The sequence below is a fragment of the Ceratotherium simum genome, chromosome 26, assembly GCF_057802395.1.
Source record: "Ceratotherium simum simum isolate JZ-2026a chromosome 26, ASM5780239v1, whole genome shotgun sequence".
Lineage (NCBI taxonomy): Eukaryota > Metazoa > Chordata > Mammalia > Perissodactyla > Rhinocerotidae > Ceratotherium > Ceratotherium simum.
In genome coordinates this window covers 17,683,064-18,125,753 of record NC_141925.1, presented here as the reverse complement: position 1 = coordinate 18,125,753, position 442,690 = coordinate 17,683,064, and the positions used below count along the sequence as shown (strand labels likewise).

The following is a 442,690-nucleotide window of genomic DNA, read 5'->3' as shown; positions in this document are numbered from 1 at the left end:
AAAAAGTGGCACCTTTTCTACAAATGTGAAGGTAATTTGTTACCACGATGGTTAAGACTGTGGTAAGAAGACATTAGAGGATGGAGTGTGGAAGCAAGATTCAGAGAGACCTATTAAGAAGGCGGCCAGAGAGATAATAGGTTAATATGTTGCTCTGCCTCCCCAGGCTCCACCCCCAGGCTCACTTCCCACACCACTGTGCCTTTTCTCCAGAGTGTGAGGTCTTGCCTTGGAAAGGGCAACTCTGGTCAGAGCCGCAAACTGAGGGCTCTGGGAGACCAAGGGACAGCACAAAGTCCCTGAGCAACAGGGATGGAGAGAAGAAGGACCATTGTGGGAGCTCTTCAAGGTGGTGAGTGCACCGGAGATTAATTTCATTTGCCTTGCCTGACCCAGCCTACGCTGTGCTTGGGACAGTCACTGAAAAGTAGCTCCAGGCCCATAAGAACCAATCCTGCATAAGTGCACAAGGGTACAAATGTGTTCAGGTCAGGCAGCTTTGAAAATGAAGAATAGTTGTTCTATAATAAGATGATGTCTCATAACACTAGTTAGGAAAAACTAAAATCTTTACAGAAATGATAGATCCTTAACATTTTACTAAATAAACAGTAGGATCTCTTTCAAATTTATGTTTTCCACATTCTTTTCAATAAGTCTTTTTAAGTTTGTTAATTTATGTCTACAGGGTGTTCCCTCTCATCTTCTCTGAATGTCCTGGTCTCTACTTGAGTGTCATGAGGACACTTCTCACCTGCTAACCACCAGGCATTTCTTGAAGGGAGTTTTAGGTTGTTATATATAACAACAGTGCAATGTTGTTGCCTCATTTGGGCAGGTGCTCTCTTTACTTTCTGAAATGCAGTTCTTATAAACAACTGTTCATAATTCTTAAATTCCAAGCCTGTTGTCTTATTTTCCACAACAATTATAAAAATATTAATTGAAGACAACCTAAATGTCATCATCAGGAGACGGTTAGATAAACTATGGAATACTCTTCAGCTACAAAAATGCATCTATGGATTCAACTGGATCTATGAATACTGGTATTAAAAACATCCACAATAAAATTGGAGTTTTGGAACTGTATAATTAGTATGTCTCCATGTTTTTGCTTTAAAAAAAGAAGAGCAAGAAAAAACCCTATATGTGTGTCTATACATTTATGTGTATGTGTGGGTATATAGATGTGTATTTGCATTCAAGTCCGGAAGGATATGCCAGAGAGCTAACAGTGTTATGGGGGCGCGGTGTGGGGAGAGAGACAGTACAGGTATGCAGGTGGTCCACCCCAGTCTGGCTATGCTGGGCATTTACAACTGTTGTCCGTTCTGATTTGCTTGGGCTTCTGCTCTCCTGGTTATCAATATATGTAATAGGGCCGGCCCCGTGGCTTAGCGGTTAAGTGCGCGCGCTCTGCTACCGGCGGCCCGGTTCGGATCCCGGGCGCGCACCAACGCACCGCTTCTCCGGCCATGCTGAGGCCGCGTCCCACATACAGCAACTAGAAGGATGTGCAACTATGACATATAGCTATCTACTGGGGCTTTGGGGGAAAAAAAAAAAGGAGGAGGACTGGCAATAGATGTTAGCTCAGAGCCAGTCTCCCTCAGCAAAAAGAGGAGGATTAGCACGGATGTTAGCTCAGGGCTGACCTTCCTCACACACACACACAAAATATATATATATATATATATATATATATATATATATATATATTTGTAATATATCATTCCTAGGAATAGGAATAGGGAAATGGGAGAGTCCTGCCTTTTTGACTTTATTCACTTCTGTATTGATTAAATTGTCTTGGTGATAAAATAACCAATTAAAATAATTTTAAAGTGATAGCAGTGACAGTAAATCTGATTTGTATAGAAGTGATCTATAGAAGCTATAGAACCAAAGGCCTGTGAGTTCAAACTTCATGGTATAAAGGTAGAATGCCCAAGTGCATGGATTTGGTGCATGAGGCTTCCAAAGTCCAGCTCCCTATTATAAAATGAAGAAATGAAACCTAAGAGGTTGAGTAACTTGCCCAAGGTCATACAGCAAGTTAGTGGCAGAGCTCCAGCGAGAAACCAGGTCCTGTGCCCACTCCCAGGCTCTTTCCAATTCATGATGATTTTCTCTGTGCATGTGCCTGCTTGTGTAGGAGGAGGTGTTTAAAACTCTGTGCTTCTCCTGCAGTTCACTTAGCTTTAAAAGTACAAGACGGCATTAATTAGAATTTAGCAACATAAGATAAATAAGAAATATAGAAACTTCTACCAGTTAAGCTTAAAATAGCATTCAAATATCAAATATGAATTTATTTTGGAAAAATAAGAGACTATATCAATGGGAATGTTCTTGAACATTATATGGTAGTTCCTTTAACCATGTAACTATACAATGTTAATCTCATTTTCCCCTTTGGATCTTTAGACAGGTCCAAGTTGAATGAGCCTCCTAATAGTAATGGATTCAGAAAGAACCAGGACAAAGGCATAAAAGGCTTCATCGACTTGTAAATATAAAGATAGGGCAGCTTAGATAAATGTATGACAGAGAAGGCTCAGAAGTTCTAAATAAAAAGTCAGATACATACAAATGTTAACACAGATTGATTACTCCGTAGCTAGTAGCTAGGGCAATGGTTACCACAGAAATAGAGAAAAGGTTCCCTTGGCAATGCAGTATAATCCTTTTAGTTGATAGAAAATAAAATATGTTACATGTTAAAGTTCTGCAGGATGTGGTAGATTGATTGTAAAGGCCCCAGTCTTCTACCCCACCCTGTACTCCCATCCTTTGCAACGTGCTTTGCAGTCAGCCTGTTCTCCTGCGCCTCCTCCCTTGCTTGAATCTGGCTTGGCCTTGTGACTTTCTTTGGCCAATAGAATGGGTTGGAAGTGACGGTGTGCCAGTTCTGAGACTAGGTCTCTTGACCTAGTGCTCCCTCTCTTAGCATTCTGCATCCACCATGAGAACAAGCCCAGGCTAGCCTGCAAGATGATGACTGATCACAAGGAGCAGAGACAGGTCATCTAAGCTGAGGCCATCCTAGAGCAACTGGTCCCTACCTGACCTGCCAGTTGACTGCTGATGAGTGAGTGAGCCCAGCTAATGTCAGCGGAGCACAGAGGGATTAACCAGTTGACTGTAGACTTGTGAGCTAAATCAATGCTCATTGTTAAAAGCTTCTTAGTTCGGGGGTTTGTTAGGCAGCACGATGTGGCAATAGGTGTCTGTGACTATTATTTAGAATTCTGATTTCAAAATGAGCCCAGTTTTTTGTTATGAAACTGCAGATATCCTCCTATGGGAGTTTACTGAGCAACCATGAGACTTTGAAGTCTCAAAAGAAGCAACATGCATATTTGTGCAAGTGCAAACAAAGACTTTGCCTTTAATGGGTTTGCTTTCAATGGGGGAGACCAAAAGACTACTTATGTAACACACAAGACCTAAGCATAAATAAGTAAACTTAAATACACGCAGGTATATTCTTTTCTGTCCAGTATCTTTTTCTCTTCTTTTGTTAATAGCCTCATGATGTGCCTTTAGGGAACTCTCTTTCCCATTAGATATAACCTTGGTGAGACTTTTTCATTTTTTGAATCTTTTTTTTTTAATTGAAGTCACATTGATTTATAACATTATATAAATTTCAGGTGTACATCATTGTATTTTGACTTCTGTATAGACTACATCATAGTCACCATCAAAAGTCTAGTTTCCACCTGTCACGGTACACATGTGCCCGTTTACACCCTTTCGCCCTCCCCCTATCACCTTCCTCTCTGGTAACCACCAATCTGTTCTCTCTATCTATGTGTTTTAATGGTGGTGGTGGTGGTGAGATTTTAGTCAAGCTGCCTCCATTACCCTTTGGGCAAGGGGTAGGCACATGATTGAAGCTAATCAAACACTCTCTATGGAATTTGAATCTTGATCAGGGTAACACAGGTTGGAGCTCAGCCCATTCCCTGAAGGGTTATTACTTATTCAAGGAACAGCTGAGTTCTGTTAAACTTCCTTTTGATGCCGGCCCTGATATCAGTTCCCCTACATCAAACCCAGCATATATGGGGTTAAAACCAAAAGCACTCATCCTCTTTCCCTGATTCTCTAAATTACATTCATATGTAAATACAGGGTTTTTAAACCTTCCTATCCCTGAACTTCACAAGGCAAATAGAAGTTACAAATTGTTAGAGCCCAGGTGGCCTCATGCTAACATTTTGGCTAGTTACAGGTCCTTTGAAGTTTTGTTAACAGGGAAACTGATACCCATGAAATATCAAGAAGCTGAAGCTCCCAGACCCCAACTCCTCGGCTTCCTGGTGCCAGAATCCACCATCCACCACGGAGACAGACAACCAAGGACACCTGCAGATTCCCTTATCTCGCCCTCCCCCTCCCTGCCAGCAGCCTCACAAGGGCAAAGGCAGGCTGGTGGGGAAGAGCTGACCAGCAAGGCCACAGCTCCCCCTCCCTACAAGCAACTACATTCTTCACAACCTTTAAAACCCCTTTGCCTCCCATCTTTCGGGGAGACGAGACAAATTTGAGAGCTCTCCTCTCCCGGCTGACGTCACCTGAAATAAAACCTCTTTCCCTGACATAAGCCTGCCGTTCCTCTTTTATTTGGCCCCTCTTGTGTGGCTGGTAAAGAACCTGTGTTTGTATCCGATAACACTTTCCCTATATCTCTGTAATCCACCCCTTCCTCTCCTGATCCCCCTGTAGGTTTTGTAATCCACACCTTTGTCATTCACTTTTCACACAGAGTACTGGGAAGGAGTAGGTGGTTCTCAAAAACTGTGTGATTTTGTCACCGACTAATTGCCCAAAGAACTCAAGGACGGGTTCCGAAGAATGTAACTGTTTCCAAATTGTTTTTTTTCCTTTTGTTTTGTTTCCTTTTGTTATGTTAAGGAATGCAATCACCAACCACCCAGAACCAAACCAAGCCTCATCACAAGAGCTACCCCTATGACCTTTGCCTTATTTTTAATGCTAATTTTATTAATCTTATTTTAATCTCTCCAGGAAGAGCTTAGACCTTATTACCATAACCTGCAGTGTATGTGGAAGCATGTTTTCCAATTGAGCTTGTGCAAGTGAATACCCACCTCTCCCTTTTGAATATTCATTCCCCGTCCAAAATAAAAGGTCCCTGCTTCCCTTTGCTCGGGGAGAGCTATGAATTTGGAAATGATTCCACATGGTCTCCTATTTGCTGCAAATATACCTTACTTTGTGTGACAACTACTTCTGGTGGAGAGTCTGATTTAACTCGCCAGGAGGTGAACCCACTTTGGTTTTGGTAACAATTTGATGAGTCTCTGTAGGAAGGAGGGAAGTAAAGTTTTATTAAGGCTCACTGGGTACAGGTCCCGTACACTGGTGCATAAACCTTCAAGGTAGGAATAAGAAAAGGAAATGAAGGTTCCTTGAGGTGAATTTCCCCCCAGTTGATAGCTATGAAGTAGAAAGCTCTATGGGCTGAATGTGCCCCCTCCCCCCAACTCATGTTGAAATCCTAATCCTCAGTACCTCAGAATGTAACCCTAATTGGAGTTAGGGTCTTTACAGAGGTGACTAACTTAAAATGAGGTTATTAGGGTGGGCCCTAATAGAGTATTACTAGTGTCCTTATAAGAAGAGGAAATTTGGACATAGACATATACAGAGGGAAGACAATGTAAAGACCAGGAGGAGGATGGCCTTTTACAGCCAAGGAGAGAGGCCTGGAACAGATCGTTCCCTCACGGCCCTCAGAAGAAACCAACCCTGCCAACACCTTGAACTCGGACTTCGAGCTTCCAGAACTGTGAGGAAGTTGTAAATTTCTGTTGTTTAAGCCACGTAGTTTGAGGTACTTGGTTATGGCAGCCCTAGAAAATGTAAACAAATTCCCAGGTTGAAATACAACTCTGTGTGACTATAAACTATATATTCTCTTTTCTGTACCATGATAAGGGCTAAGACCATAAAAACCCAGATCCCAGCTGTTGTTGTTATTGAGAAAAAAAATTGAAGAGAAGAAGGCTTAAGAAAGGGCAGTAATTACACATCTACGCTTGCACTAAAGAAGGGAGAGACTTTCTACCTTTCTGCTACTAGTACTACAATTTCTACTTTACCTGTACTTTTAGAACTACTACTGATTTATATTCATTGAGTACTGACTACGTACCACACATTGTGCTAAGCATTTTACAAATATTAACTCAGTAATTACTTGCAATGTCCCTGTGAATAATAACTGGAAAAGTATTCTTTTCATTTTACTGATGAGGAAACCGAGGCTCAGAAAGAAGTAATTTGCCCACATAAACGGCAGGGTCTGATTTCTGGTTTAATATCTGTCAGTCTCTGACTTAAGAACCTGTGTTCTGAACCATTACTGTACTATGGCTTGATTTCAACAAAATTGGCATTCACATTCACATTTGCCTGTCTTTCCAGTCCAACTATCAGCTTTGAGAGAGTTGAATAGTTTTGATGGTATTTGGTGATCTGCTAAAGGGTGCTCTAACACACCTCCCTTGTGGCAAATTCTGCCATCTTGAAACAAAATGGCAGCTAGTATAGGTTTTCCAGTCATCATTATTCCTGCAGTTTTTATAGAACTTAAGCTTTGGGTGAGGACTCAGGTCATGTGATTATATTGGTTGAAGCCTTCAGTTCACAGAACCAGTAACTAATTAGCAAGGGGAAAAGGCCTAAGAAAAAAGGAAATTTGTCCAGCTAACAAAGCCAGCTGATTCAAGTGTAGAATTTAAGTTCACAGCCCCTATTCAGACTATCCAGTGTTCACATTTTAAAGAATTTCTTTTTGGAAACCTTTATAAAACTTTCCACTATTACAACACCATCTGGGATTTAGCATTTATAAAATGTGCAGTTAAGAGATGCCAAGAGATTTCTCATGAAAACCAGATGGTACAATAACAGCTCTGTCTATTTTTCTGGCAGAAAAAATAGGGCTTTGAATGGCTTGAAACTTATATGAATAAATTAAGCCCAATCAATACATCAGGGACACTACAATTTCAATAGTCAACTCACCCACCTAAATATTTTCATAAATGTTTTCATTTGGAGAAGAGAAAACAAAAGGGCAGACAATGGTTCCTTTGATTGCTTCATGTTTGTATTTAACAGTGTCTAAGGAAAACAACACCAATGACCTTCAGTGTGGGAAAGAAAGTTTCTTTGTATTTTAAGAGTGATATATATGTTTAAATGAGAAACAGGGGGTCGAAATCTCTTTTGAATAGGAAAAATCCCCATCAAATAGTTTGAGGAGTTTTATTACTGTGCTAAAGAGAAAAAAATTCATGTCTAAGTGACATTTTCTAGATAATACATTTGAAAATGTCTTTACCTCAACAGACATGTTTCTCATAAAGCCAAGCTCAGCAAACATAGCAGTAGTGTGTTAACAATGCCTTGTTCTGCCCTCGCCTGATTCCTGTAAGTTTTCTGTGTAACGACAGGACTTTTGTAATCGCTTTAACTTTCTTTGCTTTCTGTTATTGCCTTTATTTTCATTAAAATTCATAATAAGATACTCATTAGATGAAGTAATCTTGTTAAAAGCAAATGTTCTTCTTGGATCTTTTCTTTTTTCTTATTATTTGAAAATGCGCTTCCCTACCATACAAGTGAATTTCCTCTGTAATTAGACATGAATAGCTTTGGAGAACAAATACTGTCTGCTTTTGAAAGCCAGAGCTCTTGGAGTGCAGGGGGCAATCTCATTAATAAAAATATGTGTTTCTGGGCTGCAAAAGCTGTTGAATTTCTTTCCCAATTAGCAGTGAAGGGTTTTTCAGAACAAAAAGGGAGCAGTTTGGTTTCTACTTTGCTGGCATTGGTTTTTCTTGGGGTAGACTGGAAGTATCAACTACCGCTAATCTTTGTCCCTTCTTTTCCTCTCTCTGAGAAAGGAACACATAGGACTTTGTTTATTATAGATAGGTCAGAGTCCTAGGTAAATTCTCCATCCAAGTGCTACTTTCTCCTAGCCAGGATAGACTCCATGGTAGATGGGACACCTGTTTAGACCACCCAGCTGTCAGGTAGCTGCTATTGAGGCAGAAGAGGCCGAAAAATTATAAACACAACAATGAAGAGTTGAAAATGCCATTGCTCTATGGGGAGGAGGAGACTAATTGGTGGGAGGATCTTTCCAAGTGCTGCCTCTGGGGGCTGACTAACCCTGTTTTCTCTGGGTCATTGGCAAAAAGAAATGGTGTCTGGGCAGAAGGGCCTCTCAAAGTGAAGTAGTTAAATATTACCTGATGTGCCAGGTAATAAGTTGAGTTTCTAGAGTTTTAGGAAAACAAAGAAGGGAAAGAAGCTTACCCCTCTGAACCTAAGTGGCAGCCAGAGGGACAAAGAAATCACTGGCAGGATGTTTCCCTAAAGTTATACTAATATTACAGGAATGTAGGGAGGTGTGGGGGGCAGGGTTGGTTCCAAAAGAAGGTTGATGAGGGCCTTGACTTTCTAAGTAATAGAACAATCCAGGGGAGGGTCTTTGCTCCTTAAGCCTGATCTTCAAAGTCTCTCCACTATCGTGCATGGCAGATATTCTTCTCTGACCTTCCAAGAGTCCAGCAGCATGCTGTTGGAACAGACTCAAATACTTATTTCCGTAAGACCAATACAGTCAGAACATACAGTCAAAATCCACAATTGCCCCACAATTTTCCAGACTCCTCACAAGGAACTAGTGTGTATATTATATGCAAATCTGTGTTAGTTATTTTCATTAATCTCTGCCCTCAATATCTCCCGCCAATTTTGCTTCCTTTGGGCTTTGGGGAATGAGAAAATACACCAATTATCGCGCTATAGCGCTCACTCTCTCTCTTTCTCCTCCCTAAGCCACAATCGCACTACTTCCAGTTTGTAAAACCATACTTTATCGTTTGTAAGGAATTTTATCTCATTCATCTTTACTACTGTAAGCTTAGGTGATGATGACATGATCATAAGCAATATCCCCCAATTTTATTCACAAAGAAACGGAGACTCAAATAGATGGAGTAACTTGCCCCAGATCATATGGACTCTAGGTCTTCTAGCTCCAAGTTCAATTCTCTTTCTCAACCTCTTCTTGAAGGGATGGGGTAGGGAGGATCTTCAAATTCAGAAGGATTTGTTTCTGCTTCTCCTCTCCTTCCCCATCCATTCTTATTTCAAGGAAGAAGTTTTCTCAAGGAAATGGCCAGAGGATGCCAGGATCCTTACCATTAAGAAAAAAAAAAAAAAGTTCAGATGTTTTACCATTTCACAGGAGAGTTTAAATCTAAGTCGTAAGTACCACTGGAGTTGAGAAACTCCTCGTTCTCCTCCTTGTCCTCCATTTCCAACCCTTCTTCCTCTTCTCTATAATTGCTCTGTCCTCCTTCTCCTTTGCTTCCATCCTCATCCCTATCATTCTCTTTCCCCTCATCATAGCTATCGTTATCATTATCATCACCACCATCATCTTCATCCAGTAGAAGACTCCTTGTCTGACACTTGGCATTCTACTACAATTAATCCATCTTTGAGAAGCCCTCTCTCAAGTTATATATGATTTTCTGTTTAAGAGTGCATTAATGAATGCAACTGTGTCTAAATTAAAGTGGCTTTTTAAAAAATTAATTGAGGAAGAATGTTACCTTGTTCTCAAAGTACCCACAATGATGTTTGGATATTTTACTCTCTTTGGGCTAAAAAAAATTTTTTTTTTGCCACTAAATAATGCTTCCCTCCGAGTTGTTTCTATAGCTTCTACTGGTGTTTTCATAGAAACCAGAAAAAGGAACAAACATTGATCCTTGGAGCTAATTTTTTGAGGAAACTGCAAATGAAAGCCTTGTACTTTTTCAGAATGGGCAAATAATTTATCTTGGAATAAAGACTTGGAAAAAAAGAGATAATAGGAATAAACAGTTAAAGACTTTGAAAATAGACCTGCCTCACATCAGTTCTGTGGAATATTATCCAAACATATTAAGGATTTTGTAACAATATGGGAAATGTTTGTGGTAGACTAAAGAGAGGAAAAGACACAATATAAAATGGTATGTATTTGTGATGAAAACTATGTAAAAAATATACCACAAGAGAATATATAAATAGTGCATCAGTTGTGTAAGGGTGATGGGTTCTAATTTTATTGCAATGCCTTCGGAGAACATGGTCTGCATGAAACCTATTATTTGACATTTGTTGAGGCCTGCACTGGTTCTATTAGGTGGATAATTTTTATAAATCTTCTCTGTGTGTTTGCAAAGAGCATGCATTTTCTATTGAGTGCAGGGTTCTGTATAGGATTGTTAGATCAAACTTTTTAATTGTGTTCAAATCTTTTATATCTTGACTAATCTTTAGTCTCATTGACATATAACATTTAGGGGGTATATTAAAATCTCCCACTATGATTGTGGATTTGTTCTTTCTCTTTAAATTCTATTAATTTTTGTTTTCTCTATTTTGGGGCTATGTATTAGGTATATAAAAGTTTAGGACTATCATATTTTCTTGATGAATTGTTCCTTTCATCATTATGTATGATCTCTATTCCCAGTAATTTTTTTTGGCTTAAACTATATTTTGTCTGGTATAAATATAGCTATACCAATTTTTTGTTAATATTTGCTCAATATAACCTTTCCTTTTTTTTTTTTTTTTTTTGTTGAGGAAGATTGGCTCTGAGCTAACACCTGTTGCCAATCTTCCTCTTTTTGCTTGAAGAGGAGTGGCCCTGAGCTAACGTCTATGCCTGTATTTCTCTATTTTGTTTGTGGGTTGCTGCCACAGCATGGCTTGATGAGTGGTGAAGGTCTGCACCTGGGATCCGAACCTGCGAACCTGGGCTGCCAAAGCGGAGCATGCTGAACTTAACCATTACGCCACCGGGCTGGCCCCCAACCTTTCCATTTTTTGCTTTCAGTCTTTCTGCAATTTTATATTTTAGATGTGTCCATTGTAAATAAGACATGGCTGAGTCTTCTAACTGGTAAGTTTGGTCCATTTACGTTTATTTTGATTACAGATAGATTTGGACCATGTTTTTGGTCTTATATTGTGATCTTTATTTACACTAATTTTTCCATGCTGTTCCTTCTTTACTTAAGGTGGAAGTTTAAATTATTGATTTGAGATCTTTCTTCTTTTCTAATACAGGCATTAAAAACTGCAAATTTCCCTCCTCAGTTCTGTTTTAACTGTATCCTATAAATTTTGATATGTTGTATTTTCATTCAGTTCAAAAGGATTTGTATCCAGAATATATAAAGAACTTTTATAACTCAATAATATGAAGACAACCCAGTGAAAAGGTGGGCAAAGAATTTAAATACAAGATAGAATGGCTAATAAGCACATGAAAATGTGCTTGACAGCATTAGTCATTAGGGAAATGCAAATTAAAACCACAATGATATCACTTCACACCCACTAGGATGGCCATAAGCAAAAAAATAGACAACAAAGGCTGCAAGGATTTGGAGAAATTTGAACCATCATACATTGCTGATGGGAATATAAAATGGTACAGCCACTTTGGAAAACAGTTTGGCAGTTTCTTAAAAAGTTAAATATAGGGGCCGGCCCAGTGGCACAATGGGTTAAGTGCGTGTGCTCTGCTGCGGCAGCCCAGGGTTCGCTGGTTTGGATCCTGGCACATACCGACGCACCGCTTGTCAAGCCATGCTGTGGTGGTGTCCCATATAAAGTGGAGGAAGATGGGCATGGATGTTAGCCCAGGGCCAGTCTTCCTCAGCAAAATAAGAGAGGAGGATTGGCAGATGTTAACTCAGGGCCGATCTTCCTCAAAAAAAAAAAAAAGTTAAATATAAATTGCCATACAACCCAGCACTTCCACTCCTTGGTATATTCCCAAAAGACATGAAAATATATGTCCACACAAAGACTTGTATGTGAATGTTCATAGCAGCATTATTCATAAAACTAAACTCTGGAAACAATTCAAATGTCCATCAACTGTTGAGTGAATAAAGAAAATTTGGTATATTAGCATAGTAGAATATTATTCAGCAATAAAAAGGAAGTACTGTTACTTGCTATAGCATGGATGAACCTCAAAAAATTATGTGAGACTAAAAAAAAGCTAGACACAAAAGACTATATATTATATGATTCCATTTATATGAAATGCCCATAGAAAGCAAATCTGTAGAGATAGACAGCAGATTAGTGGTTTCCTGGAGTTGGGAGTGGGAATGGGGTTTGACTATAAATGACCATGAGGGATATTTTTGGCGTGATAGATATGTCTAAAATGGAATTATGGTGATGGTTACACAACTCTGTAAATTTACTAATGATCATTGAATTGTACACTTAAAATGGGTGAATTTTATAGTATGTAAATTATACCTTAAAAAAAGTAGTTAAAAAAATAAACCTCCCCAGTGAACTAGACTAGTTTTGAATTGTTTGGAAATTATTTTCTACATTCTGTGCCTAAATGACCAATATTATACTCAAGACTTGTTAATGGACATTAAAAAATTAAATGTGCCTCAAAACACTCAAGATGAACACAGCAGTCACGGCCATTCCAGAAAGAAAAGGTCCAAGTTCAGTGCTGTGAACCTTTCTGGCTGCCATCCATGGAGGGAGGCTGGAATGAGCTTTGCCCTGGGGTGACACTCTTCCTTGTCACTGATTAACCAGCTTCGTAGGAAGCCTGCTCCACTAACATCCTGCTCTGCTCAGAGAGTGATATCTGGCCAAGCTTTTGTGAGCAGGAAAAAATGTCCACTCACTACCACCAAGCTGCTAGTGATAGCTACCTGGAACTTCTAAAAGAGGCTACCAAGAGAGATCTGAATCTTTCTGATGAAGATGGCATGACTCCCACACTACTAGCAGCCTACCATGGGAACTTGGAAGCCCTAGAAATAATCTGCAGCAGAGGGTAAGTTCAACCTGATGGTTTCAGTTGGAAACAGTGTTTATAGTAGGATTCGGCAGACAGCAGCAAGAGGCAGGGAAGTCAATGAACATACTTGGCCTTCTTTCTAGACTGTCTAAATAGTTGTCTTTTTAGAAAGAGGGAGAAAATTACCTAGAGATTCTGTCTTTTCCTAGTGAAAACTGGCACCATGGGGGTGGCTCATCCGGTATGAGCCACACGCAGAGAGATCCTGAACTCTAAGGCACTGTTACATGTCTTGAGGGGAAGATATTTTAATCCTGTGCCTTTAAAGATCTTTTCTATGAAATGTAAATGGTTGACTCCTTAAAAAGAGATCTCTGTTCTACTTGGTTTTAAGATGTCAACCTTGATTGGAACAAATGATGTGTTTTTATTTTATTTTTTTCATCTATGCCATTAAAATCCCACAGCCTTTTATTAATACTCAATCTTAGAACAAGCCCATGATTCTTAGATGAAGTTGCTGGCTTTACAAGCTGTGAAAGGAACCTTCAGCCTGTCTTAACTTTATTACCTCTCTGGCTGTTAGATACATACATGCACACATATTCCTCCTAAATTCTAATGCAGGAATTAGCTAGCTGTTTTCTTCTGCTTGTTACTGAGGGGGCTAGGCAGCATTGGCAACTAGAACCTAAGAGAGGTAAAGAAAGAAAAAAAGAAAATGTAAATAAAGGTGCCAAGTGAATTTATTTCAATTCAATACACCTTTATTTATACATATATATAAATATACATATTTATATATATATCTGCTATGTGCCAGCCATTTTGCTAGCCACTGGGGATGCTATGATCAACAAAAGAGACACAATTCCGTCCTCATGGTGATCAGATTTAAGAGAGGAAGGCAGAAATTATATGTCATGTATGATGTGTGTTACAAAGGGAGAAAGAGAGGACACTAAATAAACAACCCAAGCATCTAGGCAGCTATCCCGATCTAAGGGGTGAGGGAAGGCTTTCCAGAGAGTTTAAGCTGGGATGTGAAAAGTGAGAAGGAGTTGGCCAGATGAAGATGGAGGGAAGGGTGTTTCCCCTAAGTGAGAGCACTGTGCATTCTGGGCACTGAAGAAGTTGTGTGTGGCTGGATGTGGCTTGAGTGGCAAGAGGTCAAGTTGTAAGAGACAAGACCAGATCACAAGAGCCTTGTAAACTCTATTAAGGAGTTGAACTTTATCCTAAGGGCATGGGAAGCCATTGTCATGGGTTTACACAGGGGAGCCGCCTGGTAAATTTGCGTTTACAAAATTTGCTCAGGCAGCTATATAGCAGTCAGAGAAAATGGGGGCTATTTTAATGGTTGAGATGAGAGATGAACTGGACTTGGGTAGTGGCAGTGGGAATGGAGAGATGTGGATGGATTTGAGTGGCAGTTCAGATGTAGGAGTGATTATGATTGACTGGATGTTGGGGTGGGCAGATAAAGAAAGAGGAGGATCCAGGCCTCAGCTTCTGGCTTCGACAGCTTGTCACTGTTGGCACCCTTTACTGAAGTGGGGGGCACTTTAGGAAGAACCAAAGGTGGAGAGATTTCCTGAGTTGAGAACTGAATGAGGAAGTGAGTGGCGGTTGATGTTCTCCATTCCTTTTGCCTGATTTGACTTCCTTTTCACAGATACCTCCTTCTATCCCCACCCCCATCAGTCAGCCTTCTCCTGATTGTAATATTGTGCATGTCTCCCCTTTTCCCAAACTTTCTTCATCCACTCAAAGTATACCACCTCTGACCAAGTGCAAGATATCAGGTACTTCACAACCAATGCAAGCCCTTGCTCCCTTTGAGGTCCAATTTAAATGGCAACGCCTAGATATTTTTTCTCTCTCTGTCTCCTTTGTATGCCGGAAACATTTTCTTACACTTAGTGTTCTGCTGGTCTTTATGACAAAAGTAACATAAGCTGAGCCCAGAAAATTAAATCATATGTAGGCACACAAATTATAAAGAAAAAATGTCCTATAATGCCATGCTGTTAACATTTGTATGTTTTGTATATATAATATATATAGTGTGTATAAATATATAAATATTACATATATATTTATACACACACAAAAAGATGGTATCCTAAGTAGGCAATTTGGTAGCATGCTGTTTTTTTTTTTTAACCACTCAATACGTCATGAACATTGTTGCATGTCAACACATATTCTTTTATAATTTAATTTTCAGGAACTTCTTACTATTCTAGTCAATATATATATAGTTCTTAGTCAATCTCTCTTTTGCACAAATAATTTCTTTCCTGTAATTTAAACTGTGCTGTGATGAATATTTTTATACATAAATCTTTGCTCACATTTTCTTGAGGATAAATTCTCCAAAGTGAAATTTCTGGATCAATTGGCATGAGCACTTTTGCGTATGTATTGACAACTTGCCCTTCAGATAGTGAGTACCCATTTTTGTCAGTATTAAATAAAGGTCCAATATCAGTGTGGTTTTAATGTTCTTTTCTTTGGTTACTAGTGAGGTTGAAAATTCTTTTCATGCTTAGTGACCATTGTATTTTCACGTTTGTGAACTGTGTATTTATAGCCTTGTCCCACTTTTACATTGGGATCTTCAACATTTCTCGTTGATTTATAAAAATATGTTTTTTAAAGTTAGAATATAAGCTTTTTCTCATTATATTTCAAATATTTTCACAATTTGTGGTTAATATTTTTGACAATATATATCTTAAAAATGAGAATATAAATATATTTAAGTATATATTTTTAAGTGTATATATTTTTATACTTAAGCCTGTCAATTTTACTATATAATTCTAACTTTGAGGTCATGCCTAAATACTGACTGATATTTTCTTTAGTACTTTTTTAGTTTCATTTTTTATTTTAAATACTTAATTCATATATCATTTATTTTGATTTAAGTTCTGAGGTTATGATCTACTATACATTCTCCAAGTGGTTAGTCATTTGTCCCAACACAATTTGTTACATAGTCCGCTCTTTTCCCATTTATCTGACATAGTAAAGTAATTTTTCTCAATGTAATATCAAAATCCAGTCCACTAAGTTATATTTATTATACATTGGCTATGGGCACAAAATCCTTCTAACCCTGCGTTTTCTAGTCCTTCCTTCTCAACTTTTGTCTTCTGATTCTAGTACATCCCGGATTTTGTTTCCTTCTCTCCAGAAGCATTTAAGATGTGTTACATTAAGTTGGCCTCGTGTAGGCTGAAAAAAAATGTCTTGTGAGGGTTTTCCTAGGTCATCTCTCATTTTGACCACAGCCAATCTTTAGGAATTGTGTGAGATCAAATTGCCAATTAGAGTGAAGGGAATTAAAAAGGGAAACAAAGTAAAAATTGAATCTAGAAACTAATCAATTGTTGAGGTCCATTCCAGTCTGATGATTGCAGTGTTTATCAGTCACTACCTGATTGCGACAATGAATCATGTGGTAATGATTAATATCCAAACTCTGGCTTTGTTAAAAACTGTTTTTCTATTTTAAACTTAAATATGAAAGCATTTACTTTGTGTTATCCTACACTGGGAGGATGCCCCCAATTACACAAAATTTCATTTTGCCTTTAATGTGTGCATGATATTTAAAATTTTCTTTCATTTTCTAAAATGGAAATAAATTTTCTTCCTCTCTGATTCTTAAAGGAAAAGTAATACTTATTGTTACATTTCATATCATATTGGAAAGATATATTTAATAAAGTAAAAATCACACCAATTCTTCCAGTCCTTAACATTTGGGTATATATCCTTCCAGCCTTTTTCCTTTGAGAACATGCACACACATGTACATTTTTACTCCTTAAAAAGACAATCATATTATATAAACTGTTCTGAAACCTGCTTCTAATTATTTAACAATATATCATGGACCATTTGTGCTTAAAGGTAGAGATCCATGCCACTATTTTTAATGGCTACACGGTATTCTGTTTTATGGTTTCATCATAATTTATTTAATCAGTTGCCTGTTCATGATGTTTAATTTGAATCTAGTCTTTTAACTATTATAAGTAAGTTAGGATGAATATCCTTGATCATTCATCTTTGCACAAGGGTCTGATATTTCCTTAGGATAAATTCTTTTTTTTTTTTTTTTTTTTTGTGAGGAGATCAGGCCTGTGCTAACATCCGCCAGTCCTCCTCTCTTTTTGTTGAGGAAGACTGGCCCTGGGCTAACATCCGTGCCCATCTTCCTCCACTTTATGTGGGAGGCCGCCACAGCATGGCTTGCCAAGCCAGTGCTTTGGTGCGTACTTGGGATCCGATTGGTGCGTGCCCGGGATCCGAACCAGCGAACCCCGGGCTGCCACAGCAGAGTGCATACACTAACTGCTTGTGCCACCGGGCCGGTCCCGCCTTAGGATAAATTCTTAAAGGCAGAATTGTTGATTCAAGAGGGTGCTATGTTTTAAAGACTTTTGGTATGTATCGTACCAGGAAATTTGAACCACTTTATGCTTCCTTCAGCATTGTTCATTTCTCCACACTCCTGCCAAAACCGAGCATTACTATTCTTTTTAATCGTTGCCTATCTGATAGGCAAAAAAATAGTAGGGCATCGTTTTCATTTCTTTGATTATTAGTGAGTCCAAATATCCCTTCTGTAGAAAAACATTTTTGAAGGAATAATATTTTTCTGAGAACAACTGCACAAAAAATCAAATCAACTTCAAAAAGAGAAATTGAAATGGAACCGATGCTCAGAGTAATTTAATATAAGACAATTGCCTATTTAGTGACAATAATACCAATCCAGCTTTAAAAATTATTGCCCAAATGCACTGATCTACCAAAAAGCAAGGGCAAAATATAGATTTAGAATTTCTTCATTTGGAAAAAAAAATGAATAAGAAAAAAAAAACACTAGACTGAATTTAGCCCAAGGAAATGATATGTACATCATTGATGCTATATGTAACATCAATATTGGACTCAGGTCATCAAATGAGGGGGACCAGTTTGTAAATCCCAGAGCATGTATGTCTAATGGTTTTATCAAGAAATGTGAAAGACACCAAGGATTGAAAGACAAAGATTGAGTTTAGAAAGATCCCATGAAACTTGTCAATAGAAAATATTTTGATTTAAATTGTACATCAATTTGAAAAGTTGTCTGTAAATAGAATTTTTGCAAGTGGAAATAGCTTAAATGCACTACGGAAACTCATAAATCACCTTACTGACAGTTTCATCTGTAAATTTGAAATTTTGCATTTGAAATTTTCTTAAAAGAAGACCCATCTTTGGGGGCATCTCAGGTTTTCTTCATGTTCTCCTCTCATCTTGAAAGGATCATTTAAGATCCCTTGAGATGGGAAAATTCCATTACTCTATGGCCTGAAGGATGAAGATTTAACCCAAACTTCTTAATAGCCTTTAATGTCCCACCACAGCTCATTTCTCTCAATAATTTCTTTTGTAACTTATCCAATTCAAGGGTAATTTCAGGCAAATTTAATCAGTATGTTTTTGTTTATGTTTATAGTAACGTCTTGGATGTTTTACAATCTCTCTTTGTTGTGTAGGGTACTTAAGGAGTCTTTTGAATATGGTGTTTGGTTAAAATAAATAGAAAGTAAAACTACATCTTTGGAAGAGAAGTACTGTGCTCCCCTAGGATACACAACTGTGCCAAAGTTGAAAGGGGTTTCCTTTGATCCAAGACAATTAAATCAGGCTAACTGACCAGAGCCCTCTTGAAAGTGGCTGCCCAACAGAACTGTGTTATTTAATATTTGCTTTCCTTAGATTCAATTTCATTTTCTTTTTTTTCTCTTTGCACTTGTTTCCCTTGCCCCCATCTCCATGCACTCTGGTCACACTGAAGTATACTCCTGGTTCCCCAGATATGCCATGTAATATCACCCATATGTGCATCTGCTCATACTGTTCCCTCTATTCAGAAGGAGGTTGCCAACTGCCAGCTTATGGGCTGCATCTAGCCCACAAATATGTTTTATTTGGACTTCACTGTATTTTTCTTTTAAGTTTCAGCCAACATTTAGAAGTCAAAAAATTTCACATGAAATTCTGCATTTCTGGCCTTGTTTGAAAAAAGGAAACTCTGGCAATATTGTGTCTGCTTTTATTCAAGGTAGCCATCAGCTGTGGCTGAATGACGGCTCTTCTTTCTAGATGGAGCTGGTAGTTGACTCTGACTTTGTTGAAAGAACGAACTTGGCCTCATTTAGTTACTTAAATTATCTGCTTGGCTACTTTAGGTTGAGTTTGAGACTTCTGCTAGGAGATATGATACAAAGGACAAAAAGACACAGGCTTTGCCCTCTGGGATATTATCTAATTAGGGAGATAGGGCATAAATATTTGACTAAGTAAGACTATAAATGTTAAAAAGTCACAGGATCTATTGTAGTGCTGTGAGAATTTACTAGACGAATGTGAGAAAAAAACAAATATATGAAATTAGGGATTATGAGTTTAGAGACAAGGGAAATAAAAATAGGTAATGTTTGTTGAATATTCACTATGTACCAATCACTTTTCTAATGCTTTATGTATATTAATTTATTCACATAACAATTCTATGAGGAGGAAATATTATCCTCAATTTACAAATGAGGACACTGAGTCCTAGAAAAGTTAAGCTTGAGGCCTTGTAGCTGGTAAAGTGGAAAAGCTGAGGTGTGTTAACATAAGACCATATTGTGTTGGAGACCATTAGACTTGGAGACAGGCCTGATCCAAAGTGTGTTGCCTGTGTACCATTGGGCAAATCAATTAAGTGCTCTGAGTCTGATTTTACTCCTCTAATAATCATTTTCATCTTCCTTCTCTAAGAGGGAGATTGTGATGGTTGGAGGGGGTGGGGGCAGTGAATATGTGCTTTGTAACTGAAAAGCATGAGGAGGCCAGGGGTTCCCATGGAGGAGACACAAATCTGATTCATCAAATTATAGGACACTAGTTGGGTCACATTAACTAGTGCAGCTCTTCTCAATCTGCAGAGAGCCCAGAAATCACCTGGGGATCTTGTTAAACTTTGAATTCTGATTCAGGAAGTCTGGGCTGGGGTCCAAGATTCTGCATTTCTAACAAACTCACAGGTGATGCTGCTGCTGCTCCTGGTCCAGGGACCAAGCTGAGTAGCAAGGAATAGTAGAAGGGTTACAGTGCATTAACATGTCAGTTGCAAGGGCATGGATCTTCTCTTCTGTTTCCACCTTCTGCTCACCAGAGGTTAAGAGGCCTTCTCAGAAGCTCTCTCCTCTCCTTCCATGGAACCAGCCTGGTAGTGAGATCCTGATTTTGAAGTCTAGACTAGGGCAAGGGAAGGTGCCCTTTAGTACCTGTATTATCAGAGTTCTAAGCAGTGGCTTGGGGGCCAGAGCCATAGTTAACAATAAGTTATCACTTTACTTTCCGTTTGTGCCTGTTTGTAACTCAAGACCTCACAGGAGGTGGGGGTGCTTGTAGCCTGGGCAAGATTCGTGTAGGCATTCATTCATTCGGCAAATCTTTATTGAGCACCTACCATGTCCCTGTTTCTGTGCCTGGCATGGGGTCTCTGGCTTTACTACCATCTAATAGTGCCCCCAATTCCACCTTAAACCTTTGCAGAACTATTCACATATATGACACTGTAATTACATGGAAGTAGGTTGGGGAATCAATGGAGAGGTTCTACCCTTTGTATAAATAATGGTTGTAGCAGACACCGTTTGCTACCTACCCAACATCCATTCCTCTTTTCTTTCTTGCTGATGGGAACCCAGTTTTGTTCAATTATTTATTTCCCTACATGTGACTCAGGGCAGGGTAGCAGTGGTAGAGTGGGAACCACCTCTTACCAGCTCATAAGAGATGATTGCTAAATTTTCAGGAAGTTTGAGAGTCGGTTAAACACAGCCATTATTAAAAATAAAATTATATAAACTTATTATTTGATAAATTATATTAAAAAGTACTCAGAACTCATTACTTCCTAATTATTTTACTATTATCTATGCTTTTAAGATTTTGCATGTCTGTTATATCTATATGGTGGAGACAATTTAAATGATGTGCTACTGCACATCTCTTCCAAACTCCATGTCCAGTAATAGCACCTTAGTAGCCTGAAATTTGCCATGGTAGGTATATTTACACCACAGAAATTGGCACACGCTATAAATCAAAGCTTTGATTTTTTCCCTGGGTGAGCCAGTTGTTGACATTTACCAGCACATCATCGGGTAATCTTATCCCTACCTTCAGGAGAAAATTCTAATTGATCTAAGTTAAACAAGGTAGCTCTATTTCCCTTCTCTTAGGAATGTGACCCAATTCTGGCCAATGAGACATGAAAGTTGCTCTGTTGGGGAGTTTTTTGGAAAGCTTTTCTTGCTTCAAAAAAGGAGACAGGGTAGAGATGGGCTCTTTCTGTTTCTGCCCATATGATGTCTGGATGTGACATATCTGGACTTTCACAAGTTATTACAATGCCAAGGCAGGATTAACATGCATTTTGTTCTTTTTTTTGTTTTTATTTTTTTGGACCTCGTGTTCAGAGAAAAAAATTTAGTATGTATTTTTGATATTTTCTCTTCTAGAGGGGACCCCGATAGATGTGACATCTGGGGAAATACTCCTTTACATTATGCAGCCTCCAATGGTCATGCCCACTGCGTCTCATTCCTGGTCAACTTTGGTGCCAACATCTTTGCCCTGGACAATGACTTACGGTCTCCTCTGGATGCTGCTGCCAGCAGAGAGCAGAATGACTGCGTTGCTCTCCTGGATAAGGCTGCCACTGCCCATAACATCATGAACCCCAAGAAAGTCGCCAGGCTGAAGGAGCAGGCTCAGAAAAATGCCAGGAGGCAGATTAAAGAGTGTGAGAGGCTCCAGGAGAAGCACCAAAATAGGATGGCCCGCACCTACAGCAAGGAGGAATCTAGGACTCTTTCTTCTTCCAAGGGCACTTTCCCCAGGTCATCCCTTTCAAATGCTTCTGCTGCCAGCACATTTGGGTCACTGTCTAAGGGCATTAAAGATACCTTCAAGCTAAGGTTCAAGAAGAACAAAGATACAGCAGAGCAAGTAGAGAAGGAGAGCAGAAGTGGGCAAAGAAACATGATGGAAGTGTTCAGAGAGGAGGAGGAAGACGCATTCTCAGGGGACTTCAAAGAGAAGCTCCAGTTCTCAGAAGAGGAGGACAGCTGTGTGCAACATGAATCCATTCTCAACCGTCCAGGTCTAGGAAATATTGTTTTTAAGAGGAACAGAATATCAAGCCCCGAAGAGATCTCAGACAGCAAGAGGGAGTTGGGATTTAAGATGCCCAGTGAAGTGCTTCAAAGACAAGGAGGAGCAGAGGCTGATGAAGCTGAGGCTGATGAAGAGGGAGAGGAAAACAGCCATGAAGATGATCTGCCTTGGGATGAGGATGAAGTGGAGTGGGAGGAAGATGGGGTTGATGCCACTCCTCTGGAAGTGTTCTTACAGTCCCACCACCTGGAAGAATTCCTTCCCATTTTCATGAGAGAGCAGATTGATTTAGAAGCTCTGTTGCTTTGCTCTGATGAGGACCTTCAGAACATACAAATGCAGCTGGGTCCAAGGAAGAAAGTTCTTAATGCCATAAACAGAAGGAAGCAGGTGCTCCAACAGCCTGGGCAGCTGGTCGACACCAGCCTCTGATGGAGTGTGAGGTCAACAGGGTAAGCCTGTGGCAGTGGGGTGACCTGTGGCCCACTGCAGCACTCCAGACAACAACCCCTCTCTACCCAATGCCAGACCACTCAGAATGGTTTCTGGGGCATCTAGGAGATGCCCATCTAAGAAAGAGGCTCAAAATCTACTCTGAGAAATACTCTATACATGTCCAAATAAACCACCAGTGAGAAACTCAAGGAGAGCTGGGAATAAGAAAATGATGTTTCTCTTCAATTGTCTTTTTGATATTTTTGAATATAGAAAGGGGTAAATGGATGACAGAGAAGAGAAAAAGCTTTCTTTGCTTTTCCGATTCTGGACTTAAAATTATAATCTGTCATCACACTAGCCTGCCATTTACTTTCTGATCCTTACAGCCTGGGGATTCTAACTCCAGTTCTGGCCTTAGCTCTATGACCTTGTCTGTTGGTGGAGATTAAAGTTCCTCCTCTGGCCTGAGATTTGATGCCCAACTTAAATGTATCTAACCCTTCAACAGATGTTTACATGTTTACAAGTAATAGAAATGGGTCTATAATACTTCTGCCTGAGAACAGAGACAGAGTGGCAGGTAGGAAGAATGAAGAAAGAAATAGAATATAGGGTACCTGTTGTGGACTGAATTGTGTCCCTCCAAAATTCATATGTTAAAGCCCTAACCTCTAATGTGGCTGTATTTGGAGACAGGACCTTTAAAGAGGTGATTAAGGTTAAATAAGGTCATAAGGGTGGGGCCATAATCCCATATGACTGGTGTCCTCCTAAGGGGAAGAGACACCAGGGATGCACATACACAGAGAAAAGGCCATGTGAAGACACAGCAAGAAGGTGGCCATCTGCAAGCCAAAGAGAGAAGCCTCAGGAGAAACCAGACCTTCCATCACCTTGATCTTGGGCTTCCAGCCTCCGGAGCTGTAGGAAAATAAATTTCTGCTATTTAAGCCACCCAGTCTGCGGTATTTTGTTATGGCAGACCTAGCAGACGAATATAGTGCCTAAGCAAGAGAGTGGGGGAGGAGAGAAAGAAGAATATAGAAAAAATATCTGGCCTATTTGATGATTTTTCTAAGGGTAAATGCCTCCTGAAACTTAAAGGAAAAAAAAAATCTAGGTTCTTTGTAGGGAGAATTTGATTGTAAATTTTACATTTTCATGCTCATTATGCACATATCTTTTATTTATTGTTGTCTGTCACCATTGCTGCATGTCTGAATACATGTGGGTTCTACAGTATAAACTGGCAACATTGCTGCTGACATTTTTTGAACTGCAATCCCAAATTCAAATTGAAACTCTACTGAATAGCTAAGCTTCATTGGATTTTTATAGCCAGACTTACATCAAGTGGGATTTACCATCAATTATGTGTATAATATAGAAACAGCTGTTTATCTTCAGCATGCTTCCTGATTCACATCTGTTTTGGTTACTTCAAGAGGCACCATGGAGCAGATAAGCTTAAGGAGGATACAGATGCTCAAATCTGATGAACAATTGGCTCATTCTTCCTCAATGGTTGGATTCAGAAAGGTTGTCAGTCACAGAATAAATATGTTTAATCATGTTTACAAATATTGCATTTTGTTGGTTGGAATAAACTGAAGTTGTATTTGCTTTAAAAAATGTGCATTAAAGCAGTTGGCACATAGAAAGCACTCAAAAAAAGTTTGTAGCATCTGAGCCTGCCTGTATTAGTACTTCATTATTTTAGATGCCAGGATCCTCTCTCCACGTATTCCCCAGAACCCGCCTGATGAGCCACTCGTTGCTAGGATATAGGAGAATAAGCCACCAGGGGAGTGCTGTTGTTAACAAAAAGGATGCTCTCCAGTAGTGCTTTGTACATCATTGTCAGATGTAAAAGTAATATAGAAAGCCTGGTGATGTATTCTAGCAAACGAGAGGCAGCATGAGGTGGTACGAAGAATTCTGAGCTGGAAACCAGCATTGCTACTTGGAGGATAGAATATAGTGTTATGGAAATGGAAAGGTGCTCTTTGGGAGAATGAGAAAAGGCAGGCCAGTGGAAATGTCACCTGAACTCAGCATAATAGGATTTAGTTCTGCTTACTCTTACCCTTGCCGCCTCCCTCTAGTCTAGGTTGAGTACTTTTCCTAGCTGTGCAGGCCATCTTCTGTTTAACCCTCCAGAACCTTTCTCTGTAATTTTCTACCCTCCTCTGTGTCCCAGTGGCTGAACTCCGTGGACTGCATCAAAGGGCTCCCTCGCCCCTGGGCTTCTGGTTGCGTTTGGCCAATGGGAGATACCATCAGGAGACTAGAGGAGGAAAGAGAGATTGAGACATTTATTCCACCTGTTTCTTCCTTGTTTGGCAGCCCTCTGCTATAGCTCCAGGGCTTGCTGGGTTCCTCACTGCTCTTGCAAACTCAGCAGTGGTAGCAATGTCTTCCTGTTGCTAGCCTCGGGCTGCTTCACCATTCCCTTCTGGTTCCTTTAACTCTGCCCTCTCCTTTCTAAACGGTCTCTTTGTTAAATTCTCTTCAAACACCACTTTTGAGTACAGCATCTATTTTCTGCTGGGCCCCTGTACCATATGTCCCTATAACACCAAAGCATGGTCCTGTGATTGCCTTTTTACGTATCTGTCTTCCTAGACTGTGTACTCTTTGTGGGGGAGGACTACTTCTTTTCTGTTGTATCTCAGCGGCCTAGCACAGAGTATTTGTAAGGGCTCTTATGGAAAGAACAAAAGAAGAAATCTATAAACGAATTAAGGCATTTTAATAATCTCATCATCACACACCCTTCTGTATACATCCCTTAGGGTTGTGACCATTAAGTTCCCCAGAAAGACTCCACAGTCAGTTGAGGTGTGCAGAAGCAGATCACATGGGTATTTTATTCCAGTGCAAAGGCCGCTGTCCAGACAGCCTGACAAACATGATAAACTTTTGGCTAAGCTACCTGGAGCGTGAAGAGGACCTGCCAGGAGGGGTTTGGGTAGGAACAAAGTAATAGAACATGATTTTCTTTGCTGCTGACTTATCTGATAACCAGCCTAGGGGTGGGGGTGGATTTGGATGGGGCCTTTGGCAGGACAAGGGCAATACAACTCTGTTAGTGATTCAGGGGAGCTGGAGGAAGCATCTCTACACCTCAGTTTCCCCATCTGTAAGTTGAGGAGGTTGGACTATGTGATTCCTAATCGTCCTTTCAACACTGATACTATAGTGGACAGCTATAGATTTGTCTACCCAATACCCTTCCTCCCTCTTTTTGGGAAGAGACCCCTTCCCTTCTGTCATCTCATGTGGTCAGATGGGCTGACTGAACTCCTGACTTCAATGTGGGCATCAGATTGCCTTGGATGCTGCGATGATTCAGGGATAGGCCCATGGCCCTGGCCTGTGCCGGAGTAGTCCATCTCTTTTAGCCACAGTGTTAGGCACAGAAATGGTCACATGACCTAGATGGTCCACTGAGTCCCAATTCTGGAACTTTCAACTCTTAAGGATGAGAATCTCTATTTCTTTTAGGGTTGCTGAAGAGGACAGCCTATGATTCAGGAGCTCCTGGCAAACACCCTGCCACTACCAGAGGATAGCTTGCTTGATCATGGAGCCAACACTGAAGAAAACAGAGCTGAGGGATGGAGAGAGCAAGACTGGGTCCTGATGACACCTGGAGCCCCTGGATACAGTTGCAGCTGAAACTAGTTACCTGTGTACTTCTTAATTATAAGAGCCAATAAATTCCATTCCTTATTCATTCATTCATTCAGCTTAAGGTAGTTGGAGGTATTGTCTGTATCACTTGTGACCAAAGGAGTTCTGACCAATATAGAAACTCCATCGTTCCTTGAATTATAAGCCAGAAACCAAAAGCTATTGTATGACCCCATTTATATGAAAAGTCCAGAAGAGGTAAATCCATAAAGACAGAAAGTAGATTACTGGTTGGCAGGGGCTGGGAAGAAGGGAATGGGGAGTGACTACTAATGGGTACCGTGTTTCTTTTTGGGGTGATGAAAATGTCCTGGAATTAGACAGTGGTGATGGTTGCACAACTCTGTGAATATACTAAAAACCACTGAATTGTACACTTCTGTGAATTTTATGGTACGTAAATTGTATGCCAATTTAAAAAATAGAAAAATATTTAATTATAGTCATTGGATCTGCCCCAGGGAGTGCGTGGAAGCACTTGATCCCTTTAGTTTCCTTGCCATGAGGGATAGAAGTTACCAAAGAAGAACTGCAGAATTGGAAAATGCTTTATTTCAGGGAATTACAGAAGTAGTGAAATACAAGGGGAAAAAGTGCTAGTATAGTCTGGTGTTACAGAAGAAATGGCCACCTAGTTTTGCTTTCCAACTACAAACATAAGTGGGGATCTCATTATTCAGGGTAAGACATGATAAGCACAAAACATAGCTCACTGGGCACTGGGCTCCCTCATTTGATCTAGAAATTATGAGACAATTGGTGGCAACATCCCTTGAGCTGTAGTATCCACCTCAATGCACAGTTCCTTCATTTTATTTACCAGACGACCAGGAATCATACACCAGCTTGGCTGCAACCAGGTCTTCTACCGCCATTCCTGGAATGGACAGAAATTTGGTTCACTCTTTGTCAGAACTTCTCCTGAAACAGCCCAGGCCCCTTGGCTGGCAGTTTCCTGATACATTGTCTGTGCTGCTAATACTCCTCATGGACTGATAGCAGAGGAGAGCTCAGGCTTGGAGGATCTGCGAAGGGCAGGGCAAGGCAGGGAATATGATACTAAGCAAGACATGCCCACCAAACAAATTTTAAGTATCCTTCAAAGTTTAGTTCAGGGGTCAGAAAGCTTTCTGTAAAGGGCCAGATGGTAAACATTTTAGGCTTTGCAGGCCATATGGTCTCTGTTGCAATTACTCAGCTCTGCAATTGCAGTGCAAAAGCAGCCATAGGCAATAGGTAAACAAATGAGCCTGGCTGTGTCCAATAAAATTTTCTTTATGGACAATGAAGTTTGAATTTCATAAAATTTCCATGTGTCACAAAATATTTTTTTGTTTTTCTTTTTTCCAATCATGTGAAAATGTAAAAACCATTCCTAGCTTGTGGGCTGTACAAAAACATTTGGTGGGCGGGGTTTGGCCCACAGGCTGTAGTTTGCTGACCCCCGGTCTAGTCCAGACCCTGCATCCTTTAGCAGCTCCCCTTTGTCTTGTAGTTTTGGTTACATAACTTAACCTCTAATGGGTACATGTTCTTAAAGCGTGGGGGCTGGTTTTTATTAATTTTGTAGCTATCACTGCACCCAGTTACAGAGCATGATAACATAATAGCTGTTTAATATGTATGTGCTAGATGAAAGGATATGACAATAAACCAATCCCCAAAAGTGAGAAAACAAAAACAGCTCCAAAGGGTAGAGCAGGTTTCTGCAGTGGTCTGTCTCCTGCAGGGGGTCGGCTGACCTCTGACCTGCTAGAAACTCTTAAACTTCCAGATATAACTGAATCAGTGTGATGTCCTTGAACCAGGCTCTAGGTAAAGTTTATACTGCCTTTGCCTGTCTTCCCGTGCATGAGAGATTTTAAAAATATTTAACAGCCAGCAAGTCATGGATACTGAGTGATTGGTATGGGTGCCGGGTGGCTGGAGCATTCCTAATGCTCTGCCAAGCATTAAAGCTTTGGTGCTTGATCATAAGAAATATGGAAGATCTTTAGAGAAGAACAGAGGACATTCTTGAGGGGCTCAGTTTACCCACCAGTTTCGGAGTATTTCAGTATTTTAGGAGTATTAGCTGAATATCAGCTCTGTTACCAATATCAGCTCGTTGTGTCCATGTTCTTACATCTGGTGAGGTGGGATAGCTGGGCTGAGGGGCAGACCAGCCACTAGGAGCCCACACTTTGTTAGGCTTCTGCCTGTACCAACTCAGGTAGTAGTGGGGCTCCCCACGGAAGCCCTCCTCAAATCAGCAAACGGGGGTAGGGAAGGATGGAAAAAAGAGGTGTCAGGCTGTACTTCCTGTCTGGGTGTCTCTCACCTTCGGTTTCCCTGCCATTTCCCTTAAGCTCCCTGCCTTTTAACATCTTTATCCCCCCCCACCCCTGAAGGATATCTTCTTCTCAGTTTCATTTAGATTTAAGTCTAAATGATTTACTGCTGACACTTGCTATGCGCAAATCGTTTTACACACACACCTCACTTAATTCTTATAAAAACTCAAGGTAACAGGTAGAGAAGAAACCGTGGCTCAGAGAGGTGAGGTCATTTGCCCAAAAACGCATGCCCAGGGAGTGGCAGAGAAAGGAACCCACCCCAGGACTGCCTAGTTCCAGAGTTCATGGGCTTACCCACTATGCTAAGACAAGTAAATAATTGACCCAAATGATGGATTTCACAATGATTCAGCTACGGAGCCTGGTGACTCATTCCTCTTCCTACCAATGGGTAAACCTGCCTTGTGCTCTGGTTAGATTTGTGCCCTGGGAGCAATGGCCCTTACCCAGAGACTTGAACACCGTGGTCTTCTCACAGTGGGCTGGCTTCACTCCCTTCACCACTTCTCCCAGTTCAGCGAAGATCTCAGCCTGTGAAATGAACACACACTGACCCAGGCCACAGAGCTAATGTCTGCTCTGGCCAGGTCCTGAAGCCAGGTCAGGGAGGGCATCCCTTAACTGGATAAGGGATAAACTGGATAAAAAGACCATTGGTGAACTGGGTGATGTCAGGGAGGATGCTTCCTCCTTGAATCCTGTTTGGGCAGCATCTGCCTTTATGATACCACAAATGCAGAGATACAAGTTTCTGGACAGGGGAATATCCTGCCAGGACACTGTCTTGGTGAGGAAATGGGCATGTTCTTATCTGAACATTCCTTTTGGCAGCCCCCTTCTTGTTTCTTTGCCCTGATTACAAAAGAAAAAGAAGGCCAGAAAGTGGCCAACCATAGTCCTACTTTGTTGGCCACATTGGGAAGGTTTCCAGGCTGCAACAGGCTCCCATCTCCCAACCCCATTGCTTTATAGGACAGCCCAGTCCAATGGAATCCATCAAGCTTCTCCCTCCAGACAAAGGAAAACACATGTCATCACCATAATAGCCACAATATTCTGAAAGGGGATTAGAAAAGACTGAGAGATGTTTAGGAGCTGTCACCCCACAAAGAGGTGGGAGTGACCGAAGTCTGGAGTAGGCCAAATAGATGGGGAAGTTAATGAAACCCTGAGATCCCCAGGAGGCCAGCTGGGCAGCAGCCCACCAGGAGAAGAGGCTCACCCCTGACAAGAGGACATCTCCAGACTCTTTCAGGGCAGCCTCCTGGGAATCCACGTACAGCACCGCTTGTTTCATGAGCTCATCATCCAGCTCTCTCCAGTCGGGTCTGCTCGCTCCGATGGCTAAAAGACAGCAAAACAGACCCTGAGCCCAGAAACAGTCGCAAGGGATGCTAAATGCGCCAAAGAATGGAAGAAGGGTGAGGAAAAGAAGGGGACAGAGGACACATGGGAACATTCAGATTTGGAATGCCTCATTTCCCCAGGCCAACCCCTTCCCAATCAGCAAGACTGAATATTCACTAATAAGAATAATACCTACCACTTTTTCCTTTCCATTTCATATCCCATCTCATTCCTAAAAGATTTTGAGGCGACTTAGCATTCATTTACCGGGTGCCTACTCTCTGTGGTATGTTTCACATATACTATTTATAGTCTTCACAAGTACACTTCATATCTGATTCCCATTGATGAGATGCACAAACTGAGGCTCAAAGAAATGAAAGTGAAGGTGCTTGCCAAAGTTATGTACCTAATAAGTGCATCTAGGTCTGGGAGAGCGCCATGCCTTTTGTGCCTCTTCCACTTATCGGGAGCAGTGACTTCCCTACAAAAACCTCAAACAGAGATATCACTTGCAGTTTATTCATACCCCACACTCCTCTGTCTTCTGTCTGTCTGCTTGCTCTTCAATCATTCCCATTCCTCACCCCCAACCACTTCTCTCTTAACTCATGACAAAAAAGCCAAGTGTCAGGGTCATGGAGAAAACACAATAAAAAGAAAATTGGCTCCATCCTAACACTGAGGTTTCACATCCTCTACAGAGTCCAGAACTGTAACAGTGAATCCAAGGAATCATGTCTCCTGGCACCAGCATGTAGGATAACGCAGAGGCTGCAACCAAATGCCTGCAGGGCCAGGCAGGTCATGAAAATGAGCAAAGCTGGTCAGAGGGACTGGATTGGAAATGATGGAGACTGAGGTACACAGAAGAAACCAGGCCCTTCTAAAAAGGACATTGTTCAGCTCCAGCTAATTATTGCCATGTGAGAATGCAGGTCCACTGTTAGATATTCCCATTTTAAAAAAAAAAAAAAAGAAGCAGGAAATCTATTTGCATGTGTTATTTCTTGTTTTAAGAACACTCTATGGTCCAAACAAAACATATCTGCTGGCTGGATCCAGCCCACGGCCAGCGGTCTTTGGAAGCTGCTATAAAGCCTGATACCAACATAAGGCAGCATTTATATGCCTTCTCATGCTGCTGTCCAGTTTTCTCTACTTGTTCCCTCTCCTGCTGTTCTCCCTCACTCTAATTTTCAAAGAAAGTGGTGTAAAAATGCCCATCTTGAAGGTTGTTTGTGTGGGGAGTTCTACAGAACAAAAGCACTAATGAAGCTCGTAAGTAAATCATAAGCTGGTGGAAAAAACTCTAGCTTCTCAAGCCACCTCTTCTCATTGCACTTGTTCCTCCAGTTCTTCTGAGCAGGGTGAGTTCTCAAAGGGCTGTGTGACGCCACGTGGGCAGATGGAGGTGGGCCAGGCAGCAAATGGCGGGGCCTGACTCAGACTGGGCTCTGGCCTTGCTTCAGTGGGGCTGGAATGGGTGAGGGTCAGACAGTGGCTGGTGGCGGATGGACGCAGGAGAAGGAGAGTGCAGGGGAGATTGGAATTGAGCCTATCTCTTAGCCAAGCTGTAAAGAAGGAAAAATCTGTTGGTGTTTCCCCGTCAACTGCACTTGTAACATACTTTTCTTAAGTATATTTGTGCCTCTGTGAACACATAAACCAGTTTTGTCTTTAGGCTAGGGAAATATAAGAGATGCCTTGACTTAAAATCAAGCCAGCCCTTCTGGGAGAGAGATTCAAAGTGTGAGAGGGATCCAATGTGAGGGAGATTCTCTGTTACTGGCTTTCAAGATGGAGTGTCCACGTGACAAGGAATGTGGGCAGCCTCTAGGAGCTGAGAGTGGCCCCAAGGAAATGGGCACCTTTGTCCTACAATGTAAAGAACCTGCCACAACCACGTGAGCCTGGAAGAGGACTCTAGATGAGACTGTAGCCTGGATAACACCTTGATTTCGTCCTTGTGTGAGCAGAGGACCCAGCTAACCCAGGCTCAGACTCCTGAGCCACAGAAACTGAGATAATAAATACATGCTGTTTTAAGCTGGGAAAAAAAAAAAATCAGTCTTATTGAATATTCAGCTCTTGTCTATTTCACCAAGAACTGGTTTCTCTTAATTTCCCAAGTCCTTCCTGAAATGGTCCATAAAGCCAGCTCTGACCCATCTCTTACCTACCAGCTAAGCCATACCTCTTACCTACCCCCTAAACTCACATCATAACACCAGTCCCACAAAGGCTGAGACCTTCAATTTGCTTTGGCCCATTCCTCAAACATGCCACGTTTTGTGTCCTTCACAGAACTTATCCTTAGCTAGAACTATCTAGTTCATCTATTTGTTTACTTGTTCCTCATCTATCTCCTCTCAGTAGAATGTAAGCACCAGGAGAGCAGTGACCTTGAGTGCTGGTTTATTGTGGAATCCCCAGTATCTAGAACAGTGGCTGGCACATAGTAGGGATTCAACATAAATTTGTGAATGAATGCATCATCATGGTACTTGGCTCTTGCCTGCTCATCTGCCAATGTGTGCAGACATCTTAGCTTTTGAGTTCACACCATGTGCTTGTCATTAAAACATGGGGTACTGATAACATGTTTAAATCCTCTAGTTTTCGCCTGCTCGCTCACCAGAATCTAGTCTTCTTATTGAAAGATAATATGGAGTATTATTTAAGAGCTTAGGCTCTGAGGATAGATTGCCTCAGTTCAAGTCCCAGCTCTGCCACTAAGAACCTCTGACTTTGGGCAAGTTACTCAATCTCTCCTTGCCTTGGTTTACTCACCCATAAAATGAGGGTCATGATAATAATAGCCCCGACCTCAAAAGGAATGTAAGGATTAGATAACATAATACATATAAAAAATTTAGAACAACACCTGCAATAGTAAGTATTCAGTATAGACCCGCTCTTGCTATAAACCCCAGGGCCATTTGAGGATCTTCAGAGGCCCCAGGAACTCTTATGTTTAGAGTCCCATCCCATCACTATTGCTATTAAAAAGCATCCACATGTCACATTAAATGTCTTTTGTGCTGCAATTAAAAAAAAAGATTTTTTCATAATTCTAAATGTTAAGAATAAATAAGTCATTTGGCTTTTGTAATTTAAACTTCACTACATTTAAGAACTGAGCTGTGACTGACCATTTGCCGTAATGTTACATTACACAGCACCTTAATTAAATTTATTAGTTTCAAGTTTGCTATTTTTGTTTCATATTTTGGAGTGAATATTGTTTTTCAGGACTCACATGTTTCCGAGGCCCTTAAAAAGCTCAGGCATTTTGCACGAGTGAAACAGCTCTGCAGATGCGGCCCTTTGGTCCAGCCTAGAGACGAGTCTGGCCTCCACCTACCCATGGCTCATGGAGCCACTGTGCTTACCATTGATGTGAGCCCCTGGCTTCACCCATTCACCACATAAAATGGGCTCTGTCGCCATGGTGACTGTGATGATCACATCTGCACCTGTCACAGCCTCCTGGACCGATGAACAGACCTGTACCTCTCCTTGCACTGTGTCCGCAAACTTCTCCGCTTTTTGCTTGGTGCGATTCCATATCCTCACCTTCATTGAGGGTAACAAGAGGACATTGGTGCCATGACTGTTTGGCTGTTTATGTTATATCAAGCCCTGGGGTGCCGAGGGAAAGTTGAACCACTTTGGGGTAAGGGCTGTGGTTATTTAAATCATTCCCTAGGGAGAATGAGCACTTGATCAAGGGTACAGCGTTAATCTGGGCAGACACCTGGCCAGATATTTGAAAATGACCTTTCTCTACCCCTTTCCCCTTATAAAGAAGGGGGGAAGGTTTTCAGTTCTAGCTTGGGACATATAGCCCCAGTAGCATAATATATATATAGTGCTTAATATATATATAATATAGCTTGATGATTACCAGAGCAAGTTCTGGAGCTAGGCAGGCTTGGAATCAATCCCCGCTTTACCTCTTACTGCTCCTGGAGTTACTTAACCTCATTCAGCCTAAGTTTTCATGTCTGTAAAATGTGAATGACAACTGGGCAAAGTCAGCAACAAATTCACACTTTATGTTTGAGACTCTGTAAAGGAGTCATAGCAGGTGTGGGATTCCCAAACGGGATTATCTACGGCAGTGCTGTGCACAGGATAACTACGTCTCTAATGGGTGTGTAGGGAATGAAAGATGGGAAGGGTCTGAGGAGTGAATGGTGCAGCAGATGAAAAGGCCAAGAGTAGTAGCTACAATTAGAATTCTGGAAGGTGCTGGAGGGTAGAGGGGGAGGTTATTGGCATCACCAGGAGGTGGACACTTGCCAGCTTGCTGAACAGATTTCGATGTCTGGGGTGGGGGTTGTCAGCCTTCAACTGAAAATAAGGCCTAAATGATCTCTCTTAAGGAAATATAACAAAATAGAAATAAATGTTATGTCTAAGTAAATTCTACAACCAAGGTGAAAAACAATACAGCATGCTGAGTCATAAGAGAATGGTTAACCATACCACCCTTCTTGATAGAAAATTATGCAAATACTATGCAAAAAGTAGGTAATCTGGAAAAGTGATGGTGTTAGAACATTCAATGAAAAGACAGGATACACAACTGCGTATATCTAACATGATTAAAAACTATGTTATACAAAGCTGATGAGAGAAGACTGGAAAATGTTAACTGCTTGTCTTTGAAAACAGATAAAGGGGAATTTTTCTCTTCTTTTCTTCCTTATAATCCACATTTCCTAAAGCAGAGGTATTATTTTTATAATAAAAAATGATACTTTAAATCTGCCCCACTCCTTTCATACAAGTACAAAAAAATAAAATAAAAAGTAGCATCAAATATTCCCAGTAGGAAGTGTGAGCCATGATGGGGTAAAGGTGGACCAACATATAGGCTGCAGAAGGGGATGCTGTGGCCTCCTGCCCTCTAGGTCTCATTCCCAGTTCCTGGATCCATAACCCTGAATACTTAAAGACTCCCGAATTCTCCTAAGAGAAGCACAGAGAAAGGCCCAAAGGACAACTGAATGTATATACAGTCGTGACCCGCATAACAACGTTTTAGTCAAGGATGGACCACATATAAGATGGTGGTCCCATAAGATTAGTACCATATAGCCTAGGTGTATAGTAGGCTATACCATCTAGGTTTGTGTAAGTACACTCTATGATGTTCGCATAACAACGAAATCGGCTAACGACGCATTTCTCAGAACATATCCCCGTTGTTAAGTGATGCACGATGCTAATGAATATAATATAATCCTTTAACTAACGTAGCTGCCTCGCTGCAACCTCAGGCGAACCCTGTGAATTGAGAAACTGGAAAGAGGTGATTCAGGCCTTCCCCCAACTCTTTACCTTCAACGGGGCTTCTGGGCAAGTCATTATAAGAATGGTCTAGACAGGACTCTCCACCTAACTCTTTCAGCATAACCCACATTGCAGTGAAGGCGTATAGACAAAGGTCATGGCCATTTGCTCCCCCCATCTCCCCCAACCCTCCCTCGACTTACCTCCTTAAAGCAGAACTGCTCTGTGAAGACCTCATAATGGCTGTAGGCCTGGACCCCAGCCCCAAGGATGCATAACACTTCACTGCTGGGCGCTTTCAAAAACTATTTGAGAGAAATGAGATGGAAAAGGTCAAAGGAGACACTAGCAGCAAGGTAAAGAACAAATATAGTTTGAGTATGAGGTGACTTCTGTCCTATCTTCAGCTCCCTTAAGAACTCTGGGGTAACATATGTCCTATCCTCTCACCCCCACCCCCTGGTAACCACCATTTTACTCTCTGTTTTTAAGAGTTTGGCTTTTTCAGATTAAGCCCTAGAGATCTAATGCACAGTATAGCAAATACAGACAACAATATTGTATTATAATCATCAAACTAGCTAAGAGACTAGAACTTAATCATCCCAACCACTAAAAAGGAAGTGCTAGTTATCGCTACAATGTCGAACATATTACAATATATAAATGTACTAAATAAACATGTTATACCCCTTAAATTTACACAATGTTATATGACAAATATATTTTAAAAAAACCTCTCAGGCAATCAAGAAGTTGTCATTTTGTGTTTGTTTCCCCTCCATAGAATGGGGAGGGAAGGAATGAGCCTTCACTGAGCACTTAATGTATGCCAATGCTTAACCCACATGATTTCATTTAATCCAGACAATGACCCTATGAGCCAGATACTCTTATTGTTATCCTCCTCCTACAGATTAAGAAATTGAGGTCCAGACAGGTTAAGTAGCTTGCACAGGGTCCCACAATTATTAAATGGCACAGCGGGGTTCTAAAACCACATCTTTTATTCTCCAAAGCCCACATTCTTTCTCCCATGCTACCCCATCTCAGGGACATGATAAGCAACACCCACTTCTCAGAGCCCTGAGTTGCTACTAAGAGCCACCTGGAATCCATGAGCCTTGTGATGCAGGGTTCTCAGCTATGTTTGCTGAGCCCACACTCTGTTGATTGTTTCTCAGCCTCTGTCTTCTTTTAAAGAGGAACGTTGAGCTGGAACTCGTGGCACCTGCTAAGGGTGTATGTGTGTCTGTGTTTGGAAGTGGGGTTCTACGATCAACTCATGTCATGTGACACCCTTCCAGTGAAGTCTTTTTGACCTCCCTGATAGAATTCACCACTTCATAGCACTTACTTATTTACAGATTTATTTTCTTGTACTGGTCTGTAGGCCCCATGAGGACAGAGACAGTTTTATTTGCACAGAATTGGCACACATCTACTATTACCTATAAGAAATAGAGCAGCGTTTCTCAACTTGGAACTACTGACATTTGGGCTGGATAATTCTTTGTTGGCAGTGGCTGGGGAGTGGAAGGGTGGTGGTGGGAGGGGTGGGCTGTCCTGTGCATTAGAGGATGTTTAGCAGCATCCCTGGCCTCTATCCATTAACACCCCCCACACTTGCAGTTGTGACAACCAAAAATGTCTCCAGACATTGCTAAATGGCCCTGGGGCAGGTGGTAAAATTGTCCGTGGTTGAGAACTGGGATGGAGGAAGGACATCTCTTGCCCCTCAAACTATGTGTATTAAATAAGACCCTCTTCTGCCTTTTCTCTATTTCATTTAGTAAAATTTGAGTTCCTTGGGTCTGTTTTTTCTTACAGTGCTAATTATTGAAATTCTGGAGTATAATCTTAAAAGTGAAAGTCTTCTTAATTGTTAATTCCTAGCAAAAAGGAGTCTCAGAAATATTAGCAGATGTTCATTTCTCCTATAGCTGCAGAGGGAGAGAGACCATTTTGCGCCATAAAATATAGTTCAAAGAAGCTGATTTAAAAAGTTTTCAAAATGACAGTATCCACAAAACTAGCAATCTTATGCTCTTGTCCAATAAGGAGAATTAGGTGATTTTTCCTTAACTAAAACAATTTTTTTTCCTGTTCGCAGTTAATATGACTCTATTCTTGGAAGTACACTTGGGCTTCAGAAACTGTTGCAGTGTCCTGTAAAAGTAACCTTCAACCTCTGGAACTAAATCTCAACCTTCAACCAATTCTCATTGGTTGTCTTACTTGATAATTTGTTGCCCTGGTAATAATGTTATACCTGACATCTCTTTTCCTAAATGGTATAACGTTTATAAGACTCATAACAGGATTAATGGCACTTCGTTCTTTTCCCAAAAGCATGCAGATAATTGAAAACGTGCATATGAATCTGATAGGTTTCTCACTGAAACAAAGAGTTTGAAAGTCTGTGTTTCATTGACATTTGCTAAGGCCTTGTGTGGTCTGGCACTCCCATCTCTTCAGCGCCCTCTCACGCTCCCCTGTGCTTCCTGTCCTCCAGCCACACCGGCCTCCTTACAGTTCCTCAAGCACATGTGCCTCTGTCAACTACAGGGCCTTTGCACAGGTTCTTTCCTCTGCCTGGAATACTTTCCCCTCTGCGCCTCACAAGTAACTCTGATTATTCTTCAAATCTCAGCTCAGATAGCCATTACACAGGAAAAATCTTCCCAAATCTCCCCACTAGATCAAGACCCCCCATTTTAACTCTCATAGCACTTCACCCCTTTCATTCAATGTATTTGTCAGAGTTGTAGTTTCACATTTATTGGTATGATCTTTGGATTAATATCTGTCTCCTCAAGTGGACTCTGTGCTCCATGGTGGCAGGCACTGTATCTATTTTGCTCACCATTCTATGACTCATGCTGAGCATGGGGCCTGGCGCCTGGTGGGCACTCAAATATTTGTTGAAAAAATGCATGTCAGAGATAAACCCTGATACATATTGCCATCTTGAGAAAGCATGTCAGAGTCCCCAACTAAGGTTATATGTAACCCAAATGCAAAGAAGTTATAGTGTCCATCAGACCCGAGAACTTTCTGTATTTCTCATCCTCCTCCCAAAAGCCCTAACTGAAAAAGAAGTGGTGGAAAAGGAAAGCATTCTACTCTTATGGGGAAAAAAGTAAAATAGATCCGTTGTTCCTTATAGAAATAACCCATCTGAGCCTCTGGGAACAAAGCTGTGAGGTTTCAGCCTAAACTCAGAAGCATCAACCCAATGATTCTCCACTCTCTTGACAGTGCAGACTTTTATCAGTGCGACAAAGCACGGTGTAACTGAGAGCTGGGTCTACAACAGTTTGGTCCCCAAACCTAGCTGATCATCAGACTGAACCAGAGACTATTAAAAAAACTAGTTTCTGGGTCCCCACCCTCAGCCATTTTGATTCAGCGGTTTTGGGAAGCTGAATTTTTAAAATACCCCCCAGGTGATGCTGCTGCATAACTTGGAGTGGAAACTACCGATCTGGGACAAGACCCACAGCTACCTGGGTTAGGTGACTTCAGGAAACCCTAGTCTCCATTTCCTTCTGAGCAAAGTGAGGCCAATGATACTTGTTCCGCCTTCTTCACAGAAACCCAAAGGAAGTCGAGACAATAGGTTGGGAATTATTTTGAAAACCACCAAAGTCCTTTACAAATGGAAGGCAGTATTGTCAGAGTCATTCTGTTCCTAAGTTACCAGCAAACATATCTCAAGGAGCCCCTCAATTAATCCAGTCTGAGTTGGGCCTGCATGTAATTTAAAAAACCAGTTCAACGAGGTGTGTACTGTATTCTACTCCCTTCCTATATAATTACCAGACTAATCCTCTCATTCTTCCCTCCCCATCATATGCTTAGAAGACCTTAACACACTTACGGTCTGAACACCTGGTCTTTGCTGCTCCAACCCTCTCCCAGGTCCCACATTTTCTTTGTATTCAGGCCTCATAAACCAGCAGTCCCAGACCTTGTGCTTCTCCATTTAATGGGAAAGATTCCAGTGTCCAATCATTCCCACAGACACCCAGTTTTCAAAGCCTCCTCTTCTTAACTCTAACCTCTAAAAATACTGTTTTTCTTGTACCCCGACACAGCTTAGGGACATCTTCACCCCCATCACTTGCTTTACCTTCTGCCCAGAGAGGTCCTCCCCTCCTCCCATTTCTGCATGGTTCGCTCATTCACTTCCTTCAGTTTTTACTCAAATGTCACCTTCTCAGTGAGATCTTTCCTGGATAATTTAAAATGTCACCCTTCCCCAATACTCTCGAGTTAGCTTTATTTCCAGCCTTCTAACATACTATGTGTTTTATGTTGTTGTTGTTTTAGCAAACCCTAGTGTATTATTAAACTCAAAAGAGACTTGTTGTTGATGGTTAATTATTTTTTAGCAAATCTTACTATGTGTTTTAGTTTTTATTTTGTTTATTGTCTAACCTCCCCTGTGTGTGCCACTCTCTGTCTTGTTCACTGCCATATGCCCAGCATTTAGAACCGTGCCCGACATGTGGTAGGATCTCATTCAATACTGGCTGAATGAATACATGAGTCTGGCTCGGATCTGTTCAGCTCCCCCTCTGCTTCTTATGCAGTACTGGCTCTGCCCTATGGGGCAACCACACTGATCTACCAGGAGCAGTGTCATACAAGGGCAGGAAAGCAGTCCTGGGAGGGGGAGAGGTCACGTCTTAAATTCTTGCTCTGCCACTTAGTGATCCTGAGCAACTCACATAACCTCTCTGAGCCAGATTCCCTATATGTGGCAAATGGAGATAATCATATCTATTTTGCAAGGTTGATGTGAAGATCAGGAATAATGCATGGAAGGGACCTGGAATCTGGTTGTGCTCATTAAATGGTAGCTAATAATTTCGTGAATCACTGTGCTCACCTGACATCCCATATCTGGTACGTGGCTCCAGCTATGTCCAATGGAAAACCAAAATAAGTTCCTCATTTCCTTAGGCTTTCAAGCTTGAGACATCCAACCCCACCCACCGACTCACCTTGATAGCACAGCCAGGCACTGGTCTTACCTTGGTGGCGATGGCAGATACTGCAGCTGTTCTCTTTGCAGTTATGACATTTCCATCCATGACCTGGAGGAAAGGACAGACAGTAAACAGGGGCACCCTTACCCACTACGTAGGCAGAGAGAAGCAGCTCTAAAAGAGGAGCCCTATGAAGCATTATAGTATCCTACAAAGAGTGTGTCAGACCTGGATCCAATTCTTCCATCTACCAGAAATGCACCTTTGAACAAATATCTTAATCTCTAAGCACTGGCTTCCTCACTTGTGAAAACAAAGATAATGCCAACCATTTAGAGGGGTTTCGTGAGGATTAACTGCATTGGCATACATGAAAACATCTAGCACATAGTGAGCCCTCAAGGACTGCCTATTTTCTTTTCTTGCCCTGGGATTCTCAAAACACCAACTTCAAGAGGAACTTGAGGAATAAGAGTAAGCCATCTGACATCTGTGCAAGGGCCCTAAAACTATTCTTCAGTGGCTTCCAACTCCTGCCTTACATGTGGGGAGCTTTGTAAAGATACAGATGTCCAGACATGACCTTTAGATTAACTGAATCTGAACCTCTAGGGGTGGGACCCAGCCATCCTTGTTTTTAAAAGCCCCCTGGTGATTCTGAATTACTTTTGGCTAATAATAACCACCATCCTTTGCACTCTTCTTCTCTATTTGTAAGTTATTCATCTCAGTTGATCCTCACCAGGTAGAATCAGTATTCTCATTTTATAGATGAGGAAGTGAATCACTTAGCTACTGAGCAGATTCAGGAAGAATCTAAGGGCTTGTCATTTAGTTTCAAAGCCTGAGCTGGTCCCACTTTCCTGGGGAATCACTGCTGGTAGGTATCATGGATGGCATCTCCATTGGATGAATGTAGGTTGGGAAGAGCTAGATACTCTTCCCAGAGGTGTAACAAACAGCCAGCTTCCCTGGAGAGCCAGAAATTCAGGGGAGAAGGAGGATCTAAGGATCCAGGGAGGTTTGGGTAGAATTAGAGATTGTCCCTGATGACATCTCCATGGCCTGGTCTCAGAGGCAGCTTGGAGGGCACAGAGCACAGCAGTTAACAGTACAAGCTCAGACAGGCCTAGAAATTGGGAGGAGAGAGGTGTAATAAAAACTCCCACAGAGGAATGTTGTCAGGATTGAATGAGATCAATTTCTCCTGCCTGGCACACGATAAGCACTCAGTAAGTGGCAGGTAGAAAGGCAGCAGAGCTTGTTTTAAGAGAGTATAGGCCCTGGACTTACACTGAGTAGGTCTGAAGCGCAGCCATGCCATTTATCAGCTATGTAAATCTGGGTAAGCTGGGTATAGTTGCTCTACGACTCAGTTTCCTCATCTGCAAAATGGGGGTAATAGCATTACTTACCTCATAGAGTAGTTCTAAGATTAAGAGAGTTAATACATGTGAAGTGTTTAGAACAGGGCCTGACACATAAAGAGGGCTGAATAAATGTGGGCTACTGCTAATTTTTGTCACTATTATTAGATGTTAAAACAGATCACTGTGTACCCCTCAGAAAAGACTCCCAGGGATTACGGAACACTCTTCTCTTCCACGTTGCAGAGATTCACTAAATAAACGTTTCCTTGGCTACTGGGTTTGCTCAAGCTGTATATTTGGAGTAACTGGTATAGGACAAGAATATATACAAGAATGATGAGATTATTACTTCCACAATGTCACACACTTGAAGCAGCAGTGGGCTCTGGTGCTGGGTTATGCATCCTTAGGCAGTCCTAGAAACAGATACACCATCACAGACAATCTTCACCATTGCTGGTATCCAGCTGCTTATAGAGGAGTATGTGTGGTCACAACCAAAACTCCCCCAGGGGCTCATGGAGAACTAACTTCCGAGTCTAGCTCTGGGCCCAGGGACCCCGCTCCACCCCAGGGCAGGGAGTTGCTCACCGCCAGAAGGGAGCCATTGCTGGGCTCAAAGAGTAGCACAGTGGCCTGGTGTGAGGGGACAGTGGAGGTGCTGCTGTGGCCCTCATAGAAGGTGACCAACTTGGTGGTCAGGGCGTCCTCTGCTGCACTGTAGGCCGGCATGACCCCCAGGAAGCTACAAGGAGAGAGGGAGCAGCTTCAACTCCTTCCCAACAACGCTGGGGTGTTTATCAAGCCCCCAAGTTCTTTCCTCTGTCACTGCCCTACTGGCCCTCTCCCTTCCCCCCATTCCTCTGCCCTTCCCTTAGGCAGTACGCAGAGTACGTTCAGGAGTCCGGCTCTGGATGAGAAAAGCCACCCCAGTTCTCTGTGTAACATTGGGTAAGTGACGTCACCCCTCTGAGTCTCAGTTTTCCCGTCGGTAAAAGAGTGGCATCAATACCTACCTATTAAACAAGGTAAGTCCCGTAAAGCGCCCACTTGGCCCAGTGGGCAGCGCACACATAAGTGGCAGCTGTCATTAGCAGTGATTAGCAAAGCCTCCCCTTGCTTTCACCCCGCCCCCCGCTGCTTCCCTTCGCGCCCCTCCTCTTCCTCCTTTCCGGTTTCTCCAGCCCCTGGCCCTGGCCTTCCTCACTCACCCCCTGTGCTTGGCCACTGGCACCACGGTGCGCACCGGCTGCATGACCCCTCCATCGGGGCCGCTGGAAAAGTTGGCCAGAGCTGCCTCCAGAGGCGGGATGAGGAGGCTGGAGCTGCGGAGGTGGTCCTGCACCTCGGCCGCGCTGAGGAACGCAGGCGCCCGGCTCATCTCTCCACCTGCCTTCTAACCTCAGCGGGGACACAACGATCCGCGTTCCCCGGGCTGCGCCCTATATCAGAGCGCGCGGCGCTGCGGGGCCGCCTCCGGGTCACCGCCCAGCTCGGGGGCGGAGCAACGCCAGTCTCGGTCCACCCCCATCTCCGGAGGTGGGCGAGCTGGGTCCCCTCCAGCCACGGGTTCCCCAGGGCTGGAGTTGAGGTGGTGGATCGGGAGTTAGTATTCTTGGGTCCACTTTTGCAATTCCTGTTGTTAGCTGGAGTCACGTTCCTTGCAAAGGGCTTTGGCCTCGCCCTTCCACCTCCCCCACCAACCCCGCTATTTGCTGTTTCCGTCGTCCTGCCTGAGAAAGAGGAGACAGGGAAGATGGGGGCAAACGATGGCGGGGCTCTCTTTTTTCTTATATTATTGCCTGCGGCTAGGAGATCTCAGATGAAAGGAGATAGTTATTAAAAAAAATGTTCCTTTCAATTCTGTCCCCATCTGGAGTCTCTTATCCCGACCTCCCTCCCACTTCCACCCCGACCCCCACCCCAGATCCCCCGCCGTTGATTGCTTTAAGTGCACCATTTTCTCTTAGGCTAACTAACTCAGCTAACCTTCACTTTTAGAAAAGGGGAGGTTCCCAGCACAAGATGTAATAGCCGCAGTCCCACAGAGCCAAAATGCATAAAACGACTTAGGTCTTTTCTTCAAGGGCCTTATACCTGAGAGGAGGAAATAAGACAATATGTCCACGGGAAGGTTACGATGCAGGGCAGTAAACTCTAGCCACCATATCAGTGATAGGAAAGGTAAATGCTTTTGATAATTCAGAGAAAAGAGAGAGATTATTTTGGCCTGGGGTCATTAGATAAGGGTTTTATGAAGGAGGGGGAATAAACCAAGGCCAAAAATAACATTAATAATGACAACAGCAACAGTGATAACAGCAACAGGCTGTTGATCTTTACTGTGTACCAGGTACTGTACCACGCATTTTATGTGTATTATCTCATTGAACTATACAGCAACCTCGGTGGTAGGTAGGTGGTATTACCCTGACTGTCTATTTGGGGCTTTGAGAGGTGAAGGGCTTTGTCCAAAGTCACCCAGCACCTTAGCAGAGGAGTTGGGATCTGCCCTTGAAGTCGACTTCAGACCTCCATTCCTAACCATTAAGCTACATTGGCAGAGAAGGAGCAAGAGGGCATTTCAGGACAGGAGAAGCCCAGGGGTGGAAGGAATGTTGTGTAGTCCTCCAACAGTGTCTTGTCAGACAGAGTTGGGCTGGAACCTGGGGCTGAAGGCTAGGAGCACCAGGAGATAAAACAGAATGCTTCTTGGAGTCGGGGGGCTAAGAAGGGTGATTCTTTGGAAAGGAATTACATGCTCAAAGAGATTAAACATTTAGAAAGATGGGTCTTGCACCCATGTATAGGATGAAACAGATGAGCAAGAGTGTAGCTTGGGAGACAGGAAGCTCCACTAGTTAAATTGTGCTCCCCTGATATTTTGGCTGGGAGCTACATAGGGTATTTCTTAGGAAATGGTCACATCACAATACAAGACAGTGTATTGGTTGTGTCAAAATATGTACATAGCACAGTGCTCAGCACAGAGTAGCCACATAATAAATGAACCTCTTATATCATCAAAAAAGAGAAGATGCTGTGGTGGTTGGGAAAAGCTGATTTCAATTACATAATTTTGTTTCTTCAGTTCACCACGCCTAGAAATGCATGCCCAGGGCTGCTGGGATTACAGAAATGTTTATGGCCCATTATTTGTGTTGTTATAATTATTATTATGCAACATTTATTGGGTTTAAAAAATACAGAGGTATAAAGAAAATAAGCAATTTGGTTCATTATTCTTGAGAAAAAAAGCAAAACCAAATACCAACTAAAAGAGATATGAAGTAGGAATAGGAACATGAGTAGGAAAGCCAGGTGTTTATTTGCTTCTATTTGCCTTTGCTTTAAAGGCAAAGAGAGGTTGTATTACAAAGAATTTTAATTGGAGTTGGAGGCAGAAGCTAGTCTTGGGTAAGCATTCATTGACTATTGATTCTATTCCTCAGTCCTTGTGATCAGAATGTCCATTCTCCTGCTGACTTCTCCAACAACTGCCATTTTGACCCAGTCCAAAGGTTAGGCCCAGTCCAAGGTTTAAAACAGCAAGGCAGTTTCTCTGGAAGAGCAGCTCCGACTTCATTTAAAAATGGTTCCACTATAGTCAATTTTGACCAAAGTATTTATCTTGATTACTGGGTTGGTTTCCCCATAAATGTTGCAGCCAAGGCGAGTGTCTCACTCCCCTCACTCCTAGTCTCTGTCTTTGGGGGTGGGGGACTGGGAGGTGGGGCAGGAGGAGCAAGCGGTGAAACATTTGGGAGGCGTGAGAAACGCGGGCTGGGCGTCCCAGGCGCTGGGAAGACGACGGGAAGGTTCCGGCTGGAGATTGGGGCGCGTGGGCTCCTGCGCCGGGAAAGCGCCCGAGACGGCGCGCGGGCGCGTCCTCCCGCCCACCGGGTAGGGGCCGGGGCCGCGCGTTTGTAGGGTCCGCGCCAAGCGTTGGGTCCGGGCGAGGCCGTTGCGGGGAGCGTTGAGAGGAGGCGCCGCGCCGGGGCCACGCGCGCCCCTCAGCGGCAGAGGCGGTTGCAAGTCCTCAGCGGTGAGTATTCAGACCTCCTCGCCCTTCGTCCTCCCCCACAAGTCCGCCTGCTCCCCTGGAGGCCCACCCTCTCCGCCCTCCAGCCCGAAAGCACGCCCCCCTCCCCTCAAGTAATAGAAACATGCAAAACCCCACTAGGAACTTAGGGTTGAATTTTAGCTGTTTTTATTTTGGTTATAGCTTAGGGGTTAGAAGGAAGGTTTTGGAAGGTGCAGTCAACTTTGGTTTTAATTTGACTTTAGGCAAGTGAGTTGACCTCTTAATCTCAGCTGTAATGCAGGAATATCATTTTACCCATCTCAAAGGGTTTTTCTTTTTTTAAAATTGAGGTAAAATTCACCATTTTTACCATTTTAAAGTATTAGAATTCAGTGGATTTTATTACATTCAAAATGATATGCAACCATCACCACTAATTCCAGAAAGTTTTTATCATTCCTAAAATAAACCTTTTGCTCACTGAGCGGCCACTCCTCATCACCCCTTGCCCGCCTCCAGCTCCTGACAACTGCCAACCTGCTTTCTGTCTATATGGATTTTTCAATTCTGGGTATTTTAGATAAATAGAATCATATAATATGTGGCTTTTTCTGTTTGGCTTCTTTTACTTAGCGTAACGTTTTCACGGTTCATGAGTGTTGTGTCATGTATCAGTATCTCATTCCATTTTTGGATATACCACATTTCGTTTATCCATTCATCAGTTGATGGACTGGGTTGTTTCCACTTTTTAGCTATTATGAATAATCCTACTATGAACGTTTGCCTACATGTTTTTGTGTGGACGTGTTTTCTATGCCCTTTGGTATGTACGTAGGAGTGGAATTGCAGGGTCCTATGGTAATTATATGTTAGCTTTTCAAGGAATTGCTAAACTGTTTTCCATAGCTGTACCATTTTACATTCTCACTAGCGGTGTGTGAGGGTTCCAGTTTTCTCCATTCTCACCAACACTTGTTATTTTCTGATTAACAAATTTTTTTTATTTTATTCCATTTTATAAGTTGACTTTTCACTTTCTTGATAGTGTCCTTTGATGCTCAAAAGTTTTTGATTTTGATGAAGCCCAATCTGTCTATATTTTCTTTTGATGTCATATTGAAGAATGCATTGCTAAATCCAGGTATAAAGATTTACTCCTATGTTTTCTTCTAAGAGTTTATTGTTTTAGCTCTTACATTTGGGTGTTTGATCCATTTTGAATTAATTTTTTATATGGTGTGAGATAGGAGTCCAACTTTATTCTTTTGCATGTGGCTATTTGGTTGTTTAAGCAGTATTCAAAAGACTATTATTTCCTCGTTGAATGAGCTTGGCACATTTGTTGAACATCAATTGAACATAGATGTATGGGTTTGTTTCTGGACTCTCAGTTCTATTCCACTGATTTATATCTCTTTGCTTATGTCAGTACCATACTCTCTTGATTACTATCACTTAGTAGGAAGTATTGAAATCAGGAAGTGTGAGATCTCAAACTTTGTTCTTTTTTTCAGGATTGTTTTGGCTATCCAGGGCTTCTTGCAGGTCCATATGAATTTTAGGATAAGTGTGTTCATTTCTGCAAAAACAGTCAGTTGGGGATTGATTGACTCTAGATCAGTTTGGGGAGTACTGCCATCTTAATAATATTAAATCTTACAGTCCACAAACATGGGATGTCTTTTCATTTCTATATGTCTTTAATATTTTCCCTCCAGCTTCATTGAGGTATAATTGACAAAACTGTAGTATATTTAAAGTGTACAAAATAATGATTGATATATGTATACATTGTGAAAGGATTCCCGCATTCAAGTTAACACATCAATCACCTCACATGGTTGCCCCACCCTCACTCCCCCCTTTTGGGTGAGAACACTTACAATTTACTCTCTTAGCAAATTTCAGTTATACAATACAGTGTTATAAGCTACAATCACCATGTTATACATCAGATCCTCAGAACTTATTCTTCTTATAACTGAAAGTTTGTACTTTTTTTTACCAACCTCTCTCCATTTTCCCCACTCCTCAGCCCCTGGTAACCTGGAGATTACATTGAATCTATGAATGGTTTGGGGCAGTATGGACATTTTAACAACTCTTCTGATGCATGAACGTGAAATATCTTTCCATTTATTTGTGTATTCAATTTCTTTCATCAATGTCTTATAGTTTTCAGTGAATAGATCTTTCACTTCCTTAGTTAAGTTTATTCCTAAGTATTTTATTGCTTTTGATACTATTGTGAGTGGGATTTTTTTCTATCTCTTTGTTGAACTTTTCATTTTGTTCTTGTATTGCTTTCATGATTTCATTAAATTGTTTTATCTGTGTTCTCTTGAGCTCTCTGATCATCTTTAGAACAATTATTTTGAATTTTTTGTAGGGCAATTCACTTATCTCTGTTTGTTCGGGATCAGTTACTGGAAATTCACTGTGTTCCTTTGATGGTGTCATGTTTCTCCAATTCTTTGTGATCCTGGTAGTCTTGTGTAGGTGTCTGCACCTTTGAAGAAGCAGTCACCTCTTCCAGATTTTATGGACTGACTTTGGCAATGAAAGACCTTCACCTGTGAATGGAAACATGCTGGAGTGTGTTGTGACCCTGGATCTAGTGGTGCAGGTTGCCAAGTACAGTGGCATGTGGCACCTCTGGATCCGGGGGCGCATGATGTCTCTTTGGGTTGGGTTGCTGGGGTCCGTAGCATTGACAACTGTGTGGTCCTTAGTGAGCTCTGCGGGGGGTCCACAATGGCTGCAAGGGCTGTTGGAGTCCTCAGCAGTGCCTCCAGGTCCAGAGGCTATGGAGCAGGGCAGGCAGCAGAGGTGGCTGGAGCTGGTGATGTGTACCACACTCAGCTGCAGGGGCCAGCAGCTAGTGCGTGTGTAGTGGCAGGGGCTGGTTAAAAATACACACATAGTGGTGGGGGCCAGGGCCAGCAGCAAGTGCCAGGGCCAACTGAGGGTGCACTGGCAGCTACAGGAGCCCTGGCTGTTGGCATACACTCTGTGGCTGCAGAATCTCACATTGGGCATGCACAGCAGTGGAAGCTGGTGACAGGAGTCTGGCTGGCTGGGTGCAGGTCCACAACTGGTGGGGTTAGCTGCAGGTGAGCCCAGTCGTGCAGGTCAGTGACAGGAAACAGGGCCAGAGCTGGACGCACAAGCAGCTGTGGGGGCCCTGGCTGTCGGGGTGCACTACTGTGGCTGTAACGCCTCACCGCAGGTGGACAGCAGTGGAGGCTGGTGTCAGGACTCAGGCTAGGGACATGCAACTGCACAGCTGGAGGGGCTAGGTGCATGTGAGCCCAGTGGTGCTGGCCATTGCCTGGAGATAGGGCCAAATCTGGATCCACAAGCAGCTGTAGGGGCCTTGGCTGTCAGTGTGCACTTCCGTGGCTGCAGGATATTGCCACAGGTATGCACTCTACAGTAGAGGCCGGTGATGGGAGTCTACTATTATTGTATTGCTGTCTGCTTCTCTCTTCAGTTCTTCTAATATTTGCTTTATATATTTAGGTGCTCTGACATTGGGTGCATAAATATTTACAATTGTTATATTCTCTTAATTAATTGATCCCTTTATCATTACATAATGACCTTGTTTCTTAAAGTTTTTGGCTTAAAGTCTGTTTTATCTGTGTAGCTACCCCTGCGCTCTTTTGGTTTCCATTTGCGTGGAGTATGTTTTTCCATCCCTTCACTTTGAGCCTATGTGTGTCTTTAAAGCTGAAGTGAGTTGTTTTATCCATTCAGCCACTCTCTGTCTTTTGACTGGAGAATTTAGTCCATTTAGATTTAAAGTAATTATTAATAGGTATGGCTTTAATCTTGTCATTTTGTTAATTGTTTTTTTCTGGCTGTTTTGTAGTTCCTTTGTTCCTTTCTTCCTCTCTTGTTCTCTTCCTTTGTGATTTGATAATTTTCTGTATCTACTGTATGTTTTGTAGTTACCATGAGGCTTACACAAAACATCTTATAACGGTCTATTTTAAACTGATAAGTTAACTTTGAAATATACAAAAGCTTTACATTTTTACACTTTCCCCTCCACATTTTATGTTTTTGACATCACATTTTACATATTTTTATATTGTATATTCATTAACAAATTATTGTAGCTGTAGTTATTTTTAATACTTTTATCTTTTAGCCCTTATGCTAGAGTTATAAATGATTTATTAGACACCACCATTACAATATTAGAGTATTCATTTGATGCCCTTTATCGTGTTGAGGAAGTTCCCTTCTATTCCTACTTCACTGAGTTTGTTTTTTTATCGTGAAAGTATGTTGGATTTTGTCAAATGCTTTTTCTGCATCAATTGAGATCATGTGGGTTTTTTCCTTCATCCTATTAATATGTTGTATTTCATTGATTTTCACATAAAAATCAGCCTTGCATTCATGGGATAAATTCCAGTTGGTATAATCCTTTCGATATTTTGCTGGATTCAGTTAGCTAGTATTTTTTTGAGGTTTTTGCATTTTTATCCGTAAGGGATATTGGTCTATAGTTTTTTTTTCTTGTGATTTTTTTTCTGGCTTTGGTACAAGGGTAATGCTGGCCTCATAGAATGAATTAGGAAGTATTTCCTCCTCTTCTATTTTTTGGTAGAATTTGAGGAGGTATGGTAAAATAAAAAAAAAACTTTTGGTCTTTGTCCCTGATTCCTGGGATAGAGCACCCCAAATCCTTGTAATTTCTTGAGTGGTAGGAGTGTCTTTTGTTTTTTGTAACTAGCCCCTTTTGACCATATCTGAGTTTATGCTAATGAGGTGACTCTTAGTAGCCCCCTAGGTGGCTTCAGGATAGGGCTGGTTGCAGAAGAACCAACCATGTGATTAGAGGGTTAGAACTTTCGGACCCCACCCTATGCCCTGGCTTCCAGGAGGGGAGGAGGCTGGCAATTGAGTTAAATAACCAATGGCTATCGACTTAATCAATGCTAACCACTTAATGAATCCTCAATAAAAACTCTTGAACAACGAAGTTTGGAGAACTTCTGGGATGGTGAAAACATCCATGTACTGGCAATGTGGCATACCGGAGAAGGCATGGAAGCACTGTGCCCCCCACCCCTTGCCCTATGTACCTCTTCATCTGGCTGTTCATTTGTGACAAACTGTACTTGTAAGTATAGCACTTTGTTGAGTTCTGTGAGTTATTTTAGTGAATTATTTAACTTGAGCAGGGATTGTGGGAACCCCCAAATTTATAGTTAATCAGGCAGAAGTGTGGGTAACCTGAGGATCCTATTTGCAGCTGGCATCTGGAGTGGCATCTTGTCAGACTGAGGCTTTAACCTGTGGGCTCTCTGCTAACTCTGGGTAATTAGTGTCAGAGTTGAATTGAATTGTAGGACACCCAGTTGGGGTGTCAAAGAATTGGGGAATTGGTTGTTGTTCGGAAAATCAAATAGAAGGATTGGTGTAAATTATTTTTAGATGTTGGGTAGAATTCACTGTTGAAGCCATCTGATCCTGGCCTTTTCTTTGCTGGCAAGTTTTTGATTACTGATTCAATCTCTTATTATAAGTCTATTCATATTTTCTACTTGTTCTTGAGTTGGTTTGGTAGTTTGTGTGTTTCTAGGAATTTGTCATTTCATCTAGGTTACCAAATTGTTCATAATATTCTCTTATAATCCTTTTTATTTCTATAAGATTGGTAGTAATGTCCTTTCTTTCTTTTCTGATTTTAGTAATTTGAGTCTTCTCTCTTCTTTTGGTCAGTCAAGATGAAGGTTTGTCACTTTTGTTGATCTTTTTAAGGAACCAACATTTGGTTTCCTTGATTCTATTGTCTTTTTAGTCTCTATTTCACTTATCTCTGCTTTAATATTTATTATTTCCTGCCTTCTTCTCTCTGTGGTTTTATTTTTGCTCTTCTTTTTCTAGTTCCTTTAGGTGGAAGGCTAGGTTATTGATTTAAAATTGTTATTGATTTGAAATGTGGGAGTTTACAGCTAAACTGCTTTCACTGCATCTCATAAGTTTTAGTGTGTTGTATTTTTTTCATTCATCTCAAGGTATTTTCTAATTTCCTTTGTGATTTCTTCTCTCACCTGTTGGTTGTTTATTAGTGTGTTGCTTAATTTCCACATATTTGTGAATTTTCCAGATTTCCTTCAATTACTGATTTCTAATTTAACTTCATTGTGGTCATAGAAGATAATTCTATGATTTCAATCTTTTTAAACTTGAGACTTGTTTTGTGGCCTAATGGTCTATCCTGGAGAATGCTCCTTATGCACTTGAGAAAAAATGTGTATTCTGTTTGTTGTTGGGTAGATTGTTCTATATATGTTAAGTCCTGGTGATTTATAGTGTTGTTCAGAACTTCTCTTTCCTTGTTGATCTTCCACCTAGTTGTCCTATTCATTATTGGAAGTCAGGTATTGAAGTCTCCAACTATTATTTTTTGAACTTTGTATTTCTCATTTAACTCTGTTGGTTTTTGCTTATATATTTTGGGGCTCTTTGCTTTATATATTTTGGGGGCTCTGTTGTTAGGTTCATATATGTTTGTAATTGTTACATCTTCTTAATGAGTTGACCTTTTTATCACTATATAATGTCTTTCTTTGTCTCTTTTAACACTTTTTATTTTAAAGTCTATTTTGTCTGATAGTAGCACAGTCATTCAATCAGCCCTTCTTTTGGTTACTGTTTGCATGGAATATCTTTTTGTGTCTTTTAACTTTCAACTTATTTGTGTCTTTGGATCTAAAGTGAGTCTCTTGTAGACAGCATATAGTTGAACCAAGTTTTTATACTCTTTCTGCAAGTCTCTGCCTTTTAAATAGAGTTTAATCTCCTTACATTTAATGTAATTAATGATAAGGAAAGGCTTACTTCTGCCATTTTGCTTTTTGTTTTCTCTATGTCTTAAATCATTTTTGTTACTCGATGACTCCATTACTGTCTTCTTTTTGGTAAGATATTTTCTAGTGTACCACTTTGATTCCTTTCTTGTTTCTTGTAGAATATATTTTTTTAAAGTAATTTTCCTAGAGATTGACCTGTGGATTATAATTAACATCTTAATTTATTTTGAATTAATACCAACTTAATTTTGATAGTATACAAAAATGTTGCTTCTATTTACCTCTGCTCCATCCTTTATTTTCTTATTGTCACCATTTCATCTTTATACATTGTTTGCAAAATCAACATGGATTTATAATTTTTTTATGCAGTTGTCTTTTAAATCATATAGGAAAAATGAGTTATGGACCAATAATACTCATGTTATATTTACATTGTAATCTTCATTGGTGTTCTTTATTTCTTCATGTGGGTTTAATTTATTGTCAAGTTTTCTTTCTATTACAATTTATGTATTGTAATTTTATATAATTTTTTAGTTGTTGCACTAGGGATTATAAAATACAGTCTTAACTTGTAGTCTATTTAGAATCAATATTTTATTACTTCGATTGGAATGTAGAAATTTTATGACCATATAGGTCTTCTTACTCTTCCCCCTTTATACTGTGTTTGTCTCATATATAACATCTTCATTTATTGAAAACTTCATCAGTCCATATTATATTCTTTCTTTTTAACCACTGAAATATTCTAAAGAACTCAGGCAGAGAAGAACAATCTGTTTTATTTGTTCAAATTTTTACCACTTCTGTTGCTCTTTCTTCATTTCTTATGTTCCAAATTACCTTCTGTTATCATTTTCCTTCTCTCTGAAGAGCTCTCTCTAATAATTCATTTAGATTAGACCAACTGTCAATAGAGTGTCTTAGTTTTCCTTCAGCTGTGAATGTCTTTCAGACTTGCATTTCTGAAGAATTTCTTTGCTGAGTATCCAATTCCAGGTTAACATTTCTTCTTTCAGCACTTTAAAAATGTTAGTCACTTCCTTCTGGCCACCCCAGTTTTTGATGGCAGTCTGCTGTTTTTCAAAACTTTGTCTCCTTGTAGGTAATGTGTTGTTTCCCTCTGGCTTTTTTTTTTTTTTTTAAGAATTTTTATTTGTCTTAGTTTTTATCAGTTTGATTATGATGTGTCTAGACATAAATTTCTTTGGTTTATGTTGTTTGGGGTTTGCTCAACTTCTTGTATCTGTATATTTGTGTCTTTTGCCGCATTTGGAAGTTTTCAACTATTATTTTTTTAAATATTTTTTCAGCATCACATTTTCTCTTGTCTTCTGGGATTTTGATGAGTTGTATGTTAGACTTTATTTTTGTTATTCTACATATTCCTGAGGCTATGTTCATTTTTTTTCAATCTCCCTCACTCCCGTTTTGTTCATATTGGATAATTTCTATTGATCTATCTTCAAGTTCACTGACTCTTTCTTCTGTCATCTTCATTCTGCTATTGAGTCCATCCAGTGAATGTTTTAAATTTGCCTTTGTTTTTTCTTTATATCTTCTATTTCTTTGCTGATACTTTGTATTTTAAATTTGTTTCAAGACTGCAATTGCTCTTTGAGCATTTTAATACTAGCTGCTTTGAAGTCTTTTTCAAATAATTCCAATATCTGTACCATATCATCGTTAGTATCTGTTTATTATCTTTTCCTATATAAGCTGAGATTTTTGTGGTTTCTTGTATGCTGAATAGTTTTGGATTGTATTCTGGACATTTTGTGTGTTAAGCTATGGGAATCTAGGTTCTGTTTAAAATCCTATGGAGAATGGCGATACTTTTGTTTAGCAGGCAACTGACCTGGTTATAAGGTTGCCAGATTTAGCAAGCAGAGCACCCAATTAAATTTGAATTTCAGATAAAGTATGAATAATACTTTAGTGTAAGTATGTACCAAACAAAAAAAATATTTGTTATTTATCTGAAATTCAAGTTTAACTGGGCATCTTGTATTTTATCTGGTAACCCTACTTGGTTAGGTTTAAGCCACAAGTTCCAACCCACCTCTGTGGGCTGTAGTTGCAGTGTCAATTCAGTTTTTAAAGACTTTGCTGTTCTATCTGGATCCTTCTGGGACCTGGGCAGAGTCTGTCAGCTCAGTAATCAAAGTGATTGGGGGCTGGCCCCATGGCTTAGCGGTTAAGTGCGCACTCTCCGCTACTGGCTGCCTGGGTTCGGATCCCGGGCGCACACCGACGCACTGCTTCTCTGGCCATGCTGAGGCTGCATCCCACATACAGCAACTAGAAGGATGTGCAACTAAGACATACAACTACCTACTGGGGCTTTGGGGAAAAAAAGGAGGAGGATTGGCAATAGATGTTAGCTCAGAGCCAGTCTTCCTCAGCAAAAAAAAGAGGAGGATTAGCATGGATGTTAGCTCAGGGTTGATCTTCCTCACACACACACACAAAAAGTGATTGGCATGCTAACTAGGATGAGATCCACTTATGCTCAGATCAAGGCTGGGCTCCTGCTGCTCCTCTGTCTTCTCAGTACCTACAGTTTCTCTGAGGTCCTCTTCTTTTTTGTCTTCTGGCCAGAAATCACTCACTTCCTTGGTTGCCTGCCAGTGAAAGTTCAGAATTAGTTCAATTCTAGTGTTCTTCTTTGCTGTATTTTCTGGTTACTCTTTCTGGTTCACACCCTTGAAGGATGCAACACCTTTTAGTACTAATGCAATACACAGCAACTCCTTCTCCCCCATGATGTGTCCTGAAGTCCGATTCTGACTTTGACATGTCTATGAGGCTGTTAAAAGTGGTGCATAGGAAGAAAATTCTGGCACACTGCAATATAGATGAACCTTGAAGACATTTTATGCTAAGTGTAATAAGCCAGTCACAAAAGGAGAAATACCATCACCAATAAGTGATTCCACTTATGTGAGGTACCTAGCATAGTCAGTCACAGATAAAGAAGGTAGAATGGTGGTTGCCAGTAACTGAGAGGACAAGGGAATAGGGAGTTATTGTCTAATGGGTACAGAGTTTTAGTCTGGGAAGATGAAAACATTCTAGAGATGGATGGAGGTGATAGTTGCACAACAGTGTGAATGTGATTGGTGCCACTGAACTGTACACTTAAAAATGGTTAAAATGGCAAATTTTATGTTAGGTATATTTTATCACAATTAAAAAAAAGTGCATAGCCACCCTCTCCATAGTAGCAAATACCCCAAGGTAAAAACCTTATAAGGTAAGTACTATAATTTTTCTGATTTTATGGATGATGAGCAGCCATAGGTTAATTGTCTTTCTCAAAATTATACAGCTCGTGAGAGAGTTAGAATTTGAACTCAGGTAGCTTAACTTCAGATCTTGAGTTCTCAATTACTATGCCCTACTATCCATACCATGAGGAAAGGATCATGACTGTTTTGAATCCACCTAATGCTTAGCATAGAACATGGCACAGAGTAGGTTTTAAATAAATAATAAGTATTCAGCATTATATTTTGTGAGAATTTCTCTCACAGCCTATCAAAATAATAATTGATATTCTGCATTTACACTTTACATCTTTGTGAACCTGGGGCTTCAACTTATTGATCTTTGCATCTCTATGGCCTAATGTTTTTATACGTACTAGAAGATCATTAGATATGAATTTATATAAAAATGGGAGCAGACTAGTACTTATTTCAAGTTATTTTTTGTAGTTATCTTTCAAAATTGAACAAAGAAGAGGAGAACAATGAACTTTTACTTAACTAAATTTCACATTTTGGCAGGTAACCTAAAATTTTAAAATCTTTACTTCCTTCTGAGAGTTGAACTTCCATTCTTTGTGGTAAAATGGATTTGTTGTGGCTCAACCAGTTTGCAGTCCTCCTCTGGAAAAATTTCATATTAAAGGTAAGTGGAGGTATCTGTGGGAAATAGTTGTAAAGGCTAATGAACCTGAAAGGGAAAAATTTTAATAGCTCCTTCACTTCATTTTAGTTTATGGGTTTCCGCCCCGTCCCCTTGGCTGAGGGTAGCACTTCTAAATCTGAAGAATACCCATGGGGTAAATCAATAGAATGAATAATAAAATGTGGAAAAGGGTGAAAAAGGCAATCCAGAGAACCATTCACATTGTAGAATGAAGCTGAATAATATAATTTTATATTATATACATGTATACATGTATAAATACGTACAGGTACACATACATATACTCTTAGGTTAATTAACACAATCTTTTTGTTTCTCTTGCAGAAGCGTAAGATATTTTCTTTAGTTGTGGAAATCTTCATGACACTGCTGTTCTCTGCATTGATTTTGTTTCATCGCAGAGATTCGGAAAAGAATCTTCGAGAAGCTTTTATTTACAAGGCTCTTCCCTTGAGTAAACTGCCTGCTTTCTTCACTGATACGAAACATACATATGAATTGGTTTACATACCTTCTGAAAGTGATGTGGCAAAAAGTATTACTGAGATGGTGAAAGCGGATTTAAAAGTCAAATTTACAGGTTAGAGATTGTGATGTCTAAAGTGTTTTTTGTAGAATAATTATTAATTTGTTTTAGAAGAGGCATGCTTCAGTGACCTTCATAACTTGTGCATTAATCTCCTGAATGTAATGTTATGAACTTTTTCAAATAAATCAAACATATTCTTGATATAATCATAAAATATAATATTTAAAATTAGATGATGAGTTATGTAATTCTAAATCTTTTTTGTTTCTGATTGTCCTTCTTAAACTAGGTTATGTACATGATAGCATGCTGAAGGGACATGAAGCCTCAGGATGAATTTAGTAGTTTTTTCTGGATGCATAAACTTTACTTGAGGTCACTAATTTTAAACATTTTATAAAAGTATTATTTAAGTGTGATATATGAATGCATTTGAAAAGAAGATTAAAACAATGTAGAATTACACCAAAAAAAATTCTCATTTCCTTATACTCTCCTTACTCTGCTCCAGATTTCCCTTCTTTGTCTCCTACAGTTAGAAACACTATCAGGGGGCCAGCCCGGTGGCGTAGTGGTTAAGTTCGCATGCTCTGCTTCTGCGGCCTGGCCCAGGGTTCACAGGTTTGGATCCCGGGCGTGGACCTATGCACCGCTCATCAAGCCATGCTGTGGCAGGCGTCCCACATATAAAAGAGGAAGATGGGTACAGATGTTAGCTCAGGGCTAATCTTCCTCACATACACACACAAAACCTTTAAAAAAAACACTAGCAGAAATCTGGTAAGCTTGTCAGAAATCTGGTCAGTCTTGTCTCATGATTTTACATATGTGTGTGTGGATTTGTTCTGTTACATATTTTTTAAATTATATATTTATTTTTATCATTTTAAGGGCTTTGAGATGGGCGGGAAGGGTAGATGTTATATATTTACTTTGCCATCTTAAAAACCATCTTTAGGGGCCGGCCCTGTGGCTTAGCGGTTAAGTGCATGCACTCCGCTACTGGTGGCCTGGGTTTGGATCCTGGGTGTGCACCAACGCACCGCTTCTCCAGCCACGCTGAGGCCGTGTCCCACATACAGCAACTAGAAGGATGTGCAACTATGACATACAACTATCTACTGGGGCTTTGGGGGGAAAAAAAGAGGAGGATTGGCAATAGATGTTAGCGCAGAGCTGGTCTTCCTCAGCAAAAAAAAAGAGGAGGATTAGCATGGATGTTAGCTCAGGGCTGATCTTCCTCACACACACACAAAAACAACCATCTTTAAAAATGAAAATGTTATATCATGTAACTTAATGCAAAATTCCTATGAATTTTAAAAACATAAACCATGAATCTCCAAAGAACTTGAGTGCTGGTGATGGGCTGATTTAGGTTAACTTTCAAGTATCCCTGTATATGGAGGTGGGGAATAGAGGACAGGCTGCTGTTTCTTACCTTCTGCTATTATTGTTCCATCAGTGGAAAAGTCTAAGAAGCATTGTTATTCTGTCATCTTGAGGGCATCTTGAGAGAGTGTGCCTGAAGACTAGAGTAGAGATCTGATGAGTTGAAGGTCCACAGTGGTATATATTAATAAATGTCTATTTCCTCCTCTTGATTAGGCCTGATTACCTTCTTTTAGTTTCTGTTGAACCAACTCCTTAGCAAAATTGCTCAATGGATATGAGAAGATATGTGGAAGAGTCTTCATTTGGAAAACTCCCTCGTTCAGTTTTTAGTGCTACTCTGAAGAATTATAACTTTTTTAAACAGCTGTACACTGGAAGCTTTTAATCTACCAATTCAAGTTCAGATAGTGTAATATCTGAATGGTAGAATATAGTATAGTACAGTACGCTATAGTATAGTATATCTATTAGTATAATAGCTTGTGGTTAGAAAGCTGGTGTTGGGTAAGACTTTGATGTTGGTATTTGATAATTTGGTTTAATCAATACGGAGTAATGATTTCTTTTATAAGCTTTGGCAAAGAATTCTTGAGGATTATATAGTACTTTTCTTTTAGCACAATGATCCAGAAGGGCCCCCCTCCACATATACACATTTGATTTTGAAAAATTTCAGACCTCTAGAGAAAACGCAAAAATGTTGCAATTCACCAAGTAACATTTGCCACATTAGCTTTATCATTCTCCCTCTCTTTATATATATATTAAATATAAAAATATATAACACTTGTAAGAATATATAAATATAATTACTGGATTTTTTTTCTGAACCATTGAGAGTAAGTTGCATTCATTCTGACACTTCACCTTCAAATACTTCCTGTATCTCCTAAGAATAAGAACATTCTCCAACATAATCTCTACAGTTATCACAACCAAGAATTTTAAAATTGATATAATATGTTATCTAATATACAGTCAATATTTATATTTCTCTACTTGTCCTATTAAGTTTCTTTAGAGATTTTTTTTTTCCCCACTAATCCAGGATCCAGTTAGAGATTTTTAAATCTTCCCTGGGGTCAGCAAACTTTTCTGTAAAGGACCAGATAGTAAATATTTTAGGTTTTCTAAAGGGCCAGATAGTAAATATTTTAGGTTTTGTGGGCTATGTAGGTCTCCATCGAATATTCTTTTTTTAGAACCCTTTAGAAATGTAAAAACCATTCATAGCTCACAGGCTCATACCAAAGCAGACTGTTGGGTAGATTTGACCTGCACAGGCCATAATTTGCTGACCCCTTAGAACACTTCCTTAGACTGTTGTTGTTGTTGTTTTGTCTTTAATGACATTGACGTTTTTAAAGAGACAAGGCCAATTATCTTGCAGAATGTTTCTTAATTTGTGTTTGTCTGATTGTTTCCTCAAGTTTAATTTCAGTTTGAACATTTTGTGTCAAAAATATTATATCTTTCTTATAGGATCATTCTTAGTGAATTCACATTAGGAAGCACATTGCCAGTTTGTTCCGTAATTGGTGATACCATGTTTGCTCATTTCGTTAAGATGGATTTCCACCAGACTTTCCATTGTCAACACACTGTTTTTCTCTTTGTAGTTAATAAAGAATCTGTAATTCTAGTCAGAACATTTCCAGCACCCTAGAAGCTCCCCTTGTGCCAACTTGAAGTTAAGACCCCCCCCCAAGTTTAACTATTATTTCTGACATCTAAGACCATAGATTAGTTTTGCTTGCTTTTCAATTTTTATAAATGGAGCCATTCACTAGTCCTGTTATAGCATACTGTATAACATATAGTATATATTATATAGTTTGTATGTGTCTGCCTTCATTTAGCATTATATTTGCAAGATTCATCCAAATTGTTGTATGAGATCATAAATCATTCATTTTCATTAGAGTATTCTGTTATGTTAATATTCTACAATTTATTTATCCATTTGTTATTGATGGACATTTGGGTAGATTCCAGATTTTGGCTGTTATGGACAGTGCTGTTATAAACATTTTTATATGCACCTTTGATGAACATATATACACCTTTCTGTTTGGTGTATAACTAGGAATGAAACTGTTGGGTCGTGGAGGATATATCTATTTAGGTTTACTAGATACTGTGAAACAGTTTTGCAAAGATATTTGCTTTTCTACCAGAAATGTATGAGAGTTTCAGCTGTTCCACATCTTCACCGACACTTGGTATGGTCCATCTTTTGACAGGAAGTAACTGATAAAGGCATCCTTGTCTTGTTCCCTGTCTCTAGAGAAAATTTTTCAATATTTCACCATTGAGCATCGTGTTTGTTGTATGTTATTTGTAGATGTTCTTTATCAGATTTGGATAACTTCTTTCTACTCCTAGTTTGCTAAGAGATTTTTAAAAATCACGAATTAGTGTTAAATTTTGTGAAATGCCTTTTCTGTATCTATTAAGATGGTCATATACTTTTTCTCATTTTTGTTAACAGTGATTTTTCAACTGTTGAAACATTACTGCATACTAGAATAAACTCCATTTAGTTGGATTTATTCTATGAATTTTATTTGCTAATATTTTGTTAGGAAATTTTACATGTGTGTTTAAGAGATTAGTCTGTTTTGAGTTCTTTGTTCCATGAGTTATTGAGTATATTGCCTAATTTCCATGCAATTGGAGTTTTTCTAGTTATATTTTTGTTGTTGGATTTAGCTTTATCCCATTATGGTTACAGAACAAAATCTGAATGATTGCAATCCTTTGATGATGGTGATGATGATGATGATTATGATTATTTTTGATGCTAAAATTGTCCCAGATTTAGCCAATGGATTTTTTTCCCCAAACAATGTCCTTTTGATGTTTCTCTGTCAGTTTTTGAGCACTTTCTTACTGTCCAACAGAACTAGATGTTCAGGCTGACATTGTACTTTCTTTGCCCCAGAACTCAATTCAGTCAGTCAAGGAGTCTTAGTTCTTCCTTGTTGGTGAAGGTGTTAAGAAACTAAGATTAGGGGCTGGCCAGGCGGTGTAGTGGTTAAGTTTGTGTGTTCCGCTTCGGGGGCCCGGGGTTCACCGGTTCGGATCCTGGGCACAGACCTACTCACTGCTCATCAAGCCATACTGAGACGGTGTCCCACATAAAAGAAGAAGGACCTACAACTGGGATGTACAACTATGTACAGGGGTTTTGGGGAGAGAAAAGAAAAAGAGGAACATTGGCAACAGGTGTTAGCTCAGGGCCAATCTTCCTCAAAAACAAAAAAAGAAACTAAGATTTGAGTACTACGTGTACTCATTACTGCTGGAGTGCGTGTTTTTGCTTCTAGACTCTCTTAGTGGACAGATCTAGGATTTTTTTTTTAAATCATGACTTTATATTGATATTGTCTATTCCAGTCCAACACTGTAAGCCTCTTGCTTTCCTTCTCCCATTATGTATTTGTACCTCCCTTTTCTCACAGTTCCTAGTTCCTAGCAGCATCAGTATACTCATTTGCCCAATCTTACAGAAGAATATTTATGAATTACTTATATATGTAGTACTACCCTACCAAACTTATAAGTAAAATTTAAGATTTCTTTGTAGTTCTTTTTCTCCTTAGACTGTATTCAGTTAGGGGTATATGTCAACATACCATGTTTAAAATTTATTTAGGTTAATTATTTTTCTTTCTTCTTGTGGTTATGTTATTAATTTAATATCTATTTAGGATTCATTTATATTCTTATTAAGTTATATTTATTATACTCCTCTGTGTTGATTTAAGTTTATTTTTTGAGCATGTAAAAGATTAACATTGTGCAAAAGATGAACTTATATTAAAATTATAATTAGAGGGCTAACATTGCTTTCACTGTTCCTTCTAGCCTGTTCCCATCCATCCAATATTATCAGTGTCTGATTTATCCTTTGTGTTTCCTTTGGCGTAAATATTGCTTCTGCATGTAATTATGTATATGTGCATCTGTGCCTGTATGTTTTCTATATGTAGTTTTCATTCTCCTTTCTTACACAAGAGCATACTAAATACGCTCTTTTGTAGTTTGGTTTTTCTTCCCAATAATATATTATAGTTGGATGAAGCTCATCTTGTAATACTTTTTTTGTAAGGACTTATACTGGGTTCGTGCATGTTTTAAACTGTTTTCCTGTAGGAAAGCTTGGCTGGATAGAAAATCCTAGGCTCATATTTTCTTTCTCAAAAATGCTGTCCTGCTATTGTCTTCCTTTGCATGTTGCTGTTGAGAAGTCTGATGCCAACCTGATTTGTTTTGCTTTGTAAGTGGCTTAGTGTTTTATTTCTGGAAGTTTCCTTGGATTATACTTTAAATATTATTTCTGCTCCATTCTTTTGTTTGTCTGTTGTCTTTTTTAGGGACATGTTTTTCATATGTTGGATCTTTTTGCCTTTTTTCTATATCAATCACTTTCTCTGATTCTTTTGTCTCTTTATTTTGTTTTTATTCTCTTTGCTATTTTCATTTATCTTCTCAATTACTCTTATTATATTTTCCAGTCAACTCTATTCGTTTAGGGCACCATATAATTTGATCTTCATTTCTAGGATGATTCTTGTCTTTTTCTTAAGTCTCTGAAATTCAGCCAACTTTTGTGGGGTTTTTTTTTGGTTCTTTTTTGTAATTAAAATTTTTTTCCAGTTTGATTGAAATATAATTGACATATACCATTGCATAAGTTTAAGGTGTACAGCATAATGATTTGATATATATATATATTGCAAAATGATTACCACAATAAGTTTAGTTAACATCTATCACCTCACAGTTACAAATTTTTTTTCTTTTTTTGTGATGAGAACTTGTAAGATATACACTCTTAGCAGCTTTAAATATACAATACAGTATTGTTAACTATAGTCACCTTGCTGTACATTGCATCCCTAGAACTTATTTATCTTGTAACTGGAAGTTTGTACCTTTTGACTACCTTCACCCATTTCCCTTACCCTCTGCCCCACATCTCTAGCAACAACCAACCTGTTTTCTGTTTCTGTGAGTTTGCTTTTTTCTTAGACTCCACATATAAGTGAGACCATACAGTGTTTATCTTTCTCTGTCTGGCTTATATCACTTAGTGTAATGCCCTCAAGGTCCATCCGTGTTGTTGCAAATGGCAGGATTTCCTTCTCTTTTACGGCTCAATAACATTCCATTGTGTATGTATGTACCACATTTTCTTTATCCATTCATCTGTTGACAAACATTTAGGTTGTTTCCATGTCTTGGCTATTGTAAGTTATGCTACAGTGAACAAGGGGGTGCAGATATATCTTTGAGATAGTGATTTAGTTTCCTTCAGATATATTCTCAGAGGTGGGATTGCTGGATCTTATGGTAGTTCTAGTTTTAATTTTTTGAGGAACCTCCATACTGTTTTCCATAGTGGCTTTACAGGTTTATATTCCTGCCAACAGTGCGCAAGGGTTCTCTTTCCTCCACATCCTCACCAGCACTTATCTCTTGTCTTTTCAATAATAGTCCTTCTAACAGGTGTGAGGTGATGTCATATTGTGGTTTTGATTTGCATTTCCCTGATAATTAGTGATGTTGAACATCTTTTCATGTACCTCTTGGCCATTTGAATATCTTCTTTGGAAAAATGTCTGTTCAGGTCCTTTTGCCCATTTTTTAATTGGATTATTATTATTATTATTTTTGGTGTTGGGCTGTATGAGTTCCTCATATATTTTGGATATTAACCCCCTATTAGATGCACATGTTTTCTTCCATTCCATAGGTTACCTTTTCATTTTGTTGATCATTTCTTTTGCTATGCAGAAGCTTTTCAGTTTAATGTAGTCCTACTTGTTTGTTTTTGATTTTGTTGCTTGTGCTTTAGGTGTCATGTCCAAAAAAATCATTGCCAAGACCAATAAGTAGCTTTTTCCCCTATTTTTTTTCTAGGAGTTTTATGGTTTTAGGTCTTAGATTTAAGTCTTTAACCATTTTGAGTTAATTTTTGTGAATGGTGTAAGATAGGAGTCCCATTTCATTCTTTTGCATGTGAATGTCCAGTTTTCCTTACACCATTTATTGAAAAGGCTGTCTTTTCCTTATTGAGTTTTCTTGGCTCCCTTGTCAAATATTAGTTGACTGTGTATGCATGGGTTTACTTCTGGGCTCTTGATTCTGTTCCATTGATCTATGTATCTTTTTTATGCCAGTACCATACTGTTTTGATTATTATAGCTTTGTAATAAAATTTGAAATCAGCAAGTGTGGCGCCTCCAGCTTTGTTCTTTTTTCTCAGGATTGCTTTGGCTACTGGGGATTCTGTTCATTTTTTATTGTTTTATTTTTTCTGAATCAGCAATAAAAGTTGTATATAGTCGAGGTTGAGGGTGTTGCTTAGCCTACTAGATTTCTTAGTTCTGGAACACCCTCTCTTGTTTGTATAGGTACGCTTAGTTTTTAAAATTGATGCAGCTCTTTATTTTGGTGGAGCAGAGGTTGATGTATTTTCTGATTTTGTGTTTTTCTTTTCTTCCTAGAGAGCCTTTAATTTCCATCTCTTTCTTCTCTTTTGCCTGTTTTTGCCATCAAATCTCTAAGTGTGGCCTTTCTACATTTCCCCCCTCCCCCCACCGCCATCAGAAATTGTGTTTTCCAAACACTAGCATCTCAGGTTCCACATGCTTTCAAGTCTCTTTCTCTTAATTTCCCCGGTATCCAGAGTTTTGATATGCCAAGTCCACAGCTATACCTTGGCATTTTCTCCTTTTTCTGTCACTTTCTCTGTTTGGGGGTAGTTTTATCTGTGTTCTCTCATCCCTAGACCCTTCTCTGATAAGCTTATGCCTGCCTCTTTCACTGGTGTAGCTCAGTAGTTGGCTCTGCTGAAGTTGGCTCTATAGTTTCCTATTTACACTTTGAAGTTTGTGGTATTCTGTTTCCTAGTTATGTTGTAGGTCTGTTATGAATGTTTTTTTCCCCTCTCCTTTTTGATCTGTATTTTTTTTGGAGGATGTGTAGTAAATTTCAGAATAAAGTAGCTGTCAGTATTCTACTGTAATCCACAACCTTATATGACATTTTAAAGCTCTCAAACGCTTAGAGATCAGATGAATTTTATTTGCAATGGAATAAGTTTTCAGTTATCACTCACCTGGCTAAATAATTTTTGTTGCAGTTGCTGTTGCTTTCTCCATCATTCAGGACCTGTTCAATTGTTTAAGAAAATCGTGTGGCTCAGAAAGGGAAAGTCTCTCTGTCCAAATTTTGGTGTGGTCTTTGCCCTAGGCTAAGCCATATTATTCTTCCCCCTTCTGAGCCACCTCTGTGAACCTGGGACACCTCACCTGCTGAACTCAGAATTGCTTCTTGACCAGTATCTCTACATCTTCCTAAGGCCACTTACTTTTTAATAAATATATAACATGGACATAAGAGCACAAATCATAAACTTAGTGAATTACCACTAAGTGAAAACACTCATGGAGCCACCGACCTGCTCTAGAAATGAAACATAACCAACATCCCATTTTCATGCCCCCTACAAATTACTACCTCCTCTCTCTTCCCTCAAAGTAACACCTATACTGACTTCTAAACCCCATATATTAATTTTACTTTTTTTTTTCTTGTGAGGAATATTGGCCCTAAGCTAACATCTGTTCCCAATCTTCCTCTTTTTGCTTGAGGAAGTTTGTCCCTGAGCTAACATCCATGCCAGTCTTCCTCTATTTTTTTGTATATGGGATACCGCCACAGCATGGCTTGATGAGTGTTATGTAGGTTTGTGCCCGGGCTGCAGACCCGTGAACTCTGGGCTGCCGAAGCTGAGTGCGTGAACTTAACCAGTACACCACTGTGCACGCCCCAATTTTACTTTTTTAAAAAAAGTTGGTATTCATGAATTATATGAATTGGGGCGGGGGACTGACTTCTTATTACAATTGTGAGATTCCTTCATATTATTGCTATAGCAGTAGTACATTTTTGCTCATATCATCTTACGTTATAAGAATGTACCTCAATTTATTTCTCCATTATTATGTTGGTGAATATTTGTGTTATTTCTGTTTTTATCTATTGTGTATAATACTAGTGTGGATATGCCTGTATATGTCATTTGGTGCACAGGAACGTACATTTCTATTGAGAGTGGAATTGATGGGATACCTTGGAGTAAAACTGATGAGTTGTAACATACGCATATGTTCAACATTAGTGAATAATGCCAGTTCTTGGAAGTGGTTGTACCAACTTATATTCCCCTTAGAAGATGACTAGAGTCTCGTTGTTCCACATCTATGCCAGTTGTTGATAACATCAATTTTTAAAATTTTAGTCATTTTACTTCACAAACTATGAATAGAAGGGAACTTCTTCGACCTGATAAAGATCATCTTTGCAAAACCAGAGCTAACATCATACTTGATGATGAAAAACTGCATACTTTTCCCCTAAGATCAGGAATAAGACAAGAATGTTCACTCTCACCACTTCTATTCATCATTGTACTGGAGATTGTAGCCAGGACAATTAGGCAAGAAAAAGAATAAAAGGCATTCAGATTGGAAAGGAAGAAATAAAACTATCTCTATTTGCGGATGACATGATATTTTACATAGAAGATCCTAAGGAATTCACTAGAAAAATATTGCAACTAGCAAGTGAGTTTAGCAAGGATGGAAGAGGATTCAAGAACAATATACAACAACTAATTGTATTTCAATTAGTTGTAATACACTTGCAATGAACAATTCAAAAATGAAATTAAGAAAACAATTCCATTTGCCATAGCTTCAAAAAAGAGTAAAATATTTAGGAATAAATTTCCCAAAAGAAGTGCAAAACTTATCTTCTGAAAACTGCAAAAAGTTGTTGAAACAAATTACAGATCTAAATAAATGGAAAAAAAATTCTGTGTTCATGGATCAGAGAGCTTAATATTGTGAAGATGGAAATGCTGTCCAAATTCAGAGTCAGTGCAATCCCTATTCGAATTCCAGTTGACTTCTTTGTAGAAATTAAGTTAATTCCAAAATTCATATGAAATTTAAGTGACTCAGAATAAGCCAAAACAATGTTGAAAAAGTAGAACAAAGTAGAAGTATTCACATTTCCCAATTTCAAAACCTACTGCAAAGCAGTCATAATCAAGATAGTGTGGTACTGGCACAAGGCTAGACATATAGATCAATGGAATAGAATTGAGAGTCCAGAAATAAACCCATATAGCTCCAGTCAGTTGATTTTCAACAAGAGTTCCGAGACCAAGCAATGGAGAAAGAACAGTCTCTTCAACCAATGGTGCTGAGGAAACTGGATATCCATATGCAACAGAATAGAGTTGAATCCTTACCTTATACAAAAATAATTCAAAATGGACCAAAACCTTAATATAAGAGCTAAAGCTATAAAACTCTTAGAAGAAAACGTAGGGTAAATTGTCATAACCTTAGATTTGGCAAAGGATTCTTAGATATGATGCAAAAGCATGAGCAACAAAGGAAAAAGTAGATAATTTGAGTTTATTAAAAATTAAAAACATTTGTGCTTCAAAGAACAGCATTGAGAAAATGAAAAGACAGCCCATGGAATGGGAGAAAATATTTGCAAATTATGTGTCTGATAAGGGCACTTGTATCCAGAATATATAAAGAACTCTTACAACTCAATCATAAAAAGACAAACACCCAAGTAAAAAATGAGCAAAGGATCTGAGTCAATATTTCTCCAAAGAAGATATACAAATGGCCAATAAGCACATAAAAAGATGTGCAACATCATTAGTCACCTGGGAAATGCCAATCAAAACCATAATGAGATACCACTTCACACCCACTAGGATGTCTTGAATCAAAAGATAATAGCAAGTGTTGGTGAGGATATGGAGAAAGTGGAACCCTCATACCTTGCTGGTGGAGTGTAAAATGGTGCCATCTGTTTTGGAAAACAGTGGCAGTTCCTTGAAAAATTAAACATAACATTATCATGTGACCCAGCAATTCAACTCTTAGGTATATATCCAAGAGATTTCTCTAGAAATCTTTTTTACTGTAAAAAAATAATATGGTAATATATAATATATACTATGTATTATTTTTTCACAGAAATTATAGTAGTGGTTGCTTAGGGCCAGGGGGAATTGTGGGGAGTGATAGCTAAAGGGACAGGATTTCTTTTTGAGGTAATGAAAATGTTCTAAAATTGACTGTGATAATGGTTGCACATATCTGTGAATATGCTAAATACCGTTAAATTGTATATTTTAAAAAGTGAGTTGTACAGTATGTGAATTATATCTCAGTTAAATTGTTTTAAAAAAGCAAATTTCACATTAGTGAAAACTGACATTTGCTTATTTCTAAAGTGTAGAATTTGAGAATATGGAGAGTGGAAACAAGATCTTGAACTCTCCTTTTCTTTTCTGGAACCTAGTTATCTCCCTCCTTGCCTTCCTCTCTCCTTCCCTTCATGTTTTTAAATTAACTATGTATTGTGTTATATTGTATCCAGCATTTCTTTTTTTTAAATTTATTGGATAAATTTGACATGTACCATTGTGTAAATTTATGATGTACATGTTACTTTGTTACATTTATATATTATTATATGATTGCCATTGTAGCAATATTTGTCACAATACATACTTATAGTACAATATTATTGTCTATATTCATTATACTGTACATTAGATCTCTACAGCTTATTTACTGCTTGTTACAAATTTCTACCCTTAAACACCATCAATCTTATTCCCCCAGTCCCCATCCCCTGGTAACCACCCTTTTACTTTTTTTTTAATAAGTTTGAATTTTTAGATTCCATATGTAAGTGATATCGTACAGTACTTGTCTTTCTCTGTCTGACTTATTTCTCTTAGCATAATGTGCTCGAGGTCCATCCATGTTGTCGCAAGTGACAGGAGATCCTTCTTTCTCATGGCTGAATAACATTCCACTGTGTATATATACCACATCTTTTCTATCCATTCACCCGTTGATGGACATTTGGGTTGTTTTCATATCTTTGTTGTTGTGAATAATGCTTCAATAAATGTGCAAGTGCATGTATCTTGTTGAAATCCTGTTTTCATTTCCTTTGGGTATATACCCAGAAGTGAAATTGCTGGATTGTATGGTAGATCTATTTTTAATTTTTTGTTTTCCATAGTGCTTGGACTAATTTACATTACCACCAACAATGTATAAGGGCTCCCTTTGCACCCATCCTCGCCAGCACCTGTTGTCTCTTGTCTTCCTTATAATAGCCATTCTAACAGGTGTGAGGTAATATCTCATTGTGGCTTTTATTTGCATTTCCCTGATGATTAGTGATGTTGGGCACCTTCTCATATGCCTGTTGGCCATTTGGATGTCATCTTTGGAAAAATGTTTATTTAGTTCTGCCCATTTTTAAATCATATATTTTTTTGTTATTAAGTTGTGTGAATTATTTATATATTTTGGATATTAGCCCTTTTTTTTTTTTTTTGGCTATTAGCCCTTTATCTGTTATATGGTTTGCAAAAGTTTTCTCCCATTCTGTAGGCTGTCTTTTCGTTTTGTTAATTGTACAATTTTAATAATTGTTAATTGTTAACAATTAATGTCTGGCTGTGCAGAAGCTTTTGTGTTTGATGTAGCTGATTGTTGATTTTTGCTTTTGTTGTTTGTGCTTTTGGCATCACGTTCAAAAAAATTGCGAAGACCATTATCAGTGAGCTTTTTCCCTATATTTCCTTCTAGGAGTTTTATGGTATCAGGTCTTATGTTTAAGTCTTTCATCCATTTCGAGTTAATTTTTGTTAGTGGTGTGAGATAGGAGTCCAATTGCATTGTTCTGCATGTGTTTCTCCAGTTTTCTCAGCACTGTTTGTTGAAGAGACTCTCCTTTCCCCGTTCGGTGTTGTTGACTTCCTTGTCGAATATTAGTCGACTGTATATTCCAGGATTTAATTCTGGGCTTTCTATTCTGTTCCATCAGTCTATGTGTCTATTTTTGTGCCAGTACCATACTGTTTTTATTACTATGGCTTTGTAGTATTGTTTGAAATCAGGAAGTGTGATACCTCTGGCTTTGGTCTTTTTTCTCAAGATTGCTTTGGCTATTCAGAGTCTTTTTGGTTCCACATACATTCTAGGATTGTTTCTCTTCTATTTCTGTGAAGAATGCCTTTGGTATTTTGATGGAGATTGCATTGAATCTGTAGATGGCTTTGGGTAGTACGGCCATTTTAATAATAGTAATTCTTCCAGTCCATGATCTGAGATGTCTTTCTATTTGTTTGTATCTTCTTCAATTTCTTTCAGCAAAGTCTTATAGTTTTTATTGTACAGATCTTTCATTTCCTTGGTTAAATTTATTCCTAAGTATTTTATTGTTTTTGATGCTATTGTGAATGGGATAGTTTTATTTCTCTTTCCGATGCTTCGTCATCAGTGTAAAGGAATGCAACTGATTTCTGTTTGTTAATTTTGTGTCCTGCCACTTTACTGAAATCATTGATTAATTTCAACAGTTTTTTGATTGATTCTTTACCATTTTCTATCTGTAAGACCATATCAGCGAATAGCAACAATTTTACTTCTTCCTTTCTGAATTGGATACTTTTTTTTTCTTTGTCTTGTCTAGTTGCTATAGCTAGGACTTCAAGTACTATATTGAATATGAGGGGTGGGCATCCTTGTCTTCTTCCTGATCTTAGCGGAAACATTTTCAATTTTTCTCCATTAAATATAGTGTCTTCTGTGTATTTGTCATATATGGCCTTTATTATGTTGAGGTATGTTCCTTTTATTCTCAATCTGTTAAGGGTTTTTATCATGAAAGTATGTTGTATTTTGTCAAATGCTTTTTCTGCATCTATTGAGATGATCATGTGATTTTTATCTTTTGTTTTATTGATGTGATGAATTACGTTTATTGATTTGCATATGTTGAACCATCATTGCATCTCAGGGATAAATCCCACTTGGTCATGGTGTATAATCCTTTTAATGTGTTCTTGAATTTGGTTTGCTAATATTTTGTTGAGAATTTTTGCTTCTATTTTCATCAGGGATATTGGTCTATAGTTTTCTTTTCTTGTGGTATCCTTATCTGGTTTTTGGTATCAAGGTAATGCTGGCTTCATAGATGAGTTTGGAAGTGTTACCTCCTTGATATTTTGGAAGAGGAGGATTGGTGTTAATTCTTCTTTAAATGTTTGATAGGAGTCACCAGTGAAGTCATCTGGTCCTGTAGTTTTCTGGGTTGGGGTTTTTTTGATTACTGATTCATTTTCTTGACTCATTCAAGAGATTGGTCTTTTCAGATTTTTTATTTTTTCCTGATTCAGTCTTGTAGGTTGTATATTTATAGAAATGTACCCATTTCTTCTAGGTTATTATTTGCTAACTTGTTGGCATATAATTGCTCATAGTAGTCTCTTATGATTCTTTGTGTTTCTGTAGTATCTGTTGTAATGTCTCCTCTTTCATTTCTAATTTTATTTAGGTCTTCTTTCTTTTTTCTTAGTCTAGCAAAAGATTTGTCAATTTTGCTTATCTTTTCAAGGAACTAGATCTTAGTGTCATTAATCCTTTCTATTGTTTTTCTGTTTTCTGTTTTATTTCTGCTCTGATCTTTATTACTTCCTTCCTTCTGATAACGTTGGGCTTAGTTTGTTCCTCTTTTTCTGGTTCCTTAAGGTGAAAAGTTAGGTTGTTTATTTTAGATTTTTCTAATTTCTTAATGTATGCATTTATTGCTAGAAAATTCCTCTCAGAACTGCTTTTGTTGCATTGCACAAAATTTGATATGTTGTATTTTCATTTTCATTTGTTTCAAGATAATTTTTTATTTCCCTTTTGATTTCTTCTTTGACCCATTGGTTGTTTAGAAGTGTGTTGTTTAGTTTCTACATATTTGTAGATCTACTCACTTTCCTTGTGTTGTTGATTTCTAATTTCATACCATTGTAGTCAGAGAAGTTAGTTGGTATGATTCAATCTTCTTAAATTTGGTAAGATTTGTTTTGCGGCCTGTCATATGATCTATCCTGGAGAATGTTCTGTGTGCACTTGAGAAGAATGTGTATTCTGCTGCGGTTGGACGGAATGTTCTCTGTAAGTCCTAGAATGTTCTGCCTAAGTCCATTTATTCCAAAGTGTGTTTCAATTCCAATGTTTCCTTGTTGATTTTCTGTCTAAATGATGTATCCATTGCTGATAGTGGGGTATTGAATTCCCCTACTATTATTGTATTATTGTCTATTTCTCCCTTAAGATCTGTTAGTGTTTGCTTAATATATTTTGCTGCTTGGTGTTGAGAACATATATATTTATTATTGTTATATCTTCTTGATGTACTGACTGCTTTATCGTTATATAATGACCTTTTTTGTCTCTTGTTACCCTTTTTGGCTTGAAGTCCATTTTGTCTGATACAAATATGGCTACACCTGCTTTCTTTTGGTCTCTATTGGCTTGGAATATCACCTTCCATTCTTTCACTTTGAGCCTATGTGTGTCTTTAGAACTGAAATGAGTCTTCTGTAAGCAGCATATAGTTGAGTCTTGTTTTTTCATCCATCCAGCCACTCTGTGCCTTTTCACTGATGAGTTCAATCCATTCACATTTAGGGGGATTATTGATATATAAGGATTTACTACTGCCATTTTATCTTTTGTCTTCTGGTTATTTTCTCTTTCCATTGTTTCTTTTTCCTTCTGTTTTTGTCTACGTTGTAAGTTGGTGGTTTTCCATGGTTATGTGCTCAGTCTCCCCTGTTTTATGTTTCATGTCTCTGCTCTAGATTTTTGCTTTATGGTTACCATGAGGTTCACATAAAGTCCTTTTTCTGCTGATAGCAAATTATCTTCTTTTGCCTGTAAGGGTTCCATCCTTTTACTCTTTCCATTTTATATTTTTGATATCTCAAATTATCTTTTTTTATGCTCTGATTTGATTAGTAAGTTGTAGTAGTTATAGTTATTTTTAATGCTCTTTTCCTTTAGCCTTTATACTATAATTAATTGTTTAATATACTATTCTACAAAAGAGTTGCAGTTTTCTAATTCTAGTTGTCTATTCATCACTTTAATCAGAATTTTGTGTACTTTCATCTTTTTGTTTCAGCTTGAAGAGCTCCTTTTAACATTTCTTGTAAGGCAAGTCTTGCGACAGTGAACTCCCTCAGCTTTTGTTTGTCTGGGAAAGCCTGTATTTCTCCTTCACATCTGAAGGATAACTTTGCCTGATAGAGTATTCTTGGTGGGCAATTTTTATCTTTCAATACTTTGATTATGTCATTCTACTCTTTCCTGGCCTGTAGAGTTTCTGCTGAGAAATCTGCTGATAGCATAAAGGGGGTTCCTTTGTAAGTTACTTTGTTTTTTGCCCTGGCTGCCTTTCAAATTCTTTTTTTATCACTGACTTTAGACAGTTTTAATATAATGTGTCTCAGAGAAGGTCTTTTCACGTTGAGATAATAAGGTGTTCTGTTGGTTTCCATTGTGTATCCAGTTCCTTCCCCAGGCTTGGGAGGTTCTCAGCTATTATTTCTTTAAATAAGTCCTCTGCTTGCTTCTCCCTCTCTTCTCCTTCTGGTATACCTATTAATCTTATGTTGGCTTGTTTAATGGAGTCTGACAGTTTTTGTAGGGTTTATTCACTTTTAGAAAATCTTAGTTCTCTCTCCTCTTTCACCTGAATGATTTTTAAATTTCTATCTTCAAGCTCATTTATTCTCTGTTCCATCTAATTTGCTCTATTTCCAATGCTTTCTGGTGCATCCTTCATTTTGTTTATTGAGTTCTTCGGCTCCATAGTTTCTTTTTGGTTCTTTTTTCAGAATTTCCATCTCTTTGGTAATGTACTCCTTCTGTTCATTAATTTTATTCTTGAGATCATTGTATTGTCTTTCTGAGTTTTCTTGTAGCTTGATAAATTTCTTCATAACAGCTATTTTGAATTCTTTATCAATTAGATAGCAATTCTGTGTCTTTGGGTTCAGTTGCTGGAGAATTGTCATTTTCTTTTTGTGATACTGTGATTTCTCATAGTGTTTGATGAAAAATGCCTCTGCTGCTGCATTTGAAATAGCAAACGCCTTTATTATTTAGGTAAGCCTTTGTTTACTTTGATTCTAACAGTTCAACACATTGGTAATTAGGAGCTTTCTTTTGTTTTCCAAAATATGGTGCTATAGCACAAGTTTTTGGTTTGTCTTACCAGAGATTACTCGCCACTCAGGTTGGGAGCATGCACACACACAAAAAACCTGTTGGAGAGAAAAAGGTTCCTATGGTTTTCTTTGTCTACCTTCTTCCCTTTCTTTTCCCTCCCCCCAGTCACTGTGGTCTCTCTTTAAAGAGAGCACTGGGTCTCTCCAACTGCAGCACATGTGGCCAGGCAGACTCCCACTCACCTCCTTCACCCTCCATTTTCTCTGCCATATGGTCTTGCTGGCCCACTGCTGGCTCCTGCCATTGCCAGCTCCTGCTGCCACTAGCCTCTACCACCACTTCCCTGGCTCCGCTGCCTCCTCCATAGTCCAATCCACCCACTTTTGGGGGCACAGATGGCTAGGTCTCTCAGTTGTCCTGGTGTGCTGTGTAGTGGCACTTTTGTTTGGTTATGGATGTCTGACTAGTTGTAAATCGAAGGGGAGAAAAAAAAAGGAATGACTCACACTGCTGTGATGCTCACATCACTCCCAGCATTTCTATGAGTTTGAAGCAAAGGGAGTTTATCTTAGCTCAGTCTAGCATGTGTTTGAAACTGGAAGAAAACTCCTGCCTTTGTATCATCAGGTTATAAATATGAAGGAACCAGTTCACTGGACTTTATTAAAAGGCAGATATAGAGAAGACAGCATTAATCACTTAAAATTTTAGCTAAAGGTCATATGTTTTTGCCAATATAGAAAAGGAGAATTTTAATGAATATTTGCATTTAGTGAATAAAAATATTGATATAACTTTACAAAATTTTAACCATTTTCATGAGTGTGCAGTGGAATCATTGTGGTGTTAATTTGCATTTCTCTGATTACTAATCTCATTGAACACATTTTCATATCTTTCTTGGCCTTTTGGAAATCCTTTTTTGTGGTAAGCCTGTTCAGATATTTTGTGCATTTTATAGTGGATTGACTACTTTTTCTTATTGACTTGTAGGAGTTATTTCTATATTTATTTGTTGATTATAGACATTACATATCAGTTCTCCTAGTCTGTGTCTTGCCTTTTCACTCTTAGTGGTATCTTTTTTTTTTTTTTTTGCTGAGGAAGATTAGCCTTGAGCTAACATCTGTGCCTATCTTTCTCCACTTTATATGTGGGTCACTGCCACAGCATGGCTGACAAGTGGTGTAGGTCTTCACCCAGGATCTGAACCTGTGAATCTGGGCCGCTGAAGTGGAGCATGCCAAACTTAACCACTATGCTGTGGGGCCAGCCCCACTGGTATCTTTTGAAGAATAGCAGTTCTTAATTTTAGTAAAGCCCTAATTTATCACTCTTTTCCTTTGTGTTTACAGTTCTTTGTGTTCTGTTTGGAAAACTTTCCCTACCCCAGAATCATGAAGATGTTCTCCTCCATTATCTTTTGGGGGGCTTTTTTGTTTTGTGTTTTACATGCATATCTACAGTCCATCAGGAATCGGTTTTCTTTAATGGTGTGAGGTTTCATTTATTCCCATATATATATTCATTTGACTTTTTACTATTTATGGAAAAGTTCACTCTTTCCCTACTATTCTGTATTATTTTTATCATAAATCAATTGTCCATATATTCATGAAGGTATTTATGAATACATATATATTCATGAATAATACATATTTCTTTATTATTTTCCATTGTTCTCTTTGTATATCCTTGTGTCAGTCTGATGCTATCTTAATTACTATAGTTTTATCATGTTCTGATACCTGTAAAGGAAGCCTTCCCACCTTGTTGCTTACCCATTGTATTTCTATATAAATTTTAGAATCAGCTTGTAAATTTTCATAAAAATTCTGTTTGGATTTTTATTAGAATTGCATTGACTCTATATGTCAATTTTTACAGAAAAGACATCTTTACAGTATGAATTTAACTCCTTGAACATGGTGGATAACTCCATTTAAAAAGTCTTATTTACTTCTCTCAGTGATTATGTTTCCTTATATAGAAGCTATTGAAGACTTTAATATCCTGCTTACATTAGAAATATTTTAATACCTAAGAAAAAACTTTATTCATTTGTTACCTGTATGTGTGTGGTTGTGTGTGTGTGTTTTTGTGAGTGTGTAGTTCCAAATTTGATACAGATTAATTTGTGAATGAGAAAAGTAATTGTAAATGTAAAGTAGCTTTATTCTTACAACTTAAGGTTATTTTGTGAAATATCATACTTTCCACAGAAGTAATTTTGTCACTTTTCATTTCCCTTCAAATTAAAAAAAAAATCATTAGATTTCAAAACACAATTGAAAGTTGTCCTGGTTTGAAATTGAAACCCCCGTCCTGGTTTACCTTAATATATAGTTATAGTAATGTTTAAATATTATTCATAATGTGATACAATTTTATAATACACAAGAATTTTTATGCACCCCAAATATCCATTAGGTCACCTGTAATGTCACTGTTTAAGTAATAGTGTTCTAAAATTTGCAATATTATGATAGGATTATTGTATTCATGGTACAGATAAGAATAATAACGAGACATTTTGCATTTATGTGATGACTTAGATTTTTCTTTCTACAGTTCGAGGCTTTTCCTCAGAAGCAGAATTTGAGAATTACGTTAAGTTTGGAGAGAAGTCTGTTCGTGTGCTGGCTGCTATTGTATTTGATCATGACTTCAAAAACAGCAATGACCCTTTGCCACTTAAGGTGAGAAGATTTTACTAAAGACTTCATAATTATACTTTTAGGTTTTTGGGATTTAATGAGTATAGGTAACATCCCCATTTTATGAATGGGAAAAATTATGACTTGCCCAAGATCATAACTGCTAGTATATAACAGAGCAAGGATTTGAGTGCAGCTCCAACTTATTTTAACACCTGTGCTTTTAACCATTACGTTATAGTAATGAAGAGAAAACTGTATCTGCTACCCTATGGTCTTACAGTCAGAAAATGGAGTAATAAGAACTTTAGTAAGGATATTCACTTTGCCAATTTACCTGGGCAGTCAGATACTTCCAGTCTTGCAAATGGTGGTATAGCTAGGTAAAAAAGATGGGTAGCAATATCTGTTACCTGTTTAAATACCGTCTGGAATTTCAGATAGTGCATATCTATAATATGATATTTAAACTTTTTAATGAGTTAATTTTAAGTGTAAGTGCCATTCTAACTTTGTATGTGTAGTCAAGTTCATAATAAAGCTGTTCTTTTTTTTAACTTGTGAAAGTTAAAAAAACACACACACACACAGACACAAAACCCAACCCATGTCTGGACCTCTTTTTGGCTGAGGCAGCATATTTCCTGGGGCTATAAACTCCAGGAGTTTCTGTACCCTCTTGTTAGGACAGTAAACTTGCTGCTTGTTTGTGCTCTGCTGAATGCCTCCTTTTTTGCACTTTGTGTCATGGTTTAATGTATTGTTTTTATGTATCCAAAGAGGTAATTGCTTTAACTTTTAGAATTCTCTATTCTCACTGTGGTGGCATGAATGGAACCTTCTGTATCCCCACCTATAACTCATTTGGATATCCTTGAAATATTGAAGTTTGATCTTTTAAAAAAAAAGCATATCCATATACATTAGCAGAGATTCCAACATGAAAGACTTCTTTCTTTTGAGTGAATTATGTCATTTCTCTTCTAAATCTCTAGTAACAGCTCTTAGGCTCAGCCAGGTTGCATCAGAATTAGGACATCTGTAGACACTGAGGAAGACTGATAACATACCCCATGGAGGGGAGAAACGGACAGTGTTTTGAACTTGGTAACTTGATGTGTCTCTTTACCAGACGTTATAGACATCTGCTGCCTGGGGTTGAGGAAATGATCAAACTGTAGTATCTATACGTAGAGCCAAATCCTGCATTTAGGATACAAGTGTTTGCCAATGGAAGGAAGGGAAGAGAAAGGAAAATCACTGGCAGACAGTGGATATTCTTTTTTTCTGTCCAGTCTCCTCCTCATTCTTTCCGTATGTGCCTACTTTACGCTAATTACTACCTCAAAAGTATATGCTGTTGCTGATATAGGTTCATTGGTATACATAGAGCCTCTGGCTCAGATATCAAATAACTTTGGTGCAGTTACAAGCTTCATTTCTGTTGTCAATTCACTGTGTCCAGCATTTGGAATGGATTCCTGACAAATTTTTTCCCAAGTTATTTGCCCAGGTACCTGTTCTCTTTTTCCACCATTAACCAAACAAAATTCCTTATCTGTTTTCTGACTTAATGGACAGTCTAAACCTACTCAACCCACCGCTCCTCTTCTGTAGCTTAGCTGATTTTCCTTGGCAAGACTTATCTATCCACATAGGCACAGTCGTCCCTTGGTATCCATGGGAGATTGATTCCAGGATCCCCGTGGATACCAACATCCATGGATGCTCAAGTTCCTTAAAAAAAATGGTGTAGTATTTGCATATAACTTATGCACAACCTCCCGTATACTTTAAATCATATCTGGATTACTTATAATACCTAATACAATGTAAATGCTATGTAAATATTTGTTATACTGCATTGTTTAGGGAATAATGACAAGAAAAAGAGTCTGTACATGTTCAGTCGGCGCAACCATCATGGGCCTTTTGATCCCAGTTAGTTGCAATCTACAGATGCAGAACCCACGGACACAGAGGGCCGGCTGTGCCACAGTGATCTATTAAGAACACAGAAAAGATCAAGTCACTGTGCTGCATAAAAGACTTCAGGGGTTCTCCATTGACTACAGAAGGTTCTTTGCATGGGATACAAGGCTATCAGCAAGCTGTCTTCTGCACCTCTCCAGCCTCACTTTGAATTCTTTCTTTGAAATTTATGCTGTAGCAATACAGACATACCTCATTTTATTGTGATATTGTGTGTTTTACAAGACCCTCCACCAGCGAAAAGATCATGACTTGCTGAGGGCTCAGATTATGGTTAGCATTTTTTAGCAATAAAGTATTTTTTAATTATGAACATTGTTTTTTTAGATGTAATGCTATTGCACACTTGGTAGACTACAGTATAGTGTAAACATAACTTTTATATGCACTGGAAAACCAAAAAACTCTTGTGACTCTATTTGTGATATTTGATTTATTGCAGTCGTCTAGAACTGAACCCGAAATATCTCTGAGGTATGCCTGTATTGAACCAGTCATAGTTCTTTGCATGTACGGTCATATGTCACTTAACTATGGGGCTGTGTTCTGAGAAATGCGTCATTAGGTGATTTTGTTGCTGTGCAAATGTCATAGAATGTACTTACACAAACCTGGATGGTATAGCCTACTACACACCTAGGCTATATGGTACTAATCTTGTGGGACCATTGTCATATATGTGGTCCGTCGTTAACTGAAATGCCATTATACAGTACATGACTGTACTGTGTTATCTCTTGCTTCTCTGCCTTTGATCATGTTATCCTTTCTCCTTTTGATGCTCTCCCTGTCCCTCTTTTTCTTGAGTAACTCTTATTAATTCTGTAAAACTCTTGCTGTGACTACCTATACAAAGTCTCTCCTCTCTTCTTTGCTCCCTTAACACCTTGTGAGTTCCTTGAGGTCAAGGATTGTGTATTAGTAACATTTAAGCATGCTGTAGCTACTCAAAACTTTGTTTTTAAATTACTGAATCATGTGAATGTTTACCTAGACTTAGTGCACTTGCCTGCTCCTTCTCATCTTACTGATTTCTCTGCTCTGCTTCTATTGACCTGTGGCAACTGTCATCTCTTGTCTTGTTAAGCTACTCAGGCCTACCATAACTTACTCTAGAGTTTACTCAGCTCTCTGGATATATCATTATCTTTTCATTTAATACTTAAAATATTCAACATTCCACATTTAAATTTTATCACCCCTATTCTTGCTGTATCTGGGTTTTTTCCTTATGTGTCCTTCACTTTTTTTTTATTGAGGTCACATTGGTTTATAACATTATATAAATTTCAGGTGTACATCATTATATTTCAACTACTCTGTAGACTGCATTGTGTTCACCACCAAAAGTCTAGTTGCCATCTGTCACCATACACATGTGCCCCTTTACCTCCCTCCCTCCCCTCAGCTTCTTCCCCTCTGGTAACCACCAATCTGTTCTTTGTATCTATGTGTTTGTTTATTTATCTTCCACATAGGAGTGAAGTCATATGGTAATTGTCTTTCTCTGTCTGACTTATTTCACTTAGCGTAAGACCTTCAAGTTCCATCCCTGTTGTCAAAAATGGCAAGATTTCATCTTTTTTTAAGGCTGAGTAGTATTCTGTTGTATATATATACCATATCTTTATCCATTCATCTGTTGCTGGGCACTTAGGTTGCTTCCAAGTCTTGGCTATTGTGAATAATGCTGCAGTGAACATAAGGGTGCATATAGCTTTTTGAATTAGTGCTTTCATGTTCTTCAGATAAATGCCCAGAGTGGCATAACTGGATCATACGTCATTTACTTTTTGAAGAGGGAGATAATTTTACTCTACCATAATTGGCTAACATAATGGGAAAGAAAATTAATAGAACTTTTTGATGTTTCTCTCAGTAGGCAGGATAGTTGTGGGAGTAGAAAAATACATTCATAATGATCAAGGTACCACTGTTGTGCCTTTGAAGCTCAGAGGCAAAATGCCATGACAGTGAAAGAGGACGGATATAAGTTTAGTCGATTTCAAACTGTGATTGTTTGACTGTGATTCCAACACATGAGGCTCACTACTTGTGTCTTGTGCCAGTGATACTGTCATTTCTCATCATTTAAGATCCTGACTTGCTCACTCTGCCCTCAAAACACAATTTTTAACTTTGTATTTTATTTTCCTTTCACTGCTAACATTTGCTTTTTAGTGTTCATTGGTTTAAAATGTTGTTTGTTTTCTATTGTTCATTCTAGGTAAAATATCATCTGCGTTTTAGTGGTTTCAGTAGTCAGAGTTCTTCAGATAAGTCAGATAACGAAGAAAGACATAGATGGGATACAGCTCTTCTCTTTCCAACAACACCTCATGAAAGACCCAGGAACGAGGGTAAAAGAGATGGTGGAGATCCCGGTGAGAAATCCTTAAGCATACTTATATTATTAATTTGGTTACAAGCTGGCAGTCATATCAACATGTGTGACTTATTTTTGTTTCAACATGTGAGAAAGTTGTTTATTCATTAATCATGGCAGTAAATTTTTTAAATTTAGTTTTTATTGTAGAAATAAGCGTATAGAAAACTTTATACCTTTGAAAAATGTCTTTATATTACCTTAGATCATTTCCTGAACTTTACCAGTGTATATCCATGCATTTGTATAGGCTTAGTTGGTAAATGTTGGCTCTACTGACTTAATAGTCACATCTCTATATGTTAACATTGTCTGTATACTTATGGTTCTAAATTATTCTTTTGAATTGATAAATGATTTTAAATTATGCAATGGTGATTTTTAAATTCTTTTTTTAACTGTATAGATTACCTTGAAGGAAAAAAAACAATAAGGGCTTTGAATTAACTAGTAATCCTGAGAATTTATCTTTAGGAAATCATTCAACAGAAGACAAATGCTATATGCAATTTACCATTACCAATAAAAATTGGAAATAATAAAAATAGTCTATAAGAACTGCATGGTTAAGAATATGATGATATATCAGTTTGACAGACTATTGTGTAGTGATTAAAGATAATCATTATCAGGCCTGATAAATGTAAAACTATGTATGTAGAATTATGGCTATAGAAAATATATATGGATCTGTACAAAGATTGGGTTGCCGTCTGAAAATGAAAATAGTTAAATTAGAGTGGTGGAATTGTGTGGTGTTTTGTCATTTTATCAAAAACGTTTTGAACATTTTACCATCTGGCCTCTTTTAAAATTAGTGTGCTGCATCCTAAATGTAGTTTATGAGAATAAGTTAATTGAAAATAGTATTATCTTTATGGAAAAAGAGTGGTTTAAAACCAAAAAGAAGAGTTGGTCACATAAAAATACTTGAATGGAATTTATTCCTGGAGGGAGATTTTTCTTTGAAAAGACCATGTCCTATAAAACAAGAAAGAAGATAATTATGCAAATTCCAACTATCGAATGACACTGTGTAGCAAATTAATATTAAAAAATTTGGTATGAAGAGACACTCTCTTTGGTAAGTGGCTTTATAGTGTAGTGACTGGGAGTCAGGTGACTTGATATTTTTTCCTCAGACTATGTTAATTATTAACTTTATGATCTTAAACCCTCTTAGTCAAGTTTCTTCACCTGAAAAATGAATGTTTGGACTAGGTCACCCGTTAGGTCCCTTTCAACACTAAAATTCTATGATATTAATTATTAGGACTTTGGCCAATTAAATCAGCTGAGATAGGTGGTGGGAGAGAAGATCAGAATTAGTTCAGTGAAGTTTAAAAGTGAGATTCTTTTTTATTGTAGTAAGAACACTTAACATGAGATCTTAATTTTTTAAGTGCACGATACAGTATTGTTAACGATAGGCACATTGTTTTGCAACAGAGCTCTAGAACTTTTTAATCTTGCAAAACTGAAACTCTATATCCATTAAACCACTGATTTTTCCCTCCCTTCATCCCCTGGAAACCACCATTCTACTTTCTGTTTCTATGAATATGACTACTTTAGATACCTAATTTAAGTGGAATCATGCATTTTTTGTCTTTTTGTGCATAATGTCTTCAAGATTGATCCATATTGTAGCGTATAACAGGATTTCCTACTTTTTTTTAAGGCTGAATAATATTCCACTGTATCTATATACCACATTTTGTTTATCCATTCATCCATCGAAGGACATTTAGGTTGCTTTCACCTCTTGGCTATTGTGAATTATGCTGCAATGAACATAGGAGTGCAAATATATCTCTTTTAGATTCTATTTTCAGTTCTTTTGGATATATACCAAGAAGTGGGATTGCTGGATCATATGGTAATTATTTTTAATATTTTGAGAAACCTCCACACTGTTCTCCATTGCATGTGTACCATTTTATAGTCCCACCAACAGTGCACAAGGATTCCAGTTTCTTTACATCCTCACAAACACTTGTTATTTTCTGTTTTTTTGGTGGTGGCCATTCTAACAGGTGTGAGGTGATATCTCATTGTGGGTTTGATATCCATTTCCCTGATGATTAGTGAAGTTGAGCATTCTTTCATGTGCTTTTTGGCCATTGGTATATTTTCTTTGGAGAAATGTATGTTCAAGACTTATGCTTTTTTTTTTTTTTTGTGAGGAAGATCAGCCCTGAGCCAGCATCCATGCCAATCCTTCTCTTTTTGCTGAGGAAGACTGGCCCTGGGCTAACATCTGTGCCCATCTTCCTCTGCTTTATATGGGGCGCAAACACAGCATGGCCTGACAAGTGGTGCGTCGCTGCGCGCCCTGGATCCGAACCCGGGCCGCCAGCAGCGGAGCGTGTGCTCTTAACGGCTATGTCACGGGGCCGGCCCCCAACCTTTGCCTATTTTTAAATAGGGTTATTTTTGTTCTTGTTGTTGAATTATAGGAGTTCTTTATATATTCTGGATATTAATCTCTGGATATTAACCTTTATCAGAGTTATAAGGTTTGTGACTATTTTCATTCCACAGGTTGCCTTTTCACTATGTTGATTATTTCTTTTGCTATGCAGAAGTTTTTAAGTTTGATGCAGTCACATTTGTCCATTTTTGCTTTTGTCACCTGTACCTTTGGTGTCATATACAAGAAATGGTTGCTGAATCCAATGTCATGAGGCTTTTGCCCTGTGTTTACTTCTAAGAGTTTTATAGTTTCAAGACTAATGTTTAGGTCTTTAATCTCTTTTGCTTTAATTTTTGTATATAGTGTAAGGTAAGGATCCAACTTCATTTTTTTTTTTTTGGTGAGGAAGATCGGCCCTGAGCTAACATCTGTTGCCAATCCTCCTCTTTTTGCTGAGGAAGATTAGCCCTGAGCTAACATCTGTGCCTATCTTCCTCTATTTTGTATATGGGATGCCACCACAGCATGGCTTGATGAGTGGTGCATTGGTAGGCACCCGGGATCCGAACCTATGAATCCTGGGCTGCCGAAGTGGAGCGTGTGAACTTAAACCACTATGCCACTGGGCCAGCCCAACCAACTTCATTCTTTTGCATGTGGATCTCCAGTTTATCCAGCACCATTTGTTTTGAAGAGATTATCCTTTCCTCCAGCACCTTTGTCAAAGATCATTTGACCATATACGTAAGAATTTATTTCTGGGCTCTGTATTCTGTTCCATTGGTCTCTATGTCTGTCTTTATGCTGGTACCATATTCTTTTGATTACTGTAACTTTGTAATATATTTTGAAATCAGGAAGTGTGAGGCCTCCAGCTCACAAGACCAAGTGTCCTTCTTACTCAAGATTATTTTGGCTATTCAGGGCCCTTTGCAATTCCATTGCAAAGGATTGCAATGGATTGCAAAGGATAAAATGGATTTTAGAATGGTTCTTTTCTTTTCTTTCTTTTTTTTTTTTGTGAGAAAGATCGGCCCTGAGCTAACATCTGCCAATCCTCCTCTTTTTGCTGAGGAAGACTGGCCCTGGGCTAACATCCATGCCCATCTTCCTCCACTTTATATGGGACACTGCCACAGCATGGCTTGAGAAGCGGTGCGTCGGTGTGCGCCCGGGATCCAAACTGGCGAACCCTGGGCCACCGCAGCGGAGCGCGCGCACTTAACAGCTTGCGCCACCGGGCCGGCCCCAGGATGTTTTTTTCTATTTCTGCAAAACATGCCATTGGAATTTTGATAGAGATTGCATTGAATCTGTAGATCATTTTGGATAGTATGGATATTTGAACAATATTAAGTCTTTCAATCCAGGAACACAGAGTGTCTTTCCATTTATTTGTGACATCTTTAATTTCTTTCAGCAATGTTTTGTAGTTTTCAGTATGCAAGTCTTTTACCCCCTTGGTTAAGTTTATTTTGTATTTTATTCTTTTTGATGCTTTTGTAAATGGGATTGCATTACTTCTTATTTTGAGCTTCATTTCTCTTCCTATGTCCATTGTATAGAAGTATGTCTGATATTTTCTTGAATTCTCATTTATTTTGGCTGATAAAATTACATAGAGCAACTGTACCATTTTTATGCAGTATCTTAGTTTTGGGAAGATAGTAATACAATTCTGTGTTGTTCATTATCTGTTTGTATCCCAAATCACAATAGGTTTTGTGAAATTGTTTTGTTCTCTGAGTTATAAGCTTTGAATTACCTGAATTGCCTTCCTTGTTTGCCTGGCTGTTTCTGAGTATACTAAATGTGACAATCTTTGTTTTCTCATTTAGGGTACATCAAAGAAGGATTCCTGGCTGTGCAGCATGCCTTAGATAAGGCCATCATGGTGCACCACAACGGCAGAGCTGTAGAAGAGCTGTTTGAGAATGTCATCATTTTTGTTAGGAGATTTCCAAACCCTGCTTATTATCATGATACATTTATGTGGACTTTTATAGCTATCTTCCCTTTGGTAGTTTTACTTATATTTTCTCCAACTGAACTAACCCTCCTCAGGACCATTGTTATGGAAAAAGAAAACAAATTAAAGGTAACTTGACTTTCTTTGTAGCATTTTGGACCTGTGGAACAGATTTGTGCGCAGGATTGGACTATTTCTATATATTTTTCACTGGTGAATGGTTATATTTCAGTAGCAATGTACACATATAGACTGGGTCGAGTGTGCACTATGTCATTTGTCAATTTTCTGATGTTTTGCTTTTATCTAAATTCTTTATTTGGCTTGTAATTTTGTCCACTAAATGGCTATTTGACAAGAATGTTATGGGAAGAGGCCATATATTAAATGCTCTGAAACTAATTTGGCATAAAATGGGCAACAAAGAAATAATCATATGAGCTCTTGGATTAGATGAATTTAAGATACACTTCAATTCTAAGATTTGGGATGATTTTCAGTAGTAAGTCAAATCAAGACCATATTATGAAGAACATTGACTCTAAAGTCAGAGAGAAAGCCGTTGATTCATTAGTCTATCCATTATGTCATTCAATATTTACTTATTAATTACCTACTTTGTTTTAAGGACTTTGATAGATCTGAAGTTTAAATCCTGGCTCCACCAATTATTCACTCTGTGATCATAGCCTGTTTCCTCAGATGTAAGTTGGAGATAATAATACCTAATTTCTAGGATTATCAAGTGGATTAAATGAGATGTTATTCAGAAAAGTATCTAGGTCAGTCTCTGACCTGTAGTAAGCACTCAACAAATGGTAGTTAGAGAAGACAGAATTTCTACTCACAAATTGTTAAAGGTTTAGTTGAGGAGATATTAGTAAACTGGGTTTACTTCTATATTATGGTAAGTACCTAGGTAGGGGCGTGGAAAAAGTTATTCTTTTTTTTTTTGCTTCAGAAAGATTAGCCCTGAGCTAACATCTATGCCAATCTTCCTCTATTTTGCACGTGGGTCGCTGCCACAGCATGGCTGATGAGTGGCGAAGGTCTGCGCCTGAGATCTGAATCTGTGAATCCAGGCTGCCGAAGCAGAGCATGTGGAACTTTAACCACTCGACCATGGGGCTGGCCCCAGAAAAAGTTATTCCTGCAGTACTGAGGGCTTGCTGCTTGGTCTGAGCAATGAAGGACAGTAGGAGTTCACTGGGTGGATAGCACTGGGAGATGGGCTTTGAAACTATGTAGTATTCCTATCAGTGTTGCCTTCACAAAAATGACTTGGGAAGGGAATATGGAGGATGTGTTAGATTAGGTGTTGGCAGTGGTGTTGGCTCTCTACTTTCTCTGTCCCCTGTGGCAGGCTTTGTGTGGGAAGCACAAGATTGTAAATATTTTAGGCTTGTGGGCCACATGTGTCTCTATCACATATCCTTTTCTGTTTTGTTTTTTTGTTAAATCGTTTAGAAATGTAAATCCATTCTTAGCTCACAGGATATGCAAAGGTAGTCTGTGGGCTGGATTTGGCCCACAGGCCATACTTTGCTGACAAACTTTGACTGAAAGAGAGGAACCAATTATGAGATAATTATAATAGACCAGGAGAAAAGCAGGGAGGGCCTCAGCTAAGGTGGTTCAGTATATAAGAATAGAGAGGGAAGAGTTTAAGAAATATTTGGAAAGTAAAAATCAGAAATGGATATGTACATAATTAACTTCAAATTCTGGAATTTTGCACTTCTCTCAACGACTTTCTTTTCCACATATCAGGTAACAGGTTCTTAAGGTATTTTGAGGGCTACTTATCAAATTATATTGGGGTAAGGAAATATGCTTTGTTTCTTGAAGGGACAGTGATGCTTGGGTTTAGTGAATATGGGATAGAGAGAAAAATCAGTCTTCTTCTGAGCAAGGGATTGCCTCTCCTCCCAGGTTTCTTGGTTGTGCTAATGAAATTATCATCTCCCAAATCACCCAAGCTTGAAACCTCAGTCTTATTGGTATAGTATAATATATATACTATTTAAGAGTGCTGCCATTTCCTGCCTCTGTAACTTTTGGGTAAGTTTCTTAACTTCTCTGTGTCTTATCTGTAAAATGGAGATAAAAATACTCCTATCACATAGGGTTGTTGTGATGATTGAAGAGATACTATTTGTTAGTGCATAGGAAATATTACGTAGCTATCAATGTCAGTTCTCTCTCTACTTTCTCTGTCCCCTGTGTGCAGCATATGTGAACTAGTGTAAATTCTGCTTCTTACTCTCCATTTGTAGACATGTTTTCTAGTTCCAGCTCTTATTAACTTTTCACCATCTAGCTATTTCAGATATCTAGAAGATATATCTAGCTATATCTTCTCATTGGTTTCCCTAACCACTGTCTCTTCTTAGTCTTCACATTAAACCCTTTTCCCTCTAACCCAAAATGGTTCATTTTGTACCATTCTTTCTTTGTTTTCTCTGACTAGCATGTCTTTTCTCTCTTTTCTAACTGATGAGTGATGGCTTTGAAATCTCTTTTCAACTTCCAACTGCAATTTACTAGTTTTTTCTTTGTGTCTCCAGGTCGTGTCACACAAACTTCAATCAGGTAGTTGAAATTATTTATTATTTCCTTTTTCATTTTTAAATTTCTAATTGAAATATAAAATACGTACATATAAAATACATATACCTATGTGTCCACATCCTTGAATTATCAAACTTAAACACACCCATATAACTACTATGCCATTCAAGAAATAGAATGTTGCCAAAAATCCAGAAATCCCTCTCATCTGTTCCAAATCACTATACCTTCCCTCTTCCCCAAAGATAATCACTTTTTAACTTCTAAAACCCTAGATAAGTGTTACCTGGTTTTAAACTTTATTTAAATAGAATCATACAATTCTTATCCTTTTGTGTCTGTGAGAATCAGTCGTGTTCTTCTGTGTAGCTATAATTGGGCCATTTTCATTGCTGTGTAGTATTTCATTTTATGAATATATCACAATTTGTCACTCTACTGTTGATGGACATTTGGTTGTTCAAGTATTGGGCTATTACAATATGCTACTGTGAATATTTTGTGCACGTTTTTCTGTTGGGTATTTACCTAGGATTGAGATTGATGGAGTATACAATATACATATTTTCTACCTTGTTAAATGAGGCCAAACGTTTTTCCAGTGTTTGTGCCAATTTATTCTCCTATCAGTAATGTATAAGAGTTGCTCTTGCTTTGTAAGTATGCCAACACTTAGGGGTAATAGTCTTTTTTAATTTTAACCATTCTGGAAGGCATATAGTGGTATCTCATTGTGGTTTTAATTTGATTTTCCTTGTTAATTAATGATGATGAGTACCTTTTCATATGCTTATTGGCCACACGGATATCCTTTTTTGTGAAATGTCTGTTCAAAAGTCTTTTCCCAGTTTTTTTATTGGGTTGTGCATCTTTTTTCATTAATGTGCAAGCATTCTTTACATATTTTGGATACGAGCCCTTTTTGTGATGTATTTATTGCAAATATTTTCTCTCAATCTGTAGCTTGCCTCAGTGGTGTCTTTGGATTTATATAAGTTCTTAATTTTAATGTAATGAAGTCTTTTCCCTTATGATTAGTGCTTTCTGTGTCCAGCCTATGCTGGCTGAGTTTCCGTCCACCTCCTTCCCTATTGTTCTTTAGACTTTCTTCTTTTCTAACCTTTGCATTTCAGCCTCTAAATTTATCTCTAATCATAACTTTAGTTGCAAACGACAAGTTCAAATATAGTATTTTGTTTATCATACAGTTCAAAATAATTTCTAATTTTCATTGTGAATTTTTTCTTCGATCCATAGGATAATTAGAAAAGCATTTAAACATTTTCAAACGTATCAGGAGCTGGTATTTGATTTCAGTCTTTTGAAATTTTGATGAGACTTGCTTTATGGGCTAGAATATAGCCAATTTTAACAAATGTTCTCCATACACATGTGCAATGAAAAACAATATATACTGTGTATTCAGTGGGTGCAATTTTCTGTATGTGTTACATCAACTTTGTTAGTCATATCTTTAACATGTTTTATCTGTCAGTTGTATCAGTTATTGTGAGAAGTGTGTTAAAAATCTCCCATGAGGCCCGCCGTGTGGCATAATGGTTAGGTTTGGCATGCTCCACTTCAGTGGCCTGGGTTCGCAGGCTCGGATCCCAGGTATGGACCTACACCACATGTCAAGCCATGCTGTGGCAGTGACCCACATACAAAGTAGAGGAAGATTGGCATGGATGTTAGCTCAGGGCCAATCTTCCTCAAGCGAAAAAAGAGGAAGATTGGCAATAGATGTTAGCTCAGAGCGAATCTTTCTCATCAAAAAAAAAAAAAGGAAAAACTCCCTCTATGATTATTGATTATTGAGTTGTCTAGTTTTTCCTTTTAGTGGTCAATTTTAGCTTTATGTATGTTGGTGCTATGTTTAGTAGACCCAGTTTATGGTATTTGCTTATTCTCACCTGTTCTGCAGGAGTTGGCTGATTTGTCAGTGGAGAGCTTGCCTATCATTGCCATCACCTTGTCTTGTAACATTGCAGGTTGTTTTAAACTCCTTTCTGGGTAAGGACCAGGGTTTGGAATGGCATCCATTAAACCTGCTTTGAGAGCTAGTTTTCTTTCCTCTTCTGGACTCAAAGAAAAAGCTGTGGCATTGGGGTGAGGGATCTTTCATCCACGGTGGCTTCACAGAACCATCAGGTCACCCAGCTCAGAAGAGCAGGGAAGTTGTCACCCAGCCTAGTGAACTTTGACTATGGAGTATAGTAAAAAGTTGGCAGATAAATCCCTTTCTCTGTCTCCCTCCAATGGACTGTCTTAAGGCCTGATGCTTCCATTTGGCCTACATGAATGAAAACATCTGAATGCATTTCTTTTTATGAACCTGTGGCCAGCTTGGTAATATCTTACCTTGAATTTGTTTTTCTTCCTTCACATCCTATTTTCTCTCATTCTTGCTATCCTGTGAATACACTTCCAAATAAAGTCTTAGCATGTAAGCTTTGCTTAGACTGTATTTTTTGGGCATCACAGGCTAAGCTACTTTTTATTAGGTGCATATAAATGTAGAATGGTTATCTCTTCCTAATGGATTAAAGTTTTTATCGTTATGAAATTAACTCATATCATTATGAAATGTCCACTTTTATCTGCAGCAGTACTTCTGCCTTAACGTCTACTTTGATATTAATATAGCTTTACTGGCTTTCTTTTGGTTAGTGTCTCATTCTTTTATTTATAATATTTATCTTCATATTTGAATATGTCTCTTGTAAGTAATTAAAATACATGCTCTAATGATCGTAAGCCTACTCAGTCATTTACAGGTAATGTAATTAAACATATTTGTGTTTAAATTTATCGTCTTTTTGTTTTCTATTTGTGCCATTTTAGTTTGTTACTTTTTCTTGCCTTCTTTTGGATTTTCTCATTTGGATTTTATTATTTAATTAGCTTGGTGGTTATGCATTCTTTCATTAGTTTTTTCATGTAAACTTAGAGATTCTAATATGCTTTCCTGAATCATCAAAATTTAGCAATCCAGCATCAAAGTGCACCAAAAAGCAAATTAAAAACTACATAAAGAGAAGGACTTTTATGAGGGCTTCTCAGACCTTGCTGTCGTGTGTTTTAATTCCCTCTCTGTATTTTAAATCCTACAAAATATTACTATTTGATAACTAATATTTGTGTATATACCTATGTATTCATCCAGTTGTTCTTATTTCTGGTATCCCCCCATGAATAATGATTTTTCCTTTTGTCTAAATCTTTAGGATCAGTATACTTTTGGGGATGAATTTTCTCACTCTGTTTGTTTGAAAAACTCTCTAGTTTACCTTTCTTCTTCTTTTTTTTTTACTGAAGGATTAACTATATGTAGTAAATTGCACAGATTTTGCATGGATAGGTCAAAGAGGTTTAACGTTTGTATACACTTATATAGTCATCACACTAATCAAGATATAGACCATAGTCCCGAAAGTTCTCATTCTCCATTCCATTCTTTGGCCCCACCTCAGAGGCAATCACTTTTTTGATTTTATATCATTATAGATTAGGTTTTCCTCTTCAAGAACTTACTCTTTTGCTAATTTTTTATTTTTACTATAATGGGAAATATATTTTATTAGAAATCTTCATATATTTTAAATTTAGGTTTTATTTGTTTTTGTTTTTAATTGTGATGAAATATATGTAACATAAAATTTACCATCTTAACTCTTTTTAAGTGTACACTTCATTAGTATTAAGTATACTCACATTGTTGTGCACCAATCTCTGGAACCTTTTCATCTTGCAAAATTGCAACTCTATACCCATTAAACAACACCTTACTCCCCACCCCCCACCCCCCGCCCCTGGCAATAGCCATTCTACTTTCTGGTTCTGTCAGTTTGGCTACTTTAGATACCTCATATAAGTGGAATCATGCAGTATTTGGCTTTTTGTGACTGGTTTATTTCACTTAGCATAATGTCCTCAAGGTTCATCCACGTTGTAGCATGTGTCAGAATTTCCTTCGTTTTTAAGGCTGAATAATATTCTGGTGTATGTCTATACCACATTTTGTTTATCCATTCATCCATTGATGGACATTTGGGTTGCTTCCACCTTTTGGCTATTATGAATAATGCTGCTATGAACATGGGAGTACAGATGTTTCTTTGAGGCTATGTACTCACATCCTTACCACAACTTATTTTCTGTTTTATTTTGTTTTTTAATAATAGCCATCCTAATGGGCGTGAGGTGATATCTCATTGTGGTTTTATATTTGCATTTCCCTGATTATTAGTAATGTTGAGCTCCTTTTCATATATCTGTTGGCCATTTGTATGTTTTCTTTGAGAAATGTGTATTCAGGTCCTTTGCCCATTTTTAAACAGGATTATTTGGTTTTTTTGCTATTGAGTTGTGTGAGTCTCTTATATATTTTGGATATTAGCCCATTGTCAGATGTATGATTTGAAAATATTTTCTCCTGTTCCATAAGTTGCCTTTTTACTCTGTTGGTTGTTTCCTTTGCTTTGCAGAAGCTTTTTAGTTTGATGCAATCTTACTTGTCTGTTTTTGCTTTTGTTTCCTGTGTTCTTGGTGTCATGTAAAAAAAAAGGCTTATGTCTAGACCAATGTCAAGGAACTTTTTTCCTATGTTTTCTTCTAGTAGTTTTATGGATTCAGACTTAAGTTTAAGTCTTTAATCGATTTGAGTTGATTTTTATATATGATGTGAGATAAGGGTCCAGTTTCATGCTTTAGCATGTAGATATACAGTTTTCTTAAAAAATGAATTTTCAAAAAATATTTATGGAATGAGTGGCGTTATTTGACACTTTTGCAAATTCTTTTAATATCTTGCTTCATAGAGGACAGGTGGATTCTCATATCTGCTTCTGCATTCATTCTGTTTTGATAGCCTATGTCATGGAAACATCTCACTCTGGTAAAAGCCACTGTACAATCGTGAGAGAATAAGAGCAAAAAAGGCAAATAACATCTTAATATTATTGTAAAAAGAGTTTTGGCCTTGCAGACCTCTCTCCCAAGCAGTAGGGTCTCAGGGACTCCCGGGGTCCTCAGGCCCGTTTCCTTTAGCTGTTGTAAAGAAAAGGGCAGGAGGTGGTGATCTCCAGCTCCTTGCTCCTCTAGTTCATTCACTCCAATTTTTTTTGTTTTGCGAGGAAGATCAGCCCTGAGCTAACATCCGATGCCAATCGTTCTGTTTTTTGCTGAGGAACACTGGCCCTGGGCTAACATCCGTTCCCATCTTCCTCTACTTTATATGGGACACCGCCACAGCATGGCTTGACAAGCGGTGTGATGGTGTGTGCCGGGGTCCGAATCTGTGAACCCCGGGCCACCGAAGTGGAGCGCATGCACTTAACACCTGCGCCACTGGGCCGGCCCCCTCCACTCCAAATTTTGAGACTCCCTTTCAACCTTGATTTGCCTCTACAGAAATAGTACGTATTGCCCAAATGTTAGTTTAAAATATCCCACTTCATTCCCATAAGATAGAGCCTACCCACAGAAATACACGTTATCAAGTAGCCTGAAAAATTAAAAATAAAGACTTGGGAAAATATAAGTTAAAATCTGAGGTCAAGGCAAGAGAGAGAAATACAGATTGTGGATTCTTGGATTATAAGGGTCTCCAACAGGGACAGTAGTAGGCTCTGAGCTTCCTGGTAACCAGAAGTAAAAGCAACACATAGTTCTTATACCAAAATAAGAAAACATAAGGTTCCCTCAGAGAGGGTGAACTTTTTCCAAGCACTTGGCTCTAACTGAAATTTCTCAAGGAAATTTCTTCAGGGACACTCAATGAATAATGTTCTCCACAACTGGATGTTGAATTTTATCAAATCTATTTTCTCTGTTATTTGATATGATCATGTGGCTTTTCTCCTTCAGATTATTAATGTAATGGATTGTATTGATTACTTTTTGAATAACAAGTCAACCTGACATTCCTGGAATAAACCCCGGTTGGTCCTTACTTATTTTTCTTTTTATACATTGATAGATTCACCTTGCAAGTGTTTTGTTGAGGAGTTTTATGTCTTTGTTCATGAGGAATATTGATTTAAGTTTTATATTTTTGTATTTTTGTCAGGTTTTGGTATTAGGGTAGTAATAACCTCATAAAATGAGGTGGTAAATATTCTCTCTTTTGTTTTCTGGAAGAGTTCGTGTAGCATTACTCTGTTTGTTCTTTAAATGTTTGGTGTAATTCTCCAGTAAAAGCATCTGGGCTTAAAGCTTTTGATGCTCTTGTTTTCTAGTTTCTTGAGATGGAAGCACAGATATTATTGGCTTGAGACTTTCATTCTTTTCTAATATAAGCATTTTAATGGTATAAATTTCCCTTTGAATACTACTTTATCTGCATCCCACAGATTTTGATATATTTTAATTTTTATTTAGTTGAAAATATTTTAAAATCTCCATTGAGGAGAGAAGTCAAGATGGCGGCGTAAGCAGGCTCTGAGGTCACCTCCTCCTGCGGACACAGCCAATTTACAACTACTCGTGGAAAAATTACCCCTGAGACAGAACTGAAAACTGGATAGGAGGAACTCCTACAACAAGGGACAGTCCTGGGTTGGGGTGGAAGAGGCAGAGCCTCCCTTCTGGAGAGGAAAAATGCCACCTACACAAGCTGCAGCACCTCAGGGCCGCCCGGGAGCAGCCCACGGGTACGCAGCCCTCCCTGGAAAAACGGGGCCCTGAGCCGGGGAGCGCCCCCACTGTGGGCATTTTGTGGACCCAGCATGGTTGAGATGAGTGGCATAATGTCTGACTTTGCCTGTTGCTAAAGCTTGGGGAGTGCCCTGGAAAAGCTGGTTTACTAGGAGATTAAAACCGGCTCTTAAATGGCCCACGCGCGAACTCACCCATTTCAGAAAGCAACCTTAAATCACCAGAAAGAAAGGTGCACGGTGCTTTGGTGCGAGGAGACTCACCTGATAGGCCCGGAGTGCATCTCGGTGAGAGGTGAGACCTCTCCAGGGACTGGGACATTGGCTGCGGCCATTGTTGTGGCCTGTTGTGGGCGTGCTGACACAGACGCCATTGGAGTTCTCCCTGGGGCCTGCTAGCCCAGGGTCTGCCCCATCCGCTAGACCACCAATTTAATCCAGCTCAGCCAGGGCAGGCAGCCCACCCTAGAGACTGGCCCCACCCAACAACAAGCCCTCAGGCAACTTGTGGGCCTGCATAGATTGGTGACGGGATTCTCTGCAGCCTGGTGACTGAGCCGACTTCAGCGGGGCAGGACGTGCACAAGGAGTGGGTGGAGAGTGTGGGGCGGTGGTGGAATGTGTGGGGCTCCCACAGTGGAGAGACTGGGTCCGCTTCAGGAGATCGGGCACGCACACGGGGCAGGACTGTGTTGACTGTGTGTGTGGACCTGTGTGCCACAGGGCTTGTCAGCTGCAGAAGACTTGTGCTTCTCAAAGACCCACATGGGGGTTTGCCCCACCTTCGAAAGCCTGAAACAATTGGGTGCTCCCATGCCTGAGGCAAGCTCCACCCAGCTGCAATCCACAGAGCTGAAAAGAGACCTAAAGGCTGGAAGCTTATAGCAATTGTAAGCCCCTGAGCCTAACAACCTGCCACGCTGGGGACCTACTCACTTAAAAGAAATACTGCAACACAAATGTGGTATTAGAACTTGCAGCCAACTGTGCTGGGGCTCCCCATACCTGATAAAGAGACTGAAGGGCCCACAACAACTACAAGCAGCTGAGAATTACAACAGCTGGCCAGGAGCATAACTCGGCTTCCCTGGGCACCTACAGGGAGAGCAAACAGACCACAACAGAAGGATACACGTAGCCCACATAGGGGTCACCCCTGGAACATTGAGAACTGAGGGAAGCACACTGCAGGCGTCCTAAGGCATCACTTATATAAGGTCACCTATCCAAGAGCAGGAGACATAGCTGACCTACCTAATACGTAGACACAAGCACAGGGAAAGAGGCAAAATGAGGAGGCAAAGGAATAGATTCCAAGTAAGGGAACAGGACAAACCCCAGAAAAGGAACTAAGTGAAACAGAAATGAGCAACCTACCCGACAGAGAGTTCAAACAGAGTGTTAAGGATGCTCACTGATCTGGGGAGAAGAATAGATGAACTCAGTGAGAATGTCAACAAAGAAATGGAAGATATAAAAAAGAACCAATCAGAAACGAAGACTACAATACTGGCAATGATAAATTCACTAGAGGGACTCAAAAGCAGAGTAGAGGATACAGAAAAAATGGATCTGCGAGCTGGATGAAGACTAGCAGAAATTACTCAAGGTGAACAGGTAAAAGAGAAAAGAATTAAAAAGAGTGAGGACAGTCTAAGGGACCTCTGGGACAACATCAAGCACACTAACATCTGTGTTATAGGTATCCCGGAAGGAGAAGAGCGAGACAAAGGGGCAGAGAATCTATTTCAAGAAATAATACATGAAAACTTCCTTAACCTAAGGAAGGAAGCAGACATCCAGGTACAGGAAGCACAGAGAGCCCCAAACATGATAAATCCAAAGAGGCCCACACCAAGACACATCATAATCCAAATGTCCAGAATTAAAGATAAAGAGAGAATCCTAAAAGCTGCAAGAGAAAGACAAGTTACACACAAAGGAAGCCCCATAAGGCTATCAGCTGACTTCTCAGCAGAAACCTTACAGGCTAGAAGAGAGTGGCACGATATATTTAAAGTGCTAAAAGGAAAAAACTTACAGCCAACAATACTCTACCCAGCAAGGTTATCATTCAAAATGGAAGGAGAGATCAAAAATTTCCCAGGCAAGCAAAAATTAAAGGAGTTTGTCGCCAAGAAACCAGTGCTGCAAGAAATAATAAAGGGAGTGATTTAAGGGGAAAACAGAAGGCCACAAATAGGAAAAATTATCTATTTCCATGATAAGAGGGTAATGGATACAAATGTACAAAAAAGAGGTTAGATATGATATCAAAAACAGAAAAGGAGGGAGGATGGGAGTTACAGAGTACAGCTTTCAGACAGAGGTCAAACTAAAGAGACCATCAATTTGGTATAGAAGGAGAAAGAAACAGAGAAGGACTACTAAAACACTGAGAAAAAAAGTTAAAAAATGGCAGTAAGTACATACTTAGCAATAGCTACTTTAAACGTCAATGGACTAAATGCTCCAATTAAAAGGCATAGGGTGGCTGATTGGATACAACAACAAGACCCATATATATGCTGCATACAAGAGACACACTTCAGACCTGAAGACACTCACAAACTGAAAGTGAAAGGATGGAAAAAGATACTCCACACAAATGGCAATGAAAAGAAAGCTGGAGTAGCAATACTCATATCAGACAAAATAGACTTTAAAACAAAAACTGTAAAAAGAGACAAAGAAGGGCATTACATAATGATCAAGGGAACAATCCAACAAGAGGATATAACACTTGTAAATATCTACGCACCCAATGTAGGTGCACCTAAATATATAAAGCAATTATTAACAGACATAAAAAGAGAAATAGACAGTAACACAATAATAGTAGGGGACTTTAACACTCCACTTACACCTATGGATAGATCATCCAAACAGAATATCTGTAAGGAAACATTGGCCTTAAATGATGCACTAGAACAGATGGACCTAGTAGATATATACAGAGCATTCCATCCAAAAAGCGAAGAATACACGTTCTTTTCAAATGCACATGGAACATTCTCCAGAATTGATCACATATGAGGCCACAAAACAAGTCTCCATAAATTTAAGAAGATTGAAATAATACGAAGCATCTTTTCTGACCACAATCGTATGAAACTAGAAATCAACTATAGGGAGAAAATCAGAAAAGCCACAAATATTTGGAGATTAAACAAAATGCTGCTGAAAAACAACTGGGTCAATGAAGAAATCAAAAAATACCTGGAGACAAATGAAAATGAAAATACGACATGCCAGAATTTATGGGATACAGCAAAAGTGGTTCTAAGAGGGAAGTTTATAGCAATACAGGCCTATCTCAACAAACAAGAAAAATCTCAAATAAACAATCTAACAATGCACCTAAAGGAACTGGAAAAAGAAGAACAAACAAAGCCCAAAATCAGTAGAAGAAGAGAAATAATAAGAATCAGAGCAGAAATAAATGAAATGAAAAAAATAGAAAAAATTAATAACACCAAGAGCTGGTTTTTTGAAAAGATAAACAAAATTGACAAACCTTTAGCTAGACTCACCAAGAAAAAAGAGAGAAGGCACAAATAAGTAAAATCATAAATGAAAGAGGAGAAATTACAACAGACATCTCAGAAATACAAAAGATTATAAGAGAATACTATGAAAAGCTATATGCCAACCAATTCGACAATCTGGAAGAAATGGATAAATTCTTAGAATCATACAACCTTCCAAAACTGGATCAAGAAGAAATAGAGTTTTTGAATAGACCAATCACCAATAAGGAGATCGAAACAGTAATCACAAACCTCCCCAAAAATAAAAGTCCAGGACCAGACGGCTTCCCTGGTGAATTCTACCAAACTTTCAAAGAAGACTTAATACCTATCCTTCTCAAACTCTTCCAAAAAATTGAGGAGGTGGGGAAGCTCCCTAACTCATTCTACGAAGCCGACGTTACCCTGATACCAAAACCAGGCAAGGACAACACAAAAAAAGAAAATTACAGGCCAATATAACTGATGAACATCGATGCAGAAATCCTCAACAAAAAACTAGCAAATCGCATACAACAATACGTTAAAAAGATTATACACCATGATCAAGTGGGATTTATTCCAGGGATGCAGGGATGGTTCAACATTCGCAAATAAATCAATGTAATACACCACATTAATAAAATGAAGAATAAAAATCACATGATCATCTCAATAGATGCAGAGAAAGCATTTGACAAGATACAGCATCCATTTATGATAAAAACTCTGAATAAAATGGGTATAGAAGGAAAGTACCTCAACATAATAAAGGCCATATATGAGAAACCCACAGCTAATATCATCCTCAATGGTGAAAAACTGAAAGCTACCCCTCTAAGAACAGGAACCAGACAAGGATGCCCACTGTCACCACTCCTATTTAACATAGTACTGGAAGTCCTAGCCAGAGCAATCAGGCAAGAGAAAGAAATAAAAGGGATGCAAATTGGAAAGGAAGAAGTGAAACTGTCACTATTTGCAGATGACATGATTTTATATATAGAAAACCCTAAAGAATCCACCAGAAAACTTTTAGAAGTAATAAACGAATACGGTAAAGTTGTAGGATACAAAAATCAACATACAAAAATCAGTTGCATTTCTATACACTAAAACGAAGTAGCAGAAAGAGAAATTAAGAATGCCATCCCATTTACAATTGCAACAAAAAGAATAAAATACCTAGGAATAAAGTTAACCAAAGAGGTGAAAGATCTGTACACCAAAAACTATAAAACATTGCTGAAAGAAATTGAAGAAGACACAAAGAAATGGAAAGATATTCCATGCTCTTGGACTGGAAGAATTAACATAGTTAAGATGTCCACACTTCCTAAAGCAATCTATAGATTCAATGCAATCCCTATCAAAGTTCCAACAACACTTTTCACAGAAATAGAACAAAGAATCCTAAAATTTATATGGAACAACAAAAGAACCCGAATAGTTAAAGGAATCCTGAGAAAAAAGAACAAAGCTGGAGGTATCACACTCCCTGATTTCAAAATATACTACAAAGCTATAGTAACCCAAACAGCATGGTACTGGCACAAAAACAGACACACAGATCAATGGAATAGAATCGAAAGCCCAGAAATAAACCCACACATCTATGGACAGCTAATCTTCGACAAAGGAGCCAAGAACATACAATGGAGAAAAGAAAGTCTCTTCAACAAATGGTGTTGGGAAAACTGGATAGCCACATGCAAAAAAATGAGAGTAGACCCTTACCTTAAACCGTACACAAAAATTAACTCAAAATGGTTAAAGACTTGAATGTAAGACCTGAAACTATGAAACTTCTAGAAGAAAACATAGGCAGTACGCTCTTCGACATCGGTCTTAGCAACATATTTTCAAGCACCATGTCTGATGGGGCATAGAAAGAATAGAAAAAATAAACAAATGGGACTACATCAAACTAAAAAGCTTCTGCACAGCAAAGGAAACCATCAACAAAATGAAAAGACAACCTAACAGTTGGGAGAAGATATTTGCAAACCATACATCTGATAAGGGGTTAATCTCCAAAATATATAAAGAACTCATGCATCTCAACAACAAAAAAACTAACAACCCAATTAAAAAATGGGCAAAAGACCTGAACAGACATTTCTCCAAAGAAGATGTACAGATGGCCAACAGACACATGAAAAGATGTTCAAAATCACTAACTATCAGGGAAATGCAAATCAAAACTACAATGAGATATCACCTCACGCCCGTCAGAATGGCCATAATTAACAAGACAGGAAGCAACATGTGTTGGAGAGGATGTGGAGAGAAGGGAACTCTCATACACTGCTGGTGGGAGTGCAAACTGGTGCAGCCACTATGGAAAACAGTATGGAGATTCCTCAAAATTCAAGGGTAAAACTACCATATGATCCAGCTATTCCACTGCTGGGTATTTATCCAAAGAACTTGAAATCACCAATGCATAAAGATACATGCACCCCTGTGTTCATTGCAGCATTATTCACAATAGCCAAGACTTGGAAGCAACCTAAGTGCCCATCAAGGGACGAATGGATAAAGAAGCTGTGGTATATATACACCATGGAATACTACTCAGCCATAAGAAACGATGAAATCCAGCCATTTGTGACAACATGGATGGACATTGAGGGTATTATTCAAAGTGAAATAAGTCAGAGGGAGAAGGTCAAATACTGTATGATTTCCCTCATTAAGTAGTAGATAACAACAACAACAAACAAACAAACACATAGAGACAGAGATTGGATTGGTGGTTACCAGAGGGGAAGGGGGGAGGGAGGAGGGCGAAAGGGATAATTTGGCACGTGTGTGTGATGTTGGGTTGTAATTAGTATTTGGGTGGTGAACATGATGTAATCTATGCAGAAATAGAAGTATAATGATGTACACGTGAAATTTATACAATGTTATAAATCAATGTTACTGCAATAAACAAAAAATAAATAAATAAATGAAACTGCTTAAAAAAAACTATAAAAATAAATAAATAAATAAAATGTGCCAATTCTGGCCTTCATAGTTTCTAATCAGAAATCATATATCTGACTATTTTCAAGATTATTTTTGTCTTTACTTTTTAGAAATTTGATTATGATATGTCGGTGTGGATGTATTTTAATTTTTCTTTTTTTTCTTTTTTGAGAAAGATTGGCCCTGAGCTAACATCTGTTGCCAGTCTTCCTCCTTTTTCCCCTTTTTCTCCCCAAAGCCCCAGTAGGTAGGTGTATGTCATAGTTGTACATACTTCTAGTTGCTCTATGTGGGACGCCACCTCAGTGTGGCTTGATGAGTGGTGAGTAGATCCATGCCCAGGATCCGAACTGGCGAAACCCGGGCCACCGAAGCAGAGCACACAAACTTAACTGCTATGCCACTGGGCTGACCCCCTTTAATTTATTTTTATTGAGGTAACATTGGTTTGCCACGTTATATAGATTTCAGGTATACATCATTATAATTTGACTTCTGCATACACTACATCATGTTCATCTGTTTTAGATTCACTAAGGTACTTGAATCTGTACTTGAATCTGTTGTCTTTTGCCATATTTGGACAGTTTTCAGCCACTGTTTCTTCAAATATATTTTTAAGCCCTGAACTCTCTCTCCTTTCCTGCTGGTACTCCTATGACATAGCTATGAGATCTTTTGTTTTTGTCTCACATGTCCTTGAGGCTTTGTTCATTTTTTTCAATTTGTTTTTTCTCTGTTCTTCAGATAGGAAAATTTTTATTGCTCTATCTTCAAGTTCACTTAGCCTTTCCATTGTCATCTCCATTCTGCTGTTGACCCCAGCCAGTGAGGTTTAAAATTTTGCTTATTATATTTTTCATTCTGAAATATCATTTGGTTCTTCTTTATATTTTCAATTTCTTTGATAAGACTTCTGTTTATTTCAGGAGTGTTCATGATTGATTGATAGAGCATTTTTTGATAGCTGCTTTAAAGTCCTTATTAGACAATTACAGCATGTATGTCATCTTGATTTTGGCATCTGAGGATTATCTTTTTTTCTTTGGAGTTTAGATTTTCCTGGTCTTGGTTTGCTGAGTAATTTTGGGTTGTATCCTGGATATATATATTTTTTAAGTTAGTTCAATTCATCTTTTTATTTTATTGAGGCCATAATGGTTTATAACATTGTGAAATTTCAGGTGTACATTATTATTTATCAGTTTCTGTATGGACTGCATTGTGCTCACTACCAATAGTCTAATTTTTATTGCTTCCACGTCTTGGCTATTGTGACTAATGCTGCAATGAACATAGGGTGCATAAGTCTCTTTGAATTGTTGATTTCAAGTTCTTTGGGTAAATATTGGGTTGTATCCTGGATATTTTTAATATTATGTTATGAATCTCTTGTCCCTTTTGAAAATTTTCCATTTTAGTAGGTAGTCAATCTGTTTATATTTAGAACTGGTCCTCTTTTGTGGGCTGTGATTTGAATACCAATTTAGTTTATAAAGCCTTTGCACTGCTATTCTAGTCTGCCTGATTTATACCTAGGCCCTACCCAGAGCACAATCTGAAACCTGAGCAATATTCCACACTATAGTTCAGTGTTGATTCTGGTCAGTTTCACACATGGACCAAATGGAAGTGAGTCCAGGACTTCATATAAAGATTTAAAGGATTCCTTCCCCAGGTCTATCCGCTCTCAAACTCCCTGCACTGTCTGGGTGGGAAGTGGTACTACCTCTTTGCTGAAGCTGGCTTAGTGTAGGACAGAATTAGTTCACAGGGCTTCACCTCCCTGTCTTAAATTAGTTGATAGGGTTATTCAATCTCTCATATTTTACTGATTTTCCTTGATTTGTTCTATCAGTTATGAGAAGGGAGTGTTGAAGTAGCTGAATATATTTGTGTGTCTGTCTATTCCTCAGTTCTGACAGTTTTTGCTTCATGTATTTTAAAGGTCTGTTATTAGAGGTTCTACTCTTTAGGATTTTATGCCTTCTTGATAAATTTATGTCATATCACTATAAAGTTACTATCTTCATCCCTTCTAAGCCTTTACCGTAAAATTGATGTCGTCTGATATTAATATGACTACTTCAGCTATCCTTTAATTAGCGTTAGGATGGTTGTATCTTTGTCTATCCTTTTACTTTTAACCTATGTATGTCTTTATTGTTAAAGTGAGTTTCTTATGGGCAGTACGTAGTTAGGTATTGCTTTTTTATCCAATCTAAAAAGCTCTGCCTTTTAATTGGGTGTTTAGACCATTTATATTTATTGTGATTACTGATATGGTTGGGTTTAAATTGATCATCTTTCTATTTGTTTTCCATTTCTCCCATCTGTTCTCTTTTTTCCTTGAATTTTTTGATTGCATATTTCTTATCATTAATTTTAACTTCTTTTGTCTTATTAGCTACAACTCTTAGTTGTGTTATTTTCATAGTTGCTTTAGGGCTTATAGTATACATGTTTGCCATTTGTCATACGTTTTACTTCTTCACAATATATTGGTATCATTTTTGCTTTAAAAAGTCAATTATATTTCTAAAGAGGTTTAAATAATAAGAAAAAATGTTTTATATTTTCCTAGTGTACTTCATATTTCCTGTTCTCTTTATTCTTTGTGTAGATCTAGATCCATTTTATATCATTTTTTTTTCTGCCTGAATGTCTTTTTGAAACGTTTTTTGTAGTGCTGTTCTTCTGTTGATTTTATTCTTTCAGCTTTTGTCTATCTGGCAAGGTTTTTATTTTGCTTTCATTTTTGAAAGATACTTTTGTTAAGAATTCTAAGGTAATAATGTTTTTCTTTTAGTACTTGAATATCTGATCCATTGTCTTGTGGCTTCCATGTTTCCAATGAGATTTGGCTTTCCTCCCCTCTGTACATAATGTGTCATTTTTTTGAGGCTGCTTTTAAGATTTCCTTTTTTACTAGTTTTCAGCAATTTGACTATAATATTCCTTGGTGCATTTTTCTTCATTTTTTTTGTGCTTGGATTTCATGGAGTTTCTTGTATTTTGTGGGTTTATAGTTGGTCAAAATTTTGAAAAATTTCAGCTTTTATATCTCTACGTATTTCTTATGCTCTCTGTCTTCCTCTGCTCCCTCAGGGACTCTAATTATACCTGCAGTAGGCTACCTGAAATTGTCCTACAGTTCACTCATGCTTCATTCATTTTTTTCAGGCTTTTGTGTTTCATTTTGGATCATCTATATTACTATGTTTTCAAGTTCACTAATCTTTTCTGCAGTGTCTAATCTGATGTTAATCCAATCCAGTGTATTTTTTGTCTCAAATACTTTTATATCTTCCATGTCTCTACTTAACATATTCCATTTTTCTCTAGCTTACTGAACAGATGGAATACAGTTGTTTTACTTTATGGAATACATAAGTTTTAATGTCCTTGTCTACTAGTTCTATAAATTGCACATTTGTGTGTCAGTTTTGGTTGATTGGTTTTCCTCCTTATTATGGCTCGTATTTCTCCTTTGCATACATCGTAAATTATTTATTTACTGCTGTATAACAATATTACCACAACTTAATAGCTTATAACAACGTACATTTATTGTCTCACATTTTCTATGTGTTGGATTCAGGCATGGCTTAGCTGGGTTTTCTGCAAGGCTGCAATCAAGGTGTCAGCTGGGGCTGTAGTCTCATCTGAGTCTCAACTAGGGGAAGAATCACTTCTAAGTTCATGTAGTTGTTGGCAGAATTCAGTTCCTCATGGTTGTAAGACTGAGTATTTTAGTTTCTTTCTGGCAGTTGGCCAGAGGCTGCCCTCAGCATCTTGCCATATGGGCCTCCTAAAATGGTCAAAGCATCATCAAATCTAGCAAGGGAGAGAGTCTCAGAGTGATACAAGTGCCATGATCCTATATAACATAATCACAACAGTGACATTTCATCACCCTTGCCACATTCTATTGGTTAAAACAAGTTGCATGACCCACCCACACTCAAGGTAAAGGGAACCACATAGGAGTGGGCATAGAAGAGGGCAGAGATGATAGGGCCAACTTAGAGACTGTCTATCACACCTGATAATTTTTAATCAAATGCCAGACATTGTGGATTTTACTTTGTTGGGTCTTGGATATTTCTGTATTCCTATATTCTTCAGTTTTATTTTGAGACCAAGTTAAGTTAACCTGGAAACAGTATTATCCTCTGGGGTCTTGCTTTTTAATTTCTGTTAGGTGAGACCAGACTTGTGTTTATTCTAGGGTTCTCAACTGGGTGCAGTTTTGCTCCCAGGGGACATTTGGTAATGTCTGGCAACATTCGTACACCTAGGATGATTGCTACTGGCACCTAGTAGGTAGAGGCCAGGGATGCTGTTAAATATCCTATGATGCACAAGACAGCCTCCACAATGAAGAATTTACTCCAAAATGTGAATAGTGCTGAGAGTGAGAAATACTGATGTATATGAAGCGCTTAGGACAATACTTTGCACTGAGTGTGTTCTCAATAGTGCTGAAGTTGAGAAACCCAGGTCAGGGCTAAATTTGGCCCACTATTAACACAAAATCCTTATAAGTATTCTACCTATGACCTGTAAATTATGTGGTTTTTACACTCTGGCTAGTGGGAACAGGAACTATTTCTAGCTATATGTGAGATCTAGGTATTTTTTCCTCCAATCTTTATAAGTAGTTTTTTTCATGGCCCTGGGGCATTCTTTACACAAATGTGCTGATGGGTACTAAGATGAAAACTCTAAGAGCACCTTCCAAAGATCTCGGGAGCGAGCTCTCTGGGCTTATCTCTCTTCTCTGTTATTTGGCACTGCACACTCCAGCCACCTTATCCTCCCTGGACTCCCAGCACTGTCTTCTCCCCTCAGGAACATTGCTGGGCTCTCACTCCAGTTATCTAGGCAACTAGCTAGCAACTAGCTAGGTAATCATAGGGCTTGTCTCGTTTGTTCCTCTCTTCTCTAAGGGATTACTGTCTTTTATTGCCTGGGCTTCCATGTCTTGAAAATGAATTTTTCACTTTTGTTTGTTTCTTCTCTTTAAAAAAAATTTTTTTAAATTTCTATTTATTTATTTATTTTGCTGAGAAAGATTCTCCCTGAGCTAACATCTGTGCCAGTCTTCCTCTATTTTGTATGTGGGTTGCCACCACAGCACAGCTGATGAGTGGTATAGGTCAGGGCCCGGGATCTGAACCCGCGAACCCGGGCCGCTGAAGCAGAGCACACCGAATGTAACCATTAGGCTATGGGGCCAGCCCCCTATTTTTATTTTTTAATTGAGATATAATTGATATACAATACTGTATTAGTTTTAGGTGCACAACATAATTTGATATGTGTATATATTGAGAAATGATTACTACAATAAGTTTAGTTAACATCCATCACCACACATAGTTACAAATTTCTGTGATGAGAACTTTTAAGATCTATTCTCTTAGCAGCTTTCAAATATACAATACTGTATTGTTAACTAATAATTAACACTCACCATGCTGTACATTACATCCTCAGGACTTACTTATCTTATAACTGGAAATTTGTACCTTTTAACTACCTTCACCCATTTTGCCCATCCTCCACCCTCTGCCTCTAGCAACCACCAGTCTGTTCTCTGTATCTGTAAGTTTGGCTTTTTTCAGATTTCACTCAGATCTAATTTATATTTTTCCTTAGATTTTTTTTAGATATGCAGGTAACATCCAGTGTTTGTCTTTCTCTGACTTATTTTACTAAGCATGATGCCCTCAAGGTTCATTCATGTTGTCACAAGTGGCAGATTTCCTTCTTTTTTATGACTGAATAATATTTCATTGTGTATATATCCAGTCCCATTTGCCCCATCTAGGCCATTTCTCTTAATTCTTGTTTTGTATTAGAAATTTTGTATGAAAGAGCAGTAGAGACTATGTCCTCCTGTCTAAGGCAGAGTTGCCTTGGGTCTTGGCTAGGTTGCTGCCTTAGCTGCTGCTTTAGTTAGTTTCAATTCACCACTGGTTAAAAATGCAGGCACACAATTCCAAATGATTTTATTTTAAAATATCAATGTCTATGATATAAATAACATGTGTTAAAAAAACCAAACAAACAAGGGAAACGTGCTTCTCCCTCATAAATCCCTGGGCCACTCACCCAGAGATAAGATCTTTTAACATTTTAGTGTATCTTTCTCTTTTTCTTTTTCTTTCTCTCTCTGGGTGTATGCATGTGGACACTTCACACTTACACACACAAGTTTAGCTACCTGGGAGTTTTTGGTGTCATTTGTAATGTACTTAATTTCACTGTGAAATTTCTCTTTTTGATTTTTCATTGAACCTTGCTTAAAAGGACAATTTTGTCACTGATCCTTAGTAAATCTGTTATTTCATGGTTCTCCAGTCTTTCATTTAACACTTTATTTCCCTATTTGGTTCCTTTGAATAATAAAATATATCTGTGGGGCCGGCCCCATGGCTTAGTAGTTAAGTGCGCGCGCTCTGCTACGGGTGGCCCGAGTTCGGATCCCGGGTGTGCACCGACGCACGGCTTGTCCGGCCATGCTGAGGCGGCATGCCACGTACAGCAACTAGAAGGATGTACAACTATGAATTACAACTATCTACTGGGGCTTTGGGGAGAAAAAGGGAAAAAGGGGAAAAAAAAAAACGGGAGGAAGGTTGGCAATAGATGTTACCTTAGGGCTGGTCTTCCTCAGCAAAAAGAGGAGGGTTGGCATGGATGTTAGCTCAGGGCTGATCTTCCTCAAAAAAAAAAAAATATATATATCTGAATCCATTTGTAAGGATACTGGAAAGCAATCAATAACCAGATACCCTCACATTTATTTGATATTCAACAAACATTTTTAAGCTCTTCCTTTGTGCTAAACAAAGGAGACTAAAGTCACAGAATTTAATATTGAAATACAATAATTAAAAATATATTACTTTAGGGGCTGGCCCGGTGGTCTCCTCACAAAAAAAAAAAAGAAAAAAAAATATATATATTACTTTAATAATGTAATATAAAACATCTATTTTGAAGAGCCTCTGAAAACTGTCACTAATTTGACTCTTTTTATTGGCCTTTTAAATTAAAGTGATCATCTTATAGCTTTAAACTTTGATTTGCTTTTGCTAAAACTTGAAATACCAAGGGTCTATAACCAATGACTTTTGATGAATTGTAGTTCAGAAAGCTCACTACTAAAACTCTGTGAACTTTTTCTTGCCCATTATTTTTATTTGGATTTTAGTGTTCACAGATGAGGACACTAAGGCACAGAGAGGTCAAGGAGCTTGCTCAAGGTCACAAGTCTGGTAAGTGGCAGAGCCAGGATTCAAATGCAGGGAGTCTGTCTCGGCTGTGCTTGTACCAGGGAAAAGTGGCCTCAGCAATGTGCAGAGGCAGCATGATAGAGCAGGAAGAGCACAAAACAGGGAGTTCTGCTGCTGTGTAACTTTGTAGAAGTAATTTACCCTCTCTAGGTCTGGCCTTCTGATCTATAAAATCAGAGGGGTTTGGTTTAGACTAGGGATTAGCAAACTTTTCCTGTAAAGGAACCGAGAGTATATATTTTAGGCTTTGCAGGCCATAGCACAACTATCAACTCTTCTGTTGTAAGACGAAAGCAACCACAGACAATACAGAAATGACTGAGCAGGGCTGTGTACCAATAAAGCTTTATTTACAAAAATATGTGGCAGGCTGGATTTGGCCCATGGACTGTAGTTTGCTTGTCCCTGCCCTAATCTATAACTGAATTAAAGCTTATTTACCTTCCTCTAATACTTCCTGGAAGTAGTACATAATAAAAAGAGAGGCAATCTTATTTATTGTTTTAAATTTTTATTTATGTGTTTCTTGTGTTAGAACCGTAACTGGTAAGTTATTGGGGAAAAGATCTCTGGCCTCAGAATTCTGAGTTGGAATCATAGCACTGCCACTTACTAGGTGGATGGTTTTGATCAGGTCACTTGATCATTCTGAGACTTGAGTTTTTTGTAAAATGAGGATGATAATATAAATGATGATATAATAAAACCTATATAGGTTTTAATGGGAATTAAATAAGATAATATTTGTGAATGCATTTTGAAAACTACGAATTGTTTTTCATGAGATTTGGTTTGTGTTAACTCTCCCACAGGAGTACCAGCTCATGATAGGACTCAGTAGTGCTATGCTCTGGGCTTCCTATTTTGTCACATACTTATTGATGTTTTTAATCATCGTCTGTTTACTGTTCGTGATTCTATTTGTCAAAGTAAGTATTTATTTGAATGCAGCATGCTGCAGCTAAACTTTGAGAGGGATAAAGTAATTATGGGTGTGGGCTGAGGGGGCTTTAGGCTGCAGAAGAGTAAATGTGTTTTTCCTTGATTGCCCTTGGAAATTCAGAAGCTGCTCAGTCTGTTAGGAAACAAAACCATAGACCTAGATTGATAACCCTTCTGTGAGAAATGAGTTATTTAGTTAACTTTCTATCACACTGAGCAGTGACCTGTTTCGCTAGGGCTACTTGAGTAGCCTCCCTTTTTCTTTACCTCCCTTGTTTTTCTATGACACCACTTCTACTATGACTAAACTGGCTTCCCAATTGTTTTGTTAGATTGTATCTGAAGTTGTCCTCCAATACAGTGACCCATCTCTCATCTTCATATTTTTCCTGTGTTTTGTCATCGCCTCGATATTCTTTGGCTTTCTGATTACCACATTCTTCATTAAAAGTGAGTCAATTGACTAAAAGAGGATTTTATTTGGGAGCTCCTTCTAAACTTTGGTTGCCACCTCATATACTGCCTTTGCTTACATTCTGACTAAATGCATGTGAAATGATTTGAGAGGAAGGGCGAAGATCAGTGAAAATTAATATAGCATAGGATGCATGAGAAAAGAAGATAAAAACCAACATAAGATTGTATGTGAGAAGAGGGTAGAAACTAAAATAGAGTCATATGGAAATATCCATTCATTCATTCACTCACTCATTGAAGTCTTTGGATTATTTATCATATGTCTGGAACAATGTCAAATATACAAAAAGCAAATGAGAATTGTTTTCCTGCCCTTGGTTCTGACGTATGAGAGGGGTGTGTGATTGGATAAATTGAGACGGGCCTAGTTAGGGACTTTGTAGAATTACTTCTCCAGTGGTCATTTTCTGTTATCATTTGTTAAAAAAATGTAAAAAAAAAGTAAATTTTCTTTTTCAGATGACAAACCTTCACCATTTTTTCATTTTTATATCTTTCTTATATGCTGAACAATTAGAATATTACCTTCTCTCAGTCATTTAGGGCACAAGTACCATAAAACAAATTGTTTTATGGTCAAGAAGTTTACATTTCATAGGTAATATTTTATTGTTTTCAGCAATAACACTGCTCTCAATTGGTTGGTTCTTACAAGGTAGAGAGTCATACCTCCCACCTACCATAAAGCAGGGTAAAACTGTGGGTGGCCAGAAATATTATGTCAAAGTGAGGCTGAAGGTGACATGCCCAAGACCAGTGTAAAGTAGGCAAATACCAATGAATGACTCACTTGGCTAAAATGACTATGATACTGATTAAATACTTTTAAAATTCCTTCTGTTTATAAACATTGCTGAGGGGCACAAAGTCCAGAAACTAAGTGGGAGGTGATTGAAAGCCAAACCTAGCTTTTGTCTTGGGGTTTTCTGTTGAACATGAGACATTTTGGGGTTTTCTTCTGACAGCAATTCAGGGAGCTAAGATAAGCCTAGAGCCTGCTGAAGGTGGAATATTTAAGAGGACACCTCACATAAAGGTGGGACCTCAAAGAGCCACCCTCATTGAAAAGGTGAATGAGAAGTAAAGGTGCCACACAGAAGGAACAGCAAGTTCTTGCCTTGCTTGAGTTCACCTTAATATTAAAGATGGTGGTTTATGTGAGAAAGATGTCAGTGACTACAATCAGCAGGTAGAAATTCCACGTTTCATAGCAGAAGACTGATGAATTATGTAAAATTTTATATTTTGTAAGTTATATAAGTGCTTCTTTATCTCTCTAGCCATCTACCTACATATCTGAAGTTTTTTGTGATTCCTGTTTTGGTCACCTTTTTGGCTAAATAATAAAACTATATGTATTCTCTAGGATAATCTATAAATGAGTTGGTATCATTCTATTATTTTTCCATAGATGCCTTTCCATGTCTATTTCCTTGATTATAAGTCCTTTAAGTTTTTTTTTTATGGTGTGAAATAGTATATCATAAATGCAAAGCGTATATACAATATAAATATCAATAATAAAACAAACATCCAGATTCTCACGCAGGGGCTCACATACCACATTAGAAAATAGAAATTTACTAATACTTAAGGAATGCTTTATGTGCCCTTTTCTGATAACAATAACCACTATTCTGATTGGCTTCTCTTTATAGCTTTACCACTTATGTACCTATCACTAAATAATGTATTGCTTAGTTTTATTAGTGAAATTACACTGTATGATTTTTATACAACTTGGCATTATGATTTAAGCTTTATCTATATAGTTGTGGATAACTGTGATTTCATTTTTACTGCTGTATAGTATTCTATTGTACAATATTCAGTTTTACACTTGATGGATATTTGAGTTGTCTAGTTAGTTACTATTATGAATAATATCATGTGAACATTCTTGTATATGTCAGCTTGTGCAGATGTGCAAGATTTTTTCTGGAGTGCATAATTAGGAGTAGAATTTCTTAGTCATAGGGTATGTGAATGTGTTACCTTACTAGGTTACGTCAAACTGTTTCCAAAGTGGTTGTACAATTTTATAGTCCTCCTAGCAGTAGATGTGTTCCTATTGTTTCATACTTAAAAAATTTGTACCATATTTTGGAGTATGAAAGATATCTCATAATACTTTGAATTTGTAATTCCCTGGTAATGATTGATGCTGATCGTAGTTTTAGGTTAATATGAACCACATGTATGTTTTTCTCTATAAAATGCCTGTTAACATCTTTTGACCACATTTTTCTACAGCTTTACAGGAGTATAATATACATACCATAAAATCACCCATTATTAAATTTATCAAGTTATGCAACCATAACCAAATCTCATTTTAGAAATTTTCCATCACTCCCAAAGTTTTCTTTGAGCCCATTTTCAGTCAATACCCACTCTTACCTCTTTAGTACAAGGTAACAACTTATCTGCTTTCTCTCTATATGAGTTTGGTTTTTCTAGACATTTGATGTAAATGGAACCATAAAATATATAGTCTTTCCTTCTTCTAAAATATCTATTCTGGCTTCTTTCACTTAACATAATGATTTTGAAATCCGTTCATGTTCTAGCATGTATCACTATTTCCATCCTATTAACTGCTGAATAATCTTTCCTGGTATGGATAGACCACATTTTATTTATCCATCTGATGGTTGATGGACATTTACATTGTTTCCAGGTTTTTTTTGGCCAGCATGAATACTGTGGCTATGACTATTTACATACAAGTCTTTGTGTGAACATATGTTTTTCCTTCTCTTGGAAATGGAATTGCTGGGTTGTGGGGTAAATTTATATTTAACTTTTAAAGAACTTCCCAAAATGTTTTCCAAAGTGGCTGCACAATTTTATATTTATTCTTACCAGCAATGAATGAGGATTCCAATTTCTCTACATCCTGGCCAATATTTTTTTATTGTCTGTTATTTTGATTGTAGCTGTTGTAGTAAGTGTGTAGTGATATCTCATTGTGTTTTTTTGTTTATGGGATTTGTATATATATAATACTTGTATGAATATCAGTTGCATCCCAGGTGTCCGAGATTGTTTAACTGTTCTGTATTCTGTGCGTTTTCGTATACATTTGGACCAGCTTTTCAGTTGCTACAGAAGATCCTGCTGGGATTTTGACAAGGATTGGATTAAATCTATAGACCAATTTAGGGAGAATTGCCATCTTGAACAATATTGGGTCTTCCACGAACATGGAATGTCTTTTTATTTAGATATTTAATTTCTTACAGCAATATTTTGTAGCTTTCAGTGTGCAGTGTTAAAGTTATTCCTAAGTATGTTATTCTTTTGAATGCTATTTGTAATTGTCACTATGGATTTAAATATTCCTAACGGATGGTAATGTTGAGCACCTTTTCATGTGCTTATTTGCCATTCCTGTCTCTTCTTTAGTGAAATATTTGTTCAGATCTTTTGTATACTTTATAATTGGATTGTTTGTCTTTTTGGACTTTTTTTTTTAAGTGAAATTCACACAATGTAAAATTAAGCATTTTAAAATGTACATTTCAGTGGCATTTAGTACATTCACAATGTTGTGACACCATCACCACAATCTAGGTCCAAAACATTTTAATCATTCTCAAAAGAGACCCTGTACCCATTAAGCAGTCATTCCTCCTTGCCCCCTTCCACCAGCCCCTGGCAACCATTAATCTATTTCTGTCTCTATGGATTTACTTAGATATTTTACATAAATGGAATCATAATATGTGACTTTTTGTGTATGCCTTTTTTCATTCAGCATAATGTTTTCAAGGTTCATTTGTCTTTAGGATGTATCAGTACTTCATTTCTTTTTATGTCTAAATAATAATCAATTGTATGAGTATACTACATGTTTAAAATCTATTCATATATTGGTAGGCATTTGGATTGTTTCCACATTTTTGGCTATTGTAGTCTTTCTGTGAACATTTGTATACCAGTATTTCTGTGAATATCTGTTTTCAATTCTTCTGAGTATATATATAGGAGTGGAATTGAAGAATCGTATGGTAATTCTATGATTAACTTTTTGAGGAACCACCAAACTGTTTTTCACAGTGGCCACACCATTTTACATTCTAATGAGCAATCTGCGAAGGTTCTGATTTCTCCATATCCTTGCCAACACTTGTTATTTTCTGATTTTTCTTTAAATTATAGTCATCGTGGTGGGTATGAAGTGGCATCTCATGGTTTTGAATTGCATTTTTTTTTTTTTCTTTTGGTGAGGAATATTGGCCCTGAGCTAACATCTGTTGCCAATCTTCCTCTTTTTGCTTGAGGAAGGTTGTTACTGAGCTAACATCTGTGCCAATCTTTCTCTATTTTGTATGTGGGACGCCACCACAGCATGGCTTGATGAGCGGTGCGTGGGTCATGCCCGGGATCTGAACCTGCAAACCCTGGGCCGCTGAAGCAGAGCACACGAACTTAACAACTACTCCATCGGGCCGGCCCCTGAATTGCATTCTTTAATGACTAATGATGTTGAGCATATTTTCATATGCTTGGTCACCATTTGCATATCTTCTTTGGAAACATGTCTATACAAGTCCTTTGCCCATTTTTAAATTGAGTATTTTTTTAATTCATTTATCTTTTTATTATTAGGTTGTAAGAGTTCTTTATATATTCTAGATACAAGTCTCTTATCAGGTATATGATTTGCAAGTATTTTCTCCATTCTGTAGATTGTCTTTTCACTTTCTTGTTATTGTCCTTTGATGCCCAAAAGTTTTTAATAGTGATGAAGTCAGATTTATCTATTTTTCTTTTGTTTCTTCTGCTTTTGGTGTCATATATAAGAAAGCGTTGTCAAATCCAAGGTGATGAAGATTTACCCCTATATTTTCTTCTAGGAGTTTTATAGTTTTGAATTTAAATTCTTTGGTTTATAACATTGTAAAAATTTCAGGTGTACATCATTGTACTTCTATTTCTGCATAGATTACATCATCATTTACAATGTTATAAACCAATGTTACTGCAATAAACAAAAAATTAAAAAAAAATTTAAATTCTTAAATTTTTGTCTTTGATCCATTTTGAATTAATTTTTATATATGGTGTGAGGTAGGTGTCCAACTTCATTCTTGAATATGGGTATCCAGTTGTCCCGGCACCATTTGTTGAAAAGACTATTCTTTCCCTCATCGAATTGTCTTGGTACCCATGTCAAAATCTATTGACCATAGATGTACGAATTTATTTCTGGACTCTTAATTCTATTCCATTGACCTATATGTTCGTTCATACATCAGTACCATATTATTTTGAGTACTGGAATGGAGGGATCTTACATACATCTTGCTAAGTGAAAGAAGCCAGTCCAAAAAGGGTATATATTGTATGATACCAACTATATGACTTTCTGGAAAAAGCAAAACTATAGAGACAGTAGAAACTTCAGTGGTTTCCAAGGGTTTGGAGTGGGGGATATGAATAGATGGAGCACAGGGCATTTTTAGGGTGGTGAAACTATTCTGTGTGATACTGTAATAGTGAATACATGACATTCTACATTTGCCAAAATCCATCGAACTGTGCAACACAAAAGATGAACCCTAATGTAAACTATGGACTTTAGTTAATAATAATGTATCACTATTGGTTATTTGATTCTAAAAAATGTACCACACTACTGCAAGATGTTAATAATAGGAGAATCTGTGTGTGGAGGTGGGCGGGGGGAGCAAAGGTAAATAGGAAGGCTCTGCACTTTCCACTCAATTTTTCTATAAACCTAAATTACTCTAAAAAATAAAGTCTATTAATTAAAAAATATCTTATGATTGTTTATGATATATATTTGTTTATTTTTAAGTATTTATTTTATATAATTCACTTTGTTACACTTGTTAATTCTAATATCTTTTGAATTTTTTGGGTTTTCCTACATTCGTAATAATATCATATTCAAATAATACATATTAAAATAATCCATTTCAATCCTCATACCGTTAATTTTTGCTCTGCACTACTATTCTAACTAGGACTTTTAATACCTAATTGAGTAGAAGTTATGATAGTGGGCTTTGTCTTATTCATGATATTATATTTCCATCCTTTTACCATTGAAAACAAACAACAGCAACAGGGAACTTACCACCTAGTTGTTTCTTGAGTCCCAAGTTTCCTAGCCAGCCTGACTTCTTTTCTCCATCTTTTAGTGTCTTCTGATAACTTAATTGATGTATTTTTCCAGGGTTATTAATTTTAATTAGTGGTAAGAATAGGTTGGAATGTATCTGTTACCTTGTCCAGAACAGGAAGTCCTGTGTCTTTTTTTTTAACTGCTCATTCTATCTATTACTAAGAGGCATCTTATGTTCTCCCACTGTGGGGACTTCTGGATTTGGCCTTGACAGAGTAGCTTGTACAGTGTTGTAGCCTGGTTCATCCAGAAGCGTACCCTGGGACGGTATTCTTAGTACAAGTGGTTTATTTGAGAATTGATCATTAGAAGTTGAGAAGTGAACTAAAAAATCTGGATACAATTTATGCTCATATTTTTGGCTGATTCCTAAGCTGAATATAAGCAGGGTAAGGGTCTAAGATACCAACAGAACACAACAGATGGGAGACTAAAGTGCTAAGCAGAGATATAAGTGTTCTTATAGTGCTTGGGAAACAGAGGTTGGACTTCAAGCCCTATCCCAGGGCAGAGAGTCCTTGGTAAATACTCCAGATTTTCATTTGGAATTCCAGAAGTAGGAGTAAAAGGACCCTAGGAGTAAAAGCCCTGTACCCTAGGAATAAGGAATATGCTCTAAGAAAAGGAGTGACCCCTTAGAAGTAAGAGCAAAACTGAAATAGATCATCATTGACAAAGCCTAAACTCTTGTACTAGAACTTCCTCTGGTTGCCAAAAGAAAAGTTTTAGGTAATGGTAAAATTAACCAGAATATTTTCAGTTTTTCCTTTACAATGTCCATCAAATGAAAAAAGTACAAGGAATGAAAAAATGAAAAGGACTTAATGACTGAATAGCAAGGAAAAATACAGGCCATAGATACAGACCCAGAGATGACTCAGATATTAGATTTGTCAGAGAGGAACTTTGCAATAAACATAACTTATAAATTTGAGAAAAAGTCAAAGATAGAGAATTTCACCAGATGCCTGGAATATATGGATAAAAGTTTCAAATGGACATTCTAGACCTTAAAAAAGAATAATTGAAATTGAGATATGAATGTATGGGAATAATAGCAGATAAGACACAGTAGAATGGAGTACTAGTTAACTGGAGGACTTGCTGGTAGAAATAAACATTTAAACACAGAGAGTAGAAAAGTTTGAAAAATACAGGGCACATTGAAAGAGACATTTAGGACATAGTGAGAGTGTCTAAAATAAGTTTAATTTTAGTTCTGAAAGGAGAACAGAGAATGGAACAGAAGCAGTATTTAAAAACATGCTAGCTGAGAATTTTCTGAAACTGATTATAGACACACAAGCATGGATTCAAGAGCTTTACAAACTCTTAAGTAGGATAAGTGCAAAGAAAATCATTTCTAGCCTCATCGTAATCAAGTTGCCAAAAACCAAAGACAGAGGAAAAAAAGATATATTACCTTCAAATGAGCAAAGGTAAGAGTGATAATTTTTCAGTCACAAAACCATGAAATCCAGAAGACAATGGAATGACATTTTTTACGTGCTGAAAGATTAAACAAAATCTGCCAAGTTGAAATGAAGATGAAATAAAGACAAAAAAAAGTCAGAGAATTTGTCTTTAGCCAATTTTCCCTAATACAAGTAGTACAGGGAGCTTTTTGGTAGAAGATATATCCCACAGTGAAACACAGAAATGTAGTAGGAAGGAATGAAAGGCACAGGAAATGGTGGATATGTGGATAAATATAAAAGAGTAGGAATGGAAGGAGACTTCCTTAATCTTATAAAGGATTTCTATGAAAATCCCGAAGGAGAGGTCACAATTAATGCTGAAATATTGAACAATATCTTCTTCAGTTCAGAAACCACAAAAGGACGTCAGCTATTATCCTTCCTATTCAACATTTTACTGAGGGTCCTAGCCAGCAATAATGTAAGGAAAACTCATATAATGTATAAAGACTGGGAAGGATAATTAAATAAAAATATCATCATTTGTAATTAACACTTTTTGTAGAAGATCCAAAAGAATCTACAGATAAACTAGTAGGATTAATAAGTTAGTTTAACAAGGTCTTAAAATATGTGGTTAATAGATAAAAATAAATTTGATGCTACATATTAGCTACTATTACAAGTAAAGTTAAAAAATACCATTAACCATGGCATAAAAAAATCAAACATCTAGGAATAAATCTAAAAAATGTGCAAGACCTTTACCTTGAAAACAACTAAATATTTTTGATTGTTTGGGTTGGAATATTCAATATTATCAGTTCTCCCCATACAATACCAATCAAATTCCCAGAAGATTTGTGTGTGTGTGAAAATTCACAAACTGATTCCAAATTTTATGGAAATGTGAAGGGCCAAGAATATTTGTAAAAGAAAAATTTAGAGGATTTATGCTACCAGATAGCAAACTTATTATGAAGCTACAGAAATGGACGTGATATGGTTTTTGTATAGGGACAGATAAATCAATAGAATAGAGCAGACAATCCACAAACAGACTTACATATATATGGCCGCCAGTTTTAACAAATATGCCATTTTGATGCAGTGGAGAAAGGATATTCATGCTAATAAATAGTGCTGGGTCAGTTGGCAGTCCATGGGGAAAAGTTGAAACTTGAGCTATAAATGGCAACATACTCAAAAATTCATTCAAGGTGGATCATAGGCCTAAATGTGAAAAGTAAAGTGAAAAAGACTGAGGACTGGTAGGAGGATGGGGTTAATTTTGTTCTTGAGGCTCTTCCAGATTTCAGTCCTTCACATCAGCCCATTTATTGTTATAAATTTGGCTGATTTCTCCTTGTCCGAACAAAATCTCCCCTCTTATGGCAGGCCAGCTAATCTGCCTGTCAGTACTCAGATTATGAAATTGCCCCCAGGGAATGAAAGGGTCTGATATTTGCTCACCTAGGAAGGATTTATCCCTATCAGGAATTTAGATTTCTCTGTCTCGACAGATCTTCAATGGCTTTAAAACTATAATTTTTTAGTTTTCTGGCTGCTTTTAAGATTTTCTTTCTGTCTTGAATTTTCACCACTTGTACTACAGTAGATTTAGGTGTACTTTTCTGTGTATCCTGTTTGCAGTTTTTAGTGCTTCTTGATTCTGTGGTTTGATGTTTTTCATCAGTTTTGAAAAATTCTCACTTATTAGTCTTCAAGTATTTCTTCTTTCTCGTTTTCTCTTTCCTTTTATTCTGCAATTTCAATTACATGGATGTTGGACTTTTTCACCATGTCCCATATACCTCTTTAACTGTTTTCTGTATTTTCAACATTTTTTCTCTTCATACTTTTCTTTGCATATTTTTCTGACTCTTCCTATTCTCTAAAACTGTATTCAACTGTGTCTAATATGCTGTTAAAGCCATCTTTTAATTCTTAATTCCAGTTGCTCTATTTTCAGTTTGGAAATATATGTTTGATTCTTTCTTACATTTTCCCAGAAATCTCCATATTGTCATTTAATTTCATGCTCACCTCAATCATGGTCATTTTTTAAAAAAAAATATTTGTTTATTTATTTAGTGTGTGTGTGTGTGTGTGTGCACGCGCACGGAAGGTCAGCCCTGAGCTAACAACCATGCCAATCCTCCTCTTTTTGCTGAAAGAAGACTGGCCCTGACTAACATCCATGCTGATCTTCCTCCACTTTATATGGGATGCCGCCACAGCATGGCCTGACAAGCGGTGTGCCGGTGCGTGCCTGGGATCTGAACCCGGGCCCCCAGCAGTGGAGCGCATGCACTTAACTGCTACGCCACAGGGCCAGCCCCTCATAGTCATTTTAACATCAGTGTCTGGTAACATTAAGAACTGTTAGTGTCTTTCTATTGCTGGTCTTTTGCTCTTGGTGTTTGACTATGTGGTTTGTCACCTGGTGTATTAGTTTGCTAGGGTTGCCATAACAAAATACCACAGACTGGGTGTCTTAAACAACAATTCTTGAGGCTAGAAGTCCAAGATCAAGGTGTTGGCAGATTTGGTTTCTTCTGAGGTCTCTCTCCTTGGCTTGCAGATGGTCACCTTTTTGTTGTGTCCTCATACAGTCTTTCCTCTGTGCGTATGCATCCCCGGTGTCTCTTTGGGTGTGCACATTTCCTCTTCTTATACGAACATTAGTCAAATTGGATTCGGACCCACCCTAAAGGCCTCATTTTAACTTTTTTTTTTTAACGCCCGTTTTCCTTGTCCTTCTTGCCAGCCCTTTTGGCCTTCTCCTTTTTATGCTTATAATTTTTCCCATAAAAGAGGGGACAATCACAAAAGAACCCGGCACAGGAACCCCTGTTAGGTTTTAACTTCTCTTATGGAATGTGAGAGGAAAAGGGAGCAATTAAGTGTACACACTTGATTCTCCCCCAGTATGCTGACAGATCGCACAGAACAAGTCTGCGTTTTCATGATCCTTCTGGGGAGTGTTTTATTTGGCTGCTTTTAACCATCACACAGCACTGTCCCAGAGGGCGACCTGGCCTCATTTTAACATAATAACCCTTTTAAAGGCCCTGTGTCCAAATACAGTCACATTCTGAGGTACTAGCGGTTAGGGCTTCAACATATGAATTTTGTGGGGTACCAGTTCAGGCCATAACACCTGGTATTCCTAGTAATTTTTAATTTAATGCAAACATTGCATATAAAAAATTGTCAAGGGGCTGGCCTGGTGGCGTAGCAGTTGGGTTCGTATGCTCTGCTTCAGCGGCCCGGGGTTTGCAGGTTCGGATCCCAGGCACGGACCTACGCACCACTTATCAAGCCATGCTGTGGTGGCGTCCCATATAAAGTAGAGGAAGATGGGCACATATTAGCCCGGGGCCAATCTTCCTCAGCAAAAAGGAGGAGGATTGGTAACAAATGTTAGCTCAGGGCTAATCTTCCTCAAAAAAAAAAAGAAAAATTGTCAAAATAATTTGAGTTTCTGGGTGACTGGGTTTTTTTTCCCCGCAGAGAGGATTTTCTTTTACTTCTTTCAGTCGTTTAGGTTAGGAGCACTAGCATCCCTAGATTAGGCATTGGATAATCCTAATCCAATAACGATTTGAGATGACTGAAAGACGATCTGTTTCTGGTATATCTGGCCTTTAGATGTAGCCTTTCAGGGCCCTTAGTAAAAGTGTGAGGCACTAATTAATGGCTTCTTTCCTTTCGCACGTCTCAAACTTGTTTTATTTCTCCAAGCCCTTGACATTGTCAAAAGTTCTGTTCAGTTTCTCAGCCTCTAAACCATGGTTTAGATTTTGCAAATGCTTCAAGATGAAAATTAATACCATGGGGCCGGCTTGGTGGCTCAAGCAGTTAAGTGCGCACGCTCGCTGCGGCGGCGCGGGGTTCACGGGTTCGGATCCCGTGTGCACACTGACGCACCGCTTGGCAAGCCATGCTGTGAAGGCGTCCCATATAAAGTAGAGGAAGATGGGCATGGATATTAGCCCAGGGCCAGTCTTCCTCAAGCGAAAAAAAAGCGGAGGATTGGCAGATGTTAGCTCAGGGCCGATCTTCCTCACAAAAAAAGAAAAGAAAAGAAAAGAAAATTAACACCAAATTCTAGACTCATCTCTCTGGACCTCTCTTCTTATCTTGATTTTGGCCCTATAAATTGTCCTTGCCTGGTAGTTCTCTGATGCTTTAAAACTTACTTAAAAAAATAATTCGTCTAGGTTTTCTGTTTTCATTGAAGGAGTTGGTCTGAAATAAGGCAGATATATCACATCCTAATTCAGATGCTTCTCTATAACATTGACTTTGTTGTATGTTTTTTAAATGTATTCTTGTATAAAATATCATAAATAAGTGTTTGAAGCATCATGAATAAGACTGGAAGGATATGTAAAACCACTAGTAAATTTTTCAGTTTTCATCTACCCAAATTCTAAAATAGATAGAAACAGTGTAAGTATATTCATATGATGTAATTAGTGATGTTGTACATCTAGAGGTTGTTAGGTTGAGTGGTCATAAGTAAAAGTGAAAAAGAAAGTTTTTATAAACTTAAGGATAAGTCCTTCTTTAAATATCTGTAATCATTGCATAAGAAGGAGGATAAATTCTAGAAAAGTTTCTTCCTCATACTATTCATTCATTTACTCATTCAAGAAAAAACATTTATTGAGCACCTACTCTGTGTTAAGCACTGTGCTATATGCTGGTGATACAGTGGCAAACAAGACAGATAATTTTCCTTCTTTTATAGAGCTTACATTTTAAAGCTCTTTTAGTAGTAAAATGAGGATATTTCTATTTCAAGCTTTTATACCTTATGTAAACTGACTCTGTATTTTCCTTCTTACGTTTCAGCTACTTTGGCTGTTGCTGTTGGAGGTTTCCTCTATTTTCTCTCCTTCTTTCCATATGTAGTCGTCAACACCGTGTATGAACAGCTGACCCTCATGCAGAAGCTGGCTTCCTGCCTCAGTTCAAATATTGCAGTAGCTTTGGGGATTGATATAATAAGCAAGATGGAAATGAAGAGTGAGTCTCTCCTTTATAAAACTGATTTGATTCCCTGGAAGAAAAAGCAGGTGATCTGAGGTTGGCAATGGAGTGGGTGGGACAGTGGGTGAGGGGTGATTTTAGTGTTGCTTAAATATTTTTCCTGGATTGTAGTGTTTTTTAATCATAAAAATGACATCTGTGTATTATATATGTATATACTGTATATATACACACACATATATACATTGCAAATATATATGCAAATGTTTGTTTATTTCTTTCCATGTCTTTATCTATATAAATGGTCTCATCTGAGGGCCAATTTTGCCACTTGGGGGATCTTGGCCATGCTTTGTTTTTGATTGTCATGACTGGTGGAGGAGTGCTACTGATATCTAGTGGTAGCAGCCAGAGATGCTACTAAATAACCTACAGAGTATAGGACAGTCCCTCCACATTCCCCAGCCCCTGGAAAACCACTATTCTGATTTCTGTCTCTGTGGATTTGCCTCTTCTGGACAATTCACATAAATGGAATCATACAATATATGGCTTTTTATGTGTTGCTTCTTTCACTTATATAATGTTTTTGAAGTTCATCCCTGTCTTAGCATGTATCAGTACTTTATTCATTTTTATGAATGAATAATATTCCATTTTGCTTATCCATTCATCAGTTGATGGACACTTGGGTTGTTTCCACTTTTTAGGTATTCTGAATAATTTTGCTATGAACATTCATGTAAAAATATTTGTTTTCAATTCTCTTGGCTGTATATCTTGGAGTGAAATTACTGAGTCATATGGAAACTATGCTTAACCATTTGAGGAACTACCAGACTGTTTCCACAATACCTGCTCTATTTGACATTTCCATCAGGATTCTAGTTTCTCCAGATCCTCACCAATACTTGTTATTTTCCTTTTATTTTTAAAAAATTATTCTCTTCCTGGTGGGTATGAAGTGGTATCTCATTGGTGGTTTTGGTTTGTATTTCGCTAATGACAATGATATTGAGCATCTTTTCATGTTCTTTTTGGACATTTATACAACTTCTTTAGAGAAATAGCTATTCAAGTTCTTTGCCTATTTTTAAATTGAGTTGTTTCTCATTTGTTGTTAAGTTATAAGAGTTCTTTATATATTCTAGATACAAGCCCTTTGTTAGATATGTGATATTTTCTCCCATTGTGTAGGTTGTGTTTTCACTTTCTTGATAGTGCCCTTTCATGCACAAAGCTTTTTAATTTTGATCACATCCAATTTATCTATTCTTTTGTTACTTGTGTTTTGGTGTCGTATATTTGCCAAATCCAAAGTCATGAAGATTTACCCCCATGTGTTTTCTAAGAGTGTTTAAAAAATAGTTTTAGCTATTATGTTTAGGTTTTCGATCTATTTTAAGTTAATTTTTGTACATGTTGTAAAGTACAATACAATACTCCCTCCCTATAAGGCAGTTCCTGGGAGCCAGACAATTTGGTAATGAGGGAGTTAAGTTAGTGAGTAATTGCTTGCAGTTTAAATAGACAGTAACTTTTTGCTTCCTATTTAGTGTGCTAATAGTTATGTCTAAAAAAACATGCAATTCTTAAAAAGATACCACTTCTGATTTCTTTATTATCTGTTTCCTTTGGAAACTAATCACATGAAACTACAAAATTAGCAAATATCTTGAAATCTGTATATAAAATATAAATTACCTCTAATTTCAAGTTCTTATTATTAGTGTAATACTCAACCTTTTAAAAAAATATATGGCCCTAAAGATAGTCATATACCATTTTCTAAAAAAAGACACTGCTCCTTTTAACTTGACGCCCACCTCCCACCTTGATTTCATAACAGCTCATTTAATTGTCTTGGTCATGGACATTTCCAAGTTGAGGTTTTATATTTCACTCCCATAGCTTTTGGTTATCAGAAAACTCATGCTTTCCTTTATGGAAGGAGTTTGGCCTAATGATGTTGGTATATCCCTTCTAATATTTTTAATCCTCACCTTTGCTTCAGGAGGCATTTCCTCTGGTTCACTGTCTAAAAGCTGCTGCCACTGAAAGAGTTTTTGGAGCAAGAGTTGGAACAGTTTCTTTAGTTTGGGCAAACTTGATCCAAGTTTGCCGAATATGGCTGATGCTTGCTTTCTTTGTTGTCTGACTACCAAATCCAAACATGGAGATCTTTATAGGCTCCAGTGGGAGGTCTGCAGCTTCTTCTTGAGCTGATCACTTCTCAGCACTGCAACTGGCACTTCCCACATTACTCACTCCAGAGGCTCTAGCTAGCTGCTGCTTCTCAGGCTTCTCCTCTCTCACCTTCCCATCCATAATTTTCCCCACCGTGGTCTCCCCTGTAGCCACACCAAGGACTCTAGCCTTTCTTTTTGATCCTTTCTTAGAATTTCCATCTCTCTGCTTACACTTTCCATCTATTCTTGCATGTTGTGTACTTTTTCCATTAAAGCCATTAGCATGTTAATCATAGTTTTTTAAAATTCCTGGTGTGATAATTCTGACATCTTTGCCATGTCAGAGTCTGATTCTGATGCTTGTTCCATCTCTTCAAACTGTGTTCTTTGCTTTTAGTATGCATTGTAATTTTTGTTAAATGTGGACATGGGGTACTGCATAAAAGGAACTGCAGTAAATAGGCTTTTAGTAATGTAGAGGTAAGGTGTAGTGGGGAGGGGAAGCATCTCTAGTCCTACGATTAGGCCTCAGTCTTTTGGTGAGCTTGTGCCCCTGGACTATGACCTTCATCAGTGCTACTCAGTTTTTTCCCCCACTTAGATGGGACAAGATGGCTAGAGGGGGCTGTAATTGGGTATTTCCCTCCCCCAGGTAGGTTAGGCTCTGGTAAAATAGTTTTTCATGAGGGCAGACCTGGTTAAGAACAGAATGCTCTGTCACGTTTCAAAACGGTTCCTTTTTCCTTCCCCTTCCTGGAAGCATGAGGTGATTTTTCTTTGATATTCATTGTGAAGAACTGGCAGGGCTCCTAGAGGTAAAACTCATAAAAGTGTGAGGACTCCCCCACGACTTGATACCCTGGAGTTTTTGACTCTTAGACTTGTCCATAGTGGTCCCCAGCAATTTGCAGGTTACTGTTCATGTTTTCCTACCCTAGTACTGGTTCCCTTGGAGGTTTTTGCTCAGGGTTTCTGTTCCACGAAATTGTGATTCTCTATATCTGCCTATCTATCTCTCCAATTTTGGGGGCAGTGGTTTGCCCTGACCTCACTTCTCTGACGGATCTAAGAAAAGTTGTTGATTTTTCAGTTCACCTTTTTACTTCTTGTTAGGATGGAGTGGTGACTTCTAAGCTCCTTACATGCCAGACCAGAAACTGGGAGCCAAACCTTATTTTTTATACTGATGAATGTATTTCCAAAATTATATATCTTGCTGGTTATTTCAATGGAGATTAGCATAAAAGAGAATGGAGGGATAGGGCCACCATCTCAACCAATGCGTCTGCTTATTGCTTTAAGGCTTATTTTATGGACTTTTGGTAATTGTTCATTTTTGTTTCAGTCACTACTAACTTTTGGTTGGGTTTGGCTGTAGGAAGAGGCACCTTACATCATTGCTTACTTCATTCTTCTCTTGGACAACCTATATTTTAAAGTATCAGCAAATAGCCAATAGACAGTAACTGTCTCCAGAGAATACAAATGCATTTTTTTCTTCATTGTTCAATTATAAAGCAGCTGGGTAACTTTTTTCTAATCACAGTTGTGCACCCAAAGTAACTATCCCCTATTATGTTTCAGGATATGGTGCTAGGTGGAATAACTTCAGGTCACCAGTGAGCCCAGGAGATAACCTCACTTTGGCCCATATTATGGGAATGCTTTTATTTGATGCTTTCTTGTGTGGCCTTTTGGCCTGGTATGTAGATGCTGTCTTTCCAGGGAAGTATGGTGTGCCCAAGCCATGGTATTTCTTTTTGAAGGTAAGTTCTAGTGCTTCTGTTACTGAGACAAACCTCAGTTTTTATGTACTTAGTTTGTCAAAGAGTGAACATCATTACCTTTAACACCTTCCCTATGGTGCTCTGACCTTATGGTACTAATACAGTTTTTATTCCTTCTTAACTAAAGCCTTTATGAGTAACTTTGTAACGTGTATAATAGAATCAAATGGCTTTCTACAAAAAAAACAAATTTCCATCTGAATGAATATGTGATGGAGTCCTTAGATCCTAGTGAGGAGGGGATAAATTGTGTCCCATGTCTGGGCTATCACCATCTGTTTTTTTTCCACTGTTAGCCCAAGTTACTTAGAATCAAAGCCATAGCAAAGTGGGGAGCATCTGTATCTTGGTCACTATTTTCCATCTTCTTCCTTATCATTCTATGGTTTAAAGCACAATTGGTTCCCAAACTCTTTGGTCTCAGAACTCCTTTACACTCTTAAACATTATTGAGCACTCCAAAGAGCTTTCATTAATGTCGGTTATATCTATCAATATTTACCATATATGGAAATTAAAACTGAGAAATTTAAAAAATGTTTATCAACTTATTTAAATATATCACCAATAAACCCATTGCATGTTGAAGTAAATAACATTCTGGTGGAATTAAAAAAATAGAAGAGTGGCATGTTTTACATTTTTTCAAATATCTTTCATATTTGCCTGATAGGAAATAGCTGGATTCTCATTGGAGAGTGTGTATCTGGCTCTGCATTCCATCTTTTGCATTATGTTGTTTTGCTTAAAATGTGTAAAGAAAATACAGCCTCACATAGACAAGTAGTTGATAAAAGGAGGAGTATTTTGGTAGGCTTTTAAACAAATTTGGATGGTCTTCTGTAGTACTTCACCAAAACTCACCTAATGATAATTTGCTAACAATTAGTTGAAGTTTGGAATCTGAAAACATATTAATGACATTTCTTATTCTGTTACGATAATACCCATTGGTGTATCTTGCAAGTGGAATAGATCTTTAACCACACAAATATTTGTAACATCATATTTTGGTTATTTGGAAAATATTGGTTTGCTGATACATACCTTCCAAATGATGACATATTTCCTCATACATTATCAAAGCATCATCTTTATTAATGTTAACATGATGTCATTAGAATAGTTTTTTTGTGTGTGTGTGTGTGTGAGGAAGATCAACCCTGAGCTAACATCTGCCAATCCTCCTCTTTTTTTTTGCTTGAGGAAGACTGGCCCTGGGCTAATATCCATGCCCATCTTCCTCCACTTTATATGGGACGCCGCCACAGCATGGTTTGACAAGCGGTGTGTCAGTGCGCGCCTGGGATCCGAACCGGCGAACCCCAGGCTGCCGCAGCGGAGCATGCACACTTAACCGCTTGCACCACCGGCCGGTCCCTAGAATAGTTTTGAAGAATTGGAAATCTGTCACACAACAGTGGATACAAGTTTTTCAAAATTCTAATTTTCACTCGAAAGCTCAAATTTTATCCTTGGAAACAAATTCTGTCAGTTCTTTTCCTTGAAATGACAACATCACTTTATTAATTTTCAAGAAAATGTCTAGTAGATATCCAAGTCTGTGTAACCATAGTTTTTATGTCTGTCATTCTTTCAGGTAAAAATGCTATTCCATGAAAAAAGTGGCTAGTTCACCTCACAACTCAAAGAATGACACAATTTTTCTCAGGGCTCCCATTATATTTTCATCTGCTATAGAAATGCTTTCTGTGTATTTCCCACTTCATCACATGGAATATTTTAAAAACTATATTCAAGGAATGAGACTTAATAAATTATTTTTACTCCCTCATCAAAGATACAGTTGACATACTGTGTCTACTGGTGAAGAAGATAATGACTGCTTAGTCCAGTTTTATGCTACTGCTTTGATTTGTGTTAAGGCACCAGCAGTTTTACCCAACTCTCAATGAAAATATCAACACAATAAAAAGACAACTCATGTATTTTAAAAAGTATTTTTATAAAAATAATTTTGAACTCACAGACTTAGTGAAAGGGTCTTAGGAATCTCCAGGGATCTGTAGACAACACGTGCAAATAAAGAGTCCTCTCAGAGTGATAGAATGCTTTTCTGAGTCATTTTAAAGTGGTTTTGTTTTGTCTTTCTTCTTGCACAGTGACATTTTAAATAGCATGGAGTTATTCTCTAGGAATTCAAATTATAGCCATTTTGCTTCCAAATTTCATTTCAAGTTATCTGCTGCAACCCATCTCAAAACCAAAGTGAAATGAGCCAAAGTGTTTTCAAGTCTTAAGAGCATTTAATTTTTCAGTGACATCACGATGATTATTTTTTTGTTTTTTTCTTAGAAATCCTACTGGCTTGGGAAAGCTGTAAGCATTAAGAGGAAAGAAGAGAGTGAAGTTACTGATATAGTTCAAAGTCGCTATTTTGAAGATGAACCTGTTCATTTGGTGGCTGGTATCAGGATCCAACATTTGTACAAGGTGTTGTTTTAGAGGTCTCTTTTTCTTGATGCAACTGAAAGTTAATTTACTAGGCATAGTAAATGTTTCTCACTGGCCATAACCCTACCCCTGTAAGATGTTAATGAAAGGTTGTAATCAGCATGTTTATTATTTGACAAGATAAAAATGAAATGTATGAAAATAAAATGAAAATCCATGTGTTTCATCCCTCCTTTCTTCAGAATAGAATCCAGCGTTGTATAGATGATAATGATGTCTTCTACAATACTCCCATTGTAAGAGCTAACATCTAGTTGAAACTGATGATTTTATATGTGAATATTAATTTCTGTTCACAATTGTAGTTTTACTTGTTCTATCAGTTATGCATTAAGCTGTTTGACTGAATGCTCCTCTAAGTGTTTGGCAAGAAGGTGTTCTTGGATATATCAGTTTATTTGGATCAACTGTAGGCATTTGTCATTCACGTAACCCATATGTCTGCTGGCATTCTCTTGCCCCTCAAGGAGATACTTCAGCTTAACTTGAACCTCTAATCTCACAACTTGTGGAAACTCAAATCTCTCTTCACAATTTCTGCTAATTATTTGTGTGTGTTGGGAAGTGGGGAAGTTGGGAAGTTTACGTTCTTGTGGTTTTCTCTGCCTCCAGCATATTACATTCTGATTCTGTTTTGATCACATCAATCCAGATGCAGAACTCAGCCTTTTCACTAGTTTTCTCAGAAAATCTATTCACATCAACAATTATCTGAGCATTTTAACCCTTAATGTAGTTTGGCGCTGATGGGGTTATAGGAAGGAACACATGAGCTATGGCCATTTCCCCGGCTTTACTCACCCATGTCTTTTCTAATCTCTCTGTTTTTGCTTTTTCTCCAAGATTGTCCCTGAGATCTTCCTCTAATGTGTAGAGCAGTTCACCGCTTCCCGGATCTTTTCCCCATACTTACATATGCAGATGCATGAGTGCTTATCACCAAGGACCTTCCATGTATCATTTATTTATTTATTCATTCAAGAAGTCTAACAGCTAGTTTCTTAGCATCTATTATGTTCCAGAAACTGATTGGTATTGGGGATATAGTTGTGTACTAGGCATATAAAATCTCTGTTTTAAAGAAGATGTAAGCCAATGTTAGGGGTACTTCTGCTTCCAAGTAAGATGGAGAAGGTCTTGGCAGCCCAACACTCAAACAGCAAAACGTAGAAGAAGTCGGATAAATTATAGTTATCGGACAGCTGGAGAAGCAATGAAGACTGGATTATTTTCAATTCCCAAGGATAAACAACCCTTCTAAACTGAACTTAGAAATACTGGCCATTTTCTTAATTGTAGACATTTGCTGATTCTAACCATGGACTAAGGATCAGGCCTCCATACAAGAACTCTACTGGGGAAAGAGAGACACTTGAGTCTCTTGGTGGTCATAGTTGGCTGGCAAGACATTTTGGAAGCTTGAGGGGATCCAAATGTGTGGCCAGTTTTCCCTATGGGATATTTACTGATTTATAAAGCTACATCTTGGATGCTGGGAAACTAGGCCAAGGATTCTAAAAGGCAACATGAAATCTATGAATCTGTGAAGCACAGAAGACAAAGTCACACTAGAGAGAGAGCACACAATTACCTCTGCCTCCAACATCTGCTATATTTGGAGTTGTAATGAGCAGGAGGCTAAAGAGCTATGTCCCAAACTCCAAAGGACAGAACAGAATCTCCCTTAATCTTTCTGAACTGAAGATATATAGACCTACAGAATATTCCATGAGAAGCTTAAGAGGACCATGCTTAAGGAACAAGAATGAACTGTGAAGGACTGAGTCTTTCTCAGCTTGCAATCTATCTTTCACCCTGCTGAATCCCAGATTAGATGGCAGTGATGACCTCTTTCCCTTATCTAGTTAGTCAAGGAAAGGGGTTACTCTTTGGTGGAATTCTTTAGTCCATTTTAAGTAGACTTTTATATATGGTATGAGATAAGAGTCCAATTTCATTCTTTGCATGTCAATATCCAGTTACCACTATACCATTTATTGAAGAGACAATTCTTCCCCCATTGTGTATTCTTGGCATCCTTGTTAAAAACTAGTTGAATGTATATACATGGGTTTATTTCTCAGGTCTGTATTCTGTTCCATTGGTATGTGTGTCTGTTTTTATGCCAATACCACATGGTTTTGATTACTGTATCTTTGTAATATAATTTGAAATCAGGAAGTGTTATGCCTCCAACTCTGTTCTTCTGTCTTAAGATTGCTTTGGCTACTCAGATTCTTTTGTGGTTCCATATGAATTTTAGAATTCATCTGTAAGCCATCTGGATCTGGGCTTTTCTTTCTTGGGAAGTTTTTGATTACTGATTCAATCTCCTTATTCATTATTGATGTGTTCAGGCTTTCTGTTCTTGATTCAGTCTTGGTGGGTTGTCTGTTTCTAGATATTTATCCATTTCTTCTAGGTTATACAGTTTATTCTCGTATAATTGTTCATAATAGTCCCTTATGATCTTTTTTAGTTCTGAGGCATCTGTTGTAATGTCTCCTCTTTCATTACTGATTTTATTTATCTGGCTATTCTCTTTTTTTCTTACTTAGTCTAGCTAAGTATTTACCAATTTATTTTTTACAAAAAAAACATCTTTTAGTTTTGTTGATTTTTTCCTATTTTTTATTTGATTTATTTCTGCTCTGATCTTCCTTTCTTCTGCTAACTTTGGGTTTAGTTTGTTCTTCTTTTTCTAGTTCCTTGAAATATAAAGTTAGACTGTTTGAGATCTTCTTTTTTAATGTAGCCATTTATTGCTATAAACTTTCCTCTTAGAACTGCTTTTGCTGTGTACCATAAATTTTGGTAAATTGTGTTTTCATTTTCGTTTGTCTTGAGATATTTTTTTAATTCCCTTTTGATTTCCACTTTGACCTAGTGGTTGTTCAAGAGTATGTTGTCTAGTTTCCAGATATTTGTTAATTTTCCCATTTTCTTGCTGTTATTGATTTCTAGTTTCATTTTATTGTGGTGGGAAAAAGTATTTGGAATGATTTCAAACTTCTTAAATTTGTTAAGACTTGTTTTACAACCTAGCATGTGATCTCTCCTGGAGAATGTTTCATGTGCACTTGAGAAGAATGTGTATTCTTCTGCTGTTGGGTAAAAATTTCAGTATATATCTGTTTGGTCCATTTGGTCTATAGTGTTGTACAAGACTGCTGTTTCCTTATTGATTTTCTGTCTGATCTATCCATTATTGAAAGTAGGCTATTGACATCTTTTACTATTATTAATGTATTGCTATTTCTCTCTTAAAATATGTCAATATTTGTTTTATGTATTTAGGTTGTTTGATGTTGGGTACATATATATTTATAATTGTAATGTCTTCTGGTTGAATTGACCCCTCAGCATTATATAATCACCATTGTTTCTTGTGACTGTTTTTGACTTAAAGTCTATTTTGTCTGATATAAGTATAGCCACCTCTTCTTTCTTTTGGTTACCATTTGCATGCTATACATTTTTTCATCCTTTCACTTTCAGCTTATGTGTGTCCCTAAATATCTGTGAGTCTCTTGTAGACAGCATCTAGTTGGGTCTTGTGTTTTTTTTTTTTAATCCATTTAGCTATTCTAAGTCTTCTGGTTGGTGAATTTACATTTAAAGTAATTATTAACAAGTAAGGTCTTATATATTGCCATTTTGTTAATTGTTTTCTGTCTGTTTTGTAGTTCTCTTGTCCTCCCTTCTTCTCTTACTGTCTGTCTTTGTGGTTTGATGATTTTTTGTTGTGATATGCTTGATTCTTTTCTCTTTTCTTTTGTGTATCTACTATAAGTTTTTCTTTGTGGTTACCATGTGACTGCGTTGAACCTTATAGTTATAGCAGTCTATTTTAAGCTAATAATAACTTAACCTCAGTTGCATCCAACAATTCTATACTTTTACTCCCTCCCCACACTTTATGTTATTAATGTGTTTACTTCTTTCTGTATTGTGTATCCATTAATAATTTTTTCCAGTACTCCTAAAATTTTTGTGTTTTATCTTTTATATTATGGTTAAAAGTGATTATGTACCACCACAACAGTATTATCATATTGTATTTGTCACCTTTACCAGTGAGATTTGTACTTTCATATTCTTTTGTGTTGCTGTTTAGCAGTGATTCATTTCAACTTGAAGAATTCCATTTATCACCTAGTATAAGGCAGGTCTAGTGGTGACGAACTCCCTTAGCTTTTGTTTAACAGGGGAAGTCTTTACCTCTCCTTTATTTTTGAAGGACAGTTTTACTAGGTATAGTATTCTTGGTTTGCAGTTTTTTTCTTGAGTACTTTGAATATATCATCCCACTGTCTCCTGGCCTGCAGGATTTCTGATAAGAAATCCACTGATAGTTTTATGGGGGTTCCTTTTTATATGATGGGTCAGTTTTCTCTTGGTGCTTTGAAAATTCTCTCTTTGTCTTTGACTTTTGACAATGTAATTATAATGTGTTTCTGTGTAGACATTTTGGGTCGACCTATTTGGAAATTTTTAAGCTTTGTGAATCTGGATGTTCATTTCCATCTCCAGATTTGGGAAGTTTTCAGCCATTAATTCTTTAAATAAGCTTTCTGACGCTTTCTCTGTCTCTTCTACTTCTATAACTCTCTTAATGCATATATTGTTTCTTTTCATGGTGTCTTATAAATCCCATAGTCTTTCTTCATTCTTTTTTATGCATTTTTCTTTTTGCTATTCTGAGTGGATAATTTCAAATGACCTGTCTTTGAGTTCACTAATTCCTTCTTTTGCTTGAGTCTGCTCTTGAAGTTCTCTATTGAGTTTTTTCAGTTTAGTCATTGTATTCTTCAGCTATAGAATTTCTGTTTGTGTTTTCACGGTTTTTCTTTCTTTGTTAAACTTCTCATTTGTTCATGTATTATTTTCCTAATTTTGTTTAGTTGTCTATCTGTGTTCTCTTGTAGTTCACTGAGATTCTTTAATATGATTATTTTGAATTCTTTGTCAGGCAATTCATAGGTCTCCTGTTCTTTAGGGTTGGTTATTGGAGCTTTGTTAGTTTCCTTTGGTGATGTCATGTTTCCCTGATTCTTCATGATCCTTGTAACCTTGCATTGGTATCTGCACACTTAAGAAGCAGTTACCCCTTCTGTTCTTTATAGGCTGCCGTTGGCAGAGAAAGACCTTTACCAATCAGCTAGGCCTGGGATTCTGAGTGGGCCAGCTCATATGGGGTGTACTGTTGGGGCTCATGGAGTGTACCATTGGATAACTGCAGGGTCTATGGTCAGGCAGGGCCCATTACTGGTGCTCTGCATTCAGATGGGGCTGGCTCACAGGGCTCTGCAGTCTAGTGGGGCTGGCTGGTGGGGCTTTCTGGTCATGGAGGGCTGGCTGGCTGACCTCTGCATTCCGACAAGGTCTCTGGTGGGCTTTGTTGTTGGACAAGGTTAGCTGGTGGGGCTCTGTTTTGGGGAGGAGCCTGGAGGGGTGGCTCTGTGGCTAGGCAGGGCTGTTTGGCGGGAGGTACAGGGCTACTGCTGAGGTCCATTAATGCTGCCGCCTGAGAGCCCTCACCCCTTTTCTTTGTTCCTAGCTCTTTCCTGGTGGTCTAGCTGTGTCAGTTCCTCTGGCATTCCATGTGAGCCAAGACAGAAGTGGGCCCCTCAGTCAGTACCACAGAAATCTGGGGAAGCTAGATGTCTACCTCTTTCTCTCTTTCTGCCACTGGAGTAATTACGGGCTGAAGGGATCCTTCTTGATGCTATGCTTTGTTGCCTTAGGAGAGAGGCACTGTGAACAAAGTGATATTGCTCCTCTTACCCTTTTTAATGAAATTTCTTTCAGTTCTTGTGCTCCACCATGGTGGTGTAACCTCACCCCTGGGCCCCAGGAATCTCACAGTATCATTCTTGTCCATGGGTAGTTGCTGAATCCATGTTTCTGTGAGGGGACTAGAGCTGAGGACCTCCTGTTTTACCATCTTGCTAATGTCACTGTGATGTAATGCCCCTCCTTATCCCTGATAATTTTGCTTGTCTGAAGTCTGATTTTTCTGAAATTAATATAGCTACTCCAGCTTTCTTTTGATTAGTGCAGCATGATATATCTTTGTCCATCCCTTTACTTTTAATCTATCTGTATCTTTGTATTTAAAAGTGGATTTCTTGTAGGCAATATAGTTTCATCATTTTTAAAATCCACTTGGTCAATCTCTTTTAATTGGTGTATTTAGACCATTATCGTGTAAAGTGATTATTAATATAGTTGAATAAACATCTACAATATTTGTAACTGTTTTATATTTGTTGCACTTGTTCTTTGTTGCTTGTTTTACTCTTCCCTCCTTTTCTGCATGTCTATGGCTTCTAAAGAGAAGTCTAGTGTAATTTTATTCTTATTCCTCTATAGGTAAAGTTTTCCCCTGCCCCCTGGCTTCTGTCAAGATCTTTTTATTTTTTAAGATTTTTGTTATTTGGTTTTCAGCAGTTTAAATATGATATGCCTAGGTCTAGATTTTTTGGTATTTATCCTGCTTAGTGTTCTTTGAACTTGCTAGATCTATGGTTTGGTGTTTATCATTAATTTGGAAAATTCTCAGTCATTATTGCTTCAAATATATTTTATGCTATTTTCTCTCTCTCTTTTCCTTCTGGCATGCCCATTACATGTGTGCTACACCTTTTGTAATTGTCCCACAGTTCTTGGATAGTCTGTTCTAGTTATTTTCATTCATTTTTCTTTTTATTTCAGTTTGAGATGTTTCTATTGGTATATTTTCAAGCTCACTGATTCTTTCCTCAGCCATGTCTAATCCACTGATGAACTCATCAAAGGCATCCTTCATTTCTGTCACAATGTTTTTGCTTTCTAATCTTTCCTTTGAATTCTTTGTTAGAGTTTCCATCTCTCTGCTTACATTACACATTTGTTTTTCATGTTGTCTAATAGAGACTTTAGCATATTAATCATAGTTACTTTATATCTTCAGTCTGATAATTTCAAAATCTCTGCCGTATCTGTATCTGACTCTGTTCTTTGCTTTGTCCTTTCAGACTGTGTTTTTCCTTGCCTTTTAGCATGCTTTGTAATATTTTGCTAAAATCCAGACATCACGTATTGGTTAATGGGAACTGATGAAATTAATACTTAAGTGTGAGGTTTTATTTTTGCCTGGGTAGGAATTAGGCTCTGTTTACTGTTTGCTGTAGCTATAGGTCAGAGGCTTTGATTTCCTCTAGCATCCTTGTTTTTTCTTGCCCGCTGTTATTTTTGGGTTTCCCTAGAGACTTTTTTTTTTTTTTTTTGTGAGGAAGACCAGCCCTGAGCTAACATCTGATGCCAATCCTCCTCTTTTTTGCTGAGGAAGCCTGGCCCTGGGCTACCATCTGTGCCCATCTTCTTCCACTTTATATGGGACACCGCTACAGCATGGCTTAACAAGCGGTGTGTCGGTGCGCCCCTGGGATCCGAACCAGTGAACCCTGGGCCGCCGCAGCAGAGCGCGCGCACTTAACCGCTTGCACCACTGGGCTGGCCCCTGAGACTTATTCTTAAATATGGTCTGAGCCTTGTGGTCCTTTCTGTTGTAATCCCATTATTATACATGAGCCTTATTGACGTGATGGAAAGGTATAATGGGAGAACAAGTATTCTATAATCCTATGACTAGGTCTCAGTCTTTTAGTAGGCCTGTGCCCCTGGGCTGTGACCTTCACAAGTGCTTCCCAGCTCTCCCTCACCTCCTTATTGAGACAAAAATGCTAGGGGGATGGAGTTGGGTATTTCCCTTCGCCCATGTCTGTTAGGCTCTGATAAAGGAGTTTCCCTTGAGGACAGGCCTTTGTTACTGAGAACAGAACACTTGGATATTTTGAAAAATTGTTTATTTTACCCTGAGGTATTTCAGAATGGTTACTCCCTCACCCTTCCTTTCTGGAAGCACAGGGTATTTTTCTCTAATCTTCACCATTAGAACCTGGTGGGGCTCCTGGAGGTTAAGTTCATGAAAGCATACACACTTCCTAAAACTTGGACCCTAGGCGTTTTTAACTCTCAAGCTAGCTCATACTCAGCCTATAGAAACTTGTCAATTACCATTTAAATGCTCTTACCAATTACTGGCTCCAGTGGTTTCTGCTCCCAGTAAGCTGTAATTCTCTGTATTTGCTTGCATCTCCAGTTTTTGAGGTGTACCCAGTGACCTCAACTCTCTAATGGATCTAAGAGCTATTGCTTTCCAGTTTGTTCAGCTTTTTTGTCATAGTGAGAATGAGAGTGATAACTTCCAAGATCTTTACATGTTGGAGGAGACTATATTTTTATTAGTTCCTTGAGCATGCTAAATTTCAGTTTGTAGCTTAAAAAATATATGACTTCAAATAGCCTTACTTGACCATCTTATATAAAGTAGCACTATCTACTAATGTTTATTGCAATAGGTAATCATTTAAAAGTTTTTGCTTTTTGTGCGTTTCTTCTACTAGAATTTTTCTCTCATGAGAGCAGGAGCCATGTCAGTCTTTTTCATAAATGTATTCACAGTACCTTACATACCATATGCCACATAGTAGGCACTCAATAAACATTTTTTGAATAAATGAATTGATTAGCAGTGATTGGTGACTAATGAGTTTTAGTAGATGAGGCAGAGGGAGATGTCTAAGGTAAGTCTCAAGTTTCTGGCTTGTACATCTAGGTGGATAATGGTGCAACTCACTCAGATGAGGAATATAGCAGGAGGAGTACATTTTCAGATGTGGCAATGAGTAGAGTTTGAAGTGCCTATAGGACAACCAAGTGTAATGGGTTTCCACCATAAAGTTCTGGAACTTAGGAGAAAGACATTGACTAGAGCAGATTGTGGCATTATCAGCTTTAAACAGTAACTGGAACAAAGCGGGACTGGATGAGATTGTTCAGAAGGAGTTTTGTAGACCTACTTTGAAGGTCTATCCATATATTGCTTTCAAATATTGTTTCTTTTTCACAATTCTATCTCTTTTATGCTTTGATTTTTCCTCCTTTTTGAGATTAATGGTCTGTTTTTTCTTCCTCTTTGGATAATTAATATCAATGCCCGTCCTTTATAAGTAATCGTAATAGATATGAAGTTAGTACTTGTTTTTTTCTTTTCACAGAAATTCACATTACAGAATACTACCGTAATGGCAGTACGAGACTTGTCTTTGAATATGTATGAGGGGCAAATCACTGTTCTTCTAGGACATAATGGGGCGGGAAAGACTACCACCTTATCTATTCTCACAGGTATGTATTCAGGGTCGCCCCGAACAAAGATGCTGTGGATCAAGCTCTGAAGCTTTTGTGTACCCTCTTGACATTGGCACCATTGTCATTTAAGTGATACGTACAGTTGTTGATTAATCCACTCTCTTTTAAAGTGCAAATCATTTATTATAAAGCTTAAAAATCAGTATTTATTTTTGTATCTCAGGTGCATCAAACTTCTCACTTTATAGTGCACCGTCCTCATTGGTTAATGCAAAAACCCTCTTTTTAAAAAATTTTCATTTCTTTATTTCCTTTTATCTTAGTTTTCCTTCTATTCCTCTGTCCTTTCATAAGAAACCCTCTTCTAATTTGTTTGATGTACATTGTTTTCACTTTAAAAAGTGTATTACATATTCTTATGAATTTATTTTTATATTTATTAAGAAATTTTCAAACATACATGCAGGTTGAAAGATTTTTAGTGACCACCCTTACAACCACTGCCTAGATTTTACCATTTTATCATTTTACTATACTTGTCACATATCTATTGATCTCATTTTTAGGCATCTCTAAGTTATAATATTCGACATTAATATGCTTCCTACTAAATAATTTAGTATGCATATCATTAACTAGAATTTTTTCTTTTGCTGTAAAATTTTATTATGATGAAATGCTTAAATTTTAAGTGCTCATTTGCTGAATTTTGACATATGCATACATCTGTGTGATTCAATTGCCTGTTAAGATAGAGAACTTCAATATCATCCCAGAAAATTCTCTCATTACTCAAGTGATCCACTTGTAATTCATAGCAACCAATATATTTAAGATAAAGCAATAACTTCATTCATATCATCAATGTATATTAATATGCCAGGTATTTAGATGGAAACTGAGAATGCAGTGGTAAGCACAAAGTCCTTTCCTTCAGGGATCTTACAGGTGGGTGAAGATAACTTATGAGTAAATAGGAACTTTACTCCAAAGATATATCCATGTTTTGATCCTTGGAACTTGTGAATGTTACCTTATATGGCAAAGACTTTGCAGACTTTTAACTTAACTGATTAAATTAAAAATTATGAGATGATCTTGGGTTTTCTGGGTGGGCCCTAAGTGCAATCACTAGTGTCCTTATAAGTGAAAGGCAGAGGGAGATTATAGACAAGCAGACGAGGAGAGGACACACAGAAGAGAGAAGGCAATGTGGCAATGGACACAGATAACTGGAGTGATGCTGCTACAAGGTAAGGAGTATCAGCAGCCACCACAACCTGGAAGAGGCAGGGAATGGATTTTCCCCTGCGAGCCTCTATTGGGAGTGTGGCCCTGCTGACACCTTGATTTCAGCTCAGTGATACTGATTCAGACTTCTGGTCTGTGGAACTGTGATAAAATAAATTTCTGTTGTTTTAAGCCACTAAGTTTGTGGTAATTTGCTACAGCAGCTGTTGGAAACCAATATGCTTATTATCTCAGAACATACATTATGCACTTCCTTATGTGAATGTGCTCATGCCTTTTCCTTCACTGGGAATGCCTGAACCACCACTTGACTTTTTGAAATATCCTATTCATCTATGGAGACCCAACTCAAAGCAACTTCCTGATCCCCTCAACTAGAATTAATCATTCTTACCTCTGTTTGGTAACCGCTATGTCCCGAGTGATTAGAAGAGTTCCTCACATAGTAAGTGCTCAATAAACACTTGTGGAATACTTAATTCTATTGTGTATTATAGTTGTTGAGTCACCTGTATCCTCCATTAGATTTAAGTTGTTTGAGACAAGGGTCATGTCTTGTTAATTTTTTAAATGGTAATTTTTTTATTGAGGTAAAATTCATACAACATAGAATTCACCATTTTGAAGTGTCCAGTTAAATGGTATTTGGTACATTCACAATATTGTGCAAGTATTACCTCTATCTAGTTCCAGAATAGTTTCGTTCCCCCAAAAAAGGAAACCTTGCACCTCTTAGCCATCACTCCCTCAATTTCCCCTCCTTCCAGTCCCTGGCAACTACTAATCTGATTTCACTCTGTATAGATTTGACTAATCTGGATATTTCATATAAATGGAATCATACAATATATGACCTTTTATGTCTGGCTTCTTTCACTTAGCATAAAGTTTTCTGGTTTCACCAATGATGTAGCATGTATCATTCCTTTTTATGGATGATTAATATTCTACTGTATGCATTTACCACATTCTGTTTATTCATTCATCAATTGATGGACATTTTGGTTGCTTTGCCTTTTGGCTATTGTGCTGCTGTGATTACTCATGTACAAGCTTTTGTCTGAACACCTGTTTTTAATTCTTTTGGGTATATACCGAGGAGTGTAATGGCTGGGTCATATGGTGATTCTATGTTCAGTGTTTTAAGAACTGCCAAACTGTTTTCCATGGTGAATACGCCATTTTACATTCCTATCAGCCATGTACGAGGATTCCAATTTCTCCACATCCTCACCAACATTTCTTATTATCCTTTATTTTTTTAATTCTAGCCGTCGTATAAGAGTTAGAAGTGGTTTCTCATTGTGGCTTTGATATGAATATTCTTAGTAACTAATTATTTGAGTATCTTTGCATGTGCTCGTTGGCCATTTATAGATCTTATTAGGGGAAATGTCTATTCAAGTCCTTTGTCCGTTTTTTAATTGCGATGTTTGTCTTTTTGTTGTTCAGTTACAAGACTTAGTTATATATTCTGGATTCTAGACTCTTATCACATATGATTTACAATTTTTTTCTCCCATTCTGTGGACTGCCTTTTCACTCTCTTGAAAGTGCTCTTTGATGCACAAAGTTTTTATAAATTCCAATTTATCTATTTTTTGTTGTTGTTTGTGCTTTTGGTATCATATCTAAGAATCTGTTGCAAAATCCTTTGTTACAAAGGTTTATCACTATATATTCTTCTAAGAGTTTTATAGTGTTAGATCTTACCGTTTTGGTCTGTGATCCATTTTGAGTTAATTTTTATATGTAGTGTGAGGTAGAGGTCTAGCTCTATTCTTCTGCATGTGAATATCCAGTTTTCCAAGCACCATTTGTTGAAGAGACTATCCTTTCCCCATTGAAGTCTTGGCACCCTTGTTAAAAATCAATTGACCGTAGATGTATGGGTTTATTTCTGGACTCTCAGTTCCATTCCATTTATATATATTTAGCCAATATCACACTGTTTTCATTACTGTAATTTTGTAGTAAGTTTTGAAACTGGAAAATGTGAGTCCTCCAACTTTGTATTTCTTTTTCGAGGTTGCTTTGGCTATTTCAGGTCCCTTGCAATTTCATATGAATTTGAGGATCAGCTTTCTGCAAGATTTCTGCAAGAAGGTCTTTGGGTTATTTCTAGAGATTATATTGTTTGTAGACTGTTTTGGGGAGTAGTGCCATCTTAACAATATTAAGTTTTCTAATCCATGAACATGAGATATATGTCCATTTATTTAGATCTTCTTTAATTTCTTTCAGCAATGGTTTTTAATTTTCAGTTTTTCAAGTCTTGAACCTCCTTGGTTAAATATATTTCTACTTTATTTTTTCTTTCTGATACTCTTGTCAATGGAATTATTTTATTAATTTGTTTTTCAAATTGCTAATTGCTAGTGTGTAGAAATGCAACTGATTTTTGTGTGTCTAATTTGTATTCTGCAACTTTGCTGAATTTCTTTATTACTTCTATTAGGTTTTTTTTTGCAGATTCTCTAGAATTTTTTTGTATATAAGATCATATCATCTGTGAAGAGAGATACTTTTACCTCTTGCTTTTCAGTTTGGATGTGTTTTCTTTTTGTCGCCTCATTGCTCTGGCTAGAACTTTCAGTACAAAGTTGGAATAGCAATGGTGAAAGCAGGCAACCTTGTCTTGTTTCTGATCTTGGGGAAAGCTTTGACTTTCACCACTGAGTTAATGTCAACTTTAGTTTTTTCATAAGTGCTGTTTTTCATGTTGTTCCAGGTATGCTGAATGTTTTTACAATGAAAGAATGTTGAATTTCGTCAAATGTTTTTTCTGCATCAATTGAGATGACCATGTGGGGTTTTTTCCTTTCTCCTATAAATGAGATGTATTATATTGATTTATTTTCATATGTTCAATCACTTTGCTTTGCATCCTGGGATAAATTCCACTTGATCATGATGTATAATCTTGTTAATATTCTGTTGAATTCGGTTTGCTATTATTTTGTTGAGGATTTTTGCATATATATTCATAAGGAATACTGGTCTATAGCTTTCTTTCCTTTTAATGTCTTTATATGACTTTTCTATCAAAGTAATGCTGGTTTCATATAATCAGTAAAGGAATTGTTCTCTTCTTTTAAATTTTTTGGAGAGAAGTATTGACTCCTCTTTAAATGTTTGGGGGAATTAATCAGTGAAGCCATCTAGTTCTGGGCTTTTCTATTTTGGGACGTTTTTGATTACTGATTCAATCTCTTTACTTGTTATAGGTCTCTTCAGATTTTCTATTTTTTCTTGAGTCAGTTTTGCTATTTTGTGTGTTTCTGGGAATTTCCCAATTTCATCTATGTTGTTTAATTTGTTGGCATACCGCCGTTTATAATATTTTTCTATAATCTTTTCTACTTCTGTAATGTCTGTAGCAATGTGCCCACTTTCATCTGATTTTAGTAATTTGAACATTCTCTTACTTTTTCTTCATCAGTATAGCAAAAGTTTGTCAATTTTGTTGATGTTTTCATAAACTCATCTTTTGGTTACATTGATTCTCTCTAATGTTTTTATATTCTTTATTTATCTCTGCTCTAATCTTTATTATTTCCTTTCTTCTGCTAGCTTTGGGTTATCTTGCTCTTCATTTTCTAGTTCCTTCTGATAAAATTGGGTTATTTTATTTTAATACAAGTGTCTACAAATATAAATTTCTCTCTGAACATTGCTTTCTCTGCATCCAATAAGTTATGTAATATTGTGTTTACATTTTCATTAGTCTCAAAATATTTTCTAATTCCACTTATAATTTCTTCATTAATAGTGTTGTTTTATTTCCATATATTTGTGAATTTTTCAGTTTTTCTTCTGTTACTGACTTCTACCTTCATTCCATTGTGATCGGAGAAGGTACTTTGTTATCATTTCATTCATTTTAAATTTGAGACTTGTTTTGTGGCCTGACATATTGTCTGTCCTGGAGAATGCTCGATGTGTATTTGAGAAGAATATACATTCTGCTGTGGTTTGGTGGTGGGTTCTATGTGTCTTTTAGGTTTAGTTGGTTTAAGGTGTTCTTCAAGTCCTCTATTTTCTAACTGATCTCTATCTAGTTTTCTGTTCATTGTTGCAAATGGGGTGTTAAAGTCTACAACTATTATTGTAGATCTGTCTATTTCTCCCTTCAATTCCACTATTTTTTGCTTCATATATTTGGTGCTCTGTTGTTAGGTACATATATGTTTATCATTGTTGTAACTTTTTGAAGGATTGAACTTTTTATCGATGTTAATGTTCTTCTTTGTCTCTTGTAACAATTTTTGTATTAAAATATCTTTTGCCTGACATTAGTATAGCCACCAGCTCCACTTTGTATCCTATTTGCATGGAATATCATGTTCTCTCCTTCCACTATCAACGTATTTGTGTCTTGGGTCTAAAGTGAATCTCTTTTAGTCGTAATATAGATGGATCATTTTTTTCATTCTGCCAAATATGCTTTTTCTTTGAGAGTTAATCCATTTCCGTTTAAAGTAATTACTGATAAGGAAGGATTTTCTTTTGCCATTTTTCTATTTTATTAATCTTTTTATGTTTCTCTATTCCTGCATTGCTTCTTTATTTTGTGATTAATTGCTTTTTTTCTCCTAGTGTATTGTTTTGACTCCTTTCCTGTTTCTTTTTCTGTATAAGTTTTGGTTTTTTTCTTTTCGTTTTTTTTTTATCATGAAACTAAAGATTTATTTTCAATTATGACTGCAACAGCCGTGGCAAATCCTGTAGCTTCTACTACCTATTAAGCTCATTGAGGTTGGATATTACACATGGCTCCAATTTGCATGGGGAATGTACAAAAAGCAAAAGAGTAAAAGGCAGTGAGAAAAGAAAATAGCCAACCAGTGTCTTTGGCTATTGGATACTTACATTAACTCTATTCTTGTCAGAGATGATCTGTATTTCCCAGCTAAGAAACGGACAAGATTTTCAAACTTCTAGATGTTTGACCCTCTCATTTCACCATGATGTATTCTCTGTCTCCCCCCCCCCCATACTCATTGATGTGTCTCCTGCCTCCTGTGTCTTTCACCCACAGGTCTTTCTAATCTGTGTGTGTGGTTTCATTGCCTTAGGTTTGATATTTTCTTGATTCGTGTATGGAGAGTTTCACAGTCCCAACTGCATTTCCTAGACAAAGTAAGACTGTTACTATCATAGCGTTAGCAGAACAATTAAACCAAAATTTACTTATACCAACAAATATTTCTAGGGCCCTATCTCCTTTGTAGTTGATACAGAAACCTGAAAGAAAGACCACAACTTTGATAAATATATAATTTACACCCAGGTAAGTAAGGCCCTTGGCATATGTTACTCAAAAACTAGATGGCCTCGAAGGTCGTTTCCAACTTTGGGAATCAATAATGCTCTTTAAGTACCATAATCTGCTCCCTCCCTTCCCAGTTTTTTCTCTTTAAAAATATAACTACCTAAACTCCAGGAAAAGAAGTGTACCCAGAGAGGGGAATATATCAAAATCAAGCTCTGGTAAATGCAGAATTGAACAGTCTATGATAGTGACGCAAGATACTACCTCACCGTCTATTAAAAAATGCCAGGCTTTGTCTTAGAAACAGTTTGGCTTCAAGCACTGGCTTCCACGCATAAAATAGTGTAGAGAACAAAAGCTAACTATGCCAAGAGCATTTCAACAGTGTGAGATACTCAATACATTCTTCATCCAAAAGTTGTAGGAAGCTATCAATTTTTTTCTCAGTAGATTTTAAGACGAGAAAACCAAGACTTCTCAAATGAGTCATACCCCAATAACTAAGTATTTTCCCATGTGATTTTTTAAACTGGAGATTGAACTTCAAGCTTATGTAAGTGAATTCCTAGTAAACTCGTATCAGAGGATTGGGGATGATGAGGTCAAGGTAAAAAGGTGAAGTTTAGGAATAACATATGTTACAAGTTGGATTTTGAAAATGTTCCTTTTGTTTTGAATAAAATAAGTCATATCACATCAAACTCATTTCACTGAATGATATTCATTCAGATTAGCATTATAGCAAGTACAGCATTAACCTGAATGACTCTTGATGTTCATTGGGGACATTTATGAAAATTCAACGTTTTTTTTGTTTGTTTGTTTTTTTGTTTCTATGTGTTTGTTTATTGTTGTTATTTCTACTACTTAATGAAGGAAATCGTATGGCATTTGACCTTCTCCCTCTGACTTATTTCACTTTGCATAATACCCTCAATGTCCATCCATGTTGTCAAAAATGGCTGGATTTCATCATTTCTTATGGCTGAGTAGTATTCCATTGTGTATATATACCACATCTTCCTTATCCATTCATCCCTTGATGGGCACTTAGGTTGCTTCCAAGTCTTGGCTATTGTGAATAACGCTGCAATGAACACAGGGGTGCATGTATCTTTACGCATTGGTGTTTTCAAGTTCTTTGGATAAATACCCAGCAGTGGAATAGCTGGATCATATGGTAGTTCTATCCTTGCTTTTTTGAGGAATCTCCATACTGTTTTCCACAGTGGCTGCACCAGTTTGCACTCCCACCAGCAGGGTATGAGAGTTCCTTTCTCACCACATCCTCTCCAACATATGCTGTTTCCTGTCTTGTTAATTATAGCCATTCTGACGGGCGTGAGGTGATATCTCATTGTAGTTTTTTTATTTTTTTTTAAAGATTTTACTTATTTATTTTTTCCCCCCAAAGCCCCAGTAGATAGTTGTGTGTCATAGCTGCACATCCTTCTAGTTGCTGTATGTGGGACGCGGCCTCAGCATGGCCAGAGAAGCAGTGCGTCGGTGCGAGCCCGGGATCCGAACCCGGGTCGCCAGCAGTGGAGCGCGCTCACTTAACCACCAAGCCACGGGGCCGGCCCTCTCATTGTAGTTTTGATTTGCATTTCCCTGATAGTTAATGATTTTGAACATCTTTTCATGTGCCTGTTGGCATCTATATATCTTCTTTGGAGAAATGTCTGTTCAGGTCTTTTGCCCATTTTTTGATTGGGTTGGTAGTTTTTTTGCTGTTGAGATGCATGAGTTCTTTATATATTTTAGAGATTAAGCCCTTATCAGATGTATGGTTTGCAAATATCTTCTCCCAATTGTTAGGTTGTCTTTTCGTTTTGTTGATGGCTTCCTTTGCTGTACAGAAGCTTTTTAGTTTGATGTAGTCCCATTTGTTTATTTTTTCTATTGTTTCTCTTGCCCAGTCAGACATGGTGCTTGAAAATATGTTGCTAAGACTGATGTTAAAGAGCGTACTGCCTATGTTTTCTTCTAGAAGTTTCATTGTTTCAGGTCTCACATTCAAGTCTTTGATCCATTTTGAGTTAATTTTTGTGTATGGTGTAAGGTAATGGTCTATTTTCATTTTTTTTGCATGTGGTTGTCCAGTTTTCCTAGCATCATTTGTTGAAGAGACTTTCCTTTCTCCATTGTATGTTCTTGGCTCCTTTGTCGAAGATTAGCTGTCCATAGATGTGTGGGTTTATTTCTGGGCTTTCGATTCTATTCCATTGATCTGTGTGTCTGTTTTTGTGCCAGTACCATGCTGTTTTGGTTACTATAGCTTTGTAATATATTTTGAAATCAGGGAGTGTGATACCTCCAGCTTTGTTCTTTTTTCTCAGGATTCCTTTAGCTATTCAGGGTCTTTTGTTGTTCCATATAAATTTTAGGATTCTTTGTTCTATTTCTGTGAAAAATGTTGTTGTAACTTTGGTAGGGATTGCACTGAATCTATAGATCGCTTTAGGAAGTATGGACATCTTAACTATGTTCATTCTTCCAATCCAAGAGCATGGAATATCTTTTCATTTCTTTGTGTCTTCTTCAATTTCTTTCAGCAATGTTCTATAGTTTTCCATGTACAGATCTTTCACCTCTTTGGTTAAGTTTATTCCTAGGTATTTTATTCTTTTTGTTGCAATTGTAAATGGGATTGTATTCTTAGTTTCTCTTTCTGCTACTTCGTTGTTACTGTATAGAAATGCAACTGATTTTTGTATGTTGATCTTGTATCCTGCAACTTTACCATATTCGTTTATTACTTCTAAAAGTTTTTTGGTGGATTCTTTAGGTTTCTCTGTATATAAAATCATGTCATCTGCAAATAGTGAGAGTTTCACTTCTTCCTTTCGAGTTTCGATCCCTTTTATTTCTTTTTCTTGCCTGATTGCTCTGGCTAGGACTTCCAGTACTATGTTAAATAGGAGTGGTGACAGTGGGCATCCTTGTCTGGTTCCTGTTCTTAGAGGGATAGCTTTCTGTTTTTCACCATTGAGGATGATATTAGCTGTGGGCTTGTCATATATGGCCTTTATTATGTTGAGGTACTTTCCTTCTATACCCATTTTATTCAGAGTTTTTATCATAAATGCATGCTGTATCTTGTCAAATGCTTTCTCTGCATCTATTGAGATGATCATGTGATTTTTATTCTTCATTTTATTAATGTGGTGTATTACGTTGATTGATTTGTGAATGTTGAACCATCCCTGCATACCTGGAATAAACCCCACTTGATCATGTTGTATAATCTTTTTAACGTATTGTTTTATGCGATTTGCTAGTATTTTGTTGAGGATTTTTGCATCGATGTTTATCAGTGATATTGGCCTGTAATTTTCTTTTTTTGTGTTGTCCTTGTCTGATTTTGGTATCAGGGTAATGTCGGCTTCATAGAATGAGTTAGGGAGCTTCCACCATTCCTCAATTTTTTGGAAGAGTTTGAGAAGGATAGGTATTAAGTCTTCTTTGAATGTTTGGTAGAATTCACCAGGGAAGCCGTCTGGTCCTGGACTTTTATTTTTGGGGAGATTTTTGATTACTGTTTCAATCTCCTTACTGGTGATTGGTCTATTCAAATTCTCTACTTCTTCTTGCTCCAGTTTTGGAAGGTTGTATGATTCCAAGAATTTATCCATTTCTTCCAGATTGTCGAATTGGTTGGCATATAGCTTTTCATAGTATTGTCTTATAATCTTTTGTATTTCTGAGGTGTCTGTTGTAATTTCTCCTCTTTCATTTTTGATTTTACTTATTTGTGCCTTCTCTCTTTTTTTCTTTGTGAGTCTAGCTAAAGGTTTGTCAATTTTGTTTATCTTTTCAAAGAACCATCTCTTGGTTTTATTAATTTTTTATATTTTTTTGGTCTCTATTTTATTTATTTCTGCTCTGATTTTTATTATTTCCCTTCTTCTACTGATTTTGGGCTTTGTTTGTTCTTTTTCCGGTTCCTTTAGGTGCATTGTTAGATTGTTTATTTGAGGTTTTTCTTGTTTGTTGAGATAGGCCTGTATTGTTATAAACTTCCCTCTTAGAACCGCTTTTGCTGTATCCCATAAATTCTGGCATGTCATATTTTCATTTTCATTTGTCTCCACGTATTTTTGTATTTCTTCTTTGATTTCTTCGTTGACCCAGTCATTGTTCAGTAGCATTTTTTTTAATCTCCACGTATTTTTGGCTTTGCTGATTTTCTTTCTATAGTTGATTTCTAGTTTCATACTGTTGTGGTCAGAAAAGATGCTTGGTATTATTTCAGTCCTCTTAAATTTATGGAGACTTGTTTTGTGGCCTAATATGGGATCAATCCTGGAGAATGTTCCATGTGCATTTGAAAAGAACGTGTATTCTTCGGTTTTTGGATGGAATGCTCTGTATATATCTACTAGGTCCATCTGTTCTAGTGTATCATTTAAGGCCAATGTTTCCTTATTGATGTTCTGTTTGGATGATCTATCCGTTGGTGTAAGTGGAGTGTTCAAGTCCCCTACTATTATTGTGTTACTGTCTATTTCTGTTTCTATGTCTGTTAATAATTGCTTTATATATTTAGGTGCACCTATATTGGGTGCGTAGATATTTACAAGTGTTATATCCTCTTGTTGGATTGTTCCCTTGATCATTATGTAATGCCTTTCTTTGTCTCTTTTTACAGTTTTCGTTTTAAAGTCTATTTTGTCTGATATGAGTACTGCTACCCCAGCTTTCTTTTCATTGCCATTTGCATGGAGTATCTTTTTCCATCCCTTCACTTTCAGTTTGTGAGTGTCTTTAGGTCTGAAGTGTGTCTCTTGTATCCAGCATATAGATGGGTCTTGTTTTTTTATCCAGTCAGCCACCCTATGCCTTTTAATTGGAGCATTTTAGTCCATTGACATTTAAAGTAGCTATTGATAAGTATGTACTTACTGCCATTTTTTAACTTTTTTTTTTCTCAATGTTTTTGTAGTCCTTTTCTGTTCCTTTCTTCTTCTATACAGAATTGATGGTCTCTTTAGTTTGACCTCTGTCTGAAAGCTCTACTCTTTAACTCCCCTCCTCCCTCCTTTTATGTTTTTGATATCATATCTAACCTCTTTTTTGTGCAGTTGTTTCCATTACCCTCTTATCATGGAAATAGATAATTTTTCCTATTTGTGGTCTTCTCTTTTCCCCTTAAATCAGTCCCTTTAACATTTCTTGTAGCATGGTTTCTTGGTGACAAACTCCTTTAATTTTTGCTTGTCTGGGAAATTTTTGATCTCTACTTCCATTTTGAATGATAACCTTGCTGGGTAGAGTATTCTTGAATATAAGTTTTTTCCTCTTGGCACTTTAAATATATTGTGCCACTCTCTTCTAGCCTGTAAGGTTTCTTCTGAGAAGTCAGCTGCTAGCCTTATGGGGTTTCCTTTGTATGTAACTTGACTTTCTCTTGTGGCTTTTAGGATTCTCTCTTTATCTTTAATTCTGGACATTTTGATTGTGATGTCTTGGTGTGGGCCTCTTTGGATTTAGCATGTTTGGGGCTCTCTGTGCTTCCTGTACCTGGATGTCTGTTTCCTTCCTTAGGTTAAGGAAGTTTTCATGTATTATTTCTTGAAATAGATTCTCTGCCCCTTTGTCTCGCTCTTCTCCTTCCGGGACACCTATAACACGGATGTTAGTGTGCTTGATGTTGTCCCAAAGGTCCCTTAGACTGTCCTCACTCTTTTTAATTCTTTTCTCTTTTACCTGTTCAGCTTGGGTAATTTCTTCTAGTCTTTCATCCAGCTCGCAGATCAATTCTTCTGTATCCCCTACTCTGCTTTTGAGTCCCTCTAGTGAATTTTTCATTTCCAGTATTGTATTCTTCATTTCTGATTGGTTCTTTTTTATATCTTCCATTTCTTTGTTGACATTCTCACTGAGTTCATCTGTTCTTCTCGCCAGATCAGTGAGCATCCTTAACACTCTTTGTTTGAAATCTCTGTCAGGTATGTTGCTCATTTCTGCTTCACTTAGTTCCTTTTCTGGGGTTTTGTCCTGTTCCCTTGCTTGGAATGTATTCCTTGCCTCCTCATTTTGCATCTTTCCCTGTGCTTGTGTCTGTATATTAGGTAGGTCAGCTACGTCTCCTGCTCTTGGATAGGTGACCTTATGTAAGCGATGGCTTAGGCGGCCTGCAGTGTTCTTCCCTCAGTTCTCAATGTTCCAGGGGTGACCCCTATGTGGGCTACGTGTATCCTTCTGTTGTGGCCTGTTTGCTCTCCCTGTAGGCGCCCAGGGAAGCCGAGTTATGCTCCTGGCCAGCTGTTGTAATGCTCAGCTGCTTGTAGTTGTTGTGGCCCCTTCAGTCTCTTTATCAGGTATGGGGAGCCCCAGCACAGTTGGCTGCAAGTTCTAATACCACATTTGTGTTGCAGTATTTCTTTTAAGTGAGTAGGCCCCCAGCATGGCAGGTTGTTAGGCTCAGGGCCTTACAATTGCTATAAGCCTCCAGCCTTTAGGTCTCTTGTCAGCTCTCTGAGGATTGCAGCTGGGTGGCGCTGGCCTCAGGCACAGTAGCACCCAATTGTTCAGGCTTTGGAAGGTAGGGCAAACCCTACCTATGTGGTTCTTTGAGAAGCACAAATCTTCTGCAGCTGATAAACCCCACCACCCACAGGTCCACACACACACAGTTAACACAGTCCTGGCCCAGGTGTGCTCCCCAACCTCCCAAAGCGGACCCAGTCTCTCCATGGTGGGAGCCCCACACACTCCACCACTGCCCCACACTCTCCTCCCGCTCCTTGTGCACGCCCTGCCCCACTGAAGTGGGCTCAGTCACCAGGCTGCAGAGAATCCAGTCACCAATCTATGTAGGCCCACAAGTTGCCTGAGGGCTTGTTGTTGGGTGGGGCCAGTCTCTAGGGTGGGCTGCCTGCCCTGGCTGAGCTGGATTAAATCGGTGCTCTAGGGGGTGGGGCAGATTCTGGGCTAGCAGGCCTCAGGGAGAACTCCAATGGCGTTTTGTGTCAGCACACCCACATCAGGCCACAACAATGTCCACTGCCAATGTCCCAGTCCCTGGAGAGGTCTCACCTCTCACCGAGATGCATTCAGGGCCTATTAGGTGAGTCTCATTTCACCAAAGCACTGTGCACCTTTCTTTCTGGTGGTTTTAGGTTGCTTTCTGAATCGGGTAAGTTAGCGCATGGGCCCTTTAAGAGCCAGTTTTAATTTCTTTGTGAACCAGCTTTTCTGGGAGTACTCCCCAATGTTTTAGTGGCAGTCAAAGTCAGATATTATGCCACTCGTCTGGATTGTGCTGGGTCCACAAAATACCCACAGCGGGGGCGCTTCCTGGCTCAGGGCCCCGCTCCTCCAGGGATGGCTGCATACCATTGGGCTGCTCCCGGGCGGCCGTGAGGCGCTGCAGCTTGTGAAGGTGGCGTTTTTTCTCTCCAGAAGGGAGTTTGTGCCTCTTCTACCTCAATTGGGATTGTCCTTTGTTGCAGGAGTTCCTCTTATCCAGTTTTCAGTTCTGTCTCAGGGGTAATTTTTCCACGAGTAGTTGTAAATTGGCTGTGTCCGCGGGAGGAGGTGAGTTCAGAGTCTGCCTATGCCGCCATCTTGACTCTATCCCCTGGTTTTTTTCCTTAATGGTTACCCTGAGATTTACAATTAACATCTTAACTTTATAACAATCAAGTTTGAATTAATAGCATCTTAGTTTCAATATATAAAAAGACTGTTTCTTTACAGCTCTATCCTCTATTTTATGTTGCTGTTTTCATAAACTACATCGTTACACATTGTGTGCCCATTAGTGTAAATTTATATTTATTGTGTTATGCATTTGTCTTTTACATCATATCATAAAAAAGGGGTCACAAACCAAAAATGCAATAATACTGGCTTTTATATTTACCTCTTTACCTACCTTTGCCAGTGTTATTTCTGTGTATGGCTTTGAATTACTAATTACTGTCCTTTTATTTCAGCCTGAAGGACTCCTTTTAGTATTTCTTGTTAGACATGTCTACTAGTAACAGGCTTCCTAAGTTTTTGATTATATGGGGATATCTTAATGTCTCTTTCTGTTTTGAAGGATAGTTTTGCTGAATATCGAATTCTTGTGGACAGGTAATTTTTTCTTCCGGCACTTTGTGTATGTCATTCCACTGCTTTCTGTCTTTTGTGGTTTTGATGAGAAATCAGCTGTCAGTCTTACTGAGGTTCCCTTGTACATGATTAGTCACCTCTCTCTTGCTGCTTTCAAGATTCTATTTTTGACTTTAGCTTTCAACAATTTGACTATAATGTGTCTTGATGTGGATCTCTTTGCTTATATCCTGCTTGGAGTTTTTTGAGCTTCTTTGATGTGTAGAGTCATGCAGTTTACCAAATTTGGGATGTAATGGCCATTGGTTCTTCATGTGTTTCTTCTGCTCCTTTCTCTCTCTTCTCTCTGTATGGGACTCCCATTATGTGTATGTTGATATGCTTGAAGGTTTCCCACAGGTCTCTCAGGTTCTGTTCATTTTTCTTCAGTTTTTTTCCTCTTCCTATTCCTCAAACTATATATTTGACTTCTTTTCAAGTTCACTGATTCTTTCTTATTAAAATAAATACTATTTTTTAAAGCAGATTAATTTTTTTTCTAGCTTTCCTGTGGTCAGTGGTATCAATTGGAGCCTTACTGTGGATAATATATGTTGACAAACTTGTATGCAAGTTAGACTTTTCCCTTAACTTTCTAGAGAAATGGGCATTAAACATTTAATTTTTCCTTACTTATATACTCTTTTCTTTTTTTCTTAGCTTATTTCCAGAAAGGTTTATTGCAATATAAAAAGAATGACCAAATGTGCAAGAAAGAGCTGATGTAATAGCCCTGAGGCTTCTCTCCTTAGAAAGGCCTGCTTACAAGGTTGGCCCTTGGCTGGCATCTTGGGAACTTGGATTTTTGGAGTGTTCTCACCATTCCCTGATAGGAGTAGCTCCTTGTACCTAAAATGTTTATGCAAACAATGTAGTTTATGCTGAACACCTGCTTTCCTTTTTGGAGTCTGGAATTTGGTGTGTGCTAGGTAGAGGGTACTTGCCTATGTGACCAGCTCCTAATAAAAACTCTGGGTGCTGGGCCTCTAATGAGCTTCACTGGTAGACCACATTTCACATGAGTTGTTAAAACTCATTGCTGGAAGAATTAAGTGTGTCCTGTGTGATTCCACTGGAAGAGGACTCTTGTAAGCATGCCCCTGGTTTCCTCCAGACTTTGTACCATATGCCTTTCCTCTTTGCTGATTTTGCTTTGTATCCTTTTACTAGAATAAATCTTAGCCATGAGTATGACTATATGCTGAATTCTGTGAGTCTTTCTAGCATATCATCAAAATTGAGGGTGATCTTGGAAATCCCTGACACACCAAATGATAAGATAAATTAATTGTATAATTATATAATATGATAAATTGCAGAACTATCAAAGCAAGATATTTAGACTACTCTCTATATGATCAATGTTAGGACTGCTTTGCATCTCTTTCTTGCAAAAATTTAAGTAGACCTTACCCAAGTTTTCCACTGATTTAACCCAGGGTTCCTGGTGACTTTATGCATCTCGCAGATACAACCAGCCTGTACACCAAATGTCGGGGAAGGGTACTATTGAGTACTTCTCCCACCACCACCTATACTGAAAAGAGTTAACTGTTCATATCCTCAGCTGTCTTACCCCACTTTATTGTATCAGGGAGTGCCTGCATACTTTTCTTGAAAGGGATGTGTTAGTGACGTTGTATCAGAAAACATTGTTACTGTTCCTCTTTCAGATGCCATACATTAAAGTGTAACAAATTTATTTATTGCCATGCTGCTCACATACTACTAGAAAAACAATTCCAGAGGTTGGATGTATAAAGTAAAGGTATTCCAACCCGCCGCCATCCCACTTTATTTTAGTATCACCATTAATAATGACACTTTGTTACAAATAAAAAATCCAGGGCGAATGTCCAAATGGGTAGAAGTCTTAGACAACAGGAGTAAATAGGGGCATTTAATCACCCTAAATGTAATGGACAATCTTGAATACATTTTTCCCCTTCAGAGTGTATTTTGTAAAGTAGAATTAATGAGTCGTGGAATTTAAGAAGTTTTGTAGCTATATTTAGTATATTATCAGATATTTCACCATAAAACTGGCCTGGTTGCCATCTATGCATAAATGCTTTGTAAATATTTTTAGACTATTTTATGTGATTATGCATTATCTTCCAACTAAATTTTGACTTCTTGAGGATAAGGGTCCTGTGTTATGAATTTTTCATTTTTAAAAAATCTAACACAGTGTTTATAATGCAGTGTTCAGATCATAATATGGTTCACATATGTTGTCAAATGGCAGAGAGCAGTACTAGGATATTAGAACAGCAAATTCCTCACAACATTTTTTATTACTCAAATAATTAATATTATTTTATACTTGAAAAGTGGAATATGTGGATAAACAACAAAAAAAGGAAAAACTTGTTTCTTTCCCCATCATCAGAGGGTAACCATTGATATTTACCAGACTATTTCTTCTGTAAGAGATACTGATAATTCTTTTGAGTGATCCATAAGTAGACTATGAAGCTGGGGTGCTAGTGAACAGTGTGTTGTCAGGTTCTCTCACTGAAGCTAAGCTTCTGTCATATCTTCTGCTTAATTCTAGGTTTCTATCTTCCTACCCGTGGAAAGGTCTATATTAATGGATATGATATCTCAAAAGACATGGTTCAAGTCAGGAAAAGCATGGGCATGTGCCCCCAGGATGACATATTGTTTCCAGACTTGACAGTATCAGAACATCTCTATTTCTACTCTGTGGTGAGCCAGAGATATATTCTTTCCCCCTACTCTTTTCATATGCTTCAGGCAGTGTGACGAAGGATCAACATCCTTACCCTTATTTAGGGGAAGTTCATTTTTTTTGAGGCACTGTTCTTTTACTATAAAAGGAGGAAAAGGGAAGAAGAAATGTCTTATATCAAGATAGCTGTGTAAGAAAAGTTTTGATGTAAGAATTTTCTAAGGATAAAGCTGGAAGCACCATGTAAACTCAGGCTTCTCTTTCTAGATAAAAGGAATACCTCCCAAGGAGCGTCCCACAGAAATTAACAAAATGCTGCTTGCTTTTGGCCTGCTAGAAAAGCGTGATGCACTTTCACAGTCGCTGAGTGGAGGAATGAAGCGCAAACTCTCCATCATTATAGCACTTATAGGAGGATCCAAGGTAAAGAATGACTAACATGGATCCCTGCTCCAGCTGAAATATAAAACTCAGCTGACACAAACCTGAGAGCTGATATGAATCTAACTCCTCTAAAAGGAACTTCACAAATTATAATCAGAGGGGATTCCCATTATTGACCCAGATGCTATAATGTGGTTATGAATTTGAAAGTATTGTTAATTTTGCCGAGTTCTTAATATAGTATAATCTAGATTATGTATCTTGGCCAAAATATGTTCCCCATGAATAGTAAGTTACACCGTAAGGGGCATAGCATGAATTAAAAATGACCATGGAATTGTTCTTCTGGTCTTCAGGTGGTGATACTTGATGAGCCGACATCTGGCATGGACCCAGTCTCAAGGAGATTCACCTGGGATGTCCTTCAGCGGTGTAAACAGGATCGTACTGTCTTACTGACCACCCACCACATGGATGAAGCTGACATTCTGGGTGACCGCATAGCCATCATGGTCAAGGGATCCCTGCAGTGCTGTGGCTCTTCAGTTTTCCTGAAAAAAATATATGGTCTCTTTCCCTTTGATCATTGTTTGGATGCTAATGCCTTAATAATATTCTTCTAACATGATTTTTATTATTATTTTTGTCTTTCTACACAGATCAAAAGCTTCCTGTGTCCTATTGAATTAGGTCTAAACTATTTAAATTGGCTCTTTGTAATTTAGACATACCTGATCTATTCAATTATTTCCCATTATGACCCAATAAGTATATTCTAACTTGGAAAATACCCTTTATTGACCCCACAAAAGTCATGTTGATTTCTCTTGTGTGGCTTCTACTGATGTGGCAATTTGTTGCAGGGATGAAGTAATGCTTCCAAGGGATTTGGTACATAGATTGATGGCTTGTAGGGGAAAAAATCAGTGACTAGATATTTCTGACTCTTTTTTTTTCTCTATTTCCAAATCAGTGTCAAACCCCCAGTGTAATGAGTTAAATGCTTTCTATTTTATTTTCGTGAAATATTCCTGAAATATGGCAGTTGTTCTACAAGAATTTATTGAACAGAAAATGAATGAATAGTGGAATAAAATAGTCTTAATTTTGAGTATATAGTCTGGTTAGTCAATAAGACTAGTACATCAAAAACGAGCAATATAAAATCATATATAATCGAATTCTGAAATTACATGACTCAAACCAGTAAGTATGTCAGGCTTTGAAATTGTAGACTATGAATCAATGAGAGCAGTTAAGGACATCATTCCATTAATCTTTAAATCATTATTTGAATTCATTCATTCAACTCACATTTATTATGGGTAAGTTAGTATGTTTCGTGTTTACACACATTATCTCATCTAATCTTCATAACCTCACCATTTTTATGGAGCATAAAACTGAGGCTCATATTTAAGTAACTTATTCAAACCATGCAGTAAGTGGCAGAAATTTGGACCCGGGTCCCTCTGACACCAAAGCCCGTGCTTTGCACTCTAATATTCTACCACTTCCCTTTTACCCTTTACTCTAGCTCAAAGACAATGTTGGGCTAATTCGGTAAATAGGAAATTTAGCGAATGTCGGAAGTAGAGGAAATCATACTGTTGAATGCCTTTTCATTTACAAATGAGGATATAGAAGTTAACATTCCTATAGTAGGTTAGTTGTAGACACAAAATTATTACCAAGGTAGATTGATTATCCATAGAGTGCTTTCAGTTACAGACCTTAAAAAAGCAATGGAGGAAAAAAAACACATTTTTTTAGGAATGTGGGTAACAAGTAAGTAAGTAAAAGTATTAGGATAAAAATGGGCTTTTTTTCCCCCGGGACGATGAGTAAGTCAGCCTGGATCAGAAGGTTTTTTGGGAGGATCAATGAGATATTAAATCTGATGGATAGGGTAGAAAATGGAAGGGCACTGAAAACAGCAAGAGTGGTTTTCATTTGATGTACGAATGCACATATAAGATGAACTTAGAAGGAAGCGGGGAGGGAGGAGGGCGAAAGAGGTGATAAGGCATGTGTACGATGACGGATGGTAATTAAACTCTGGGTGGTGAATATGATGTAGTCTACACAGAAATCAAAATATAATGATGTACGCCTGAACTTTATGTAATGTTATAAACCAATGTTACTTCAATAAAAATAAATATGGAATTCAGAAGCCCCATTCCAGGATATAGCCGTAAGCCAGTTTAAAGTGATGAATGCTGAAATAAGAATAACGGCAACAATACAGGAAAAATAAGTATGTGTGTGTATATATATACACACGTGTGCACAAATACACACATACACATGCGTGTGTGTGTATAAAATCCTGACAGGATCAGTCAGAAATACTTGGTGACAGAAGTCCATGTGGTCCATTGTCATATGACGAAAGGAAGAGTTCTTAGTACAGTGAGGTGAAATTTTGCACTTTTCATTCATTAATACAGTGAAGTAGAAGTTTCCATTTTAATGACATGTCCTGAAATGTGGCAAGTGAACATTAAGTATTTAAAGGATGATAGAAGGAAAGAAGTCCAAAAAGATATAAAATAATAAAACTTTAACAAGTTTAAATTTTGGTAAGAATATGAAACTAGTATATCCCAAAGATTAGAGCCAGGAACTGACTAAGAGAAATGAGTTAAAGGTAATTTGAAGACCATTTGCTCTTAAGCACAGTCATGATGCCGCTTAAAAATGAAATTTTTAACAGACAAGAGCCTAGGGTTTTTTTGGGGGAGGGGGGCGGGTAGAGTATGTTTAACTTGGGCAGATTGCATTTTAAAAATTTTGGTCTTCTAAATGGATCTTTGCAGGTGTGGGATACCACATAATTATGGTGAAGGAACCTCATTGTAATGTTAAAGAAATTACCCGACTGATTAATCATCATATACCAAGTGCCAGACTGGAGAACAATGTTGCAGCTGAATTATCATTTATTCTACCCAAAGAGTACACACACAGGTATAGATCAGAGAATGTTATATAAGTAGTTTTGGGTTACCAGAAATAACTATTACTTTTCCAGGTTTCCTCATATTCAGCAAATAGATTGTTTCTAGTTGCCAGTTGACAAGTAATAGTAAAAAAACTTACTTTCTGAAGATTTCACTCTTAGTACAGAGGGTTGCCACATAAGTTAGATTTCATTTGGCTTGTCTTGATGTTTTTATTTCTATTTCTTATAGCTTGATGCTAATTAGTGATAAGATATGTAAATGATTGGCACAAATTTTCTTCTTGGTGAGTTAAATCAAGTGAGTTATTAAGATAATAAGAGAAAAAGTGGCCTGTAAGGCAGCTCTTGGGGCCAGGAGCCCTAGAAACCAGAGGAAATGGGCAGTTTGACCACAACAGTTAACCATGTTAGTTATCAAAGGGAGAAACAAGGAATAATAATTGTACCTAGAATCTTTATCTTAACTAAGGGAACAGGAAAATAAGAGTCCTCATCATAAATTTTCAAGGTTTGTGCCAATTTCATTTGCAAGGTATAATTACTATCCTGATAGTCCCTTGAAGGAAGCTGGTTGGCATTCTCAAAAGAAGATGAATAGTGGGGAACTTCAACTTTATAAAGAGTGTCTATAAAAAACCTACATTTAACATCATACTTAATGGTAAGAAACTCGAAGCTTTGCCATTAAGATCAGGAACAAGGCAAGGAAGTCCTTTCTCACCACTCCTTTCAGCTGGAAGTCCTAGCTAATGCAATAAGACAAGACGAGGAAATGTACATAGATTGGGAAGGAAGAAATAAAACTGTCTTTGTTCACATATAACATGAATATCTTATGTAGAACATGTAAAAGAATTGACAAAAAAACTTCTGGAACTAATAAGTGATTATAGCAAGGTTGCAGGGTACAAGGTTAACATACAGAAGTCAATCACTTTCCTATGTATCAGCAATGAACAAATGTAATTTGAAATTATAAACACAATACTATTCCATTAGCACCTCCAAAAATGAAATACTTAGGTATAAATCTAACAAAATATATATAAGTTCTATATGAGGAAAAGTATGTAACTGTGATGAATGAAGTCAAAGAACTAAATAAATGAGGAAATATTCCATGTTTATGTACAAGAAGACTCAATATTGTCAAGATATCAGTTCTTCCCAACTTGATCTATAGATTCAATGCAATCCTGGTCAAAATGCCAGTAAGTTATTTTGTGGATATTGACAAACTGATTGTAAAGTTTATATAAAGAGGCAAAAGACCCAAAATAGCCAACACAATGTTGAAAGAGAAGAACAAAGTTGGAGGACTGACACTAAACAACTTCAAGACTTACTATGAAGCTACCATAATCAAGACAGTGTGGTATTACTGAAAGAATAGAAAAATAGATCAATGGAACAGGACAGAGTCCAGAAATAGACCAACATAAATATAGTCAACTGATCTTTGACAAAGGAGCAAAGGCAATATAGTGGAGAAAAGTAGTCTCTTTAACAAATGATGCTGGAACAACTGGACATTCACATGCAAAAAAATTAATCTAGACACAGACCTTACACCCTCCACAAAAATTAACTCAAAATGGATCATAGGCCTAAACGTAAAATGAAAAACTATAAAACTCCTAGAAGATAACATATGAGAAAAACTAGATGTTCTTAGGTATGGCAATGACTTTTTAGATGCAATACCAACAGTATGATCTGTGAAAGAAATAATTGAAAAGCTAGACTGTTAAAATTAAAAACTCTGCTCTGTGAAAGATAATATCAAGAGAAATAGAAGACAAGCTACAGACTGAGAGAAAATATTTGCAAAATACACGTCTGATAAAGGATTGTTATCTAAAATATACAAAGAACTGTTAAAATGCAACAATAAGGAAACATACAAGCAGATTTAAAAACAGGCCAAAGACTTTAACAGACATCTCACCAAAGAAGATATGTGGATGGCAGATAAGCATATAAAAAGATATGCTCCACCTCATATGTCATCAGGTAAATGCAAATTAAAACAACAATGAGATGCCACTACACACTGATTAGAATGGCTAAAATCTGGAACACTGACAGCACCAAATGCTGGCAAGGATGTGGAGCAAAAAGAACTCTCATTTATTGCTTGTGGGAGTGCAAAATGGTATGGCCACTTTGGAAGACAGTTTTGTGGTTTCCTACAAAACTAAACATACCCTTGGCATATGATTCAGCAATCATGCTCCTTGGCATTTATCCAAAGGAGTTGAAAACTTGCACATGGATGTTATAGCAGCTTTATTCATAATTGTGAAAACTTGGAACAAGCAAGATGTCCTCAGTAGGTGAATGGATAAATAAACTGTAGTACATCCAGACAATGGAATATTACTCAGCATTAAACAGAAATGAGCTATCAAACCACGAAGAGACATGGAGGAACCTTAAATATATATTACTATGAAGCCAGTCTGGGAAGGCTACATACTATATTATTCCAACTATATGACATTCTGGAAAACGCAAAAATATGGAGACAATAAAAAGATCAGTGGTTGCCAAGGGTGTAGGAGGGATGAGATGAATAGGCTCAGAAGATTTTTAGTGCAGTGAAAATACTCTGGTATAATGATAGATGTGTCATTATACATTTGTCCAAACCCATTGAATGTACAACACCAAGAGTGAACCCTTAGGTAAACTACGGACTTTAGGTGATTATGATGTGTCAATGTAGGTTCAGCCTTGGTAAAAAATGTACCATTCTGGTGAGTGATGATAATAGGGTGTCTAGGTAAGTGTGGGAGTAGGAGATATGTGAGAAAGCTCTGTACCTTCCTTTCAACTTTAATATATACCTAAAACTGCTTTAAAAAAATAAAGCATTAAAAAAATGACTCAAGAAAAAATTAAAAATCTGATTAGACCTCTCACAAATAAAGAGATTGAATTAGGAATCAGAAAGAAAAGACTAGGTTCAGATGGCTTCAGTGGTGAGTTCTACCAAATGTTTAAAATAAAAATTAATACCAATTTTCTACAAACTGTTCCAAAATAGGAGAGGGAACACAACCTATTCTGTGAGGCGAGTGTAACCCTATAATAAAACCAGACAAAGACAAAGAAAAGAAAACTACAGACCAACATCATTTTTGAATAGAGGGCAAAAAACAACAACAACAACAAAAAACCAATGTGTTATCAAAACTAATCCATAAGCGTGTAAAAAGGATTATGCACTATGACCTAGTCCCATTTACTCCAGGAGTGCAAGGTTGGTTCAATGTGCAAAAATTATCAATGTAAAACACCATATTAATAGAATAAAGGACAAAACTACATGATCATCTCAATAGGTGCAGAAAATCCATTTGACAAAATCCATACCCTTTTATGATAAAAACAGTCAACAAACTAGAAATAGAAAGGAACTTTCTCAACCTGATAAAAGGCATCTATGAAAAACCCACAGCCAACATCATATTTAATGGTCACTCCTTAGAATATAGTAGAGATAGGGTCAAGAACTGAATGGGTTTCTGGGGTACATGAACTTCTAAACCAGAGGAACTGAGAAATCTGAGCAGAACTATTCTTCAGCATCCTTAATGGCACCACATCACATCTGCCTGAAATGGCACAGAACTTCCCTGGTTATGAGAGTGAACAATTCTCTTTCAGTCCCTAGTTTCCATTATTCTTCATTTTCTTATTTGAGTGTCTTCTGCTTCTTATTAATTTGAAAACATTTTTTCTCTTTGATTTAGTGTTTCATAGAAACTATAGCATCTATTAAATAAATCTTAACTAGTGATGACTGTCATTTGATGCTTTTATCAGAAAACCAAGAAGCAGTTTGTGATAGTAATTTGCTAGCTTTTCTCTTTATATCGTCCACATTTCTGATTTCTCAGGGGTATGGAAACTATAACGTGCACTGCAGTGAAGAATGAGCTACGTTTTCCCCTCTGCTGAAGGAAATTCATTGGGAACAAAAAATATTAATATGAAAACCATCTGTTTTGGTGCTAGCTCTTTCTCTCCTTCTTCTTCTAGGTTTAAAGACCTGTTTACTGAGCTGGAAGATAGACAGGAAGAGTTGGGCATTGCTAGCTTTGGTGTCTCTATCACTACCATGGAAGAAGTTTTCTTTATGTAAGTAATGATGCAAGGGGGGCAGGAGAGAAAAAAATCTCTTCCTCTAAAATCAGATTTGACGGGCCGGCCCCATGGCGTAGCGGTTAAATGCGCGTGCTCCACTGCTGGAGGCCTGGGTTCGGATCCCAGGCGTGCACCAACGCACTGCTTGTCAGGCCATGCTGTGGCGGCATCCCATATAAAGTGGAGGAAGATAGGCATGGATGTTAGCTCAGGGCTGATCTATAAATATAAATAAAATAAAGTTGTTGATAGCTTTAAAAAAAAATCTCTCGCACACAAAAAAACTAGAAGTACAGTTGGCTTTACTGGTGAATTCTGCCAAACATTTAAGAGGGAAAAAATATCAATTCTATAAAAACTCTTCCAAGGCATTGAAGACAAGGGAATACCTGGCAACTCATTCTATCAGGTCAGTATTATCCAGATACCAAAACTAGACAAAGATATTACAAGAAAAGAAAATCACAGACCAATGTCTCTCATGAATATAAATGCAAAAATTCTTAACAAAGTTTTAGTAAATCAAATTCAACAATGTGATAATAAAATAAAATTGATAATACATCATAAATAAATGGGGTTTACGCCAGAAATGCAAGATTGATTCAACATTTTAACATTCAAAAATCAATTGTAGTTTCAGTCGATCAATGTAGTTTACCATTTTAAGAAACTAAAAAGGAAAAGCCACTTAATCTTCTCATTAGATGCCGAAAAAGCATTTGGCAAAATCCCACATCCATTCAGAATAAAAACTCTCATTAATACAGTCCTGTGCAGCATAATGACATTTCAATGATGGAGCATATACGACTAGTGGTCCCTATCATAAGATTAGTACCATATAGCCTAGGTGTGTAGTAGGCTATACTTTCTAAGTTTGTATAGGTACACCCTTATGATGTTCATACAATGATGGAATTGCCTAATGACACGTTTCTCAGAAGCATCCCGTCATTAAGCGACGCATGACTATATGGTAACGGAAGGGATCTTTCTCAAACTGATAAAGGGCATCTACAAAAAACCTACAGTTAGCATCATACTTACTGATGAAAAACTGAATCCTTTTTCCCTAAGTTCAGAAACAAGAAAGGGATGTTCCTCACCTCTTATATTCAAGATTTTACTGGAAGTCTACCCATTGCAGCAGGATAAGAAAATGAAATATCCACAAGTCAATTGTTTTCCTATATATTATCAAGGAACAATCTGAAATTGAATAGAAAAACAATGCAATTTTCAATAGCATCAAAAATATGGAATACTTAGGGATGAATCTGACAAAAGATATATAAGATCTATACACTAAAATGTTACTGAGAGAAATTAAAGACGACTGAAATAAATGCAGAGATATACTGTGTTCTTCAGTCAGAAGACTCAATATTTTAAAGACGTAAATTCTCTCCAAATTGATCTATAGTTCCATGCAATCACAATCACACCAGAAGGTGTTTTTGTAAAAATTGATCAGCTGATTCTAAAATTTCTATCCCAGTACAAAGGACTTAGCATGGGCAAAATAACTTGGGCAATGCTTATCCAGTGTTGTGCTAAATGAAATGGAAAGAGAAATTCTCAAATCCTGCTGATTATACAGTGAGTTAGTTCTACTGCATTGGTGAATAACATGGCAACATGTAGTAAGTTGCAAATACCCACTTTCCACAACCTAGAAATTCCACTGTTAGGTATATAATCTAGAGAAACACTCACATATTTGCTCAGAAGACAGATATTCATTGAAATATGTAATAGCAAAAGATTAGAATAAATAATATATTGTATTAATAAAATATGATACCTATGTAATGAAATACTATATATATCAATTGAAAGGAATGAATTAAATTTCTCTTTATACAAATGTCAACATGGAGATATGTAAAACATCTAATCTTTTAGAGGAAAAAAAGGATTTTGCAGGACTGTCTGTTAAATATACCACTTATATAAAACATTAAACCCATAAACATAAACCATGTTTATGGATACATAAATGTGTATACAAAAGTATTAAAATTGGGCCGGCCCCGTGGCTTAGCGGTTAAGTGCGCGCGCTCCGCTGCTGGCGGCCCGGGTTCGGATCCCTGGTGTGCACTGGCGCACTGCTTCTCCGGCCGTGCTGAGGCCGCGTCCCACATACGGCAACTAGAAGGATGTGCACCTATGACATACAACTATCTACTGGGGCTTTGGGGGGAAAATAAATAAATAAATAAAATCTTCAAAAGTATTAAAATGTATCTTATTTCTCCACTGTAAATTAATTTTTCTCCGCATTCTGAACTGTATTCTTTGGAAGCATGTCACTAGACATAGCCCACACTCAAGGGGAGGAGGGATTGAGCACCCTGGAGGGAGTAGTATCTACAAATATTATTTGGAATTTTGTAATGAAGATTTGTCTCTCTCCTCCATTTATTCATTCAATCCCCTAGTTATATCAATATGGACTCATGGAATACTACCTTGGCCAGGTGATCAAGGTGGTAGTTCATCCCAGTGATATTTCATGTTAATATCATGTACTCCCTGATACGGCATGGGGAAGAAAGCACTTCACCTGTGTGATATTCTTCTCCAAAAGCTATAACCCCAATCTAACCATGAGGAAAACATAAGACAAACCCAAATTGAGGAACATTTTACAAAATACCTGATCAGTACTGCTCCAAACTTCTAAGGTCATGAAAAACATGGAAAGTCTAAGAAACTGTCATAGACCAGAGGAGACTAAGGAGACATAATGACTAGATATAATGTTAGGTATGCTGGATGGGGTCCTGGAACAGAAAATGGACTTTAGTGGAAAAACTGGTGAAATCTGAATAAAATGTGGAGTTTAATTAATAGTAATTTGCCAATGTTGGTTTCTTAGTTGTGACAAATGTACCATGGTAATGAAAGATGTTAACAATAGGGGAAACTGAGTGAGGGGTATACAGGATCTCTGTACTATCTTTGCTACTTTTCTGTAAATCTATTCTATAATTAAGTTTATTTAAAAAATATATCTGGAAGGTTACATACCAAATATCATAGCTGGCTTGATGGAAGGATTGGGGAGAAATGGGATTAAGAATCTTGTTTAAGGTGATTTAAATTTATTTGTAATATATTTTTTAAATTGGCTCAAGGTAACAAAATGTTGAAAGTGGTTGATTCTCTGAGTTGCAGAAATGGGTGTTTTCTTAAATTTATTCTTTTTCCGTACAGAAACTGTAAAGGAAAATATTTTGCTAAATAAAATTTAAACATTTTGTATATCAGAGAATACTTTAACAGATTTAAAAGACAAATGACACAGAGGTTAATTATAGTAAGTAAGAATGTCTTCTAAATCAAAAAGAAAAATATGAAAACGGTGTAAAATTAGACAAGTGATAAAAACTGATTCACAAAAGAATAACTAGAAATGGTCAACTTAATTCAAAGGAATTAAAAATAAAACAGCAAATATTAAAGAAAAATACTCAGTCTTGGTGAATACGTAGTGAAATAGGAAGATCTTGTAAACTGACATGGATATGTAAATTAGTATACTCTTTCAGAAGGGCAATTTGGCAAGATATATAAGGAGCTTTAAAATGTGTAGATTCTACATCTGAAATTTTGTCCTTTGTGGATAGCAATATATGTGGAATAGTGTTCGTCACAGCATTGTTTATAATAATAAAAAGTTAAAGCAATCTAAATAAGTAATAGGCCAATAAACTGTGGCGCATCTGTACAATGAAATGAAATTCAGTCATTAGAAGTGAGGATGTGGGCCGGCCCCATGGCTCAGCGGTTGGGTGCGCGCGCTCCGCTGCTGGCGGCCCGGGTTCGGATCCCGGGCGCGCACCGACGCACCGCTTCTCCGGCCATGCTGAGGCCGCGTCCCACATACAGCGACTGGAAAGATGTGCAGCTATGACATACAACTGTCTACTGGGGCTTTGGGGGAATAAATAAATAAATAAAATAAAATAAAAAAAAGAAGTGAGGATGTAAGTATATAGATATTGAAATGAATATATATTAATAATTTAAAAAGCAAGTTGCATAACAATGTAGTATTATTGTATGATCCTAATTTTGCAATTTGTGTGTGTATGTATATATTTATGCCTGTGTATATGTAGGTATAGAAGAATGTCATTTGAGTACATCTGAGTATTGAGATCTTGAGTATTTTTTTCTTTTGGTTTATTATATTTTTAAATCTTATCCCACTGAGTATTGCTTACAAGTGTATAAAAATCTAATAAAGAAGTTAGAAAAAAAGTAGCAGAAAAAACCATATTTGTCTTCAGTGTATCAATTACTGTAGTATTGCAGTGACCAGACATGGTACAAATACTGCCTTGAATATAAAAGAATTTGATAACAATAATTCCAGAGTTATCAAATCAAACCAGTACTTTATGCTTGTTTTGTTGTCCTGCTAAAAGAAAGATTTTAAAAAGGCTTGCTAGTTCATTGGTTTAGAAAGAAAAATCTATCTTTACAAATTATAAATTTTTCATCAAGGGTTACAGAACTCCCAGGGGTGGACTTAAGGTCTCAAATTACCCATTATAGTACTATGATTTCTATTATTCTGTTTATCGTTGTCTCCCTTATATTAAAATTAAATATATATGTCTACGAATGAACACATAGTTACAGAGAACAGATTGGTGGTTACCAGAAGGAAAGGGGGTGGGGGGAGGGTGAAGTGGGTAAAAGGGGTCATTGGTATGGTGACGGATGGAAACTAGACTTTTGGTGGTGAACATGATGTAGTGTATACAGAATTCGAATTATAATGATGTATACCTGAAATCTATATGTTATAAACCAATATAAAAAAATTTAAAAGAAAAAAATATTATGTATATATGTCTGTTTGTCCCGTGTAGTTGTGAGCCCTTGGAGGACAAATTAACTATGTCTTCATTTTCTTTGTAAACTATTCCAAATATTTAGATGGCCTGGTGCAGAAAATTGAGAAAACAAATCTATTGGACTGACATAGGCTTAGACACATTATAAAAATAAAACCCTGCTATCTATTATCACTGTCATTTCTTAAAATAAAAGAGATTTAACAGCCCCTCTCTCCTAAAAAAAGATATTGTCTTAGAATTTTAACTTAAGTTCAGTTCATTTTATTCAGTGTTAATGTTAACATTGTATAACCATGCTTGTTTTTTTAAATTCTTGCCTCAATTTGTGAAACTCTTGCCATGGACTGAGTACCTAGGCACCACTGTTCTGGTTAAAATGAATTTTTGTCTGTCTGTGTAGGGCCACTAAAGAGGATAATCAAGCTCTCCAGACCCCTTCCCAAAAGGACAAAAACAGAAAAGAAGACATGAACCAGAATATGAATGTGCCCAGAAATTTTGAGAGATCAAATTCTTCCAGCTCGAGTGAACACTCAAATATTAGGTTTAATACTGGGGTGAGCATCTTCGCTATGAATATACTGCTGGCTTATGTTTGGATGGGATAAAAGAGATACATTTCATTTTAATACTTGAATTCAAAGGAGAGTTTGGGGTTCTTAGCCAGAGAAGGCCAAGTAGGGAATAGTCGTTAAAGCAATCCAATTAATTTTCTAATTTAAAAGTGAAATATGATAGGTAAAAGTCACATTTTTCACTCACCATTGTTATTCCTCAGAGTTGCTTATCTCAGTTTTCAAAATTGTTAGTTCATTCAGAGTTGAGAAAGTGTCCCAGTAAAAGTTATCACTACTCACACACATAAAAGACATTTAAATTTATGCATTGGAATGCATTGGTACTTACTAATGGATTATTCCCAAGTCAGTATGTGCCTTCATTAGCATGGGGAATCTCATTGGATTGCCAAGCATTTCCTTCATTGTTCTCTTGTCGTCTCTTCCCTACAATTTTCCGTAATAAAAACTAGGGCTTCTGAGGTGGAAGATATATTTCTCAGAGTTGCCCATAAGCATGCCTTCACTGAGGGACTTATGAGCCAGTTGTGAAGCAGAGTGGGTGTTATACAACCAGTGTAGAATTTTGAGCCAGATAGAACTAAAATTCTTGCTCTATCATTTATTACTACTTGACCTTGACCAAGTCATTTAACATCATCTGTGCTTCAATTTCATTCTCTATTTTAATGAGTTAACACTAGTAAAATGTGAAATGTATAATGTTTGGCATGAATCAGATACTTAAGAAATGTAGTTTTCCTCCTCTTCTTGCTCACGCATTTCTCCTACTATATTACTTTTCCCTATTTCCCCCTCTTATAAAGATGCAGATGAAGGAAGATTTGCAGGCCAGTCTAGAAAAGTAGATTTTCACATTAACTTATTCTTTTATTCTAGAAATAGATCTAATAACCCATCTTTTAAAAGCCAGAAAGCACTTTTTCCTACCTTGAAGACAATGTGAGAAAAAAAAAACTTGACCTTATTTCTAGTCAGAGACAATATCCAAATCCTGATAGTTTTATTCCAGAAATATTGGTTTATTGATTAGGGATATTTTCTCACAATGAATTCTGGGGTGTCCAAAATGTTGGGAAATATAGGATGAACATGTTTTTAAACTATCAGTTACATAGTCAAGTAATATGCTCTATATGCTTTTCTTCAACATTCAGACACCTTTCCAGGTGAAGTTTCTACATTTAAAGCAACAGGTTCCATTGTTAATCTGAAAAAATATACAATAAATCAACTACAAATGGGCCAAAAAGTCTGAAAAAGTAAAGAAAATAGTATATTTGTGTACATTTTTCAAATTAACATTGGACATAGTGCTTTAAATTTAGAAGTTGAAGAAAAACACACTGAGCATGTTATTGCAGTTTAAAAATAAATTCATCTTCTGTTTCTTGACTATCCACAAACCTATAGATCACGTGGATTAAAAGCTAGCTATGGAAATTTGTTACATATGCACATTTTATGGGAAAGTTTCATTTATAAAATAGAGATAGTATGGAAAGATCAAGGTTTAATATTAACAAAGAAAGATGGATGTGATGTTGTTCTGCTCAGAGATGCTATGAATATATTAGTAATAAAAATGATCCTTTTGAGGTTTTCAGTATAATTAGATTAGAAGCCACGCTTTAATCCTGTCAGTCAACACATTATACAAATGTGAAGTTTTGCTTGTTACCTAGTCTGCTAACTATGGCTATGTTCTGTTTAAGGATATATTTGTAGGGCCGGCCCCGTGGCTTAGCGGTTAAGTGCATGCGCTCCGCTACTGGCGGCCCGGGTTCCGATCCTGGGCGCACACCGACCACCGCTTCTCCCGTCATACTGAGGCCGCGTCCCACATACAGCAACGAGGAGGATGTGCACTATGACATACAACTATCTACTGAGGCTTTGGGGGAAAAAAAGGAGGAGGATTGGCAATAGATGTTAGCGCAGAGCTGGTCTTCCTCAGCAAAAAGAGGAGGATTAGCATGGATGTTAGCTCAGGGCTGATCTTCCTCACAAAAAAAAAAAGGTTATATTTATAAAAGTGTGTACATCTTCCACCATAAGATTCAAAACATTAATGTTAATGAATTTTATTAAGGTTTATGACCATTGTAATGACATCTGTCTCTCCTCTTGTCAGTGTACTCTTTACTGCCAGCAGTTCTTTGCTATGTTCTTAAAGAGGGCAATGTTCACTTGGCGCAACTGGAATTTGGTGTTGCTGCAGATACTGGGACTTCTGGGTATCGTTTATTTTCTGATGAGAGGTGTGAGGATTTTAAGACGTACTGATGAACCTGCCAGGGAAATGGATTTGGAACAATATGGTCAAACCATTGTGCCTTTCTCAATTACTGGAAATTCTGACTTTACTCGGAATTTCAAAAACAATCTTGAGATCATGCTAAAGGCTAAGAAACAAAAACCTCAGGAAGTGAAAGGTAAGGCTCTTAGAAAAATAAAATGACTGCTAGTAGATGAAGACCTGCTTGTGTCACTTCCAAAGACAGGGCTTAACTGGAATAGTTAGCTACTTGCTCTCTCTCTTTCTTTTTTTTTTTTTTTTTGATAGTCGCCAATCTCATAAAGGAAGCCAAATCAGAGGCAAGAATCATCCTTCAAGGCTGCTGGCCATAAAGTTAATTATTAATGGAGGCACTTTGAACGTGGGTCATTTACCAGCCATTTGCTACACCTTCTAGGGAATGGATTAAAGTACCAAAATATTTTGTTTTGTAAAATTTAGCACAGAATTTCACATAAAACCAGGCTCACAGTGTGGTATCATGGTCCAAATCCTGAAAGGCTTCCCACAAGTCTCCTGGATTGGCCATATCTAAAAACAGATAAACAGGTTAGGCTGAAGTCTTTATAGGGAGGCTACTCAGAACTTATTTATTTGAGAGAGAGTAGTAGTAATTGATTATATGTATTGAGCATATATTTTTGGCAGGAAATTTTCTAAGTACTTGAATTACTTCACTTAATTTCTATAACAATCATATTTTCTAAAGTTTGGGACATTCAGGTTTGGAGATGTTAAGTATGCCCCAAATCATGCATCTGGTATGTATTAGAGCAGGGACTGGATTTTAACACTGCCTGGTGGGAGTCTGCAATATTAACCCACTCACTACACTAAATTACCTCTGTAAGAGGCAAGTCTTTCCTCTTTCAAGACTGATCATTTCCTTCCAGGTGCTTCATTTGTATTTTCTTCAGCTGCTGTCTGTTTGACAGGGTTACTTTAGGTTAGCATACAGCCCGTGCAGTTTGGCAGGTTGTTTTTCTTTTATCCTTTAGATTCCATTGTGAGAGATGAAAATGCAGTTGGAAATGTTGGTTATTACTTCTACCATTGTCCTGATTTTACAGCATATACATCATAGGCTGGGTGGCCTAAAAACTGTCAGTGAACTACATGTTCCTTTTCCTCCTCCATTACAGGAGCACTAGATGAACAATTATTCGTCAAAGATCATGTAGTTGTTTAGAAGAGAAGAGAGAGAAAATGAAATTCCCTGATTTATAATGTGGTTCCTTTTCTACTATGTTATATTGTTTATACAAAAATAAAAAGACTAGGGGCTGGCCCGGTGGCACAAGCAGTTAAGTGCACATGCTCAGTTGCAGCGGCCCGGGGCTTGACGGTTGGGATCCCAGGCACGCACTGACGCACCGCTTGGCAAGCCATGCCGCGGCGGCGTCCCATATAAAGTGGAGGAAGATGGGCATAGATGTTAGCCCATGGCCAGTCTTCCTCAGCAAAAAGAGGAGGATTGGCAGATGTTAGCTCAGGGCCGATCTTTCTCACACACACACACACAAAAAGACTATACTTCACAGATATATAAATAGAAAGACTATCAAATTAAATCTTCCTTTTTGTTTGTTCTTTGAGCATCTTGGAATTGTCTTAATTAAAAATTATTTAAGCAGCTCTTTGAGAAAGATGGTGGAATAGGAAGACTCAAGCCCTTGTTCTCCCATAGAAATATCTAGTAAACAACAACAGACTAGCTTAAATAGCTTTGAATAGAAAGCAGTCAAAGGTCTACACCAAAAAAGTGAATGTCCAGTCCAGAAAAAGCTACACTCAAAATGGAAGGTAATTTTCTGGTGTTTTTTTCTCACCCTTGCCCCACCCCCCTTTCTAGGGCAGCACAGTGAGTTGAGAGGAAGCAACCCAATTCCTGGTTCCTCCCTTGGCATGGAAGGAAAAGAGTAGAATTTATTTTTGCAATATTCAGGCCTATTAGGGGGCTGTGCAAAGGACTGATTTTGGTTTTACTTGACTCAGAACTCAGGTGGGAATAGTGGCATAGTTTGGATATGATGTTAGAGGTTTCTGAAAGCAGTGACAATTGCCAAGGTGTGTGAAAACTCCAAGGGGGACTGCGGACATGTGGGCATCAGGGAAAAGAGATTATGAGCAGCAGAATATAGTAGAACATCTAAGGCCCCAAGAGGAAGCAGAGGTGAAACTCACAGGGAAATTAAGACATTTAAAATCAGCCATATATACTGGAGAACTGGGGGAAAAAGCATATACACAGGCCCAAGGAAGACAGATGCCCAGAAAAAGTTTGAGAAGACCTTAAGCCTTCATGCTGGGCTAATTAGTAAAGGTCTCTCTCTCTCTGGATGGATGCAGTCTGTTTTTTCAAATGCCCAATTTTCAACAAAATATCACAAGGCATATAAAAAAACAGGGAAACACACTCCATTCAAAGGAAGAAAATAAATCTCCAGAAACCAACCCTAAAAAAACACAGTGCTTGGATTTACAGGACAAAGATTTTAAAGCAACTATCTTAAACATGCTCAAAAAGGTAAAGGAAGCATGGACAAACAACTAAAGAAAATAAAGAAAACGATATATGAACAAAGTGAGAATATTAATAAAGATGGAAATTATAAGAAAGAACCAAACAGAAATTCTGGAGCTAAAAAATGCAAAAACTGAATTGAAAAAATCACTGTTGGGGTTCAGCAGCAGACTCGAGAAATTTGAAGACAGATCATTTGAAATTATTGAGTCTGAGGAGCAAAAAGAGGATGACAATGTAAAAAATTAACAGAACCTAAGGGACTTAGGTACATCGTAAAACAGACCCAGATACACATTATGGGAGTCCTAGAAGTAGAAAAAAATAGAGAAAGGAGAAGAGAACTTATTTGAAGAAATAATGCTGAAAACTTACCAAATTTGAGGAAAGACTTGGATGTACTAATACAAGAAGCTCAACAACCTTGATGTAGGGTAACCCCAGAGAGACCTACACCAAGACACACCACAATCAAACTGTCAAAAGACAAAGAATCTTGAAAGCAGAAAGAGAAAAGCAACTCACAAGCAATCTTTGATGAGATTATCAGAAAATTTCTCTGCTAAAACCTTACAGGCCAGAAGGCAGTGGGATGATGTATTTAAAGTGCTGAAAGCGAAAAAGTGTCAACCAAGAATTCTATATTCAGTAAAACTGCCTTTCAAAACTGAAGGAGAAAGTAAGACATTCCCAGATAAAAGCTGAGGGAGTTAGTTACCACAAGACCTGCCCTACAACAAATTCTAAAGGTAGTCCTTCAATGTGAAATGAGGAGTTATTATCACTAGATAATAACTTAAAGGCATATGAAAATATAAAGTTCTCCAGTAAAACCAAATGTAAAAGCCAGTATTATTGCAATTTTTATTTATAACTCTGCTTTTTTCCTGAAGAACTTAAAAGACAAAAGATTAAAATTAAGTATAAACCTATGTTAATGGATACATAATATGTAAAGATGTAATTTGTGACATCAATAACATAAAGTGGGGGGCAGATCTGTGAAGGATTAGAATTTTTGTATGATTGAATTAAGTTGATATCAGTTTAATATAGATGGTTATAATTTTAGAATGTACTGCTCAAGGTAAATGGAAGGAAAATATCTGTAGAGTATATACAAAAGGATATGAGAAGGGAATCAAAAGTGCCACTATAAAAAAATCAACTAAACACAAAAGAAATCAGTGATGGAGGAAATGAGGAAAAAGCTACAAGATATGTAGAAAACAAATAACAAAATAGAAGTAATAAGTCCTTCTCTATCAGTAATTACTGTAAATGTAAATGGATTAAATTTCCCAAATAAAAGACATAAATTGGGAGACTGGATTAAAAAAAACCAGGATCTAACTATGTGTTACCTACAAGACACTCACTTTAGGTCTAAGGACACACATAGGTTGAAAGTGAGAGAATGGAAAAAGATACTCCATGCAAATAGTAACCAAAAGAGAGCATGTATACTAATATCAGACAAAATAGACTCTAAGTCAAAAAGTGTTACAAGACACAAAGAAGGACATTATCTAGTAGTAAAAGGGGCAAATCACCAGGAAGATATAAGAATTATAAACATATATTCCACAGATATCCTAATCATATGAGGCAAACATTGACAGAATTGAAGAAAGAAATAAACAAACAGCTCTATAATAATAGTAGGAGACTTCAATACCCTACATTCAATGGTAAATAGAACAACCAGACAGAAGATCAATAAGGAATGAGAGGACATGAACAACGCTATAGACCAATTGGACCTAGCAGACATAACAGAACACTTCTTCCAACAAACAGCAGAATACGTATTTTTTCTTGAGGGCACAAGAAAGATTCTCTAGGATAGACCATATATTAGGCCACAAAATAAGTCTTAATAAACTTTAAAAGATTGAAATCATGCAAAATATACTTTTGATTACAAGTGAATGAAACTAGATAGGAATAACAGAAATAAAACTGAGAAATCTATCCATATATGGAAATTAGGGGGGGGGGGAAACCACTGTTAAGCAACCAGTAGGTCAAATAAGAAATAACAAGGGAAATTAGAAAAGATCTTGAGACAAGTGAAAATGAAAATATAATGTTAAAACTTAAGGAATACAGTGAAAGCTGTGCTTAAATGCTTACATTAAAAAAGAAGCAAGCTGGGAGAGCGATGTTAGCATCATGGCAGAGTGAGCGCTTCCCTTAGACTCTGCCCCAAGATACAATGAAAAGGACAGTTATAAACCAAGAGAGGATATTCACACAACACAGTAGTCATCTGAGAGATCCACACAGCCATACATCTGAAGGTGGAGGTGCTGGACCCCCCAGGAGGCAGTGGAAGGAGATAAGGGGATCTCCTCTTCCTTCCTGAACAGCAGCAATCTAGATCATGGGATGGTGCATGCCTCTGAGAGGAGAGGGGGAGGGCACAGCCCTCCACAGGAATGCCTTTGCTCTTGGAGTTGCCTCCCAACCCGTGGGAAAGCTCCATACTGAGGAGGCTAAGTAATCACAGGGGCCTCTTCATCAAGTGGAGCAGTCCAGGAGGGCAGACAGCAAGTGCAGAGTGGGAGCACCCCCAGGATCACTCACGTGAAAGAAAGTGCCCCTCCCTCCGCCTGGCACACCAGCTCGGCCAGTCAGCCAGAGCAAGGGATCCCCCCACCAAAGTGCCTGCTCATTCATGTGTAAAGCAGTAGCGGTCAGTGGCCAAACGCAGACAGGCTCTGTCAGCATAGCTTCTGAAGGACAGGCACAGGCTGCCAGGGATTGTGGCAGGCTCAGAATACACAGCTCCTCCTCCCTCTCACTGGTGGCAGGTGGAATCTGTGACTAGATACTACCATTATGCGATGGCACAAATCCACCCCATCAAAGAGTATGAAGAGGTATACTAACACTCTAAAAGGAAAATGACAAGCATCCAGAAATCAATCCTGAAGGCACAGAAATTTCCAATCTAAATGACAGAGAATTCAAAATAGCTATCATAAAAAAACTAAATGAGTTACAAGAAAACTCAGAAAGATACTTCAATGAAATCAGGAATAAAATTAATGAATAGAGGGAATTCTTCACAAAAGAGATCGAAACTATTTAAAAAAAAATCAGAAATGTTGGAGGTGAAAAACACAATGAATGAGATGAAAAATCTAGAGACCTGAAATAACAGAGCTGATATTATAGAGGACAGAATTAGCAATTTAGAGGACAGAAACATAGAAGTGCTTCAGGTGGAGGAGGAGAGAGAGCTAAGACTAAAAAGAAATAAAGAAATTCTCTGAGAAATATCTGACTCAATTAGGAAATCCAACATAAGGATTTTAGGTATTCCAGAGGGAGAAAGGAGCAGAGAGCTTGTTCAAAGCAATAATAGCTGAGAACTTCCCAAACATGAGGAAGGAGCTGGAGTTGCAAGTAAAAGAAGCTAATAGAACTCCTAATTACACCAATGTAAAAAGACCTCCTCCCAGGAATATATTAGTAAAACTGGCAAAAGTCAATGACAAAGAAAAAATATCAATGGCAGGAAGGCAGAAGAAAATAACCTATAAAGGAACCCCTCTCAGGCTTTCAGCAGATTTCTCAGCAGAAACCTTACAGGCTGGGAGAGAGTGGAATGATATATTCAGAATTCTGAAAGACAAAAACTTTCAGCCAGGAATACTCTATCCAGTGAAACTATCCTTTAGATATGATGGAGAAATAAAAATTTTCTTAGATAAATAAAAGCCGAGGGAGTTCATCATCACAAGACCCCTGTCCCCCAAGAAATGATCAAGAAGGCCCTCATACCTGAAAAATAAAAAAAGATTTTACAAAGCCTTGAGCAAGGAGATAAATAGACAAAATCAGAAAATTGAGGCTCTCTATCAGATCAGGTTAGCAAACACTTAATTATAACATTAAAGATAAAGGGAAGGAAAACATCAAAAATAACTATAATCACTTATTTTCATCACAGACTGACAACAGAAAGTGGACTAAGTTGTGACAATAACTTAAACGGGAAAAGGAAAGGAATGGAAACTGCTTCGACTAAGGAAATAAGAGACTGTCAGAAAATGGACTATCTCATCTATGAGATCTTTTATACAAACCTCATGGTTACCACTAATTGAAAAATCAGAACAGAAAACAAATGATAAATAAAGAGAAAACTGAGAAAACCATCATAGAGAACCACCAAACTGAATTGGCAGTCCAAAATACATGGGACAAGAAACAAGGAAAATACAGAACGACTGGAAAACAAATGATAAAATGGCAGCATTAAGCCCTCATATATCAATAATCACTCTAAATGAAAATGGATTAAATTCTCCAATCAAAAGAGAGTGGTTGGATAGATTAACAAACAAGACCCAACAATATGCTGCCTCCAGGAAACATATTGCAGCTCTAAAGACAAGCACAGGCTTAGAGTGAACAGATGGAAGATGATACTCCAAGCTAATGTCAAACAAAAGAAAGCGGTGTTTCCATATTTATATCAGACAAAGTAGAATTCAAGATAAAAAAGTCAATGAGACATAAAGAGGGGCAGTATATAATGATAAAAGGGACACTCTACCAAGACGACATAACACTTATGAATATATATGCACCTAACACAGGAGCACCAAAGTACGTAAAGCAACTATTAACAGACCTTGAGGGAGATATTAACAGCAACACAATAATAGTAGGGCATCTTAACACCCACTTAGGTCAATAGATATATCATCCAGACAGAAAGTCAACAAGGAAATAGTGGAATTAAATGAAAAACTAGACCAGATGGACTTAAGAGATATGTATAGAATACTTCATCCAAAAACAGCAGAATACATGTTCTTCTCACTTGCACATGGAACATTCTCAAAGATAAACCACATGTTGGGAAACAAGGCAAGCCTCAATAAATTTAAGAAGACTGAAATCATATCAATCATCTTTTCTGACAATAATGCTATAAAACTAAGAAATCAACTACAAGAAAAAAGCTAGGAGAGTGACAAATATGTGGAGAGTAAATGACATGCTACTGAACAACCAATGGATCATTGAAGAAACTAAAGGAGAAATCCAAAAGTATCTGGAGACAAATGAAAATGAAAATATATGATACCAACACATATCAGATGCAGGAAAAGCAGTCCTAAGAGGGCAATTCATAGCAATACAAGCCCACCTTAACAAACAAGAAAAATCTCAAATAAGCAATCTTAAACTACACCCAACAGAACTAGAAAAAGAAGAATAAACAAAGCCCAAATTCTGCAGAAGGAGGAAAAAAATAAAAATAAGAGCAGAAATAAATGAAATTGAAACAACAACAAAAACAGTAGAAAGGATCAATGAAACTAAGAGCTGGTTCTTTGAAAAGACAAACAAAATAGACAAATCCTTCACCAGACTCAATAAGAAAAAAAGGGAAAAGGCTTAAATAAATAAAATTAGAAATTAAAGAGGAGAAATTACAACAGATACCACAGAAATATAAAAGATTATAAGAGAATACTATGAAATACTATATGCCAACAAATTGGACACTCTAGAAGAAGTGGATAAATTCTCAGACTCATACAACCTCCCAAAACTTAATCAAGAAGATATAGAGAATCTGAATAGACCAGTCACAAGTAAAGAGATCAAAACAGTAATCAAAAACTTCCCAAAAAATAAAAGTCCAGATGGCTTCTCTGGAGAATTCTACCAAAAATTCAAAGAAGATTTAATACCTATCCTTCTCAAACTATTCCAAAAAATTGAAGAAGATGGAACACTTCCGAACATGAGGCCAATATCACCCTGATCCCAAAGCCAGACAAGGAAAACACAAAGAAGGAAAATTATGGGCCAATATCACTGGTGAACATAGATCAAAAATCCTCAGCAAATGTTGGCAAACTGAATACGGGAATACTTTAAAAGGATCATACACCATGATCAAGTAGGATGTATACCAGGGATGCAGGGATGGTTCAATATCCACAAATCAATCAATGTGATACACCACATTAACAAAATGAGGAATAAAAACCACATGGTCATCTCAATAGATGCAGAGAAAGCATTTGATGAGGTCCAACGTCCATTTATGATAAAAACTCTCAGTAAAATGGGTATAGAAGGAAAGTACCTCAAAATAATAAAGGCCATATATTACAAAACCCACAGCCAACATCATACTCAATGGGGAAAAACTGAAAGCCATCCCTCTGAGAACAGGAACAAGAAAAGCGTGCCCACTCTTGCCACTCATTCAGCATAGTACTGGAGGTTTGGGCCAGAGCAATTAGGCAAGAGAAAGAAATAAAAGGTATGCAAATTGGCAATGAAGAAGTGAAACTCTTGCTGTTTGCAGACGACATGATTTTGTATATAGAAAATCCTAGAGAATGCATCAGAAAATTCTTAGATATAATCAACAACTACAGCAAAGTTGCAGGGTACAAAATCAACTTACAAAAATCAGTTGCATGTCTATACTCTAATAATGAACTAATAGAAAGAGAACTCAAGGGGCCGGCCCAGTGGCTTAGCGGTTGAATGCACGGGGCTCCGCTGCTGGCGGCCCGGGTTCGATCCCGGGCGCGCACCGACGTGCGGCTTCTCCAGTGGTGCTGAGGCTGCGTCCCACGTGCAGCAACTAGAAGGATGTGCAGCTATGACCTACAGCTATCTGCTGGGGCTTTGGGGGAAAAAATAAATAAATAAAATTTTTAAAAACTTTATACAAAAAAAAAAAGAAAGAGAACTCAAGAATACAATCCCATTTACAATCACAATGAAAAGAATAAACTATCTAGGAATAAATTTAACCCAGGAGGTGAAAGACCTATACAATGAAAACTATAAGACATCATTGAAAGAAATCGATGACATAAAGAAATGGAAAGATATTCCATTCACGTGGATTGGAAGAATCAACATAGTTAAAATATACATGCTACCTAAAGCAATCTACAGATTCAATGCAATCTCAATCAGAATCCCAATGACAGTCTTCACAGAAATAGGACAAAGAATCCTAAAATTCAGATGAGGAAACAAAAGACCCTGAATAGCTAAAGCAAATGCTCTGGTTAGGACTTCAGTTTTATGTTGAATAGAAGTGTGCAAGCAGGCATCCTTGTATTGTTCTGATCTCAGAGGAAAAGCTTTCAGTATTTCAATATTAAGTATGATTTTAGCTGTGGACTTTTTATATATGTCCTTTATTATGTTTATGGAGTTTCCTTCTGATTTGTTGAGTGTTTTTTTAACATAAAAGTAATTAGCATTTTGTGAAATGCTTTTTCCACATCAATTGGGATGATCATGTGGTTTTTTTCCCTTCATTCTCTTATGTGTTGTATTACGTGAACTGATTTTCATATGTTCAACCATGCTCCCATTCTAGGAATAAATCCCACTTGATCATGGTATATAGTCCTTTTAAGGTGCTGTTGCATTCTGTTTGATAGTATTTTGTTGATGATTTTTGCATCAATATTCATCAGGGATATTGGACTGTAGCTTTATTCGTTGTAGTGTCTTTGTCTGGCTTTCGTGTCAGGGTAAAGCTGGCCCTATTGAATGAGTTTGGAAGTTTTCTCTCCTTTACAATATTTTAGCAGACAATGAGAAGAATTGGTATTAATTCTTCTTTAAATAGTAGAATTCACCAGTGACGCCATCTGGTCCTGGGCTGTGCTTTGTTGGGAGGTTTTTGATTACTGATTTGATCACCTTATCAGTTATGGGGCTTTTTAAAAGATTTTATATTTCTGCATGATTCAGTTTTGGTAAGTTGTGCAGTTCTCAGAATTTGTCCATTTCATATAGGTTATCCTATTTTTTGACATAAAATTGTTCATAGTAGTCTTTATGATACTTTTTATTTCTGTAAAATCAATAATAATGTCCCTTCTTTCATTTCTGGTGTAATTATTTGAGTCTTCTCTCTTTTTTTCCTTGTCACTGCACCTAAAGTTTTCTCAAATATACTGATCTTTTCAAAGGAACAGCTCTCGACTTTGTTGATTTTCTCTATTGCTTTCCTATTCTCTATTCTGTTTATATCTGTTCTAATCTTTATTATTTCTCTCTTTCTGCTAGCATTGGGTTTAGTTTATTCTTCTTTTTCTAGTTCCTTAAGGTACAAAGTTAGGTTGTTGCTTTGACAGCTTTCTTCTTCTTCTTTATTTTATTGAGGTCATAATAGTTTATAACATTGTGAAATTTCAGTTGTTATGAAATTTCAGAGGTTGTGAAATGTCTGTTGTACATTATTATTTGTCACCATATATATGTTCCCCTTTACCCTTTTATGCTCACCCCTAAACCCCCTACCCCTCTAGTAACCACTAATCTGTTCTCTTTGTCCATGTATTTATCTTCCACATATAAGTGAAATCATATGGTGTTTGTCTTTCTCTGACTGGCTTATCTCACTTAACATAATACCCTCAAGTTCCATCAATGTCGTTGCAAATGGGATGATTTTGTCTTTTTTTATGGCTGAGTAGTATCCCATTTTATATGTATACCACATCTTTGTCCATTCATCAGTCAATGGGCACTTGGGTTGCTTCCACATCTTGGCTATTGTGAATAGTGCTGTAAGGAACATAGGGGTGCATAAGCCTCTTTGATTTGTTGATTTCAAGTTATTTGGATAAATAGCCAGTAGTGGTATATGATATTTCGATTTTTAGTTTTTTGAGAAATCTCAAAACTGTTTCCCATAGCGGCTGCACCAGTTTGCATTCCCACCAACAGTGTATCCTTTTTCTCCACATCCTCTCCAACATTTGTTGTTTTTTGTTCTGGTAATTATAGGCATTCTAGTAGGTGTAAGGTGATATCTCATTGTAGTTTTGATTTGCATTTCCCTGATGATTAGTAATGTTGAACATGTTTTTATGTGCCTGTTGGCCATCAGTATATCTTCTTTGGAAAAATGTCTGTTCATATCCTTTGCCCATTTTTTGATCGGATTTTTTGTTGTTAGTTGTATGAGTTCTTTATATATTTTGGAGATTAACCCCTTGTCCGATATATGATGTGCAAATATTTTCAACCAGTTGGAGGGTTATCTTTTCATTTTGTTTGTAGTCTTTTTTTGCCTTGCAGAAGCTCTTTAGTCTGATGAAGTCCCATTTGTTTATTTTTAATTTTTTTCCCTTGCCCGAGTAGATATGGCATTCAGAAAGATCCTTCTAAGACTGTTGTCAAAGAGTGTACTGCCTATATTTTCTTCTAGGAGTTTTATGGTTTCACTTCTTACTTTCAAGTATTTAATCCATTTTGAGTTAATTTTTATGTCAATTTGCCTATTTTTAAATTAGATTATTTGTGTTTTTACTGTGGAGTTGTATGAGTTCTTTATATATTTTGGATATTAACCCTTTATCAGATATATAGTTTGCAAATATTTTCTCCAATTTTGTAGATTGACTTTTCATTTTGTTGGTGGTTTCCTTTGCTGTGCAGAAGCTTTTTAGTTTGACATAGTTCCCCTTGTTTATTGTTATTTTTGTTGCTTGTGCTTTTGATGTCATAACCAAAATACCAACATCAAGACCAATATCAAGGAGATTTTTCCCTATGTTTCCTTCTAGGGGTTTTATGGTTTCAGGTCTTATGTTTAAGTCTTTAATCCATTTCTATTTAATTTTTGTGAATGGTGTGAAATAGGGGTCCAGAATCATTCTTTTGCATGTGGATATCCAGTTTTCCCAACACAATTTATTGAAGAGACTGTCATTTCCCTATTGAGTATTCTTGGCTCCCTTGTCAAATATTACTTGAATGTATATACATGAGTTTATATCTTAGAGGAAAAGCTTTCAACCTTTCATCATTAAGTATGATGTTGCCTTGGGTTTGTAATATATGGCCTTTACTATGTTGTGGTATGTTTCTTCTATACCCAATTTGTTGAGCATTTTATCATGAAAGGATATATTTTGTCAAATACTTTTTCTGCTTCTATTGAGATAATCATATGATTTTATCATTCATTCTATTAATGTGGTGTATCACATTTATTAATTTGCATATGTTCAACTATCCTTGCTTCCTAAGGATAAATTCCCTTGATTGTGGTGAATGATCCTTTTAATGTGATGTTGAATTCAGTTTGCTACTATTTTGTTGAGAGTTTTTGTATCTATATTCATCAGGGATATGGGTCTATAATTTTCTTTTCTTGTAGTATCCTTATCTGACTTTGGTATCAGGGTATTGCTGGCCTCATAAAATGAGTTTGGGAGTGTTCCTTCCTCTTAAATTTTTTGGAAGAGTTTGAGAAGGATGGACATTAATTATTCTTTAAATGTTTTGTAGAATTCACCAGTGAAACCATCTGGTTCTGGGCCATTCTGTTTTGGGAGGTTTTTGATTACTGATTCAATCTCCTTACTCATTCTTGGTTTGTTCAGTTTTTCTATTTCTTCATGATTCAGTCTTGTTAGTTTATATGCTTCTGGGAATTTAACCATTTCTTCTAGGTTTCCCAATTTGTTGGATATAATTGTTCATAGTAGTCTCGTGATCCTTTGTATTTCTGTGGTATCAGTTGTAATGTCTCCTCTTTCATTTGTAATTTTATTTATTTGAGTCCTCTCTTTTTTTCTGAGTTACTCTAGCTAAAGTTTTGTCAATTTTGTTTATCTTTTCAAAAAACCATCTCTTAGTTTCGTTGATCTTTCTTATGTTATTTTCTGGTCTCTATTTCATTTATTTCTGCTCTGATCTTTATTATTTCCTTCCTTCCGCTAACTTTGGACTTTGTTCTTATTTTTATAGTTCCTTGAGGTGTGAAGTTAGGTTGTTTGAGATCTCTCCTGTTTCTTAATCTAGGCATTTATTGCTATAAATTTCCCTCTTAGAACTGCTCTTGTAGTTTTGATATATTGTGCTTCCATTTTAATTTGTTTCGAGATATTTCTTGATTTCCTCTTTGTGCCTTTGGTTGTTCAGGAGCGTGTTGTTTAATCTCCACATATCTGTGAATTTTCCAGCTTTCCTCCTGTTAGTGATTTCTAATTTCATACCACTGTGGTCAGAAAAGATACTTGGTATGATTTCAGTCTTTTTAAATTTGCTAAGATTTGTTTTGTGACCTATCATTTGATCTATTGTGGAGAATGTTCCATGTGCACTTGAGTAGAATGTATATTCTGCTGTGGTTGTATGGAATGTTCTGTATATGTCTCTTAGTTCCATTTGGTCTAAAGTATGGTTCAAGGCCAATGTTTCCGTATTGATTTTCTGTCTGGATTATCTATCCATTGCTGAAAGTGGGGTATTGAAGTCCCCTACTAATATTTTATTGTTGTCTGTTTCTCTCTTTAGATCAGTTAGTACTTGCTTAACATATTTAGGTGCTCCAAAGTTGGATGCATATATATATTTATGATTGTTATATCTTACTGGTGATTTGACCACTTTCTCATTTCATAATGACCATCTTTGTTTCTTACACCATTTGTGGCTAGAAGTCTATTTTGTCTGATATAAGTATAGCTACCTCTGCTCTCTTTCGGTTTCATCTTGCATGGAGTATCATTTTCCATCCCTTCACATTGAATCTATGTATGTCCTTAAAGCTGAAGCGAGTCTCTTGTAGGCAGCATATGGTTGGGTCTTGTTTTTTTATCTGTCCAGCCACTCTATGCCTTTTGATTGGAGAAGTCAGTTCATTAACATTAAGAGTAATTATTGATAGGTAAGGATTACTAATGCCATCTTATTGATTGTTTTCTAGTTGTTTTGTAGTTCCATTTTTCTTTTCTTCTTTTCTTGCTGACTTCCTTCGTAAACTGATGACTTTATGTAGTGGTATGCTTTAATTCCCTTGTCTTTCTTTGTGTATCTATTGTAGATTTTTGCTTTGTGGTTCCCATGAGGCTTACATAAAACATCATATATATATATATGTTACTTACATATGTTATGTATTATATGTTATATACATGTTATATATGTGTGTGTATATATTTATATAGCAGTCTATTTTATGCTGATAGCAGTTTAACTCTGTTGGATACAAAAATTTTGTCCTTTTACTCCCCCCTTTTATGTTTTTGATGTCACACATTTTACATCTTTTTATATTGTGTGCCCATTAACAAATTGTTGAAGCTAAAGCTATTTTAAATGTTTGTCCTTTAACCTTTATTCTAGAGTTAAGTAGTTAACACATCACCATATTAAAGTATTCTGAATCTGACTACATGTTTACCTTTATCCATGTGTTGTATATTTTCACGTTACTAATTAGCATCCTTTTGTTTCAGCTTGAAGAACTTTTGGCATTTCTTGTAAGGCTGGTTTAGTGGTGATGAATTCCCTCAGCTTTTGTTTATTAGGAAAAGTCTTTTTTTCACCTTCATTTCTGAAGGTCAGCTTTGCCGAGTACAGTATTTCTGGTTGGCAGTTTCTTTCCTTTAGCACTTCGGATATATCATTCCATTCTGTCATGGCCTCCAAGGTCTCTGCTGAGAAATCCACTATTAGCCTTGTGGAGTTTCCTTTGTATGAGAGAATCTTTTTTTCTGTTGTTGCTTTTAAAATTGTCTCTTCGTCTTTGGTTTTAGACAGTTTTATTATTATGTGTTTGGAAAAGAACATTTTGGATTAAAATTTTGAAGCAGTCTATTAGCTTCATGAACTTGGATGTCCAAATCTCTCCCTAGGTTTGGCAAGTTCTCAGCCATTATTTCTTTAAATAAGCTTTCCAACCCTTTCTCCCTCTCTTCTCCTTCTGGGACTCCAATGGTGTGTACATTATTTCCTTTGATAGTGCCCTGTAATTCCCTTGTGCTTTCTTCATTTCTTTCATTTTTTTTTTCTTTTTGCTTCTCTGACTGGATAATTTCAATTAATCTGTCATCTTGGTCACTGATTCTCTCTCCTGCTTGTTAAGTCTGCTGTTGAAGCTCTTTATTGAATTCTTCCATTTAGTCATTGTATTCTTTAGCTCCAAAATTTCTATTTAGTTCTTTTTTGTTTTCTAGCTCTTTGTTAAACTTCTCACTTTGTTTTTGTATTGTTTTCCTGATATCATTGAATTGTTTATGTGTTCTCTTATAGCTCCCTGGGCATCTGTAGAACAATTACTTTGAATTCTTTTTTGGGCATTTCCTGGATTTCCATTTCTTTGGGGCCAGCTACTGGATGTTTACGGTATTCGTTTGGTGGAGACATGTTTCCCTGATTCTTCATGATCCTGGTAGCCTTGCATAGGTTTTTTTGAAGAAGTCTCTCCCAGATTATATGGACTGACTTTGGTAAGGGAAGCCTTTAACCTGCAGATGGGGCCATGCTCGATTGTGCTGTGGCCCTGGGTCAAGTGTGGGGGTGCACGGCAGCACTGGCTTTGTGGGTGTGTGATATCTCTTCAGCTCATGTCACTGGGGTCCACAGCATCAATAACTGTGTGGTACTTGGCAAGCACTGTGGGGGGTCTGCACTGGCTACAAGGGCTGTTGGGGTCGTTAAGTGGTACCTGGTACCTTCAGGTCTGGTAGCTAGGGACCAGAGCAGACAGCAGTCGTGGCCAGAGCCAGTGGTGTGCAGACACTCAGCTGCAGGGTTACCTGCAGATACCTATGTAGTGGCAGAGGCCAGTTGCAGACATATGCAGAGTGATGGGGGCCAGGGCAGGTAGCAAGAGTTGGGAACAACTGGCAGCTGCAGAGTTCCTAGCTATCAGCATGCTCTCCTATGGCTGCATACTGTACCCCTGGAGGTGCACACTGCTGTGGAAGCTGGCGACAGGGGTCAGGCTAGAGGGCATGCAGGCACACTGCTGAAGGGACTAGCTACAGGTGGGCTCCATGGTACTGGCTAGTGACAGAAGGCAGGGCCTGATCTGAGTCAACAAGCAGCTGCAGGGAGCTTTGGCTGTCCATGCCTTCATCCTTGGCTGCACACTCTCTCCCCCTTGCGTGGGTGCTGCAGTGGAGGCTAATGATGGGAGTTAGGCTGGTATCATTTAGGTGCACAGCTGGAGGGGCTAGCCCTGAGTGTGAGCATGAATATGGGGGTCAGCCAGAGGGGTCTCAGCTGGTGTCTTGCGCTCTTGCAACTGTAGAAGCCGAACTGGCTGCCAGCGTGGCTTCCGGGCTCTGCTAGGAGTCAGGAAGGATTCACATGGCTGGTATCTTACACTTGCTCAGCCACAGAGAGACCTTGGATGGCTACTGGTGTGGGAAGGGGCTCCAGCAGGGCAGGAAGTGGGGGGCAAGCAGGAAGGACTGAGGTGGCTGGCATTAGCGAACGCAAATACCTGTGGCAAGATCTGCAGGGGTCTGAGGGGGCCCTCTTGGCTGTTATATTCGTCAGTGGTGAAAGCTGCTGTGTTTTCTGCAGAGCAGGTCTCTGAACCCACAATCGCTCCTACTGCCTGTCTGCAAATAATAGCCCCTGTTTTTCTTCCTTGTTCCTAGCCCGCTCAATAAGTTTCACTTATTTCACTTTATCCCACTCTGGGTGGGGTGAAACTGAGGCAGTACCTTCACACAGCGCCCTGCAAAGCTGGAGAAGCTCTTCGCTCACGCTGCTCTTCCTTTTCTGCCAAGAGGAACGTTTCTAGCTGAGAAGTTCCTTTCTGGTGCTGAACAATGGCAGCTTGGGGGATGGAATGATGCAGGCAAAAGGAAATTGTCTTCCTTTTCTACTTGTGTGATTATTCTCAGATTTTTGTTCCACAGTGTTGCTAAAACTTCCTAAGTGGAGTCTAAGAGGTCTCTGGAGCTGTTTTCGTTAGTGGATAGCTATTGAGTTGTTAATCTTTGTTGGGGGACAGGTTCTTCCGTGTTGCCATTTTTTCTGCCACTCTGCCTTCATTCTTGAACAAAATTTTCACTGTATATAGAGTTCTTGGTTAATAGTTCTTTTTTTCCTCCTCAGCACTTTAAAGATATTATCCCATTTATTTCTGGGCTCCATAGAAATTTGGTCATTCACATTCTTGTTCTACTGAAAGTATTGTCATTTTTCTTTGATTTTTTTCAGAATTTGCCCTTTATCTTTGTTGTTCAGTACTTAGATTATAATATTCTTAGAGGTGGTCTTTTTATATTTATCCTGCATGGGAATTGCTGAGGTTGTTTTTTAATTTATGAATTTGTTTTTCATCAAGTTCAAGAAATTTTCACACATTACTTTTTGAAATATATTTACTGTTCCATTTTACCTCTCCTTTTTTTTTTTTTTTTAAGAAGCTCAGTTACATGCGTATTAGGTTTTTTATATTATCCGCCGGGTCCCCAAGGCCCTATTTATTTTTTAATCTTTTTTTCTTTTTATTCTTTGATTGATTAATTCTACTGACTTGTTTTCAAGGTCATTGTATCTCTCCTTTGTCATCTCCATTCTTCTAAGACCATGCGGTGAAATTTTTTAATTTCACATACTGTTTTATTTTTTACTTCTGGAATTTCCACTTTTTTCTCATCTATATCCTATATTTTTATGTATTACAAACATTTATTTCATCATTGAGGATAGTTATAGCTGTTTTAAAATCCTAGTGTGCTAACTCCAACATCTGGATAATCTTGGGGTTGGTTTCTGTTGATTGTCTTTTCTTTTGGCAGTAGTTCGTTTTCCCCTGGATCTTTGCATTTTGAGTAAATGTGGCCTATAGACTGGGCATTATAAATGATAATTTGTGGCTACTCTGGAGTATCTTATATTTCTCTGTTTTAGCAAGCAATCAAGTTTGTTCCACTCAAAAGGCAAATTGTGTGTGTGAGGGGCGGTGCTAGTCTTAGTTCAGAACATTTTTTCCTTAGCTCATCTGCTATGAGCCTTTTTCATACAGGCACGTTTCAGTGGCAGCCAAAGATTTGGGCAGACTTTAGGGTGCCTCTTTCTGAGTTTTTGCGTTGTAGGATTCTGGCCCCTTCCTCCAGCGGCCACAGATGCCTCAAAATTTTTCTCTGATTCCCAGTCCAAAAAGACCACGTTTTTCACAGGCGCGTGAGCCAACCCCACATGTATGCTGACTAAGCCCTGCCCCAGGATAAAAGCAGCAAAATGCGAATTTTATCCCGTGTTCCTTCCTTTCAGCATCAACTATTTTCTCACATCTGCATGTGCTCTGCAGTGCTATCAGGTAATTGGTTTTGTATTTTGACCAGAGCTTATAGCTGTAATCTGCAGATGGGTCAGTCTGATAGAATCTTACTCGACCCCTTGTTCGACTAGGTTAGAGAATATGCACTGAACGTTTTCAACAAGTATTAAATTGCATTTATTGTAACTATTGGTATGTTTGAGTTTATGTCTACCATACTGCTGTTTTCTTTCTGCCCCACATGATATTTGTGCTTTACCCTCTTCCTTCTTATTCCATTTTTCTCTCTGTTTCCTTTTTGTTATTTCTCTTTTACTACTCTTTTAGTGCTTGCCCCGAGATTACAATATGCATCCTTTTGACTTACCTGAGTCTAATAGAAACTAGTACTTTTATCATTTCCTAGACAAAGCAAATATCTTAGAGCACTTTAGTTCCATTTATCCCTCCAGCCTTTTGTGTTATTCTCATCATGTGTTTGAATTATGCATAAAATTTTAATTCCACAAGAAAATCCTTATTGTTGTTCTGTATAGTCAATATTCATTTAGGTATATCCACACATTCACATTTGTGGTAGCCCCTTATTTCTTACTGCATTTTCAAGCTCCTGTCTGATATCATTCTCCTCTTATCTGAAGAGCTACCATTAGTATTTCTTTTAGTCTAAGACTTCTGGCAATAAAGACTCTCTCAGTTTTTGGTGTTTCTATACATATATTTTTCTAAAGTATATTTTTAGCTAGGATAGCATTCTAGGTTTATAGTTATTTTCTTTCAGCACTTTAAAGATGTCATTTAATGTTCTTCTGTCTTCTGTAATTTCTTTTAAGAAGGCAGCTGTCGTACTTATTGTTGCTTCTTTCAAATAAAAGTGTCCTTTTTTTGTATTTGTATTTGGTTTCCGTGAGGTTTGTTATGATATACCTGGGCGTGATTTTCTTTCTATGTATCCTGCTTGAGGTGTGTGGTGTTTCTCAGTCTGGGCTTTACATTTCTTATCTCTTTAGGGAATTTATCAGACCTTATATCCTCATGTTTTGCTTCTCCCCAATTCTTTCTTTCCTCTCTTTCTAGGATTCCAGTAACAGATATTTAGGCTTTTTATACTATTTCCCAAATATCTCTTATATTGTTTACTGTGTTTTGTATCTCTTTTTCTCTTTGCTTCAGTCTAGACATTATCTACTGAGATAACTTCTAGTTCAGTCACTCCCCTCTAATTATGTGCAATCTTCTATTAAACCATCAATTGAGTTTTTAAACTCAGTTGAGTTTTTGTCATTTCTAGAACTTCCATTTGTTACTTTTTGTTGATTCAGGGTTTTTGGTGTATCTCTTTACCTTGATTTTTGCTAACATACTAATTATAGTTATTTTAATTCCTTGTGCCCAGATCACCTGTTGGTGTGTTTTTATTATTTATTTTTTCTCTTGATACCATTTACTAGTATGTCCAATAAGTTTTAGTGAATGCTGAACATTGTGTTAAAAAGACTATGAATGCTTTAGATAATATTATCCTCCTCCTGAAAGGGTTTATTTGTTTGATCAGCCACTTAGATTAGGGACCTGCTGCTTATGTTTCTACAACTGTATGCAGGAGAAAAGCAGTATAGAATGCTGGACTTGGTGCATGTTTCCTTTTTTCTCTCAGATCTTTATACTTTTGAAACATACTTGCCTTAGTAATCTTCTGATTCCTTCAAGCAGATTTATTTTGTGTTTCTTATTCAGCCTTTCTAGTTTTTCTTAACAGGGTTTGGTTTTCTGTAAGCTAATCTGTCAAAGTGAGAAGTGGAAGTCCTGAGACTGACAGTTTTGAGAGTGGAAAAATAATTTGAGGGAATTAATACCTGATGGCCTATATTTTCTTAGTGAAATTGAGCTAAAAGCTGTGACGTTTGTGGATTATTAATAGAATAAGGTTCTTGAGTTGAATGGCCAAGATGTATCAGAGTTGTGAGATGATGAAAATGGGAAAAAATGTCAGGCAAGTAAAGTCTCCCTCTCCAAAATACATAGTAAGTGATCTGTATTGCATGCTGAGTCTGTAACCAGTCTTGTTTTCTCGTTCCAGGTGACCTGCAGGACTACTTGGCAGAAAGCAAAGAATGCATTTACTCATGCATTATTGCACTTTCCGTTGAGGTCGTCGGAGACAAAAAGACAGTTACCTTTTGGTTTAACAATGAGGCATACCATTCACCGTCATTATCCCTGGCAGTGTTAGACAATATTATTTATAAGTCACTTTCTGGCCCTGATGCTTCCATTACAGTCTCCAACAAACCCCAGCCTCGAAAGATTAGTACTGGTAAATCTGATCAAAGGTACGGATGCTTTTCTATTGGAATTGAACTTTGTGCTTTAAATGCATTTCTTCTTCCTCGTCTGACCATATTCTTAATAAAAAGTTAATTTTAGAAGTTAATAATAATAAAATAATAATACTAATACATATAATTTATAATAAATAAATAATAATTAAAAGTTACTGTTAGAAATTGGTATTTGCCACTTTGTTGTTTTACTAATGTGTCTTCTTTATTCATTCTTTTGTAGAAGAATGTTGGGAATCCATGTAGCCTTGAATTTGTTTTTCGGTATGAGTATTTTGGTCAGTGGCTTTTGTCTCCTGACGGTGACCGAGAGAATCACTAAAGCAAAGCACATCCAGTTTGTGAGTGGGGTCTATGCCCTTAATTTCTGGCTCTCTGCTCTGTTGTGGGACTTCATCGTCTTCTTCATTTCCTGCTGCTCACTACTGGTGAGTGTTAGACAAAGTCTTTTGAGGGCTCATTCTCTGGTACACCCCTGAAAATTTCTACTTGGCTGATATTAACCTAAATCTCTCTCTCAAGAAAGATGAAAATACTTTGCCTCATTATGTCAGAGAATACATTGTGGAGTATGCCTCATAAGGGAAATTTTCTCTGTTACATTCTTTTTTAAAAATAAAATGTTCTTGTCTGCTGAAAGAGAAATGTGTCTCTTGAGCTGGCTTCTGACATGCTTGCTCTCCAACGTGCACTGGCCCCAAAGCTTCTACAAATATGGAAGGCTGCAACCTGTCATACTAGAAGACCATTCTAACACTAAACATAGGCAGATATTTTACAAATATTTTTCTCCTGCTCCTAGTTTTTCCCCATCTTGTCATCTGTTGTGATTCCTTGTTATACAAGAGATAGCCATGCTCAGCTTTTCCAGTTTCCCTCAAGAGATTTTAAAATGTTGTTCCATGGACCATTCCAATTTTGTGTGTGTGTGTGAGTTTTTCAACATTTGAATATTGAATAGATAATGAAGAATTATAGAAGCACTTTTTTTTTAAATTTTTTGTTTATTGCAGTAACATTGGTTTATAACATTGTATAAATTTCAGGTGTACATCATTATACTTCTATTTCTGCATAGATTACATCATGTTCACCACCCAAATACTAATTACAGCCCATCACCACACACATGTGCCGAATTATCCCTTTCGCCCTCCTCCCTCCCCCTTTTCCGTCTGGTAACCACTAATCCAATCTCTGTCTCTATGTGTTTGTTTATTGTTGTTATTATCTACTACGAAACTCTTATTATTGAAAGCAAAGTCAGGAGAATTTTTTTTTTTTGGTCTGTTTATGCCTGTTACTTTCCTCTCCTTTTCTACATGTTTTCTTCTCCACAGCCACACTTCTATCCTATGGGAAAGGCTAATGAGACACTGCTGTAAAAGTAAAGCAAACTCGTTTATTTCTTTTAAATGAGATGTAGGACTTGGAGGCCAGTTTAATTGGCTTCCATGGCTATTAGAAGACTTACGATCATTGTCCATGGGGCTTTAGGGTTGGAAGATTGTACCTTTTTTTGGTTCTGAGAAAGAGCTAGGATCCTACATAAGTTAGAGCAGATAAAAGGAGTTAGAGGCTGGAAGTGGTGGGGAGAGCAACGCATGTATATAGAGAGCTCCAAGGTAGAGAGGGCGGCATGATATTCTTTCTTTGTTGCCACATGCAGTACTGTAGACAAGAAGCTCAATGCTATTCTCTTCTCACAGCTTACCAGACAGCCACTTAGCAGAGTAAGGGCAAACCGCTAACTGTGTGAGGATCATTAATCATTTCTGTCATCACAGGAACTAACTGGGGGAGCTAATGCAGGCATTGCCTCTGGCTCCGTGATCTCCCTCCTCCATTCTCTACCAACACTTCCTCCCCACCCCATGCATACCTTGTGCAGCATTGGAATCAATTGATTAAAAAATCCAAGCAAACAAACAAAAAACCCTAAAACTTCTAATTATCTAATTGCTTTAGCTGCATCCCACAAGTTTAGTACATCGCTTATTCATTATCACTAATTTCCAAATATTTCCTAATTTCTAAAATATCTTTGAACCTTGAGGTTTTCTAGAAATGTATTATTTGACTTCTAAGAAGTTTGAAAACATATTCATAGCTTAATACCACTTCATTCAAAGATCACACTGTGAGTCATTCTACTCGTTTGAAATATGTTGTCATATTTTATGATCCAGCACGTGGTCAATTTTGGTAAACATTTTATGTGTACTTCATAAGAATGTGTCTCCTTTTGTTATTGGTGGCGTTATTCTACATGTCATTAAGTGAGTTTTGTTCATTGAGCTGCTCATCTCTCTGTTATTACTGATATTTTGCCCACTTTTTTTCCTGTAAAATTTTGATATAGTTTGAAATTTTATCTCACATAGTTTGCTTTATACAGTTTATATATCCATGAGTGCATACATATTTGGAATTGCATTTTCCTGAGGGATTGACCCCTTTATCAACTATGTCATTTCCCCCTTTTATCTCTACTAATGCTTCTAGCCTTAAAATGTACTTTTTCTGGTAATAGTACAGCTACTTATTAATTATTGTTTTCCTGGCAAGTGTTTTTCCATCTTTTTACATTCAGGTTTTTCTGAGTATTCATATTTAAAGTGTTTCCTGTAAATAGTATATAGTTTCTATTAGTTTTTTCCAGGCTGACAATCTAGCCTTATAATTGGAGTATTCAAAGAAGTACTGATATATTTGGGTTTGTAGCATCATCTTTTTCTATTTGAATAATCTCTTTTAGTTCCCCTTTCTTCCTTTTCTATTCTCTATTAAGTTGAGTGTTCTTTTAGTAACTATCCTAAAAATTAACACACATATTTGATTAATTACTGTCAGTGCAAGTTATTGCTTTTACCACTTTCCTGATAGTGCTAAGACCCTAGAGCCTTATCATTCCAATGACTCCCTCTGACATGTTGTGTTTTCATGATAAGGCATTTTAATTTTACATATTTGTTATTCAAAAGCTACTATTATTGCTGTTTTTTACAGTAAAGATTCACTTATATTTATTCACATATAGTTTTTTCCATTGCTTTTCATTCTTTTCTGTAATTTTATCTGGGATCATTTTTCTCTTCCTATAGAAATTCCCTTGTTATTTCTTTTAGGGAAGGTTTGATGGCAAAAAAATTTTGTAGATTTTGTTTGTGTGAATTATTTCATTTTCTTTTCCCTTTGGAGAATATTTTGCAGGTTTTTTTCCCCCTGCACTTTAGTGATGTCATTCCATTGTCTTACGGCTTGCTTCCATCATTTTTTAACAAGAAGTCAGTTGTCTTTTTACTGCTCCTTGGAAAGGAATATGTCTTTTTTTCCCACTGTTTTCTTTTAATTTTCTCCCTTTGACTTAGGTTTTCAGCATTCTTACTATCTCATGCCTAGGTTTCTTTGCATTTTCCCTGCTTGGTGTATTCAGAGCTTCCTGAATCTGAAGGTTGGTGTCTGTTACCAGTTTTGTAAATTTCTTGGCTATTCTCTCTTAAATTTCATCTGCCACATCTTCCTTCTCTTCTTGTTCTCTGACTCTGTTTACATGTATATTGTTTCTTTTCATTGTCTCACACGTCTTGAACACTATTTTCTTTATTTTCCTTTTATTTGCTCTGCATTTCTTTGTATATTTTCTATTGATCTCTTTTCCAATTTACCAATCCTGTCTTCTGCTGTGTCTACTCTACTGTTAAAACCATCTAGTGCATTCTTAATTTCAGATTTGTGTTCCTCAGATGTAAAATTTCTAGTTAATTATTTTCCAAAATTTAAATTATCTTATGAAATCCTTCATCTGTAAAGGTGTACTCTCCACCTTTCTATTTTCTTAAACATATTCAACATAGTTATTTTAATGTTCTTGTGAGTAACTTCATATTTGGATCATATTCTATATGTACTTCTCTATCAGTAAGAATAAGACAGATTGGGCCGGCCCTGTGGCTTAGCAGTTAAGTGTGCGCGCTCCACCGCTGGCGGCCTGGGTTCGGATCCCGGGCGCTCACCGACGCACCGCTTCTCGGGCGATGCTGAGGCCGTGTCCCACATATAGCAACTGGAAGGATGTGCAGCTATGACATACAACTATCTACTGGGGCTTTGGGGGGAAAATAAATAAATAAATAAAATTATATATTAGTAAAAAAGAATAAGACAGATAAAGAAATAGAAAAAAAGGAAAGAGGTTACAACTGGCATATCATAAAAGAAGATATCCAAATGGCCTATAAACATATGAAAAAAGAATTCAATTGCATTAATTATCAGGAAAATACAGATTAAAAACATAATGATAAGTGATGTCAGAAAAAAGCAGAAACTGGTTGAAATAACCTTATAGGACCTCTGGAAAACAGTTATAGGTATACAGAAACCAAGAGACTGCCCAATCAAGAAAAAGTCACATTCAAAATGGTAGGAAATTTCATGACATTTTTACTGGCCCTTGACCCAGCCCCTTCCTGGTGCAGCATAGTCTTGGTCTGGAGGAGATGGCAGTCCAGTTGCCAGTTTCTTCCCTTTAAGTGGATGGAGTAGAGAAGACCTTATTTGCAACATTCTGACCTGTTTGGAGGCTGCAAGAAGGACTGGTCTCTATCTTGCCTAACTTGGATCTCAGGTGGGAAAAAGCAGTGTAACCACTGGTTGTGAAACCTGCCAGGGTACCATAGACCTGCAGATTCCCAGAGGAGGAAATCATGAGTTGAAACATAAAAACATAGACCATCTAAGGCCCCAAGAAGAAGCTAGTGTAAGACCTTGGGAAATTAAGACATTCAAAAGAAGCTTTATATGTAGAGGTATTGAGAAAGCAACATGCAGACCAAGGCAATGCACATGCTCATAAAGACATGAGAAGACTTTAATCTTAGTAGGATAAGGATAATCCCTAGTCTCACAGCAAACCCAGCTAATTAGTGACAAACTGCCCTGACACAGCCAGTCTGCAAAGATAGGGAGAGGTGGCTGATTTATTAAATATCCAATTTGCAACAATAACAACAAAGTCACAAGTGATACAAATAAACAGGAAAACAGTCTATTCAAAGGGAGAAAATAAAATGGCAGCAACCATCCCTGAGGAAGCACAGACATTGGAGCTACTAAACAAAGACTTTAAAACACCATCTTAAATATGCTCAAAGTGCTAAAGGAAAGCAGAGACAAAGAACTGAAAGAAATTAGGAAAATGATATATGAACAAAATGAGAACATCAACAAAGAGATAGAAATTACAAAAATAAACCAAACAAAAGTTCTAGAGCTAAAAAATACAATAACTGATTGACAAACTCCTTAGAAGAGTTTAACAGGAGATTGAGCAGGCATAAAAAAAAATCAGCATGCTTGATGATAGGACAATTGAAATTATCAAGTCTGAGGAGCAGAAGAAAACAAGAATGAAGAAAAGTGAACAGGGCCTAAGAGAATTGTGGGGTACCATCAAGTGGATCAGTTATGCATTATGAGAGTCCCAGAGAGAAAAAAGAGAAAGAAAGGAGAAGAGAGATTATTTGAAGGATTAATGGCTGAAAACTGACCAAATTTGATGAAGTACATGAATCTACAAATCCAAGAATCTCAACAAACTCCATATAAGAAATTACCAGAGACCCATACCAAGAAATATGACAAGGAGAGAATCTTTCAAGCAGCAAGACAGAAGTAACTCCTTGTGTACAAGGGATCTTCAATAATATTAATAGTCAATTTCTCAGTAGGAACCTTGAAGGACAGAAAGCAGTGGGATGATATATTTAAAATGCTGAAAGATGAAAAATGTTACTGGAGAATTCTATATCCAGAAAAACTGTCCTTTGAAAATGAGAGTGAAATTAAGATATTCCCAGATAAACAAAAGCTGAGGGAGTTAATTACCACTAAACTTACCCTACAAGATATGTTCATGGAATTCCTTCATGTTGAAATGAAAGGATGCTGGACAGTAACTCAAAGCCAGATGATGATGTAAAGATCTCCAGTAGAGGTAAATACATAAGAAAATATAAAAGCCAACTGTCTTAGTTGACTAAGGCTGCTATAACAAAGTACTATAGATTTGGTGGGCTTAAACAACAGAAATTTATTTTCTCACAGTTCTGAAGGCTGGGAAGTCCAAGATTGAGGTGCTGGTTGATTTGGTTTCCTGGTGAGGGTTCTCTTCATGGTTTGCAGATGGCCACCTTCTCACTGTGTCCACACATGGCAGAGAGAGAGAGAGAGCTCATCTTTCTTCTTTTTATAAGGACCTATCCCGTCATAGGATCCCCACTCTCGTGACCTCATCCAAACCTAATTATGTCCCAAAGGCCACATCTCTAAATACCATCACATTGGGAGTTAGGGCTTCAAGATCTGAATTTGAGGGGATGCAAACATTCAGTTCTTAACACCAGTATTACTGAAATCTTTGTTTGTAACTCCACTTATCTTTTCTATAGGTTTTAAAAGACAAATGTATAAAACTGATTATAAATATATGTTAGTGGGTACACAATGTGTACATAAATAACATAAAGAGGGGGAAGTAGCTGAATAGGAGTAGAGTTTTTCTGTGTGATTGAAGTTAAGTTGGTATCAATTCAAATTAGATTATTGTAACTTTAGGATGTTATATGTAACCCATGATACCACAAAGAAAAAATATATTGAATATACACTAAAGGAAAAGACAAGGGATTCAGAAGATGTCACTACAAAAAAATCTAAAAACAAAAGAAGGCAGTAATAGAGGAAATAATGGACAAAAAGGCAGTAGGAATTACAGAAAAAAAATAGCAAAATGGCAAAAGTCCTTTCTTATCAGTAATTACTTCAAATGTAAATGGATTAAACTGCCCAATCAAGAGGCATAGATTGAAAAAAATGGATCTAAAAATGATCAAATTATATGCTGTCTACAGGAGACTCACTTTAGATCTAAAGACATGAATAGGTTGAAGTGAAAGGGTGGAAAAAAGACATTCCATGCAAATAGTAACCGAAAGGGAGCTGAGGTGGCTATACTAATATCCGACAAAATAGACCTGAAGTCTGAAATTGTTACAGGAGACAAAGAAGGATAATATCTGGTGATAAATGGGGCAAATCTCTGCAAATAGCCAAAACAATCTTGAAAAAGAAGAACAAAGCTGGAAGACTCACACTTCCTGACTTCAAAACTTACTACAGAGTTACAGTAGTCAAAAGAATGTGGTATTGGCATATAGACCAATAGAATAGAGTAGAGACCCCAGAAATAAACTCTCACATAAATGGTCAAATGATTTTTGACAAGGGTACCAAGACTATTCAATGGGTATAGGAGAGTCTTTTAACAAATGGTGGTAGGAAAACTGGATATCCACATGTAAAAGAATGAAGTTGGACATTTATCTTAAACCATATAAAAAAATTAAGTCAAAATGGATCTAAGTCCTAAATGTAAGAGCTGATACTGTAAGAGTCTTACAAGAAAACAAAAGGGAAAAGCTTCTTGACATTGAATTTGGCAATGGTTTCTTAGATGTGACAGCAAAGCACAAGCAAAAGAAAGAAAAAAGATAGATATTGGACTTCATGAAAATTAAGAAAACATATAAATTAAAGGGCACTATCAACAGAGTGAAAAGGCAACCCACAGAATGGGGGAAAATATTTGCAAATTATACATCTGATAAGGAATTAATATCCAGAATATATAAGGAACTCCTAAAACTTAACAAAAACAAACAACCCAATTCAAAAATGGGCCAAGAGCTCAAATAGACATTTCTCCAGAGAAGGTATACAGATGGCCAATAAGAACATGAAAATGATGTTTCTAATCATTGGGGAAATGCAAATCAAAATCACAATGAGATACCACTTCACACCCATTAAGATGGCTATTATCAAGAATAGAGAAAATAACAAGTGTTGGGAAGGATGTGGAGAAATTGGTCCTCAAAAAATTAAACACAGAATTACTATATGATCCAGCATATAGTGGAATTCCAAAAGAATTGAAAGCAGAGATTTGAACAAATATTTGTACATCAGTGTTCATAGCAACATTATTCACAATTGCCAAAAGGTGGAAGTAACCCAAATGTTCATTGATGGATAAATGAATAAATAAATGTTGTATATACATAAAATGGAGTGTTATTCAATCTTAAAAAGTAACAAAATACATGCTACAACATGGATAAACCTTCAAAAAATTATGCTAAGTGAAGTAAGCCAGACGTAAAAGGACAAATACTGTATGATTTCACTTATATGGAGCACTTAGAGTAGTCAATTTCACAGAGACAGAAAGTAGAATAGTAGAATAAGGTAGAATAGCAGGAGCTTGGGACAGGGAGCATGCGGAGTTACTGTTTAATGGATACGGAGTTGTTTGTCATGATAAAAAAGTTCTGGGGATGGATAGTGGTGTTGGTTGCACAACAATGGGAATGTGCTTAATGCCACTGAATTGTACACTTAAAAATAGTTAAAATGGTACAATTTTTTGTTATGTATTTTTACCACCATAAAAAATATCAGAATAATATACTCTGGTAAGAAACATAATGGACCTCCAAAGATGTCTAAGTCGTAATCTTCAGAACTTGTGAATGTGTGGCAAAAGGGATTTAGCAGATGGAATTAAGTATCTTGAGATGCAGAGATTATCCTGAAATATCCAGTGGATCCAATTTAATCACAAGTGTCCTTATGCAAATAAAAGAGGGAAGCAGGAATGTCAGAGTTAGATAGAGATTTGAAAGTGCTAAGATTCTGGCTCTGAAGATAAAGGAAGTGGCCATGAGCCAACTAATGCAGATAGCCTCTAGAAGCTTGAAAAGGCAAGAAAATGGATTCCGCCTAGAGCCTCCAGAAGGAATGAAGTCCAGGTGCCTCCTTGATTTTAGCATAGTTCCAAAACCATAAGATAAATTTGTGTTGATTTAGCCGCTAAGTTTGTGGTAATTTGTTAAGCAGCAATAGGAAAGTAATACATAGACTAATACATACCCACAAGAAAAGCTAAAATTAAAAAGACTAAAATACCAAATGTTGGTAAGAATGTAATGAATTGGGAGTTATGATTACTGTTGGTGGGAACTTAAATTGGTTCAATCACTTTGGTAAATAATTTGCCATTTTCTTCTAAAACTTTGAAGATTTGTGAATATATGTCTATCTCCAGTAGAAGTGCATACATATATGCAGCAAGAGACATGTACAAGAATATTCTTAAAAATGTTATTCCTAATAATAAACAATAAACACTGCAAACAACTCAAATGTTTATACTACTATAACAGATAAGTAAATGTGATATAATAATATACTGGAATACTAAACAGCAATGAAAATGAATTACCATACAAGGCAACCGTGGGGATGAGTTTCACAAATACAATGTTGGCGCAAGAAGCCAGGTATGAAGAAGTACATACTCTATAATTCCATTTATGTACAGTTGAAAATACAGGTAATATTTAGGGACGTTATGTTAAAACCATAAAGAAAAGAAGGAAAACGATTATTGTGGAAGTCAGGATAGTTACCTTCACAGAGGAGGAAGATGTTTGTGCCTTGAGTGGCATTGGAGTCTTTGTGTGGTAATTTCACAGCAGTGTTTGTTTTGTGATAATTCATGGATCTATATTTTGTGCATTTCTGAATGTTACATTTCAGAATAAAGTTTAAAATATTGATCTAAATATTGATATTTTTGTTTATAGACTAATTTGGGGAAAATCTGCTTTTTTACAATGTTATGTCTTCCTATCCAAAAATGTACATTTTATAATTAGTGAAATCCCTAAACGTTATAACTCTTTCAACAAAAAAAAAACCTAGATCATCCCAACTTCTATATAAGTAAGTGGTTGTATTCATTCCGTTTCTCTTTAGACTGAAAGTCTGCTGTGATAGAAGCAAAGTAACCAGGCCCATAATACTCAAATATTTTCACCTACATTATGTTCATTTGTTTGTTGCTTTTTCTACTACCATTGAGAATGTGCTGTCAGTCACATAGTAGCTATTCTCAGCTTAAACCTACTGTCCACTCCTCAAGGATCCTGCTACATAATTGTTTAATAGTTCAAAATAGGTAACTCTGGAATACTTGGAGAAACTACAGTTAACAACTTATAAGATATAGATTTCTGGAAATTTATTTCCCTTAACAGGTCTATAGGTTATCTCTGAGATGAGGAGACAAGGGTTGGGAAACAGAGTAGAGCCAACAGGCAGAATCTAAAGATGGAGAGCCCTGAGAGGTAGGTCCCTTAGTATCACAGCTTACAGCTGCCAGAATGAAAATCTTAAAAAAAAAAAAAAAAAGGTTTCCCTGCTAGGTGATCTAATTTCTGGAAATACTGAGTGTGGGCTTATTTGGGGATGGGATAATGGGAAGAAAGAACACAATTTGATTTTATCTTGTTCAAGGAGAACAAAATGAAACTGTTCCAAGTAGATAAAAAACAAGTAGAAAGGTAGGCAGAAGGGTTCTGCTCAGTGATGAGTAAAAAGTGGAAGTACCTCACAGACAAAATTATTTGATTAATAAATACTTCTGTGTTCTAATAAAGGAAGATTTTTCCTTCTCTAAGTTTTTAGACTTGAGTTCTTAGGCATTGCATAGTTTTCTTCACTTTGACGTTACTTCTGTACTCTTTGTGTCTCAGGTGGTGTTCATGTCCTCTGGATTGGATGTATTGATCAAGGATTACCACTTTCTGGACACATTGTTCATCTTCATGCTGTTTGGCTGGTCTGTCATTCCCTTCTTGTACCTGATAAGTTTCCTGTTTTCTAGTCATACCAGTGCCTACATCAAGCTCGTCATGTTTAACTACTGCGCAGGGTTTTTCGGTATATTAGCGGATTTGATAGTGAGCACAGGAGTGGGTAAGGACTTCACATAATTTTCCTTTCCAGGGTAATAAAGAGGAATGGGCTTGAAGATAAGAACGTTACAAAGTTGTTTGGTTCTGGATTCAGGGCAAAACTTAGGCTGGTTGTAAATTAATAATCTTTTATTAAATGTCACTAATATTATAGGCGTTATGTTGGATACAATGCAAAACAAATTATGACTCTAATATCTTAACTAACCCAGTCCCCTTCCTTCAGGCCTTGTTTGCCCAGGATTTGTAGAATATTTATGTTTTCATTTTCCTCCTTTGATTTTGAGGTTAAAGAGAGAATGACGGGACTGGCAATGATCACAAACAGGAGTTTCTTGGAAGACAGACTGCTGCCACTCTTTTATTAAATCCCCCTATAAACTTTAATTTGATCTGTTTTAAGTAATTCAGCCATGCTTGGTCTTGCAGAGACTGAGAGGAATAGGCTTCCAACCCATTTACTGACCTTAGATCTTGCCTTCCTAAAAAGAATTCCCTGAGTTAGTCGAAGATCTATTTTAATACTCCTCTTCAGGAGGGAATGTTAAGCCATATGAGAAAGAATTGATCTCTGAATAGTAGACTAAGAAACATGTAGGTGGATTTATGCTTTGATGTTCATTCCTGAATTAATCACATTGCTGTTGATTCCTCTCTAATTGTATCTAAACTAATAGTATTAGTTTGCTGCTATAACAAATTACCACAAACTTAGTAAATTACACAAATCTGTAGCTCTGTAGGTCAGAAGTCTGACAGGGGTCTCATTGGGTTAAAATCAAGGTATCCACAAGGCTGCCTCCCTTTCTGGAGGTCTTAGGGGAGAATTTGTTTCTTTGCTTATTTGGGTTTCTGGCAGAAATTCAGTTCCTTGAAATTATAGGGCTGATATCAGAATTTTTTGTAAAATCGATATTTTTCCTGTCTTAAGTATTTGATAGAGCTCACCAGTGAAAACCTCAGGGCCTGGGGTTTTCTCTGTGGGAATTTTTGTTATTAATTGTAAATTTAATTTCTTCATGATATAGGGCTATTAAGATTTCTTATACCTTCTTATGAAACTTTTGATAAGTTGTATTTTTCAAAGAACTTTTACATTTCCTCTAAATTTCTAAAACTATTGGCATAAAGTTGTTCATAACATTCCCTTATGAAATCCTTTAAGATCTACAGATAAATATTGATATCTGCTCATTCATTCCTGGTATTGCTGTATTTGCTCATTCTCTCTCAACCTTTCCTTGTCGTTAATCTTCTTAGGATTTTTACATTTTAATTTAAATCTTTTCAAAGTGCTATCTTTTGGTTTTGTTAATATTGTCTATTTTTTGTATTCTGTTTTATGGATTTCTGTTCTTATCTTTCTTTTCCTTTCCTTCTATTTACTTTGAATTTAATTTGCTATATTTATTCTATTTTTGTAAGATCAAATATTAAATGATTTTAAACCTTTATTCTTTGGAATACATAAGCATTTAAAGCTACAAAATTTCTTCTAAGTACTGTTTTAGTTGCATCCCACAAATTTTGACATGTTGTATTTTCATTAAAATTGAGTTAGAAATATTTTCTAAATTCTACTTGACTCATGCATTGTTTACCAAATATTTGATGACTTTCTAGATTTTTTATTGATTTCTTTTATTTCTATTATAGTACAAAATCGATCTCAATCAATATTTCAGTAATTATGCTCCAGGACACCTTCACTGCTCAGTCACCACTGGTCTGATGTACGGAAAATGTCCATGTTCTACTCAAGGCAGTCCTAGGTTCTAAAAGCCCCTAAAAGATTAGATATTGTTTGGAACATCCTCACGGGATATCTAAGAGCTCTTACTCAGCATGTCTACATATCACATGTCACATAAAACAGTTATGAAATAGATACTAAGTCTGACTTCCTCTAAAGAGTAGGTGTTCTCCAAGAAGTAACTTTAGGATGATTGGTTTGGGATGATCTCTGTTCATTTTCACTGGAAGAATAGCATTGTAACTTAACAGTGTTATTTGTTTTTACAGAAACAAAGGCTTGCTAAGTAATATTCTCTGAAGAGAGTTATGCACACAATTTAAAGATATTTTATTTAAAGATATTTTGCATAAATGCAAAATAATCTTCAATCATTATAAATTCAGTATCCTGATGCTCAGAGCCTTCTTATATATTTGCTTAAAATGAGACAATGTGAAGAGGTGGTCTTTGAGCAAAATATGAACATTTCCTATGTATTCCATAAAATTTAACGGAGCTTTTCATAAATGTCACATTGGAATAGAACAGCCACCTGGAAATCTAGATGCCCTTATGAAAGGATTTGCTATAGGCTGTATTTATTTTTTTCTGCTTTATAATCTCCACAGAAACAATGTTATATGTATAGAGAAGCACTGGGAATATTTTGCCAGGATCTCTGTTGGGTTCAGAGTTGCTTTTCAAAATTCTTGTTTGTATTAGGAGTGTATGAAGAGACCAGAGACCTGCAGACAGAAGGGTTACCTTTGCTAAGCCACTCCTGGTTCTTATATCCTGGACATGACTCCTCATCTCCCAATTAGAGTTCCTCATCTATAACATAGGAGTAATACTACCCACTTCACAAACTTGTGAAAATTAAATGATTAAGATACATGATCTCACTTATGTGTGGAATCTAAAAAAGTTGAATATATAGAATCAAAGAGTAGAACAGTGGTTACCAGTGGTGGAGAGGTGGAGGAAATGGGGAAATGTTGGTAAAGTGTACAAAGTTGCAGTTGTGTAGGATGAGCAAATCTAGAGATCTACTGTACAGCATAATGACTATAGTTAATGATTCTGTATTGAGTACTGGAAATTTGCTAAGAGAGTAGATTTCAGGTGCTCTTATCATTAAAAAAATGGTAACTATGTGAGAAGAAGATATCTTAATTAGCTTGTCTTTAGTAATCATTTCACTATGTATATGTATATAAAATTATCATGTTGTATGCCTGAAATATACACTCTTATTAAATGTTTAAAAAAAATGGAAGAGCTTTAAAAGTAAAAAAAGAAGAAAACATAAAAAAGAAATCAGAAACTGTGAGAACCAACTCTGTCAGATCTCTGGAAAGTGGTCAGAGGTTTACAACAACCAAGCAAATGCTGAATCAAGAAAAAAACCCTTAAAACAATAGGAAATATGTGTGGCATTTTTACGTGCACTTGCCTGACTCCCTCTCCAGCTTGGCAGCAGTCTTGAAGATACAATCCATGCTCCCAGTGTGGGACATACATCCCTAGTTCCAGAGGGAGCAGAGCAGACCTTCCTCACAAATTTTGGTGTAAGTCTGTTCTAATCTGTCTGGGCATTAACTGAAGAACTGATGTGAGGTACTCATCTCTGTTCCACCTAACTCAGAGCTCCCCAGGCATAAAAAGCAATGGGCATTTCTAAAAAATGTTGTAAGGGAGATAACTCTCAGATGCCCGAAGAAAAAGATTACAGTTAAGGCATAAAATATGCTGCCTAAGGCCAGGGACAAAAAGCCAGAGAGACGTTCATTGGAAAATTAGGGCATTAAAAAGCAACCATGTATATGGGAGAATTTTAGACAGCCACACACAGGCCAAGGGCAAGATATTTGCTCAGAAAGAACCTGTGAAGACCATAAGGTTTCACTTTGGGCTGATCCCGAGGCTCAGTGAAAGTCTGGTAAGTGTTGGAGGAGGGCTCCTGCACAGAGAAAGTCTTAAAAGAATGGTGAAATTTTGTTTTGTTTTGGATCCAGACGTTCAAGGAAATTTCTGTCAAACAGGCTAAGGAACAGAGACTTCCAGGATCATTCATGAAAAGGAGTAAAGTCTCTGCAAAAGTGTTTGGAAAAGTCATTACACACAGAGACTATTAGAGCCTTTAACAATAAAAAAAACCAACAACAAAGAACAGCAAACCCTAGGGAAGGAGGAGAGCCTGCTTTCCACAGTTAGAATATTATAATATTCAAATATCCAGTTTTCAAAAAAGTCACAAAGCATACAAAGAAACAGGAAAGTATGGCACAGTCAAAGGAACAAAATCAACAGAAACAGTCCCTGAGCAAGTCCAGACAAAGAATTTAAAACATCTGCCTTAAACATACTTGAAGACCTAAAGGAAAAGATGTACCAAAAAACACCAAACAAACAAAAACTAAAGGTAACCATGAGAATGATGTCTTACCAAATAGAGATTTAACAATAAAGAGATAAAAGTTATGAGGCCAGCCCAGTGGTATACTGGTTAAGTTTGCACGTTCCGCTTCAGCGGCCTGGGGTCCACCAGTTCGGATCCTGGATGTGGACCTACTCACTGCTCATCAAGCCATGTTGAGGTGGTGTCCCATATAGAAGAACTAGAAGGACCTACAACTAGGATATACTAGTTTGGGGAGAAAAAAGAAAAAGAGGAAGATTGGCAACAGATGTTAGCTCAGGCCAATCTTCCTCAAAAAGAAAAAAAGAGCTAAAAATTATAAAAAAGAACCAAATAGAAATTATGGAGAAGCAAACAGAGTTAAAAATACAATAACTGAAATGAAAAAATTCACTGGAAGGGTTGAACAACTGATTTTATCAGGCAGAAGATAGATTCAGTGAACTGGGAGACAGGACAATTGAGAACATTGAGTCTGAGGAGTAGACAGAAAAAATAATGAAGAAAAGTGAACAAAGCCTAAGGGACCTCTAGGACACCATCAAGACCAGTATATATATTATAGGAGTCCCAGAAGGAGAAGAGAGAGAAGAGGAGGAAAAAGAATATTTCAAGAAATAATAGCCAAAAACTTCCCAAATTTGATGAAAGATATGAATCTACAAATCCAAGAAGCTCAGTGAACTCCAAGTAGGATAAATTCAGAGAGCCTTATGAAGATACATTATAATCAAATTGTGACAGACAAAGAGAGGATCTTACAAACAGCGAGAGAATCAACTCATTAAGTACAAAGAATTCTCAATAAAATTAATAGTGTATTTCCCATTAAAAACCATGGGGACCAGGTGACAGTGGGATAACATACTTGAAGTGCTAAAAAAAAACACCTGTCAATAAAAACCTATATATCCAGCAAAACTGTCCTTCAAAAATATAGAAGAAAATAAGACTTTCCCAGAGTAAAAAAAAAAAAAAAAGCTGAGGAGGTCCATTACTCAACCTGCCTTACAAGAAAGAAATGCCTGAGGGAGTCTTTCTGGATGAAATGAAATGACACTAGACAGTAACTTGAAGCCATATGAAAAAATAAAGATCTCCCATAAAAATAACTAACTCCATGAGCAAATCAAAAATTAAATGTTATTGTATTTTTGGTTTATAACTTTACACCTTGAGAAACAAGTAAAAGAAGAGAAAACTAAAGCCAAAGATAGCAGGATGAAGGAAATACTAAAGATTAAAGATAAACAAAATAAAAAATGGGAAAACAAAATCAGCAAAACCAAAAGCAGATTCATTGAAAAGATCAACAAAAAAGTTGAAACCTTTAGCTAAGAAAAAAGAGAGAAGATGGAAATAACTAAAATCAGAAGTGAAAGGGGGGCAAAGATGGTGGTGTAAGCAGACTCTGAACTCACCTTCTCCGGCGGACACACCCAATTTACAACTACTCGTGGAAAATTTACCCTTGAGACAGAACTGAAAACTGGATAAGAGGAACTCCGGCAACAAAGGACAATCCTAATCGAGGTGGAAGAGGCAGAAACTCCCTTCTAGAGAGAAAAAACCCTGCTTTCACAAGCCGCCAGCTTCACGGCCGCCCGGGAGCAGCCCACAGGTATGCAGCCCTCCCTGGAGGAGAGGGACCCTGAGCTGGGGAGCACTCCCGCTGTGGGCATTCTGTGGACCCAGCACAATTGAGACAAGTGGCATAATATCTGACTTTGCCTGCTATTAAAACATTGGGGAGTACGTCCCAGAAAAGCTGGTTCACAAAAAAATTAAAACCGGCTCTTAAAGGGCCCACGCACAAACTCACCCAGTTCAGAAAGCAACCTAAAATCACCAGAAAGAAAGGTGCACAGTGCTTTGGTGAAAAGAGACTCACCTGATAGGCTCTGAGTGCATCGCAGTGAGGGGTGAGACCTCTCCAGGGACTGGGACATTGGCGACGGCCATTGTTGTGGCCTGGTGTGGGCATGCTGACACAAACGCCATTGGAGTACTCCCTGGGGCCTGCTAGCCCAGGACTGCCCCACCCACTACAGCACCAATTTAATTCAGCTCAGCCAGGGCAGGCAGCCCACCCTAGAGATTGGCCCCACCCAACAACAAGCCCTCAGGCAACTTGTGGGCCTGCATAGATTGGTGACTGGATTCTCTGCAGCCTAGCAACTGAACCCACTTCAGTGGGGCAGGGCATGCAAAAGGAGTGGGTGGAGAGTGTGGGGCGGTGGTGGAGTGTGTGGGGCTCCCGCCATGGAGAGACTGGGTCCACTTCAGGAGGTTAGGGCACGCACACGGGGCAGGACTGGGTTGACTGTGTCTGTGGACCTGTGGGTAGCAGGGCTTGTCTGCTGCAGAAGACTTGTGCTTCTCAAAGACCCACATAGGGGGTTTGCCCCACCTTCCAAAGCCTGAAACAATTGGGTTCTCCCATGCCTGAGGCAGCCCCACCAAGCTGCAGTCCTCAGAGAGCTGACAAGAGACCTAAAGGCTGGGGGCTTATAGCAATTGTAAGCTCCTGAGCCTAACAACCTGCCACACTGGGGCCCTACTCACTTAAAAGAAATACTGCAACACAAATGTAGTATTAGAACTTGCAACCAATTGTGCTGGGGCTCACCACATCTGATAAAGAGACTGAAGGGCCCACAACAACTACAAGCAGCTGAGCATTACAACAGCTGGCCAGGAGCATAACTCGGCCTCCCTGGGTGCCTACAGGGAGAGAAAACAGGCCACAACAGAAGGACACACGTAGCCCACATAGGGGTCATCCTTGGAACATTGAGAACTGAGCAAAGCACACTGCAGGCCTCCTAAGGCATCACTTATATAAGGTCACCTCTCCAAGAGCAGGAGACATAGCTGACCTACCTAATACGTAGACACAAGCACAGGGAAAGAGGCAAAATGAGGAGGCAAAGGAATACATTCCAAGCAAGGGAACAGGACAAAACCCCAGAAAAGGAACTAAGTGAAACAGAAATGAGCAACCTACCTGACAGACTGTTCAAACTAAGAGTGTAAAGGATGCTCACTTATCTGGGGAGAAGAATAGATGAACTCAGTGAGAATGTCAACAAAGAAATGGAAGATATAAAAAAGAACCAATCAGAGATGAAGAATACAATTCTGGTAATGAAAAATTCACTAGAGGGACTCAAAAGCAGAGTAGAGGATACAGAAGAACGGATCTGCGATCTGGACGAAAGACTAGAAGAAATTACCCAAGCTGAATAGGTAAAAGAGAAAAGAATTAAAAAGAGTGAGGACAGTCTAAGGGACCTCTGGGACAGCATCAAGCACACTAACATCCGTGTTATAGGTGTCCCGGAAGGAGAAGAGCGAGACAAAGGGGCAGAGAATCTGTTTCAAGAAATAATAGATGAAAACTTCCTTAACCTAAGGAAGGAAACAGACATCCAGGTAAAGGAAGCACAGAGAGCCCTAAACATCATAAATCCAAAGAGGCCCACACCAAGACACATCATAATCAAAATGTCCAAAATTAGAGAGAAAGAGAGAATCCTAAAAGCTGCAAGAGAAAGACAAGTTACACACAAAGGAAGCCCTATAAGGCTATCAGCTGACTCTTCAGCAGAAAGCCTACAGTCTAGAAGAGAGGGGCACGATATATTCAAAGTGCTAAAAGGAAAAAACTTACACCCAAGAATACTCAACCCAGCAAGGTTATCATTCAAAATGGAAGGAGGCATCAAAAATTTCACAGACAAGCAAAAATTAAAGCAGTTTGTCACCAAGAAACCATGCTACAAGAACTGTTAAAGGGACTGATTTAAGGGGAAAAGAGAAGACCACAAATAGGAAAAATTATCTATTTCCATCATAAGAGGGTAATGGATACAAATGCACAAAAGAGAGGTTAGATATGATATCAAAAACATAAAAGGAGGGAGGAGGGAGGTTAAAGAGTAGAGCTTTCAGAAAGAGGTCAAACTAAAGAGACCATCAATTCTGTATAGAAGAAGGAAGGAACAGAGAAAGACTACTAAAACACTGAGAAAAAAAAAGTTAGAAAATGGCAGTAAGTACATACTTATTGATAGCTACTTTAAACTTCAGTGGACTAAATGCTCCAATTAAAAGGCATAGGGTGGCTGACTGGATAAAAAAACAAGACCCATATATATGCCGCACACAAGAGACACACTTCAGACCTAAAGACACTCACAAACTGAAAGTGAAGGGATGGAAAAAGATACTCCATGCAAATGGCAATGAAAAGAAAGCTGGGGTAGCAGTACTCATATCAGACAAAATAGACTCTAAGACAAAAACTGTAAAAAGAGACAAAGAAGGGCATTACATAGTGATCAAGGGAACTATCCAACAAGAGGATATAACACTTGTAAATATCTATGCACCAGATGTAGGTGCACCTAAATATATAAAGCAATTATTAGCAGACATAAAAACAGAAATAGACAGTAACACAAGAATAGTAGGGGACTTTAACACTCCACTTACACCAACGGATAGATCATCCAAATAGAAGATCAATAAGGAAACATTGGCCTTCAACGACACACTAGAACAGATGGACCTAGTAGATATATACAGAGCATTCCATCCACAAACCAAAGAATACATGTTCTTTTCAAATGCACATGGAACTTTCTCCAGGATTGATCACATATTAGGCCACAAAACAAGTCTCCATAAATTTAAGAAGATTGAAACAATACCAAGCATCTTTTCTGACCACAACAGTATGAAACTAGAAATCAACCATAGGAAGAAAATCAGCAAAGCCACAAATACGTGGAGATTAAAAAAAATGCTACTGAACAACGACTGGGTCAACGAAGAAATCAAACAATACCTGGAGACAAATGAAAATGAAAATATGACATGCCAGAATTTATGGGATACAGCAAAAGCAGTTCTAAGAGGGAAGTTTATAGCAATACAGGCCTATCTCAACAAACAAGAAAAATCTCCAATAAACAATCTAACAGTGCACCTAAAGGAACTGGAAAAAGAAGAACAAACAAAGCCCAAAATCAGTAGAATAAGGGAAATCATAAAAATCAGAGCAGAAATAAATGAAATAGAGACTAAAACAATAGAAAAAATTAATAAAACCAAGAGCTGGCTCTTTGAAAAGATTAAAAATATTGACAAACCTTTAGCTAGACTCACCAAGAAAAAAAGAGAGAAGGCACAAATAAGTATAATCAGAAATGAAAGAGGAGAAATTACAACAGACACCTCAGAAATACAAAAGATTATAAGAGAATACTATGAAAAGCTATATGCCAACCAGTTCGACAATCTGGAAGAAGTGGATAAATTCTTAGAATCACACAACCTTCCAAAACTGGATCAAGAAGAGGTAGAGAATTTGAATAGACCAATCACCAGTAAGGAGATCGAAACAGTAATCAAAAACCTCCCCAAAAATAAAGTCGAGGACCAGACGGCTTCCCTGGTGAATTCTACCAAACATTCAAAGAAGACTTAATACCTATCCTTCTCAAACTCTTCCAAAAAATTGAGGAGGGGGGGAAGCTCCCTAACTGATTCTACGAAGCCGACATTACCCTGATACCAAAACCAGTCAAGGACAACACAAAAAAAGAAAATTACAGGCCAATATCACTGATGAACATCGATGCAAAAATCCTCAACAAAATACTAGCAAATTGCATACAACAATACGTTAAAAAGATTATACACCATGATCAAGTGGGATTTATTCCAGGTGTGCAGGGATGGTTCAACATTCGCAAATCAATCAACATAATACACCACATTAATAAAATGAAGAATAAAAATCACATGATTATCTCAAAAGATGCAGAGAAAGCATTTGACAAGATACAGCATCCATTTATGATAAAAACTCTGAATAAAATGCGGATAGAAGGAAAGTATCTCAACATAATAAAGGCCATATATGACAAACCCACAGCTAATATCATCCTCAATGGTGAAAAACTGAAAGCTATTCCTCTAAGAACAGGAACCAGACAAGGATGCCCACTCTCACCACTCCTATTTAACATAGTACTGGAAGTCCTAGCCAGAGCAATCAGGCAAGAGAAAGAAATAAAAGGAATTCAAATTGGAAAGGAAGAAGTGAAACTGTCACTATTTGCAGATGACATGATTTTATATATAGAAAACCCTAAAGAATCCACCAAAAAACTTTTAGAAGTAATAAACGAATATGGTAAAGTTGCAGGATACAAAATCAATATACAAAAATCAGTTGCATTTCTGTACACTAACAAGGAAGTAGCAGAAAGAGAAATTAAGCATGCAATCCCATTTACAATTGTAACAAAAAGAATAAAACACCTAGGAATAAACTTAACCAAAGAGGTGAAAGATCTGTACTCCGAAAACTATAAAATATTGCTGAAAGAAATTGAAGAAGACACAAAGAAATGGAAAGATATTCCGTGCTCTTGGATTGGAAGAATTAACATAGTTAAGATGTCCATATTTCCTAGAGCAATCTATAGATTCCATGCAATCCCTATCAAAGTTCCAACAACATTTTTCACAGAAATAGAACAAAGAATCCTAAAATTTATATGGAACAACAAAAGACCCCGAATAGCTAAAGGAATCCTGAGAAAAAAGAACAAAGCTGGAGGTATCACACTCCCTGATTTCAAAATATAGTACAAAGCTATAGTAACCAAAACAGCATGGTACTGGCACAAAAACAGACACACAGATCAATGGAATAGAATCGAAAGCCCAGAAATAAACCCACACATCTATGGACAGCTAATCTTTGACAAAGGAGCCAAGAACATACAATGGAGAAAAGAAAGTCTCTTCAACAAATGGTGTTGGGAAAACTGGATAGCCATATGCAAAAAAATGAAAGTAGACCCTTACCTTACACCATACACAAAAATTAACTCAAAATGGATTAAAGACTTGAATGTAAGACCTGAAACTATGAAACTTCTAGAAGAAAACATAGGCAGTACACTCTTCGACATCGGTCTTAGCAACATATTTCAAGCACCATGTCTGACCAGGCAAGAGAAATAATAGAAAAAATAAACAAATGGGACTACATCAAACTAAAAAGCTTCTGCACAGCAAAGGAAACCATCAACAAAACGAAAAGACAACCTAACAATTGGGAGAAGATATTTGCAAACCATACATCTCATAAGGGCTTAATCTCTAAAATATATAAAGAACTCCTGCATCCCAACAACAAAAAAACTACCAACCCAATTAAAAAATGGGCAAAAGACCTGAACAGACATTTCTCCAAAGAAGATATACAGATGGCCAACAGACACATGAAAAGATGTTCAAAATCATTAACTATCAGGGAAATGCAAATCAAAACTACAATGAGATATCACCTCACACCTGTCAGAATGGCTATAATTAACAAGACAGGAAACAACATGTGTTGGAGAGGATGTGGACAGAAGGGAACTCTCATACACTGCTGGTGGGAGTGCAAACTGGTGCAGCCACTATGGAAAACAGTATGCAGATTCCTCAAAAAATCAAGGATAGAACTACCATATGATCCAGCTATTCCACTGCTGGGTATTTATCCAAAGAACTTGAGAACACCAATGCGTAAAGATATATGCACCCCTGTGTTCATTGCAGCGTTATTCACAGTAGCCAAGACTTGGAAGCAACCTAAGTGCCCATCAAGGGACAAATGGATAAGGAAGCTGTGGTATATATACACCATGGAATACTACTCAGCCATAAGAAACGATGAAATCCAGCCATTTGTGACAACATGGATGGACATTGAGGGTATTATGCAAAGTGAAATAAGTCAGAGGGAGAAGGTCAAATACCATATGATTTCCTTCATTAAGTAGTAGATAACAACAACAATAAACAAACACATAGAGACAGAGATTGGATTGGTGGTTTCCAGAGGGGAAGGGGGGGAGGAGGGCGAAAGGGATAATTCGGCACATGTGTTTGGTGATGGGTTGTAATTAGTATTTTGGTGGTGAACATGATGTAATCTATGCAGAAATAGAATTATAGTGATGTAGACCTGAAATTTATACAATGTTATAAACCAATGTTACTGCAAGAAACAAAAAATTAAAAAAAAAAAGAAAGAAAGCAATTCCATTTATAATACATCTAAAAGAATTAGGAAATCCACATCAAAAAAGTGAAAGTTGGATCCTACCTCATACCGTATACAAAAATTAACGTAACATGTATCAGTGACCCAAATATAAGAGCTGAAATCATAAAGCTCTTGGAAGAAAAAGGGGCACTTCTTCATGACCTTGGATTTGGCAGTGAATTCTCAGGCATGACACTGAAAGCACAAGCAACAAAAGAAAAAGTATATAAACTGGATATAGTCAAATAAAAAACTTTTATATATCAAAGAACATTATCAAGAAAGTGAAAATAATCTTACAGAATGGAGAAAGTATTTGAACACTTACCATATATCTAGTAAAGGCCTAGTATGTAGAAAATACAATGGACTCATAACTCAACAACAGAAAGACAAATTTCCTAAATAAAAAAATGTGTAAATAACTTGAGTAGACATTTCTCCAAAGAAAATATACAAATGGCCAACAAGCACATCAAAAGATGCACAATATCATTAGTCATCAGGGAAATGCAAATCAAAACAACAATGAGATACCACTTCACACCCATTATGATGGTGATTATTTAAAAAAAAACCCCAGAAAATAACATGTTTTGGCAAGGATGTGGAGAAATTAGAAACTGTGCATTGCTGGTGGGAATGTAAAATGGAGACCCCACTGTGGGAAAAAGTCTGGCAGTTTTTCAAAAGGTTAAACACAAAACTACCATATGACCTAGCAATTCCACTCCTGGGTATCTAGCCAAAAAATTTTAAATCAAGAACTCGAAAAGGTTTGTATACCAATGTTCATAGCAGCATTATTCATGACGGCCAAAAGGTGGAAACAATCCAAGTGTCCATCAACAGATGAATGGATAAAACAAAATGTGTTATGTATATACAGTGGAACATTATTCAGCCACAAAAAGGAATAAAATTTTTATATATGCCACACCATAGATGGAACTTGAAAACATTATGCTAAGTGAAATAGGCCAGACAGTTAAGGACAAATATTGTATATTTCCACTTATTTGAGGAACATAGAGTAGTCAAATTCATATAGAAAGAAGTAGAATAAAGGTTACCAGAGTAGAGGGCAGGAAAGTAGGGACGGTTATTATTTAGTAGGTACAGAGTTTTTGTTGAGAATGAAAAAGCTTTGGGTGTAGATAATGGTGATAATTATACAATAACGTGAATATATTTATTGCCTGAATTGAATTTATTTATTGTACTGAATTGTGCACTAAGTAGTTATAATGATAAATATATATATTTTACCACAATTTTAAAATTTTTATATGCCATTGATTTTTTTTGTAGTTACATATATTTGAGGATATTCCCTTCATTTCCAAGATTGTTTAGAGTTTTTATAATGCACAAGTTTTGAATTTTAACAAGTATTTTTTTTCTTTTGCGTTGGTGAGATGATCGTATAGTTTTTCTGCTTTATTCTAGTGTGGTGATGTTCACTAATTAATTTTTAATGTTAAACCAACTCTGCATTCCTATAATAACCAAACTCAGTTGTATTATCCCTTATTATACATTTCTAGATCCAATTTGTTAATAGTTTACAAGGAAGTTTTATATTAATGTCCATGAGACAGATTTACCTGTAATTTTCCTTTCTTATAATGTTCTTAGATTTTGGTAGCAATATTATGCTGACTTCACACAAAACGTTAAGAAATAGTCCTTTGTATTCACGAAAAGATTTTTTTATGTAAGATTGGTGTTATCTAAAGATTTCCATTTGCATTTGGGAATGAGTCAAGGATGCTATCTATCATTTCTATGTTCAACATCATACTGAAGGTTTTAGTCACTGCAATAGGCAAGAAAATAATAAAGGTGTAAGTATTGGCAAAAGAAGAAATAGCACTGTCATTACTTACAGATGACATTTTTGTGTACATAGAAAATCTAAAATAATTACAGATAAACTGGGGAAATTAATGAGTGAATTTTGCAAGGTTAGTGGATATAATTGACATACAAAAGTAGGTTTTATTTAGAAAATGAAACTTAAGAAGATAACCACTAAAATGCTTAAGATAACCACTAAAACTCACATACTCAGAAATGAATCTGATGATGATGTGCAACATTTATGCCATCCCAGACTACAAAACTTTACTGATGTTCTACTACTTACAAAGGTGGAGGAACTTATATCAGACTAATACTCCCACACCTAACAATTATAAACTATGGACAAATTTTTAAAAATTTGAATGTACTTCACAATGACTAAAAGTAGACAGAAACTGGAAGGGAGTTCACACTTTCAATGAAAAAGCACTGTGTGAGTTTCTCATTTTTATTGCTTTTATCCTAAGGATAGACTATAGTTTGGAGGTGTGGGATGGCTAAAACCCAGATCATTTCACTGGCACATTCTTACAAACTTTTAAGGGGAAAAATATCAATACTATACAAAGTCTTTTCGAAAACAAGAGAGAATATTTCCCAACTCATTTCATGAGGTTAGTAAAAACTAACAGAACCATACGTTTGGAATTCGAGAAATAAAGTTAAAAGTAACTAGACAGTCAAAGAAGTAATCAAATATATGTATATATTATACAACAGAATAAATTCAAGATAAAGAGAACAGATTAGTGGTTACCAGAAGGGAAGGGGGTTGGGGAGTGGGTAAAGGGGCACATAGGTATGGTGATGGATAAAAATTAGATTATTGGTGGGACTGGCCTGGTGGCGTAGTGGTTAAGTTCGCATGCTTCACTTCGGTGGCCTGGGGTTCACAGGTTCAGATCCCTGATGCAGACCTATGCACCACTTATCAAGCCATGCTGTGGCAGGCATCCCACATATCAAGTAGAGGAAGATGGGCGTAGATATTAGCCCAGGGCCAATCTTCCTCAGCAAAAAGAAGAGGATCAGCAAGAGATGTTAGCTCAGGGCTAATCTTCCTCTCACACACACACACACAAAATGAGATTATTGGTGGTGAGTATGATGCAGTCTATACAGAGACTGATAAACAATAATGTACACCTGAAATTACACAATGTTCTAAACCATTATGACCTCAATAAAATAATTGAAAAAAAACACAACAGAAGAAATCCAAGAAAAGTAGAAAGAATTATATAATAAGGATAAGAGTAGAAACTGAAGAAATAGCAAACAAAAATAAAAGAGAGCACCAAAAGAGCCAAAGATTGGAAAAGAGCCAAAATCTTTGGAAAGATGGTAACATTGCCACAACCCTGATAAGTTAATAAAGAAAAAAAAAAACGTCCAAATAAGCTGTATTAGGAATAAAATGGAGACATAAATACAGACGCTGCAGACATTAAGAAGACAGGATGATGTGATAAATAATTTTAAGATAAAACATTTGAATATTTAGAATAATTAGATACAATTGTACAAAAAATAACTTCCCAACACCTTGTTAATAAGAATTATAAAATGTAAATGGTCCTATAAACCATTCAAGAAATTAAATCATTAGTTAAAATCTTTCTACAACAAAAACATCAGGTCTATATTGCTGTAATAGTAAGTTTTATGAAACATGCAAAAACATAGAATTCTAATCTTATACAAACCCTTCTAGAGAACAGGGGAGAAAAACAGCCTCTTTACTCATTCTATGAAGTTAGCATATCTTTGACCTCATGAATAGAAAAGAATAGAAGAAAGCAAAATTACAATTAATAAAAGAAAGGAAAAGTTAATTCATTATGACCAAACTGAATTTTTCCTAATAATGCAGACTAGCAATAGACTCAGAAAGTCTGTTAATATAATTTGCCATATTAATAAATTAAGGGGAAATCTTGATATATGCAAAAATGTCATCCAAATACATCCAATGATTGTTCATTATAACATTTCTTAGTAACTAGGAAAAAGCTTCCATAACTTCATAAAGGGAATTTGCAAAAAATATACAACAAATATCATACTCAATGCTGAATAATTTAAAACATTCTCTTTAAAATCCACATTATACCTAAGGTCCTGGTCAGTGCAGTAATAGATCAAAATAAGAGATGTGAGATTAGAAAGGAAGAAACTAAACTCATTATTCAGAGATGACGTGAAAATCAGGATACTTTTATCAGAAATATGGAGAATGTATAGGGAGGCAATCCAAAACAGCAGATAGCAATTCTGCTTTTCTCTAGATCCGAATGCTAGGGTCAGTATTCAGTCTTTATGCACAAGATGGCCACACTGATTGTTTATGATTTGTATTCAATCTGGTTGGTTGTTAGTCTACTCTTATTGGTCCATACACATGCTGAACCAGAAGATAAATATTTTTAAATATTATTCATGCATTTACAACGCATTTTCCTCAGTTTTTATCTTCCTCCCCACTCCACTCATATGTTGTCCTTCAACAGTTTGTCAGCTAAGGAATCATATTACTCTTATGTAGGAAGATTGTCCTCTGCTCCTTCAAGTTGAGGGGATATTTATGCACTCTACAGAGAGAGGCTAAAATACTTTATAACATTAGCCACTTGTTATTTTTGGCATCTATTCAAGTGACCAATCAATGTCCAGAATTATTCTTTCCAGCTATCAGAAACACCAGATTGGTGTTTATACACCAATTGTTACTCTGTTTGGGGCAGGCTTGGTATGAATTTACCACTTAGAAAATTTACGTCTTAGGAATTTACTCATCCCCTATCATCCTTGCTTGGCCACCTCTCTTTTGTCAAAGTCATAAAAATATGTTTTTTGATCCGACATATAATTTTATCTCTATTCCCAATAATCTGAACTCAGTCTTGAAGTCCTACAATGACAATTCATAACCTTAACCCTTACCCATGTTTTGTATTTCCTTGTGTATATTCATCAACTATTATACACGTTAATATTTAGAGAAACCTCAGTTAGTTTTATGCTTAGTTCTCTGAAGATGTATCTCCTTTTAACTGATAAAGTATTCCTTATCTCTTTTCCATCTTTGAGTCCTAGGCTAAATTTCCTATTCCAACTTTGCTTCTTTATTGATCGTGTAGGATAAGAAATAATCAGTATGGGTTTCCTGTTCATATCAGGTGACAAGAAGACAGATTATTTGGATATCAACTTTCCCCAAATGATTTTCCAATGCTGTAATTATCAATACAAACTATGCTATAAGACATCATGGATAGCATACTTATTGGCAAGATTTTAGAGTTTTTTGAGTGTAGTATTATGGCTTTGTAATTTTCTCAGTTTAATTTGATCAACTTGGGGGGACTTTGTTTTCTTGGGGCAGTTCATTTCATATAAAGCATGCTAATATTATCATGCTTTTAATCACAGACAAGGAAGCTGCTTCTAAAAGCCCCCTGCTTAATTCATTGATGCTGTTACCCATACATAACTTTGGGATGAGCATCAGCAGATACTATGATTTCCAGGAGAGGAAGAGTCTATGTTCCTCATTGAAAAATGTTCCTGACTACATAAATTGTAGTAAAGAAGGTAAGTACCTGGGGCTCTCCAAGGCTCATCAGAATTACTACTAGTCAATTACTTATTGCATTTGAATAGCTCTACCTACATTATTTTGAATCTTCACAATAAGTCGTCAAGTTATATATTGTTATCCTCACTGAGAAAACTAAAGCTTATACAAAATTGAATGACTTACTCTATGTCACACAACAGTACAAGTTAGAGCTAAAATTCAAAGCTTATATGCATAATGCATTTTCTTATGGGAAAGAATCTCCATGGATGAATGGATAAAGAAAATGTAGTATATATACACAATGGAATATTATTAAGCCATAAAAAAGGAAATCTTGCTATTTGAGACATACGGATAGACCTTGAGGGCATTATGCTAAGTGAAATAAGTCAGACAGATAAAGACAAATACCATATGATCTCACATATATGTGGAATTTTTAAAAAAAAAACAAACCTGAACTCATAGAGATCAGATTGGTGGTTGCCAGAGATGGGGGTGGGGGGTGTGCAAAAATGGGTGAAGGGGGTCAAAAGGTATAGTTATAAAATAAATAAGTCATTGAGATGTAATGTACAGCATGGTGACTATAGTTAATATGGTATTGTATATTTGAAGTCGCTAAGAGAGTATGTCTTAAAAGTTCTCATCACAAGAAAAAAAGTTTGTAACTATGTATGGTGATGGGTGTTAACTAGACTTATTGTGGTGACCATTTTGCAATATATACGAGTATTAAATCATTAGGTTATGTACCTGAAACTAATATAATGTTATATGTCAATTAAATATCAATTTAAAAAGACAATAAAAAATAAGCATAAAAAAAGATATAAACCTACAGATTCAAGAAACTAGATAAACTTCAAATAGGTTAAAACCAAAAATATCCATGCCAAGAGACATTATAATCAAGTTTCTACAAGCTAAAAACAAGAAAAACATCTTGAAAGCAGCTACAGAAAAATGATGCCTTATCTGTATGGGAAAAACAGTTCCCTAATTTATAGATTTCTCATCGGAAACCATGAAGACCAGACGAATTGGCACATGATTTTCAAGTACTGAAATAAAAAAACTATCAACTCAAAATTCTATATACAGAATAGATCCTTCAGGAATGAAGGGGAAATCAAGACATTTTCAGATGAAGGAAGTCTACAGGAATTTGTCAGCAGTAGGAACTCTGAAAGAATGGCTAACAAAAGTTCTATAAACATAAATGAAATGATAAAAGAAGGAAATTTGGAACATCAAGGAAGAAAAACAACGGAAAGAGTAAAAATATGGGTGAATACAATATACTTTCTTTCTCCTCTTGAGTTTTCTTGAGTTTGGCAGTCAAAGCAAAAATAACATTGATAATGTTCTCAATGTACACAGAGGAAATATTTAAGACAATTATAAATGGGAAAATTAATGGGATGTAAATCAAGTAAAGTTTTCTACACTTCACTCGAACTGGTAAAAGGAAAACACCATGATTGTGATAAGTTATGTATGCATAATGTGATGCCTAGACCCATCACTATAAAAGGTACACAAGGTGATACATTAAAAAAAAAGATAAAATATAATGTAGTTGAATTTTAAAACTAAACAAAAAATATTGCTAGGTATTTTCAATTTGTAAAAATTCATTGTGGGCTGGCCCCATGGCATAGCGGTTAAGTGCGCATGCTCTGCTGCTGGCGGCCCGGTTCGGATCCCAGGCACGCACCAATGCACCCCTTGTTAGGCCATGCTGTGGCGGCATCCCATATAAAGTGGAGGAAGATGGGCGCAGATGTTAGCTCAGGGCTGGTCTTCCTCAGCAAAAAAGAGGAGGATCGGCATGGATGTTAGCTCAGGGCTGATCTTCCTCACCAAAAAAAAAAAAAAATTCATTGGGTCCTACACTTAGATGAATTTCTATATATGTACATAATATTTTAATTAAAAGTTTTTTTTTTATTTTTGGTGAGGAAGATTGGCCCTGAGCTAACGTCTGTTACCAATCTTCCTCTTTTTGCTTGAGGAAGATTGCTGCTGAGCTAATATCTGTGCCAATTTTCCTCTATTTTGTATGTGGGACACCACCACAGCATGACTTGACGAGCAGTGTGTAGGTCCGTGCCCAGGATCTGAACCTGCGAACCATGGGCTGCTGAAGCAGAGCACGCGAACTTAACCACTATGCCACTGGGCTAGCCCCTAATTAAAAGTTTTTTAAAAGTAAAAATGGGAGAGTTGATCATCTTTACCTCCCTGATGAGCCTGCTGTTTTCCCTAGCATGAATTCAGAACTTTTTCTCATAAGTGATTGGAAAAGTGTCAGCTCTTGGGAAACTACAACTTAGTTTAAATGTTAGTGTTCCATTATAGGTAAGAGTGTTTGCTTATGTAACACATTCCCAGGTGATTCTTCTGCAGCTGCTCCATACTTTCAGAACTATCATCTGACGTATTTTCAGGGGAAAAATATTTTTGGGCAAGGAGAGCCTCTGCAGCTACCTAATACTCTGGTTCTGGCTATCTGGTATATATTGGCAATGGATGCCTAGAACTATAGCAAGACAAAACTCATAGAATTAAAGGCTTTGGGGCGGCCCTGTGGCGGCATAACAGCTAAGTGCACGTGCTCTGCTGCTGGCAGCCCGGTTTGGATCCTGGGCGTGTACTGATGCACTGCTTGTCAGGCCATGCTGTGGCGGCGTCCCATATAAAGTAGAGGAAGATGGGCACGGATGTTAGCCCAGGGCCAGTCTTCCTCAGCAAAAAGAGGAGGATTGGCATGGATGTTAGCTCAGGGCTGATGTTCCTCACAAAAAAAAAAAAAAAAAAAAAAGAATTAAAGGTTTTGCCTCTCTTAAAGGATTTTGAAGATATTTTGCATGACATACAAAGTTATTAAACATACCATTAAATATATTAATTTTGTGCTTATTTGCAAACCATTCAATTTGATTCTATAGTACTTCCTGTTTGCTGACTTCTTAGAGTTTTCTCATTGTGTTAATTTTTTTAAGTAAGCCTATACCTTTTTCTTTGTTGTTGTCATCAGCAATGGAGTTTAACGTGTATAGTTTGGAAGGAGATGGAATTGGAAAATTTTTAATTGCGATGGCTGCCACAGGATTTATTTTCTTCCTCTTGATTTTCCTTCTGGAGACCACTTTATGGAGAGTTAGAGCGTTTGTGTTTCGCTATATTTTCTTTGGTATCTACAAGAAACTTAATAAGGTGAGTACCTTATCTCTTAGGTATCTCTAAGAACAAAAGCACATCTCTACACATGCCTGACTCCATTACTGGATATAGGAACATAAATCAATCCATGTTGATTGGGATCCATGGGAATCAGAGATCTTCATCATAATTTGAACTTTGTGGTTTCTAAACATTATGGCCTCTACTAGTTAGAACATGATATTTTTTACAGTTTGATTATGATAGAAAGCTTTCCCTTGAACATCTCCTGTGTCAGAAAACCATTCCCTCCCAAAACTGCCCATTCACCCTAATTTGGCCCCTGGATAGTTCTAACAAACTCCCAAGTGATATTGATTTTGCCAGCCTGTAGAATGCATATTTAACAGTAAGGTTGTACAGCAGTTGTTCTCAAACTTTGGCATTTATCAGAATCTCCTGGAGGGATTCTTAAAATACAAATTGCTGGTCTCTGTTCCATGAGTTTCTGATTTAGTGGATCCGAGGTAAGGCATGAAAATTAGCACATGTACTACATTCCCAGGTGATTCTTCTGCTGCTTCTCCACACTTTGAGAACGACTGTCTGAAGTATTTTCAGATGAAAGAATATTTTGAGGCAAAACAATCCTCTCTGTTACCAAAATAGATGAAATTTCATGACTCTCCCATAAGCTAAGACCTCAGTCCAAATTCTTGCCGTTCCAGTGTGGTTTTTCTTCACATTGTACAGCACAGGTCTGTCTCCATGGTATTCGAGACTCAATGTGTATGATGAAGGAATGAATGATGGCACTAAGTGAGGCATGAAAGACAGAGAGTATCCAGGATGTGCCTTTAGAGGTGGGACAGATGCTGAGCAAAGGCCCAGCCCTGGTGTCATCAGTGGAGTCAGCACCTGGTGTCCAAATCTTATGAGAGTCTCCCATTCAACTGAGCCATTAATCTACAAGATTGAGTACAGTTTCCCAATGGATGGGAAGAGCCCAGGGACTGGAGAGTCAGGCCAAGTGAGCAAGCCAACAGCTGGTTAGCACTAGCAACATTGCTCATAGGAAGCAAAGTTCAATGCTCAGGGCTGAGGTGGTCATACATTCCAAAGATGTACCTCAGGCAGCTACTATGTGCCTGGTACCACACTAGATGCTGGATAGGACTCGGATTTCTGAGAGGGGTCCAGGAGGAGCAAACAGATCCCCAAACTTGGAGGAGAGATGAAAGGAGACCTCCATAGAGATGAAAGAGAAAGGGCTTAGGACAGGGGCCAAATCAGAGCTCAGACAAATACCAGCCAAAGAAACATGTGCTCTGATAAAAGGAAATACAAAATGCTGGAAATACATCTAGGTGTCACCAAAACAAGCTTTAGGCATTGGGTGACACTTGAGGAAGTGAGTTCATGGCAGAGAGGTCAACTTACGCACAGACAAGGATGTGAGAAACATTCAAGGAGCGATTCAGCACGTCTGGAGCCAAGTCCAGGTGTTGGCAGGCAGAGCAAGATGACTGTAAAGATGCCGGGCGCCAAAGCAGGGAAGGCCTCACAAGTACCAGGCTAAGGATCTTGAACTTCATTCTGAGGGCGATAGAGAGTCATGGGAATGAGGAATTCATTGGCAAAATTATCTGGACTTGGAATTTGCTTTGAGGTAAAGCTTGTAACAACAGTTTCAAATTATATGACATTGGAGTATGCAGGGTTTCTATTCTTTTCTCATTTTGTACTTTTCAAGGAATGTGTCAATTTCATCAAAACCATCAAACATATTGACACAAATTTGTTTACAATATCTTTTTATTTTTGCACTTAATATCTATTTCTATTTGTAGGTTTTCTCCCCCCCACCACCTTTTTTTCTTAATTACCCTTGCTAGGGTTTTAACCAATTTTATTAATCTCTTCAAGGAACCCACTTTTGAATTTTTGACTTCTCTGTTACATGTTTTATTTTCTTTTTTTCATTGATTTCTTTTCTTACCTTTATTTTTCTGTCCTACTCTATTATGAGCCCATAATAACATTGAGACTAATACCTAAAAAGAATATTATAAAACAGAAAAATTACAGATGAATCATGCTTATGGACATAGATGCAAAAATCCTTCACAAAAATATTAGCAATGACCTGGTAAGATTTATTACAGGAATGCAAGGATAGTGAAACATTTTAAGATCAATCACCACACTAATAAAATGTAAATCACTATATTAATAAGAAAAATGAGAAAAACATTACTATCACCATTTCTATATAATAGTTTACTGCAGGTATTAGTGAAATAGGGCAAGAAAAAGAAATGATAGGCATAAAATTCAAAAGGCATGTAAAATTCATTATTTACAAATGGCAGGAGTGTACATAGATAATTTAAAGGAATAAAATATTAGAATTAATATCGTTAAATAAAGTCAGCATAGAAAAATCAGTTATAGATCTATTTAAAAGCCACAAACAAAAAGTGAAATGTAAAATGATGCCATTTGAATAGCAAAAAATCAAAAAATACCTAGGAATAAATCTAACAGAAGTTATGCAAGGCTTTTACATGGAAAATTACAAAACACTATTGAGAGATTAAAGAAGACCTATATAAATGAAAGTATATACCATGTTCTTGCTGGGGAAACTCAGTAATGGGAAGATGACAGTTTTTTCCCAAATTGATCTAAAGAATCAACGCAATCCCCATCAAAACTCTAGTGGGTATTTTTGTGCATGCATGTGTGTGTGTGGAAAATGATCAGCTGATTCTAAAGTTTGCATGGAAATGCAAAGTGCCAAGAATAGCCAAGGAAATCTTGAGAAAGAAAAAAAGTGGTAGACTTATACCACCAAATATAAGTATTTTTTTATAAACTATAGTAATTAAGACAAATAAAACAATGTGTCAGAGAGAATAGCTTTTCTTCAAGTGTAGTTATCTACATCAGCTCAGAAGTTTTTAGAAATGCAAGTTCTTGGGTCCTACCCCAGACCTACTGAATCAGAAATTGTGGGATTGGGACCCAGCATTCTGTGTTTTAACAAGCCGTCCAGGTAATTCTGGTGCATGCTAAAGTTTGAGAACAAGTGGAGTAGAATGTCCAGAAATAGATGCACAAAATATGTGGTCACCTGATATATGACAAAGTTGACACACAATGCAGTGGAGAAAGGATTTTCTTCTCAATTAATGGTGCTGATTCAGTTGGATATCCACATGGAAAATAATGAACTTTGAGTCCTTTCTTACTCCATACAGATGGTTTGTCGATTTATAACTTTTCCTGTAGATCTAAATGTAAAAGGTAAAACAGTAAAGCGTTTAGAACAAAAACATAGGAAATATTTTCATGATAGTGAAGGCATCATTATCAAAAGATATCATTAAGTGAGTGAAAAGGCAAGTCACAGAGTGGAAAAAAGATTTTTGAATTGCAAATCTATAAGAAAAACGCAGACAACCCGATTTAAAAATGGGTGAAAGACTTTGACACTGACTTTACAAAAAAAAGAATATCCAAATATCCAATAAACATATGTAAAAGTGCACAACATTATTAGTTATCAGTAAATGCAAATTAAAGCCAATGAGGGACACCACAATGAACACATAAAAATACTGAGTGTTGAGGATGCAGAACAACTGGAACTCTCAAACACTGGTGTTGGGAATATAAGTTGATACCCCTTTAGAAAGCTGTCTGGCATTATCTTCTAAAGCATTATCTTCACATGCGTATGAAAATGTGCATACACTAAGACCCAGAAGCTCCCCTTTCTAGTTTAAATCCAACAGAAACAGACATTCATGTTCACCAAAAGACATTTACAAGAATGTTCACACAGAATTATTCATAATAGACCAGAAAAAAAAAAAAAAAGAAGGAAGCAAACCATACGTCTGTCAATAGTATAATGGATTTAAAAATGTCTATTCTTGGGGCTGGCCCGGTGGCGTAGTGATTAAGTTTGCATGCTCCACTTTGGCGGCCCGGGGTTCACGAGTTCAGATCCTGGGCAGGGACCTACACACTGCTCATCAAGTCATGCTGTGGTGGCATCCCGCATACAAAATAGAGGAAGATTGGCACAGATGTAAGCTCTGGGCCAATCTTCCTCACCAAAAAAAAAAATAAAATAAAATGTCTGTTCTCACAATAGAATACAGCAATGAGAAGGAACAGCCTGTAACTCATATGCAACAGCATGCAATAATCTCACAAACATAACAATGCCCCAAAGAACCCAGACACAAAAGAGTATATAAAGTAGAATTCCATTTATATAAAGTCCAAAAACAGGCAAAACTAATATATAATAATATATATGGAGTTACAAGTCAGGATTCTAGTTACTGTTGGGGTAATGTTCTGTTTTCATTATCAGGGCTTGTTATGCAGGATATATGTTATGCTTAAATAAATAGTTCACACTAAAAATTGCATTAAAAGTATTCACCATATTTTGCTCTAAACTTGAGTAAGATCTGTAGTTAACAGAATTGAACCAATGTTAATTTCTCTGTTTTGATCAATGTACCACGATTATGTAAGATGTTAACATTAGGAGAAGGCTAAAATGTATACTGGAACTGTCCTATCTTTATAACTCTTTGGTAACTAAAAATTCTTTCAAAATAAAAAGTTTAAAATTAAAAATGAATGACATACAAGTCTTAGAGTAGTCTTTAATGCTCTTTCCACTATGTGGCATGCCCTACCTCTCTTCTTCTTTCCCCAGGGTAAGTCTCCTGATGAACTCCTATTTTTTTTTTTAAATTCAGCTTAGACCCTTCTTTCCTATGTGAAATTTTCTATGGATTCCACTCTTCCTCTCAGAAAAGAGAGTTAATCTTTCGCTACTCTCAGCTCTATTGATATCTTGTAAAATATACATTATTAACAAATAACATTTGTTTATAATTAATAGTTCTTGTTATGGTTGCAGTTTTTGATGAAGTATCCATTTTGATAAGAACAAGCTACTTGCTCATGACTAGGAGTATAGATTTTAAACTTTGGAAATAGGAATAAGTTTATGCATGAGAGCTGAGGTGATATGCAGGAAGTCTTTTGGGAATGAATCAAACCTTCTGTTTTGACATCTTTGAGATTATCCCCCAGTTTAGCCTTCTGGAAGCCAACCAATATAAACCAATTATCTAAAGGGCATCCATCTCTATGATTCTTATTTTGAAAATATAGGATATAGTGTCCAGGGAATTATCTGGGGAATCTGAAGATGAAGATGTACAACATGAAAGAGAGAGAATCCTGGAGCACCCTCAGGAGTTGCTGAATTCCACAGTGCTTGTAAGGGAACTCACAAAGGTATAATGTTATTCAGTGACCACCTTATGATGGTTTCATTCCTACTAAAGAGCGTGTCATTAGTGTCAAGGGCTCACTGTGGTTCTTGGGGACCTATGTGTATTCTCCCAATAGAATAGCAGAATTCTTGTGAAACTGTCTGAGGTAATCGTCCATAGGATGTCTGATGTATTGTTTGCATTTGACCTACAACTGTTCTTTACTATATTGTGTTTTCTGTATTTTTTTAAGATATATTTTACATGTCCAGCCATTTGGGCTGTGAGAAATATCTCTGTTGCAATCCAAAAGGGGGAGTGCTTTGGATTGCTTGGATTAAATGGAGCTGGAAAAACTACTACTTTCCAAATTTTGACTGGAGAGGAGACTGCTACCTCTGGGGATGTGTTCATAGAGCACTTTAGTATCACCAACAATATCCTAAAGGTAAGACACTATTACTATCTGAGATGTGAGAAGCATGATGACTTGAGAGTGAAGGGAAGAGGCAAGTAGTGGGAGATGATAGATAGGAATCATGGTAGCATTGATATTGATACTGTTGACTCAGCCAGTGGATTCTAGAGACAGAAATTTTTGAGGGGAGGTGGTGAGGCAATAAGAGCGGCCTTACCCTGAGAATCTAAGACAAGATTGTCTTTAGTGTTCTTTGAAACTATTGGAGAGCAAGATGGTAGAATAGGAGGCTTCTGACTTTCCCTCCTTCCATGGATTCACCGAATAAACCACCACACAGGGATCGATTCCCTCTGAGAGAAATCCAGGAACTAGTTGAGCAACTCCCACACACCACACAACTGAGAAAATACCCACATCAAAATGGGTAGGATAGCTGAGACACACTTGCACCATAAACCCCACTCACAACACAGTGCCTTACTGTTAGGAGAGAACCCACAACTCCCAGCTTCTCCCTGAGGAGTGAAGGGTTTGGACCACACATCTAGCTCCTCAACTTTTATAGCTGCCATCCAAGGGACTGGCTCCCAAATCACCTAGCTCTGGGGCCTGACAGGTCATGGCATTCATGAGTCCCCCCGGACTTCAGAGAACAAAAAGGCAGTTTCAACAGGCGCATAAGCACACCCAGTGGCTATTCCCCGTGGTTTAGCACAGAGCAAGTAGGCAAATATACTCAGCTCCCAGTTTCTTGCCAGAAGAGGCTAGACTGTATATCTAATGTCCCAACATTCCTACCTGCTGCCCAAAGGTTGGACTTCAAATTAGCCTTCATCTGGGAGCTGATGGCACAAGCAATTAGTAGTCCTCTGGGAGCCTGAATGGGTGTTTGAGCACTTCCTCAGCCTTCAGGGCACTGACAGGACTTGGCACACCCTAATCTCCTAGGACCACTAAGACAGACGATGGTTTGGACAAGCACAAGGGTTTAAGATGCCCTGAGAATCTCTGGTCAGGCTGATTGGTGATTTCATCTGCTACACAAGGCCAATCTGTCTAGACTTAGAGAGTTGGCTGTTTTATCTAATGCACAGAAACCAAGACGGAGAGTCAGGGGAAATGAAGAGACAAGGAAATACGTTCCAAATAAAAGAGCAAGATAAATCTCCAGAAAAAGACTCTAACAAATGGAGATAAGTGATTTATCTGACAGAGAATTCAAAACAATGATCATAAATATGCTAACCAAGTTCAGGAAAAAGTGAGAATTTCAACAAAGAGATAGAAAATACATTAAAATACCAAACAGAAATCATAGATCTGAAGTCTTTCATCTCCTTGGTTAATTGCTAATATTTTATTCTGTTTCATGCTATTGTAAATGGAACTATTTTTGTTATTTCCTTTCAGATTTTTCATTGGTATTGTACAGAAATGCAACTGACTTTTCACATGGACTTTCTATCCTGCTACTTTGCTGAATTCATTTGAACCTATTTGTTTGAACCTATTAGTTCTAACAGGGTTTTTTTGTGGAATCTTTAAGGTTTTTTAAGTGTAAGATCGTTTCATGTACGAACAGAGATAATTTTACTTCTTCCGTTTTTATTTGGTTGCCTTTTCTTTCTTTTTCTTGCCTAATTGATCTGGATAGGACTTCCACCTCTGTGTTGACTAGGAGTGATGAGAGTGGGCACCCTTGTCTTATTCCTGATCTTAGAGGAAAAGCTTTGATCTTTCACCATTGAGTATGATGTGTGCTATGATTTTTTCATATATGGCTTGTATTATGTTTAGGCAGATTCCTTCTATTCCTATTTCGTTGAGTGTTTTTATCATGAAAGGCTGTTGAATTTTGTCAAATGCTTTTTCTGCATCAATTGAGATGATCATCTGCTTTTTTCCTTCATTCTGTTAATGTGGTGTATTACATTGATAGATTTTCTTATGTTGAGCCATCCTTGCATTCCAGGAATTAATCCTACTTGGTCATGGTATATAATCGTTTTAATAAGCTGCTGAATTTGGTTTACTACTATTTTGTTGAGGATTTTTGCATCAATGTTCATAAGGATATTGGTCTGTGATTTTCTTTTCTTGTAACATCTTTGTCTAGCTTTGTCTAGTATCAGGGTAATGCTGGCCTCAGAGAATGAGTTAGGAAGTGCTCTCTCCTCTTCAATTATATAGAAAAGTTTGAGATGGATTGGTAGTAGTTCTTCTTTAAGTGTTTAGTATAATTCACTAGTGAAGCCATCAGCTCTATGGCTTTTTGGTTTTTTTTTTTGGTCAGATTTTTGATTACGTATTGAATCTCCTTACTAGTTATAGGTCCACTCAGATTTTCTATTTCTTCATGATTTAGTCCTGGTAGGTTTTATGTTTCTAGGAATTTGTTCATTTCCTCTAGATTATCCAATTTCTTGGCATTCAGTTGTTCTTAGTATTCTCTTTAGTCCTTTATTTGTAGTAATGTTCACACTTTCATTTCTTTTATTTTTATTTTTTTTATTGTTTGTTTATTGCCGTAACATTGGTTTATAACATTGTAAAAATTTCAGGTGTACATCATTGTACTTCTATTTCTGCATGGATTACATCATGTTCACCACCAAAATACTAATTACAACCCATCACCACACACATCTACCGAATTATCCCTTTCACCCTCCTCCCTCCTCCCTTCCCCTCTGGTAACCACCAATCCAATCTCTGTCCCTATGTGTTTGTTTATTGTTGTTATTATCTACTACTTAATGAAGGAAATCATACGGTATTTGACCTTCTCCCTCTGACTTATTTCACTTTGCATAATACCCTCAATGTCCGTCCATGTTGTCACAAATGGCTGGATTTCATCGTTTCTTATGGCTGAGTAGTATTCCATTGTGTATATATACCACATCTTCTTTATCCATTCGTCCCTTGATGGGCACTTAGGTTGCTTCCAAGTCTTGGCTATTGTGAATAACGCTGCAATGAACACAGGGGTGCATGTACCTTTGCAAATTGGTGTTTTCAAGTTCTTTGGAAATACCCAACAGTGGAATAGCTGGATCATATGGTAGTTCTATCCTTGATTTTTTGAGGAATCTGCATACTGTTTTCCATAGTGGCTGCACCAGTTTGCACTCCCACCAGCAGTGTATGAGAGTTCCCTTCTGTCCACATCCTCTCCAACACATGTTGTTTCCTGTCTTGTTAATTATAGCCATTCTGACGGGCGTGAGGTGATATCTCATTGTAGTTTTGATTTGCATTTCCCTGATAGTTAGTGATTTTGAACATCTTTTCATGTGTCTGTTGGCCATCTGTATATCTTCTTTGGAGAAATGTCTGTTCAGGTCTTTTGCCCATTTTTTAATTGGGTTGGTAGTTTTTTTGTTGTTGAGATGCATGAGTTCTTTATATATTTTGGAGTTTAAGCCCTTATCAGAAGTATGGTTTGCAAATATCTTCTCCCAATTGTTAGGTTGTCTTTTCGTTTTGTTGATGGTTTCCTTTGCTGTGCAGAAGCTTTTTAGTTTGATGTAGTCCCATTTGTTTATTTTTTCTATTGTTTCTCTTGCCCGGTCAGATGTGGTGCTTGAAAAGATGTTGCTAAGACCGATGTGGAAGAGCGTACTGCCTATGTTTTCTTCTAGAAGTTTCACAGTTTCAGGTCTTACATTCAAGTCTTTAATCCATTTTGAGTTAATTTTTGTGTATGGTGTAAGGTAAGGGTCTACTTTCATTTTTTTGCATATGGCTATCCAGTTTTCCCAACACCATTTGTTGAAGAGACTTTCTTTTCTCCATTGTATGTTCTTGGCTCCTTTGTCAAAGATTAGCTGTCCATAGATGTGTGGGTTTATTTCTGGGCTTTCGATTCTATTCCATTGATCCGTGTGTCTGTTTTTGTGCCAGTACCATGCTGTTTTGGTTACTATAGCTTTGTAGTATATTTTGAAATCAGGGAGTGTGATACCTCCAGCTTTGTTCTTTTTTCTCAGGATTCCTTTAGCTATTCGGGGTCTTTTGTTGTTCCATATAAATTTTAGGATTCTTTGTTCTATTTCTGTGAAAAATGTTGTTGGAACTTTGATAGGGATTGCATGGAATCTATAGATGGCTTTAGGAAGTATGGACATCTTAACTATGTTAATTCTTCCAATCCAAGAGCACGGAATATCTTTCCATGTCTTTGTGTCTTCTTCAATTTCTTTCAGAAATGTTTTGTAGTTTTCGGAGTACAGATCTTTCACCTCTTTGGTTAAGTTTATTCCTAGGTATTTTATTCTTTTTGTTGCAATTGTAAATGGGATGGTATTCTTAATTTCTCTTTCTGCTACTTCGTTGTTAGTGTACAGAAATGCAACTGATTTTTGTATGTTGATTTTGTATCCTGCAACTTTCCCATATTCGTTTATTACTTCTAAAAGTTTTCTGGTGGATTCTTTAGGGTTTTCTATATATAAAATCATGTCATCTGCAAATAGTGACAGTTTCACTTCTTCCTTTCCAATTTGGATCCCTTTTATTTCTTTCTCTTGCCTGATTGCTCTGGCTAGGACTTTCAGTACTAGGTTAAATAGGAGTGGTGAGAGTGGGCATCCTTGTCTGGTTCCTGTTCTTAGAGGGATAGCTTTCAGTTTTTCACCATTGAGGATGATATTAGCTGTGGGTTTCTCATATATGGTCTTTATTATGTTGAGGTACTTTCCTTCTATACCCATTTTATTCAGAGTTTTTATCATAAATGGATGCTGTATCTTGTCAAATGCTTTCTCTGCATCTTTTGAGATGATCATGTGATTTTTGTTCTTCATTTTATTAATGGGGTGTATTACGTTGATTGATTTGCGAATGTTGAACCATCCCTGCATCCCTGGAATAAATCCCACTTGATCATGATGTATAATCTTTTTAACGTATTGTTGTATGCGATTTGCTAGTATTTTGTTGAGGATTTTTGCATCGATGTTCATCAGTGATATTGGCCTGTAATTTTCTTTTTTTGTGTTGTCCTTGTCTGGTTTTGGTATCAGGGTAATGTCAGCTTCATAGAATGAGTTAGGGAGCTTACCCCCCTCCTCAATTTTTTGGAAGAGTTTGAGAAGGATAGGTATTAAGTCTTCTTTGAATGTTTGGTAGAATTCACCAGGGAAGCCGTCTGGTCCTGGGCTTTTATTTTTGGGGAGGTTTGTGATTACTGTTTCGATTTCCTTACTGGTGATTGGTCTATTCAAATTCTCTACTTCTTCTTGATCCAGTTTTGGAAGGTTGTGTGATTCTAAGAATTTATCCATTTCTTCCAGATTGTCGAACTGGTTGGCATATAGCTTTTCATAGTATTCTCTTATAATCTTTTGTATTTCTGAGGTGTCTGTTGTAACCTCTCCTCTTTCATTTCTGATTTTACTTATTTGTGCCTTCTCTCTTTTTTTCTTGGTGAGTCTAGCTAAAGGTTTGTCAATTTTGTTGATCTTTTCAAAGAACCAGCTCTTGGTTTTATTAATTTTTTCTATTGTTTTTTTGGTCTCTATTTCATTTATTTCTGCTCTGATTTTTATTATTTCCCTTCTTCTACTGATTTTGGGCTTTGTTTGTTCTTCTTTTTCCAGTTCCTTTAGGTGCACTGTTAGATTGTTTATTGGAGATTTTTCTTGTTTGTTGAGATAGGCCTGTATTGCTATAAACTTCCCTCTTAGAACCACTTTTGCTGTATCCCATAAATTCTGGCATGTCGTATTTTCATTTTCATTTGTCTCCAGGTATTTTTTGATTTCTTCTTTGATTTCTTCGTTAACCCAGTCATTGTTCAGTAGCATTTTGTTTAATCGCCATGTATTTGTGGCTTTTCTGATTTTCTTCCTATAGTTGATTTCTAGTTTCATACCGTTGTGGTCAGAAAAGATGTTTGGTATTATTTCAATCTTCTTAAATTTATGGAGACTTGTTTTGTGGCCTAATATGTGATCAATCCTGGAGAATGTTCCATGTGCATTTGAAAAGAACATGTATTCTTCGGTTTTTGGATGGAATGCTCTGTATATATCTACTAGGTCCATCTGTTCTAGTGTGTCGTTGAAGGCCAATGTTTCCTTATTGATCTTCTGTTTGGAGGATCTATCCGTTGGTGTAAGTGGAGTGTTCAAGTCCCCTACTATTATTGTGTTACTGTCTATTTCTGTTTTTGTCTGTTAATTGCTGTATATATTTAGGTGCACCTACATCTGGTGCGTAGATATTTACAAGTGTTATATCCTCTTGTTGGATTGTTCCCTTGATCATTATGTAATGCCCTTCTTTGTCTCTTTTTACAGTTTTTGTTTTAAAGTCTATTTTGTCTGATATGAGTACTGCTACCCCAGCTTTCTTTTCATTGCCATTTGCGTGGAGTATCTTTTTCTATCCCTCCACTTTCAGTTTGTGAGTGTCTTTAGGTCTGAAGTGTGTCTCTTGTATGCAGCATATATGTGGGTCTTGTTTTTTTATCCAGTCAGCCACCCTATGCCTTTTAATTGGAGCATTTAGTCCACTGAAGTTTAAAGTAGCTATTGATAAGTATGTACTTACTGCCATTTTTTAACTTTTTTTTTTCTCAGTGTTTTAGTAGTCCTTCTCTGTTCCTTTCTTCTTCTATACATTATTGATGGTCACTTTAGTTTGACCTCTGTCTGAAAGCTGTACTCTTTAACTCCCCTCCTCCCTCCTTTTATGTTTTTGATATCATATCTAACCTCTTTTTTGTGCATTTGTATCCATTACGTTCTAATCATGGAAATAGATAATTTTTCCTATTTGTGGTCTTCTCTTTTCCCCTTAAATCAGTCCCTTTAACATTTCTTTTAGCACTGGTTTTTTGGTGACAAACTCCTTTAATTTTTGCTTATCTTGGAAAATTTTGATCTCTCCTTCCATTTTGAATTATAACCTTGCTGGGTAGAGTATTCTTGGCTGTAAGTTTTTTCCTTTTAGCACTTTAAATATATCATGCCATTCTCTTCTAGCCTGTAAGGTTTCTGCTGAGAAGTGAGGTGATAGCCTTATGGGGTTTCCTTTGTATGTAACTTGACATTCTCTTGCGGCTTTTGGGATTCTCTCTTTATCTTTAATTCCAGACATTTTGATTATGATGTGTCTTGGTGTGGGCTCACCTTGGGTAATTTCTTCTTGTCTTTCTTCCAGCTCACAGATCCATTCTTCTGTATCCTCTCCTCTGCTTTTGAGTCCCTCTAATGAATTTTTCATTTCCAGTATTGTATTCTTCATTTCTGATTGGTTCTTTTTTATATCTTCCATTTCTTTATTGACATTCTCACTGAGTTCATCTATTCTTCTCCCCAGATCAGTGAGCATCCTTAACACTCTTAGTTTGAACTCTCTGTCAGGTAGGTTGCTCATTTCTGTTTCACTTAGTTCCTTTTCTGGGGTTTTGTCCTGTTCCCTTACTTGGAATGTATTCTTTTGCCTCCTCATTTTGCCTCTTTGCCTGTGCTTGTGTCTACGTATTAGGTAGGTCAGCTACGTCTCCTGCTCTTGGATAGGTGACCTTATGTAAGTGATGCCTTAGGAGGCTTCCAGTGTGCTTCCCTCAGTTCTCAATGTTCCAGGTGTGGCCCCTATGTGGGCTACGTGTGTCCTTCTATTTTGGCCTGTTAGCTCTCCCTATAGGCACCCAGGGAGGCTGAGTTATACTCCTGGCCAGCTGTTGTAATGCTCAGCTGCTTGTAGTTGTTGTGGGCCCTTCAGTCTCTTTATCAGGTGTGGGGAGCCCCAGCACAGTTGGCTGTAAGTTCTAATACCACATTTGTGTTGCAGTATTTCTTTTAAGTGAGTAGGCCCCCAGCGTGGCAGGTTGTTAGGCTCAGGGCCGTACAATTGCTGTAAACCTCTAGCCTATTAGGTGTCTTGTCAGCTCTCTGAGTATTGCAGCTGGGTGGGGCTGGCCTCAGGCACAGTAGCACCCAATTGTTTTAGGCTTTGGAAGGTGGGGCTAACCTCCTATGTAGGTCTTTGAGAAGCACAAGTCTTCTGCAGCTGACAAGCCCTGCCACCCACAGGTCCACACACAGTCAACACAGTCCTGCCCCGTGTGAGCGCCCCAACCTCCCCAAGCGGACCCAGTCTCTCCACGGCGGGAGCCCCACACACTCCGCCACCGCCCACACTCTCCACCCACTCCTTGTGCACACCCTGCCCTGCTAAAGTCTGCTCAGTTGCCAGGCTGCAGAGAATCCAGTCACCAATCTATGCAGGCCCACACGTTGCCTGAGGGCTTGTTGTTGGGTGGGGCCAGTCTCTAGGGTGGGCTGCCTGCCCTGGCTGAGCTGGATTAAATCGGTGCTCTAGTGGGTGGAGCAGACCCTGGGCTAGCAGGCCTCAGGGAGAACTCCAATGGCATCTGTGTCAGCACGCTCACACCAGGCCACAACAATGGCCGCCGCCAATGTCCCAGTCCCTGGAGAGGTCTCACCCCTCACTGAGATGCACTCAGGGCCTATTAGGTGAGTCTCTTTTCACCACAGCACTCTGCACCTTTCTTTCTGGTGATTTTAGGATGCTTTCTGAAACGGGTGAGTTTGTGTGCGGGCCCTTTAAGAGCCAGTTTTAGTTTCTTTGTGAACCGGGTTTTCTGGGGGTACTCCCCAATGCTTTAGTAGCAGGCACAGTCAGATATTATGTCACTCATCTCGATTGTGCTGGGTCCACAAAATGCCCACAGCGGGGGCGCTCCCCGGCTCAGGGCCCCGCCCCTCCAGGGAGGCTGCCTACCTGTGAGCTGCTCCTGGCGGCCGTGAAGCTGGCGGCTTGTGAAGGCAGCGTTTTTCCTCTCTGGAAGGGAGTCTCTGCCTCTTCTACCTCAGTTAGGATTGTCCGTTTTTGCAGGAGTTCTTCTTACCCAGTTTTCAGTTCTGTCTCTGGGGTAATTTTTCCACGAGTAGTTGTAAATTGGCTGTGTCCACGGGAGGAGGTGAGTTCAGAGGCTGCCTACGCCGCCATCTTGACTCTGCCTCTTCATTTCTGATTTTAGTAATTTGAGTCTTGTTTTTTCAGTCTTTTTAGCTAGAGATTTGTTAATTTTGTTGACTTGTGCAAAGAACCAACTTTAGTTTCATTGATTTTTCTCTATTGTTTTTCTGTTCTCTATTTCATTTATCTCTGCTCTAATCTTTATTATTTCCTTCCTTCTTCTAGCTTTGTGTTTAGTTTCTTCTTCTTTTTCTATTTCCTTGAGTTGTCAAGTTAGATTGTGGATTTGAGATCTTCCTTGTTTTTTAAAGTAAGTGTTTAAAGCTATAATTTGCCCTTTAGCACTGCTTTCACTGGGCCCTATAAGTTTTGTTATGTTTTGTTTTCATTTTCATTTACCTCTAAGTATTTTTCTAATGTCCTTTGTGGTTTCTTCTTTGAGCCATTGTTTGTTTAAGAGTGTGTTTTTTAATTTACCCAAATTTGTGAATTTTCCAGTTCTACTTTTGTAATTGACTTCTAACTTCATCCTATTGCAGTTGAGAAGGTATTTGGTATGATATCTATCTTTTTAAACCTATAGAGACAATTTATGGCCTAACATATGTTCTATCCTGGAAAAAGTCCCATGTGAGTTTGAAAAGAATGTGTATGCTGTTGTTGTTCTGTATGTGTCTGTTAAATCTAGTTGGTTAATTGTTTTTTAAATCCTTGATTTTCTTACTTATCTTCTGTCTGGTGGTTCTATCCATTACTGAGAGTGCGAAAATGAAGTATCCAACTAATATCATAGAACTATTTCTCCCTTCAATTCTGTCAGTTTTTGCTTCATATATCTTATGGTCTGTTGTTAGGTGCGTAGATATTTATCATTGTATTATCTCCTTGCTGCATTGCAACTTTTGTCAATATATCACGTCCTTCTTTGTCTCTAGTAATCTTTTTTTTTTTGTTTAAAATCTATTTTGTCTGATATTAGTATAGCTACCCTGCTTTTTTGGTTACTATCTACATGTAATATCTTTTTCCATCCTTTACTTTCAATGTATGTTTTTGGATCTAAAGTGAGTCTTTTGTAGACATCATACAGTTGGTCATGTGTTTTTAACCATTCTGCCAGTCTATGTCTTTTGACTGGAGAGTTTAATCATACATATTTAAAGTAATTACTAATAAGAAGGGACTTTCTAATGTCATTTTGCTATTTTTTCTATATGCCTTATAGCTTTTTTGTCCCCCGTTTCCTGCATTATGATCTCTTTTTCTGTTTAGTTGATTTTTGTAATGAAATGTTTAAATTCCTTTCTCGTATCCTTTTGTGCATAGTCTATAGCTATTTTCTTTGTAGTTACCATGGTGATTATATCTTTTAGATCTAATTTAGATATAATTTTATATTTAAAATTACATCTTTATACATTGTGTGACCAAAAACATAAACTAATAATTCTTTTAAATGAATTAGTCTCTTAAATTATATAGAAAATAAAATCTGGATTTACAAACCAAAGTTACAATAATAGTAATTATTAGGCTAGTAATTTAAAAAAAGCATTAGTCTCTTAAATCATGTAGAAAAAGTCAAGTACAAACCTGTGTTACAATAATACTAGCTCTTATTAACAATAATTGCCTATTTATTTACTGCAATTGAGGTCTTTATTTCTTCATGCTGCTCTGAGTTACACTCTAGTGTCCTTTGATTTCACCCTGCAGGACTCCCTCTAACATTTCTTGCAGGGCAGGCCTAGCATTAACAAACTCCCTCAGCTCTGGTTCACCTGGGGATGTCTTAACTTTGCATTCACTTTTGCAGGGCAGTTTTGCCAGATATAGGAATTTTTGTTGACAGTTTTTTTCTTTTAGCACTTTGAATATATTGGCCCATTGCCTTCTGACCTTCAAAGTTTCTGATGAGAAATCTGCTCATGATGTTTTGAGAATCCCTTATATGTGATGAATCTCTTCTTCTTTACTGCTTTCAAGATTTTCTCTTTGTCTTGGGTTTTGGAAAGTTTGATTTTAATGTGTCTTGGTGTGGGTCTCTTTGAGTTCATCTTTTTTGGAGTCCATTAAGCTTCATGGATGTTTATATTCATGTCTTTCATCAAATTTGGGAATTTTTTAGCCATCATTTCTTCAAATGTTCTCTCTGTCCCTTTCTCACTCTCTTCTTCTTCTTGGACTTTAATTATGCATATGTTTGTCTACTTGATGGTGTTCCACTGGTCCCATAGGCTCTGTCCACTTTTCTTTAACCTTTCTTCTTTTTGTTTCATGGACTCCATAATTTCCATTGTCCTATCTTTTCATCTGCTGATTCTTTCTTCTGCTTACTCAAATCTGCCTTTGAATCCTTCTAGTGAATTTTTCATTTCAGTTATTGTACTAAACAGCTACACAATTTCTTTTAGTTTCTCTTTAGGTTTTCTATCTCTTTATTTATATTTCCATTTTGCTCATACATTGTTTTCTTGACTTTATCCACCTATTTATTTAATTCTTTGATCATCTTAAGACAGTGATTTTAAAGTCTTTGTCTAGTAGATCTACCATCAGGTCTTTTTGGGGGACAGTGTCTCTTGATTTATTTTTTTCCTTTAAATGGGCCATACTTTCCTGTATGTCTGCACCTCTGTGATCAGAATCAGCAATAAGTGACCAAAGCACAGATGCCCAATATTTGGAGGACAAGATCCTTTTTGCCCACCCTGAATCCCCCTAGCTATATGCAAGCTGCTCCAGAAACATGTGCACAGATGCTGCCATGGTGCTGGGGGTGGAGGATGGTAGATGTTAGTGTGCTAAGAGCTGAAATTGAAATTGACCACAATTTACAGTCCAAATATTCCCCTGGAATTGGCAAGCTTTCAATAGACTCCAGAGTTCCAAAATAGTTCATTAGACAGATTCTGCCGGTGCAATTGTTGTCTAGGTGGGGAGATAAATTCCTGGTGCTTCCTACTCTGCCATCTTTCCAGAATCCCCTGAATCTGTGTTCTTTTTATATGTTAAGAATTAACATTTTAATCATTTATTTAACTCATTTATTACCCTTCGTTGTTTAAAGTGGCCTTTGCACTACATCCCACGTTGTTCAAAATATTTTGCAAGATGTATTGAGTCCTCTTAACCCATGACTTAAAGGTATAGTCTTAGAAATTCATTTTTAAATTTGCAAAATATAGAGGTTTTAAAAATATGTATTGTTTTATTGTTGATTTTTAATTTAATTAAATTCTGGTTAGATATTTTGTCTGAATATTATACAATTTTTATAATACATTAAGACTTCCCTTATGACCAATATATGACTGAAATAAGAGCTATGATCCCAATTCTGCTCACCTACATCTTCGATGATGTTCATAAAGACATGTTGCATATAATAGAGAGATGGAGGGCTCCACTTATAGTCCATTCATTTACCACCACTACCGAACAGTAGGATGTCACTGAGCCTAACCTGGGTACTGCTGTCCAGCCTCTCCTTCTATGACCATGTTTGATTATGATATCTTGGCCTCCCTTGTGACTAAACTAATGAAGACTTAGCAGAGAAAAATAAGATCCCAAATTTCAATATCCATCCATTATTAACACTGGAATTCACACTACTGATTTAGATCTCTTTTACTTTTGAGCGTCATCAGAACTTCCACTTGCTCATTGCTTACAATGAGCAAAGGTTGAGCCAATGGTAGACAAAACTCTTTCTATCTCATTCTCCTTCTTCAGATGAATATGTTTCTGTAAATAGGTGCACTGCTTTTATTTTAAAATTATTTTCCATTTATTTCATAGATTGATTATGGGCTTATGTAGGGAGATAACTTGATGTTACAGAAATCTATCTTGGTCACATACCTTTGCACACTTGTGGTTCTAATACACGATAATAGCTTACAGCTACAATGATTCTGTGATCACTGGGGAAAGTTCTTTGCAAAAACTCTGTGGGTTCTAACCTTAGAATCATGGGCTGGAGAACTTAAGGTCTTCTATGTTATCCATATTTACTATATGCTCCGTGAAATAGTTGACTTGTGTGTATTGTTAATCTCTTATTTTAGGTGAGGTCAAAAATTGGCTATTGTCCACAGTTTGATGCCTTGCTAGACTATATGACTGCTCGGGAAATAATGATCATGTATGCCAGGTTGTGGGGGATACCTGAGACTCAGATTAACCGTTATGTGAATAACTGGTTGCAATCACTGAATCTGGAACCCCATGCTGACAAGTTTATCTACACTTACAGGTGAGATATTATCCTAGTGCTCTCATTGCAGCTAATATTGAGGACCCTCCCTGTGTTTCTGCTCTTTGGAATGGGTGCCCCACTGACAAAGAGAGGCATTGACTGTAAAATAACCTAATGCCCTGCCAGTGTTTAGACATCAGCAATAAAGCAGACCTAGATAGTATCACATCTTCCTTTGCAGAGATGAACTCACAATCCTGATTCTTTTGGAATTGTAGCCGTTGAATTACAAAAGAGAACATCTTTCTCCTTATCTCTCTTTCGTTCTTTGCCTCCCAAGTAAGGACAATGTGAGATTCTTTGTATAGGCCTGGCCGTTATGTAGTTTATGTATCTGGGAATCCCGAGGAACCTCAAGAATAAGAATTAAATTTCACTGCTAATGTGACTGAAATTGATTTTCTAAACAAAAGTCACCTTTCTACATTTCAAATGAAAATGACTTGATTTATACATCTGGATTTGGATCTGGTACCTGGATCCACTACATCCAGGATCTAGTGCCTGGATCTGGCATCCAGATCTGCCAGCTTGGATCTGGTGCCAAGCTCAACTCCTTGAGTCACGTGTAATCAGTATTTTTAATACCTCCGTTTCCTATGACTCAGCATTTTGGAAATAGGCAAATTATTTCCTGTAAATAATGGATATGTATTAAACAGATGTTTTATGTATTAAATTACTGTGATGTATAGTCATCTCTGCTTCTGCTTTCTCTCTCCTTCCTTGACTATGAAGTGGAGGAAACAAACGTAAACTGAGTACTGCTATTGCTCTAATGGGAAAGCCCTCAGTCATCTTCCTGGATGAGCCATCAACTGGCATGGACCCAGTAGCCCGTCGCCTGCTCTGGAACACAGTGTCACAGACACGTGAAAGTGGCAAAGTCATCATCATAACCTCTCACAGGTGTGGCTCATTGGGAAGCTAGATTAAGTGTTAGAAGAGTTGCAATGGCTATGCGGGGCATTATTTGGGGCTAGGAATATTGGACAGTAAACTTGCCTCAGCATGTGTGCTCCTCTTTAATCCTAATAAATGGAATGGCCAAGAATCCTCATTGAGAGGAGAGGATAGGAAGTTCAGGAGCTGTTCCATTTGAGAATTTCGTTCTCTTCTACTTTGAATTTGAAAATATCTCCATTTCCCATGATGTTGATGATTGGCAAATGAAACCTTCCATTTCAAAGAGAGTCACAAAATACTGGATATTTGAACTATAGAATGTCTTCCAATGGAGACGTTTTTAGCCTTACATCATTCTGGTATCTTGTTTTGCTAGTATGGAGGAATGTGATGCCCTCTGTACCAGGCTGGCCATCATGGTAAAGGGAAAGTTCGTGTGCCTTGGCAGCCCTCAGCACCTCAAGAACAAGTTTGGCAATGTTTACATCCTGAAGGCCAAGATCAAGACTGATACGGATGACAATAAATTAGAGGAATTTAAAGAATTTATTGAAACAGTTTTCCCAGGTAAATTAGGTTGGTTGTGCTAACTTTGTGAGAGTGTGTTAAATTGTATTTGTTGTTCCCACCATCCATGTGCTGTGTATCTCCAAGAACTTTTTCTTGTGAGTTGTTGATATTTATTGACCTTCCATGTTGAGTTTCTTTTGGAATGCTTGTTCCTATAAACTTCTTGTGCCTAGTTGTGCTAAGAAGTTTTCACAAAAAACAGAGATACCAATCTCTTGTATATTAACTAGTAAGACAGTTGTAGATTATGGCTGTCCATGTGACTTATATATCTAAAGTCATATGTTTGAGCATAACTCTCAATTATTTGCACATAAAATCTGTATTAATCTGCCAGGGCTGCTATTATTAAATACCACAGACTGCGTAGCTTCAACAACAGACATTTCTCACAGTTCTGAGGCTAGAAGTCCAAGATCAAAGTTTCAGCAGGTCTGGTTTCTCCTGAGGCCTTTCTCCTTGGCTCACAGATGGCCGCCTCCTCACTGTGTCCTCACATAGCCTTTCCTCTGAGCATGCACATCCCTGGTGTCTCTTCCTCTTCTTATAAGGACACCAGTCATAGTGGATTAAGGCCCCACTTTTATTATCTCATTTAACATTAATTACCCCCTTACAGGCCCAATGCCCAAACACAATCACATTTGGGGTTAGGACTTCAGCATGTGAATTTTGGAGGGACACAATTCAGTCCAAAACATCATCCATGAAAAGTTTTAAGGTTTTCTTCCTTGCACTAAAAATGTATCTCTGGTCTTTTGCTATCTCAGGCAGGATAGAGAATTGAAATTCAAACAAGAACCACTAAGCTTTTCTCTCCTTTCTAGAGTAGCGTGCTTCTGTGTGCTAAAGTCAATAAGCATTTCTCTGCCTATATGATACAATACCAGAGACAGCACCTATTTATTTCTGTCCTTTACCTCTCTTTCCTAAACATAAAGCAGGGACATGGCAAGGCTTTTAATAACTCCAGTTTCTCCTCTTAGTTTCCACTCTGCTATGCTGAACAAAATATCAGAGAACTTCCCATTATGTGTCAGGCCGAGGAGTTGGAAGTTTATCTTCTAAGCAATGGAAAATAACATGATCAATTACACAGTAAGAATGGAGATCAGAAAAGAAAAAGAAACGGATGGTAGAGCAGATGCGGGGAGCAGCTGTGTGGGAAATAGAATTACCTCAGTGTTGTTCCTAGTCCATTAGGAAGTTCAATAGTCACTTATGCATTTCTTTGGCAAATATTTTTGAATGCTTATTGTATCAGAGTTCTATTTCATGTGGTCCCTAAATCACCACAAAGAAAAGTTGTGACCAGAAAACCTCAGTTACTGTAAGCTGTCCTAATAACTTGCTGTACTTGAAGGAAGGACACTAAACACTGACCAGAGACCTATCCTCAAGGGTGTGGACACAAGAGCTTTAAAGGGAATGTGGATTTGAGGCACATTCTCAACTGTAAGGTGGTTGTTGCCCAGTTCTTCCTCACACTATTTTGAGCAAATAGCTATTGAAATATGACAGAATCAAAAAGAAACTGACATGGAATCTATACATAAATATTGATTTTTAAAAAGAAGAAATAAATATTACAAGCAAAGGGCAGCTGGAATATCCACTTCTAAGAAGGGCTTACCACAGGAATGAGAAATACTTAGGGTAAATGATTCTACACAATCTCCAGGAAATATAAGTGACCATGTATTCTTTTTATAAAATTCAAAGATAAGATGATTCCATTTCTGCAGTGTAGAAGATTATATCTCTGAAAAGGACCCCTGGTAAAATAAAATGAGAACTTGGTAAAATTAAAACAAAAATATCTTTCATGCAATAATTAAAAATAATTGTTTCTCATTCAGAAACAAAAGTGAGAAAATTATTTAATAAACAGAAAACAAAAAATTAAGTAAAGGAAAGGAAAAAGTAAAGTGAGCTGAAACTCTGAGCAGTACAAAAATACAAATCCTGGAATCAAATGCCGTTGTCACTGCTGGGATCAGAGATGAAGCTCTAGACCCTCTCCAGAGTTGGAGAGCTCATGCTGAGACTGCCACATAAAGGCAGGACCCTCAAAATGGACAAAAGTAGGCGGTTGGTAGCATCCTCTGACTCCAAGTAGAAGCAAGCACAGATGCTCTCTGGAAGAGAGAGCATCCTTAATTAGGCTTGGAGTGGAGCAAGAACTATAGGAAGCAGATATCAGAAAGTACCAATTAGTCTTTGGGTGCTGAAAATGATGTAATCTATACAGAAATCAAAATATAATGATGTACACCTGAAATTTATATAATGTCATAAACCAATGTTACCGCAATTAAAAAAAAAAAAAAGAAAGTACAAATGGAAGGTGTACACTGAGAGACCATATTATTTAAAACATCACAGAAGACTCTGGGGAAAGAACGCTATAGCTGCAAAGCTAAGAAAGATATTCTGTCCCACCCCACCTCCTACATGGGAAACTCTTGCCAAAACTTTAAGAAAATTCATCTCACTTAAAGATAAACTGAAAAGATTGTGATTGAATGCCACAGAAATATGTTGTAAGTAAAAGAGGACAAGAGGAAAAACCTAATAGACAATAAAAGCACAGCAGATATATAAGGCCACAAAGCAGATGAAAACTATTATCTTTTAATATGAGCTTAAAAATTAAGAAAGGGACAGAAGGTATGAAGAAAATACTAAGTCAGAATTGGAAGGGCTAAGAAATTAGATGACTAGACAACACAGAGATATGAAAAGACAACTGACAGCATTGGAGAGGATTTTTTTTTTAGGTAAACATTTCAGAAATATTTTGTCGAGAGCAAATAGACAATATATATAGAAAGTACAAGGGAAATGGAGATTGGAAAGGAGAAAAATAGGAAAACACCAAACGGAAATGTAGATAAGCATTCGAAAGAAAGTAAGAGAGAAGCAAGGAATGTTAATCCAATGCAACTACAAAAGTAGTCCACAAAGAAGAAAAAAATAGCCACAGAATAGAATAAATACTAAGAACTATCAAGAAAATTTCTTGAAATAAAATAAGAGAAACCTACTTGTTGAAAAGGCAACTAGACACCTCAAATTGACCTCAAATCATTAACACCAAGGAATATTTTAATATAATGATTGCACTTTAATAATAAAGTAAGAGGGGGGGATCTTTGGAAATGCCGACAAAAAGGCAAGTCATATATAAGGGAAATAAAATCAGATTGAGCATAGGATTTTTAACAAGAAAGTTTATACCAGGAGAGGATGTAATATATTTGAGATACTCAATGAAAGTAAAATACAAGCAAGGTTTTTACCTCCTGCCAAAAATGACTTGCAAGATTAAAAGTCACAAAGAGTCATGAACACATAAGAACTTAGGGAATATTGTTCCCATTAGCCCTTCCTAAAGAATATACAAATAAAAAATTTCAGATCAACTAAGAAATGATTGGAGAAGCTTCTGCATAAAACTAATGGTGAGCATTCAATATATGTAACTCTAGATCTAGGGCTAAATGAAGGATATCTGTGTGATAATATATCACATAATTGATATATATTTTAGAAATATATGTATAATACAATACAAAAAATGAAAGGAAGAAGGCAAAGAATATATAAAAAGTTAAATATGATTACTTAGTGTATTTTAGATATTAGCTGGGAACAATAGAATATTACTTTAAATTACATGTTGGTGGAGGCAACCTAAGAGGTTACTGGCATAGTGAACGTGTTTGTAATAGGGAACCAAAAAACAGTATCTCAAAAAGATGGGATTATGGCTATTAGTATAAGGATATTAGTAGGAAGTTATCCATTAGAAAAAAAACACAAACCTTCCTATATCACAAATATAACAAGAAATAGAACCAACCACATACTGAGAATATGTGTATGTGTTTATATTTATGCATGTTTGTAGATCTATACATTTCCTTTTATATGTAATTACAGAACAATGTGGGGGAACTGCTATAGAACATATTGGTACTATTAATAAATATAAAAAGGCTTGACTTTCTGACTAAATGAAAAAAAATTATTTTTTCAGATTGCCTAACAAGCAAAATCCAAATCTCTGCTGTATATAAAAACCAATACTAAAGCAAACTGAATGAGAGAGGTTAAAAATAAAACAAATAGTCTAGATCTCATGCTAGCCCAATACTCAACTTTTAGTAATTCATTAAAAATTTTTTAGCTAAATCTTCTTACTAGCTTACATGGCACCCATGAGTGTCTGCCTTGTATAAGCAAATGCTCTCATCCTGTTTCTCCCTGCAGGCACCTGTCTCTCCCCACATATTCATTAGTTGTTTGTCCGATGTTTGCCCAATCACAAAACTGATGAGCTAAAGTAAAGCCATTAATTTGCAATTTGTCCGACATTTTGTTGTTTAGAAGTGTGGGAGTGACACTCTTTCCAGTTTTCTGAACCTCTGAGGTGAAAACAAAGTTGGTAAAACCAATATTAAAAAGAGCAATGGCCCCCAAATTCCACCTCTAGGTATATACCTTAGATACTTGCATCCATCTGTGCCATGAGATAAGTAAAATAATATTTAAATCAGTGATAGTCACAATATTCAGACTCTAGGAGCAATCCATATGTCTATCAGCAGCTGAATGGAGAATAAATTATGGAATAATCATACACCAGGGTATTGTACAGAAGGAAAAATTGAATGAATTATAACTATATACAATAACATGAATGAAACTTATAACACTGAGAGTGATGTCATCAAGATGGCTACATAGGTCATTCCTGACTTCAGTCCTGCTTACAAGACCAACTAGCAACTATGCATAGACGGGACACCATTGTGAAAATCCCAGAACCCAGGCGTGAGACTGAAGCAGCCTCCTGGACAACAGAGACCGAGAAGGACTAAATAGAAGGGTAAGAGGAGCAGCTACACACTGACCACATTACCCCTTCCCCAGGCTGGCACGCCAAGAAGGTCCCCCCAGGCCTACAGTTTCTCCAGGGGAAAGAGAGAGCCAAAGGTCCCCCAGTGTTGTGGGACACTTCCTGGGAGACACACTTGGATCTCACCTCACGGGGATCACTGGGGGAATCTGTGGGGCTTTACCACTGGGGATCAAATAAAGACAGAGAAGAGGGGTGGTGCTTAAAACAACCAGCACTCATATCTTGGCAGACTATGTTCTTTCTTGCAGCAGCATGGCAGTAGAGCAGAGATCCCAGCCAGTGGCTCTGTCTACCTGCCGAGCTGGGCTAGTGGCTGCATCTAGCCAGGGAACTCTGAGCGCACTTCTGCCTGATTTGGGTCCCCAGCCAACAAGCCGTACCAGGTGTGGAGCCCATTCCACAGCCCCACTGGCCAGAGAAGCAAATTCAAAGCCCCGACCAACTGCTGAAGGTAGCCTCCAATCCCACCCAACCAGGAAGCCTGGCCAAAGAACCCAGGAAGCCTAGAGTCCATCCTACAGCTGCTCTTTTATCAGTGCCTGGTCAGAGATACCAGCCAGCAGCTCTGCCCATTTGCAGAAATGAGCTGTTGGCCCTATCTGATGAGGGAGTTTGATGGGCAGTTCTGCTCTGATTTAGGTCCTCAGCCAACAAGCCATACTAGCTTGATAGAATGGTGAGACCATTCTATCACCCCACCTGGGAAGGGAAGCAAATTCACAGCCCCACCCAACTGCTGAGCATAGCCTGTGATCCACCTGCCCAGTGAATCCGGGCAACTATGGAGCCTATCCTACAGTCACACTTGGGCAGGGAGCCAAACCAACAGTCCTGCCCAACTGTTAAGTATAGCCTCTGGCCCCACATAACCCGGGAGCATGAACAGTGATCTTGGACAGCCTTGGAACCTAGCCTATGGTGCTAACCACCGGCAGAGCCCAGACTACAACCTTTCCCAATTGCTGAACACAGCCTACAGACTCACCCAGGCAGGGAACCCAGCCAGTGAACCCACCCAGTCAAGGAGCATAGCCTCCTGCCAAATCTGAAGACAGAGCCCAGAGAGTGACTCTGCCCAACTGCGGAGCAGAGTCTCTAGCCCCACACAACCCGGGATATAACTGGAGGCCCTCCTGAAAAGTGGCCCAACCTTTGACGTTGTGCAACAATGAAGCACAGCCAGCAGCCTACTAGATTGTGAAGGCCAGCCTGCAGTCCTGCCCAACTTGGGGACACAGTCTGCATCCCCACATAATCACAGAGCACAGCTTGAGGCCTTATCTGACAGTGAAGCCCTTCCTGCAGCCCCACCTGAACACAGAGAACAGACAGTGGCACCATCCGATTGGGGAGCACAGCCTGAGGCTCCACTGACCAAGAGCGATTGTGCTCAGCCCATAGCCCTTTCCAGTCGTGGAGTCTAAACAGTGGTACCACCCTGCCAGGGAATGCAGCCTATACCTCAACTGTCCAGAGATGATTACAGAACCCAGCTAGTGACACCACTAGACTGTGGAGCACAGCTAGTAGCCATGCTCAATCAGGGAGCCTACCCAGCAGCCCTGCTTGAACTCAGAGCTCAGCTGGCAGGCCAGTCCAACCACAGAACCCAGACAGCACCCCAACCCTGACCTCATAGCACAAGCAGTGGACTTGCCCAAAGCAAGATCCTTATAACAGGCACTGCTGGCCCATGGATGCTACCACACAAATAGTCCAGAACCTCAAGCTGAGCTGATAGCTGAAGGTCTGTCCTTGCTGAAGAAAACCTGTAAACTCTAGAAAAGGAATGTACAGATACAAATGCAAGGAATCAAGGACCACAGAGAATCAGGTAAACATAACACCACCAAAAGAAACTAATAAAACTCCAATAACTGACCCTAAAGAAATGGAGATCTATGAACTGTCTGACAGAGTTTAGAGTAATCCTTTTAAAGAGGTTTAGTGAACTACAAGAACACACAGAAAGACAACTAAGTGAAATTAGTTGTACAATGCATGAACAAAATGAAAAATACAATGAAGAAATGGACACGATCAAAAAAAAAACAAAACAAACCCAAACCCTAATCCTAGAGTTGAAGAATACAATGACTGAACTGAAGAATTCGATAGAAAACTTCAACAGCACTCAACCAAGCAGAAGAAAGAATCAATGAACTATGAGATAGGTCATTTGAAATTATCCAGTCAGAGATGCAAAAAGAAAAAAAATGAAATAAAGTGAAGACAGCCTACAGGACTTATGGGACTTTTAACAGAAACAATACATACATTATGGGAATGTCAGCAGGAGAAGAGAAAGAGAAAGCGACAGAAAGCCTATTTAAAGTAATAATGGCTGAAAACTTCCCAAACTTGGGGAGAGACATGGATATCCAGATTCATGAGGCCAAAGGACCCAAAATAATTGAACTTGAAAAGGGCTAACTGAGACACATTGTAATAAATGTCAAAAGTCAAAGACAAAAGAGAATTTTGAAAGCAGCAAGAGAAAAGTGACTCATCACACAAGCAAACCCCCTTAAGACTACCAACAGATTTCTCAACAGAAACTTTGCAGGCCAAGAGAGAGTGGGATTATATATTCAAAATGTTGAGAGAAAATAATCAGTCAACCAAGAATAATATACCTGGCAGAGCTGTCCTTCAGAAATGAAGGATAGGGCCGGCCCCGTGGCTTAGCGGTTAAGTGCGTGCTCTCCGCTGCTGGCGGCCCGGGGTTCGGATCCCGGGTGCGCACCAAGGCACCACTCCTCCAGCCATGCTGAGGCCGCATCCCACATACAGCAACTAGAAGGATGTGCAGCTATGACAGACAACTATGTACTGGGGCTTTGGGGGAAAAATAAATAAATAAAATCTTTAAAAAAAAAGAAAAGAAATGAAGGATAGAAAAAGATTTAAACTTTACTAAACTCTCCAATTAAAACATAGAGATTGGCAGAATGGATAAAAATACATGGGCCCATAATTTTTATACATATAGTTAGGAGGAGTCCCAGATGGAGGAGTCCCAGACTCTTTGGACTTGGAGGAACCCATTTTATCCTCTACTTTCCTTAAAAAAAATTTTACCTACCTGATGCCTCCTACTGAACTCAGTCCAGTTTAAGTTGGATTCAGTCTGACCCCAGACCCAGTTTGGTTGAAGTCAGAGAGCCAATAATGTTTAAGTCAGACCCAGTCCAACTCCTGACCCAGTTTGGTAAAAGAAAAGCTCAAATCAAGTCAGACAGCTCATGACACAAAAGCTAGGAACTCAGATATCCGAGAGGGATTTACCCAAGACATTCAGGTGCAGTGAGAAAGCAGTGAGCACAAAGGGGCCAGCAAGTATCTATACCTGGTTGCTCTTTGCTTCTAGGGCCATTGGGGTTCTTTTGAATCCTGCTTCTTCTACCAGAACCGTTAAAAGATAAAGTGATGCATATTAAAATTTTCAAGAGTTTATTAGTGCATACATCAATTTGAATTGGGAAGCACCAAACCAAAGGTGGTTAAGAGAGCTCCAAGACAGGAGCTAGGGGAGAGGTTTTTATAGAAAAGACGTGGGATTTAAGCGAGGAAATATTTGGCTATAGCTTAAGCAGTTGCCTTATTTGAGAAAACCTAGTTGGCTCTTTGTAGTTGGTTGTTCTTAAATTTCATTTTTTCAGATTCAAATGCATTTACTCTGGCTTGGGTTTCGATATACTTATGTAGGCTACCTAGGAATCAGTCTAATGGCTTTCTTGTTTGATTACTTTAACATATATTTCTAAAGCATTTTTAATCCCAATTAATTTAGTTTGCAATAATTTGCAAATATGCAATGATAAGTATAAACACATCTGTTCGTTCTAAATTTGGAATGGATACCACCCTCTTCCTTCTTATTCCACCACTGGATAAGAATCCAGTGGTGGAAAAGAAACGAGAACACCCAGCCTGACTTTATATGTATGATTTCATCTTTCACATGGCGTGTGAACATGAGAATAGCAAGCAGGCCTTTTCCTGCTCTCCTTCCCAGCAAACACACTGTACATGCATACATACACAACCAGAGTGAAAATCCTCCCAGCTCATATTCTCAGCACTGTGTTTAGGATAAAGTATTATAGTAAACATTAGAATTTTAGAAGGCCCAGGTTTCATCCATTGGGCATTTTTTTGGTGTGTCTGAAAGCGTGTCTTCAATAATTGCTATGAACTCCAGAAAACAAAGCCTACTTCAGCAGGAATAAATCTGCTGAAAAAATTAACCATGGCATGTATACTAAACTGGTGGGCTTCTGGATTATGTCCCTTTTTTATCAGCCACATCTATTCACTACTCTATTATGTATAATTAAGTTGATATAGCAATATTTTGGCAATTTAAAATGAATTCTGTAAGATTATTCATTTATCCTCTCTTTCCTTTTTCAGGTAGTGAATTAAAACATGAGAATCAAGGGATCCTTAACTTCTACATTCCCAGCAAGGACAATAGCTGGGGAAAGGTGATTGTAGAAATCATGCCTTTCTAACATTACATGTTAAGAGAGCACTAATGATAGGAAGTATTTGGGATTTAGTCATATGGAATGAGAGCCTGGTGTTATAGTAGGAACAGATACTTTAGGTCACTTTTCAACGGTCCCTAGAGTTTAATTGCTTCAAATTTCCACCTCTAAACCCCATTTTTTGTCCACGTCCTTCAAGAGAATGGGGGTTCTACTGCTTCCTCTCAGAAGCTCAATTATCTATTCTGTCTATTTTCTCCTCTCCTCCTTCTCCGCCTTTTGTCCTCCAACATTAACGTGTCAGGAGTTGGAGGAAGTGGAGGAGAGGTTTATCTGGGTTGGGGGCTGGAGGGAAGACTGTAATTGTAATTGCACTTTGTTGTTGTTGTTAAAGGTGTTTGGTATTTTGGAGGAAGCTAAAGAGCAATTCAATTTAGAAGACTATTCCATCAGTCAGATAACACTGGAACAAGTCTTCCTGACCTTTGCTAACCCAGAGAACATAGAAGCTGATGATTGAAAAAAGGTACCATGAGATTCAGTTCGAACCAGTGACCCATATGTCTTCCTTAGACTACTCTCTACTACACCTGGATACATAGATGGGCATTCCTGTGTGTGTATATCTTGGTGTAAATATATTTATGTAATAAAGAGTCCTCCACAGGAGACCATATGTCCCTTCTTTGTAGAGTTACATGAGTGGCCTGTGTATCCAAGCATGTGCAAATCTAAAGACATTTGGTGAAATTCCTGCTTTCTCTCCTAGAAATATTAAAGAGCAGCATTTAATCAGGGTGGGGACAAGGACCTATTCCTGAGTATTCTAAATGTTTGAACAGAAACAGCCAGAAATGATCGAGCTGTCAGAAGGGACAGCTTGAAGAGTGAGAGTTTGTTTTAGGAGCTGAGTTATGGATAAGAGGAGCATAAATCCTGGAACAAAAATCTTTCCCATGGATACACACACACACAACAGACACACACACACACACAATACGCATACACACACCAATTTTATACCAAAAAGAGTCTAATTAAAATCAATATCAAAGTTTATGGCGATAAGTTGGGTTATTTCCAAAACTCAAACCAAGATTCTACATTTGTAAGATAGTCTTTGCACGAAGAACATTTAAAGTCCAAGAAAGGAAGCAAAAACATTCTTTAAAAATAGTGTATTTTCTTTCCTATTCTTGCCCTACCTCTAAGAAGGAAAGAAGGAAAAATGAGGTAGAGAGAGAGAGGGAGACAGAGTTCTGATCCTTGTTTGGGCAGATGGAGTCCCCCATAAGCAACATGAGAAATCTGATCACTTCCCCAGTATCATGGGCAGATGAGCAGGCAAGTCAGATTATCCTTGTTGAACTGCGAGATGGAAAGAGTCCATGAAGCTGCTCTATTTTGGGATGGTCTGTTCAAGGTTTTTATATCCTTAATGGGATATTGTGAGTAATAAAGTGACAGCCAGATGCTGTTCTCTGTTCTATTGTTTTAAGCTATAATATAACTTTCTGTGGGCTCCATTCCAATACCTGCCATAGATCTCTGACAAGCGATTTCAGTGATGGCAAAATCTGTTTCCCAAGCTGGCCATCTTTAAAAAGGGAGGGAGAACTCATTTTATTCAGCCCTTACTCGCATCTAGTCTCCCAGGTGGCTTCATTAATAATGCTTTTTAAAATTCCTTTAATCTGGTAGTCTCTTTCATTGCCCCTTCCTATCCCCCAACCCACCTCTTCATCTTCCAGCAAGAAACAAAAAATATTATGTCAGTTCCTCTACTAAGCACTTTACATGCATTGCGTCATTTAATCCTACTACAACTCTCTGAGGCAGGTGGTACTGCTATTATCCTCACTGCACATGGGAGGCTCAGAGGGGTTAAGGGATTTACCCGTGGTCACCCAGCAAGCAAGCAGGAATATCAGTCATGTCCCCATCAGGAGCCTGGAAACCACAAAGCAATTTGAACAGAGAAAGTTAAAAGAATTATTAACTGTAACAGGAGGTTAGCTATAAGGAGGTAGAGAGAATTCTGAAGAATACCCTGTGGCTGAGGGAAAATACCCAAGGAAGAAGCAAACTCTGAAGAGGGCCCCTCCCCAAGGCTGGGATTCAGACCTTCTTGGAGAAGGTGTAGTTGTGGCTCCCCTGATGGTGGGGAAGTTCACTGGCCCTGGGCTGGGGCTGTTCCACACCAGCTGAGCCAGCAGGAAATACCCCTCAGGGTACAAGCTGCCTAGGCTGGCCAACAGGGAACTGTGGCTGGGTCTGGCAAGCAGGAAATTCTTGTCTGGGGTTGTTGGCAGGCTGATGCGTGAATCACTGGGAATCCACACTTAACGGGGGTGGGGGGCGAGTGCCACGAAATGTCCTCCACACCTGCCGCTGGCAACAGCAAGGTAAGAGCAAGAAGAATCTAAGAGAAGACACCCTACCCAGGAATAGAAGCCCCTTGTGCTGCAGTGTTCAGCTTACCCTGTCAGTTCAAGAGCCCCACTCTATTTGGTGTTGAGAGGCGATAAACTGATAGCTGGCACAGCAGGGCAGAGACGATTTGCCCTCTGATAGAATTCAGAAGCTGCGGTTCTAACCCTTAAGCTACAGTGGAGGTGGGGTCGGCCAAGAGGAGCAAGCATCAACGAATTTGGGGAGCATGAGAAAGGTGTGGAGGTGGGGTCCACTGAGTGGCTGGCGGGTCAGGGCAGAGCGCACAGATGAAGCAGGTGGGGGATCCACGCGCTGAGCGGTCTCGGGCAGAGGCGGCCTGCGCGGAGGGCGGAGGGTTGGGGAGGGGTGGAGGGTAAGGGGGGGGAGGGCGGCGCACGCGTGGGGGGAAAGGGACGCTGGACGGCGCGCGTCACGCTGGGTTCGGCCCAGGAGGGGGGCTTTTGGGTGGCCCCCGGGAGGGGTTTGCAGGACCCTGTGCCTGCGCCTCTCAAGCTGCCTGCTAACCCTCTACAGACGCTAGATGGCGGCGGCCCCCTGAGGGTGACCATGACACCTGAGGGACAAGGGAGCCCGCGACAGGTGGAGGACTCTGGGGTCGCCCAGTAGGGTCCAGAGGCGAAGACTCTGAGGAGCAAGCGAAAAGGCACCGAGGTGGGGCCTTGGGGGTCTGGGGGCGTCCGACAGTGTGCGAGGGACGAGCTGGGTGGGCCCCACGCTCAGAGGGGTCATGGGCGGTAGGTCCAGTGCGGTGGGGAAAGGAGGGGAGGGGTGGCGCGTGCTGGGGAGGTGGGCGGAGCAGGAGGGCGCACTGGGGCTTCGGAGTATGGGTGGGACAAGGGACTGGGGGCGTGGGCGCATGCGCGGGGAAGGAGCCGCGGCGGCACACTCGGGGTCCTCCTGCCCGCCGGGTACCGGGCCGGGGCCGCATCTTTGCGGCGTCTGCGCGAGGCGGAGGCGGCAAACCTGCGCGCAGGGCTGGCGGCGCGACGGTTGGGGAGAGCGTTGAGAGCAGGCGCTGCGGCGGGTGGACGCGGGTCCCTCAGCCGTGGAGGCGGAGGCGGTGGTGAGGCCTGAGCGGTGAGTGTCCGGGACCTCTGCCCCTTCCTTTTCCTCTCCAAGCCCCCCTACCTTGGGCACTGCTCCCAGGGCGCCCCCGGAAGGAGGAAGTGCGGCCCCAAAACAGAAACACAGCGAACAAGCACACAGAGTAAGAGAGACTCTCTGTACCCCAAACCACACAGAGAAGCAAACCAGAACAAATTAAACAAAAAGAGACTCTTAGGAATTTTATTTTGGCTGTGCAAAGTATTTGGATGCAAGAGCTTTGGAAGCAAATGTTTTGGTTCTAGTCCTAACTAGTCCAGAATTTATTTGCTGGGTGACTGTCTTAGTCGGTGGGGCTGCTGTAACAGAGTACTGCAGACTGGGCAGCTTATAAACAGTAGAAATTTATTTCTCACAGGTCTGGTGGCTGGGCAGTCTAAGGTCAAGGCCCTGAGCTAACATCTGTGACCATCTTCCTCTATTTTGTATGTGGGTCGCTGCCACAGCATGGCTTTATGAGTGGTGTAGGTCCACACCTGGGATCTGAACCAGTGAACCTGGGCTGCCAAAGAGGAGTGAGCTGAACATAACCACTATGGCACTGGGTGGGCCCCTCCTTGCTCTTTTTTATGTTTATCTTTCTACATAAACTTTACAACCAAAAGGAAACTTATTGCTTATTATTTTTATTAGGCTAACACTAAACATATGCTAACTTGGGAGAAGAATGACATCTTTATGCTCTCAGGTCATCCTCTTCAAGAACAAGGAATGTTCTTCCAATTGTTCAAATCTATTTGCCTTTTATAAGAGAGCTTTAAAGTTTACCTCGTATAAATTTTGTACATTTTTTGTTACATTTATTCCTAAGCATTTTGTCTCTTTGTTGCTGTTATAAATGGAGTATTCTCTTCTTTTATATCTTCTTAAGAGTTATTGTTTATATGAACTGTATATATGAAAGTTTTTGGTTTTTATGTTAATTTTATATCCTGCTACTTTCTTGAATTTTTTTATTGTTTGTGTTGAGTTTTGCATTGATTCTCTTGGGTTAAGCAGTTATATCTGCAAATAGAAATCCTTTTACTCTTGTTTTCTTGTCTGATTCAATTGGCCAATACCTCCAAGACAATGTTCAAGTTAGTGGATATAGTGGTCATTGTTATTTTTTCTAAAATGAGGTGTATACATTTTATTATGTTAGGATGTATTCATGAATTCTTATTTGTTTATTTAGTTGTTTTTTAGTTGTTTTAATCAGGAACAGAAGTTAAATTTTGTCAGAATCCTTTTCAGCATATGTGGAGATGATTGTTAGATTTTTTCCCCCTCTGAGATATATTAATGTGGTGAGCTACATGATAGATTTTCTAATATTGAACAATTCTTCTGTTCTTAGAATAAATGCCACCTGATTTTAGTGTATTTTTTTAGAATATGCAGTTGGATTATGTTTGTTAGTATTCTGTTCAGAATTTTTGTGTTGATATGATAAGTGGAATCAGTGTTGTTTCTTTTGGGGGGTAGTCTTTGTTAGATAGATTTGTTTCCAAAAAATAATTTGATTAATTTCCTTCTGTGCTCTGGAAAATTTTAGTATTGGAATTATATGACATTTGAAGGACAGAATTTCCCTATGATTTGATGGAGCATTTCTTTGATACCCTCTCTATTTCTTCAAGGAAAATTGGTCTATTTTATATCTCTAAGAGGATAAATTTTGGTGTATTGTATTCTTCTAGGGAATTTTCCATTCAATCTGGATTTTAAAATGTATTTGTGTAGAGTTATACAAGTAATTACTTCTGATTTAAAAAAAAAAACCCTCTGTTTAAATGCTTTTTCCTTCTTGTCTTTTTTACGTCTTTACTTCCCCCCCCCCCTTTTCTTGATTAGGTTAGCAAGTTGTTTGTCTATGTTTTTTCCAAAGAACCAGTTTTGATTTTTTTATTCTGCAGTTTTTTTTAACCTCATGATTTTCTTTTTTTTAATCTTTATTTTCTTCATTGTGCTCTTTTTCAGTTTAACTTTATTTTTTTCTAGTGTATGTAAAGTATTTCATTTTTTGTTAATATGAATATTTGTGTCTATATTTCCTTCAATCACTGTTTAAATGTGTCTCATAGTTTCTCATTGATTTATTTATTATGTATACCCACTATATTATTTATATATCCCTACTTATTTTTTGTCTACTTGGCTTTTTGTGGACTGTTTTATTAAATTACCCTGTCATTAACGTGCTTGTATTTATTATTTCTTGGCATCTCTTATAGTTGGGTTTTATGTATTACTGGGAGCATAGATATAATTATTATATCTTCATCATAAATTGTAGACTTTAGCAGTAAAAAGTCTTTTTTGCCTCTGGGCCTGAATTCTACTGTTTGCTCTTTATTGCTTGTAGTACTTGCCTGTTATGACTTGGCATTTAAAAATTTTTTTAGCCTTCTTAATTTTGATTTTATTGGACTATAATTTACATATAGTGAAATGCTCAGATATTGTGTACTATTCAATATTTTTTGACAAATGTATATCAAAACAGATTACATTACATTACCTCATAGAGTTCTCTCATGCCTTAGTTGGGAGTTCCTCAAGACTACCGTCATATTTAAAGATTTGCTAAAAGGAGTCACAGGACTCAGCATATAGTTGTATTCATGGCTAAGATTTATTACAGTGATGTAGTAAGGATATACAGCTGGATCATAAGGAAAAAGACACAGGTGGAGTCTGGAATATCCATATGCGGGTTTCTATAAGCTCACTCCGTCCCATGAGGTGTCACATGGAACACACTTTTCCTTTAGCAACAAAAATGCAGTGATATATGTGATGTTTCTGTTCCAGGCAAGTCCGTTAGAGATTCAGCCCCCAAGTTTTGGATTGTGGGGTGATTATGTAGGCATCCTTTGCCTAGCATGTACCAAAATTCCAGGCTCCTAGAAGGAAAGTGGGTGTTCAGTATGTGGGGGAGGAAAAACTTGTTTCTATACTCTTAGGTTCTGTGGCTATGCCTGAGAATTAAACTCACATAAGACAGATTAACAGGAGAAAAGTGTAGAAATTTTATTTAATATTTTTACATGCACATGGGAGTCTTCATAAGGAAGATGAAGACCTAAAGAAGCAGTCAGTACTGAGAGCTTATATACTTTTTTAAACAAAGAAATGGTAAATTTGTGGAAAAGTGACAAGACAAAGGGATTTGGGCTAGATTAATTGTAATCTAGTAAATTGTGGGAAGGGGACGAAGAAATATATGGGAGGAGCTAATGGAAGATGAAGGTTACTTTAGTAGGGTTTTTTTTTTTTTAATTTTTTGTTTATTTCAGTAACATTGGTTTATAACATTGTATAACATCATTATACTTCTATTTCTGCATAGATTACATCATGTTCACCACCCAAATACTAATTACAACCCATCACCACACTCTTGTGCCGAATTATCCCTTTCGCCCTCCTCCCTCCCCCCTTCCCCTCTGGTAACCACCAATCCAATCTCTGTCTCTATGTGTTTGTTTGTTTGTTGTTGTTATTATCTACTACTTAATGAGGGAAATCATACGGTATTTGACCTTCTCCCTCTGACTTATTTCACTTTGCATAATACCCTCAATGTCCATCCATGTTGTCACAAATGGCTGGATTTCATCATTTCTTATGGCTGAGTAGTATTCCATTGTGTATATATACCACATCTTCAGCCACTATGGAAAACAGTATGGAGATTCCTCAAAAAATTAAGGATAGAACTACCATATGATCCAGTTATTCCACTGCTGGGTATTTATCCAAAGAACTTGAAAACACCAATGCGTAAAGATACATACACCCCTGTGTTCATTGCAGCGTTATTCACAATAGCCAAGACTTGGAAGCAACCTAAATGCCCATCAAGTAGGGTTGTTTGTGCAGGTCCATTTCAGAGTCGGCTCCAAGTCTCTGGTCATAAGAATGTTCTTTTTTTCCTGGTACAGAAAGGGCACCTTTCTCATGGGAAATTTTATGACCTGCTTTTAGGTATAAAAGGGGGACGTCAGAAAGCCCTTCCCACCTCTGCTGTTTCTCAGATGCCTTCAGTCCAAAATAATCAGTATGTCAAAGTGACATATTTTGGAGTGCCATGTTCTGAACCCCTTCAAGCATAAACAACATTGTTTGCACTAACAGTCTAGGTACAGTGAGTGCCACCTTATCGTTAGGGAAGAGTAGGAACCCTCCCCAAATCCAAGTTTTCAGACACTAACCAAGGGTCAACCTTGCAAGAAAGCCTTTCTAAGGATCAGATTTTCAGGTCTAGGTTAACTTTTCTGCACAGTGCCCATTCTCAGTCAGTCACCCTCCTCCCCAACAACCAACTACTGACCTGATTTCTATCATCATAAGTTAGTTTTGCCTATTCTAGAATTTTGTGTAATATGTGCTTTTTGTGTCTGGTTTCTTTTACTCAGCATGATGTTTTTGAGGTTCATTCATGTTGTTGCATCTATCAATAGTTCATTCCATTTTATTGCTGAGTAGTATTCCATTTTAAGAGTATACCACATTTTGTTGATTTATTTTCCTGTTGATTGACATCTGAGTTGGTTCAGATGTTTGACTATTATGAATAAAGTGGCTAGGAACATTCTTGTACAAGGCTTTTTTTTTTTTGGCAGAAATATGTTTTTATTTCTCTTTGATAAATACCTAGGAATATAATTACTTTAACATAGGATAATCAGGGTTCCTCAACCTCAGCACTATCGACATTTTGGGACAGATGATTCTTTGTCGTGGGGAACTGTCCTGTACGTTATAAGATGTTTAGCAACCTCTCTGGCCTTTACTTCCTAGATGCGAGACATTGTTAAATGTCCTTGGGCAGCAAAATCTCTCCCAGTTGAAAACCACTGGGGTAGATATAGGTTTAACTTTTTAAGAAACTGCTAAGGCTTTTCAAAGTGCTTGTACCGTTCTGCACTCCCACCAATAACTGATGAGCCTTTTTGTTCCTCATCTTCTCAAACATTTGGTGTTGTCAGTCTTTTAGCCATTCGAGCATGTATGTTTAGGTATCTCATTTTGGCTTTAATTTGTATTTCACTGATGGCTTATGATGTTGAGGATTTACTCCTGTGCTTTTTTGTTCAGATTTATTTTTTAGAGCAGTTTTAGCACAGAAAAATTGAGGGAAAGATATAGAGATTTCCCATATACACCCTACCTCTACACACACATAGCCTCCCTCATACCACTCCCCCACCACGGTAGTATGTTTGTTACAATTGATGGCCCTACACTGACACATGAACATCATTCCAAGTCCATGGTTTACATTATGATTCACTCTTGGTGTTATACATTCTACAGGTTTAAACAAATGTATAATGACATGTATCCGTCATTATAGTATCACACAGAGTAGTTTCACTGCCCTAAAAGTCTTCTGAGCTCCACCTATTCATTCTTCCACCCCACCCCCCAACACCTGGCAACCACTGATCTGTTTACTGTCTCCATAGTTTTGCCTTTTCCAGAATGTCATATAGTTGGAATCATATAGTATATGGGCTTTTAAGATTGGCTTCTTTCAGCCCATTACTAAGATGGGCTTAGTAATATGCATTTAAGTTTCCTCCATATCTTTTCATGGCTTGATAGCTCATTTCTTTTTAGCACTGAATAATATTCTGTTGTCTGGATGTACCACAGTTTATTTATCCATTCACCTATTAAAGGACATCTTGGTTGCTTACAGGTTTTGGCAATTATAAATTAAACTTCTGTAAACATCCCAGTGCAGGTTTTTGTATGGACAGAAGTTTTCAGCTCCTTTGGGTAAGTATCAAGGAGTGTAATTGCTGGGCCATATGGTAATAGTATGTTTAGTTTTGTAGGAGACTGCCAACCTGTCTTCCAAAGTGGCTGTATATTTTGCATTCCCACTAGCAGTGAATGAGAGTTTCTTTTGCCCTGTGTACTCGTCAGCTTTTGGTGTTGTCAGTGTTTTGGGTATTGACCATTCTGATAGGTGTGTATTGGTATCTCACTGTTGTTTTAATTTGCATTTCCTTGATGGCTTATGATGTAGAGCATTTTTCCATATGTTTATTTGTTGTCTGTATAGCTTCTTTGATGAGGTATCTGCTAAGGACTTTGGTCCATTTTTTAATTAGTTTCTAGTGCTTTTTGACAGTTTATGTATCTTTTTTTGCCCAGACTTATTTGATATAATTGACATATAACATTGTATAAGTTTAAGGTGTACAGTGTAATGATTTGATATGTGTATATATTGCAAAATGATTACCAAAATAAGTTTAGTTAACACATAAATGACCTCAGTTACAATTTTTTTTGTTTGTCTTAAGAACTTTTAGATCTACTCTCTTAGCAACTTTCAAATGCACGATGCAGTATTATTAACTATAGTCACCATGCTGTACATTACATCCCAGAATTCATTCATCTTATAAGTGGAAGTTTGTACTTTTTGACCAATTTCACCCATTTCCTCCACCCTTCTCCCCTGCCCCTGGCAACCATCAGTCTATATTCTGTTTATGTGAATTTGTTTTTTTAATATTCCACATATAAGTGAGATCATACAGTATTTGTCTTTCTCTCTCTGACGTATTTCACTTATAATGCCGTCAAGTCCATTAATGTTGTTGCAAATGGCAGAATTTCCTTCTTTCTCATGGCTGAATAATATTCCATTGTATATATTTATCTATATCTATATCTATCTAGACACCTTGTTTTCTTTATTCATTCATCTGTCGATGTACTTAGGTTGTTTCCATGTCTTGATTATTGTAAATAATGCTGCAGTAAACATGGCAGTGCAGATATCTCTCTAAGATAGTGGTTTCATTTCCTGTGGATACATACCCAGAAGTGGAATTGAGTGGAATTGCTGTATCATATGATAGATCTATTTTTTATTTTTTGAGGAATCTCCATACTGTTTTCCATAGTGGCTGAACTAATTTGCTTCCTTGCCCAAGTAGGGTCATAGAATGGGCTCCGTGGCTGGTAGGTCTCATTGGCTGTGGACCCAAATCAGGCAGAACTGGCCACTGAGCTCCCTTGGCCAGATGGGGCCGCCAGCTCAGCCCAGCCTGGTTCTGGGATTTTTATAGTGGTGTCTTGTCTATGGATAGTTGCTAGTTGGTCTTCTTGAGGAGGCCAAGAGGAGGAATGATACTGGGAATGACCTATATCACCATCTTGATGATGTCACACCTCTATATATCTTTTGTTGTTACGTGTCTGTTCAAGTTTATTTCCCAGTGGAAATAACTTCCCATTGGAAATAAGCAAAATTTGATTTATCTTTTAATTATTGGCTTATAGCAGTGCTTTATATATTCCGGATCTGAGTCTTTTGTTAGATATGTATGTTGCAAATATTTTCTCCCTTTCTGTGATTTTCCTTCTTATTATCTTGATAGTAGTTTTCAGTGAGCAGAAATTTTAGATTTTGATGAAGCCCTTTTATGGTTTGTGCTTTTTCTGTCCCCTTTAAGAAATCTCTTCCATCCCCAAGGGCTGCAATCCCTGTGAAGGCCAGTCTCCTTCATGTTCATCCTTATTTATAAAACAATGCCTCCTTCCTGGCCCTAAATTTCAGCTCTCTTCCTGGTAGTCCCAAGAATTTAAGTCAGGTGTCAAGATCACTGTTAGTGGTAGAGCTGGGAAATTTACCTGACAATCTAAGACAGTCTGTCTTCAGGTCCTGGGTTATTAATAACCTGCCATGCAACCCACATCATGAAGGGAATGGTTTTATTTGTTTTGTTTCCCATTGTACACCTACACTTAACATGGCACGTAGTAGATGTTCAGCAGATATTCATTAAGTATAAGAATGAATCTGCTCCCATTAGCAGTGTTATTAATGGAGGTACTTCCAATCTCACAAATTATTGAGTGGCATTTTGGGCTTAGGGCTATGACACGATTTTACATACTGTTTTGCTTTTTGCTAATGGTGATGATTTATTTGTTTTGTGTTGTTTCTTAATTAGTATTTTGATAAGAATTGGGAAAGTTACTGGCCAAATTTACCTGGAAGCTTGCATCAATAACTTATTGATCTTTGTTTTGTGCTTGGTGTTTTGTACATATTAGAAAGGTAACAGATGCTGAATAAATTAAAAATTTAGGGAAAAACAATTTCTCAAATGTTTCGAATGCTTATTGTTTCTTGTTGTCATCCTGTAAGCTTGATTAGAAAATTAAGTAATTCAAACTTAATTTACTTATCTAAAATTTGCATTTTGTTAGATAATCTTAATTTCTTTTTAAAAAAATCTTTATTCCTTCCATAGAGTTGAACTTCCACCTTTTTTGGAGGAATGGATTTGTTGTGGTTCAACCAATTTATGGTTCTTCTGTGGAAGAATTTAATTTTAAAGGTAAGTTAAGCTATGTAGAATTTTTGCAACAGCTGAGAGACCACAATGGGAAAATTCTGACGGCCCAGTCACTGCATTTCGATTTATGCTCTTTTATTTTTCTCAGTTCTACACGGGCTGGGGGTATCTCTTCCATAGGTGAAGAGTCCTCATTGAGTGAAATAATAGCAGAATGACACATAGAAAGGAGAAAAAGACAGTCCAGAAACTGCTGCTATTATGGAGTCAAGTTGTTCTTTTTGACTATCTATATATCTTCTTTTATGAAATGTCTGTTAATATAAAATAATTAGCCATTTGCAAAGTTAGTGGACTCTTAGGACAATTAACATATTCTTTTCTTTTTCATCTCCTAGAGACGGCAATTCATTGCTTTAATTGTGGAAATCATCCTAACATTACTGTTTGCTGGTACGCTTTTGTTAACCCGCAAGTTTATGGTTATAAAGAAGTATGGACCTTTCAATTACTCTCTTCAGCCCCTTGATGAGTTGCCTGCATTCCTTGGAACTCCCGTCCCTTTTCCTGGGCTATGGGAATTGGCTTTCGTGCCGTCCAAAAGTATTGTGGTGAAGGATATTGTTGAAAGCGTGAAAAGGGATTTATACTACAATTTTAAAGGTTAGAAATTAAAGTTTTCTGAGAAAATATATTATTAAATTGTTTTAGTGAAGACACACTTATAACTTTATAACTGGATATTAATCCCAAGTTCAACATTCTAGGATATCCCCATAAGCAGATAGTAACCTCCTAAGTGTAATATTATGGACTTTGTTAAACTTGAGAGTTAAATTCATAGAAAGTATTTTCTCCTAGAGCTCAAAATAAATAGTAATATTTTAAGATTAGGTGATCAATTTATATTATTCTAGGTTATTATCCAGTTCTGTGATACTGTCTTCCTTGTTTCTGGTTGTGCATCTTAAACTGGGTAAGTATAACTCCAGGGGTACGTGATGGTGTCCCAGAGGTACACAAAGGCACAGATAGGCATGAGCCCTCATTCTGGATGCATACTTTGTCAGTTATTTCAAACATTGTTTGTGTAAAAATATTGTACAAGTCATATATGAATGCTTTAGAGAAGACTCAAGCTATATAGAATTATTTTAAAAGTTCTCAATTCCTCACTTACTCTCACGTTCTCAACTCAATTTCTCTTCTCTTTCTCCCAGAGATAAGCATTGTCAGAAGTTTGGTGGACATCCTTGGAGTCCCTTCCCTTTCCATACATATATTTATTAAGTAGTGAATAATCTTTTGCCTTTCAAGGGATTTGAAAGTCCTTGAGCGTAGATGCCATCTCAAAACATTCTTATTTAAACACTGAGGCAGAAGAATGCAAAATCCCAAAATTTTTAAAGTATACAACACAAATATCCCAATAAACTTTGTCTCTTATAGCTACACTGGGTTACCCAGAATATTTTATAATTTCCACTCATTTCTTCTTTGATGCATAGGATTTTTAGAAATGTATTACTTAACTTCCAAACATCTAGGGATTTGTTGTTGTCTTTCTGTTATTGATTTCTATTTTAATTTCCTTGAATCAGAGTGTACACTCTGTGATTTCAGTTCTTCGAAATTTTGAGAATTGTTTATGGCTAGTTTATGGTATATTTTGATACATGTTCCATGTGCATTTGTAAAGATTATGTATTCTGTAGGTTTTTCTTGTAGTGTTCTATAAATGTTTTCCTAGGTCAAGTTGGTTAATTGTCATGCTTTCCAAATCTTCTGTATTCTTACTATTTTTTGTCTGCTTATTCTATCAGTTATTGAAAGAAGTAATAAATTTCCAACTAGGTATTATTAGTATCAAATAGGTTATATATATTAAAATAATATTAAAATTTCCTTTTTGCTTATATATTTTGAAATTATGTTATTAGGTCATACGATCTTTCTGTTGAATTGTTTTTAAAAAGTATTTCTCAGTTCTGAAATTTCCATTTATCTCTGTTTTTAATAGATTCCAGGTTTCTAGAGAAATGTTCCGTTTTTCAATTTATTAACCATATTAACCACACTTTAAAATCTCTACCAGAATGTTCTGGTACCTGGATTACTTGTGTATATTTTTTTCTCGTCATTGAGTTCTGTTTTTATAGCATTTCTTGTATTTTTTTATTAAATGACAGATACTGTGGATGAAAAGTAGTAGAGGCTCTTGAGGGCACCTCTTTCTCCAAAGAGGGTTCAGTTTTCTTCTGCATGGTTGTTAGAGTCCTGATAGATCAGCTTGATTCCATCGAAGGCTGGTTTTAGGCTTCAGTAAGGACTGCTCTGTTACAGTTTTCTGTTTACTCCTAAGGTGTACCCCTTGTCCTAGGGCATGGTCATTATTCATAGGGCATGGCTCTTCCAGAGTGTCAACTGGAAGTCTGGAGTATTTTTGAAGGCCTCTCTGCCTTTGTGGGGCTTGAAATCCGTTCTCTGTCTCCCCAGCATTGCCTAGCCGCTGAATCACTGCACAGAGTTTTAGCCTGCCACCCGCTGTTATCTTCTTGGGTTTTTGGCGTCTTATCCTATGCATGGCCAGTTTAGGAGCTGGCCAATGACTTCAGGGGAATTTACATGCTGATTTTTCACCTCACTTCTCTGCTATTCCCTCTTCTTTGGAATTTTGCCTCTCAAGTCCCAGCCATTTTGGCAGCCTGAACTCTCACCTCTTTCTCTTCAAGTCGGTAAGTCTGCAACTTTTTGCAAATGCTTTCAGAGAAAATACCAGGGTGAATATGGGACTCACCTTCTGCATTTCCCTTTTTCAAGGCTTGTAACTCCATAAGTCCTGCTCATGTTTGTTACTCTCACACAGTTTGGTAGATTTTGTCCAACTTTTATGCAGTGGGAAACTTCAATCTAATATAAGCTATTCTATCATAGCTAGAACTGGAAGTCCTTGTATGAGAATTTTAAAATTGTCTGCTGGTTATTTCCAAATTTATTACATTATAGTCAGAGAATAAAGTCTTTAAGATGTTGATTCCTCAGAATTTATTGATGTTCTTTTGTGTGTCCTAATACATGATTAACTTTTATAAAAATTCCTTATGTGCTCTGTAAGGATATGTATTCTGAGTGGTCACGTTCTAGACCCCATTTAGGCGTTTATCAGATTTTCTTAGCCTCACCTGCTCACTGGGCCTCAGGCACATATCTGTTAGAGAGACCTTGCCACCACTGCATTCACTTGATTCTTTAACAGCTCCAGCTCTCTGAGACGCCCTTAGACCAAAGGATGGCCATCTGTCATTTGCATTGTAATGGGAGTCATAGCAGCTCCAATGCCCATGTCTGACCTATCGTGACATATTGAGATTTTGGTTTCCCCAGTGGCTCATGGGAGGGGCCAGGGAACAAAATCCATAAGTTAGAGGAGTTAACACCTCATGGGGCAAAAATTTGATTAGTGAAAGACAGAGATAGAAAGGAGTTAACAGATAAAACTCCTGCTCCTCTTCCCACAAACAGACTGTTTTAAGATACACTATTTCCAAAAACAGCCTCTGAGAGGCTTCTAGTTATATTTCTTCTTACGCCAGTTCTCCCTTCATTACATGCCACCTGGTTCTCCTTTCCCTTCTTTCATGCCTCACTTTCCCTGTAACAGGACCAGGGCTAGGCAAGTGGGGCAACTAGTGTACAAATTTTACCCTGCACAACTCTAAACATGAGTGCCTCCTTAAAATTTTTGCCCCAGGTGCCTCACTTGCCTCATCCCAGTCCTGACACTACCTTTTCCTTTCCCCCTTGCTCTTGAAACCCTGTGATTCCTTACGACTCAGTAAAGCACTAACATGTAAATTTCCTTCTGGGAGGAGTGATATTATCAAGACACTAGAACAGGAGGTCCCTCACTCAGCAGTCATATATGGACAAAAGTGCCTTTGTGAGAACTTTGGGATCCATGTAGGAGCTTGCAAAACCCTGATAGAGTGGGGCTGGCCCAGTGGCGCCGTGGTTAAGTATCCGTGCTCCGCTTTGGTGGCCCAGGGTTCGCAGGTTCGGATCTCGGCACGCGCCGATGCACTGCTTGTCAAGCCATGCTGTGGCAGTGTCCCATATAAAGCAGAGGAAGATGGGCACGGTTGTTAGCCCAGGGCCAATCTTCCTCAGCAAAAATGAGGAAGATTGGCATCAGATGTTAGCTCAGGGCTGATCTTCCTCACAAGAAAAACAAAAACAAAAACAAAAACCCTGATAGAGCCCAAGACTGAGGAAGGCCGTTATGAGAATGCAGGCCCACATCAAGTGGCAGGCTCACTTACCATGATCCCAGCTACACACCTGGAAATGGCCCCATCCCACTGTGGACTCAGCTATAGCCCCATTTAGCCTTGTTGTTCCTGCTACCAGCACCATCAGCCAGGGGCCTGGGAGCAGTCACACCCATCCAAGCCTTAGACAATAGGCCCACTGACCTTTGTCCTGGCTATGGACCCTGTAGTGACTGGTAACCTGGCTCTGGAGCCTCTCAGCTGTGGTCAGGCAGCAATCCTGCCCACCCAGGGACCTGCTGGGAGACATGCCTGCCTGTGCACCTGGAAACAAGCTTGCCAACTCCATTCTGACTTCAGATCTTGAAGTGACTGTGAAACAGGGCTCCAGCCCCTCTCAGCCATGGTCCAGGAGCAGTCCTACCCACCCAGGGACCCATCCAGTGACCCAGTGGGAGCCCTCCCAGGGACTCAGCAGGAGCCACACCTGTCCAGACACCTGGTAAGAGGCAAGCCATTGAGTATCATGGCGATGTAAGACTACTTTTTGTCTCCCTTTTTAAACAATTAATTAGGCATCCATCCATGAACAAAAGTGCCTCTGTGGGAGTTGTGGGATCCAGCAGTACACGCCAAGGGACCCAGTAGGAGTCTCAACCATGTGTGCATGTGATAATAGGCCAATAGACTTCAGTATGGCTGTGTAACCAGCAGAGAAAGTGAATCTCTCCAAAACTCTCCTGACAGTAGTTGAGGAAAACCTGGAGAGTGCTGACTTGGGCAAATACCCACGGACGAGAGAGAATTTGTAAAAGGCCAGCCCATGTGAAGGGAGATTCCAGCATGCCATTGGAGCAAAAAAGAAAAAAGATGAGTTTGGATGCAACAGAAAGGGTAAGAGGAACTTTGCCAGTGCCACCCATCCCCCAAGGTGACACAGCATGGGACTGAACTGTCCACTGCTGACCTCTCCTGTGGGGAAAGGAAAGCAGTGAGCGAGTCCTTGGCTACCTCAGCTGTGCAAGATACTGCTGGAGAAACCTATTTCTCTCCAGCAGCACCCAGAGTACTGATGTGGGACCTCCATGGCTAGGGGGAGGGAGGAGATCAGGAAAGAGACAGATAAGAATATCAAAGGGCAGTAAAGGGATATGGTTCCTGCTGACTGCACTTCGGACTTCAGCAGAAAGTCTGCCCAAAAGCCTCTGGGAGAACCTCAGCTGAGGATCTCTCCACCAGGCCCACAGGCACCCTCAACACCATGAATGCTAAACCCACACCTTCCCCCACTCTGCAGCCAGCTCCTTGTGCACAATCCCAGGTGCAGCAGTGAGAATGAGTCCAGTAATCAGAGTGCTATCAGAAAAACAAACCAGGATCTGTGGGCAAAGGAGAAACCACCAACTTGCTCTGTAATACCACCTTCTGGAAAAGAAAAGAGAGGTTTCCAGCAGCCAGCCAGTGAGTTGTAAGAACCAGACAAAACATAAAAGCTTAAGAATTCTGCTACAGGAGGGAGCAACAAGCGTAGGGCAGATGTATAAATACAAAGTCAGAGAGAACCCCAGATATAACAGTATGCCCAGTCTGAAGGTGACTAGTACAGATTTGAGGAGGCATCTGCTACTTCAGATGAGAAAGCAGCAGTGCAAAGCTCCAAGGAACATGAAGAATCAAGAAAACATGTCATCACAAAAAGATAACAGTTCTTCAATAACTGAGCTGAAAGGCATTGAGTCTTGTGATCTAGCAGATAAAGAATTCAAAATAACTGTTTTGAGGAAACTCAGCGAGCTACCAGAAAAGACAGACAATTCAATGAAATCAGGAAAAAAATTCATGAAGAAAATGAGAAATTTAGCAAAGATATAGAAGTCATAAAAAAGAACTAAGCAGAAATTCTGGAGCTGAAGAATTCAATGACTGAAATGAAAAATGGAGTACAGAGCATCTACAGCAGGGTGGATCAAATGGAAGACAGAACAAGCGAGCTGGAGGACAGGAATTTTGAAATAATCCAATCAGAGATGAATAAAGAAAAAAGATTGAAAAAGAGCTAAGAAAGCCTGTGTGATCTATGGAATTCAATCAAACAAATATTAGAATAATTGAGTCCAGAAGGAGAAGAGAGGGAGAAGGGGGCAGAAAGTTTATTTAAAGAAATAATACCTGTGGGTGGGGATTGGGAGAAATGGGTAAAAGGGGTCAAAAGATACAAACCTCCAGTCATAAATAAGTCATGGGGATGTAATGTACAGTATGGTGACTATATTAATAATGCCATATTGAATATTTGAAAGTTGCTAAGAGAGTAGAACTTAAAAGTTCTCATCAAAAGAAAAAAAATTTTTTGTAGCTGTGTAAGGTGGTGGATGTTAACTAGACTTATTGTGGTGATCATTTCAGAATAAAACTAATATAATATAATGTTATATGTCCATTATACCTCAATTAAAAAATAAAAATAAAGGACACAATAGCCAATTACTTCTTCACCTGGGGAGAGACGTAGACATCCATGAAGCTAATAGATCATCCTGTTATCTCAGTGCAAAAAGACCTTCTCCAAGATACATTATAATGAAACTAATGAAATTAATATTTTAAAAATGTCCAAAGTACCCAACATGATCTACAGATTGAATGCAATCCCTCTCAAAATCCAATGACTTTCTTTACCAGAACAGAAAAAACAATTCTAAAATTCATATGGAACCACAAAAGACCTTGAATAACCAAAGCAATCTTGATCAAGAAGAACAAAGCTGGAGGCATTGCACTTCCTGATTTCAAACTATGCCACAAAGCTATAGTAATGAAAGCAGTATGGTACTGGCATAAAAACCTTCACATAGATCAGTGGAACAGAAGAGAGAGCCAGGAATAAACCCATGTATATACAGTCAACTAATCTTTGATAAGGATGCAAAGAATACACAATGGGGAAAGGATAGTATATTTAATAAGTGGTGTTGGGAAAACTGAACATCCACATGCAAAAGAATGAAATTGGACTCTTATCTTATACCATACACAAAAATCAACTCGAAATGGATTAAAGACTTAAATGTGAGACCTGAAACCGTAAAAGTCCTAGAAGAAAACATAGGAAAAACTCATTGGCATTGACCTTGGCAATGAGTTTTTTGGTTATGACACCAAAAGTATCATTGGATATATGACATAGGCAACAAAAGCAAAAATAAGCAAGTGGGACTATGTTAATCAAAACTCTGCATAGCAGGGGCAACAATCAACAAAATGAAAAGGCAACCTATGAAATAGGAGAACGTATTTGCAACCTTACATCTGATAAGGGGTTAGTATCCAACATATATAAGGAACTCATAAAACTCAATAACAAAATACAAATAACCCATTTAAAAACTGGGCAAATGACCTGAATGTACATTTCTTCAAAGAAGACATACAAATGGCCAACAGGTATATGAAAAGGTGCTCAACATCACTGATCATCAGGGAAATGCAAATCAAAACTGCAGTGAAATATCACCTCACACTTCTAAGAGTGGCTGTTATCAAAAAGTAGAAAATAAGAAGTGTTGGCAAATGTGGAGAAAAGGGAAGCCTTATACACTGTTGATGAGAATGTAAATTAGTACAGCCACTATAGAAAACAGTACAGAAGTTTCTCAGAAAGTTAAAAATAGAACTACCATATGATCAAGCATTTCCTGGGTGTATATTCAGAGGAAATGAAATCAGTATCTTAAATACATGTCTACACTTCCATATTCATTGCAGCATTATTCAACAACCAAAGTGTCCATTAACAGATGAATGCATGAAGAAAATGTGATTATTCAGCCATAAAAAAGAAGGAAATCCTGCCATTTGTGACAATATGTGTGAGGCTGGAGGACATTATGCTAAGTGAAATAAGCCAGACCCAGAAAGACAAATAGTGTATGATCTCACTTATATGTGGAATCTAAAAATGTCAAACTCATGGAAGCAGAGAGTAGAATCATGATTGCTAGGGGCTGGGGGGTGGGAGAGAATGGGAAAATGTTGGTTAAAGGGTACAAGCCTTCAATTATAAGATGAATAAACTCTGGGGATCTAATATACAGCTTGGTGACTATAGTTAATAACTCTATTATATACTTTAAATTTGCTAAGAGAGTAGGTCTTAAGTGTTCTCACCACACACAAAAAAGGGTAACTGTGAGGTGATAGACGTTTTAATTAACTTGATTTTGGCAATCATTTCATAATGTATACATACATTAAAACATCACATTGTATGACCTAAAAATCATGTTATACAAAATAAATACATATAATTTTCATTTGTTAATGAAACCTGAGTAACTCTGGGGGGAAAATAAAAAAATAAAAAATAAATGGTAACTATGTGAGACGATGAATGTGTTAATTAGCTTGATTGTGGTAAAAATTTCACAGTGTATACATATATCAAATCATCATGTTCTACACCTTAAAGATATACAATTTTTATTTGTCATATACCTCAATAAAACGGGAAAAAATAAAGCCACTGCAGTAAGTAAATTAATTTCCTCCAGATCTATTTTCTGAGAAATCTAGGCAAAGACATGTTCCTAGCCCCATAAAGTAAAGCATTGAAAACACACACACACACACACACACACACACACACACACACACTCTCACACACACACTCTCTCTCACACACTCTTGCTTGTGCAGGTAACACCTTCCTTGAAGTGCAGATTAGAGAGAGTTACCCTTGCAATCGTGCTATGGGCAGGAAAACAGTTGTACCAAGCTGGGTAACATCAAGACAGAGCTGGACCCTTGGTGTGTTGGAGATCCAAGAGAAGTTAATAAAACGGACAGGTGGATCCCTCCTCAATCCCTCATCACTAGTGGCCAGGCAAATACAAAACATTGTATTAATCCCACAACAGTCAGTGCTTAAGGCAAAGAGATTGAGAGGTTTCATGGGACATAAAGGATGTGTGGGTGAGTTGGGTGACAGTGGTTAGGCTCAGATGCAAAAGTAGAAGCTACATGCCCCAAAGTATGCCTGACTACCTGCTTGCACTCACTTGGAAGACCAGAGGCTAATGCCTTGGCTTGTTCCCCTCTTCCCAGGTAGACATTGTTAGCCAGGGCAGCTGCTGTTCAAAGATGGAATACACAGGGAAAACATTTTAGACATCTGAGAAGATCAGGAACTATGAAAGGAAGAAAGCAAATGGAACCATCTATCCCAGGAGAAGCAGAGCTAATGTAACTGCTGGAGGGGATAGGAGAGGAGCTGTTCAGGTGTGCATCAGCCCAATCGTACTGATTGCCTTTGGCTTCTCGTTCCAGCTGGGTTTCAGTTCTGCCAAATGCTGCTGCGTCATCCCAGCCTGATGCATCTGCCTTCTGATGTATGGCAATAATTGAAGGAACTATATCCAGCTTCAGAGAAAAGGTTGCATGTTCAGGTGTGTGTGTCTGTGTGTGTGTGTGTGTGTACGTATGCACATGTGTTTAGTGCTCTGCTTGTTGGGGCTAAACAAATTAGGTATATGTTGTAATGAAAAAAGTTGGAAGTTACATTCTTTTTGAGGTTGATTTTTTAGCATATCACTCAGGAGGAGGGAGAGGCAAATAAGTTGAAGAATTTGAAGAGTTATTGAAGTAATGGACCTTGGAACCTAAACTGGAAAGGAAATGAGGTTAAGAGAGGAAAAGACTGATGTTGGACGTCAAGTGACTGGAGTGAAAATGGCTCCTGGTGAAGACCTCTACGAGTACGCATCATACCAGTATAGCACCAGCTTCACACATTAATATCTCTCTACAGCTGACTCTCCAAGAAAAAACAGAATAAAGAGCACACTTCTTCAGTTGTAAAATGAAGATAATAGTAGCACCTGGATTATAGGGTAGTTGTGAAGATCAAATGAATCAATATAAATAAATAAAGCAGTGCACAGTACATACTAAGCACTCAGTAAATGTTAGCTTTTATTTTTTATTTGGAGGAAGACTGGCCCTGCACTAACATCTGTTGCCAATCTTCCTCTTTTTCTTTTTCCTCTCCAAAGCCCCAGTACATAGTTGTGTGTCATAGTCGTAGAGTTGTAGCTCTTCTATATGGGACGCCACCTCCGCATGGCTTGATGAGCGGTGCGTAGGTCTGCACCCAGCATCCGAACTGGTGAACCTCGGGCCGCCGAAGCGGAATGTGCGAACTTAACCTCTACGCCACCAGGCTGGCCCCTAAATGTTAACTTTTATTGTTATTATTATAGTAACCGCAGCTTCCTGCACTGTCACCATCCTCCTCTGCTGAGTATCACCATAAGCCCAGCCTACTAGTGAATATTTGGAAGAGTGGTAGCATCAATATCTCCAGCCTGCCTTCTGTCTCCCAAAGAATAATGCAAAACAGGAAACAGTAAATGAACAATAGAGGAGATATTTTAAGCAAGAGACAATATCTATCTCATTTGCAAAACCTGTCCCATTAGAAACTTAGATTACTGATTTTTGGATTCATTCAAAGCAATGGAACTTACCATATTTTGCCTTCAACTAGTTGGTCCAAGGAAATCAGCTCTTTCACTCCTTTATAATCTTCTCATGTAGATTTTGTACCTTTAAGCCAGCCTAGTCTATGCAGCTAGCAAGTCATAAAGGAAAACTGCAAATATTTCAGCTTCATTGGAACCCAAGAACAGCTGGTGTTACTCTATATGATTCTTCCTTTCCATTCCATTTCCACCCAGCTCTTAACTTTTGATGTTATATTCTATTTCCAGCTGTATTCCTGCTTTTTTTTTTTTAACTTAGCAGTGGATTTAGTTTTCCCAGCTTTGATCATTTGAATTCACTGAGGCCTTTGTTTCATCCTTCTCTTGACCAACTTGTGTAGGCACACCCCTAATTCTAGTCCCTGAGACCCTACTTTCAACTTTGGAATTTACATCCCAGCTGTGCCCACCCTGAGAAAGGTGCTGCATACCTGGTAATTTCCAACTTTACCTAAAGTAATGATTATGACTCCAAATTACCTCAGCACAATTTCATAGCCACAATAAAGGTGTCAGATTTGGATGGCAATTGCAATAGACTTTAAACTGTCGCCAGGTTTACCTAGCTTGGGAAAGTAAAGTCGATTCTCATTATTTGTGATTTTTCTACTCACTAACATGTATGTGTAACCTCAAAATCAATGCTTGCTGAGGTTTTGTGGTCATTTGCAGATGTGCAGGATAGCAGAATTTTGAGTCATCCGACACTCAGTTCCCAGCTGAGGTCAAACAAGGAGCACTCTGCCTTCGTATTTCAACTCTCATACTGTAAACAATGTCCTTTTCTTGGTATAGTTAGTGCCACATTTTTCACATTTTTGTGTTCTTGTTTTGGTGATTTTGTTGTTTAAAATGGCCCCCAGGTATAGTGCTGAAGTGCTGTCTAGTGTTCTTACGTGTTGTGATGTGCCTTTTGAAGAAAATACTTTCAAGCATGAGTTATAGTGCTGCTGGCCATGAGTTCAGTGTTAACAAATCAACATTAGATATTAAATAAGTTGTCTTTAAACAGAAACACACATAAAACAATTATATTGATCAGTTGATGAAAATATTGTGACCAGAGGCTTGCAGGAACCTAACCCTGTGGTTTCTTTAGGAACAGTTGTTCTGTATTCACTAATGAAGTGTTTGCGGCAATGTTATAAAACATAGCTATGACGAATAATGAGAATTGACTGTTCATAATGTGTACAGCATCAACATTATCACGTGCAAGTCTTGCAACAGCACAGGGGCAGCTTGAGGCTCCACCACCACACAGGGCACTTTCAGTTCAAGAGACGAGGCTGACATCAGTGTGGACCCTCTAAGGAGAGGGAGGCTACTAATTTTGTTTGCCAAAGTTTGTATTTAGTCCTGGTTAACATTCTTCTCACTCCAAATGTAGTCTCTAAATCAGAGACATCACAGCAAGCAATGTTGATAATGAGTTCCTCGTACTGCTAGCATTTTATATTTTGAACTCAGTATATACCTAGGTACAGTGCTGCAAGAAAGTGAGTTCAAAGTTATCTTATTATTAATTCCTGGGTCCAGGAAAATAGAGTTTATGCTAGCTATTAACCCTTTTTGCACAATAATAAATCTGTAGTTTTATACCAAAACTTCTCATCAGTGACAGTCTCTAAGGACAATCATGTTTGTCTGATATTATATTTGTATCACAAAATATCAAAACTATTAGCATTATGGCCTAGAAAAGCAGTATATTTTCTGTTTTTCAAAACTAATTGGGTTATCCTTGGCACCACCTCCAACCCTAATTTGGGATGCATGAATGTGCTCAGGTTTGTGCTAAAATCTTGGGCACTCCCCCAACCGTGAGTTGCCAGTATTAGCAGCAAGCCAGAGCAATCCCTGTCCTAGTATGTGCCCTGGGGTTCCTTGAAGCTGATGAATAATTTATTGTAGAAGAGCATTGGCAGCTGCGTGTATGCTGGCCATATGGAGTCACATCTGAAGCTGGGAGATGTCTGATTCTTCTAATGGTGAAAGCTATTACTCTTGTCACTGTTGCTTGTATTGACCTTGGGGGAATGGTTATATTGCTGACTAGAGGTCATCTTTGAGGTTTGGGCATAGGAAGCAGTGGGGGATGCTGTATCCTTTCTTCTAGTGCCTGCCTCAAGCACATGTCTTAGAGACATATTCTTGCAAGTTCATGATCACCTCCCAGGGCAAACGCTGGCCCAGGAACCCAAGAATCGAAGTCAGTTATGGAATTCATGACTTCATCCATCTCTTCTTCCTTTGGGCTGGGCTGTTCCTTTGTTTTATGACAATCTAAGTTTCTCCACCAAGTTTCCATATGTACAGAAAAGGTATTGTCTAGGATGGGGGCTAATTCTTTGGAGTTGAGTATTATGTTTTTCTTTTTTGTTTTTTTATAGATTTGTTTGCAGAAAATCAATGGAGTGAAAAGTAGCTGAGGGAACTGATTTTATGATAGGCTTTATGAGATTCAGAAACAGTGATACCTGGGAGCCCAGGTGACAATTGTGGCAAAGAGTCGAGGAGAGTGTGCCTTTTGAATGGGAACTTTCGGAGCATGAGCTATAGTACTTTTGGTGAAGATGTTGGTGTTCTCACAAGCTATTCCATCAACAATGGCAATAATGAGGCTTCTTATGGAAGAATCAGATCATTGGGGATTTGCTAGAGGAAAAGTTGTGCAAACAAGCCATTTAAATCTTAGTAATAAAAATGCATTTAACTTCACTTGCACCTATGGGCTATTGAAGCCTTTGGTATCCTGTTTACATCTAAAATATGTTCACTCCTGAGAAAATCTTTAGTGTGTACAGACATATAGATATTTAAATGGCTAAATATTTTGTCTTGAGAGGGTACAAATAATGCTACATTTAAAAAATTTCAATTAGGTTAAATTTAATTTAGGTTAAATTCATTGATAGATCACTTCAAATATTGAAACATAATCTCTTCAAATATTGAAACCATAAAGTGGTTTTATTCCTTAACTTCTGAGTATTTTTGGTTTCATTCCTCAACATCTGAGTATTTTTGATTCAGATGTTAGAGATTCCCGTGGTATAGGACTTTGAATAGATTGCATAAGTTAATTTTGTTCTTATTTCCCTTTAAGGTAGAAATATCAACACACAATTGGAAGCATCCTTCTTCCTTACTTTACTTCAATATGCAGTTATTATAATGATTAATTGTATTTTAAGCTTGTGATAAAACTTTTAAAACTCCTAAAGATTTGTATGCCCTCCAAATATTCATTAATTTATGTGAGTTCTGAGCAACAGTGTTTTGAAATTTATAATATTTTGATAGCATTTCATTGATGTAAAATAGTTTCCTATATTATAGATAGGAAGGGCTGTCAGACATTTTGCCTTTATGTGGTCAACTCACACATTAGATTTTTCTCTCTCTACAGTCCAAGGCTTTTCTTCAGAAAGAGATTTTGAAGATTATGTTAAGCAAGAGAATAACTCTAAAAAAGTGATGGTTGCTTTTGTTTTTGACCATGAGTTCAAAAATAGCCATGATCCCCTGCCGCTTAAGGTAAGAAAGTTTTATGTAGAAACCTCATAATTATACTTCCAGTTTCCAGAGATTTAACGAAGTAGAGTTATTATTATTTTGTTTTATAGGTGGGGAGACTGTAACTTATCCCAGATCATACTGCTTGAACATAGTAGAGCAAGGATTTAAATCCAAATATAATTAACTTTTCAGTATCTGTACATTTATTTAGCCAGTGCTTTATGTGGATGGGAAAGAATTGAATTCACCACCTACCAGGACTTCTGTTTATAAATCGGAATCATAGGAAACATTGAGAACTAAGGATGTTACCTTTGCCACTGTATCTAATATGGCAGCTGTCTCCAGCTCTGCACATGATGGTGAAGTAAATGCACATTTCCTAGGTCAAAAGACATGTGCTGGGAGCCGGCCTGGTGGCACAAGTGGTTAAGTGCGGGCGCTCCGCTGCGGTGGCCCAGGGTTTGCCGGTTCGGATCCCGGGCGCGCACCACCACACCGCTTGTCAAGCCATGCTGTGGCCGCGTCCCATATAAAGTGGAGGAAGATGGGCATGGATGTTAGCCCAGGGCCAGTCTTCCTCAGCAAAAAGAGGAGGATTGGCAGATGTTAGCTCAGGGCCGATCTTCCTCACAAAAAAAAAAAGTGCTAAAGCAGATTGCATCTTCATCAGCGTGGAACACAACATGAAAACCTTCCTTTTTCTTTTGAGTGAATTTCATAATTTCTCTCCTATATCTAAATATAGAAGATAATGCTAAGGCTTAGCCAGGCTGAATCAGAATTAAGACATATGCAGACACTGAGGAAGATTCTGGTAACAGCTCCCAAGAAGGAGAGACAAGGACAGTGCTTTGAACTTGGTGTCTCTGGTGTTGAGGAAAATAAGCAAAGTAGGGTATAGATATATGCATGGAGCCTAAATGCTTCATTTAAGATATAGATGGTTGTCAATGGAATCAAAAAGTCGAGAAAACCACTGTATTATAAGTAGGGTTATAGATATCTTTTCATTCTAGCCCATCACTCCCTCACTCTTTTCATATATGTCAACTTCCCTCAGGATACTGACTCCATGTAAGCTGGTGTTACTATGGGCTCGACAGTGTATAGAGAGCCTGGTCAAAATGTATTTGGTGTAGTTTCAAACCTCACCTCTGCTGCCTTGTATAATCTCCCTTACCCTGCCCCTCTCACTTGGCTTACTCTTACCTATCCTTAAGATTGCTACTGTGACTTGGTCTACAGTGTCTCTCCTAACCACATCTCTCCTTTCCTCCCTCGTACTCCCATAAATACTCTATGCACCTCTCTATCATTGAATTTACTATAATGTAAATATATATGTTTCCTCAACTAGAAATTTGAGCTCCTTGAGGAACAGGGTCTAGGTCTTAACCATTAAACACGTAATAGGTGCCTAAACCGCCTCTCTTGATTAAGTGAATGTATGAATATTTACCCAGGCTTCTGACATCTGCCTGCCCCTCCTGATCTTACTGAGTTCTCTAGTCTGACCCTTCTGACTTTTGGCAACTGTTGGACCATTTGCTGTCTTGTAAAGCTACTTGGGCCCAGCATGATCTACCTTGAAGTTTACTCAGTGCTCTAGAATTAGTATTGTCTTTTCATTTAATAAATTATATAACACTCCACATTTAATTTTATCACATTCCTCTCCTGTCCTCATATTGGATTCTTTTGTATGTTGCAATCACTTTTAGGAGAGGAAGAGATTTTCCTCCCAGAATACTTGGCTGACATGATGGGAAGAGAAATTAATAACACCTTTGGTTTGTTTCACTTCAGTATGCATGCCAGCTGCTTGTTTAGGGAAAAATACATTCACAGTGGTGTGCAAGTTGCCACTTTGTTTTCTTACCGCAAACCCACTGTAGCCTTATACAACAAGTTTGCTCTCCCCTAATCCATGAGATTCAGGAATCCGTGAGATTTTGAATCTCGTGTTCAGAATCCACTGTGGTGCTCATCAGTTTGCCTCAAGATGACATATTTGCAACTGTACTTAAACTTCCTTTTGTTTCTCATTCTTGCTTAATTATTTCTTTTGTTTATAGATATTGTTTGTTTCTTATTGTTCCTTGTAGGTCAGATATTATCTACGTTTTAGTAGTTTTCAGAGGAACAAGTATGTGGGCTTTTTTCGACCCAGAGGCTGGGAAACAGGTACCCTCTTTCCAACTGTTCCTTCTATGGGACCCAGAAATGAACATAATTCAAATGGGGGAAGTCCTGGTAAGCAGTTCTTTAACCATAGTTATTGTAATATCCTAGTTGTATAGTAAGAGCCATCACATACTTATACTTATATTTCTTAAAACTTGTAATGAAATTGTTTATTTTTAATTTACTATATTGGTAATTTTTTCGTTTAACATTTTCAGTGTCTAAAAACCCTTAGAAAAAAGCCTATACGTTGGAACGATGTATTTTTATCTTTTTCTGATCATTATCATTGTATATCCTTATATTTTCATGTAGATTTACTTGTGAAGTTTTGATTTTAATGACTTAATGGACACATTTCCAGGTACTGACACAGACTACTGACTAATTGTAACTGTATCTTATTCTGTTGGGTTAATGAACAGTTTTTAATATAGCTACAGTAATTTAAAGTTTATTATACAAACTACCATTAAAAAGTCTTTAATGTGGGGCTTTGCTTTTACCAACAATAATGCAGATTTACCTTGAGGAAACTGTTCAGCAAGAGAAACAAGCTATGGCCAATTTAGCATAATTCTTAAAAATTTGAAATAACTTACATCTTAAATATGGAAATGAATAACAAAAGTATAAAATATAATTTGACAGAACATTATGAGTCTTTAAAAATAGTCATCGTTAAATCTGAAAAATCAAAGTTCAGAATTGTATTTTAAAATTATAGCTATGTAAACTGCATATTTATCAGCACATAACTGGGATAGATATCCAAATATGAAAATAGGTGCTATGTTAGGATGGTGGGATTGTGTTGCGTGTTATTGTTGTTTTCTTTAAAAAATATTTCAAACAGTATTTTCCAGTCATAAAATTTAAAAGAGAATCTTAGGTCTTTTCCACCTTACGTCACTGCATTATGAACTTAGCCTGGGGTATTACTTTATAAAGGTTAGACTGGTGAAAAACTTAGAAAGCTGGATGATGCTAAGAGTTGCCAGGGATGTGAGTATATAGAAACCCAAATGCATTGCTGGAGGGAGGGTACATAAACTGATGAGGCCATTCTGAGAACAGCAATTCCGGCAATGGTGGCTGTCCTAGTCCGCTTGGGCTGCTATAACAAAATACCACAGATTGGGTAGTTTATAAACAACAAAAATTTATTTCTCACAGCTCTGGAGGCTGGGAAGTCCAAGTTCAAGGTGACAGCATGGTCATGTTCTGGTGAGGTCCCTGTTCCTGGTTCATAGCCTGTGCCTTCTCACTGTGCCCTCACGTGGTGGAAGGGGCTATAAATCACTTTGGAGAGATACTTAGTCGCTACAATAATACATATTCCTTTTCAGTGCACATAGTCACAACACATTCATAAGACCATAAGTGACCATAAAACAAATAGTAAATTAAAAATGATATTCTAGAGTGTTTTTTATTGGACTACAATGGAATTAAATTAGAAATTATAACAAAAAGCTATACAGAAAATCCCCAACTATTTGGAAATTTGGAAAGATACTGCTAAATAATCTATCAATATGAAATTGTAAAGCAACTCCAAGAAGAATCCCAAATTTAATGATAATAAAACACAAAGACCAAAAATTTGTGGGTTGCAGCAAAAGTAATGCTTTGACAAAAAAATTTAGCTTTAAATGCGTTAGAAAGAAATGCTTCCATCTTAAGAAGGAAGAAAATGAAGAGCAAATTAAACCCAATGAAAGTAGAAGAAAGAATATGATAAAAATATGAGTGGAAATGAATGACATAGAGAAGGGATGAAAAATAAAGTAAATAGTCAAAGCTAAAAAATGGTTCTTTGAAAAACCAATAAAATTGATGAACTCCCAGCGAGAGGTAACAACCACAAAAAGATAGAAAATGTAAATTACCAGTATCAAGAATGAAAGGGAGAATATATAACTACTGATTCTATGTAAATTGAAATAGATAATAAAGATGTATTCTTAATAATAAATATATTGCATGTAAATATAATGTAAATATATAATATTATAAATATATGCAATTTATAAGTATATAAATTAAATGTATATGATTACATATATAAATAGAATATTTATATTATAAATGTATAATATTAATATATGGAGTATAATTTATATTATAAATATAAATATATAAATGTAAATATAATAGACATATGTATATTCTTTATTAATAAAGAATTTTATATCATTATTTACAACTTGTGACATAATTACCATGAATAAAACACAACATATAAAATTCACATAAGAAGAAATATGAAATGTTAATTGCCCTATATCTGCAATATTATTGACTGTATAATTAAAAATATTCCCCCCAAAATATGAGGAGGCCCAAGTTGTATCACTGGTGAATTCTGTCAAACACTTAAGAAGTTCACACACAAATTCAGAGACAAGAGGAAGAGGGAAAACCTCCCAAATTGCTTTAGGAGATAATCATAACCTTAATACAAACTCGCGGGATCTTAAAAGAAGAATTGTAGATCAATATCTATCATTAACATAGAAATAAAAATATTTAACAAATACTAGGAATTGTATTCAGCAATATATAAAAACAATAACATAATGACTAGTAAGCTCTATCCCAGGAAATCAAGGTTGGTTTTAAATTTGAAGAAATCAATGATGTTTAATACACTCACAGAATAAAATGTAAAGATGATATAGGCAATGACATATTTACAGAAGTAGAATAAAGAATCCTAAAATTTGTATGGAACAACAAAAGACCCAAAATAGCCAAAGGAATCCTGAGAAAAAAGAACAAAGCTGGAGGTATCACACTCCCTGATTTGAAAATATACTACAAAGCTATAGTAATCAAAACAGCATGGTACTGGTACAAAAACAGACACAAAGATCAATGGAACAGAATCAAGAGCCGAGAAATAAACCCACACATCTACGGACAACTAATTTTCAACAAGGGAGCCAAGAACATACAATAGAGAAAGGAAAATCTCTTCAATAAATGATGTTGGGAAAATGGGAGAGCCACATGCAAAAGAATGAAAGTAGACTGTTATCTTACACCATACACAAAAATTAACTCAAAGTGGATTAAAGACTTGAATGTAAGACCTGAAACCATAAAACTCTTAGAAGAAAATATAGGCAGTACGCTCTTTGACATCGGTCTTAGCAGCATCTTTTCGAATATCATGTCTCACCAGGCAAGGGAAACAAAAGAAAATATAAACAAATGGGACTATATCAAACTACGTCATAAGCTTCTGCAAAGCAAAGGAAACCATCAACAAAATGAAAAGACAACCTAACAATTGGGAGAAGATATTTGCAAACCATATATCTGATAAGGGGTTAATATCCAAAATATATAAAGAACTCATACAACTCAACAAAAAAAAAACTAACAACCCAATTAAAAAATGGGCAAAAGATCTGAACATTTTTCCAAAGAAGATATACAGATGGCCAACAGGCACATGAAAAGATGTTCAACATCATTAACTATCAGGGAAATGCAAATCAAAACTACAATGAGATACCATCTCATGCCTATCAGAATGGCTATAATTAACATGACAAGAAATAACGAGTGTTGGAGAGGATGTGGAGAAAAGAGAACTCGCATACACTGCTGGTGGGAGTGCAAACTGGTGCAGCCACTGTGGAAAACAGTATGGAGATTCCTCAAAAAGTTAAGAATAGAACTACCATACACACAGCTATTGAGCTGCTGGGTATTTATGCAAAGAACATGAAAACACGAAGGCATGAAGATATATGCACCCTATGTTCATTGTGGCATTATTCACAATAGCCAAAACTTTGAAGCAACTTAGGTGCCCATCAAGGGACGGATGGATAAAGAAGATGTGGTATACATACACAATGGAATACTACTCAGCCATAAAATAGATGAAATCTTGCCATTTGTGACAACACGGATGGACCTTGAGGGTATTATGCTAAGTGAAATGTCAGAGGGAGAAAGTCAAATACTGTATGATCTCACTCATAAATAGAAGGTAAAAACACAACAAACAAACACATGGAGACAGAGATTGGATTGGTGGTTACCAGAGGAGAAGGGAGGTGGGATGGGGGTAAAAGAGGAGATTAGGCACATGTGTATTGTGATGGATGTTAATTAGTCTTTGGGTGGTGAACTTGATGTAATATGCACAGAAATCGAAATATGAGGTACACCTGAAATTTATATAATGTTATAAACCAATGTTACGTCAATTAAAAAAAAGAAAAAGAAAATTTATAGACTGCTCTTATTCATGAACGTAGATGCAAAAAACAACCTGGAAAAAAAAAGATAATTTAGGCATCTTAATAGATGGTTAACAAGCATTTTACACTCCGTCATGATGAAAAAAAATCGCAAACATCTTGTTTCATCTTGGAAATGTAGAGAGCTGAAAGGAGCATCAGTACTATGTGTGCAGCAAGTAGAAGCTGGGAAAACTGGTCCCCACAGGAAAGATTAGGGAGAATCTTGAGAAAGGCTCACCATGTTGCTGGCTAGAGTAGAGGAATAGCAGCTAGTGCTGAAACTCTGCCCATCTTCACTATTCCCCGACCAGAACCAAAATCTTGATCTGCCAGGAGAAGGGCAAAAGAAAAAAGTTATCTTAAGGCACTTATGGAAAACCATTGCGTCTGGGGAAAGGAACTAGAAAAAAAATAAAAAGTTCTACACTTGAGAGAGAGGATGAAAGTGTGCTAGGCCTACAAGTATAGCCAGAGGAGAGGCAGGAGGACTTGTAAAGACTGTACTCATGAGACCCAGTTTCACTGCCAAGCCTAAGACTGAGATTAGTCAGTACACCAGAGAGTACCGCTTTCCCTGTCCATCAACACCACACTAACAATTGTGAGATGAAAATTACTGTGGAATATAGCTGGGCGAGCTGCAAGATACAGGTTCTCTCTGAGGAGCAGCATAGAGTGAAGACCTAAAGCCAAGAGAGGAGCAGAATTGGCAAACCTTCTGACAAATTAGCCCAAACCCTGAACATTAAGTATCACTGGGGGAATTTGAAGCCAGAAGTGATGCACTGAGGGTTACTCTGACAACAGCAAACTTCAAACTCCAGCCCCACTCCTGACTGGATTAACAGAAACTCCCATACTACAGTACTGGCATAAGGAAAAGCATGTTTATCTCTAAATGTTTACTTCCCTGTCTACTGTATTATACCACATGTCTGACTCTCAACAAAAAATTATGAGGCATATAAAAAGGTAAGAAAAAACACAATCTGAAAATATAAAGCTATCATCAGACCCAGACTCAGATATGACACAGAACTTGGAACTATCAAGTAGGGAATCTAAAATAACTTTGATTAATATGTTAAAATCTCTAATGGAAAAGGTAAACAACACGCCAGATCAGACGGGCAATTTCAGCAGAGCGGTGAAAACTATAAGAATCAAAAGGAAATGCTAGAAGTGGGGAAAAAAAAGTAACAAAGATGAACAATGTTTAATGGCTCATCAATAGACGCAAAATGGCCAAGGAGAAAAACTAGTGAGCAGGAAGATAGGTCAAATGAAATAATAAAAGAATAGCATATCCAAGAGCTCTGGGACAATATCTAGTGGTTGAAGGCTTCTACTTCTGGGAAGATGGTGTAAGCTTACTTTCCCCTGTTTGTATCACTCAGTATAATATAAACCCTGGACAGTATATATAAAACAATCATAGGAAGACTCTAAAAAGTGGAAAGAAGAAGCCAGATCAGCTGAGACCTCTGGACCCAAGGAACATTATGGTGATAAATTCCCTGGATTTCCTCTTTGCTTCTTTTTTTTTTTTTTAACTTCTAAGCTGCCAATGCTTTATTCATAAAACTTCATAAATATTTTTAATTAAAAACAAATTTTCTGGGTGATATAAAAAGAGGAAACTTGAAACATTCACAATTATAATATTTATCAAAAGCCAAACTTTTCTCTTTTCATTATTTATATATCGTTGAATTTCTTCAGTGAAATTCTATTCATTTTTGTAGTTCAGGTTTATTAATTGTTAATGTAACAGAACCCCAAATTTAAATACCCCCAACCCACTCTTTATACATTTTCTTTTGTTGTGCATCTTTATTTCTACTCATTGGAGAGGATTTTCTTTCTAAGGCTTGGATGCACTATTTTATGTCAAATAATTCCTGAAAAACCCAACTTATTTCTGTGTTCTTGTATTCAGTGTTCTCTGTCACGCATATTCTGATTGACCTACCCTCTTTCTACTTCCAGTCCAATCCAATCCTCCTCTTTTTTGCTGAGGAAGACTGACCCTGGCCTAACATCTGTGCCCATCTTCCTCCACTTTATATGGGACGCCACCACAGCGTGGCTTGCCAAGCGGTGCATCGGTGCGCGCCCGGGATCTGAACCGGCGAAGCCCAGGCCACAGCAGCAGAGCGCGTGCACTTAACTGCTTGTGCCACCAGGTTGGCCCCTCCAATTCTTTCATTTAATAGAAAAAACCTCTTTGCTTCTTATATCCAAGACTTGAAGCTGAAGAAGCCAGCAACCCAGTAATGTCAACAAGTGCAGACAAGAAATCCCAACAGAAGCCTGCAAAGGGCCAGGAAAGTGGCAGCCAGCAAGACAGAAAACTTTTAAACATCAACTACTCTACTCCAGCCAAATATGACAGAAAAAACCATGAACCCATCGCTACCCATGGCAGCAAAAGACAAATGGAGAGCCTAGACTTCTACTTTTGTGAAACTGTAACAAAATGCCCCAACAGCTCCACCTGTCAGAGAAGGCCAATTAGGGAGGTGGGACCTTCAACCCTACTGGCTTCTAATAAGCCTCCTCCACCTCAGTGTTAGTGGGGAGTTAAGACTTCCACTCCTACCTGGCAGTAATGAAGTGCTCTTCTCCCTTCTCACTGAGTGGAGTCAGTGGAGACATAGTGGAAAGTCAGGACATTCACCATTGCCAAGCAGTAATGAGGGCACCCCCATTATGGTGTCAGTGAGACCAAATGGGGAGCTAGGACCCCCTCCCTGACCCAGTAGTAACAAGGAGACCTCTATCTTGGGCATCCCTGGAGGCCAAGTAGGGAACCTCAACTTCTACTTCCATCTGGTAGTAATGAGGGAGCACCCCCCATTCTGTGCTGGAGCCATGTCAGAGAAATCCAGCTAAAACGGAAGGTTTAAATAAAATCCACGGCCTGGTGGCGTAGCGACTAAGTTCGCATGCTCCACTTCAGCAGCCCTGGTTTTGCAGGTTCAGATCCTGGGTGTGGACCTACGCACCACTTATTGAGCCATGCTGTGGCAGGCGTCCCACATGTAAAGGAGAGGAAGATGGGCACGTTAGCCCACGGCCAAGCTTCCTCAGCAAAAATAGGAGGATTGGCAACAGATGTTAGCTTAGGGCTAATCTTCCTCACCAAAAAATAAAAAAATAAATAAGATCCAGATTTTCAAAACATAGTATTAAAAGGTCCAGGTTTCAGTTGAAAATTCCTCATCGTAACAAGAACCAGGAAAATCTCAAACTAAAAGAAAGAAGACAATCAGTAGATGCTGTATTAGTTTCCTATGGCTGTCAAAACAAATTAGCACAAACTGGGTGGCTCAAAATAATAGAAATTCATTCTCTCATAGTTCTAAGGCCAGAAGTCTGAAATCAAGATGTTGGCACAGCCAAACACCTTCTGAAAGCTGTATGAGAGAATTCGTTCTTGCCTCTTCCAGCTTCTGATAGCTCCAGGCATTCCTCAGCTTGTGGATGCATAACTCCACTCTATGCCTCCATCTTCACGTGGTCTTTTCCTCTCTGTCTTCTCCCCTTCTGTCTCTTTTAAGGACACTTGTCATTGGATTTAGGGCCTATCCAGATAATTCTGGTTCATGTTATTTTGAGATCCTTAATTATGTCTGCAAAGACTCTTTTTCCAAATAAAGTCACATTCACAGGCACTGAGGGTTAGGATGTGTACATATCTTTTGAAGAGCCACCACTCAACCCACTATAGATGTTAATATCAAGATGACAGAGATATTATAATTATCTGGCAAAGATTTTAAAACAGCCATGATAGAATGCTTCAATGAACAATTATGAACATGCCTGAAAAAAAGAGAAAGCCTCAGCAAATGAATAGAAAATCTTAGCAAAGAAATGAATAGAAAATCTTAGCAAAGAAATGGAAGATATAAAGAAGAATCAAATGGAAATATTAGAACTGAAAAATATAATAACTGAAATAAAAAGCTCAATGAGTGGGCTCAAAAACAAAATGGAGGGGAAGATGAAAGAACCACTTATTGGAAGAGAGAACAATAGAAATTACCACAAACTGAACAACAGAGTAAAAGTAGATTGAAAAAAAAAATGGAACAGAGCCTCAGGGTGCTGTGGAACTATAGTGAAAGATCTAACACTTGTGTCGTCAAAGTCCAGGAAGGATGACTTGGATGAAGCTTGAGGGCATCATGCTACATGAAATAAGTCAGAGAAAGACAAATACTGCATGATACCACTTATATGTGGAATCTATAAAAGCCAAACTCAGAGAAACTGAGAGTAGAGTGATGGTTACCAGGGACTGGGAGGTGGGGAAAATGGGGAGATATTGGTCAAAGGGTACAAATTTCCAATATAAGATTACAAGTTCTGGGGATCTAATGTACAGCATGGTGTTTATAGCTAATAATACTGTATTATATACTTGAAAGTTCCAAAGAGAGTAGATATTAAATGTTTTCACCACAAAAAAGAAATTTCAATTACGTAATGGAGTGGAAGTGTTAGCTAATGCTATGATGGTAATCTTTTGCAATATATAAGTGTATCAAATCAACACGTTGTACACCTTAAACTTACACAATGTTATAGGTCAATTATATCTCAATAAAACTGGAAAAAAATAACAACACTGATTATAACCCCAAGAGTAAAATAAATCTCAGTGATTCCATATTGATATAAACAAATGATTGAATAAATAAATGGATGGGAATGGACAAATGTTACTTATAGAAGAATTCCAAATAATATAGGTAGATACTCCTCCCTTCAGAAGATGTAGCTTAATTCCCCTCCCCATTAAGTGGGCAACACATAATGACGTTCTTCCAAAGAATAGATCATAGAAAGGGGAAAATAGTAAGTTAACAATAGAGAAACTGGCAAACACCACTTTAATCAAGTCTAGTGATGTCATGTTGAAATCAAATATTCCCTGATAAAATTTGATGAAGAAGGCACTTCACTTCTGTGGTATCCTTCCCCAAAACTCAAAACTCCAGTTTTGAAAAAACATCAGACTAACCCAATTTGTGGAACATTCTCCAAAATACCTGACCAGTATTTTTTAAAACTCTCAAGGTCATGAAAAACAAGGAAAGAATGATAAACTTTCACAGATCAGAGGAGACTATGGAGACATGACAACTAAATGAAATATAGTATCCTGGATGGGATCCTGGAACAGAAAAAAATGACTTTGGGGGGAAAACTGGTGAAATCCGAATAAATTCTGTATAAATTAGAAATTGTATTGTGCCAATGTTAATTTCTTAGTTTTGACAAATGTACCATGGTAATGTAAGATGTAATATTAGGGAAGCTGGGTGCAGGGTATACAGCGATATTTCCCAATCTTTTCTTCATTATTGCCCTTCTAGGGAACCTTTTTAGATATTTTTCCCCCTAATTGCTCCCCTCATGAAATTTTAATACCGCAGATATACTGTAGATCTGTTTTATGTACTACTGCCCGCTTGAGGTGGTATAACCCCCTGTTGAGAATGCATGGTCTATAGGACTCTCTGTACTAAATTTGCAACTTTGCTGTAAGATTAGTTTCTTTTTTCCAAAATAAAAAAGTATATTTAAAAAACTCTCCAAACCAAAGTAACAACAAAATGAATTTTCTCAATTTGATAAAATACATGTGTGAGAAATTTGTAGCTTACTAGTGAAATAGTCAACATTTCCACCCTAATATCAGGAATAAAACAAAGATGTTCACTCTTATCAATTCTGTTCAGCATATTACTGGAAGTCCTAGCCTGTACCAGAAAAAGAAAATGAAATAAAAGGCATAAATTTTAGAAAGGAAGGAGTGAAATTATCTTTATTGGCAGTTGACAGAATCATGTATACAGATAATTATGAAGAAATTAACAAAAAATTACTACAAATAATGTTAATTTAGTAAAATCCCAAGATACAAAGACAGTACAAAAATAAATTATAAATCTACACCAAAACAACAAAACATTTCTGAGAGAAAATTTTAAAACACCTAAACAAATGATGAGATATCTTAACCTCATTGATTGGATGATTCAAAATTGTTAGGCTGTAAGTTCTCCCAAAATTGATCTATTGAGTGAATACAGTCACAGTGAAAATTCCAGCAGGATTTTTTGAAGAAATTGGCGAACTTATTCTAAAATTTATATGGAAATGAAAAGAGTCTGGATTAAGTAAAATAATCTTGAAAAGGAATAATAATGTTGGAGAACATTCAAGACTTACTGTAAATCTATAGTTATTAAGACATTGCCATATAGGTATAAAGATGAACAAATAGACCAATAGAAAGAATGAGGTGTCTGGAAATAGACTCATACACACAGTTACCTGATTTTCCAGGAAGATGCCAGTACAATTCACTGAGGAGAGGAAATCTTTTGAACAAATTGTGATGGAATAACTTGGTATCCATATGGAAAGAATGAATCTTGATCACTAACTCCTACCTACACAAAATTAGTTAATTCAAGATGATCATAAATCTAAATGTAAAAGCTAACATTATAAAGCTTCTATAACAAAATTCTTGAGAGTATCCTCATGACTTTGAGGTAGGCAATGATTTATTAGGACACAAAAAGAATTTACTATAAAAGAAAAAATTGATAAATTGAACTTTATTAAAATTAAATACTTCTCATGAAAGACACTATTAAAAATACAAAGGCACGATTCAGAGGGGAGAAAATATGACAAGATTCACATTCAGAATATATAAAGGGCTTGTATAGATTAATAGAAAAATCAATTTTTAGATGTCATAGCAATGCCAAATTTCTATAAAAGTTTTTAAGTGTTTGCTCTTAATTTCTACACTAAACTCATGTACCAGTGAGAAGCTATTTGCACGCTGGCACAGATGCAAGGACCACACTGGGTAGCACTACCTGAGAGGACATCAGCTTATATAACACTCAGTATGAGCTTCATTAAATTTTTCAAATGTCAGGGGTACAGAATCAGAGTCTTTACCTATCTAATAATTAATTCAATTCTCGTTCAGTTGATTGAAATTGCAGAAAGCAGCTCTATAATTTCACTTAATATCTTACTTCTGGGAAGCTGGAAATTAGGATCCTTTTAAAAATTATTTATTATGTATTCATGTGGGGAAACCATGATAGCTGCTCGCCGAAATTTAGACTATGAGAAGGACTTCAGTACAACAATTAACTTTGTTGTTTGTGTTTGAAATACTTTAATTACCTTTTTCTTTGCTCAGCTCAGCTATTTCTTGTCCTATTGTACTTAGCAATCCTTGTTTTCTCATTTAGGGTACATCACTGAAGGGTTCCTGGTCATGCAACATGCCTTGGATAAGGCCATCATGAAATATCATAACCGCATAGCTGCACAAAAGCTGTTCAAAGATGTCTCCGTTTTTGTTCAGAGATTTCCATACCCAGTATATTATCATGATTACTTCTTTACCTTTTTAAATGTTTTCATCCCTTTAGTAATCTTATTTATCTTTTCTATGAATCATCTTATCCTCATTCAGTCTGTTGTGTGGGAAAAGGAAAATCGATTGAAGGTAACTCCACTTTTCTTGTAGTATATATAGCTTCTCTAGAAAACGTTGGGTCTGTAGGGCAAAGTTTTGTGGAGGGTTGGATTCTTTCTACCCACTCAGCACTGGTGGATTACATTTCAGTAGCAGCCAACAAGTGAGCACTTACATCTCTTGGCAATTTTCTAAAATGTTGTTTTTATTGGAATTCTTGGTTTGGTTTTTAGTTTTATTTCTATAAGACTACTTCACAAGAATATTACAGATAGAATTTAAATGTCAGATGCCCTAAAATCTCTCTGGAATAAGGTGAGCTACAAAGAAATAATCAATTGGGTTTGTGGAATTATGTCTAAATGAATTTAAACACAATTCAATTCCAGGGTTCTATAATTTTGTGAGTATTTTTTCCAATTTCTATCTGAATTTTTTTTTCTAAATGACCTCTTATAGTCCCCCTCTAGAATTGTGTCTTGGTAGAGAGCATGTTGTGTTATGGCCAGAGGCTCTGTAGTTCAAAATCCAGTCTTCATCCATTTAACCAATGATTTATTCAATATTTATTTATTTATTACCTACTTTGTTTCAAAGACTCTGATAAATCATAGGTTTGAATCCTATGTCTATTACTTATTGACTCTGTGATATGTCGTATTACTTTTCTAGCTTATTTTCTCAGATGGAAATTGAGTATAATAATACCTAATTTGCAGGGCTGTCATGATATTAACCAAGATTTTATGTGAAAAATTATCACCTTGAAATCACCTAGACCTACTATTGTGAGCTGTAAAGGAGGAAATACATCTCGAGTGTTTAGTACAGTGCCTTGCACATAATGAGTGCTCAATAGCTGTTGGCTGTAGTTGTTAATATCAGTGGTCTCTTCATTTTATTTATCTCGTTTCTGTAATCATAAGTCATGTCATTTTCTTTCTTTTATTAGTGGCAACACCACTTTACAGATCAGGCTACATTGTTTCTCAACTATCTAGCTCTTCTCACTCTGGGCTCTTGTCACATGTTTCCTTACCCATTATCTCTCCTCTTGATCTACCTTGTACATTGTTGTTAGGTAATTTTCCTGTAACACAGATGACTATAAATAAATTTGGGGAATTTGTTTATCTTTATTGCCTGCTGAATAAAATCCATTTAAGTATATACATTTTCTAATATTAGGCGCCTACCCATTTCTCATTTTTTTGGTTATTGTTGTTTACAGATAGAGTTTAAATGCCAAAACCCTACCACTCTGGAAGAAGGTGAGCTACAAAGAAATAATCAACTGGGCTTGTGGAATTCTGTCTAGATGAATTTAGATACAATTCAGTTCCATGGTTCTATGATTCTATGATTTTTTTAAACCAATTTCTAATCTCTGAGATTTTTTCTTTTCTAAAGGACCTCTTGTAGTTCCCTCTAGGATTGGGTCTTGGTCGAGAGCAAGAAAACCTAAATACCTTTTCTTCCAGCCAAAACGAATGGCTTGTTTTGAACCTTCCTTTATGTTTCTGATCCTCTGCCTGTAATGCCTGTCTCTCTCTCTTCTGATTGGTGAACACACAGTTAACTTACTTGCCTCAGCTTTTATAGCTGCCGTCTCTTTGTTGATATCTCTCTTTAATTCTCAATTATGATTTAACAGTTTTTCCTTTGAGTCCCCAGAACATCATACACAAACATCAACTATATGACTTATTTATTTTTCATTAAAAAAATTTTCATTGAAGTATATCATACATACACACAGAAAAGTGCACAAATCATAAGTGTATGAATTTTAGTCCATTCAGGCTGCTGTAACAAAAAAACCATAAACTGGGAAGCTTATAAACAACAGAAATTTATTTCTCACTGTTCTGGAGGCTGAGAAGTCCAAGATCAAGATGCCAGCAGATTCAGTGTCTGGTGAGAACCCACTTTGTGGTTTATAGCTGACACCTTCTCCCTGTCTCCTCACATGGTGGAAGGAGCGAGAGAGCATCTCTTAGGCCTCTTATGAGGGCACTAATCCCATTCATGAGGGCTCTGCTCTCATCACCTAATCACCTCTCAAAGGCCCCACCTCAAAGTGCTATCACATTGGGGATTAGGTTTTCAATGTATGAATTTTGAGGGGACACGAACATTCAAACTACAGTAGTACAGTTGAATGGATTTATCTTAAAGTATGCTCATTTCATCATGACCCTGTTAAGAGATAAAACACTGCCAACACTCTAGAAATCTGCTTGTGCAGCCCCCAAAACATCTTCCTAAAAGTATACACTAACCAAATTTCTAATATGATGAGTTAGTTTTGCCTGTTCTTGAACTTGATATAAATGGAATCATGCACTATATTATATTCTGTCTGTGTGATTCATTCAGCTAAATATGTAGCTGTAGTTCATTTATATTCATTGAGTTCTATGAGTTTTAAGATTCCATAGTATGACTATCACTATTTATCCACTTTCTTTTGGTGTTTGGAGTTTGACTATTATAAGTAATAAACATTTTATACTTGTATTTTCTGCTGAATGTTAGGTTATACATATTTGACTTTAGTAGTTAATGCCAAAGTTTGCCAATAAAGTTCTACCAGTTTACACTTCCATTAGCAATGTGTGAAAATTTTATTTTCTCTGTATCTTCAACATTTGGTACTGTCAGTCTATTGTAATTGTCAAGTCTGGTGAGTATGTTGGCCTCAACAATGTGCAGATCTTTCACTTTTCATTGTTTTCGTTGTATTAAGTCTTTCATCTCCTTAGTTAATTCCTAAGTATTTTGTTCTTTTTGATGCTATTATAAATGGAATTGTTTTCCTAATATCCATTTCAGATTGCTCATGGGTATTGTATAGAAATTCAACTTATTTGTTCGTGTTGCCTTTGTATCCTCCTACTTTGATGAATCACTTATTAATTCTAACTTTTTGGTGTGTCAGATCTTTAGCATTTGCTACGTATAAGATCATATCATCTGCAAACAGGGATACTTTTACTTCTTCCTTTCCAATTTGAATGCCTTTTATTTCTTTTTCTTTCCTGGTTGCTCTGATTAGAACTTCCAATACTATTTTGAATTGAAGCTGCAAAAGCTAGTGTCCTTGCCTTTTTCCTGATTTTAAGTGAAAGAATATGGTGTTAGCTGTAGATTTTTATATATGGCCTTTGTTATATTGAGGAAATTTTCATCTATTCCTAGTTTGGTGAATGTTTTATCAGTCTCTGAATTTCTTCATCAGTTGAGATGATTGTGTGTTTTTTCCAAACCTAACTCTCTGAATGTGGTGTATTACATTGATTTTGAATGTTGAACCCTCCTTGCATTCCAGGAATAAATCCTATGACATATAATCTTTTTAATATGCTGCTGAATTCAGTTTGCCACTATTTTGTTGAGGATTTTTGCATCAGTATTCAGAAGAGATATTGGTCTGTGTAGTTTCTTTTCTTGTGTTATCTGTCTGACTTTGTTATCAGGGCAATCCTGGCCTCATAAGAATGAGTTAGGAAGAGTTCCCTCCTCTTCAATTTTTTGGAAGAGTTTGAGAGGGATTGTTGTTTATTCTTCTTAAAATGTTTGATAGAGGGTCGGCCCGGTGGCGCAAGCCGTTGGGTGCGCGCCCTCCGCTGTGGCGGCCTGGAGTTTGCTGGTTCAGATCCCAGGCGTGCACTGACGCACTGCTTGGCAAGCCATGCTGTGGCGGTGTCCCATATAAAGTAGAGGAAGATGGGCACAGCTGTTAGCCCAGGGCCAGTCTTCCTCAGCAAAAAAAGAGGAGGATGGGCAGATGTTAGCACAGGGCTGATCTCCTCACAAAAAAAAAAAAAGAAAATGTTTGATAGAATTCACCAGTAAAGGCTTCTGGTCCAGGGATGTTCTTTGTTGGGAGGTTTTGATTGCTGATTTGATCTCCTTACTCATTATTGATCTGCTCAGATTTTCTATTTCTTCATGATTCAGTCTTGGTTATGTGTTTCTAGGAATTTGTCCATTTCAACTAGGTTATCCAATTTTTTGGCATACAGTTGTTCATAGTGTGCTCTAATAATCCTTTTTATTTCTGTAAAATTAGAAGTAATGTCCCCAGTTTCATTTGTGGTTTTAGTAATTTGAGTCTTCTCTCATTTTTTTAGTCATTCTGGCTAAAAGTTTATCAATTTTATTGATATTTTCAAAGAACTAACTTTTGGTTTAATTGATTTTCTCTATTGTTTATTATCTATTTTATTTCTCTACTTTGATCTTTATTAGTTCCTTCCTTCTGCTAGCTTGGGCTTAGTTTTCTCTTCTTTCTCAGTTCTCTAAGGTGTGAATTTAGATTGTTGATTTGAGATGTTTCTTCTTTGTTAGTGTAAGTGTTTATATCTGTAAATTTTCTTCTGAGCACTGCTTTCACTGCATCCTGTACGTTTTGTTATCTTGTGTTTTTGTTTTCATTTGTCTCAAAGTATTTTCTACTTTCTTTTGTTATTTCTTCTTTGACCCATTGGTTGTTTAAGAATGTGTTGCTTCCAAATATTTTGAATTTTTGAATTTTCCTTTTGTTATTGATTTCTGGTTTCATTCTGTTGTCATCAGAAAAGATACTTTTTATGATTTCAGTCTTTTTAGTAAGACTTGTTTTGTGGCATAACATACCATCTATCCTGGAGACATCCCATGCATTCTTGAGAAAAATGTGTATTCTGCTGTTGTTGGGTGGCATGTTCTGTATCTGTCAGTAAGGTCCAGTTGGTTTATGGTATTTTTCAAGTCCTCTATTTCTTTATTGATCTTCTGTCCGGTTGTTCAATCCATTATTGAAAGTGGTGTGCTGAAGTCTCCAGCTATTGTTGTAGAACTCTTTGTCCCTTTAATTCTGTAATTTTTGAATCTTATATTTTGGAGTTCTAATGTTTGGTGCATACATGTTATAATTGTTATATCTTTGTGGTTAATTGACCCTTTTTTCAACTTACAATGTCTTTCTTTCTCACCTGTAACATTTGTTATTTAAGTCTATTTTCTCTGATAGTAGTATAGCTACCCTGGCTCTCTTTTGCTTACCACTTGCATAGAATATCTTTTTCCACCTTTTCACTTCAACTTGTGTCTTTGGATCTAAAGTGAGTCTCAACTGCCTTAACCTAAGTAATATTTGTATAACACTATACCTGACAATTGCAGAATACACATTGTTTTCAAGTACACTGGATAGACCAGATACTTGAAGTAATAGAGAGTATGTTCTCTCGTCAAAATGAAATTAAATTACAGATTCAATAAGACTAATATATTTAGAAAAAATCCAAATATATGGAAATAGATGATATGTTAAGCCATAAAACAAATCTCAATAAACTTAAAAGCATTGAAATAATCCGAAGTACATTTTTCTGATAATAATGGAATAAAAATTAAAAATCAATAACAATATGATGTCTAGAAAATCCCCAGTATTTTGGTAAACAACAAACTTAACAACAAACCAAGGATCAAAGAATAAATTACAAAGGAATTAGAAAGTATTTCAATCTGAATAATAGTGAAAATACAACTCATCAAAGTTGCTGATATACAACTAAATCTGAGTTTTGAGGTAAATTTATAGCTTTCAGTAACTTTTATTAGAAATGAAGAGGAGTAATGATCTCAGCATCTTGCTTAAGAAACTATAAAAGGGGCCAGCCCCGTGGCTTAGTGGCTTAGCGGTTAAGTGCGCACGCTCCACTACTGGCGGCCCGGGTTTGGATCCCGGGCGTGCACCGACGCACCGCTTCTCCGGCCATGCTGGGGTCGCGTCCCACATACAGCAACTAGAAGGATGTGCAACTATGACATACAACTATCTCCTGCGGCTTTGGGGGAAAAAAAGGAGGAGGATTGACAATAGATGTTAGCTCAGAGCCGGTCTTCCTCAGCAAAAAGAGGAGGATTAGCATGGATGTTAGCTCAGGGCTGATCTTCCTCACACACACAAAAAATTTTTTGAGAAAATTGTTTAAAAAAAAAAAGAAACTATAAAAAAGCAATTTAAATGAAAGAAAGAGAAAAAAGATTTAAAAAAATTTTATTGAGGTATAATTGACATATTAGTTTCAGGTGTACAACATAATGGTTCAATATTTGTATACATTATGAAATGATCACCACAATAAGTCTAGTTAACATCTGTCACCATAGGTACTTATGAAAAATTGTTTTTCTTGTAATGAAGACTTTTAAGATCTACTCTCTTAGCAACTTTCAAATATGCAATACAGTATTAGTAACTATAATCACTGTGCTATACACTACATCCCCATGACTTATTTATTTTATAACTGGAAATTTGTACCTTTTGACCACCTTAACCCATTTCTCCCACTGCCAACCCCCACCTTGGGCAACCACCAATCTTTTCTCTTTATCTATGAGTTGGCTCTTGTTTGTTTGTTTGTTTAGATTCCACGTGTGAGTTCTTATAATATTTGTCTTTCTCTCTCTGACTTATTTCACTTAGCATAATGCCCTCAAGGTCCTTCCATGTTGTTGCAAATGGCAAGATTTTGTGAATGAATAGTATTCCATTGTATTTATATACCACATCTTCTTTACCCATTCATCCATCAGTGGCCACTTAGGTTGCTTCCATGTCTTGGCTATTGTAAATAATGCTGTGGTGAACATGGAGGAGAGGGGGTCCATATATCTTTTCCATTTTCTTCGGATAAATAACCAGAAGTGGAATTGCTGGATCATACGGCGGTTCTATTTTTAATTTTTTGAGGAACCTCCATATTCTTTTCCACAGTGGCTGTACCAATTTACACTCCCACCCACAATGTACAAGTGTTCCCTTTTCTCCACATCCTTGCCAACACTTGTTATTTCTTGTCCTTTTGATAACAGTCATTCTAACAGATGTAAAGTAGTATCTCATTGTGGTTTTGATTTCATTTTCCTGATGATTAGTGATGTTGAGCACCTTTTCATGTACCTGTTGGCCATGTCTTCTTTGACCATATTACCTGTATGTCTTCTTTGGAAAAATGTCTATTCAGATATTTTGCCTGTTTTTTTAATTGACTTTTTGGGTTTTCTGCTATTTTCTGAGTTCTTTATATATTTTGGATATTATCAGATATATGATTTGAAAATATTTTCTCCTATTCAGTAGGTTGCCATTTCATTTTGTTGATGGTTTTCTTTGCTGTGCAGAAACTTTTTAGTTTGATGTAGTCCCACTTGTTTACTTTTGCTTTTGTTGCTTTTGGAGTCAGATCCAAAAAATCATCATCAAGACCAGTGTCAAGGTGCTTACTACCTGTGTTTTCTTCTAGGAGTTTTTTTTTTTCAGGTCTTACATTCAATTCTTTAATTCATTTTGAGTTGATTTTTGTGTGTGGTATAGAATAGTAGTCTAGTTTCATTCTTTCGCATGTGGCTGTCCAGTTTTCCCACACTATGTATTAAAGAGACTGTCCTTTCTCCATTGTGTATTCTTGGCTTCCTTGTCATAAATTAATTAACCATATATGCATGGCTTTATTTCTGAGTTCTCTATTCTGTTCCATTCATCTATATGTCTGTTTTTATGCTAATACAATACTGTTTTGATTACTATAGCTTGGTAATATAGTTTGAAATTAGGTTCTCCAGATTGCTTTGGCTATTTGGGGTTTTTTGTAGTTCCATACAAATTTTAGGATTGTTTGTTCTATTTCTGTGAAAAATGCCGTGGGAATTTGATAGGAATCACATTGAATCTGTAGAATTCTTTGTGTAGTATGGACATTTTAACGATATGAATTCTTCCAATCCATGAGCACAGAATATATTTCCATTTATTTGTGTCTTCTTCAGTTTCTTTCATCATTTTCTCACAGTTTTCAGTTTACAGGTCTTTCACCTCTTGGTTAAATTTATTCCTAGTATTTTATTCTTTTTGGTGCTTATGTAAATAAGATTGTTTTCTTAATTTCCCTTTTTGATAGTTTGTTATTAGTGTATAGAACTGCAACAGATTTTTGTATATTGATTTTATATCCTGCAACTTTATTGAATTTGTTGATTAGTTCTGACAGTTTTTAGGGTTTTCCAAAAATAGTATCATGTTATCTGCAAATAGTGACAGTTTTACTTCTTCCTTTCCAATTTAGATCCATTTTATGTCTTTTTTTGCCTAATTCCTCTGGCTAGGACTTCCAGTACTATGTTGAATAAAAGGTGCAAGAGTGTGCATCTTTGTCTTATGCCTGATCTTAGAGGAAAAGCTTTCATCTTTCATCATTGAGTATAATGTTAGCTGTGGGCTTGTCATATATGACCTTTATTACATTGAAGTATGTTCCCTCTATCTGCACTTTGTTGAGAGTTTTTATCATAAATGGATGCTGAACTTTGATGCTCTTTCTGCATCTATTGAGATGATGGTATGATTTTTATCTTTCATTTTGTTAATGTAGTATATTACATTGATTGATTTGTGTATGTTGAACCACCCCACATCCATGGAATAAATACCAATTTATCATGGTATATGATCCTTTTAATGTATTCTTGCATTTGGTTTTGCTATTCTGTTGAGGATTTTTGCATCTGTGTTCATCAGGGATATTGGTCTGTAGTTTTCCTTTCTTGTGATGTCCTTATCTGGTTTAGGTATCAGAATAATGCTGGCCTTGTAAAATAAGTTTGGAAGTGTTCCCTCTTCTATTTTTAGGGAAGACTTTGAGAAGGATTGGTAATAATTCTTCTTTTAATGTTTGGTAGAATTCACCAGTGAAGCCATCTGGCCCTGGACTTCTGTTTGTTGGGAAATTTTTGATTACTGAAAAAAAAAGTTTTAGATATATGAAACAATGGAGAAAATGAACAAAGCACAAGACGGATTTTTGAAAACAATAATTCTCTTTCTAGACTAATAAAGAGAACACATGTCTCAAATATCTGGGGGAAATCAGGTATCATTACAGATTCTATGGATGTTAAAGGATGATAGAAATTATTGTGAACACATTTATACTAATAAATTTAAAAAGCTAGATGAAATGGACAAAATCTTTTAAAGACAAAGCTATCAAGAAGAAATAGGTAATCTGAATAGCTCTATACCTGTTAAAGAATTTGAATTCATATTTAAAATACTGTTCACTAAGAACATTCCAGTCCCTAATGGCTGCACTAGGAATACTGTCAAATATTTAAGAAAGAAATGATACTAATTCTACATGAACTCTGTTAGAAAATGGACAGGATGACTGGGGCTGCATACAAGTCCCTGGGTCCCCAGGCCCCAGCAGCGACAATGACATCTGGGAACCCAGCGCGCCTGGCAGTGGTACAGTGAACACTCCCAGACAACCTGGGAGCAGCAGCGCAGGTGGTATATGGGGCAACTTCCTCCGAGCCCATGAAGAGCCAGTGGGGGAATGCAAGACCCTGGTGATGCCAGAGCAACAGAAGTGCTCACAGCCTGGTGACCCTGGTGGTGACACCTGAGATGGCAGCGACATTGTAAGCAGCAAGGCACCAACAACCTCAGATGCACAAGCAGCACAAGGAGGGCAATGATGACGCCTCTAGCAGAGGCAGTGAAAGGTGGAAAGTGCAGGATCTCAAATACAATGAGAAACAGCTTAGAACCAAAGTAACCAAAGCCTTACCCAGATAAGAAAGGTGGTTACTACCACAAATGTGCCAGCAGAGGATCAACTCATCAAGTACCATGAAAAACTAACACTGCAGAACACAAAGAAAATGATGACTCTCCAGAAAACAAACTTGAAGTCACAGAAGATTACAGTCTAACTGACAGAGAATTCAAAATAGCTGTCATGAAGAAACTCAATGCATTCCAATAAAACTCAGAAAAAGAGTTCAATGATATCAAGAATAAAATTAATGAACAGAAGGAGTATTTCACCAAAGAGATTGAAACTCTAAAAAATAACCAAACAGAAATAATGGAGATGAAGAACACAATGAGATGAAAAATATAGTAGAAAGCATTAAAAATAGAGAAAAATATATAGAGGAGAGAATTAGTGAGCTCAAAGATAGAAACCTATAAATGATTCAGGTGCAAGAGGAGAGAACTAAGATTTTTTAAAAATGAAGAAATTCTACAAAAAATATCCGACTTAATTGGGAAAAGTAACATAAGGTAATAGATATCCCAGAAGGAGAATAGAGGAAGAAAGGAGAAGACAGCTTATTCAAAGACGTAATAGCTGATAACTTCCCAAACCTGGGGAAGGAACTGGATATACAAGTACATGAAGCTAATAGAATTCCTAATTATCTCAATGCAAAAAGATGTTCTCCAAGGCATATAATATTAAAACTGTCAAAAGTCAATGACAAAGAAAGAATATCAAGGGCAGACAGAGAGAAGAAAATAACTTACAAAGGAACCCCAATCATCCTTTCAGTGAATTTCTCAGTGGAAACTCTACAGGCTAGGAGAGAGTAGAATGATATATTCAAAATACTGAAAGACAGAAAAAATCAGCCAAGAATACTCCCTACAGCAGTTATCCTCCAGATGTGAAGGAGAAATAAAAGCTTTCCCAGATAAACAAAAGCTAAGGGAGTTAATCACCACTAGACCTGCCTTAAAAGAAATGTTGAAAGGAGCCCTCTGACATGAAACAAAAAGGCTAAGGTTTACAAAGCTTTGAGCAATGCGATAGACAGAATCAGAAAATTGGAACTCTATATTAGAATAGGTTAGTAAACACTGAATTATAAAGGCTAAAGGGAAAGAAAGCATCAAAAATAACTATAACCACTTCAATTTGATCATAAACACAACACAAAAAAGAATAATTTGTGACAACAAAAACATAGAAGGGGAAGAGAAAAAGGATGGAACTTGCATACATAGAGATAAGATGCTAGCAGCAGGAAAAAGATTATCTCATCTATGAGATCTTTTATACAAATCTCATGGTAACCACAAAAAAAATCAAAGCAGAGTCACAAATCATAAATAAAGAGAAAACTGAGAAAAATATCACAGAAAACCACCAAAGAGAAATGGAAGACAGAAATACAAGGAAAAAGAAGCAATGAAAATATAGAACAACCAGAAAACAAAAGATAAAATGGCAGTATTAAACCCTATATATCAATAATCACTCTAAATGTGAATGGAGTGAATTCACCAATCAAAAGATACAGAGTGGCTGAATGAATTAAAAAACAAGACCCAATAATATGCTACCTCCAGGAAAAACATCTCAGCTCTAAAGTCAAACATAGGCTCAGAGTGAAGGGATGAAAGATGATACTCCAAGCAAATAACAGACAAAGGAAAGCAGGTGTAGCCACATATGTATCAGACAAAGCAAACTTCAAGACAAAAAAGATAACAGGAGACAGAGATGGACATTATATAATGATAAAAGGGACATTTCACCAAGTAGACATAATACTTATTAATATATATGCATCTAACACCAAAGTATATACAGTAGCTATTAACAGACCTAAAGGGAGAAATTAATAGCAACACAATAAGTAGAGGACTTTAACACTCCACTTACATTAATGGAGAGATCATCCAGACAGAAAGTCAACAAGGAAACAGTGGCCTTAAGTAAAACACTAGATCAGACGGACTTAATATATATAGAACGTTCCATCCCAAAGTGGCAGAATATGCATTCTTCTCAAGTGCACATGGAACATTCTCAAAGATAGACTATATGTTGAGAAACAAAGCAAGCCTCAGTAAATTTAAGAAGATTGAAATCATATCGAGCTTCTTTTCCAACCACAATGGTATGGAATTAGAAGTCAAAGACGAGGAAAGCTGGAAAAGTCACGAATATGTGGAGGCTAAATAAAATGCTACTGAACAGCTCTTGGATTAATGAAGAAATTACAGGAGAAATTAAAAAATACCTGGAGACAAATGAAAATGGAAACACTGCATATCAAAACTTATGAGGTGCAGCAAAAGCGATACTAAGAGGGAAGTTTATAGCAATACTGGCCTACCTCAAGAAACAGGAAAAATAACAAATATATAGGCTTACACTATATCTAAAAGAACTAGAAGAAGAAGAACAGGCAAAGCCCAAAGTCAGTAGAAGGAAGGAAATAATAAAAATCAGAGAAGAAATAAATAAATAGAGACTAAAAAACAATAGAGGGGGTGCTGGCCTGGTGGTGTAGTGGTTAAGTTCACGCACTCCACTTCGGCAGCCCGGTGTTCACAGGTTCGGATCCCAGGTGCGGCCCTACGCACCCTTTATCAAGCCATGCTGTGGCAGGTGTCTCACATACAAAGTAGAGGAAGATGAGCATGGATGTTAGCCCAGGGCCAATCTTCCTCAGAAAAAAAGAGGAGGATTGGCAGCAGATGTTAGCTCAGGGCTAAACGTCCTAACCAAAAAAAACACAAAACAATAGAAAGGATCAATGAAACTAAGATCAGGTTCTTTGAAAAGATAAACAAAACTGACAAACCCTTAGCCAGACTCACTAAGAAAAAAGAGAGAAGGCTCAAATAAATAAAATCAGAAATGAAAGAGGAGAAATTACAGTGGATACCACAGAAAAGGATACACAGAAAGGATTATAAGAGAATACTATAGAAAGCTATGTACCAACAAATTGGATAACCTAGAAGAAATGGATAAATTCTTAGAATCATACAAACTCCCAAAACTGAATCAAAAAGAAATAGAGAATCTGAATAGACCAATCACAAAGATATTGAAACAGTAATAAAAACCTCCCAAAAAACAAAAGTCCAAGACCAGATGGCTTCTCTGGTGAATTCTACTGAACATTCAAAAAAAATTTAATACCTATCCTTTTTAAACTTTTAAAAATATTAAGAGGACAGGATGCTTCCTAACTCATTTTATGAGGCCAACATTACCCTGACATCAAAACCAGCCGAGAACAGCACAAAAAGGCCAATATTGCTGATGATGATAGATGCAAAAATCCTCAACAAAATATTAGAAATAAAATACATTAAATGGATCATACACCATGATCAAGTGGCATTCATTCCAGGGATGCAGGGATGATTCAACCTCTGCAAATCAATGTGATACACCACATTAACAAAAGAAGAATAAAAATAACATGATGATCTCGGTAGACGCAGAGAAAGTATTTGACAAGATCCGACATCCATTTATCATAAAAACTCTCAAGAAAATGAATAGAGAAAGAAAGTACCTCAACATAATAAAGGCCACATATGACAAACCCACAGCCAACATCGTACTCAATGGTGAACAACTGAAAGTTATTCCTTTGAGACCAGGAACAAGACAATAATACCCACTCTTGCCACTCTTACTCAACATAGTACTGGAAGTTTTAACCAGAGCAATTAGGCAAAAAAAAAGAAATGAAAGAGATTCAAATTGGAAAGGAAGAAGTAAAACTTCACTATTTATGGATGACATAATTCTCTATATGGAAAGCCCTAAAGAATTCACTGGAAAACTGTTAGAAATAATCAACAAATACAGTAAAGTTGCAGGGTAGAAAATCAACATCAAAAATCAGCCGCAGGGCTGGCCCAGTGGCGTAGCAGTTAAGTTCGTGCATTCTGCTTTGGCCGCCTGGGGTTCACCAGTTCGGATCCTACTCACCGTGGACCTACTCACCGTTCATTAAGCCATGCTAAGGTGGCGTCCTGCATGGAAGAGGTACCACTCTACAACTATGATATACAACTGTGTACTGGGACTTTGGGGAGAAAAAAAAGATAAAAAGAAAAAGAGGAAGATTGGCAACAGATGTTAGTGGAGGGCCAATCTTCCTCAAAAAAAAAAATCAGTTGCATTTCTATACACTAATAATGAACTAGCAGAAAGAGAAATCAAGACTACAGTCCTATTTATAATCACAACAAAAAGAATAAAATACCTAGGAATAAATTTAACCAAGGAGGTGAAAGACCTGTATGCTGAAAACTATGAGACATTATTGAAAGGAATTGAAGAAGACGTAACGAAGTGGAAAGATATTCCATGCTCATGGATTGCAGGAATAAATATAGTTAAAATCTCCATACTACCCAAAGCAATTACATATTCAGTGCAATCCCAATCAGAATCCCAATGACATTCTTCACGGAAATTGAACAAAGAATCCTAAAATTTATATGGAACAACAAGAGACCCGAAATAGCCAAAAGAATCCTGAAGAAAAAAGGACAAAGCTGAAGGTATCACACTCCCTGAATTCAAAATATACTGCAAAGCTACAGTAATCAAAACAGAATGGTACAAAAATGGACACACAGATCAATGGAACAGAATTGAGAGCCCAGAAATAAAACCACACATCTATGGGCAGCTAATCTTCAACAAAGGAGCCAAGAACATACAATGGAGAAAGAAAGTCTCTTCAATAAAGAGTGTTGGGAAAACTAGACAGCCACAAGCAAAAGAATGAAAGTAGACCATTATCTCACACTATACACAAAAATTAACTCAAGATGAATTAAAGACTTGAATGTAAGACCTGAAACTATAAAACTCCTAGAAGAAAACATATGCAGTATGCTCTTTTATATTGGTCTTAGCAGTATCTTTTTGAATACTGTGTCTCCTCAGGCAAGGGAAACAAAAGAAAAAATAAACAAATGAGACTACATCAAACTTATTAGGGAAATGTAAATCAAAACTACAATGAGATATCATCTTATGCCCCTCAGAATGGCTATAATTACCAAGACAAAAAATAACAAATGTTGAAGAGGATGTGGAGAAAAGGGAATCCTCATACATTGCTAGTGGGAATGCAAACTGGTGCAGCCACTATGGAAAACAGTATGGACATTTCTCAAAAAATTAAAAATAGAAATACCATATAATTCAGCTACACCACTTCTGGTATTTGTCCAAATAACATGAAAACACTAATTCGAAAAGATATATGTACCACTATGTTCGTTGCAGTATTATTCATAATAGCCAAGATTTGGAGGCTGCCTAAGTACCCATCAATGGGTGAATGGATAAAGAAGATGTGGTATATGTATGCAATGGAATACTACTCAGCCATAAAAAAAGAATCGTGCCATTTGCAACAACATGGATGGACTTGACGGTATTATGCGAAGCAAAATAAATCAGACAGAGAAAGACAAATACCATATGATTTCACTCATATCTCAAGATAAACAAACATATGGATAAGGGGAACAGATTGGTGGTTACCAGAGGGGGAGGGGATGGGGGAGGGCAAAAGGGGTGAAGGGATACATATGTATGGTGACAGATAGAAACTAAACTTTTGGTGGTGAACACCATGCAGTCTATCCAGAAGCTAAATTACAATAATGTACCCATGAAATTTATAGAATGTTATAAACCAATGTGACCTCAATAAAAAAAAGAAAATAGGGAGGATGCAACACTTCATACCTTTTTATGAGGCCAAAAGTACAGATAAAAAAAAAAAACAGGCAAAGGTAATACAAGAAAAGAAAATTACAGATCAATATTCATGAACGCAGACAAAGAAAGGTTTAACAAAATATTTGTAAATTAAATCTAGCAATATATAAGATGGATAATACATCAAGACCTAGTAGACTTTCTCCCAGAATTGGAAGGTTAGATTAACCTTAGAAAAATCAATAAATGTAATTCACCATAGTAACAAAGTAGAAAATCCATGTAATCATTTCATTATGTAATCTAAGATTCCAGAGATTTCTCTGTATGTTTGTCTAAGGATTTGTTTTAAAAAAAGACTTTTTTTAGAGCAGTTTTAGGTTCACAGCAAAATTAAGAGGAAGGTTCAGAGATTTCTCATGTATCCCCTGCCCTCACACATGCATACACTCTGCCGTTATCAACATCCCCCACCAGAGTGGTGTATTTGTTACAATTGATGAACGTACATTGACACATCAAAATCATCCAAAGTCCATAGTTTACATTAGGATTCACTCTTGGTTTTGTACGTTCTTTGGGTTTGGACAAATGTATAATGGCATGTTTTCATAATTTTAGTATCATATGGTATATTTTCACTGCCCTTTAAAATCGCCGGTGCTCTAGCCATTGATCCCCCCCTCAATCCCTGGCCACCACTGGTCTTTTTACTGTCTCCACAGTTTTGCCATTTCCAGAATGTTATACAGTTGGAATTGAGGAGTAGGTAGCCTTTTCAGATTAGTTTCTTTCACTTAGTAATATGCATTTAAGATTCCTCCTTCTCTTTTCATGGCTTGATAGCTCATTTCTTTTTAGCACTGAATAATATTTCATTGTCTGGATATAGCACGGTTTATTTATCAATTCACCTAACTGCTTCTAAGGTTTGGCAATTGTAAATAAATCTGCTATGAACATCCCTGTGCTGGATTTTGTGTGGACATAAGCTTCCAACTCCTTTGGCTAAATACCAAGAAATGCTAGATTTCATGGTAAGTGTATGCTTAGTTTTGTAAGAAATTGCCAAACTGGACTCCAAAGTGGTTGCACCATTTTTCATTCTCACCAGCAATGAATGAGAGTTTCTGTTGCTCCATATTCTCGCCAGCCTTTGGTGGTGTCAGTGTTCTGGATTTTGGCCATTTTAATAGGTGTGTTGTGGTATCTCATTGTGTTTTAATTTGCTTTTGCCTGATGACATGTGATGTGGAACATCTTTTTGTATGCTTATTTGCCATCTCTACATCTTCTTTGGTGAAGTGTCTGTTAAGGTCTTCGGCTCATTTTTTACTCAGATTGTTTTCTTATTGTTGAGTTTTAAGAGTTCTTTGTATATTGTGCATAACAGTCCTTTATCAGATGTGTCATTTGAAAATATATTCTCACAGTATGTGGCTTATCTTTTCATTTTCTTGATATTATCTTTTGCAGAGCAGAAGTTTTTAATTTTAATAAAGTTCAGCTTATCAGTGATTTCTTTCATGGATCATGCTTTTGATGTTGTATCTAAAAAGTCATCACCATACCCGAGGTCATCTAGATTTTCTCCTATGTTATCTTCTAGGGGTTTTACAGTTTTGCGTCTATGGCTTTTATAGCTTTAGCTCTTACATTTAGAGCTCTCAGTTCTGTTCCATTGATCTCTATGTCTGTCCTTATACCAGTAGTACAGTGTTTCAAATACTCTACCTTTTTAGGTTTGTTTTTTTTGTTGTTGTTGTTATGTTTTGAAAACCAATTGATCATTTGTATATTAATCTATTTCTGGACTGGCTGTTTTATCCCTTTGATCTATCTATCCTTCTGCCAAAACCACACTGTCTTGATTATTGTAGTAAGTTTTGAAATTAGTTTAAGTCCTCCACCTTTGTTCTTTTTCAAGATTATTTTCACCATTCTGCATCCTTTGAATTTCCATATGAATTTTAGGATATGCTTGTCAATCCATATAAAGTAGCTAGCAGAGATTTTAAAAGGTATTTGGTTCAATGTGTAGACCAATTTAAAGAGTATTGGCATATTAACAATATCAAGTCTCTGATCCATGAAGATGGGGTGTCTTTCCTACAGTTAGGTTTTCTTTAATTTTTTTCAACATTGTTTTGTAGTTTTCAGTGTACAAGTCTTGCATTTCTTTTGTTAAAAATACTTTGTCATTTTGATTGGTTATTAAAACTTGCTAAGTCAGTCTGGTTGTAGCATTGATTGCTACGGAACTTAAAAGGGATTCTTTATCTATTTCTGTCCCCTATGCATAATGAAGTGGACCTGTGCCCATTTTTAAGAACTTTGGAAAGTATACAGATTTTCAGAGATCCTCACATTTATTCATTTGTTCATTCAACAAACATATATTATATGTGCCAGGCAGATGTAGGTAAGAAGACATAGTCTCTGCCCTGGAAGAGCTGAAAGTCACAGAATTTAATGTTGATATAATAGTTAAATTCAATAAAAATATTTAAAATAGCCTCTAAAGACTAATGCCACTCATTTGAATCTTCGTATTGGTCTTCTGTATTATATTCTTAGCTAAACTCTTTTGATGTTCTTTTGTTAAAACTTTAAATACCACATATGTCTAAAAGAATATAGTTCATAAAGATTACTGTTCAACTCTGTTTTTCTTCCCCTTACTTTTTATCCTAGTTTTAGTATTTGCTTCTGACTTTTGTAATTGATTTAAAATATATTTACATTTCTTTAATACCTCCTGGAAGAGGACATAATAAAAAGAAAGGGGGTATTAATCTAAGCAGTTTATAGTTTTTTTAAAGGGTTTCTCATGTCTGAATAATATCAGGTAAATTATTGGGGAAATCATCTCTGGGCTTAGAAGCATCACAGCATTGCCACTCACTAGCTGAATAATTTTAATCAAGTCACTTGACATTCTGAGGCTTAATTTCCTCTTCTATAAATTGGGCATGATAATACTTATTATTTAACCCATTTTGGGTGCAGTGGAAATTAAATTAGATAATATTTGTGAATGCGTTTTGTATAATTATATTGTTTTACATGAAATTTGGTTTCTGTTGACTCTCCCGCAGGAATACCAGCTCATGATAGGACTCAGTAATTGGATGCTCTGGGCTGCCTATTTCTTCACATTCCTCTTTTTGTATTCAGTTATCATCTTTTTGATGTGCCTAATTTTCTTTGCCAAGGCAAGTGTCTATTTCAGTGCAGCATGCTGCAGCTAAACTTTGAGAGAGAAAACAGAAACGTGGTGTGGGCCTAATGGGTTCAGTTTGCCAGGGAATGAAGATGTGCCTTTTGTTGACTCCACTATGGAAACTTAGGGGCTACTTAGTCTCTCAGCAAACTAAACTGTAAACCTAGATGGGTGGACCTTCTGTAGTTAATAAATTGTTTATTCTCCATCTCCCTGAGCATTGTCATTAGTTTCACTAGGACTATTAAAATATTTTAAAATGTTGCATTTCTCCTCTTTTGTTTTTCTGTGACACCACTTAGAGTATGACTAAACTGGCTTCCTGATTGTTTTGCTAGATTGAACCTGTGCCAGTCATCCAACACAGTGACCCATCTCTTGTCTTTGTCTTTTTGCTGTGTTTTGCCGTTGCCACAATATTCTTCAGCTTCATGGTTAGCACATTCTTCAATAAAGGTGAGTCTAGAACTCTTCCTGGGAAAGATTTTCACTGACTAATTGAAGAATATATTTGGAAGCTCCTTCTGGATTTTAATTGCTACTTCATGTATAGCCTCTGTTTACATTCTAACTGAAAAGACAACTATCGTATGCACATGAGGTCGTTTGAAAGGGAATGAAGTGAGCAGTGAAAATTAATATAGCAGAGTATACATGTGAAAAAAGGATAAAAACCAAAATAAGATTATATTTGGGTGTTCTTTCTAACATTTAGCTGCTACTTCATATATGGTATCTGTGTGACCATCTACCAGGAAGGATTGAGATTGAGATGGCTTCTGTATAATCTGTTGGAGGGACTAAAGTCTGCCAGTAGCTGATGATGATACTGGAGTATGTGAAGAGGAAGAAAACAGCAAAATTTCTTGACTAAAAGAAAAGATCCTTGCACTTAATTAATAGATCCTTATTGTGTGTCTCCTCTGTATTTGAAATACAGTGCCTGCCCCCATAGAGCTGACATTGACCCTGCAGGCATGAATACCATAGGCACAAAAAATGATTTGACAGGACATGCAGAGAGCAATGAAAATTAATGGAGCATAATGTACACATGAAAAAAGGATTAAAGTACACCAATTTCAGACTGAGGTTGAGATAAACCTAAGAACACCTCCTGTAGAGGATAGTTTTTAAACGCTTTTGAAGGACTGGAAGATTGGAATAGGAAGTCAAGTCAATGGATACAAGTATCCATTCATTCATTCATTCAGATCTTTGTACTAGCACAGTATCTAATATACAAAGGCAAATAAAACTTGCTTCTTTGTCTTTTGAGGGCTCACATACCAATAGCAGGCATAACCAAATAACTATTTCATTTTATTTTTATTTTTCTCTGTACATTATCATGGGTATTATTAGTTGATAGGTTCTCACAAGGCAAGGATCTCACAAGGCAGAGGATCATACGTATGACCTACAAGCAGCCAAAAAAACAACTTGGGGGGTAAAAAGTATTGTGTCAGCGTGAGGCAGAATGTGATATGCCAAAGACAAAAGTAAGATAGGTGCAAAACAAATGCTAATATTTTCTGGTTCTGGCATTGTGGCAGACTAGATATTATGAACATTTTTTTATATGTCTTCTGGTACATATGTGTAAGACTTTTACTATGGTACATACTTAGAAATGGAATTGCTGGGTCATAGGGTTTGTGAATGTCCAAGCTGACTGTGTCAAATACTTCCAAAGTGGTTCTGTGCATTTATAGTCCCCCTGGAAGAAGGTGAAAATTCCCGTTACTCTATGTCCTTGCCAAAATTTAGTATTGTTTAAACTTTAACTTGTGCTACATTAGAGATATGAAATGTAATGTAATGGCAATTTAAATCTGCATTTTTGCAATTACTAATAAAGCTGAGTATGTGTTATTAATATGAGTCATATGTGTGTCCTCTTCTATAAAATCTGTTAATGCCTTCTGATCTTTTATAATTATTGATTTGCAAGAGTTCTTTATGTATTCTTGCTACATACTTTTCCCTAGTTGCAAATGTGTTGCAAAACTTCTCGCAGTTTGGAGCTTTTAGCTTTTTTTATGGTGTATTTTAATAGTTACTAATCTTAATGTAGTATAATTTACCAATCTTTTCTTTCATAGTATGTGATATTAAATATTTCCATAAAAAATTGTTTCCTACTCCAAGGTCATAAAGTTATCTTCCTATGTTCTGTATGGGGATTGATTTTTTTGTGTGTGGTATAATGTAGCAAATTGATTTTTTTGTGAATGTATAGGCAATCATCCCAGCAATATTTGATAAATAGTTCACCTTTTCCTCACTACTCTGCAATACCTACTCTGTTATAAGTCAAGTTCCCATTTATGTGTGCATTTAGTTGGGGGCTGTCCTTTCACTATTTCTTTATATTTAAAGTATATTCACAGGGTTTTAATTAATACAGCTTCATGATAAATCTTCTCACCTGGTAGGGAATGACAGCCAATTTATTCTTTTTCTTCAAGTATGTCTTTTGCTATTTTTGGCCCTTTGCTTCTCTGTTTACATTTTAGAATAGGTATGTTATATTTCATGAAAAATGTTCTTTGGATTATCATTTAAATATTAAATGTTAAAGCTATACATCATTGTGCGTAGAACTGACATCTTTATAATTTTGAATCATCCTACTCAAGAACATGATATATATCTCCTTTTGATTAGGTCTTTTTTAATACTTTTGCCTAAAGTTTTATATTTTTCCCATGAATGTTTGACAGATCTCTTCCTGGATGTTTGAATTTTTTACTATTATAAATGAAATATTTTTAAGGTTACATTTTCAACTGCTTGTGATGTATTTAAATTGACTTTAAATGTTGACCTTCATTGGCAATTTATTAAATTATCTAATTATTTGTAATGGCTGTAGATTCCTTTAGAAATTCTATATATACATTTATATGAGGTGAGAATAAGTTGAAATGTTACTTTTTTTCTTGGTTCGTTTTGTCTTATTTTCTTTTATCTTACCCTGCTACACTGGCTAGATCCTCCAATATATAGTAAAAGGAAGTAATATAGGCTTCCTTGTCTTGTTCCTGAAATTAAATGGCAAGTTTTTTTTTAATAGTAGTAAGTACGCATAACATAAAAATTACCGTTTTAGCTGTTTTAAAGTATGTAATGTGGTAGCATTAAGTACATTCCCAGTGTCGTCCAACCATCACCACTATTTAATTCCAAAACATTTTCATCACTCCAAAAGAAAACCACATGTCTGTTAAGCAGTACTCCCATCCCACCATCCCCTCAGCCCCTGGCAACAACTAATCTGCTCTCTGTTTTTATGGATTTGCCTATCTATATATTTCATATAAGTGAAATCATACAATATGTGACATTTTGTGTCTGACTTCTGTTACTTAGCATTATGTTTTCAAGATTTATCCATGTTGTAACATGTATCAGTACTTCACTCCTTATTATGACTAATATTCCATTGACTGGATATATCACATTTTGCTCATCCAGTCATTCATTGATGGGGCATTTGGATTGTTTACCCCTTTGGCTATTGTGAGTAGTGCTCCTACGAACATTTGTGGACAAATTTTTGTTTGAGCATATGCTTTCGATTATTTTGAGTATAAACCTAGGAGTGGAATTGTTTGATCATATGGTAATTTTTCTTAACTTTTTTGAGGAACCACTAAGCTGTTTTCTACAGTTGCTGCAACGTTGTACATTCCCACTAGCAATGACTGAGGGTACAGTTTCTTCACATCCTTGCTACACCTTGATGCATTCCATTTTTTATTAGAGCCAACCAAATGGGTGTAAAGTGATATCTCATTTTGATTTCGATTTGCATTTCCCTAATGACTAATGATGTTGAGCACCTTTTCATGTGCTTGTTAGTCATTTGTATATCTTCTTTGGAGTACTATCTGTTCAAGTCCTTTGACCATTTTTTAGTTGGATCGTTTGTCTTTTTGTTGGTGTGTTATGAAAGTTCTTTATATATTCTTGATACTAAACCCTTATCAGATATATGATTTTCAGAATGCCGTATCACTCTCTTAATAGTGTCCTTGGATTCACAGAAGTTCTTAATTTTGATGAACTCCAATTTACCTATTTTTTTGTGTGTTGTGTGTACTTTTGGTGTCATAGCTAGGAACCCATTTGCCAACCCCAAGGTCATGAAGGAAACCTGTACATTTTCTTCTAAGAGTTTTATAGTTTTAGCTATTAAATTTATGTCTTTGATCCACTTTTAATGTTTACATATGGTGTGAAATAAGGGTTCCAGTTCATACTTTTGCTTTGAGTTATCCACCTGTCCCAGTGCCATTTGTCAAAGAGACTGTTCTTTCCCCCATTGAATGGTCTTGGCACCATTGTCAAAAATCAAATGATGACATATGTATATATGACATATGGCATAAGTCCTTTATTTCCAGACTCTCAAATCTATTCCATTGGCTTATATGTCTGTCGTTATATCAGTAACACACTCTTTTGATTACTGTAGCTTTGCAGTAAATGTTGAAAATGGAAAGTGTGAGCCCTCCAATTTTCTTTGTTTTGACTGTTTTGGGTCCTGTGCAATTCCACATGAGTTTTAGGATTGGCTTTTCTATTTCTGCAAAAAAAGCCATTGGAATTTTGATAGAGATTGCAATGAATCTGTAAAGCACTTTGGTGAGTATTGCCATCTTAATAATGTTAAGTCTTCTAATTCATGAACACGAGATATATTTCCATTTACTTAAGGTATTCTTTAATTTCATTGAGTAATGTTGTGTAGTTTTCCATGTACTCTTCTTGAAACTCCTTGGTTTAATATATTCCTAACTATTTTATTCTATTTCGTGCTCTTACAAATGGAATTTCTTTTCAAATTTCATTTTTAGATTGTTTACTGCTAGTAAAAATTCAGCCGATTTTTGTGCATTGCTCTTATACCCTGCAACACTGCTAAATTTCTTGGTTAGTTTTAATAGATTTTTTGTAGATTTTTTAGGATTTTTGACATATAAGGTCATATCATCTGTGAATAGAAAAAGTAAAAATAAGTTTATTTCTTCCTCTCCAATTTGGATGCCTTTTATTTCTTTTTCTTGCCTAATTGGTGTGGCTAGAACTTCTACTGCAATGTTGAATAGAAATGGTGAAAACAGACACCCTTGTCTTATTCCTGATCTTATGGGGAAAAGTTTCAGTCTTTAACCATTAAGTATGATGGTAGCTGTGGAGTTTTCATAATGCCCTTTATCATCTTGAGGAAGTTTCCTTCTATTCCTAGTTTGGTGAGTTTTGTTTTTTGTTTTTTATCGTGAAAGGATATAGGGATTTGTCAAATGTGTTTTATGCACAAATTGAGATGATCATGTTTTTTTTGTTTTTGTTTTTTTTAAAGATTTTATTTATTTATTTCTTCCCTCCAAAGCCCCAGTAGATTGTTGTATGTCATAGCTGCACATCCTTCTAGTTGCTGTATGTGGGACGCGGCCTCAGCATGGACGGAGAAGCGGTGCGTCCGTGCACGCCCGGGATCCGAACCCAGGCCCCCAGCAGCGGAGCCCGCGCACTTAACCGCTAAGCCACGGGGCTGGCCCCATGATGATCATGTTTTTTTACCTTCATTCTTACCTCCATTGATTGATTTTTATATGTTGATGTCTTTGCCTTCCTGGGATAAATCCCATTTGGTCATGGTGTAGAATCCTTTTAACATGCTGCTGTATTCAGTTTGCTAGTATTTTGTTCATGATTTTTTATCTATATTGACACGTTTTATTTTCTTGTGTTGTCTTTCTCTGACACTGGTATCTGGGTTATTCTGGCCTCACAGAATGAATTATGAAATGTTCCGTCCTCTCTATATTTTGGAATGTTTGAGAGGGATTAGCATTAATTAGTCCCTAAATTTTGGTAGAATTTATCAGACAAGCCATCTGGTACTAGGCTTTTCTTTATTGGAAAGTTTTTGATATTAATTCAATGTCCTTACTTGTATAGTTCTATTCATATTTTCTGTATTTTCTTGAGTCAGTTTTGACAGTTTGTGAATTTCAAAGAATTTGTCCATTGCGTCTGTGTTGTATAATTTGTTGGTGTGCAGTTATTTATATTATTCCCTTATAATCATTTTTATTACTTTAAAGTCAGTATAAAAGTTCCCATTTTCTTTCTGATTTTAGTAATTTGAGTCTTCTCTCTTTTTTCTTCAGCAGAGTATCTAAAAGTTTATTGATTTTGTTGATCATTTCAAAGAACAAACTTTTGGTTTTCTTGATTGTCTCATTGTTTTCCTATGCTCTTTTGTTTATCTCTAATCATTATTATTTCCTTCCTTGCTGCAAGATTTAGATTTAGCTTGCTTCTCTTTCTCCTGTTCCTTAAGATATAAAATTAGGTTATGATTTGAGATCTTTCTTCTTTTTCTTTAAGTTATAAATTTCACTCATCATTGCTTTCACTGTGTCCCATAAGTTTTGGTGTGTTGTGTTCTTATTTCATTCATCTTTAAATATTTTCTAGTTTTCTTTGTAATTTCTTCTTTGACCCATTGCTTGCTTACGAGCTTTTTGTTTAATTTCTACATATTTGTGAATTTTCCAGCTGATTTCTTCATTCCATTGTGGTCAGAAAATATACTTTGTATTATTTAAATCTTTTTATATTTATTGAGAATTATTTTGTGGCCTAACATATGGTCTATCCTGTGGAATGTTCCCTGTGCACTTAAAAAGAATGTATGTTCTGGTCTTTTCAGATGTACTGTTCTGTATATGTCTGTTAGGTAAAGTTAGTTTACAGTGCTGTTCAAATCCTCTCTTTACTTATTGATCTTATGTCTAGTTGTTCTCTCCATTATTGAAAACAGAGTATTGCAGTCTCCAGCTGTTATTGTAGAGCTTTCTGTTTCTCTCTTCAATCTGTCAATTTTTGTTCCATATATTTTGGGATTCTGTTATTAAGGTAAATATATGTTTTTAATTGTTACATCTTTTTGATGGATTGACATTTTTATCAATATATGATGTCCCTGTTTGTCTCTTGTAGCAATTTTTTACTTATAGTCTATTTTGCCTGATATTAATCCAGCTCTCTTTTGGTTACTCTCTGCATGGAATATCTTTTTATAACCTTACACTTTCAACCAATTTGTATCTTTGGATCATTTTTTTAAAAATCCCTTCTGCCACCTTCACTTTTTAAATAGAGAGTTTAATCAATTTACATTTAAAGTAGTTACTGCTGATGAAGCTCTTACATATGTCATTTTGGTATTTGTTTTCTATATGTTATACCTTTTTTGTTCCTTATATCCTTAATTTTGATTCCCTTCTCATTTCCTTTTCTGTATATTTTCCAGTTATTTTCTTAGGGGATAATTTGGAGATTACAAGTAGCATTTAAAACAATTTAATTTTAATTTTACCAATTTAGCTTCAATAGTATGTAAAACTCTGCTCCTATTAAGCTCCATCCCCCCTTTATGTTGGTATTTTCACAAATTACATCATCATCATTTGTATACCTATTAACATATGTTTATAATTATTTTCATGCATTTATCTTTTAAATCATATGAAAAGAAAAAGAGGAGTTACAAACCAAAAAATACCGTAATTCTGGCTTTTAAATTTACCTATACAGTTACCCTCACAGGAGTTCTTTATTTCTTCATGTGGCTTTAAGTTACTATTTAATATCCTCTCATTCAGCTGGAAGAACTACCTTGCAGGACACGTCTACTAGCAACAAATTCTCTCAGCTTTTGTTGAATGATAGTTTTGACACATATAGAATTCTTGGTTAACCGGGGGGGGGTTGTTTGTTTTTACTTTTAATACTTTAAAAATGTCATCTCTTACTACCTTTTGGCTTTCACGTTTCTGACAAGAAATTGGCTTTTAATCTTATACATTATGAAATGCTTCTCTCTTGCTGTTTTCAAGATTCTCTTTTTGTCTTTGTCTTGTAACATCTTTATTTTAATGTGTCTCAGTGTAGTTCTCTGATTTTTATCCTACTTGGAGTTTGTTGACCTTTTTAGATGTGTTCCTTCATGTCTTTCATCAAATTTGGGAAGTTTTCAGCCATTATTTCTTCAAATAATCTCTCTGACCCTTTCTCTCTCCTCAACTTCTGTGACTCCAATTCTGAATTTGGTGGTACCCTTGATGGTGTCCCACAGGTCTCTTAGGCTCAGTTAATTTTTCTTCATTCTTTTTTCTTTCTGCTCTTCAGATTATATAATATCAATTGTCATATCTTCAAGTTAGCTGATCTTTTCCTTCTGCATGCTGAAATATGCTATTGAACCCCGCTAGTGAATTTTTCATTTCAATTATTGTGTTTTCAGCCCCAAAATTTCTATTTGGTTTCTTTTTATAATTTTTATCACTGTATTAGTGTTCTCTAGCTCATGAAATGTAATTCTGTTTCCTTTAGCTCTTTGCTAATGATTTCCTTTAGGTCTTTGAACATATTTAAGACACTTGAGGGGCCAGCCCAGTTGCATAGTGATTAAGTTTGTGCATTCCACTTTGGTGGCCTGGAGTTCACTTGTTCGGATCCTGGACGCGGACCTACTCACCGCTCATCAAGCCATGCTGAGGGGGTGTCCCACATAGAAGAACTAGAAGGACCTACAACTAGGATATACAACTATGTACTGGGGCTTTGGAGAGAAAAAAGAAAAAGAAGATGGGTGACAGATGTTAGCTCAGGGCCAATCTTCCTCAAAAAAAAAAACACTTGATTTAAATCTTTGTTTAATAAGTCCAATCTCTGGGCTTCCTCAGGGACAGTTTATGTATGTATTTTCTTGTGAATGGACCATACTCTCTTCTTATTTGCATTCCTCATAATTTTTTGTTGAAAACTTGAAAATTTTGAATAATATAATGTGATAACTCTGGAAATCAGAATCTCCCCCATCCCCATGGTTTGTTGTTGTTGGTTGTTGTGGATTGTAGTTATTTATTTAGTGAATTTTCTAAACTATTTTCACAAAGACTGTATTGTTTTTGGTATGTGGTCACTGAAGTCTCTGCTCTATTAGCTTAGTAGTCAGCTAGTGATTTGACAGAGATTTCTTTAAATTCCTAGATCCAAAAAAAAATGTACTCCCTCATTGGCTCTGTGTTGGGCGCTCCTTCAATGCTTATCCAGGCCATTTATAATTAGGCTTTAGCCTTTGTTTCCTGCTTGTACAGAGCCTAAATGTTACTTACCCCAAGGTTAAAGAGTAGGGTCTTCTCAGGTCATTTTTAAAAAATTATTTTATTGAGATCATACTGGCTTATAATATTATGTAAATTTCAGGTATACATTATTATATTTCAGTTTCTGTATAGATTGCATTGTGTTCACCACCAATAGTCTCATTTCTATCCATCACTATATGTATGTGCCCCTTTACCCCTTTTGCCCTCCTCTCACCCACTTCCCCTCTAGTAACCACCAATCAGTTTTCCTTATCTATGTGTTTTTTGTTTATTTTCCACATATGAGTGAAATCATACAGTATTTGTCTTTCTCTGTCTAACTTATTTCACTCAGCGTAATACCCTCAAGGTCCATCCATATTGTCATAAATAGCACAATTTTGCTTTTTTATGGATGAGTAATATTCCATTGTGTGTGTGTATATATTATATACACACACACACACACACATATATATATCTGTATATACCACATCTTCTTTATCCATTCATCCGTTGATGGGCACTTGGGTTGCTTCCATGTCTTGGCTATTGTGAATAATGCTGCAATGAATATAGGGGTGCATATACCTTTTTGAATTATTGATTTCATGTTCTTTTGATAAATACTCAGAAGTGGAATAGCTGGATCATATGGTATTTCTGTATTTAATTTTTTGAGGAATCTCCATACTGTTTTCCATAGTGGCTGCACCAGTTTGCATTCCCACCAGCAGTGTATGAGGGTTCCCTTTGCTCCATATATTCCCTAACACTTGTTATTCCTTGTCTTTTTAATAATAGCCATTGTGAAAGGTATGAGGTGATATGTCATTATAGTTTTGGTTTGCATTTCCCTAGTAATTAGTGATGTTGAACATGTTTTCATGTGCCTGCTGGCCATCTGTATATCTTCTTCAGAAAAATGTCTGTTCATATCCTCTGTCATTGTTTTCATTGGGTTGTTCATTTTTTTTGTTGTTGAGTTCTATGAGTTTTTTAGATATTTTGGAAATGAACCCCTTGTTGGATATCTGACTTGCAAATATTTTCTCCCAGTTGGCGGCTTGGCTTTTTGTTTTGTTGATAGTTTCCTTTGCTGTGCAGAAGCTTTTTAGTTTGATGTACTCTTTTTGTTTATTTTTTCTTTTCTTTCCCTTGCCTAAGTAGACATGGTATTTGAAAAGATACTGCTAAGACCGTTGTAAAAGAGTGTACTGCCTATATTTTTTTCTGAGAGTTTTATGGTTTCAGGTCTTACGTTCAAGTCTTTAATCCATTTTGAGTTAATTTTTGTATGTGGTGTAAGATAATGGTCTACTTTCCTTCTTTTGCACGTGGCCGTCGAGTTTTCCCAGCATCATTTATTAGAGAGACTTTCTTTCTCCATTGTATGTTCTTGGCTCCTTTGTTGAAATTAGCTGTCCACAGATGTATGGTTTTATTTCTGGGCTCTCAGTTATGTTCCATTGATCTATGTGTCTGTTTTTGTTCTAGTACCATGCTGTCTTGATTATTACAGCTCTCTTTAGTATATTTTTAATTCACAGAGTGTGATACCTCCAACTTTCTTCTTTTTTCTCGGGATTGCTTTTGCTATTCTAGGTCTTTTTTGTGCCATATAAATTTTAGCATTCTTTGTTCTATTTCCGTGAAAAATGTCATTGAGATTCTGATTGGGATTGCATTGAATCTATGGATTGCTTTAGGTAGTATGGGCATCTTCGCTATGTTTATTCTTCCAATCCGTGAGCATGGGATGTCTTTCCATTTCTTTATGTCTTCTTCGATTTCCTTCAATGATGTCTTATAGTTTTCAGCATATAGGTCTTTTGCCTCCTTGATCAAATTTATAACTAGGTATTTTATTCTTTTTTGTAATTGTAAATGGGATTGTATTCTTGATTTCTCTTTCTGCTAGTTCATTATTAGTGTACAGAAATGCAACTGATTTTATATGTTGATTTTATACCCTGAAAATTTACTGTGTTCATTAATTATATCTTAATAGTTTTTTGGTGGATTCTTTAGGGATTTTTTAAAATATAGAATCATGTCATACACACATAGTGAGAGCTTTACTTCTTCCTTTTCAATTTGGATCCCTTTTATTTCTTTCTCTTGCCTAATTGCTCTGGCTAAAACTTCCAGGACTATGTTGAATAAGACTGGTGAGAGTGTGCTTCCTTGTCTTGATCCTCTTCTTAGAGGAATACTTTTCAGTTTTTCACCATTGAGTATGATATTGGCTTTGGGTTGGTCATATATGGCCTTTATTATGTTGGGGTAGTTTCCTTCTACACCCCTTTTATTTAGAGTTTTTATCATAAGTGGATGTTGGATCTTGTCAAATGGTTTCTCTGCATCTACTGAGAACATGTGATTTTTATTCTTCAATTTGTTAATGTGGTGTATGACGTTGATTGATTTGCAGATGTTGAGTCATCCCTGCATCCCTGGAATAAATCCCACTTGGTCGTGGTGTATGATCCTTTTAATATATTGTTGTATTTGATTTTTAATATTTTGTTGAGGATTTTTCTATAAATATTCATCAGTGATGTTGGCCTGTAATTTTCCTTTTTTGTGCTGTTCTTATCTGGTTTTGATATCAGGGTAATGTTGGCCTCATAAAATGAGTTAGGAAGCATCCCATCCTCTTCAGTTTTTTGTAAGAGTTTGAGAAGGATAGGTATTAAGTCTTCTTTGAATGTTTGGTAGAATTCACCAGAGGAGCCATCTGTTCCTGGACTTTTGTTTTTGGGGAGGTTCTTGATTACCATTTAAATCTCTTTACTTGTGATTGGTCTATTCAGATTCTGTATTTCTTCTCAATTCAGTTTTAGGAGCTTGTCTGATTATAAGAATTTATCCATTTCTTCTAAGTTATCCAATTTGTTGGTATATAGCTTTTCATAGTGTTCTCTTATCCTTTGTATTTCTGTGGTATCTGTTGTAATTTCTCCTCTTTCATTTCTGATTTTGTTTATTTGGGCCTTCTCTCTTTTTTCCTCAGTAAGTCTGGCTAAGGGCTTGTCAATTTTGTTTGTCTTTTCAAAGAACCAGCTCTTAGTTTTGTTGATCCTTTTTGTTGTTTTTTTAGTCTCTGTTTATTTATTTCTGCTCTGATTTTTATTATTTACATTTTTCTACTGACTTTGGGCTTTCTTTGTTCTTCTTCTTCTAGTTCTTTTAGGTATAGTGTAAGCTTGTTTATTTGAGATTTTTCTTGTTTCTGGAGGTAGGCCTGTAATGCTTTAAAATTCCCTCTTAGTATTGCTTTTGCTGCATCTCATAAGTTTGGGTATGTAGAGTTTTCATTTTCATTTGTCTCCAGGTATTTTTTAATTTCTCCTGTAATTTCTTCATTGATAGAGTAGTTGTTCAGTAGCTTGCTGTTTAGTCTCCACATATTTGTGATTTTTCCAGCTTTCTTCTTGTAGTTGATTTCTAGTTCCATACAATTGTGGTTGGGAAGGATGCTTGATGTGATTTAAATTTTCTTAAATTTATTGAGGCTTGCTTTGTTTCTCAACATATGGTCCACCTTTGAGAATGTTCCATGTGCACTTGAGAAAAATGCATATTCTGCTATTTAGATGGAATGCTCTATATATATCTATTAAGTCCATCTGGTCTAGTGTTTCATTTAAGGCCACTGTTTCCTTGTTGACTTTCTGTCTGGATGATCTCTCCATTGATGTCAGTGGGGTGTTAAAGTCCCCTAATATTATTGTGTTGCTGTCAGTTTCTCCCTTTAGGTCTGTTAATAGCTGCTTTATGTACTTTGGTGGTCCTATGTTAGATGCTTATATATTAATAAGTGTTATGTCTTCGTGGTAGAATGTCCTTTTTATCATTATATAATGTCCATCTTTGTTTCTTGTTATCTTTTTTGTCTTGAAGTCTGTTTCGTCTGCTGTATATATGGCTACACCTGCTTTCTTTTGCCTGCCATTTGCTTTGAGTATCATCTTCCATCCCTTCACTCTGAGCCTATGTTTGACTTTAGAGCTGAGATGTTTTTCCTGGAGGCAACGTATTACTGGGTCTTGTTTTTTATTTTTTTATTTTTATTTTTTTAAATTTTTTGTTTATTGCAGTAACATTGGTTTATAACATTGTATAAGTTTCAGGTGTATTCCACTGCTGGGTATTTATCCAAAGAACGTGAAAACACCAATGCGTAAAGATACATGCACCCCTGTGTTCATTGCAGCGTTATTCACAATAGCCAAGACTTGGAGCCAACCTAAGTGCCCATCAAGGGACGAATGGATAAAGAAGATGTGGTATATATACACAATGGAATACTACTCAGCCATAAGAAACGATGAAATCCAGGCATTTGTGACAACATGGATGGACGTTGAGGGTATTATGCAAAGTGAAATAAGTCAGAGGGAGAAGGTCAAATACCGTATGATTTCCCTCATTAAGTAGTAGATAATAACAACAACAGACAAGCACATAGAGACAGAGATGGGTCTTGTTTTTTAATTCATCCAACCATTCTGTGTCTGTTGATTGGTGAATTCAATCCATTTACATTTAGAGTGATTATTGATATTTAGGGCTTAATAGTGCCTTTTTGCGTTTTTTTTTTTTCCTGGTTGTTCTATATTTCTATTGTTTCTTTTTCCTTGTATTTCTGTCTGCCATTTCTCTTTGGCGGTTTTCTGTGATGTTTTTCTCAGTTTTCTCTTTATTCGTGCTTTGTGACTCTGCTTTGATTTTTTGTTTTGTGGGTACCATGAGATTTGTATAAAAGATCTCATAGGTGAGATAGTCTTTTTTCTGCTGCTGGCATCTTATCTCCATTAGTCTATGCAAGTTCCATCCTTTTTCTCTTCCGCTTCTATGTTTTTGTTGTGACAAATTATTCTCTTTTGTCTTGTGAGTTTGTGATCAAATTGAAGTGGTTATAGTTATTTTTGATGCTTTCTTTCCCTTTAGCCTTCATAATTAAGTGTTTACTAACCTATTCTGATATAGAGTTCTGATTTTCTGATTCTGTCTGTTTATCACCTTGCTCAAAGCTTTGTAAACCTTTGCCTTTTTGTTTCATGTAGGAGAGATCCTTTCCAAATTTCTTGTAAGGCAGGTCTAGTGGCAATGAAGTGCCTCAGCTTTTGTTTCTCTGGGAAAGCTTTTATTTCTCCTTCATATCTGAAGGGTAACTTTTCTGAGTAGAGTATTCTTGGCTGATATCTCTTGTTTTTCCATATTTTGAATATATCATTCCACTCTCTCATAGCCTGTAGAGTTTCTGCTGAGAAATCCACTGAAAGCCTAATGGGGGTTCCTTTGTAAGTTATTTTTCTTCTCTCTGGCTTCCTTTAATATTTTTTCTTTGTCATTCACTTTTGACAGTTTTAATATTATATGCCTTTTGAGGTTTTTTTGTGTTGAGATAATTAGAAATTCTGTTAGCTTCATGTACTTGTATATCCAGTTCCTTCCACAGGTTTGAGAAGTTCTCAGGTATTATTTCTTTGAATAAGCTCTCTGCTCCTTTCTCCCTCTCTTCTCCTTCTGGGATACCTATATCCTTATGTTTTTTACCTCAGTGAGTCAGATATTTCTCAAAGAATTTTTTCATTTTTCAAAAATCTCAGTTCTCTCTTTTCCACCTGAATCATTTCTAGGTTTCTGTCTTCAAGCTCATTAATTCTCTCCTCTATATGGTCTGCTCTGTTTTTAATGCTTTCTATGTTATTTTTTTCATCTCATTAATTGTGTTCTTGATCTCTAGAATTTCTATTTGGTTTTTTTTAGAGTTTCAATCTCTTTGGTGAAGTACTCTTTCTGTTCATTAATCTTATTCCTGAGCTTATTGAACTGTTGCTCTGAATTTCTTGGAACTCATTGAGTTTCTTTATGACAGGTATTTTGAATTCTCTGTCAGATTATAATCTGTGACTTCAAGTTTGTTTTCTGGAGAGTTGTCACTCTCTTCTTATTCTGACGTGTTACTCTAGTTCTTATGGTATTTGATGAATTGATCCTCTGCTGGTACATTTGTGGTAGTAACCACCTGTCTTATTTGGGTAAGGCCTTGATTACTTTGGTTCTGAGCTGCTTTTTGTTGTATTTGAGAGCCTGCACTTTCCGCCCTCCACTGTTTCTACTAGAGGCATCGTCAGTGCCCTCCTTGTTCTGCTTGTGCCTCTGAGGTTGCTGATACCTTGCTGCTTATGATGTTGCTGCAGTCTCAGGTGTCACCACCAGTGTCATCAGGCTACAAACACTTTTGCTACTTTTAGGATTGCCTGGGTCTTGTGTTCCTCCACTGGCTCTCCATGGGCTCAGATTCTGCTTCCCTGTGCACCACCTGCATTGGTGCTCCTTGGTTGTCTAGGGGTGCTGGCTGCACCACTGCTGAGGGTGCTGGGTTCACGGGTGTCACTGTCACTGCCAGGGTCCCAGGGACCTGGGGACTTGTATGCACCCTCCACTGCTGGTGGAGCTGCTGTCAGGGTTTCTGCCACTGGGGGCTGGGTCACCAGTTCTGCTGTGATTCCTGAAGCCTCTGGTCACAGGTTCCACCTCCCACTTCTTGGGGGGAGCAGGGGCTAAGCAGGGAGAGGTTGTTGTTGCTGTTTGCTCATGCGGCCTCTAGTCTCTGGCGTTAGCTGGTGTGTTTTGAAACCTCAGGTCAGGGCACCCCTCCCCGTCTGGGAAAATATGAGTTTTGTATACTATCCCCACCGTTGGAAAGACCTGACCACTGCCGGGTGAGGAGGAGGGGGTGTGCACTGGATCCACTGATCCATGTCTGTTTATTCTGCCCATACTGTGCCTGCTTGTAGTTGCACGGGCCGCAGTGCCTGCTATTTCTGCTCCCACGGCGACCACTCACAGGTGCACATGCTGGCATGAAGGTCTGTGCCCTGGATCACTGCTGCCAGCTGCGGGGGTGGGGGTGGGGCTGCTCTCCTAGTTTCACTGCCTCTTGGGGGTCCATACATACTTCAGATGTATAGATGCATGGATCTCTTATGTGTCCTGTTGTGCTGTGTAAAGAATCCTCTGCTGGTCAATGGCTTTCCAATTGATTGTAACTTAGAGGCAAATGACAAAGGGAATAACTCATATCCCCATGATGCTCATGACTCTTAGGTCATTTTTGAGCACTGTCCAACCATGGGCATGTGTGTGGCCTCCTAGATTCTCCAGTATGTATGGAAGTTTTTCAACCCTCTTATTCTTCCATGTATTTCTTTCCCTAGCCTCTTCCTTCCTAGGCTTTTTGGTCTATCTGCTGCTAGCCCCATTGTTATCCTTTGCAGCAGGCAGCTGTGGAAAGTATATCTGCCTTTAAATGCTTTCAATAAACACTGACTGGGAAGCTGAAGCTGCTCTGAGAAAGTTCTGAGGTGGGTGAAACAATGTCAAGTCCCCGGATACAAAGTCAAAGTTCAGGGATCTCTCAGGGAGCCACCAGGGAAATCAAAACAGCCAGCCACTCTTGTTGAAGAATCAGGTCTGTATTGTCCCCTCTGGCAGCAGCAAGTCATGTCAGGAATGTAAACCACCATCCCCATGGCTGCCACTGAGCTGGGGAGTCAATTATGTCAGACAGTTAAGAAAAAATGCCACAAAGTTCTCTTACTGAAATTTGGCAGCTTCTTTCTTTATTAAGGCTTTTCCTGGTTATTGTAGTTTTTAAAAATTAGATTCCAGAGCTCCAAAACAGCTGATTCTAACAGCCAGCTTAAGCTGATTAAGTTTATTTTGCCAGCTTAATCATTGTTTTAGTAGCAGAATGTAGTTTTGGAGTTCCCTTCTCTGCCTAAAAGAAACATTTTAACAATTCACCATTCAGTATGTGATATTGTGATTTATATTAAGAAATGTATATATTTGGTCTTAGTCCCCTTTCCTGACACATAGCTCCTAAAATCTTTGGAATTTTGTAAGTGATGAGAGCAACAAAGTTGTCTTTTTTTATGTTAATGAGGTGGCTTTTGGAAAGCATCTAAAGATGGGGGCTGGTTGCTACAGGAGCCAATCACATGATTAGAAGGTTGGAACTTTCAGTCCAACCCCCTTGATCTCCTGGGAGAGGGGAGGGGCTGGAGGTTGAATCAATCACCAATGGCTAATGATTTAATCAATCGTGCCTGTTTTGTGTAGCCTCCATAAAAACCCAAAAGGATGGGTTTGGAGAGCTTCCCAGTTGGTGAACACGTAGAGATTTGAGGAGAGTGGTGCATTCAGATAGGCCATGGAAGCTCCACACCCTTTCCCCATACCTTGCCCTATGCATCTCTTCTAACTTGCTGTTCCTGAGTTAAATCCTTTTATAATAAACTGGTAGTTTTGTATGTAAAATGTTTCTTTGGGTTCTGTGAGCTGCCCTAGCAAACTAGTCAAATCCAAGGAGGAGGTCCTTGGAATCTGTGATCTATAGCAAGTCAACAGAAGCATGGGTGATAACCTGGACTTGTGATTGGCATCTGAATTTGGGAGGTGGGTGGGGCAGTCTTGTAGGACTGAATCCTTAAACTGGGGAATCTGATGCTCTCTCAGGGTAGATAGTGTCCGAATTGAGTTCAATTGTAGGCCATCCAGCTGTTGTCCTGGAGACTTCCTTGGTGGAGTGGGGGAAACCCCACACATACCCACTTTGGAAATGGTGTCCAGAAGAACTTTTTAGTGTATGATGTTAGCTGGAAACTTTTAAAGTATATATCATTTATCAGGTTAAAGAGACTCTTTTCCCTTACTGTTTAAGAATTTTATCTTAGATAAGGATGTTGAATTTTATTCAGCATTTTTATTTGTATTTATTGAGGTGGCAAAATTATATTTCTTTAATCAATTATTGATGTAATTATGTAAGCTGATTTCTAAATATACCAATATTGTATTCTTGGAATGAATTTACATTTATTAGGGTATGTTTTCTTTTGTATACATGCTAGATTCATTTTGCTAATATTTGGTTTAAGATTTTTACCTATATGTTCAAGAGTGAAATTGCCCTATAATTTCCTTTTTTCATACTGTCTTTGTTTGATTTTCATCTCAAGTTATCATAGTCTTATATGTTTACTCGGGAAATATATCCTCTTTTTCTGTGTCTCTGTCTCTCTGGAAAATTTAGTGCAGTATTCTAATGATTTCTTCTTTGAATATCTGCTAGAAGTTGCTGGAAAAGCTGTTGGGAAGGATTTTAATTATTTATTCAATTTCTTTAATGGCTATAGGACTGTCAGGTTTTCTAGTTCTTTCAGTTTTGGTAAGTTGTATTTTCTTTAATTTGTATTTTTAGTTAGTTTTCAAATTTATTGGTGCAATATCATAAATTTAATATGGTTTTTTTATGTTTTTAATGTCTGTAAATATCTGTCATAATATATCTTCTTTTATTCCTTTTACTGGTTTTTGGTGTCTTCTCTTTCTTTTCCTTGATCAGTTTTATAACAGATTTATTAGCATTATTAGTCTTTTCAGAGAATCAACTTTTGGCTTTGTTGATTCTCGTAACTATATGTTTGTTTTATAATTCATTAATTTCTGCTTTTATCTTTATTATTCCATTCCATAAACTTTGTGTTTACTGATATTTTTTCTAACTTCTGGTAATGAATGTTTGGCTTATTTCTTAAAACAAATGAATTTAAGGCTAGACATTTCCCTCTTAGTACTGATTTGACTGCATGACACAAATATTGATAAGTAAGCTTTTTTCTGTTGTTTTATTAAAATATTTTATAATTTTCCTCATGATTTCTTAACTTCAGAATTATTCAAAATTGTATGTTAATTTCACAACATATTCTGTTTTTGTAGATATCTTTTCGCTGTTTACTGCTAACTTAATTTAATTCTTTTGAAATTTGTTGAGATTTACTTTATGGCCTAGTTAATGTCCAGTTTTTTAAAAATAAATATTCTATCTATGTTTGGAAAAATGTATATTATGAAGTTGTTTGGGGTAGTTGATAATGTATTTTCATTAGGCCAAGTTTGGTAATCATGTTGTTCACTTTTCTACATCCTTATTGATTTTTTTCTACTTACTCCACCAATTACTGAGAGAAGTATATTTAAGTTTCCCCACTATGATTGTAGATTTATATATTTATCCTAGAAGTTCTGTTATTTTTTGCCTTATATATTTCGATGCTATGTTATTAAGTACATCTAATATATTGCCTTTGCTGTCTCCAGTTTGTCTCCTCTCATCATCTTTAAAATCTTAGTTGTGAAAAAGAACAGACATTGATTAATGTGTAGAACAAAAATGTTGTAGTTGGTGGATGAAGTATGTGGAGTGAGGTAAAGAGGGAAAGCAAGAATCACTCCTAATCATGGGATAATATGTTTTACTTCATAATATCCAATTTTTATTTGGATGCTGAATTTTAACTCCTGATGAGGTTACTTGGTCTCTTAACAAGAATTTTCTTTTCAATGTTTTATCAGAGTCACATTTTTGGAATTCTTCATACTCTAAACTATACTTGGCTCTTTGGCACCAACTTTGTATTTCTGTGTTTATTCAGATATCCTTCTTTTCTCCCAGTATCATGACATAGACTGAATCTCATAGTGTCTGGAAACACAATCTAGGTATTTTCGATTATGCTAATAGTAGTATTTACATTTACGATTTTTTATGCTAAGTGATAATAAATATGTAAATTTTCCATTAAAAGCTGTAATGTTCATAGTTATTGCATATAGAATGGTAAATACCAGAAAAGTTAGTTCTTCAGATGTTTAATTTCTGCCTTTTATTCATTCAAAAAATACTTTTGAGCACTTACTAAGTGCCAAGCATTGTATAATGTGCTGGGGAAACAACGGTGAACAAAACAGGCAAATTTCTATTCTCAATGTGCTTATTTTAGTACACTCTTATAATAAGACAAATATATTTGTATTTTAGGTTTTTGCAGATTGCTTAAATTGACATTATAATTTCCTTCATATTTGCAGTACATTTTGCTGTTCCTGTTGGAGGTTTCATTTATCTTGCCACCTACTTTCCAGCTACCAGGGTCTCTTCAAACTATGCACACATGACACTCACCCAGAAGCTGGCTTCTTGTCTCAGCTCAAATGTTGCAATGGCACTGGGAACTAAATTCCTAGTTAAGGCAGAAATGGACAGTGAGTATTTACCTTGTAGATTTTGCCATGTTTTCATAGGTATTCAGTTTAATGTTGATTGGTATTGCTAAACTGTCCTTCAAAAAGTTATACTAGTTTAATACCACCATGTATAGTACATGAGTGCTTTCACATTCTCTCCATAAATTTATTCAAGTCTGTTAGGGTCTCTCCCTATTTCTTTTGGAGTTGCCACATGCTGTTTAGAGGTAGGGAAGGAAGCAACACAGGTCTACTTTTACTAATTTCCTTCTTCCTTTTCCATCAGTGCAGTATCTATGCAAAAACCCTTCTAGTCTTTTGTTCTGTAGTTAGCATCCACCCCTACTTTTCAATGATTATGTTTTTCTAAAATTATATATTTCAGTGAACATTTAGCACGAAGAGGGTTGGAGAGAGGAGCCACCATCTTGACCCATAGGTCTGCGATTTTCCTAACTTTTTAGTATATTTTATTTTTGTTTCACTCATTACTGATTGTTTCTTTGTGGCATAGTGGAAAGCATCTTACATGATTACTTACTTGGATGTCCTAAATTCTAATGGTATAAAAAGTAGCTAACTGTAGTAGGAATCTCTGGAGAATATTAATGTGCATTGTTTTCATTCTTTAATTATGATGCAGATGGATAACTCTGTTTCAGTCTCAGTAGGTACCTAAATTAAATGTCTCCTGTTATCTCTTAGGAATTGGAATTAAATGGAGTAACATCTTCTCACCAACTGAAATGGACAACTTTGTCTTTGCGCATGTCCTGGGAATGTTTTTAGTTGATGCTTTCTTGTATGGCCTTGTGGCCTGGTATATAGAAGCTGTCTTTCCAGGAGAGTATGGTGTGCCCAAGCCATGGAACTTTTTCTTGTTGGTGAGTTGTAATGCTTCTGTTATTGAGAGAGGCCACAGTCCTTATGAACCTGTTTTGTAATTTCTATAAAAGCCATGATGAGTTAATTTTGCATTGTCTATAATTGAGTCAATAGGTCAGGTGAAAGAATCATTCTAATCTCTAGCCATAGTAATTCATTAGCCCTTTTTAAATATACTTTAGAGACTACAATATTTATAAATGTAAATAATCTGTAGATCATAGCCTGAACCCCCAAACTTTACAAATTGTGAGTAATCCATCACTTTTGCAGGCAAGTGTTTCATAAAGGATTGAACTCCAGCATAAAGAAATTAATATAGGATGGGTCTTTGGATGCTAACAAGAAGAGGTTTAGTTATGTTCCATATCTAGGCACTCACTACCTGATTTATTTCTTTGGTTAGCCCAGATTTCTTAGAGTCAGAACCATAGTAAAATAAGGAGCACATACATCTTGCCCTCCATTCTCAATCTTTTCCTTATTATCATTGGCTTATGTATTACTAAGAGAAGAAGATCTGACAGAGAGTGATACAATACTTGTTGCCATGACCTCATTTGGGAGTGATTTTCTTTTGTCCTTCTTGGACAGTTAGGATTTAGATAGTCTTCTTTTGTGCCTTGGGGGTTCAAATTATAGCCAATTGGCTCCAAAATTTAATCCCAAGAAATTTTCGATAATCCATCTCAATACCAAAGGGAAGAGGCTAATGTATTTTCTAATGCTTCATTTTTCAGTGCCATTGCAGTGATTACATTTTTATTCCCTTTTTAGCGCTCTCACTGGTTTGGGGAAATGCCTGAGAAAAAAAATGAAACAAGGCAATTTTATGAGATAATTGAAAGCAAGTATTTTGAAGCTGAACCTACTGATTTGGTGGCAGGTATCCGGGTCAAACATTTGTGCAAGGTATTGTTTCACAGATCTCTTTTTCTTGATGGAACTGAAGTTTAGTTTACAGTTCATTGTAAATGTTTATTACTGGAAGTACCAAGAAAAAGATCACATGCTAATAAGATTTCATGGCCATCCTGTTTCCTTCCTTTGAGAAAGATCAAAATGAAGTTTATACAGTATATAGTAAAAAGTCACATCTTTCTCCTTCCTCCAGAATAGAATCAGGTATTCTATAAACTATGATGGTGTCTTCTACAAATGCTGTCATTTAAAAAAAGTACAGTCTAGTGGAGCTTGATTTGAGTATGTGAACATTAATTTCTGTTCACAGATGTTTTGCATTTGTCTATTTCTAGTCTCTCTCAAGGCATTCATCAAGGGCGGACTTTTGGATCTCTCAGTCTACCTGGATCAACTGCGGGCATGTAGTATTCGAGTAACCTAAATATTTGCTGGAATTCCCTTGCCTCTTAAAGGTCTACCTAAACTTGATTTGAGCTCCTAACTGAACAGCTTCGGGAAACCCAAAGCCCTCCATGCAAATTCAGCTAATTTTGGTTGTGTTTATACTCTTGTGGTCCTCTCTGCCTCCAGTATGCTACTTGCTGTCTCTATTTTGGTTATATATCAACCCAAATGCAAAACTCAGTCTTTTTCCTGATGTGCTCAGGAAATCCATTCACATAAACATTTTTGTGAATATTAGTAACCTACAATATAGATTAAGTACACAGTGAATGCCATTAGGAAAATAAACAGGGTGATGATGTAGTAATTAAGGGGTAGAGTAGGGAGGAGAAACATTTTAGGTAGATTATTCAATGAAGCCTCTCTGAAAAAATGGCCATTGTGGCTTGGCCACCCTCTCCAATAGTAACCTCAGCTGAACAGAGTCACCTCACAGGAAATCAGGCCCATTTCCTTGTGAGGTTGACCTTGTTGTTACTGTAATGCAGCCCAACTATTCTCTCTCCCAAATCTGTATCCTTCCCTTCCCCACACAAGTGTTGATCCCAAGAACACTCCTGCCTGCTAATTTCCATCTTATATAAACTTCCTGGATGCTAACTTCTGTCTTAGAGTTTACCTCCCAGGGAACCTAATTAGTGATTTTTGGTACCCAAGTGAATTGAGAAAGCAAATGATAGGATGAGAGTTATACACAGGTACAAGGTAGCAGTACAACGTTCATAGGTCGTGGATTGGGATAGTATTCCAGGGGAAAGAAATGCACTAGTTGGTGCCATGTATCAAGCATTTGAAAAATATGGGGGAAGTAGTAAGTATAGGAAACATGGAATTGGATAGCTCTTTTTAGGGGAACTGATATACTGGAGACAGACAATGAAAGCCTGTATATTATTAACCATCAGAGGCTAACTGAAATCTAGTAGAACTCTCAGGAAGCATATAAAGAGATTTTCATCTCCAGCAACCAGAGAGCAGAAAAAACTGAGATCAGAGCCCTAGACTTATAATCATAAGAACAGCAGAGCTCTAGAGACAGTTAAATTCCTAATCTAGGCAGGTCTGCTATCCCAGGATTGGGGGCTTGATTAGGAAGAAGTGGAACACTGAGACATAGGATAAGACATCTAGAACTCAGAAATCTCAAGTCCCATTTTCTCCTAGAACCTTAGCCCACAGAAATGGCTCACTCCTCCCTATTAGAGGCTAGTAATTTCTTTTTCCCTTCCTTGAAGATGGTGCAGTGTACTCTGCCCCACAAGACAACCCACACCCACTTCTGGCCACTAGGAAAATAAGATTATGTCACAAAATGTGGTAGACACTGAGGTGGGAAGGAGCTTCGTGTGTTGAAGAACATGGAGGAGATCAAAGTTGCAGTGAAGGAAGCAGAGAGACAGAGTGATATGAAATGAATTTGGAGATGTAGTTATAATACAAATCATGCAGGGGGCCTCGTAGGCCATGGTAAAGCTTGGATTCCATTTTTAAAATACTGGGCAATAATTACAGGTCTTTATTAAGTACAGGGACATGAACTGATTTATATTTTGAAAAGACCACTGTGGCGGCTGTGAGAAGTATGAGCGGGAGAAAGAAGACAAATTGGAATCTTTTATAGTAGGTTAGGTAAGATATGATGTCAGCATGGACTACGCTTTTGGCCGTGGAGAGAGAAGTGTAGAGATTTAGGATATATTTTGGAGTTAGAACTAAAAATACTTGCTCATCACTTGGATGTGTAATTGAGGGAAAAAGGACATTCATGTGGCTGTTGGTTTTGTGGCTTGAGCAAATGGGTGGTTAGTGGAGCAATTTATGGATATTGGAGACATTGGGGGAGAATTTGAGGTTTGTTTGGTTAGTTGGTTTTTAAGTGAAGGTTTGGGAAATTAAGAATTCCTTTTTGGAACTTCCGACATTCATCCAAGTAGAGATTTCAAGTAAACAGTTAGATGAGCGTAGTGCTTAGGTCTAGAGAGAAGATAAGATGAGGACACCTAGGGAGAAAACACCCACTGCCATTTAGGGCAAAAAAGAAATAGCATTTTCTTTTCTGTTACACAATGTTTGCCTTTATTCACCATCAGTGGGTTGTAGTAGAAGGAATACATGCTTTAAGACTGAATAAAATGGGCTTGAATACCAACTCTTCCATTTAAATATTGTGTTTCTTAAGCCTAAATTAAAAATTTAACCAAAATCTTCTTACTAGTTTTTATAGTATCTGCTCTAGGTAAGCAAATATTTATATACCATCTCTCCTTGAAGGCATATATCCTTCCTTAAATGTAAGGCTAGTTGGTTGTCTGGAAATCTCACCTCTTGGATCAGTTTGAAAAAAGTTATGATTTTTTAGATTATTTTGTTTTTTGTTTGCTAAAATGAGAATAATGCTCTTTCCAGATTTTTGCATCTTGAGCCTGAAGCACTGCTAGTCTACAAATAAGAAATTTGAGATGCCTGTAGAACATATATGTTTTAGATGTTCTCTCCAGGTTTTCACTTAGCAGTTCTCCAAATTAGGACAAAGGCATTGATTGAAGAAGATTGTGGCATTATCAGCTTCAAGATGGTAATTGAAACAAAGCAGGAATGGATGAAATTTCTCAGGGGATATATGTAGATTTACTGTGAAATTCTAAAACTCATGTTATGCCTTCAAATATTTTTTTTCTTTTCACAGTTACATCCTTCTTAAATTTTGATTTTTTTCCTCATGAGATTGATTATGTGGTATTGTTTCTTCTATAGATAGTTGATTATGAGTGCTTGTTCTTCCAAAGTGATAGTGATAGACATAAAGTTAATATTTGTGGGTTTTTCCCCCACAGGAATTCCGAGTGCAGAACACTACCAAAATGGCTGTGAAAGACTTGTCTTTGAATTTATATGAGGGGCAGATCACTGTTCTTCTAGGACATAATGGAGCAGGGAAATCCACTACTCTATCCGTTCTCTCAGGTATGTGTTTAGCTCTTCTCAGAGAGTGTCCTCTTATAGACACTGTAGATAAAGCTTACAAGCCTTTTGTGTATCCCCTTGATGTTTACAGTTTAGTCATTTCAGTGATACAGAAAGTTGTTTAGTAATCCACTTTTTTTTCTGAGGAGGATTCACCCTGAGCTAACATCTGTGCCAGTCCTTCTCTATTTTGTATGTGGGTCGCTGCCACAGCATGGCCACCAACAAGTGGTGTAGGTCCACACCTGGGAACTGAACCTGGGCCGCCAAAGCAGAGCATGCTTAACTTAACCACTAGTCCATGGGGCTAGCCCCTCCACTTGCTTCCTGTGAGAGATAACAGATGTCACATTTTCAGACATCAAAGTAAGAATATGTTCAAAGAACTAAAGGAAACTATGATTAAAGAAATAGTGGAATGTATGAAAACAATATCTCATTAAATAGAAAATATCAATAAAAAGATAGAAATTATTAAAAGAACCAAGTGGGAATTCTGGAGTTGAAAATTACAATAACCAAAAATTCATTGAAGGGGCTCAACAGTAGATGTGAATTGTCAGCAGAGAGAATCAGTGCACTTGAAGATAGATTGATAGAGATTATACAATCTGAATAACAGAAAGAAAAAAAGAATTAATAAAATTAACAGAGACTCAGAGAAATTTGGGATAACTTTAAGTGTACCATGTATTAAGAGTGCCAGAAAGACAGGAGAAAGAGAACAAAGCAGAAAAATTATTCTAATAAATAATGGCTGAAAACTTCCCAAATTTACTAAAAACATTAATCTACACATCCAAGAAGCTCAGAAGACTCCAAATGGGATAAATGTAGAGATTCATACCCAGATCCATCGTAGTAAAAATTCTGAAAAACAAGAGAAAATCTTCAAAGCAGAAAGAGAAAAATGATTCCTCACATATAATGGAGCCGCCAAAAGACTAAGAGCTGACTTCTCATCATATACTGTGGAGGCCAGAAGGCAGTGGATGACATATAAAAAATGCTGAAAGAAAAAGCTGTCAACCAAGAGTCTCACATCTGTCTTTCAGAAATGACAGGAAATAAAGACATTCTCAGATAAACAAAACCTGAGAGAATTCATTGCTAACAGACCTGCCTTACAAGAAGTTCTCAGGCTGAAAGCAAGTCAGCCCAGATGGAAATTTGAATACACACACACACACACAAAACACAAAGAGCATCAATAAAGATAATTATGTAATTATAAAAGACAGTATGAATGCATATTACTTCTTTCTTCTCAACTAATTTTAAAAGAAATTGTATAAAAATATGTATATAATTATAACGGGCCTGAAACATATAGAAAAGTAATATATTTGACAATAACAGCACAAAGCAGGTGGATGGGAACAGAGTTGTAATAGAGTAAGGACATGATGCTATATGGGAACACAAATCCAAGGGAACAAATGAAGAAAGCCAAAAATGGTAAATAAGAGAGAAATTTAACAAACTCTACAAATATGTATTTGGTCTTTTTTCTTTCTCAACTTTTTTAATAGACATAAAATTCTATAAGTGATAATTATAACAATGCATTGTTGGAATGGTAGCATACATGGATATAATTTGTATAACAACAGTGGCACAAAAAGAGAGAAGAGAGAATAAAGCTATATAGGAGTAATGATTCTAGAGTTTTCGGAATTAAGTTAGTATAAGTCTAAAGTATATTCTGGTAAGTTAAATTGTATATGGTAAGCCTCAGAGCAAACACTAAGAAAATAACTCAAACGTATAGTGAAAAAAAATCATTAAAGGAATTAAAATGTTACACTAGAAAATATTCACTTAATGCAAAAGAAAGCAATAAAGGTAATAGAGGAACAAAAAAGACATAGAAGGGGCTGGCCTGGTGGCATAGTGGTTAAGTTTGCATGCTCTACTTCAGCGGCCCAGGGTTCGCAGGTTCGGATCCCAGGCATGGACCTACATACTGCTCATCAAGCCATGCTGTGGCAATGTCCCACATACACAAAATAGAGGAAGATTGGCACAGATGTTAGCTCAGGGCCAATCTTCCTCACGCACACACAGAAGGAAAGACATAGAAAACGAAAAAGTAAAATGGCAGACATAAACCCAGTTGTATCAATAATATTGTTAATGGATTAAACAATCCATATAAAAGGAAGATTGTCAGACTGTATAAAAAATACGATCTAACCCAGCACCCAGTGCTGTCTACAGGAAACACACTTTAGATTGAAAGATACAAATAGATTGAAAGTAAAAAGGTGGAAAGACTATATCATGCAAAAAGCAACTACAAGAAAACTGGAGTGGCTATATAAATATCAGACAAAATAGACTTTAAAACAAAAAGTGTAGCTAGAAATAAAGAATAATATATTATAATGATAAAAGTGTCAATTTGTCAGGCAATTGTAACAGTTATAAACATGTATGCACCTAACAACAGAGCCCCAAAATATGTGAAGCAAAAACTGACAGAATTTAAGGGAGAAATAGACAAATTCAAAAATAATAATCGGAGATTTTGGTATCTTACTTTCAATAAAGGATAGAACAACTAGGCAAAATATCAACAGGTGAAAAAAAGACTTGAACAATACTACACACAAAATACACCTAACAGATATCTACACAGCATTTCATTTAATAACAGCAAAATATATATTCTTCTCAACCACATATGGAACATTATCCAGGATAGACCATATAGCAGGCCATAAAACAAGTCTCAATGAATTTAAAAGATTTAAATCACACAAAGTGTAGTTTCTGATTACAATGAAGTGAAATTATAAATTAATGACAGAAAGAAATTTGGGTAATTCATAAATTTGTGGAAATTAAACCACATGCTCCACGTACCAATGATGAAAGAAGAAATCACAAAGAAAACTAGGAAATACTTTTACATGAATGAAAATGAAGACATAATATACAAAACTCATAAGATGCAGCTAAAGCAGTGCTTAAAGGGAAATTTATAGCTCTAAATGCCTACATTAAAAAAAGAAAATTCAAAAGCTCTTTGAAAAGATCAATAAAATTGACAAACCTTTGGCTATACTGACCAAGAAAAACAGAGAAGATTCAAATTACTAAAATCAGGAATGAAATGTTCTTTTACAGAAATTAGAAATTAAAGGTAGGTGATCAGCTAGAGTCTCATTTCAATGCATCTAAAATTAGAATACATTGTTAAAAATTAAATCTTCATAAACCTGATCATGGATGGGACTGCAGGACAACAGGTAATTTGGGACATGATCACTCACATTGTAATGGACATCTCTAAACACATTTTTCCTCTTGGTAGTATGGAAAAATATTATTTAAGTATTTTAAAACTGTTTTAGGTTACTCTGTGTTAACTCCCCCAACTGGAATTCAAGGATAACAGTTTTATTGTCTGGATTTTCCAATTTTAAAATAGTACCACAATCTGGTGCAGTGCAGAGCTTATAATGTAATTCATAATGTTGTCAAATGGCTGATGGCAATGCTGTAATGTTCTTGTTTTTTGTTTTTTTGTGAGGAAGATCAGCCCCGAGCTAACCTCCATGCTAGTCCTCCTCTTTTTGCTGAGGAAGACCAGCTCTGAGCTAACATCTATTGCCAACCCTCCTCCTTTTTCCACCCCCACACCAAAGCCCCAGTAGATAGTTGTATGTCATAGTTGCACATCCTTCTAGTTGCTGTATGTGGGACGTGGCCTCAGCATGGCCGGAGAAGTGGTGCGTTGGTGCGCGCCCGGGATCCGAACCTAGGCCGCCAGTAGCAGATCACGCGCACTTAACTGCTAAGCCACGGGGCCGGCCCTGTAATGTTCTAATATAACAAACTCTTAAGTGTTTTTATTACCTGTGTGATTTGTACTTATTCATACTCATTGAAAATTAGAACATACAGTCAATCAAACAAAAAATACAAAACAAATTATTTCTAATCTCATCACTCGAAAGATAACAATTGATATATTCTAGAATTTTCTTCTGTGTGAGATATTGCTAATTCTAGTGAGTAGATTTCAAAGCTAATGAACAGTTTGTTGTCATGTTCCATCATGAAAGCTAAGCTTCTGTTATGTCTTTTGCTTGATTCTAGGTCTCTATCCTTCTACTACTGGAGAGGCCTATGTTAATGGATATGACATCTCAAAGCACATGGTCCAGATCAGGAAAAGCTTGGGCTTGTGTCCTCAGCAGGACTTGTTGTTCAATTACTTGACAGTATCAGAACACCTTTATTTCTATTGTGTGGTGAGCCAAAGATATGTTCCCTTTTCCCACTCTATTTATAAACTTAAGGTAGATTACCAACTATCAATATCCTTACTCTTAGAAAGTTGAAAAATTGATTTTGATGAATTTTCCTTTAAACATAAAGACAAGTAAAGCGAAAAAGACACTATATAGATGACGTAAGAAAAGAGCTAGTGTAAAATGTTTCTAAGGATTAGTTGGAAGCACCATGTAAACTCGCTCCTCTTTCTAGTTAAAAGGAATACCTCCAGAGATGCGTCGTATGGAAATTGACCATATGCTGTCTGCTTTTAACCTGCTAGAAAAGCGTGATGCACTTTCACAGTCACTGAGTGGAGGAATGAAGCGCAGACTCTCCATCATTATAGCACTTATAGGGGGCTCCAAGGTAAAAAAAAAAAAAAAGGGCTAAAAATGGGTCACTTCTGGAGCTGCTCTGAAAAAATCAGCTGACACAAACCCAAGAGCTGATATGGATCTAATACTCTATGGGGAACCTCCCAAATGAAATCTCAGGTGGGATTCACATTATCAACCTAGTTGGTATAAAATGGTCATAGGTTTGGAATTATTCCAGCATTCCTAATTCAGTTTTAGTTTAAGTGTATTATCTTAGCTTAATAGGACAAGTGACTGAAAATGCAAAACCAGAGTAAGCCCCATGACTGGTAAGACTCTAATGGTGCCAGTACATAATGTTTAACAGTGGTCATGGAATTGTTCTTTTGGTCTTTAGGTGGTGATACTTGATGAGCCAACATCTGGTATGGACCCAGCCTCAAGGAGGGCCACCTGGAGTCTCCTTCAGCATTATAAGCAGGATCGTACCATCTTATTGACCACCCACTACATGGATGAAGCTGACGTGCTGGGTGATCGCATAGCCATCATGGTCAAGGGATCTCTGCGGTGCTGTGGCTCTTCAGTTTTCCTGAAAAAAATATATGGTCTCTCTCCCTTTGATCATTCTTTGGATATTGATGTCTGAATATTCCTCTAATGTAATTTTCATGGATATTGATGTCTTAATGATATTCTTCTAACATAATTTTCACTGTTTTTGTCCATCTACCCAAAACTTCAGTGATTCCCTCTGTTCTATTAAAGGCTCAACTATGAGCCCTTTGAAATAATGGTCATATTTTAGTTCCTCAAAATTATTTCCCACTCTTATGTTTATTGCATTAACCAAATTCATGTTTATTTCTTCCATATGGCTTATACTTAAATTGTAACTTGCCCTACTGCAAGTGTGCCTTCAACAAAATTGATAGAGATGTGTAGGTAGGTAGGTAGAGAGATAGAGAGATAGATATAGATAGATGATAGATAGATAGATAGATAGATAGATAGATAGATAGATAGATAGATAGATAGATAGATAGATAGATGGCAGATGGATAATGAACACATAGATAAATTAATGAATTCCAGGGGAAATGCAGAGAACCAGATATCTCTGTTCCTTGTTTCATATTTGTCAAACCAGTATTAAATTGCTTCTGTATGAGAAAAATATTTTATTCTAATCTAGAGAAGAATTTTTCCAAACATGGAAAATACTAAATATGTCCTAGTAGCTTCCTTACCTCATATTCAAGATTATCTACGTATTAGTTTTCCTTGGCCCCCTAAACAAAATTTTAGCACCTCATCTTCAATATTTAATATTTCTTTCTGTTTTTTCCCTTAAGCACTAGCTTAATAAAATATATAATTTATTTAGTCACCTTGTTCACTATCTGTCTGCTCTCTCCAGAATAAATGCTCTTATCAAGGAAGAATTTTTTTGATTGAGGTATAATTTATGTAGAGTACAATGACTAGATCTGTCATGTTCAGTTTGGTGAGTTTTTACAACTATAGATACCCATTTGACTCCAAGCAAAACAAAATACAAAGTTTCCATGACCCCAGAAAGTTCCCTTGAACCTCTCTTCATCAATTCCTCTCTCCCAAAGGCAACCACCTTCTGCTTTTTATTGCCATACATTAATTTTGCCTGTTCTTGAATGTTGTATAAATGAATTATACACATTTTTTTCTTTCTGGTTTCTTTACCTCAGCACAATATTTTTGAGATTCATCTCTATTGCTGCATGTATCAATAGTACATACATTCTATTCTTTCTGGATCTTTAGGTTGTTTTAGTTCATTTCCAGTTTTCAAATACCATGAACGAACGTGCTGTAAACTTGCTTGTGAAAGTTCTCTCTTGGATAAAAATTTATGTTGGGTAAAAATACTTATGATTGGAGTTACTTGGTCAAAGATTAAATGTGTGTTCTGCTAAAAGATTCTCCAAAGAGCTTGCATTATTGTACACCTGCCAGCATGTTTGAGAATTCACCTTGCTCCTTATCCACACCATTTTGGTGTTGTCTTTGGATTTTCGCTGTTGTAGTGAATGTGAAACAGTATCTCTTATGGTTTTAATTTTCATTTCCCTGAAGAATAATTATATTGAGTACATTTTCATATACAAATTGACTCTTTGCATAAATTATTTTGTAAAGTGTCTGTTCACATGTTTGGCCCATTATTAAAAGTTTGTTGTTTACCTTTTTTATTGTAAATTTGTAGGAGTTCACGTATTCTGAAGGTGAGGTCTTTGTCAGATATCTGTTTTGTGAACATTTCCCTAAATGTATTGCTTGCCTCTTCATTTTTGGTGGTATCTTTTGATGAGCATAAATTTTTAATTTTGAAAAGTCAAATTTATTAATTGTTTTCTTTTTTGGTCAGTGCTTTTCAGGAAACCTTTGCCTATATAAAGGTTGCAAAGATACTCTCCTGTATTTTCCTATGTATACCTGACGGTTCTAGCTTCTAAGAGTTTTATGATCTATTTCAAGTTGATTTTTTGTGAATGTTTTTAGGTAAATATTGGTGGTGATTTTTTCCATATGAGAAACCAGTGAGTTTGTGGAAAACAAACTCTTTTCCCTATTGAATTGCTTTGGCACCTTGATGAAAATCAATTGACCATTTATATTTAGGTCTACTTTTGGATTTTCTATTCTGTTTTGTTGATCTATAGGTCTATCCTTTTACAATACTATAGTCATGAATATGGTATCATTATAGTAAGTCTTGAAAATAAATGATATATGTCCACCAACTTTTTTTCTACTTTTTCAAAATTACTTCACCTATCTTATACCCTTTTTAGTTCCATATAAATTTTAGGGTCATTTTATCAATTCTATAAAAAAGCCTGGTAGGATATTGCTTGGGATTGCTGTGAATCTTTACATCATTTTGAGAAGAACAGTCATCTTAACAATATTGAGTCTTCCAATATACGAACATGGTATTATTTCTTGATTTATTTAAGGTCCCTTAATCATTTTTGGCTATATTTTGTTGTGTTCACTGTGAAGGTCTTTCATTAGATTTGTTTCAAAGTATTTCATTTTTTAATTTTATGTAAATGATATTATTTATTTAAATTCATTTCCAGTTGTTTCTTTTCTAATATTTAGATAGACAATGATTTTGATATTGCTCTTGTATCCTGTGAACTTGCTTAGTCGTATTAGGTCTGATAGTATTTTTGTAGATTCTATACAAAATCCTGTCACCTATGTAACAAAAAGGTTTTACTGGCATAAAAACAGACACACAGATCAGTGGAACAGAATACAGAGCTCAGAAATAAACCCACATGTATATATCAATTAATTTACAACAAAGGACCCAATAATATACAATGGAGAAAGGACATTCAGTTCAATAAATGATGCTGGGAAAACTATACAACCACATGCAAAAGGATGAAATTGGAACACTATCTTATACACTATATACAAAAACCAACTCAAAATGGACTTAGGACTTTTCAAGTTAGTGTTTTTGTTTTCTTGGGCTAAATACTCAGAAGTGGGATTGCTGGATCATATGTTGGTTCTATTTTTAATTTCTTGAGGAACCTTCATATTGTTTTCTATAGTGGCTGCACCATTTTGCATTCCTAGCAACCGTGTACAAGAGTTCCAATTTCTCCACATCCAAAAACTTCTCTTTTTTTGTTTAATAGCCATTCTAACAGGTGCAAAGTGATATCTTTGTGATTTTGATTGGTATTTCCCTGTTGATTAGTGATATTGAGCATCTTTTCATATACCTCTTGACCATTTTTGTGTCTTCTTTGAGAAATGTCTATTCAAGTCTTTAGCACAATTTTTAATTGTTATCAGTTCTTTTGCTATTGTATTGTAGGAGTTCCTTATCTATTTTGGAAATTAGCCCTTTGTCTCATATAGGGTTTGCAAACATTTTCTCTCATTCCATAGGTCGCCTTTCCATTTTGTTGATTGTTTCCTTTGCAGTGTCAAATCTTTTCAGTTTGGTCTAGTCCCACTTGTATATTTTCGCTTTTGTTGCCTGTGCTTTTGGTGTCACATCCAAAAAAATAATCACCAAGACCAATGTCAAGAAGCTTTTCCCCAATGTTTTCTTGGAGTTTTACAGTGTCAAGGCTTATATTTAAGTCTTTAATACATTTTATTTATATGTATGATGTAAAATATGGGTCCAAATTCATTCTTTATCATGTGGATATCCAGTTTTCGCAACACCATTTGTTGAAGAAACTGTCTTTTCCCTATTGTGTATTCTTGGCACTCTTGTTAAACATCAGTTGACCAAAAGTGTGTTGATTTATTTCTGGGCTCTCTATTATGTTACGTTTCTGATTTTATGCCAGTGCCATACTGTTTTAATTACTGTTGCTTTATAATATATTTTGAAATCAGAAAATGTGATGCCTCCAGCTTGTTCTTTCTCAAGGTTGATTTGGTTATTCAGAGTCTTTTGTGTTTCCAATTAATTTTAAGATTTTTTAATTTCTGTGATAAATGCCATTGGGATTTTGATAGAGATTGCATTGGTTCTCTAGATCACTTAGGATAGTATGGACATTTTAACAATTTAATTAACATTTTAACAATTAGTAAGTCTTCCGATTCATGAACATGGGATGTTTTCCCATTTGTTTGTGTCTTCATTAATTTCTTTTATCACTGTTTTTTAGTTTTCAGTGTGCAAATATTTCACCTCCTTAGTTAAGTTCATTCCTAAGTATTTTATTCTTTTTAATGCAATTGTAAGTGGGATTGCGTTTTTAATTTCCTTTTCGGATAGTACATTGTTAATGTGTGGAAATGCAACTTATTTTGGTATGGTGATTTTGTATCCTACTTCTTGCTGAATTTGTTTATTAGTTCTAACAGGTTTTTTTGTGGATTCTTTAGGATTGTCAACATATCACATACCATCTGTAAACAGAGTACTTCCAGTACTATGTTAAATAGAAGTGGCCAGAGTGGTTATCCTTGTCTTATTCCTGATCTTAAAGGAAAAGTTTTCAGTTTTTCACCATTGAGTATGATGTTAGATGTGAGTTTGTCTTATATGGTCTTTGTTATGTTGAGGTACATTACTGCTATACTGGATTTGTTGAGAGTTTTTCTTCTGAAAGGGTAGTGAATTTTGTCAAGTGCTTTTTCTGCATCTATTGAAATGATCATGTGTTTTTTTCTTTTATACTATAGATGTCTTGTATTTCTTTTATTGATTTGCACATGTTGAACCATCTCTGCATCCCAGGCATGAGTCCCATTTGATCATGGTGTATGATTCTCTAATGTATGTGTTATTGAATTCGGTTTACTAGTATTTTGTTAAAGGAGTTTACATCTATATCTATCAGTGCTTTTGGCCTGTAGTGTTCTTTTTTGTGCTGTCTTTTCCTGGGTTTGGTAGCAGGGTAATGCTGGCCTCATAAAATGAGTATGGAAGTGTACCCTCCTCTTCAATTTTCTTTAAGAATTGTCATTAATTATCTTTTAAATGTTTGGTAAAATTCCTTAGTGAAATCATCTGCTCCTGAGATTTTTTTGTTGGGAGGTTTTTGATTATTGATTCAATTTCCTGACTAGTGAAAGATATGTTCAGACTTTATTTCTTCATGAGTCAATCTTGGTAGATTGTATGTTTCTAGGAATTTATCCATTTTACTAGGTTATCCGGTTTGTTGGCATATAATTGTTCATAGTACTCTCTTATGATCCTTTATATTTCTTTGACATGAGTTGTAATGCCTCCCAGCATTTCTGATTTTATATTTTGAGTCTTTATCTTTTTCTTAGTCTAGCTAAAAGTTTGTCAGTTTTGTTTATGTTTTTAAACAACCAACTCTTAGTTTTATGGATTTTTTCTATATTTTGTATATATTTTCTATTCTGTTCTATTTATTCTCTATTCTATTTATTTTTGCTGTATTCTTTATTATTTCCTTCCTCTGATAACTTTGGAATTTGTTCTTCTTTTTCTCGTTCCTTGAGGTGTAAACTTAGGTAACTTATTAGACACCTTTTGTTAATATAGGTGTTTATTGCTATAAATTTGCCTCTCAGTACTGCTTTTGCTGCATCCCATAAATTTTGGTATATTGTATTTTGATTTTCACCTGTCTCAAGCTATTTTCTAATTTCTCTTTTGATATCTTCTTGAGCCATTTGTTGTTCAAAAATGTGTTAATTCCTACATATTTTGAACTTTCCTGTTTTTCTTCTGCTATTGGTTTCTGGTTTCATTCCATTATGGTTGGAAAAGATACTTGGCGTGATTTCAATCTTCTTGAATGTGTTAAAACTTATTTTGAGATATAACGTGATCTATCCTGGAAAATGTTCCACGTGCACTTGAGAAAAATGTATATTCTGCTTCTGTTTGGTGGAGTGTTCTGTATATGTCTGTTAGGTCCATTTGGTCTATAGTGTTGTTCAGGTCCACTATTTCTTTGTTGATTTTTTGTGTGGTTAATCTGTTCATTATTGGAAGTGGGATATTGAACTCTCCTACTGTATTTCTGACTATTTAATCCTTCAGTCCTATCAATGTTTGCTTTATATATTTAGGCTATTGATGTTGGGTGCATATATTTTTATGATTCTTCTATCTTCCTTTTGAATTGATCCTTTTATCATAGTCTAATGTCCTTGTTTCTTGTGACTTTTTGACTTAAAGTATATTTTGTCTGATATAAGTATAGTTATCCTTGCTCTTTTTGCGTTATATTTTCATAGAATATCTTTTTCCATCCCTTTATTTTCAGCCTATATATGTCTTTAAATCTGAGGTGAGTTTCTTGTAGACAGCATATAGTTGGATCTTACTTTTTTGTCCATTCAGTCACGCTTCATTTCCTTTTTGTTGATTTTTTGTATTAATATGCTTTGATTCCTTTCTCTTTTTCTTTTGTGTATCTTCTCTAGGTATTTTCTTTGTGGTTACCATGGGGCTTACATAAAATATCATGTAACAGTCTATTATAAACTGATAACAACTTAACCTCCATTACATATAAAACTGTTCTCTTTACAACCCCCCCCACACACACTATAGTTATTGATGTCACAATTTGTATCTATTTGTATTGTGTATTTTATATCTAATTTTTAGTTATAATTTTAGTAATAATATAACATTTTAATTGTAGCTATTTTTAATGCCTTTAATTTTCATAGTAGAATTAAAAATAATTCATCCACCACCATTACAATATTACATTTTCTGTATTTGTCTATGTATTTACCATTATTTGTATGTTTTATATTTTCATATGCTTTTGTATTACAGTTTAGCATCCTTTCTTTTTGACTTGAAGAACTCCTTTTAGCAGTTCTTATGATGCAAGTCTAATGGTAATGAGCTCTCTCAACTTTTGTTTGTCTAAGAAACTCTTTATTCTTCATTTTTGAAGGACAGTTTTGCCAGGTATAGTATTCTTGGTTGGCAGGTTTTTTCTCTCAGCACTTTGAATATATCATCTCATTCCCTTGTAGCCTTCAAGGTTTCTGCTGGGAAATCCACTGATGGTCTAATGGATGTTCTCTTATATGTGACAACTTGCTTTTCTCTTGCTGGTTTCAAAATCCTCTTTGTATTTGACTTTTGACTATTTGATTATATTGTGTCTCATTGTAGATTTCTTTGGAATCATTTTATGTAGGTCTTTTTGTCTTCCTAAATCTGGATGTCTATTTTCTTTCCTAGGTTGGGAAGTTTTCTTTTCTTTTGTTGCTTTATGGGACTCCCATAATGTATATTGCTCTATTTGATGGTATCCCATAAGTCTCTTAGGCTTTACTTAATCTTTTTCATTCTTTTTTCTGTCTGCCCCTTTGAGTGAATAATATCCAATGACTTGACTGAGAGGTCACGCATCCTTTCATCTGTTTCATTTAGTTTGCTTTTGAAACCCTCTAATGAATTTTTCAATTCAGTTATTGTATTCTTCAGCTCAATGAATTCTTTTTGGTGTTTCTTTAAGTTTTCTATTTCTTTGTTGAAATTCTTGCCTTGTTCATGCATTGTTCTCCTGACCTTGGTGAGCATATTTGTAGTGGTTATTTTGAATTCTCTATCAGGTAAATTATATGTCTCCATTTTATAGAGTCAGATTCTGGAGATACAGTTTTCCTTTGTTTGGAAAATATCTCTGTGTTAGCTTCTATGATTTTTACATCATATTTAGGGTTATATTTTCTTGCTTCTTTGCATGTTTTGTAATTTTGGTGACTGACGTGAATAAAATAACCATAGAGACTAAAGTAGTTGGTATTTATTCTCAGAAAAGGGTGTGCTCTGGTCTTTGTTAAGTCACTATTGTGGAAGACTGAGTCAATATAATACGTATTTGAACAAGTATTGAGATGTGTCACAACTTTATTTAGATTCTGTTCATCACTGTATTCAGAAGTTTTAGGATTGGGATCAGGATTTTGCTCTTAGCAGAGGTTGGGATCTGTGAATGGATGAGATCTTGGAGATTTCTTTAAGCTACAGTCCAGTTTCCAGCGTTTTGGATCTGACAGGTCCTCTTTTCTTGCCATCCTTGCATTGTTTTCTTCACCTTAAAGGATTTCTCTCTACCCTGCTGCCCTCTCCCAAGCCTTTAAAGGGCCATTGTAGTGAACGTTTGATATTCCCCAGAGGTATTTTTCTCAGCTCTTTGTCCTGCCTGAGCTATCAGATGCCAGTGCAATATTTCCCACAAAATCTTGGAGTTCCTTGGAGGGATTTTTCTTCACTACTCCACCTCCCTCCTTCAGCTTCCAGAAGGCTAGTGCAGTGTACCTAGTGAAGGTGTAGAGTACTTTGGAAAGATTTCTCCGATCTCTGAAGGAAGAGATTTTTACCTGATTTATTTACTGCCTTGCATACAATAGGCACCCAATAAATATCTGTTTAATGAATATTAATCTTGTCCTCTCAGATGTCAGTGTCAATAGGACAAGGAACCAGATAACACAGGCTTTTCATTCTATCTCTGTTATCTTGGGCCCTAAGAAAATTAATGAAATAACAAAAAAAGTATTTATTAGGCTCCTTACACTTGTAATCAAATGATTTGTGATGTACCCTTTTTCTAGCTCACTCAAACCATGGAAAGCCAAGTGTGGTCTCACAAGAATATGGAAAGTACAAAATTGTTTTATTTGTTCTTTTAAATGGATTTTCTCAGGTGTGGGATACCACATAGTCATGGTGAAGGAACCTCACTGTGATGTTGAAGAAATCTCCAAGTTGATTAATTATTATATACCAACAGCCACTTTGGAGAAGAATTTTAGAAATGAATTATCTTTTATTCTACCCAAGGAGTACACACACAGGTATGGATCCCAAGAGTACTAAATGGTTTATGTTTAGATAACCAGATATTGTTGCTTTTCCTGATTTCTTCAGGCTTAGAAAGTAGTATATTTAACAAGCCAAAACTCCAGTCATAGCTGTCACTTGCAGTGAAGTGGTTATAGCCACTATAACTTAGTAGCTATAGCTTCCTGGTTTTAATTGGGGATAAGCGATAGTATGTTGTTGGTAGAGTAAAAAATGCATGGTGAGGCGTAAATGGAAATATTAAGACAATAAGAGAAAAAATGGCTTTAGTGGTGGTTCTTGAAGCCCGGGTGACAAGAACCCAGAGAAAATAGGCAGTTTCACTGTCCTAGTTAGCCAAATTATTCATCAGAGGGAGTCACAAAGAATAATAACTCTACCTGAGATAACCATCCTAAAAAAGGAAAATGGAAACTAAGAGTACTCATCAGTGACTTTCAGAGTATGATATTTTTATCTTCTTCTAATATACAAGTGCTTGCTTTGTTATTTCCTAGAGTCAAGCCAGTTGTAACATTAAAGAAGACTATGAGGGACTTTAACTTCTCCTTTTCTACGAAAAAGAGTAATGTCAAAAAGGAGGAAAAGAAGGAAGAGGAACTGCATCATTTGAACTTTGTTTAGTAGTTCTAAAAGTTCTTGAGAAGCAGCAGCATGGGGCAGTGTGATCAGGCAGACTAGAACCAAGACCCTAGTCATAAGCTGGAATGAAAGATTGAAATATCGTGGGCAATTGCAAATAAAATTCTAGATATGTATTCTCAGAGATATATGACAATTGACTCATTCAGAAAAGGTGGAACCAGGTGGGAACTTTGGCCTACTATGATAGTTGTGATCCATGTGAAGCTACAGAATCTATCTGAAGGAGACATAAATCACTTGCTTGAACTTATCACACACTCTGCCTATCCTCATTCATATGGACACAAATGACATTCTCAAAAGAATGTCTAAAACAGGAAATGAAAATATTCAGAAGCAGATGATGTTTTATCATATCTTCATATTTATGTCATATCTTATTCATATTTCTAATATATTATGCATATTTTATTGTATCTTTATATTTGGAAGCAGACTATGTTTATTATATCTTCTTACTAATCATTTGGACTTGGAGGACAGACAAAGGAAGAACATCCAAGAGGTGAACAACTAATTGTAGATCTCTCGGCCATAAATCCAGATTTGGAATGATAGACTCACCACCAAATAAAAAGAAAATCATGAAATTAGAGAAGTATGTGTTTTCTCTAACAGGCAGAGTTTTAAACTGAAAAATAGGAAGAAAAAATTATAAGGAAAAGAAATACCTATGGACCCAGCTATTTCAGAGTATAATATGAAAAGAATGAAATGATGGTTAAAGTCTTAGTGATTTTTATTCTGGCTAAAATTTTGATAGCTAATAGTAACTGAGCACTTATTTTTCCCACTGTTCTAATATGTGTTTATTTACCTGAATAAATAATAAGGAAGAGAAAAAAAGTAATTTTTTTGTGTGTGTGAGGAAGATTAGCCCTGAGCTAACATCTGTTGCCAATCCTCATCTTTTTTACTGAGGAAGATTGGCCCTGGGCTAACATCCATGCCCATCTTCCTCTGCTTTATATGTGGGATGCCTTGATTGTCAGCATTACTTGATAAGTTGTGCATAGGTCCACGCCTGGGATCTGAACCTGCAAACCCTGGGTCACCAAAGTGGAGCATGCAAACTTAACCACTACACCGCCAGGCCGGACTCAGAGAAAAAAATAATTTTTAATTGCATATACGTGTAGCAGATTCATTGAATGTATCACATAAGGAAAGTAATCTTAAAATTTTAAAATAATGTTGTAACTTGTTATAAAACAATGCTGAAACTTGTTGGAATGAAACTTAAGTTTAGAATACGGCGATGGAATAATATGCAGCATTCCAAATAAATCAATATATGAGAGGTATCAGAATAGTGCTGCATATCAGGGAATGTTTATATGCTTAAAGTTCATGAATTAGGAGATATAAGTTTACAGGAAAACCAGTGGGTGACAATAGAAGGAGAAAGAAACAAGTTAAATATCATTTTGTGAAACTCCTGCAAATTAAAAGGAGGAAATGCATAATACATTGCTGATACAAAGTTTAAGCAAGATGACATAGTAAAGAAAGTAATTCAAGTATAGACCTCTAACACATGTTGTATTCACCTCAACACAGCTCTCCTGCACGTCTCTGACTTTTCTTGCCAACAATTACATTCCTAGAAAGATGGAGGAAATGAAAACAAACTGCTGCCCTAAATCGAATTCTGATAATCAAGAAAATCTTGATGGAAAAAAAAAATCCAGTACCTTGGAGAAATTTACCACATCATGGTGAACTTCATAGCAAGACAGAAGGAAGGCGTTTGGTGGATTTAGACACAGGCCAAAATATGGATAAGTAGAAAAGCAATATTCCATAGCATAACCTTCTGAAAGGAAAGGTTACTCAAGATTGTTTGGAAGCTTCAAAAATGAATTTCTGTGGAGTGATGTCAGCATCATGGCAGAGTGAGCTCTTCCCTTAGTCTCTCCCCACAAGAGACAACAAAGAGGACATTCATAAACCAATAGAGGATATTCACATAATTTGAGAGATCCATGCAGCCATATTTCTGAAGGTGGAGGCGCTGGACCCCCTGAGGAGACAGTAGAAGTACGTTAGTGGATCTCCTCTCCCTTCCCTGCAGAAGTGATCTAGGGCACGGGACGTTGCGAAGCAGCCAGCACGCAACTCTGAGAGAAGAGGGAAAAGGCAGTCCTCTGTGGAAATGCTGTCACTCTTGGAGTTGCCTCCCAGCCTGTGGGAGCACTCCACCCTGAGGCAGCTAAGCAACTGTGAGGTGTTCCCACCAAGCTGAGCAGCCTAGGCAGGCTAGCCTGTAAGTGCAGAGTGGGAGTGTGTGGGATTGCACACACAAAAGAAAGCACCCCTCATCCCCCTCCTTTCTGGCACACTAGCTCAGCAGGTCAGCCAAAGTAGGGGATCCCTGCCAGAGCACCTCCACCTACAGGTGTAAGGTGACAGCCAACAGGCAAACGCAGACGGGCCCTGTGGGCACAGCTTCCAAGAGATGGGCACAACTTCCAGGGGTCATGGCAGGCTCAGAAAATGCAGCTCCTGCCCCCCTGGTGGCAGGTGGAATGTGCAACCAGATACAAGCACTATGCGACGGCAAAATAGCATGAAGAATTACATTAAGCCTCCAGACTAGAAGGAAAATGACAAGTGCCCAGAAATCAATCTTGAAGTCACAGAAATTTACAACCTAAATGACAGAGAATTCAAAATAGCATGAAAAAACTCAATAAGTTAAAAGAAAACTCAGAAAGACAGTTTAATGAACTCAGGAATAAAATTAATGAACAGAGGGAATTCTTCACAAAAGAGATTGAAACTATTAAAAAACCAGAAATTTTGGAGATGAAGAACACAGTGAATGCAAAAGAAAAATCTGGAATCCTTAAAAAACAGAACTGATATTATGGAGGACAGAACTAGTAATTTAGAGGACAGAAATATAGAAATGCTTCAGATGGAGGAAGAAAGAGAACTAAAACTAAAAAGAAATAAAGAAATTCTCCAAGAAATATCCAACTCAATTAGGAAATGCAACATAAGGGTATAGGTATTCCAGAGGGAGAAGAGAGGCAAAGAGGAACAGAGAGCTTGTTCAAAGAAATAATAGCTGAGAACTTCCCAAACCTGGGGAACAAGCTGGAATTACATGTAAGTGAAGCTAATAGAACTCCTAATTACATCATTATAAAGAGACCTTCTCCAAGACATACATTAGTAAAACTGGCAAAAGCCAATGACAAAGAAAAAATATTAAGGGCAGCAAGGCAGAAGAAAATAACCTACAAAGAAATGCTTCTCAGGCTTTAAGCAGATTTCTCAGCAGAAACCTTACAGGCTAGGAGAAAGTGGAATGATATATTCCAAATTCTGAAAGACAAAACTTTCAGCCAAGAATACTCTATCCAGTGAAACTATCCTTCAGATATGGTGGAGAAATAAAATCTTTCCCAGATAAACAAAAGCTGAGAGAGTTCATTGCCACAAGCCCCTCCACACATACACACACAAGAAATGATCAGGAGGCCATCATTACCTGAAAAAAAAAAAAAAAGAAAGGGTTTACAAAGCCTTGAGCAAGGAGATAAATAGGCAGACAAAATCAGAAAATTGCAGCTCTCTATCAGAACAGGTTAGCAAACAATTATAACATTAAAGATAAACAGAAGGAAAACATAAAAAATAACTATAATCACTTAATTTTAATCACAAACAACACAAAAATGAATAAGTTGTGACAACAATAACTTAGACGGGGAAGAGGAATGGGATGGAACCTGCTTCAACTAGGGAAATAAGAGGCTATCAGAAAATGGACTCTGTCATTTATGAGTTCTCTTATACAAACCTCACGGTAACCACTAAACCAAAAATCAGAACAGACACACAAGTGGTAAAGATAAAACCATCATAGAGAATCACCAAATTGAATTGGCAGTCAGAAATACACAGGATGAGAAGGCAAGGGAAATATAGAACAACGAGAAAACAAGTGATAAAATGGCAGTATTAATCCCTCATATATCAATAATCACTCCAAGTGTAAATGGATGGAATTCTCCAATCAAAACACATAGAGTGGCTGGCTGGATTAAAAAACAAGATCCAACAATATGCTGCCTCCAGGAAACACATCTCAGCTCTACAAGACAAACACAGGCTCAGAGTGAAGGGATGGAAAACGATACACCAAGCTAATGGCAAACAAAAGAAAGATGTTGCCATACTTATATCAGACAAAGTAGACTTCAAGATAAAAAAAGGCAATGAGAGACAAAGAGGGGCAGTTTATAATGATAAAAGGGATACTCCACCAAGAGGATGTAGCACTTATAAATATACGTGCACCTAACACAGGAGCAGCAAAGTATGGTGCAACTATTAACAGACCAAAAGGAGAAGTTAACAGTGATGAAATAATAGTAGGGGACCTCAACACCCCACTTACATCAATGGACAGAGCATCCAGACAGAAAGCAACAAGGAAATAGTGGAATAAAATGAAAAATTACACGAAATGGACTTAATAGATACACATAGAACACTCCATCCAAAATCATCAGAATACAGATTCTTCTCAAGTGCACATAGAACATTGTCAAAGACAGACCATATGTTGGGAAGCAAGGCAAGCCTAAATAAATTTAAGAAGATTGAAATCATATAAAGCAACTTTTACAACAATAATGCTATGAAACTAGAAATCAACCTAGGAAAAACCTGGGAAAGAAACAAATATGTGGCAACAAAACAGAAGAAATAAAAAAATATCCGGAGATGGATAAAATGAAAATATAGCATACTAACTCATATGGGATGCAGTAAAAGCAGTCCTAAGAGGGAAATTCATAGCAAAACAGGCCCACTTTAACAAACAAGAAAAATAAAATAAGCAATCTTAAACTACACCTAAGAGAACTAGAGAAAGAATAACAATCAAAGCCCAACGTCATCAGAAGGAGGAAAATAATAAAAATTAGAGCAGAAATAAATGAACTAGAAACCAAAAAAACAGTAGAAAGGATCAATGAAACTAAGAGGTGGTTCTTTGAGAAGATAAACAAAATTGATAAACCCTTAGCCAGACTCACAAAGAAAAAAAGAGAGAAGGCTCAAATAATGAAATTAGAAAGGAAAGAGGAAAAATTGCAATGGATATCACAGAAATACGAAGGATTATAAGAGAATTGCATGAAAAACTACATGCCAACAAATTGGACAACCTAAAAGAAATGGATAAAGTCTTAGACTCATACAACCTCCCAAAACTGAAGCAAGAAAAAATAGAGAATCTGAACAGAACAATCACAAGTAAAGAGATTGAAACAGTAATCAAAAACCTCCCAGAAAATAAAAGTCCAGGACCAGATGGCTTCTCTAGAGAATTCTACCAAACATTCAAAGAAGATTTAATACCTATCCTTCTCGAACTATTCCAAAAAATTGAAGAAGACAGAGCACTTCCTAACTCATTCTATGAGGCCAACATCACCCTGATCCCAAAGCCAGGCAAGTACAGCACAAAGAAGGAAAATTACAGGCCAGTATCACTGATGAACATAGATGCAAAAATCCTCAACAAAATATTGGCAAACTGAAAAGCAATACATTAAAAGGATCGTACACCATGATCAAGTGAGATTTATACCAGGGATGCAGGGATGGTTCAACATCTGCAAATCAATCAATGTTTTGATTACACTACATTAACAAAATGAAGAATAAAAACCATATGATCATCTCAATAGATGCAGAGAAAGCTTTTGACAAGATCCAGCATCCATTTATGATAAAAACTCTCAATAAAATGGGTATAGAAGGAAAGTACCTCAACATAATAAAGGCCATATATGACAAACCCACAGCCAACATCATGCTCAATGGGGAAAAACTGAAAGCCATCCCTCTGAGAACAGGAACATGAAAAGGGTGCCCTCTCTTGTCACCCTTATTCGACATAGTACTGGAGGTTTGGGCCAGAGCAATTAGGCAAGAAAATAAATAAAAGGTATCCAAATAAGCAATGAAGAAGTGAAACTCTCTCTGTTTTCAGATGACATGATTCTATACATAGAAATCCCTAAAGAATACATGAAAAAGCTATTAGAATTAATCAATAACTACGGTAAAGTTGCAGGGTACAAAATCAACTTACAAAAGTCAGTTGCATTTCTATACTCTAATAACAAACTAACAGAAAGAAAACTCAAGAATGGTATCCTATTTACAATCACAACAGAAGGAATAAAATGCCTGGGGCCAGCCGCGTGGCTTAGTAGTTAAGTGTGCATGCTCCGCTACTGGTGGCCTGGGTTCGGATCCCGGGCATGCACTGACGCAGCACTTCTCTGGCCATGCTGAGGCCGCATCCCACATACAGCAACTAGAAGGATGTGCAACTATGACATACAACTATCTACTGGGGCTTTGGGGAAAAAAAAGGGGGAGGATTGGCAATAGATGTTAGCTCACAGCCGGTCTTCCTCGGCAAAAAGAGGAGGATTAGCTCCTCCTAATGTTAGAGGAGCTAATGTTAGAGGAGAGGATGTTAGCTCAGGGCTGATCTTCCTCACACACACACAAAAAAGAATAAAATGCCTAGGAATAAATTTAATCAAGGAAGTGAAAGACCTATATAATGAACACTATAAGATATTATTGAAAGAAATTGATGATGACATAAAGAAATGGAAGGATATTCCATGCACATGGATTGGAAGAATAAGCATAGTTAAAATATCCATACTACCTAAAGCAATCTACATATTCAATGCAATCCCAGTCAGAATCCCAACGACATTCTTCACAGAAATAGAACAAAGAATCCTAAAATTTATGTGGGGCAACAAAAGACCCCGAATATCTAAAGCAATCCTGAGAAAAAGGAACAAAGCTGGAGGGATCACAATCCCCGAATTAAAAATATACTACAAAGCTCTAGTAATTAAAACAGCATGGTACTGGTACAAAAACAGACACACAGATCTATGGAACAGAATTGAAAGCCCAGAAATGAAACCACACATCTACAGACAGCTAGTCTTTGACAAAGGAGCCAAGAACATACAATGGAGAAAGAGAAGTCTCTTCAATAAATGGTGTTGGGAAAACTGGACAGCCACATGCAAAATAATGTAAGTAGACCATTATCTTTTGCCATACACAAAAATTAACTCAAAATGGATTAAAGACTTGAAGATAAGAAATGAAACCATGGAACTCGTAGAAGAAAATATAGGCAGTACACCCTTTGACATCGTTCTTAGAAGCATCTTTTCAAATACCACGTCTACTCAGTCAAGGGAAACAAAAGAAAAAATAAACAAATGGGACTGCATCATAGTTTCAGGTCTTGCATTCAAGTCTTTAATCCATTTGGAGTTAATTTTTGTTTATGGTGTAAGGTAAGACAACATGGATGGACATTGAGGGTATTATGCAAAGTGAAATAAGTCAGAGGGAGAAGGTCAAATACCATATGATTTCCTCCATTAAATAGTAGATAATAACAACAATAAACAAGCACATAGAGACAGAGATTGGATTGGTGGTTACCAGAGGGGAAGGGGGGAGGGAGGAGGGCGAAAGGGATAATTTGGCACATGTGTGTGGTGATGGGTTGTAATTAGTATTTGTGTGGTGAACATGATGTAATCTATGCAGAAATAGAAGTATAATGGTGTACACCTGAAATTTATACAATGTTATAAACCAATGTTACTGCAATAAACAAAAAATTAAATAAATAAATAAATAAATAAATAAATAAATAAATAAAAATGGGACTGCATCAGACTAAAAAGCTTCTGCAAGGCAAAGGAAACCAGGAACAAAGGGAAAAAACCCACCAACTGGGAGAAAATATTTGTAATTCATGTATCCGACAAGGGCTTAATCTCCAAAATATATAAAGAACTCATACAACTCAACCACAAAATAACAAACAACCCGACCAAAACATGGGCAGAGGATATGAACAGACATTTTTCCAAAGAAGATATACAGATGACAACAGGTACATGAAAAGATGTTCAGCATCACTAATCATTAAGGAAATGCAAATCAAACTGCAATGAGATATCACCTTACACCTGTTAGAATGGCTATAATTACCAAGACAAAAAATAACAAGTGTTGGAGAGGAGATGGAGAAAGGGAACCCTCATACACTGCTGGTGGGAATGCAAACTGGTGCAGCCACTGTGGAAAACAGTATGGAGATTTCTCAAAAAATTAAAAATAGAAACACCATATGACCCAGCTATCCCACTACTGGGTATTCATCCAAAGAACTTGAAATCAACCATTCAAAGAGACTTATGCAGCCCTATGTTCATTGCAGCATTATTCACAACAGCCAATATGTGGAAGCAACACAAGTGCCCATCAACTGATGAATAGATAAAGAACATGTGGTATACATATACAATGGGATACTACTCAGCCATAAAAAATACAAAATTGTCACATTTGCAACAACATGGATGGACCTTGTGGGTATTATGTTAAGCGAAATAAGCCAGACAAAGACAAACACTGTATGATTTCACTCCTATGTGGAAGATAAACAAACATGTGGACAAAAAGAACAGATTAGTAGTTACCAGAGAGGAAGGGGGTTGTGCGGTGGGCATAAGGGGTAAAGGGGCACACATATATGGTGACTGACAAATAATAATGTACAACTGAAATTTCACAATGTTATAAACTATTATAACCTCAATAAATAGGAATAAAAAATGAAATTCTGACCACACATCCCAAAGGTAAAGAAAATAAAGTGATACCTAAAATCCAATAAACAAGGGTAAATAAGACAGGTTGGTACAGAATATCATCAGGAAGTTTAATGCTCCAATCTGTTATTCAAAGGAAGTTTGAAAAGTAGTAATGTTCATTTTTCTTAGTGTTTGTGGTGTCTTGAGCAAGGTTGGCTCCTGAGCAGCAAAGTTGGAAAGATACATGAAGGTTACAAGAGTCTGTTTAGTAGAGCAGAAGGAAAGCTAGTATTTGAGACAAGGTCCTTCTTTTTCCTCCTCTTCCTTCTTTTTCTTCTTCTTATTCTAGATTTGAAGCTCTGTTTACTAATCTAGAAAAGAGACAGAAAGAGCTGGGCATTGCCAGCTTTGGTGCCTCTATCACTACCATGGAAGAAGTCTTCTTTAGGTGAGCGATAATACTCAGGGAAAATAAAAACTCTGGGGGGAAAGGACCATGCCTTCAAATTCACACAATAGAAATTTAAGAGGGTGGGCGGAGACATGACCATTTTTTTTACAATAAGAACGCTGAAAAAAATATTATCACCATGATTTTATAAAAGAATGGATATTTTAACTTACCCAAAGTACAAATTAGACCTTAATCTTGAACTTGAATGAGTTCAACTTAATGAAATGCTCATTACATTGCCCTTGTTTTTCTCACTTTACTATTGTCTGGCAGCCGTCCTGTAACTGGGGTTTAGAAACCACTGCTCTAACACAGTTACCATGTTGCCTTCATATAATGCTCCTGAGAGTCAATAAGCAAACTAAGGAGCCTTCTGAGTTGGGTGGTGTTGTGACTCACATTCTCCAAACAGGATTATGTTGGGATAGATCTGAAATGAAATGCTTTGTACCTTTTTTTTTATGTAGGGTCAGTAATATGGAAGATTCACAAACAGATATCCAAGCTACCCAACCTCAGACTTCCTCACTAAGTGAAGCTTCCGTCGAGAACCAGAATGTGAATATGTCCAGAAATGAGAGAGCAGATTCCTCCGCTATGAATGAAAGCCCTGCTATTATGTTTAATACTGGGGTAAGCACCTTTACTAAGAAACTTGACATATATTCCATTGGGGTGCAAGAGGTACATTTTGTTTTAATACTTGAACGAAAGGAGTGTGGAGTTCTCAGCCATTGCAGACTCAACGAAATATGGAGCAGGCTGTATCACAACCTAAATAATTTCCTAATGCAGAAGTGATGAGTTCTAGATAAAGATCTCAGCTGTTACTTTCGTCGTTGTTATTCCTCAGTTCTTTTCCTCTGTTTTAGAATTCTTTTTTTTTTTCAAATTGATAACCCCAAAATTTATTAGTTCATTGAAGCTGGAGTGAGCATGATTTTTAATAAGTATGCACAATAATTTAAGTTTTTGCAATGGGACTTGATAATGCATAAGGTACCATTCCCTAAACAGTATGCTCTTTTTTTTTTTTTAAGATTTTATTTATTTTATTTTTTTCCCCCCCAAGCCCCAGTAGATAGCTGTATGTCATAGCTGCACATCCTTCTAGTTGCTGTATGTGGGACTCGGCCTCAGGATGGATGGAGAAGTGGTGCCTCGATGCGCACCCGGGATCCGAACCCAGGCCACCAGCATTGCAGCGCGCGCACTTAACCACCAAGCCACAGGGCCGGCCTCAACAGTATGCTCTTTAGCATGGGGAGTCTCTTTAAGCTGCCAGGAATTTCTTTCATTCTCTTTCTAATTATCTGTTCCTCCTATAAAGCACCCTGGTTTTCTTGAATAGCAGGAGTCTGAGGAAAATCATCTTGTTGAGATTTTAAGCATGTTATATTAAAAGCCAGATCTTAAACATTTTATTTAATATCTTATAGGGAGGTCAGCAAACTTTATGTAAAGGGATAATAAGTAAGTAAAGCTTTGTGGGTTGTATGGTCTCTGTTGCACTCAACCCTGTCATTGTGGCGCAAAAGCAACCATAGATGGTACAGAAATTAATGGCTTATAGCTGTGTTCCAATAAAACTTTGTTTACAAAAGCACCCCTGCCTTATACAAGGAAAAGCTGATCATACTATTGTGTACTATCATATTATGCTTCCAAGTATTTATTTATATAAACTTTGTGTATCCTGTACTGTAAAATTCCTAAGTGTTCATCTCAATGAATTTCAACATGAATTACCTGTTTAGATCTATGAATATTGTAATGTTATATATCTCTCTTCTTTCTTTAGTATTCCCTCTACCAGCAGCAGTTCCGTGCCATGTTCATAAAGAGGGTGATGTTCACTTGGCGCAATTGGAAACTGATTTTGCTACAGATACTGGCACTTCTGGGTTCCTTTACCTTTCTCTCAGTGGCTGATAAGTTTTCACCTAATAATGAGGATGAAAAGGCCAGACTAATGGATTTGGGTCAATATGGTCAAACGATTGTGCCTTTATCTATTTCTGGGAATTCTAATTTGACTCAGATTTTCTTAAAACATCTTAAGAGTATGCTAGTATCTGAAAAACAAACACTTAAGGAAGTGCAAGGTAAGGCTCATTAAGAAAAAGAGACTGCTCTTAGATAAAGCTATGGTTGTGTCATTTGCAACGAAGGATCTTAACTGTATATTTGGCTACCTGCTCCATTCTTTTCCTGCTGGTCACCAATTGTATAGAGGCAGCTAAATTAGATTGAAGCAATGCTCACTTTAAGGCTACTAGTCTCAAAAAGTTAATTATCGGTGGAGGCACTCTGGCTATGTGTTGTCTATAAAACATTGGTTGTTCCTTCAAGTAAAATAGATAATGCCAAAATACATGTTATGGTGAAATTAAGCATGAGGGTTTTTTTTGTTGTTGTTATTTGTTTTTTTTTAAGGTATGGCCAGAATGTAATGTAGCACATGAACCCAGGCCTTATAGCATGGAATGGTGGTCCCAAGTCCTGAAAACTATTCTTCAGTCTCCTAGACTTGTCATATCTAAAACAGGAACACTGAAGACTTAATAGGCTAGCTCCTCAGAACACATTTATTTTTAAGATAGTAGTAATAATAGTTTACATTTATGAGCACTTCTTTTGGGCAAAAACTCTGCTAAACACTTTACCTGCATGTCATTTAGTCTGAGGAATTACCCCATTTAGTAGATATTTTTATTACCATCAATTAAGTGAGGAGCACTGACATTTGAGGAAGTCCAGTAATTTGCCCCAAATCAGACATCTAGTAAATACAGACTTGAATTTAAACTGATCTGCCTAATGTCTGCAAACTTACACACTTACTGCACCACCTTACTTCTCTCAACATAAAGTCTGTTCTCTTTCAAGTAATCATTTCCTCCCAGATACTATATATTTTTTTGCTTTAACTGTCACCTGATGGACAACGTTCCTTTGGGTTGGCCAACAGCCTACAGTTTTGGCAAGACTGTGTGGTTTTTCTCTCCTTGAGATTCTGTCATGAAGCATGAAAATACATTTAGAAACGTTGATTGTTCCTTATAAACATAATCCTGATTCTACAACCTAAAAATAATAGATTGGCTCACTACAGTTAATTGTCCCTATTCCTCCTCTCCTACAAGAATAATAGATAGGCATTTTTTAACCATGGCCGCACAGAGGGTAAAGGAAGTGTCCTGACTCGTAAAATTGTTATTTTTTAAAAATTACAGTATACTACTTATATTTTAAAAATATAAAATGATTAACTGAATATGCTTAATTGTCATATCGATAATGAGACTTAAAATACAATAGAATAATATAGCCCTAGTCATAGCTACTTTCAATTAAAAGTTGTTTTTCTGTTCATTAGCTAAAAATTATCAAGGCATAAAGAGATATTATTTAAGCTTAGCCAGCCCCATTTTGTTTTAAGAAACTTACAGGTACATTTCTAAGTTGTGCTCTAATTATCTTAGCCACAGAACCTTTTATAAAACTGCAATCTGCTAATTTTATATGGTTTCTCTCTGTTCTAAACTCTATGCCTTTTTAAATCTTATTTATTAGGGTAAAGAAAGGGCACAAAATAATTCATAACTTGCTGTCTCTTTTTCCCAAACTACAGGAAAATGTTTACCAGTGAGGAAATATATTTTTAGATAGATAATTTCTCATTTGTAACTTTCTTCTCAAATAGTATATGCATTAACCCTGGGAAAATCACTGTTAGCTTTTTAAGCAGAGCCATAAAATAAGAGGTTAAATGAGTTTTAAAAAGGTATTCCAGCACAGTAATTACTGATAAAATGCCACCTGCATTCCTAAACAAAATTAAATGTTTCGTCTTCTTCCATAATTTAGATGAATGCCTCTTTTATGGAATTTATCTCACTGAATTACAATTGTGTGTTTTTCATCTGTCTCTCAAACTAGATCATGGAGAGGCAAGGACTTCTTTTATATCTCTAGAACCTAACCCAATTCCTGGCACATAATAAGCATATAGTTAAATACAATCTTATCAAATTGAATTGAATGTGGGGGAAAGATTCAAAAGGGGAGGGACTAGAGTCAAAGAAGTCAGCTGGGATATAATTGTGATAACCTAGGCAAGAGAAGATAAGGACCTGAAACAAAATAGTAGGACTGAAGGAAAGAAGATAGATTTGAAGGATATCTGAAGAGGACTAATATAGGTTTTGTTTCTTCTTTAGATGTGGAGGAGAGTAAGAACCATTAACACTGATTTTGATTTTTTAGTTAATTTTTATTTTGAGATAATTATAGATTTACAGTTGTGAAAAATGATTCTCGGATGTCCTGTGTACTAATAGTAACATCTTACAAAACTATAGTACAATATCACAACCAGGATATTGACATCAATACAGTCAAGATACAGAACAGTTGCATCACCACAAGGATAACTCCTGTTGCTCTCTTCATTCCCTCCTTAATCCCTGTCAATCACTAATCTCTTCTCCATTTCTACAGTTTAATCATTTCAAGAATGATATAAAAATGGAATCACATGATATATAACCTTCTGGGATTGGCATTTCACTCAGCATAATTCTCTGGTTGTTGTGTGTATCCATTGTTCATCATTTTTACTACTAACTGCTATTCCATGATATGGATAGACCACAGTTTGTTTAACCATTCACCCATTGAAGAACATCTGGATTTTTTCGCAGTTTTTATGTTTTATGAATAAAGCTGTTATGAAAATTTGTGTACCTATTTTTGTATGAACCTAAGTCTTCAGTTCTATGGGATAAGTGCCCAGGGTTGTAATTTTAATTGCTGGTTTGTATGATAGTTGCATGTTTGGTTTTTGAAGAGACTTCCAAACTGTTTTCCAGAGTGACTGTAACCTTTTACATTCCTACCAACAATGTATGAGTGATCCAGTTTCTCTGCATTTTCCCTAGCATTTGTGTTGTCACTACTTTTATTTTTATTTTAGCCATTCTGATGGGTATGTAGTGGTATTTCATTGTTGTTTTAACTTGCCTTTCCCTAATTTGCATTTTCATGTGCTTATTTGCCATCTATATATCATCTTCAGTGAAATGTGTTCATGTCTTTTGTTCATTTTCTAAATGGATGGTGTTTTTTTTTTACTGTTGAGTTTTGAGGGTTCTTTATATATTTTTTCCTCATACTGTTGATTGTCTTTTCATCATCTTAACAGATTTTGCAGGACAAAAGTTTTTTATTTTGATGAAGTCAAATTTATTAAATTTTTCTTTTATAGATTGTATATTTGGGGTCAAGTCTGAAACTCTTTGCCTAGCCCTAGATCCTGGAGATTTTCTCCTAAAAAATGTGTAGTTTTCTAAAATTTTTATATTTTTATACTTTACATTTAAGTTCATGATCCATTTGGCATTAATTTTAGTATAAGTGTGAGATATGTGTCAAGGTTAAATTTTGTGTCTATAGATGTCCAGTTGCTCTGGCAACATTTGTTGAATGATGAGACTCATTTAATTATTTTGCACCTTTACCAAAAATGAGTTGGGCTTGTATGGGTCTGTTTTTGGGTTCTCTATTCTACTCCATTAATCTGTGTATCTGTTCCTTCACCAAATCATGCTTCAAATCTAGTAGACTGATTCCTCCTACTTTATTCTTGTTTTTCAAAATTGTTTAGTTCCTTTGCTTTTCCCTATAAATTTTAGAATAAGCTTGCTATACCTACAAAAAAATTTTGTTGGAATTTTGATGAGAATTGGGTTAAATCTGTATATCAGTTCGGGGAGAATTAACATCTTTACTGTGTTGAGTTTTCCAATCCATGAACACAATATGTGCTTCCATTTATTTTTCATCATACAAGTCCTGTACATGTTTTGTACCTAAGTATTTAATTTTTTGAGTGAATGTAAATTGTATTTTTAATGTTGGTGTCCATGTATTTCTTCTAGTATACAGAAAACAATTGATTTTTGTCTGTTTATCTTGTTTCCTGCAACCTTGATGAATTCATTTGTCAGTTCTAGAAATTTTCTTGTTGATTCCTTGAGATTTTCTACATAGACAATCATGTCATCTGCAAATAAAAGCAGTTTTATTTCTTCCTTTATGATCTGTATGCCTGTTATTTCCTATTCATGCTTTATTACACTGGATAGAACCTCCAGCACGATGCTGAATCAGAGTGGTGAGAGTGGACATCTTTCCTTGTTTCCAGTGTTAGGGGGAAAGTATGCAGTCTTTTACCATTAAGTATAATGTTAGCTGTAGAGATTTTGTAAATATTGTATATAAAGTTGAGGAAGTTCAACTCTATTCCTATTTTTCTCAGAGTTTTCTTCATGAATGGGTATTAAGTTCTTTCAAATGATTTTTCTGCATAGATTGATACAATTATGTGATTTTTCTTCTTCAGCCTATTAATATGGTAGATGAAATTGGTTGATTTTTAAATATTGAATTAGCCTTGCATCCCTAGAATAGACCCCACTTGGTCATGGTGTGTAATTCTTTTTATATATTGCTGAATTCTATTTGCTAATATTTTGTTAAGGAGTTTTATATCTATATTCATGAAGGATGTTGATCTGTAATTTTCCTTTTTTGTTCTGTATATGTATGGTTTTGCTGTCAGGGTAATCCTAGCTTCATAAAATGAATTGAGAAATGTTCCCTCCTCTTCTATTTTCTGAAAGGTATTGTGTATAATTAGTGTTGATTCTTCCTTAAACATTTTGTAGAATTCTCCAAAGAAAACATCTAGGCCAGGAGATTTGTTTGGGGGTGGTGTGGAATTTTTAATTTATGAATTAAATTTCCTCAATAGTTATAATTATTCAAATGATCTATATCATATTGGGCTTGTTGTTGTAGTTTGTTTGTTTTGAAGAAGTGGTCCATTTCATCTAAGTTGTCAAATTTATGTGTGTAGAATTGTTCATAGTATTCCTTTATTATCCTTCTGATGTTTGCAGGATCTGTAGTGATTTCCCCTGTGTCATTCCTAATATTGGTAATTTATGTCTTCTGTCTTGTTTTCCATTCTCTTTCTTGCTGTGCTTTTGGCTGGGCATTTTCTAATCAGCCTGTCTTCCAGGTCCCTGTCTACTCTTCATTTGTGTCCAACCTACTATGAGTTATATTGAATTCTTAATTGTAATTAATGTGTTTTTTCAATTCTAACGTCAACATTAGATTCTTTGTGTGGACTCCAGTTCTCTATCTCTAATACCTAGTGTACCTGTGGATCTGTTTCTATTATTTGTGTTTTTTCTTGGTTGTGTTTTTTTTGTATATCTAGTAATTTTTAAATTGAATGACAGATATTTTGTATGAAAATTATAAAGATTCTGATGAGGTTATCTTCTCCAGAGGAGGTTTAATTTAACTTCTGGCAGGCAGTAAGATTAAGGGAAGATCTAAATTGAATCAGAGATTTAAGTGATTTGAGATTGGGTTGAAATTTTTATAAGAACTGGTCTGTATGTTACTCTTACTTCTAGGGTGTAGCCCTTCATGAGCCCCACTGAAAGCCTGAGAACTTAACAAGGCACCTCCACCATTTATAAGTCTAAAATGCCTCAAAGGTACAAGGGGTATAGAAGGTTTGGCTCACTTCAATGCATTTCCATTCTCTCCAGGGTCTTGGCCCCTAAATGTTTATTGCTTTCCTCAATATATAATACCTACAAAGAGTTGATTTCTTATTCATTTTTATCCAGCTTTTGCTTTTCCTCAGAGGAAGGTTTTGTCTCCGGTAAGATAAGCGATAAAAGCTATAAGTGGAAGTACTTATACATCAGTTTAAGACAGATAAGTAAGTTAAGAGAGTCTATACCATGTTGCCTATGTTTTCTCAGTGAAATAGAAGTTTAGGTTATAGCCTATGAAGTGAGAGAGTTGGAATTTAATGATAGAATAGAGTGCTTGAGGAGAATGGCAAATGTTGAAAAGAATCATTATGAGAATATTGAAAGGGATAAGAACCAAGTAAAATTATTTGTTCTTCTTCCCAAAACTATATTGTAGATGATCTGTATTGTGGATAAACTGACCAATATTGTTTCCTTATTCTAGGTGACCTACTGAAATATTTGATGGAAAATGAAGATTGTATTCACTTATGCATTGTTGCATTTTCCATTGAGGTGAAGAGAAATGAAATAACATTTACTGCTCTGTTCAACAATCAAGCATACCATTCACCATCTCTGACCCTGGCAATGTTAGACAACATTCTTTTCATGTCAATTTCTGGCCCTGATGCTTCCTTAACAGTCTCCAATAAACCTCAGCCACACTCTAGAGATAATGAACGCAGTACAATGTATGTTATTCTTTTCATTAGAATTGAATTTTACAACTTAAATGCATTTCTCTCACCTATCAGATTACATTTATATGATTAAAAAATAGCTATTGATAGGGGCTGGCCCGGTGACATAGCAGTTAAGTTTGCACGCTCTGCTTTGGTGGCCCAGGGTTTACAGATTTGGATCCTGGGTGTGGACCTGCACATCACTTATCAAGCCATGCTGTGGCAGGCGTCCCACATATAAAGTAGAGGAAAATGGGCAGGGATGTTAGTCCAGGGTCAATCTTCCTCAGCAAAAAGAGGTGGATTGACAACAAATGTTAGCTCAGGGCTAATCTTCCTCACCAAAAAAAAAAAAAAAGAAAGAAAAAGCAATTGATAGAAACTTGTATTTTCTGCTATGTTGATTACCTGATGTATCTACTTTTGTTCCTTCTTCTGTAGGATAACTAATGGACACCAGGTGGCCTTAAATATACATTTTGGCATAGCTCTTTTGATCAGTGGCTTTTGTCTCCTGACAGTAACTGAGAGAGTCTCTAAAGCAAAGCACATCCAGTTTGTGAGTGGGGTCTATGTCCTTGTGTACTGGCTTTCTGCTCTACTGTGGGATTTCATCATCTTCTTCATTACTTGCTGCTTACTACTAGTGAGTATTAGATCAAGAGTCTTGAAGGCTCATTTTCCTTTTGTACCCCATGGAAAATTCCTATTCTCTAATTATGTCATGAGCTTAACTCTGATGATAAACTGTCTTTGCTCATTATCTTAGAAAACACATTGCAAAAGTCTCACGATAGAAACTTGCTCTCTCATATTCCTTCATTAGAAGAAGAAAAACTTATTTGAAAAAGCACAAAGACCTCTCATGGACTAGTTTCCCATATATGTTGTCATCAATTTATGCTCACCCTCAAAACCTCTCTAAAGGTGGAAAGACTCTTACTTATAATAAGAGGTACTTATACTCTACTACACACATAGATGGTAGTATACATACTATCCAGGCCTGTCCAGTTTTGTTTTCTACTAGACTTTCTGGCTATATATACTATTGCCAGCTTTTCTTTTAGTCTCTATCAATTTATTTTAAAAATTTTATTGAACACTTACTATTATCTGGACACTCTCCTGGGATTCAGTGTGTGGTTTGTCTATATTTAAATCTAAATCCTATCTCTCAGTCCTCCTCCTGTTGGAGTTCCTAACCAAATGATCTGTATGCAAGATTACTATTTTAAAGCTAAGCTAGTGCTCAGTAATTCCCAGTCTTGAACTATATGGAAAGAAGTGCATTGGAGAACACAGCATAGACTGGAGAGCTAGGTGAGGTTTACTGTTCTTAGTCACCCTAAATTCACACCCATCTAATTTCTATCAATGAGGAATTAGAACAAAGAGTAAATATATGTGAATACATAACATCCTATTCCCTAGTGAAATGTGGCCCCATGTATGTTCCACAGACTGCCCAACCGTGTTAACAATTTCTTTCTTTTGGATTGTGTGCGTGTGTGTGTGCGTGTTTTGGAGGAGGTAGAGAGTGATGAATATGAAAAGTATGTGTAAATAGAAGTGAAATCTTTGGGAGAGGGCAAGTTTCTTCCCTAATTGCAGGGACTAGAAATTTAAGTATGAATAACACTAGAGTAAGAATATTACTCATTCCTCAAGTGTTCATTGTTTACTAATAGATACGTGCTAACCCTGAAAATAAAATAATTACAGCAAAATATGTTGATGCTTATCATAAAATATGAATTATCATTTTTCAATACAAATTATACAACTGACCAGTAACATTACATTCTCCTTTCCTTCTTTTTCCCTTCCTCTCTACTTATTTCCTGAATTTTTTTCCATTTCTTTTATTATTTACTTCCAGTCCTTATCCACCCTGTTTTTAAAAGAATTTGAGAGAACTTATTTAAATTCTATGCACTGTACCATCAAAATTGTGAGTGAATGTGAATGTTAACGTGTTGGTATGTATGGTGCACATATATGTGCTTATTTTTTGTAATGAAGAAAATAGATAAATGTTCTTATCCCAAGGTTGAGAGATATCAGGAAGTTTTCTCTCTGTACATCCTACATATCACCACGCACAACACTGTGTCCAAGAGCCTCCATGTTGTAAGTGGTATGGAGAGCATTATTTTTGGTAACATAGAAAGAAACTCTTTAGTATAGAAATTGCCAAGTTAGGACGAACTGTAGAAAGTTCTCTGTCTGCACATCCTCCATCTTGCTGCATGTATCAGTGTGGCCAAGGAGCTCCATGCCATCTTCTTCTACTCATAAATTAACAGGCAGCATGGCAAGAGCAAACCACTATTTCTTTAGAGGGATATCACTTTATATCTGCCACTACAGGAACTAATGGAGTAAATGGTCATTGCTTCTGGCACCATTATCTTCCTTTCACCATTCTCAAACAACTCCTGCAATACACACGTATAATAAGAGCAGAATCAATAAGATAATTCCTGAATCTTAAAATCACTTGTATTGTTATTGTTTCCAAAGGTTTGATTTGTCATATTCAAAATATTTCCTGATTTTTCTTTTTCTGAGGAAGATCAGCCCTGAGCTAACATCTGCCAGTCCTCCTCTTTTTGCTGAGGAAGATTGGCCCTGAGCTAACATCCGTGCCAATCTTCCTCTACTTTATGTGGGACACCGCCACAGCATGGCCTGACAAGCGGTGCGTCGGTGCATGCCCGGGATCTGAACCCAGGCCACCAGCAGCGGAGCGCGCGCACTTAACCACTACACCACAGGGCCAGCTCTTTCCTGATTTTTTAAAATGAGATTTTAGAAGGATATTGCTTAATTATTAACCAGATAGGGATTTTCTAGTCATCTCTATGATATATAACTTTATTTAATTGTAGTAAAAGAGTAAAAAAATGATTTAAATCGTTTGAAAATCATTTAAGATCCAGGAGTTGGTCAATTTTGATAAATGTTCTAAGATTACTTAAAAAGAATATATATTCTCATTTCCAAATTCATTTTATGAGGCCAGCATACCCTAATACCAAAGGCAGACAATGACACCACAAGAAAAGAAAACTATAGACCAATAACCTTGATGGACATAAACACAAAAATTCTCAATAAAATATGAGCAAACTGAATTCAACAACACATTAAAAGAGTTATACACCATGACCAAGTGAGTTTTATCCCTGGGATGCAAGTGATGGCTCAACATACACAAATAAATCAATGTGAAATGCCTAATTAACAGAATGAAATATAAAAACCACATAATCAGGGCCTGCCCAGTGGCAGAGGTTAAGTGTGTGTGCTCTACTTCAGCAGCTCTGGGTTCGGATCCCAGGTGCGCACCAACACACTGCTTGTCAAGCCATGCTGTGGTGACATCCCATATAAAGTAGAGGAAGATGGGCACCGATGTTAGCCCAGGGCCAGTCTTCCTCAGCAAACAAGAGGAGGATTGGCATCGGATGTTAGCTCAGGGCTGATCTTCCTCACAATAAAAAAATAAAAACCACATAATCATCTCAATAGATATATAAAAAATGTTTGACAAAATTCAACATCATTCAACATCATTGAGGGTAAAGAATCTCAACAAATTAGGTATAGAAGGAACTTACCTTATCACAATAAAAGCCAAATATGACAGGCCCACAGCCAATGTCATATTCAATAGTTAAACACTGAAAGCTTTTCCTCTAAGATTGAGTACAAAGCAAGGATGCCCACTCTCACTACTTCTATTCATCAATAGTACTGGAAGTCCTAGTCAGAGCAGTTAGACAAGAAAATAGGATAAAAGGCATCTAAATCAGAAAAGAAGAAGTAAAATTAACTCTGCAGATGCCATGATCTTGTATGTAGAAAACTCTCAAGATTCCACCAAAACACTGTTAGAATTAATCAAAGAACTCAACATACAAAAATCAGTGGCATTTCTATACACAAACAACAAACTATCTAAAAAGGAAATTAACAAAAGCATCCCATTTACAACTGCACCAAAAAAATAAAATAAAATACTTAGGAATAAATTTAAAGAATTTGGCAAAAGACTTGTACACTGATAACTATAAAACATTGATGAAGGAAGTTAAAGAAGAAACAGATAAGTGGAAAGGCATCCCATGTTCATGGACTGGAAGAATTAATATTTCTGAAATGTCTGTACTACCCAAAGTAATCTACAGATTCAGTGCAGTCCTTATGAAAACCCCAGTGGCATTCTTTACCAAAATAGAATAAACAATTCTAAAATTCATATGGAACCACAAAAGACCTTGAATAGCCAAAGCAATCTTGAGCAAGAAGAATAAAACTGAGGCATCACATTTCCAGATTTCAAAATAATATTACAAAGCTACAGTAATCAAAACAGTATGATACTGACATAAAAACAGACATAACACCTAAAACCATAAAACTCCTAGAAGAAAATATATGGCAAAACCTTCTTAACATTGGTCTTGACAATGATTTCTTGGATATGATATAAAAAGCACAGATAACAGAAACAAAATAGACAAGTGAGACTACATCAAGCTACAAATGTCAGCATAGCATAGGAAACAATCAACAGAGTGAAAAATCAGCTTGTTAAATATGAGAAAACATTTGCAAACCATTTATTTGATAAGTGGTTAATTTCCAAAAAATATAAGGAACTTCTACAACTCAATAGCAAAAAAAATTAATAACCCAATTTAGAAATGGGCAAAGGACTTGAATAGACATTTTCTCAAAGAAGACACAGTAATGGTCAACAGATATATGAAACGAAGTTCAACATCACTAATCATCAAAGAAACACAAATCAAAACCACAATGACATATCACCTCACACCTGTTAGGATGGCCTTTATCAAAAATGAAACAAAACAAAAGATAACAATTGTTGGTGAGACTATGGATAAATTGGTACCCTTGTAAACTGTGGGAATGTAAAATGATGCCACCACTATGGAAAACAGTATGGCGTTCTTCAAAATATTAAAATAGAGCTAGTATATTATCCAGCAATCCCATTTCTGAGTATTTATCCAAAAGAATCAGGATCTCAAAGAAATATTAACACTTCTATGTTCACTTCAGCACTATTAACAGTAGCTGAAATGTGGAAACAATCTAAATATCCATCAACAGATGAATGGATAAAGAAAATGTAGTATATTTATACAATGAAATACTATTCAGCCTTAAAAAGGAAATCCTACAATACGTGAGAACATAGATGAACCTTGAGGACATAATGCTAAGTGAAATAAGCCAGTCACATAAAGTCAAATACTACATGATTCCACTTATATGAGGTATATAAAATAGTCAAATTCATAAAATCAAAGAGTAGAATGGTGGTGGCCAGGAGCTTCCAGAGAAAGGGAAAATGGAGAGTTACTATCCACAGGCATATAGTTCAGTCAAACAAGATGAATAAACTCTAGAACTATGCTGTACAAAGTTATACCTATAGTCAACAATAATATATTGCACACTTAAAAAATTTGTTGAGTATAGGTCTCATGTTGTGTTATTTCCACAATAAAATAAAGAGAAATTAAGACATTCCCAACTAAAGGAAAACTGAGAGAGATCATTGCTGCCAGACCTAGACAATAACTCATCCATGTGAAGAAATAAAGAATACTAGTAAAGGTAACAACATAAGTAAATGTAACATCCAGTAGTAATGCATTTTTTGTTTATAAATCCTCTATTTTCATATCTGATTTAAAAGACAGCTACATAAAACAATAATTATAAATCTATGTTGATTGGCACACAGTTTATAAAGATGTAATGTGTGATAATAGAGTAAGGGGTAGGGGAAGGAGCTATATAGGAGCAAAGTGTTTGTATAATATTGAAATTAAGTTGTATTAATCCAAATTAAACTGTTATAAATTAGATGTTTGTTGTAATCCCCAGAGTAACCACTAAGAAAATACCCAAAATATATAATAAAAAAGACAATAGAATTAAATGATACACTAGAATATATCTATTCAACACAAAAGAAGACAGAATGTGTGACTGGCAGAAGAAAAAAGATATAAAACATAAAATATAAAAAGAATAAAATGGCAGAAGTAAGTCCTTATAAGTAATTATATTAAATGTAAATGGATTAAACTCTCCCATTAAAGAAGAGATTGGCAGAATGGATCCGGAAACGTGATCTTACTGTATGCTGTCTACAAAAGACTCACTTTATATTCAAAGACACAAATAGTTTGAAAGCAAAATTATGGAAGAAAGATAGTCCATGAAAACAGTAACTAAAAGAGAACTGGAGTGGCTTTAATAATAGTATTCAAAATAGACCTTAAGACAAAAATTGTTATGACCAACAAAGAAGAAAGGTAAAACGGTGCAGCTATTCTGGAAAACAGTATTGTGGTTTCTCAAAAAGTTAAACATAGAATTATCTTGTGACCCAGCAATTCCATTCTTTGGTTTATTCCCAAGAAACTGCAATCATACATTAAGAAACCCTTGAAAATGAATGTTCATAGCAGCATTATTCATAATAGCCAAAACGTAGAAATAACCCAAAAGTTCAACTGATAAATGGATAAACAAAATGTATATCCATACAATAGAATATTCTTAAGCCACAACAAGGAATTAAGTGTTAATACATTGCTACAACATGCTTGAACCTTGAAAACATTACGCTAAGTGGAATAAGCTAGGCACAAAAGGCCACATATTGCATGACACCATTTATATGAAATGTCCAGAATAAGCAATTCCATAGATACAGAAAGCAGATTAGTGGTGCCAGGACCTGAAGGAAAGGAGTAATGAGGGATGACTGCTTAATGATTGTGAAATTTCTTTTTAGAGTGATGAAAATGTTCTGGAATTAGATGGTGGTAATGATTGCATAACATTGTGAATATACTAAAAACCACTGAATTGTACACTTTAAAATGGTGAATTTTCTGTGAATTTTACCTCAATTTAAAAAACTGAAATAAAAGTTATGCTAGGATATCTGAATAGCTATATTTAATTTAGTAGAAGTTGATCTTTTCTTTATACCATCTACAAAAATCCATTGCAGGTGGATTGTAAATCTAAATGTGAAAGTCAAAATTATAAAACCACTGGTAGATGATATAGTGGATAGAATGTGATCATTACTTCAGCATAGGAAATATTTTTAAAACAGAGTATTCAAGGAATTAACCATAAAGGAAAAGATGGATAGATTTGTTACCCAAAAATTTATTTCTCTTCATCAGTATACATTGCTAATGGAATGGAAAAGCAAGCTACATTGTGAGAGAAGACATTGGACAAACAGATTTCTGACAAAAGATTTGTATACAGTATAAGAAACCCTAGTAGAACGACACCTCAATAGTGAAAATGGGCACTACGTAAAAAGAGATATACAAATAATTAATAAACATATTTTTAAAGTGACTAACTTAACTTCGTAAAAATTAATCAAGGAAATGCAAATTTAAACCACAATGAGATACCACAACACACCTGCCAGAATTGTTAATAATAAAAACTGATAATACTAAACATTGACAATGATGTGGAACAACAGAAACTTTTGGAAATCAGTTCGGTATTATATTCTCAAATTGAAAATAAGCATAACCTGTGACCCAGTTATTCCACTTTTTATTATGTACCCAATGGAAATGTGTGTACATTTTAACCAAGACGCATGTACAAGAAAATCTTTGGAATCATTATTAATAATGATTGTTATTGGCTGAATTAAATTCCTCCAAAATTCATATATTTAAGCCCTAACCCCCAGGACCTCAAAATGTAACTGTATTTGGAGATAGGGGCTTCAAAGAGGTGATTAATTTATAATGAAACAGAGTGGGCCCTAATCCAATCTGACTGGTGTCCTTTATAAGGAAAGGAAATTTGAAAATACTAAGAGACAGCAGGGGTGTGCATGAGCAGAGAAAAGACCATGGTGAGGACACAGCAAAAAGGTGGCCACTTGCAAGCCAAGGAGAGAGACCTCAGAAAAACCAACCCTGCTGACAACTTGGTATTGGACTTCCAGCCTCCAGAGCTGGGAGAAAATAAATTTCTATTGTTTAAGCCACCCAGTCTGTGCTCTTGTGTTATGACAGCCCTAACAAACTAGAACAATAATCAAACACTGGAAACAACCCATTATCCATCAGAAGTAAAATAGATAGATAAATTGTGATACTCAGGGGGATACTATATAGCAACGATAAAGAATGAACTAGAGGGGCCGGCCGCATGGTGTAGTGGTTAAGTTCATGTGCTCCATTTTGGCAGCCCAGGGTTTGCAGGTTCAGATCCCGGGCATGGACCTACACACCACTCATCAAGCCATGCTGTGGCAGCATCCCATATACAAAAGTAGAGGAAGATTGGCACAAATGTTAGCTCAGGAACAATCTTCCTCACCAAAAAAAAAAAAAAAAAAAAAAAAGAATGAACTAGAGCTACATTCAACAACATGGATGATTCTCACAAATGTAATGCTGAGTGAAAGAAGCAAGGATACATATTGTATGATTACATTCATAAAAAGTTCAATATATAGATAATACTATACTACATTTTAGTATTTAGGGATGCATGCCTATGTGATCATGCTATTAGATAGAAAGAAAAGAAGTGTTTACGATAAAAGTCAGAATAGTGGTTACTTTTACAGGAGTTGGAGGAGTTTATGATAGGTTTCTTTGGGTGCTGGCACTGTGGTAGTTGCCCATGGGTTCGTTTTGTGATAATTCATTTATGTTTTATGCACTCTTCTGGGCATGTGTTACATTTCATAATAAAGAGGTTAAAATATTTACTTGAAAACCTTGTTTTTTCATTTATAGAATAATTTGGGTAGAATCTACATATTCACAATGCATGGTCTTCTTGTACAAGAACAGAGTATATTGCTTATTTATCAAACAAAGAATTCGCCTTTTCTTTGAAATAGGTTATAATTTGTGACCTTGAAGGATTATAAGCCTTTAAGCACAGGGATTCCTAGATCATCCCAGCTTTTATTTGATTACTTCATTGTATTTATTCTGTTTAGGTTTACACTATGCTTATTCAGAAACAAAACAACCATAGCTATAGGTATTGGATTCAACTAGGATCTACTAATCCTCTCTATTGCTATTGCTACCTCCACCAAGAACATCAGTCATCAATTGTATAATGACTATTCTTAGCTTAACCTTACTATTTATTTCTTGGTTGTCCTGCTACATAATTATGTAATTGCCCAAGGGACAACCCTGGCGTTTGTGGAGAAACTGCAATTACAAACGAATGAGATATAGATTTCCAGAAAAATATTTCCTTTAAAAACTACAGGTTCCTCTCCACACCACCCATTCAATTTATGTTCCTCTAATTTTATGCTTCACTGTCTGGTTTTCAATTTCAATTAGAAAAAAATTTAAGAAGGAGGCTCCAGAGTTGCTTAGGTGGATGTGCTGTGAGTAGGGGAGTAGACTAGGACCAGGAGACCCAGTTTAACGGTGGATAGCAGTGATAGGTAAGGTATGTAGTCAGAGGAAAAATCTCTAGACAAATAATCTACTTCTTAGGAAAGTTGAGAGTTAGGATTATTGGGGGAAAGTATACTGACTTTGTTTACGAATTTTTAAAAAACTGTTACAAGTAGAAAAAAATAAATGGAATTATAGTGGTTTTGCTCACTGGACTGTTTTCTGGTGAAGAAGAGGTGGAAGTATCCTACTTCATGCTCACAGGCTAAGGCTTCTTTTGGAAGGGGCAAATTGATTTGATTAATGAATCCTTCTGTGCTAAATAACGATAGGACTTGCTATCTCCTTCTCTAAATATTCTGGCTTGAATTATTTTTGCACTTACCCTTCGTCTTGCCTTTATCTCTGTACCATCTCTGTTTCAGGGAGTGTTCAAATACTGCCAATTGGATATATACGTCACAGACTACCATTTTCTGGACACAATGCTGATCTTCATGCTGTTTGGCTGGTCTGCCATTCCCCTAATGTACCTGCTGAGCTTCCTGTTTACTAGAAGCACTTCTGCTTACATCAAACTTGTCCTGTTCAACTACCTTTCAGGCATTTTCAGTCTCCTCATAGATGCTGCATTTCAATTCGGTAAGGGTAAGGGCTTCACAAAACATCTCCTTCCTCACAAGGCAGCAGTAACTAAATAAGTAGGACTAGATTAAGGACATTAATAGACAATTAAATTCTAGGTTTGGGGAAAATCCTGAACTTGATGTAAGTCCATAAAATTATTTTGAGTGTCTGTAATACTCTAGGCGTTGTGTTAGAGCTGAGGTCCTGATATTGAAGTGATGGGACCGAACCTGCCTACCGGTCGTTTTGACAAGATTCCTCCTCTCTATCCCCACACCCTGTAGCTCCATTACATGACTTAAGGAATCAGTTTTACACCAGATTTTGGAAATTTTAGGGGCATTTGTCCCTGAGGCTCATTTGTCAGAGAGAGCGAACACAGAAGAGCAGCTTTCTTCTTAGAAGGGCAGGCCTCAGGAAGTTAGAATAAATTATGTCTCAAATATATTAGATCATTATTATCTTTTTTTTAATGTTTAATTTCAATCTTTGGAACATGACGTATTGTTCTTTTCTTGGTTTTTGTTTATCGTGGTAACATTGGTTTATAACATTGTATAAATTTCAGGTGTACATCATTATACTTCTATTTCTGCATGGATTACACCATGTTCTCATGTTCACCACCCAAATACTAATTACAATCCATCACTAGATCACTATTATCTTTAAAAGTGTTATCACTTGATATTGTGGCACTTGGTAGTGAGGTGAAGAGAGGGCAAAGTGGAGAGGAATCTTGAGTTCTTGGGAGAGGCCAACAGTTTTGTTCAGGGAAGGTTTTATGGGGTGGCTCTTCTCCCCTAATTTAGTGGAAAGGCACAAGATCCTGAGCACCCTAACAAGATTTTCCAGCAAGAAGAAAAACCCTATCTGCACCTGACGTACTTAGAACTAAGCCAGTTTTCCTTCCTTCCAGGCCTAGTTTCTGTAGTATTCTTAAATTTAGATCTCCTCATTTTCCTTCTCTGATTTTGAGATTTGGGGAGATAGTCACTACATTGACCATTGTTATAGAGTTCTTAAAAGAGAGACTACAATCACTCCTTTGTTGAATCACCCTCTAACGTGAATTTGAACTGGCTTCAGCACTTTCTCACTTCCTCTCACCCTGTTGTTGCAGAGTTCCACAAGCACAGGCTTCCTGCCTCATTCCCTCAGCCCTTCACTTGTCACAAAAGAATTCCCTGCAAACTCCTTAAGGAATGAATAGTTCACATGAGCAAGACTTAAGACTGCATAGCAGACAAAAAAACTTGTAATAAATATGCCTTAGCACTCATTCTCACGAAGAAATTCTCAAATTACGGAAAGCAAATGTTTGTATATTTTTGCACACCTCTCCAAAGAGAAATATTGTATTACGTGGGGAACACTCACCTGAAAGCATTTAAGTTTGTGAGCGCTAACCTAGAATAAAATTATCATTTAAGGGACTAGAGAGGAACAGTTGTGGCAGAATAAGAATAAGAAGAAATTACTGTTTTAGAAAATTTAAAAGACATTTGTTGGGAGGAATATGTTGCAGAGTCATGTAGGGTGAGAACAAAAAAAGAAGCCAGTAGATTTGGCAATTAGAAAGTCAAAGAAGACTTCTACTTTTCAGCAGCAGAACGAACACTGTGAATGATACTCTGCCAAAAATAGTGAACTGAGAAGGAAGTATGGAATTGGCAGAGGCCAGCAATAAATTAAAAGCAAGTGTCCTTGAAGATAAGCAAGCGTTAAAGGTAGCTTTGACCTGAGGTTATTCACAGCATCTCGTGACCTTAATTTTCCATTTTCATAAGTTGTGAGGAACACAGAGGTGAGAATAAAAACTATATAAGTACAACAAATGTTTAGTGGCTTCCTATCTAAAACTGGAAATTCAAAGGGCTATGTCCTCATTATAAGGATGAACAAAACTTAACTAATGCAACAGTAAGACACAGAAAGGAAATCTGCAAAGTTTGAATTTGGCACTGGAATAAGAAAGAGTAATTTCCCTTTAGAATTTGTAACCACATGCAAGTACTCACATAGGTTTGTGTCCTGAAATCACAGTAGCTATGTCAGCCAAAAAACGTAACCTGATAATTTATTGTAAATAACCTCAGGTGGTTGAGCCTCCAGGTGAATGGCAAAAGTATACACAATTCCCAGACTTCAAAGTATTCCCAGAGTTAAATTTTCTAGAGAACTTGAGATCAAGTTACAAGAACAAAGAAAGAAAAAAGAAAAGAAATAAGGCCTTAAGAGCCAGTGCTAGCAGAAACCACAAACTGTAGAATCAGAATAGGACCTGTAAAATGTAAGATTTGGGGACTTTTAGAACAGAATATAAAACATGTATGTTTTAAAATATTTAAGTCTTAACAGAGAGTCTCAGGTATATGAGCAAATAATAGAATATACATATTAAATAATAGAACATATGTACATATATATTACATATATATGCATATACCAGATAGATAGCTACAGAGAGAGAGGACAAGTAGATTTGAAAAACATCCAGATAGAATCTTGAGAAATGAAAAGATTTAATAATAATTTAAATTAAGAAGTCAATAAATAGAGGTATCAGATTATTACACACAGTTGAAACAGCTGAAGAGAGAATTGGTGGGTTAAAGACGGATACAAAAGAAATGTATTTAATGTATCCCATGAGATAAGAAGACAGAAGGTGTGAAAGAAATGTTAAAAAACAATGAAGGATCGAGTTGAGAAGTTCCAACATATGGCTGAATAGAGAATAGAAAGAAGAGGGAGAAGTAGAGTTAGAAAGATAATAGCTGAGAATTTCCAGAATTATTGAAAGGCAGAAATCCTCAGTTTTAGAAAGCCCACTGAGTCATTTAAAAAAATTCCTCACCTAAAAACATCATCATGAAACTTCAGAACACCAATGCTAAAAAAGAAGATCTTTGAAGCAGCCAGAGGGAAAAGGTAAGTAGGCATGTTCAAATATTCAGTGTAGCCACTGAGGGAATATTTTTAAAGTATAACTTCCAAAACACAGTAAACGAGCAATGAGGAAGAAGGGAGGAAAAAAAACTCAGTTTCATCCAAAAGATGGGAGGATGGAGATTTAAAAAAAAAAGAAAAATAAGAATAAATAGCAAAGTAATATGATAGTAATTAACCCAGATATATCAATAATAAAAATAAAGAGCAACAAAACATGATCATTAAATAAATGACAAAGATTGCCATTCTGGGTCACCACTCCCCACCCCCAACATTCTAGCATTATACTGTTTACAGGAAGCACTATTAAAAAATAAAGATACAAGGGCTGGCCCGGTGGCTTGGCAGTTAAGTGCACATGCTCCACTTCAGCAGCCCAGGGTTCGCAGGTTCAGATCCCAGGCACGCACCAACGCACTGCTTGTCAAGCCATGCTGTGGCAGCATCCCATATAAAGTGGAGGAAGATGGGCACGGATGTTAGCCCAGGGCCAATCTTCCTCAGCAAAAAGAGGAGGATTGGCATCGGATGTTAGTTCAGGGCTAATCTTCCTCACAAACAAACAAACAAACAAAGATACACAAGGTACGAGAATGGAAAAAGATACATCAAGCAAATGCTCACAAAAATAAAACTGGAGTGACTATATTGATATAAGAAAAATATATATTCTTTAAGATAAAAAATATTACTAGAGATCAAGAGGCTCACTACATGACAGCAAATTCAACTGCACATGAAGTTGTAAGAATTCCAAAATTTTACTTACTTAGTAATATAATCTAGATGTATATTTAAACAAAATTACCAGAGCTACTTGAAATAGTAGGCAAACCAAACAGCATCATAGAAGGAGATTTTAACATACTTCTCTTGTAACTAATGGATTAGGCAGGGGAAAGAATTCAATAAATGATACCTGTTGAACAGTACAGTTAATAAACTTGAGTTAATGGGAATATAGAGAACACAGAATCCCAAACACATGTTTTCAAACACACATGGATTCTTTACAAAAACTGACCAGATGATATATCAGGAAGATTAATATACGACACATTCATTGCCACTTTGTAATTAAATTAGATCAGTAACAAAAATATAACTGGGGAAAGAAAACACAATTGAGAATTTTAAAACACATTTTAAAATAATTAATGGGCTAAAGAAGGAATCATAACATAAATTAGAAAATATTTAGGACTGAAGAGAGACATAAATACTCTGCAGCTAAAGAGATATTTTATAGCTTTACTAACATTAAAAAAGCCAAAACAATTAACAAACCACCCAATTTAAAAAGTTAGAAAAATGATAGCATAATAAACACAAAGAAAGTAGAAGTAATGAACAAATAAGAGCAAAAATTAACCAAATAGAAAACAGATATACAATAGAGAATACCAACAGAGCCACTAATCAGCTAGTTGGAAGGATTCATAAAATGGGCATAAAGGCAAGTTGATTGAGATTAAATAAATAAATAAATATTAGGTATAAAAAGGGTTTATATATTTAGTTATTACACTATTGACAAATAAGAGGATACGATAAACAATGTTAGGACAACAAATGCAAAAACTTTGAACAAACTTACATTTCTAGAAAAAATGCAATTTACTGAATCTGATTTAAGAAGTATTAGAAAATTTGCATTGTACTACAAGCATTCAAGTAATTAATAGTTAAAATTATTTTCACAAAGAAAACACAAGGCCTAGATGACTCTACTAGTGGTGAATGCTATATATTCTTCCAGCTAATATAGAAAAGAGTAAGATAATACTTCCAACCCCTTCTATGAGATTAGCAAAAGACTCATGTCATAACCTGACAAGATAATCACAAACTAATTTCATTCATGAACATAGATTCAAAAATTCTAAACAAAATATTAGCTAACTGAATCTAAGAAGGTTGCTTTCAGAGTAGAAAATCTATAAATGAAATTCCTACTTTAAAGTATTAGTGGGGGAAACATAATCATCTCAATAGGTGCAGAAAAATCAATGATATCTGATAAAAATTTCTTAGTAAATAGGATTAGGGGAAAAAATGTGCCTAACTTTGTAAAGGACATATGCAAAACTCTATAGCAACTATAATATTCAATGGTCACCTATTAAAAGCATTTTCTTTAAAAATGAGGAACTACGTGAGCGTGACTGCTATTGCCACTTCTACTAAACATTACACATTAGGTCTTAATCAGTTCCGTAATGTAGAAAAATAAATAAAACATATGCAGCCTAGAAAGAAGGAAACTACCATTGTTCAAAAATGCTATGAAATCTTGGGAACTATTAACTATTACCAGAGTATGAAGAACAGATGCTGGGGCAAGCCAAAAGAGCACATATAAAATACAGCCTTCCCTAGAATTCTGTAAAGAGAATTGATATTCCATCAATACATCCACACCAGTTGTTTCCAGTAGTTTACAGTTTAGTTGACTGATATTCTGTTCTCATCAATGCCCTTGCTTGAACTAGGTGATGATTATTTTTAATAACATATTTTTATCAGTTTTTACCTTTCCCCTTCCCTAAAGAGGCATTCATCATTTTGTCAGATAAGATATTCTGTTTCTCTTCCTCACCTAGGAAGATCTTTCTCTACTCTTTGGAGGTGAGAAGATATTTATGATTGCTACAGGGAGAGGCCAAAAGATATTAGACTATATCTATACTGTGTAACATGGTAGCCACTAGCCATGTGTGGCTGTTTAAACTTAAATTTAAATTTATTTAAATTAAATACAATTTAACATTCAGTTCCATAGCCACACTAGCGACATTGCAAGAGCTCAATAGCCACATGCATGTATTAGTGCACCTATAGAGCTTTCCCATAATGATGAAAAGTTCTATTAGACAGTGCTGGTCTATACAATTAGTGCCATTTTTGGCATGTATTCAAGTGGCCAATATCCAGAATTCTTCAATCTGGATCAATTATTTGTCTCTATATCAAGATAAGATCCACATAGGACAGAATTGCCATGGCTTTGGCACTTGAGGTTTTACTTCTTGGCCATCTCTCTTTGCTCAAAGTGTCTTGTATAAACTTTCTGTTTAGCCTTTTATCTTCCCCAAAAAACTGAATTCATTATCAAAATTCTATATTGGCAATTCATAAATTAATCATGTTCATATCTCTAGGAATTTAATCTCTAATTATTATTCATATTAAATGCATTCTTTGGAGAGACATTAGTTACTGATCAGCTGGTTTCTTTGAAGATTTTTCTACTCTCAAAAATGTCATAATTTCCCTATCTGTTCCCTACTGTTGAATTCTAGGCTATATCTCCTACCACTACTTCCCTGCTTGATCAATTAGGATTAGAAATGTGAAAAATAGACAGTAGTGGTTTCCTATTCATATCAGGTGGCAGGAAGACCATCATGTGGACACCCACTTCATCAAAAAGACTTTTCAGAACTCTGCAATTATCAACACAAACTATGTCGCTGGCTATCAACTGAAACAAACTTATTGGGAAGTAGTTAGTGTTCTTCAAATATAATCATCTGGGTTTTACTTTCCTGAGCTTGGTTTGATCATCATTGGGGGATTTGTTGTCCTGGGAATAGTTCATTTCCTATAATGAAACCTAATCTTATCATCTTTTTAGAAGTTCCACATAGCGTGTCTAATGCCACCAGAACCTTCATACGTAATTCATTACTGCTCTTTCCCAATTACAACCTTGCAAAGTGCATCGCTGACTATTTTACTTTCTACCAGAAGAGGAAATGGTGCTCCGTAAAAATACCTCCTGGCTACTTAAATTGTAGTCAAGACAGTAAGTATCTTTGAGGGTCCCTAAGTCTCTAGGAAATTAGACTCAGGCTCAGCCCATGGGGAATTGGCCCTTATTTCAAAGGAGAGAGTAAGAATATATGTTTACTACATAAGTCATTTTACAAGGCTGGGGGAAAATCATTGTAAGTATAATAAAACCTCAAAAGCAAATCCAAGGTAAGTTTAAAGTAGTCATCAGATGTAGAAATAAGAGCTACTGATAATCAACCACCTACTAACTTTAAATACATTATTTTAAATCTTCACAACCTCAAGTTATCTGTCATTATAGTCATTTTGAGGAAGCTGACTGTGTTCCTTATGTCACACAGCTTTTATGGGCCAGAACTAGGATTCAAAGCTTATTTTCCTTCACTGCATAATGCATTTTATCTATGGGAAAGAACCTCTAGGGGAAGGATTTGTATTGTAACTGTATTGTATTTACTTTTGTTACCTCCCACCACCATCACCACGCATGATCACACACACTCACCTGCTCACAACTTATTTGAGTGAATGGATGAAATCCGTTCCCCAGTGTCTAATATAGTATCTGGCACATAGAGGAACTCAACTGTTTTTTTAATAAATAGGTAAGGGTTAGGAAGTAGTGATTTGGGTGATAAAGGCCAGAAATAAAAGTAAGAGAAAGAAGAACAGTACTGCAGATTTGTAGAAAAGGAAAGGGTAAACATTCAATTGAACCTTAGAAATCCCTAATGGTGGCACTGTATCATTTATTAGATAATTTTGAAAATATCTTATTTTGGCAAGAGTGGGCAGAGTGAGAAGAGAAGGAAGTAAGCCAGGTCCTACCTAAAACAGTTATTGATGACCTCAGAGGGAAGCTCAGTAATCAAACAGTTGTAAACGGTATGACAATAAACTTTAGGGGATGGGGTGAGGTGGAAAAAATAGAACAGAAACATTTCATTTAAAATCTAGTGACATGAAAAGTCATGGTATTATAGTCTCCATAGCAGGTGGGACTATTTTTGTACAGCAATGCAGGAGACTTCCAATTTCTCCATATCCACTCCAACAATGTTATTCTCCATTTCTTAAATTATCATAGTCTATTTAGAGTTAATATTGTAAAATGTGGAAAATGTTGTGAGGGGTAGAAGTGACATATAACCCCAGCCTAATCATGAAAAAAAAATCAGACAGATCTCAGTTGAAGGACAACTGACCTTGCAACTGACCTTCCTTTTCTACAAATCTGCAGTACTGTCCTACAAAATACCTGACCAGTACTCTTCAAAACTGTCAATGTTGAGCCAGCCTGGCACAGTGATTAAGTTTATGCGTTCCGCTTCTGCAGCCTGGGTTTCCAGGTTCGGACCCGGGGCACAGACCTACTCACAGCTCATCAAGCCATGCTGAGGCGGCATCCAACATAGAAGAACTGGAAGGACCTACAACCAGGATATACAACTATGTACTGGGGCTTTGGGGAGAAAAAAAAGAAAAAGAGGAAGATTGGCAACAGATGTCAGCTCAGGGCCAATCTTCCTCAAAAAAAAAAAATCAAAACTCCTTAAAAAAACAAAACTGTCAATGTCATCAAAAATAAATAAATCTGAGAAACTGTCACAGCCAAGAGGAACCTAAGGAGACATGGCTACTAAATGTAGTGTAGTAGCTGGATTGGATCATGGAACAAAAAAAGAACATTACATTAAAAACTAAGAAATCTGAATCAATCTGGGACTTTAGTTAATAGTAATGTATTAATATTTGTTCATTCATTGTAACACGTACCATATTAATGCATGTTGTTAATAATTAGGGAAATTGGGTGCAAGGCATATGTAATTCTCTATACTCTTTTTTCAATTTTTCTGTAAACCTAACACCATTCTAAAAAATAAATTTTTTTTAAAAAAATGGAGAGTTTATAATTTTCTTGTAACAGGAATTCTGTACTTTGTCCTCATTAGCTTTCTTCTCAAGAAAGTTCAAAAAGTGTCAGCTAATGGTCATTTTTTACCTTTTAAAAGCATAGTGTGTTACCTTTTGCAAGAGTATTTGCACTTTAATACTTTCATCTAATTATCAGTTTAAGACTTCACACTTCTGAAAGGATTTGAGGCGTACTTTTCATGGCATGCAATAATTATCAGACATATCAATAAATATATTAATATGCATATGCTTACTTATCGTATATTATATTCATGAAGATCAGCCTTCAAAATTTATTGTTCAAATGGTATTTGTGTAGCAGGATAATCACTTCTTGTACTCTAAATACTTATTTGTCTTAGTTTAGCCTAATATTTCGTTTTATCCTGTATTTCTTCCTATTTGTTTTTTTCTTAGGCCTTGTTCATGATGTCAATGTTGTGCAGTAATATCTCTCTCTCTTTTTATTTTTTTTTTGCCATCGTCAGATACTGCAAAGAATATTTATTCTTTGGAAGAAGAAATGATTGGAAAGTATATGATTATGATGAGTACCACAGGCTTTATTTTTCTTCTCTTCCTTTTCTTTTTGGAGACTACTTTGTGGAAACTAAGAACATTTTTCAATCAATATATTTACTTTGGTATCTATAAGACATTCAGGAAGGTGAGTAATTAAGCACGGACCTTAAGCATAACTCTAAGAATAGTGGAACAGTCAGCTGAAAAGCATATATCTACATATGACTATCTCAGTTACCTGATAAAAGAAAAATCTGTGTCCACAGAAATTTATTTTCTTAGAATTTATTGAGGTATAATTACCTACTATAAACTGCATTCATTTTGTTGAAATCATTCCAAAGAACCAAATTTTGTATTTATTAATTTTCTCTATTGTTGACTATTTTCTCTTTCATTGATTTTTTTGATCTTTATAATTTCGTTCCTTTCATTTACTTTTGGTTTACTTTTCTCATTTCTTCTAGTTTCCTTACAGAAGCCTGAAGACATAGCTTTTAGGTCTTTCTTCTTTTCTAATATAAACATTTAAAGCTAAACATTGCCCTATAAGCAGTGCTCTAGCTGTACTCTGAAAAAAATTGATTTCTTATATTTTCATTATCATTCAAAAGTTACAGTATTTTCTAATTTCCTGTATTATTTCTTTTTTGATGCATGGATTACTTAAAAGTCTGTAGATTAATTTCCAAATATTTGGGACTTTTCTAGATATAATATTATTATTGATTCCTAGTTTAATTCCTTTGTGGCCAACGAACATACTCTGTATTCAGTCCTTCTAAATCCATTGATGTTTGTTCAATGGCTCAACATATGGTCAATCTCAGTAATGTTCTATGTGCACTTGAAATACATGTGTGTTTTGCATTTATTGGTTGTAACGTTCTATAAATATCAATTAGGTTATGATGGTTGAGAGTAATGCTTACATCACCTGGTCTTTAACTGATATTTTTGTCTCATTGATCTATCAATTGCTGAGAAAAGGGTGTAAAATCTCTAATCCTGATTGTAGGTTTGTTTATTTCTCCCTTTAATTCTGTCAATTGTTTCTTTTTTTTTTTTTTTAGATTTTTATTTTATTTTTTCCCCCCAAAGCCCCAGTAGATAGTTGTATGTCATAGTTGCACAGCCTTCTAGTTGCTGTATGTGGGATGCGGCCTCAGCATGGCTGGAGAAGCCGTGCGTTGGTGCGCGCCCGGGATCCGAACGCCGGGCCACCAGCAGCGGAGCGCGCGCACTTAACCGCCAAGCCATGGGACCGGCCCTCAATTGTTTCTTTATATATTTTTAATCTCTGTCATTAAGCCAATAAACATTTATTATTATATGTCTTCCTGATAAATTGAATTATGAAATGTCACTCTATATCCCTGATAATATTCCTTGTCTTAAAGTCTATTTCCTCTGATGTTAATATGGTACCTCCAGCCTTCTTATACTTACTTTTTCACAGTATATCATTTTACATCCATTTATTTTCTAACTTGTATGTCTTTATATTTAAAGTGGCTAACTGTAAACAATCTATACCTGGGTCCTAACTTTATATCCATTCTGATAGTCTCTAACTTACATTTGAGTGTTTAGTTCTTCATTGATATGGTTGTATTTCCACCTATCACATTTATTATTTGTTTTCTATTTGTCTCTTCTGTTTTTTGTTTCTCTGCTTTCCCATTCCCGCCTTTCCTTGGATTACTTGAATATATTTGGAATTCCATTTTAATTTCTCAATTGACTTTTTAGCTATACTTCTTTGCATTATCTTTAGTGGTCAGTGTAGGGTTTACAAAATATAAACTTAATTTTTCACAGTCTATTTAGAGTTAATATTGTAAAATGTGGAAAATGTAAAACCATAAATGTCACTTCTACCCCTCACTATTTTTAATTCTATAGTTGTCATATGTCTTATATCTATATATGTCATTATGTTATTAACCATGAAAAATAATACTGTAATTTTGCCTTAAAACATCATGTATTTCAAAGTAAATAATAGGAAAAATGCTTTTATATTTAGCATCTCTGGTGCTATTCATTCTTTCCTGAATGTACGAGGTTCCCTCTGTTATCATTTCCCTCTAGACTGGAAACTTTCTTAAGGACTTCTTTTAGTGAAGAACTGGAGAAGAACTATCTTAGTCTTCTTTTATCTGAAAATATCTTTATCATCATTCTTGAAGTATATTTTTGCTTTTTTTAGAAGTCTAGGTTAATAGTTTGTGTTTTTTCTCAACACTCTAACAATGTCATTTTACTGTCTTCTGGCTTCGTTTAATTCAGATGAGAAGACAGCAGTCATTCAAATTGTTGTTCTCTTTTATGTAACGCTTTGCTTGTCTTTGGCTGTTTTCAAGAATTTCTCTTTATCTTTAGTTGTCACCAGTTTGACCATTATGTACCAAGGCACAATGCCAACTTGACTAAGCTTGAACCATACTTTTCAGAATCCCCTTACCTGTATTATTCCAGTTTAGAGTTAGTGAGGAAAGAAATTCACATGAGATTTGCAAGGCAGAATTGAATCAGCAGCACATTACTCTCAAAATTATTGTGATTAGTGGCAGTGACAAACAGATATAGAGGTGCCAATGGGGTTCACCTTGTTCATGCTCTCCCCCAGTCTACATTCAACTATTCTTCTGACTGCTTGCCTTGCTAACTGACAGCAACCAAGGCTCTAATGCAGAAACAACAGCCATCCATAGACGTCTCTATAAGCTTTCCTTCAAAGTCCAATCCACAATTTGGAAGTGGCTGGCTTCCATATTCTCTGGGAAATTCTGATTTCTCTACCTGTACCAGTGCTACAATCATCTGTTTAGTGACTTTTCTCTGATTCACCAGTTCTTCCTCTTTACTTATTATAGATATATCCAGATTTTCTATTTCTTCTTGAGTCAGCTTCAGTAATTTGTGTCTTTGAAGAACTTTATTATTTCACCTAAGTTATCTAATCTATTAGCCTGCAATTGTTCATAGTGTTCCTTTATAATCCCTGTTTGTTTATATAAATCACTAATAATATCCACTTTCTTATTTCTATTTTTAGTAGTTTGAGTATACTCTCTTTTTGTTTTGGTCATTCTAGCTAAAGGTTCGTAAATTTTGTTCATCTTTGCAAAGAGTCAACTTTGATTTCCTTGATTTTTTTTATTTTTCCATTCTCTGTTTCATTAATTTCCTTCTTTTCACTTGCTTTAGGTTTAGCCTGCTCTTCTTTTTCCAGTGTCTTAATGTGGAACATTATGTTCTTGATTTAAGATCTTTCTTCTTTAAATTCAGGTGTTTAGAGCTATAAATTTTCCTCTATGTACTAATTTAGCTGCATCTCATAAGGTTTGTTGTGTCTTAATTTTCATTCATCTCAGAGCATTTTCTAATTTCCCTTCTTATTTCGTATTTGATCCTTTGATTGTCTTGCAATGTGTTGTTTAATTTCCACATATTTGTGTATTTCCTTTGTTATTGATTTCTAATTTCATTATATTGTCATTAGAGAACATACTTTGTATTATTTCAGTCCTTGTAAACTTATTTGTTTTATGACTTAACATATGGTATATCCTGGAAAATGTTCTATGAACACTTGAGAAGAATGCATAGTCTCCTGTTGTTGAATGGAGTATTCTAAAGATGTCTGTTAGGTCTAGTTGGTTTACAGTGTTGTTTGAGTCTTCTTAGTTCTTCCAGAAACTGAAAGTAGGGTATTGAAGTCTCCAATTATTAGTATTGAAGTATCATTTAGTTGTCATTTTAGGCTTCAGATATTTGGGGGCTCTGCCCTTAGGTGCACATATGTTTATAATTATTGTAACTTTGTGATGGATTAACCCTTTATCATTACGAAATATTCCTCTTTATTTCCAGTATCATTTTTCAAAAGTCTATTTAGTCTGCTGATAATGTAGCCACTCAAGGTTTCTTGTGGTTGCTGTTTACATGTTATATTTTCCTGTCCTTTTACTTTCAATCTGTTTGTATCTTTGAATCTAAAGAGAATCTCTTGTAGACAGTTGTATTAGTCAGGGTTCTCCAGAGAAATACAAACAATGGGATAATTGTGTGTATATGCGTATGGAGAGAGAGAGAGAGGGAGAGAGAGAGAGAGAGAGGTGGACTATTGTGACTTTTAGGTCTCCTGGAATTAGTGTCAGTTCAGAGCTTCTGTCTAATAATCCCCAAAAGATCTGATTATTTCCTTTTCCCCAGTGCACAGTCATCCTGATAAAAGACCATAGGGCACTTTGGGGAAAGCTGGGAGAAAGACTAACAGTACAAATTTTTGCAGTTTAGTGAGGCCCTTCCTCAAGGGGACCCAGCTTCCCCTTCATTCAGGGGGTCTGATTCTGTACACTGGCTCAAATCTGGGAATTGATTGAGGGGATGTGACTCTTTTTTTATGATTCAAGGTAGAATTTTTTCACTTGACCTAGGACTTTTCCACTTATACAGATAAAGTAAGAATTTAGTACTCTTCTCATCTATTTAACTTCTAGGAACACCATGAACAACTAGCCAATGCCATAGATTTCTGCAAATCAGATTGCTACTTTGATTCTACTGTCCACTACAGTAACCATGCCCATCTTGTCTTTGGTGGTTGAGAGCTGCCACTTGGCCCTTGCTATCCCAGGATCTAGTCACTCCCATTGCATTCAGGTTTCCCAGTTCAGTGACAGCAATTTCCACTGTAATTTCTGACCTCCAGAGAAGAGCAATTATGGAGCTCTTCAAGGACTCTGGGATCCCCCTCACAAATTTACTTCTCAGAAAAATATGTCCTCCGGACCCTCCTAAGGTGGATGAGCAGACCTTAAATAACAAATTCACTCTGACGTTCCAATCACCTTAAGCCTTTTAATCCCCTCGTCTATATTATGAAAAGGCAGGTGTGGCATCTCAACTTAATTTACTATGGCGCCACCATTTAGTCCAAGTTTCAGCCAACCAATCAAACATACAGTTAGAACTGTTCTAACCTACCAAGCTGCAACATTAAATCTATAATCTCTCCTTAGTGGGCTCATATCAATAAATTCAGCCTGATCTAATTTTATGTTCATTCCACCATTATCTGGCAAAGAAAGCTCATCAGATGTCAGGGGTTCAGTGTCCCCAGCTTCATCAGGATCTTCCCATATGTACCCATTCCAATATTTAGGATCCCATTTCTTCCTAATCAATGCCCTCACTTTAACAGTGCATACTCTTCAAGGTTGAGAATTCAATTTGCATTATAACCCAGCCACTTGTGGGATGAGATTCTGGGTTTAGTTTTTAGTAACCTCAGCCTTGTGGATACAGGACATAAGAGTCTCTTTTATGGCTGAAATAGAAGCCATTAGGTCATTTATGTGGCACTTCACCTGGGAATTTGAATCTCTGAACTTATCCTTTTCTTTTCCCATTTTTGTCCAGCAAAATTAGGAGCAACCAGCTAATCTCATTATACTTGTTAGTTTGACAAAAGTATTTGATGATATCATTTACATGATCACCCAGAACTTTGCCTCTAATGAGTGTTTGATTATGAGCATTCAATGGTGATATTTTGCATATCCTTATTGCTACATTACATCATGGCCTATTAGTACTCCCTTTACTACTAAAAATAGAACCATTAGTGCCATTAGATCTAATAAGTTTAGAGAACCAATTCCATAAACGCTAGAAACAATTCAGACAGTTTAAGGTTCTGTTCCTCTAGAACCACTCTTGTATCAAAATTGGTGTGTTTCCTCTAAATATATATATTTGGATATATGTTAAATATAATATATCTTGGACTTTCTAGCCTTCCACAATTGTGTGAGCCAAAAGGGTAAATATACCTAAGAGGGTAGTTAAATATACATATAAATATATTTATAAATATATAATATATTAAAAATATTTATATAAATATATAATATATATAGAAAGAAAAGATTTATTTTATTACTTTCTTTTTTAATTGAGGTCTAATTGACATATAACGTTATATTAGTTTCAGATGTATGACATAATGATTTGATATTTGTATACATTGTGAAATGATCACCACAGTAAGTCTAGTTAACATCTGTCACCTTACATAGTTACAAAAATTTTTTTCTTGTGATAACGACTTTTAAGATCTACCCTCTTAGAAACTTTCAAATATGCAATACAGTATTATTAACTATAGTCACCATGCTGTACGTTACATCCCCATGACTTACTTGTTTTATAACTGGAAGTTTGTACCTTTTGACCCCCTTCACTCATTTCTCCTACACCGTACCCCTTTCCTCTGGTAACCACCAATCTGTTCTCTGTATCTATGAGCTTTGCTTTTTTGTTTTTGTTTTCTTAGATTTTACAAATCAGTGAAATCATACTGTATTCATCTTTTTCTCTCTGACTTATTTCACTTAGCATAAGGGACCTCACTTGATGTCCATCCATGTTTCAAATGGCAATATTTCATTCTTTTTTATGGCTAAATAATATTCCATTGTGGTATACATCTATATATACCAGATTTTCTTTATCCTTTCGTCCATCAATAGACGCTTAGGTTGTTTCCATATCTTGGCTATTGTAAATAATGATGCAGTGAACATGGCGGCACATATGTCTTTTTGAGTTAATGTTTTCATTTTCTTTAGATAAATACCCAGAAGTGGAATTTCTGGATTATATGGTAGTTTTATTTTTCATTTTTGAGGAATCTCCATACTGTTTTCCATAGTGGTTGCACCAGTTTACATTCCCACCAACAAGGATTCCCTTTTCTCCACATCCTCACCAATACTTGTTATTTCTTATCTTTTTGATAACAGCCGTTCTAACAGGTGTGAGAAAATATCTTATTGTGGTTTTGATTTGCCTTTCCCAGATGATTAGTGATATTGAGCATCTTTTCGTGTACCTGTTGGCCATCTGTTATGTCTTCTTTGAAAAATGTCCATTCAGATCTTCTGCCCATTTTTTAATTGGATTATCTGGTATTTTGCTTTGAGTTGTAGGAGATTCTTATATATTTTGGGTATTAACTCTTTGTCAAGTATACAATTTGCAAATATTTTCTCCCATTTGATAATTTGATTTTTCACTCTGTTGACAATTTCCTTTCCTCTGCAGAAGGTTTTTAGTTTGTTGTAGTCTCACTTGTCTAATTTTGCTTTTTTGCTCTTGCTATTGGTGTCAGATCCAAAAATCATTGCCACAACCAATGTTGAGAAGTTTTACCCTATGTTTTCTTTAGTTTTAGTGAGGAGTTTTACAGTTTCAGGTCTTATGTTTAGGTCTTCAATCCATTTGGAGTTGATTTTTGTGTATGGTCTGAGATAAGGATCAAATTTTCTTCTTCTGGATGTGGATATCAAGTTGTCCCAACACTATATATTAAACAGACTATTTCTTCCCCATTGTGTGTTCTTGACATCCTTGTCAAAGATCAGTTGACTGTAGGTATATGGATTTATTTATGGGCTCTCTATTATGCTCCATTTGTCAATACCTGTGTATTTATGCCAGTACCACACTGTTTTGTCTTGTTTTATGTTTGTTTATTTGATTTTATTGAGATATAATTGACATATAACACTGTATAAGTTTAAAGTGTACAACGTGTTGATTTCATACGTTTGTATATTGCAATATCATTACCACCGTAGCATTAGTTAACACCTCTATCATGTCACATAATTATCATTTTTTTGTGATGAGAACATTTAAGATTTACTTCTTAACAACTTTCAAGTATATAATGCAGTATTGTTGATTATAATCACTATGCTATGCATTAGATCTCCAGAAGTTATTCATCTTCTAGTTATAAGTTCATGCCCTGTGACCAACATCTCTCCAATTTCTCCACCCACAAAACCCTGGTAACCACCATTCTACTCTCTGTTTCTACAAGTCCAGTTTTTTTAGATTCCAGATATAAGTGATATCATACAGTATTTGTCTTTGTCTGATTTATCTCACTTAGCATAATGCTTTTAAGGTCCATCCATGTTGTTGCAAATGATAGGATTTCCTTCTTCATGACTGAATTATATTCCATTGTGTGTGTTTGTATATATATACATACCACATCTTCTTTATCCATAAATCTGTTGATGGACACTTAGGTTGTTTCCATGTCTTGGCTATTGCATATAATGCTGCAATGAACATGGGGGTACAGATATCTTTTAAGATAGTGATTTTGTTTCCTTTGAATATGTACCCAGAAATGAGATTGCTGGATCACATCGTAGTTCTATTTTTATTTTTTTAAGAAACCTTCATACTGGTTCCCATAGTGGCTGAACCAATTTACATTCCTACTGAGAGAGCACAAAGGTTCCTTTTTCTCCACATCCTCATCAGCACTTGTTATTTCTTGTCTTCTTGGTGATAGCCATTTTAACAGGTGTGAGGTGATATCTCATTGTGGTTTTGAATTGCATTTCTGTGATAATTAGTGATATTGAGCATATTTTCACATACCTAATGGCCATTTGGATGTCTTCTTTGGAAAAATGTCTGTTCATTTCCTCTGCCCATTTTTTAATTGGATTGTTTGGAGTTTTTTGTTATTGAGTTGTATAAATTCTTTATATATTTTGGATATTACCTCTTATCTGATATATGGCTTGCAAATATTTTCTCCTATTACATAGACTGCCTTTTAGTTTTGTTGACTGTTTCTTTTGTTGAGCAAAAGCTTTTTGGTTTAATGTAGTCCTACTTGTTAATTTTTGCTTTTGTTGCCTGTGCTTTTGGTGTCATACCCAAAAGATAATTGCCAAGACTGATGTCAAGGAACATCTTCCCTGTACTATATGTTCTTCCAAGAGTTTTATGGTATCAGGTCTTATGTTAAATCTTTGATCCATTTAGAGTTAATTTTTGTGAGTGGTGTAGGATAGGGGTCTAATTTCATTTTTCTGCGGTTTCATGTGGTTATCCAGTTTTCCCAACACCATTTATTAAGAGGCTATACTTTCCCCATTGAGTATTCTTGGCTGCCTCGTCAAATATTAGTTGACCATATATGTGGGGGTTTAATATATGCATTTATCACTGTAAACTTCCCTCTGAGAACTGCTTTGCAATGTTTCACAGGTTTTGGTATGTTGTGTTTCCATTATCATATATATTTTTTATTTTCCTTTTAATTTCTTATTCAACCATTTTTTGTTCATTAGTGTATTGTTTAGTTTCCACATGTTTATAAGTTTTTCAGCTTTCCTCTTATTTATTTCTGGATTACATACCATTGCAATCAGAGAAGATACTTGGTATGATTTCTATCTTTTTAAATTTACTAAGACTTGTTTTGTGGCCTATCGTATGATCTATCCTGGAGAATGTTTCATGTGCACTTGAGAAGAATATATTTTCTGCTGCTATTGGATGGAATGTTCTATATATGTCTGTTAGGTCTATTTTGTCTAATGTATCATTTAAGTCCAATGTTTCCTTTCTTATTTCCAAGCTATGCAGGCTGGGGAATGGGTTGAGGCAGGTAAAATGCATCCTCTGCTTTTCTATGCAGCCATCCTTGAGTTTTGTGCTCCACCAGGTTGCTTTTGAAGCTTCTTAAATGTACTCCAGACTCTCCCAAAGCTATTTTCTCTGTGGTATTTGTTAAATTATTGTTTTTGTGGGAGGATGAGCACTGGGACCTCCTAATCCACAATCGTGCTGACATCACTTTCCATTGTTTTTTTTATAAAAAGTCAGGTGTTAATCTTATTGGGAATCTCTTATAAGTGACAAGTGTTTTTCTCTTGCTGATTTCAAGATTTTCTCCTTGTCTTTGGCATTCAGCATTTTTCCTATGCTATGTCTGTGTACAGATCTATTTGTGTTTATCTTACTTAGCATTCACTAAGCTCCAGATATGTAGATTAATGTTTTTCATCAAATTTGGCAAGTTTCCAGCCATTACTTTGTCAAATATTTTTCTGCTCTCTTTCTCTTTTCCATTTGACATTCCCATTATACATATGTTGGTGCACTTAATGGTATCCTACAATTCTCTGAGGTTTGTTGATTTTTCTTGATTCCTTTTTCTCTCTGTTCTTCCAATTTCATACTCCCTTTCTATCTATCTACAAGTTTTCTAATTATTTCTTCTGCATTTTCAAAGCTACTATTGAGCCCCTCTAGTGAGTTTTTCATTTCAGTTGTTATACTTTTCAACTCCAGAACTTCCATTTGACTTTTTCATAATTTTAATCTTCTTAGTGATATTCTTTATTTGATAAAACATTGTCATCATACCTCCTTTTACTCCTTCGAGCATGATTTCCTTTACTTTTAAAATATTTATAGGGCCGGCCCCGTGGCTTAGTGGTTAAGTGAGCGTGCTCCACTGCTGGCGACCCGGGTTCGAATCCCGGGCCCACACCGACGCGCTGCTTCTCTGGCCATGCTGAGGCCGCGTCCCACATACAGCAACTAGAAGGATGTGCAGCTATGACACACAACTATCTACTGGGGCTTTGGGGGAAAAAAATAAATAAATAAAATCTTTAAAATATTTATAATGACTACTTTGAAGTCTTTGTTAAATCTGACATTTGGTCATTTTCACAGGCAGTTTCTATTGCTTGCTTTTTTGTGTGTGTGTGAGGAAGATTGGCCCTGAGCTAATGTCTGCCAATCCTCCTCTTTATGCTGAGGAAGACTGGCTCTGGGCTAACATCCTTGCCCATCTTCCTCCACTTTATATGGGATGCCGCCACAGCATGGCCTGACAAGTGGTGCAAAGGTGCATGCCCAGGATCCGAACCAGGGAACCCCAGGCCGCTGCACCAGAGTGCGTGCACTTAACCGCTTGTGCCACCAGGCCGGTCCCTTCCTCCTTTTTTTTTTACTGTGTATGAGATATAATTTCCTGTTTCTTTTCATGTCATAATTTTTTGCTGAACTCTGAACATTTTAAGTATGTATTGGTTCCGTGGGTGTTGCCCTCCCTCAGGGACTTTTTGTTGTTTGCTAGTTTGTTTAGTGACTGACTGGGCTGTTTTAGTGAAGTCTATTTTCCTGTGTAAGGTCTCTCTGATGATGTTCCTCAGAGGATGCAGACCTGGAGTGATAGTGGTCTTTGCAGGATTCTCTTTGTCACTTTCCATGATCACACCTAGCTTTTAACCTCCTCTAATTGCTGGCTGGTTTCTGTATTGTTTTCAGCAATGTCCTAATGCATAAATTTCTCCATAGACTTATCCAATTAAATTTGGGCTCCTTTGCAGAAGTATTTTGAGGTCAGTGTTCAGGATTCATTCTCAACCCAAGAGGGATCTTCACAGCTGTCTCTTTCCCTGGTTCTGTCTAGTAAATTAGCTATCTTGTGGTTAATTTATATCTCTAATGAAGCTACCAGTCACTTCTTAATTGCTTTATACAAAAGCAATTAATCCATTGTTTTGAGAGCATCCCTAGTCTTGAATTTCCCCATACTGTTTCAAATAAAGACAATTCTATGGAGGAGAATATATCAGTCTGTATTTTACAGCCTAACTCTACTCCTGGGTATAACCTCTGAGCTATGGCTTCAAAGTGGGGGCATGGACACTGGTGTGCTTCTCTCTTGAGTGATATCCCTGCTTCAGGAGCTGGATGCTCAGTGGGGTTAGTAGTCTCTGGTATTCCTGGCTTGCCCCTCCCAGCATAAGCCTCTGCCCTAAGAATGAGCTAGGGCCCAGTACACCATACCACACCCAAGGTAGAGCCTCCACTCCATGTGTGGGGGCTGGGTGGAAGAACGGAATCTCATGTGCTCAGTTACACTCACCGAGAACATAGCCTCTGCAATAGGTAACTGGGGGGTGGGATAAGAAATGCTGACTTTCTTCCTCTCCCAGGAAGATACCTTAGTCCATGATTGTAAGGTGAGGGAAGAGAGAGCCCTGTGTTCTTGGCTGCACCTTCCTGGAGTGAAGTTCTGTTCCGAGCTGAGGGGAGAGAGAGAGGGAGTGGGTCATGCTTCAAATGCCACAGGATTTCACTATTCTTGCCAAGTTTAGTAGATTTTCTTGAATAAATGTTTCTTCATTTTCTGTATGCCCTTAGGATCATTTCCAAATGTTTTAAATAGTTATTATTTAAATAATTTTCACCAGTTTCACTAGGGCACAGGTCCACAGATCTCCTCATATTGCCATTCTGTTAGTCTTAAAATGTTTCTATGTGAAATCTTACTGATTTTTTCTTTCTACCTCATAAAAGAAGAGTTAATCCTTCTTTAGCCTTTCAGTGTGGAATGTACTGTGATTGTAATAAGTCACACTTGATTGATCTTAGTTGTGGCCGTGATTTTTCATGAGATGTCCAATTCTGGAAAAAAACAACAAGCCATGTAATTCTAATTTCTTAATCTGTGGAAGTCAAAAATTAATGTGTTCTGAAGTGATCTAACATCTTGAGATCAGTTTCCTGAAGCTACTTGGTCTAGTCAAGATTGCTAAAGAGCAGTATTATCTTGTAACATTGATCTTGAAAGTATAGACTATAGGATCCAATGAGTTTCTTAGGAAAAGTCTAGTTAAGCTTTGCTGATTTTCTTAGCTCTCATTCTTGTTTAATCTTGGCAAAAGTTATTTATTATTAGAAATTTATGACTGTACTTTCTAGAGTTTTCTTACCCTCTTGAGATGACTTCTTTCTTAAGGATCCAAGTGATAGAAACCATTTCTCTGAATGCTTTAAATTCTGTCTTTTAAAGATTTAAAGTAGCATGTAACATCTTAGCATGTTAATTCACACTCTTTATTCTATGTGGAATAACTTTTCTGTCTCCTCTCATCCCACCTTCATTCTCCTGATAAACTACTCATTATTTAAAACTTAGTCAAGATGTACATGAAATACTGAGGTGATATTCAGAGACTTCTTAGAATGACTAAAACCTTCTGTTTTGACATCTTTAGATTATTCCCCAGTTTAGCTTTCATGAAACCACCCAATCTAGACCAGATTCCTAAAGAGCATCCACCTCTTTGATTCTTGTCTTGAAAATATAGGAAAAAGTGTCCAAGGAATTGTCTGGAGAATCTGAAGATGAAGATGTACAAAATGAAAGAAAGAGAATCCTGGGGCAGTCTCGGGAGCGGCTGAATTCCACAGTGCTTATTAAGGAACTCACAAAGGTAACAACATTCACTGGCCAACATCTGCTGACAGCATTACTACCTAAGAGCATGTCATTAGTGTCCAAGACTCACTCTGGTTCTTCGGGGTATATCTGTATTCTCCCAGTAAAATAGAAGAGTTCTTGTGAAACTGTCTGAAGTAGTGGTCCATAGGGGTCTGAGGTATTTGTTGTATCTGACCTACAAATGTTCTTTTCTATATTGCATTTTCTGGACTTTTTTAGATATATTTTAACTATCCAGTCATTCTGGCTGTGAAAAATATCTCCGTTACAATCCAAAAGGGGGAGTGCTTTGGATTGCTTGGATTCAATGGAGCTGGAAAAACTACTACCTTCCAAATTTTGACTGGAGAGGAGAGTGTTACCTCTGGGAATGTGTTCATTGATGGCTTTAGCATCACTGAGAATGTCCAAGAGGTAAGATGCTCTTACAGTCTGATATGAGAAGCATCATGACTTGGGGTGCAGGTAACAGGCAGATGGCTGGAGATAATAGATGGGAATCATGATAGCCATTGATATTGATACTTTGGACTTAGTGGATTCTGGAGAGAGAAATAAATTTTTAAGGAGAGATAGTGAGGCAACAAGAGCAGAATCTAAGACAAAAATATCTTTTGTGTTCTTTGAAACTGTTAGAGTAAAAGGCAAGTTCTCTCACTAATGCATCTAACATATGCCAGACAAGGTGTTCTAAAGAAGGACGGACTGGGCAGAAGGAGAAGATCACCTGCAATTTACTTGTAACTGAGGCCTTGATCCATCTTAGAGCTCTGGAACAGGATGGCCCTTCAGAGTGGTCCCAAATCGAAGCAAGATAGCTGCCCTTTGTGTCCCTGCCTGAGCCAATCATTGGCTGCACATGCCACCTGAGAGAGAGGGCATACCCTTGGGAAGAAGCTAAGTGGGGAGAAAAATTCAAGAAGAAGGAAATGGTCAAAGGTGTCAAATGTCAGGAAATCTCAGGCAAGTAAAGCCTGAATTGTGTCCATTGGATTTAGTAACTAGAACTTCATTGATGAAGTTATCAAGAACTATTGCACTAGCATCAGTCGGGTGGGGGTAATGGGAGCCTGAATGGTGCAGTTATTTCCTCTTTAGTTCATGGGACACTGCCATCATGAAATCAGGAAGATGGGGTTGTGGGAGCCTGCATGCTGTAGAATAAACAGTAGTCTAGTAATAGAAGTGAAGCTAAGAATTTGGATTATACTTTGAAGAAAGTTAGCTGTGAAGCAAAGGGAACTATTAGAATTCACTCAGAGTTGTGAGGAGACAGGAGATATTTTATACCTTGAACATATTGATCATATTTATACTAGAAGGAAAGAAGTTGAAGAAATAGAGGAAGAAGTGACACATGATGAAAGGAGGTAAGTGGGTCCTGCCAGGTGGTTCTTGGGGAGGAAGGGGTGAGTGGGGTCTCCTCTAAATATCTTTATCTATACCACTTATCAAATCCCTTTGGGGACATAGAGTTGTGTAAACAGTCCCCTAATTATGAGGAATGGAAAAAAAGGTTAAGTGAAGATGGTGCTAAAGAGAAAAAGCTAAATTGGGAACCAAAGTGATAGTCCATAAAAAGTGTCAAATTTCGAAAGGGACCAGGTATGCAGGCAAATATGAGCCTTTTGCAATGACTGATTCAGTACGTCTGAGGAAGCTTTTTCAAACTTCAGGGAATCTCTCCCGTTTGCTGTTCTGAAACATCTCTCACATCTCATGTGACAGTGGTATTTTCATTTCCTCATACTTTAAAAATATACTTTAACATTTTCCTTTTTATTGTGGTAAAAAATACATAACATGGGGCCAGCCCAGTGGTGCAAGTGGTTAAGTGCGCGCGCTCCGCTGTGGCGACCCAGGGTTCGCCAGTTCAGATCCCGGGCACGCAGCGACGCACTGCTTGGCAAGCCATGCTGTGGCGGCGTCCCATATAAAGTGGAGGAAGATGGGCATGGATGTTAGCCCAGGGCCAGTCTTCCTTGGCAAAAAGAGGAGGATTGGAAGATGTTAGCTCAGGGGCAATCTTCCTCACACAAACACAAAAAAATACATAACATAAAATTTACCATTTTAAGCATTTCTGAATGTGCAGTTCATTGGCATTCGGTACATTTACGTTATTGTGCAGTCTTCACCACTATCCATCTCCAGACCTTTTTCATTATCCCAAACTGGAAATCTGTAACCATTAAACAATAACTTTGCATCCCCCCATAACCCCTGGTAACCACTATTCTACTTTCTGTCTCTATGAATTTGAACTATTCATAGAGATTGGATTTAGTAACTAGAACTTCATTGATGAGGTAACTCATCTACTATTCTACTACTCGTGAGGTAACTATTCTAGATTCCTCATGTCAGTAGAATCACATATTTGTCCTTTCATGTCTAACTTTTTTCATGTAGCATAATGGAATTTTATAAGGCTGAATAATATTCCATAGTATGTGTATATCACATTTTGTTTATCCATTTATCTGTTGTTGGAGTTGTTTCCACCTTTGGCTATTGTGAATAACGCTGCTATGAACGTTGGTGTACAAATATCTGTTGCCTGCTTTCAGTTATTTTGGGTATATACCTAAAAGTGAAATTGCAAGATCATATGGTAATTCTATGTTTAATATTTTGAGGAAATGCTATACTGTATTCCATAGTGGCTGCACCATCTTACATTCCCAACAGCAGTTCACAAGAGTTCCAATTTCTTCACATCATCACCACACTTGTTATTTTCTGCTTTATTGATAATAGCCATCCTAATAGGTGTTAAGTGGTATGTCATTATGGTTTGATTTACGTTTCTCTAATGATTAGTAATGTTGAGCACCTTTTCATGTGCTTATTGGCCATTTGTATGTCTTCTTTGGATAACTGCCTAGTCAAGTCCTTAGCACTCTTTTAAACTGGATTGTTTTGTTTTTGTGTTTGTTGTTGAGTTGGAGGAGTTCTCTAGTACTCTGGATAATTATCCCTTATCATATATATGATTTGCAAATATTTTCTCCCATTCTGTGGATTGCCTTCCCAATATCCTTTGATGCACAAAACTTTTTCATTTTGATGAAGTACAACTTATATAATTTTTCTTTTGTTGCCTGTGCTTTTGGTATCATACCCCCAAAATCATTGCCAAATCCAATGTTTTCTTCTAAAAGTTTTATAGTTTTAGGTCTTACATTAAGATCTTTGACCTATTTTGAGTTAATTATTGTATATGGTGCAAGGTAAGGGTCAAAATTCATTATTTGCTTGTGAATATTTAGTTGTCCCAGCACCATTTGTTAAAAAGCCTGTCTTTTACCTACTGAAAGGCCTTGGCACTCTTGTTGAAAATCATTTGACCACTTTTACAAAGGTTTATTTCTAGGCTATTTATTCCATTCCACTGGTCTATATGTCTGCCTTTATGCCAGTAGCACACTGTTTTGATTACTGTAACTTTTTCATAAGTTTTGAAATCAGGAAGTGTGAGTCCTCCAACTTTGTTCTTTTTTGGGATTGTATTGGCTAATCAGGGGCTCTTGAGCTTCCATATGGATTTCAGGATGGGTTCTTCTGTTTCTGCAAAAATGTCATTAGGATTTTGATAGAGATCGCATTAAATCTGTAGATAACTTTTTGGTAGTTTTGGCATCTTAACAATGTTAAGTCTCTTAGTCCATGAACATGGTATTTTTTTTCCTGGTTCACTGGCTTATCTTTGCAGGTAGCTCATTTGCTTTCAAAAATTATATGGGATAATAATTTTATACCTAGAATAAAGAAAGGGTTTGAGTTGATTTCTACCAAAAGTCTAAGGGCATAAATAGTCTGGGATTATTATAAATTAATAAAATCTCAGAGGAAAAGGTATGAATTTTAATTAATTGTTTAAAATAGTTTTAATTAATTATTTTTAAATTTAATTAATCAATTTTAATAAGCTAAACTTCATATTTTTTCTTTGAATACCTAGTCTATGTGCATCTGAATGCAAATCCACAAAAGGGTTGGTTAATTGGTAAAGCAACACTCATTGCATTCTCCTATTTGTGGGAGTGTGGAAAGGCTTTGCTTCTGGTTCAGCCTTATTATGAAACAAAGTCTACACATGACTATGCAAGTTTTGCAATGCAAAAACTTACATGGTGGCCGTGTCCCTTGGAATTCTTCATTAATGGGGGGAGCATCTTGTATTCTAATACTCCTCCAAATTCACTGAGTTCTGGGATTTTATTTCCATCTTCTTCATCCCCAATATCATTAAAACCGAATTGGGGAACCTGTTATTCCAATACATTACAATTTAGTCAATGGCTATAGTTTTGTAGCCTTTAGAAAAAAAATTTTGGTAGGACTCTTAGAGGCATGGCCTTAAGGACTGCAGGCCTTCTATCTCATCCAGGGATGTTTAGTGGGATAGATGACTTGGGTCCTTATTAAGGCAATTCTTGTAATCAGGTGAAGTCAAGAATTGGCTATTGTCCTCAATCTGATGCCTTGCTGGAATACATGACTGGTCGGGAAATAATGATCATGTATGCCAGATTATGGGGAGTCTCTGAGCTCCAGATTCAGCTGTATGTGAACAAATGGTTGAATTCACTGCAACTGGAGCCCCATGCTGACAAGCTTATCAGAACCTACAGGTGAGTCATCATGCTGATCTTTTTTTTGTTGTTGTTGCTGCCGCTAATGTTGAGGTGCCTCTCTACGTTTCTGATGTTTGAAATAAATGCCCACAGCTCCAGCTAAGTCTCTCTGTCACACAATTATCCAATTGTGAAACTATCTCATGAGTTGCGAAGTTGCAGTAATAAGACCAGTGATAAGACAGATCGATGTAGTTCCGTGTCTTTCCTTTGCAGAGATAAAACTCAAAATCCTAGTTCTATTTGAACTGTAGCCTTTGCACCTCAAAATGGGTCTTCTTTTTCTTCCTAGTGTCCATATGGTTCTCTGTCTCCCAAGAAAGGAAGAATGTAGGCCTTTTGAATTATGGTGGGACTTATGTACCTGGGAACTCATGACACCCTAAGAACAAGTATATAAATGGTGCTAAGAATGCCACTAAAATCAGTTACATAAAAGTCACTCCTCAACATTTCAAGTGAAAATTAATTGATACATACACCTGCACTGAGACCTGCTACCTTATTGAAGTCACATCTAACCAGAATTGTGGATGTCCATGTTAAGTGTTTGCTGAGACTCTCAGCATTTGAGATGTTTGTGCTAACTCTTTCCTGTAAATAACTAATTTGTATATCCTCTCCTTCCCCTATATTCTCTCTCCTTCTATGACTGTGAAGTGGAGGAAGCAAACGTAGGCTGAGTACTGCTATTGCCTTAATGGGAAAGCCCTCAGTCATTTTGCTGGATGAGCCATCAACTGGCATGGACCCAGTAGCCCGACGCCTGCTCTGGGATGCTGTGACACGGGCACGTGAAAGTGGCAAAGCCGTCATTATAACCTCCCACAGGTGTGGCTCATTGGGAAGCTTGGTTGAGAGCTGGCAAGCATTGTAGTGGCTGTAAGAGAATTACTTGGAGCTAGGAATGTTGGACAGTGAACTTGCTTGAGTATGTAAGTATAATCTTAATGAATGGAACAGCCAAGAATCCTCGTTGAGTTAAAAAACCAAGAATGGGAAGAGGACAGGAAGTTCAGGAGATGTTATGTTTGAAGATTTGGTACTCTCCTATTTATCATTTGAAAAATTTCCACTCCCCAACTATGAGCATTATGATTGGCAAATTCCACTTCACATTGAACATAGAGTCACAAAATCTTGGCTCTGTTTGAACTACAGAATGTCCTCCAAAAGAGAACTTTTTAGCTTTACATCTTCTGATATCTTCTTTTGCTAGAATGGAGGAATGTGATGCCTTCTGTACCAAGCTGGCCATCATGGTACAGGGGAAGTTCATGTGCTTGGGCAGCCCTCAGCACCTCAAGAACAAGTTTGGCAATGTTTATATCCTGAAGATCAAGGTCAAGTTTGAGACATGTGAGGATAAATTAGATGATTTAAAATTTTTCATCACAACGACATTCCCAGGTAAATTACATTGAGCTAACTTTGTTAGAGTTCTGTTGAATCATGTTTTTTGTTCTCACCATCCATATGTTTTATGTCTTCAATAACTGTTTCCTGTGAGTTATTGATATTTATTGACCTTCCATACTGAATTACTTTTAGAATCCTTGTTTCTGTGACTTCTTCTTGTGCCTGGTTATGCTAAGAAGTTTTCACACACTCAAAGAAAAAGTTCTTATTAGGTCTTGTATCACTTTAGTAAGGCAGTTTTAGATTTGTGCCATTCATATAAATTATATCTCTAAAGTCATATTTTTGAGCACAATTCTCAATTATTTTTACGTATTATCCATGTAAAATTTTAAGGCTTTTTTCCCGCCAGCTAAGCATGTAACTCTGGTCTTTTGCTGTCTCAGCCAGGATATGGTATTGAAATGCAAACAAGAACCACTAAGCTTTTCTCTCAACAGTAGCATGCTTCTACATACTAAGGTCAATAAGCATCTCTCTGCCTGTATAGTACAATAGCAGAGACAGTAATTATTTCTTTCTGTCCTTTACTTCTCTTTCCTAAACATAAAGAGGGACATGACAAGGCTTTTAGTAATTCTGGTTTTTCGTCTTAGTTTCCACTGTGCTAGGCTGAGCAAAATATCACAGAAGTTGTGTGTCAGGCTGAGGAGTTGGAAATTTATCTTCCAGGCAATGGAAAATAATAAGATTGATTACACAGAAAGAATGGAGATAAGACAGTAAAAGGAAATGGATGGTATAGCAGATGTGGAGAACAGATGTGTGGGGAAATAATTACTTCAGTGTTGGTCCTAGTGATTATGATGTGCCTATGATGCATGCAGGTGGATATTTCCATTAAGAAGTTCAGTATTCACTTATGCATTCACTCGGCAAATATTTTTGAGTACTTATTGTATCAGATTTCTATTTCATGTGGTGCCTAAATTACCACAAAGAGAAGCTATGACCAGAAAACCTCGTTTACTGTGAGCTGTCCTAGCAACTTGCTTTCCTTGAAGGAAGGACACTGAACACTGACCAGAGACCTATTCTCACAGATGTGGACACAAGAGCTATAATGGGAATGTGGGATGTAGGAACATTCTCAACTGTAAGGTGGTTGTTGCCCAGTCCTTCCTCACATTATTCTTGAGCAAATAGCTATTGAAATATGACAGAATCGAAAATGAACTGACATAGAACCTATACCTAAATATTGATTTTTAAGAAGAAGAAATAAATATTACAAGCAAAAAGCTTCTGGAATGTATACTTGAGAGACGACTTACCACAGTAATCAGAATATTTAAGGTAAATGATTCTACATAATCTCAGGTAAATTTAAGTGACCACATATTCTTTTTTCAAAATGTACAAATAATATGATTCTATTTCTGCAATATGGAAAATTATGTACTCTGAAAATCACTCTTGGTAAAATAAAACTAGAAATTGGTAAAAATTAAAACAAATACGTCTTTAATGCAATAATTGATTCAGAAACAAAAGTAAGAAAATTCTTTAACAACCAAAAAAGAAAAGAGGGAAAAAAATGAATGAAAGAAAACAGTGAGCTGAAATAGTGAGCAATAAGAAAATGCAAATCCTGGAAGCAAATGCCATTGTCAGCCCTAGGATCAGTGATGAAGCTCTGGACCTTCTCCAGGGTAGCTCATGCTGAGACTGCCATGTAAAGGAGGCCCCTCAAAGTGGGTGGTTGGTAGCATCCTCTGATTCCAAGCAGGAGCAAGCACAGATTCCAAGCAGGAGCAAGCACAGATTCCAAGCAGGAGCAAGCACAGATCTTCTCTGGAGGAAAGCATCCCTAATTTAGGCTTGGAGTTGGGAGAGAACCACAGAAAGCTGATATCAGAAAGTACCAGAAGAATGTCTATATGAGAGGCTGTATTATTATTATTATTTTGGTGAGGAAGATTGGCCCTGAGCTAACATCTTTTTCCAATCTTCCTCTTTTTGCTTGAGGAAGATTGTCACTGAGCTAACATCTGTGCCAATCTTCCTCTATTTTTTTGTATATGGGATGCCACCACAGCATTGCTTGATTAGTGGTGTGTAGGTCTGCGCTGTGATCCAAACCCGCGAACCCAGAGCTGCCAAAGTGGAGCACATGAACTTAATCACTGTGCCACTGGGCCAGCCCTTATTTAATACATCCCAGAAGACTCTGAGGAAGGAACTCTACAGCAGAGAACCTTAAAGCTAAGAAAGATATTTTGTCTTACGCCACCTCCTACACAGGAAACTCCTTCTAAAAGTGAAAGAAAAATAATCTCATTTAAAGATGAACAACTGAAAAGATTATAATTGAACCCTACAGAAAAATGTTATAAGTAAAAGAGGGTAAGAGAAAAACCCAACAGACATTGAAAGAACAGCAAAGATATAAGGCCACAAAGCAGATGAAAACTATTACCTAATATTTCAATATGAGCTTAAAAAAATTAAGAAGGTGTGCTACATCAGAAAATCCTAAATTAAGAAGGGATGCTATGTCAGAAAATCCTAAATCACAATTGAAAGGGCTAAGAAATTAGACTAAACAACAGAGGGATATGCAGACAGCTGACAGTATTGGAGAGTATTTTTTAAGTAAACATTTCAGAAATACTTAACTATCAAGAGCGAATAGACAACATAGAAAGTACAAAAGAAATGGAGATTAGAAAGGAGAAAAACAGAAAACCATCAAACAGAAGTATAGATAAACATTGGAGAGAGAAAACATGAGAGAGGCAAGGCAAGGACAATCCAATACAACTATAAAAATACTTCACAAGGAAGAAAAGCAAAGCCATAGAATATAACAAGTACTAAGAACTACCATTCAAGAAAATTTCCTAAGACAAACCTCCTTAGTGAAAGGACAACCTGAAAAACTGACCCAATATCATCAACACCAAGGAATATTCCAATATAACCATTGTATTTTAATAATAGAGGGGGAGGGAACCTTTGGCTATCCAGATAAAAATACAAGAGAAAGAAAGAAAATTTATAAGGGAAAGAAAGTTAGATTGACCTCAGACTTTGTTACAAAACATTTTATGCTAAGAAAAATACAAGCCAAAGGTTTTACATACAGCCAAAATGACCTTCAGGAATAAAATTCACAAAGAGTTATGAACATATAAGAATTCAGGGGATATTGTTCCCATTGGCTCTCCCTGAAGACTACACAAACAAAAAGTTCACATCTACTAAGAAATGATTGGAAAAGCTTCTGCATAGGAACTGTTGGTGAGCATTGAATGTTTTAACTCTAGACGAGGCCTAAATAAAGAGGATTCAGGTGATAGATTATTATAAAATTGAAATACATTTTAGAAATGTCTATAAAATACATTTATCAAAAATAGTGGGGTACAAGGCAGAGAATATATGGCAAGCAGTATGCTTACTGAATGCCATTTAGGTATTAAGTGGGAATAAAAGGATATTACTGTGGACTAGTTGCTGGCGAAGGGAGCTAAAGTTACTAGCATATCCAATGTCATTCTTAACAGTGATACAAAAGACAGTATCTTAAAGAGAAGGGACTGGGGGCCGGCCCTATGGCATAGCAGTTAAGTGAGCATACTCTGCTGCTGGCGGCCTGGGGTTTGGATCCCGGGCACACACTGATGCAGTGCTTGTCAGGCCATGCTGTGGAGGCATCCCATATAAAGTTGAGGAAGACTGGCATGGATGTTAGCCCAGGGCCGGTCTTCCTCAGCAAAAAGAGGAGGATTGGCATGGATGTTAGCTCAGGGCTGATCTTCCTCACAAATAAAAAAAAAGAAGGGACTATTTATGGGTATTATTATATAGCTATTAGTATGAAGTTAACCATTAGAACAAAAATATATACTTTCCTGTCTCACAAATATAATAAGAGAATAGACAGAATCACCCATATAGTGGAGATACACACACACATACATGTTTTATATATTTATATTTGTGTTTATACTTATGCATATATCTGTATATATTCATATATAATTTTAAAAACAATATAGGAGGACTATAATTGAACATACTGTTACTTTCAATAAATGTAAATAGGCTTAACTCCCCCAATAAATGAAGAAAATTTTTCAGATTGGCTATCAAGCAAAATCCAGCTCTCTGATGTGTATAAGAAACATTACTTAAAAAACTAAATCAGAGAGACTAAAAATAAAAGATTGGGCTTTACACTCTCTTGCTAGCCCACACTTGACCTTTAGCAATTTGTTAAAAATTTTAAACTAAATAGTCTCACCAGCTTATATGTCATCTGGTAGTATCTGCCTTGTATAAGCAAATTGCTCTGGTCCTGATTCTCTCTGCAGATGCCTGTCTATCCCCAGATATTGGGTTAGTTATTAGCCCTGAGTTTGCTCCATCAGAAAACTGATGGGTTCAAGAAAAGCCATTAATTTGCAATTTGTCCAGCTTTCTTGTAGTGACAGCAGGCATGACACTCTCTCCAATTCACTGTATCTCACAGGTAAAATTGAAGGTGGTATAACCAATTTTATTTATTTATTTATTTATTTTTGTAAGGAGGACTAGCCCTGAGCTAACATCCAATGCCAATCCTCCCTTTTTTTTCTTGAGGAAGACTGGCCCTGAGCTAACAACCGATGCCAATCCTCCCCTTTTTCTTTTCTTGAGGAAGACTGGCCCTGGGTTAACATCCGTGCCCATCTTCCTCCACTTTATATGGGATGCCGCCACAGCATGGCTTGATGAGTGGTGCGTTGGTGTGCGCCCAGGATCCAAACCTGTGAACCCCGGGCCTCTGAAGCAGAGCGCGCACACTTAACCACTTGCGCCACCGGGCCGGCCCCTATAACCAATTTTAAAAAGAGCAATGGCCCAACAATTACCTACAGGTATACCTTAGATACTTGCATCCACCTGTGGCAGGAAGATAAGTAGAATAATATTTATTTATTTATTTTTTTAATTTTTTTTTTACCTGCCCGTAAGCACATAAGCTTCATTTCTTTTTTTTTTTTACTTTTTTGTTTATTGCAGTAACATTGGTTTATAACCTTGTAAAAATTTCAGGTGTACACCATTGTACTTCTATTTCTGCATGGACTACATCATGTTCACCACCAAAATACTAATTACAACCCATCACCACACACATGTACCGAATTATCCCTTTCACCCTCCTCCCTCCCCCCTTCCCCTCTGGTAACCACCAATCCAATCTCTCATACACTGCTGGTGGGAGTGCAAACTGGTGCAGCCACTATGGAAAACAGTATGGAGATTCCTCAAAAAATCAAGGATAGAACTACCATATGATCCAGCTATTCCACTGTTGGGTATTTATCCAAAGAACTTGAAAACACCAATTTGCAAAGGTACATGCACCCCTGTGTTCATTGCAGCGTTATTCACAATAGCCAAGACTTGGAAGCAACCTAAGTGCCCATCAAGGGACGAATGGATAAAGAAGATGTGGTATATATACACAATGGAATACTACTCTGCCATAAGAAACGATGAAATCCAGCCATTTGTGACAAAATGGATGGACATTGAGGGTATAATGCAAAGTGAAATAAGTCAGAGGGAGAAGGTCAAATACCGTATGATTTCCTTCATTAAGTAGTAGATAATAACAACAATAAACAAACACATAGGGACAGTAGAATAATATTTAAATCAGCAATATTCACAATAGTCAAACAACCCATATGTCCATCAGTAGCTGATTGGAAAATAAATTGTGGAATATTCATACACCAGATTACTATTTAGAAAGAAAAATGAATGAATTATAGCTATATGCAACCACATGGATGAATCTTACAAATATTGAGTGAAAGAAGCAGAAAGAAAAGAATATACACTAGATGATTCTATTTACATAAAGTTCAAAAGCAGGAAAACTCTACCTAAATTTTTAAGAGTATGTGCACATAGTGACATCAGCATCATGGCAGAGTGGGCTTTCCCCCTTTAGATTCTCCCCTCTAAGATACAACAAAAATGACATTCATACACCAACAGAGGACATTCACACAACACAAAAGACGTCTGAGAGACCCATGCAGCCAGACATCTGAAGGTGGAGGTGCTAGAATCTCCAGAGGAAGTGGAAGGAGGTAAGAGAACTCCTCTCCTTCTCCAATGAAAGTGACCCTGGGACTGGGACCATGCCACTCTCAAAGAGAGGGGGGAAGGACAGCCCTCCATGGGAAAACTGTTGCTCTCCAAGTTCTCTCAAGGCCTGTGGGAAATTCCCATACGGAGGGGACTGAACTGTTGCAGGGGTGCCTTCATCAAGCTGGCACCCCAGGAGAGCAGATAGCAAGGGAAGAGTGAGGAGCCCCCAGGATCAGGCAGGTGAAAGAATGAGCCCCTCCCATCGCCCGGCACTCTAGCACAACCAGTCAGTCAGAGCACCCGTGGATTGCGTCGGGCTCAGTATACACAGCTCATAATCCCCACCTAGTGGCCACAGGTGGAAATTGTGACCAGATATTTTCAGCATGAGGAAAAATTAGCCCACACCCTCAAGCAGTATGCAAAAATATATTAAATCTCCAGACCAGAAGGAAAATGACAAGCACCTAGAAATCAATCCTGAAGGCACAGAAATTTATAACCTAAATGACAGAGAACTCAAAATAGCTATGATAAAAAAGCTCAACAAATTACAAGAAAAGACAGATAGACAATTCAATGAAATCAGGAACTTCTTCACAAAAGATATTGAAACTATAAAGAAAAACCAATCAGAAATGTTGTAGATGAAAAACACGATGGAAGAGATAAAGAAAAATCTGGAATCTTTAAAGAACAGAGCTGACAATATGGAGGAAAGAATTAGCATTATTGAGGATAGGGATGAAGAAATGCTTCAGATGGAGGAGGAAAGAGAACTAAGAATAAAAAGAAATGAAGATATTCTCTGAGAGGTATCAGACTCAATTAGGAAATGCAATATAAGAAATATAGGTATTCCAGAGGGAGAAGAGAGGAAAAAGGAACAGAGAGCTTGTTCAAAGAAATAATAGCTGAGAACTTCCCAACCCTTCAGAAGGAGCTGGAAATACAAGTGAATGAAGTCAATAAATCTCCTAAATATATCAACATAAAAAGACCCTCTCCAAGGCATATAGTAGTAAAGCTGGCAAAAGTCAATGACAAAGAAAAAATATGAAGGGCAGTAAGACAAAAAAGAATAAAGTACAAAGGAATTCCAATCAGGCTCTCAGCAGATTTCTCAGCAGAAACTTTACAGACTAGGAGAGAGTGAAATGATATATTCAAAATTCTGAAAGAGAAAAACTTTCAGCCAAGAATACTCTATCTAGCAAAAATATCCTTCAGATATGATGGCAAAATAATAACTATCCCAGATAAACAAAAGCTAAGGGAGTTCATTGCCACAAGACCCCCACTACAAGAAATGCTCAAGAAGGCCCGCATGCCTGAAAAAAAAAAAGAGAAAGGGGATACAAAGCTTTGAGCAAGGAGAAAAATAGGTAGACAAAATCAGAAAAATTGCAGCTCTCTATCATAATAGTTTAGCAAACACTTAACTATAACATCAAAGATTAAGGAAAGGAAAACACCAAAAATAAATATAACCTCATCACTTTAAACAAACTCACAACACAAGATGGAATATGTCGTGACAATAATAACTTACAAGGGAAAGAGAAAGGGATGGAATTGACTTAGGCTAAGGAAGTAAGAGGCCATCAGAAAATGGACTATCTCATCTATGAGACTTTTTATATAAACCTCATGGTAACCACTAAACAAACAGAACAGAGACACATATGATAAATAAAGAGAAAACTAAGAAAACCATCATACAGAACTACCAAACTGAATTGGTAGTCTGAAACACACAGGACGAGAAACAAAGCAAATGTAAAAGAACTGGAAAATGAGTGATAAAATAGTAACATTAAGCCATCATATATCAATAATGACTCTAAATGTAAATGGATTGAATTCTCCAATCAAAAGACGCATAGTGGTGATATGGATTAAAAAACAAGATCCAACAATATGCTGTCCACAGGAAACACATCTCAGCTCTAAAGACAAACTACAGGCTCAGAGTGAAGGGATGGAAGACAATATTACAAGCTAATGGAAAACAAAAGAAAGCAGGTGTTGCCATACTTATATCAGACAAAGTAGACTTCAAGATAAAACAGGTAATGAGAGACAAAGAGAGGCAATATATAATGATGAAAGGGACACTCCACCAAGAAGACATATCACTTATAAATATATATGCACCCAACACAGGAGCACAAAAGTACATAAAGCAACTATTAACAAACCTAAAGGAGATATTAAAAACAACACAATAATAGTAGGAGATCTTAACACCTCACTTACATCAATGGATGGAACATCCAGACAGAAAGTCAATAAGGAAATAGTGGACTTAAACAAAAAACTAGAGGAGATGGACTTAATAGATATATAGAGAGCACTCCAAGCACAGCAGATTACACATTCTTCTCAACTGCACATGGAACATTCTCAAGGATAGATCATATGTTGGGAAACCAGGCAAGCCTCTATAAATTTAAGAAGATTGAAATCATAACGAGCATCTTTTCCAACCATAATGCTATGAAACTTGAAATTAACTACAAGAAAAAAACTGGGGAAGTGACAAAGATCTGGAGACTAAACAACAGGCTACTGAACAACCAATGGATCATTGATGAAATTAAAGGAGAAATCAAAAAATGTCTGGAGACAAATGAAAATGAAAATACACCATACAAACTCATGTGGGATGCAGCAAAAGTGGTCCTGAGAGAGAAACTCAGAGCAATACAGGCCTACCTTAACAAACAAGAAAAGTCCTAAATAAGCAACCTTAAACTACACTTAGCACAATTAGAAAAACAAGAACAAACAAAGCCCAAACTCAGCAGAAGCAGGGGAATAATAAAAATTAGAGCAGAAATAAATGAAATTGAAACCAAAAAACAATAGAAAGGAACAACCAAATTAAGAGCTGGTTCTTTGAGAAGATAAACAAAGTTGACAAGCCCTTAGCCAGACTCACTAAGAAAACGAGAGAGAAGGCTCAAATAAATAAAATTAGAATGAAAGAGGAGAAATTACAATGGATACCACAGAAATACAAAGGATTATAAGAGAATACTATGAATAACTGTATGCCAACAAATTGGACAATCTAGAAGAAATGCATAAATTCTTAGACTCATACAACATCCCAAAACTGAAGCAAGAAGAAATAGAGAATCTGAATAGACCAATCACAAGTAAAGAGATTGAAATAGTCATCAAAAACCTCCCCAAAAATACAAAACCAGGACCAGATGGCTTCTCTGGAGAATTTTACCAAACGTTCAAAGAAGATTTAATGCCTATCCTTCTCAAACTATCCCAAAAAATAGAGGAAGATGGAACACTTCCTAACACATTCTAAGAGGCCAACATCACCCTGATACAAAAGCCAGACAAGGAAAACACAAAGAAGGAAAATTACAGGCCAATATCACTGATGAACATAGATGCAAAAATCCTCAACAAAACATTGACAAACTGAATACAGCAATACATTAAAAAGATCACACACCATGATCAAGTGGGATTTATACCAGGGACACAGGGATGGTTCAACATCCACAAATCAAACAATGTGATACACCACATTAACAAAACGAGGAATAAAAGCCACATGATCATCTCAATAGATGCATAGAAGGCATTTGACAAGAGCCAACACCCATTTATGATAAAAACTCTCAACAAAATGGGTATAGAAGGAAAGTACCTCAACATAATAAAGGCAATATATGACAAACCCACAGCCAACATCAGACTCAATTGGGAAAAACTGAAAGCCATCCCTCTGAAAACAGGGACAAGAAAAGGGTGCCCACTCTCACCACTCTTATTCAACACAGTACTGGAGGTTCTGGCCAGAGCAATTAGGCAAGAAAAAGGAATAAAAGTAATCCAAATAGGCGATGAAGAAGTGAAACTTTCGCTTTTTCCAGATGACATGATTTTATATATAGAAAACCCTAAAGAAGCCATCCGAAAACTATTAGAAATAATCAACAACTACAGCAAAGTTGCAGCGTACAAAATCAACTTACAAAAGTCAGTTGCATTTCTATACTCTAATAGCAAACTAACAGAAAGAGAACTCAAGAAGACAATCCCATTTACAATCACAACAAAAAGAATAAAATATCTAGGAATATATTTAACCAAGGAGGTGAAAGACCTATACAATGAAAACTATAAGACATTACTGAAAGAAATTGATGATGATATAAATAAATGGAAAGACATCCCATGCACATGAATTGGAAGAATAAACATAGTTAAAATGTCCATACTACCTAAAGCAATCTACAGATTCAATGCAATCCCAATCAGAATCCCAATGACATTCTTCACAGAAATAGAACAAGAATCCTAAAATTCATATGGGGCAACAAAAGACCCTGAATAGCTAAAGCAATCCTGAGAAAAAAGAACAAAGCTAGAGGCATCACAATCCCTGACTTCAAAATATACTATAAAGCTATAATTAAAACAGCATGGTGCTGGTACAAAAACAGACACACAGATCAATGGAACAGAATTGAAAACCCAGAAATGAAACCACACATCTATGGACAGCTAATCTTCGACAAAGGAGCTAAGAACATACAATGGAGAAAGGAAAGTCTCTTCCACAAATGGTCCTGGGAAAACTGGACAGCTGCTTGCAAAAGAATGAAAGTAGATCATCTTCTTTCACCATACACAAAAATTAACTCAAAATGGATCAAGGACTTGAAGATAAGACCTGAAACTATATAACAGCTGGAAGAAAATATACGCAGTACACTCTTTGACATTAGTCATAGAGAGATCTTTTCAAATTCCATGTCTACACGGACAAGGGAAACAAAAGAAAAAATAAACAAGTGGGACTTCATCAGAATAAAGAGCTTCTGCAAGGCAAATGAAACCAGGATCAAAATGAAAAGACAACCTACCAGCTGGGAGAAAGTATTTCCAAATCGTATATCTGACAAGGGGTTAATCTCCATAATAGATAAAGAACTCAGACAACTGAACAACAAAAAAACAACCAACCCAATTGAAAATTGGGCCAAAGATATGAACAGACACATTTTTCCAAGGAAGATATATAGATGGCTAATAGGCACATGAAAAGATGACCAAACTACACTAAGATAACTTACACCCATTAGAATTGCTATAATCACCAAGACAAAAAATAACAAATGTTGGAGAGCTTGTGGAGAAAAGAGAACCCTCATTCATTGCTGGTGGGAATGCAAGCTGATGCAGCCTTTATACAAAACAGTATGGAGATTCCTCAAAAAATTAAAAATAGTAATACCTTATGATCCAGCTATCTATCCAAAGAACCTGAAATATGCAATCCAAAGAGGCTTATGCACCCCTCTGTTCGTTACAGCATTGAACATCGGCTATTCACTATAGCCAAGAAGTGGAAGCAACCCAAGTGTCCCTTGACTGATGATTGGATAAAGAAGATGTGGTGTATATATATATATATATAATATATAATTATATATAATATATATATAATATATACATATATATGTGGTGTATATGTATATATATAATATATATATTATATATAATATAATATATAAATATATATATTATATATTATAATATATATAATATATATATACACACACACAATGGAATACACTCAGCCATAAAAAAAAAAAAGACAGAATCGTCCCATTTGCAACAACATGGATGGACCTGGAGGGTATTATGTTAAGCGAAATAAGCCAGACAGAGAAAGACAAACACTGCATGATTTCACTCATATGTGGAAGATAAACTAACACATGGACAGAGAGAACAGTTTGGTGGTTACCAAGGGGAAGGGGGTTGGGGGTGGGCACAAGGGTTGAAGGGATGCATTTATATGGTGACTGACAAACAATAATGTATAACTAAAAGTTCAAAATATTATAAACTATTATGACATCAATTTAAATTAATGTGAGATTAGACAGTGTGGTATTAGCAAAAGGGTAGACACACAGATCAATGGAACAGAACAGAGGGCTCAGAAATAGTCCCACACATATATGCTCAATTGATTTTTGACAAAAGGGCAAAGGCAATTCAGTGGAGAAAGGATAGTCTTTTCAACAAGTGCTGAAACAATTAGATGTCCACACACAAAAACAAAACAAAACAAAAAACCCCAATGCATATTTCACACCTTATACAAAAATTAACTCAAAATGGATCATAGGCCTAGATGTAAAACCTGAAACTATAAAATATCTAGAAAAAAATGTAGAAGAAAATCTTTGTGACCTTGGGTTAGGCAAAGATTTCTTAGATATGACATAAAAGCGCAATCAATAAAAGAAAAAAAAGTTGATCAACTGGGCTTCCTCAAAATTAAAAACGTATGCTTGAGAAAGATACTGTTAAGAGAGTAAAAGTAAAGCTGTAAAAAAAGAAAAAAGAATACATGCACAGGTGAAAAGATATTTAAAAAGGAATTGTTCACAATAACAATGAAGTATTGGTTATTTTTTATGGGGGATAGAGGCTGGGAAGTGGCACATAAGAGTGTCTGGGTTACTATTACTTGTCCTAAATGGGGTGTTTTCATCAGTGTTTGGTTTGAATAATTCATTAAACTCTACATTTGAACTATTTAACACAAAAAAAGAGCTTTACATGATCATGGGGACAATACATGCATTAAATCCATATTAAAGGGCCGGCCCGGTAGCTTAGCGGTTAAGTGCGCGCGCTCTGCTACCGGCAGCCCGGGTTCAGATCCTGGGCGCGCACTGACGCACCCCTTCTCCGGCCATGCTAAGGCCGCATCCCACATACAGCAACTAGAAGGATGTGCAACTATGACATACAACTATCTACTGGGGCTTTGAGGAAGAAAAAAAGGAGGAGGATTGGCAATAGATCTTAGCTCAGAGCCAGTCTTCCTCAGCAAAAAGAGGAGGATTAGCACTGATGTTAGCTCAGGGCTGATCTCCCTCACAAAAAAAAAAAAAAAAAAAAAATCCATATTAAGAAAGTCCACACACCATTATAAACATCTATTTTTTACTTTAAAACATTTAAACCCCAGTTAATCCAATTTGTAATAATCTGCAAATATACATTGGTAAATGTAAACATATCTGTTCTAAATTTGGAATGGATATCACCCACTTCCCTCTTATTCCTCCAGTGGATTCTTACCTGTAAAAGAAACAAGAACACACAGCCTGACTTTGGTGATCTATATGTATGATTTCCTCTTTCACATGGCATGTAATCACGAGATAGCGAGGAGGCCTTGTCCCTTCCCAGCAAACACACTGTACATGCATACATACTCACACATCCAGAGTGAAAATCCTGCCAGTTCATATTCTAAGCACTCTGTTTAGGAATAAAGTCTTGTGGTAACACTAGAATTTTAGAACACTCAGGTTTTTTACATTGGGCATGTGAGCTTGACAGTTTTTATGTGCCTGAAAACCTGCCTTTGATAATTGCTATGAAATCCATATAATAAGACTACTTCATTAGGAATAAATCTGCTGAAAGGAATTAACCATGTTATGTATACCAAAAAGAGTGGGTTATTCAGCATGTTCCCTTTGTATTAACCACGTCTATTCACCTGCTTTTTGTATATAATTAAGTAGATGTAGCAATATCTTGGCAATTTAAAATGAACTCTGTAAGATTTTTCACCTAGCCTATCTTTCCTTTCTTAGGTAGTATATTAAAGCAGGTGAATCAAGGGATCCTTAACTACTACATTCCCAGCAAGGACAATAGCTGGGGAAAGGTGATTGTAGAAATCATGCCCTTCTAACGTTACATGTTAAGAGAACGTTAATGATGGGGGAAGTATTTGATATTCAGGCATGTGTAATGGGATTCTGGCACTATAGGAGGAGCAGAGACTTTAGCTTCCTTTTCAAACACCCCTAGAGTATAATTGCTTGATTTCTGCTCCCTAAATCCCATTATTAGTCCATATCCATCAAGAGAATGAGGACAGAGAACTGCCTCCCAGTGGTTTCTCATTTATCTATTCCATCTATTTTCTCATCTCCTCCTTCTGTGCCTTTTGTCCTCCAACATTAACTTGGCAGGAGTTGGAGGAAGGGGAGGAGAGGCAAATCTGGGTTGGGGGCTGGAAGGAAGACTGCAGCGGTAACTGCACTTTTTGTTGTTGTTGTTAAAGGTGTTTGGTATTTTGGAGGAAGTTAAAGAGCAATTCAATTTAGACGACTATTCCATCAGTCAGATAACGCTGGAACAAGTCTTCCTGACATTTGCTAACCTACAGAACACAGAAGATTATAAAGTAAAGGTGCCGTGAGATTCAATTCCAATCAGTGACCCTTATGTCTCCTTTAGACTACTCTCTACTACACCCGGATACATAGAGGTGCATTCCTGTGTGTGTGTATATTGGTGTAAATATATTTATGTAATAAAGAGTTCTCCACAGGAGACCATATGTCCCTTCTTTGTAGAGTTACATGAGTGGCCTGTGTATTCAGCATGTGCAAATCTAAAGACATTTGGTGAAATGCGTGCTTTCTTTCCTAGAAATATGAAAGAGCAGCATTTAATCAGGGTGGGGACAAGGACCTATTCCTGAGTATTCTAAATGTTTGAACAGAAACATCCAGAAATGATGGTGCTGTCAGATGGGACAGCTTGAAGAGCATGAGAGTTATGTTTTAAGCTGACTTATGGATAAGAGCATTAAGCCTGAAACAAATCATCTTTCCCATAGATACACACACACACACAGACATATACACACATACATACTTACACACACACATACCAATTTTATACCAGAAAGAATCTAATTAAAATCAATATCAAAGTTTAAGGGGTAATTTGGGTTATTATTTCCAAAACTCAAACCAAGATTTTACATTTGTATGAGAATCTTTGCACCAAGAACATTTGGAGTCCAAGAACATAAAGCAAAAGCATTCTTTAAATATAGTGTGTTTTCAGGGCCAGCCCAGTGGTGTAGCGGTCAACTGAGCGCGCTCTGCTTCAGCGGCCCGAGGGTTCGCAGGTTCGGATCCTGGGCATGCACCGACGCACCACTTCTCAAGCCATGCTGTGGCGGCGTCCCATATAAAGTAGAGGAAGATGGCACGGATATTAGCCCAGGGCCAGTCTTCCTTGGCAAAAAGAGGAGGATTGGCAACAGATGTTAGCTCAGGGCTGATCTTCCTCAAAAAAAAAGAAAAAAATATTGTTTTCTTTCCTATTCTTGCCCTACCTCTTATTAAGAAGGAAAGAAGGAAAAATGAGGTGGAGAGAGAGAGGGAGACAGAGTTCTGATTCTTGTTTGGGCAGACGGAGTCCCCCATAAGCAACAGGAGAAATCTAATCACTTCCCCAGGATCATGGGCAGATGAGCAGACAAGTCAGATGATCTTGTTGAACTGCAAGATGGAAAGAGACCATGAAGCTGCTCTATTTTGGGATGCTTTGTTCAAGGTTTTTATATCCTTAATGGGATATTGTGAGTAATAAAGTGATAGCCAGACACTGTTCTCTGTTCTATTGTTTTAAGCTATAATATAAATTTCTGTGGGTTCCATTCCAATACCTGCTATAGATCTCTGACAAGTGATTTCAGTGATGGCAAAATCTGTTTCCCAAGCTGGCCATCTTTAAAAATGGACGGGGAAGTCATTTAATTAAGCTCTTACTTGCATCTAGTCTCCCAGCTGGCTTCATTAACGATGCTTTTTAATCTGGTAGTTTCTTTCACCACCCCTCCCTATCCCCCAACCCACCTCTTCATCTTCCAGCAAGAAACAAAAAATATTATGTCAGTTCCTCTACTAAGCACTTTACATGCATTGCATCATTTAATCCTACTACACCTCTCTGAGACAGGTGGTGCTGCTATTATCCTCACTGCACATGGGAGGCTCAGAGGGGTTACCCGTGGTCACCCAGCAAGCAAGCAGGAATATCAGTCATGTCCCCATCAGGAGCCTGGAAACCACAAAGCAATTTGAACAGAGAAAGTTAAAAGAATTATTAACTGTAACAGGAGGTTAGCTATAAGGAGGTAGAGAGAATTCTAAAGAATACCCTGTGGCTGAGGGAAAATACCCAAGGAAGAAGCAAACTCTGAAGAGGGCCCCTCCCCAAGGCTGGGATTCAGACCTTCTTGGAGGAGGTGTAGTTGTGGCTCCCCTGATGGTGGGGAAGTTCACTGGCCCTGGGCTAGGGCTGTTCCACACCAGCTGAGCCAGCAGGAAATACCCCTCAGGGTACAAGCTGCCTAGGCTGGCCAACAGGGAACTGTGGCTGGGTCTGGCAAGCAGGAAACTCTTGTCTGGGGTTGTTGGCAGGCTGATGCGTGAATCACTGGGAATCCACACTTAACGGGGGTGGGGGGCGAGTGCCACGAAATGTCCTCCACACCTGCCGCTGGCAACAGCAAGGTAAGAGCAAGAAGAATCTAAGAGAAGACACCCTACCCAGGAATAGAAGCCCCTTGTGCTGCAGTGTTCAGCTTACCCTGTCAGTTCAAGAGCCCCACTCTATTTGGTGTTGAGAGGCGATAAACTGATAGCTGGCACAGCAGGGCAGAGAGGATTTGCCCTCTGATAGAATTCAGAAGCTGCGGTTCTAACCCTTAAGCTACAGTGGAGGTGGGGTCGGCCAAGAGGAGCAAGCATCAACGAATTTGGGGAGCATGAGAAAGGTGTGGAGGTGGGGTCGGCCAAGAGGAGCAAGCATCAACGAATTTGGGGAGCATGAGAAAGGTGTGGAGGTGGGGTCCACTGAGTGGCTGGCGGGTCAGGGCAGAGCGCACAGATGAAGCAGGTGGGGGATCCACGCGCTGAGCGGTCTCGGGCAGAGGCGGCCTGCGCGGAGGGCGGAGGGTTGGGGAGGGCTGGAGGGTAAGGGGGAGGGCGGCGCGCGGGGGAAAGGGACGCTGGACGGCGCGCGTCACGCTGGGTTCGGCCCAGGAGGGGGGCTTTTGGGTGGCCCCCGGGAGGGGTTTGCAGGACCCTGTGCCTGCGCCTCTCAAGCTCCCTGCTAACCCTCTACAGACGCTAGATGGCGGCGGCCCCCTGAGGGTGACCATGACACCTGAGGGACAAGGGAGCCCGCGACAGGTGGAGGACTCTGGGGTCGCCCAGTAGGGTCCAGAGGCGAAGACTCTGAGGAGCAAGCGAAAAGGCACCGAGGTGGGGCCTTGGGGGTCTGGGGGCCTCGGACGAGGGACGAGCTGGGTGGGCCCCACGCTCAGAGGGGTCATGGGCGGCGGGTCCAGTGCGGTGGGGAAAGGAGGGGAGGGGTGGCACGTCCTGGGAAGGTGGTCGGAACAGGAGGGCACACTCGGGCTTCGGCGTAGAGGTGGGACAAGCTGGGGACTGGGGGCGTGGGCGCATGCGCGGGGAAGGAGCCGCGGCGGCACACTCGGGGTCCTCCTGCCCGCCGGGTACCGGGCCGGGGCCGCATCTTTGCGGCGTCTGCGCGAGGCGGAGGCGGCTAACCTGCGCGCAGGGCTGGCGGCGCGACGGTTGGGGAGAGCGTTGAGAGCAGGCGCTGCGGCGGGTGGACGCGGGTCCCTCAGCCGCGGAGGCGGAGGTGTTGGCGGTTGCGAGGCCTGAGCGGTGAGTGTCCGGGACCTCCTCGCCCTTGGTCCTCCTCCCCAAGTTCTGCTCGGGCGAATTCTCCCCAGACTTCCCCAGAGGCCTACTCCGCTGCTTGCACTCGGAGCGCAGAGCCGTAATTGCGAAACCGCCCTCAAATAAAAAGCAAATGCAAACATAGGAACCCTCAACAACCCTCTTTCCTCCCCTCCACAACAAAACAAAACACCCAAACGTATATATTACGCCTACTGTTACTTATACCACAGTGTCGAATGTCACATGGCCTCCACGCTCCGCCTTGCCTCTTTTACCCTGATGTATTGCTGCTGTTTAGGATTTTACTCAGGAAAGAAGGAAGCGTCAGGCCTCTTCTACCCTAAAACCTCACAGAACTCACCAGGGGACAGTAAAGAGAGACAACAGCAAATTAAGTTTTGCTTTTCCTCGTCATGGATTATCCCAAATCTGTTGTTTTTCCCTGAGAAGAAGCAGACTGAAGAACTAACCCCTGTCTTCTTCTTTGTGATATTCTCTCTTCTCTGAAGCAAGTCAAGATTGAATGGGGAATGGGACACAGGATAAAAGGAAGTAGTTTAACTGAAATTTAAAACTATTTTTTCAGTCCCCAGAGTCATCAGAAGATAGTTTTGCCAGATTTTTGTAGTTGGGAACTTTGCTCCAGTGGTGTTTGCTGTTTTAAACTTTGATCCCAGACTCTTGAATGAGGAATAAGCTCCTTTATTGTTTATTTTGCAGGTATTTGCTAACTGCTTAATACCAACTACAGTGAAGTAAAATTTTGTGCAAAATATGTTATTTTGAAGGAAACCAAATAATATAATATAAATAATAATATAATAAAATAATAACTCGTATCACTGTATTGCTGAAAATTTGAAATGATGTAAACCTTCCATTACCCCCTCCAATTAAAAATTCGTGGAAAATCACTTAATTTTAGAAGTCACTGACAATGTCCTGAATTAGTTTTTTGTTAGTTTTGTATATTTGTTTTATTTCGTGTTTACCGTTGCCCCATGTGCAGAAATACCTGCCATGCTCTTCCGGGGTAAGATGAGTCTTAAATTAATATAGATATTCAGAAATGCATGCCTAAATTCAAAATAATGTTCAAGGCGATGTACTAGATGCTGTAGACATTGTCAACTTAAAAACCAAATTTGCTTATTATCTCAAACTGAGTTTATTCAGGAATAGCCAAAAGAATTGCAAATCGGGATATGCACGCTATGGTGAACCATAGACAAGTCTGAGGAAGGGAGCTGCTTTTATGGAGAAAAGAGGGGAGTAGGAAGGGGCTGTTCTAAAGGAAAGTCTCTTGGGGGAAAGTAACAGTTCAGGGTGGTAAGGGCTTCCCCATGGCTGACTTGCAGAGTTTCTCATTGACTGGGCTATTGCCAGGTGGGGAGAGAAATCTTTCAGTAGTAAAGTAGTTTTACTTCCTGTGGGAGGAGAAAGCCTCTGTCTCTTCCTGTTTGGTGTAATTGCCCACGTGGCGCCTGGGTTGGGGATGGGGTCCTGATTTAATTGGGAGCGTGGAGCCACCCAGGATCATGGGAGCTGGCTGCTGCTGGAGTGAGCAGGGAGCCTGGGTTCATGGGAGCCTGGTGCCCTGGAAGCCACCTGGAGACAATCTTGTTTTTTTATTATTTTTATTTTTTTAATTGAGGTCCAATTGGCTTGGTCATATTGGACATTGTGTCAGTTTCAGGTGTACATTATTATATTTCAGCTTTTGTGTAGACTGCATGGTATTCACCACCAATAGTAAGTTTTTATCTGTCACCATACATATGTGCCCCTTTATCCCTTTCACCTTCCCCCCACCCACTTCTACTCCGGTAACCACCAATCTGTTCTCTTTATCTATGTTTCTTTATCTTTCACATATGAGTGAAATCATATGGTATTTGTTTTCCTCTGTCTGACTTATTTCACTTAGCATAATATACTCAAGATCTATCCATGTTGTTGCAAATGAAACAAATTTTGTCTTTTTTATGGCTGAGTGGTATTCCATTGTATATATACCACATCTTCTTTATCCGTTCATCCATTGATGGGATCTTGGGTAGCTTCCACATCTTGGCTATTGTGAATAATGCTGCTATGAACATACGGGTACATACACCTTTTTGAATTGTTGACTGCATGTTCTTTGGATACATACCCAGTAGTGGGATAGCTAGATCATATGGTATTTCTATTTTTAAGTTTTTGAGAAATCTCCATACTGTTTTCCGTAGTAGCTGCACTAGTTTGCATTCCCACCAGCAGTGTATGCGAGTTCCCTTTTCTTCACATTCTCTCCAGCGCTTGCTTCTTGTTATTTATAGCCATTCTGACAGGCATGAGGTGATATCTCATTGTAGTTTTGATTTGCATTTCCCTAATAACTAGTGATATTGAACATCTTTTTGTGTGCCTGTTGGCCATCTGTATATCTTCTTTGGAAAAACATCTGTTTATATCCTCCGCCCATTTTTTGATCGGGTTATTGGTTTTTTTGTTAAGTTGTGTGAGTTCTTTATATATTTTGGAAATTAACCCCTTGTCAAATATCTGACTTGCGAATATTTTCTTGCAGTTGGTGGCTTGTCTTTTTGTTTTGTTGATGGTTTCCTTTGCTGTGCAGAAGCTTTTTAGTTTGACATAGTCTCATTTGTTAATTTTTTCTTTTGTTTCCCTTGCCTAAGTAGACATGGTTTTCAAAAAGATACTGGTAAGACTGATGTCAAAGAGTGTACTGCCTATATTTTCTTCTAAGAATTTTATGGTTTCAGGTCTGACATTCAAGTCTTTAATCCATTTTGAGTTAATTTTCATGTATGGTGTAAGATAATGGTCTACTCTCATTCTTTTGCACATGGCTGTCCAGTTTTCCCAAAACTATTTATTGAAGAGACTTTCCTTTCTCCATTGTATGTTCTTGGCTCTTTTGCCAAGATTGGCTGTCCATAGACGTGTGGTTTTATTTCTGGGCTCTCAGTTCTCTTCCGTTGATCTGTATGTTTGTGTTTCTGCCAGTACCATGCTGTTTTGATCATTGTAGCTTTGTAGTATATTTTGAATTCAGAGAGTGTGACCTCTAACTTTGTTCTTTTTTCTCAGGATTCCTTTACTTATTCGGGGTCTTTTGTTGTACCATATAAATCTGCTGATTCTTTGTTCTATTTCCGTGAAGAATGTCATTGGGATTCTGATTGGGATTGCCTTAAATCTGTAGATTGCTTTAGGTAATATGGACATCTTAACTATGTTTATTCTTCCAATCCATGTGCATGGAATATCTTTCCATTTCTTTAAGTCTTCTTTGATTTCTTTCAATAATGTCTTATGGTTTTCAGCATATAGGTCTTTCACCTCCTTGCTTAAATTTATTCCTAGGTATTTTATTCTTCTTGTTGTGATTGTAAATGGGCCTGTATTCTTGACTACTCTTTCTGCCAGTTTGTTGTTAGTGTATAGAAATGCAGCTGATTTTTGTATGTTAATTTTGTACCCTGCAACTTTACTGTATTTATTGATTCTTTCTAATAATTTTTTGGTGGATTCTTTAGGATTTTCTGTATATAGAATCATATCATCTGCAAATAGTGACAGTTTTACTTCATCCCCTCCTACTTGGATCCCTTTTATTTCTTTTTCTTGCCTAATTGCTCTGGCTAAAACTTCCAGTACTATGTTGAATAAGAGTGGCAAGAGTGGGCATCTTACTCTTGTTCCTGTTCTCAGGGGAATGGCTTTCAGTTTTTCTCCATTGAGTATGATATTGGCTGTGGGTTTGTCATATATGGCCTTTATTATGTTGAGGTACTTTCCTTCTATACCCATTTTATTAAGAGTTTTTGTCATAAATGGATGTTGCAACTTGACAAATGCTTTCTCTGCATCTATTGAGATGATCATGTGATTTTTATTCCTCATTTTGTTAATGTGGGTATCAGATTGATTGATTTACAGATGTTGAACTGTCCCTGCATCCCTGGAATAAACCCAGTTGATCATGGTGTATGATCCTTTTAATGTATTGTTGTATCCAATTTGCTAATATTTTGTTGAGGGTTTTTGCATCTGTGTTCATCAGCAATACTGGCCTATAATTTTCTTTTTGTGTTGTCCTTGTCTGGTTTTGGTATCAGGGTAATGTTGGCTTCATAGAATGAGTTAGGAAGCTTCCCCTCCTCTTCAATTTTGTAGAAGAGTTTGAGAAGGATAGGTATTAAGTCTTCTTTGAATGTTTGGTAGAATTCAGCAGGGAAGCTATCTGGTCCTGGACTTTTGTTTTTTGGGAGGTTTTTGATTATTGTTTCTATCTCCTTGTTTGTGATTGGTCTATTCAGATTTTCCATTTCTTCTTGATTCAGTTTTGGAAGGTTGTATGATTCTAAGAATTTATCCTTTTCTTTTATATTACCCAGTACATTGGTGTATAGGTTTTCATAGTATTCTCTTACAATCCTTTGTATTTCTGTGATGTCCATTGTCATTTTTTCTCTTTCATTTCTGATTTTATTTATTTGAGTCATCTCTCTTTTATTCTTAGTGAGTCTGGCTAAGAGTTTGTCAGTTTTGTTTATCTTCTCAAAGAACCAGCTCTTAGCTTTATTGATCCTTTCTATTGTTTTTCAGTCTCTATTTTGTTTATTCCTGCTGTGATTTTTATTATTTCCTTCCTTCTACTCACTTTGGGCTTTGTTCTTTTTCTGGTTCTTTTAGGTATCGGGTAAGCTTGTTTATTTGAGATTTTTCTTGTTTGTTGAGGTAGGCCTGTATTGCTGTAAAATTCCCTCTTGGTACTGCCATTGCTGCATCCCATAAGTTATGGTATGTTGTGTTTTCATTTTCATTCGTCTCTAAGTATTTTTTTATTTTTTGATTTCTTCCTTGATCCAATAGTTGTTCAGTAGCATGTTGTTTAGTCTCCACGTATTTGTCACTTTCCCAGCTTTTTTTTCTTGTAGTTGATTTGCAGTTTCATAGCATTGTGTTTGGAAAAGTGTGTGATATGATTTCAGTCTTCTTAAATTTATTGAAGCTTGCTTTATTTCCCAGATATGGACCATCTTTGAGGCTGTTCCATGTGCACTTGGGGAGAGTGTGTATTCTGCTGTTTTTGGATGGAATGTTCCATATATATCTGTTAAGTCCATCTGGTCTAGTGTTTCATTTGAGGCCACTGTTTCGTTGTTGACTTTATGTCTGGGTGGCCCATTGATGTAAATGGGGTGTTGAGGTCCCCTACTATTATTATGTTGCTGTCAGTTTCTCCCTTTATGTCTGTTAGTAGTTGCTTTATAAACTTTGGTCCTCCTATGTTAGGTGCATATATACTAGTAAGTGTTATGTCTTCTTGGTGGAATGTCCCTTTTATTATTATATAATGCCCATCTTTGCCACTTGTTATCTTTTTTTCTTGAAGTCTGTTTTGTCTGACGTAAGTATAGCTACACCTGCTTTCGTTTGTTTGCCATTTGCTTGGAGTATCATATTCCATCCCTTCACTCTAAGCCTATGTTTGTCTTTAGAGCTGAGATGTTTTTCCTGGAGGCAGCATATTGTTAGGTCTCGTTTTTTAATACATCCAACTGCTCTGAGTCTTTTTATTGGTGAATTCAATCCATTTACATTTAGAGTGATTATTGGCATATGAGGGCTTAATATTGCCATTTTATCTTTTGTTTTCTGGTTGTTCTATATTTCCATTGTTTCTTTTTCCTTGTGTTTCTGTCTGCCATTTAAGTTTGGTGGTTTTCTATAATAGTTTTCTTAGTTTTCTCTTTATTTATGATTTGTGACTCTGCTTTGAGTTTTTGTTTTGTGGTTACCATGAGATTTGTATAAAAGATCTCATAGATGAGATAGACCATCTTCTGGTAGCTGTTATCTTCATTAGCCTATGCAGTTTCCATTCTTTTCCTCTTTCCCTTCTACTTTTTTGTTGTCACAAATTACTAATTTTTGTGTTGTGAGTTTGTGACCAAATTGAAGTGTCTGTAGTTATTTTTGATGCTTGCTTTCCCTTTATAATTAGGTGATTGCTAACCTGTTCTGATATAGAGCTGCAATTTTCTGATTTTGTCTATTTATCTCTTTATTCAAACCTTTGTAAGCCTTTGCCTTTTTGTTTCAATTAGGAGCACTCCCTTCATCATTTCTTGTAAGGTAGGTCTAGTGGCGATGAACTCACTCAGCTTTTGTTTGTCTTATATATACTTATATTGTCTCCATCATATCTGGAGGATATTTCGCTGGATAGTGTATTCTTGGGTGGCAGTTTTGTCTTTCAATATTTTGAATGTATCATTCCACTCTCTCCTAACCTTTAAGGTTTTTGCTGAGAAAACCCCTGAAAGCCTGATGGGGGTTTCCTTTTAGGTTATTTTCTTCTCTCTTGCTGCCCTTAATATTTTTTATTTCTCATTGCCTTTTGACAGTTTTAATATCATACGCCTTGGAGAAGGTCGTTTTGCGCTGATGTCATTAGGAGTTCTATTAGTTTCCTGTACTTGTATATCCAGTTCGTTCCCAGGTTTGGGAAGTTCTCAGCTATTATCTCTTGGAATAAGCTCTCTGCTCCTTTCTCCACCTCTTCTCCCTCTGGGGTACCTATAATACTTATATTACTTTTCCTTATTGAGTCTGATATTTCTTAATTTCTTCATTTTTAAAAAATCTTAGTTTTCTTTCCTCCTCTACCTGAGTCATTTCTAGGTTTCTGTCTTCAAGTCCACTGATTCTCTTCTCTATAAAGTCTGCTCTATTTTTTATCTTTTCTACATTATTTTTTATTTTACTTGTATTCTTCCTATCCGTAATTTCTGTTTGTTTGGTTTTTTTTAGAGCTTCAATCTCTTTGTTGAAGTATTCCTTCTGTTCATTAATTTTATTCCTGAGCTCATTGAACTGTTTTTTTTTTTTTTTTAGTTTTCTTGTAACTCCTTGGGTTTCTTTATGACAGCTATTTTGAATTTTCTGTCAGATTGTAATCTTTTGTGACTTCAAGTTTGGTTTATGGAGAGTTGTCATTTTCCTTTTTTTCTGCTATGTTTCTGTAGTTCTTCATGGTGTTTGATGAATTGGTCCTCTGCTGGTGCATTTGTGGTAGTAATCATTTTCTTTTTCTTATTTGAGTATGGCTTTGTTTACTTTGGTTCTCAGCTGTTCTGATTTTATTTGAGAGCCTGCACTTTCCACCCTCCACTACCTCTGGCAGAAGCATTGTCAGTGCCTTCCTTGTGTTGCTTATGTCTCTGGGATTATTAGTGCCTTGCTGCTTGGATGTCACTGCAGTGTCCCATGACACCACTGGGGCACCAGGCTGTAAATGCTTCTGCTACTTCTGAGGTTGCTTGGGTTTTGTGTTCCTCCACTGGCTTTCTGTGGGCTCAGATGCTGCCATCCCATGTACCACCTGTGCCACTGTTCCTGGGTTGTCTTGGGGTGCTGGGTTCACAGATGTCACTGGCGGGGGCCTGGGGCCCTGGGGACTTGTAATCAGCCTCTCTTGCTGGTGGAGATGGTGTCAGGGTTGCCACCACTGGGAGGTGGGTCACCTGTTCTGCTGTGGTTCCTGATGCTTCTGGTTGCAGATTCCACCTGCCACTGCTCGGGGGAGGGCAGGGGCTGTTTTTCCTGCTCCTGCCCCATCTGCTCATAGTTCTGCAGGTCACTGCCTCTCAGTGGGTGCATTTGTGTGGGCAGGGCCACCTCTGTTTAGCAGGCTCACTAACACAGGCAGGGTCACCGCCTTTTAGCAGGTATGTTTGTGCAGGCAGGGCCGCCTCCACTCGGTGGGTGCACTCATTGGCCAGACCACCACCATTCGATGGGTGCTCTTGTAGGCTGGGCTGCCACCACTCCATGGCCATTCCTGTGCAACCCAGGCTGCCCCCACCATCACTCACAGTCGCACTAGCCATTGCATAAGAATCCACACCTTGGATCACTGCTGCTGGGGGAAGGAGGGCCTCTTCTCCTAGTTCCACTGCTTCCTGGGCGTCCAGTCCATCCACCTTCAGATGTATAGCTGCATAGATCTCACAGGCTTCCTGTTGTGCTGTGTAGGGTATCCTCTGTTGGTCAGTGGATATCCATTTGGTTGTAACTTAGAGTGGAGAGAAAAAGGGAACAACTTACTCCACCATGATGCTGATGTCACTCCCAATCTTGTTCTTAAGATGGAGGTTATATCTTCAGCATACAGGAAATGTAATGATACATATGTAATTTTGTATATACTCAAATACATATAGAAATAAATACAGTATATGTACCTATAAAATTTCAGTTATAGTTTTATGAATGTATTCCATGCAGAGAGTTTATATGCACCGTATTTTAATAATTTTTTAATTTATTTAAAATTTATGTTCCATTGTTATAGATCTTTCCAAATAAAAAGCCGAGGGAAAATACCGTGTATTTTAACAATTTCTGAGATGTTTTCCACCAGACAGCCAGAAAACTTTAGCCATTCTCTGAACGTACCATATAGTTTTGTGCCATCCTGCCTTCTCATCGTTTTCTCTCCTCTGTCTATTAAAATCTAATTCATCCTTCTGGTTCCTGATTGAATGCTGCCAGTGCTAATAAGCCTACCAAGAGCTGCTATCCTGAAATAGTTTTTCAGTCTGTATTTTTGAGCTATCTTTACTATAATATTTTCCATGTTCTGTTGTGTATGTTAGATATTGTTTTAGGGAGTGTCTTTCAATTCACAAATTCTGAATGAAATAGAGTGTGAAAAAAACCTTAATGTATTTTCAAATTTGCTTTATTGTGAAATATATAATGTATAGAGAAGACCATATTGTGTGAGCAATTTAAACAATAATAATAAAACAAGGGAATACCTACTGACCCTTTTCTAGTGTAAAATAATAATGTTTTTAGGAATTTAGAGCCACTTGGCAGCCTATCTCCAATATTAGTCTATGGGTATTCTGGCATCTGGAATGATCATTTCCTTGTTTTTAGTATACATTCTATGAATGTATTCTTAATCAATATATGCTGGAGTTTTGCATTTTGAACTTTAGATAAGTGGGAACTTAGTGAATATATTCTTTTAGGACTTGCTTTTAATTGGTCAATATTACGTTGGGATATTTAGCTCTACTCTGTGTAATTGTAGTTCATCCCTCTCATTGATTTGCCATGTTTTGTTGTGTGAATATACCACAATTTCTATTCCATTGTTGACTTTTGGGTTGTTTTCAGGTTTTTTATATTACAAATAATTGTATTGTGTATTTATGAACATTTTCTTTGTTGCATGTGTGTATGCATTTTATTTGGGTAAATATATCATCATGAAACCTTTCTTATTATCATTCTGTGAAAGAATTAGGATAAAGCCCTAATGCCCACTGGCATCCATAATATGTAATTATTTAATGTGTCTCCTATGCATCTAGAATGGTGGTAGTTGTGTACTATCCTTGAAAAAATTGAAAGAAATAGTCACTCAAATAATTTTCTGTGTTTTGGATGAGGAACTCTAGCTGACAAAGTCTGCTAGATTATAAAGTATAGATATTTTCAGTCTTGGTAGATAACACAAAACTGTTTTCCAAGTGGTCGTGCCAATTTATACTTCCACCACCAGTGTATTAAAGGTCCCAGTATCTGCATCCTTGCAGGCCCCTAGAATTGTCTTTTAATGCTTTTTTTATTTTATTTTATTTTATTTTATTTTATTTTATTTTATTTTTTTTTGTGAGGAAGATCAACCCTGAGCTAACATCCATGCCAATCCTCCTCTTTTTGCTGAGGAAGACCAGCTCTGAGCTAACATCTATTGCCAATCCTCCTCCTTTTTTTCCCTTTTTCTCCCCAAAGCCCCAGTAGATAGTTGTATGTCATAGTTGCACATCCTTCTAGTTGCTGTATGTGGGACACTGCCTCAGCATGGCTGGACAAGCGGTGCATCGGTGCGCGCCCGGGATCCGAACCCAGGCCGCCAGTAGCGGAGCGTGTGCACTTAACTGCTAAGCCACAGGGCCGGCCCCCCTTTTAATGCTTTTTTAATTTGACCCATTTGGGTGTGGTGGTATCACATTGTAATGTAATTCTCATTGCTCTGATTACTAATAATAGTGGACACCTCTTCATTCATAATATCCTCTTATTTTCTTCTCAGTTTCTGTAGGATCTGTAGTGATGTCCCCTCTTTTCATTTCTTATGTTGGTAATTTGTGCCTTTTCTCTTCTTTTATCAGTCTTGTAGAGGTTCATCATCTTTTCAAGGATCAACTTTGACTTTGTTGATTTTCTAGATTTTATTTTATATCCCAACATTTTATTATGAAAATTTTAAACATACAAAAGAGTTGTATACAGTGAACACCCATGTATCCACCACCTAGTTTCTTACATTTTTATCTTACTATATATGCTTTATCACACATGTCAATCTCCCTACCCCTCTATCCATCTATCAATTTAGCATATTTTTCTCTGCCTTTCAAATCAAATTGCAGACATTCATACATTTCAGCCCTAAGCACTTCAACATACCTATTATCAATTAGGGTTTATGTTATATATTTTTATTTTTAAATTAATTTTATTTAGTATTGCCTTTCTTCTACTTTCTCTACTTAAATTTTGGTCCTTTTCTAAGTTCTTAACTCATTTATTCTCATCTTTTTTTCTTTTCTATTCTTTACATTAAGAGTTGTAAATATCCATAGAACTATAATGTTTTCATTGTTAAGTAGTTCAAAATAATTTCTAATTTCCATTGTAATCTCTTTGATCTTTGGATTAAGGATAGAAGTTTGTTCCTTAATATCTGAACATGTTAATATTTTTAAATTATCTTTTTTATTGATTCCTAGCTCAGTAGCCTGTAGTCAGAGAACATAATTTGTGTGATTTTAATCCTTTGGAACTTGCTGTTTGCTTTATGGTGTAGCATTTTAGTAAGTGGTCAATTTGTTCTTGAAAAAAATGTATATTCTGTAGTTTTTTATATAGTATTCTATATATGTCCAATAAGACAACTTTGTTAGTCGTGGTGTTTAAATATTTTATAGCTTAATTGACTTATTTTTCTGCTTATTATTTTGTTACATTGAAGGTAGTTAAAATCTCACTTTGTGTTATTATAGTTTTCTCTATTTCTACTTGCATATCTTCCAATATTTGCTTTATCTCTGTGAGGCCATGATATGAAGCACACATACATTTAAAATTGTTATATGTTTCTGATGAATCAAATCTTATTTTCCTCTGATAATACTTTTTTCCCTTAAGGTCTGTTTTGTCTAACATGAGGCCCCTTGGTTAGTGTGTTTGCATGGTACCTTTTCCAATCCGTTTACTATCAGCCTTTCGTTATGTTTATATTTTAAGTGGTTTTTTTTGTAAACAGCATATAATTGTGATCTGGGTTTCTTTCTAAATTCTCTCTAGTAGTTATTGTTTTCATACTGGAGCATTTAGACCACTTTCAGTTAGCGTAATTCCTGATATTCAGTATTTGGGTTTAAAGTCGCCATCTTATGGTGTGTTTCCTTTTTGCACAACCTGTTCTACATTTCTTTTTCTCTCCTGTCTAGGCTTCATTTTGATTGATTATTTTATTTCCTTTTGCACTCTCTTAAGCGGTGAATGTTGTTTTACACAGCAAAGAGTCATATAGGTATATTCTTTTTTTTTGCTCTTCATTTCTTTTTTTTGGTATCTTTTGTCTTCCATATGCATTCTTTCCTTCTATATAGAGTCACCCTTTAGCATTTTGGAGGAGGTGTTCTGGTTTCCAATGACAGATTCTCAATTTGTATTTCTTTGTTTTTATTTCACCTTAATTCTTGCAAAATATCATTTGCTTAGTATAAATTTAGTTGGTAGGTATTTTCTTCCAGCACGTTGAATATATTATTTCAGTCTTTGCTGGTTTCCATTTTTTTCAAAGAAGTCAGTTTAATCATTGCTTTATGAAGATCATCTGTCTGTTTTCTCTGGTTGCTTTTGAAATTTTCTCTTTTTTTTCGGTGGAGGGGGGATTGATTTTTAGCTTCACTGTTGTGTACTTAAGTGTGGAAATCTTTTCATTAATACTGCTTGGGGTTCATAGGGCATCTTGAATCTGTGATTTTATGTCTTTCATCAATTTTGAAAATTTTTCAACTATTTTCTCTTTGCTATCTCTGTTCATTCTCTCTTTACTCCAGTTGGTACTCCAATTATGTATTCATTAAACTTTGTGCCTGTCTTTGCATCACTATTCTCTATTCTTTATTTTTCTATCCTTTTGTCTATGTTTCATTTTGAGTATTTTTTTCCAAAAAAATTTTCAGACCAGTAATTCCTCTTCAGCTATGTCAAATCTGCAATTATACCATCTATTGAGGCTAAATTGTTACAATATTTTTCTGTTTTAAAATTTCTATTTGGCTGTTTTTCCTATTTGTCATGCCGTTGTTGTAGTTTCCAGTTCTCTTCTCAAATTTTAATTCTGTCTGTATTTCTCTTTGAATGTAGCGGTTATAGTTACTTGAAAGTCTGTTGGCTGATCATTTTAAGATATGGAACTTTTTAAATTGTTTCTATTGCTTATTGGTTTCTCATTCATGTAATCTTGTTTTCTTTTTTCTATGGTTATTTTGTATTATGTGCTAGAAATTATATTTGGAAAATTGTTTTTAGAAATAATTTCATCTAAGATGTTGTTTAATTCCTCCAGAGGGATTTTTATTTTGTTTTCTTCTCTGTGGCATTTCTGTCCAGTCTCAGAGATTGAGATGATTTGGAGCTCTGTTGCAGTCTCTGCAGTGTCTGATCTAGTTCTGGTTTACCTTAACTCTTGGCAGCCCAAAGCAAGGGAACTTTACTCTCCCACCCTGATCCCAGGTCTGTGGATTTAACTTTGGTCACTCTGTTACATGAGACTCTCAAAATGGCTGCTCAGCTTCCCAGTCTCTCAGCTGCCTCTTCAGAAATTGACAATGCTGAAGGGAGGAAGATTACCCCAAATGCTAGGCCTCCCTCTGCAAATTTCAATCTTCTAGTTGTACTCAGCAGGAATGTTTATTTCAATAACTTATTCTCCCCTTCTTGAAGGTTGACTTATGTTATTTTCATATCCACTAGATTTGCAGTTATGTCTGCCTTTATATTCTTAATATTATTTATTTATGCTTCCCTTTTTTTTCTTGATGAATTTCACCAGAGGTTTGCCTATTTTACTACTCTTTTTAAAAGATCTATGGTTTTATTATTCCACTCTATTTTATTAATTTCTACTTTCTATTTCACACATTTTATACATTTAGCCTTATTATTTCTTGTCTCCAACTTTAGTTGGGTTGATTCTATTATTCTTTTTCTAATCTCTTAAACTGAATCCTAAGATCATTTATTTTAAACTTCTTTTGCTTTTTCACATAAAGACTTAAAAGAATACATCCTTATTTAAGTATAACATTAGCTATATTCCACAATTATTGATATGTAGTATTATTGTTATCAGTTGGTTCTAAGTATTTCAAATTCTCTCTGATTTCTCCTTTGACAGATGAACTACTTAGAAGTATTTCTTTTTAAATTTCTAAATCCAGAGGAATCTTTAACTCATCTTTTTATGTATCGGCACCCTAATACAATTGTAACCATAGGGTGTATCTGTATGATACTAGTAATTTGAAATTTATTGGGATATTGCTTTTATGGCTAGAATATGGCCAGTTTTTATCAATGTTTTATGTGTGCTTGAGCAACAATCCTAACTATTGTGTAGAGGATTCTGTATGTATCAACTTGTTAGTTATGTTGTGTTTAAATCTTCTGTATTTTTTCCAATATTTTTACATTTGTATGACCTATCAATAATTTGGGAAATTGTAGTGAAATCTTTCACTCTGATGGTTGATTGACCATTTTATCCATTGTGCTTGTATGAAAGTTACTTTATATATTTTTAGACTGTTACTAAGTATACATTAGTATGGCCTTGATATCAGATGTGTGTACAGCATTGATATCAGATGTGTGTAAGTGTAGAATTGCAGATTTCCTGGTGAATTGAGCCTTTTATAATGTAGTAAAAATATTTTTTACGTTAAAGACCATTTTCTCTAAAATTATTATAGCTCTCCAAGATTCCTTTTGTTAGTATAAGCTTGGGATATTTTTTAATTTTTTTTTTTTTTTACTTTTAGCATTTCCATATTCTTATGTTTAGATATGTCCCCTTATAAACAGTATTTAGCTAAATTTCCAAATTGAAACTTACAGTCTCTGTTAACTGACAGGTTTAATCCATTTAAATTTTTTGTGATTACTGACCTATTTGAACTATTCTACCATTTTAATTTTTACATTTTGGTTGTTCTAAATGTTTTATGCTTCTTCTGTGTCCTGTTTTGCTTTTTTAATTTTAGTTGATGGAATTTTTTTTTTTTTTGCTTGTTTGTGTGGTGAGAAAAGGATAATCTTTTCAATAAAATAGTACTGAGTCAGGTGGATATTCACATGGAAAAAATTCAATCTTAATCTGTTTATCAAATTAAACATAAAAATCAATTAAAAGTGGAGAGTAGATTTAAAGGTGAAAAGAAAAACAAAACATTTAGAAAAGAATATAGAAGAACAACTTGGAGTAGGCATATTTTTATTAAACAGGACACAAAAAAAACTGGTTGATTAGACTAACTTAAAATAAAGAGCTTTCTTCATCAAAAGATGCTTTGAAGAGAGTAAAAAGACAAGTCATAGAGTTGGAGAAGATATTTGCCAGATTTATATTTAAAGGAATCTGTACTAGAATATGTAATGAACTCTTCCATCAAACAATAAGGAAAGGTTGCCCCTCCAATAAAAATTGGTGAAAGACTTGGACAGTTACCTCACAAAAGAGGATATGCAAATACCCAATAAATATATGAAAATTTTGATATAGTCACACTTGTCTAGTTTTAGTTTTGTTGCCTGTGCTTTGGTGTCATATCTCAGAAATCACTGCCAAGCCCCGTGTCAAAAAGCTTTTTTCCGCTGTTTTTCTCTAGGAGTTTTACAGTTTCAGGTCTTACATTTAAATCCTTAATCCATTTTGAGTTGATTTTGGTGTATCGTTTAAGATAAGGGTCAAACTTCCTATGTTTGCATGTGAATACCCAGTTTTCCCAAGATCATTTGTTGAACAGACTACCCTTCCTCATTGTGTGTGCTTGGCATCCTTGTTGAAGATCAGTTGACCATATATGTGTGGATTTATTTCTGGACTCTTTATGCTGTTTTGTTGGTCTATATGTCTGGTGGTGTTTTTTTGTTTTTGTTTTTTGCCAGTACCACACTGTTTTAATTGCTGTAGCTTTGCAATATATTTTGAAATCAGGAAGTATGATGCCTCTAACTTTTTTTATTTCTCAAGGTTGCTTTGGCTATTCAGGGTCTTTTGTGGCTCCATATGTATTTTAGGATTGTTTTTCTATTTTGGTCAAAAAATGCCATTGGAATTTTGATAGGGATTGCATTTAATCTGTAGATCGCTTTAGGTTGTGTGGACATTTTAAATCTTCTGATCCATGAACACAGGATGTTTCCATTTATTTATGTCTGCTTTAATTTCTTTCATCCTTGTTTCATAGTTTTCAGTGTACGAGTCTGTCACCTCCTTGGTTAGGTTTATTCCTAAGTATCTTATTCTTTTTGGTGCTAGGGTAAATGAGATTGTTTTCTTAATTTCCTTTTCAGATGGTTTGTTAGTCTGTAGAAACACAACTGATTTTTGTATGTTGATTTTGTGTCCTGCAACTTTGCTGAATTCATTTGATTAGTTCTGTTTGTTTAGTTCTAACATTTTTTGTGTGTGGAGTCTTTAGGGGTTTCTATGTATAAGATCATGCCACCTGTGAACAGAGTCAGTTTTACTTCTTCCTTTCTGATTTGGAAGTGTTTTCTTTCTTTATCTTGCGTAATCGCTCTGGCTAGGATTTCCGGTACTATGTTGAGTAGAAGTGGCAAGAGTGGGCATCCTTGCCTCGCTCCAGGTCTAAGAGGAAAAGCTTTCAGTTTTTCACTATTGAATATGATGTCAGCTGTGGGCTTATCATAAATGGCCTTTATTATGTTGAGATACCTTTCTTGTATACCTAATTTGCTGAGTACTTTTATTATGAAAGGGTGTTGAGTTTTGTCAGATGCTTTTTCTGCATCTCTATTAAGATGATCATACAATCATTATCCTTCATTCTGTTAATGTGGTGTATCACAGTTATTAATTTGCATATACTGAACTATCATTGCATCCCAGGGTTAAATCCCACTTGATCATGATGTATGATCCTTTTAATGTGCTGTTGAATTTGCTTTGCTCGAATATTTTGAGGATTTTTGCATCTCTTTATCAGGGATATTGGCCTGTAGTTTTCTTTTCTTGTAGTGTCCTTATCTGGCTTTGGTATCAGGGTAATGCTGGTCTCCTAAAATGAGTTTGGAAGTGTTCCCTCCTCTTCAGGTTTTTTGGAAGAGTTTGAGGATTAGTGTTAATTCTTCT

General features: G+C 37.0%; 4 protein-coding genes, 2 long non-coding RNA genes and 1 pseudogene across 7 annotated transcripts; 4 read left to right on the top strand and 3 right to left on the bottom strand.

Annotated features, from left to right (window-relative positions):
• Positions 1–257: 257 nt before the first annotated feature.
• Positions 258–26,623, top strand: LOC147913598 (uncharacterized). Its single transcript, XR_015548548.1, has 3 exons — positions 258–352; positions 10,819–11,017; positions 26,102–26,623. It is a non-coding gene; the product is annotated as an uncharacterized LOC147913598 (long non-coding RNA).
• On the top strand, positions 12,780–24,416 carry ANKS4B (ankyrin repeat and sterile alpha motif domain containing 4B). The gene is made up of 2 exons (XM_004442957.3): positions 12,780–12,943; positions 21,499–24,416. The coding sequence occupies exons 1-2, from the start codon at positions 12,780–12,782 to the stop codon at positions 22,586–22,588; spliced, it is 1,254 nt and encodes a 417-aa protein (XP_004443014.1). The 3' UTR covers positions 22,589–24,416.
• Positions 26,624–26,820: 197 nt separating the features above from the next.
• On the bottom strand, positions 26,821–43,064 carry CRYM (crystallin mu). The gene is made up of 8 exons (XM_004442958.3): positions 42,856–43,064; positions 42,236–42,389; positions 40,320–40,382; positions 35,481–35,582; positions 33,369–33,552; positions 29,849–29,970; positions 29,073–29,157; positions 26,821–27,167 (listed from the first exon to the last, which is right to left on the bottom strand). Exons 1-8 carry the CDS (start codon positions 43,023–43,025, stop codon positions 27,103–27,105), a joined length of 945 nt encoding a protein of 314 aa, XP_004443015.2. The 5' UTR covers positions 43,026–43,064; the 3' UTR covers positions 26,821–27,102.
• A 2,410-nt stretch (positions 43,065–45,474) lies between these two features.
• LOC101399964 (phospholipid-transporting ATPase ABCA3-like) lies at positions 45,475–254,398 on the top strand. Its single transcript, XM_087417086.1, has 31 exons — positions 45,475–45,689; positions 56,302–56,425; positions 56,771–57,026; positions 77,084–77,211; positions 81,389–81,545; positions 85,802–86,061; positions 109,764–109,880; positions 110,226–110,343; positions 122,809–122,982; positions 126,720–126,901; positions 129,239–129,376; positions 138,502–138,631; positions 155,782–155,936; positions 156,187–156,342; positions 156,660–156,870; positions 159,126–159,276; positions 163,319–163,417; positions 168,701–168,857; positions 171,013–171,313; positions 191,839–192,091; positions 192,324–192,528; positions 202,762–202,984; positions 220,558–220,719; positions 223,752–223,930; positions 229,085–229,210; positions 229,442–229,636; positions 242,638–242,825; positions 243,567–243,737; positions 244,111–244,301; positions 253,648–253,721; positions 254,119–254,398. Exons 2-31 carry the CDS (start codon positions 56,366–56,368, stop codon positions 254,242–254,244), a joined length of 5,043 nt encoding a protein of 1,680 aa, XP_087273212.1. The 5' UTR covers positions 45,475–45,689; positions 56,302–56,365; the 3' UTR covers positions 254,245–254,398.
• Positions 124,801–126,533, bottom strand: LOC147913597 (PEST proteolytic signal-containing nuclear protein pseudogene; annotated as a pseudogene).
• On the bottom strand, positions 154,914–238,596 carry LOC147913596 (uncharacterized). 2 transcript variants are annotated; one of them, XR_015548546.1, is made up of 4 exons: positions 238,367–238,596; positions 227,013–227,172; positions 225,317–225,472; positions 154,914–156,854 (listed from the first exon to the last, which is right to left on the bottom strand). It is a non-coding gene; the product is annotated as an uncharacterized LOC147913596 (long non-coding RNA). The 2 variants fall into 2 exon arrangements; XR_015548547.1 differs by having other exon boundaries at positions 225,321–225,472.
• Positions 254,399–265,551: 11,153 nt separating the features above from the next.
• Positions 265,552–424,068, top strand: LOC106800150 (phospholipid-transporting ATPase ABCA3-like). Its single transcript, XM_087417084.1, is given in 35 exon segments — positions 265,552–265,639; positions 265,996–266,260; positions 279,817–279,944; positions 282,035–282,182; positions 293,677–293,936; positions 312,349–312,465; positions 312,812–312,929; positions 332,600–332,773; positions 333,461–333,639; positions 334,418–334,552; positions 337,843–337,972; positions 342,080–342,234; positions 342,470–342,625; positions 342,974–343,184; positions 351,771–351,921; positions 361,604–361,702; positions 362,176–362,341; positions 363,510–363,813; positions 369,776–370,025; positions 370,458–370,662; positions 379,924–380,146; positions 386,718–386,888; positions 389,287–389,465; positions 402,322–402,447; positions 402,675–402,869; positions 406,905–407,092; positions 407,756–407,926; positions 408,315–408,505; positions 422,275–422,348; positions 422,751–422,879; positions 423,830–423,875; positions 423,878–423,933; positions 423,935–423,972; positions 423,974–424,028; positions 424,030–424,068. Coding segments are annotated over 35 exon segments (5,292 nt in total). The 5' UTR covers positions 265,552–265,579.
• Positions 424,069–442,690: the final 18,622 nt, after the last annotated feature.

What these genes read in the sequence shown, in the direction of transcription:
- ANKS4B (XM_004442957.3), top strand. Translation starts at nt 12,780, where the DNA reads ATGTCCACTCACTACCACCAAGCTGCTAGTGATAGCTACCTGGAACTT. An exon ending in GAAATAATCTGCAGCAGAGG is followed by an intron (nt 12,944 to 21,498) that starts GTAAGTTCAACC and finishes TTTCTCTTCTAG; the next exon opens with AGGGGACCCCGATAGATGTG.
- CRYM (XM_004442958.3), bottom strand. Translation starts at nt 43,025, where the DNA reads ATGAGCCGGGCGCCTGCGTTCCTCAGCGCGGCCGAGGTGCAGGACCAC. An exon ending in AGCAGTTCTGCTTTAAGGAG is followed by an intron (nt 33,553 to 35,480) that starts GTAAGTCGAGGG and finishes CCCTCAATGAAG; the next exon opens with GTGAGGATATGGAATCGCAC. An exon ending in GCCAGGGGCTCACATCAATG is followed by an intron (nt 29,971 to 33,368) that starts GTAAGCACAGTG and finishes GCTGTCTTTTAG; the next exon opens with CCATCGGAGCGAGCAGACCC.
- LOC101399964 (XM_087417086.1), top strand. Translation starts at nt 56,366, where the DNA reads ATGGATTTGTTGTGGCTCAACCAGTTTGCAGTCCTCCTCTGGAAAAAT. An exon ending in CACTTATAGGAGGATCCAAG is followed by an intron (nt 156,343 to 156,659) that starts GTAAAGAATGAC and finishes TCTGGTCTTCAG; the next exon opens with GTGGTGATACTTGATGAGCC. An exon ending in TCACCAACAATATCCTAAAG is followed by an intron (nt 229,637 to 242,637) that starts GTAAGACACTAT and finishes CTCTTATTTTAG; the next exon opens with GTGAGGTCAAAAATTGGCTA.